Source organism: Diplotaxodon limnothrissa, linkage group LG11 (assembly GCF_057381915.1).
Source record: "Diplotaxodon limnothrissa isolate DT_005_m linkage group LG11, D_limnothrissa_male_GT1.1, whole genome shotgun sequence".
In the NCBI taxonomy this organism is placed as follows: Eukaryota; Metazoa; Chordata; class Actinopteri; order Cichliformes; family Cichlidae; genus Diplotaxodon; species Diplotaxodon limnothrissa.
The window spans coordinates 8323450-8839405 of record NC_140606.1 but is presented as its reverse complement, the minus strand read 5'-3'; the positions used below and the strand labels follow the sequence as shown (position 1 = coordinate 8839405).

Here is a 515956-nt window from a genome sequence, read left to right as displayed (position 1 = left end):
TGGTTATTATTTTTATTTCAATGTTAATCATTAAATCAAAAGAGTTCCTTTTGATCAAAGGACTTCTGATTTAAATGAGCTTCTTATAAAGTTAAATGAGCGTGCTCATTTGGTTCCTTTCACACGAGCTGTGAACAAAGACAAGAGAAGATGAGCATAAAAAAGGTTGTGGAAATCTGGGAAGAATATTATGCTTATTAATGCAGCGCCGACAGGGAATCAGAACTAAATGGTGTACGTGCTTCCCAGTGTGCATGTGCAAACGTACTGTACACAAACACACCACACAGCGAGTCTAATGGGGAACTTATCGAAGCTGGCAGCACGAGGCTCATCTCCAGGCTGCTCTGTATTGGTGAAATAAAACTCTGTTACTAAGCAGGCGTTCCGTGTTGTTGCACATTACCATCTGCTACTATCCGTTTGCTTTAAACAGTGTGGGAAGATTGGATCTTTTCTGCGTGCATGTTTCTTTCTCCCTCCATACTTCCCACCATGTGTGATCTGTGAACATCTCCAAAAATAATCTTTCATTACATGGATCGCAGCATAGCTAATTATCACATACAGATCTCATGATAACATCAAACCCAGGTAATGGTTAAGGATGGCTGATTGCTTTTTTTTTGGTTTGTTTTTTTAATGAAAGGATTAGAAATTGTAATCAAACTGATGTTTCGGGGTTGTGGGAAATAATAGGGAGATATTTTTCATGTTTGGACTCTGCATTATGAACTCTGCTGACATTTAATTTTGAGACTACATTTTAGTTTTAATCGTTTCCTTTTTGTCGAGTCCTAAAAAGCCACAAAAAATGCAATTGAAGAACAAAATTTGTAGACTTACTTCTAGAATTTAACTGGTAGTGAATTTATGGACTCTCTATGGACCAGCTACAATTTAAACCAAGTACCAACACAAATACACCAAGTTTACACCAAATTATCACAAATATGTTAAAGCTTAGATTTTTTGCAGTTTAAAAAACCTCCACTAAGGCAGCGCTACAGACGGCTGCCCCTCCCTGAGCCTGCTTCTGCTGGAGGCTTTTGCTGTTAAAACGGCGTTTTTCTTTCCCTCTGTCACCAAGTGCTTGCTCATAGAGGGTCCTCTGATAGTTGGGGTTTTCACTGTATTATTGTAGCGTCTTTACCTTACCTTACTAAGTGCATTGAACCGACTGTTGTCATCTTAATTCCTTTAAGCTTCCTTGTTGCTTTTTCCACATGGAGTAATTAACACACACAAAATATGTCAGTCAGATTATTTCAGTTTATTCTAGACTGTTGCAACCTTGGATTATATTCATTCTCCTGAAGCCTAAATGAACATTTCTGAAAAATATATAACATCATAACGATTTGTGACCTTACACAAAATGTTGTGCTACTATAACTGGTGCTGGTCCTCCACCGGAAAACTCTCAATCACTAAAATAACCACTTCTGAAAGACAACCCATCAATGTGTCTTCTTTTTAACAGAGTCTTCAGTCTGCTACTGTTAAGTGACTCATCCACAGAGACAGATGTTTCTGGATTTAAATCACAATGGTGTTCCCACTGAATTTTAATGAATAGCACAAAATGGGCCAATCGAACACCCGGGGAGTGTTACCTTTTACCAAAGACTGTTATGAAAATCAATTCCCACATTTTTATTGGAGCCTCATGTCTTGTCTTGTTTAAAGAGCTTGAAAGGACTGTAAATGCAGTTTTGTTCTCCGCAGCCAAGAAGGGTAATGGTGTACCTTGGCAGTTTTGCCAGGATGGCACAGAGGCAGCACTGAGAGGAAAACACTTTAATTATAACATGCTGTTTATTTCAGGACTTTTCAAGAGCAAATCTGACATTTGAGAGATTTCACAGAGCCAAACGGAAAAATATGGCTTCTAGCGGTGCTGTAGTTTTTGTTTATTATTATATCCATTCCTGGATATTTCCAGAAACTTTTCATTTATATGACCATCTGCGCACATCCCTACTTTTCCAGCCAGGCCATGGATTCTTCTACTAGAGCTACAGCACACTGAACATCATTTTTCATATGCTGCAGATTCCCTGGAAGGCAGCTCTGTGTAATTACCCCAAAGGCCTTTGAGAACCACAGTAATAGACTGCACACACCTATGATATCATGCATGAAATCATCCAGGTCTAAAAAGAGGTCTTGGAAAAACAGACACACATATATGCATGTACACACAGGCACACAGACAATGCCTTAATTTCTGTTGACTCATAATTCACACATGTCACTACACTTCTCTCTGCCTGTAGTGCGACACTGCATTTCAGTAGCAGTGTGGCTAAATCAGTGGCCCTGGTAGTGAGAAACCCAATAAAGCGATGGCTAACACAAAAAAGCTCAGCGTGAGATGGCATCTCTGTATGCAGGCACCGTCTCCCAATGGCTATTGATGAGGGAAGACAATGAATATTCTCATTAACACATAGAAACGGAAAGTCTCCTAACATGCAGAAATGCAAGAACATTAATGTCAATACACATACACAGCTCAAGGTAAATTAAACTACAGCTGTTCCTCAGGCACAGCAACTCCCGTAGGTGACAGAGTTAGATTGAACCCATTATTACAGCTGGATCTGGGAGACAAGGGGTCCAGTCAAAAAGACAGACTCAATCGGACTTTTTCAAAGTTCAAAGTCAGAGGAGATACATATAGATTACTTTTCTGTCTGTGTCTCTTTATGTGCTTGTGTGGCCACGTATTTTTTCAAGTATGTGCAGAGTTAGTGTGTGTTTGTGTGCGTGCATGCGTGTGCCACTTCTTCCTTCCATAATCAATTTCCTCAGGGACGTGCCAAGGACATGGGTGTAGACAGTTTGATTTGTAAAGCTTGAACAGGAGGGTGTCTGAGAGCCTGGGTGCCAGTCCACCTGAGCCCAACAGGATGACGTCAGTAACACCTTGAGAAAACCTTGACATCTCATGTGTGCACTTTTAGAAAAAACAAAAACAAAACAATTATGTGGAAAATGTTGCATCAATAAGATAGAAAATGTGAATGAATGTGCATGGCTACTGAGATTTCTTCAACCACAGGCTTTTGACAGCGTGGTGAAAACTATCTGTAAGATGCATAGAGGCACTAAAGCTATTCTTCACTTTAAATAAAGACAAAGAAATGGTGGAATGACTTACGTCAGTCAGGGCCACAGGCACAAGGAAATATGTGTTTTGACTCAACGAGAGGAGACGAAGAAAAAAAGACACGAATACAGATCACGGACAAAAAGAAAATTTCAGCTGTTGGTGGAATGTGTCATCAGAGCAGTTGTCAAGAGACAACACACACAACATGCGAGGAGTGCGACATGAAAACTGATTTCCTGAAAATAACAGGGGCCGTGATAGCATATTGTGAGACATGATGTGAATATAATAGCATAATGAGTCTATGTCATGGTCCTGGGTCATTTTGGCCCAGCGTTTTGTGTTTCCTTGAAGTTCATTTTTGTGCTTTGTGTTTATTCTGATTTTGTATTGGTTTAGGGTTGAACCTGTAGTTTGGTGTGTGTATTCAGCCCTACCTGTGTCTGTCCTTGGTGCTCTGTTCATGTCCCCGTGTTGTGTTGTAAATCAGTCTGTGTGTTCCTGCTTTACTTTGAAGGCTCATGTTCTGGATTTCCTATTCTATTTTGAAGGTCTGTGTCTGTTGTCATTGTGTTCAGCTTGTGTCCTCCGGCCCTCATGTGTATTAGGTTCAGCTGTTCTTCCCTCCTGTGTGTGATTACCTGATTACCTTGTGTGTGTATATTTAGTGGGTGTCGGTCTGTGTTCATTGTTGGCTCGTCTGCGTTCTATGGTGTTCCTGTCTCTGCGTCTCTCTGCCCCGCACCCCTTTTGTATGGTCTCAGGTTTGTCATTTAGTTCTCCCAGTTTAGGTTTCTTCAGTTGTTTTGTCATGCCTCACTGCCTGTTTCTGCCATTGTCACTTTGTAAATAAACATCACTCGTATCATCAGTCACTGCTGCATTTTGGGTCCTCCCTTTCCTCCACACCACACGGCTCATTCCGCCAGCCGTGACAGTCTATTTCTGTTCACAAGTATGGCAGCCCTTTTCTCTTTTTAAATCCGCTTTTGCTCCATCTATCTTACTGGATCATCAACTTGCTAAATACTAAGGGCTACATTCATCCCACCATCATGTTAGGGAATGGTGATAATTGCCAGATTTGTTATAAATGCAGTGATGTAACTTGTCTGGTGTGCTTAATTGCCTTTGAAATCCACCTGTGTTAGAATTATACTGTGCTGCAGCTGCTCTGTGGGGACCGCGCTGGCTAAATGAGACTGATTATAGAAACAAACTGAGCTTTGGCCTGCCTCTCTGCGTTTGGTGGAGTGGCTGTATACTTTTCATTTTAACTAATCTCAGGTTAGCTACTAGTGTAGGTGGTTTGTGTGCCAAGGTAAATGTAGAGGTGCCCTATGATTCTTTATGTCCAATAAATGTTAGTCACAGCTGGCAATTGTTGGTCAAAAGGTTTCTGTGTTGTTTATTTTTTTTAAAAGACAGCTTGTTGCCATTTTAAACCTTCATTTATCAAATAAACACTGTCCTCTTTATCCCAAGGCAATGAATGTGTTTAATTTAAGTTAATATGAACATTAGCGGATGCTAGCAGTTATTTGCTGTCCCAAAACTGAATGTCACTGACTTCAAATAGACAGCTGAAAAGTTATTTCCCAGTAAATTAGATGTAATGGAAAATGATAATATTGGAATGACAGTGATATATCTGGAAATTAGAGTGTAAGAGTGACTATACTTGCATATTACAAAGTTGTTATAATTTATTATTGCTGAATAATATAAATCATTTTCATAATTGGTGATTAAATTATTCTGCATATGGATTTAAATGATGTTTTTAGCTCTGAGGGGTAGTGCGACAAACATTTATATTGTAGATTACAACGGCAAATATGTCAACGTTTTTTTACACAACCATCTATCTATCTAGTGACAAGTGGAGGACATACAGACTCAACAAACAAGGGATATAATGAGTGTGAGAAGGTAAGCTGACACCAATTAAATTGAAAAACCATTCTTAACTCAAGTAATAGGACATTTGTTACAGTGGATGTGGGTGATTCAGCAACCTATGATGAAAGAGGGACCAGCTGGGAGATGCTGCTTCGTGTTCGTTGCAATCCCACTGGAGGCAACAGGGGTGTGAATATGAGAAAACAGCTGAAGAATACAGATGGATAGCTTCCCATTATGGATCATTATAGCGTCCTATGAGCCAAATACTGTAACTGCTAATGTGAGTGTGGAATAGTATATGCATATATATATATTTTATTGTGCTTTTAGAATTTTTTTTATGGAGGTTGTAACAGTATAAAAGTTGTTAAAGTGGTTTTACGAGCTGCTTCATAAACATTATCTTGACTTAAAATCAACATAAACCATATGCTACAAATCATAATGAACTGATGTGTCATAGAGAGTGTGCAGCCAAATAAAAGGGGCAAAAGTCCCTTTATTTAACTGCAAAATAATGTCCTTGGCACTGCAGACACAGTCACACAGTCAAGTTCAAAATCCAAACTTCCAAGCTCTGTCACATCAAATAGGCTCACTGGTGGGGAAGAAAAGGGAGCAATGGAGAGAAAGAGACAGAGATTTGCTCACCCAGGCCCTTCTAATCTATTAGTCTGGGCTGCATGTCAACTCCATTTGAGCAAACACACCTAAGTAAGCTCGATCCCACAGAGACCGCCGCTGTTCAGCTGGTGTGTCCACTGCAACATTTCTAAATATGCTGGTTCTGGTTCTGGATTAGCTTTCCTCCATAACACTGTTGTATTCTGTATTCCAGTCACATCTCTGTGTGCAGCGACGCACTGAGTACCCATAGCCCAGCCTGTGTCGAGGCTTAAGGAGAGTGCAGTGGAGTGAAGACACAACAACAGGACCTCTGCAGTCCTTTAAGCAACCCACCTTCTGGGAGACTGTCGTGATGCTCTCACCAGCGCTCTTGGGACCACAGGTGGGAGCAATGCTGTCTGTTTGAAACAGATGGTGGCGATTGCTTTCTGCTGAAATGTCACACCAATATTCCTTGCGTAAAAGATTGGATTACTCTGTATCTCAGAGCCACTGGGGACTGATGCATCATTTGGAGGAGCTCATTATTCTTTCATGGACACTTTTTAGTACTTAAAATGCACGCATGCACACACACACACACACACACGCACGCGCACACACACACACACACACACACACGCGCACACACGCACACACGCGCACACACACACACATACACCTTTTCCCAGTCAGACCCAGGAGAGGGCTCTCATGCATTCACTCATAAGGTCACCATTAATTTAGCTTCTCAGACTTGTGGAGATGGTGATGGATGGCTGATATTTCCTCAGAAAGCACACTTTGTTGTGGATGCCAGGAAAAGGCTTTACTCCATCAGTCAGCTAGGAATCAGATTTTCTTTTATCCAGGGGCATGAATCTATTTGCTTCTGTCTGGTGGTGCCACTGGGCTCAAAACACAACAAAGAGAATGACATCTGAGTGGGTGTGGAGTTAATGACATTCTGTCACGGCTGATATGGTGTAGACTCCGCTAAGGACTCATCCCCTCCTTCAGACGTGATGGGAGGAAGCAAAGACAGAAAGGATCTAAAGTATATTCCCCCATCACTGCAATTGTGCTTTCTTCTTTTCAAAAACGCTGTTCTCACTCATTGTCACACACTTAGCCATAAAATCACTTGTATTGCTCTTAATTCCTCTTCTTTTTCATATTTTTCAGAACGTTTTGTTATTTTCCTTCCCATTTCACTATTTTTTTTTAACACTTAAGTTATAGGTTTCAAATCTTTAGTAGGTGTGTACTCATTTCAGGAAACCTCAGCCAATGCTTTCAAAAACCTTTTAAAAAGAGAACACATCATCTTGAACAGCTGCATCTTGAACTGTAAAGGTTTCTAGACACACCCTCACCATGAACCTAATTACCCATCCATTCAGTCTAATGTCTTTTTTTTTCTGTCATCTTTTCCTTGTCGCACTGAAAAAGGAAAAACTTCAGGCAGGCAGGGAGTTCCTGTGGAGAAATATAGCAGTCTTTTCACAACAACTCACTATTTCTGCTGTAAGTCAAGTTGATGTGCGTCTTCTGATAAATGTAAGGTATGGCAGTTGGTAGTGGCAGGTTGTAACCACTATATGTGTGGATCGGGGGGTACAGACATAGAAGTAGAAGTACAAATAAGAGTGTTTAAAAATACTCCAGTAAACGCTGAAGTACTGATTCATGAAATGTACTCAAAGTAAGAAAGTAAAAAGTAGCTCTTCGGAGGACGTGCTTCTATTCAATTCAATTCATTTCAGTTCAATTACTTATATAGCACCAAATCACAACAACAGTTGTCTCAAGGTGCCAGCTATTTTTGTTATATTAATGTAATGATAAATAATATAATACATGGGAATACAAATTTTATTTTAGCCTAAATTTTAATTCTAAGTAGTGAAAAAAAAAATCTCTATTTTCTGTTTCCTGCATTGTCGCGGGTGACTTTGACTCTAAACAGGAAAATGAGTAGCCTAAAAAAATACCTCAAATCGGTTGAAATGGCTCATCGTGGAGAAAAGAATCACAACTCACAATAATTTTGATTGAGTGGTCCAACTGCAACTTATGGACACCTGCGGTTGTTGCGGTGTTGTGCCAAAAAAATAAATAAAACAAAATAAAAGCAGCCCACTATAACCCTTGACTATTGTACAAGGTTTTGCCTCTTTCATCTCTTTTTTTGTGACATCCTCTGGTGATTAATACACAAACAGGATTGCATTGCACGCGTTACTGCTAAGGTTCAAATCGGTTTGATGTTTGAAGGCTCGCAGTGGTGTGAAGTAATAACTCGCCTCAAATATGTCAAGCCAAAAGTAACTTGTTTTGAAAGTGTAACTCCAGGACAAACAATCTGGCCACCTTTCATCTGTGACGAGTGTAGGCTGTCAGTCAGCAGTTTACCTCAGCTATACATATATATCAGCAATACAGTATGTGACCATATTTTCAGCTGAAAGTATCGATACAAGGTGATTTAAGTCAGTGAAGGTCACTTCTGTTTGATGCCATCGATACGGAGACGGGTTGTTTAGGATGTCCTAAACGTCGATGTCAGTAAGCACTGCTGTTTTAGCCACTGTTAGCTACTGTTAGCCACTGTTAGCTACTGTTAGCCAACATTAATAAAACTTTGTTTGAACAAACAAACAAACTCTCATAGAATCACACTATTTATTAAAGGGAAAGTGTGATTTTTAGGAGACTTGAGCCTAACAAAGCTTATAATCAGATGGTATTTTTGTTTAGCTGACTCCAAGAAAGCTGGTTCTTTTCATCTGAACTTTGCATTTTCCAGCTGAAAATGGGATTTCTGGAATTTCCTTACCTGGAAGATTGAGACGGACATGGGAGTGTTGCATATCTAAGCTGCTGCCAATAAAAAATTGCGACAATATCGGGGTTAAAATAACTTATTTATGCTTTTATATTATATTTATTTATGTTTTTGTGTGCTACAAGCATACTACAAATTTTCAATATTTAGCCACATACATAAAACCCAATTAGGCAGAACAGTGCCGTCCATCTCACCCATTGTATTCAAGATAGCGTCGCAACAGTGTCTTCCACAAACCAGCGCCCTCATCTGTGTATTTTTAATGGATAAATTCTAAGTTCATGAGAATGCATCAATTTGTCTGAAGAAGTAATTACACTCTAATCAATGTTTATGAGTAAAAATAAATTTTTTTTTCAATTTATTAAACTTTTAACTAGGCCATAACACAGTATCATGCAAATTCTGTAATAACCAGATGAAAACATGAGTGAAGTTGCTAAAGTAAATAAATGCATATCCCATGCCATAATACTTGATACTTACATAAAACTAAAACAATGTAAAAGCAGACTAAAAGTATATAGCCGTTAAATGCTCAACAACAGGCCTTTGTTTTTATGTCATCTGACTTTCTTCACTCTTTTCTATTCATTTACAAGGCAATATTGTTACTACTTAATTTATCAAGTTTTTATTCCAAGACTTCCCTTTCATTTCTACTGTCCAATAACAATCCTAGTAATAATTAAAATGCTTATAAAATATGAAGTCTTTTACAGTGTAGTCCATTTTGCTTCAGAAAAGTGTTTTCGAGTATGCAGCTGCAACCAAGCTTTAAAATCTTTTGGAGCTGATAATATTGTCTTTGAATGACAAGTTTTTCACAACAATGAGCTCAACTAGCAAAGCTAATTTAGCTCAGTGTAATTAAAATGTAAGAGTTGCAATTAGTAACAACAAATATGTTCTCATAAATAGAGCCGCAATTAAGCTTTAGAAGTTCTGGATGTTGTGCACAGCATTCCCAAACACCGTCGTATCACTGTCAAATTAAATGTGACACCTTTGTAGAATAATTACACAAACCAATGAGAGGATGACACTCATGTCCGTGGTACTGCTTTCAGTGGCATTTGCAGAAGACGCTGCTTCAGGGTTTATAGCAGCATGCTCTGGAGATTATCCTGACAGCTTTTCTCTTCAGCCACTACCTAAGCTTGCATTTTAAATTTTTTACATGTAATTGTAGGGTTGAAGGCATACATTCGAAGGCACACAATTTTGAGCTATAAAAGCCGTTGAGGTCAATTCCTTGCTACTTTATAATACTGTGCTATTAGCTTAATGTTTCATTGCCTGATCACAATAACATGAGATGTTTTCTGCATATTTTGAAGATTTCTTAAGTAGAACACTGGGAAGAATTGACACAAAGTAGCATTGGCTTTATCAGTTCATAAGGGTTGCAGTGATTCTCATTGTGAGGTTGTTTGAATATAATCTGGAAGTGTGTGACTAATTTGTGATAACCAGACACAAAGCCAACCTTAATGGTCAAAGAGTTGCTTTTAGAAAAAATCAAACAGCGTTAGAAATATGCTCAGCTGTGGGGTTACCCACAAGGTGTAATTCAGGGCGCTGCTACAAAATAGCACTAGTCAACTCATTCTGGATGAATAAATAGATGAATACGGCACACAACCTGTACACTCTTCCAAGACAGTGCAGTCATTACGAGTTGAAGTTACTGTAGTCACAGTGTCAGTGCTAATTTTCAGCTCAAGGCTGCTGGGAATAATTAGAATCCTATCATGCAAGACAGACACAACATGCTATAATCAATACAGACAATTACAAACTACACTATTCACTTTGCATGGAGGAATGGAAAGAGTAAAGAACAGATCCAAGTCAACCGGGCAAAAAGGTCAGAGGATTAAAGCATGCGGTGCATCAGAGGGTAAAATTCTATAATGAGTTTTTAAAAAGTCAATGTCTTGAGTTGGTGAAAAGTCATACATTTACAAATTTGATCAGGGTCTCTGAGGGGTTGTAGGGGTCGTACACGTTGTACTGCAGAAGGTGAAGTCCACTGAATGGGGTCAACCATTCCATCACTTAATTCTTTGTGAATCATAAAATCCACATTTTATGATCAGTGACACACTTTTTGTAAGCGAATTGGTCTGGTGACTTTTTGAATTGCATGTCAAATCTAGAGTGTCAGATCATTTTTTTAATGTTACAGATAATTCACAGACAGTTATGCAGAGACAATTTGAGATGTTTGTTTTGGAAAACCTGGTTTAAAAGGAGAGACAGCCTGAATCCCACCTACGTGAGCTCTGACAACACGGAGGCAGACTTGCATTCTCTAAAGCTGCTTCCTTACACACTGTGTCTGCTCCCCATTCACCTAAGCTAGAGAGGTCATTCATATGAACATAATGAAAATGAATACCACTACTTAAAGTGAAGCTGTTAAATGGGACAATTAAATGAGAATAATTCATATTGGCTAACCTGTCAGTGTCGGTAAACTATTTAATGAAGAAATTGTAAATATACTGGGTGAACTTAAAGTGTTGCAGATCCTGACAGCATTTTATTACATAACAGTTAATGCCCACCTGAAAATGCACCAACCACATTTAAATTAATATTGGTATTAACTTTACAAAGGCCAATACAACGGAGGGCAGCTGTGTTGACTTAACTCCCACATAAGTTGATATTGTTTATTATGCTGCAGGCTAACTGCTGCCTCTCTGAAAAAGGTCATGATTCAGGGAGGCTCCTGTAGCTCTTTGCACCAATTCACAAAAAAAGTTTTCCATGAAAACAAAAGTCACTCAGAGCTTGTGACTTCCACCAAGTTCTGTACTAAGACCGGTGCTTTTTTAACCTTGTGCATGCTTCCATTACACAATACTTTTAAGAAGTATTGCAAATTTTAAATTATTATCAATACAGATAACTTTCTTAAACATAAAATGCACTGGACTATACTGTATAAAAATAAAGAAGATATACGGCTAGCACACTGAGCTCCTTGAACTTTTTTGCTCCACAACAAACTATGTAACATAGAATTTAGGCTTACAAGACAAATAATTAGACCGTGTGAAGAGTTATGATTATTTTATTTTCCAACACAGGTGGGACAGCCAGTCCACCTCTGCTCCCTCACCTTCCATAAACTCACTAAGCTAATACTCCCAGAATATCAAATAAACTGAGTAAAGAATCACCAAACAATAAATGTGTGTATACTTAGCTTCCAGTATCAGTCATTGATGAACTAGTAAAAATGTAGGTTAATGGAATCCCTATTCTCCATTACAAGCACTATTAGGCCATTAATGAAAGCAAACTGTAAACATGACTGAATATTAGTTAGTAATCTGTTTTCTGTTTTATGCCATATCCTGCTGATATGTTTTGAATCTCCAGTGAAAGGCCACATCAGGTGAACTCTGAACATTATGCTGCTGTAATAAACTCTGCTTCTTAGAAAGTTGTTGTGTTGTTTGAAGAACAGATTTCTGTGTACAAATGCTGCATGAATAAATATCAAGCGCTATATTAAAATGATCAAAGTGAATTCAAGGTTTACCATAATTTAGTATGTATTAGTTATTTCCCCAGTTTGAGCTTTGCTGTATTGCCAGCTTTTAGGATTATCACTGATTAATTTGACTTCAATCACAAATGTTAAAAGCCATAGTCTTACACCGGATCATCACTCCAGCTAGAAGAGAAAGTGTGAGGGGCTAATCTCAGTGTGACAAGGATTTAATTTAACCTTACAGGCTGTATATTACATTTTTATTTAACTTTAAGCCTAATGAAGTGGGTTTTTGCTTTCTTTTATGCTTTTATACGACCCGCATGGAACAACCCAATGCGAACACATGAGGTGAGGAAGCCTAAGATGCACTTTTTGTAGTCCATCTTCAAAAAATTGCATTGTTTCAATGCTGTAGAGTCATGTCATCAACAACATCAACTGATAAATTATTAAAGAGCCTATTGCAAGTGCAGTCTGATTTTCTGAGTACTACGTTTCTCTTTACTTGAGAACTCCTTCACATCTTTCCACATGATATTTTTGATTTAAGTCAAATCATTAGAAAAAGGTAATTTATTTTTATTTTGGTATTTAGAAACAACTTATGTGAACAGGAATTGATTAGAAGGGCTTTGAGCACCAATACAAGTCAGAATGCATATTACTAATATCACACACACACACACACACACACACACACACACACACACACACACACACACACACACAATGACTGACTGACTCATTAGAGGAGAAATGTGGAGCATTTTATCACAGGGAGTTCATGCAGATCTAGAGCATTATCGACCTAAAAATGGCACAGCCTGTCACTGCTTTGTCACAGCTATCGACATGCTGTCTAGAGCTGGACGGATCTCTGTTCCATGGCTTTAATTGGCTGCTCTGATATCCACAGAGATTGATCAGTTGTTTCACAGCTTACAGATGAACCACACAGGAATCCACAGGATCAGCCAATGGTTGTTCAACAACCTCTCCATAAACCTGGACAAGAATTTCACTCTTCTCAGAGAGCACCACTATTCCATCCATTCATTCTCCCCCGCTTATCCTTTTCAGGGTCGTGGGGGAGGCCTGGAGCCTATCCCAGCTGTCTTAGGGCGAGAGGCAGGGTACACCCTGGACAGGTCGCCCGTCTGTCGCAGGGCCAACACACAGACAACCATTCACACTCACATTCACACCTATGGGCAATTTAGTGTTATCAATTAACCTATCCCCACTAAATGCATGTCTTTGGACTCTGAGAGGAAGCCGGAGTACCCACAGAGAAGCCACACAAAAACGGGGAGAACATGCAAACTCCACACAGAAACACCTCAGCCAGCACCACTATTATTTTAACAAAAATCACTTATTATTCCTTAACCTCCTGAGACCCAAACTCTTCCACGGCATGCATTTTTTATTTCTCTTTGATATTGGGACCCGATGAATGTAAAAACAATGAATTACCAGATTTTTTTTACCTGATTTTTGTTTCTTTTTTTTCTTTTTTCTTTCTGCCTGTCCTGTTTGGATCTTTAGCCATCAGAATTGTTGCCTGAAGGGCAAGAAAGATGCCAAGCAGATTTACTTTACCAAGTGGATTATCATGGCCTTGCCATATTGATCCATTTGATTGACCTTTATTATAATTATGTATTTATTTGATTTGATTTTCTGTTGTTACAGACGGGACAGACATGACTGGGGGATAGGACAGGGAGAAAGAATGAAAGAAAGAGAGGGAGAGAAAGAAAAATAGAGATGGTGAGGAAGGGGGGAAGAAAAAAAGAAAAAAGAAAAACAAACAAAACACCTGGATCACCTGTATGGAGATAAGAAAAAACAGAAGAGAAAACAAACAAAAAAGAGCAACATAATAAATACAACACCATCTCAATAAACTAGCTAACAGTAGATAACAGTAGATACTAAATATTATATGTTATTGTGCAGTATGCAAGATCGACAGCGCACAAGGTGCTTTGAGGTAGCAGCCAAGAAAGGTGTAGTCCGCGTCTGTGAACACCCGTGTGCACACCTGTGTGCATCAGCACGCTTGTATTCAAAAGGTTTCTCCATGTAACGATCTGCTAGGGAGTGTGGGGAGCCATAGCCCCGTCCCCCAGGGCATGAAGCAGGTATGGAGGAGATTCAGGCCCCAGACATCCAGAGGCCCCAGAATACGAGGACCCAAGGAGGACCACCAGGGGGGCAATCGTGCCACCCTCCTGGGAAGAGCTGAGGAGAACCCCAAATGAGAGGTCACCCAGCAGCCACGGAGCAGAAGCCAGAGAGGGTTGCAGTGACGTGCAAGCGGGCTCTGCCGGCAGCCAGCTGTGCCAGAGAGGACCGGGCCCCAGGCCCAGAGGTCAGAGGCCTGAGGTCACCCTACCCCCCGGAAGGGGCCCAGCCGGGCCACAGGCGCCAGGCCCCACCAATCGGCCACCAGGAGTGAGTCGGTACATACATGAGCGCCCAGCCCCAGACACAAAGAACCATCAACACACCAACGTCTGAGGGCATCAGTTGGGGCTGGGGGGCTGGGAGGAGGTGCTGGCCGTCGGATTGGGGTCTGGGATGCGGGTCCTCCCTGCTACTGCAGATAAGGAGGTGGTCTACTTTCCTCCACCCCAGAGAGAAGGGTTACATCTCCTGGGTCCGAGTACAGTTTGCCGATCTGGGGGCAGGGGTACCCAGACCTGGGATATAGAGTATGTTTGGGGAGTGTGAATGTGTGCACAGTGTCTATTTGTGTCTGTCTCCGCGTCGAGTGAGTGCTGAGTATTTGTTTGTGTATATGGGGGTGGGAATGCACGTTTGTGTCTGCGTGCGCCTGTTCGTCTGTGTCTATGTCAGCTTGGGTCTTAGACTCCACCTCTCTGGGTACATCTCAGGCTCTCCGAGGTATGGAGGCCTATCTCCCCTCACCACACTCCCTGCCAGTGGCTGATTTTTGTTTCTAAGAAAAATGAGAGCCACATATGAGAATATTCGTTTAAATTTCGATAGAACAGTAGCAGTATAATGTCCTCGTAAGTGGATATCAGGCCCTTGTAGAGCAAAATTGAGTATTTTGGTCTAAATAACCCAAAATGTGATGTCCACATATGTGGACGCCAGGTCCTAGGAGGTGAACAGGTGAAACAAGCTTGAAAATGACTTGAATGGCAATATCAGCCACCACTTTGTGTAACACATACTTCATTTTTTAACAGAATACAATGATGAAACTGATACATTGTATGTTTAAATGTCTAATCTAACATGTGAGCCAAAAATGCTGAATTCACGGTTATATATTCATATAAAAGAAGGTGTAAAATGACTGATACAAACTAGTGAACTAAATTACTGAAGAAATTAAATACATCTACAGAAGTATTTAAATATTTGTTACTAGCTCTAACTGGCCTCTCCCTCAGAGATATGGTGAGAAGTTCAGCCATTCGGGAAGGGTTCAGAGTAAAGCTGCTGCTCCTCCACATCGAAAGGAGTCAGTTGAGGTGGTTCAGGCATCTGACAAGGATGTCTCCTGGGCGCCTCCGGGGTGAGGTTTTCCAGGCATGTCCCACAGGGAGGAGGCAGACACGGGACACACTGGAGAGATTATATCTCTCGGCTGGCCTGGGAACGCCTTGGTGTTCCTCTGGACAAGCTGGAGGAGGTGGCTGGGGAGAGGGAGGTCTGGGCTTCTCTGCTTGGGCTGCTGCCCCTGCGACCCGGCCCCAGATAAGCAGAAGAAAATGGATGGATGGATGAATATAATCATTTGTCATTGTGTTGCCATTAATATGTTGTATGGCATTGTTTAAATCTGCATGCAAGTATGAATGTCAGCAGAAGCATATGAGAAAGCAGGGTTGCCAAACTCATTTTAGTTTAATCTTAAGTGAGCCTGATCAGTCAAGCTCTGCTTTCTGTCAGTGAAAAGAAGTTTAGCTATACATTTAAATCTTAATAAGAGAAAGAGAAGTGCAACAGTCTGTCTCCGTTTTTCCTTATGATAATGAAATTCTGCTGTAGTACATGAAAGAAATCTTTCAGCATGACTCTTTGGGTTTAAACTGTAAGAAATAAATCTGTAAAATTACAGAAAAATAATCCTATATCATCAAGTTTTTGTTAATTTACAAGAAAGGTCCTTCTTTTTTGGACACATTATTAAAAGAACAACAACATGAATTTCTATAGTTTGCAGTGAAGAAAAGTGTTATTTAATTGTGTATCTGTTACTCAATTACTTTGGTGTAGAATGACTAGCCGTGGAGGTGGTCATAGAATCAAACCAGAAGAGCATAGGCCAGCAGGTCTAAATATATGCATATATAAAGTATGCAGTGTGCACTTCAAGAATGCAGCACATGCAATTCGTACGTGTGCTTGGCAGCAGTTAGGGCAGAAAGACAGTTAATCAGCCACCTCTCTTTTTTCATAGTTTTTCCAAAGGGACGTGCCAAGAAGGCAACCGCTGAGAGTGAAAGACAGTATCTTGATTACATTTTTCATCAAAACAATAGGCCCTCTCCAAGACTAGCAACCGGCAGCAGCCCAACCATATAATTGAGAAGATTTAATATTGCTAGGTAGGGAAGCCTCTTTCCCTGTGGGTTAGAGAAGCATGCAGATACCAGGAATGAGAGCATGAAAGGACATTTTTGGCACAAAGGACATGGGCCTATAATATTGACTTTTACAAAAAAAGAATTTGTGGTGACATAATACTACTTTTTTTTTTTTTAGCAAAAGGGCATTTGCAAGGAATCATAGCTGGATTGTTCGTGCCTGAGATACAGTTATTCTGATAAATATTGATCATGACAACATGAAATATGACATGCGGCTTGAGCTGTTAGCATGTTGTACAGTTTAACTAGACAGAGAACTGAAATGAATAGAAAATGATGATCAAGGATGAATTAAGGGGTGGTGGTTCTCTGCTCCCAGACAGAGAACGCTGTATGTTTTGATGAGTCACTTTCTGATCCCTCGTTTCCAAACAAATTAGGCAGAACACAAGCACCGGAGGAGAGCAGCTTGATGAGGTCTGCAAAATCAATATGCTATTAAAATCTATCTTTGCCCGCCTCTGCCCATCTGTGCCCTCTGGCTGGAATAACTTAGTGTGTCCTGACCAGTCCTGGCTGACTGAGGGGCTGGCAGAACCTGCTGTACTTGTACGGAGACACACGGATATTTTCTTCAGCTCTGTGATTAAACAGTCACAGTCAACTATTTCACAACATTGAAGACCATAAAGAACAATAACATTGGCTAAACACACTTCTTCAAAGGTGTATCCGAATCTGTAACCAGTACCAAAACCTGCAGGTGAGAGCAGAACGACGTACATCAGTTTTACCCAAGTAAGATTATCCTGAAACCAGCGCTAATTTGATTTCTTCCACCAAATTCTCATCCCACCATTTATACTGCACTCTTCTAAGATGCTAATCTAGCGGAAATGGAGGGACCACTAAACAGTTTTAAGCCAGTAAAAAGATACATTGCTATAGCCGGTGGCAATGCTAACTAGCAAACCATTTTTTCACTCACTGACGACATTTTTTGTGGTGCTATTTGGTGTTTATGCTGGTTAAATTGTTTCTTCATTGCAGTGAAGTCACTAATATGTGTCGTCAGAGGATCATTGTGTTGCATATAGAGATGGCACGATACCACTTTTTTATGTCCGGTACCGATATCATAAATTTGGATATCTGCAGATACCGATATGAATCCGATATAGTGTGTTTTTTAGTCAATAAAACTGTTTTTTTAATATCTTGCTGCATTTTGTATAAGTTCATACTCAAGTTTAAATAAACAACAACACTAAAGCTATTCTGTTATAACTGTCATGGTCCTGGGTCGGTGACCCAGCGCTTTTAGTTATCATTTTCTAGTTTATGATGATGATGATTATTATTGTTTGAGTTCTGTGTGTTATATTTGGTCTGCCTTTGAGTCTGTCTCTGTCTATGGTGTCACCCCATCTGTTTGTGAATCTGTCTGTTTAGTTCAATGTCTTGCCTGGTTCCATGTGTCTGAGTTTCCTGTTTTATTGTGAAGGTTTGTGTCATATGTGAGTGTGCTCAGTTACGTTTCCCCTGTCTCGTCAGCTGTGATTTCTCCCAGGTGTGTTCCCCTTCTGTCTCTCATCCCTTGATTACTGCCGTCTGTGTATTTAAGCCCTGTGTTTCTCTGTGTCAGTGTCGCGTCGTACCCTCAACTAGCTGTGTGTTCTGCTTCTATGTTCCTAGTGTTTGGTCTCCTGCTCCAGTTTAGTGTTTCTTTCCAGTGTTTCAGTCCTTGGTTCCGCTGTTCTGACTTTTGGTTTTCTTTTGGTGAGTTTAGTTGTACGAGGTTTTTCCCAGCAATAAAGCTGTGCCTTAAGTTTCACTTCCGTGTCTGAGTTCTGCATTTTGGGTCCACCACTCCTGCTTGCCTGCCACACAGCGATTCATGACAATACCTGTATGTAAAAAAAAAAAAAAAAAAAAAAAAAAAAAATACACTGCACCCAAAATATTTCATAGTTCAGCAATACTGATCAATCTAATAAACTTAAACCTACTCCATCCTTCCTATTCTGGTATTTTAAAGAGTACGCAACCTAACTAATAGGGTTGCAAACTCCCAGCAAAAAAAAAAATAGGGAACCACCCCCCACCCTCTGCCCCATGATGCTTAATCTACGTAATCAACTTTAATTTGATGCAGTGTGGAAAAAAATGCACAGAAATAAATTATTTTTCAAGAATAATTAAATAGATTCAACATCTTTCTTCAACAGAATTGCAGACTGCAAAGATGGTACCTTCCCAAAGGAAAAAGTACTATAGCTTACTAGGGTATATTAGACTTAACAGTTACTATATACAGTAATGGACTTCTATATATTTTACATCAGATTAAAACTTTGGGTGTAAGATTCAGATAATTATTTATTAAAAACTAGACATTTTAAATGAGAATAAGAAAGAAAAGTATGTCTTTGAGCCCCCTTTTCCCTGTTCATGCCCTATCGGCCCCCCTGGCTAAACTTTGCTAGATCCGCCCCTGCACATTTACCAGCCGTCAGCTACTAGAAAAAGATCCTGGTGTAGAAAGTAATATTAAATAAATTCTAACAACAGCTCATCAAGGTTAAACGTGCTGCTGTTGTTGAGCCGCTGGTTTCCTCGTTCTGGTGCAAAGTGGACCAAAAACAAACAAGAGAGATGGACTCGCGACAGAAAAGCCGATCAGCTGATCATTGATTGAAGTAGCAGCAGGAGAGGGAGGGAGACAGAGGCACTCGCTCCATATATCGGTTGTTAAGCTTAACGTGGGAATGCTTTACAAACATTCAGAGATAAACTTACACACTTGCTTTACTTCTCTCTGGGATCACTTCCTCGGAGATGAAATGCTGGTTTGGTAGCGAGGCTACAAATACACACAGCCGCTCTATCACGTGACAAGTACTGCTGCAACGTGCTACAGTTATGAGCCGAGTTACGCCCTGTCGCAAATTTTGTGAGGTGCTTTTTTTGATATTTAATGGATCGATTACATTTTTTTCTCTCTCTGATATCCGATCCAGTAATTTACGTCAGTATCAGACCGATACCGATACGTAATATCGGATCGGTCCATCTCTAGTTGCATATATTCCAAAAATGTGGTGGATAGCACGAATAGTAGCTTTCAAGCTTTGCAACAACATTTCTGGCAAGTTGAGGGCAACATTGCCCTGTCAAAAATATACTGCACACTTATGTGTACGTAGAGTTGTTCTTTGGGCTTTTGGGTCTTAGCCCCATCCTCCACTAACAACTACCCATCAGTAGATCTCCACAGGCATTCCAGTTCAGTGGTCATTCATTCATTTAAAAATAGGATGTCAGCACCTCTTTCAGTTCATGAGGCAGTCAGTTCATCACTGCAGCTGCATACATGATTCAACCATCCCACAATACACAGAAAGAAAAGTCTTGTAATCTGACGTGTTCCCTAGGAAACTGCTTCCCACTCCATCGCTAGCTGGAGTGACTTTTTTAAGCTCTTTGCTTGGATAAAACAAATATTGATCAGGTCTGTCATCACCTATTTCCTGTATATCTGATAACATAAAAACATGTCATATTACACTTAGCAGAGAACAGAAGAGAGCTGTGGAAAGACAAACAGACACTTGGAGTAAAAGATTCTCTTATGGTTCCTAAAGCACATAGATATTTCTCTTGAGTGTTCATCTCCAGTCTGTGACCTCTCGATTGGTTAACTTCCAATTTAGAATGATTCAGCACTCAAATGAAGTATAGAAAGCGTGGCTTTGGCTACACGCCACATGAAAGTAGACAGGTGGGACTGGATTCTGCACTGCATGCTCTGTTTAGCTCACTCTTTAGTTTTGTCTAGACTCACTGCTTACTATTTGTTGATCTTATCGTCTGGTTTGATTCTATAGCACCTAAGATGTTATGTGTGCCGAGCTCATCCAAATGGAATTGGGATTTTCTCTCAATAGCTATGAGACAGCGCATAAGACCTGATAAGGACTGGATACTTTTTTATTATGTCTTGATATGTGAAACTTTAAAACTGACAGAGGTATAATTTCTTTCTATCATGACTGTATAAATTTAAAATTAGAGTCAACATCAGTTTCTGTTTGTGTCATTCAGCATGAAATAACAAGGGAACAGGCGTCAGCTGCCCGTAAAACAGACTTACTATATATGTATAGTACTATACAGTGCTATATATGATTAAAAAAGTTAAAAGGTTAAACATCACACAAACTAATGAGAAAGCAACAATAACGTTACTAATGATTAGAAACATTATCTAAATTAAAAACTTTGCAGTTTTTATACATGGATTAATGGTGTTAATGGAAATGCACCTCGTAGCACTGATGTACTGATGATTAATGTGCACATGTTTTTCTGTTACTCAGCAGGATAAGGGGCCTAAAAAAGTATCTGAGCTCGGATGAAGTCTAAGATGACACGGTCAGCTGCTGTATTTCATATCTGCCAAAATCTTCACCGATATTTCATCACAGTTCCAGCTGACTAATGATCTGTGGCTATTATTCACTACAACTCACACAGGTCTTATTTTTGAACAATGAACAGTGAGCAGGATGTCCTCTATGTTATGAATCATACGGAGAATGCTGAGCATAGAAGCTTCAAATAGCCCCTGCAAATTCAGCAAACATTTGTGAGGGAAAAAAAAGCAGAGTATATATATATATATATGTATATATATATACATAGAGAGAGAGAGAGAGAGAGAGAGAGAGAGAGAATATATACAGATATATACAATATAAATATAAATATAATATAAAATATATACAGAAATAAACTCACTTTAGTTGTGAAGATTAGGGGAATTTGTTACATGATTAGAGTTTATATGATTCTCAGGCGGTCTGTGCTGAGGAGCTGACAGAGAAGGGTGTAATGAACAAAATGAACACTGATCACAGCTGTTGTGGAGGCAGCAACACCTTTTTGCTGTGACCTCTGAATCCTGACTCTAACTTGAACCGTTTGATACTGTACATATACAATGAAATATAATATTTCTATGTCACTCACCCAGTTCTCTATATAAAGTGACTGCAGAAAAGTGAAATACTGCATGTTATCTTTTAAAACTAATCCCCCCAGTTTTACGACATCATTGTTATCCATATCAAATGATGGCACTTTTGATGGGATCAATTTTCTTCCTTTTGTATTTGTTTTATTTTTTCACGGTGTTTATTTTCCTCTTTTGTACTGAGGAACTCTTGCAAATTGTGGATTTTAACTATCTGTATTGACAATAGGTATAAATACCTGGATACATTTTATAGTAGCGATCATGATGTTACAGTAGTTCCATCACACCCTACCAACACAAGACCAATCTTTATCATTTTCTTCCCACAGTCACAGATGTTACATGCAACATTCATGCTGGCTGTTCCAATTAGCACAACGAGCTTCAAAAGGAAGGACGAGGCAGAGAATAACGTGAAACTGAATTATTCCCAGATCTAGTTAATTATACACCTGCTGTATAATGAAGTGTCTCAAACCAACAATGCATCCATAATGGTTTCATATTTAAAGAAAATTCTGCAATTTCCTTGTGTTTCATCAGATATTGAAGTCTTTAAAAATGCAAAAACACAATTCATGTCCTTAGAAGAGAGTGCAGACCAACATTAAACTGTCCTGTCAACCAAAGCCCAGGACGCCTTGCACGCCTGAGCTTGAAAGAAGAGGATATCTCCAAGTAAAATCCCCACAATACCATAAGACCACTCTTTGATAGTGCTCATGCAGCCTGGCCTTGCCTACCCACCCACAGAACTGTTGTATAACGCCTGAGAGTGAACTCTGGGTCACCCACATCTCAGTCTCACACTTCTCTAAAACATTTGGGAGTAGTAGTAATGTGCTCTGTGTGTTCAACAGTTCAACAAAGAGTTAAGATGCTCTTAGGTGAGTGCAGAGCGTGGCTGTACACAGAGTGGATGCAGTTAAGGGTCCTATGTGGTTATATAGGCCTAATGCAACAAAACAACTGTTATTAGAGGGATCCATTTGTTACACCTACACTTTACATTCTGCATGAGATCTCAGTCTAGATTTAGGTGTGTGCACTTTATGACGTATTAGTAGTTTGATAAACTGGACCCCTACAACTAAGATTTGAAACATAAGATCTATAAGGAAGGGCAGCTCGGTGGCACAGTGGTTAGCACTATTGACTCACAGCAAGAAGGCTCTGGTTTTGAACCCACCATCTAGCCAGGGTCTACCCTGCCTCTCGCTTTAAAATAGCTGGGATAATCTCCATCCCCCTGCAACCCCGAATTGGATAAGGGGAAGAAGATGGATGGATGGAGATCTCTAACTTTGGATTGAGGTTAAATACTGTATAAGGACATGACTTGCTTTTATCCTGCTACACCTGCTCATCTATACTGATTCAGTTACAAAATCACTCCTCCGCTGCATGCATCACTTAATTCATTCACTTCTAACGTCACAGGCAATAAAGCAGATAATGTTTGTAAACTGTTTAGGCTCTTCCATTCATCTGTCTTCATTCAGGTGCTCACAAATGGAAGTCTGTACTTGTGTGCCCCTCTCAGCATCTGTAATTATAACGAATGACCCCCTCAACAGCCTCGCTGTAGGCTTTTAGCTGTGATGGCTGCTGGGAATCCTTGTCCACTGATTGCGAAAGAGAATTCACTGCTTTGGACTATTAGTCTGACATGAAAAGATGTAAAGTTTCAGAGTGAATTAAACGTATAAGTGTGTAGAGCTGCATGTCTCTGTAGTGTAAATCAAAGACGCGCAGTAAAGCTGCAGCATCTTTTAACACCCAAGCAGATAGGAAAGTGGGTGGCACAGCAAATAAATGACAGCATCGATTGTCAGCTGTCTCACGAACTGTCCTTTGTGGCTCTTTTCTTTTGCAGCTCTTTTCACAGAATTTCTCTAGTTTAATTACTGCGTGGTTGAGCCCATTCCTTGTTTTCGCTCGCTCATTTGCTTTTTGACCATGCTCTCACTTTATTCGTATCACGTGGGCCTGCTCACTTTGTTGCAGGTTCCAGTCCTCCTCTTTTTCTCATATGTTGCTATTTACCTCTTTCTTAAAGATAAAATGATAGTCCTGGTAATTGACCTGTAAGAGGTGTAAAAAGCTGTGTGGGCAGAGGGAATAAGAGAGTATACAACAGGGTAAAAATAATAAGAGAGGAGAGGATTAGAGACATTGTTTAAAAGGAAACTAATTACTTGGAAGTACTTTACCACAGTGTGATATGTCCCAGCACACACACTGTTCTTCTTTATTTGGCAAGTAATCTAACAGCTTTTAAAAGTCCTGTTTAGGTCATTTGTTCCATTTGCCGCTTGTGACTGTTCAATCCTGATTTTGTGTCATCTCAGCTACTATGAATGAAAAGCATGTTGAAAAAACTAAAACTGGAAAAAAAAAAAAAGGGGGTTGCCTTCTGGCTCATAGTCTGTTTTCAGTTTCCAGACCACAGTTACCACTTAGTACATGAATCTTCATAGAAGGTTATTGTTCAAAATGCTTTAAAAAATGTGATATAGTGAGTTTAATCTTATAGAAGATTACGGAAAATAGCACAAGTCATATTTTCTTGTTTATACTTAATAAATGATAAGTCACTTATAAAAAATGTTGCCAGTTAATTTTCTGCAAATCAGTGATCAGTTTATCTCTTCATGCACTAATTTCATTTGTAGAGTATCACAGTGCCAACAGTCGATAGTCACTGTGCGCTGCATGTGCACTTCTCCTGTGTATTCATCTCCATCGGTGCAGGACTGGCCCAAGTGTTGAAGATGGAAACATTACCTCATGGCTTTGATATTCAATTAGGTTCTCAATCAGTGTCCACAAACAATTAGATCACTCTAATAAATTATAGATGCAGTATAATTCATGAAACTCATTCATTTCTTTCCCCTATAGTTACCAGGGAAACTCCGAGTGCATCAAAGGATTCACGGTTTATGAGGTTGATCTCAAAGAATACTTTCAGTAGCATCAGGTGGGTGTTTAGTGACTCACTGCTGCAGATGATGTCTCCATTCTGCTTAATGAACATATACTGCAAAGCAGAGGAAATTGGCATCACCGCATTTCTTATCTCCAGTTAAGTAAATTTCACTGAATGAAAAGTCCATCGATTTGTTTCTCGTCCCACCCTTACACGCAGACATACTATGAGATGCAGATCAGGTAGGCGCCCGATCTGTTTTTTAATGTTTGCACATTCTTATCAGTTTACTTTAAACATCAGACACTGAGGCTGTGGCCCCAAAAACCACTGAAGCTCTTTCAACTATTCCAGACACTCCGTATAGCACATCCTACATACACATGCACATACACACAGCAGAATGAAGGGCTTAGCTGAAGGCTATCACGGCAGAGATGGACTTTTTTCTCAGCGGGAAGCAGAAATACAAAGGCTAACAGGCAACAGATTTAAACCATACACCCCCCACCCTCTCTCACACGCGCGCACGCACACACACACACACACACACACACACACACACACACACACACACACACACACACACACACACAGAGAGAGAGAGAGAGAGGAGGAGGCCACAGCAGTAAGAAGCTCCTCTAAAGGAACAAAAGCAACGAGGACCTCTAATGTTTCAAATTAGCAACAGTATCACTCCATGCACTGTAGCCTCCAAAGACTGATATCCGTCTTCACTCCGACTCCAGACTCCACTGCCTTCCTACAGAGCCCGGTCAGCAGTTTCCAGTCTTTGCCACATGCCACGTTCCATGCTGCACTGAATTCGCCTGAGAGGGCGTTATTATGAACAGATCATGATGAGAGGCAATCATGCTCAACACTAGCAGTGCTGAGGTTATTTTATTAAGCCTTCATTCTGCCTACATATACAGGAGCATTAGCAGAACTACTGCCCACCAAAACCCACACACATTTCCTGCTGCATACTGCCCACTCACTACAAAACAACAGGCTAGAGATGGTGAGTATTCAGGACACAAGAGCCAAAGACAAGAGAAATTCAGTATGGCATTTAAATATTAAATATTATTGTGCACAATGCCTTGGTAGTCCATGTAAAATATAATTTTTTTTATGTTTTGGAAACATGAAACTATCTGCATTTCACAGGACACTTTGTGAAAACACACTATTACGGGCACACTGTATGGACTGAACAACAGGCCTCCGAGTGTTCAGTCTAGTATTCTTATGCAGAGCAATCCACACAAGACTATTTTCTATGTTTTAATAATAATAATAATAATAATAATAATAATAATAATAATAATAATAATAATACATTTTATTTATGAGCGCCTTTCAAGTCACCCAAGGACACTTTACAATAGGATAAAACACTTAGTAAATCAATGGCAGAATAAGAACAATAAAATAAAAGCACAAGATAAAATTAACAAACAGTGGATTCACAGTGAATATGCAGATTTGAACAGATGAGTTTTGAGTTGGGATTTAAACTGTGGGAGAGAACCAGTGTTTCTTATTTCTGGGGGCAGAGAGTTCCACAGCCTGGGAGCAGAGCAGCTGAAAGCTCTGCTTCCCATGGTGGTGAGGCGGAAGGAAGGTACAGTAAGCTGGATAGAAGAAGAAGAACGAAGTGAACGGGCAGAACAGGTGGTGGTTAACAGGTCAGAAGACGTGAGAACACATTCAGCTGAAATAACAGAAGTTGCGGACAAGCGTTGCAAATCAATCCCTGGCAGAGATCGATCTGGTCCTGAGTGTGAATGTTCCTGTTCATTCAAATCTGAATCCAATTAATCCAATTAATCCAAATAAATCCAAATAATCGAAAAATGTACCGGTGAGTAGCGGCAGCCAGACGCACCAGCGTTCACTCAAGCCGGAAATCTTGATGAACAGCATGAGCAGTCCATCGTCTTATAACATGTTTTATCGTCTTTAATTAATGTAATGGGGAAATGTCATGGTACTGTGTCTTTGACCCTGTGTTTTGTGTTTGTGGGTTAATTTATATCCTTTGATTATTGTTATTCATGGTTTTGGTTCTCTTCATTGTTTTCTTTTTGTGTTTATTCTCAGTTCCTAGGATTTAGCTTTCTGTTACTTTGCCTTCCCCTGTTCCTTGTCTAGTCACTCTAGTTCTGTCTCCCCAGTCAGTCATGTCTCTATGTCTCAGTGTCAAGTCTGTGTCTTTGCGATTGCCTCCTGTTTCCTGTTTTACTTTGATAGTCCTTTTCTTCCCCTTGTCTCATAATGTCTGATTAGTCCCAGCTTTGTTTCCCTCCTGTTTCCCATTCCCTCGTCGTTCCCTTGTGTAAGCCCTGTATTTTCGGTTGCATTTTCTCATTTAATGGTAAAAAAAGCTTCCAGTCTTTTAAGCAAATCTAAACAACTCACCATGGGCACATATCACCCACCTGCCTCAATCATTTCAACGTGGGTATTTTTTTCTGAAAAGAGGTCTGACAGTGAAAACTAGCTTTACAAGCTAACAGCCTCACACTCTTGCTCTTTACTGTCAGTTATAATATTATCCTAATAAACTCATTTAAATGGGTAGAGAAATTATCTGTGGGTTACGTGGGCCTGCTGCAGAAGCATACATTGACAGGAAAAGATTACACTTTGAGGGCACATTTAATGTAAATATCTAGAAAAAGTGTAAATTAATAGAGTTTATAGTGCATACAGGCAAGTTTAAGAGATTCCGTTTTACTGTAACTCTTCAAGAGGAATACACTTTCGTGATAACTGATTACGTGTGTTTATCTCATCTGATTTTCAAGCACAACACAAAGGAAAACTGTGAGATAAACAAAAGCAGTGCAACAGAGGTCTATATGAGGTCAGGAGAAAATTTTGAAAACAAACAATCTTGCTATTACTCACAGGTGGGCATCAAATTATGCAAACAACAACTCCAAAACCAGAATTTATCAGGCCTTCACAGCATTGTCAGCAGGGAACAGCCGAGGATATGTGATCATAAAACATCAGTAATCTGTTTCGTGTGCCTTGTAGATCCTTGCCAAATAAAACCTTCTGTGTAAATATGATGCTAGAAGTAGTTCTTAAACAGAATTTCTTCCTCTGAGAAATTTGACATCGTGGATCGGTTGGTGTCAGTAAAATTATGCCTTCTTTCTCATGTCCAATTATAAAACGACTTCAAAGTGCCTCAGAGCACGCCTGGATAACATGCAAGCAGCAGGTTCAGATTTAGTCAAGGAAATAGAAAGTATGTAATGCAGTCTCCTACTCCACCTCCCACGTTATGCCTACTGTTTGACCCGATTTTGAAGTCTAGCTGTTTTTGTTATCATCCATCTTTGGTCTGCAGTGTGCTGGTTACTGTATATATGAGGCAGCTGTGTATTTTTTGCAACAGAGGAGGTTAGAAGAGGGATGTAATGACTCACCTGCTTCTACCTTAAACCCAGCACCACCCATGGCCTACTTTACGGTCTATTCTTCCCCACAAATGGCTCCTTTCAACATCTATTCTTCTACCACTCTCCCATGATCCCTCTCACTCATGTGCTCCCTCTGTTCTCATGTCTCCTCTCCCTATTTAAATCTCGCTTGCCCACCTACCTCCTCTCAGTCTCCACTACTCCCTCTTTATTTGACTTGATTTGTCTGGAGTCCCATTTCCTTCCAGTCAGAAACTTTTAGTCTCACTTGCCACAACACCTCCCAAAAGGCCTCAAGAAAAGAGAAACTGATGATTGAAGTGAAGAGTAAAGTCAGTGTTAATGTTTATGTATAAGGAAAAAATGAAATATGTCTTTTCTGCTCTGTCAGGTAAAAATTGTGTATCTCCTCTTCTTTGTTCTTGTATAGAAAATATAGAAAATGTTAAAACGCCCTGGGCCTGTGAACACCTTGCACACCTCATTATAGAAAGCTAGAAATGGATAGTTGTCAATATTAAAACAAAGAAACTTCTTTTCCTGGAAAAGTGACATTTAGGTAATACGTGCAGGATTTCCCCCCAGCTTCTCAGTGTGTCACAGAGTGAAAAATGGACTTGAATGTCACACTTTCTAAGACTCTTCCAGCACAGACGGAAACGTGACTCTGCAAAGGGCTAAGACCACAGCTATACCTGTAGATTCCCATCTGTGCCTATCTATATCGAGGTGAAACAAATTCGTTTCATCGAATTCAAATTCATCGGAAATCTCTGATGTCTTGATCTGAAGTTTTTCAGGCTCTAGGAACACATACTGATGGTTTTCAATGGAGCAGCTGGCAGGAATCGTGTGTCTAATCCTGTATCAGGGTGGTAAGAAGTCTATTTATTCATGCCCAGTTATTTGCAAATCAATGCATTACATAATGTTTGTGTAATCAAAGTAAACCTCCTTATCTGATTGCACTACAAACCTCTTAAAGTACATTTAAAAAGAAGAAGGAAAAGAAAATGACAATAGAAGAGTCAAAAAATACAATACTATTACTTCCAAAGTAAGGTTTGTGCTCTCTAAGTGCTTCTTTTTTTCATCAGTTACAGCAAGTCCTCCAGGTCCTAAACAAACAAAGCAGCCCCAGACCGTCATACTACCACCACCACGTTTGACTCTTGGTATTTTATGCCAAATGTAACAGGACACAAATCTTCCAAAAAGGCTAACATTTTTCACAAATATGGCACGAGCCTTTGTGTTCTTTCTGTTCAGCACTGATGCCATTTTTTTCCAGTCTCTGTCTTAGTGTTGAATCATGAACTCTAACCTTAACTGAGGCAATGAGGCCTGCAGTTCTTTACATGTTGTTCTGGGTTCTCTTATGACCTCTTGGATGTGTCGTCAATGCACTCTTGGAGTCATTTTGATAGGAAGGTTCACAGCTGTTCCAGGTTTTCTCCATTTGTGGATAATGGCATGGTTCACCTGAGTCCCAAAGCCTTAGTCTTCTTTGTATTCTTTTCCAGACTAATAGATGTCAATGACTTTGTTTCTCAGCTGGCATGATTTGTTGCTTTTTGAGCTCTTTTAGCCTACTCCACTTTGTCAGACATTTAAGTGATTCCTTTATTCGAGAAATCTGGTGTGGCAGTAATCGGGCCTGGCTGTGGATAGTGAAATTCAACCAATTATTGTAACAATAAAAATGGTTTTTAATCACAGTTAATTCATGATTTAATATATGATTTACGAATTCAGGAATGGGGCAAAAAAAATTTCATTGTACTTTAATTACACATAATGGAATAAGATTATGTGTAACATAATGGAATAAAATGTATTGGGGGTAATCGTGGCTCAAGAGTTGGGAGTTCGGAAGGTTGCCGGTTCGAGGCCCGGCTTGGACAGTCTCAGTCGTTGTGTTCTTGGGCAAGACACTTCACCTGTTGCCTACTGGTGGTGGTCAGAGGGCCCGGTGGCGCCAGTGTCCGGCAGCCTCGCTTCTGTCAGTGCCCCAGGGTGGCTGTGGCTATAATGTAGCTTGAATGGGTGGATGACAGGTTGTGTAAAGCGCTTTGGGGTCCTTAGGGACTAGAAAAGCGCTATACAAATACAGGCCATTTAGCTTTGAAGATAGGTTTGTAAAGCTAGACCTAAGTCCTCAAATAAATAACAATGAATAATAAATATTCTGTTTCTCTTTCTTGCCCAGCAGCTTTAAAGAACCATTCTTCATCCAGACTGCCCTTGACCTTGGCTTTTAAATCAGTGCTGGAGAGCAGCTCAAAAAGTGCTTTTCCTAAACCCATCTGGCACTTTTATTCAAATCATACACTTAGACAAGAGTTTGAAATGAATTCTTCCTTCTTTTTTTAACTTGTGACTTTGCGATAGCTTGGTTAAATCGTATAGACATACACACTCACTGGGCATTTTATTAGCTACACCTTGCTAGCACTGGGTTTCAGAGCCGTCTAAATTCTTCATGGAAAACATTCAACAAAGTGCTAGAAATGTTCCACAGAGTTTGGTCCATGTTGACATGATGCAGATTTGTCGGATGCACATCCATGATGCAAATCAATATATCTTTGCCCCGCTGGATTGAGATCTGGTGACTGTGGAGAAAATTTGAGTACAGGGAAATCTTTTTCATGTTCAAGAAACTAGTTTAATATGATATGAGCAGCCATCAGGTGATGGTTTCACTGAGGTGGTAAAGGGAAGGACAGCAAGAATACTCGGGTAGACTGTGCCATGTAAACAAATGTACACCAATTGTGCCAAGAAAATAGCCTAAAATTACACCATCTCCAGCAGTCTGAACTGTTGACACAAGGCAGCATGGATCCATGATTTCATGATGTTTAATCCAAATTCTGACACTGAATGTCACACCAGAAATCATCAGTCTTTCCTCCATCTCATACTGTACAATTTTGATGAAGCCATGTGAAATGTAGCCCCATTGTCCTTTTCTTATCTGACAGGACAGACACTCCGTGTGGTCCTTTTTTTTCTGCGGCCAATCTGCTTCAAGGTTTGAGCCTTATGCTTTAAAAGATGCTCTTCTGCATACCTTGGTTTTGACGAGTGGCTATTTGAGTTACTGTTGCCTTCTGATCAGCTTGAGCCAATGTTTCCTCTGACCTCTGCCATCAACAATGCATTTTTCACCCTGAGAACTGCCACTCACTGGATAATTTCTTTTTTTGCCCATCCTTCTTAAATTCTAGAGGTTGTTAAATTCTAAAGACTAAGAACAGCACCAACAACCAAATTTAAAGTCACCTAAACAACGTTTCTTCCAAATTCACACTCGAGCCTTGAAGTTGAGGTGGTTGTCATGATCACGTCTGCTTCCCTAAATGATTTAAGTTGCTAACATGTGTCTGGCTGGATAGTTGCATTAATGAGCAGTTGGACACATGTGCCTAATGAAGCAGCCAGTGACGGTATCATTAATGTGATAGAGGTAACACTGGTATGTGGTAAAATTCTGCTGATAGCTGGGAAATGGATTGGGGGTATGTGACGTAATCGGGGCTGGATCAACTCCACAGTGAAGGTGTTAGCTGGCCTGGGCACCAAATCTCTCTAGAGGGAACATCAACATTATTTCCACAGCCGTTTGGCATGAGCACCTCAAATGATGACTCAGACTCACAAGGGCAGAGGCTCCGCAAAGCTGATGATTCTTCAGCAAGAGCATAAATGAACACGCAGCTGTATTCACACACATAAAGCAAAGGAAAGAGAAACTGTGCACAACCACACTGACTTACACACACAGCGTGTGCATCCACAGATGCCATCTCATTCACACTAACGGATGCAGAATGAAAAACACTCTCACCAGCATCTCTCCAGGGAGTCTTGTAAATAAGATTTCAATAATCCAAAAAAAGGGAAAATTAAAAATGATCGTATGTATTTGCAGCACGGTCAGCAACACGAACACATTTCCACAGTAATTTTGCTCTCTCACTTGGGTACAGTCTAATTTTACCCTCAACACATAAACCTTCTCTTCCAGTAACTTGTAAACCGCACTCTCCAAATGCGCTTCACATTGCTGGAACATAAACAGCGATACTTGAAATAAAACAAAGGAATACAACACAAATTAAACAGCTCCACCATAACCCAAACTATCTGCCATAAAACTGGATCTTCTTTCTCTTCGCCATCTGTGTGTGAAAATCCCATAACCATAAACAGCCCAGCTGGTAATCCATTCAGGGGCCCCAGAGTTTTAGCATATGTCAGCGGAGCGCAGAGCTGAGTGGCTTTAACAGGTCCTAGGGCGATTATGAAGGTCTGAGATTCCCTCACCTGGATGTAATGGGCCCACAGTCCCAGAAACACCCTCCTCTCCCAAAGGATAGACTCAGAAAGGGGCTGGGCAGATACAGACTGACATGTGCTGGGCAGATGTACCTGACTAAAGGGACTGAGGATCACAGCAGGTACACTGGCCTAATGTGATGTTACTCATGAATGATTCATCCTCTTTCAAAGACTATTTTTACAAAAGTGATGATGAATTGCAGCTTTTTTTCTACCAATTGTGGTGTTTTCAGAGGGTGTGGGTCCAAGTCTATTGTTAAGTCTGCCAGTATAATCTATACTGAAATGTCTTAAAAATAATTAGATCAAATTGGATTACATGTCATGAAAACGTAGATAGAAAGAACAGATATGTCAATTTATGGATCTAGAAGATTCATCAGGATAACTTTGGTGATTCGCCTAATCCTTTCTCCAGTGAGTGAAATGTATGTCACTGAATTTGCTGTACTCTAATACGGCATCAAAGTTTCACTGAATTTGATGACTGCTGTCTGCAGCAGCTGCTGTCTCTGGTGCTTTTTGCTTAAACGATGAACAAGAATGGTGAACATGGTAAACACTTTATCTACTTGATGGCATGCTGCACATGGCTGTCCACTTATAAATTTGTTTTACTGCAATCAGTGGTTAAAGACACTTTTTTTTTGTTGCTGCAATCAAAATTACAGCATTTCACAAGCCAAAATAATCAGATAAGGGTAAGGCTGTGTGCACATTCCTCCGCATGATACATAGTCTGCATGAGGCATTTTCACAGGCTACCACTGAGCTCATCTTGCATGCCGCTACACAGTCTGGAAAATTATTTTCCCTGAAGCATAATTGCATGATTAATACTTGCATTAGGCTATCTCTACCAAGTAATCAGTCTCTCCGGACCTTGCCAAATCCAGGTGAATAGCTGTTGTCCAATTAATAAACACTGCCTGCACTTTTGGAATGCAGAAGAATGATCCTCCATCACATCGTCAACACTCCAGCAGTTTGTCAATGTCCATTTTTTCACAAACTGATAACGCTGCTGTCCAAGGGCCAGTTTCATATCAGGCAGGGTAGACTGACTGCTTGATGAATAAGTCATCCAGCTGTTTCTAACAACCTCAACACACCAAAATCTTTCAAATTCTTCTGTTCCTTGTCATGTTGTCTCTCATCATCTAGCATTAGTCCCCAATCAAACGGGACAATTAAGTCATTGTGTTGTGTGTGTTGCAAATCATACAGCTTCATTATGTGGGCTAGTAGAGTGGTTGTGGGTGGCATTTCTGAAACATGAGGTAACTTTTGTTTTCCTAAATGAGAGGTGGCGAGTGAAGTCGTGTTCTTGCAGCTATCCAATCCTTACGAGGATACACTGATTGCTTAAATGGGTCATTTACACCTGGCGCTAACAAACACGCTCTACTTCCTATTTAACATTTAATAGAGCCTCCTAACACATGTCAGGTCAGCACTGTCAGGAAACGCCTACAGCGCTAGCAGCTGTGGGCCAACAGACAAGAACAAAGGAAGAGTAACATGACGATGTGATGACAGATGAAATGTGTCCCAGCTTTGTTCTTACTCACTGTTTTCCTTCTTGTTCCATTTCCCTTATGATCCTCTACTAATTGTTATCCTCCTTCAATATAACCTTCATTTCTGTCTGTTTTCCTCCCTAAAATCCTCCTTACTCTGTTTTCCAGCTGTAAGGCTGCTTTAATCACAACACCCACAAACTGCTGTTTAACACTGATTCTGCATAACGTAGTCGGGAAGGGGCAATCACAGTCAAAATGTGAAACTCACTTCACCTCAAATTAGGCAGAAGAAACATTATTGGGTGGGGTGGGGGTAATAGAAACAGCTGGTGCAACACTTACATCTAGTGGCGTAAGGTGAAATTGCACCTGGATAATCCATGTATAGACCAACACCAGCTCCCATGCATATGCCGCTGAACCACGAGCAAGAAATGACTGAGCCTCCTAGTTTTCCATCCAGAATCTCAGCTGCTGTGAGCACCCATGTGTCCAGAACAAGATGATGACTTCAACAGGAATAAAGCAGCTATTTAGCATCACTTCATCATAAGCCCAATGGGCCGTGGAAAGGCAGCAGTGACTTTTCCATGACTCCTCATGTTAACTGTGCCTGCCTGTCCTGACTCCTGGCTCTCCTTTGGCAGGGTCTTCCAAAACAAGTTCATAACAAGGCTGTTTCCTTCATGTATCTATGCTGACTTGCAAAGTTCTTCAAGGTAAACTTTCCTTTAAGTCATCATCTTTAGCTGCTGTCACCAGACTCTGTCTCATCCAAGTAGCAACTGCTTGTCCACTCTGACTCAGTGCTGCTTCATCAACTTTTCCTCACTTGCTGGCTTTCTGGATTTGTTATCTTGCTATTACTATATGTGTTTTTGTGAGCTACAAATTCATATGGATGAGGATTTATTTCTCACATGACAAATGCAACAAGGAAGCATTGGTGACTTACAGGACTTTCCTTGCCTTTTCTATTCTCTCTGACAATTTAGTGCAACCAAGTCCATTCAGTCCATTCTGAATCAGTCATGCCACATGTCTTTTTCTTGTCCACTGCCTTGCTTTTCTCAACTTCCTTCCTATCAATCAAGCCCCAACCAAATCCCACACACACACATAAATACACACACAAATGTTTTGGCGATTTCAGCACAGATTTAAAGCCTGTCCTAATCCAGTAAACTGTGGTCAGACATGACCATCATTCTCTGTGCTTAGCAAAATTCACACTGGTCTTTGCTGTCTCCCGTATCTCATATGGCAGCCACAAGCCTCAATCACAATGTCCTCTCTGGATAGTAGGGGGATTTTTGCTCCCCTGACTAGATGCAACAACAAGGTTGTGCTGACAGCTGTTTGAAGTTGTTCTGAGGCGCGGACTACTGCTGCTGTGTTTAGGAAAAAAACATTTAAAGGACATTAGGCGGCTTGGATCCGACTTCAAATGGAAACTCAATCAGGGTGTGAAAACACTCTGACTGTGCAGCAGCTCGCACTATTCACTGAGTCTGTTGGAGAGTGACAGGCAGTAAAAGTAATTATAGATGTGAAGATCTGCCTTGTAAACATAATTTGTGGTTGAGGCAGGGATCAGGAGATAGTTTGCTGTTGGTTGAGTTTGTTTGTCCAAGATCAAGACGGTAAACCTGACCTGGAATTTGATATATGATCAGGATTTGAGGCTGAGCTTCATTTAAAAAAATGCACAAAGAAAGATCCTGGGTTAATGAGTTGGTATTTTTTTTGACTGGGTGACAGAGGTAAAGTGATTTTGTTTGTTTTGGGCTGAGAAGACTTTAGCTGAATAATCTGGCCAGAGCTGCGCTGAGTCGACAGAAAAGGTTCTAACTGTAAATGGCTGAGTCGAAATAAAGTGGTGCAGAGTGAGCTACAGCCTTTCAGGTTTGGGATGGACTGGGGTAACGCTAGCTAGGTTGCACGCAGCTGGGTTGATGTGATTCACAAAAGAAGTTCATTTCACCTCTTAAGGGATGACAGAACAGGCCTGATGATGTCATCGTCATAGAAACAGCAGTCACTGTTTGAGGCTACATATTTGAGCCTTGCACTGGTTACAGGAAGCTGCAGAAATCCGTCAAAACTCTAAATTCCTTATTATAATACCTTTGAGAATGATAAAAATCCTACACCTCCCATGCATTCACCCCCCCACCCACCCATTAAAACAGCTGTGGCTACTCCACGGGCCTCTGATGTGCCCATGTGTATGTACACACACAGGCTTGTGCTTCTGTTAGATCACACATGCATCAGTGTGCGTGTCATGACTGTGTGTGTAAGTGTAAGAGATCTGGAAGGGGGAGATTCGCCTCATTGCCTGCGCCACCAGCCGACTTCACCCGGTGCTGGGCTCAAAGCCGAGGAGCCGCTTTGGGCTCAGGGACCACAGCTCTGACTGGACGACGGTCTGAACAGATGCCTGCCACGTCGTTAGAATCAGGGACAGGATACGAAACCTCATTTCTCTTGCCACCTGAGTTTCCTCACATTCGCGCACACACACACACACACACACACACACACACACACACACACACACACACACATCTGTCTTAAAGCTCACACAAAGTTGTGCAAAGGCTGACATACTGAACAATTTGATATGTGCAAGGTGTGCAGACTGTTGAACCATGTATGTTCAACCGTGAACTATGAATGTTTTCAATAACGTGATTTTTCAGAAAAACTGACATTTTAAATATAAATATGCAACCCAATCCTGTATGCTTGCTGGTTTTCAGTTTTGGTTTTGCAGCATAAGAGATTTTTGGGTCTGTTATTACTATTATTATGATTATTATTATACATCTTATTCTCTTAAAAACAAGTTTGGTCCCAAATTCAATATTGCGCATTTTGACCACAACTTTATTTGGACGACAGGTATCTCTCTGTACTTCCTAAAGGGAAGAAGGAATGTTTTTGAAAAGAAACTTTGGAACTGAAATCACATCCGAGGAAGATCAGTGCAGCCTCAACTGAATGTGTGGTCACTAAAGATTTGTTCAGGCACACAACCCATTGCCAATGGCCAAGGGGGAGCAGTAATCAATTAGGCTCACATGGTATTGCAGTAATTATGTACTCCAATTTACTCCTGGAGGGGGGAGAGGGGGGAGTTGGGGCTGCAGAGAGAGAAAGAGAGGAAAGCAGAGAAGCCCGGGGAACCATTTCATGCTACTCCAAACCACTTCCATTCATGTATCTCTCAGATCGTATCACATTATAGCACCAGCACACCGATTCAAACTGGCACGGAGGAAACCAGGTCCATATTACTCCCTAATTGGTCATTTCCAGGGGAAGCCTTGGTTTGCAAAACCTCCTTCCAGGATGGGGCTTTCTTAAACAAGCAGGGGTTTAAGGCAGAGGCTACATCTGGGCGGCAGGCAAGCCAACAGGCAGGCATTGATTGGGTCCGTCCCAGTAGTAAGGGAGCTGATTGCAGAGTAGGCAACACGTTACATCAGCTTTTGGTTTCCTATTTACCTTATGTCAGAGGAGAAAGGTATATACTGTAGGAACTTCAAAGTAAGCGGGCAGGGAGACGGACTGAAAGCATTTCAATTACAGTGTCCTTGACTGTGAAACTACACACAGTCACTGATGCTACTGATTATAGTCCTTGGGCCCCTTAATGTAAAGTCTGGACGGAATAGCTCCTCTGTATTGGGTATTTTGTAATGGGGGAACTTTGTATAACCGCAGTTTACTTGTGTGTATAACTATCTGTTGATTGCAGGCATATACAACAGGTATACAGAATCTTACACACACAAATGAAGTGGGGGAACCTGGAAATACTTTACCCGCACATTCAGCACCTCATGAGTGTGGATGTTTAACCTTAAACTTGATTCATTTCTTTGTTTTGCACTCGTGGAGGGCTTGATTAAAAATGCAGCTTTCTCTTTCACATCTTTTGCTCAGTCTCTTGACATTTCGTGCACGAGACCTTAAAAGTTTTAATACTTATCACAGATACATCCACTGCAGAACATGTGCAAAAGTATACACCCATACACATCTCTGTTGGGCAGCTTGGGACCAGGCTGCTAAGTGCTGCCAGATTTCAATCAAATGACTGGCTATTGGATTTCTAGCTGCAGGTTACTGGTGATGAGCCGATTCATATCTAATGGATGCAAATGGATGCGGTAATCCTGGTGTGACTCCCAGTGTGCATGTGTGTGTCTCTTCTGTGTGTGCACACACACCGCCATGTGGACGTTTCTAACAAGCCTACAGGTTCACATTTCTGAGCATTCGTATTTAACCGTCTGTGTGTTTGTGTTTGCTTTAGTGTATTTGTGTGTGTGTTTGTGTGTGTGTGGGTGACTACAGCGAGATTTGGTGATGATTATAATTAAATCAGTGAACAGGAGGTGCCCATGGATCTCATTTTCTGTCATATTTTACTGGCACAGGGGCATGTTGAGCACTGGGGGGCAGTGTATTGTAGGGCTGAATCAACCCACAAGGCCCATCAAGCTCTACATGGGTGAGCGGGTCCAACAATAGACTGACTGTTACAGTGTAAGAGCCAGAGCTCTCCTCACCTCCACCAGCGGAAATCACCAACGGAATTTCTACAACTGGCAAAGTGTTGAGTGAGGCAGCCTCAGCACGCCTTTAAAATAAAATCCATCCACTTCACACAGCTACAGTGGTGCATGAAAAATTAAAAGGTTAACCAAACATATGTGAGCCCGGACTGTCTGTCACACTCCACACAGGCCTTAATGAATATCATAAAATGGCTCTGTAATTTAATTACAGCATGAAGACACAATAAGCCAAGATTGGGCATAGGTTTTGGTGATTTATTACAAACATGAAGACAAGCACATAAACAACTCTCCAAAGCAGCCAAGAGTGTGTGCATGCATGCGCGTGTGTGTGTGTGTGTGTGTGCATGCATGCACCCGCTTGTTCGCCTGGGTGCCTCTCTACTGTAATAACATCGGCAGGTGGCCCAACCAGCCCCATCCTCTCTGCCTTCCCCCACTGTTCCACCGCAATGGAAAGCAGGTGTCCGACCCTGGTCTGGGGACAGAATTGAATTAATGTGCAAAAACAAATGACTCCATCAGCAGTGTCTACAAGGGCCACGGTGACAGGCCTGCAGCCTTGTACAGCCCAATGCTGAGCCCGCTGTCACCCGACACTGGCCAGCCAGACTAATATCCATACCTATTACACGAGGATTCATGGAAAAACAGCCTGGGCTAAAGGTGAAGATGGGAAGAGAGGGAAATGAGAAGAATGGACGTTAGGCAGGACAAAGCTGTATTCCTGAAATCACCTAGAGATCTCATTTAGCTGGTTAAGGTCTGTTTGTCTGTATTGAACATCCAAAAAATGAAGCGTGTTAGTCCTCTCGATTTGCAAGGCTTTGAGGAAATGTTTTGTCTAATTGGAAGCGACGGTAGTCAATACACAGGCGGGATCCCGCCCTAGAATGACATGCCCAACTCTAATATTGTCTCCAATTTCAGGATTACCCTGATAATAACTGAGGCAGCCATTTCCAACATACACACATGCACATTCGACAGGCACACAATACACACAGGCAGGTCTGGCATTGACATTGTGTAGCAGGGCACACAGAGTAAATGTCTCAAATCATTAACTGCATTGCCTCCAATGAGGCTCTCTTGGCAGGGTGCTCATGAGAACCATCTAGAGGAGCTGTAAAAATGACAAAGTCAATATTGAAGATGACTGCAATTACAGGCTTTCAGGGGACCAAGGAGTCATTGGTCTTCCTGGGAAGTGTGGTCACATTTATGCCATGAACTCTTCTCTTTATTTTGAGTTATAGGGGCTTAACCAGTACTTTGTGCTTGCCTTAAAATTTATCTAAAGTATTTTAAATCACCCTAAATTACGTGCCTAGTGTCACCTTTGCAGTTCCTTATTGTCAACTGTCTTGTCATTCTACAGTCACACGGTTAAAGTTTGTGCTCCACACAGTGAATACCATTCACATAAATAGTCAGCTATCAGCGGTAAGATCTAGAATGCAGGATGGCTATATTTACATATGTTTCCCTTCTGTTTCCAGGCAACCAAGGGCTTTCCCCCATGACGAACGCAAGTTTCAAGTGCCCCAGCAGTCACCCATCCTTGCTCCTTTTCAGCCCCACCACTACCACAACTACCACTAACCCCTGGTAATCTTATCATGTCCCATCATTATACCCCTCTCCCCCGGAAAAAAGCAGCCAGCCAGGACTGACGTCCCTGAGACTGCCTTGCCCTTAACTCGCCCTCTCAAAACTCTTTTCAATCATTTGGTGATTTGTAACAACTCTACGAAGTCCCCGTACACCCACCCCTCACGGCTGCCGGAGTTTAGACTCAACTTTCTGTCACTTCATACCAGCCAGAGGGAGCAGATGGGTTTGGATGGAGGCCACGGAATCCGACAATGCCCGAGCCAACAGCCAGACTTTGATATTAGGGATTAAGCTCCCGTCGGGATGGCACAACATGGCGAGTCAAAGTGAGGCGAGGCGACCCCATAATTTCAGCCCCCTAATTTATGAAAAAATTTGTGGAATGACATCAGCAGCTATCAAAACAAGAGTGTGTGGGGGGTGGGGTGGGGTGGGGTGGGGTGGGGAGGGGGGGTGTATACTGGGGAATCTCGCTGGCTGATTGAGTTGGGGCGTGGTGGTGGTGAAGTGCTTTAATGTTGGGGTCTATCGATGCTGCAGTCTGGCCAGTGCAGACAGACATGGGAGCTAAAGGATAGATGGGGATCAAATGGGCTGGGGTGGGGTGGGGACACCTCTTTCTCCTTCACCCCAGTGAATACCAGTGGCCCACTACGTGGGGGATGCCAGAGTTTCAAAGTGAGGAGGGGCTCAGGGGCATTATCAGCTCTGATAACATTATCTGGGAGCAAAGAGGGAACACGCTGGGTTGTGATTTATAGAGGCTGGAAAGGGTGGATCGTGGTGTTGGCCACTGTGTTACGTACACAGACCCGTCTGCATTTCCAGACTCTCACACTGTCCAAATATATCAGCATTCTCAAATACACATCAGACAGGCAAATTGTTCATCATACACCCTCGGCCCAGTGAGTTCATCTGTTGAGTTCAGCCATAGATCCAGCGGGATCTGTTGACAGGACATCAGCAAGCCAGTTTTGAAGGTGCCATTTACTTTGGCTACGTTCACACTGCAGGTCTTAATGCTCAATTCCGATTTTTTGATCAAATCCGATTTTTTTTACTGCTCGTTCACACTACAAATAAAATGCGACAGCAAACGTGCTCTAGTGTGAACGCTCAAAGCGGCCCGCATGCGCAAAAGAAGATGTCACACACAACGCGCTCTGTTTAGACCCAGAGCAACAGTATTGTTTGACTGATGGCCCTTAATATAAAGACTTCGGACTTCACGTTTCCCAATTTTTGCTTTAAGTTGTTTTGTTATTTACATAATAATGTAAATTTACATAATACTTTACATAATATTTACATAATAATGTAAATAACCTAATAATGATCCTTATTGCTGTTTAAGAGAGGAGCGGTGCTTCAAAGGATAGCTGCAGATTTCTGTCAGAATCTGCAGATTAAACAGTACAAATAAAATGTTTACGTTGTCTTCCCAACAGTTTCACTGACATCTACGCTGGATGGCCAGCGTTCGCGATGTCGTATCGGGTGCTTCTCCGGCGCTGATAATTGGCTTCAGTCTTGTGTCGGTGACGTAAAAGACGGATTTAATGCAACTTGACCGTTCAAACAGCAGTCGCTTTCTAAAACATCGGATATGTATCGGATTCAGTACCACATACGAAAGTGACCCAGATCGGATTTGAAAATATCGGATTTGCGCCGTTCACACTGTCATAGCATGATCAGATATGGGTCGCATAGGGTCAAAAAAATCGGATTTGATGCGCTTTCGCCTGCAGTGTGAACGTAGCCTTTGAGCCACTAAGCAGTTAATCAGCACAAATTTTGTTAGCAGTAAAGTTTCATTTGTTTATAATAAAATATACTAATATATTGTAGTTTTTTGCAGTAAAATTTGAAGTTTTAATTATAAATATAAAACAGTTACAAGGGAAGAAATCCAATGTGGAAATTCTGAGCTTTTTCTTAAAATGAGTTTCTCACTGTGGAGTACTTTTAATAGTATTGGCAAAAAGAAATGTTTACAAAAGCGAGGGTTTGATGGATTACTGAGCTACCATGCTTTCATTTCTCTGAGTTACCCCTACTATCTCTCATCGCTAAATTTATGACCTCCCTAAGAGGTCGCACATTTGGCATTCCCAGCAATGAAGAAGTAGAAGGAATGAGAGACAGAGAGAAAAAAAGAGTGAATAGTAGGTAAGGGAGTGCGGAAGAATGAGGGAGAGGGAGAGATAACAAGTGGGGGAGAAGTGCTGATGGCTATAGGTCAAATGCCTGAAAGCAGCAGTCAATAAAATGATAAGAAATTGCCCTAAGTGTGCGCTATATATCACAGCACTAGTCCTTGTCTAAGTGCCATGTTTTGACCATTGATGGAGGTTGTCTACTTAGAGGGCAGGTGTTTTTCAGTGTGAGTGAATAAAGTTGCTTTCGTTCCACAAAATGCTGCGATTGTTCTGGTTCTGCTTTTCACCTAAACTAAGGATCTCATATCAATCTAACCAAAGAAGAATCAGCTCTGTCTGACTCACTTCTGCTGAAAGAGAAATGAGGGCTGCAGTGAAATCCAGTCGGAGTCTAATGTAAATAACAGAGCAATCTATTTAAAAAACAGAGAGATTTATTAGTGCATTTAAACTGCAGCGTAGAAAAAGAAAAAAAAAACCTGCCGGGAAATGCTCTTTCCCTAAACCCCAACATCCATACATACCTACAGAAGGAGCAGGGGCACAACTGTTTGGCTTTCATTTCAAAACACTCTCAAAGCCCTCAAAGCCTTCTAATCACTGACTTACATCAAACATTCATCAGTCTGGCTTAATTACCCCAAATCAACTGGGGCTAAACTACATTTCTGCGCTGTGCACGGTGGAATTCACTTTCCAGATTGGGGCAAAGTACTTTAAATATCAACAAAACACCACACAAACTGTCAGACCAAATTAGCTTCTTAGCTCACTCTTTGTTTGGGCTTGTTCCAATATTTAATGTTCATCAAAAACACCACAATTAATTTCTTCAGTCTAATCATCCTCATCAGCAAATACTCAGAGCTGTATTCTGTTGGTGAAACCATTCCCACAGCACAAACAAAGGCATTTCAGCAGGGGTGTTTTGAGAGGAGGACTACACTACGCTTATCGCTACCGTGACTTACACAAACCCCATGGTTGCTGCCTTAAGCACACCAGATCTACATGTGATTTCATTAAAAAGCTTTTTTTCAATGACACAATATGGTTATTTTAAGCTCCCAGCACTGGACGGGGTTAGCTGTGCTGTGTGTCGGCCCTCAACTTGAAACTGCACAGTAATTTTAGATAAAGAGAGAGAGAGAGAGAGCACCCTGAGGGGTAATGGATATCTCAATGTGGTATCAGTTGTTTTTATGTGGCCAACTACATCACAGTTTAACAGATGTTCACCTCTTAGTTAGTTGATGTTCTGTAGGATGTGTCCAGGCTACAAAGGAAGAACTGGGACTCTGAGGTATGTCAGCTGCACACATCATTAATAAACATGATTGATGATCCAGTCACTAGGTCCTAAAGTGAATTAATTTATTACTGTCATCTCGACCAACCACTCAACCCTCAGCTGAGCCACCCACACGTAGCCAGACCTCACTTGAGCATACACCTCCTCCCACACACACACACACACACACATACACACTTGAGTTTGCAAAAGCCGAGCATCAATTTATTTTTCACCAGGACCTTTCTTCAACAACTTTCCACCAAATTTGTCAGCCTGCAGCTCCAGCATCTTGAAGATCCACCAAGGGACTGTGAGAATCTTGAAGACGGGCAGCCAAAAAGAAAAATACAGATGACACTGGGGCTTGGGAGAAACACACACATGCCCTGCAAGAGACAAGGAGAAGACAGAAAAAAAGCACAGGAAAAATATGAACCCTTGGTGCCTGAGGTCCCAGGCAAATAAACACTTTCCAGTTCGATCCCTCTGCCTCCATCGTACTGTAAATCTGGTGAAGAAATTTAAAAGGGTGGGGTATGTGTGAGTTTGACGGTGTGTGTGTGTGTGTGTGTGTGCTTGTGTGTCTAATATTTCTACCGTGACTGAGATCCAGGAAACTGCTCCATCTGCTCCCAATGTAACCACTTCCATTAAATTTCCTCCCACAAAAGGGCATCACAGAGAGCCCATCACTTCTGAGTCTTTATCTTTGGCCTGCTTAAAGGTTCTCTGGAGGCGGGCCCCCACCTCCACCTAGCTGCACTCGCCAACATGTACCTCCATCAATCAGATAAAAACCTATTTATGCTGTGCACAAACACTAGGTTCAGCAGAGCACCATGTGTCAGGGAACACACTTGTGAGCAAGCACTCAACACACACACACACACACGCACACTGACTCAATGAACAAGAAAAACACTCCAGAGAGACCTGGGACATAGTAATAAGATAAGGTTCTCTGCTACTTGTAATGCTGAAAAATTAACCTCAGATTGCTACATACTGGATTCATCAATTTTAGGACTCTTGTCAGTGGATACTGGAAACCTTGAGGGTGCTAATACACATTGTACAAGGGCCAAAGAAGCATCTGTAGACCGCTACACCATTTTTAAAAACAGGGTCACAGCCTTGACTTCAGACCAAACCACCCTCACTGCAATTTTCTAATTTCAAAAAATAGATTTTCATCTTGAAGACCTGAGCTCTAATCCAAACCCACTTTGTTGCTGACACATCTGATTCTGCTGTGTTAAAGGGGAACACTGGGTGAGCGATGACAAATAAACACCACTCACGATCACAGACCCAGACTGAAGAGGCCATGACAGGCCCTCCTTCCTGCCCCTCTCAAATGTATTCGCCTCCCCATTGGAAAGAAAAACAGGCTGAGGGTGAGGTCCGGCTGGTGTCGGTGGCCTCGGGAGGTCTAGCTAGCGTTAGAGTTAGAAGGGAAAGTGAACTGGAAGGAAGTGGGAACACAATGTGAAACGGGAGAGAACAGACGAGATGAGATTTGATTAAGATCATATATTGAGGATTAATTTGTTAATGTAGAATAAATAGATACAATAAAACATAATAGCACAAACGGAACAAATAAACATTAGGCTTAAACTCCCTTTGGCCTTGTCATAGCCTCTGACTGTAGTGCAGACACCTCTGAAGAATGTCATCCATGTGCGAGGGTGGGTGAGTGAGGCAAGGCCAGGCCGGGATGGAGAGACGACTGAGCAGCGGAGACTGAAATAGAAGAGGCATTTAAACAAGTTAACTAATCAGCGCTCATTATAGATGATGTCTAGCCAGAACACAAACAGAGGCTCAACGAAGGCTCAGGGTGAACTGACTCCACGACAACTGAGCGACAGAGGTTGTTAGCTGAGCTGAGCTCAAGCTTCACCCTGTAAAAATGGTGAGGAAAAATGCTGTGTAATGCAGAATGATTTAAGTGCTTGCCCAATGCATGCAGGCCTCCTTAAAATATAATGGCAAAATAAAATATTTTTGTAAAATCCCATCTCAAAGGTCAAATATGCAGCAATTTTCTTTAAAAAAAATGCTAGCAGAAAAGAAAACCAATCTGCATCAATCATAAGATAAGATAAGATAAGATAACCTTTATTAGTCCCACACGTGGGAAATTTGTTTTGTCACAGCAGAAAGTGGACAGTGCAAAAGTTATGACGCAAAAATTAGAATACAATAAGAATAAATACAGTACACAACTGTACAGAATACAATAAAATAATATACTATATACAGTAGAATAAAATAGAATAAAAATATACAATAAGATACAAATAGAATACGAATGCTATATACAACTGAGTAAAAATACAACGATGCCAGAAAAGATTATTGCACTTAGTGTTATTGCACATGTGTGGATGTGTGTGTTTGTTCAGTTAAAGTCTTTGTTGTGGAGTCTGACAGCAGTGGGGAGGAAAGACCTGCGAAATCTCTCCGTCCCACACCGTGGGTGCCGCAGTCTCCCACTGAAGGAGCTGCTCAGTGCTGTCACAGTCTGCTGCATGGGGTGGGAGACGTTGTCCAACAGGGATGACAGCTTAGCCGCCGTTCTCCTGTCACTCACCACCTCCACTGGGTCCAGAGGGCATCCTAGAACAGAGCTGGCCCTTCGGATCACCCTGTTCAGTCTCTTCCTGTCCCCAGCAGAGATGCTGCCGCCCCAGCAGACCACACCATAAAAGATAGCAGAAGCCACCACAGAGTCATAGAAGGTCTTCAGGAGTGGGCCCTCCACCCCACACGACCTGAGTCTCCGCAGCAGGTACAGCCTGCTCTGCCCTTTCCTGTAGAGGGCGTCTGAGTTATGAGTCCAGTCCAGTCTGTTGTTCAGATGAACACCAAGGTACCTGTAGCTGTCCACAGCCTCAATGTCCATACCCTGGATGTTCAGTGGTTGCAGTGGAGAATGCTTGTGCCTGCGGAAGTCTACCACCAGCTCCTTGGTTTTACTGGCGTTGATCTGGAGGTAGAAGCCAGAAGCAGCGGTACATCTATCTTCAGAGGCCCCTGGGCTTCGGCACGTATTTTCATATTTTTCTTCTTATTTCGCTGTGTTCAGGATGTGGGCAGAGCTGTGGGCATGTTTCTGTTTTACAACACAACCGCTGCAAAACAATTCCAAAATAAATGAGAAATAAAAAAAGATTTTCTTTGTTCTTGCTAATATCCTTTCATGTCCTAATTCTATGCATAATTCACTCAAGCACCACTGCTGTTAATGAGCCAGAGACCAAGGTCCAAGTTTGAATTTTGTGTTGGTAAGCATTAATCAACAATTGCTGCATATTTTGCCTTCAACTCGCTGTTGTATTTCATGCTCTTGAACGAGTGATGTTTTAGTCTGCCCTTCAGTTATTGACTTAGGATCGGAGGATAGAGGTAGTTGGTAGTGCTTTGGTCATTTTTGAATTCATGATTTGCTTCTACTAGTACAATCAGGTTGACATTTTGATTTTTAGTTAAGAAATATCTATATATGTAGCACTTAAGATTCCTGTATGATCCAGAATAGATCCTAATGGTTAGTCATGCCCTGACTTTTATTCTTCCTCCCCTGTAAGAGGAGTAAAACATTTCTAGTTTCAAGTGAAATGAACCAATAACTAATCCATAGATGGTTGTCACATTTCATTTAAAATTGTTTATCATTTCTTCCCTACATTTTATTTTACTTTAGTTTGTGTGGCAAACTGCTGTATCTGTCCTATATCTAAATAAATAACATCGAACTAGTAAAAAGGAAATTCTTTATGTTTATTCTTTACAGGCACTGATGTTGTTAGCTAGTTAGAAATTGTCACCAATATGGTGAGAATGCTAATTATTATCCGCTAAACACACACATGTTAGTGCTTCCAGAAAAAAAACTAAGGTGCCTAAAGATGTTGTCTTAAAACTATCTGACTTATGTGTTCCACATTATATATTATTTCCTGTACAGGGTGGGCCATTTATATGGATACACCGTAATAACATGGGAATGGTTGGTGATATTAAAGTCCTGTTTGTGGCACATTAGTATATGTGAGGGGGCAAACTCCTCAAGATGGGTGGTGACCATGGTGGCCATTTAGAAGTCGGCCATCTTGGATACAACTTTTGTTTTTTCAAAAGGAAGAGGGTCATGTGACACATCAAATTGGTAATGTCACAAGAAAAACAATGGTGTGTGTACCCTGTATAACTTAAATTATTTTGCCAAGACTGTCTTAGGATCACAGAAAAAATGATCTCCTGATACAGTTAGCAAAACAGTGGGGATTGTTGCGAATAATAGTCAATGAGCTCTGCTGCTAATACCCTTTGACCCCCACAGTGCTTGCTTCCTTATCACCAAAGATAGTTACCGATTTCCTAACAGCATTGGTAGCCAGCTATCAGGACCCTCAGATAGATAAAAAAAAAATCACCAGTAATCCCTTCTTTTTTTCAACTTCCAGAAGATGGAGAATGGCACCAATAAACAGTTCACCTTTGTACTGTCAGTCAATGTGATGGTGGTGATGGCGCAGCAAAGATGAGAGAAGCAGAACATGCAACAAAGATCGATAAGGTGAACAGGGCAGAACTAGGCCCGTTCTAAAAGCGCATTTCTTTAAAGATTGATGGCGGAATAATAAATGAAAAATGGATGTGAAAGTCCACAGCAAAAAGGGAGAACGCCTTTGGTCATTGACTTACAAGGATTAGGGAGCGACTGTTTATTGACACAACAAGCCATCCTTATCATATCTCGATCGATATTATATCACTCCAGCTACATCTCAGAGTAGTTAAACAGGTGCACTTTACATTTTGAACCCTTTTGTGATCCGCTCGCACTTCCTGCAGGCCTCATTGCTCTAATGTACCTGTTAGATAATCCGTCATCAGCATCAGACCATCGGCCACTGAGAACACATAGTAGATGGTGACCGATACTCTGTCATCTATTATTGCTTTGGAGGCTGATGTGAAGGCCAGATAGCAGCCTTATCACTATCTTATCACAGGCATCTGCTGCACAGACGATCTGCTGCTCAGGGTTGCTGACAATCAGCTCATTTTTATGCTCCCAAAGCCTTTATGTTCTGAAAGGTTATGATGACCGCCATCATAACCAAGAGCTGAAGAGGTCATTGACCAATCATCTGAGAGAAAATGCACAAATCCATCTCTCTTGCAAACACAACAGCACGCATTTACCCATAAGCTCTACAAACGTGGCGCAGACGCTGGTACGTAAACTGCATTTCTCTTGCACATATGTCTCTCGTACGAGCGGAGAAGCACAAGAGGGGGTCAGACAGTCAAGGTAAATCGATGGCTCCAGTCTGGAACAGAAGCTGCTCGGATGTTATAAACTCCATCAACAGAAAAGTATACACGTAGAGCTGTTCTGTAGCAGGAAGTACACATACATTATGTTTTTAGTGACCCAGTAAAATAGCTGAAAGATGTGGAGAAGTACAAACATTTGTGGATTTGAACAAGACACTGAATAATCAAACTTTTTACAGAGACAGAAGGATGGATTTTTACAGAGTAAACACTATTTCATATACTTTATAGTCATGTATTTCCCTTTCACAATTAAATGCCTCAAAACAGTAAGAAAAAAAATTATACCATAACTAATTTAAATTTAAACATTGCTCTAAAGACCAAATTATTACCTATATGTAAGTCCTTAGATAGTGTTAAAATTGAACATTTCTTTATAATACTATCCAGTCAGGTTGGTAAATAATAAACTCCTGTTGAGCGCCAATGAACTGCTTTTTGTGTGTCCAGGAACCGTACGACTACTTTTCTTTTAGTGGCGCTAATCTTATGACACTTATAAAAGAAACAGGCTGCAGTGAAGCAGCCCTTATTTTGGAGATATGGATGGACTCAAAGCCCCCTAATCAGGAAGCCAGAGTGAAAAAGAGGTTCAAAGTCACTTCAAGAAATCAATGGACAGTAGCTCTGATAACACTTCACTACTTTGTGTTTATCTGGTTTGTGGCCTATCGACCATTAGATGGCACCACTGATGTTTTCCCCAATAAACCTTAAAGGCTGATATGCAGCAGAAAATGATAAAGACATGGGACAAAGTCTATCCAGTCCAACAACAAATGTTGTGTTGTTGGACAATAAAAAAAGCAATGTCTTTGTGTACATCCATGTGCCGTTTCACAAGGCAGTCAGCTGATAAGGCTGACAACACTGACACTCGTATATTGCCTAATATTGCTTCTGAACATGTAGATACATTGTTACTATCTACTTGAACTCTGCTTGAGGACAACGAGAGCAAGATGTTTGATAAAATGTGAGATATGATTAGTAACTACTATGCTGACGGTGCTGTATAGACTGAAAAGCATACAGGAATTTTTTTTTTTATTGCATCTGCTCACAGCTGTAACACGTCTTGATAAAATGCCACTATCGTTTTCTCCTCAGTGCATCCGCCACAGTCTGTGCTTCCAAACGGTTTGTGCAGCCACAGAACTTACAGGGTTGCTTGAGGTTAATAAAACTTTTTTTAGAAGACTTTTTCACATATTGGAACAATTTGGACTGCAAAGCCCAGATGGCGTTTAATTTTATTAAGCAAGATTAATTTTCCACTCACGAGCTGACTGGCTAGAAGGCCGTTCTTGGTCCAACTATGACAGGTTGCAGTGTGTTCAGCTGGATTAGCCCTGGCATTTCATGCCACTCGTCTGTGTCTTACATAAAGAGACACTGACACGGATTCGCTCTGACAAGTGCACATGTATAAAACAGAAATTTGTCTAAACCCATAAAAGATTTCCCTTTTTTGTGAATAGACAAGGACAAACGTAAGCTTAATTATTTATGTTTATTAATAGTAAAGAAAAAGAATTACTAGAGGTGAATTCCTTTGAAAGCCCTTTCTAATTTTCTGGAAGCAAAGATTAAAGTAAAATATGTTCAATATGTGTTTCCTTTTGCTATTAAAATTTTACTTATGTACTTACAGGACATTACAGGATACATTACTATCAGTCTGTGCTGAATGAAGTTTCTGACCACATCATAGGGATTATTCTTGACGATCAATAAATACTGTAAGCGTGCAGCTATCGTTTTTGCTGGGGGTTTTAAAAGTACGCAAAAACTGGTATATTCTATTATCCAAAAACGAATAAATCAAACTTTAGAACGAAAGGGGGAAAAATTCCAGCATTTTGAGATAAGAGTAGCTGATGATGTGCAGAGCCAAAGAAGTCATTGGTGTCTTGTTTTTCTGCACCTATAACTCGCCTATCATTAGAGGCCTCGGATGAGCTCCAAATAAAACAATCTTCCCACTGCCTGGAACGCATCTTAGGCTTTATTGTGAGCAAAGGTCTGCAGCAGCTGGCACTGAGAGGTCCAGTGCTGAAATAATCTTATCTGCCATCAGCTATAAATATTTGACAGAGAAGGGAGAGCGGGAGAGATGAGGACAGAGGAAAGGAGGAGGATGGCCGGGGGCGGTGAGGCGGCAGTGGGGTGTGAGAGGTGTCTGAAGGACCTTTAGCGAGTCTGGTGACAACTGTGCCTTGGAGATTTTTTTTTTAACAATTAATTAATTAAAGGCCGTTCTAAGCTGAGGATTTGCTGGTCTCTTTAAAGCAGAAACAGATTGAGATGCACTTTATGGGCATGTTTTTTGCTCTTGGCTGGCCATCTGAACTTGCACATGGCAGAGACCGTACTTCCTTTATACTATGTTCCTCATCACCATCACAGCCTCATTCTTCTTCTGTATGGAAACACAGGTGGTACCACAAATAAACACTATAAAACCGTCTGGACAGCTTTTATGTTTGTACAGCACTCCCATAACACTCCTAATCAAAGGAAACAAGCGCCAAAACACATTTCAGGTGGTCCAAGGGAATGTGTGTATGTGTATGTGTGAGCAGATTTTTGGTGGGGGTGGGGGTCATTCTATTCTTACATTCAACCACGTCAGATTTTTTTTAAAATTCATTCCATATTACCTACCGTCTTGCTCTGTTTCCCTCTCCAGCTCATGGTCCAAACCCTAACACAAAAGGAGAAGATTATAGGAAGAGTGGAAAAACAAAACTAATTACTTGAGGTATTTCAACCAGCCAATGCTGCTTAAAATGTAATTACATGGGTTTAGAGCTCTGGCTGTGGCTGGGGTGGCTGCAAATCTCACACTGGCAGACCTGTTGCCAGTGTAAAATCTGACTGGTGAGAGGAAGACCTTTGTGCACTCGGCGTCATCCACTTCAGAGACAGAGTCTGACATTCTGGCGGCGACTTGAGAAAATGGACCGCTCTGACCTGACCTAATAGATTTCAGAACATAACTCAAAGCCAGTTAGCAAATTTTAGTTAGATGATTTCTTTTAAAGTGAAAGTGCTTGCTTGGCCTCATTCAAAACTAATAAAATTCACTTATAAAACTGGCTAAACAACAGGAAATATCTAGTTTGTTTAATTACAGAAAAGCTAAAGTGTTAAAACAACACTTTACCATTTTACAGGACGTTCCATGGAGGACTGTTTTTAGGCTGAGACCTGTAACAACCTGGGGTCACCACATTAAAAAGAACTAAAAAGCCTCCTCAAAATGGAAGATGTTACACTTTTCCTTTTAATTAGCTGGTTTTAAAGGAGCTAGCAGGCTGATTATGTTACCACTGAGTTAGCTGTTTTCCCTGTTCCCACTCTCTGTGCTAAGCTAAGCTAACCATCAACTGACTGCTGCCTTTTAACAGACAGAAATAAAAGTGATACCAATTTAATAAAGTTAATTAGCTGATTTAAATAATTCTCAATTTCACTTTAGGTTTAAGTGCGTAATAATCTTGTGTTTACTGCTTTTTGAGGTCTAATATACTGTGACATCTGTTTTCATGCTTTTGTACAACTCCGTCATGCAGGTCTATAAAACCCTTAAAATAACCCAAAATTAGCTTGAAAAGCCAATGAAATTTTTCAAATCTTTAACAACCTTTTAAAAAATATATTTCTAAAATGTATAATGTAGATTTTTTTTTTTTTTAAAAAACACCACAACACAGGTAGCGACATTTTACAAGGAAATCTAGTCGTTTAATCACCAATTAACTACTGTAAACTGTTATCTTTGGGTGGATGCACCTTTGAACACTATTACAGGTGAAGAGACGCACACAAAGGGTGGTAAAGCCATAAAATTAGGGAAGCTATTTGAAAAAAGACAGATACCAGTGTGTATAAGGCAGAGGTGAAGGCCTTGCACAGAGGGAGCTGATAAGAGCAGCTCATCTTTCTTCAGATCACTGACAGTTGGAGGGGGCCTCTTTCTAGGTTGTTATCTGTGGCAGCTTTACTGTTTTTCAACCCTAATGATCAAAATGTAGCAAATAGATGCTGAAAATCATGACCTTAATTTGTGCGTGCAGTCATTTGTTTCTGACAACCATGAAACACATGAAACAAGAGAACAATTCTGGGAAGTGGACTGAACCAATCCTCGTTCTATTTAGTCACCCTTCCTCTGATGAAAATGAAAAATATGTGGAGGTAAAAAAAGCCAACGAGGGATCTTGGAGTGGACTAATCCTTGCTGATGAGTGCCTCCTGAGCACCTTTAACCTACATTTATTTAATTAATGTTTAGGAGTAAAAGATCCAGACATCCACCGCAGCCCAAGCATAACCTCTTTTCTAAAAAGAGGTTATGCTTTTGCAACATGCAAGTAAATCCACAACCATAAACTACTGTTTATGTCCAGGCTGTAAAAGAAAGGTGTGTTTCCTCTGCCAGGTTTACTGCGTGTCCTTTGCTTTGCTTCCATCATTTCACAGGCTTTTATAAGACTGTCCGTAAAACGAATCAAATGCAAATGTTTGGAAATAAACGCAAACATGAGCCACTGTTCTTTCCATGAATGCAAAGTTAATTATGCTCTTAACCCTCTCAGGCTCAAATTAAACGTTTTGTTGCTAATGCACAACCAAGTCCTGCAGTGGTACTTCTGAGTAAAAAAAACTCATAAAATATGTATGTGGAGTAATCAGGTTGTTAGTTTTTAACTGTTGCAAATCTGCAACGCCTGCCTCAAGAGGGTTAAACTGAGCATTTCATGCTAGAGACGTTATCGTATGTGACATGAATTTGCTCAAAACATGGGTTTCTTATGTGTGTCGGATCTGGATCAGTACTTGTTTTTAACTCTTAACACTCCCCAAATTCTACACTAGAATCATAAATGGAATATAGTGTCCACATTTACATAGAGTATCTTTCAGTAAATCATCTGCATCTCTTTTCTATCATTTTCTACTTGGCAACATGTGCGCAGGCTTAAATTAAACACGAGAAAAGAAAGAGGAAGTATGTTACCAGTTATTGGAAGTGACAAAGAAGCAAACCGCTCTTTTTCAGTCAGCTCCTGTCTCCACCGTAATGATGTATGCAGAGGGAAAATGCTCCAAAAGCAACAAAAATCAGTATTTAAAGTGTCACGGTTCTATTAGAATTGCATTAAAAACCTGTGTAAATATGCCAAGTCCCTCGACAGCCTCAGAAGTGCAGAACAGGACTTCCTCCTGGAGATTGTAGATGGAGTTTTGCAGGAGATGAAGCACACAGGCCGGGGGACTGGGAGGTGATTTAATACAGCTAGCATTTAGAACAACAAAGCACAGACAAAAGCAGACACTTGGACTGTGCTTCAAAGACTAGTGTGTTAAACACTTGCAGAAAGACATTCTTTGGACTCGTGATCATTCGAAATAGCGGGAAAAAAGAATTAGGGAGGAAGTTGAGTAGGAGTAAGGCAGAAAAGAAAAAGAAGAAGAAGAAGCCAAACACACAAAACTGTCAACCTGACGATTCCACAGCAACATGAAAGGGAGGGAGAATTTCATTGAGTTTGGCTTTAATCTGCAGAGGCCATCTTCTCATTCCATCGGCCCACAGATACACGCTCAACTGTTGCTTTTTGAATTAACGATAATTCAACGCAGGTCAGCTGGTGTCCTGTGGCTGCAAATGACCTGGTACGCAGAGATGATCCGCTGACTCAGCAGCAAGAAAGAGCCCATCTTTAGCCAGAACTCCATTCTGTCTCTCATCAGGTGGCTCAACTCAGTTCCTGTACCAGATCTAAAACTCTGGCAGCCCATTTATAGGCCTGCTGGATTGGGGCTACTGGCACCAAGATCTAAGAGCCTGTACACAATATAATGTGAAATAATAAACTTCCTCAAAGTATCAGTTCTGTAAGTCAGAGCCAGTTTTGCATGGGGTTTAAGGAGGCTTTTGTTTAAGAAATTAATGGCAGATTGTTGGGGACACGTCATTATTAAAAGCAGATCAAACATATCTGCAGTTCTGTGTGTTTGAACTGTACTCGATTACAGTCGTACCTTGGGCAACAGAGGGCACCAGCTGCATTCCTTCTGACTGTGTTACACAAAGATGGGGAAACACCAAAATGTGCTATACAAAGAAACAAATTAGTGGTTTGAAAAGGTTTTCCTCAGTAGGGAAAAAAGAAACATAGCAAATAAAAAGACAATGACATTTTTTTGTCTCCTACAACAAATGATGATGATTTCTTTTGAAAAAGAATGAAAGTTTGTAGACTGAGCTGCCCTACAGCTCTCTCTGTCCAGGAGCTACAGAGGTATTGTATTTCTTTTCACAAAAATGTGATTTATTTGAATACGGAGGAATAAAAGGCATCTTACACATCCTTCAGTAAATCAGCCTTGGTTCTAAATGCTACTGCAGCGAGCATGCTGTGTTTTTCCTTCTAATTATTTTACCAGTCCCACTTGCTTGCTTTCTGAGTGATTAATCAAAGTTACGAAAAGCCAACCATCAACTGGGGCATGTTTCGTATTTCCTCCTGCTCATGGAGGATCTGTCCAGGGCTGGGCTGCTTGGCCTTATTACAAGTTAATTGAAACCTTGTTTAGAAATACCAAGGTCAACATTTCCAGCCATGTTATCCCAATTAGTCTGCAATGAATCCTTTTAAACGAGGGGTATTGAGTGGCTGACCCGATGTGCTACTTGAATTCCCGATGGGACACCCACATTCAGAGCCTGGGAATGAGAGAGGGTGGCTGGAGGGAGTGACACCAGCGAGAGTGATTCAAGGCAAGGAGGGTGCTGGGTCCTGCTGCTGCCTTGCTTCTCTAGTTCCAGTATGACTTTACATGTGTTCCCTTTGAGTGTAATAGTTTTTGTAGCGCACATCTAGACAGATCTACACAGGTACTTTGATTGTACAACATTTTCTTACAAATTACAATCCACTATATGAAGGGATTTGGCTGCTGGGGGAACCCCAAGATCAAGAATAGCAGTGCAGCATAGGAAAAGGAATGATGGTATGTGAGCTATATGGCTGATTTCCTAAGACATTTATAAAGCTAGTATAAAAGTAGAATTGAGCAAGTGAATCGAATGTAATCAGTCCAACATAGTGCATCACTATAAACTTTATCAGACTGACCCATTTAGCCTGCCTTATACCACCTGGTATTTCCATGTAATCTATGAAAAACACAAAATTAGTATACTTCCATTTGTTTAATGAAACATTTCATGACAAACTGTACAGAAGCAGGTTGTGTGTTTGCTGATATTTGTTCAGTTGCTTGGAAAGTCAAATTTGATTTTCCAGGCACTTAAAAAAGTTACTTCCTTTATGCTCAATCCTTTTCTTTAGCTAGCTAGACCCAGAAGTACCACAACCTCAACTTTACATCTGCACCGTGAACGCATTACAGGGATGAGGGGAAAAAAGGGTTGTTGTGACTGCAAGTTATTGCTGTGTCTTTATTTATAGCTGCAATTAATGCCAGACTGCTGGACATGACAAATAAACTCATTCTGATTAACCTATCTATCAGATTTACAATACAATACAATACAACTTTATTTGTATAGCACGTTTAAAAGACCAGCGGTACACCAAAGTGCTTTACAATAAAATTCCAGATTATGCAGCGGACTCATACATGCAAGGACTGAGCTGACATGGGTATGATTTGTTCTCAGTGAGTGCCAGCCCCCCCCCCCCCCCCCCCCCCCCCTTATTGGGTAAGTGGAAGAGAATGGATTTAATCACTCATTACCTGAAGGTGCCATTCCAGATTGTTCAGGCCTACCTTAACCCCTGACTGTAGACGCTCCATCTACCCGTGCATCCTTCCATTCTCTTCCACTTACCCAATATTCCGGATCACAGTGGGATGGGTGGGGGGCTGGCACTCACTGAGATCAAATCATACCCATGTCAGCTCAGTCCTTGCATGTATGAGTCAGCTGCATAATCTGGAAAATCAATGTACAAAATAACCACTAAAATAACTGAAACAGTATTTGTTTACATGACAAAAGAGAACATAAGGCAATCATGTGCCATAAAGGTTTTCATGCGGAGTTTTCTTCCAAGCAAAGGCAATATCAGCTGATTTCACTGATTAGAGAAGAGGAAAGAAGACAAAGTAATCATTGAAATCATCTGTTCACAATGAAAAACAGCACCCTCGCAGGCTGCAGTGGCACATGATTGCACAACATTGTTACAGAGTGTGAAACAGGTTTCTGACATGTTAACCATATTCTTGTAACTAGAAACTTATCACATGAACTACAGGTCATGTCATACTGAATTTGTAGTGATTATGAGTTTATAATGCTATTTCCTTTACTCCTGAAAGCTCTGATTTCTCCCACTTGGGGCTTAAAAAATGGTAATGCCTGAAGAATTAAAAACGACAGATGCTTCACAACAGCTAACATCTACATATCAGTGTTATTAAAACAATACTTCATGGATATAGTGTTTTATAGTTGGCAAACTGTGATTTCTTTTATCAGAAACAACTTTGTGATAATGCAGCCATTAAAGTTAATGTTCAAAGTCAATATGAGAATCCTTCCCATTTCTGCTATCCATCCAATATGATGAAAAAAATCAATATTATTACAGTAAAACATGTGTAGATGTTTTTAAAAGCATCTTAAAAGCCGGGGGAAACGTAGAACGTAAATTTGATGCTGTCTGTGTCGTCTAATCAGTTCTGTGGATTCATCCTGTTAGGCAGATGACAGAAGAATGGCCAATCCACATGACTGTGGGCCCTTGAAGATCTTTTGTTTATGCTTGCTAGTTAACAGATGCACATACAAGGAAAATTTAAAAAAATGTCTGCAGTCATCAAAGCCATCCATCCAAGAAAATTTGTGAGATCTAATTTGGTTTTCTTTAGGGGTAAATTCAAACTGCAGCATGATAACATACACTTCATTTACATATTTACAAATTACGATCAAACACATAATGCAACTGAAGCTGATCTCAAGTGAATACGTGGTCAGAAACTATTATGCTGCCAGAGGAAAAATCATTAACCTTCATCCCCTTGACAACGAGTTCATGCCATAAAGGAAACTCGTCAGATGGTTTCCACTGCACCAGGCTGTCAAATGTAAATTTGCTGTTTGATCATTCAGCATTATTTCAATTCCTTTTATCCATCCAATGTTGATCCATATGAGGTTTGATGGGTAGGGGTTACCAGTTAACCTAACCCCACTAACTGAATGAGGGAGATTCCATGCAGACACAGGGAAGACATGCAAACTCCACGCAGAAAGGCTGGAGGGTGAACTGGAGGCCAAAGCCTTCTTCCTGTTAGGCACCAGTGTTAACCACTCATATAATAAGATATATATTCATATTATGCATTTAATCATTGAGAAAATCCATATATGAAAAGGCAACACGGGGCAGCTGGACATGGAATCATATTCAAATGCCATGATGACATTATTTGTATTTACAAGCCTGAAGTGTTGAAGTGAAAGCTGAAATGTGCATTTCTAAAAGCCCTGTGAACTCACATTCCATCATTGATGAACCCCACCAGAGTTTGCTTGCATGCTGCAAACACACAGAGCGCAAACACTCTGATGCCTGATTACATTTCTCAGAACAAGTTTTTGCATCTGGAAAGGAGGAACCCAGCCATTTCTTAAAAATATCAGCCAGATTCTGTTAGGCATTTTCATTTGATTGCACTCCAAGCAAGAGAAGCTGTTTGATATCATGAAGTACATTACTCAATGCTGCTAGAGTATCATGTAAGGGAGCAAAAGCGATTCTTACAACACAAACATGTGGCTGATTACCGCTTAAAATGTTCAGTAAATTCTGTGCATTTGGAAGGGCACAGAAGGCAGAACTTACCAGTGCTCATTTGTTTAACCGCAGTGATGTTTTGCAGGGATTACTCCCTCTGAATATAAAATCTAAGCAAAAAAAACAACATTTACCGCTTTTTAGGTATGACTTCATAGCTCATGTTTTAAAAATGAATTCTAAACAGGAAGGTGTCAAGAAAAATGAGGGTAAATGGGTACGAGCTCAATGAGCTATACCACTTCAGTGTTATTGATGTTAACTTCTTAAAGCAAAATATTTTTGCTGTAATTCTTCTTCAGTCGAGCGAAGCCAGAATCTTCCAACGCAGCCTAGATGCTACGGTGTGAGCAGAAACACCGCATGGAGGGCATTCCAGCAGCAATCAATATCTAAAAGACTCCTATGTGAGTAATAGTAAGGAGTTATAATTACGCAGTTATGGGGAGCTCCCTGCTGTGGTTTCACAGCTTCCAAAAACACAAGCAGGCAGTGTCATTACCTCTCCTTTAAGCCAGCTATGTCGAACACCCCTGTTTCGCCTTTCACTGCATTTCCACTCCAAATACACAGATCACTGCACAAGGTTAAGAAAGCAGGGCCTGTGTATTTTGGCAGGTGGAATATATTCTGAAAGAGCAACAAATCTGCTATATTTAGTTTTTGATGGCTGAGGGAGCGATAGGAGCCAAGACATGCGACGGTAAACGACAGGACCAAAGGAAGGGCAGTGCGGCATGACACAAGGGACACAAGAGATACACGCCACATTCTTGCAAAGCTTAAAGCTTCTCTGAAAATTGCCGATCTGTCATTTATGTTGCTATTGAAGGGCGTGCAGCACATCCTCGAGAGCTGCCAGGTAGTGACAAAATCAGGGTTGACACCTCTTTTTCCTGCACAAAGCTCCACATTGCACCGGCCCGCTACAGTCGAGTGTTGAAGCAGCAGCTGGCTGTCCTGCGCGAGAGGGAGGCTAATCTTGTTTACATTCAATCTGCTATTTCCTGCCCTCTGAAACCTTCAGAGAGCAAAGTCATGTAATACTTGTATTAAAAATAAGTGTAGCAGAAATGGGCCTACTGGCAGCATGCAGCAAGAGGCTTTTGTGGCCTGGCCAAGAGGGCTTGCGGCACAAAAAAAAGCAATCGATACACCCAATATTCCAGCACGTACTCTCAAGTAACAATAACCCACATTTAGACCTACACCACAAGTCCTCGATGTGCTCCAGAGAAAATAAGGAAGCCTACTTTCTGTGTCCATGTCAATTCGAGCAGGGCCGGTGAATATGATGAAATGTAACATTTGCTTGGATGTGTGTGTGTGTGTGTGTGTGTGTGTGTGTGTGTGTGTGTGTGTGTGTGTGCGTGTGTGTGTGTGTGTGTGTGTGTGTGTGTGTGTGTGTGTGTGTGTCTGTGAATGTCAGCGTGTGTATCCTAATGCCAGGTAGAGAAAATATAATAACATGATCGTTTCACATTGCACAGCACAAGCGTTACATTCAGCAGATCCATCACAATGCCTCAGAGTGACAACTTGTGATTTTTGTATTATGATGATTAGGAGCACTTGATGGTTATATTAAGAAAGACAGCAACGGTTAAACTCAGCTTGAATTAGACATAACAGGTTATGTTTTTTGTAAATCAGCGGGATACTGGGTTTAGTGTCATTACAACTTCCATGTTCTTTATAGTGCTCTTATATCAGAGTAGCTCTGCCTGGGGCCTTGTAAATGTAGTTTTCTTCTTCTTCTTTTTTTAAGCTAGATTTTTGTTTGGCTGACTGCTGCTTGTATCCCCCCTCCCTCCCCCTTTGCAACAGATGCAGGCTGTATTAGAGGAAAAAGCTCTGCCAGAAATTAAGGCCTTCAGGAAACCACCAGCCAAAACTGCAGCCATCAAGGCCCTCTGGTGTGTTCCAGGATGAAACAACTGAAAATTTCCTAAAAAGGTGAGAAACAGTTCAGTGCATAAGAGAAACTAACATCTCACCGTAGGACCAAGCAAGCGTGCGTGAAGTGCCCACAGCCCAGAGGACATGAAAGACGCAGAGAAAGAACAGCAGTGCTGCGGTGGTGTCAAACTCAGTTCCTCACCAGCTAGAGCTAACCATAAATGAAAACTATGGCTGGGAATACACCTCCCTCAGGTGCCATATGCCTTTGATTTTTCCAGAACTGCTTACTTTTGCCCAGAATCCCAAAGCTCTCCTCCCTCTATTCATGGAAGTTTGCTGGATTTATGGAAGGTCTGGTACCTTAGCAGCACTTTCCTAATGAAGGCCCAGACCCACACACACAGTACATGCACATGTGGACCGATGCACAAAAAAGTAGATGTCTGAAACCAGCTGCAGCCGCTACAGTTGCCATTCTTGCAACAACAAATAAAAAGGTAAGTTAAGGAAGAGTTCACAACATGTCAGTGATGATTTTGTATAAGTACCTTGAAAAAACCCCCACAAAACTGATAATGTAACCGTCAAAGGAAAGGAAATGGGGATGAAATAAGGCAAAAGCACAACGGAAAAGCGTGTTCTTTTTACGGAAACTAACTTTCAAACTGAAACCATGCAATCACCACATTAAAGGGCTCCCATTCTTTAGGCAACCACTGGTATGCAGTGTGGATGCCAGGGCAGTGTTTTCCATTAGATTTCTCTGTTTTTTCAGTTGATCTGGCAAATTAACTTACAACAGGCTGAACACAAGATGCAGCCTGGAAAGGAGCATAGCAGCAAATTGCATTTATCAAAACCACTCACTGGGACTGTTTACTTTATGTGATCTAATAAAAAAAATGCTCATGCTGAGAGTGTTTCAGTGATTGCACATGGATGTAAGAACAGTAAGTCCCAAGTACGCCCACCGAGACCACATGAAGAGGGGCTACATTTAAAGTTCATCACCTTCATTTATTTGCCACTTCGCTTATTCATGGTATCTCTGTGAGACATTTTTTCCCAGACTGGCTTGCCTGATGAGAATGCGATTGCTCAAGCTCATTGTTGCATTCTTTAAGGATAACGAGGCTTATAAAAGCCATATGTCATCTCCTCGCTGGTCATTAAACATTGCTAAATTTACACATACTATACCACTATTGATTCCACAAATTACATATTCTTTTGAAGGCTAACCACCAGTTTTATAGAGCCCTGTGAGTTCAGGAAGAGAAAAGACAACGTTTCAGGCAAGCATTCCCCGCCACCATTTAACCCTCCTTAAATGTCATCAGAACTGCTTTAGATTATTTTTTAAACTGGCTGCTTTAGCACAGTTTTCCTTCCAACAATGAAGATTTCTGTGTAAAAACAGAAAACACACCTACTTGAGATGTTAGGAATTCCTCAGTTTCTCTACGGCTGCCTCCAGAAACATATATGTACCACTGCTCGGGCTTTTGGATGCCATTTCTCTTAAGGAGCCAATATGACATCTTACAAAGAACAGCTCAGACGGATATTTTTTTCCCTTGTACTTCATAAGATGCTGTGTCTATTTTTCTGTATGAGAAAAAGGCCTCCAAATAGACCAGTGGAGCCTGGACAAGGACAACAATGACCCTGTAAAAGGCATCATCATTACACACTTATTATCCAGTCCTTCTGTCCTCCCTCACAGCCTTGACAGAGACGTGCATGATGAATTTTGCAGATTCGTTGCCTATAAGTGAAAAAAAAAATCTCCCAATGCACTTTTATTTTTAAATTATTTCTGTGTTGTATATGTTAAACCTGCGGTTTTAAATGGTTTATTGTACTTATATACATATATATATATATTCCAGCCATGCTAAATTGAAACCTGAACACCTTCCCTATAGCTATACTTTGTTCCCAGTGTCTTGGTCCAGCTCAGCTCTAGCCAGTACAGATTCTTAAGGGTCACAGTCCTGCAGTTTTTATGGATCTCTTTAAATCATCAAGTGCTTAGCAAAAATTGCTAAGTGTCCAAAAAGTAAAACAATGCAGCCAGGTAAGTAATGGGGCGCTTATGCTCTATAGACTAGAGACCACCCAGCAAGCGGCAGCCGACCCAGCCTATTTGCAGCTGTAGGTTTCTAAACCAGGGGAAGGATCCCCGAGCACTGGTCATCAGCTCTGGTTAGAAACATCCCCAGAGTCTTCAGAAGATGAACTGCCTTTAATTCAGCAAAAAGAAAGCTGATGAAGATTAAGTGAGTTGTGCTTTCTCTCTGTGTCATCTTCCTCTCCCATTATTTTTGCATCTAAAAATAATAATTTGACATTTTTACAGGTCCCTTAGGGGAAATTCCCTTATCTACTGGCCTTCTCCACAAGGAGGTCAAAGTTCAGGATCAGTCAGAGCAGCACTCCTGGAACTGGTAACGACTCCACATCTTGCTCAAGGACACTTCAGTAAGGTGGAAGCATGCCAGGGTGGAGCTTGAAGGATTCTGCTGCTGACTTCTCTGACCTCAGCAGTACTTGGACTATTTCAGTGCTTTGCTTTGTTTGGGCTTTTGTATCATTTGCATATTTTGCTCTCCTTTCTCATTAAAGTTGTTAAACCACAGTACTGTATATCTCCTGGCCACAGCAGCCACAATTCATCGTCCACAAAGAGTTCTCTACTAACCCCCCCACGGGGAGCTAAGAGTTGCTCTCTGACCCCCCTCAGAGGAACACTGGCCAATCGCTATGGAGAGACAAAAAGAAAAAGATGTGCATTGAAGATACGCCAGTGTGGGAAAAGGAAAATGTCCTCTGTAAGCAGCAAGCGCCCAAACCACAAACTTCTGTTGGAAACATGACGATGGCTCATAATGGGAATTAACTGCACAGCCTGAAGAGTCTAGCTTCTCGTCTTCTATCCTGAGCATAGTGTCCCTCTGGCAGCTCTACAGTGCTTTCTTAAGGTAAACCTAGATTCTGACAAGATTAAAGCTCATGAGGGGATGTAAAAGGTTTGTGAAAGCTGCATTCTTTGGATGTGAAATGTAAGCAAAAGCTGTGTGGAAATAAACACTTCCAAATTCTATTGCTCCCAGCTTTTTGTTTTCCATCAGAAAGGTTAATTCAATAGCAGTGAAACCACTGTGGACAGAAATTATTATCATATGCCATATTCTCCAAGGGAGACCTGATTTTATTATGTTGACTTTCAGAGAGTGGAAGGCCCAGTGGAATCAAAGCTCACCGTCAAATGTCCAGCCAGGCCAGGATCAGCCAGTTTCGCATGACCTTCCCTGTCACAGAGTATATTCCCAGCTTTCATCTCCCGGTGGATTTTCCTCATAAAATGCAGATAGCACAGGCCCTTTAAGGTTGATTTGAGGATGTAGACTATCTCATCCTCGCTGAGCTGTGCAACGAAAACACACAAGGATTATTTTTCCAGTGATTAGGAGGCTCCGAAATTTCAGATGGTGTGCGGCTCCTCCAGTTGGTGCAAATTAAGTTGCTTTGCAGTTACACGGCAACAGGTGCTGCTGCTGTTGCTCTGACGTCTGTCTTCATTTTAGACATTATAAAACATGTGGAAGGATGCAATCATGTTTGAAATCGTTCATCCAGCAGACTCTGATTTACTGTCACACTTCAAAGATTCACAAGAAATATACTCCTTAATGTGTACTGATGTTTAAGTGAACTGAAAATGCACCTTTGTTCTGGGGGGGTTTTTTTTCTTCTCACAGTCCACTCCTCAGTGTCACTCACTGTCACAGCCTCTAAACCTTTATCCCATTTTGAGCCACCCAGTCGTGCAATAAGTCAGCCCTTTAACAACTCAGGCAGCCAGTTGCACAGACAGTAAGCCAACCAGTCCAACAGTGGCAAACAAGTGTGAGAAGGTTTATGAATCAAACATCCCCTGGCCGCACAGGACATGAGTCACACACACCAGAGTGGCAGGGGCAGAAAGCGAGACAGGCAGAGATGCATGGAAGAAGGGGAAATTCCCATTAAGGGATAGCCAAGGAACCAGGCTCAGCCAGGCGCGCCGGCAGAATGTGCACTTCATTAGTGGGAAAGTGCCGGAGAGAACCAAGCTAGGCCAAGTTCTTTGAGGCTCGGGAAAAGCTAATAAAAGTCCAAGCCAAGGAACCATACAAGTACACTTGAACCCACAGATGGAGCAAGGCAGCAAAGGCTTCATCAGAAAATCAGTGGTCAGGTTTGTTGGTGTATGTGACATCATCCATGAGAGTCAACAGAAAGATGGGCCTTCAGGACTTCAGAGGAGCATATCACAAACAGCAGTCTTAAATTTGCTTGCTTTAGCAAAAAGAAAAAAAAAGAAAGAAAGAAAGAAAGGAATCACAGACTCCATGGAAAATTTTGGAGAAGCTGATGAGTCCCTTCATTCTCTACACTATCTAAAATCCAGCTTTTGCTTGCTTCCTATCTTTACAGCTGCACTGGAATCGCCTTGCTTGACTTACATCACTACAGTGCAGACCGGGACCCGTGAGCTATAGGCTAACACAGCCCCAGCAACCACCCAGCTGTCTGAACTGGGAGAGCTCACATAAAACACAAGCTGTTTCATTGCCTTTACGCATACGGCTACACTTACACCACACATTGGTGCTCTGACTTATGTTAAGAAACTTTCTGTTGCAATACCGCAAAGACCTGTAGCGAGAGTGAGAATCATAAAGAGGAAGAAAAGGGAGCAGGGATATGAGGTGGAAGTTGAATATTTATGGAATTCAAAAGGAGCTGGAATGAGAAAGGCTTTCAAAAGGTGATTTCCGAAGACAGATGCCGAATTTGAGCATGTGATTCACCGCATCTTCTATTTCAAGAAAGAAAGCACACGCTATGATTCACAGATTCATGCAGACACACACTGAAAGGCCCAGAGAGATCAATAACAGTTGATGTTTTTGTTGCTGTGTACAAGAAAAAGAGAGGATGGCTGAATATTTATAGGCAGGATCCCCCTGTCCACCAGCGAGGCCGGGCCCAGGCTTGCAGCACCTGGACAGTTACAGATCCCCACAGTCCACTTCAACTTCTTGGACGCACCTTACACCACGGGAGCCTGCGTTACCTCTTCTCTCCCGCCAGCAAGAGTCCTCTGCTTCCATCTCCCTGCATGCACTTATCTAGTGTTTATTCTCTCAAATAGTAACAAAAGGACGGGCCGCAGAGAACTGTATCTTTTTACAATGTGGTGACATCACTTGTAAAAGTAGTGGGGTAAACACACAGAGCTTGGGCTCCTGGTTTTCCAGGTTTACAGTTCCCCTCCTGTCCATCTAGCGGGGCCCAGTGTAACCCCTGGTGATCCCTGTACTGCTGTCTGACTCCTGATTGGGGTCAGGAACATTGCTCACATTGGTTTCACAGCCCAATTAAATCACTCTGGTGGACACTGTTGTACAGTGCTGTTGATTCAGTCAGTGAGGAGGAGCTGGGAAAAACTTTTCTTCATTTTGCACCATAACACAAAGCATATGAGCATATGAACCTTTAGCACTTACAGGGTGAGTGAAAAGATAATTGAGATAATGAAAAATAATATCATCCAATTTATCACAAAGAAAACAGGGACCAGCTGGAGTCATAAAGGGAAAGGAAACAAACAAAATCCTTATGAGGGCCACGGAGAATATATGAATGGATAGTATTTTATGTTATTACTGAATGTGCAATAAAAGCCTCAAAGCTCAAGCTATCCATTGAAATGTCAACTGTACCATCTAAGTCAATTGAGTGTAAGCCAGCAGTTAAGCTTGTCACTTCAATATGAGCTCAGACATCTGAGCGTAACACCGCTATAACAGCGAATTTCTGGTTACCCACACTTGGCCTGAAAATACCAATTATGCTGCTCATATGGTTGTGTTTAATCAAATCTGTTGATATTTTCCTCCATCGCCTTATGTTTTCTCAGATGAACAATGTGACTGGACAGTTTCCAGACAAGAATTCCACTGACAAGGAAATCCGCCCACCTCGGATGTGGTCTCTAACTCAGTGCACTGTAAGCAAAATCCAAAGCTGGAGTGTTGGTTGTTGGAATGGTTGGATCTGGGATGAAAGTGAATGACAGGATGGGATTAATTTAGGTGAGCTGCAGCTCAGTCACTACATCAGTAAGATTGAGTGCTGCGTTGTGCATTTTACATTTAAATTGAGCATCCCTGTTGTATTTGTACTGCAATGGCTGCCACAACGTATCCCTGTTTAGCTGGAGCGAAGAAAAAGAGAATGGGTCTTGACTTTAAGTAAAACCAGGGAGGATCAGCTGATCTTCAGCTGTACAGTCAGAGACATGGAGCTGGTTTCTGCTAGTTACTGGGCCACTGCGCTGCAGTCAGCGCTGTAATGAGGAGCATTTGTCTCTGCTTCCTTTGACAGCATCTGTTGACTGTTGCTGCGCCCCCCTTTTCCACCAACCCCAACCAAAAGTCCCAGATACACAACAGCTAAATAAAAACACACAAATTAGCCATGTGGACCATGGTAAACATTTCCAGTTTCACAGTCCAGACCAGCTGCAGCTCCACAATGTTACATGCGCTGCTATACAGCACAAAGCCTACCTCGCAAGCTCCTCCAAGGGAAGACCTTTAACCTGAGTAGCCTCCATAGATTACAGAAAAGAGTGGTACCATGCTTACCATACCATGTTTTTAACCAGCAATGGCTACATCCAGTAAAGCTCAACATCTGGATTTGGAGATTTGCCTCTAGGGACATGGGGGAGAGAAAGTCCAATATTAAGTCTTGTTTCGCTCTTTGGTTTTGTTCTTCTGTATAAGATTCAGAGAGCTTCTTTGTCTGCTGCAGTGTCTGTTGATAAGCAGGTAGTATACAGCAAAAAGAGGGAAAAAAGCTGCAGATGCCATAGACCCAAGGTGAACCGCACAGGTCAGTGCTATATACATAAAAATTGAATTGAACTTAAGGTGCAAATACATTATAAACTTGGACGGCTCAAAAGTGTTTTCATATCTCAGCTGCATGTATTGTTACAATAGAGTAAAATTTTGTGCAACCTCCCTTTCAGTTTGCTTCAAACTGACCTGCACAGGTTACCTTGTACTACCAAATCTACTGTGCCAAATTCTATAAAAAATCTGTTGCCTTTATGGAATAATTTAGAATTACCAAGTGCAATATTACCAGAGGGGCAGCAATCAATTCCCATGTTTAAACCAGTAATGCATCCACCATAAGCGTTAACAAAGATTTATAAATCTAAAAAGTCAGAGTAATTGTGGATATGGACCTTTTATGGTATTTTTAACAGCTCCCAGTGCTGTGGAACCAGGCTCTGGATCCCCTAGAGCCTCTAACAGCAAGCCCTCCGTGAACATCCCGGGGACTGCATTCCCTTTTCCTTTTTCTGCTGGTAGTGCTACACCACATGTGAAATCAATACCACATCATTTATAGCCATTTCTCACTTGTGCCATCAAATCTGAAACTTATTGCCAAAAGTATTACTATTTTTAATACTCTCTCTTCAAAGATAAAACTCACTTTATGAAAAGCAAGAGGGAAAAAAAGAAAAAGATAAGAAACCATAGCTCCAAGGAACAAAATGACAGAATATTTAAAGGGTGTCAAAGAGTGCACTTTCGAATGTATCAATGCCTATTAATGCCGTTCCTGTTTCATTCTTAGTAGTAAATGAATTCTTGAGAAGCGTTTCAATTTCATGCTTAAACGGCAAGGGCGTGTGATGAGAGCGTCCAGAGCGTTAAGCTGGATATTCAGGGTCCTCCACCAGCTCTAGGCCCTCTCGTAGGTGTTTAATAATAAAGCCTCGGTTCATCCAGCTGAGCAATTTGACTGAGATTATGTGCTTCACAGACCAACCCCAGGGCCCTTTAACTTTCATAAAACATAATCCTGGAACACACTTACACCATCCATCATACTGACACCCCGTGCGTATGCAAAGACACATTTTTTTGTTTTACAGTGACAGGTGAAATTCAAGGCTTTTAGCAAATATTAAATCTGTGAAAACATACAGACAGTTTTCTTCACCTGTCTCATTCAGGACGGTGCAGCAACAAGCATGGCACGGCTGAGCATTTGCTAAAGTCTGAATGCGAACCTCCACTTATGTGAGAAATCTGTGATTTTTGAGCAGTTTTAACGTGAGCTCACACCTCTCTCTGCAAGCCCCTCAACGTCCAATTACAACATTCAAACGCCGGCGACAAGAACCTGTTTCCATCCAAAAGAGTAAGAGGGGAATGTAGTTCTCTTTCCTCTGTGGTATTGGGAGTATTTTACCAGAACCTGGGCACCGCTCAAAAGTCTATGTAAGGACACAGTTGCTGGTTTTTCTGCGCATTTCCACTCCCATCAGACACAGCAGCACACAACACTCACTCGATCTTGCCACAGGAGGACTTTTTCCATCAACTTCAAACAAATACTCAAGTTGTGACTCGACTTCCCCCTGGTTTTACGACAAAGCACCAGTGTTGGTATAAAACAGGTCATTGGGACCTCCCCAGGACTAGTTTGGTGGAGTCGTGCAACCTGCCAATATCCACAGCCGCCCAGGAGCCCCCCTCCCAACCCCCCACACCCCCACCTGACCAATAACTCCACTCTCACCCATATGTCGTAAACAGCTTAAAACCCTATTAAAAGCACAAATACATTTCAGAAACTAAGTGGACATTTATAAAACAATATTTCCTGTCTGTGAGTTGACTGCATGACTGTGGTGACTGTGTGACTGTATGGATGCAGAAGCTTATAATGTATTCCTAGTGGTGGTCAAACTTTTCCCTGGCTACAAGTTGTGAACATGCATCCTATAAATGCATCAGTAAAAAACGGTGATTTACTGGGCTGGAAGGGAAGTGATTACGAGTGACTGATGAGAGAGCAAAAGCAACCTCCCTAAAGACTGCACCTGTGTATATTAACATTTACTTAGCGTGTGTGTACGTGTGCGAGTTCGTACGAGTGTGCGCCGACGTAATAATGCCTGAGAGCGTTTTTGTGTGCTTGTGCGTATGCGTGTGTGGGTCCTCACGCTAAATGCAACCATACAGGCATCCGAGCTATTAATGCAAACCACAGAGGAGCAGAAATCCATCAATAACACAAGAGTCCATTCAAAAAAAAAAAAAAGATGTTATTTTAGTTCAAAGAGTAGGCGGGAAATCACAGGGGGAGAAGCAACAAGGCTGGACTCCAGCCAGAAAGGATATTTTTAGTCAAAGAAAAACAATTCCCCTTTTCTATCTTTTATGATAGTAATGTCTTGGTGAGTCCCTGGCAGAAAAATGATAACACGCTGAAGAAATATTGCTCCTTGTGGGTACATTTAATTAGATAGTCTTATGCTCATATGAAAATCTGAGAGAAGTGCCTCTGTCCCAAAGGTACTTCACAGCCAAAGGTCCTTTTTGTAACAGTGTCAAGATCTGCTCTCATTCTTTTCTTTTTCTTTTTTTTTTTAAGTGGAAAGCCATTTCCTGACTCTCTTTGTAATGCACATAAGTCTGGCACATCACAAAGGGAGAGAAAGGCAAGGGAATAAAGAAATTATATGAAATCACACAGGATGAATGTTATTGTTGTTGCTGTTGATGTGGGAAAATGACTTGGTCTATTGCATTATTCATTCCTCTTCCAACAACTTCACAGAGATTTTTTCGAGGAGGCTTGATTTCACCAAAATCACGACTAGTAGTCTTGATCAACAGTTTTTTAAATCCATTCCTCCGTTTCTCCATTCCTCAGTTCGGCCCTTTTCACTGGCCCATTTCTCCATCTGCTTCTTCAAACATCTGCAGCCCCTTCCATTCTGCAATTCCTCCATTCCTTCATCTTCCTGTCCATCAAACCTCTCTTTTCTTTGTCCACCCAAGCTCTGTTAAATCTCCCCGTGCTTTAATCACTCAATCTTTGCTCCATTTCCATCTTTCCATCTCACCGCAGGTAAAGGACTGACTGAGCGGTCGCTGGGACCTTTTAAAAATGTCACTTCTGACAGACTGGATGAGACACTGCACCGCTGTGTTGATTTATCCTTCCAGCGTGCTGCAGTAACTTTGTTAACGTCTCTCATCAGCCTATTAACAACACTTGAGCACGGCCAGGAAACAGGTGCTGGGAGAGTTTTACTGTCCATCACCTCACCAGCAGGAGCTGATCAGCAGAAAAGGAGTGCAGGCATAGTTACATCAGAGGAGCCAGTGCTTTGAGCCCACAAAGACACAACTTCAATAAAAAGCAGTAGAATGTGCGTTGCTTGTTTTAGTGGAAATCAGCGTGTGAGAGAAACCGTGACAGAAAGGAGACTGAAAGCAAAGTTAGAAGTTGCATAAAGTTGTGTGAATGGCTGTGTTTGTGGGCTGTTTGCTGAGATTTTGCTCTTTTCAAAGAGAAGCGCACATTTCCTTTGTGTTTCATTAAGCTTTAACCGTCGTCGCCAATATGAACTTTTGTTCCATTAAATACATTTTTGATTTGTGGCAGATTTTGACCAAGAAAGGCCTGAAAGATGAGGTGCCAATCAGTCCCTGTTCAGTCAGAGAAGTGGTAAAGCAGCAATGATGCAATGGTTGAAGGGCAACAAGGCATAACAAGCTTTTCTTTTTTTCTTTTCTTTTAAAGCACCACAGCCCTTACACCAGCAGAGCAGCTGAATCCAGAAATCCCCACCCGGCAACAAAAAGGTCATGGCTTTCACAGCTCAGCCATGAAGAGCTTCAGAACGTTCTATGAGAAAATACCATTTTCATGACGAGAGTGTACAACAATGCAAAAATGCAGTGACCTTGCAGCGGGGAGAATATGCTCGAGACAGTTTGATATGACCCTCTCTGCCTATATTGTAGTGGTGGAGGAAGCAGAGCCCAGAGCCTGCAGGGTAATGTTCACCTAAACCAGTTCTCCTGCTGGCTTTTTACACACATATACCAACACAGCTGTGATGAGGTGGGGAGTGGTGTGGCTTGCACAAATCATCATTTTTGTCTTAGTTTCCTTAATTTCAGTCTCCAGTTTTTCCATGTTTCTGTGGAAATCTTTCCATTCCAGCATTTTGTAACACTCCTCCTGCCCTTCTATCATTTAATCCTTAGGCTGTCAGTTAGTGCTTCAATTTTTCTGCTTCTAGACAGGTACCAAAGAGATACAGGCATTATAATTTGCTCACAGTCAGTTAAAAGTCTCAGTTATGTGTTAAATGGACCTTTAATGAATACTGACAAATATAAAGACTGACATAGTGCTGTTTTTTAAGCTTCCGGGCTATCAGTCAAACCTGTTGAGTTGACAAAGATCAGATGATCTATCAGACATTTTTGAGGCACATTTATGATCATATACAGATCCCTCTCCTCCTCACTTCCCTGCTTGCCATCACAGCAGACAACAAATAACTGAAAATGTCATCTTCATGGCAGAGAGCTCCACAGAAGCACCCGGCCAAGCGGAGGAGCAGACAAGCCGAGGAAGCTATTTGCTGACAAATGGGATTTGGTGTTGGGCTTGAGCAGCTTTAACTGGTGGGTTTTATTGGTTGATGGAGCACAATATCATGGCGGTTTTCTTCTCTATGCCTCTCTGGTAGCGTGGATAACATTGCAGGGAGTAAAGGCATTTGGTCACGCAAAGGTGCTGTTAAACAGATGGCAGGAGACCAGTGAAGAGAGTGGCACTGGACAGCAGATGGAGAAAACATCACGCGGAGACCAGAAGAATGCAACACATATATATCTGAGACTCTGCCAGCATATGATCCTCCTCTAGTTTTTAACAAGTATAATGTTTTCAGTGAGGTTTCAGACTGTGCCCTAAATGAAAAAAAAGGAAAGAAAAAAAAATACTTAGATACTTAGATAATTATTTTTTCATGGCCAGTGGTGATTTCATAAATGACATTTAAGCCCCCAGTTCTAAAAGTGGCAGTCATGCACTCGTCACTGAATCATACGGCCTATGATGATAGATCATAAAATGTTTCAGTATTTTGAGGTTAATCCAACAGGGGGCAATCTTGTACAATAAAGCAGGAGCAAAAGCTTTCTGCTGTCACAGCTGCACTACAATATGCGTTGCAGTGTGCAGGATGTTTTTCTCCTCGGATTCTCCAACCAGTCTGGGACAGTATTTTCTTTTTTTTTTAGCTGCTACTTATTTTTTATTTTCATTTGATAAACATGGGTTTTTAATCACCATTCTCTGTATATCCTGTCAGATTTAAACTAACTTTCTGAACTTGGTCTCACATAATAGCTTCCAGTGATATTAGTTAACTGGAAACTTCAAAAGACAGTTAAAATTAGTATCTTGTGTCTAAAAAGTCACAATAGCTCAGATGGATAGCTTGTTCTAACAAGTCCACACTAACTGTATTTACCTTTGTTGAGTGGATAATTTTCTTAAATGTCATGAAAAAGACCTGTTTTAAATTTCAGAAATTCAGAAGAAGGTTTATAAAGCATGGCAGCCACTACAGAGGGAAGTGTTAAAACAAAAGAAAAGAAAGAGAAAAGGCCAAGCCCATGCTGTAAAAGACAACACCAAACACTAATAACAGCATACCAATGTTATTGTAAAACAGATATGTCTTTGTACCTATGAATTATATACTTAATAGTTTGTGTATCTTTTAGTTTTATTTCTAGAAGAAAATATATTTACAATACACTGTACCAACTTCATTACACGCTGACATAAAACAGAAAGTCTTAGTAAAATTCCATTTCGTTCTCAAATAACAACAATCAAGAACCCATGAGGTAAGAGAAGCATAACCCCCCGTTTTTCTAGAAATGTACAATTTCAGGTAAAAGGGTGTGATGTGGAGGAAAATGTGACTTTGGGGGGTCTTTGAATCAAAAACACCCCATACTCAGAGCTGCTGCTGGGACAGGATGAGTGCGAGTGTAGGTGGGGATGTGGGGGGTTTGAAACCACAGCAGGCAGGTAACAGTGACAGGTTTACCTCCCCCTGCTCTTATACTATGGACCTGACATCCTGTCTGCCAATATACACAGAGACACATCAACACGGAGAGACAAACAGGCCCAGTCAGCCTCCAGAACAGGCCAACAGCTCCACGTTTTCAGTCAAGGGCTCCACATGTGGGTACGGCAGAGGTAAGACGCAGCATGTGAATGTGAGGCGACGCTATTTGACAGGATATTAAAGGTCAAATACAGACATGTTGAAACTATTTTGTGTTATCTCAAGAGCTCGCTCACATCTCCAGAGCTGGGACAGTGAATCTCTAAAATAAGAGCTGTATGGCAGGAGTGGGCCATGACAGCATTTTAGTCACTCTGTTATAGAGGATAGGCATAAAAAGGTTTAACACCATTTCTATAAAATAAAGGGGAAAAAACTACATTTATCTTAAAAGTGATGTACATGACTGGCACGCCACAATTATTGTAAGCAAATAGTTTGGTTGGAAATATATTGCAAAACCCAAAAATGTCACACATGGCGTCAATAGCATTTGTATGTATTTATCTTCTACATTTCTAGATACATTCCTGTGCACACTTGTGTTTGACAAGTCCAAAACTCCTTTCTGTATCCAAACCTGTTCCTTTAAATTTGGGAGAGCTTCATGGTTCCTGTTAGTCCTCTCTGCTGTCACTCAGTGTTACTGGAAGAGGAGTGTCGGCCATTACAGGCTTGGCAGCTGCACTGAGCTGCAACACTGATACTCTGTGGGAGTCTATCACAGAGAATGATGGCGGCTGCAGGGGACTTAGGGCAGGGCCAAAGGGCAAGACACTAACTTTCTGGCTCTGACATTACCCGAACTATAAAGACTACAGTAATCCTATAGCATAGATTAGTGCAACTGTAAAATCCAAACTGTAAAATAGAGGCCAAAATGTCCTGTCATGCGAGATAAAATTCCGACGCAGTAAACTTAATATTTATACTTAGGACATATTAGTATAGCGGTGAAATCATAGGATAATCAAAAAGAATTGAAAACATTGAGCTACATTATGTTCACCTCCGGAACTGAATTAATATTCGTGTTAGTTTTGGATATTATTGATTTGAAGTAGTTATGTGTAGCATTTTTTTAATACCACAAAAAAACAAATCCGTCTCATACATGAAGCAGTAAATTTTGCCGATAATAAGACGACTGTCTCACTGAAGAGTTTAACTTTTAACCTCACAAAAAAACTCCCACAGGAAGTCGGTATTCTCCTAGCAGAATTTTTGTGTGTATATTTCACGAGATTTTAATGAATTCAGACTGTTTAAATTATACTGGCAAATTCCAATTTTATTAATAGTGAATGTATATCTCTTACACAAGCACAAGATATACTTGAAAAAAAAGTACTATTTATTTTAATCGGATTTTTTTTTTCAAGAACCAAAAAAAAAAGCATAATTTTCATTTTTCCAATTTTCCAGGGTGAACTGGATACGTTGAGAAAATGCCATTATTTGTAATGTTAAAATGCATGGTTCTGTGTGTATTCTATTCTGTCTGTAGCTGTTGGGGTTTTTGACAGTGAAGATAGGAGGCTGGGGTGATATGAAACCGAACGAAAAACCACAAGCATGTTGTGTGCAGACGATGTTCTGCAGCTCTAAGAAAACGAAAATTAGGCTACATGAGCTCGTGGATAGACTTAACGTCTTAGACAAGCACTTTACTTGTTATCTCTACTATAACAGAATAAAATCTCTCGTTCTGTTTTTCTGTCTTATGTGGTTATTAAAGGCGCACATTAATAGATCTAAAAGAATGCACTGCACAAATGAAATTATTTTCCCTCTTGTGGGTTTAAAGTCTGCCTTTCTTTTGATATAAACATATATATACAGAAAAAGAGAATTTATTCCGATCTGTGCACTTCAAGAATATCAGTTCGTTTTAAATTACGAGCTCATCCTGTGCACACCGGGTCCATTCACAGTGAAGCGCTTCTCTGCGATGTGAACAGAAAATGTAAAGTTGTTCTGTGAGACAGTGTTCTGTCAGAGCCGCGAATGCTTGAGAAAAGAGGGGAGTTTGCTGTTGTAGCTATGCTACAATAGGCGGCGCTGCAGACCTGCATTCTGCAAAGTGTCTACAGCAAAGGAGGACCGCAACCAACTCCAAACCTCTGTCAGTCCTGCTGCACACCAACACCTCATATGTATCAGGCATATAGGAGAAAAATAACACTTCGAGAGATCGCAGAAATATATGTATATATAGAGATAGATAGATTGAGTACCTTTGATGGATTTGGGCATCTCATTAGAAAAAAAAAGTATGTCAGGATGACTTTTTGATTTTATTTAAAAACAAACTCAATCACAGTTTTATTAAGACGCCTCTCGATTTAAAAAATAAATTTTAAACTTTTTTTATTTTATATATGAACTTCTTCAAGTACAATCTGCTCATGTGCCTGAAGTCACGTCTCTTTCTATGCAGCACAAAAGGCGTACACTCTTTAGCTTCTGGTTGAGGCTGTCAAAAAAAGTCTTCATTACTTTGCATCATAATCTGCGGCCAGAAACCAACCTCAATGTAATTAAAGGCCAGTGTGATTAATCTCATATAGTCTGTCACTGCACATAAATTCAATTTTTAAAAAAACCGTCTGAATAATAATAATGATGCAAGAATGAGACTAAATTAAAACAACCAGCTCTGCTTAATGCTTATCTGAACACACACATGCACAGTTTTCCCTTCATTTTATCGTATGCCATTTGTTAAGTATAGCTAGATGTTTATTTGTTGTGCTGGATGGGGGGACACCTGGGCTGATCAGCGTTGAAATGGGCATATAAAGGTTTTTAAAAAGGCAGGCAACAATTCCTGTGGTGTTTTTGCAACAGTGTAATAACCGTAATAAGCACCCTTGTACAGGTGTTTTAACGCAAGTTACCAAAAAATAAGAAAAACAAATCAGCTGTCTTGAGAATGCGAATTCTTTCTCTTTATTTTATCTCCTCTTTTTCTATCAAAAACCTTTCTCATTTTTTAACATTATTATTATTATTATTATTATTATTATTATTATTATTATTATTATTATTATTATTATTATTATTATTACCACAGTGAATTAAACCATTTAATGTTGTGGTTCTTGCATATGCCCTCCATTTCGCAAATGGGATCTATGGTTTCAAAAAGAAGGAGGAAAAAAAATCTTGTAAGCTCCTCAAGTATCCAAAAGCACGTTTTCAAAATCGTGGAACTGTGAGGTGGGGGGAAACGTTCAGGGTTTCCTCCCGTGCTTCCAAACATGCCTCCAAAAGAAGCTATCAGCCTTGGCTGGATGGTATATGAGAGGTGTCAGAGGAGGCAGGTCGAACTGAGCACGCTCCTCTACTATGGTCTGGAGCCTTAGTTGCTATCCAAACACAAATAAACAGAGGGGAACATTGGAGTTAATGATAGAGGAGGGGGGTGGAGGCGTGTCGGGGGGCGGGCTGAGCGCTCGAGTCCTGGAGCACTAAAAAGTGAAGAACCGCACACTTCCAGCCCCAGCTCCGGACGGGACTCACACGCTGCTGCTGTCTCTCCTCCAAACTTTGCCTCTTTCCACATTTTTTCACAACTTGTTACATCTCTGCAAAAGTCCGAGACATCAGACTTGGCTGCATGGCTACATGAAAGTTTCATGGACTTGGATCTTGGAAAACTTTTAGCGACGCTTTATTGGAGCTCGTCGCCTCTATAGTTACTGTGGATTACTGACATACCGCAGGACCTTTGGCAGCTATTTATTGGGGTAAGATTCTGTTTGGCAGGGTAGGATTTATGTCTGAGGAAGGAGAACCAAACCAACATATTAGAAGTTGTTATCTTAAAAAAAAGAAAAGAAAAAGTTTAGTGTCTAGGCTTTAAAGCAAAGACTCAAAGACTCTTAGAAAGTGATCAGCTTTTAATGACCAAACATTTCTTTTTTTTTTTAAAGTGTTCTAGAGAGGAGTGTTGTTTCGTCATATTACTAACTAACTTGAGGTCACAGTTCACTCACGCTTTGACATTGCTGGCCTCCGTCCACGGCGCGCAGCATTACTAAAACAAACAGTGATCTTCGCGTTTGTAAAGACTTGTCACGACTGATAGAAATGTAAAGCCTTCTGCCAAAAATAAACACATGAAAAGCTTTAAAAAATGAACCTTACAAGGACTCGAAGAACAAGATCGGACACTTGGCTGCTCCCGAAGTGTAAGCGCAGTCCAAAGGTGAGAACAAGAACAAGCTGAACGAACTCCCTGGGCAAAGAATAGCAAGTGCCTTCGCGGTGTTTCACGCTGCACCTGTGCGAAATTATATTTAACCCCTCACCATCGGTGAGAGGGAAAGCGAGGCAGAAAGAGCTGAAGGCAACGACCTGACCGAAACAAGCGACCGGTAGCTACCCTGACTACCGTGTGCGCAAGACTCACAGTCTGCAAGTGTGGATAATGGCTTAATCTCCGAGGCAGTTTCAGGACAGGCTGACTTCTGACATATTGTGTTAAAATATGATTTGGCTTGATCTGTCACAAAAGAAAAAGTGTAGATACCTAAATGATGTATTTTACTATCTAAACACAGCTCGCTTTTCTTCTTTTTCTTGATCATATCTAAAGGTCAGCACAACTGGCCTATTGCCAGTCCCGCGTTCACCATCTGGAGCCTTGAACTTCTACGGTGGATCTTCTTTTTTCTGTGTGGGAAAACATAACTTGTCATCCCCACAAACTCAGACACAAGCCAATTTTTATACTGTCAGCTCACCTCATTTGTCCTAAACAGCGGAGGGAGCTCGCTTCTGCTTTTGTTTAAGGGAAACATTATTCTTTTGAAATGTAGGTTAAATGCACAGGGGTCATTTGCTGCCATGTTGCCTTGCCCAGGGGAAGGGGGGGGGGGGGGGGGGGGGGGGGGAACTTCATATGGAAAAAATAAATAAATAGATAAATATTACATTAAAAACCTTAAAAGGAAAAGAGTGCCTATAAAATTAACTCTTCCAAAATAAAAATGAAAAGCACATGCATTTCCATCAGAGACAGACAGCGTGTATGTTTTGCTCCTTCAATTAATAGTATATTTCATCTCTTCTGTCTAAATTTCAGACTTGTACAAATCCGGGCTGCTTACGTTTGTTTTGTTTTGTTTTTTTATTGCGAAGTACTAACTGCAACTTTAAAACACACACCAAGCTGTGCTTTCTAATTACCTCGTGTGAGATTTAGTGCTTCATTCAGAGTGATCTGAAATTGCAATTTGCAGTGTTAATCGATGCCACATGAGTTGTTTTACACCCACTTGATTTAATTATACTTTCGGTGACTGATTTGTTTCCTAAATTTTGATTTGAAGCGCATCTCCGTGTCGGGTGGGGGAGGAGGGGGGGGGGGGGGGGGGGCGACTGTGTTTTTACATTTCCTCAGTGGTTTCGCTTATGCAAAACAGAGGTTTAGATATTATAAGCAGGCCGGGACAGGCTAATATAGGGCAATCCTTCTGCGCGTTAACCTGAGCGTTTTATTCATCAGCTTCCTCGCGTTGAACCAGGTGCAAAAAATAAACTAAGCTAATTCATTATATATATGCCTAAATTAGGTTTAAAGGGGAGAGGGGGTGGCTGGGTATATTCACCTTTGCGAAAAACATATTTATATCAGTTTAATACAATAATGAAAAGTTACAATTTCAAAAAATAAAATCTTTTTAAACAGGTGGATTTAAGTAGTCTACCATAACCGGTAACTGAGACGTCACATTTTCTCTGTTCTTCTTTCCACACAATAACCAGTTCTTGGGATTAACACACAACGCTTATTGTTCGGTGTGTTCTGCATTCTCAGGGTTATCACCGCGTCTTCTGCAGAGGTCTGAGCCGAGATGGGGAGCAAAGCCCTGCACGCTCCGATCCCCCTGCACCCAGCCCTGCAGCTCACAAACTACTCCTTCCTGCAGGCCGTCAACACTTTCCCCGCTGACCAGCTGCAGGGACTGTACGGCCTCAGCGCCGTGCAAACCATGCACATGAACCACTGGACTCTTGGCTACCCACACATGCAGGGACTGAGGTCGACGATCACGGCAGCCGCCCAGGGTCTGGTCGACCCACGGATTCCCTTCCCAGCTTTGCCCTTCACCGCCGCGGCGCAGTTATTCCATCCAAAGCAAGCCACCGTCGCGCACGGCATCCCCTCGCTGCAAAAGGACAGGCCGAGATTTGACTTCGCGAACCTGGCCCTCGCTGCCACGCAGGAGGACCCACCGAAAGCTGCGGACCTGGCAAAGCTGGCATCGGGACTAGGGGGAACCATCTCCGAGCTGAGCAAGCTGTCCCCGGACAGAAAACCCACCAGGGGCAGGCTACCATCCAAGACTAAAAAGGAATTTATTTGTAAGTTCTGCGGCAGGCATTTTACCAAGTCCTACAACCTCTTAATCCACGAGAGGACCCACACAGATGAGAGGCCCTATACTTGTGACATTTGCCACAAGGCTTTCAGAAGACAAGACCATCTCAGAGACCACAGGTAAGACGGATTTATGGGATATTATGCGCACTGGGTTAGGACGAGGGGGTCAGCAATTTCTAGCAGCAATGATGATTTGTGATTTTAAGTCTCAGATATCTCGATTTAAGTTAATAGCCTCTCCAGAACCGGCCATTAAAATTATATTCCTTAATTTGTGCTATAAAATGCAAGCAGGCCTGTTCCCTAAAACTTCTCCACGAGGGCGCTAAAGCACTTTTCAGCATTAAGTTGGACATTCATAACTTGCACAGTGGAGATTTTCGGCTCTGTGACTGTGGGCTCTGTAACATTTACAAGTAACTTCGTGCATGAGCGGACATTGATTAAGTGTCATTTCTGTTTTACAGATACATCCACTCCAAGGAAAAACCGTTCAAATGTCAAGAATGTGGGAAGGGATTCTGTCAGTCTCGAACTCTAGCCGTCCATAAAACCTTACACATGCAGGTAAGCTCAGAATCTTAACGCGACCTTTAACGTGTGATACTCTCTGATCATAATTCACCTGTCTACTGCATGCATGGGGGTGGAAAAAGAAAGCCTCACAAAACCTATCACTAAATTAAAAAAAAAATGTGAGTCAGAGATCCACAGAAAATAATACAATAAAAAAAAAAAATAATATGCAAACAAGTAAATTAGATCTGACACGACAGTGGATTTATCAGATTATTGAAAGATTGAACTGATAGACCTTCTATCCAATTAAAGGCAATAATCCTTTGCTTGCTTTAAATCTAAACAGGAATCTCCACACAAATGCCCCACATGCGGAAGAACCTTTAATCAAAGAAGTAACCTGAAAACTCACCTTCTCACCCATACAGACATCAAGCCCTACAGCTGTGGCCGCTGCGGAAAGGTGTTTCGGCGCAACTGTGACTTGCGACGGCACAGTTTGACGCACAGCCCACATCAGGACTACTAGCCTGGAGAAACAAAAATAACAATGGACAAAACGCAGAAAGACAAATCAGCGACATTTTTCTTTTGGATCAAGGACAATCTCCAAGTGAGGACATGTTTACTTCAGCACGTTTTAGAGTGGGATTTGGTTGCACCTCAAGCGGAACAACAGCGGAGCCAGTGCCATGTCCAACTTTCACACCACCTGTAAATATCAAATGTACATAATGTTGTTGCTCATGTTGTTGTTGTTGTGTTTTTAATGTTCTTTTTCTGACCTTGAAATGGTAAAGTTGTCAAAAAACAGTCATAAATTTAAAGTATGTTAAATTGTATTTTAGAAATAAATATTTCCATGATACATTTGGATTTCCCCCCGTTTTTATTTCTCATTTTCACTGCCACGAAACAGAGGACACAGTGTTACAGCCCAAAAAGCAATATTTAGGTGAAATCTTTTACCATGGTCATCAAGTTAATAGTCTGTATGTTTACAGCCGGCGGGCAGTGAGAGCTTATGTGGCGGACGTGTTGGGCTTTTTAGCAGGGAGTTAGCAGGAAACACCACATGACAGAAAGCCCCGAGGACGTCTTTAGCTCCTGGGAAAGAGCATAACTTCATAAGCACAATCCTGTGTGCCATCGCGGGTGATAATTGATCATAAAGTTTACAATGATTTTTCTTCGAATAAAAGTTACGACCATGTAACGGTCAGTCATTACGCACTGTCTGCCAACCACCTCTCAGTGTCTGTACGTCTCAGAATTATTAGCCTCTATTATTATCTTAGGCTACATGTCCTCTACAGAGGCTGATCAGTATTATATTAGCCGCATTAGCGGCCATATCACATGTCTTTATCTAGATCACCTCTGACATCATAAGTGACCTGCAAAACGGCAGAAGGAACCATCAGCGCTAAGAAGGCATTTTCACGCAGCCGTGTGTCTGCGTCTGTCCTCAGATGGTGGTTCAGAAATGTTTTTAAGAACCTGCTGTGTTACCGAGCCATATTCGAAATGTAAAACACCTGTACCACTCAGCTGCTGACGTCTAATGGGCCTGACGTGAGTCTCCTAGTTTAATTTTTGGACCTATATGCGCCATAGACTAATTTTATGAATTAAAAAATATATATACAAAGATTATTTCTCAGGTCCTTATGATTCAATTCAATTTTATTTATATAGCGCCAAATCACAACAAAAGTCGGCTCAAGGCGCTTCATAGATACAGAGGCAAATAGCCACAAATAGCCTCAAGCAAAAATGGAGAGCGTTTTGTAAGAACTCATTTACACTGTGGTTTAAATTTTGCGTAGATACACAGAAAAACCCACCAAGATCTGGATTTCATCCAACTAAACTTTGACCGACCACTGATTAACCACCAAGCCTGCTGCCTGTGACCGGACGAGCTCATCTATAATGTGTTGGGTGTTTTTTTTTTGTTTTTTTTTATCATTTGGTGAAGTCAAAGCGAGATTCTCTCCTCTGACTCTCTCCTCATCTCTGTGTCTCTCGGTGTTATCTGGCCTTCGGGCCCTTTGTGTCCCCGTTTCAAGAGCCAGCGGTGGCTACTGACTGCTCGCCTGAAACTTGATTTTCACCTTACGGTGCAATTAATTGCACGAAAAAGTAGCATTTATTTCTAATGGGCTCGAAAATAGGGTCTGGAACAAGTGGTTACAATAACATCAGGAGATTTAAAAGTGCGTTCATTGCTGCTGAAAGGCCATTAACTAAGGCCCGTTTTATTGCGCACTGCGGGCTAGGATTTTCCTAATTATTTTCTAAAAGGAAAGACAACAAAGTGCGACGTCTCCAGCGAGCTCATAAAAAAAATTAAAAAAGAAGGAGGAAAGTATTTGAGCTGTTTGACAATCACATAAAAACATAATTCATTAGTAAAACATAAAAAAATTCAATCTGAAAACTATATAATATGAAAAAAACACACACAAAAAGGTCATGTAATAATAATAATAATAATGTTTGATATATATATATATATATATATATATATATATATATATATATATATATATATATATATATATATATATATATATATATATATATATACACATATATATATGTTTAGAATATATTTGAACATAATTTGTTTGAATTTGTAATAAACGTTTATGAAACAAATTGTTATCCATTTTAATAAACAAGAAAAAAACAAATGAAAAAAGAAACATTTTGACGCCTCGACAACAGATGTAACATAATGCAGGAACCGACTAATAAGAATAAATGCAAAATATCTGTTACAATATGCAGTTTAATTTGAAAGTAAATTTCTGCCATTCTTGTCCTCCTCAGTGGAAATATACATTTTTATATGTGCTTGAACAAAGCCGTTTAGCCTTTCTAAAGAAGTATTTATTTAATACTGTTTAATTAATTGTTTAGTTAATCCATGTATTGCTGTAAGTATTTAGCAAAAAACCCTTTATTTTTAACCCGAAATAAATCTTTGATAGCCTCAACTGAAATGCTGTAGTGGAAAACCACTAATTTAGGCAGTTTACGTGGAACATATCATTCGTGGAGAATAACAACAGAAGATTCCTAATTTATCTCTGGCTTTAAAGACTTGGATTGTGGCACAGTACGCTGGTTTCCTTTGGATTCCAGATTCAACCTGCTGGTCTAAGAAGTGAGATAACTTGATATCAGATATTTTTCTGTATTAATTTAAAGCATCCTGGCCAGAAAGGACTTCAGAATAGTAACATTAACTGTGGGTGACCACTTGACTCTGACACACTTACGCATAGTTGGCAAAGCGTGGCCGGTCACAGGGCGATCGTCATCCTTGACCGACTTATGTGGACTGTATCCTCATGAAGCTTTACAGCAGACGAGAGCCGGTCCGGACTACAGGCCACTACAGGCCAGACCTCATATCTGCAGTGCTTCTGACCCTATGTGCGGCCTGCGGAAGACACTTTTTTAAAGGTTTCATCACGAAAAAAAAGACAGATGATGGTCTGATCTCAAAGATAGGTGATTAAATAAATAAATCAAACAAACAAACATGCAAACATGAAGACGTGAAACATACTGACGGCAGGGTGAAGTTGGATTTTTGTTGTTTATTAAGCTATAAAACTGCTATAATTTGCATTTTTTTCTTGTATGTTATGACTGCTGTTCACTTTAAATATGACAAGATTGCTTACTTAACCACTGGAGCAACATAACTCAACATTACGACTAAAAAAAATTATAAAAGAAATATTTTATCTGTCAACGAACTCCTTGGACGCACAAATTAGCAAGATCATTTCTCAGCAAAGGTGTTCAAGTGACAGTGCGATAAAGGTTGAGTCTAACCCGTTCTTTTATGCAATTCATACAGTTGTCCGTTGACATTATTACGTTTCATGTCTGAAAAATAACCAGTGACCCTAAAAAAAACCGAGATCCGTGAAAGACAGAAATGGTTTACATTTTAGAATATTTTCGTTGCCCTCAGTATATTCTTCTTCATTTTAAATTCCAGTATGTAAGATATTTATCATGTCACAGTGTGTCTGCGTTGGTAAATTTCACCTAACCTCCAGATATAGGCCTGTGTTACTCTGGCAGTTGAGATATATTTAGAGTTGAGATAAATGATGAGATGCTTAAAATCCGCACAGTTTCCCTGTGTGAAATGCAAACCTAATTTTCTTATCGTCTCCACTATTCACTTTCATTGACTTCTGCAATGACAGGTCCCAGAAGGTTGAAATTGAAACTCTTATGGACTAAGATGGTAAATAAGAACATTTTGTTACATTATAACAAAAAAATAAAAATAATAGAAAATTATAATCAAGAATACACATTCACTATGCTGAGCACTGTGAGGTTCACGCGATCGCTCTTTCGGCAAAGGTGAGCTTCCGCTGCCATAAAAAGGGTAGGGGCGTGCTTAAGCGATGACGATTATTATGCGAAGAGATCCCTTCCTGTACTTGTTAGAGAGTCCGGATTTGTAGACACTCGTTCGTTTTAATAGGAACAAAGGTATTTGTTATATCAAAACCTGACGGTATGGAAACATCCGGAGTTGCTGTAACCGAAGAAGATAATGCCTGTTAACTGATCAAATCACAAATGAAATTTCTCTTGAGTTACTTATGTTTATACGTTGTGTATGTAAATCTACCTTCGAAAGGCAAATTTCCCACTGAAAAACGCAACACCAAGCATACGGAAGCCGCGTTGGTGTTTACCGATGACGTTTCGACTCTTGCAGTTCGGCGTTATGGCTAACGTTAGATAACGGGATGAACATCTTTTATTAAACGTAGAATTAAACAAAAACCAACAGGATACAAGTGTGAGTCAGGTAAATAGAGTCTTTTCTCTATTTGACTTGTGGCTAGCCAGTTTAGCCAGCTGAAACGAAGTTATAGCGACTTCTTCTAATCACTTAGCCTAGCTTCTTTGCTTCGCTGCTGTTGTGTATCACTTAAATGACAGGAGGAAAGAGCTAGCCTCCCTGGCTAAGTGCTCCACAGTAAGTTAAATGTATTACTATAAGATACGACATAGCGTCGCTGTTGAAGTTATTTTTAGTTACATTGGAATTAATTTGCAAATGCAGTACATAATTGCTCCTGGGCTTCCCCGTTATGTGGAATGAAGGCACTTTAGCAAGGAAGCTAGACATTCCGGTGAATTTCATTTAAGGTTAAAATTTGCGTTGATGAGAAGTCAGCGTAATTAGAACTGTCTTTACATCTAATTAAGTTTATTAACCAAAACCTGTACAACCTTTCTATAAATTACGCACAGTTGGATTAGTTATTGGATGCCAATATGGTATTTATGCCATTAGGAGTGCCAGTTCATTCTGACATCAGTTTGTTGAACTGTAACAAAAAACAGCTTGAGGTTTGTGTGAAACGGCCAGTACTTCCACAGTTTGCAAGTTGGATAAGAGGTTATAATGTTGTGTTTGGACCTGTCATAAAAAGAAATGTTCAAGCATAGCCAATATCTTAAATTATGGCTTTATACATATAATAAATATGATATTATTATATATATTTTTATGACATATTCCACTTAGCTAACATGCACACTACTTCTGCTTTAGCAATGACAATTATTAATTAGAGCTGTGCTTTTAGGCTATGACATCAAAATAACACTCTTAAGAAATACATATTCTTTGTAATTAGTTTAGAACGAGCACCATTAGTTTAGTGACCGAGATATATAATGGCAATGTTAACACAGTCAAATGATATTACCATGTTTTTTTGTTTTGTTCATTGTGTACACAGAACAAGGACAAGATGTTGGAGTCTTATGTCACACCGCTCCTGATGAGCTATGTAAACAAGTACATCAAGAATCTGAAGCCATCTGACCTGCAGCTCTCTCTGTGGGGCGGTGATGTGGTGCTGAGCAAGCTGGACTTGAAGTTGGATGTACTGGAGCAGGTACTAAAAGTTAAATCTAGCTTTTGCTTTGAACCTTTCTTTATAAAACTGACGTGAGGTTAAAATGATGGGAATATTTAAAATATAAATGCCCACTTCCTACATATATATTCAGAATGTAGTTTTGTATTTTACTTACTATAAACAAATTGTAGAGTTTCGTTTATAAACCTTGGTTATGCAGGCACATACACCCTACAAAAAAGTTGCCATATTATGTCTGCAGCTATTCTCCATTGTATTGCCTTGACTAGAGTGAAAGAAAACGCTACAGTGCTGTTTAGTCAGGCACTAACAGCATCTTCTTGCTGTCATTTCAGAAGAATTTTACCAGATTTACTTTGATATTTTGCTCTGCAGTGTTATTTTGACAGTGTTCTCTTTTACTCATGTCATGTCTGGATTAGATCAATCTGCCACCAGTTAAAAGGATTTTCTTTTCTTTTGAGTGGGTTCTGACTGCTGCTGAAGAGCAGACCAAAACACTGCGTAACCCAAAGAGATTGTGATGAAAGTTCTTATTGGAAGCAGCTTCAAGCTATCCGACAGTGGGAATTGTGTTAGGATTGAGATTTGTCTGTAATGCTGTGTCAAAACTTTGGAAATTGTCCTACCTTTGCATTTATTTTATTCCATTTCATTTGGACAGTACCTCCTCTCAAATGTGCAATCTGAGATCATCTTAATATAATATTTGGTGAAACATTGTGGGGGTTATAAAGCAGACATACTGTAAATCCATGACAGCTTTTCCCTCAGAAAAATGTTTGGCTATTAATTTTTTGGCTCAGACTTGCACAGAAAGCATGTGAAGCCTGTGTGTAGGCAGTCTGGTTTCATGGGACTCATTCTCACACAGAGTAGTTCAAGATGCAGAACAGTGATTTGCCTGCCTCTGAAAATATCTGACTTATATTGTTAGAAGCGTGACCAGTATGTAATCTGTAGCTATTGTTTTTACTATCTACTCGTCTACAAATATTAGCTTCAAAGTGCTGTTTGAAAAATGGATGGATGAAGATTCAAAATGTTCTCGAAGCCTCTACCTCGTATTGGCACCTTTATCCATATTATTCTAGTGTTGTTTATTTCTAGCTGGCTGTTGTTTTTTTCCTTTCTTTCTTGTAACTCCTTTTATATCCACAGGAGTTGAAACTGCCTTTTACATTCATGAGTGGTCATATCCATGAGCTACGTATCCATGTACCTTGGACCAAGCTGGGCTCAGAGCCTGTAGTTATCACCATCAACACCATGGAGTGCATCCTGAAGCTAAGGGATGGTGCCCAGGTTAGTTTTTTTCTTTTCATTTTCTTTTTTTGGTATGAGAAAGATGTTATTCTTGATTCTATACACAGCCAAAACAGGGCTAGCCAGATCTTCCTGTTATTTATGTGAGAGTCCTCCTCATGCCAAAGTTAAGCTTTCCCATTCCCTTTCTCCATGTGTTTCCAAGAAATTTCGTAATGGCCTTTGTTTAAAAACATGCTGACATTTTTAGTGCAGCAGGCTTTACTCTGCTGTACAATTAAAGCCATCTTCTTTAATTCTGACTTTGTGTAAAATCGAATGTTAATTTGACACAGCTAAGCAGCAGTTGCGTTTTTCCTTTTCTTACTCATGTTTATTTACTCTAATGAAAAATGCATTGGAAAAAAAAAAGCAAACCAAGAAACCAGAAGCAAACAAACTGATGCCTCACTGACGCAAAATATGTTTGCTATTCAAAACAATGATGTAAAATGCTTTTGGGGAATAAATTGGCAACACTCTTTACTGTGTTGCCAGCTTGGGAGTGGTGCCATTGTGTGCCATTGCAATATAAACCAAGAAAATGATGAAATAATCCATGAATTTGGAGAAATAACCCATTGTTTGGTCGTGCTTGAGATTGTTAGGAAACAGCTTATTCATAGCAGGACAACTCAGCATATTCCTTTACTGAAAGTATGATAAGTATTACTAAAGATCCCAAAGCCCAGAGTGGGTCTCAAGCTCAATGTATGTGCAACCAGACTAAGCAGCCAGATCTTAATTTTGTTCACTGGTTAAATAAAGTAGAGGTGAGCTGGATTTCTGCTGGATTGTTAGCATCTTTGTGGAAACACATAAACATGTAACACAAAAGTGATTTAGTCATCGCTGTTTATATTGCTTCATAAAGTGAGTCAATAAGTAATGTAAGTTTTTTTTGTACGTCAATAAATTTTTATACATATATAAAACTTTTATTGGTTTTAGTTGAAACAACACACTTCACAATCTTGGGACTGCAGGTGTATTTTCATCCAAACTACCACAATTAGGGATGCACCGATGTGTGAGGCTTTGGGATAGTCGATGCCAGGAAAGCAAAGAAGTTATCGTTTTAAATAAGCGAATACATTTCTGCTGTTTATCACACTATTACACATTCAGTCATACAATTTAATAAAGTTTTGATGGGATACAACACATAGGAATCAGTAACTGCCATTGCTGAATATCAGCCTGTCTGCTGGTATTTCAATGGCAGTAAGCAAGGCAAATATTGGCCAGTACAGTCCAGATCAGTGCATCCCTAATTCCATCATAAAGTATCGACTAGTAATTGCTTCGAGGAATTTTGTTTCATGATTTTTCCCTGACACAAGCACAGCTATCTCACTCAGTATGATTTTTCTTAAAAAAGAGAGAGATGGTTCATTGACCACTGACCTGAAGAATTCAAGGAACTCAAAATTAAGAGGCAACTTTCTTTAACTTGACCAGTGCTATTTACTACTTGGCTGCCTCCATTTTTAGCATGTCCTGTTTTTGTTTTCAAACAATTTCTCGTGACACTTAGAAGACTTGGAATCACATTCAGAAAAAGCTGATAGTCTTTTGCATCTCTGTCAGATTGATTGCACAATAATAGCCTTTGTAACTGCTTGGTTTTGTCCTTGTAGTCAATATAATATAAAATCTGTAAGAAAGGAAGTGTGACTTGAAGCTCTGTCCTACATCATTGTGGATATAAATCTAAGGAGAATTATCTTAAGGGGAATATTTTTCTATTGCTTTGTTTGGTTTAGTTACAAATATTTAAATTTTTTAAAGAATGTTTTATGAGAGGTATTTTTGAAATTTATTTTTACAGCAAAGTCTGGCTCTAAATTTGCCACCCATGCAGCTTTAAAAATCGAAAGTGTAGCTCAGTGCGGCCCTTTATGGGAAGGTTGAAGTTTCAAGGCCAGATGTCCCAGAAGAAACACATTTCAAGGGAAGTCAATTACAGCTAATTATATAGACTGCGGCAAAAAGATTTGTAACACATGAGCTTGAGCTGCCTAGAACTAATGGTAAATATCATAGTATGCAGGTGGCTACTGCTCATGCGATCAGGTTTCTAGTTCAGTGGAAATTTAAACTTTGTCTTTATGCTTCGTACACAGCTTAAGGTCATGTACCAGTACCGGTACTGGTGTAATGCTTATGGTCTCAAAACAAGTATTTGTTACAGATGTTTTCTAAAAGCTTCCAGTGAAGAAAAGATTTTTGGGGAATTGCAAATGACATTTGGACAAATTATTCAGTGGTATGTACACCCAAGAGACATAATTTGGAGTAAAGCCAGACTTACAGCAGAAATCCTTCTAGTATGTGGAATTTAAATGAGCCACTGCAGTTTTCTCCTATACTGGCGGGAGGCAGGAGGCTGACTACTGTGTTCTTAAGCCAAGAAAATGAAGCCAGCTTCCTTTTCATGTTTTACATTTATATTGCTTAAAAATAATAATAGTAGTAGTAGTTGTTGTTGTTGTTGTTGTTATTATTGTACTTTCCTTTGTTTTATCTTTATTACAACTTAAACATCAGTAGACTGACAGCAACACTGGTCTCACAGAAATACGTGTTTAATCCTTTAGCAAATACTCTAGATCTCATGTTAATTCACATCTTAGACCTTGGCTAGGTTGTAGCAGGCTTGCAGGGACTTTGACATAGGCCATAACCATTCTCACTGAAACTCTTATGTAATTTGGGTGATGGTCCACAGGATTTTTGAAAAGAAATGAATAAAGTAGATCTGTGTATGGAAATTATAATATTTTAACTGTAGTCCAGTAGAGACAGAAACATTATGGTGGGCCTCATGCGGCCAAAGTGTGGAAATGATAAATGATATCATTAATATGGTTTGTTTTCATAATTACTGTTAAAGCCTGAGTCCCGGCCTGTAAAAACATCCGCACATCTTTTGAAGTTCATTAAGGCCGGTGTAATTTGACCGGAATTATTTGGACCTTTTTAATGTTCGTGTTTCCCCTTGAGAGGAACTGGGTAATATTAGGGATGTTCAGATTGCTCAATAGGACCCATCTGCAAAGCACTAAGAGCAGCTCACAATTATAGTTTCCAGCAAATGTGGAAATTTTGGCGTTTAGCAGCAGTTGGAGATTACAGCTCCTGCTGACAGTGTAATTGCTTAAAATAAGCTGTAATGAGGACTTGTAGAGCAGAAAGTATGGTAATAGAAAAAATGTTGTCAACTTGTTTTTGACATTCATTTTACAAACTAGAGGTCGTTTACAAACACAATGCATTTAGTTCTATATATAAATGTTATTGTTCACTGCAATCACATCTTGAAGTTTGCATAGAAATCCACTTCCTTTCTTTAGTACGTGTCTTTATTTTTAGATTATTACCATCTTTGTTTAGTTTACATTAATTTTAGCGAGTTCTACTTATCTCAGTTTTTTTTTTAAATTTCAGTTTAAGTGCAAAAGTTGAAATGGTTGTACTTGGTATGAGTTGAATTATTAGAGCGGACTTTTTCAAGTGAAATTACACTAAACCGTGGTTTATACCAAAAAGCTCAAAAGATGTGACAAGATATTGTTTTGGGTATAAAGGGGTATTTTTGAAAGTCAGTTTTACTTTCTTTGTCCTTGAACAAAGATCCACTTAGTGTGGCCTAATGAGTTAGTTTATATGAGTGAACTGATTGATGGTAGCCCATTCCAGATTAAAACTAATGTAAAAATGTCAAGAGGTGCAAAGTGGAATACAGTGATCATAGTATCTATCCCTCTATATACAGTGTGGATAGGGACAGATTAGTGTCTTATGTCATGTTTGTTTAAAAGAAATAGAGTGGAAGGAACTAATAGTGGATTACTGTTCCAGGGCATTTTCTCTGTGCTTGTCATTAGGTAGTGTTGTCAATCTAAGGACTTCAGCTCTTATATGGTGGATTGGAATGGGTTTTGTCTGATGGAGAGCATTTAGTTCATTTTACTTTTGATAAACCACAAGTTCAGTAGGAGGTATCATTTAATGTGCACTTTTTGTTTTTGTTTGTATATTTTTAAGTAATATTTTTAACATTGACTTAATGTTGGAAAATTATAAATAGAATTTTCTTCTTGACAATTTGGTAAACTGCTCCAGATGTTAAAGATGAGGTGTGATCAGCAAAGACAGAGAGGAACTGGCTGGACAGCAGTTACAGTGGATCATAATATTCTCAGACACTCTTTATTTTTTATGAGACAAAGATAAGGGCTTGGGTTTACTGAGGAGAGCCTTTCTGGTTTTGGCTGAGCTCACTGCTTGATCTGGGAGTTTTATGGCCGCTGAGTGCATTTGCCACTGATGTGGAGGTTCTGATTGATGCATTGCCTCAAGATGATTTGGGGAGGTGCCTCTGAGACTTGTTGGTTTGGCATACTAGGCCCTTTTTTCTGTTAAATTCCTTCCAAACTATTTTTAGGGTTTTCACAACCAAACCTCTTTTCTCCTAAATAATGGGTAATACATGTGAATAAGGAAACCCCTCTTTAAAGACTTCTTAAATCCCCAAGTTGGTATTTCATAATCTAAATCTGATATCTACTCAGCTAAGGCATGCTACTTTGAGTTTTGAATATTTAAGAGACAGGCATAGATGTGATACCTGATCTTTGAGTGTGAAAATATGTTTTAAAGTGGTGTGACCTGTAGAGGAGTTTTGCTTTCCGTGTGTGTGGTCTTGCCACCCAGGGGTTGAATGCAGAAAACTCTTAAGTAGAAAATTTGGGATGTATAGTCTACAAAACTTCTTTTTGTAGCCTTAATTCTGCTGTGGCACAGCCAGGACCAGCCCAATCCTGGGCTTCAGATCCATGGAGCATACTGAGTGCCAAACCATAGGCTCAGATGAGCTCCACTCCCTAGTGAATGGAGCCCTGGACCACGATTTGAAAGCAAACAAACTAAGAAGAAAATATCCTAATTCCATTCTACGGTCTCAGGACATCCAGCCAGCCAACAAATTTAGCATCTGATATGAACAGGACTTTCCTCTATTAAGGAGAAGCATCAAGTGGGGCGATCGTGGCTCAAGAGTTGGGAGTTCGCCTTGTAATCGGAAGGTTGCCGGTTCGAGCCCCGGCTTGGACAGTCTTGGTCGTTGTGTCCTTGGGCAAGACACTTCACCTATTGCCTACTGGTGGTGGTCTGAGGGCCTGGTGGCGCCAGTGTCCGGCAGCCTCGCCTCTGTCAGTGCGCCCCAGGGTGGCTGTGGCTACAATGTAGCTTGCCATCACCAGTGTGTGAATGGGTGGATGACTGGATATGTAAAGCGCTTTGGGGTCCTTAGAGACTAGTAAAGCGCTATATAAATACAGGCCATTTACCATTTATTTATTTTTAAGTCTCCATCAGAGAGCACTGGATCAGGTGCTTGAAGAAAACCTGCATCTTTATCTTGATTTGCCTTGGCTTCTCCACGGCTTCCAGCACCACCTTGCACTTCATCCACATCCATTGTTCCATGACATTGCAGCCAACCAGCAAGAAACATTTTAATTATGAAAATCATAAAGACAGAAAAATATAACTGTATCAAAGGAGCAAAACAATTAAATAGTTAGATGGTTAAATGGTTAGAGTAGAGTGAATACAATAGTGTCAATGAATCAACACCTTTAGGATTTTTATCTGATTTAATACTCAGTTCAGCATTAAAATAAATCTAATGGGTGATTTTAATATTCATCTGGATGTTGAAAATAACAGACCTTACACTGTATTTTATTTAATATTAGGCTAGGTAGCATTTATCAAAATGCAAATGGAGTATTTAATGAACTGTTTCCTTCTCGGTTTTCATGTAAATGCAAAGTACAAGTTTGTCATGGACAGTGTTGGGCAAGTTACTTTGAAAAAGTAATTAATTATAGTTACAGGTACTAATTCAAAAAGTAACTGAGTTAATAACTGAGTTACAATATTCTAAAAGTAATTAATTACTTGAAAAGTAACTATTGCGTTACTTTAAAAAAAAAAGTTTAACCCTCTGGGGTCCAGGGTATAATTGACCATTTTTAACTACTTTTGATTTTCCCTCCACATTTTACCTTTAAAAACTATTTACTTAACTAGATGGGTGGTGACCATGGTGGCCATTTAGAAGTCGGCCATCATGGATACATCTTTTGTTTTTTCAATAGGAAGAGGGCCATGTGACACATCAAACTTATTGGTAATTTCACAAGAAAAACAATGGTGTGCTTGGTTTCAACGTAACTTTATTCTTTCATGAGTTATTTACACGTTTCTGACCACTTATAAAATGTGTTCAATGTGCTGCCCATTGTGTTGGATTGTCAATGCAACCCTCTTCTCCCAAAAAAGTCTAAGGGGGTCAGATCGGGAGACCTTGGGGGCCATTCAACTGGCCCACGACGACCAATCCACTTTCCAGGAAACTGTTCATCTAGGAATGCTCGGACCTGGCACCCATAATGTGGTGGTGCACCATCTTGCTGGAAAAACTCAGGGAACATGCCAACTTCAGTGCATAAAGAGGGAAACACATCATCATGTAGCAATTTCAAATATCCAGTGGCATTGAGGTTTCCAACTATCGTTGTACCCCATATACCACACCAAACCATCACTTTTGTTGTTCCAACAGTCTTGGAGGGATCCATCCAATGTGGGTTAGTGTCAGACCAATAGCGGTGGTTTTGTTTGTTAACTTCACCATTCACATAAACATTTGCCTCATCACTGAACAAAATCTTCTGCGTGAACCGAGGATCCTGTTCCAGTTTTTGTTTTGTCCATTCTGCAAATTCTGTGCGCCAATCTGGGTTATCCTCGTTGAGATGCTGCAGTAGCTGGAGTTTGTAAGGGTGCCATTTGTGAGTAGCTAATATCCGCCCAAGGGATGTTTGACTAATGCCACTCTCCAGTGACATGCGGCGAGTGCTACGCTGTGGGCTCTTGCTGAATGAAGCTAGGACAGCCACTGATGTTTCTTCATTGGTGACAGTTTTCTTGCGTCCACATTTTGGCAAATCCAACACTGAACCAGTTTCACGAAACTTAGCAAGCAGTTTGCTAACTGTGGCATGGGAGATGGGTGGTCTCGTAGGGTGTCTTGCATTGAAATCTGCTGCAATGACCCGGTTACTGCGTTCACCAGATATCAACACAATTTCGATCCGCTCCTCACATGTTAACCTCTTCGACATGTCGATGGCTGTGAACAAAGAGAAACTTGTAAATAACTCATGAAAGAATAAAGTTACGTTGAAACCAAGCACACCATTGTTTTCCTTGTGAAATTACCAATACGTTTGATGTGTCACATGGCCCTCTTCCTATTGAAAAGACAAAAGTTGTATCCAAGATGGCCAACTTCTAAATGGCCACCATGGTCACCACCCATCTTGAGGAGTTTGCCCCCTCACATATACTAATGTGCCACAAACAGGACTTTAATATCGCCAACCATTCCCATTTTATTACGGTGTATCCATATAAATGGTCCACCCCGTACTTTACTTTTTGGGTGGATAGACTGTGAACTTCCTATAAAGTGATTAATAAAAACATTATGACCACTCACAGAAGAAGAAAATACTGCTATCTTGTAACAAGGTGTGATAATGGTTGGTTGATTAGTACAGAGGAGCTTTATGTAGCCATTGTGTACGGTGCTGGAGAAATGGGAAGGGGTAAAAACAGATAAAAAATAAAATAAAAATTGATCAACTTTGAGCACGACCAAACTTGTGACTGACTCAGTGATGACTGTGTCAGATCATATCTGAAATGACAAGGCTTGTGAATTGCTTGCCATCAGCTGTGAACAAAGAATTTCCAAACTGCAACCTACTGACAGGGAATTGGGGGATGTGCTGGATCAAGTTTGATCCATACCCCCTTCACATCACAACTTACACCACTTAAAGGATCTACTGATTATATTGAATTCATAAATAAAACTTAAAACATTTGATCCAATGTAGTTTTTCCTTAAGTGTACATACTGCATGGTCTCTGACAGAATGAAACCTAGTGAGTATGTGGTCATTGAACTTAAATTTCACAAGTCAGAAGATGCAAAGGAAAAGTTGAAAGAAGTAAAAGGAAACAGCTTGTGGAAGTTTGCAATCAGATAGCACAAACTGAGTAATCTCTGTTCCAATGCCATCCGGAAATCTTGCCTTTGATTCTCTGCTAGCAGGAGCAAATGGCTTTCAGAGATTGCACCGTAAATCCATCTGATCATCAGCTCAGTGGGGCCTTGTCTTCAGGACTGAGGAGACAGAGGACAAAAACACAGAGCTTTGGAGAATCTATTTTCCTTGAATCTAACCCCCTATAGCAGTAACAAAACCCATCCATGACTGTAAATAATAAAAAGATGGAGTAATGTTGGCACACTGTTGACTCCTTAGGCAGGTTGGAAGCTGCAGCATGCATTCTGATGAGAGAAAAGGAGAACTACTGAAGGACAGAAGAATAGCCAAGTGCATGTGCTTGGGATTAGTTAAAAAGAATCTCTGTTTGTTTTGTCATTCAAAATGACAGTATATATGACAGTACAGTAATGGCAATCAAGACAAATCGTTAGGCTGTTATGTGAGCTCTGCCTGAAAACTTACATACAATAAATCCGCTTTCTGCAAACTTGTGTTTATTGATTTTTCTCTTGTAGTTGAAGATAGATTTAACAATGAAGTATTGATGATTTGTACTAAAAAATTGAAATACTGCAGGAGACACTGGGTCTGTTGACAATAAGTAGAACTACTTGTTCAGAGTTGAGTGGTTTTTTTTTTTTGTATTCTGCGTGTTGGCAGGCCAACAGCTGGTGAACGGTTTGTTTCACGTGCAGCTTTAATGTTTACATATTAGGGCTGAACGATTATGGAAAATAATCTAATTGCGATTTTTTTGCCCCAATATTGCGATTGCGATGCGATATGCGATTATTTTTTAAGGTATTTGTCTTCTGTATTATTAAACAAAGACAAGCAATACATCATATAGTATGGCCAATACTATATTACATTAATTTTAAACTGTTCTTTCCTGGAAGACAGACCTCTGTTATGATGACATGAGGTGATGCATGAATTGATGATTGACATTTTTATTTAACTTCTTCAATCACAACAGTATATTTGAACATACACAATAGTTTATTTTTAGCTTACAAACATCTGAGCATAAAGTGCTGACAAGGAACCCTGGTGTAAACATTAAAATGAAAGTCAGTACAATGTGCAGATTGCAGAAATATACATAAAAAAAATCAGTGGCTTTACCACACTCAGTTTTTCGACATCTGTGAACTACTAGACAGTCATTCAATTAAAAAATAATATTAAATAAATAAAACTAATAAATAAAAAATACACACATCTTACTGATCTCTGCAGTCAGTAACATTACACATAAAGTGCAAACATAATAGCAATTGTATAAACACACACACAAACACGCCTTTAAAGTTTAAAGGCGTGAAATTGGACGGTCTAGCCTTCTGATTAGCTAATCAGAAGGCTAGTTCTGATTAGCGTCACCGCTGTCTCGGTGGAGTTTAATAAACTCGGCCGTCTGCTTCTTGCTATCTAAAATATAACCAGACACTGGTGTAAATTCTCGACTGTCTCATACTTCTGTTTAATAAGTTTTCTGTTTGACGTTTAGTCAGCTGTGTGAAAACCAAGGAGGAACCCACCCGGGGGATTAATAAAGTTTTATTTTATCTAATCTAATAACTTTAATCTCAGCCAAACCGATTTACTCACGAACAAACAAAACACTGAAAAAAGCCCAACAATAACATTTTTAGGTTGTCTAAGTGACTTATATATTACGTTTAACCCGAGCAGCGAAACTCCGCGGTGATCTGAAAATGATGTGCCGGGAGTTGTGCCGTTCTCGGCCGCATCAGTAACCCTCGAGCTCCCGGCTAGCTGTCGAGCTGGTGGGTAGCAGACGCCTCTGAAAACGTCGAAGCACTTTTGCAAATATGGGATATCTTGATAAACCGAGCAGATATTTGATGTTTACACAACTACTTTCTCGCCTGAAAATATGTTAAAAGTTTATTTTGTGACCCAGAAAGATTAGTATGAGTAATTTTAAAACTTAGTAGCGGCCGCCATTGCTGGAAACTGGAGTTTGGCTGGGCCGCGCTATGAATTCTGGGATATGGTAGTAATTTGGACAGCCTTCGGCGCGTCGCTGTGACGTAATCGGTCTACAAATGCGGCCTCAGGAGGATGCAGCCCATGAATTGTATAATATAATCGCAGTATAATCGCAGCCTTTGCGGTTAGAAAATTGCACTTGATCATGTCGCGATATTATCGCAAATGCGATATATCGTTCAGCCCTATTACATATGCTGAAATTTTGTTGTCAGTAGGTCTGTATTTAATGGTGAGCTAAATATGTGTTAGTAATCATACACTGTCTCACTACTAGTCTGTCCCCTTTCTCTAGTCTCTAATGGAGAGTGACCCATTGCACTGATCTCTGTTCAGCATTCCAAAGTGATTCAAAGCATCTGTAGATGGCAGTTCAGAAGTGTGTCATTCCAGAAAAAGAGACCTTACCCTCTGCCACCATTGCTTGTGAGTCAGCCAAAGCTGAATTACCCATAGCTTTGTCTTTGAGGTCTGTGTTCCTGGTGGGATGAGGTTACTTCTGCTCCACAGACAAACCTCAGACACAGGAAAGCAGTTGGGGGGAAACATTAAAGCCAGTGGCTTTGTGATTCCAGTGAATCAAGTGGTGATCAATACACACTGGCCAGGATGCTGCTACTCTACAGTTTAATCCCTGCTCTCAGGCCATCCGGGCTAGAGCAATCCCTCAATGCAGCTTGTTATTTGCTGCGTGCTCCCACTGATATTGTAGTTTGGGAAATGATTACCATGCAATTAAGACTAATGTTCACTCCATTAGTCCTGTCCTCTTAGAAAAACTCTAGGATGATATTGTATTGCACTTTGGAACGGTGTTTGCTTTATAAGCCTTAAAATGTAGAAAGGACTGTAAGACGTGATTGCAATTTAGAGAAGAAATGTACCCTTTCATTTAGATCTTTAGATCATTATTTTTTTGTTGTGTGTCTTTTTGTCTTTATGCAATCTACTAAGATGGGTATTTTTTCACTTTCAGGGAGAAAAAGTTACTAAAAGCAGTAACCCTCGTGTTTGTGTGTACTTCTATATTGCACAAACTGTGCTCTGTTTCAGGATGAGTGCATGCTCAGTTTAGTAGACCCTTACTCAATATTCAAATGATGATCCCATTAATGACATGGCATTTTAACCACTAAAATCACATATGCAACCTATTTAGTAGAAAACCTTTTCTAATCATGTGTTCAGTTTTTTACTAAGTGAATTCTTTCTGTATAGCTAGCCTCTACCTTGGCAAGTTCAGCCCCCTATCATGTGTGGGCAAGAGAAGAGAAATGCAGCATGAATAATGACCCAGCATTACACTTTCCATGGTGTATGTTGCAGATATAGATAAAACTGTGATACTTGGTTATAATTTCCTGACAAAACATATCTTGCACCAATATTGTGATGTGAGGTGGTTAACATGTAACCTTACAGAGACAGTACGCAGTATGAAGTAAAGTAGTTTAAAGTTTAAAGCAAGGTTTGAAAATAAAAATCTACAATAAATTGATGAGCTGTGATAGTTGCTTACTTTTTCTTAATGTACAGAGTGCTTTGAGGTTTCAGCTTTATTTAACCTAACCCTTACAGAAAATAAAACTCTTTCAGAACTGTACAGTTTAAAACCAATCTCAGAATAATCTATTAAAAATGTAGATCCTCTATTATTCTTATTATAGAATTTTTCAATTTAGCTTTTTTTTTAAAATATATCTCACAAAACAGGTGAACGTTTTTTGGCCAGGGCCAGGACCTGTACTTTACTTTGCTACGGAAAACAGTAGGAGACCTGAGATCTATGGATAAGGACTAGCTTAGGATTCCAACATGTTTCATTGATGCAATTGAAATGATTTGTTTTTTATGTAAGGCTGACAGTTTTCCATCTCTCAACCAATGTGATGAATGCTGACACCACCTCAGTTGCTTTTGGACCCCAGTGTATAAAAGCTATGCAAACATAATGCCGGCTGCATTCCGCTTGCGTGCCTAAACCTCCTGCAGTAAGGCTTTGGTATTTCTCAACATTGACGGAAAGTCCTCTCCCATTTTGCTCTGTTTGATTTATTCTATCTTTCTGGTTTCAGAACATTGATGCTCTCCAAGAACACTTAGGCCTCTATAGTTTGTGCCTTCCAGCTGCACCTCACATGTGCAATTAAGTTGTCAGAGTAGCCTGAGCCGCTGCTTGCGTTGTTCTTGGAGACTGGTGCTTACATTGTTTAAGGTGTGCTTATGTTTTGTATAATGAACTTTTATTTGTGTATGAAAAAATCGGAAGGCCCAGAGATTGCATGGTTATGATTTGACAGTTGGTGTTAAAATCAGGTCTTGACCACTAGTTAGCAGCAATTTTCCAAAATGCTGATATAAAGATAAATAAGATATATAAAGAAATGTATATCAGGATCTTATAGACTAATAATTGTGAAGTAAAAAAGATGTGATTGGCAGTAATTACATAATAAATAATTGGAAAATAACTGGGCACTGCTGATTATTCTGAGTTAGAGCTATTCCTGTGTTTGGGAATTCCCCGTGTGTGTCGTAATTGACTTGTCTAAGATGTGTTGGGGTTTTTTTTGTTTTTTTTGCACATGCCTGTGTGTGAGTGCGTATGTCAGGGATCTGTGTGGAGTGTTTTATTGTAGCTAACACATTGCAGTTATTAGCATTAGGGGGTAGCTGTGCCAGCGTAAGCAGAATGCCTCACATGCTCAGCCTGGGCTTGTGGTTAGCTGATGGAGACATCTGAAGGACCAGAGCCTCTCAGATCTAAATCAGGAACAATTTCTCCCTCTTTCCGATTCTCCCTCGATGTGTCTTTCTCTTTTGATATTCCTGCCTCCACTTTACTGTTGTCACAGTCCTGTTTTTCTTCTTTTTTTGACATGGCTTCTGGCTCTTTAATCTTTGATTCTCTCACTCTTTGCTTCGGTTGACTTTCTGTATTCTTCTATTTCCTTTCATGTTTTCTTCTTTTCCCTAACACTTGTTACTTGTGAACACTGAAGTTGAGGTCACTAGTAGGAGCATAAAGAATTTGAATGGGCTTCAATGGAAAGTGCAGTGGTTTGTTGTAATTATTTATCCAGGCTCCAAATTCCATCATGGCACCTATATTAGTTCAAGCCTGTTTGAATTCCTTGTTCCTGGATGTTAATCAAGTCTCAGAATTGGAGTTACTCAGACTCAGAGTCTTTTGTTTAAATAAAAAAATGTGCTAAACATTGTTTGTGAGGATAAAAGAGGACTGACCTCAGCACCCCTATTACTTTTGCAGACCTGCTTACTATTGTGGAGAAATGACTGCAAAAAGCGATTTTGTAACAAAGAATCCAGTTTTCTGCATGAATACACTGGGCTTTGAACTATTACCTGAAAGTGCAACAGAACAAGAGTAGAGCCAAAATCACCTAAATGTCAAATGTTTGAGGAGGGCACTTAACTTTTGGCCTTTGCCTTTTACATTTTAATTTTTACCATTTACACTTTAAGTTTATCTTGTTGTATGTTTACTGGAACTTGGTTAAAGAGCTATACTGAAACTGCAGCCAGAGGTGATCTGTCTGGTGAGAACAGCACAAGGACAATGCCTGAACAAATTAAATACTCAGAAGTCAAAAGACCTCTTGTAGCTCCCTATGGGTCTGCTCTGTAACTGGGATCCCCGTTTGTCTTTGTTATTGTAAGTATGTTGGAGGCAGATAATAAACATAGACAGTTTGACTTGGGTAGAGCAGAGGCACTCTTGGCAGAGACCTCCAACATGACATCACCGGTGTCGTTGTGATTCCTCCCCCTTCAGAGTCAAATTCTTTTGTAATTATGCATTCTTCTTTTGGCACATGCTTGGGAATCTTTTCTATGTCTTTGCTCCCCCTCCTTAATGAATACTTTATATTTTGGAGCTTCTGAAGGAAAGAAGGTGTTTGCTTTGTAGCAGTTTTGCTGGGATGGAATGTGCCTAGTAACACTTCAGGTATTACAGACCTATCACAGCTCCCCTCACACTTTAATAATCCAGAAATTCCCACGAGTATGTTTTTCTCTGTAGTGGTTATAGTAACAGCAAACTTGGTAAGTTGTGCATTTTCAGACTGCTGAAAAAGTTTAATTGTCAGATCTTATTCTGCCTTGTGCTTTATTGGTGCAGGAAATTTCATCTTATTGGCTACAGAACATTGTGTAGAGACTGTAATATTTAATTTGTGCAGTTAATCCACAGTAAATGGAGGTTTGTTTTTGTGCAGTGGATTCAGTTACTGAAACAGAGAGGAGGGGGATAGACCACATTTTTGTGATATGCTACTTTCATTGAGATAATTATTCAGAATGTCACACAATGTGATATTCATCTGGGTTACTTTCAGGCTCTAATCCCCCCAATCTTCTATGGATTCCAGCTGCATGGCTCTAGTCCTTAAGTATTGGTCTGTATAGTATTTTATATTGTGTGTGCGTGTACATTTGTGTTTTTTATGCACATATTTCTCTTTAAATATGCCTATGATGTCTGTGTATAAAATACGTAGCATAATTATAATATTAATACCCAACAGTTATTTGTGATGGAGACTGTGTGAAATTCTGTCCTCACTACTCCAGCTTCTGTAGTTCTCTTCTGTTTGAGGAGAAAATGAACCCTCTGTCTTTAATCATGGTAAAATAGCTTTCTTCATTTGTTACCGTTTCATTAAAAAGCCATTAGCAGCTAATTTTTAGCCGAGCTGATGGATGCGTTCGAAGCCAAGAGACGTTAAAGAAAAGGTAATCTGAGTCAACTGTGATGTTCTCTGTTCTTTTCAGCAAAAATTCCGGTGGGGTTGTCATCAATGGTTCAAACAGCTTAAGTGTAAAAGAAGTGGCTGCATACCATTTGACATTACTGGAACCATCCCAAACTGTGACATTATGTTTAAAACAGTGAGCCCCTTTTCATGTTTTTATTTCTCTCTGTGCCAGCTGGAAACCATTCTTATGAGAACCAGGGTCAACACTGTTAAAACAAGCTTCAGACTAGCTAATTATAGATGGGATGAGAAGCTCTAGAAGAAGTGGAAGGATGGAGACAATGTCAGATATAGGTAAAGAAGATGAAACATGAACAAAAGTGAAATGAATACTGTGATAGCAAAGAAGGCCTTTGATGAGGCAAGATGGTGAGAGAGGGGGGAGATGAGACCTAGGAGCACTAAAAAAACAGAAGCACATTTTTAGGACAAAAGAGTATGTGTATCTCTTTAGTAGTGTTTTTTTTTTCACTATTGTTCTGGAAAAACAGCCTGGAATGTCCCACATTCTCATTATATCCTTTGAGTATCATATGATTCACTGGTTACTTGGAGGTGTGAATGCTAGGCCTTAACATGTCGGGCAGAGGTTCTGTGTGTGTCTGTGTTTATATGAGTACGTGAGTGATTTACAGGAGAAGGGGTTCTGTGTGAGATAAGGAGCCTATTGGGTTTCCTTCATTTATTTTCTCACTCTGTAGGCGTTCGCCCTCCCCTGCCGTGCCTCCAGTATCCAGGCCTGCTGCTTTGATGTCAGCATGAGTTCACCAGCAACCTGCAGAGGAAAAACAACAAAAACAGAGTGTGTTTATCTAGCAATGGTCTGCATGCTCCCATTAATGTGCTGAAACTGTGTGAAATTGACCAGTTTTAAAAATGTTTTGGTTTCAAAGATCAGGCGGTTGCAGAGAAGCGAGGTAGTCGGCTGCTGGTCCTTGCCAATTTTTTTTTTTCCTTGTGTTAAACTGAAATTGGAAAATACTTAGCAATTTCTGAAAAGAAAAAATATAGTGCTTGTTTTTTTTGTCTAATATTTATTAAGAATGGGCAACAAAAACTCTGGTAATTTGCCTACTTTTCAGCCAGTCCAGGTCAGAGGAAGCCTCAAATCACAAGAAACTGTAGCAAGGGTGTTATTCTGCTCCCGCAAATACTTTATAAGTAGGTATTTGCGGGAGTATAATGAGTATTTTAAGACATATTTGTATTTTTTGAAGCTTTACTAGTTTACATATATGTCATTGTCACTAGCAGATATGATGTTACTGGTTTCTAGTGTCTGTGAGTTATAGCCAGATTATTTGTACAAGGAACTTGTGAGTTTCTTATCTACAGAGGTGCTGTTCCTAATAGCTGGAGGTGGTGGTGGTATTCAGCTAATGCGCTGAGCAGCTCATATGGGTTGACCCTCCAGACAGACTCAGCACACCGCCTCCTGCTCCCTGACTGAGTCAGACGATTACAGGAGGACAGGGGTCACGTCTGGCCTTCCTGTGCCCTAACCCTCTATGGGTGCCCACTTACCCTCTGAGTAGGGGGTCCCCCTCACCTGTCAGTCACACCACCAGCTTCATGTTTCTGTCCCTTTGTTCTGGTCTCATTATCATCAAGTCTCTTTCACTCTAGACGTCCCTCAGCTTTTCTTGGTTTTGCTGTCTCTCTTTTTTTTCCACTGTTTTTTCTCTCGCTTATCAATTGGTTTCATGTCTCTCTTTTCCTTTTTAACTACCATCATATTTGGTTAACAGCTGAGGTGACATGCCTGCAGGGGAAGCAGCCCTACTTTTTCCGGTCCTCGTGTCTGTCTTTCCTTCTCCTTTTCTCCATCCTTCTTAGGCTCCCTGCCTGTGCTGTGCCCTGCTGTGGAATTGGAGAGATCGATTTACTTGGCAGCAGCTGAGGGCAGGCTTCATTTGTCCCAGGGCTTCCTTCTGAAAAGGCATTTTTCACCTCTGGAGAATTGCTCACTGCCCATGGTGACATTGAGCGCTTAATTGCGCTACTTCCAAATTTGGCAGTCTTGTTCTTCATAGTGGCAGTTCAAATTGTTGAACTCGATGTACTCTTGGCTTGCTGGGCTATGCATTCCTTTAGGTATAGATATGAGACTAAAGGGGGAAGGAGACTGTTTCTTACTCTAATGTGCTCAAGCAGGGTATTGTGATGTAAACTAAGAATTGGAGTGTGTATCTTAAACCTTCTTAATCAAATAACAATCCCTTTTCTATTGTAGCATGTTTAAATATTATAGGTGCAACTTTTCAAAGTGATGACAAATCTACAAAAGAAATGAGTAATGACCAGCAAATTTACACCTTATTATTCACAGATCTTTATTCGTTGTAACCTTGATGAAGTATTTATTATTTCTCCCTCTCTGTTTACCAATTCCCACCACTCTCTGATGAGGAAAAAACTGATTGCACAGTGGAGCTCTATTGGATAGGGCCTTAGTGAAGTAACATGTAAATATTTCTACCAGAGCCTCTCTCATCTCTTTTGAGCATTGAGTGTTTACTGCACTGGGGGATACTTCTGTCAGTGTGTCAGGGGTGACTCCTGAGACGCTTTAATGCTAAACACATGTGATCTCCCTTTTCTTGTCCAAATTATCTGACTAACCTACCACCCAGGCTGATTGTGCAAAGGTTACAGTGCTGCAGTAACCTCTAATCAACGCCACACTGAGTTTTAACTCAGTAATCTCTCCACCTTTTCACTAACTTCTCAGTTTTGCCTCTAATATATTGTTTCTTTGACACTGTATCTAATTTTTTTTTCCCATTTCTTCATCCCATCCACTGCTGCAGGCTTATGTCTACCATGAGTTTGAATATGAGGTATTTGCTATTATACATAGTAGCTGTTAGGAGTTCAACATTAGCTGCTGTAGTCATAGCATTTTTGTGCTCTGATAAGTTTTTCCCCCCTATTCTCCAAATTGATCATTTATGGTTAAATTCGTCTTTACAACAGGGCTCGATATATTCCAAGATGCACACACGTTTATCATGTGGATACAGTGACAGATCTGACAGATTTCCACCCATAGAATCTTATTATTATTTCCAATCTTAAACTGTGACTTAGCAAATCCCTCAATCCCTTAAAAAGTCACATTTATTAAATTTACAAACTCAACCTTATTGTTGCCCCTTCAGTAGCTTTAATAAAATGTGCTGTTTTTAAGCAAAAAAAGAAATAAAAATAAGCCAAGCAATATTAGTATTGCTAGTGGTGCATTATTTATGCACCACTAGCAACTAGCTTGCTATGGACCAAAACAAATCCTGTTTTCCTTGCTTTTTGACTTTGCTGTTGGAACACAAACAACAGTGACGTCACTCCCAGCTCTGACATCTGACTTCTGAGGCAGATGGAATGCAGCATAAGTCCTTGGCTGTCAGTAGTCTAAAACCACTATTTCTGACCCCTCCACTGTTGGTCCTCATGTCTCTGCTGTTTTATTTGTACAGAACACCCACAAGCCCGAGGCTCTCTACGAGCTACAACAATAAATAAGCTCCTTAGCTTGAATCTTGGGTCATTCTGTTTATCACCAAGCTCATCTCTAAATGGGGGGGGTGATCATTTCATTTTCCTATATATACATTAATACATACATACACACATTTTGCACTTATGTTCCTGGGCTTGACAGGCCACCGGTGTCTCCAGTGTGGATGACATGTGCTGTCATGGACTAGAGACCTTCATCTTTCTCATTCAAGGACCAGAGTTTATTTGTAGAGGCCACAGGGATGGTTGTTAAATGGTGGGAGGAAGGTTATTCAGAAGGCTATTCAGAAGGTTTAGTGTAAGAAATAGTGGTGCATGGTAAACTTTCTTCTTATCACTGCCACCGCCAGTGATGCAGGAGAGCAGATTCTCAGTTTATATTCATTTCATTACTCTCAGTAACCAGATACACTGTAATATAAATTGTCCTTGGAAGTTAGCACAGTCAAAGGCCGCAAAGATCCTCTTTTCCACTGTCTGATAACAAAATTTATGTTGCTTGGACCTAAGTGGACCCTGGTGTAGTCGTGGACAAAGGCATTATAATTGTAACTTAAGCCATTATATATAAACAAATATATTCAATATTGTTACTCTAATTTCAATCTAAGAAACATGTTTTATGCATGAAAATTCACATATTCCATATCTAATTTAAACAAGAACTAGTTTGCACAATCTAGGATCACAACTACTATATGTTATATTATTACTTTACTTTAATGTGGTTATAACTGATAACTTATAACTACAGAGCTCTTGTAGAGGCCCTTTTGTCCAGCTTCTGTCATCACAGGCATTGTTGTTTGTTTTTGTTTTATCAGGATGACCACGAAAGTGGCTCTAGTTCTACCAGTCGCAGTGTCTCAGACAGCTCCAAGGCTGTGGCCAAGCCCCGTCGCCTACAGCAAGCTGCCCCGAGTGACCCAGACCTGCCTCCAGGTAAGTGATGTAAACTGGCTCAGTGAGGCTGTTCTGATTCCCTCACCTACCTACTTGACATCAACATGTTCCTTAAAAGTGGACTGTCTTAACTACATCAGTTCATATGATCTGATATGGGACTGTCAAAGTGACCACCTCTGGTTAGCTATGACTTCCCTGCTCAACATGCAAACAAACACACAACTTCAGTATACAAAGACCAGAACTCTGCATTGGTCCAATTTTGCAAACCTCCATTCAACTGCAGTTGCAGTTTCAGACTACCGGATTAACCTGTTACCTAAATAGGACCAACTACAAAGTGTGCTTAAAATAAATTTTTGGTGACACACTATGTATGTGCAATATTATAGTTATTATTGTTTTGGATTTGAGTTTTTATTTTTATTTCGTTTTTCGTTTTTGTTTTTGATTCTGTTTAGTTTCAGTTCATTTCCAGAGTGGGATTCTCCTGTGAGTTTATTATTATTATCATTATTATTATTATTTTCAGTCTTACATTTATTAATTATTATCTTAATAAATATTGTTATTGGAGGGCACATGCTGAGGCAAGAACTAGGAAAATTAATTCAGGTATTGCAATAAAAGCAGATAACTTTTTGAATGTGTTGTAGACTTCCAAAGCTTCAAAAACGTGTCCACTACTGCCCCATCAAGGAAGATGTTGTTGTTATTTTGTTGTTGTTTTTTACCAAAATAACCAACACTAAGACTGAGGATATATCTATATATTTAGTTGTTGTTTTTTTAATTAGTTTTTCAAGTTCACAAAATTGCTTCAGTTAGTTTTATTTTATCCAAGGACCAGAGGTTTTTTTTCAAAAGTAGTTAACTAATATTTTTTTCATATTTTATAACTTTACATACTTTAGTATGTATGTATGTATCATCTCCCGTTTACCATATAAGAGTTTTTATTTTGGGATGAGCCACGTAGCGCTGTTTTTCACAAGTGTAAATCACCCAGAGTGAGCACGGGGAATGTGCCTGTTATAAATCATACGGTGATGGCTCTTATCAACAAAGTTCCTTGACCACATGCCTCCCACAGGGCCACGGATTCCATGCCTACCTTACTGCAGCACTCTAGTGCACCTCACAAAGAGCGGTTTTGTTTGAGAGTGGCTGAATAATAGAATTTAAAAAAAAAATTTTATACAGACCTTTCACACCAGAACTTGTGAACACCAGGGCCCTAGTGTGACTGAATGCATTTTTTACCCTAATCTTTTATGTTGGCAGTTTTATTTTTAAAATGTATGGATGCAGTTATTTCAAATACCTCTGAACATATATACTTATGTAAGAAAATTTTCAAGTAGGTGTGCGACAACCTTTCAACCTTTAAGATCTATGAAAAATAATCTGTTTAGAGAGCACGAATGAAGGTAAAAACATAATCCAAGAGGCAGGGGTCATGAGCTGAGTTAGGTCAGCTTGAAAAAAAGCTTCACTTCCAAACCCTGGTGTGGTTGAATGTATGAACTTACACTCCTGGCTTGTTGTATCCTGGGAGGATCCATTTCCAGGCTTTACATTATGAGATAATATCTCTCCCCAGCTGTTAAAGCACGGTTCCTCACACCCAGGCATCTCCCTTTAGGGCTGCTTCCAACAGATCTCCCAGTAGAGTGTGTGTGTGTGTGTGTGCGCGCGCGCGCCATGATTTTAGTGTGTTCTTCTGTGTGCACACCCTTAACTTTTCTACTAGCGGACCTTATTTCAGCCCATTACAGACTGCAGAGACAACTTTGGGGTCAGAGGTTGCTGCACCTCGGTAATGGCAAGGAAGCAAATGAATGCCGTAATCCCAACCTACCTAATTAAAAGCTTGAGGTTAAAAGGTAGATGAGGTAAAACTAACCTGCTATGACTCAGACAGAGGATGTTTTCCCAAGAATAAGATACAAACCAAACCTGACAGGAGGCTTTAATGTAGTTGAAGTATGGTGTTTTTTTTTTTCAGAGATGGGATGCTTAACATTAGTGCCTCCACAATCTGTTAAAGTGCTGAAATGTCTTTCAGAAAAAGATCATGTCACTACTATATTACAGTTCCTTTGAGTTACAGAAATTCCTTCAAAAGCCATGGTATACATGTGCTTTTTTAATGTCATTTTATGTTTCTTTAAGTTATTGTAAGGGTAGTCGGCATTAATGATGCTAAAACATAGCTGGGAAGTGCAGCTTTGATGCAAAGACCATTCAGACTTTCAAATCTTGTGACAGAGATGACTCTGTCTCCATGTAAAAACCTAACATAAGTCATAAATAATACATTATCTTTGTAGAATGTGAACTGTTGTATGTACCGTATTGTAAGAAGATGTAATATATCAACAAGTAAAATGGATGCATAGTTGATACATCTCCATATGGATATGCTCTTCAGTGCTAGTACTGGCCAATATACTACCTCACGTGTCAAACTCAAGGCCCGTGGGCCAAATGTGGCCACATCATTTTATCTGTTTTTTGTTTTTTTTATATAACTACAAAACAAAAACATCCACAACAACAAAAAAAGGATAGCAGCTTTTTCTCTAACATGTAGAAAAACGGTTACATATGTAACTTCTTTACACTGACAGACAGGGGAGTTTCACTGGTCCAGCCCACTTAAGTGGGCTGTATGTGGCCCGCAATATAAAATTAGTTTGACAACTCTGTACTGCATTAGGGCTGTTTGAAAAGCTGCACTGTGCTTTCTTTCCACACAACAGTGCATCTTAATCTTGCATTTGATGGTCTTTTAGTGTAAATGCATAACATATGTAATGTAAATACATTCTGTTCAGAATTGTGCACCATTTTTCACTGCATTTTAATTTTCTGTTATTTTTTATTTTAATTACTCAATGTTTTTTTTTTTTTAAATTTGGATTTTGCAGCAATTTGTGACTATATGTCTGTGTAAAGCACTTTATAAATAAACTGTACTTACTTACCTTTACCTATTATGATACATTATTACATACTTTCAGTCGCCATCATGCCATAAGCCAGTTTACAGCTTCCACACTGATACTTGTATTCTAATCCTACTACAGCTATTATGTCATACATCACTATTTTTTAGAATTTTAAAAGACTGGTGATTAACATCCTTTTTGTACTTTCTTGCTAAATATTTTAAGCTATGTCCTTTGTCAGTGTAAAGTTGGTTGTGCAAATAATTTTGTGTCAGAGGCAGTGATAGACAGGTATAATTTTAAGTAAATGGACGATACAAAAATGTGGCAATGGTTGTGTACTTGTTAGCCTTAAGGAAGATCTGTGTTAGATTTGAGACCCTCACAGCGCAAAGACCTGTTTAGATCTTTGTCAGTATCTGCGTTTAAAAACCACTTTGTTGCGTCTTATCCCTTTAACTCCCATCTCCTTCAAAACAACCAAAACTAAACATGGTGATACCAAAAGGCAGGCCCTTCACAATTATCCAGTTATTTAGCTCTGAGCTCTCACATGCTGAATGGATTTATCGTCCTCGTTCACTCTGTGGTGGAAAATAGTGATGTTAATTCATATGCCATGGGATTGGTAGCCACACAAAGACCAAAGACCAAGTGCTTCCACCTTGGGCGATTCTGTGAGTGATTATGTTTACTGCTGCTTGTGGGGGGACGAGTGGCCACCGTTTGTGAGAACCACATTTGCCTGTTCCAGGAGATTCCTGCTTTGGTTCTATTCACGCCGTTGAAAATGTGGTTTGTTTTATATGACTTCAAAGCGATTTAATAGTGGCAGTTCTCCCTTTGAATCTGTGCTAGCCATACTGAAACCTATGAATTTGGTGTATCAGAAGCTGCCCTCCAAATTTTCTGTTTCAAAGCGTGTAGTCCGCTTATAAGTCACAGCATGTTTTTGTGAGTGCAGTAGGATCTTCAGGATTTGTTTTTTTTTTTTTTTTTTTTTTTTTACATTTTTTGATTGTGTGTCTAGTTGAAGGAAGCTAGTACACAACAAATATTCTTGACGTGCTTTCATGAGTACATAATTGAATTGTGTGCAGAGGGGATTATTGAGAATGAATAGTTATATCTATATATCTTCTGTTCCCTTAAGGAGAGGACCGAGGCTCAACACATAAGTATGGGAAATCACGCCCTCGCGTTTTTCTTTATTTTAATGACTATTTACATTGTAGATTTTTACTGAAGGAATCAAAACTATGAATGAACACATACAGAATTATGTGTAGTTATTGGTAGTATGTAGTTTCATGAGGTAGTCACCTGAAATGGTTTTCCAACAGTCTTGAAGGAGTTCCCAGAGATGCTGAGCACTTGTTGGCCCTTTTGCCTTCACTCTGCGGTCCAAGTCATCACAAACTATCTATTGATTATACTATTGATTGGGCTTAGGTCAGGTGGCTGTGGAGGCGCAGAACTCCATCACTCAATCACTGGAGAAGGTTTGGCAGCTTCGGCAAAGGTGTCTCTGATGCGCCTTTGCAAAGGCGCACCAGTGACAACCTGAACAGCAGCACCAGGTATTCGTAGACTATGCCCTCGAATGCATACCTGTGGTTCGGGTGTATAGCCACATGATTGTTGCAAACCAATCATCTGTATGCTCGAGTGGGATGGCCTTCGTTGTCCTCCAGGAGGTTTGATCACTGGTGCATCTTTATTTACAAGGCCCTGCTTGGACAAATGCCCACCTACATTTGCGATCTGCTCACACGGAGGAGTACTGTTTCTTATAGCCTGCGTTCAAGCGATCTTCTTCTGCTCAATGTTCCATTTGCCAGAACTGAACTGGGAAAGAGGGCTTTTACTTATGCTGCCCCTTTTACATGGAACATGATGCAAAAAGACTGGAAGATAGCAGATCTTATTTCATTAAATGCTTTTAAGTCCAAATTGAGAGAGCCAGAGAAAAATGTTTTTTAAAATGTAATTGTTACTTATAACATGTATGTAACTTTGTAATTTTAACATGTTGTCGCCTCTTGGCCAGGACTCCCTTGAAAAAGAGGTTTTTAATCTCAATGGGACTTTTCCTGGTAAAATAAAGGTTAATAATAATAAATAATCTGGGCCAGCTGCATTCAAAAGTTGTCTGAATGTTAGCGTCTTGAACTTGTTCATTCATAAATATTTGTTCATGACTCGGAGGTCAAGAATGGGATGAATAGTGTACTTATTTCCTCTCTGAGTATCACTGCTGGCTCCTTGCAAACAGTGGGTTTATAATTCTGAGGCGGTTGATCCGGAACTGCAACTGGTAACTGTGTGGTGAACAACCTGAAGTATGTGGAAGATGATATTGTGCTGTTAGTCAACATCACCTCAGTAGAGTGTACACCAGGGGTGGGCAATCTCAGTCCACGAGGGCCGGTATCCCTGCAGGTTTTAGATCTTTTAGATCTAGATCACCTTGGGTCAACACACCTGAATCACATGATTAGTTCGTTACCAGGCCTCTGGAGAACTTCAGGACATGTTGAGGAGCTAATTTAGCCATTTAAATCAGCTGTGTTGGTTCGAGGACACATCTAAAACCTGCAGGGACACCGGCCCACGTGGACTGAGATTGCCCACCTCTGGTGTACACAGTGGATGATAGCAACGGTTCGCACCACCCACGGATAGGGCGCTTAAGTGTGTCACTGAGGGAGGTGAGCAGCTTCCTGGGCATCGGGTCCTGCTGGGGGCCCAAAGGTGGACCTTTGCTCCAAGCCAACTGACTTAGAACTTGAACGGGAGGCTGCGCTCTCGCTGGAGGCTCACCCACCGCAACAGTGTGTTCTGCTTTCTTGTTGGTGCCTTGGCTTCCCAGGGTCCCACACACTGGGCTCTCCTGCTCATCCTCCAACAAACCATGAATGTCCAGGCCGATGTCCAGCACATCATTGTCTTCCTGCGGAGTGCTGGGCTGAAGCCGGTCAGTGCTCCTGCATAGTTCTGGCTTGTCTTCGGTTAACCCATCAATATATTCTATGGGGTCAGCCCAGATAATTGCGGGGACATCAACAGGATACTCCTCGTCTTTGCACTTGGAGAGGAGAGGGTCATGCCATGCGAGGACAGTTGTGAACAGAAGATTTCTGCTTTTCTTGTTTCAGTTTTGTGTCCGTTCCAAAATGCAAAGTAAAACACTACACAGGAAGACTCAAATTTAGCAGCGTGGGCAGTCTACACAACAACTGCATGGTGGAGGCTAACTCCAACAGGGGCAGTTAAGCTAACTTCAAGCTAGCAGACAATCGAGCTAACTAGCAGCAGCAAGTTAGTCCAGTTTAGCAAAGGTGTTCTTAGTTTTTATGCTCTTTACCTTTCTAAGGGATGACTGTGATAACAGGGGTAATGTGCGCAAGTAGGCCTGTGCATGTCATCACAGGTCATCCGCCTTAAAGGCTTGAATAGAGGTTTTAGCCAGGACACGTGGGGACGTGATATCCTGTACTTATGTGTTGTACCAAGTGAATTGACTGAAAGGAAACAATTTCTTCAGTTTTCACTGAGTGAAATTATATATCTAGCTGAATCACATTATATAGCGATCTTAGTGAGATCTTTTTTCATTTTCTTGTTGGAAACAACAATAAGAGACCTGATAAGAGTTTTCAGTCTACAGTTTTCAAACCAGTAAACAGCACTCATGTCATGAGCAAAACCAGAAGCAGAAAAAAAGGAAATGCACTAACTGTAGCTAAAAATAGCATTCTGTGATTTGATTTCATTAACAGTGATATAGAAACTAACCTGCATTTAATGCAAAGATTACAAATTGCAGCATCCTCTCATCATAAATATCAGCAAGAAAGAAAAAAAAATCCCATACTGGATTGCTGCGATACAGTTCACTAATTTACTAAGACCATCCCCTCACTCTTATTTTGAAAGTGTAGTTGCAGCTAACCAACTAGCCCAGCTGTCTCCACTGTCATTGACAGCAACTGGTGATAATAGTCCTTGTTCTGCTCCTGAGAGCCGCTGTGAGCTGGACAGCCAGTCTAACCAGAACCTGCAGTTTCAGACATAATTCATCTGACGTTCTATCTTGCACATCGAAGCAGCAACACAACAAGAACTAGCACTGCTAGCTGTTGAGAGTATTGGGACATTTACCCATAATGTAAATACAGAAGCTTTTGTAGTATTAGTGGAAACTGCTAACTAAGGAAACAAAATATCCCATACACACGAAGGCTGGTAATTTCTCCAGCTGAGCCGTTGTTCTGCGTTGGTGCCTTGCTGTACCATGCATGGTTGAGTTCCTTGAATCTCCCACTTTACTATAAGGGGCCCTAGAACTGAATAGTTAGCATAATTAGACGGCTTATATTGCTGCTTTAGTAAGAATCTAATCATATATTAATGTGTTTCCATAATACTGCTGGAAAGTTACCTCAGCGGAAGTGAGATCCTTTCACTGCTGTCTTTGCATTTTTTTACGTTACAAACTGAAAATCAATAGTGGCTTACTGTATTTTATTAAAGATGCTGCGTTCCACAACAGGAATTGTATTTATGCTTCTGGTTACATTGGCAATAGTGCTAATACCATTTTAAATAACACAGCAATACAACTTCACAGTATATTTAGTATCTTATGGACTTGTCTTTTTCTTTATGGCTAATAACTGTGGCAAAGCTGATAGTTGCTAATACTTTCCATATACAGGAAAATGGTGAGCATGTACAGTATAGTGTTTCTTTCCTGTATTGCACAGAAGAGACCACTTGGCCTGTTCTTAGATCACATAAAGGAGCTGGTTTTTCCAGCCATTTTATGGTTGAACAGTTTTAAGTGGGCTTCTTCCCTGTGGGCTGCAGCACAGGTGCTGCCTGTGTCAATTGTTTACAGAAGTTCAGAGCAGTGCAATGGCTCACAGGGAGATGGATTGGGGCCTTGGACTTGTTATAGGCAAGAAGAGGTATAACAAGTGTACAAGCATGCGAGAGAGAAAGAAAGGACACCCTGACATGTGTAAATTAGATCCAGAGAGGTAAATAGCAGGGGGTAAAGTGCTGGTTTTACTGCCCAGGCTGCAGGTGCAACATCGGCTTTCTGACTGACCCCAGAAACACACACACACACACACACACACACACACACACACAGAGCCACATTCATGCATGTAAGGAAGTTGCTAGGCACACACTCAGCTCCACTCAAGACAAGCACATGCATGCATGCAAGGCCACGCACAAGTGTCATGAACACACATTAAGTATGAGTTGAGTTCATATTATGTCATCCTCTCTTCCTGCTGCTGTGTTTGGTCAGGCAGCAAACTCATGAGAATTTTGTCAATTGGATTATGCTAATACATAGTCGGGCCTGTGCACAAGTGGCAGAACAGTTAACCAATTCATATAAATATTTTCATCAACAGCACCATTTTGTTCTACTTAATTATTGGTTCTGTTATGCCCTGGGCCAGGCATGTAGATACAGGAAGAAAAACATTTGGTTTGGAAAATAAGGGAAAAGCATTAAAGCTTTATATATTTTAACTTGTAGTGACTGTGTTTAACAGTACTTGGGAGGAATGAATAATGCCATTGGGCCTGTGGTTAGGAGGATTTATTGCTGTATATTTTCATATTTTATGGTCGAAACTCCCCTGTCTGTAATATTTTAAGTTATTTCTTACTTTGTTGAGTAATGACCTTACCATGTATGTTTTTCCTGCAAAGCTTCTGTTTCTGGGCGTTACTGTGGCCATTAGGAGGTACTGGTAACACTGCAGGATGGCTCCCTCAGCTCTGTTGAAACCCAATCTGTCATGCTGCTTTTTCTCTTGTGCTTGCTCTAGGCTACTACATCCACCCACTTCCTCAACAGAAGGACTGTCACCCTCACCTCCCTCAGCCTTTAAAAAAGTTGAATTCTGTAATTTCTAGTTTTATGTATAATTGAGAATCCTTTCTCTTCATATCCTCAAAATGTGAAAGTCACACTCTCAAATGTTTTAAATTAATTAATGCATTACATTTCTAAAAGTTATGACCCAAGTTTTTCCAGTGTAAATTCACAGTGTACTAAATAGTTATTATGCAGGTCGCTCATTGGTTCTTTTTTTTGCTCTTTTTATTACTGGCAGATTTTGTCATGAGACATATTAATAAATACACTGCAGCCCTGATCTTTTCTTGGTAATACCTACAGAGCCTTTTTTTTTTTTGAGAATTCTGCAAATGTCAGAATTAGTTGGACTGGACATTAAACAGTCATTATGCTACCAGCTCTCTGCTACAGAGTCTCTGTAATGTCTGATTGAACCCATGTGAGAAAACTGCAGGTAATTGTTTGGAGAATTCACATCAAGAAAGTGGGAATATGCAAGTCCTGCCCAGGTGCCACCCCTCACCAAGCAACCCATTTCCATTAGTGTCCTTTTACTTGTGAAAAGGGGAAAAGTTGGAAAAATGCCCAGCCCTGATTATCCTGACCTTTGAGGAGTTCATAAGTTCCTAAATAAATAGTTTTTTTCCCTTCATATTATGGGATTCCTATGACAGGGATTTATTGTGCTTTTAATTGCACTATTCTGTGTATGTACAAAGACCCATATTTTTATGTATGAGTGTGTGTGAGTACTTATTCAGTGAAAGTTGCTTGTGTTTAAGTGGACACAAAGGTGCCTCAGTAGTTTAATGAGCTTGGAAGGGATATAGTTATTGCAATATGTGCATAATTTGGAGTTAAACAGGATTTTACATCTGAGAGAAAGTAGAGCCCTTCTTAATACACTGCGATTTAAAGAGCTGCAAATTTTGTTGAGGTTGATTTTTTTCTTCTTCTTTCCTTTTTTGGATAGAAGAATAACATGCCAGAATGATCTCTTATTTACAAGTCCATAAATAAACAAATAAATAAATTTTTATTTATATAGCACCTTTCAAGACAGAATCACAAAGTGCTGCACATAAGATCACAAGTCATAAAAAGATTTAAAAAGAGAAAATAAAACAGGCATAAAATTAACCAAAAGCAGTTTTAAAAAGGTAAGTTTTGAGTTGTTTTTTAAAAACAGCTACTGAGTCCACAGTTCTTAATGCTTGGGGGAGAGAGTTCCACAGTCTAGGGGCCACAGTGGCAAAAGCTCTATCACCCTTAGTCCTCCTCTTAGTGTTTTTTATAGCAAGTAAGCCCTGATCAGATGACCTCAAAGACCTGCTAGGGACATAGGGCTGTAGCAGATCAAAGTTGTAGGCAGGTACCAGTCCGTGCACACCTCTGTAGGTCAAGACCAGGATCTTAAAATCAACTCTAAATTTAACAGGAAGCCAGTGTAACTGAGATAATAATGGTGTCACATGTGAGTACTTGGAGGATTTTGTCAAAAGCCTAGCTGCAGCGTTTTGCACAACCTGCAGATGATCCAGAGAACCTTTGCTTAGACACATAGACAGCGAATTACAATAATCCAAGCGTGACGAAATAAAAGCATGTATAGCAATCTCAAGTTCAGAGCGAGATAAAATCGGGCTTAGCTTAGCCACATTTCTTAAATGATAAAAACAAGACCGAACCAGAGATTTTACATGCCCGTCCAAGGATGGCAGGGGTCAGTGGTACTGAGTCTACACTACACACTATGGAATGTAGCTCTAGTTTTTACTCTTTATTGTGTCTCAACACAAATGTAATCTTTCATATATCTAATATGTCCTTGTCCATGCGTTTTTGGGTCCTGGTAATTAGGTTTATTGTCTTTGTGTCTTTGTGTCCATATTTTATGGGTTAATATGATTCTTATGTTTTAACCTGTGTGTTTGTAGGCTATGTCCAAAGTCTGATCAGACGTGTGGTGAACAACGTGAACATTGTGGTGAATAACCTGATCCTTAAGTATGTGGAAGATGATATTGTGCTGTCAGTCAACATCACCTCAGCAGAGTGCTACACAGTGGATGATTTATGGGAAAGAGCCTTCATGGACATTACTGGTGAGCAATAGCCTCTTAAATTCCTTGGTAATTAGATTAACTAGTAAACATACTGAGATAGTAGCCCCTATAGTAAACATTTTAATAATTAGTTTTAAAAAAGGACAAACAAATGTAAAGATGTCTCATTTTTAAAGCCAATACTTGAGAGAAGGATATAGTATGCAGATTGAGATATAGTATGCACATGTATGTACAATATATTTAAATGTAGCTTGTTTCCTTCAGGCCTTGTGCTCATATGCATTTACTCTATATGTTGTCTATTATATTATTATTATTATTGCAAATAGCACTGCCTTAAAAGACCGACAACAATGTTCAAATTTCTGGCACAGCAGCAGAGGGAGAGCTTTTCCCTTAAAGTACATCATTTGTTGTTTGGGTTTAGCACAGGTGATGTTAACAGGAATAAGCCCTATGTAAAGAGTGCTAGAATTGTGTCTAGAAAAATAATGGCTGCTAATGTGAATCGTCCAACATCAACTCAAGTGTCAATGAAGTTTCTGGAAGCTGCTGGGAAGAGGAAGAGGAAGTGTTCTTCACATACTTCTTGAAAGCAACTAGTGAGTACTGTAATGGTTACTGGCACTGTTTAGACAGTGAAATAATTCTGGGAATAGATCCTGTTATCATTCTGCCAAGGGTAAGTGAATCAGTGTCAAGTGAGAACCTGATGATGTGTGGCCAACCAAGACACACACACACAAACAAACTTTCTGAGCTAGCTCTCTATTTTAACTAAATCACTGATAATGAGAATTTGTTGTCAGGAGCTGCTCTCTGTTAGTGTGTGCATAATTTAACTTGTTTGTTTTTAATGATACCTAATTTTGTTTTAATCCTTTTTTCTTCTCTTGCTTTTTTCTTTGTGCAGCTCCAGAGTTGGTCCTAAGGAAACTGATCAACTTCGCTGACTGCACCGTGTGTTTGGACAAACGGAATGCTAGCGGCAAAATTGAGTTTTACCAGGACCCGCTCTTGTACAAATGCTCCTTCAGAACACGCCTCCATTTTACATATGACAACATCAACTCTAAGATCCCATCTGTCATAAAGGTGAGCCAGCCTGTGATTTTAGGAATAACTCTATAACTGCCATCATCTTAGCAAAGCTCAAGGAAATGTTAGGGGTTAATATAATTTCAATATGCTGTTGTCTGAAGATTCCATATGATGGAAAAACTTACATTTCTATTAACAGTTTACAGATATCAAAGATTAATGTGGCTGACTTTTGTTTGGGCAGCTGTTCTCACATCAATAGCAGGATAATGACTAATATCAGTGAATTGTTGTCAACCAGTGACTTTAAATATATGTGGAAGACAGCTGCTTGTTTTGGGAAGATTTTACTTCCTTCATGAAAATCTAAGGTACCACTAGAAATGATCTGAGACACGACTGAAGTAAAATCGGTGTTAGAATTTTAAGTCAAGTGCTGTTAGTACATACTTTTTGGGGGTACTAATCCATTTTGTATAACTGCGAACACTTAGTTGGACAAAAGCTCTTCTACACTAAGATTTGTTTAGAACAAATATTTTAAAAGTACTGGAATTCTAAGAGAAGATGATAGATGCGTTCTGTATTTTTCATATAAATCTGTGCATTAATTGGATCAAATATCAAAATCTAATTTATAGCTAACTATTTTTCAGATCCATACCATGGTGGAGAGCCTGAAGTTGTCCATTACCGATCAGCAGCTACCCATGTTTATACGAATCTTGGAGCTAATCATTGCTCTTTACTATGGGGAAATCGGAGGACACAAAGAGGATGAGGGTGAAGAAGGCACTGGGCATGCAAGGGATTCTGGAGCAAGTTCACCTGGTGAGTGAGATTTCTTATGGAAAGCAACAGTAATTCTCTAACACTTTGATTGGTTTGTTAATGTTTTATGTTTAAAACAAGTTTTAAGACAGTCCACAAAAGTCCACAAAAATTCAGTATCATAATAGTAATTAATTATAATTCCGTATCATAATTGAATTTCAATTTTAGACTTAATCACTAACAACAGCTAAAGCATACGTATGTTTTGCTCTATGAACATTTCAGTGGCTAAGTATGCTTCTTATCACCATAGCATGTTTGAATCAAGTGACATACAAAGCAAAATAAATCAAATTTTGCATGGTCTTACTTCATGGTCATCCCATGACTCTGCATGTTGCCTTATTCCGATCAGGGGCTCTGTCTTTTTTATATGTTGCTGTTATTCCTAAATGGGACATTTAACATCGCTTTGACCATGGTGTGCACTCCTCCTGCTTTTTCCACAAACAAAATCTGGAGCGTATAACTCGATACAGACCATTGTCATCAGGCCTGATCACCTCCATGTGGTTGGAAGCAGGAGAAAGCAGGATAAGGAGAAGAAACTAGGTTGAATCAAACACAGGTCCACCTCTATCTTTCTAATTGGAGCACATGGTAAATCACACTGCTTATGTCCAGCTGTGAAGCAAAACGCATAGGTGCAGTTGTTTAAAGGCAGACACTGAGTTGTACAAAATTGAACACTCACAAAACTGCACTCATTGACATATATTTATACAGTATACTTTGAATAACTGTGGTTATTTAAAAAAAAAAAAAAGACATCCCTTTTCCCCTGAACACCCATCTCTTAAAATGCTCATGTATGAAGTGTCATGTCCTTCTGGGCTAAATCAGCCTCTCTAGCACCAGGAGCAAATTATGGTGGAATAGAAGTAGTGGGCAAAGGGGAGCGTAGACAGCCCCACACACGGCCCTTTCCTCGCTCGCTCTAACTCCCTGCCTCTTGGCGTGGAACTTTCGTTGCCAGTTGGCGCAGCTTCCAGTTCAGTGTCCAATGCCAGATGTAAGAGTCGGTGTCATGCTACTGCTATGCGGAGCCTCTGAGAATGAATTAGTATCCCATCACAAAAATATACAAGAGGGGACCAGCTCTTGGAACCTGAGCACCCCCAGATCTTGTTATGCTGGAAGTAATCGTCAGAGTGAAGAAGCTGGAGGGGGCAGGGGGGCAATTGTGTGTATATGCACTGTAATAAGTAGGTGTGTGTGTTGAGAGGGCTCCAAACATATTCATAAACATGATTTTAAATGTGTGCATTTCAGATTTATGAAATAAAGCTGATTTTTTTCCCTCCTGGAAAAAAAATAAGAACAATAAAGCTAAAATGATTTATTCTTTTTAATGACAAAATATAATTTTCCAAACCAGGACAGACAGCCATACATTGAGTCGGAGCACTACACTTGTAGAGACTGAATTGGCTTTCATGCATATTTATTGTTCATGGGTTATAGTTTGTAGGAAACAGTCATTGTTACATGATTGCTGGAATATGATACCAACATTGTGCATAGTACTTCATAACATTCATTGATTTCCCATAGGCTACTTGAGTCTTGCTGCATATTCTGGTTCCACTGGCCTGTATGTGCGTTTCATTTATTTACTCTTGCTTTGAGTTGGCTTTTGTAACTGATACTGTTGCACTGATTGAATTTTCCTAGTGTTTCTTTGTTTGTTTGTTTTTTTTTATAAAATGAGGTTTATTTGTGTGAGGGTGTATATATGTGGTCAAAAGATTGAGTTGAGAGTAAGGAATAAATTCTGTATCTACTGTGTAATGTATTAATAAGTCATGACTTAAGTGGTCTGTTTTTAAAAAAAATTTCAAAGGGAATATTAATTTTTCCCACATGTGAAGGTGTTTTTCTTTTTGCCAATTATTGAAGTGGAAAAAGCCTTGTAATGTGTTTATGTGCCCATGATTCACTGTGGCCGCATGTTGTTTGTTTGAATCGTTTCCTTTTAGGTAAGAGCCAATGTCTCATTAATGAATAGGCTTGTTAGGTGAAGATTGTGCGATATTTGTGTGTCACTAACCAAAACAACCCTTCGGTTAGGATTACATGGCTAGTTTTCTTACTGTCTGAAATTCAGTGAAGTCTGAGAAAAACACTAAAGAATTAAGTGGTTGGAAACATAGATGACTAACATGCTTGGATGGACCAGCTGGTCACAGCAGTGAAAGTTGTATGGTTTCAAGAAGTATGTGAAGAATTATGAACTGAGGACAGTGGCTGCTGAAGTGTGGCAGGGTGTGTGCATCTCTGTGTAACATACATGAGCCCTTATACTTGTTACTTTTCTCCAATATCATATGTGAATGTGGATGGGACTTGGTGTTTAGTGTTTGCTTTGTAGGAGGGCTTAGCCTCCATGTCCCTTGAAGTGTGCTGAATGGAAAGGACCTTCACACAGGAATCAACCAGAAACCACAGGCTGTGTCAGTGTTACTAACCTCAAGTAGCTCCCTAGTGATAATACATTGGTATGACAGGACATTGTTTCTTTTTTTGTAGTGTTACTGTGAACATGGGATGACCATTGAATTGAGTGGTTTAGTGGTTTCTGCTATTAGAGTTAAAATTGCTTTTACGGTAGTATGATGTTAATGTCATGCTGGTAGCAAAAATGCTGTAAGTAAGTTCAGTCATGAAAAAAAAAATGTCGTTATGAATGCATTGCACTATGGTATGTGTTTTTTGCATCAGTGGTTATCTGTTAAGCTTAGATTGAGTCTTAACATGTATGCATGTCTACACAAACACCTGCACTATCAGTAGATAGGAGTAGCCTTCACTGAACGGTCAGGTAACAGTCCACCTCTCCCTCTATAAACATGGAGGGACATCTACTGGCCTGTGAGAGCACTGCCTCTTTTTACTACTTCCCACTCACTTTCTGTGTCACTGTCTCTTACACCGAATCCTTTCCTAGCTTAGGCCTACCCTGCTGCTTGAAGACTCTGGACTAAGAGAAACCATACATGACGCTGACTGTCATGCAGTTCTTCTGAGCTCTACTTAAGGATATATGGACAGATGTTCATAGAGTGCTGCAATACATACATTGTTAGTTGGCAGACACTGATTGTACTCCCAGAGCAGGGATACTTCACACCTGTGTGGTCATAGTGCTCAACGCCAAGGCAGCATACATTCTGGCCAGACTACATCATCGTTTGGGAATTTTTCACTCACTTCTAAGGCTTAATACTTCAAAGTGTCCTTAAGCTGCTCTGTTTTGATCACTTGATTGGTGATTGTGCTTTTATTTTGATTGCCTTGTAATTCAAATGTAGACTTCGTCAGGCTGTGATGTGAAGTGAAAGAGCATAACTTGTTAAACTGACACCTCAAAGGCTTCCTTGAGTAAAAACAAAAAAAAAAGGAATGAGCGATGGAATCAGACAGGGAGATTGGGATGGAAAGACAGATAAAAAAGCCATAACATGGGATTTCCAGCTGCCAATTCACAAAGTGAAAGATTTAATTAAAATATGTCATAATTTTCACCGCCTTACCCCCTGGGATTCCTAAGTTGTGACCTCACGGACAATATTGTTTTCTCGTAGAGGACGTGAGGCCACAAGGAATGGAATTACACATTCTTATGTATTGACATCAGCTTCCTCTATCCCAATGTGTATGGAAACATACATGATGGGACCAGTTCAGGGGTCAGGATCAGGAATGGATGGGTGCATGGTGGTTTTTTGACTGCTCAAATGGTAATTGGAGAAAAAGTGAAGACTTTTGGTTGTTTTTGTAAACCTACCCCGACAACTTGCCACTCTGTGGATTTTCTACAAAGTAGCCAGTGCTTTAGTCAGCTCCACCCCATCTTCCCAAACTTATAGTTAACACTATTGCTAAGTTTTACCTACGCTCCTAGCCAAGCAGTGTTTATGCTAGTGGCTCATAGTTACCTGGACTCCTGCATGGCCTCCATTTTAGTAGTTGGCTTCTTACCAAACATGTGATTTGACCACACGCATAACTGAAATTGGCCTGTGCTGTTGGGTCCAGCACAGACTGCCTTGACCACTGGGTCCAGTCAAAGCCCTCCTCTGTCAGGATGCTGGCTGACAGCCTTTGCCCTCTGGCCTCTGCTGGAATGAACTTCCTCTTGCTCTGTGGAATTCATGCAGCAATGAGTTCATGTAACCCACAAATACTTACACACCTGCCTGCTGGAGCATTGGCAGAAACTACTGTGAAACTTCCTTGTTCTCTGCTGTTTTTGTGTGTTCTGTTGACAGCTGAAACAACTTGCTAGAATTAAAATGCCCCGAAGGAAAGGGTAAATTAATTTAGTGTGCCGCCCTGCATACAGACACTTCCATTATCTGCAAGTTTCCCCTCTCTTTAACCAGGTTGTATTCAGAAACTGCCACTTTAAATGCATTTACCTGTTGGGGTAAAAGTGTGCTAGAAAGGAATTATGTCACTGTTTTGTTTTGTTTGTTTGTTTTTTGTGTGTGTGTGTGTGTAGGGGGGGGGGGGGGGGGGGGTTGCTGATATATAGATTTTTCTCTTTTACTGCAGCTAATTCAGCAGCAGTAAAATCCTAAGTTTATGTTTAAATGATATCTAATTAAGACTTTTATCTCCTTCAGGAATGGATGTAGATACGGAAAGGCGACCTAGCCAAGACCTCTACATACAGTCTGGTAATCCTGATGAAGCAAACCAAGGTTGGGTGTCCTGGGCTTGGTCCTTCGTTCCAGCCATTGTAAGCACAGAGGAAGAAGGAGAGGATGGTCTCTACCAGCAGCGAGAGACGGGAAGCATCCCCAACAGCTCCCAACTCCACACACCCAAAGACCCCATTGTTTCCATAGGCTTCTACTGCACCAAAGCTTCTGTTACCTTCAAGGTAAATAAGATGTTTGATAAAATAAAATAAAATAAACACATCACCATCTTAACTTAAATACAAAATTATGTTTCGATATAAAATAAATGTCCATTTCCACAGCAGTGGATTGAGCATTCATTGGACTTGTGTTAAGCCTGTGACGCTGCTGCTGTTTGTAATATAGCAAGAGTTCATTTATCATTTAGAACAAAGGATTTAACTAAATACTAGCAAATTCTGGAAGTAACCGTCAAGCTGAATGTTTTGGAATGGCCTTCAGTCCTCCCAACAAAATATCAATCAAAATAATACAGAACTGGAAGCATTTGAAACAAGAATAAGAGAAAATCCCATAAACAAGAAATGAAAGACTCCTCACAACTACAAAAAGTATTTACAAGCTAGGATATTTTCCTAGAGGAGGTTTTACTAAGTACTGACCATGAAGGGTCATGGACTATACGTAACCCATTGGCTTCTGTAGTCTCAATTTTAAAGCCTCAGTTTAAGCTGTTTTGGCTCTTTTGGAGCCAAAGTAACCATATTTCGATGTTGGATTCATAAATTGTATGGGTGCAATGCACAGACCCGGATACTGGCTAGTTAGCGCTGAGTACTCAACACCTCAAAGACTAAGGAACTGGTTGTGGACTTCGGGAGGTCCAGAGAAGGTCCACTGCCGGTTCAGATAGAGGGGGAGGAGGTGGAGGTGGTCAACAAGTACAAGTACCTCGGGCTGTGGGTGGACAATAAACTGGACTGGTCATGCAACACAGAGCACCTGTATAAAAAAGCCCAAAGCCGACTGTACTTCCTCAGGAGGCTGAGGTCTTTTAACATCTGCAGGAAGCTCCTGAGGATGTTTTACCAGTCGGTGGTTGCTGGAGTACTTTTCTATGCTGTGGTGTGCTGGGGGAGCAGCACAGCAAAGAGGGACTCATCCAGGCTGGAGAAACTGATCAGGAAGGCTAGCTCTGTGGTCGGCATGAAGCTGGACACTCTGGTGACAGTGGCAGAGAAAAGGACATTAAAGAAACTGATGGACATTATGAACAATGCTGGGCATCCTCTGCACACGGCCATAAACAATCAGAAGAGTCTGTTCAGTGACAGGTTGCTTCTCCCCAAGACAAGAACTAACAGACTTAAAAACTCCTTTGTCCCACACGCCATCAAACTGTTTAACTCCTCTCTGGAGGGGAGAGGGAGGGGAAACAGGAGGACAAAGGAGGGGGGAACAACTAAGCTGTAGTGCCTCTTCACCTCACTGTACAATACCTTGTGCAATACTTTTTGTAAATAGTCAACAGTGCAATAGACTCAATACTTGAAATGTGCAATTCACTTGTATTTTTATTTTTTATTCCTATTTATTCTATTTATCCCCTTTGTATATTTTATTTATATTTGTCTCTGTATTTATATGTGTGTGTGTGTGTGTGTGTGTGTGTGTGTATATATATATATATATATATATATATATATATATATATATATATATATATATATATATAACAATTCTGTAACTGTAACTTCGGTCGTTGCTGTGCTTTTTGGAAGTCGAATTTCCCAGAGGAACCCACCCGAGGGATTAATAAAGTTCTATCTTATCTTATCTTATCTTATCTTATCTTAGTATAGTCAAGTAAAATACTAGAATTTCACTTGGCAGAAATGAAACACAAACTCCTTTATGATCCGTGCCACACAGGAACCTATATATTTTTCCAGATAAATGCTCCAAACTGCACCAACATCGCGAGCAGGGTCGAGAGGTTTATTTTAGTCACTCGAAATATTGAAGGTGAGGCCTATCAGACAGCTGCCTGTGGCTACAGCTGCCTGTGGCACACCTGTCAATAAAGCAACCACAATCCTTACTTTCAGCCTTATCAGTATCTGCATCTCTGTTTTTTCCCCCCCTACATCACAGTTGTTACAAAGAGAGAAAATATGCACCGAGCTCAAAACCATACTCCTTACCCTTGAATAATCCTTTTACTTCTGTTAACTTATTTTAACATTGAAAGCTTTCACTGGGGGGGACTTGCTTTTCGTACATTTCGGATATGAGGTAATTTTTTTTTACCACTCTGCCAGTGTAAAAGAACCAATCTGTCAAGAATCTGTTATGATTTCTACATTTAGGATGCCTTTAAATTAGAATTTTTTTGTCTTCAGTGCATTATTGTCACTCTCACTGGCCACCACACAGTTGCATATTTTAATTTAATGGTCAGTTTCATCTCAAGTCTCAAAAACTGCTTGATCCTCAGGAAGCCCTAATCCTCTTTGTGTTTCTGTGTGCGGTATAGGGGAGGGCAGTATAACCGCTAACTAGCGTCTCGGGTCACATTAATGTTTTAAACATTATACATGGTATGATGACTATTCAGAAATGGACCCCAAGCTTTAATCCTGCCTGCTCACTCAGAATAGTTGGAATTCATCTGTGTTTCCTGTCAGATTCAGGCACTTTAGATCACATTACTGGTCTTGTGTGTGTGTGTGTGTGTGTGTGTGTGTGTGTGTGTGTGTGTGTGTGTGTGTGTGTGTGTGTGTGTGTGTGTATGTGCGCGTGCATGCGTTTGTGTGCGAGAGCGTATATTACTTGACGGTGTGTGATCAGTAAAGGGGAGGTTTGTCTCAGGCCAAACAGACTTTGGTGTTTTTCTAATAATGTTTAAATTGTTCCTGTATTGTTTGAGTTCTTTTAATCAATTAATTGCCTCTCGTCTGCAATAATTGCACACAGCTGAAAGGATGGTTTTTAAAGCGTTCTTGTCTCTTTCCTACAAGGAAGTATTTAGTATGAAGGAATTTTCATGTCTTTGAACAGCCACTGCTTCAACCTGAGTTTGACATGAATGTGAAATCAGAGAGGTATTTTTAGATTGCTGACGCATTACTCCTCAGATCTCTTTGATTAGAAACATTGGCAGTGTAATTTAATGACTTTTACTCACATAATGCATAGTTTAGCACTGACCATTTGTTCCCCTCTTTTACTTTTGCATACTTGCCAAACTCTCATTACATGCCAGACCTCGTGCCATTTTTCATTTGAAGAAACATTGTTTCTTTAGATTGTTTCTCTTAATTATAGAGCCAATAGTCGAATTCAGTTGCTTCCACAGTTGGTTTTAAAACCAAACCAGTGATCGATCCATGTTACAAGGACAGTGTTTACTGTTTTTACATTTTAAAGATACCTCATAGAGAATAATTTGATTGCATTCTACTCTAAATTATAATAAATGGGACTTTATAGGAAAGATATTGGCAGCCGCAGCTTTGTGTATTTGTGCTACTAACCCGTCTTCTGTCAGCTGTGTCATTTCAGACTTGGGTACAGTCAGAAATGCCCCAACAGACTAGATTGAGAACTTCTATATTCTTATTGGATGTACATTCATAAGGTTTGTCTGCTAATTTGCAGTGATTTACTGTCAGTGCCACTGTACGCTGATCTGGGCAGACAGATCTTGCCATTACTCACTGGGACTCTCAGGTTGGAGTCAGGTGGCCCCTGCACGTGATTAAACCATCAAAATTGAAAAAAGGGGAAGGGAATGAGGGCGAGAGAGTCTGCTCCATCAGTATGGATAATAGGGCACAGCTGCTTTTCCCTCTACACCTGCTTCCTGTTGAATGGGTTAGGGTCTGCACATTCTGCACTACACCCACTGTTTTGAAAGTAGCCAACCTCAGAAGCATTGCGTTGAACCCTTCTCACCCTGGCCGACTAGTCTTGACCAGGTGCTCTCTCTGTCTGCTGGCTGTCATGCAATTCTTCTCAGCTCTACTTAAAGATATATGGAGATATGTTCATGAGCTTGTGTGGTGCAATACATATATTCTTAGCTGGCAGACATTGATTGTATTCACAGAGCGGGGATATTTCACACCTGTGTGATCATAGTGCTCAACTCCAAAACAGCATACAGTGGGGCAAAAAAGTATTTAGTCAGCCACCGATTGTGCAAGTTCCCCCACTTAAAATGATGACAGAGGTCAGTAATTTGCACCAGAGGTACACTTCAACTGTGAGAGACAGAATGTGAAAAAAAGATCCATGAATCCACATGGTAGGATTTGTAAAGAATTTATTCGTAAATCAGGGTGGAAAATAAGTATTTGGTCAATAACAAAAATACAACTCAATACTTTGTAACATAACCTTTGTTGGCAATAACAGAGGTAAAATGTTTACTATCGGTCTTTACCAGGTTTGCACACACAGTAGCTGGTATTTTGGCCCATTCCTCCATGCAGATCTTCTCGAGAGCAGTGATGTTTTGGGGCTGTCGCCGAGCAACACGGACTTTCAACTCCCGCCACAGATTTTCTATGGGGTTGAGGTCTGGAGACTGGCTAGGCCACTCCAGGACTTTCAAATGCTTCATACGGAGCCACTCCTTTGTTGCCCGGGCGGTGTGTTTTGGATCATTGTCATGTTGGAAGACCCAGCCTCGTTTCATCTTCAAAGTTCTCACTGATGGAAGGAGGTTTTGGCTCAAAATCTCACGATACATGGCCCCATTCATTCTGTCCTTAACACGGATCAGTCGTCCTGTCCCCTTGGCAGAAAAACAGCCCCATAGCATGATGTTTCCACCCCCATGCTTCACAGTAGGTATGGTGTTCTTGGGATGCAACTCAGTATTCTTCTTCCTCCAAACACGACGAGTTGAGTTTATACCAAAAAGTTCTACTTTGGTTTCATCTGACCACATGACATTCTCCCAATCCTCTGCTGTATCATCCATGTGCTCTCTGGCAAACTTCAGACGGGCCTGGACATGCACTGGCTTCAGCAGCGGAACACGTCTGGCACTGCGGGATTTGATTCCCTGCCGTTGTAGTGTGTTACTGATGGTGACCTTTGTTACTTTGGTCCCAGCTCTCTGCAGGTCATTCACCAGGTCCCCCCGTGTGGTTCTGGGATCTTTGCTCACCGTTCTCATGATCATTTTGACCCCACGGGATGAGATCTTGCGTGGAGCCCCAGATCGAGGGAGATTATCAGTGGTCTTGTATGTCTTCCATTTTCTGATGATTGCTCCCACAGTTGATTTTTTCACACCAAGCTGCTTGCCTATTGTAGATTCACTCTTCCCAGTCTGGTGCAGGTCTACAATACTTTTCCTGGTGTCCTTCGAAAGCTCTTTGGTCTTGGCCATGGCGGAGTTTGGAGTCTGACTGTTTGAGGCTGTGGACAGGTGTCTTTTATACAGATGATGAGTTCAAACAGGTGCCATTCATACAGGTAACGAGTGGGGGACAGAAAAGCTTCTTACAGAAGACGTTACAGGTCTGTGAGAGCCAGAGATTTTCCTTGTTTGAGGTGACCAAATACTTATTTTCCACCCTAATTTACGAATAAATTCTTTACAAATCCTACCATGTGAATTCATGGATTTTTTTTTTCACATTCTGTCTCTCACAGTTGAAGTGTACCTCTGGTGCAAATTACTGACCTCTGTCATCATTTTAAGTGGGGGAACTTGCACAATCGGTGGCTGACTAAATACTTTTTTGCCCCACTGTACATACTGGCCAGGCTACATCACTGTTTGAATTATTAAGCCAAAGAAGTGAGTGAGAAATTCCCCAGTGGCCCTTAAGCCTGGTCTGTTTTGACCAGGTGCTCAGTTTCTCTCTTCCTCTCTACTTCCACTATTACTCAACAACCAAAATTAATATTCTGCTGAACCATTCCCCTTTTATAGTCAGTTTACAAATACAATAAATTGCACATTTCATTTTCCCCTTGGTATGTGAATCGCTTTAGTCATAGTTTTATAGTCATCCCACTAAGGCCAGAGTCTCCTCCAAAAGCAAGGAGGGGATGTTCTGTGGGTTGATGAATGTTCTTGGAATCCAAACAGTACTACAGCTAGCATCTAGTCTCTAATCTAAGAAAATCTTGTTTGGATGCCGTTGTTGGTGGTTTTAACCATTATTTTTCTCTAGTTCTTCACATCGGACACTTCCAAAACCTTTGCTTATTTTTCAAATCATGCATTTGTTTTAACTGTCGGTGAAACCGTTAATGTCCTCGGCTAACATTTTGAATAAACTGGCCTTTCTCTCATCTAATTTTATTATTTCAAGTTTATTGCTGCAGTTCTTTTTTGATCCTGCCAAATCACGGCAGGTGAACTATTTAAGACATCAGTATTCATCATCCAATACTTTCATTTTTTGGGGACACCAAGTATATTACTGTTTAATAAAAAAAAAAAAAAGAAGATGGAAAAAAATTAATTATTATTCTTTTCTTGTACTTTTCATGTTTATGTATAAATTATATTTAGTCTTTTTATTTTTATTTTTCTCTTAGTTGACAGAGACCCAGTCAGAGAGTAGCTACTATAGTCCTCAAAAGGTCAAATCCAAGGAAGTCCTGTGTCTAGAGCAAGAGGGAATCACGATTGAGGTAAGTTTATAGTTTCCCCTATCATTTGTGATGTAGTGCATTGTTGTGGGGCTGAACGGAGATAGATATGAATTTTACTATACTCAGTTACACTAAACTGTTACAATTTTTAGCTAATCAGTTATCTCCATATTGTAATTTTTAATTGATGTTGTCATTGTAGAAATGAGAGAAAAGAAAGTAAATGCTATGCATTTATTCTTAAGGAAAATGTGACGTTTTTATCCTGATGTAGATTTCAGCCCCCACCATGAATTGTTCCACAACAGTGGCATTTACTGTTATCCACTCTGAACTTTGTTATCTATCACGGCATGGGAAGATCAGTAAAGATACTATTTAGTTACTTACTCATTAGTCACAGTTTGGCTGAAGTTCCTGTTAAATCTCTCCATGAGTACATGAACGAAGCCTTGTCAACTCACTAATCTTTAGCTTCTTGTACACACACCGGAGTCTGAATCAAGCTCACATCTGATCATTTAAATATGAGTGTTGAAAGGAAAGGGGGCGTCTGGCAAAAAAGGGGAAACTAGGCCTTATAATAATTGTATGGGGAAACATAAAATGTTTTATTAGATTCTCTGTTTAGCTATCTGCTGGGTAAAGCAAAGACACAGAGAGAAAAGAGGGAAAACCACACCTTTGTGGTTGTAGTAGCTGCTGGACTGCTACTGCACTGAAATATGCATCACTCTCAGTCGAAAAGAGAAGCTGCCTTGCTTTTTTTTTTTTTTTTTTTTTTTTTTTTTTATAAATCATGACAAAATGAGCCCGCAACCTCAATATAACCACAAACCAGTATAGCATGACAAGTCTTGGTATCCACTATTTTGTCAACACTACATTATACATTTAAAATCTATAATAATTCAGTAGTTAAGTTGGTCAAAGAACATCTGTGAATTATTGAAGTCTTCTGTTGTTTATTCCCATTGGTGTCAGTGGATTGTTTTAAGGCCCATAGATGCCTGGTGTTCTCTTGGCAGAGACTTCTGCAGATTAACAAATAAATTCCCTCATCATTTAGTAAAGTTATTATTGTTGATTATAATCAATTATTCTATTAAAAGACAAAGACACACACACATACACACACACACACACACACACACACACACACACACACACACACAATATGCACACTGTGTCCACTGTGTTCTTGGTGTTAAATCTGAGCTGAGTCTTTCTTTGGGTTTTATTTCAGGTGCTCATGATGGGGGAGCCCTTCTTTGATTGCCAAATCGGTTTTGTGGGATGTCGGGCACTTTGCCTGAAAAGCATCATGGGTGTACGAGATTTTGAGGAAAACATGAACCGCCGTGAAGAGGTGAACAAAGTATTTGTAAAAGATCACATTAATATTAACTGAGAGTTAAAATTCTAGGAACTTTGAGAAATATTCAAAGAATTTAAAAAGCCCCAAACACTCAAGCAATGTCCCAGCAGCCTCCAGTGTCAGGAAGAGGTTAAAATCTTGTGATGAACTTTACTAAAAAACAAATTCAAGGTCCCCTTTAAAAAAAATATAGAACGGAATATAATATAATATGTTATAATATATATATTAACAAAATTAGCATTTTTGCTATATTAAATCAATAATGGGGTCAACTGAGCTTTTTCCCTTTTTTATGAATATGAAATAAATTATCAGATTTTGCTTTTTAGGTGTTTGATGAGTATATAAACATTTTATTTTAAAAGATCTTTCTGAATTTTGTTTGTTGTATGGATTGTATTGTTTCTTCAGCCTGAAACGTGTCCTCTTTGCTATTCACATTTGTCTTTGAATTTGTCATTTTGTGTACAGGATGCAGTGTTCTTCAGCTGTGGGGACAGTCTCAGTAGTAAAGGAATGACATATCTCACCAACTCTCTTTTTGACTATCGGAGCCCAGAGAACAATGGAGTCAGGGCTGAGTTTATCTTGGATGCTGCTAATCACAAGGTCACAATAACCAGAAGTCTGTGCTATTTTACCCAAAAATATTAGCCCCCCCCCCAACAGAAAAAAAACCAAAGTGGAAATTACTGCCTTTTTCTGGGATAGATGGACAAAATGCAGTAATTGATCTATTAAAAAATAGTAATACTAATTTAGTGTAGTAGAGGAATCTTTTGGTTGTCTAAGTAGTGCTGCTGAAGCCATCATTCTGATAGCTCTCAGCTCACTTCATCAGCCTTTGCAGCTCAAGTGTTGACTCTACTTTGAAATATTCATGACCCTCGATGATGCAATTGTTTGGAAATCCAGCCATCCATCTCTTCATGCATAAAGCCTACAACTCAGAGGTTTCAATGTTTATTCATTAGTGGTTTTGAAACCAGCATGGCTTTGATCCATAAGAATGCAAGAGCTATTAGGGACCTCCTAATAAATATTACTCATTAACCTGCCAGTCTGATAAGGCTAGTCTGAAATCTCTGTTTAGAGAAACTGTGGGCAAGTTTGGGGTGGGGTGTTAAATGTGTAAAGGGGGCCTGTGTAATTCTTTCTCTCAATTTCCTGCTTGCTCACTCATTCTGACTGTTTATCAGTGGTTTAGTGTGGTGTAGAAATATAAAAATACTGTGGAAGACAAGGTCAGTTGTTCTTGACCTGCAGACTAATGATGATGAGCCGTGACCGATACACTAACTCCCAGGTAGTTAAAATGAGATAAATTGGATGTTTTTATCCTATATCTCATTTTCATTTGTAAATAATGACCTAAAATAAATAGCATGGCTATGTAAGAATGCTTTAGTAGTTAGCTTTGTCACTCAGGTGATGCCTTGATGTGACCAGCTGGGATTTTTCTCAGTGGGGTGTATATGTCTTTATGTGTCCACTATGTTCTTCTTTGCATGGACTGTAGGCCCTGTGTGGTCAAAAAAACAAAACTGATGAGGTCTTCCTCTAATTTTTTTAATAGTTTTTTTTAAAACATTAAATCAATTGTTGTGTAACTTAGTTACAAACTCATTGTTATTATGAATAACTCATTATGTTCTGCAGACTTTTTGCTTACGGGTTCATTGTGTGCTATTAATAGCTTGTACAATAAATTATGAATAACATTTCACAATTTTCATAATGACCACATCAACCGTAATCACAGTCATACAGCTTTGATTTGTTAGGAAAAAGTCTTATCATCAAGTAGATAAGATATATATTTCCTTTGGCATATATCCAGCTGAATGAGGAAACTTTCAATTTCTTTTATCAGTAGCCTTTTACTCAATAAATAATAGACTTGGTATCTGGTCAATTCCTTATTTAAGCGTCGTTATTATGACTGAACGTACTGCTTTTTGCACGAAAAAATCAGTCAAAGAAACCAGACTAAGTTAGCACTTTTTAATACAGGTAATATTACGGACTTCCCTAAAACAAACAAATAAACAAAAGACCCTCTAAATATCCAGCTAAGTGGATCAGTGCTTAGTAACTCTTTATCTCTAATTTGACCCCCACCACCATATCTCCCTTGACCCCAGTCATTGCCACTCTTTAAGGCTATCTGCTTGTTTGCTCCCTTACTGCGATATTTACCCAGCTCTACTTTTGTTTGACAGGAGACCTATACAGAGATAGCGGGCATGCACCGTTTCGGTGCTTTCTACATGGATTATCTCTACACAATGGAGGACAGCAGTGGCAAAGGTATTGTTCTAGTTCATTCTCTCTTGCAGAGCTTGTTTGGTCACCTTGCCACCTCTTCTCTCTTTTTCTTTTTATCTGTCATGTTCCCATTTTCTCTGCCTGGTTCACCCTTTCTTTCTTTCGCTCTTTCGCTCTTTCCATCTCTTTTCGTCTCTTTTCGTCTCTCCTCCCTGTCAAACAAGCCCCATGGAGACTTGAAGAAAGAGCTTGTCTTGTTTCAGTCACAGCCACCTGGTCCTTGACCCTTTCTGTCCTCACTCTCACCCTAAACTTACCTGGAGGGCAACTGTCAGAAGTGTTTAGTCTGTGTTGACACATATTTGAGTTTCTCTCTCCCTGGTGCTTGTTGAAACACTGTTTTCCCTCTGTCTCTTTACCTGTAAGCTCTTGAGAAAGTGAATAGACCTCTCTTGCCTAATTAGATGTCACTCTTCCTGGCAGAAGCCTTAAGACAGACAGCGTTCCTCATTCTTTAGTTGCAACTTTAAGTGTTGTTTTTCCAAGTTAGGAATTTCTGACAATCACATTGAGAGATAAATAATGCTTCCTTCAGTCCAAAATGCTAACTTCTTAATTAAAATGTGAAAAAATATAATAGCTCAGTTTTATTGGCCGTGATTGATATGCAAATGCTATTAGGTTATCATGCTTTATAAAGTAGAAATGACTGGCTTTGGTTAAACAAACTCAATAACTCAAAAGGTATTTATTTATTCATATGGAGTATGTCACCTGTGTTGTTCTACGCACCTCCCTCTTTTTTGTGTTTCATTTTAGCTTTTCATGACTTGGCTATTGTTTCCTCAGCTGCTGTCATCTACAGATAATAATCTAAATTAAAAAAAACATTGATACTGTCATTCTGAGCTGTCAAAGTCATTTCTGACGGCAGGATAAGTGTCAGTCTCTTTGGGATGGCTGTGGTTACCCTTGCCAGTTGGAATGCTTCTTTTCTGTTAGTGTTTCTGTTCTTCACGGATACGGACCATATCCAGTGTCAACTAAACAAATTAGTCTGCATTGCCACAGGTCTAACATAAACTCTGAGTCAACTGAAATAGTAACCGACCCAGGTCACTCTTACCATTGACTTCACATTAGAGTCACGCTGCAGATTAAAAACATTTTTTTTATAATCTTTGGAAATTGAGACACTTTTAAATAGTCTAAATCCTCCTAATTTCAGCCTCCTTGTCATTCCAATGAGCGTTCTAACTGCAGCCATATGGTCGATATTAGGCTTAATCCATTGCAACCAAATCTCACAGAAGGGAAGGGGAAGTGGCATTGCCTGTTGCTCTTTTTAAATTTCCAAAATTTAGTGGAAGTTACACCCTCATTGCTTTGAAATAAAAAAAAAAAAAGAGTTACATTCGCATTGTTGACTCTGAGCTGTACTAATGTTCAGCACAGTGGTGGAATGTAAATGGAATAAAGCCAGTTGTGACCCTTTGTCCTTTTCCTCCCTCACTGCCATTCATCCACCCCCTTCCTTTATTTTTAATTTCTGCCTTTTTATTGCGAGAGAGTTGAGTCTTTTAAGTGGACCTCTGGAACAGGGGCCTGCGATGAATGAAGGGACAGCTGTTGGAGGGAAGTGGACATTTGGAATATTCATCATTTCTGTGGGTCACAGCTATGTGAGCTGCCTCCTGCTGCTGCATTACACTACATCTATCTTTTTTGGGTTTATGCCAGATGACAATAGTCTATATTTATACTTCATTAAGAAATGAGATATGGGAAAATGTTTCTGGCTAAATATTAATGTAAAACAAACAGACCTTATATGTATGAAAGCTGAAAATATGTTTTAATTTTGTTGACTGAGACAAGAGTCCTTAAGTTTATAAGTACATACATTATATATTTTAATCAGGTTATGTATATATGTGTATTTCCACTTGTAGGCTCTCAGGATTTCTCTGGGATGAGCATGGAAGAGATAGTGCCTGCAGTTCAAGAGACCTCCATCAAGAGGCTGGTGGTAGGACCTTTAGACATCAGGTTGCATAGCAGCGCCATCCATCGCATTCTCAAGATGGTCACCTGTGCCATGGACCACGAGTATGAACCCTACTGCAAAGCGCAGCGAGGTCAGAGATCAAAATTATACAAATATATAATTAAAAAATATACCTTCTCTGGTCTGGTATTTTACTCACATCTCTTGTCATACTTTTCAGTGACCAGAAACTGTAACAGTTTTCACTTTATAATATTCTCATCGCATTGTTATTTCCTTGCACAACCCATTCTTCAACACACAGCTGTACATGAAAGTAGTGACCTTTTGAACCACATAAGGGAGGTTAAGCCAAACACCTTTTGTTAGTGATCATCCCTGCACAGCTATTGATGAGCTCATCCCTGGGATGTTGTGAAAGAACATGGAATGTGTGTCTGTATGTAATATCTGTAGCAATAACTCTTTTGCAAAAGATTTTTGTGAAATGATAACATCCGTAGGTTTCGGTTGTTTCAGCATCTGTGATAGATAATAGACGATGGTGTAATTACTGTAGCAGTTTTTGTCTGAAGCGGAGTAGGTCAGCGTGTTCCTTCCTGTTTCTATAAGTGTTTGTACTCTCAAGGGTCAGTATAGTTGGAGCCTCGGGGGGGGGGTGCGGATTGAGAGTAGATAAGAGGAAGTCAAGGTTGCTATTACAGAAGGATTTATAGCAACCATTCATCATTTTGATACGATAAATTATAATTTAGCTATGCAGAACCTAACAGTTTAAACAGTTTGGTACCTTAAATAAAAGCTCTTTCTCTGTGTTTCTCTGTCAGAAACATTAGATCTAGTATGTATTATTGATTGGAGAAAGTTTGCATCTATAGCATCTTATCCTGTCCTTTTTCTCTGTTCTCCTTTTTATATTCATTGCCAAGAACTAAAAAAAAAAGCTTTCCTTCCCAAACTAGCTATGGATGCTGAATTGGCTTCATGTTGCCCTGTTGAGAAGATAAACTACATTTAGTTTGCTCATTTGGATAAAAGTTCTTTACATGGTCTAAAAACAATAAATGAACAATAAAAGTAACAGGACTTTGAGAACTAGAGCTAGAACAGGATATTTCTAAACAACAATATACTTATGTTATGTTATGTTTTCTTTTCCCATTATTTTTAGCATCCATAGTCATGTTTCTGTGTATCATGGGAGTTCCATCTGTGTTGTAAATTAAATTTTCACTGTGGGTATTGACTTGAGCCCTGGCATATGAATTGATTGGACATAGCAGTACTAGATCAAGCTGAATGTTGTAGCTTTAGGACAAAGATCAAAGCAGCTTTGAGATCAAATTCCGAGCCCACCTTGTAGTTGGAAATGTAGCCCAACAGAACCTCCACAGAGCTGACACTGACCCATACGTGGGACCAGACCCAAGGCCATAGGGTTCAGGTTTGGTCTGCCTTTGACCCTGGTGTAGTGGATCACTGTGCTGGTCAGTCCTTACTGTGAGTATGGATCTTAGTAGCCTCTGGTTCACGTTGACTTATTTCGCTTTTTTTCTTGGCTCTTTGGGTATTTCTTTGGTTATTGACAGAATGAGTGGTTTTATGAAATAGTTCAAAAAGAATGCTACTGGGAAACAGCCATTGTAATGAATAGCACATGTAGATGCCAGCACTTTTATAGTCCACGTCTCTCTTATTTAGTGTTTGAGTTGGTGGTTTTTGTTGGAAAAGACCTTTTCGTTGTTTTAATGCTATGAGAGGAGCACAGTGGCTGGAGAGGAACGGCACCCACTCAAAGAAATTGGTGTGCTTTACAGCTAACCCTTTCCACTGTAAAACGGTTTTGGTCTCGAATCCAAATATCTTTGGCTTATCCCACTCCCTTACTATTATTTCATGTAATGCACTACAGGTTGCATTCTTATGGTTAGAAAAACAGCTGTTTTAGTATTAATATTTAGAATGTTATCTCTACATTATATTAAGTTTTTTTTTTAAGCTAACATGTTTCTTGTTATTGTGGCATTATTTCTCCAGAAATGACTGAAGAGAACAGTGGTCCAGCTACTCCAGAAGAGATCTCACATTTGGAGGAATTCATCCCAACTCGACTCACTTGTCTCACTCTGTTCCAAGTCTCAGTCACTGTTTCAATGGCAGAGTTCAACCTCCTACATACACTAATGCCTGTCATCATGGGACACAAGGTAGTGCTAACAGTGAATTCAATTCACACCACACCAGATCAAGTCAGAAGACCTACGATGGCATATGCACAGCCCCACCTGATCATGTACAATCCTCACAGTCATTCCTTAGTTCGATAGCCCTCAGTTCACCTTGTCCAGCTGCATGACAGGGCAACCTGCTGTCATACCTCGTTCCTCTCCTTGAGAGAACAGAAGTTATAGACACAACACTTCCCTTTCAGTCAGTTCACTTGGTCGAACACATATAGTGTTGGACATAGATGCACACCCTGAAATGATGAAAAGGGCCAGTGATGTTGCCATTCCCCTGGTAGAATGTGCTTTCACACAGGGAAGCAAAGGGTATGGTGCTGTATACCAGGGAGATAGCTTCCATAAGATAATGTGAGAGCATCTGTTTAGCTCGATATCAAAAACCTGGTCACATAAATGCACATGCAGAATGTGGTAAATATAGGTACGTAGGATTGACTAACCTAGCCTGCTCAGCATACTATAGCTGGGTACAGAGCCATAAGTAGACATTGCTTTGATCATGGCATGGCTAGCTTGGGGACAAAATCTAAGAATAAGGGCAGGTGGCTTTTGACTGTCGTTTTCTCCAAACTAAGGAAAAGCTCTGTGAACTCTGATCGCTTCTGAGCTGGTAGAGGACTGGGCCAGTCCACCTGCAGCTGCACCACTTTAAGACAAAACACACAGGGACAGCCGCTGCATCATTCTAGGCTAATGACAAGTCTCCTTACTGAGAATCCAAGTTTGAAATTAAGAAAAGGTGGAAGGAGATGAACAGGAGTTGTTAAGTGTAAAGCTGATGTTACTGTTCTGAAAAGAAAACTGTAGTATTGAAATTAATGCAAAGTAGAAGTATTTTTGCTCGGGTGTTGGTGTTGTTTGGTTGGTTTTGACTTGGACAACAGTATGTTCAATATGTGTCATGTTTGTTGTCACTGACAATAATTGTTAAACCTTTCTATATTTTCAACTGTCCAGGTGGCACCATGTCTGGTCTCTGTGGCAGAATTTCAGCCAGTGCGCCCACTACCTTCAGTACAGTTCCAAGTGGAAAAGGTGAATTTTGAACACTCTGTGCCAATGTATGCCCCAGAGCTGGTAACCACTGTCAGCAGTCTCAGCCAGCCTTCTGACAACCTGCTACATCACTGCTATGCACACCTCTACCTCAAGGCAAGTATGAGAATATTCTGCACTCTATAGTATTCTTTCTCCTCACTCCCAAACCAGTAGTGGCACATGGGTGCCCCTCCCTGAGCCTGGTTCTGGAATTTTCTTCCTGTTAAAAGGGTGTTTTTCTTTCCTACTGTCACCAAGTGTTTCAACACAGGAGGTCATCTGATTGTTGTGATTTGGTGCTATATAAGGGAAATTGAATTTGATTCAGATTAAGATCATTCTTGTTGCCATTAAGGACACAGTTGATGCTAAGTTAAAGGCAATCAGGCTCATTAACAATATATGAAAACTAAGCAAATGTCAGTTGCTATCAAAACCCCCCCAAAAACTATAGTTGAATAAAACAGTTTTAAATTGCACACTTGTTCTCTTGTTTGTCTCATGATTTTAAATATGGAAACCAGTACTGTGCCAGGACTCATTTGGTTTGATTCTGTTGGTATTTTCATTTTATTTTATTATACATTTGTCTTTCTGTTTATTATGTTTCAGTTTGAACAAAACGATGCATCTACTATTTATTAGAGTATGATTTTTGTGCACAATAGCATGCTAATTGGTCAGTCACAGTTGTGATCTTATCTTCCCTTTGAAATGATCGGGCCAACCTCTTTAATGACCTTGATGACCCTTTTCACCTGGTCATAAAAATCTCAGCACTCAGTTTCCTGATGAGCACCAGTACATTTCTGGTCTGCTTCATCTGCCAACTAATAGGGTGCAAGAGACTTGTATTAAGCAGCTGTGACATTCCCCTGTTACTATAAAGGTTTTACAATTTTAGCTGCTAGTTTGAAGATGAAAATATAACATTCACTGTCACTGAAATTTAAAGTTGGTAGTACTATAATTTGAAGTTGGGACCAAAAGACAAAAGCTTCATTTTCTTAATCGTTTTAAACCACGGGACAAGATTATTTGTCAGCCAAGCTTTTATCATGTTGCCTAGCATCATAAGATGAGCAATAAACAACTGCATATAACATTCCAGAAAATAGTAGTTTTCTACCTAAGTGTGACGTATACTAGAGTTATCCATGTCCAGTAATCTATGGCTAAAGTAAAATAAATTTAAACACTTTGTTTTAGGTTTGTTTTCAGGTTGTAACCTCTGATTTTTAGTTTACCTGAAGTCCTTAGTCTGTCATTGAGTACACATTTCCAAAAGAAAATAAAGAAAGGATTTTGCTAAAGAATCCAATCAACTTTTTAGGGAGTTTGGATAATAGATTGGGTGTAATTTGTCATCTTTTCATTCTGGCCTGGTATTGCTTCAGTGTGTTTTTAAGGCAGGATGTTTACTGTACGTCATGCTGGTAGTCCTTATCACAGGGTCACTGCAGGGTTAACAGTCATCTGGTCAGTGGCCAAGGATCATTGTGGCCAAGGATCATTGTGACCAATCAGCCAATCGTTGTCTGTAACCATTAAGGTTCTCAGTCTCCATCTGGGTTTTTGCACTGGGATCATGACAGGGTGGAGGTCATTCTAGCTACAATTCACCCAATTCAGGAAGTGATTTGAAAAGGGTATAAACTAAGGCTTATCTAAATCTGTGTTTTATTGACGCTGGCTGTCAGAGCTTAGGTATCTGTGTTGAGGGTAGTGTTAGCCATTGTCCTACTTTTACATGATTGCAGGCAAAAGCTTTAAGTCAGTCTGGTTGCTTAACAAGAGACCACAGAAGTTAATGGTCATGTTAAAGTTTGGTTTATTTGAATCGGGACTGAAACTGCTGAATAGCGATCAGAAATCTAGTTTCCAATAGAAAGCTGAGTGTTTTGTGTGGGCAATTGAATTTAAATGTGACTTTTTTATGTCTACATCTTTATCTAGTAATTGATATATTAGAGCCATAGGCCATTTGTCCTATTATAAATAAATTATTGTTTTCCAGCATTTTGTCTGCTGGCTTGTTGATCTACACAGAAAAATGATCTAGTACACCATTACAGCAGCTGGATGCTGGACAGCTAGGCCCAGCCATCATCTCTTACCTCCAATATTAAACAGGACTTTACCACCATGTGCTATCAACAGTATGTAAACACTGGGCTGGGAGTATATTATATGTGGCTTCCAGGAGCTTAGATAATGAGAATGAGATTGTGAGACCCACGCCTGCTATGACAAACAGCAGAGTTAGACAGTGGTTTATTTTTCTAAGTACTGTTGCTGTCTTTATCATTTTTTATCTTTTTTATAAAACATTACTTTGTACATTCATATATTTGTTACTGTAGCCAGATAAAAAGTGATAAAGACTCATTATTAACCCTATCCCCATTAACTGTGACAGGTCAAGTACAGGCTAAAAAGTTAAATTGGGTTTAATGCAAATTCAAGAGAGTAAACCTTTTTATAATTTTTATTTTGTAAAACCAGCTGTTGTTGTGAGAGGAGTACTGTGGCTGGTATACAGTTCCATATGGACAGATTATGTTCAGCGGGATAGTGCTGCAATGTCCAAGATTGTCTCAAAATTGTGTAGTAAGGGTCAAAGGAAATGAAAGTTGGGGTGTTAAATATGCTAAATACTGTATATTAAATGTGTTCTCATTAAAGAGTGTCTGGATTGTATTGGGGGCCATAAGTCCACCAAACTGGACATTTAAAAAAAAGAAATTCCAGCCAAGATAGTATATCTGGTGCTGGTAAAACTGTCATAACCTCCTCCTAGAGACACCCTCTGCCACCTACTTTAGAAGTACTTTTTCCATAATTTAATAATTATGAAATCATGCAGCATCTTATTTAAATCTTATAATTAGGGGACAAAAGACAAACCAAAACTTTCTCCATGCTGGAAAAATGTGGGCTATTTGGCTGACTGAATATAGATTTAATCAGTGCAAATTTTGTGGAGAAGCCTACTGTAACAAGGACTACCACACATGTGCTTTTGAGTACCTTGACACATTTTTATAGGTCTGTCTATGGAGACTTGTCGATGAAATAATGTCACAAATATTTAAGGTCAAAATGAAGGCCAAGGTTGACTGTGGGTTTGGTCTGCATGTTATGGGTCTGGTGTGTGCTGGTGTGATCCTATCACATGATCATCTTCTTTTTTTCTCCCAATGTATTTGTGAATTCCTCAGTGTTTTTTCAGCGTGTTAGTTCCCCTCTGTCTTCTCCCTTCATTTCTTTGCCTTTATGTCTTTGCAGGTGTTTGGGTTCCAGGCGGGGTTGACATGCCAGGATAAAGGATCTTTTTTACCTCTCATCCCCATCATCCCTTCGTTTAGTACTGCACTCTATGGAAAACTGATTCAGTTGCCTGCATTGTGGTGAGTTTTTAGCAGTTATATAACTGATTAAGTCTGCAAATTGCTAAAAGCCCAGTGTACATGCAGGGCATATTTCAAGTTATGATGAAAATAGAAATGTTATTGTTTCACCGGCCAGTGCCTGTAACAATTGTGTGAGGCACAAAAAAATTAACATAATAATGATAGCATCATTTCTGTATTGTGTGATCATGGAGGCAAAATATATAGGAAATGTTTACACACACACACATATATGGCTATATATATAAAGATGTGCAATCTCTTGTGGGCTGTGGATATGAGGGTATTTAAAGTGATGGATGAGGCAGTTTTTCAGCAGTCATGTGGGAAAACAGAACGACCGTCAGTGTGGAATAACTGCAACAGTTTCCTTACTTTGAAACACAAGAAGAAGAAAGACAGTGTTGTCTAGGGACATGAAAAAGTTGCTCCCCTTTTTTTTCTTTTTCTTTTTTTTTGGTTGTTTACCAGACAGATGACTCATTGGAGATGTCTCTTAGCGGGAGGAAGAGACTTCAGAAGTTAAAGAAAAGGGATGAAGGAAAAGGAGACAATGTTTAGAGTTTGAGGATGGAACAGTTGGACACATTTGGATTTGAGCGGTGAGAGTAGTAAAGATGGAAAGGAAGAGGAACTGTTGGTACAGCATTAAACACTCTATTTGGAGACTGTAGACAGAATTGGGGGAATAATTTACAGTTCTTAGTTTTTCTGTGTTTAAGGTAAATAAACAGTTTTTTAACTACAACTCTATTAATGCTATTAGTCATGAGGTTCAGTCATAAAGCTCCTCAGCTCTGCTGATAAAAAACAAAATCATTGCCTTGTTTAAAGGTAGTTACTATCTCCTAAATGGCTGAAAGGTATCCTTATGCAGTAGTACTTGACCTGTAGCACTCCTGCTGATGTTAGATGACTTCCTGGAAGTCCTGCTACTTCCTCATACATATTTAATTTTCATGAAGTTCAAACTTGCAAAAAGGACAATTATCAACTTGTGTCAAACTAACCCAAGCTTCAAGTTGAGCTGATGAGAGTTGAATCTCTGGCTGTAATCCAGAAACCAAACAGATTTTTTTTTTCTGTACACTGAAAATTTACAATTGTATAGCTGAAATAAAGATGAAGATGAGCACCAGAACAGTAGGCTTTTCCAGGTCATAAATGCAGCCAGGAGCATCCCTGTCACTTTTTCATCAATCATGTTGGACACCGTGAATTGATCCCCCAGGATTACTAACAGTGTTCTGAGGGCAAACCTTTGGTGCAGTTGACCTGAACTGTGGTACATGTCATCATATATGCTGTGGCAGTGCATTAAAAATCAGGGTTTTTTTTGCCTCACACAATTGTCAGTCACTATAAATATTTCCCGGTTTGGGCTTCCAGTGACATCGTGAATTTGAAGATACATAGTGCTTTGTATTTCATTTCTAATTTTGTTGCATATTGGTCATGCGTTTCAGATTATCAAATTTTAATTCTAGATTAAGATAACTTTAGTAAATACAAAATGCAGTTTTTAACTGATGATTTTCTTAATTAAAATTAAGAGTCCTATCCAATATCACCTGGCCCTTTCCTTAGATATTAATAAAATATTCTGATTATGATTCAGTTTCACTTCCCACACTGAAGCCTAATTACTGCTAGATTCGATGAATCAAGGAATCACTTAAATAGAACCTGTCTGGCAAAGTGAAGCAGGCGAAAGGCAGTACATCATGCTATGATCTAAAGAAACAAAGTCATGACCTGATTCTAACCACAATTCTAAAACCAAGCCTTAACCCACACAAGCTCGCATGGGTTAGAGTAGAGTCAGGTTAAAGTCCCCACCAAGATATACTGTTCATGCAACACTTGTCTACGCAAATTAATTGTTTATAGTAGGAAATCTGTGCAAGAACACAAGCTTAGAAGCCGATTTACCCCAATTAGTTGAGATCTAAACCTGTCGGAGCTGCAGATGGTTTTGACTTTTACTAACCTCGTTTCCAGGCACTTCAGTATATCTGCTACCAAACAACTTTCACTTTTTTTTCCTTTTTTTTTTTAACAGTTGTCTATTTTACTGTCACTCACTGTATTTTAGATGGGCTGGATTTGCTGCTTAGTGTTGTTAGTTTTGTCATTTCAGAGGTAATGTGACTTCTATTTGACCCTGTTCGTCTAAGCAAGAGGCAAGAAAGCCTGCCTCTTGACCTGTGTATTGCAAGTCAGAAACTAATAAACACAATGTGATAGTTTGCTCCTAGAAGAATGATGAAGAACAGGTTTGACAGAGTGCAGACAGTAGTTAGAAGAGATATATGCGAGTGGTTGTTTAACTGCTCACAGTTGGAATGTTTGAATAGTCAAAAAATGAATTAATGTTTCCATTTCTTTCTTTTTTTTCTGTCGCTTTCATAATGTTAAATACTCGTTTATGGGTCAGAATGAAAAGATAGAAATGGTCACTGACTGAGAGTTGGTCTTAATTTCATTTGACCTCTGGCCTCAGAGTGTTTAAACTCTTGCCCCATCTCAAATTAAAACTCATACAACTTGTAACGGCAAAGTTGTGTTATAGATTGTATGCATTCATGGAAACCTGAAAAGCTTGAGGTTTCCCTTTACAACAGAAAAAGCTGAGCCCAAGAGTGATACACTGGGTCAGTATGGCACCCAGAAGATGCACTCCACCAGGTGGTAGTGTTTAAATTAACTTCGCTGGTATTTGTTTTGGGAGGGCTTGTCGTAGCTGATGCAACTTTAACAATATCCCTTTCCAAGATGTTCTCGTCTCTGACCAGACACTGAGCAGAGCTATACATGCTTCTGAAGTTTAAAATAACAGAAAGTGTGGAGCATTGTCTGTGAGTAGGAGACACACACACATACACACCCTCAGGTGCCAGTAGGCAGCCAGCTCTTGCTTAAGTATGTATGACTGCCAGGTAATCATGGGAGATTTGAGGGACACTGAGTGTCTATGAAGACCACGCACGTCTGCTGATGAGCTGGCCGATGAGTGCATAGCTCAGATTTCCTTCAGTCTCACCACAAAGGCTCCCACTTCTCACAGTTGGTAACAAGGGGCTTTTACTGGGGAAATTACACTGCCTTGACATGTTCTCCCCGTCTGCCTTGGATTTCGTTGGGCATGGGGTTATATGTATGCAAGACCTCTGGGACTTTGTCTCTGCAGTTTTTAAATACAATGAAATTTTAGGAAAGTATAATTGCTCTGCAGCAGACTCTGACCTTGTAGTTTTCCATGCTGAAATCACCTAACATGAAGGCAGCCAAATGTCTTCTTGTTTTGTTGGTTGAAACGTCCAAGAAGTATCCAGGTGGTTGGTACAACCTTTCTTGTCAGCATTACTTAGGATGGGCACTCACTTGTGTTGTTTTAGCCTTGTACACTTGGCTTAATGCTATGGAGGAATTTTTGTTGTGTTAGTGTAGAAATGTTGGATTGAACTGAATAGGTTGAAAACTGCACAAAAAAACTGGTCTGTTGGTTTTCCTAACATTGACAAAGTGTGTTTAGACACCATTAATGAGTAATATATAACTACTTGTGAATGCTGTCTTATTGGTAAACATTAAGCTTAGGTCTACTTGATCACTGTCACTTGATTTCAGGCTGAGGTGTAGAGCTAAATTCTTACAGTAGGTGCTGGCTGAAACACTGAGATAATGTCTTTAAAGATGGCACCACAAACTTTACCCACCTGAAGAGAATACAAATAGAAAGCTTTTGCATATATAGCATGTGTCACTCATTAAGGTTGATCTCCTACCATATACATTGGTCCACTTCATATGATTAAATCAGCTGTTTCTTCCGGTCCACTTTAAGAAATTAAAATCTCTGCTGCATCGTCATAGTTAATACTAATACTTTGTAATACTTTGCCCTTGACAAATAATTATAATTATAGACACTACAACTAATATCAATAAAAGGTAAACTAACTCAAAATTAAGAAATAAGAGCTAATTAGAAAATGCAAACTGTAATAAGGGTTAGGTGTTGTGTTTTCAGCACAGCTGAACATAGCTGAGAAGAAGAGCATCCAAAGGTCAAGTCACATTTGTTTTTTCTAAACTTTTTTGTTAAACTTTGCAATCTATCAAACTCATGCAAAGAACTGTGGAACACGTCTCTCTTCTTAATATGGTAAATGGTAAATAGACTGGTATATAGCGCTTTTCTACTCAATCTGAGCACTCAAAGTGCTTTACACAACTTGTACTTTCACTCAATCACACCCATTCGCACAAGCACTTTTTTCTACACTGTTTCTAAGTGCTTTCTATCTAAAGTTCATGCTCATGAATATACACTAGCATGAACTAATCAAATTAAAATCATTAGATTTCCAAAAGCCAAAAACCCTCTAAAATGCACTTTTAGTCCTGGTAAATTAAGGAGCAGCCGAGAGGCGTCGGGTTGTTCAGTGAAAGCCAATATATTGGCCCCCAACTTCACAAGGACTCTGCAGCATGTCTCAATTGGTTTGGCTGTTAAAGCTGTTATTCAAGATAGAAAAAGAGTGGGAGGAGGAAGGGAATGTTAGAAGTGCCACCTGCATCGATCTCTCCAAAACCTAACCTAACTCAGACACATGAGCACACATACACACACACACTTGAGCTCACACCATATAATATTGCTTATGCAGGGCCACCTGACTGCAGCAACATATGGAGACAGGCCAAGGCCGGGGCCCACCAACCAACCAAGCAACAAACCAGCAGCAGCTTAGTGTGGTTCGTCGCATTGCAGGCCATAATTCAAGCCCATGCCAGCTTTTATGTGGCATTTTTAGCAGCCCCTGTTACTCGTTCAGCTATTTCTTAGGGGATAATTTCCTAAAGTATGTGACATTACAGGTGCATGTTATATAGCCACAGAAAGCTGAGTTACTTTGCAAACGGTTCAGAATAGAAAAGAATGTTGGTTTTCCCTTGATATCTAATTATTGGTCCAAGTCTATTACACTGTCAATAGTTAGTTCAGCTTTTAACACTACCAGTAGGGTTTTTATGTGAAGTTGAGAAGTACATACTACTATGTCTGGACCAGTAGTCTAGACTCTAGATTAGCTCATGTTGTGATTTATGAAGGCTGCTTGAGGCATCTGAGGCATGAGGCTTCTGGTGTGATTGTAATGCCTCATTACTCCTGTTCATAGTTAGTCATAGCAAGCTGCTCCTGGTCTGTGTCTCCAAGCACAGCCAAGAACAGGAGGACAAATGCTTTCTGTGTCCTTGAGTAGAGATCCAACTCAAATTTAGCAAATATACATGAACAGCATTTACTGCTGAGAACATTGACTGTGGCTGTTATATTTGTCCAACAGCCATTTTGGCAGACAATATCATTAAGAAGTTGAACTGGTTAATCATTTTGGCTAAAGAAGACTGATTTGGGAGTTGCTGCTGGTTGGGGAAAAACACATTTGCGTGCTCTGAGTATACATTTTAATTACAAATTATAATGATTTTTGTATGATGTCATACATGCAGCTACTGCATCAACCATTGTGTTGTTCCACTAACCTTTGAGAAGCGTTGATTTCCTAATCAAGGAATCACTAAAAGGGCCTCAGTTAAGACCTTGCTCATCAAGGTTTTTGTGTGGGCAGGGTTAATGTTATAGTGAGCTGTCACTGTATGGTGTAGGATAATTGAATGACCTCAAATCAGCATGTGGTTCCTGTGGTCATGCTCAGCTTTGAGTTGTAGTTCGGAGGCCACGGGAGCAGTGGGGAATTCATTTGGCTCAACAAGGCAACACATGCTCCCTGTTCTTGCAGAAACATGGAAATGTTTTCCGAACATTTTCACATGTTGAAGTCGAATGGACGTGGGCATAAACTGCAACAAAGTAGTCTTTATGTATTAACAGGTGTGCATTAAAAGCCTGGAATGACATATGATGTAATATTGTTCCACTTTTAACTCTGAAGCATCTGACTGTAAAGGATTGTGAGCTGCAGGGTCAAACATCATATTTCTTGTGGCACAGTCTATAAACTTCTTTGGCCAACTTTGTGGTAAGGATTTTTTCTCCTCTGCATCTGCTTTCAGATGCTTTTATTTGGTTTTCTAGCTGACGGAGATCAGTGGATGTATTGAAGAACGTTGTATTAAGGGTATGGTATTGGCAAATGCAAGACTTGTGCTCGTAGTAATTGATATCCCTATTCTTATGGAGACTTCTGTGCCGGTCTTGACAGTCAAACTGGTCCGTCGTAGTATAATCATATTCACTATATACTTACCCCTGTGATTGCAAGTGTCATTTGGTGGCTTAAATCAACATGGGTTTAGAACCAGCGCTAAAGGACATGTTATGCTTTCAAGAAACAATAATTTGCAGTCCAAGAATGTCTGTTGAATTTAAACTTAACCACAAACTTTATTTGTATATATAGATGAGGTCTAAGATGGTGGATTCAGGAGCAGCTGTAGATGTTTTCAGTTGACTGAGAGATTCTATTAATTCCTGAATTAGTCATCTGAGGAACTGAAGCTTGAGGGAGGGAAAACAGTGGGAAATGGGGAAGGATACATGGATTATCAGCTCTGAGTGGATTATCATCTACTGTGGTGTGCATTCCACTGTCCTTTCCTCCTCACCAGCCCATAATACTGATCCACTGCTTCCTAGAAAGAAGCTCGTTCACTTTTTACTGCACGAGAAGAAAACTACAAGTAGTAATAAGGCTTGGAGTAATGAATGGTGTCGCCATAATAAAGTCTAAGCTTTATTTAGCTAAGAAGCGTGGAGTTAAAAAAAAAATGCATAATAAAAACTGGTATTCCTTCTTGTCATGCGCATGAAGGTCAAAGACAATGGAGGAGAGGAGGTGGTCCATTCACTTGGGTTACAAAAGGATTGTGAGAGGAAAAGCAGTGCTTTATTGACTGCTGCAGATGTTACAATAAAAGGACAGTCCAAAGCAGAATCTGTATAGCATAAATATGCTATTAGGTTTGCAGTCTGTAGGTTGAGATTCTCTTATCTCTATCTATCTGTGTCCTTGACAAAAACCGCATGTCTACCACAGCTGGACAGAGGCAGGAAGCTATACACACACACACACACACACACACACACACACACACACACACACACACACACACACACACACACACACACACACACACACACACACACACACACACACCCCATTATGCAAACACATACACAGGCCTCTTGATATGTTTTCCTTTAACGCCTGATGAACCACGTCATTGCCATTTTCTCGCCTTGCGGTCTGCAGCTGTCTGCACAACTTGATTAAAACATTTCTTTTAGTAATCCCTGTGTAATGAAGCCCTCCCCTGAGAATGGATCTCAGTGCATGTATTCATGTGTGTCCATGTGAGGTTGTGTGCATACGTGTGTGATTTGGGTCAGGGGTGCTCCAGATGGGAGGAACGGGAGGGCTGCGTCTGTGTCTATGTGTGAGAGACGAAAGAGAGTGTTGGGTTCTGTGAAGAGTTTCGACTGTTCAGGACCAGTGACTGAGAAATGCACACACTGAACACCTTTGACCCAAAGGAACTGCAAAACTTTGAGCCGTGGCTACACTTACAGTCCACGTCTACCGCTAACTCATTCGCTGACCCTCTGCATAGCTGTTAAAGACGCTGGCTATGTTACAGAATGCTGATTGTTACAAATCAACATAAGACAGACTTGAAAATACCTTGAATATGGTGCAAAGGAAGGTGAAGGCAATGCAACACCAGAACTTTAAAAGAAATTCCTCGTCACGCATAATGTGTAACCTCACTATATGATGGAGAGATTATTTAATTTAAAATATTTCCTTACACTAACTATATATCTGCACAACTGAGGAATCCAGAGCCCAGTTTAAATCAAAATTCAAGTCATAATCATACATAAATTTTAAGGGACATAAAATTTTTCAAATTATATCACCAAGTTGTAAGTTGGACCTCGTTTTGCTAAAAATATAATTTAGGTTTTCTTTCTACATGAGGCTTAGCTGCAGCTGCAGCTACATTTCTCATAAGAACAATGACATAGACCATGTACGGTCAATAAAATGAATTGCTGGAAAGAATTATGAGAGTTAACGGTACCTTTAAATGAGTTTCTTGTCTATCATTTTTCAAGAGGTTTATTTATTCACGTTTGACTGGATCACTTTTCTGTAGTAGTGTTTTTTCAGTCTCTTTAGATGCTAGCCATTTAACCCAATTGACCTCCGGGTGGCAAAATGATAAAAAGTTTCCCCCTCCTCCCCAGTTGGTCACTTAGGTGTTTTTGTTCAGTGTGAAGTGCTTACATGATTTATAATCTTCGTTTGGAGGCTTTGCAAGACACTGTAGTGTGTCTTTTGTAGTATGATAAAAGAGGGGACTTTAGAGCAGCCCATAAGTCACTCTGGTTATTTTCAAGAGGGGGTCAGTGACCTTGGCTCGGAGAGATTGGGAATTCTCCAGTACTTTAGATCACTCTGAAAAAAGGACAAAAGGTACAAGCTGTCAGTCTTCCCTTCCCTCCACCTGGAGTCTAAATCCCTCCATAGAAGCTCTGGAAATAGTAGTAGAGGATTTTGTCAACTAGTTGAGTTGGGAAATGTTTGTATTGGTTAATTAAGGTGAGGTGTGGCAGTGAATGATTTGAAGAAACTTTAGATAACTGGTCTCAGGACAGTGGCTATCTGTTGTATCTATCAGACAAATATGTCAGCCCGTAATGGATTGCATTGGTGTTACTGTGGACTTTGAAAATAGGTTCAGATAAGTTAAAGTCAAGAGAAAGTCTCACATTGTCAGCCTTGTGGAAAGTTAATTGATGGTCCTATTTGCATTTTTTTTAAACTGCCTTTAATTTAACATTCATCATGTTGCACTTTTAACAGCTTATATTGGTGAAGGTTTTTATGAGTAATTTCCCATTTAGCCCCCTTGGAGAAAAAAAAATGCCTTTGTGCCAGGGATGGGTCTCTGTGCGAGTGTGCCTTTTTCTTTTTCTGTGGTCTATGGAGAGACCAGACACCTTGCTCCACATTTACTGCTGATGTCCCAGAACCCACAGCTGTCTATGTTGTTGTGTTTTGGAAAGAGTGAGGCAACTGATTTTTGGTACTGTACAGGATATGAGTAATAAGAAAATGTAGGTTCTGGAAACTGTGCGCAGGTTCCAAGCTTGTATTTTGGGACACTATGTAAACCATTAGGACCAGCTGCACCTGGTAATAGTCCTTCAATCTCACAAGATGCTGATCTTTAAAAAATGAATTTTCTTGTAACATGAGGACTTGCTTTTTTGTATTTCTCACTTATTGTCTTTTTCGAAACATCTTCACCAATGCCAACATATCAGGATTGGAACCAATTACTGAACATTTATGCAACACAAACCAGCTTTCTTTAATTATGCTACCTTCATTTATTTCTGTAAAAGTACAAAGCAACAACATATCAGTTACATAATCTATTCCTGCTTGAGTTTGTACTGGAGCTTTTCCACATACTTCCTTTAATGAGACTCCCATTTAATGTATTATTTTACCTGGAGAATAACATAGACTTGCAAGTCTGTATTCTTATGCTACATATGCTTGTTGTTTTCCCCTTGTTCTTTTTTGTGTTCTCTGCATGGCTTAATCGTGTTTTTCTTGTTCTTTTTCTCTTTTCCCCTTGTTTCGCTCTGGTTGAAGAACATGCTTCCTTTCAGTATTATAGATGCTTAGCATAGTGCATCTTTTCAGCCTTAAGTGTTGGCACCTAATTTTATAACTGCTCCAGTTGCAGGTTGTTAGAGCAGCAGCCCTTGTCAGCTGTAGCCTCATTACTCCTGCTCATTATGCTCTGGCCCACTAACCTGCTCGTACTGGTTTATAGTGTTACAGAGCTTGTGTTTCACCATGTGTTTGCATGCAGATGTATGTGCACTTTTGCCAACATTATTTATTTGTGTCTGGACAGGTATATGCATTTTTGTGGTTATGTGTGGCCTAAAGCAGCAGTTAAAGCTCGATAGCTATAACCCCAGCTGTACTTGTCTAAATATAGCTGTGACCACAGTCATATTGAACCAGGATGCTGATTAGCACCATTAAGACCACTGGCCTAAATGAATGCCAACTATGATTATGTGAAATATTTATTGTGGGTTTCCAAAAAACCCCCAAAATAATTTAAGGATACTAACCAAAGTATTTGGTTATCATGTTATTTTCTTTCTAGCTTCTATGATGTTTCAATAATTCTTTTATTGGCTAAAATATACATTTTAATCTGTTCCTGCTTCGTGTCCAGATTTGGTCCTGTGCACAGAGGAAACAAGCTAGGCAAACAGTACCACAGCTGGTGTGGTACTTTTAGCTCTGACTCATGCTTCAGCCCAACTTCATGCCCTGTTTGCTTGATTTGGACTGAGACTCCAGCCAGTCAACTAGTTGTTCACCAGAAAGGTCAGGATGTGTTAGTCCTGGTCTAGTTCTGACTCCAACAGGGAACAGATGGGAAATATGGCCTAATGTTTCTCAAATACATTTGAGCTTTTTCTCTGAAATACATCAAAGGACAGCTGAAATTGAAATACCAAATTTTCTCCTTTTCCTGACTAATTTTAATTTTCTTTTAACACATTCCTGGTGGCCTCTGCATTTTAATGAAAAAGTTATTGACTTAAAGAACCACTGTGAGGTCAGAGACAGGCTATTCAATGAGGCACTGAAGTTAACGCCAAGAGCCTGAGTTAGGACCTAAAGTGGGTTGTGGGCACCCTTCTGGTAGGTCTCCACATTATAGTATAGATATTCTCTAATGAGTTTTGCTCCCCAAGCTACAGACTAATAGGCTTTCTGCACTATAACAGTAAAATACATGTTAGTTATTGTTAGTTCCATTGTGCATAGCTAATGTATGTTTCAAGGCAAATATTTTAATGTTGTTTGTTACTGCAGGTGATGCTGCAGGTGTTATTTTGAATCTTTTTGAGGTTTTTTTCCCACAAAGCTTGCGGCAACAGTGAAACACTGCCTGCCAGAAAGCTGTTTACCATGTTGCAGCAAGAAACACTGACCGTGCCAGCTACTTAATGAAATCCGATGAGTGCCTGGCTGTCTTCGCATACAGCATTCCCAAAACACCCTAATGAGAGTTTCTGTTTCTCATTTGAATCCAAGATCCAAGTTGCTGTTCGCAAAGAATTGGGCATAATATAATAAAAACAGGTGCATAATTAAAGTTTTAGGGGACCACATGCACATGACAGCTCCCCTTAAATGCTATAAACACTCAAATAAGGCAACAAACTTTCATCCCTTGCCAGTCCTCTCATTGAAGTGGCTTTGCAGGCACATTTGCTCTGCATGTGGGGACATTGTTGTTGCCGGCTTCCCTTCACTTTCTTTTGTTCAGCTGCAGTATCTTGCTATGTGCACACACAGTGTGCACATATTTGAACGCACAAAAGCACACGAGAAACTCTTTGATTGATGTCTTGTTGTATAGCATACAACAGTAGTGACTTTTACTAGCAGAAAAGCATGACATGGCATGGTTTCCTATGTTGCCAAATCCACCACATGTAGGCACAGAATTTTAAACATATATGTGTGCCGTCAAGGTAAACTCATTGACCCAATCAGGTTTGAATTTTCTTTCTTCCTTTCTTCCTGTGTTTTTCCTGTAGCCTCTTTATCAAACGCGCTCTCACTTTCTGTCTCGTAGAAGACACAGCAGATGCTTCAGAAATCTGGGTCTGCCTGTGTGCAGCTAACTGCTCATGTCACCCTGCCGAACCACCCAGGAGCAGAAGAAAGGGAAAGATAAAGAGACTTGAAGAAAGACAGGGAGGGAAGCAGAGAAGTTAAATGATTGCAGAGCTGCTGAGCGCAGAGAAAGGCCTTGTGACATGTCCCACACTCAGAACTGGGACCAGACCAAAATGGGTGCGTGATTAAATGAACTGTGATGCTCGCTCCTGACACGCTGCAGCCATCGTTTGAATTAGTCACAGTTCTATTTTCAATGAAACCTCCACTCGTAGGGCAGATTCTATTACAATAAGTACTCAAGTGAACACACATGCAATACATAGATGGGTATCTGTGCTGGGGGCACTGCCAGTCCTCAAAATCCTAGACCAAGAAACTTTAGTTCCACTCCTATTTTCCTGCCTTGAGAACATGAGAGGAAAACAGGAGTGGAACTAAAGAGACTTGTTTGACTGTGCTTAGTTCAGCCTGCCTAGCCTCAGGCTTTGCTATAAGTAGTAAAAAGAAAAGCACAACGACAACATTTCTGATGTTTCTGATATTAAAATAATTTCTAATAAGAAAAGTGCAAAACACCCGACAGAACATCACAACCAATTATTGCAAAGTTTAGGTTAGGCTGTGATTTGGTGTTTAACCCTTGTGTGGTGTTCGTATTTTTGTTACTCAGCCAGTGTTCATGGGTCTGGTGGACCCGCTAGAGTTTTGGCTTTCCAAATTAACACTATCAAACAATTTTATGTTAAATTACTCAACAGATGTTTACTTCATCCCAATTACAAGACATATGAACAGCAAACATGGTTAATTTTTTCCCTTTACCTTTGTTAGATCACATTTATGAATTAATGTGCTTCTCGTTTTTCTTTTATATAAAATGTTATAAATAAATCAGTTATAATCAAGTGGAGTGAGTGGAAAGACACAACACATTTACACGTGAAAAAATAATTAATTGTTTAATTTTTCTTTTGAAAAAAACTGAACACGGGTCTCACAGACCCGAACACCGTACAAGGGTTAAATAAAGCATCCCTAAAGGAATTTCCGATGTAAAGGTTTCTTCACCTTATCCAATGACATATTTATAAATGTAAAATCACAAATAATGAACATCTGTGCTACACGATATCATTAAAAGATTAAGATAATCTGGAAAAATGTCTGTACGCAAAGGACCAAGGCCGAACTCATTATTGAATGGCAATGATCTTTGATCAATGCAGACATTTTGTTCTGAGAAATTCATTGGCAATGGATTTCTAAGGGGTTAGACCAAATTTATTGCTTCATCTGCAAGTGGAAATTAAAGCTCTACCATGCAAAGAAAAAAAAAAAAAGTCAAAAGCCAGACCTAGAAACATCACCAACTACTTTGGGACACAGTTTGTTTGAGGTGGAGTGAAGCTGCTCTCTGATCTGTTTGGAAAGCATGGATGCTGTGGTTTTGGGGGGGGGGGGGGGGGGGGAGCTATCCAGCTTCTTATCAGCACAGAGTTTAAAGCCGGCAACTATAATGCTATAGTGGTAGATATGGCTATGGTTATCTTGCAATGGTTTTATTCATGCTGAAAGACACAAACAGAAACAACATACTTGCTGCCCCTGCTCATGATGTCAAAGGGTTGGCTTTAAGGTCCAAAGCAGCTGTTCTTAACTCCCTCACGCTTTTGTTAAACGAAGAGTTGATGCAACATCATTGTGACACATGCCTCTGTACCAAGTGCTTGCAACATAAAAAACCCCCACATTTCTCATTTAAATCATTGTTTTTCTTTTTAGTTCTGCTGCAAAAATAAACACTTGTAATTAACTCTGGATTAAAAACAAGTCATGAAACAAAATCTGTTTTGATTATTTTGTTTAGTTGGGTTTTTTTTTTTTTTTACATTTTACACAGCATGCTAACTTTTTTGAAGACTGGGTTGTAAATGAAAAAAAATGAAAAAAGCAAGTGTGTGTGTGTGTGTGTCAGATGAGAAATGAGAGCATGCTCCGCTGAATTTCTGATGGACAGAGGCCTGGAGAACTCCATCGGACTGTGGTGTTACCTCATCCCCCTGAACGCTCAACTCATCAGCTCGTCATACGCGCAGACTCACACAAACTCGCTCCCCCCACACTCTTGGAGACAGATGAAATATTAAAGGCGTAGAGATTCTTTTCAGGGTCGGGTTTCTGGGCTGTACATCTTTTCACATAAATCATCATCACAGTTTTGACGGAGGGGAGGGAAGGGTCGACAAACTAAACCTACCTGCCAAGTAACTAAGGAAAGCTTGGCTCACACTTGGTACTTCTTCAATTTACTATTGGAATGTAGTTCTACTTATTTGGCCCTTGGTGCTATCAATGAGCTGTTTTATATTGTGATGTGATATTGATGGATTTGTGGAAGCTGTGAACCATTTGTTTCCACCAGTGTCTGTTTCATTTAGAGCGTATTGGCATTTATGTGTATCTGACTCTGTCTTGTCCCTTTTCTTGCAGGAGCAAAAGGTCTTCAGTCCCCACCACAGAGTTTATTTTTGAACTTCCCCACTTCACTATACAGGCCACAAGGGCCCAGACACTTTTGCTCCAAACAATCTGTCAGAGCTGGACCCACAGCATGGTCAACGGAGCGCCAGTGACACTTAATGAAAGTCTGCTTACTGAAGTGTACAAGGCTCCAGGTGAGTAACACGAGACAATACAAAGCTTGCCTTGCCTTTGCTAATAGCAAAACCACTTAACACAGAAATCCAGATTCATTCTTTTCTTGCCCCTGACCAAGCTCATAAGAATAGTAGTCTTTTTCTACTGCTCTTTGATCTGCTTACACTGTAGTGATTGTAGGTTGAGGCCTGTCTACAGAGAGGAGACAGAGTAGGACACTGAAAATCACCTCTAGTTGGATTTTTGTGTGTGTGATGAATTTGCTTCTATTTCTTATTTGTGCATGTGTATCTTACACTGACACTAGTTGTACAGTGACTTCTTCTTTCTGTGAAGAGTTATCAGAGTGGAAAAGACATGTTTATAATTGCTCACCAGGGGAACACTCTGTTTTTTAGTTGTTATAATATGTTACTGTAAGGTAGCAATATTTCTGCAATGGCAGCTAAGTCGCTTGATTTATTATATCCTTTCAATGGCTCAGTAGTGATGGAACAAAGAACAAACATACTCATCTGGTCTCTTTTAGACCAGAGTATTAGATGTTAAGGCATTCATTGTTGTTCTTGATTTATTGATTTTTTGAGGATAACTCTCGTTTATCCTCGCAAACTTTATTTATCGTCCTTTGTTTACTTGTACCAGTAAATTGTCAGGAAAGATATATTGAACTGGCTAATATTAAAAGTGATTTGACTTTCTTATGAAAACCTTTCCAGTTATTTCTGGGGGCACAGTACATTTGTCAGACTGTCACTGATGGGAAAACAAGCCAACTCGATAGCATTGAACTCTGGGCAAATTGGCATGCACGTATCCAGAACTGAAGTTCTCCAAGTATACACGAGTTCACGCGAGACACTTGAAGATCAACTTGTCTTATTGTGGCCCAATGTGGGCTGCTGGACCTGCAGCTGAGACCAAATTAACTCTGAAATGCTTCATGTCACCTAGGGTGTCTTAATGGTCAAATAATAAATTTTGTCCCTTGTTAAAGAAAGGTAGGGGAGTCTGAATTCAATAAAACAGTAGCGTTTCTCATGACGGTAGCATCTGGACAGTCCTCTGGAGGGCCTGGGATTTTCCAACTCATTAGGATCATGTTGTTTGGTATGCCGTCAACATTCTCCCCCAGCCAAGCCAGCCAAGCTACCTTTTTCACCGTTGTGTAGCCGCCAAAATTTATGAAGCTGGTCTCCCGTGGAGTGAAGTCAAATATTCCTCTCCCCTCATTTTGCCTTTCTCTTGGAACGGGGCTTGAATAGCGACATGGAGAAACATTTGCACATCTGGTCCATGTGCTGGCAGGCTAGAAAAGGAGCAGTGGGGGCTTAGAAGAAAAGAAAGTTTGAGCTTAAAAGGCATGAGACTTGAGGAGAATAGGTGGTGTGCTGGGTAAGTATATGTAGGGAAAATACTCAGCAATAATTCCTATGATATAACCAAAAATGTCTAGTACTGTATCTGCTTTTGCAATTTCGGGAACACTCATACCTTAAGGGAGATGTGTGCTGTGCGGTTGGTAAGAAAATAAAGTTTGCCACGGCGACACCAGCCGCTATTTTTCCGTAAGTGTGACTTACTGGCTCACTGGCTGCAGATATTTGTGGTAAAGGTGGCAGATCTAATGCAACACAAGATTTGGGTTTAAACCATGAGATTGTTCTCGTGTCCCCAACTGCTGTAGCACTCATCAAGGTATTGCCAGCACACAACTGATACACGCTGAAGCTAAAAACTGAAGACGGCAAACAAACGCTGTTCACTTTGAACATATGCTTTTTCATTCTTTTAGGAATTTGTCCTCCCTTCTCTCTTTTGATGTTGCAAAGTTTTTCAATAGGGGAAGGTGTTTCATATTGAAGTCTAGCTGATAACACAGATGGTCAGTGTCCTTCGCGGGAGGGAAACGTTTAGGTATGAGAATTAATTCACTGTCCAAAAGAAATTCCACATTTCAGCATTTCACGGGCAAACTCAACAGCTTCAGTTTTAATTTCAAGGCACTGACAGACTGTAAAATATTCAAAAATATTAAGAGCAACATTCAGAGACTAAAATTCATTGCAGCTGACTGGAACACAGCCGCTAGGACTTGTAATACTTTGAGTTACTGTGGTGCTCAGTGGCAACTACAGGAATAACACAGCGCACAGCACATCCAGTGTAATCTGTGTTTCACAAGACCAGATATGAGTAAAATAAGAAAACATACCGTAAAATTATATTTTCCTTGTCACTCGATTGCATGTCTGCATGGTTTATCACACAGCTGTGTGGGACTGTTGATTCTCCTTTGCATTCCAGTGAAGTCCACACTAGTGTTGTATTTTATTGGTGAGCTATGCAGCAAACAGTATGTCATTATTGGTATCTCTAGCTGAAAATGGACAGGTGTGTGCCCATATGTGCTTGCGTCAGTGCATGCACGCTTGGACTATGTGCCTTTGTGCTCAGAAGGTTAGCATCAGCTGTGTTGGTTTGGCTCTACTTTACTTCACTCCTCATTCATAACTTATATTTTGTTTTAGAACATAGTATTTTTCCCTTTTAAGCTTCATCTCAGTTTATTTATGTCTTTTTCTTATGCTTTTAAGTCTTCTCTGTTGACAACTTTTATTTTGTTCCCAATTCTTTTTGGATTTGTTACTAGGTCCTCTTTTGTATTCTCCTCTTTTTTTGTAATTGTCAGAATTCCCGGTTCTATGTTATATGCGTGTTCTAATGTTTATACATCATGCATGTTATTGTGGTTTTTAGTAGCAGCAGCAGTAATAGTAGTAGCCAGTAATTCCTGTCTACCAATACTTTTACCCACTGCTAACCTCAGATTCGGCAACACACTGACCACAGTGACCTCCCACATCTTACTCAACTCTATGCAGTTCTGTGTGAGTGTAAAATACACCGTGCGTAAGAATTGTGTTTATGTGTCTAATTTTGGTAGTGAAAAAGTTTAATCCACCCAGATTCTTTTTGTCATTGCTAATTGCTGACCACATTAGGCTCTCACATGTATTTCTACTGACATCTCAAGGATATATTATTGAAAGCAGTCTCATTAAATGTCTGAATGAATAACCAGTTTACACTCAGCACTGGTACAAAGCCTGATTAGAAAAAGATGATAATTATGAATAAGCCTTGTGCCCTTTCCTGCTTTCATTCAAGTCTGTGTGTGTAGTTAAGTATTTCTGTCTTTGCCACATCTGTGACAGAGCAACAATTCCATATACCGCAAGTGCACACCCTTTGAGCAGCTCATTTACATTTTATACAATGGATGTTTTTCTTTTTTTTCTTTTTTGCCTGCACCTCTTTTAAACATGAGCGGTGTTTAAAACGCTCAAAAGTAATTTTTTTAACTTGTCTTATTTGAGTTATAAGTGAACGGTATAAACTTTCTACTGTCCAGACTTTTGCCCTTGACTGTAACTTTGGTTCTCCCTTCCTTATTTTACTCTACAAGGCTATATTTGAAAGATAAAAGATCAAAGCAATTTAAATTAGCATAAAATTGGCATTTCCACCATTGATGGATTGAACTTTAATGTAGCTACCACAGCTGGTTTTCCGGCCTTGGAGCTCTGTGGTGGTCTGGACTGCGACAAAAAGAGGGAGGTCTGGTAAAAGTTGGTTGGTGGTGGTCACCAGTCATGCTTTAGATGATTGCTGGGTGATATACGAGCTGTGACATAGCTTTAGCGTGACAGACATGAGGGGAAAAGAACAGAGGACGAGAGAGTGAATGATATAATGAGCAAGATGAAAAATGAAAGAAAAAGGAACATAAAGGTTGAAGGGAAAAGTGACAGAATGAAATAAAGAGGGTGAGAGTGTGGGGCCAACTGTGCCCAGAAATACAACTGGTCATTGGCTTGCTTTATTAATCCCAGGTCTGGCACCTAATTGCGTGTCAGTTTAGGCACACAGGCAGAGAATCGTGCATATTTGCAAATGCAATGTATTCCTATATATATATATATAGCTAGCTTCTGAACATATGATCCCATTTAAGGCAAATAATCAAGACTATGTTCTCACTGCATAGCAACTACAGGCATGTTGTTAATGTTAGTAAGGGACGTATGCTCTCACTCATTTAACCGTATCATTATTAAAACAAGCCCTTTGTTTTTAGTTCTCCCTACACTTACCATGGTGAGGTGAGGAGGGGGGGGTCAGGACAAAGCTGGGGAAACGATTGGGGGAAAAAAACCTGCCAAGTCCATTCAGGGTCACATTAGTGAGACTTACTTATGCTTTTCTTCACACTGATATCTCCCGTTGCTTGGAAACAAACATGATCTTTGAGACACATCAACAATAGTTTTACGCATTTTTGCACTGCATGAAAAAGGCTGCTCTTGTCATGGCCAGCAGTTTATATCCCTGTGATCTAACTGCCTGTGATGCTGTAGCACAATAAATATCGGTAATAGCTCATTGTTATAAGAGGGGGGAAAACTTTTCACATCGTCCTGTCACCTGTGTAATCTGATGCCTCGTATGTTTTAGATTTTATGTTTTCTGGTCCCAGAATTTGCCCATCTGTCTTTGCTACCTCCTCCTTCCTCTGTTTTTTTTCTCTTGTGCGCCACTAATAATGCAGCTGTTGGTAGCATGCTTCTGGCTATAAGACTGAACACAGGAGGTTGCACTCTCTCAGTTTTTCATTGTTTTCCTGTGTAGATTTTGGCTGACACAGGCTTATTACTCACAACCTTAATGTTTCTCATCTATTAATCAAGACAAGTCAGAGGAACATGCAGCTTTGCCCCGTCATCTAATGAGCCCATACACTTAGCTCATGGAGATTGTTTTGATAGTTCTTTTGATTGTTCTCCTGTGAAGAAAGGAAGGACAACAGCCCTTTTTATGGTCTGCGGTTGTCACAAATGTCAGTAAAGGGTTGAGAAGCTTAATGAAAACCCTGAGATGTCTGTTTCAGCGTGGCCTGGCCTCTCACTCAAGTATCCATATTTCTTTGAAGAGGTAACTTATTGGTTTGAGAGAAATTTCTGCCTGTCGACTTGTCTTCTTCACGGATTGACATCAGGACAGGAAGAAAGCAGGAGGAAAAGAAAGAAAGAAGGATTTTTTTCATCCGTACGCAACCTTACATAAAAAACACGTCGTGTCAGCATCAGAAAATTGATAAATAAATCTTGGCTGGAACTTGAGACGGTTCTTGTCAATGAAAACTTCAATGAGCTACAGACGGGCTCGCTCCACTCCTGGCAGATTGTGATGATGTTTTAAGTCAGTCCAGACTTCCCTGCTTTTCTTGTGTCTTCATGAAGAATTCTGCTCTTTCTCTGTTGTTCACTTTAGTCCTGAGCTAATCAGAGAGGCCAGCGGAGTCGATGCAAAGCAGAAGTTTGCTGTGTAGTCCCACAATTAAACATTGGATTACGCGAAAATTTATACGTTTAATGGGATGAGAGCGCCAGGAAGTGCCTGAGGTCTGGTTGCAATAACATATCAAGCGTAACTTTCACTAAACTGCTTTTCACATGTATGCACAGATGCAAAATATCTATACGCATACGCATTTCCACATCAAAGTTGGTTTGGTGAGCTTAAGCATTCATAGGGGGACATCATGCTTGTCTTTTCTCACCATGGTTGTCCATTTATCATGCCTCTTTTCCTCATACCGTCCACAGAAGTTAGCTGAAATTCCGCCAAGTAGTTTCTTCCCCTTGTTTGTTTGAATTGTAGCTCACTTTTTCTATCATGGGAAATGAGATGTGATTCCAGGCATGTTGAAGAACATGGACGGTCCCAGTGCAGAATGTGGAATTCTGAGTTTTGACTTATTTCTTCCTTCTCTGATATGAATGTTGGATGGTATAATTTACTTGAACACTAAATCCAACTGAGCATTGACACGCACTATAGTACTTGAATTAGTGCTTAATTTAAAGAACTACTACACTTTTTAGAAGCCTGATTACTGCCAAGCATGCCACACATGGGATAAGAACATTTTCTACAGATTTAAGCTTTTGCCCATTAGAGTTGGGATAATGAGCTCATCTCTCCCTGAAGTGTTAAACTGAAATATGATATGAAAATCCCACATAGACTCCCTTTTGGCCTTTAAAATATGTCACCTACAGATGATGTAATAAACAGAGCCCAAAGTGTGAACAGTTTTTTGAAAGTATAGATTATTTAAAGACTGTTGTGTTGTGTGTGTATAATAATATGGATACTGTACTGATTGTAAACATTAAAGCTATTAGAGCCTTTGATGAAGAATAAAAATCAAAAGAGAGACATTGCACATATTTCAGCATAATGTTTCGATAACAGAGATAGGTAATTCTTAATAAAAACTAAATACAAGCGCACACACTAAAGGGAAGAACATCTCTGAGACTTTAAATGAAACACACTAAAAGACTAATAGACTTTAAAGCTCTTGCAGCAGACTCTCTGAATGTTACCAATCAATGACAGCCTCAAATAAATCTGTTTGTATTTATGTCATCTGGTAGTGTCTGCAGAGCTGGCTCCCTGCTGTGAGCCAACCGCCCCATCTGAGGGTAGTGACTAGTGCCGACTGAGCACATAGCTCCACGTCACAGAGCCATAAATTTCCACTGTAACTCCCATTGAAGTGTCTCAGCAGCACCAAAACCCCAGTCACGTCTTGGCTACCACCACACACAGACACAGTCAGCCTCTGCAAAGCTCAGACATAAATATTGATCTCGTTGGATTATTGATAAACAAGAATGCTCTGCTCGTTTTCTCTTTAATTCTCCCCTCATAAGGGAAGTGGAGTGAGGAGGGAAAAGCTTGTGAAAGAGGACAAGAATAAGCTATAGAAATGCAGAGATCTAGAGAGTGTGAGAGAGAACGGATAGTAATCCAGAGTTGGATTTCAGCAATAGAGGGGACTGGTTTAGCGTCATTAGCTGTGGTCTGTAGTTTCGAGCATCTCTCATGGTGAAACCACACTGGTATTCCATCCTGGCATCTGCTTCAAAGCTAGAATGCCCCTGTTTCTTATGCTAACCAAATTTGTCAGAGCAGCATTAGGCTGGGGATATGGGAGATTGAGAGGCAGACCTTCTCAACCAGAACTGTGTTTTAATGACCTATCTTACCACCGACTAATTATTTCCTTACAAGTGGCAATGGGGGAATCCTCTATGTCACGGCACATGTTTGTCTATCACATTTAGCACATCTGTCGCCCCCTTTTCTCTCACACTCTCTCTCTTTCCCTCATCTTACTTCTTTTATAACTCTCCCTTCAGTTTTGCTCTTGATCCCCTTCCTCCCAACCCCCCCACCACCCCAACCCCATCCAACCACTGTCTTCCAAACCTCACTGCCTAGGCACATTAGTATTGGCCAAATTGCTTCCGCATGAAGACTCCTTAATTGTGGTAATTCAGTGGCAGAGAGAACCACAGTTTGAATGTGTGGAGAACATGTGTCACTGCTTCAGTGGGCCGACAGAAAAGCCAGCAGCACCTGGAGGGGATGGAAATCAAGAAAATTAGACCCCCAGCTTCTGCTACCACCGGCACTTATACCCCATCATTGTCTTTATACCATGACGGTTATAGGGAGCGAGTACCGCTTGCACACACCAGTACCGCTGTAACCTTCATTCAGTGAGGTAGGAGCAGCTTGACTGGGATTTTGTCATATGTGTAAGGAAACCCATTATTTTTGTTCACAGACACTTGCTGGATTGCTTTTCTGTTTTCTGTCTCACCACCCAACTTTAAAAAAAAACAAAACAAAAAGCAATTCTTCCTAATATGCAAAGCCCCCCTCAAAAAACAACCCAAACTCTGGCAGCAATTACTGGTTATATAAACTGCCCAGCTCCTTCATCTATCTACAAACAGCTGTTGTTGTTGTTTACATCTGTTTGAAATCAAACATGCATATTCTTCCTGTGTGCAGATATTCTTACAGCTTTAACCTGTGCTAAATAGTAGTTGTGATATTTTTTTTTCTAACTGCAATCCCTTCAAATATCAATTATGATTTAGCTCAGCTCAGTTTATTTTTATTTATGTTGTGTTAAATCACAACACGTGTCATATCAACGCAATTTCATAAGAAAGATTCTCTGATGGAACCATAATGAACTTTTAATGCATCCCCCAAAAGTACCTCAATGTCATTTTTACTATCATAAAAATCAGTTCTTGTTATCGTAGTAACTCGATGTTTTTCTAATGCAGACCTTTGTTTGAGTAACAAAGCTGCTCTCCTTTTAGTTTTAACTGCATAACAAACCACTACTGGTTCACCTTGTCTGTTTTCCTGTCCCACTCTCTCAGCATGTGTCTGCATTTTTGCTGTGTGTCAGTTCTGGGCAAGATGCCAGCAGACCTGCTCCTACTTACTGCTTCTACTGCTTCCCTCCTGACTTAGGAGAGACAGTTATTGTTTCTGCATCAGCACTTAATGGCTCAGCTGGCTGCTTTCAGGCTACCCAACTTGTCTATGTCTACCTCTTTTTCTGTCAGCCCCCTAGCTGCTGTGGGCCCGTTGCCAACCTTGGAGGTTTTAATACTTTAGGTTCTTTCCCCTTCTTTGTCTGTCTTTGTCTTTTCACCTGCCCTTTATGGTTTTGAGATAATTTACATCCTTTTTTTAACTTGTTTCCATCACACATAAAGCTGGTCATTAATGCATGGAGTATGTAGCTGCAAAGAGGGAGGGTAATCAAAACACAGCTTTTAATAGTTGTTCTAGCACAAGTCCTATAGCTTGGTTTTTACTGTATTTTGTATCGTTATCTCTTTTTTTGTCTGTCTTGGGATTTTTTTCAGACTTGTTATATGGTGTAGTATTTGAAGAACAGGAAAAATAAACCTTTTTTTATATAGCATCATAAATGAAAGTAAAACTATTTCTGGGTTTTGTGAATATAGACTAAAAGAAATGGTTCGCATCTTGAGGTAGAATATTGCCTGGTCCACCATTGTAGGCAGACAACTTTCCCATAGCCTTCCCCAAAGCTGTGAGAGCAGGACATGTTGGAATGTGTAAAGCATGGCTTTCAAGCCTGCAGATGTGCTGCACATATATACTGAACCATGGACACGCCAACTATTGAGGTATGCAGAAAGTAAAGAAAGTACCCTCCACCTCCCATACGGTGCATGTGTTAGTGTGTGCATTCTGCTTTTTTGCATCAGCTCTTTCTACCCCTCTTTATTGACTTTCAGGCCCCCTTCCCTTCATCTTCTCCGCACTTTCTCATTGGTGTTTTCTATGGCAAATCCAGCTGCCCACAGTTGCGCCCTTAGTGTTTGATGGAGTGCCATACTCTCTGGCCCCTAGCTGTGTGTTTATGTACTTCTTGCACCTGCCTTTGCTTGACGAGTAACAGTACCACACACATTCACTCACTCAGTCAGTCACACTGACACACTCTATACACACTCTAACCCAACATACACACATGAATCACACGGGATACTGCTGTTTAAGCCAACAAACTACCTACCCTTGTGTTTTTACTCTTTCTGTGTACCCCACATTTTATAGTCCTAACAGCTGGACAAAACATTGCTTAGAGCTCCCCCATGCAACAACCACCAACCCAGCAGGTGCACAGTGCCCTTAGGACATCTATGTGGGCAAGGGGATATGTTATAGTGATACCTCTAGTGCCATTTATCAAAGAGAACACAGAGTAGAAGAAAAGGCCCCTGTCATATTACAGATTGGCTTGCACTTTTAACATCTTCGTCTTGTCCAAGCTCTGGGGAACAGTCGGGGCAACTCATCATTGTTGATGTCATTTTTCTTTTAGTGCTGTGTTGAAAAAGGCCAAATGGTCACTGAGTCTGGTTATTCATTCTCCATGAATAGGCTACTCTTTCAGGGTAGATGGGTCATGTGTTTTTAGGTTTACTCAGATACACTCAGTGATAAAGCCAAATGTCTTGGGCAATGTTTTTATGACAAATACATATTATACTATACTATATTGTTTCTAGTGGGAGAAGTGAACCTAACTTTATGTAGTACATATATCACTTTTAGTCATTCCCTCTGGTCCTTGGCCACATGAACTAATCTAGAAATCAGTGTTTCATGTATATACACGCGTATCCATATGAACATAAATCTATGGGAATTTTCACATACATTCTTTGAAGACCAAAGTTGCTTCCCTGGTTTAAAAAAACATATAGAAAGATAGAAGATAAGATTACTGAAATTGTGTACTTGGGACACCCCCTTGGTTGTGTGGAGCACAGACTCACTGATTAGTGTTTGGTTGATAATTAAGGTGCCGACTCTGCAGCTCTGCTGATTCTTAGGTTAAAATTAGGAGTGGGAAAGAAACCGTATAAAGAGCAAAATCACGCTCATCATTTGGATGCCATTAGTTTGCAATAGAGCATGCTGAAGATTTTGAGAGTGGTGTTGTTTTATTTTACAAGGTTTACATTGGGCATTACCATCTACTTAAAAGAACTATATATATACGTTTGTCAAACTGTACTGCAGTGTAAATAGAAAGTGGCTCCAAGACAAAGATATATATTACTGGTTGCCAGTATTACAGCCTCAGCCTAAACAGAATAAGGCAGCTAAATGCACAGAGTGGTTGTACAGCACTGCTCTGTTTGACCTGCAGATATATTAAGTGGGAGACAGAGAGACAGAAGGAGGGTTATTAACATAACCATCTTCCATCTGGTCTCACGGAGGGCCTCTTAGACAGCAGGTGAAGAGGTTGATGGGCAATTTGTCTGAGAGAGAGAGAGGAGGGAAGTCAGTGGTTAGAGTTTTTTAGCAATTTTCAATAATTCCCCGGTTAAGTGTGCTATGTGTGTGACTACTCAAACATGCCCTACTTCACACTGCTGATTTACGGTGAAACTACATTTGAATTTTTAGTTGATCAGAAAAATACTGTGTGCTATGTTGGTGTAAAGCCCATCCAATTTAGCACTGGTTATACAGTGTTTAGATTTTTCAATCACCTGTGTAAGAAGGAAATTTGTTATATAATATCTGTGTGTATACAAAAGAGTTTGAGAGGATAAAACTAGTAGAGTAGCTCAGGAAGTAGAGCTCGTCCTACACTTATCTAAGGTTGTATTCATCCTGGGCTGAGTAAGTGACCAAATCTAGACATAAGTTTGCATATTTGCAAAGGGATGATTCAGTGGAGGCAAGTTACCAAACCTCGAGTTGCCCTTCAAGCATCCATTGGTGTGAGTGAACATTAAGTTAAAAGTGCTTTTGCATAGAATGAAGCACTTGTATGTACGTGTGTGTGTGTGTGTGTGTGTGAGATTTGCAGTAGAAAGTGTTTTGTATGCTAAACTTGAGTTTATTTATGTTGATATTGAACCTTTTTTGCCGTTTGCTCAGTGACTTTGCCGTCCCTTGGCCAACACACGACAGAAAAAGCCCCAGTAAGTTGTAAACTCGACTGAAAAAGTGCTGTGGACACTTGTAGGAAATAAAGCACAATCGCTGTATGAGAGGATTATTTGAGAAGGAAAGCCTTATTGGAACAGGTGATGCAAGAATTAAATGTGATTCCCTTGGACAGTTCCAGCTTACTGGAAGAATGTAGCATGTGATGAATGGATCCTCCTCTCCTCTCTCAACAGGCGGTTTGGCACATAACTTCCTTAACTCCACAGTATCTTTTAGTCATCCAGCTACGTCTCCCTGCTTCTCCTGTTATGTGTTTGAAATAGCCTCTCACCATAGAAATAACACTGACATATAATAGAGAATATGTAATTCCTTGTCACATTGCAAACAGTTTCATTTTGGAAAGATGGAAGACAGGAGGTTCTTCCACACTAGGCTGCCATTAAGAGAAGTAATCATAGAGTGAGGAACACTTGAGGCTCCTGTGATGTAATGCTGGTGTGAAGTGAGCTGTACTTGACACTAAGCTGAATACAAGCGTGACTACATGGAATATTGTTTTGGAAATAAACGATTACTCACAACAAGTTAATTAGATCTCTTTTTATCATGATTTTTAGGCGTAGCAGTGTGGGTGTGATTTCAGACTGTCTTGTATCCAAAATGATCTAAAAGTTTTCACAGGAAACAAAAATTGCAATAATAAACAAAGATAACCTCTATAAATTTTCAGACCCTGTCCGCTTGTACTCAGAAGAAGATATAACATTAAAGAAAATAATAACTTTAAGTATGGACTGGCGTAAACTTTAAAACTGAGAAGGTGCATCATGTATTTTAGAAAAATTGCCCAGTGTCGTTTGTCGTGGTTTATAGCTGACCTTAATATGCAAATGTATTTTAATTCAGATTATATGTCAAAGACATGCGCTATCAGTAATACTGTTGAAAACAGAGGACACCTTTTCTTGATTTCTTTGTTTAAGAGCAACTAGCTGGTCAAGAACAATTAAAGGCCAATCAGGTGTTTAACTAAGTCACAGAAGCGGTGCTTAAATCTGCCGGACTGCAGTTCATTTTCACTTTTTTTCACTTTTTTTATTAGGTGTGAAATATCCAGGCCCGTCACCGACTCTCGAAGGCTCGGTCCAAAACCTGGAGCTGAAGTTCTGCAGCCGTGCGACGGTGAAATGTGCCTCAGGAACCGTGGGAGCTGTAAAAGTGTGCGCCAGGACCCCAGGTGTGTGCAGCTGTGCCCTGTTAAAACTTTACTGCCTGTGTAGGAGGGAAAGAGTGAGACAGACTAGACTCTTCTTTTACTTTCTTTAACTTATGCTTTTACACACTCTACTCTGTCTTGCTCCCTCTCGTTTTCCTGCTCAGTCTTTATGTTGATTTCTATCCAGCTATGTGATTCAGTTGCTGTTTTCTCCTGGGGCGCTGTCATTGGGCTGTGGCCATGTCTTTGATGGCAAGGATGTTATTGGAGCTAGTGTCATAGCACAGAGTTCACAAGGTCAAGCTGCACATGATGTGGGTCAGATTAGTAGATCTATTGCAGCTGTCAATATAGAAATACAAGCAAACCATGTGCAGTTAATGCCCTTATTTTAAAATGACCATTTATTGTAGAGTCACAAAAATATGTGCACATAAGGAGTGAAAATGACGATGGAGGGCAAAGTTGTTCTTTTGGACTATGAGCTCTTCAACTAAAGTGAAAAATTAACAAAACATGGCTTTACTGGTGCATAGGAGTGGTCATAATAATAATAATTCATAATTCGTTATTAGGCCTTTTGCCTTCTGTATAGCAACCAAATAGTGCTGTTGCAGTTACTTCAAGGTGAATCACAAGGAAGTTCAAATAAAGGGCTGTTTTTAATACATGAAACATTTACAAATGTTTTATTTTATGTGTACATTTGGTCATTCCTATTTCAGAAATGCTTTCCAATTTATGGGAGTCATTATAGCTTGATTTGGAGAAGTGGAGAGTTTGTAAAATATTACAAACTATTACTCTTGTCTTTCAGGTTCAGGAGAGGGAGTGAAGGAGAAGCTGGTTCCTCTGATTCAGGGTCCATCTGACACTAAAGAACTACATATGAGCCGCTGGCTTAATGAGATTCGCAAGCCTGAATCTTTGCTGGCCCCTGACCTGCTGGCATTTTCTATTCAGGTCCCTCAGCAAGGAGATGATTGCAGGAACTCAGGTATAAGTGTTTTAAATGTATGGATTACCCTCTTTTCTCCTCTCCGCTCCTCTCCACCCCTCCCCACCCTTCATTTATAAATCAGGTTTTAGTTCATTTTCTGGTTGTGGTTTTGGTGTTTGGGTTTGTTACAGGCACTGATTATATCTGCACTATTGGTGATCTAATTCAGGAGTCTCCATTTGTTTAGGTTGTCATATTTTCCTTCCTCTCATAATGTCATGTAGTGCCCCCTTTCAGTTATTTGTTTTGTAAAGCCGATAAGTGTTTCCCACTCTGCTGTCCTTGAAGCAGGGTTGGCAGCCCTGCATCTCTTTTCAGGCAGTGTGATTTCTCTAAACAGCAGTTAGTCTCTGTCAGCACTGGGCTGAGCTGGCTAACAACAGCTAACCACTTGAGGATTGCTGTTGACGGCTGCTCTGATGTCAGGTTGCAGTTTTGATTGCATCCCTAGACCACAGATTATGTTTCCTGTGTCATTGTGAGGGTGTGTGGGTGCATGCATGTGCCTTTTGAGAGAGGGAGTGGGATTATTCAGTAGCCTTTCCAAAGAGCTAAAAATGCAAACCAATTCCAAAATTTAAAGTGCTGCAGTGCTTGATTTAGTAAGTAGGATATTAATCATCACATCTGTACATGTCGCCAAGGATGCCCTCATTTTTCTGTATGAGCTTCTAGAAATAGATATGACCACGGATATTAGTGTGTTATTAATATTCTTCATACCGTCAACTTAAAAAAAACGTTCTTCCCGAGAAAAACTGATACCTCTCGAAGTATGGGACAGTCTCTACTATGTCATGGCCTTTAGCCACTCCCAAGTTTCTAAAAGCCCACAGTAGGGGCCTTAAAGTACATTCTGGGCTGTTTTCCTGCAACCCTCTCCCAAGATCAGATCCCAAGATCAGATACAGGAGAAGCCTGGGGTGACAAGGTAAAACAATACAGCTCCATTTGTTTTCAGAGTTGTCTTCAGAGTCACAGTTGTACATTCCTTTTAATACCGGACTACAGAGATTCATTGTGTAGCCTTGATTTGTGCAAACCGCCAACTCCTGAATCATATCAGGGCTCAGGCCTTAAACATGTCAGCTCTGAGGTGTGTATAGAGCTCTCCTCAGGTAGTTTAAACTGTGAGAAGAAGATGCAGTTGTACCTAAGGGTGCAGGAAAGTAAGAAGAAAACTATTGTTTAGAGACAGTAGATTTTGGAGGTCATCCCTAACCAGGCACTGTATTGCTCTTTAAATTTCACTCTATCATTTACTGTCCCATTTCTAGTAAACCAAGTGCCAGGACACTGCTGTAAATTGCAAATAAAAGGCAGGCTGACATTTCTTAGAGAGGTAATGGTTTGATAAATGTGAGGACAGTCATTGAATACATTTCCTGAATGTTACAGTGACAGAAAGGCAGATTTTTAAAATCAGTGTTTCCGACGAGATGTTCTTCCATCGATTACGTACATGATCACTCAGACATGTAGTAGATAGATACTTTTAGGAGCTCTGGTAAACTCTGTTTAGTCCACGGCCTCAAACCATTACTGTGATTTAGAGACCATATTATTTCAGTAAAGCATGGCTCATAAAGGCAGTACATATTTTTGAATATTAAAACCTGATCTGAACACAAACCAGAAGACCAAAAGGAAGCAAAGAGAGTGGGAGAGCGAAAGGAGATGAAGGTAAAAGGAGGTGGGGGGGCTGACTCCCAGAAGAACTGAATATATCTCCAGCAGATGTGGAGCAGTGCAGGTCTGTGCTACTTCTCATCACTGCCTCTCTTCTTTTTCCCCCCCTGTCTTTTGAGTTCAGATCGCTCTTTTTTTTTTTTTCTCTCTCACTGTCTGAACGTCTCTATTGTCTCTTTTCGGACATACGATATTTAACAGTGTGGGATTCATCAGTCAGTTAACTGGCTGCCATTCAGACTTGGGGCATGTTTACCTTCATATTACTTATATAAATATGTGTCACTCACATGTGTCTAAATGACGGAGAAAAGCCACAAATCAGCTGTGATATGTGCCATATTTGCAAATAGCTTTCACCCCTTTGATAATGAGAATCACAAACATTGTGTGTGTGTGTGTGCTACCAAAGATAGAGCTGTATTTCGCCCCTTGTGCATTTCAGTCTCAGATCAATCACTTTTGTTTTTGGAATATTGAAACGATTAATGCCCTAGACATCTAATTGATCTAATAATCAAATGTGTAGTGAAAGCTGGGGGTCAGCAGCGTGTGACTGTAAGGTAACAACTTTACCACACGTGGAACGTTTTTCTCATTCTCTGTATTTTTCCTAACATGCTGCTGAGGATAACACTTGTGTGTGTACACAGGGTTTTGGGGTGTCTCTTAAAGCTCTGTGTTTTGTATGGTGGTCAGGCTTACATCAAAGCCTTTGGTTAGCCCACATGTCCCATGTCCCTGCTGTCATCCAGAGGGTGACTAGGAGCCTGTTATAGCAATGTTAATAGAATGATGGCTGCAACGCCTCATTCAGCAAGAGATGAAAGGTGGTGTGGCACTGCTCTAAATAGGCTGGACACTTTGCTCCCACAGGGCTAGCTCAGAGGTTCAACATTTTGTGATCATGACATTCCTCAGTTGTTGGAGCACTTGGTCTTGGCATCAAACACACTTTATTCTTCCCATGTGGTTCTGCTGAGTCCATTTACCAAATTCCTAAAGTGTGATCATTATACACTGAGTATACGACCGGGGTAGGGAGAAAAGCTGACTCCTGACAGTAGGATGCAGTGGAAAACACAGCAGAGTTATGAGCGATTTCTGCCCAGTTCTCAAAGCATAACGGGGGAGGGGGGGAATGGGGGTAATTGCCATTAAGCTACCAGTGTGTAGTCAGTGAAGTGTTTAAATATATATACATTCATATACCTTTATTTGATTGACTGCAGTTGATTATAAGTCAAGAGAAGTCTTGCTTTTTCGTATTTTGCCTCTGCCCCTTTATGTATGAGTGATCTCTGCATTGTCTCATTTCTTAGAGCTTTTGACAGGCTCTGAAAATCAACAGCACTTTCCTTATAGATCCTTTAATTCATCCCAGAAGCCATTTCCTCAATGCCATGCACCTTCTAATTTCTCAAGGCTCGGAAAGGCTCATATCTCCAGGGGGGATGTTGGGAAATGTTCATTTTCAGTGTTAAAGTAAAGATAAATTGGTTGTTTTGATATATTGTTTTATTTGAATTATTTGTAGTCCAGTATTTTAATGAAAGCTTTGACACGTTTAATTGTCTCATTCTTTCTCTCACTCCTTATAACTCTTTTATACAAAGTTAATCTAAGGAGATGAGTAGCTTTTAAATATGGCCAGTGACATCTGTTTTCTGTCTAATTGTTTACCAGTGAACTAAAACAAAATTCCAATTTACTTAGAAAATGAAGAGGGTGGGTTGGGTGGCTATGGTCGGCGGTTGGAGGGAGTCCCTGTACACTTGTAGAACTCCTGCAGATCGGGAATAATGTGTTTTTATTTAACAGAGCTGAGGTTGGAACATTCTAATAAATTAAACACAATTAAAGGCGTGGGTTTTTACGCAGAAGAACTAAGCAGCTCTGCTTTGAAGTGTCCTCTTTTATGGATCCAAAATGGTCGAGTAATTTTATTTCTCGCCATTAACCCTTTAGATTACAACATGACGGTCCCACAGGCTTTCTCCAAGTTGATTAGTCGACCCAGATAGCCACAATATCCTTTTCATGCTCTTTTCTTCTGAAATAACAAAACTTTAAAAGCATTATGAGACATGAATAATAAAATATATCAGCGCCACTTTTTAATTAAATAAATAAAAGATAAACTATTGTAATAAATCAACAATGGAAACATGCAAGTCTGCAGGGCAAGTCTGCAAGTGAGGTAGCTGCTTTTAAGTCACAGCAGACAGCAATCCAGGTTGGCGGACAGGATCAGAAGGGCATAGGTTTTTCTTCCACATGGGCCTAGTTGAGAGCCAGGGACATGTCATCATTCACCAGCATGCATTGGAATGGATGCCTCTGGTATTAGATCTATAAATTATTTTTGAATTTAATAAGAGTAGAGCAGTGCCTTTAGTGACTAGGACCAGAAATCCTTGGCCATGTCATTCACAGTGACCTCTAGTGCTACTTTGAGTGTAAATTATCACTGGTACTCAAGAGACAGTTTGATCATTTTGATCCCTGGACAGTGGCTGGCTGGCTGGCTGACTATGTGCTTTTGGCTCAGTCTTGGGTCTGTCATCACTGATGGATGGGAAGGACTAAGGGGCCTTGGATGGGGCTAGTGTGCAAGAGTAAAGGGCTAGAGGGCGTGTGAGGAGCTGGGGTTTATGCTCAACCGTGGGGCAAGCAGCAGCCTGCAGGTGTCCCCCACCCCAAACACACACTCACTTTACCATTGTGATTTCAGCAGAGGAGGGAGGGACCAATGGCTCGAGTGAGTTTTATGATTGTAGAAGAGAGAGGGAGAGTGTGAGTCTGTGAGGGATAGCATGTGTTTTCCCTAGGCACGGCAGCAGCTGCGAGACAATGATTTATGCTTTTCTCAGAACTCTGGGATCTCAAAATGTTACATTTAATCAAGCACACTGAGAGCAGAGCAAATGTTAAAGATGTTCCCTATAAAGCCCTTCAGTTTTGATCTCTTTACCATACCATGGGAGCAGGGAGAATAGAGGAACAAAGTGATCTTTAATCTCAATTTTAACATATTGAAGGGAATAATGAAAGCTACATGGAATTAATCCTGTGCAAATTCCCAAAGTGCTGTAATACTGAACACACTTAGTTCCCTAATAGTTATTAAAGCTGTTTTCTTCTCAATTACTGCTTTAAAATTAGACAAATGGGGGGAAGAAACTGCTTCAGAGTTTATTCTGAATTAAGTCTAAACATATTTATTATAGGAGAGCAGATACTACGTATATGTTGCATGCATTATAGTGACATTTCATGCAAACCTATATATAAGTGTTGGTGTGTATTTGTGCCCATTTATGTAAGTGTCCTGAGAGGCCTGTCCACAGCAGTCAGAAACAGGTGGGGTTCTACAGTACCTCGAGTCTGCAGACCCAAAGACTAATGAGAGCAGGTGGCACTGAAGCACCACCTGACTTTGATCTGACCGTTCGACTTGAGCACATGAATGCATTCCATTATACTCACTGGTCAGTGCATGCACGTGCAAATGCAGAGAAATTGCTACACATGCTATGTTTGCCTCTTTACTGAAATGATAGCCTTTGAATGGGTTGCACTGACACTGTAGATGGGGTGTGAACTGAAGTGGGATCTCCCTTGGTAGCCTCCTCCATTACAATCTTTCAAAGGACTGCCGTACTTTCATATGTCCATCTATCATGCTCTTTTCCCCTCCTTTGCATGTGTTCACTCACTCCATAGAGTGTTAAATCAACAGTCTGGCTTGGTTTCAGGCAGAAACTTGATGGCTTTAAGCTGCTGCCTGAACTTTTTCTGGCTGATAGATCTACAGTAGACAAAATGGTACTAAAAATACATTTATTGTACATGCTTGGGAGAAACCTCAGAAAGCAATTTACCAGGGAAATGTCATAAATGAAGTGACCAGCTCTTCAGCTGTTGGGACCTGATCAAAATTTCACAAGAGATGACTGTGAATAAATGAAGAGACAAGTAGCTACTTCAGATAATGTCTGGGAGTGTGCATTCATACAATTCTAAGGAGTATGAGAATTTAACAGGACTTACTCATTGGGCTTTGCCTCATGCAAATTAAAATGAGTCTTGCCATTCAATTTTAGAATCAAGGGCATGAAACTCGACCAAAACACGTTATCCCAAGTGTTTGTTTGTTTAAGCACCCAGTGACTTCCACAATAGTGTGCTTAATCACCAAGGCAGCTACTCTCATCATGTTTTGTGTATGTATGTAGCAAGGCAGGTAATCTGGAGATCAGACCCCAGAGAATCCTCTCAGAGATGGCTGTCGAGGTCAATCACAGCCCATTACTGGAGCTGTTCATCTGTGAAGTGTTCGGCTATTTAGGCCAGTCTCACAGTTCTTAAAGCCTGAGGCAGAGGGACGAACATACAGATTGGGCAAAAAGAGATGAGGGCTAAGGCTAGAGATGGGGTGGGGTTGGAGTGTGACTCAGGCTAAAGATAGTGATGCTAGTCCTCACTCTAATGATATCACAGCTCCAATGCGAGTATTTTATATCTTCCCTTCAGGATTCAATATGAACAGAAGATGGGATTGTGTTTACACCACGTAGTAAATGAGTGCAAATGACACACTCAGGAAACTTCTGTTATAATAACAGTGAAGTAACAGAATTGAAATAAAAGATTATAGAATAAAAGGAGAAATATAACATTTTGGAAAGATGAGATGTAGCACTGCTACCGTTACACAAATAACATTAATCAGTCATAATAATGGTTAGTTATTCTCTGCCTAGTTAAGGGGTTGAAGCTGTAGAAGATTTAGTCTCTAAGTGTGAAAAGAGGTCATTGTGGGTCACTGCTATTTTACCTCTGAAGGTTGTTGTCTAGGTAAGGTAGAGTCAAAGGGAAGGAGATAAGCAATTAGCCTTTCTCACCATGTGAAAGTGGAGAGAATATTACCTAATCAGTCTCATTAGCGTGATCTCTGGAAAGGCGTAATGACTGCTTGTAATGGCTGTGAAAGGATCTCGTATCACATTAGTGTGAATGTCACTTCCAGATGAAAAGTCTATAGCACTTAGAAATAACATGGGCACAAGGCAGAAGTCTAAAGTGTAGTAATGTTTCTGTACTAGTTTGAACTCAACTTTATGTTTGGTGTGTTTCCTTGTGACTACCTGTGTGTTTGGGGCTACATAATAAATGTGGATCCTCCTTGAAGTCACAAATCTTAAATGTCTAAAGGTTTTACAATATAGATGTGAGCGTTTTACGTTTTGTATGTCTTCATTCAGATTGTTAGGTGAACTTTGGCGATCCACACTGAAATAGCAAAAAAAAAGGAAGTAAATCTCCTCTGTAAAGCACATGAACAGCATTCCAGTGACACTGCATGGATTTTGATAATGCCTACTTTTAGAAGCATTTAGTGCTGAGCTTTATGTTCTATTAAGTTAAGTCAGTACATGAAGAAATTAAATTTCCCACATTTTTCTGATGATGCTTTCTGCTCCACAGCTGCAACATGGTGATTTAGCTTGTCAGCTACTGGGTGTAATGTAATTCCCGGGGCTCCCTGACTCATTTTACCACTAAGGTACATTTATTTTTAAGGTCTGTCAGTGACACACGCTTTCTTATTATTGAGTTATTACAACAAGTAATTCCAAGTTAAGCTCCTTAGAGGCAGATAGGGAGAGACTCTCCAGTGATCACTGCAGGAAAGGCGAAGGAGTTTTGTTTTGCTGTTTATAAAGGCAGAACAACACTACAACGCGTTAACAGGGCACACTCACTGTAAACTCTGGTTCATTGTGTTGCATACAAGCTGTTTACACTTTATCCAGCTCTGGATTGAGTAGCTGGGATGGAGGAGGTCAATTTACTTAACCTTATCTAATTGAATGTTGTCACTGGATCAAAGGTCGCCACATTCCACACAGTCAGATCAAACATCACACAGTACAGTCACAACAATTGGCTACCCTGGATCACTTAATCAGGGGCTTAAAGTTTTATTCTCACAAATTAGAGGGGATAATGTCCAGACGGACTGTGGAGGGCCTGAACACTGTCTTCAGTTATGCACATTTGGATTAGTTAGCTTTAATCATACTGGTACTAAGAGGGTTTCCTCAACTTTCAAGCAATTTACAATTTACTTTATACATTTCTGTGCATAAAATTTGTTGCATAATCCTTGCCAAAGCTGCCAAAGATATCTTTTAATTTATGTTAAAGCTTAAACCTTGTGATGCTTCATGATAAAATATACACATGTGCTGATGTGAGAGGCTGTAGTTTAGTAGATGCCCCATAATGGAGAATTTCTTTCTCTTTGCTGACAGAGACAAACATCAATTTGCGGTGGCTCCCTGTTCATCACGCCACTCAGTTTATCAGTGTCACTGTCTGTCTGTGAGCCATACTTCTGTCTTTCATCTCTCATTATTGCTGTTCCAGCAAGTGAGATCAACCACTACCTCCTCACATTATTAGAGGCTGGTTACTGATTCATACTCTGCCAGTCCTAAAGTCATATACAGGCTAACCAGAGTTCAGACAGATGCTGAATAGGCAGAGCAGAGCAGTACTGAAGCGAGCTGGCTGGAGTTCTGTGTCAGTAGCCAAACCAATATGTGTCTCGCCGCTTGAGTGCCCATCAGAAAACATGTGGTGGTCGTGGGAAGGGGATGAGAGCCCATTAGCTTCTACACAGCTGAGCTGCCGCGGCGCGTCTCCTCCCTCGTACCAAGCCCTCTCCTCACCTCTTCTCTCATTCCCCCAACACGGCACTCCTCCGCCTCCACTCCCCTATTTTATGTGCTCCGCACAAACTTTCCCAGGCTATGCTGTTGCCCAAATGAGTCTGTGTGCGCACATTGCGCAAAGCTTAACCACACAGAACCACAGCAGTATCAGCTCTTCCAAAGAATACAAGGGAAATTAAAAATTAGTGCAGAAGGTACATTCTCACATCAGGCAGCAGTGATGATAAAAAAGGAGTTGAAAGGAAAGTGGTGTATAGGGTTAAGAAGGGGTAGGAGCTGATGTTCTTTGAAATCTCTTTGATGCTGATGTGGACATTATTACTGGAGAAGTACGTTAGATGTAAGTAATTAAGCTAATAGTTGTTGTAGGGTTCTGGGTGGGACAGCGGTGGCGGTGAGAGGCATTTCTCACAGCTCTCTCAGAATAAAAAAGGCAAAGTAATTAACAGAATCAGTCGGTAGGAACCAGACCAGGGGGGGTGGGTTGAGTGAGGCTCAGTCAGGAATGGAATGTGACACACACCAGCTTCACTAATGTTGAATTCTCCCATACAACTGGCTTATGCTTACACACACACACACACACACACACACTCACACTTATTCACACAAACAGAACACTCTCAATAGTACCAATTACAAGGATGGGTTTTTTTAGGCTGGCTTTTGTTCATAAATGCTCCTGGCAAAGAGCACTTTTCAGCATCATCTGTTAGAGAGCAATAGAAGGAAGTTGAAAATTGGACTCTGCAAGGTTTTGTTTGCCACATATCCTGGTCTTCTGTTGTTCAAAGCATATTTCTTTCTGTCACTGAAAACCATTGTGATTTGTTCCAGTGACAGACAGACTGAAAAATGGATTCTCAGAGTCTTTATTGTATCGTCACGTATTTATCTCCTAAGAGTTCTGTAATTCTTCTTGTTTTGTATGTAGAGCTCTCATTTGTCTTCAAAGTCCCCCCACAGACCACACAGGAACATCACTGGCGTCATTTCCCATAAAAGAACCAACAGTCATGCTGCGATGACTAAGTATATGCAGGTTTGACCAGCAGAATGATTGGCAGCTGAAATTATTTAAAGATTTAAAGCTGCAGTCGGTAATGTTCTGCACCTTTCAACTGCATAAAAGATGACAAGAGCATGTTTTAGTGTTTGTACTAGTGATCCTCCACTGACCAGCTGTCTGTGGGTGTGTGTGTCACCAGAGTTTTCTTTGCCAGTAGCTTTTCCTAGAGACTAGTGGTGATTTTTAATACACCTCACTGGGCAGAACTAGTGTAGAGGCCATCAGTAAGTAACAAAAACAGAGTTTCTTTTTTTTTTTTTTTATGGGGCATCTGTGCCAAAAGGTTCTTTGCTTTTTTTTTAAACCGAGGCAGGTGTACATTTTTAGTCCTTTTTGTAATGCAAGTGTCACATTTTTACAAGAAAGAAATGCCAGCAGCATTAAGAGATGCTGAGCAGCCTGCTGTGCACTGATGCTTTCTTTTTTTTCTTCTTGTCACTATTACATTTATTTAGCCAGCTGGAGAAAGGGTAGGATATACACTACACCAGCCACATCCTAACATTAATGGATAGTTTAGTTTATCAAGTTCCCTGTTAGCTGCAGGAATGCAGCAGCTATTCTTGCTGCAGCAGAAGTTAATGCCTCAGCTCTGTGAGTATTTATAAGTGTGTCAAACTAGCACAATATTGATATGAAACTAATACTTGGAGGAACATTTTGCTCGCTGTGGGTCCACTAGTTAAGCAGAAGTAAGTTAGACTCTTGTACATCCAGCACATCTCTTTTGTGTATATTTTGTGTCATAGCAACCACAGTGTCATAATAAATAGCTAATAAAAACCACTGCACTCCCAAAGAGTTCTCAAATGTTCTCAGGTGGCTCTTTTGAAGGGTGTCTGGTTTTTTCAGCTGGCAAAACATGATTTAATGCACACGCCCCTTTAATGATGGGCAAACGCCTTGTAACTGTTTCACAGTACACTATGCTATAATGGCTAGAGGCAGCATGCACAAAGTATGGTTTATATCAACTTGACCCATGCTGTCTACCTCTGACCTGGGACGGGAGGGTCAGCCACTGATTGATCTGTGCCTTTTCTTTTCTCATTTTTGTGCAGGTTTCTTCTATTTCATTTCATATTTCACTTATACATACAAGACATATGACCTTAAATGCTTAGGCCAATTCCCTGGAAACTGTTGTGAGAATGTATGCTTTAGGTTTGAACTCTTTTCAGTTGCTTTTATTCATTTGTTCATGAATGTCAGTCTGGAAAAAACAGTTTTAACTTTTATTTCCATGGTTAATCAACACCATATCAGAATCAGAATCAGAAAGGGTTTTATTGCCAAATGTTGAGCGGGTTTACAACATTAGGAAATTGCTGCGGTGCTTCAGTGCAAACATACATATCTTCCCTGCACTTTATGTTGTTAAGTTTAACACTTCAACTTTGAGTGTGGCTTTTGGGATCAGGTATAAACATTTCGAAATTGGTTGAACGGCATTATGTAGAAACTAGTTCTGACAGAGCCTAAATAAGCACCTATTCAGAACTTTACACACAAATACAAAGCAGTTCCAGATCCCTTCCCTGTTGTAGTTTTTTTTTTCCACTCTGTACCCTCCCCGTCTCCGTCACTATCTCTGATCTTTACCCTCCCTCACTTTGTGGCTTTTTCCTCTTTTTCTGTCCTGCACCCATGTGCTCTTCTGTTCCTGGTCCCAGAGTTTACCACCACCCCCAAAGTCTATGCTCTGCTCTGTCCCACTTACCCTTTGTTCAATTGCCTGCCAGGCTGGGCAGGAATGTTAATGGAAGCTGTCAGTGGGACCTGATTTAAAAGGTTACTGGGAGCTCCAACCAGAGCAGCATCCAGTGACAGAGGCTCTGGCCCAGTGAGAGTTATGGTGTTGTGGGTGAAGAGAGCATCCTCCTCCCTTTGCCCCTCAGCCTCTCCTGGTAACTTGAGCCTTATTGTTTCTGAAGGCCAGGCAAGGCCTTGTGACTGGTCAACTCCAGCTCAACTAAACTTTTATTGCCAGTTGTCATTTTGACTCTGAGCACCTATTAATTTTATCTTCTGTGCCCGTTTTTACCATTGTTATTACATAATATAGTTTAGAGACAGGCCCAAACATGTCCAGTCACGACCTTAATTTAGTCACTTGTATGCTGATGACAGCTGATTTTTTTTTTTTCCATGAAATGGCTCTCCATTTTGTAGCCTCTTAACTATATTTCAAACACATGTGTCAGTCTTTGTCATTCATTCTCACCATCAGCATTTTTAATGGCCATTACAGCTCTCTTATTTCAGGGTGAAATAATAAAGGCTTAATTAGAGCCACCTAAAATCAAATGGTTATCATTTATTATGACCCATCGACACTGTTTTGCTTTCTAGACCTATGTGAGAGGAAAAATAAGAGTGAGAGACAGAGAGAAATGCAGACATACCATCCTGGTAACAGACTCTTTACCAAAATTAATAATGAAAACTATTTACCATGAAATATGATGCCGTGTTTTGAAAGCTGTGACTAATGTGAGTCTGTACCCACAGTGTGTAGTATCAGCATAAACTGTGTGGGCTGAGATTGAGGCCTGACACCCAACCTACAGGCTACATCTTTGCTTCTGTGTGGCTGAACTATACAGCCAAGGTGGAGACTTTGCTCCAGGGCTTTAGGCCTCTGTCAGTTCCATGGTTGACAGCACTATTAAGCCCTTACTTCTCTGGTATTTCTGGGGGAAAACAGACCAGACCTTTGACACTGGCGTCATACAATCTGAGTGTGAAACTGGTTTCATGTATATATGTATATGTTCACCTAAATATAAGCATGTCAGTGTCCTGTGTATTAGCTGTGTAACTTCCCAGTTACTAAAGGGCAGCAAATTTATCTAACTGGGGACATTTTGAATGCAGTGAGTTATATATAACTCACTCCTGTGGTCTGTTTTTGCCTGTGTATGCATGTAGTGTATAGATGTTTGTAAGTTTACTGGGTCTCCCTCATTATAGGTGTAGGCTTATTACCACGTGATATTTTTACATGATATTTTCTGCTTTGCTGTAGAGTTTTTCATGAAATTTAAGATATTTTTTAAGATAAACATACGTGTTGTCTGAGATTTTGAAGCTGATGGAAAATCTCATCTCATGAATCCACAGCCTCCTGAAATGTTGACACAACGCTAGTGATATCAAAACAGTAGAGAGAGCTAGAATGATAACGGATGAGTGTATTTAAGCAGAGAAGGGGGAGAGGGGGTTGTGACAGATAACATGAGCAGAGGAAGTGAAGACTGCTGATTGACTGCTGAATGAGTCTGCTCTGTTTTAAAGTGTCACTGCGAGGCCTGGATTTTGGACAAGCAGAAGATCCCTGTCCAGGTGCAGACACTAAATTCAGCCGGCTTCTCCACACACGGAGAGATGGATGACTTGGCTGCATGTGTGGTGCGCTGCATGCAGTAGGCCGGAATTCATGGAGGCCTGTTACCTCGTACTGAAAATTGGATATGACTGTGTGCTTATTAAAGACAGGAAATAAAAGCAGGTGTTTTTTTCAGTAAGTAATATCTAAGAGATATCTTGGAAACTGTAAATCATTATTTCTGATAAACAAATCATTGGTTTGTTGAAAGTAATAGAATCTCTGCAAGCTTGCCGTTGTTCACACTGTATCGCATCGACTTTTAAGATAAGATAAGATAAGATAACCTTTATTAGTCCCACACGTGGGAAATTTGTTTTGTCACAGCAGGAAGTGGACAGTGCAAAAGTTATGAGGCAAAAATTAGAATACAATAAGAATAAATACAGTACACAACTGTACAGAATAGAATAAAATACTATATACAGTAGAATAAAATAAAATAAATATACAATAAGATAAAAATAGAATACAAATACAAATACTATATACAACTGAGTAAAAATACAACGATGACAGAAAGGATTATTGCACTTAGTATTATTGCATATGTATGGATGTGTGTGCTTGATCAGTTAAAGTCTTTATTATGGAGTCTGACAGCAGTGGGGAGGAAAGACCTGCGAAATCTCTCCGTCCCACACCGTGGGTGCCGCAGTCTCCCACTGAAGGAGCTGCTCAGTGCTGTCACAGTCTGCTGCATGGGGTGGGAGATGTTGTCCATCAGGGATGACAGCTTAGCCGCCGTTCTCCTGTCACTCACCACCTCCACTGGGTCCAGAGGGCATCCTAGAACAGAGCTGGCCCTTCGGATCACCCTGTTCAGTCTCTTCCTGTCCCCAGCAGAGATGCTGCCGCCCCAGCAGACCACGCCATAAAAGATAGCAGAAGCCACAACAGAGTCATAGAATTTCTTCAGGAGTGGGCCCTCCACTCCAAACGACCTGAGTCTCCGCAGCAGGTACAGCCTGCTCTGCCCTTTCCTGTAGAGGGCGTCTGAGTTATGAGTCCAGTCCAGTCTATTGTTCAGATGAACACCAAGGTACCTGTAGCTGTCCACAGCCTTAATGTCCATACCTTGGATGTTCAGTGGTTGCAGTGGAGAATGCTTGTGCCTGCGGAAGTCTACCACCAGTTCCTTGGTTTTACTGGCATTGATCTGGAGGTAGTTCAGCTGGCACCAGTCCACAAAGTCTTGGGTCAGACCTCTGTACTCCTTGTCGTCCCCATCAGTGATGAGGCCGACTATTGCAGAGTCATCAGAGAACTTCTGCAGGAAGCACTGGGTGGAATTGTGGGAGAAGTCTGCAGTGTAGATGGTGAAGAGGAACGGAGCCAGAACCGTTCCCTGTGGGGCCCCCGTACTGCAGACGACCCTGTCCGACACACAGCCCTGAGCCCTCACATACTGTGGTCGGTCGGTGAGGTAGTCCAGGATCCAGGTAGTGAGGTGATGGTCCACTCCAGAGTTCACCAGCTTGTCCTTTAGAACCGAGGGAAGAATAGTGTTGAAGGCACTGGAGAAATCAAAGAACATGATTCTCACAGTGCTTCCAGCGGTCTCCAGGTGAGCGAGGGAACGATGTAGGAGGTGAATGACGGCATCATCCGCTCCAATGCCAGGCTGGTAGGCAAACTGAAGTGGGTCCAGTGATGAGCTTATTAGGCGCCGAAGCTGAGCCAGGACCAACCGCTCCAGGGTCTTCATCAGGTGGGATGTCAGAGCCACCGGCCTGTAGCTGTTGAGGTCCTTGGGGCGTGAAGTCTTTGGCACTGGTACAACACAGGAGGTTTTCCAGAGCTGTGGGACTCTTCCCAACCTCAGGCTCAGGTTGAAGAGGTGCTCCATCACCCCACACAGTTGGTCCGCGCAGGACCTGACGACCCTCGAGCTGATGCCATCTGGACCCGCTGCCTTCTTGCCATTAATCCTCCTCAGTTCCCTCCTAACCTGGGTGGTTGAGAGAGACAGGCTGGAGCCTTGTGTTGAGTGTGTATTGGATGCTGTTGTTGGGGGTGGGGGGGAGTGAGCAGGGTGAATAGAGGAGGTGTGAAGTGTCTGAGGTGGAACAGCAGCAGTGGGGGTGGGTGAGTCTGCAGCCGATGTTGCAGACTGCCTCATGGCTGAGTCAAATCTGTTGAAGAAATGATTCAGTTCATTTGCCCATCTCACATCCCTCCCAGGCAGAGAGTTCTGCTGTTTGTGGCCCGAGATGGTTCTGAGGCCTCTCCAGACTTCACCAACGTTGTTTTGTTGAAGCTGGTTCTCCATCTTCTGCCTGTAGCTCTCCTTCCCATTCCTTATCAGTCCCCTCAGCTCTCTCTGCACCCTTTTCAACTCCTCTTTGTCTCTGGATTTGAAGGCCCTCCTCTTCTGCTTGAGGACGGTTTTAATTTCTGGGGTAATCCAAGGTTTGTTGTTGGAGAAACACCGTACAGTCCTGGTGTAGGTACAGTGTTATCCACACAGAAGTTTATATAGTCAGTAATGCATGTAGTAAGGCTGTCGATGTCCTCACCGTGGTCATCACAAATCACCTCCCACACAGTCGACTCAAAACAATCCTTAAGAGCCTCCTCGCTCTCCTCTGACCATCTCTGTACTGTGCGGGTGGCTGGTGGCTCCCTGCGCACTAAGGGCTCATACACAGGGACAAGGTGCACCAGGTTGTGATCAGATCTGCCCAGGGGAGGGAGAGGTGATGAACTGTATGCCTCTTCTGCATTGGCATACAGTAAGTCCAGTGTTTTATTGACTCTGGTTGGGCAGGTCACATACTGGGTGAAGGTGGGCAGTGTGGAGTCCAGTGAGGCATGATTGAAGTCCCCTGATATTATGAGAAGGGCTCTCGGTGATTTATACAGTTTCAAGTTCTGGGCATTTCTTCAAATAGAGATTGGGTGACCTCCTCCTTTATGCAAAGCAGGCTTTTATAAGAGGAGAGCCTTTATTTCAAATGTTGCTTGATAAATAAACTAGTTCCTGAGCACGATCTCTCGACAGAGACCAGCTAGATTGTTTGAATCTGTGTTAGCTGGTCTTTGTTTTAAGGGGGGAGAGCACCATTATAAATGCATCTATACATACTAACAGAGGGTCTGTGATCAGCGGAGCATTAATGTTGTCACAGCTTGTAATGTGGAGGTAAAAAACACATATTTAGCAACTGACTGTACATGACATAAAAACAACTCATAACATGCATTTCATTTTAGCTAATATTTTTAAGATTTGTTACTTCAAAGCCGAACCCTAACACACTACAGTACAAATTCAACACTTCATCCAGCAATTTGAAATCAAAAGCCCTCAAAGAAACAATGTATTTGTGAGGATGGCATTGTTTTATAGCAGAGATTTGACACAAAAGGTGGATGGGGGTGTTTTTTCCCTGGCCTGTATCTGGGGACAAAACTTATTTGCTATTTTTATTTTCAGAAAAGCAGCACCGTTTCAAGATTTTAAGAGAAAGGTAACTTCTTGTGGATTTGTTGTAAATCCCTTAGGTGGCCTAACCGTTAGTTGACCCGAGGCTTGGTCACTATTACGCTCTAACATGAATCAGAAATATTACCCTCTTTCAGAATAAGTTATAGACTTTTTCTCCTTTATTCTAGCTATATCAACACATTGATCTAATTCTCATTTTCCCTCTGATTAATTGCCATGCTTTGTGACTGCACCATTGTCCTCCTGGTGCACTTTGCATATTTTTCACATGCTGTCACTTTACCGCTTGTTACAAATCATTAAAATTCAAAAGGAAAAGTCTTTTATCTGCGTGGACATGTGCAAATACTGAGCGCTGTGGTGAAAATCTGCACAAAACCATTGTGCTTTGGTGAGTGTGTCTCTGTGTTTTTTCTTACGCAAGTGGGTGTACAGATTTGTGATGTTTTTTGTTATAGAGCTTTGGCGGCTTTGTTACGTTCTCCAACATTACAGGATCATTAAATCACTCTCACCCTTTCTCCTCCATCTGCGTCTGACTGACAGAGACCCTGCCTTTATTAGACAGGGCCTAAACGGACAAGGCAGGAAAGTGACGTGTGACAAACCTTAAAGGGTGGAAGATCCTTATAGTGAACTAATAAACCAGGCTAATCTGTAAACCCTGTAATGGCCAACACTCTCCCACCACCTCTGCAATCTCCAAAGTGTTGGCAATGATCTTTCAGAGCCGCTGCTTCTGGATCCCACTTAGCCTCTAAGCCAGCCAGCCAGTCGCCCTGTCAGTCCAATCTGTGCAGTGCGTCAGTTTTGTTTAAGAGTCTCTTTAATGCCCGTTGATTAAAGTGTCAGAGGTCATACCAGTCCACATTTTGTCTGTGTGTGTGCATGTGCGTGTGTCTGTGTGTGTGTGTGTTTGGGGGGGGGGGGGGGGCAGTGTGATAAGTAGCAGATGGGGGAGGTTCAGCAAAGGGACCTTATCAAGTCACATGGTGGATTTTTGATTAAGTAGAATTGCATGAAGTGTTGCATCAGGCCCTAGACATGTTTTTCGATCGTAGTCTTTTAGTACTTTAGTGAATGTACTACACCTATCCCAGCCATAAAAAAGCTCTATCTAGTTATAAAACTGTATACCAAGTGTGCTGTTTGTGATTGGTGGATGTGCTTTTGTTGAATAATAAACTCCTTCATTCTATATTCAGTATATCCAGCTGTGACTGGCAACTTTATATGTGTAGAAATCATTGATGTGGGCTACCGTATTGTCTTTAAGTATGCTAATTTTTGCAATGCTCTTTTCGTAACAGTAACAGTTGATCCACTGCACATGCAATTCAGCTCATTTCTGGCACGGCACAGTTCTGTTATGTCCACTTCTCTTGTCTTGTAACCCTCTAACCTCTGACGGTCAATCATTCCAACCCCCTGCGATGGCTTGCTTACACTGCTGTTCACACCTCTCTTATCAGCCACCAGTGCTTTTCTGCTATCACAAACCTTCACTGGAGCTTCCTCTGCAGCCAAAGGGAAACCAAAACAGCCAGAAAGACTAAGCCAGTGTTCAAGAAAGACACTATTTCAAAATGAGATTCATATTTGGTCTCCGTACATTACATGGTGCCCATTAGTTCTTAGGTGGTCTCTCATTTCAGAATTTTAAGGCTTCCATAATCTGTCTTCTTACCTAAATCCAGTGTAATTTAATGTAATCTAATGTAATCTAGGGATTTGGGGTGAAATGACCTTGTTAAAAAGAAGATGCCTTATCCTGACAATCAACAGATCCACTGAGCTGGTGCCTTCACAATAGGTGGTAGGATGAACCTGTGGACACAAAGTAGTCTGACAGAGAGCTACTGGGGTGTCAGAGATGTAGAGGGGCATTTCAGAGGCATGGATGAGTCCCCCTGCACTTATCTTGGTGTGAACACGGGGTCATCCTTGCCAGGGGAGGGAAGGAGCAGTGGGGTGCTGGAGACGGTTGTCGGACAGACAGTGGTTAGATAGTCTCGCTCCATTACCACTGCTTCATTGCATACTACATATTTAAACCTTCTTCTAGGCTCATCTGTAGCAGGTCCATCTGTGTCAAAAGTCCAGCAGTGAGTTTCAGATTTACTTGGTGAATATGGACCAAATACCGTAACTGATCCTGAATCCTTTAAATAGATCCAGAGTGAATTATGACAAACCTGTTGTGTGATTTATTATGAATCATGCTAAACGTTACTCTGAGCTCTGTATACAAATGATAAACAGAGATCACAGAAAGATGACTAATGTGAAACCACTGCAGCAGACCGTCACAGAGTTAAAATTCTACACTTTATGGACAGTGAACATTTGGTCCTGAAACATCAGCTTAATAAACACCACTTGGAACTTGAAAACAGCGCAGCATCACGGCCGTTTGTGGTCTCCAGTTTAATCCATGTGAGTAATTACTAGCAGCTTTTGAGGTGAACACACAAAAATGTCACAGAAAAACCAATTACTGTGTGAGGGTATAGACAAGCTCTAACGCGCTTTTTTTTTTGTCCAAAGATTTTTACACTTTTGTGTGTTTGCGTGACTGTACTATACTGAACTGTTTATTGGCCATGCTTTGTCAGAATGACACAGCACTGGGTGGGGTGAGTGTGAGTTTAGTTCAAATTGGCTGCATTTTGGTTGCGAGTTCTTCAGAAATACTAGACTTTCATGTTTGTGTGTGTTTTTGCATTGCCACATGTGTTACATTGGTCATCAGGCTCTTCATCCTTGTGACTTGCCCTCTGCAAGCTCCCATAGCCAGTATGAGTATGAGGCAGAGACTGTGGAGTTCAGTATGGGCAGACAGGCGGGCCAGCGTGTGTACATATGTGCTGGAAGATTATTGTACACACATAAAATGGGAATATGATCCAAAATGTGTGATGTAAAAGTAAATGATATTGTTACTATGAAATGTGTAATTAGATTTCATGTGTCCTGTTAGCAAAGTATATGCTCTGACTCAGTCTTGTTATTTGTTGTCTTTTTATGTACAGTGGTAAATGAAGTGCTAAGGGGGCAACTAACCAAACAAATCTACACAACTGTGAGTTAACCACAGACGAAATGTTGTCGTCGGCAGGTCAAACCAACGATTGTGTGGAAAGCAATAGCCCAGAAGTCTTGTTCTGCAGTGATTTCCTGACAAATATCTTCTTTAGTAAAAATATCTCCAAGTAAGTTTAAAGAATGGGTCACTTAAAAGATACCGGAGCGCCTCCCTCTGGGATCTGTGGTTTTAGTGGGGCAGCTCTCTGGGAGGCCAATAGTTCTCATTTGAGTGTGTTTCACATCTGTGTTTATCTGCATCACTATTCAAAGAGTGGTGGCAGACAGATATATTTAGTAAACTGTCCAGATAAAGGTTTTTTTTTTTCTAGTTTAGTTTCCTGAACTGAAGTGTTTGTTAAAAAGTGGAAAAGTCATGTGTGTAGTATTTAAACGAGTGTGTAAATGAATCCCAAGCATTTTTAGCTTACGTGTGATTGATATCAGGGACGTCTTTGACCGTTTTTCTCTTTTTTGAGCAGCTTGCTTTTGTTTGTCACTCCGTGGCCTTAATCTTATGTGTTATTTCCTCCTGTCTTAATATTTGTATATATGCCATAGAGGTCCTTTGTACTTTGTCCATTCTTCATATTTTTTTCTCCTTCATCTTTCTTTTCTTTCTTTTTTTCTTATTTGATAACTTGACTTCGCTCTTGCCGTTTCTTTTTTCCCTCATTCATCTCTCCGACCCAAACTTTATTCCTTTCCCTTCAGTTATCACCCCCCGTGTTCCCTGTTCTGCTCTCCCTGCTCTCACTGTTGTTCATGAGAAACTCTTTCTGACCTTTTCCACGTCCTTGTTACATCACTGCCCCCTTGTGGTGTTTTGTCTCGCTTGAGAGCTCCCCACTGTCAGTTTGATGGTACGCTACAGTCAGCGAGTTGAATGTCTTGAGGCCGACTGTTCAGCCTGATTAAAATAAAGCTGAAGTGGTATTTAATGGGGCCAAGTGTGGATAACATAGGCAAGTCTGTGAAGCGTTAAGGGGTTTAATAAAGACTTACTTATGGGTAATTAAATAATTTCTTTAAAACCCGTAAAATTATTTTAAGGGTAATCAAATAGTCATTGCAATGAAATGTTTTTGATATAAAGAGAAAATGCTGACAAATAAGTAGGCAAGAAGACCAAATTACTGGTAATGTCAAAAAAAAAAAAATTGATAATAATTTACATACAAAAAGCTGTGTTATTCAGGCATAACATGAAAATCACTGATGCATTAAGTGCACAAAACCAATCTCATCTCATTCCAATCCAGTGCAAGCTAGCAAACCTTTGGTCCTCATATTATTGTGGATATTACTTTGGCTCACACCTCTAACTTTGCAGTAGTTTAAACAAGAGGTAGTAGACACAATCATGCAGATAACCTTTGCATGATTATGTCTGACATTATGTGTGACTTTCACTGAAACCATACGGCACCTTATAAACGTGCTACGTGGAAACGCACTCAAACATATCTTGTGTTTGCTGTGTATATTTGTGTGTGTGTGGCTGGCTGCATGCTCATGCAAAAATGTGTAAATGCACAAAGCAGAAGGAATGTAGCCATTCAGAATTCTTCTCCTCTACAAATAAATATTTGGTGATGACAATATTGGAGATTTGTTAAACACGAGTAGGGTAATTTTCTAGTCAAATAAACCTCAGCAGTAGTGGTGGTGGAGATGTGGGGTTGGGAGGGGGGGAGACCAGATGTCTGATGGCAAAAAAACAGTTTTTGTTTCTTGTCAACTGAGGCGTTTGTACAACTTTTATTTCATAAAATTATTTTTGCTGTAAGGTTACTTGTTCACTTGTTCTTTCACAATAAATTTTGAAACAGTGTCCACATTAAGTTAATTTAATAGCTTCGAGCATCTCTTTCATAAGTTTGGTCTTGTTTTATTTACAAAGCCATGTTTTTTTTTTAATAATCATAAATATTCCTCAGTGAAATTATCACTACTTGAGATCACTGGCTAGAGTTCAAAGTGATATTACTGTAGTATTTTATGAAATCTGAACCAGACATGACTTGAAAGTCTGGTACAGAAATTGAACTTTTTGAACTCCAAACTGCTTCTCAGGCGAAACGTCATTTAAATGTTAGTTAACTTTTTAATGTAAATTTAAAAAAAAACAACTTTCTTTTTTGCCCAACTGTAATTTATATTAGTCTTTTATATCATTAGAAACAAGATGTTAAATTCAGCTTTTGTCCTAAGGTTTTTGATTGAACTGAGTAAATGGACTTTTTTCTTAAGGAGTCCTCGCACTCATTGTCACATAATATTTTCAATATGTTGTTGTAGCAAGAAACGTGCAGCACAGCTTAGGAGTTTTCTTGTATAATGACATCCAAGTTCAAAAGTTATTGAGTGTATGAACTGTATAAATTCACTGAATCATAGAGCAAGTTTGAGTTTTTATCAGGCTCTTGCAATTAACCTGCTTCATTCACGTTGTTCAACTCGTTGTAGGTGAGCAATATAACTTTGCTTAAAATTGTCATATGTTTCTATGTCTCTATGAATCTTTTTAAAGCTTTGGAGTTTCTCTAAAATCTCACTAAAGGTTTTTAAGTTCTCTTTTTGCTTTAGACTTTGTGGTTTCCTTTGTGGCTTCCCTGTACGATATGCTAAACCAAGTGGCGACTGGGCCGCACACTGCACCCGGTGTGAAAGCAGTTTTACCCCAACACTTCCCAAAGAATCCTCAAGACTTGAAGGTTAGGCAAGACAAGAAATGAATCTAGAATGACTGAGACTGCCCTATTGGTGTCCAGGCTACATCATCTGGTTCAGCTCAGCACAAAGGTGTGGTGGCTGTAAGTGCAAGTTCTCAGTGGACTTTGTATTTTGTGGTGTAGAGGAGGAGAGCCACCCAGCAGAGAAGTGTTGTTTACTTTGCTTGTCTTTTGAATGAATGGCATGAAGTAAAGGTTGACTGGCAATTTGAGAATTGTTTGTTGTTCGGTACCCTTTTACCACAGTTGCACATTACCTTGCAAGATACATAATGTGTTATGTGCGTGCCCCTGTCACAGCTCCTTTGTGGTTGACAGCAATAGATGTAATCAGATGAACTAAAGTATTTGAAGCAGGTCATATTGGGGTGAGCCAGCAGTTTCACAGATTATGTCCACACTCCCTAACTTTATGATGGGTTGGAATGAGAAGAAACCTAAGAGGGCTGGACAGAGGTGAGGGCAGGCTTTGCATCTGAAAACCCTAAACATGAAAAGTTTATCTGGAGATGTGATCAAAGTTAGCTGTGTGTGTGATCTTTTCACATTTAAAAATGTACATCTGTACCAGCATTTATCTTTATTTATCAGCATTTATATAAGCTTTTGCGTTTTAATCTGTGGGCATCCATGGAACTTTAAGGCATACACAGTATATAAGTCTGTCTACCAAGAACACGCCATTGCCAGACCTCACATTATAACTGGGTGTATGCAGCTGTGTAATATAATGTAATGAAGCATTTTTGAAAATGTTTAGCTCATTATACCCAAAGGCACATAAGTAATCAGTTCTGTAATGCCGACTCTTAGCCTCATAATGCCCGTTGGTTATGACTCAGCAGCGAATGAGTAAACATTTAAATGTGTTTAAGAAAAGGTTTTTTATTCACAGTGAATGAGCACCACTCGTGCCCTGTCCAGATGTTCTGTACCCCAGCAGAAGACCAACAATGCGCTGGCCCTCACATACACTGGTATGGTCCGTAGTGTGAGGCAGAGAGATCTGTCACATGGCACGATAGCCTGCGTGCCTGAGGAGATGCCAGGGTTTATTTAAATAGCAATTCTAGTTAACGTTTTTGAAAGTGAGAGTAGCGATTTATTGTTTAGCTGTGAGTCTGTCAGTGAGATTCTTATTTCATGACTTGTCTGATAAGTCCAAGAAAAATAAACCTGCACCTGAGCTGGGTTTATAGGGCTGCCTGACGTCAGGTCCATTATCCACAGCATTGACTGCATATTTTTTATTCCACTACATTCTGGAGTGTGCGTGTCCATGTGTGGTGATACCTAATGTCTGGTGTAGTGTAAGTGATATTTTACCCCTCCAACAAGATACATAAAGTAGATGTGTTCAGTAACTGCCAAGCATGTTCCTGATAAAGGATACAGCATTTAAAACTACATGTAATACTACTGACTACATGTAGTTACTCGAGTAATCTGGAATGATATTTCGAAAAATGAGTTTAAAGCTGAGAAAGAAGCTCCACAAAATGAAACCATAAATCAAATCCACTATTTTAGGACGTACTAGGTAAATATGGCTTTTATATTAACTCTAAAGCCCTGTCTGAAAAAAATGTTATGCATTTTGCAATGCTTGTGTAAATTATGATTATAGTTTGTGTTCCTCATTGTTCCTGACTCGGAGCTTGAGCCAGGTATGTGACATCATGAGGGTAAGGTTCATGTCTCGCATGCTTTGCTTCAGCAAAGCTCCTATTTTGCAACAGTATCTTCTGTTTGATCTAACATTGTTTCAGCGTCCTGACCTCACAGCAACCAAAACACAAGTTGAACAGAATCTTTTAAAGTTAGGTAATGCACTGAGGACCCTTGTTGACCATCCCTTGGGCTTTGAAAGAGAGATCAGTTCATTTGAGCCTGTTGTCTGGTCTTTATTACTCCGCTCCTCTGGAGCTCAAAGAGTTGACTAGCTGCACCCAGCTCAGGGGTGGGATTCCCAAAAGCACATCATCACCAGATTCATATTAGCCCGTCTTCTTACAGTGAAAGTAAGACAGTCTTAACACTCAGATAATGTTTCCCCTCGCTTCTGGGGAGGGTTAGGTAGATAAGTTGCCAGCGAATGAGAACAGGATTGCAAAGACTGTTTAATGTAACATAATGCTCTTAATTTATAACACAGTTACTTGTTTTAAAGAAAACAAAATGAATCAAAGTCATTCCAAAATGACATACTGCAAAAAAAAGAAAGAAAGAAAAGTTATTCTGGCATTGAGACCACCTGCAAATACATGAAGTGGAAAGAGGGTTAGAGTACTTCCTGGAAATCAGCATGGTCTTTCATAATTATTATTTCACAATAACTCCTAAGCTACCTGAGGTTATAGAGCCTGCCTGCAGGTGAATGTATGATTACTGGCAGTCAAACATCACTGCAATTATTTTTTTCTGCTTTATATCACAATTAGCAAAAGTGAAGGCTGCATTTGGCATTGTTTTAGCACTATTGCAATATAAGCAAATTTTTGTGTTATTATATGTTCTTTACCTTACAATCTAAAGCACCTTGACTTGATTGTTGTTGTAATTTGGCACTATATAATTGAAGGTGAATCTAATTTAATTTAATTGAAAAGTAGCTGACCTGTGTCAGTTTTTTGAACCATCTCTTCTCTTGTGTGACATCAGCATCCACAACATTTCCATGATGCTGACGAGTAAAATCCTAGTACCCTCTTTCACACATTTTCCATACTAAAGTCTTTATGCAGCAAAAAACAAAAAGAAGCAAAGAAGTGGAAACATGAAACTAATGACTTGCTCCCACTGCTAGACCCTTTTAAAACTTTAGGTACTACACCCACAGATTATATTGTAATAGTAAATCTGACATTTATCTCAGAGTCATCATCATATTCATCAATTCATCTGCATCTTGACTTGTTTTTGGAAGAATTTTCTTTACACCAAAAACTGAATTTGAATCATTTGCAACCTAAGCTGATTTTAATTTTATCAAAATATGAAATCTCGAAATTGACATTAACTGCTGACTTCTCTCAGCGGTCAGCTGGAAACTCAATGTATGTTGTGTATTCCCCATGGCAAAAAGATTGGATGCTGTAATTTGTCTGTGGCCGTTGTACATCATCTAAGCCTCACCAAAACAATACTTCAAGTCATTAAAAGTATAGCATGAACTTGCCATTAATGCATAGATAGTATAAATAGGATGAGATTGTTGTGAGGCTCCTGCTATCTGTCTGTGTTTTCCTGTTTATAGTAAAAGTCTTTAAAGAAGTGCAGAACAAAGAGAAGTAGTCAGAAGAGTAAAGGAAGACATGAGTAATATCAGTTTGTGGTCAGCTTGTATTTAGCAAATCTCCCCTCACTTCCCATCCTATGTGAGTGATGCTTGGAGTTGAGGGAGGACTTGTAGACTCAGGGGATAACGGTTGATAATCATGTTCAACCAGTGGAACTCCTTTGATGTGGATTGTGTTTTTATCCTCTGAGGCTCTCTGCCTGGACTCATCCCCTCCAGCAGCTGTGCACTGGGCAGCCAGCTGTCCAGGGTGAGACAAAAAGGGCGAGTGAGTGAGTGTCCTAAGGTGCACACACACTCTGCTGGCCGTGTGTGTGTGTAAACAATACTTGCTTATGACAATAAATGAATATGAATGAATGTTACATACTGTTGAGATACCAAAAATGTACACTTGCATGCCCACCATCCAACACTAATGTCCTATTTCACGTTCACATACAGAGTATGCACACAGACAAGGTTTAGCAGTACAAGGTGCAGGTGCCTTCTAGCACCATCGACCACTGTTATTGTAATGGGCAGCTCCCCACACAGCTTAGATAGAATGTGTAGACATAACAGTAAAGATGAAAGCAGGATGAAAGAGAGATGGTATGACCTTGCACAGCATGACAGTAGATTAAAAGGAAGGTATGCCGTTGCCAAACTTTATGGTTCGCCTTTTAGCCATACAATTCGTTAACCTCGACAGGTAACGGCACCCTGGACAGAGTACAGTCTGGGATGGATGGTCCTGTATCACAATACCAGGTCGATCATTTACAATTTATTGTTCTACAAGATGTTTTTGACCCTTTCTCTTTGTGAAATGAGAGCAAATTTAAACTTCTTCTTTAGCGTACTCTCAATCTTTTTTTTTTCTCGTAAACCTTCTTTTTTTCTCTCTCACTGCCCCCTCTCATTTCGTTCTACTGCCTCAGGCAGTTGTGTTCATTAACCTTGGATGTAATTATTTTTGTTTTAGTCTCATATTGCTGACATTTCAACTCAGGGGCTCCTCAATCAGGATTAACCCAAACCGCAAGAAATCACACTTCACAGCCTTTTCTTACAGCAGTGCTTGTTGCCTCCAATTTCAGTCAAATTAAAGGTTTATTTTATCTAGCCGTTTTTTTGTAATTTTTTTTCCACTCAGCCCCTGTACCGTGAGAAAACAAACCAGACTGCTTGCCTTTGATTTGCTGGTTGCTAGCGACTTTCTAACTATCCCCAACTCTCTTTTTCCCTTTGTAAGGACAAAGCAGTCCTCTGTACAAGTGCCGGTACTAAAGATTGAGATCACGCAGGTGGCAGTAGTATAACAAGCTGCTATGGAAGAAACTTCCCTCATATATTTACTTACAGTGCAGCGTTAAACTTGTAGTCTGATGCTGGTGATTAAGGTTACTGCTTTCTGAATTTTACACAGTAAACACATTATTTTTTCCCCTGTGTGTTTGAATTTGTGGTTTTCATATGATTAAATAATGCATCTGGTCCTGCACAGCTGGTATGTGAATATGCGCTGTAAGTTATGCATGTGTTTCAGTGCACTATAATGTGTGTGTGATATAAAGCAAAAATATTGTATACATACTTGGCCCCCTCAGAGCAGTGCTTTCCTCACTTTGCCTTGGGGGCCTTTAGGTCCACAGGAACCCTCAACTCATCTTCCTGCCCCTGGGGCTCTTAGTCTCAACACAGTAGTAATAAACTATCATCACTCTGAGTCAAGTGTGCGTGTGTCAGCCAGACTGTTACTACAAATGTGTGTGTGCAGCAGTAGTCATAGACCAAGCAGTAGTTGTATAATCTCATCACTTTGAGTGGTCCTCTGGGGGTCCCAGGCTCCTCTCGCTGTGTGTGGTTTGACCTCTCATGGCCTTCCAGCCCCCCACATGCCCATTAGATAAACAGGCAGTAAACACAGCCAGCCCCGGCACTGCTCTCTTCCCTTCACAGCATATACAAGACCTGCAGATGAAAGGACTCGTTCCCGACACTAATAGCCACTAGACATTAGCTCCCATCAACCTCCTCTGGCTCATAATCAAAAGTTGAGCCACCATATTCATAGGGTTTCTAATAATAGTAGACATCTTGAACTCTGAACTTGAAATGTAAAATTGTTACTCCCTCAGGTATGACCCCCTCCCCCTGGATGTCTACTAAACTAACAGCACAGAAGTTTAAAAAAAGCTAAGTGAGTCCTGGTCAGTTTGCATAAATTATACAAGTGAAGGCTGTGTGAATAGGAACAATTTATATATAAATGATACGTTTTATTATAAATGCAGGCCCTGGGTACACTGGCATGTTGAAGTTGGGGGTAAAGTTGTTTTCGTTAGCTTATCAGGCTTGCAACTGTATCTGGAAAAGAGCAGGTTGATGTAAGGCCACAAGATTTATGAAGGTGTGAATTGCGCAATAACATGGTATCACAAGAAAATATATCACAACCTATTTTCTTGGCAATCTTGGTGTGAGCAGTAAATTTGTGGTGTGGATTCTATCCAAATAATCCAAATCTTGGTCTATATTAAGTTTGCTTTAGCTAATGCTATCATAGCATGTAATACTGAACAGCTATGGCTTAGAGGTAGTTTTCTTGTTGTATTATCACAGTTATTTTAACATTAATGTTATAATAAATGATCTGAGTATTTCAGAAACGTCTGAAACTGGAATTTTCTCATGCAGTTGTCTCTAGGGAGGGGTCTAAAAAAGAGAAACTATGCAGTGAACATCAGTTCTTTGGATGAAAATGGTTTGTGCTGATAAAAACTGAAATGGCCTTATGTTCTACTGCATGAGGTATGCAGAAGAGCATCGCTGAATGCACAACATATCAAACCTAGAGCAGCAGAAGATAACATTATAAACTATATTTTCCACATGCTCAACAAATTGAAAAATTTGAAGATTTGATAAAACAATATTGCCTGTATGAGGAGTCTGGATTTCTCCTGCAACATCCAGATGGTAGGATCAGAGTTTGGCATAACCAGCGTGAAAGCATGGAGTCATCCTGCCTTTTATCAACAGTTCAGGCTGCTGCTGCTGCTGGTGTGATGGGTTGAGGGATATTTTCTTTGGACACTTTGGGCCCTTTATTAGTACCAAGTGAGCATTGTTTAAGCGCCCCATTCCCACCTGAGTACTCTTGCTCACCATGTCCGTGCCTTCCTGACCACAGTGTCCTCATCTTTTCATGGTTGCTTCCTGCAAGATAACAAATCATTTCACAATACTTAAATGATCCAAAAATCATCAGGTCGCAAGCCAGCACAGAATCTTTGGGTAGAACGGGGCGATTTGAATCACGGATGTGCAGGTGCCAAATCTGCAGCAACTGTGTGACGCTATCATATTAATATGGACCAAAATCTCTGAGGAATATTTCCAGCACCTTGTTGAATCTATGCACACAGTGAAATAAGACAAAAGGAGGATAACTCATGGCCAGAGAGAGTATTTTATCCCTTCTGTTTTTATCAGCTGAAAAACAAATAGAACAAGGGAAATGAGTTGTCACCATAGCATGGTTATGTGTTCATAGACATAAACCAGGATCTTAGTCAAATTGAGTATGTGTCCTTTCAACTCAGAAGGTGTCTGTGTCCTTTGCAGCTTTGAGGCTGAAGGATAAAAGCAGCCTATTTTGCAATTGCTGCTGCTACTTTTTTACCTTTAAAGACTTGTCTCAGTTATCTCATCTGAGTTCCCTCCCTTTGTCATTTCACTCCCACCATCTCCTTTCTTTGTCCCCTTTTCTCACCCTCATCTTCTTCATTGCTACCCCCCCCCCCCCCCCCCCCCCCGCCTAATCTTTCTGCCCTCCCTATTTTCCCACTGGTCTGCAAGAAGCTGATTCATCGCTGCTTTTGTGCCATGGTTTGTTAATGTAGGGCAGCTGATTGTAGTTTGGAAGTCCTGTGTCGCAGGTGGCTTAAGCATCCTTTATTTATCCATGTGTGCAAAAGTACATGCCTGTCTGCATGTGTGATGTCTGACTGTATTTAATAGGGCTCTGGTGGGTATAAACACTTCTTCTTTTTCATCAGTGTGTGTGTGTGCAGACAGGAGTGACATCCTCCAACAACAAAACACACACTTGGCCTTTACTTTCCTGTTGGTGCTGAGTGTTCAAATCATGGCTTCATTCAGCAGTGGCTAATAACAGGCCAAAGGTGATTTCTCTGATGCTCCAGGAAACACGCACTCAAAACTACATGTCTTTACTGTCATCTAGATGTCTTTTCATGCAAGGGTGAAGGTTTGGGGTTTACCTTATATGCCAGTGAGAGAATATTAGTCAGTATGTCTGTCATAATCAACCAAAAAGATTCCCAGTATACCACATTAGCCACAAGCTTACTGTTCGAAAACATCATCATGTGTCTAAAACAGCCGTATAGAATTTTTCTTCACTTTAATGTCGTGTCTTGGAATATTTTTCAACATCTGCTCGCTTCTAATTGTTCAGTTGCAATCATCGTATCTCTGCTTGAGCTCATCCCTCATAGCGTTGACACTGCAGTGACCCCCTCCTGGATAAGGAAATGCAGCCAATCAGAACTAGCATTTCAATATACTGTACACCCATTCATCCCCCTATCCATTCAACCCTGCATAGCGGCAAAAATAGCTCATCCTGAAACCATTAGACCAAATTGCTAAATGGTTCAAATGTGCAACCACTTAAGACTATGTCTTTAAGAGTAGTAATCTTCAATCTACTGTGGCAAGCAAGAAGAGGATGGGGTGGATAGTCAGATGGGGAACTAAGAGGAGCAGAAGATGAAACTAATGAAAGAGAGTGAAGAAGGGGTTAAGAGATATTAACTGTTCTGTATAAACAACTCTCCAATCCCCGTGTTTCTCTTTATATTCCTCTATCCAGCTTTTGTATTCATCATTCAGCTGTAGGTGTGGAGTGAAAGTATAAGATTGGACTAATGGGAAGCACTGGGGTTAAGAACAGAGCAAAACACACTTGAGTATACATCTTTTATGTCACTGATTCCAAGTAGATAAAAGTGAATGATGATAAGTTAAAAGCACATATTTTCATATAAAGACTGTATTCAGAATAAGTGATAAATTATCAATTTCATAATTTTAACACAAAGTGTTACACTGATTGCTTGGCAGCTGTGAAGAAGAACTGAGACTAACTTTAACTGCTTGTTGTAAAGCCCCGATCCACTGGCAAACATGCTGATTTGTTCTCTGTAAAAACACATGTTTAGTAAATTAATAGTCATATAATTGACTTGAGTGAACTTATTTGTCTCCACTAAAGAAAATCCCAGTTTTCTCTCTGTGTGCTAAAGGATTTTACGTTGTATTTTGTACAATTTACCAGGAAGAAATCCTCCAACCCCCCAACAATTTCTGGCAGCAGCTGTACAGATTTCTTTGGAATACAGTAGCAACATGAGCAGTAACCAACTGAGCATCCATGGAAAACACTTTTTAATGCTTGCTGCGTTCTCTTATTATTCTCTAAGGAGTGTAATGTAAAAATGTCTCATCAGTGACTCTTATCACCTCAAGTGCTGCCAAAATGAAAGAGTATTTCAAAGGCACTAAATTTCATTCATGGAGTAAATAGACAAATTGCTTGACAGAAATATTCAGACTAGCTGAGTGGATGACAGCCATACCAACATACAGAAGATCGTCTACATATTACTGTGCTAATCTCAGTTTCTGAAAAGCAGCATTCCCAGCTTCCCAAGCGACGCAGATCTTAGTCTACTGAACTGACAAGAGGCCAAGCTGAGAGACTGGGGGAAACTAAGCTGCAGAGAGTTGGAAAGGCTTGAAAGTAGTAAAGGCAACATTTTGTCCCTTATTTTCATGCTCTTAAGAAGGCTGAGAGCTGTGAAGTGAGCTGAAGGGGAATAACTGGAGAAGATGGGGCTGAGTGTTTGTCATCTGGATGTTTGTTCCAAATCCAAAACATAGTTGGATTATAAAGCGGGTCAGTTTCTGTACAGAGAGACAAAAAGGCCATCCCACTGCCAGATAACTGATACACGCACACACCCACACCCATAGGATAGATGGTGGACTGAAGGTGACCTGCACATTCCTTGGGAAATGACTTTCTTGTTGTTGCTGTTTGTTGTACATATACAAGCTATTTAGTTCTTCTGCTCTGTGTTACATATTGCTTTCAGCTTCACGCTTACTTTGATTTGTGAGCATCATTAGGAGTTGCTGTGTTTTTGACATGGAGGCTGTTTCCAATTTTTTTCCCCCCGGGTTGTTACTATTTGTATGAAGACTGGCCTACATCATTACTTGGCAATATGCTTCCTTTTTATGGACATTATTAGCCTCGAGAGTATAACATAATTGCAATTTCACGTAAACTTAACATTTTGCCATTTGCAAATAGCCTTTTCAATTTGTTAGTGTAATTCATATAAAATAGTTGGAAGCAACCCCACCTAATGGCAGACATTAACATGCTTTACTCCCCCATTCCTCATGACAAACTGAAAGAACTCGGCTTGAACTGCAGAGAAAGCCCATGAGCCAACTAAATGATAGCAGTGATAAGGACTTTTCAAGGTAAGTATGCAAAACTCAGGCTTTCTGTGGGAAAGCAGCAGCAGAAGCAGAAGTCTGTTTATTTTAATGAGCTCAGAAGTGTCTCTCCTGTTCCCCTTACATTATACTGGGGCTCATTTAGAGTTCACACAGTGCACTGTATGTCCATGATGGATATGGTAATGATACATTAATGCAATCAGGACCAAGTCTGTTTTGTCTCTCATTAAGAAAGCTAGCTATCTTGCTGACAAGGGCCAGGTCACATTTGGTCGTGACTATAAGTATTTTCTATTGGTGAGAGAGACCAGGAAAAGAGACAACAGCTGGAATACTCCAAATCAGGGCTGGTTAGGTTTCACTAGTGATATAGGCACCAATTGTGCTGTGTCTGGTTGTCTTTTCAACACATTGAAGTGGATTTATGAAGGCTAGGAGTCGAGTAGAAGTGGGAAATGTATGACTATAGAGCTTCTTATCAACATCTGGAGCTTTACAGAGCTGCTGTTTTTCTCTTGCTTCAACCCCCTCATCTGACCTCTACACCATATCATGCTGATCTACAACATGCCCTATAGATGTGCAAATGTCAGCTGTTTACTGTGTGGTCTGTTTTATATTTAAGGCACCCAACAGAAGATCTTTCTAAATTGTAGATAAAAAAACGAGTGGTGGCCTTGATCACAGTTTACATGCACTTGCGTTCACTTGTTGAAATGCACCTTTATTTGCTTCAGATCCTCCTGACTCTGAAGAACAATTAGAAATTACTCTTTTGTGTCTAGATGCAAATAAAATGTATGCATGTTAACACTGAAGCATACACATGCATGCACAGGGACAGTGTGCTACTGTTGACTGAGGCACCACCCAGAAGTGTCCTGACAACAGAGCTACAGCATGCTCCGTTTTCTGGAACAAACCAGCTGGCCTGAGAAATGTTGGGTTTATAACTAAAAACAATGACTCACCAAAACACAGTGGATGGGATAGAAGGAGCCTCTGGTGGGAACGGGGATTGACCTCTCTCTCTGAATGAGCCCTGTACTCACTACATGACTGCATGATTATTCACGTACTTGTTGAGAGACACAGTGTCCTAATGTAGAGACACACATATGCATTTTATAAATGTCTGCATATTAGAGTTTTCAATTCTATAGCGAATCAGTAGTTTTGTACATAAACTTTTTACTTCTTATCCTGACTTATATGTATATCTTACATCCAGTTTACAGAACTTTGCTTGTATGGAGACGCACTTCAGTGATTCCATAAATCATACTGAATAACGAGTAGGCACACTGACCGACTCTCACTGAGACACTCACTTATCATAAAGATTAGGAAACTAGCTTCTTTACATTTTACTCTTTTATCACCTACACGTTTTCATTATTCTGCTGATGTTCTGCATCTCAGTATCTATTCAGTCTCCCTTTTTCTGTCTTTTGATTCCTTTGAATGTGCGTCTTTCTTTTAGTTCATTTTTAAGACTTATTTCTGCCTCTGTTCACCTTTTTCTTTCTGACTTCTCCTGATTTTCTTGCTGGCTTAGTCACTTTACAAGTTTCTTCCTCCCTATTACCGTTACTGTACCCACAGCTATAGTCAACCTTTACGAGGTGGGTCTAGCCTGTCAGCTACAAGCTACTGCAATTGGGCCACTTAGGGTTGTAGCCTTATATATTCTATTAAAAGCACGCACGCACACGCACATACTGTATATACCACCTTCCAGTCCCGGGCTGAATTGGCGCAGAGTGAGAGCAGGCTTTCCGTAGAGCAGGGTCTGTTTCCAGTCAAACTTGCCTGTGTCCTTCCTGAGCCCCTGGGCTCCTGTGGCGGCATTGCCCTGGGCTGCTGGGTCGGAGCTCAGCAGGGGAACTGCAGAAAAGTCCGTGTGTGTGAGAGAGCTAAATAGTGTGTGGTTACAGGGGATGTTCACTGTTGGACAGCTCGTTTGAAATGGATCCAAACAGAAACACTTGTGTTCATAAGGAGGCACACACAATCACATGTTGCAAACAGTGTTCCTTGCACCCACCCACACACAGCTGAGTCCCTTTTCATTGGTGTCAGCAGCTCCAACTCTCTTTTTCTCTCTCTCTGACACACACACCAGTAGAACACCTGTCGGACTGCACGGCTCACTCCAGGACACCTTCGAGTCATGAGCTCATCGGAAAAGCAATTAAAGGCAGTGTAGGCCCCGCACGCTGGCGTAATGTTTTGTTTTGCTACTTGGCTTCGAAATTAACCAAACCTGTCAGAAGTCATCTGGCTGATGCGGGCTGGGCTATATTTATTTATTTTCTGTTGGAGAAGCTGGACGCAGGGTCCCTGCACTGCCTCCCGTCCAACAATGAAGTGATTCTGAGGGGGCGATTAGCTGGCTGAGACATGAATCCTCCCCCCACTGTCTACCTGGGGGGGTGATTGGAGAGCACCTCCCACCTTGCCTGTCTGTTACTCTGATGTTGGGGGTCATTGCCCTGTAGTTGAGAGGCTGTGCCCTCTGCAACCCCCAATCAGGGCTTTGGTCTCCATTGTGGGACTTGGTTTTGAACTTGCACTGACCTAACCACTCCCTGTTGATTACATTTCATGGTTGCAGTGACTGAACAAAAGCAGATTTTATATTCAGAGAAGTCAATGTATAAACTATGTGGACTGATTAAAAAAAAAAAACTATGAAGATGTAAAAATGCGTGGCTGAAGGTTTAGTGGGATTTTAGATCCATAAATACAGACTGACAAGAACATAGATGGGGCTTAAACATTAAAGGCCTTCTCTCAGTCAGGGCTACTTAAATGTAGCTTCAGGCTGTGTGAGGCCTGATGCTAGGCAGCAGTAAGACAACACCAACAACCTTATGCTGACTTTTAACTCAACTGGTCTTAAGCCACTGAAGAAAAAAAACACTTTTGACATTAATAGGCCCACTGTGGTTTAGTCAAGGTAAGTGTGTCTTCACAGACGTCTGCGTGTACATTTTGCGGTTGTATGTATTTTCAGAATCTAGGCCACTGAGGAGTTTTGAGGTGTTTTCTTGAAGATTCATTTGGGAAGTAAGAAAAACACCTTTGTAATCATTGTCATCACTTTTTGTAATTACCCTTATGCCACCCTGTTAGAGTGGAGAAAAACAACAGTTAGCCTGCTGCCGAGGTCACCCTCTAAGCACCCCGGGCCGTTTCATGGTCCTGCATGCTTCAAAGAAGGTGCCACTCTCTGGTAGTTATGTCAACACAATGATGAAACAAGAACACCGTGTGTATTGTAAAGCCTTGGTCTTCAAAGCCTCAGCAGCAAGGTCAACACATATTTTACTTCTGTGTCACCATCAAACTGGCAGGTGGGGGGGAAGTATTGTTTGCTCTGTTAGTCTTAAAAAGAGAGGTTTTTGAGTGGTGCTGTGATGTATGGACATGGTCATGGCTGTCCTGAACAGATGCCAAGCAGACATCACGCACAGCCACAGTAAGATTACAGCTGCTGACGTAACACTGAAAACGCTGTGGAATTCACAGCAGGTATTTAAGCAGCCAAACTGGAAAACTGGAGCTGACAACTGAGTTCATCTGATAAGTAATGAAAACTTATTTGTGTTTATTTCTGCTTTTTCTACTGAATCTGGCATTGGGTGAAATCCTGGTTCCTCTGGCTCACAGGCATTTTTATGAAAATTCAGTTGTGTCAAGTGATCGCTTTAAAATGAATCTATGGGTGCAGTCTTTTTTTAAATTTATCCTTTTAATGTTACAAACATAATTAATTTGCTGTGTTAGATGACGTATGCAGTCATGAATGATTTCAGCTAAATGTGCTAGTCCATCTTATAGACCATGATTTAGGGCCTTAAGTACATCTTCACTATTCATCTCGCTCCCAGCCTTCTGGGTCCTATACAGCTCATGCTGTTCTGAGCTGCAGCAAAACCACTTGAAGTTGGGCCCCAGAACTACAGCCACAGCCAGAGCCTATTAAGAAGCCACAGTGTGGTATAGAAGTTCAAGCCACAGGACTGAGGTTATGATTCCTCATCAGGAGGGGGAGAGAGGTGGGTGAGGAAACAGTGAAAACACTGGGATGGAGTTGATGGAAGATGGATGCATAGATGAAGCAATAGAGGAAGAACTCTGAGTCAGTTTGACTTTATCCAAGGAGAATGTTTCCCCTTTGCCCAGAAAGGATTGTATACTAGTAATAAATCATGGTTGAGGAATAAAATTGCACCCAGTGAATAATAATTATACGCACAAAGCCTAGTATTGACTTGTGCATACACTATAAAATACTATATTGTGGATGTACGTTTTAAAGCTTTCACACCTTGCATACACACACGGCCACATATTTGACAGTATGAACACAAAGACATTTCACATTGCTCTCATGCACTTTTACTTTGCACTGCAAACACACGCACACATACACAAGTTCACAGGCTATAAATCACTAAATGTTGTAAAAGTGCAGCAAATTAGAACAGTTTTATTTGTATTGTTCACAGGAATAATGGAAGAGGGAGTTGTTTCTGCCAAGCTGCAAAGTTAGTGTAACAAAAATGTGTCCGTGTGTGTGTGTGTGTGTGTGTGTGTGTGTGTGCACACAAATGCTGGGGAATGGGTGGTTCTAATTCAGCTTTGTTCATGCTTTGGAGACACTAAAATGTTAGGCAAAGCAGCAGGTAATCAAGCTTTGTTGGAGGTGAAATATAAACATACACACACACACACACACTCACAAACACGCAACCTTGCCTCAGGGCCTGAAACAGAAGACTCGGGTCTTGTCCAAAGCTCTCTTAAACTGCTGAAAGTCCTTCTAGAGCTGAAACATCCTCCCATCGTCATGCTGGGACGTTTCACAGGATTAGCATAAGGTCTCTGGCGTGCCGCCAGAGACCTTATGCTAATCCTGCCGGCATGGGAATCATTATTGATAGGATCCTAATGCATTACCTCAGGGTCCGCTTATTGTTGGTAAAGATTATTATTTAAGAGTAAACCAAAACCCAGAGAAAGTCTTGAGTTTCATAGAAATTTATCAAAAGAAAATGTTATTCTTGGCTTAGCTTGATACCACTTTGAACAGCGCAATTGAAACAAACTGTCCTCCTCGCTGCACTCCAGCAAGCGGGCTCGATACCCACCAGCAGTTCATTTGGACTGTATTATGTACATCAGTGGAGGAACCTGACACTCAATGTGAGAAGATTCACTTCAAGCCACTTTAACTTGCTGATTATATTTTCTTACACTGATTGCACATCAGTATTCCTTTTACTTTGCAGAAGTTTGCAGTATCAGAACTTTGTCCATGTTCGCATAGTCTCCACATTAGTCTGGATTCTGTTGACTAGGTCATATTGATTGCTGAAGTTAAACATCTTCAAAAAATGGCTTGAGTGCTGTCAAACAACTGGTCTCCAGCAGATTTCATTTTGTAAAAGCAAACAGATGTAGACGATATACTTTGCTGTCATTTATTTATTTTTTTTTGGAACATAGCAATTTATCATTGGTTTGATTTTCTTTGTCTTCTGTGTTATATTACTAAAACTCTGATTCTGTATGTGTTTTTTCCAGGTGCAGTCCTGCTGGTCAGTGTCCAGGGAATAGCTATCAATGTGGACCCAATCTTCTGCACATGGCTTTTGTATCAACCTCACAGAGCGAGCAGCAGACAACAGCAACAGGTACTTGATCTCTTCTCAGACAGGCTGTCAGTTTCTCTTCCAGGCCTAATGTCAGTTTAGCCATCTATTTTCTGCTGCTTATCTGAAGTCACAACAAGATCACAGCCTAGTAATGCTGGGAAACACAGGTCTCTGTTGTAAATGAGACATTGAATCTTAATTGGACTACCTGTATAAATAAAATTTAAGTAAGATATAATAAAATAATTAGAGCAGCAATGTTTTGGAACTCCTTGAGTTGGATCCCGAGGTATTCTTGGGCAGGAGAGGATATAGAATCTGTCTGCCATAATCTGAGCATTATTGGGGTTGTTACTCAAAAATGTGAACAGCTACAAACACCACTTGTAGCTCTACTTTATCTTGAAATGTTATTTCTATGTCCATTTGGTGGACAAATACATAGTTGGTGCCATTGTAATCTGAGTTCTGCACAGATTACAGTCACTGTAACCAAAGTAAGTAAGTAAACTACCATCCTCATAAGGAGCTCCACCTTTATACAGGCATTTGTAATGTGCATTTGTAAACTGCTGGCACTCACACACTTAGTTTAGTTAATCGACTGAAGTGAACTGAAGTCTGTAGTTCTTCCTCCTTCAGACTTGCCTTCTCTTTCCCAGCTACCTTTTTCCATGTGGTCTGCTCCCTGTCTTCCATCCAGTCTCTCTCTGTTTATTTGACAGGGGTCGTAGTGATGGTTATGGACATTGAATGTTCTGTGCACACATTTCATGCACACTTATAGACATTCTTGGTGTGATTGCCTGGGATATAGCACAGCTTCACCCCATAAAGCCACATAAATATATATTGTCAATGAATATATTATGCTATTTTTCCCCCCATTGAGTTGCTCTGTTTTATGCCCCTTGCAGTTTTTGAAAGATGTATGTCTGTATTCAACAAAGAGCAGGAGTTAACTGCACCGGCTCCCTGTGCTAGAGGTTGTTACTGTAAGGGGATAAACACATGTTATGAGTTGAACTACAGCCAATGTGAAGGATACACAACATGGGCTGGTGTGTGTCTATGTAGACATGCTGCAGCCAGTGTGTGTGTGTTTCTGTGAATGTCTACCTCAGCTGCCTGTCAGGGCCACTTCTCAAGGCCTTGCTGGATTAGACAAGGCCTGTATCTGAAGGCCAGTCAACAGCATGTGAAGGGCAGTGGAAAGGACACTGACTGGTTTGGGTCGAGATGACAGGAAATGCTGGAAAATAAGGAAATCAGGACTAGCAGGGGGGCATTTTGAGTTATGGACAAAGAGAGAAGGAAGTTCATTTTGTGTGACAGGTGTGCGAGTAGAACTTTTGACTTCATAGAGAAAGCCAAAGTGGAAGTAAGGCTGATGAGAGGACAAATGAGAGTATTGAAGAAATGATTAGCATTAACAGTGGAGGAGGCGCATGGGGGGTGTCTTTGAGACACAGTGAAGAGATATGGAATGAAAAGCAGCTCTGTGTGTGTGTGCGTGCGTGCGTGCGTGCGTGCGTGCGTGCGTGCGTGCGTGCGTGCGTGCGTGCGTGCGTGCGTGTTTACACAGGCTGCAGTACGTGTTTGGCCTGAGGCCTTGTGCAGCTGCATCATAGCCGACTGGTATTGCTGGCCGATGCTAATGGGGTTTCCTTATTTCAGAACAACCTTCCACTCCTCTGTCTTTCAGTCATCTCACTGACAGCAGTGTGTGAGCGTGTGTGTTTGGCCTGCATGGGAGACTGCTTAAAAAAAGCAGGGAGCTGTCACTAGTCCTTGTTGGTCTTGGAGTCCGGTTTTGTGTTCCACTGCATTTTTCTTTTTCTCTCTCTGCCTGTATCTCTGTCTTTAGTTGCATTATTTATTGTTTCTCCTGATTAACAGAGATCTTGAGATCTGACTAAATCTCAGTCTCAATTGTTCCCTTCAAGAAGTGAATAACTTTGTACTTTACATTCGCAGCATTTTCCTGTCCATGGCCATATAGGTGCTCATGCTTTGATGTCCTTGCAGAATCCTGGTGCAGTTCCTTTGGCCAAGAGGAGAGAGGACGAGGTGTCAGTAGGGAGCACACCACTGGTCAAACAATCTTCCAATCAGGCCTCAGACTATGCCAGCAGCCCAGTCAAAACTAAGACTGTGACAGGTAGGTTTACCAATTCTAGTATGTGCTTTTTTATATAATGAATGATTGCACTGGCAAATGCATATCATACATGATTTTAAGTCATGCACGTAACGGAAACAGGCTATGCCACATGTCACTAAATTCAGTGTTTTAATTTAGCTGTTTCTCATTGGTATATTAATAGTAGTAATGTTGTTTGTATGTACTGAATTTAAGCTGCGATGTTGTTACATAACATGCTACAATGTGCTGACACCTGAGTGAACCCGTTTCTCAGGACACCACATCTCCAGACATGTCATCCTCTGTTTTTCTCTTCTGGTAGTACTACTGTGGCTCTTCATGCCCAGAAGAGATGAGTGGCTTGGCTATGTGTAGCCTCCCTCTATGCCAGTTTTCCACTTTCCAGGACCCCCTTTTCAGAAAAAAACATATTTGCTGCACATACATAAGTCTGCAGAGTACATGGATTTGTCAGTACACACAAATGAATGCCTTAAGTCTACACACACACACACACACACACACACACACACACACACACACACACACACACACACAAGGAGTGAGTGTGTGTGTGTGTGCATGATTCTTCCATTATCCATAAAGCTGTTGTCCTAAGCAGGTACCTCTGAAACTTTTGGTAAAAGATGCATAGATGGGACAGACAGAAAGGAATATGAATCTTTTCTTGAAAATGCCTACTGGGTTTATTATAGAACAAGTGGTGTTTTTATCATTTTTTAAATAATTTTATATTAACATGAGCACAAGACAGAGGAAGACACCCTACAATGAGTTGAAACATGAACTAAACATATTATTATTGATTTTAATATTTTATTTGGTTTTCATATGTACCTATTTTCAGTAATATCAACCTTAATAGCAGGAAATTAACTAGGGATATAATAATTTTCTTTTTCTTTTTTGTCATTTTTCAAGTAACACATATTTAACAACAGCATAATAAAACTGGAAATTCTGTTTTTAGTGTGCCACCCCAGTAACTATCTAACTATCTAACTATCTAACTATCTATCTATCTATCTATCTATCTATCTGGGGTGCAACGATACACAAAATTCACGGTTCGGTTCGATACTTTGGTGTCACGGTTCGATATTTTTTTCGATACAAAAAAATGTTCAGGCTTTTTTAATTCGTCATTTATTAAAATTCTAAATATATTTTTTAACTCAAAAGAACAGTTTTTAAATTTAATGTTGCTGAAACAACAAAATAATAAAAAATAAATAAATCTGATCGAGAAATCCCTCATCTTTGGAAAAGAGAGTTTATTACAGAGAAATGTCTCTTTCCAAAATAAAAGCTATACTATACGCTTCTTCTGGGCTATATTCTCAGCAGCATATTAAACATATCAGGTCCCCATAAGGAGAATCATGTGCTAATGACTCGGGTAAAGTTTGTAGCATGCGTGCTTGTTGTTTTTGTCTGCTTCCACTTGTCTTTGCACTAGGATGATGTCGGCGTAAATGTGCAGTCATATTCATTGTGTTCCCACTAGTGCTGTCAGCGTTAATCTGAAATGACGTTAACGCCATAACGCGGCAAAGTTACCGCGGATTGCCCCGTGCGTGGTGCTGGACGGCGTCAACACGTTAACGAGCTAACTGCGCTAATGCAGTAGTTCCCACCAATTGAGCTTTGCGTGGCACATCCGACATACTGTTTTACTTTTGTCCATGACGCGCTTACCATCAGGGTCATACTTCACATGAAAACCAAGACAGTTCCAAAGACCAGATCTGAATGAGGGTGGGGGAGGTTCAATTTCGGGTAGCGTTGAGGCAGTTGCCATGTTGCAACGAGCTTAGCTTCTGTCTTGCTAGCTTGCGCTGCGTTCAGTGGATCTGCACTCGACAGTGCAGCCTAGGCGGATCAGTCGAACGCAGATCCACTGATCGCTCAACACAGACAGCATCGTCAGAAGAAAAGTTGATAAAAGAAATAAAAAAATTTGTATTGTTCGATACATATGCATACCGAACCGAAAGCACTGTATCGAACGGTTCAATATCAATATGAGTATTGTTGCACCCCTAATATCTATCTGTCCGTCCGTCCGTCCTAATTAATATGAAAAACTCTTTATAGTCTGTACTTTGTTGACTCTCACTGTGTTTAGGCTCCTTTAAACACTGTAAGATTTTCTACTAAAGCATCACAGTGATGAGTCAGGGGAAATAAGCAGGTCGTTCAACGTTTTTCTTTCTTTCTTTCTTTCTTTTTTTAAGTCCCTGGGAAACGTTTTCCCAGCAGGAGTGATAAGTCTCTGTTTTGGGTGAAGTCATCTCTGTAGCTGCAAAAAGCTTTGGATGTGTATAACTTTCTCCCATGTCAAGTGTTTAGATAGAAAAAAATGCTCCTTTGACATTTCAGAGTTTAAACAAAGGCCATGAGGTTTGTCTCCTAGCTTGTTTAAAGAGCTCACAGCTGAAAGGTCATGCCGCCGTTTCCTCCTGATTTCCCCTCTGGTCCATGTTTTTTGCAAACTAGACTAATGGCTTTTCCATAAAGAAGCATCTTTGCTTACTCACATTCCAAAAGTATATTGTCTCATTAGAGGATTGTCAGTAAATAATCAGCTTGGCTCCAACACTCCATACTAAGTAACATCAGACTGTAGTTTGTCAGCAACACTCGCTGACTGGAGTAAACTGTCCGTCAGTGTGTTTTCTGTCTCTTTGACTGGTCCTCTCTCTTTCTATCTAAGTTTTTGTTTTTCTGTCTGTGAAGTTATTTTTCACCGGGTGACTTTATTTCTGTTTTTTTCTCTTTTTTGTAATTGTTTTTCCTTTGTTCATCTTTTCTGTCTTGTTTTTGACATCCCGTCCACCATCAGGTTTTTGAAAATAGTCGATAAAAGACCAGATTTTAGAACTGACAACACTCAAACGCTGATGCTTTAACACGTAGTATTTTGGTTGTTATGAAATGTTAAGTGGATTGGAAATCTGGCCACAAATTCTGCATGTGGGTGTGTTTACTGTTAGACACACAACATTTGTATATGGCATCTAATTGTTGGGCTCCATTAGTTATTCAAACATATACTTTTTAGACTCATGCTCTTTCCTATCCAAATATTTCTCTTGTGAAGTGAAAACAAGACATTAGTAACCAGGTGCTCATACTGCATTTTATTAAAATGTACCCCTCGGTGCCCCCGCTCCAGTTCTCCACGCTGGAGTGGAGCTTGTAAGCAAATGAATAGCATCTTTTCTGGAAATTGCTGTGGTGTTACAGGAGAAGATGTAATGAAAAGTTACAAATTGTTTCCGCAACCAATCAGAAGAAGAAAATGGCCGAGTCATTTCGCCCTTGTGGTTTCAATCATGGTGAATTAATACGCTTCCCTACGGTTATAAGATCTTGATAGACCACAGCTCAGCACTGGAGACTTACAGCACAGCAGGTACTCTGCTGATTTCATCCCACGACTCCAGTTCCACTTGTACCTAGTTACACAATAATGCCTTCTTTCCACATTTTACAGTTTTGTTTCTGTGTATGTAGGAAAAAAATGACTGGACGCCATGGCCGCGTAAAGACAGATGTGAACTCCTGACATCCTGTTGGATTGTGGTGAAACTTGATGCACATAGGTTCATAAACTAAGACTGTGTTCTGCCTCGTTTCTCTTGATTAGTTGTTCCTGGGATTCATTTGGGGGCTGATAAATGAGATGTTAATTTCTAATATTCCTTGGCTGATGATCATGGGGTAAATACCTGCTGCAGATACCTGATCTGTAAACAGATCTGCACTGATATTTAGTCCTGCTTAGACTAATGTTTTTTTAATGCTGAAATCTTGTGGAAAGTCCTGTTTGTTGGGACATTAGTTAAAATCCACCCCAAAATAGATCTGACGTGCGTTAACCCTGTAACTGTACACAGCTGAACTAAATGAACCGTAGTTTGTATTTTTCTGCGTAAAGCTTTCTTACCAGGGCTTCTTCCCCATCAGAGCTGTCGACATCTAGCATGTTGTGGTTGGAATTTGGTTCTCTAAAGATGATTTATGAATTGTTTTACCATGCATGGAGAGCACTAAGAAGGACCGGGATATTTAAGCAGCTCCCTCTGGTCTAGCTCTCACATTTGTTTGTTTTTTAGGCAAAGAAACAAACAAACAATCACTGTTCATGGTTAGTCCTTCAGTCCTATTAGTTTAGCATGTTTGCGTGCGGTGTTTATACCAAGTTGACTTTAAGCTGGACATAAAACTGTCTTCTTTTCCGTGTCAGCATGATGCATTTCATGTCTAAAGCCATTCAGCCTTATTGAATGTTGCGATGCATTTTTTTTTTCTTTCAGAATGTATTTGTAATTGCTGCGTGTTTACCCCACGACATCCAGTCCAGCTGTTTAGCTTGGATTGACTCAATAAGCCATAATGATTTGCTGAAGGATAGAGCTGATTCGAATATAGTTGTAGAGAAATGACTGTTGTTGATTGATATTGATTGAACTTAATTTCATCAGTTACGACAGAGCAAGGATTTCAGGCAAATTAATAAATGTGCTGAGAAATAGCGTTTAGAAGAAATGAATTGAAATGGTCCAAGTTATCCCCCCGCCCTTTTTTTTATTTTATTTTTTAAACAACAGACAGACATTTAATTCCATCTTTTTACTAAATTATCATTTGCCATTTTACTTGATTGTTCAAATGTCCTTGTTTCAACCTGATTCCAAGTAAATGTCTGACTATGTGACAAGGTCCAATTTAGTTGCTGGCATATATTTTCTCAGGGGACTCAGGGTCATTTGTTTAGGTAAACAGAGGAAAGATGGGTGAGGTTTTTTTCCGAGTGGGAGTGTTTGAATCTTATGTGTACTGCTAAATCCTGGGTACTTCTTTCAGGTTTCCCTCGAGTCTTGAGCTCCAGGTTCCTCGACGCTGCTGTTTTACACCTTATTGAAACACAGTGGGAAAAACAAGATGATTCGTTTCCAGAAAGCATCTGTAGAAGCTGCAAATGTAATGCAAAGAAGATTTTCTGTGAAATTGTGCTTCCCGACCCCTGCTGGGCTGCCTCTCTGAGACCTTAGAAAGCCCACGGTGTGTGTGCTAACCTTGCGTTCAAGTGGTCATTTTGAACATATAAGCTAATAGCTTGCATGTCAAAAGTGTGCTAGATTGAAATATTATCACAGGATTAAATGACCCAGAGTGCTGGATATATGGAATACTGAGATGGAGCCTTGTTTTGTTCCGCCTGATCATAAATTGGCAAGTGGAGTCTATGTCTGTGCCTATTGATTATCATAGTTTTCCACTGGAGCTATTGATTTTCCCACAAAATCACCTTAGGGAATTAAAAAGAATAAATCATAATCCACTAAAAGAAAATCATTTTTAGAGCTTTTAGCAGTTCAAAGCCTCCTCAGAACAATTGTACTAGCTAGATGTCCCTGCTTCCAATTGGTTATTTGAATGCATGCCTGGCACTTTTATGATTTAAAGAGAGTGTTATGTTGTTTTGTTACCACACTGAGCCTAGCTACAGTTTCATAGTAATCAAGGGGGACTTTCCTGCCGGCTTTTGGAAGGTGCCTGTTAATGTGTAGGCAAATGTACAGAGACACACAGAACCAGTTCTCTGCAGATCATTTCCCCCGAAGCACTGAGGGCAAGGTGATATCATACTGGGACCGGGGCTGCCCGGCTTGAAACTCATAACCCATAGGCACTCAGCTCTATCTGGCAACACAATATTTCAACCGTTCTCTCTTCCTCTCTGGTTTTGGTCATTACACATGTTAAATATACAGGGCACGTGTTATAAGACACCGCTGACTTTCACAACCAGTTCAGGCTCAGTTGGACTGAAGCCACTTTCTGGTGGATGACAGAGACTTGGATTTAAAGCCTGTGTCTCGGTGAAAGAAAATCACATCGTCTCAAAATCTCTTTATACGATGAAACTTTAAACTAGTTTAACTTTATGAATGGCTGTTTTTTTGTTGTTGTTGTTTTGTTTTTTACAGTTATATGGTTGGCTTTTCTGTCAGTCAGCACGTTTTTTGTTTTTTTGTTTCATTTTGTTACTGGTTACATTATATGGCCCAACAAAATATTCTGGTCAATTCACATCACAGGTTTGTTTGAATGTTGCTTAGTAACATCATCACAGAAGTGTTAACAGTTGTTTTTGTGCGATTAGCCGACAAGAAAGGCCGTGGAAAGACGATTTTGAAAACAAGTCATTTCTCCACAGTTTGAGGTCGATTTCTGTCTGCCCGCACAATTACACCACAAATTGGTTCACATAAAACTAGCCTCTAAGTATTTTCTTTATTTGTCCCTAATGAATGTTCTTGTTGGCAGCAGCACCGTGTTTCTGATCATGAGCCTCCCAAGTCCCGAGCTTCTTATTGTTCTCTAACATCTACCAGAGTAATGATCTCACCGGCTTTTTTTTTTTTTTTTTTTTTTTTTGCTTCAATCCTAAAATTAGCTGTTGGCACTCTGAGAACATACTTCATTTGCTGAGAAACCTTTCCTATCTGGCTGTGCTTCCTAAAGGTTGGAATGAGAACTGTTGTCTTTGTTCCTGTCTGCTTGTGGTCTGCATGATGGGATTAAATGTAATTTTCTTGTTTACTGGAAGGACAAAAAAAGAGACAAAATGGAAACATTTGCACTTGCTGTTAATCTGCAAGGTAGGACAAATATCAGGTTATGGTCAGGGTTGTGCTGCTCACAAAAACATTCTAGCACTGATGGCTTTTCTGTGATCTCAACCGTAGAGCATCGACAAAAAGGGAGGTTTGGACAAATGGCTTAGAAATATATATTATGGAAAGACGTATATGAATATATTTTAGAGAGAAACTAATATACACATGCATACACAAATCTATAAGAGCTAGAGGAAACTGATGCGAAGACTTCAGGCAGAACTACGCAGTCATACATTACTATAATCCAAGCCCAAGTAGCCTGATGGAAGTCAGGCGGGTTTTTATTGGCTGCTGTTTGCTTTTCAGAAGGGGATAATATTTTCATTGTGGAGTTATTTATATAGTTTAATTTTTCTCGTAAAGTCAATAATTTATCAAGGTAATGATGGTTGGAGTGGGGAAAGAAAACAAGGAGGAGGAGGAATAATGAGATAGAAACCCCCACCTCTCTTAGAAGAATGGTCGAAGTCTTGAGGGGACTCTGGAACGTCTTTTGCCTCCACACACTGATGAGCCCATACAAGCCTCTCCCCAGCTTCCATGACAGACAGAATGGTCTGTGGGGAATATATGTGTCCTTATGTATCCCTTTGCTGCTTTCATGAATGATAAGGGTATTATGCACTGTGGATGTTGGCCGTGGGACCTGAGGTTGAAGTGAGAGGAGCGAAGAGGGAAGTTGGGGTTGAGCTGTGTTTCATCAGATGTAGTGTGGATTAGTTGAGGGGCTAGAGGGGGTTTAGTGACAGAGGATGAGAGAGGAATGGGAGGAGGTTGGGCACTGAGCTGAGATGGGTTGTTTTGCTTTTTACATGAGATGTTTCAAGGGTTCCTGATGTCACCGAGAGAACATGTGCTGTTGCAATTCTTTATGTGCTTTTATCATGGTCGGTCTGGCACAAGTCTTCAGCTCTTTTTACCGAATAAAGTGAAAATTGGTTTGCATTACTGTGTCATTATCACTTATGTAGCGAAATTTGTTATTCTCTTCTTGCTTTACATGTTGCCAGAGGCATCAGAGTCTGACTGAGCTTTCCTCCTGTTAGAGGTCTTCTTAAAGCACATCTGGAAGAAAGCGCAACCATGCAGTTTGTAGCGTTAGAGGAGTATGTGTAGAAATAAAAGGGTGATTTTTTTGTGTCTTCTTGCCACCACTTACACATTCCTTACCCCTTCAAGTGAGCCTGGCCACAGCAGCGCTTTTTCAATAATGCTGTAACAAATGGAGTCACGTAAATATTTAAATAAACACTGACTTGCATCCAAAACAAATAGGCGGGCAGGTTTATTAAAGAGCCCTATTGCTGCCTCTGCACGCAGCTGTAGCAGAATATACAACACTTCAACTCACTGTAAACCATTTGTAATAGGGAACATACCAGAAAGATAGCAGGCGGCATGAGGAAATGCCGGGATCCCGCAATGAGGCTGTTTTTATGGTTGAGTTACTCAACCACCCGGGAAAGATATGGATGCTTTGCGCCTTTGTTGTTGTGAAGTCTGTTAAATGTGTAGTGGAAAGTTCACTGGCACTGATATGATGTTAGTGTTTCTGTGTGACTGTGGGTGTGCCAGTGCCTTTGTGTGCATTTAAACACGCGTTCAGTTGCGACTGCGAATCGCACGTTTGAATGATGTGCGATTTACACTCACCACACCACACACCCTCACACATTTTACAGCTACGTTACTGTGCCGTGGCAGTGTTGCGACCTGCATCGTGATGTGAGGCAACGCTGATTTGTTTCTCGCCCTGAAGTCAAAGTACTGTAACGGGGTTCTGGTCTTTTCTTTTTTTCTCCGAGCATTTGACACTGCAGCCGTGGGCTGCAAAGACAGTCGCCTTCCATTTGCTGTGAGATTTAACGGAGCTGTTAAAGAGGATGAATAACCACCATCAGAACACTAGAATGTTTATAAGGGACTGGACTGGCAGCTCCACAAACCAGTTGAGAGAGAGAGACAAGAGGGAGTGGTTGGAGAGAGAATGAAACAAAGGAGAGAAGGTAAGAGAGAGGGTGTATGGCCAGAGTATGGCCAATAACATATTAGCCTAATGGCCTAAGAGAGGGTGAAAATGAGGACATGGCTGAGATGGCACGAGGCAGGGGGAATAACCCCACTTTAAAGGGACTCCTAGGACTTGTTAGGCCTGGGCAGGTTTAAGAGGTTTGGGCTCTCCTGTCATGTTTCTCCTTCATTTGAATTTAGGCTTGCCGCTCTCTCTCTCTCTCTCTTTCTCTCGCTCCCTCTCAATCCCCTCCCTGCAGGAATGGCAGGCGCCAAGTCACTATAACAAGATATGGCAGTTTCATTCCAAATAATGACCCTAGGATTAACAAACAGAGACCTGGAATGGTATTTAAAACCAAGCACAAGGCTTCATCCATTGTTACTGCCTATGCTGCACTTCAGCACACTTTCTGATTGGGCTAACAGACTCACTCTGGGGAAGAACATTCACTGTCTGGCCTACCCCCAAAGTAAAAACGACAAAAAAAAAAGGCTTTCAAAAATAGATGATCAGAAATCCACTCATTCATCGGGCTTTCTCACGGCAAAATTAGCAAGGATTAGGACAGTCTCTTTGCCAAAAAAGGAATAATTTTAAGAAATGATGGGCTCGTTGAGACCAATGACTCAGAATAATATTTTTGAGTATTATCGATTTAGGTCAGAAGAGTCCAGATGATGCTCATGGCTGCCTTTATTCACAGATTTTTGGAATCTGTAGTGACATACAGTGTGTGTGTGTGTGTGTGCGTGTGTGTGTGCGTGCGTGTGCGTGCGTGCGTGCGTGCGTGCATTATGGAATTAATTATGCAGGTTTATCTTGCATGCTGTGTTTCATTGTCTCATAAGCTCCTCTGCAGACATGCTTACAGTTAGCTAGTCCTCAGTTTCTTGTCATTAGGGCTGCCACGATTTGTCGACTAGTCACGATTACGTCGACTATCAAAATCGTCGACGACTGATTTAATAGTCGACGCGTCGTTTGAAACTTTGTACGATCACAAAAGACGCAGGAATAAGTGGCAGGATTTAAGAGTGTAATAACGGACTGAAACAGAAGATGGCAGCATTGCATGTACAAGGATATCAGCTACCGTTAAACCCCGAAGAAGAAGAAGAAGAAGCAGCTGTGTCCCAGAATTCATAGCGCGGCCCAGCGCAGTTTCCAACAATGGCGGCAGCTAGTTAGTTTTAATGTTACTCTTATTATTCTTTCTGGGTCACAAAATAAACGTTTAACATATTTTCAGGCGAGAATGTAGCTGTGTAAACTTCAAATATCTGCTCAGTTTATCAGGACACCACATATTTTCAAAAGCGCTCCGACGTTTTCGGAGACGTCTGTTACCCGCTAGCTCGTTAGCGAGCCGGGGGCTAGGCTCACTAGCGCTGTGAGAACACCGGACTCCCCGCAAATCGTTTTCAAACCCACCGCTGTCTTTCGCTACTCAGGTTAAATATATATGAGTCACTTAGATAACTTAAAATGTTATTGTTTGGCTTTTTTTTTTTTTTTTGTATTTTATTTGTTCCTGAGTAAATCAGTTTGTCTGAGATTAAAGTTATAGTTTTTACACAGCTGAATAAACGTCAAGCAGACAGCTGATTATCAGAAGTGTGAGATGCTCCAGAATATACTCCAGTGTCCTGTTATATTCTAGATAGCAAGGAGTTTATTAAACTTCACCGAAACAATCTGCAAATTTCATTAAAATTTAATAAACTATCATCTTGTCTTTATTTTTAGTTAGCACAGACCTTAAACACTTAAAGCTGTAAGCTAATGATAGTTATATAAGAGCAGATGCTGCTGGTGCAATAAGCTGTAGTTTTACGTCTAATGGATGATGATCTGATTAGTCGACTAATCGCAAAAATAATCGGTGACTAGTCGACTATCAAAATAATCGTTTGTGGCAGCCCTACTTGTCATGCAAAGTCCGCTCCACCCTCAAGTAACTTTCTCTTATTTTTGTAAATTGGAAGGAGATGGTACAACTGTGTATGAGTTTCTGTTTTTGGAGCTCAGAAGGGTGGCCTGTATTTACTTTAACATTTCATGAGTGATGATTCGTGAGGGTGTGAGCTCTTTATGGGTTCTATTTCAGTGTACGGTTTTTATGTTTGTCAAGATTGTGTGTGTTTATATGTGCTTGTGTTTGTGGTATATGCTTTTATTGTATTTTCTAATGTGGTAAAATGTTGTTTAGATAGTATAGGATGTATACCGTGAGATAACCAGGGCACTAACCAAAATTGGAAGAAACTTGCACACATACATGTACATAGACAGGGAAAGCCCAGTTCTTAGGGTAATGTCTCCTTAGTCTAGACAGCTGCATGACTTACAGTGGTAGCTACACACCCCTGTCTTGTCTACATCGATCCCCTGCAAAGTATGAGATACTTTTCTAATGCCATGTAACAGGAAAACTCCAACGTATGCACAGCCCTTCACAATAAAACTCTATTGACAACTCAATGATATCACAGCAGTTTATGCAGCACTCTATTCATATTACTCAATGAAAAGTCAGCCCATGAAACACAATCTGACCTGTCAAAGTCAATTTTTGCCATCTTTCACTTTGTGGGCATCTAGTAGGACAACACTGGAAGCATTACAAGGATAGAAAAAAAACTGACGAATAAGAGTGAGGAAGGTAGACTGGAAATTGCCAAATGTAAAAATAATGTCAAGTGCAACACTGACTGGGGACCATTTCATAGTCCCCAAGTGCCAGAGGCAGCCTGAGTGTGAGAAAATACTGTTCAAGAGTCCAGACCCATTATCAGTTTTGTTCTCTTCCACTTGTGCACATGTGCTCGAGCACACACACACACACACACACTCACACACACACACACACACACACACACACACACACACACACACACAGCTCAGCATCCATATACCTGTGGCCCAAGTCTCCCAGTGATATGCACACATACCTTGACCAACAAAAGTGGATCAAGGTATGTGGGTCAATGGTTAGTTAACCACCTTTTTTGTCATTTTCCCCACCAACATGCTGTTATTGCCATGCCAACGCATTTGGAGATATCTGGGAACATGATGTCTGAGGGCACACTGTACAGCTGTGACATCACTGCTGTTTCTTGAAAACTGTGGGATAGGGCTGCTGAGCAAGGCAGACCTTTAAATCATGGAATATGTCTTAATGTGTCTTTAGAGAGACCCCCCACCCCCCCTTCCCTAACCTCTGACGCCCTGATGGCTTTAACATCCACAGACCTCGGGTTAACCTGCTAGAATGCCCTTGTGCCTTTGTCTCGTTCACCGTATCTATGTATATTTCTCACACTCTGTCTCAAGCTTTCTGTCGTCTTCTTATCGATAACTGGTTCTCTTCCAGTGAAGGTGTGCTTTAGTTCATATAGTTAGTAGAATGGATAATTGAATATGCTTATTACTGTGTGATTTTTGTGCTTGACTGTTGCCATGAGTGTCAGCACAGACAATCAGCCCTCGTCTGGACCACAGCAGGCACACCAGAACATGTCATGTCTAGAAGTTTGTGTGCGTGTGTTCTCGTGTGTGTGTGGGTGTGTGTGTGTCCCCGTGTGTGTGTGTGTGCGTGCGTGCGTATTCTCTCGGTTTCATAGTTCCCTCTCCTGCTGTAGGAGACAAGAAACCTGAGTGCCAACATTACATCATCTCAATGAAGTGTCAGTTAAACATCATATAACATGATACTTTACAGTAAATGAAAATAACAGTGAATTATGAAGAGAGTGAAATAAAGGATAAATGCAGGGCAAAATTTTCTCATGTTAATAAATAAAACCCAGTTTTTATTTAAGACTTTACAAGGTGCCGCTTCACTTCTGTGGTAGCGGTTCCTTCAGGAGTCAGCTAAATGTTTCAGCAAGTCTATCAGCAGTACAAGTACACACTATGAGAAATGATGGCGCTGATTGTTTAAAAGCTTCATTACAATGTCATGCCTATCACTTTTTTCTTTCCCAGAATCACGTCCACTGTCCATCCCAATGAGGGTGATGCCTGACACCACAGCTGCGGAGTCATGGACGACCTCAGAGGAACAAATGAAGGAGCTCATCGCCCACGCCTGGGATGCTGTTAAACGGCTCACTCTGCAGGTACCAAACTGTCTTTATGTACTGGAACAGGTATATAAGACATTTCTACTACTCCACTGAGCTTGGATGAAAGTTCATTGATCTTGTCCATTAAGATTATTTACAGTTTTTTAGTCACTCAGTGTTACGTTTGGTCTTCACATTCCAAAGGATCAAGCGTACGAACGCATACCCGGATAAAAGTTTGTACGCCTTCTGGGACCAGCAATGCTTTTCCCTGACCACCTATTTCTCTCCTATTTCTATGGTATAATATATTAAAATTTAGCTCATCCCAGCCCAGCTTTGTGCTCTCTGTTGTGAAGCCATATGGCATCCAGGGACTTCTGTTAGTTGTTAACTGATTACCCTCTTTTACATACAGATGCATATACAGTGTCTCATGTCCCATTGTGGCAAGCCGAGTTTCCGTTTGGCCTGCTGGCTGTCTTGGATGTTCCTGTCTGTCTAAGTGTCTAACTGGGAAGTTAAATGCTCTCATCGATTGTCTGTTCGCTGCATCTTGACTGGACTAGTTAGTAGAGACCACATCACAACCAACCCCATCTGAAGCACATCAGGAAGTGCTGACAACTCTCTAGCAGGCCTCCTCTTGATGCAAGAGCTGGACATCATGGTGTGTGCACATATGGGCTTCCCTGCGCATAGTAATCATGCGGGGTACATTACTGCATGGTACATATGGATATCTTTCAGTTCAGTAATGTGTTAGGCTCAGTTTTGGCAGATTAACTACAGTGTGCGAGTATTACTCCGAAAATGCTGGCCACAGGTGTCCAAAGTTTTAATCTTGTGTTTTCTTTTTGTTTGTTCATCAATTATTAGGGTATTAAGCCAACCACAGAAAACAACAATAACTAATTTCAAGTATTGCAGCTACAGTGGGGCAAAAAAGTATTTAGTCAGCCACCGATTGTGCAAGTTCCCCCACCTAAAATGATGACAGAGGTCAGTAATTTGCACCAGAGGTACACTTCAACTGTGAGAGACAGAATGTGAAAAAAAAATCCATGAATCCACATGGTAGGATTTGTAAAGAATTTATTCGTAAATCAGGGTGGAAAATAAGTATTTGGTCAATAACAAAAATACAACTCAATACTTTGTAACATAACCTTTGTTGGCAATAACAGAGGTCAAACGTTTACTATAGGTCTTTACCAGGTTTGCACACACAGTAGCTGGTATTTTGGCCCATTCCTCCATGCAGATCTTCTCGAGAGCAGTGATGTTTTGGGGCTGTCGCCGAGCAACACGGACTTTCAACTCCCGCCACAGATTTTCTATGGGGTTGAGGTCTGGAGACTGGCTAGGCCACTCCAGGACTTTCAAATGCTTCTTACGGAGCCACTCCTTTGTTGCCCGGGCGGTGTGTTTTGGATCATTGTCATGTTGGAAGACCCAGCCTCGTTTCATCTTCAAAGTTCTCACTGATGGAAGGAGGTTTTGGCTCAAAATCTCACGATACATGGCCCCATTCATTCTGTCCTTAACACGGATCAGTCGTCCTGTCCCCTTGGCAGAAAAACAGCCCCATAGCATGATGTTTCCACCCCCATGCTTCACAGTAGGTATGGTGTTCTTGGGATGCAACTCAGTATTCTTCTTCCTCCAAACACGACGAGTTGAGTTTATACCAAAAAGTTCTACTTTGGTTTCATCTGACCACATGACATTCTCCCAATCCTCTGCTGTATCATCCATGTGCTCTCTGGCAAACTTCAGACGGGCCTGGACATGCACTGGCTTCAGCAGCGGAACACGTCTGGCACCGCGGGATTTGATTCCCTGCCGTTGTAGTGTGTTACTGATGGTGACCTTTGTTACTTTGGTCCCAGCTCTCTGCAGGTCATTCACCAGGTCCCCCCGTGTGGTTCTGGGATCTTTGCTCACCGTTCTCATGATCATTTTGACCCCACGGGATGAGATCTTGCGTGGAGCCCCAGATCGAGGGAGATTATCATTGGTCTTGTATGTCTTCCATTTTCTGATGATTGCTCCCACAGTTGATTTTTTCACACCAAGCTGCTTGCCTATTGTAGATTCACTCTTCCCAGTCTGGTGCAGGTCTACAATACTTTTCCTGGTGTCCTTCGAAAGCTCTTTGGTCTTGGCCATGGCGGAGTTTGGAGTCTGACTGTTTGAGGCTGTGGACAGGTGTCTTTTATACAGATGATGAGTTCAAACAGGTGCCATTCATACAGGTAACGAGTGGGGGACAGAAAAGCTTCTTACAGAAGACGTTACAGGTCTGTGAGAGCCAGAGATTTTCCTTGTTTGAGGTGACCAAATACTTATTTTCCACCCTAATTTACGAATAAATTCTTTACAAATCCTACCATGTGGATTCATGGATTTTTTTTTCACATTCTGTCTCTCACAGTTGAAGTGTACCTCTGGTGCAAATTACTGACCTCTGTCATCATTTTAGGTGGGGGAACTTGCACAATCGGTGGCTGACTAAATACTTTTTTGCCCCACTGTACATTACTGTTAAAAGATTAGTGTTTCCTCTTACTAGCTCTCAAAGTTATGGTTACATTTAACTGTCAGCAAGCATATGTCACAACGGGCATCATAAATGAACAAGATTCAATTTTTGCATGTAGTAATAGTTATACTGTTGTGAGTGCATGTAAGTCATCACAGGTGCAGCAGGGTTTTCTGTCAGTGGGCTTATTCATTGTGGGCAATGTGGCTATTTAGTTTCAGGGTTTAGTCACAGCTGAATCATTCCTTAAATTGAGTAGGGCTTTAAGGTGAGTTTCTATGAGCATGTAAACAATAACTATTGAGGCATAAATGAAACAACCCTTCTCAAATTATTTTAATTCCTATTGCTTGGACCACACAATCTGATGTCATTCAGACAGAAAGAGAGCATGTGAATTGAAATAATTCTCCAGAACCGGCGTCCCATGTCAGTACATTGAGCTGTTTACAGTACTTTCACAAGAGTTAACTCAACCCACTAATAGTTTGCTGAGCCCGTCATTGCCTCCACTTTCCTCTGTCCCCTTCGGCTGTGTGACTGGGACCACACCACATACTGCAGCAGTAATTAGGAAACACTCTGTCCTGTTGACATGGGAGTGGAAGCGAACCAAACCGAAAACCCCAACAGCTGGTACCCCAGGTCTTGGATATCCCCAAACTTGAACCACTCCATTTATTTTAGTGTGGTGTAAACAGAATACCTAATGGCTCACACTTCTGCTGCACATGTGCCCAATTTAACATGCAGGGCTTTCTTTCTGACTTTTACAGAAGAGAGAGGAGCAGGAAGGACAGAAAAAAGGTTGGGTTAATGAGACTGGGGGATACAAAGTTACCAAAGTATTTATTATTCCTTAGCTTCTGAGACCACTTAAGACTGTTTAAACAGAACATAAAGATGTGATAGCTAGTGATAGTGTAAACCACTCTTTTTTTTTTTATCCATAGCACTTGTCTGAAATGTGGTGATGATGCTTTGTTGCTGTGGCATTATTTTTCATCTTACAAATGCACAGCGACTGACTGGAAGTGTTTTCATTTTAATAGGAATGAGATTCAAAAATATTGATGCATAAAGTGAAAATGTCTGGAGATGCCATCAGTACAGTAATTAATCATTATTAATCAATCATTATGCTCTAAAGTCACTCTTTTCACCATATTTGCCTTTTTTAATAGGACCAACAAACTATGTTAACATACATTCCTAAACACAGCTTATCTGAATCCGAGCCCTCATATTGCCACACTCTAACCTGTGATATCTCTTCGATTTAAATTATGTGCAGTCCTAGCTATCTCAGTTTGTAAGAGTCTTACCTGTTTAGGAATAATAGATGACACATACAATGAAAATATCCAAGTCATTATTCATAAATAATTAAAGCACCATCAAAAAAGTAAAGAGACTGTCCGTGACAAAGTCAGGCAGCTGATATTGAAAACAGAAAAGCTTGCTGGCTCGTAGACAAATGGAGTTTACACATTACCTATGCTAATTACCTCTTGGATGAACAGAGGTCTCAGTCTTTCACTCGCTTAGAGCAACAGAGCCAGTGTCCACTGCAACATGCATGATGGACTCAGAGTGTTCTGTCCAGCGCACATCATCCTAATTGTGCATGCTTTGTTTTTTGGTAATGTAATATGTTTTTCTATTATTTTTTTAAATAGTCATTTGACATTGGGCGCTGTTGTAAATGTTACGTAGGCTGGAGCAATGTGAAATGTCTACGAGTGGCTCCTGCACTCATCCTTGGAGCTTTCACCCACAGCTTTTCTTTCTTCTTGTGCTTCTGGTCATTGCTATTTACCACATCTCCCGAGCTCTGTTTACTCTCCCTCTTGTTTTCTACTCTTCTCCCCCACTGCTCAGCCGTAGCACTTTTCATCCAGCCATCTCCCCTTCTCCACCCTATTCTCCTGAGGACACCCATGTTCTTTTTTGGCTCTGATAATAATTGCAAGTGATCAGGATGGTGATTCTATTTCAGGAATTTTAAAATGATTCCTTCTATTTAACACATGAATGTGTTCAGCACTGGCAACAGAGCACGTTGTTACCAAAACTGAAATGGGATCTGCTGAAACAGAGAGACCGTTGCCATGGAAAAATGAAGTAACACTGCTCCCTGCAGCTGCCATGCATTAATGAGTAGGATACTTTTTGAGAAAGAAAAAGAGGGAAAAAAGCAGTGGGGTAAAAAAGGTAAAGCGGTGGAAAGGAGAGGGAGGTGTAGGAAGCTGGGAAGAATACTGGATAAAAATGGGAAGAAGCTGAGGTTGAAGGCAGGAGGAAAGTGAGAGATATACAGAAAGGAGAATCATGTGCACTGGATTTGGTGTGGCTCAGATTAAGCTGGCCAGATGGTTTCCATGAACAGGATCTGACCCCCGGATTGAGTGCTTTGTGCAGGCACATTACTTCATCCTCTGCCCCCTCCCTTCATCCTATCATCCTTCCATTCAACACCTCATCCTCCCTGTCTGTCAGAACCCACAATTTCCAAGTGATTTGTAATTACAGCTTTAATTTTGGGCCACTTTAAACACCATGTTTCTTTCAGTATTGGGGAGATAAATTGTTAGCTTTTAAACTTGACAGTCATCTTACAAATCCTGAGAGATGCTGGCTCATCTTAATCATAAGCAATTTGGTAGATATGGCATACTAAAAAATAATTCAGGCTTCTATTATACAGTAAGTCTAAATCCATATACTAACATTTAGCATGATAAATCTGAGTGCAAAAAATAAATGTTATAGTTTTGCAATGAGATTGTTTAAAACGGATGTGCTTAAAAAAACAAAGCAAAAAAGAAACAATTTAACTAACCTGTTATCACCTCACACACGAAACCTACCCACACACTCCTTAGAGTATTTGGTGTCAAACAATATGATAATATGTCAAATAATATATTTCACATTTATTAGCATTTAAATAATACGTGCACACATTATGAATGAGGTACACATATTTTACATATGAGAGTCCGCGATGTAATAGAAAATGAATTGGTGTGTTTCAGCATATGAACAGCATATGAAAATGAATAGCCTGCTATAATTGCTTGCAGTTCCTGATTGTTTAAGTGCTGATTGGCTGAGTGCAAACAGAGAGGGAGGTTAATGCTAAGGACAGAAGGGGTCTCTTCTAACATTAAGTCTCCGCAAGACTGTTCAGCGATTTGAGGATGACAGCAAAAGAATAAAGAACGAGAGAAGGACGGAAAGCGGCACAGGGTGAGGTAGTTAGTGAATATGTAAGAAATACAAAAAGAAAGTATCGCCTGATCTAAATCAAGAGCCCACAATGCAAAAGTAGATGTCATTGGCTGTTTACCCAGTGAGAACACTGTGCGTGGGTGTATGTATGCACACGTTCACATCTTGATGAGTGTGTGTTAATGTGCATGTGTGGCCAGAATCCCATTCCATCATCTGCCGCTGTGTCAATACACTAATGACCTCAGAGCCATTATAGACGCACTCACATATTTGACCCTCTCACCGGACTGTACTGGAAAAGCGCTTACTGAGATTCTCCTGTGTTTTTAGCCTCTTGAATCTCAGCAGTTTAGAGACTTGGAACTGATTTTGATTGAAAAAACCCTCCTGATACACTACAGCGAGTACAGATTTGCCACAGGAGCTGCAATTGCTGACAGAATTGGGATGTTTTAAAATTGTCATAGAAAAATGATGTGCAGTTTATGCCCTGATCTTCTGAATGTGTCTTGGAAAGCTAGTTCGGACGGGAATCGCGTTAAATTGATGGAGCACACATCCACCCTTTGTCTTGGGACAATGAAGGAAGCCGTGCCAAACACAGGTCGAATCAGATCAGTTGGGGTTTAGAACAGCCCGGTTTGGCCTGCTTCACTGGGTCACACTGTATAAATCAGTAGTGGTGAAAATCTGCCAGAGTTAGCCCTTGAATCCTCTTTTCATCTGCAGTCCATCACCATTTGATCCAACTTGGCCTGTATTACATACTGCATAACATTATCACAGCCACCTTGACTCTCTTCAGTTAGCCAAAGGCAAAATTGTCTGGCCACACCATCACCACTATAGATAAACCAAGCCAAGCTTGCTTTTGGCCAAACTTTAGTCAACCCGTGTTTATATCTGAGGACTTTGCTCTAAGCTGTCAGTTATTCCATGATTCTTGCATCACTTATACTCTAACCTTTAGGCAGTCTCTCTCACCTAGAACAATCTAGCCCATCCTTGGTGCTCAGCCAAACATCAGCGATGTATTCAGACTTAATTTGACAGGGTCCCACTTGTGCTTTTTTGGAGGTGCCACAGTTGTCCTTTTGTGTCGGTATTTCACTGCAGAAAATGGTTTTTAACCTACTGGGTCCATGCAGTACATGCGGGCCGGTTCTACCACATACTTTGGACACTGCCTCCATCTGGCAACAGATGCTTTCTGCAGGTAGATGGACTGTTTGTAGCTCCATGCAAACTGCTAGCATTCTGCCAATGGAGAACCATGTTCAGCCCCATCTGTACTGGCTCACCATGCTGAGGTGGTGGAGGGGTGATTGTTTGAGATTATGGGTGGGAGTAGGTGAGGCGAGCCAGGCCAGCCGCGCTCCTAAGGCCACTGTTGGATCAATAAACGCAGCGATCAAAGTCGCAATTAACCCACCGCGCTAACACAAACAGCTGAGCTAGCAGAAACAAACAAAGCCTTCATGTCACCTAAAGCGTTTATTTTTGCAGATTTCCACCTCGGCCAGGGAGACCTCCAGAGCTTGTCAGCTTCTGTAAGCAGTGTTGGAAGAGAGGAATGCAGGGCCACATAGATGGCTGGCTGCCTAGCCCGTTGTGCGGTGCCAGCCCACGATCTTATTGCTTGTGGTGGCATGTGGGTGAGACACAGCCTATCTGGTGTCAAAAGGAATCATGCTTAAATGTTTTTCTCAAGAAGATCAGGAAATAAATCTGCTCTCTGAGGTTTCCAACCAAAACTTCTATCTCTATCCATGTACCGCAAGATACATCTGCGTAGTGGAATCTTCAGGTACACACATTAATCATGTTAAAATGTTAACGATACAGTTTGTATTATAACACCCACTTTTTGACTATTGTTTTGGGGTTTTGATTTGTTTGTTTGTTTTGGTTTATAGCAAACAGAAAATGCAGGAAGATGTGAAGAAGGAAGGGGAGCAGAAGGTTAAGAGTGGGTGGGTGGGGTAGTGGGCTCTGTGCTCTGAGGACCTTCTGTTCATCTGACCGGCCACTTAGGAAACACAGTGTCCCGTCTGGTGCAGGCACAGGAAGATTACATTTGGAGAGGTATCAGGTTTTTAAAACAAAGGGATGTGTTTTCCGTTTGCTGCCGATCCTTCCACTGAGATTTTTCTGCTCCAGAGTTGCAAATGTTTTCATTGGGGATGCTGAGAGGGTGTTTCTAATTTCCTCTCCTCTATCTCTGGGTGATTTCCTGTGTGTCGTGGCTTTATTATTGTGTGTAGAAAAATAGAGGGAAAAATCTGTCGGTACGTACGTGTTTAAATGTGCAAGTGTGTGCGCGTGCGGCCTTCACATGTTGTGGGTCTCTCTACAGAGGGGTGATCTTGACCTCCAAAGTCTGTGCTCTGCTAAGGTCTGTACAGAGTTAGGGCATCCAAGTTTCTCTTCCCTACAGTGATATGAAAACAATAAGCCTAAGAGCGGATTTGTACAGCGCCGCAGGACTGATATCACACGTATTTCATTGCCTGGGTCGAGTTAGGTGAGGGTGACAGTAATTGCTTGTAGTTCTTGCAAGTATTCTGTTGCATGACTGCTGTGCTGCATATGTGTAAAGATTCAGATTCAGATGTGATTCAGACAGCTAACCCATTCATACAATGGAGCAGTTCAGTTTTCTAACATCTTATCTCCATTTTTAAATACTGAGGGTAAACAGTAGCAATGTATTTTTGCTTTGTTTTGTCATGAGTGCTAAAATTTTGAATCCCTCTTTTGGACAAGGCCGATCTCTCGTTCCTATAATCTGTCAGTTCATGATTGAAACATAAAGCTGTGTCTATGAATGATTATTGGTGAGTAATATACTGCCTGCTGCACTTCTAAGTTGGTCTTAAGAGTAGACGGGCTGTCCTCAATCTAACTCACTGTTCTGTCATTTACTGGCGAGGCCCGGCAGATCCTAAGAGCCTCCTGTGGTTATATAGGCCATTTCCACATGGCTTCAGCCTTTTAAAGCTTGAGTGTGTTTGGCCCTCAGCTTCCTCTCTATTAGAACCTGCTCTGCTGGAACCAGATAAACCATCCTCACAAAGACTCAAGGGAGAAGTACGACACAAGACAGATCATGCACTCCCACTGCTGCTCAGAAGAGCATGAAGTCAGGGATGCTTTTCAGGGGTATTAAGACCCAAAGATTTGAAACAGGGTCGGCACATGTGGCTGTATTCTGAACCCTATCTGATGGTGCGGAGAAGTGATCGGGAATAAAACTGAGCAGAGCTTGACACACACAAACACACAACCCACGAAGAAGACCCCATTTTTAGAACTCTGTGATCTGGTGCCAGAGAAAAGAAACAAAGGGAAAAATGTATTTGGGCATCTTAAAATTTAATCAAAGTAACCTCAAAATGGATATACTTCCCCTTTTTTAATGTTTTTAGCTTTTTGTCTTTTTTCTAGTAGTATTTACTCTTGACTGCATGTGGCCTCCCAGCCCAGAACCTACATTTAATTATGGTTGTGTATTGTAGATCAAAGTGTAAGCAGATCCTTGCTCATTTAGAGGGCTGAGAGGAAGGGCTCAGTACCTAAATCTATGGATAAGCGCTGGTCACCTAATAAATAACCAGGCTGTCACTCAAAGATTCAAACTCTCTGGGGCTTTTTTACTGAATCTTGTTTGTTGGCATCCATACTGAGACTTGAACAACCTTTAACTGCTAGTTTCATGAAGATCATTCAAGATGACACGTCCCCACATTATTTTCAGCTAGCTTTGTTCCCTGTCAACCCACTCAGTCTCATTACTGAATGGCAGAGAGCGAATTTTGTTGCATATCAGAGATGTGCTGAGACATGAGACAAATTCATCTGTGTGAGCACAAGTAACAAATGCAGTCTTTTTCTCTGTGTCAGATTCACAAAGCAGTGTCTGCGCTGGTGTACGTATGTAAAAAGAGGCAATCTTATGCACTATTTTTTGTGGAGAATTTACCATCAGGGCAAGCTTGCAAGGAGCAGCAGCCATTCTGGTGAACTGAACAGAAATATCATCTTTTCATTGGCTCCCTATTGAGACCAGAGCTCAACTGATGACCGGGTCCATCCTGACAACTTCAGAGTATAATCTTATCCCAGTAGAGCACTTCCCTCTCATAAGCAGGCTTGCTTGGAGATTCCAGAAGTAGAATGGGAGGCATTCGCTGTAGCTAACAGGGCCCTCTCCTCTCGAACCAGCTCCCAGTTTGGGTCATGTCCTGTTTGTGGTCTCTCTATGCTCTCATTTTCTCTATTATTTTCCTGCTTGTGCCAGCAGTCTTTTCGTGTTCATTGCACCCCACCAAGTTTTTCCTTGTAGGTTTGATTGTTGGGGGTTTCACTTTAATATTGCAAGGTCTGAACCTTACAAAAATCAAACACCTTGAGCTGACTGCTGTTGTGAATTATTTTTTATTTTTGGCATTTTTTTTCTCTTAAACCGCTTTTCATTATGAATCTTTTCTTTAAGTAACTGCTGTCTGCAGCTAGCAGGGGGGATGTGATCTATGATTGTGTACGTGTTCAGTTTTGCAAGAGAACATGCAAGCACACAGTGTATGCTTCTGCAAATGTTTAAGTGTGTCATTTGAGCATGTTTTCACAGTAAAATCCCTGCACGTGCAGCCTCATAAGGAGTTGATTGGCTTCAGTCTCGTTTCTTGTTTAACTGAGATTTCCTGGTCGAAATTGAAAAGTGTTTTTTTCACATTAATAAAAAAAAGTTTATGAATGTGTTGCAAGTGATCCACGTGATCCGTGGCCCCTGAACACGCACACACAGATACTCAAATTGTCCGTCAGTGTTATTCTCCTGACTGAATCTGTTATTGGAGGCAGTAGGTAACTAAAGTATGGTCCCAGGTTCCTGAGCGTTAACTCCATTTGTTATGTTGAAAGATTTTGTTTCACTTTGACAGGACATGATGTCATTGGACAAAAGGAACGGATAATTATGCATCTTTGATTTCGCTTTTCCCCACTGAATCTTCTGTAATAATACAGATATTGTATGAAACCATCTGCCATTCTGAACTTTGGCCCAACTTGAATATGAATATGAATTTTAATCCCTTTCAAACACTGTCAGCCCTATTTATCCATGTAATAATGAGAAATAAATGTATAAACTACATGGCTGTTGAAGCATAGGTCATACACTTTATTATTTGTTGTGCCCGAGTCATTTCCAGGGGCTATCTGTCTTGTTTTTGCTGCAGTTTTATTCCACATTACCCTTAAACCCAGTAGGGTAAAGTTGTGTAACAGATATTCCACACTGCAATTATGCCTCTGGCTTTCACATATTATTTGTGCCCATTTCTATTTTTAAATTCATTTCAGAATTTTCCTTTAGCTGCATTTGGAAACACCGCCTTTCCACGGGTCTACACTAACAGAAAATAAATTTCCACTATCCTATTTAGGATAAAAATATAATTTAGTTTGCCGAGCCTTGTGACTGGCTGGTGAGTAGTGAAAATGTGGCCCGCTGCCACCCAAGCATGTGACGGAACATAATGAGTTTTAGGTCAGCCTGGTATTCCTGTCAGTTTCCTCCTGTCACAGGACATTGTGCAAGTCTCTCTCTCACACACACAAACATACATGAACTTGGCCTGGCCCTCAGCTCGTGGGAGGGGGACATTGTCGCACACACTAACTGCTTCCAGTGCTGTGTTTATTGGCCTGTTACAGAGCTGTTAAACACAATTGTGTGGAATACCAAACACGACCCTGCACAACCTCAACTGCACTTTTACACCTGAGGTTGAGACATAAAACACATACATGCTCTCACTTTCCACTTTGACCTGTGATTACGGGCAACATTTTTTGTGTGTCTGTTGCCATGTCAACCATAACCATGAACACCACGATTCTCCTCTCACATCTCAACGCAGATTTTCCACCTTGAATCAATGCATGCTCAGCAGTGAGAGGGACAAAAGGACAGAGGCATGGGAGGTTGGGGTGATGGAGGGATAGAGGGCTGTAGAGTTGGTCAGAGGGAAGAGATGCTGTCAGTGGTTTTGGCAGTCATAAAAGCAATGATGCATATGGGACATTCTGACCTCAGACTATTTCTCTCTTGGATCTGTCAGCACTGCTCAGCAGTTCCAGTGCTCCCTTTTCTTGCCCTTTGTTGCCCCTGTCGTCTTTGTTTGGATACTGTATGTCTGTCTCCCTGTGTGTGTGTGTGTGTGTGTGTGTGTGTGTGTGTGTGTGTGTGTGTGTGTGTGTGTATGAGTCACAGCTCAAGCATTAGACCACAGATGGGGGGCTTTGGAAAGGTCTGCGAGGTGACCAGGGTGACCTGCTATTAACAGTAGCACAGAGAACTGGGTGGAGGATTGCCGTTCAGTTCTGAGTTCACGTTCCTAATAACGTGACACTGTCGTAACAGGATGGTGACAAGGACGGGCATTTACGATTCTTTTCCAATATGTTCGCTGACATTTTAAGGCCATTTCAGCAAAAATTGTTTGGCATCAAAGTTTGATATGCTAAAACAGTACCAAGTATTTTATATTATTAAAAAGAACAGATTTAGAGCAGCTTTAGCAGTTCTTGTTATATTTTGATCTTACTGGAGATGTTTGCCCAATTTGTCTTGGATGCAGATTGAACACCTGACAGCGCTGTGACCCAGAATAAGTGTGGATTATTAAAAGATTGTACTTGAACTCACAAGACATCTACCAACCAGTACAACTGTTTTCTTTTGGCATAGTAATATTTGCTCTTTTGTGCTGTCATCCACTTTCGGGCAACTGGGATTCCTCAACAAGTCCTCACTGGTCACCAGAGCATCAAATGCTCTTTAGATCCAAACCTCCTCCACTCATGAAAAAAAGCTATTTTGCTTTAATCACTGTCCCCCTATGGACTTGTACTGTTGTGTACTGTTGCCATTGGTAAATACAACATGTTTGTTTCTCTGTGTTTGTGGCTTTTAATAACTGTCATCAAAAGGGAATGAAAGGAGAAAAGAGCCAACCAAAGATTCGTTTTGTATCGCCCAGATTTAGGATTGTTGTGCCATTTTCTTTTCCATTACATACTCTGCTCCTTGAAACATTGTGTGCCTTTATGTATAAACATCTAGAAAGTCAATTGTCTGACTGCCCTCTGTCGTCATCTGTGAGATATTATCTGTTTATTGTTAGTATATTTCTGTGTAATGTGGCAAGACTATGACTGTCGTACACCTGACATCATCGTTGTGTTCCATCATAAGCACTTTAAAATCATGAGCAAACACCATTATAAGGTGCTGTGTTATTTGTTCACATTCACTGTAACAGATAGGTGCCTGTGTTTTCTACCCTGTAATAGTCACAACTACCCTTTTTAAATGAACAAAAATCACCTGCTTAATCATTTTTATTACATAAAATTCCCACAATTCTATACTAAAGAGGTTGATACAGATGTTTCCTCTCAAAAACACAAACAGATTTCCATTGGTTTTTAATTTCACTGAACCTATAATGATTTATGTTCATAATATTTTTCTCTGATTATGTGTAAAACTTTAATTCCTAGAAGGTGATATATGGTGACAGATTCGGTCACTCATCAGGCACAGCGTGGTTCTGTAATAGTTATTTACAGTCTGTGTCTAGATGGCAGTTTTAAAAAAGTAAATAATAAGTAAAATGTTTATATCGATAATTACTATGATATTGTACTATTGTGTACTTACTCAGAAATATGATATACAAAATCCCTTTGAATTATAATTGAGCTTCGTTTTACATTAAATTAGCCCTGAGATCATCCAGGTGCTTAATCAAACTGTCACATGATGTGAACTCAGTGATTTCATTTTTTCTATCACACGGTGATTAAAACAAACTCATTCTCTGGATTCTAGTTATTATAATAAACTTTGCTGTAATGCTTTTTTGTTTACATTACAGTATAGGTAACTGAAGCCATTGCTCTTATTTTTTCTGTTTCCTCGTGTTCCTTATACCAACACACCCATCAGCCAGTACCGTTGTTCTGACGATATTTGATGGTTGAGGACTTTGGCACATATCTGTTTATATATATATATATATATATATATATATATATATATATATATATATATATATATATATATATTCAAGATGTCCAGCAGGATAGCATTAGCCTCAGGCACCGTCGTCAAAGTGCAGGCCCGAGTCATGGTATTAAAGCCGGCACTTTCCGTATGTCAGCCTGCTTTACAGCTTAACCCTGCTTAGATCTGCAACAGCCCAGGCAGTGTCGGTGATTTTTTTTTTCTCTGCGTGTCAGCTCTTAAAAAGGCCAAAGCTTATGTGTCACTGTGCAAAAGCGTTCCCATTTCAAACCACCCTTTAAAGAATAATCAAAAGAGGAAGCAGAGTATGATGAAAGTGTAACCATATCTGTACTTCTCTCTCTTTCTCAGTGTCTCACTCTCCTCCTCTTGATCCTGCTTTCAAAGTCTTTTTCTCTGTCTCGCCTTCTCTTTCACTTCCCATGAAAACTTGGAGATGGTTTCCAGGCCCGTGTAGTTATAGCCAAAGATCATACAAGTGCATATGCAAATTTTGATGGTGTGTGTCTTAATGTGTGCGTAACGTGTTAAGATATGCCAAACATATCTTACAGTATAACTTGCTCATGAAACCAGAGGGCTCATAGAGTATCCACCTCTCTAATAAGTGAGACTAAAAATAAGTAGAAGTAGTCTCTCTGACAGAAGTGAGCACACATCCACACACAAGTATCTGGCAACACCTGCTGTCTGCCCCCTGGACCCTGCACCCCTTTGCTTTTCATTAACTAGGCTAGTAAATGGAAAAACACAAAGCAATATTGTTGCTCAAAGTTGTTGCTTGCACTCTTGCCGGCTACTGCTTACTCATCTAAAGGCTTTTGATTTTTATTTGATTTGTTTATTTATTTATTTATGTATTATTTGGGACATTGTACAGCTGGGACTGATCTCCAGTGCTTTTTAAAAAGACTTTAGTATTTAACTGACGAAACCTCAAAGTTTTTTGTTTTTCTGTTTCAGAAAATCACAGTGGTTTTAAATGGATGCTCAGAAATATGTAATGTAATGTATGTAATGTGCATTTTGTAAGACGGTTTAGTGTGTGTGACCAAATGTAGGGTTTTTTTCTTTTTTAAACCAAGGAAAGTATTGTTCACCATGTTCAGGCTTTTCCAGCAACACCCGGAATGTTGCACAATTTTTTTTTCTTCTATTCTTTCCATCACAGTCCAAGTTCTGTAATACTGGCAAAAAAACTGAACTTTTGTGCACTTGGATGGCATAAGACAGGTGCTTGTTTACTGATGGGTGAGGCTGAATTGGCTAACATGATTAATGTTCCCCTCTTTTTTCTGCCTTTTTTCAAGTTGGAGCTGCAGCCCTGCTGTGTATTCCTCCCCAATGACAGCCTCCCTTCTCCGAGCACTATCATCTGTGGCGACATTCCCGGCACTGTGCGTAGCTGGTACCACAACCAGACCAACATGCCTGGGACTCTGGTAGTTTGCCTGCCTCAGATTAGTATCCTCAGTGCTGGGCATAAGTACATGGAACCACTACAGGAGCTCCCCTTTGTGGTCTCAAAGCCCATCTTGGAAGAAGGTAGGTTTTCATACCACATCTAATGAAATCTAAACTTTCATTAGAATTATTGAAATACTCTGGGACATACACCCAGATACACAGTGATGTCAAAAAGAGTGATTTCAAAGCTGAAATTAGAAACACTGGTGGTGATAGATGCATAAGCTAAAATTGGAAATCTTGGGAATTTAATCCCACTTAGTGAGAAAGAAAATATGACTTAATAACTCATTTAATTTTTATTAATAATTAAAATGTATGATTTCACAATAGTAATAGCATATATAATGTCAATTCATCATCATTAGAGTCTTTTCAACACTGAGCAAACCTTTGACCCACTGCTACTCATTTACCATGACAAAAGACAAACAAACTTAAGTAGCGCGACTTTGAGAGATAGATCGTGCACATGTGGTGTGCACACCTGGTGGAGTTGACACAAGCAACACTTAGATGGTTGAGCAATGTTTTCTCTTCAGGAGGAGAAAAAAGGGGGGCACACTTCTTTTCTCCAAACTTTTTAATGACATCAGCATTGGGCATGCAGTTGTAAAAAAACAGAGGAGAAAGAAAAACGACAGCAAAAACAGTGACATCAGCTGCCTTGTCAATGTTGCAGTGAAAATTAACAACCCATGCTTTTAGTAATTCATTCCTACTCTTTGAAATGGTCTTCATCCCTCATATTCAATGCTCGGGATCAAAGCAGCCTGCCAAGGGCGTATTGGTAAAAGTGCTCTTTGTGGCCCTGTGATAATGAACCTGTTCCTCATCCCTGTAAGATGGTACTTCCAGGGTCAGCAAGTTCATTGGTTCAAGCACTCCCAGTGCTGCATGCTGTTTCAGACTCACAGATTTAATATTAGGCCTCAATTTACGCTGTGTTTGTGTATCTGGTTAATGGATGTGGCGTAATCAATTATAGATGAAATAACTATTCAGTATTCCTTTTCTCAGGTTTTCCATTTCACAATAGTAAAAGGTTATGTAATGTCCAAGTTTTTTTTCATGTGCTGGAAAAATGTTTTTACTCAAGCCACACCACTGTCTATTTTGTGGATCCCATATATGGTGGACAATTTAAATAATTGGGTTCCTAAAGGTATCTTAGAATCAGACTCTGTCAAGATCTGGCAAAGCTGCCCTCGCTGGATTTTAACAAAAAGGAAGAAAAATGAGAAGAAGGCCCCCACGTTCCAGGTACTTCAGAACTTGGGAATGACATCACTCCTGAGTAAGCTTGTTCCAAGAAAAGCGAGGAAAAACAGGATTTGTTTTGGTTCTTTGCAAGGTAGAGCGATTCATACATCACTAGCTATACAATATAATACTCGATTATGGGTCCTTAAAAACAGTGCTGCATTCAAAGATAAAGCCCGGTCAGTGCTCTGCTTATTTAGTTGAGTCACAAATACAGTTTACAGTTTTACCTCTTTTTACTTTTACTGCCACCATCTTGGATTGTTAACTCGGGATGGGTGTGGGTGCTCCGACTTTCTGAGTGTGAAATCCAAGTTTAGGGGTTCTGGATTCAAATTCTGACTGAGAATTTGGAAACATCATTCGTTATACCGTGGCGTAAACTGCAAATAATAAAATAATACAAGCTTCTCATTTTTGTTATATATATTTATGCTGTTACCAATCCACAGCATTCCACATGCAAAGTTTAAGTGGCACGATATACCAGGTGATGACCTCGTGGTGAAGTGGTTTACACATTTATTTGGCAAAGTTGCTGGTTCAATTCCAGCTGGAGCCATAAATCATTTTTAGGGTTGTGTCAGGAAGAGCGTACAGCAAAAAATCACTCTGCCAAATGAAACGTACGGAGCTACCCGCTGTGGTGAGCCCTCGTGACCAGGGAACAGCAAAAAGTAGCTGCTTCTTCCTGTAAGAAGTCCAAGCTAGACCTTAGCTCATAGCTTATGATTCATACTAGTTTTAAACTATACAAATATTGAAAATAGACGTGGTTAGACTGAAGAAACATTAGCAAATTTATATTCAGCGAATAAATCTAAGTGACAGATTCTCTCAAAAAGGGAACACAGCACAATCCTTCTTACCTCTAGAGACCAAAATATGCCGAATTCTGTGCTATGGTGTGACACGTGTATATTGGATAAAACTGTTGCCTTTCATATGGCATAAACAATATGGCAGATTTGTAGAAAGATGGTCTATTCGTGTCTTATGGAGAACAATATGTACAAATCAGAAACACCTAGGTTAAATGGGATAACACAGAATCACATATTTTTCCTGAGACCATAGTGAGTGTTTATCTCTTTGCCCTCACGTCACATAATGTCTGTCATCCTTGCATCTCTTTGCCATTTGCAATATACGTACTTGTTTTCATATATCGTTTGCTTTTTCTTTATGTCTAACTCCAGGTGATGCCTTCCCATGGACGATCAGCCTGAGTCAGTTCAGCATATACACATTGTTGGGGCAGCAGCAAAGCCTGAGCCTGTTGGAGCCGATGGGCTGCACTTCCACACTAGCTGTCACATCCCATAAGCTGCAGAGCTCTGCTGAAGCAAGGCACTCCTTTGTAGTGTGCCTCCATGTTGATCTACAGCCCGTCCACGTCAAGTGCTCCAACCCTCAGGTCAGTCAGACAGTCTTTGCAGTCACAAAGTAGTCATTAGAATTACATGTATATTTATACAAATCATCCCCTTGTAAACTTTCCTGAAATATGAACGCACGAACCCTGGCAAGAAGATCCTGCCTCCGCATGATTTTCTGATATAGATTGAGTCCAGTAAACAAACTGCCTCATCTTCTGAACTCGTATAATTTTCATGAAAATGGAAGTGTAAACATGAGAGTGTTGCCTTGTTTGTTTTGGTAAAACATTTTGAGGTCTCAGTCAAGAAGAGTAAGGGATTGCAGTACTCACCATCATTGTTTTACAGCATGTTATTATGTTTTAGTGAGACTGTGATGAATACGGACGTACTGCAAACGGAACATGTTTGTCTCCCAGTTAGGTCCCTGTGTTGTTTTTCATTTCTCTCGTAGAATCACATCTACATGTACCATTACACATGTTTTGTTTTTTCACAATTGAATTAGCTGTATTGAATTAAGTTCCTCTGTAAACACTTAATTGGGTCAACCTTTAGAGCGGTCACACTGTTAAATGTCTTCGACCACAGTGATGAGCCATGGTGATATTGAGGGGAATTGGTACCAGAAACGAATTAAAGGCCTTAATCTGCTTGCGGTGAAAAGTTTCCCAGAGATGAGAAGAACTTTACTGAGGGAAAGTTTCTTTTCTTGCTTCTCTGGTCTCCCCGTCAAGTATGCTGCTGGTGTCTGGCAAAGCCGGGGAGGCTTATTGTGATTATATGATGAGTCATTATTAGTTTTTGGATACCATTATAATAAAAAAAAAATCGTAATTCCTTTGCTCTGTTGTCCCATCTGCTCACCTCCCTCTTCTGTGCAAAATTTCTGACTTGAGGGGGGTAATAAGCTAATGCAGTTTCAAGTCTCACTGTAGCTTTTTAAGAACTGCTGCCAGAGCAACCCCACCCTCGCTAGAACAAAAGAGACCTCACACTACTTGATCGTCTTTCTAATTAGCGTTGCCATCTGGGGGAATATATATGGAGTTGTCAGAATGCTGCACAGTTACTGTACAATAAGTACAATGATTGTTGGATTTTGGGGGTAAAATTACATCTGCCGTTTCAAAACAAATAAATTATCACAGCGCTGATTTTGAGATATTAATACATTTAAAGTAAACAAATAGAAGCAACAAATTTGGCCCCTTAAATTTCCCCACGGCTACTCGGCTGCATGTTTGTCACATTAAGTCAGATTTTCCATTTCCATTACATGATGGATTACTTCATAGCACTAACAAAAGTATTTTTAGACAGTGTGGTGAAACAGTCGAGCCTTCAAGCAAACACCGTGGTGCGTTTTCACAGGTAGCAACTAGTATCGTAGTCGTATTTTGTATTTTTATCTGTGACTGTGACAGTACACGTGAAGATGCAAATTTCCTAATGAATTTTGGATTGTGCAGGTATATAGATTCAACCACGTCCGCAAAAGTGTGAGCAATGAGAAACCAATGCAGTCCATATGACACTTGTATGCCTTTTAGTCTGGACAGGAGGAGTTAAACGTCTCCATATTACTTCAACAAACTGACTGACTGGCTGTCTGAAAGTTGGGGTTACTAGTTGTGCTTTAACATTATCAGGACCACCTTGGAACGAGCGTACACACAGCAACTGTTTGTTTTAACCTTTGGCACATAACTGTACAGCATTTCAATGAACAGATATGCACACATACACACACCTGTTCCCGTGTACACAAGAGTTACCACACATACTCAACAATATGTCATTTTTGTGAAGTTTCTCTATAAACTGCTCCTAGATAAAAGGATACAAACACTCGCCATCTGCACGCTGTCCTGTCCCTCTCCATCTGTGTGTTTTTATGAATGACTGTTGGAAGCCTCTGTTCAGTCTCCAGTTTGTAGTACTGCACCCTAACAGGCCTCCTGATCTGCAGATGACAGGCCTTTGGAGAATCCAGGCCTCCAAATGTTCCCCAACTCATGAAATGTTGCATCTGTATTATAAGCTCATGTAAGCGTGTGTGTGTGTGCATGTTTTTCATGGCCCAACCTACCCTAATAGCAGTAGCTGAGCTAAACTGTCTAACCCTGCTAAGCAGAAGTATCAGCAGCAGCAAATTGACATAGGACAGGGTAAATAACAGAGGGAAGGTAGGAGATGAAGAATGAAGATCAATGATGAAAGGGTGGATGGAAAGGAGTTCAAGCTCTGCTTAGGTTTCATCGTAAAATTAAGGACAAGTCTTTATCCCAGATGCTAATACAGAGGTCACGTAACAACCCTGTCATTCATTTTCGTGTTGATCTCACTGTGCACACATTTTCCCTTTTTTTTCCCCCTTTGCTCAGCAGTCTTCAGTCTTTTCTTCCACATCTGCTACTGAGTGCAGTAGGCCTTGTTGTGCTTGATTGGAGTTCCAGGCCCCAACTCTCAGAGAAGGGAGCACGGTGCCGTACCTCCCCTGCCGGCAGTGCAGTTTGGTTGGGTATGGCAAACAGCTGTTGGCCCTGTCCCTGGACAGCGGCTGAATCGGCGTAGCAGCTCTTCCTGGACATGTTTGAAATGGTGCAGCTGTAATGTATTGTGGTGCTTCTAATTTGATTTATGATTATTTGTGGAAGACCTCCCTGCAATGTGTGCGCTAACAGGAGAGCATGTGTGCGAGCGAGACTCTGAGAGTAAAAATGTGCTCAGAGTCTATTTCGTATGTGTGCTCATGTGCCTGTGCACCTTTAAGTTTAAGGGACCCTCAGTGGTGGGGGCTGCGGGCTTAGCTGGCTGCAGAAGCGAAGCATTTGAAATCCAGAAATTAGCTCACTGTGAAAGCGTGTTGCTTTTCTCCCTTCTTTCCTCCTAAAAAGCACCAAGTGAATGCATGAATAACCGAAAGCATCACATCACATTCCCCTGCTTTCGTCTCATGTTTTCCACTCTTTTTTTTTTTTTTTGGCTTTGTTGTTGTTTAAAGCTAAGGCTCTTTTCAATGCGAACACATGATAAATAGCTGAGAACACTTGACGCAGAGCCTTCAGTTTTTCCTAATCGTGGTGAGTTTTTAGCAGGAAATTGATGACAGAATTTAACTTTCCTCTGAGGGTGTTTCTTTGGAAGTTTTGTTGTTATGGATAACAAATTGCACAGTGAAGCACGTGTGTAAGCATGCTGCGCCTCGCAAAGTGTGACCCATCGAACAGAAACACCAACGCATAGGTTTTACATCATTTTTGAGAAACGAGGCCTCTCTGAGTGACAAGTACAGAAGTATGTTAAGTCAGAGAGTGAAAGAATGAGAATGATAGAAGTCCATTTCTGGCTAATATTTCCTCTTTCTCCCTTTCCTTCTCTCTCAGCTTTTACTAGGTTTAGTGTCACATAACAACAAAGCTGCCAAGCCAAATCATGGTAATGGCCTCAGAAGTCAGAACTACATGAGAACTCCCCAGTGCAGCTGTTTGAGTCAGACCTTGGCAAAAAAAAATATACATTTGAATTTGGTTTTGACTACTTGTGGTGTGTTAGGGTTATCTTTTGAGGCACTCAGTTGGCACAGAATACTTTTCAGAGTATAGAAGCTAATTGGGAAAACTGAATGATACGTGTTTAATATGTTCTCAGTTTCCAAACAAGTGCTGTTAAACAAGCGGATGATGCAACATAGTGATAAACAGTCCTCACTTCCCATTCAAAATGAGTGTTTTTTCCCCCCAAACAGAGAAACCAAAAATTGTTTCGCTGGTAGACTGTCTTTATAATTGTTTTCAACCATAATTACAAAATACAAAACTAACGTTCTCTGTTTATCTCTGCTTGGTTCACCCTCCAGGTTCAGTTGTTGTATGAGCTCTTCCTCAGCTGGAGCTCAACGTGGGCTCGTCTCCAGAGGCATGGCATTTTGCGTCAGACGTCCAACATCCCAGATCCGCCTGCCGGTGCCGCTCCATCCTCCCCTGTACGCAGCAGCGCTGGCACCGCCCTGCCTGACACCAGCACCTGCAGTCCTTCTGCAGACTTTGGCTCCCCCACTGAGGTTGGAGTTTCTCACAGTTACACTTTTTATTATGTCAATTCAGAGTTTATATGAGTTATGGGAATCATCTGCTCATCTACACTGTTTTTGGTTTTTTTTTCATCCAGACAAACCTCTTTTCATAATCGGGGGGAAAAAACACATGAAATGGTCCATTATTTCATTCACTCATTCATTCAGTTGAATGTCTGTCCATACATAGCACTGGCTTAGTCACTTATGAACTTTGCCTTTGTCAGAATCAGTGTTCCAGCTTTAATGTTGTGTTACTTTTTTAATATGCGACCTAATGACAGCCTGCCAGCACCCATCTTTTCTCAGCTAGCTGCTGTGAGTCATGCAGTAACAAATGCCATTTAAGCCATTGTTGTATACATAATTCTGGTGCTGATTTACAATAAGTGCAAATATTGTTATTTTATTGTTATGAGTAGCTGAGTCAGTCTTAACACACGTGACAAAAAATGTTTTGTTTCTGGAAAAATTTTAGAGGTGGAAAAGTATAAATCACTGCTTGTGTTTCTTACATGATTTTTTCTTACTCAGTGAGGTTTTATACTCCAGGCTAGGCAGAGAGTGCTGTTTGATTCGTTTAAGCTCAGCCTTGATTGAGGATAAACTTGCCTCTTAACTGGGGGAAAATAGTTACCTGTTGTTACATTTTTTTACTCAGATTAAAAATCAAACCCAGACATAAGTTTGAAATGTAGCAGTGCATATGCATGTGCAATAACGAAGGCTATTAAAGTCATATTTTCTTAGGGAGTAGCCTCAAATATAATTTTTTTCCCTTTTGTCTCTAGATGGTTGTGGCAGTTATCCCAGCTTTAGTTAATGTGGCAGGAGTTTTTCCTGCTGTGTAATACTCTTGCAGCAGCAATCAGTGCTGGGGATCCATGGCCTTGGGGCCACCAGGACACTGGATAATATGTCTATGTGTGTTTTTGTGAAGCATAAATATAGCATTTATAAAAATGATAGTGAGTGCGGGTCAGTGTTGGCATAGTGGAAACTAGTCTAGGCTATAATAGTGTTCGACCAGCAGCTGCCTGTCACCACTGTGGGGCCCCAGGGATCGCAATACAACCACCATACTGGCCTAAGAGGCAATAGCGTGTACATGCTTATGAAAAAAAGTGTTTCATATGTCAGTGTGCATCTGTGCCTACATGTGGGTGTTCTTGCGTCATTTGTGGAACTTGGAGAAGTGGCAGCAGTTCAGTAGAACTGGGAAGAACCTGGTATAGTGCCTCTATAGCAAGGCCACGGTGGCCCCTGACAGCCCACTTGTCACTGTTTACCTAAGTACAAACACTGGTAGAAGTGTTTAGTCCTCTGGGAGGCCGAGTGATTGAGCAAGAATGTAGGAGCTGTTTTGATAAGTCTCAGCAGTAGTGGCGGCAGTCTCCCCCCAACACCCCACCCTTTCTTTCTCTAGCTACATTCACATTACACCCACAAAAACCTCTGCCCTACTGTCCTCCCAGATATTTTCTTCCCCATTTGTGTAAAAATATAAAGCAATCTACTCATACTTCTGTATTTTGTAAACAAGTGTTCTACTAGTATTTATTAATTTACACAGCATAGTATTTAATAAACAGACATTCCCCTTTCAGCCATTTTATTGTTTCGCCACACTTTTCTGTTCATCGTACCTTTTAGCTCTCTTTCCTCTGATGGTGATTTTAATCTGTTGAGATTTTTTTTACAACTTTTGTCGCCAACTTGTGTGGCTCGCCTGACCACCAGTAGTTTACCTGCACTATTAGGAGCGATGATTCTCTAATAATGACTCACTGCATTAAAGCAACAGTGTTAAATTTTCCAAGGGGGTAACTTCTGCTAAGTTTTGCTGGAGTTGTTTGTTAGAAAGTAAATAGTTCCTGCATGAAACTGGTCACAACGAGGTTTAAAAGTTTAACCAATTAATGATTTCTGGAAACACTGCCACTGTGTTTTAAGCATTATTCGAGCACCACGAGGCAAAGAGAAAGCAGACATGTCTACCATTAGCAGTCAACGATCCAGATTCTCTTCTTTTGCTTTCTCCATGTCTGTAATTACTTGTCACCCTATTCTGTCTTTCCTCCATGTACCCCCAAGCATTCTGCTCTCCCTCTTCTTATTCTTCACTGCTTCTCTATCTAAAGTGGTATCAAGCAGCACTCTTATTTCTTTCTGTGCTATTTTCAGTCTGAAAGTTTCCTTTTCCTCTCCTTCAAATTATCCTTCCACCTGTGCCTGAGCCATTCTCTTTTTAATTCTTTTTTTTTTTTCAAAATCATCCTTTTCCTTCTTCCTTTGACACTTCCCAGCCTGCTGTTGTCTTCCAATGTTTGGGTCTCTCTGATGAGCAAAGACAAACTCTGCAGAGAAAATAAACCCGGATCCTCAGCCCGTTTATAGCACAGAGGCCCAGGAATTAAACTGTATACTTTACAACTTGGCTTGCGGAGGTGTGGGAAAATACTTCTAGAAAGTGTGTGATTGTTTGGGGCCCTGATCTGGCAGTTCAGGGACGTAGCAGAGCCCACCTTCACCAAAACCACACCAAGACCTCACTTTGATAAGACACTAAAAATAACTTTTACCCTGGCTTTTTTTGTTTGTCAGTTTAAAAAAAAAAAAGATATATCATTATTATTTTTGAATTCCCCTTTTTCACCCTTAAAAATAAAGATGTTTTTAATATGTGTTGTATAGTTAAAGTCTAACTTATTTCCCCCTTGTTTAAAAATGACAGTACATGTACTAAATGTTTTATAATATATAGACAGTACTTTTTTCATGGAATTTGACATGGCAGAAAAGAATGACATTAAAATGCTCATAATTACTTGTTACTTGTGACTGTTGTGGTTTACACGAGGAGAAGCTTTCTAAAGATGACAGCAGTAGTTCTGGCCTGGAAGCTTTAAGCAGTCGAGTGTCCAATGCTCGCACACAACCACGCTGCAGTACATGGTGGTTGGTTCCCACAGCGCCAGCAACTGGCTCCTGTTTCCACACATGATGTTACAGAGACTAATCCTACCAAATGGTTAGAACTGTAAACTAAACAATCCCAACCACACACACACACACACACAGAGCCATATTTTGACTTCATCTCAACAATAATTAGTCCCCAAATGGCAGTTGACACCAGAATATCTCTCATTGAGACTGACTGAACACCATTACTGCTAGTCTCATATTACTCACTGCCAATCAGCGATATTACACACTCAGAAAGACGGACACACATTCACATATGTGCTTGACAGATTAGTTTGATGAAGACACTTAATGATACTTTTAGAGTCATTATTTAAGTAAATTAAACACAAAGAGATTTAGTGTAGTTAGCACTGTGGCATTTATGCAATAATAATGGTATTTAAGTTCCCGATTTTCAGTGGGTTTGATTGTTTTTTTTTTAGTTACATAAGTGTATGTATAGCTATTTTATCAAAGGTAGGAATTAAATCCTCATCTTCTTAGATTAGTTCACGCCTGTGTTTTGTTGCTTTCCTTTTCTTACAGTGTGAACTAGTGTGTGAAGCACATGCTTCTCATCAGTTCCTAGTGGTCCCCATACACTGTGACGTTGCATCTATTTTTGAATCGACATAATCCTTAATTTATTTATATTATTGTCATCCGTTCTTATCATGCTCTGCTGTCAACCAGCCTTAACTGTGTGATTAAATTAAATTTGCAAATTAGTTTCGCGCCCTCATCCCTCCCCCCAGCTGTGGAAAGAGGACATAGTTTCCTCATCTGGATCCTCTTTACAACACTGTAATCAGCATAGCAGCTGTGGGGTTTCTAATTGAGATGGTTGATAACCTCCTCACCAAACAGAGCCACGGTTGATAACCATGACACAATCTGTCATTACCACACTGCGATGGGAGAAGCTGCGGAAAAAATGAAACTCCTAATTGCAATATTGTTTGTTTGTAGGCTTTTCACTTTCCAAGCGAGCCGCACAGATACTGTACACGTTTGGAAAACATATTTACCAGGAAGAGACTGAGAAATAAAAATGTCCCCAGTGCTGTCATCTTCGTTGAATTGCCAAATCCCCAGTAAGGAGTTGAGAGCTCACAGAAGGCATCCTGCTCCACCGCATCCTGCTTGCTTTTCAGCTTCACTCCCCCCCCCCCCCCCCCCCCACCATTCCCGCCCCCACCTCCGGTCTTCACTTCCCATTCTCTCCCAGGCTGCAAGACGTGTGTGTCCTGGCGCACTTGAGTGAAAGGAGGCCATGTGGGTGCTGGTGGCTTACTTTGGGGTTAACACCGGTGACAGCTTTGCACAATGCACCCCCCCACCCACCTCCCGACATACACACGTTTCTCTGTTCTGCGTGGGGTTCTGCTCACCAGACACTGATGTCATCTATGCACTAAAAGGCTCAATATTTGGTGGTTGCTTTGTTATGGCTACATGCACAGCGACAACACTTTCAAACATACACATTCACCAAACACATGGACAAACACATGCACTCAAGCAGACAGTCCTCGATGATGATGGGAAACAAACAGGAATTTTAAGTCAAATGCTCTTTGAGTTTTTTCTTCTTCTTATTTGGTTGTGTTTAGTTGTTATATCTTTTAGCAAATTATGTAGTATATTGGCTGAAATGTGCTTTGTAATTGGCTAATTGACATTTTAAGTGACAGGAATTTCTCTCCTTATCTGTACTAGATTTATTGGACAAACATCAGAATTCAATATTGTGTGAATTACATTATGGTCCTCAAGCTTGCTGGCTGGTTACCATTTTATTCTGTCCAACAAAACAGTTCTGCTTTGGCTCTCTAGGGCGACTCGGTGACTGCAGGAGATGACGGTCCGTTTGCAGACACGGTGACACTGGAGCAGAAAACTAGCAGCATTGGTGGAACCAGTGGGAAGGTCAGCCTTTGGATGCAGTGGATGTTGCCCAAGGTCACAGTTAAACTGTTTGCTCCTGATCCCACTGCCAAAAAGACAGGTAACTGACCTTAACATCAATTCTCTGCTGAATGTTGCAAACTTTAGGTGTTAAGTTAATGACTTTCTGCTCTAAACACATGATATGTGTTAGATGTCTGTCTGTGTGTGTTAAATAGCTGAAAAAGAAGCAGGGGAGCATTAGCATTAACAGCACCACATCCGACTACACAAAAACATGTTTAGTAACTGTTATTAAAAATGTCTGTGAAGGTTCTCAATCATCCAGCTCATCGTAGTCTAAGGAGCTTTGAAAGAAGAAAGAAAAGCGTCTTGACTTCTTTAATTTTCTTGAAGACGTTTCACCTCTCAGCCGAGAAGCTTCTTCAGTTCATCCCAAATACCAAATTAACAACGTAGTGTATGCTGTACAGTGTAGCGAGGAATGCTCAGACCTCTACACTGGAGAGATCAAACAGCCATTTCATAAACGCACAACAGATGACTCACCTCGACAAGACTCGGCTGTTCATCTACATCTAAAGGACAAAGGACATCCTCTTTTGAGGATGCCAATGTTCACATTTTGGACAGATGGTTTGAAAGGGGAGTGAAAGAAGCCATCTATGTCCACTGTAGACGACCATCTTTGAACAGAGGCGGTGGTTTACAACACCAACTGTCTGCCATCTATAATCCAGTTTTGCGATCCCTTTTCAGATGCCTTAATGCCCACTCACATCGTGGGCCATTTGACCTCAGAAAGTCACATGATAGGGTGGGGCTAGGTCACCCGAAACCTTGGCTGATTGTGACCCACACCCGTTTTTACACCTTGGCTTGTGTGATTAGGCAGGGTGATTAAGCATCTGGACTACCCTGAGTCCAGATGCTTTTCTTTCCAAGCTCCTTAAAATGTTATCGAAATTATACAATAAAACAAGTGTAAAAGAGGGGGAAGGTTTTTCATGAAAATGCTTCAGTTTGATGGCAAAAGAACCAAACAGGACAGGCGAAAAGAAAAATAAAAGTTTCATTTTGCTGTGTATGAGAGCAAAACAGTATTCAAAGGTTTTATATATTAACACTTAAAAGGATCGGTGCCCGCCTGCTTTCTCAGTCATATGTTAAGCTCTAAGAAGGGAAAGGCAGCTGGAGAGGAGGGGGGTGGAGGGGAAAGATAAATAAATAAATGGGTGATGAATCCCAAGCGAACTGCCTCTTTGTCCCTTTAAATTTACTGGGGCGATGAAAGGCTAGATTCACCTTTAATTGGTGGCTGTAATATTTAGCATCTGCCAACCAGATCACCCAGCTTAAGGTCTTTAATAGTGGAAATGGAATGTTTTTGAGGACCTCACAGAGATGGTTTGATTTAAAGACATCCTAAATAGGCATTACTTTGGATTTTGGCTTAATATGTGCCATCTGAGTTGCAAAATGATCTTACCCGTGGATTTTCTGTGTGCAGCACATTAAGTATTTAATTGAAAGCAACAATTGTGCACATGCAGTTTTTTTTTTTTTTTAGACGCTTGTTATCACAAATGCATTCTTGGAGATAAACCACATATAAGACTGCGAAAAACTGTTATGATGTAATGTTTTTCAGCTGCAAAGGAAATCACATTCTTGTCTTTCCAGAGAAATGGAAAAATAGCCGTTCCAGACGTATTGGTTTTCCGGTATAATGTTATGCTTTTATGTGCTGGAAGTTTAGAGGTAGAAATTGAAGCGTGAGTGTTTAGAGGCTTTTGCTGAAGGCACAAATCAGTGGTACACTTTCTGCCTTTCAAGATGAGCCATTCTAAGATGAAGGGACTAAGGGTTTCCAGTACTCTCACAGGGTGGGTTTAGAAAACTCATATATCAATATCAGCACTGTGTTGGAGACTATGACTTTTTGAGTATCAAACAACTTGGGAGAGGCTTTTTTTCCACGCGGTATCCACAATAAAGCTGACAAGCCTTGTGTTTCAATATTAATAAGCTATTAGGAACATCTACATTTCTCAGAATTACCACAAGGCAACAGTACAACAGCAACCATAGTTTCAGATGTACAATGTCCAATTTCCCAAGCTAGTCTGTGATTGTGGGACTTTCTCAGTGGAAACAATGAGAGCGACTCAACAGTTAAGCTCACAAGCTCGGTTCAGTACAAAGTTAATCAGTCCTTCTATGAACCTTACTCACTTTGCCTGCAGTGGGTGAATTTTGTTTGCACACAAGGTGCTCAGAGGTACACACATGCAACCTTAGGAATACACACAGAAGAGTCCACAGGCTTTTCAATATTGTGTAAATACACATTCACCCTCTCTTTCCTCATTAAGACAGATTGAGGGTTCTGGGGCCAGTTGGATATCGTGTTAAACTGAGAAGATGCTTTGCCTTCTGAAATACAAACAGAGCACTGAAACACAGCCAGGCATACCAATACAAATGCTGCATGCGTTTGCACATTTTTCTGGGTGTGTGTGTGTGTGTGTGTGTGTATATCTGTGTGGCTTCAGTCTTGATCAGCAACACTGGTCTAGCTTCAAAAACACACTGAGCATCCACTGTGCAGGAACTGACCACAGCAGGATTATGGCCAAAGGCAAGACCTGGATAGGCTAATGAAATTCACTCGCACAGATTAAACTTCCTCTCATGCAGTCCAAGTTCAGCTGTAATGCCTGTTTGTGAAGTGCTAGGCTGGCCACAGAATATTGCAAACTAAGAGTTGATACAAATTTGAGCTTCTTGGTAAATGTATGTCTTTATTATTATATTATATTCTCTTTTGTTTTTGTCTTTCTGCCAGAGATCTGCGTCATCAGTGAACTAGAAGACCTGAGTGCCTCTGTGGATGTCCAAGATGTCTATACAAAGATCAAATGTAAAGTTGGCAGCTTCAACATCGACCACTACATATGCAGGTACGAAGGGATCTACTGCATGTAAAGAGACAGAGCAAATTAAAGGAAAAGCCTGAACCCCCGGCACCTTACAGCAAGGATATCTGATGTTCTGTTCTGTTGTTGTCATCTTACTAAGGAGCTTTGTTGATTTTTCCCTGGATAGGTCTGTATAGGTTTTTCCCCCCCACAAATTTTTAGCCTGCAAGCTTTTGTAGTAAATGTTGTAAGTAATTTATGTAGACTCAACTGCAGTAAAACCTGGGATCCCACATTTATCCACCAGGACACCATGCAGCCCCCTTACGCTTGTGCTTTTGCAATCCCACACACACTTTTACCACCAGTACTGCCACTTTGGTCTGTTCCCACTTCTGCTCATATAATTTTCTGGATTATCGCCTCAACGTCCTTGTCTTTCCAGACAGCTGTTGTGGTGTTGACCACAGACTAACAGACAGATGGACCGACTGACTAGATAGACGCGCGGAATGGATTCTGGGCCGGCCCAACTCACAGAGCGGTAGTTCAGTCAGTCCGTCAGTCATTTTCTTTCTGTCTGCGGTGTCTGAATTGATTCACAGAAACATTAACACGTTGTTAGGGGAGGAAAACCACTGGGCGACATTCCACTGCATCTTTATGGTAATATCTCCCCATGTCAAGTTACAGTCACAATGGGCTAATTTAGCTCTGGGTTCTGAAATGATGAAAGAAAATACTGTAGCATAGAGCAGCTTGAAATGAAAGTACAGATTTTTTCCCATGCCCCACATACATGTGTCTCCCATTAATTGAAGAGGGACGTTATTTTCAGTGTCTAAATCCTTAGTTTTCTCTCTCCGTGCTACGATCTCATACCTCGGCGATAAACTCAGCAGTTCCAAAGGCATGTTTTGTACGTGCCTGAAGTCTTGTTCTGTTGGGAAGAGACCGCTTAGCAGGAGGCAATTCCCCCCGTCTCTGTCTGAGGAGATAATGAAACAGCGATCTGCTGCATGTTGCATCCAGCGGGCAGACTATTTTTGTGTGTATTTTGCAGTGTGTGTTCATAAGTGTCGGTGTAGATACACCCCTGTAAGTGTCTTATGCTCTGATCGAGCCAGACAGCAAAAGAGAGATTGATCTTCATGGGCCCTGAGCCTGTACTGGACCCCATCATTAGCAATCAACGGTCTCACCATCGATATGATAATAGCTATCGATGCTGATTTGCCAGATTTTAAAATCATCTTATCTGGATCTTGGGCATGTCACTACAGGTCAAAGAGGGACTGAGTTGATTGCCTTGGCTGTGAACCTGACTGTCTAACAGGCGTCTCACAGACCTCCCTGTTTTGCTGTAGCTGGTTAATTTATATTCCGTCAGGCCACATGTGTTCTGTACAGTATTGAGTAACAGTTTAAGCCAGGACCAAGTCAGTGGTTAGACATTTTTAGAGAGTGAAGATGCTTTGGGTCATTATATCGTGCGGTTCTGCTCTCCACAGGTGTGTGTCTAATTGCTTCTGAGGCAGCGCCAAGCCTAATCTTTTTACTAGACCTCTATGCCTTCCTAAGTAGATAATAAGTCAATTTTCTCATTTCTAGGTTATTTCAGTTTAATGTGAATTAAACAACATGGTCCCAACACACTTTCACTGAACAATGTTCTGGCAGGCAGAAGCACTTCATTATCCAAGCCAGGTTACAGTCATGGCTGTTTAGGACACAGTGGAGGACCTCTGGGCTGCGGGCCCAATCTAATCCCTGTCATCCACAAATACAAGAGAGCCCACATCCAGTGGAGTCCATATTAATCATTCTGAACAGATAATTGTTTGGTATTTCATCACCCAACCCAGGTTATTTGTGTGCAGTGGGTTAGATTAGATCCAGCTTGACAGAGAAAATGCCTCATCTGGCCTTAGCTATCTCACTGCTGGAAAATGAATGGAAAGTTAGATAGGGCAAGTAAATATGGGAGGTAAATATATAACTGAATTCGTGATTGTATCAAAATTGGAGTTAGACAGAAAAAGTGAGCAGGAGGGAAAGAAAATGACAGAAGTAGTCTGTAGGGAGGACAAATTAGGTGGGTGTTGCACCTCATCGGTACTGGGCTCACTTATTATAAAGCTGAGGAGGGAAACTGAAGTGAGATGAAGGCAAAAAGGCGGCAGAGTGGTAGACTCTGTAAGACTATTTGCCATGTTGTCGGAAAGACGTACATTTAACTGTTGCACAGAGATGCTCCCGAGATACAGTGCACCCTTATTCACTCTGTTGAGCATCTCACGCAAATTGGAGCTGATGTCTTCCAGCTGTTCTACAAATAGGAGGCAGCGAAGGATGACTGGATGGAAGCTTAGAGGGAGAAAAGAGAGACGAGGAGCTGTGGGGGGTCCGTGTGTCGATTAGTTACTCTCACAAGTGAGAGAGCAGATTACAAAGATATATTCGCACAAGTGTGCAAAGAAAGAACATGCACACTATGTAACAATGCAGGGAACACACAGAAACACACTCACCGCTGGGACCATTCCTCTCTCGCTGAACTCTCAGTATACTAATGGGGTGTAATGAAGTGAGAGGTGGGCAAGGTGAGTGAGAGGGTTACTAAAAGGAAAGATGCTGATGGTATTGAACCATTTCCACTGTGCGAAGCATTTTGCCATAATGTATTGTGCACCATTTGATACTGTTTGTGTGTGTTTCACATTCTCCAGATTTGGGGTAGTTTTTTATGTTTTTTTTTTTTTTTTGTGGTACTGCAAATTGAGAATGGTAATTGTTGTGTTGTTATGTCTGCGTTCATGTTATTTGTGGTTTCTGCTTCTTATGTATGGCTATAGTAATAAATGAAAAGATCAAATATTCTTAGTATATAAAATTTATAGGGGTGTGTAACTCTAGTATCTCAAAGGTTGATAAAAATGTTAGCATCGGCCTGTGGTTCACTTTTGTATTTTGCCATTGATGAGACATTTTCAGGCCCTGGCACAGCAACACGAGTAATCGCAGGTACTGTTTTAAGATGGGCCTTGTGTCTCTCTCCAGGCCAGGGCAGGTCTGGCACTGTGGCACCTATGAAGGACTCATTCTGCAGTGCAAGGAGACATCTGTGGTGAGGCCTCTGCCTATCTCAGAACAGCTATGGCAGCCTTAGGTCTCTTTATACTGCGCCTCGCCATCTTATTGCTCCTAATCAAGGTCACTTATCTCTTCTCGTGCTGGAGAGACAGGAAACTAAAGGAAGATAAATGACAAAATATTGTGTTTGGCTATGATGAACACATTAATAACATCAAAACAGGTGGAAATATAATCACAGAATTAAATTTTGCTCATGGTGTAACACTCACCTGTCGCTCCAGTGATTCTGACTAGCTGAATAATCAAACCAATGAAAAATATTGAGAGCCTTTCTTCTCTGTGTCTGCTGGAGGAGACTAAAACATGGGCATTCCCTTTTCTTGTTGACAAATTTCATTCTGGTGATGGTCTTATACTGGCAAGCAAATGAAAATGTGTCAGTTAGCACAGATTTGACCATAATTATGCAGTTTAGTCAGATGATAATGAATAGAAACTGAAATTATTAAACATTAAAGCAAAGAAAACTTTTGAATCTTCGTTTTTTTAAAGTGCTTTGGGTACCTTGTGTACTTTTCATTCAAAACACAACTTAAACAGTTGCTTCAACATCTTTATTGCTGGATAGTATAAGACCATGACAATGTAATACTTCAGTTGATTCAAGCTGGAGCAGCTTCCTGTGGGTTTAATCAGTTTATTCTATATTTAATTATCTTCTTCTAGTTATAGCTTTTTTTCCTCATCTTTTCTGCCCTCTCTGTGTGACGACTTCTCCTCTGTTCTTTTCTGCATCTCCTTTCTCTCCTTCCCTCCAGTATGGAGGAGGGTGTTCGGAGCTCGGGCGGCTGTGGAGGAGTGGTCCTTTCTTGCACTGACAAGCTGAACAGACGCACTGTGTTGGTTCGACCCGTCAGCAAGCAAGAGTCTTTCAGCCACTTCTCTGGCTTTTTCTCTCCTGTAAGAATCCCGCTCTTCTTTTTTTTCCTCCATCAACAGTGGCTTAATAGAGTTCTGTATGTTCCTCAGAGGTGTTTCAGAATCGAAGGCTTCTGATGTAAATCAATTTTAAATATGCTTTTAAACCAGCACAGTACAAAACTGACGTTCTATGAACAACAACAGATAAAAAAACAGTTTAAGTAATTAAAATAACTACAAAAAGTCACATACAGCACTTTGTCTCTGAGGAATAGATCAGGTAGATAGTCTGAACATCACTATTTGGGTCTCTTTGTATTTATTTAGGTTTAATAGGAAGTCTCCTAAAAGGGTGTAGAACTTAGAAAATGATCAGTTAATGAATCCTTTTGTCAGCAGCTATTTAATCCACTGTTACTGGATGTTGTAGCACTTTACCTTGATGCCTATAATCAATCAGCTTGTCTTTTAATCATTAAACATTTAGAATGAAACTTCTTTTTTCAGAGGTACTCTGTATTTAATTGTTTTCACCCCATAATTGTTTTTCAAATAAGTAATAAAATGGAAGCTTTGCATGCTTTTTGAGCTATATCTGAAAAAGTGATGTCAGGTTTTTCAGAAATTGAAAGGGAAAGTGTAAATCTAATCCTCTAAACTAAATAGATCATTGATTCCAACGTGATTCTCTTGAATTTTTTTGGTAAAAAATATTTCAAATTAAAATGCGATCTGAGAAAAATAGCTCAAGAAGTTATTCATTTATTTTTATTCTGGTTTAACCTTTACCTACAAAATTAGTCAAAACAATAAACAATGAATTTTATTTGCGTGTGACTCCTGTGTGATATCGCTCATGTGTGATTTGTCCTGTCTTACCGCTGGCCAGACGGCAGCTAAAGTCCTGGAGGGCTCTCACCAGCAGCACGGCTTTCTGTCAATCACCTACACGCAAGCTATCACCAAAAATGTCCGTCATAAACTCACCACTCGGCCTGAGCGGCCAGCCCGCAGCAGTGCTACCATTGCCAATCAGCAGGTGACCACTGATCCTCTGGCAGACAGCTCGCCGCTGTACCTGAGAGAAATCCTGCTGACAGCCCAGCCGTTTGATGTGGTTCTGTCCTGTCCCTTACTGGCCACTGTAGCAGGAGTGTTCCAGGTAGCAAAAAATGTCTGTCAGTTCTAATAACTGTGAAGTTTGTTAACGCTGGGCCCATATGGGAAATAAACAGCATAACAAATGTCTTTTCATTTAAGTAGCCTTTTGTAATATAGTTATAAAAAGTATTGGGCACAGGAATTGAAATCCTGATGATTTTTAATCAGTTTTAACATTAATAGATGAAATATATTGGAAAAAAATAAGCCAATTCAAATAATTTGATGCAGTTTAAGAGGCCAGCTAACCTTGATCTTCTGAATACATCACCTGTACTTTTGGCTTCATAAATTTTCAGGCGAAGGTACCAAGACGCTACAGAGAGCGTGGGAAATCAGCAGGTCAGCCAATGAGAAGCCACACGTTGACCTCTCGATGTCTTCCTCTCATCTACATCAACACAAGTGTGATCAGGGTCTTCTGCCCTGGGACACAAGACAAACAGCTTGGGTCAGGTTAGAGAATTACTTTGTTTAAAGACATTATAGAGCCTCCACAACGGAATGCAAAGATACATGAGACAGAATAGTACAGTATATATAATGAGGTCTGATTAAAACCTTTATTACTGTAAAAATAATAACACTAATGAATTCTGCCAGTATCAATTATCATATGCTTTGACTTCATTTGTTTTTATAAATCAGCAATATATATTTTTCTGCATCAAACCATTTCTTCTCCTTTGTAAGTGGTTAATTTTGTGTTCTGTGTATTTGTATGTGTCCTGGTAGATTCCCACATGAAGAAGGAAGACACCTTGGTGTTGAAGCTAGGCTCCCTCAGTATGGCTCCTCAGGCTGATAACCCGCTGACCCGCACTGTGCTGCGAAAAGACATCTACCAGTAAGCCAATCTCTTGCCACCAAGTCTCCTTTATAATTTATGATCCATTTATCTTTTTTGAAATATTTATTTATTTCATTTTTTATTATTTTGTTAGTTAAGTGCTACACAATCACTCTAAAACAGCAGCTATGAGGATGTTTGTATCTGATTCTCCTTCTTTTTATAATTCAGTCAGTTTCTTGTCACTTGAATTTCTTCTCCCCTTCTTTTATTAGGCAAATATTTCCCACTTCCTTCCTGTCATTAAATTTAATAATTTAGATTACATTAACATGTAATACTTTTAAAGCACACATACGACTTCAGCATTAAACCTCCTGGAACTACATGCTTGGTAGCCATGTACATATATATGGGTGCTCACCTGTCTCTCAGGATGCTGGCTACCTTGGAGGGGGGGAGGGAGGGGGGGGGGATTGAGGATGTGGTGGGTAACAGCACCTCTAAGTGGTAAAGCTGTCCCTGAAATTAATTCAATGACATCTTGGCGGTCTGCCGTGCCTCCAGCTGAAACACAAGACTGTTGACACAAGCCCCTCGTGCCATGTGGATCAAAGCTGCAACGCAGGGAAAATCTGGACTTGGTAGGGAAAGAGCTCCGCACAAAGCACATTTCCCTGCTATAGGCAGCTAAAAGAATCTGGATTGTGTCATAGCTGCCTGAAAACCACAGCCCTGCAGCACGTATGTGTGTGAAAGAGAGAGGGAGAGCAGTTGTGCGAATGGGCAGATATGGAGCTGGCAAACACATGTAATGAGGGAGATAAAAGTGGTGCCTAATGCTTTGTGCAGCTGCGAGTGCGATGTGAGTTGATTTGAAATGAGGAAAAAGTTAGGCGGTTAAAAAAAGGAGAAGAGAGGCCATTTTAGGCTTCATTGCCACTTTCGCTTGGAGTACGTGTCACAAGTAGGTTGACTGCAAAAAGCATAGAGTCTCAGAGGGCCTAGCCCTAAAGATACCCAAAGCACAAATGTACAAAATCCTGCACTCTGTCCTACACTGTGCACATTTCACCCAAAGTTTCCAAACTGTCTCCCTCACAGTCTCACTTTTGTATTTGAGCTAATGGAGCAAGAACGATATCGATCACCAGCATAATGAGATTCACACAGTGTGCAGTGCTGAAATGTTTGCTGTTTGTTTTGGTACAAGTTAGTACAGCTAATGGGATGTATCTGCTCAGTTTCCGTGGCAACTTTGCATAGATTTATTTTGTTGACATGTTGGCTATGTTGTTATCTTGTCAGATGATAAATGATGTCTTTGTGGGCATGGAAAATAATCTGGAGTTTTTCTCTGTTTTTCACCCGAAAAACCATTTAGACCAGCCATGCAATTTCAGCCCATACTGGCCAGTAATGTTTTACCTCTAGTAGTTAGAGGACTGGTGGCTCTGTGGCTGCAGTGCCCACATTTGCTCACAGACACCAGATTCCATCGCACGATGCTCCACCCTAACCCAGGCAGACATGGACACACACACACAGACGTGGACATACTGCATGCTGTCAAAGGGGGGGCACATACAGTCACAGAGGCGATCACCTTCTGCATGACTTCCCACCCAGATGTGCAGGGTACACAAATATATAGGCATACTATGTGACAAACACTAGCAGCAGGCATGGTATGTTTGTATGCTGCAAACACACCCACATCCAGTTGTCTTCTAACTTCTGCAGACAGAAGCCAAGAGCCACCACTTCCCTCTCTTCAGCAAAACCCAGGAATTACATTGAGCCACTCTCTGTTTTCATTCTTCCATTCCTAACCAGGCATTATCTTCACCACCTTCACTGTTCACATCTGCCCTCCAATTTAGAATGATCACACTTATGAGTCACATGATTGATAACCCTGAGATCAAAGACTTGTTGACATAATATTGCGATTTATCTGTGCCGAATCCTACTGCGTGTGCTCCCCCAGGTTGCATAGAGAAAGTCATAGGGAGAGTCTATAATCATGCAAACCAAAGTGTGTTTACAATCTCTAACAAACTGTGGCTATAGGAAGAAATATGTCTGTGAGTCCCAGTAGCCATTTGCTGCAATTCTGTTTAAAGTCTACCACTAATCACATCTGTTGTCACAATTGAATGACTGATCTAAGTAGCTATGCTGTTATTGTCTACTGTACTTGAAATGATTGCCTCACAATGTCTAAAACCAAGATTTACTGTAATGCCACCCTAGGAGACGAGACGTGAGAAGAGAGAAGAGTGCGAGCTAAAATAGTGAAACTGTGTAAACATCTTGATGGAGCTTATCTTGATGTTTTACTTAAGCTCCAACACACTTCAGTGCCTTTCAGCTTCTCCGCGTTCACAGCACGGTGTGCATTTACGCAGAGATGGAAAAACAAACGCGTTTGACTGGAATGCTGTTAAGCTAAGTTGATAGCCACCACCAGGCTGATTTGGCAGCAATTAACACCATTTAATTTGATCGTGTGATGTTTTTCTTCCCCCCCCCCCCCCCGAAGGAGTCGACCCCCAGCAGTTTGTAGACCAAGCTGGAGTTATGACGGGGCTGCAGGCTTCCCGTCTTTCGCCCTCTTCATCTTCAGCTACAAGGCCGCTGTCAATTTACACAGCTGTAATCATTTTCCTGTCTTGAAAAGGCCGTCTTTTTCCAAGTACGAGCACCAGCCCGGGGAATGTCCAGCACACTTTCAACCCTCACTTTGTTGTGGTTTGTGTCTCTGTAAAATTTCATATCTTTCACTCCCTGCTCCCATTTTTCTCTCTTTCTATCTTTCACTCCCCTTTTTCCACTGAGATGTTTTTTAGAACTCAGGGAACATAGTATTGAAAGGTTCTTCTATGCTGGGGAACAGCTTTGAAATACCAAGATAATTTGTCTTTTAACATAATATTAAATTAAAAAACAAATGAAGTATATTCATATTTTAAATTACAAAACATACATGATTGTCAGATTATTTGGCAAATCTGAAAGGGCAACCAGACATCCCTGACTGAAAGAGGGCTAATCTTTAAAGTCTCACTATGGCTACACATGGCTTTCATTTGTGTTTTTATGACTCATTTTTTACTTTGAGAATATAGAAAGAGACAAAGAAGCTCTCCTCATTTATCAGTGACAGGAAAACGCTTAATATTTGCTCCTTGTTGTTGTTAAATGAAACTTTTAAAATTTTGCACCGAAGCAATTTAAATATTATTTGCCTTCTCCATTTGTGTGTCTGCACATCTCATGTGTTTGAGACTTAAAATATCCTGCGTATTTCCCACCACCCCCACATCTCGAGGACACAGCTCTAGATTCCATCACATATTCATTTACCTCATGCTCTTTCCAAAGGAGAGTTATGAAGCATCCAGCTGCCACATTTTTTTTTGTTTGTTTGTTTTGATCTGTGCAGACGCTCGTGTTTCTACAGTAACGGCAGGGAAAGCTGTGCGTGAGCGGTGATACAGAATCTAGTTAGCATGATGTGGCTGTATCAATGGACATGATGTACTCCTGTCTCTTTTTCTTCCACACGGAGTTTCCAGAACATGACATTTCTTCATGCTACCGTCTTCTGCTGAATGTCTCTCTTTTCCCTTGTGTTTCTATGTGTATTTGTTATTTCCTTCCTGTCTTCCGTTTTCTCTCGGTTGCTTCGGTGTTGGTTAAAATAGACCCACTCCCAGTCACTTGTGGTCAGTAACCCAGCTCCTTATTGCTGTTGAATGGCTGCCTGGTTAAAGCCACATATATGTCCTAATAAGTGGTTGTGATGGGGATCTCCCCTCCACAGATAAACTCAGCCCAGTGAAGCCAGGATGTTGCCTGTTACTAATAAAATTCCCTGGCAGAACATTATATGCACCCATCTCCCACAGTAGCATCCTTTCCATGGATGGGAGTGTGTGAATAAAGTGATAAAGGAATACAAGTTGCCAAAGAGGGGAAAAAAAAGTTTTACAATTCCAAGATATTTTGTGTATGTCCTATAATAAAGAGCGATTTCACTCACTGCTCTGGATATTTGTTCACTCAGTTGTAGAAGCAGAAGTAGCGATTCTGTTTCTCCTTGGAGGTGTAAAAATGTAGCGTATGAGTATATGACCGCTTATAGGCCTTCAGTACAACAGCTCTGTTCAAAGGTGCAAACCTGTCACAGCGTCAGCAGCCACCTCAGTAAATTCAGCGAGGTTCATATGCTGCTGGTGCTGCGCTAGCAGAAGGATTATTTTTATGTATTCTAATCTCGTCCTCACGTTGGGTTAAAACATTGACCGATCTTCTCAGGTGTCTCCATGACAGCTGCAGCTCACCAACTTTCTTTTCTTTTCATAAAAAAGTAATTCTTTTTCGATGCTCTCAGCTGGTCTCCTTCTTTCTTGTCTTCCTCCTCATCTGTCTTTTGCTCATAAAACCCAACATTCCCAGTAAATGATTCATTAGATGCTTCAGCGCACACTTGCCTCATCACTCACTTTAGTCGGCTGCCAAGTGCCCCATTTCCCCGTTTGTTTACACCAGCGAAAAGTGCTCCAGCTTTGCTTCGCTGCCGCAGCGGAGAGGAGCTTCTCAGGCCACACACAGTGACACCCAGGACCTACTCTTATATACACTAAGTTCATTTAAAAACTCCCTGGCTGCTGCGGAGGTTTAATGATGAACTCGGTTCAGAAGCTACGATGGCAGTAATCGTAATATCTCGCCAGAATAAGAGGACTCTTTATCATGATTCTTTTAGACACCTCCATTGACCTACCTAAACAATCAGGTGCTTTCATAAGAGGCGACCTTTTATGCACCTAAATTCTGTTGCTGTTTAAGGAAGCTTAGGTATAATTAGTCCCTGCTGTTAAAGTTTATCTCTACACAGAGCACGATTTTAGAATGTAAAAACGGTGTCTGGGGATTGCCCAGCCAGACGTGACCATGTGAATCAAAGTTCTCTTTGATCTATTTTCATCTTTAGTTTTAGGATTTAAAAATATACTGGATCATCTTTTCCTAGTATACACTCTTCACTCCTATTTTTTTTTTTGAAAAATTTCAGTATGTTATTAACACTGAACTGTGGGCAAAAGCCAAACCAACTCACTAAATCTCTTTAATTGCACTGGTCTTTTTTTTGGGCTAAGTAGCTGTTTTGATGTTTTAGTTAGTTCATGTGTGTATATTGATGTCATTGCTGCTTCTTTTATGACTGGTTTAAATACATGTTTTTATACCAATTCCTTTTGATACTCCGTGATTATCTGCATTCTGTTATAATGCATTAAATGCGGACGATCAATCATTATGGTGTACTTCAGTAATCAATAGTGGTCAGTCTAGGCTGTTATCGACGTAAAAGGGAAATGCCACTGATCCGTGTGAGCATGCTGAACTGCAGCCAACCAACAGAAGATTCTTACAGCAGATCCACCCTGCAGGCAAACGTATGTGAAGTGGCTGATGGTGTGAAACAACAGCACTGGTGTTCTGTTTGGGCCTTAAAGGCAGAGGAATGAGACAGTGTAATTGAAATTGTTAGACATGAAACTTTCTTGGTTAACGCTAAATCATGTAGCTCCATTTTGTTCTTTGATCTCTTTTCTGCACTCTTACTTCAGATATACATCTATTCGCTCTCTTTCTCTCTTCTCAAGAAAAAAAAAAGATAAAATAAGCGGGGATTGGAGGGTCAGCCAGAATAAACATTTTTTTTGTCATTCCGGCAAATGAAACACCTGGTGCTGGTAAATGCAGAGGACATATTTCACATTGCCTTGACGTTTAGAATTAATGCAGCATCAAATTGTTTTAAAAATGGGGACAGACACTACCTAGAGTAAATCATACGCCCCCTTTTATTAAAGTTCGCCTCAGAATTTATGCTTTGAATCTGACAGGATAGCCTGCATAGAGTCGACAAATGAGACTTGGGAGTAGGATGAGGGTCTCACGCCGAAACAGTTCTCAGACAACATGTTGTAATGTGAACAGGAAGTTTAGATTCAGCCACTGAAGCTGCAGCTTTTTCTCGATTATTTCCCCCCATTTTCTTTTTTGCTTTTAGATAATTATTTCTCAGTATTTGCTGTTGCAACTGGGGTCATGGAAGAATTTCTCTAACTCTCAGACGCTATCACAAACACATCAGATACACATAGTTGATATGATGAAAAGGAAGAAAATTCTGTTTGCCTGTAAAACTGTAAATGAGATGGGAAGATTTGCTTTGTGTTTGCAGAGCTGATGTTTTGAACGTAGAGCAGAGGACACTAGATTTGACGCACTGGGTTTGATTCTTGATCTGTGATTCAGAGTAGCTGATCACTGTGTTCAAGCATCAAACTATGATGGTGATCGTTGACTTAAGGGTTTACTCCACAGTGTCACAGCTGACGACCAGAAATCCTTTTTCTGTCCAACAATAGGCGATTGAACAGATTATTGCAAAGAAAAGTAATGTAAATGCTTATTAAAGTACAGGATTTTTAACCTATATACCTCTTTCTGTCCCCGCAGATCTATTGACTATGTCATTGATAAGCTTTTGACGACAGCATTGCACTTTGTTTAGCTGGCAGCGTCTTGCCTATGAGCAGGGAGCTGTATACAGCATCTTGTGTGCTGTGTTGTGGTGTCTGCTGACTTCTGTGTACAGCCTGTGGTTCATTCCATAAATATCTGTGGCCTCTGTGATGTTATTCTCAGGCCCTCCACTCTGTGAGAAGATTGTACCACAACACTTGTATTCGTCGGCCTGCAGTTAGAGGTTTAGGGAGATTAGGAGGGAGAAAACCCCAGCCTGGGCCCAGCTATACATTTTTTATGGCCATTTATGCATATGACTCCAATGTAGTGTGCAAAAAAGGGGAGAAGATAGAGAGAAGGGAGTATTAGGACTCACCACAAGGGAATCAAACAAGTAAACCACAACTTATTTTCCTCCTCTTTTTTGGCACAGTGAGATAGTGATGCTGGCCCGTTTGCCTTAGGAACAAACGGGCCAACACTTTGGTCTTAATAAAGTTTGAACAGCTATCCAGTCAATTTGTTGTAGAATTGTTCCAATGGGATACATTGTTATTATTTTGGGTAAAGTTGCCAAAACTGTCCCTTTAGTCTATAATCCATGTATTTGTTTCCTGAACTGCTTATGCATCTTATTCAGATTAAGCTAATTTTAAACATGTTACTTTTTAAATCAAAGGGTTCAGCATTTACCAGAAACAAAATCTCAACTCTGGGAACAAGATATCTGAGGATAAGTAAGATGTGTTTCTGCAGGGTTTGAATTAAACAAAAAGAATATAATATAAACTCCTTAGAAAGAGTAAATGCTAAAAGTGTGCAGTGTATGTCACTGTACTTCCCCAAACACCCAAAATGAGCTCATTAAACCCTTCCATTTTATTTTTCATTTTAAAGCTGAAATAGCCATACAGATACAGCGCGGATCATTTTTTCCTCTCATCTGTCTGCATCTTTGTGTTGGAAGCAACATGGATTTCTGCATGCTTTGTTCAGTGGCACTGAAGGTGACAGACCTTAATGCAGAGCTTCCCGGAAACTGTTCATGTGTTTTGGCATATTGCTGTCAGTCAGCTCGGGATGCATGCTGACAGAGGCAAGAGGGATCATGCCTCAGCTGTCCTTCACTCATAAAGGGCCTGATCCAGGGGTTGACCGCATGACCACAGGGATCCAACCTCAGTGATTGTGTGTGTGTGTGTGCGAATGGCTCATCCTGAAGCAGGATATTAGGGTTCTAAGAATACACCCTGCCTCGGAAGCTCTGTGCTCAACTGCAGCGTGCGATATACACATTCTAGCTCTGGTGTGTGTGTGTGTGCCTGAAAATGTGCATTTGCAGTCAAACCCCAGCCTTGTGCATAATTGTGTTTTAGTTCCTTTTCTGCCTGCTCATGACATGTTGATGTTCTAGCATCCTGCGTGGTTGGTTTGAAGCTGTCATTTTAATGACAATGAGACTCAGACTGGCCAGTCACACAGCAGTAGCAGGGGCCAGGTGGACTATCAGGGGAATAGAAATACAGTATTGACAGTCAGTGTGTCTCTACTTTGTCTAGTTTCTTTTTCCTCCATAAAATTAACACAGAAATAGCTGAACTTGAGCCATGTGTCGAGATACACAAAGAGGTTTCACAAAGTGCATTTGGAGGACGAGTTATAGCCCCTTTTTTCTTATAGCAGTGAAGCTACATGTAGCTGTAGTGTTGTTACAATTATCAGTAGTTTACTTCCATAATAGAATAGTTTCTGAAATCCACTTTTATAATTGTGGTGCTCATTAGGTTTACAACATAATGTGGCCACCAGATTGTAAACATTTACACACATTTGCTTTTTTCTAATGATTCACCCATGTATATCTGCACACGTGTATGTGTGTGGTCAGTAGTCTCCCGCCAAAGTTATCAATGGGCTACATAGTCGAACATCACACCAGAGCAGAACTAACTGAAGTACAACAGAGGGGAAAAAAAGAAGTCGACCTCGAGAAGGAAGGAATGTGCAGATGCTTTCAAATGTCCATGTGTGAAGCCACAAGCTCTGCTGCGGCTCTGGGAAGCCAGTAAGAAACCAGTGGCATAATTGCCTAATGCTTGTGTAACAAGAGGCACATTACAACCCCAGGAGGCCCAGCTAGACTTGAAAGAACAAGAAGCTGGCACTAAAGTGGGCTTAGATTTGTCTTCCTCCTCCCAGTCTTTACCAGTTTTTAAAGTCCTTACTGCTTGGAATAGTTTATTTTAATGTATATAATGTAAACTAATGTGTTTAATTACTCCCCCTACAACTCTATTTTCACTTTGATTTTAGAAGGAGAACATTTCTTTTTAAATAAACAAATTCAGTGTTTTATGTGGTCCTGAGTTATGTTCATGTGTGCATGTGTGTATATATCTATATCTCTCTCTATATATAGATATAGATATATTCCCAGCATATGAACACAGGTCTTTAGCTTAACGATCTGTTTCACTTAGAGAGGCCATTGAGTTATTATGAATGTTTACATACATCAGTTGTGTTCTGCATGAATCAGATATCAGACACAGTAGATTAGATTCCCGAGGCTGTCGTGGACACTTTGCTGTGCGTATTTGGTTGAACTCGCCCCAGAATTTGTTCATGGGATCAAAATGGGCCAGTTTTACAGCTAGTTGCGTTGTGTGTGAGAACGTCAGTCATGTTACTTTAGCTGCAGGTTTGAAGGAAATGTGAAGCCACATTATAGACAACTTTGGTGTGTGGTCCCCTGTCTTCCCTCTATAACTTACCACACACCCGTGTACACACACACACATGCACAACAGCCCTCCAATCAGCACCCCACCCATGTCAATTTATCATCGCACTGCTCTTGTTACGCACATGTTACCGGGGCAAAAATTATTAACTGAAGCAAATATGCTTTGCTCCATATTTTTATGCTGAAATGAAATGTCCAACTGTTGGCAAAGCCTCCCTTTCATTCCTCTGTAATGAAGATGAGCCAGTGTTTAAAGCAATCTTGTCCTCCCTTGATTTGTATTCCATCTCCTCTTCTTAAATCTAAGCAGGGATTTTAAGAGTGGTTTTTTTTTGTTTTTTTTGTTTTTTCTTCAGGTCTCGCATTATCTGCAGTCAGTAATGGGCTGGTATTGTTAGTTTTTAAAAGCTGCAAAATAGTTTTTAAGCAGAAGAAGGTTTTTTTTGAAGGATGATATCAGCTGGAGATATTCAGCTATACATATGTATCTGTATCTACACAGACACACACATATTTGAAACACAAAAACATCCAATACACAAATTTGCCAAGTCATCTCAAATAGCATTTATTGAAGCTTTTCCTTCTTCTCCTTAGTCTCTCCTTTTCCTCTGCACTGTTCTTGCTGCAGCATTCCATATATCCTCCCCCTTCCCCATTATTTCTTCCCATGTGCTTCTCTCTCCTCTAATCTCCCACTTCTCTGCAGGATGTTGTTGAACATTTTCTACATTTGCCCTCGTCTGTTCCTCACTTTCCACTTTACTTCTTGTTGCGCCCTCTCGTCTGTCTCTTTCTGGTCAGCTCACAGGATGCTTTAGAGCATTTCCTGCCACCAGGGCGACAGGAAAGAGGCACAGTGAACCTCTGTTTGATGTGCCATCTCCTTTAATTCTTTACACCTGGACTTCTTTTCTGCACAGATTTTCTGCTCAACAGAAGCACTACTTGTTCCACTCCTTCCTTCCTTCCTTCCTAAACCATCTCTCACTCCATTTTTTCATTCTCTCCCCGCAGCCTCTGACTGCACAGCATGCTATTTGTCCAATATGTTTTTCAGATATCCATGGAGTCACAGGGGGCTGTTGTGTTAGCATCAGATCTTTTTCATCTCTCAATTCCCCGTTTTTTTGTTGTTGTTTTTTAAAAAAAAAGCAGCCCTGTCCAGTTACTAGCTTGACTCAGACACTGCTTAAGATCTACTTTGCATGTTTTTGATTGTAATCTCCCCCTCTCTGCTACTTTTTTTATTATTACTATGTGTTTCTTTTCCCGTTGTTTTTTTTCCCCCCTATTCAACGTTCTCTGTGCCTGCAGCTGTTTAGGATGTCGGCATGGCGGTCAGAAGCTTTGGCATTGTGTTGTTTGAATGCCATATTTTCACAGCACTGCCTGTTTAGAGTTGTGGTTTGTCAGGAGCCTGGCCTGCAGGGGCCACTTCCTTCTCACTGTTCTGGAGTCACTGTACCAAAACACTGACTGGCAAGAGAGGAGAGGGGAGAGTGAAGGAGGCTATTAAAAGACAAAAAAGTGACTTTGTTGGGAACTGTGTAAAGAAAACATGTGAAACATGTTTTCAAACAAGAAGAACTGAAAGACTGAACAGAGATGAGATGTTGCAGGTTTTTCTATTCATTCTGTGCTTGTATGAGTTAAATATTTCTACTCAGTCTGTGTATCACACAACAGTTTGATCTTTTTTTCCCATCCTTTTGGGTTTTTTTCCCCCATTTTGTGTTTCTCACGTCGTGCGTGTTCTTCGTCCTGGAACAAGGTCTTTGCCACCAAACAGACAGAAACGACTCATCTCGTGCTGATTCTTAGAGAACACTGTCACTGCACATGTACAGTATGGTGGGTCCAGATGCGAATGATTGAACACAGCCTTTATTATAGTTCTGTGGAACGCTATTTCAGCACTCTGTTAGTTGATACAGGGGATCCCAGCAATACTTAACCTAGTAACACCTTGACTTTCCCTACACTGACAACTCAAAATGACTCAAAAAGTCCAGGAGTACTCTCCCCTTGTGTGATTCCCTCAGTTAGCGAGGGAAAAGGGGAAATCTCCCATATAGAAATGTCACTTTGTGTAAATACTCTTGGAGGTCTGGATGAATTTGAGATCCGCTTCAGAATTATAAACATTGGCTCCACAGTCATTCGCAGAGGAGGAAGAATTAGCTGATGTAGGAAGCATGTGTGCCCCAGATTATTGTAATTATTTTATGCTGTTTTTCCTTGCTGACATAAAAGTATTTGGATACTATCTCACGAGAAAGCAGTTGCAGTGTTGCAGTCCTGGGCAGCACCAGAGGCTTTTAAGCTGCTCTCGTATTCTCAAAGTCCGAGCCGTCTCTCCTTTAAGCTTGCGATTTAGACATACGTTTTTAATTCCTTTATGTGTGGCGCTTCCAGCAGCAAGTTGTTCTATTTTGTTTCATTCTGTCTTTTGTTTGCTGGAAAGAAATTTGAATTAGAACAAAATGTTGTTTAAGGTCGAGGCAAACGTCAGTGAGAAGGACCTACTGTTTTAGTTATCCAATTACATGTTTGTTCAGCCTGTCTGCTTAACCTGTAGCATACGTTAACCTAATCAAATATGGCCATCATTTCCCTGACTTTGTTTAGGAAAGTTTTTGCTCTTTGTCTGAAGAAGGATAGGGCCTTGATATGTAATCTGGCTGCTTTAAACATTTGTCAGAATTCAATAATTGCTGTAAACACAGTGTAATCAACTTCAAAGGCTCTGCCAGAGAGACTCGTTTTCACAGATAAAAATGAGCATCTTCAAAAATACACACAACACAACTGTTTCTGTACTAATGTGAACCAGCTTGGCAATACTGAACCACTTAATCAATATCAAGTGGAAAAAAACAGTAGTGGTTCATGCAGTTGGATCCATAAAATGAGCTTAATTTTACAGCTCCATAAAACACTCTTTTTGCCGGAGCACGACTTCTTTATGTGCAGGAGTAAACTTCGATTTTGGATGCTTATCATGTGCCTATGTGTCTGAGCGCTGTGCTGTGTAACATTCGTACAGTTTTGTGAGAGACTCCTTGGTTTTCTGTTTCTTGTCTGTGTTGATGGTGTGTGCAGTGGCTGTATGCATACTGAGTATTTCTACTAAGTATGCATCACTGCTTCACCTATTTTACTTACAACTGCACTGGCTTGGGTCCCGAGTCATTCTAAATCCTTTATATATCAAAGGGGTTTCAGACACTTCAGGCTTTGTCAGTCAGACCTACTGAACACACAGGGGTTGCCAGAGACCTGTAGCAAGCTTTGGATCAGGAATCTTCCTCCTTCCGAGTTTTCCAATAATTGGTGTAAAAGTAACACCGAGGTGTGGGCCTGTTTTTCTTTAACTTGATGAAGATGATTGCACGTAAGGGTAAGCCAGATTCTTAACCACCCCTGCCATGTTCTCTGCTGCATCCAGTTATGAATAATCTATTCCGTGCATGTGTTTAGCGATTAATTAGAGATAAGGCCTCTCAAATTAAAATGGTGGTGGGATTACGTCACTTTGAAAATTGCTTGGTGGGGACACAAATCTGGTTTCAATCTGAGTTCTGAGGAAGTAAGCATTCCCTTCACACCTCGGCACCAGGGACCCACTGCTGAAACTCAGCCTGACATGTTTTATAAAAGCAGTATTATGTCCATTTTCAGAGCAGAGAGGAAGCATATCAAATCTGTTACTGCTAAGAGAGGAAGTGATTTCACAAGCACTGGCCCATTCAGATTTGTGGGAGAAATCGTAGGGTTGTCCCTTTGTGACACGTAGACTCTCAAACACACACAAATGCAATTATTACCAGCGTCAGCTTCGAGCGTGTATTGCTGGAAAGGATCTGAGATGGACTAATATGCACACAGGTCTGCAGGTTCAGTTGTTGAGGATCCAAGGACCCTTTTCAACTAGATCCTTTGCAGATGTACCTGCTGTAGGATGCAATCCAATAAGAAGTCATTGCCCTTAAAAAGTCACTGAATTACTGTCCCTGTTACCCAGGAATGCTCCGTGCTTGGAGCTAGCAGCAGAAGCGACAGAGGAGCAGAGTTAAAGCTAAACAGACCAGGCTAGCTATGTGTCTGTTTGCGTGTGTGCATGTGTGCATGCGTCCATGCATGCGTGCGTGCAGCCATAACTAAGGCGAAGCAGAACAGGAGCAGTGGGGTTGAGGACGACATCTGTGCATTTCAATAAATGGCCCTTGCAGTGCTATTAGCCAGGACAAACTGCAGAGTACTTTAGACTGAAAGTTTGGAGGTGCATCAAAGTTCTGACTGATGTGTAGCCAAGGATATGCAATAAGTAAGTCTTTAAAAAGACTTTTGATATAATGTGTTAATAAATGAGTCAGTATCCACCATGTGACTGTAGAAAACGTATTGAGCTGTATAGTAAATCTTAGAATATAACAAAAGATTAGCAGTTTCATTTGTGCAGTCAGTGAATGTGTGTGTGAATTCCATGAAATGCACATCTGCTGAAGCCAAAAGAAATATCTGTTCAGTCTTAAGGCATGGCTTGTTTTTTGTTTTGTTTTTTCTGCAACATGGAGATCTGATGCAAGAATCCGATTATGAATTACGAGCGTGATGAGCCTATAAATTACACCGTCAAGACTGTCATGTTTAACATGCCATCGTGGAGAGCACATGTTATCCAGTGACTTTTACGCCTAACGCAGACTGTTTATAACATTATAACTTCTCTGACATGTAAACTGCATGGGAGATAAATGACTTCTGTAATTATGATATGTTGAAATCAAAGTGCAAACACTGACTTTTAGTATACACCATGTCATTGTAAACAGAGGCCCGTCTTCAGTAGTGCTTTCTCTTAACGTCTTACCATCGCGTACCGCTGTCATGAGGGTGGTTTGAGCTCGAACTAAGCCCAGCTTGTATTGTATATAGAAGTAATAGTTTCCTCCTAAGATCTTGTGTAAATATGATATAATTGGTCGAGTATGAGTGTCTTTAAAGTGCAATCAACGTAATGAATAACATGCTTCTGTTGGGAGTAGCAGGGGAGATGAGTAATGCTGCTGGGCTAAAATAAAAAAGAATAGATTGAGTTTTTGTCATGGAAGTTTGTCAGTACATCAAAGCCAATACACAATTCAGGAAAGCAGCAATTTCTGTTTATTGTGTACTGTGCCAGTGAGAAAAAAAATCAATCAACTAAAGATTGGATTTGTTGTACTTGGCTAAAAAGTAAGTATTTTGTTATTGCCAACTGTGACAAATTAGGTGCATTGTTTTGGTTTTGTTGTCTTGGATATTTTGTTTCTCGCGACTGTGTTCGACTCCTTTTGAAAAAGCTCCAGTCATCAAAAATCATTTTAGTAGCAGTGTCATTAAAGTCCTTCGGTGACTGCGTCTTAGATTCTGCTGACTTGCTTTATTCCACAACATCATTTTCCCCTCGTGCTCTGAGAGCTACTCGGCATTCTTGTTCGGAGCCTTAATTACTATAATTGGTAGATGCAAATTAAGAGCAATTGGACTTGACTGGGGTCATAAATCCACACCTCAGAAGTTGCCGAATTTCTGGCAATTCAGAGCAGACCACCGTAGGCAGGGGTGCTTAACTTACTAAGTAATTGCTGGTTTCATGAATCATAATGCTTATGAATTCCCCCTCGGCACACACACAAGCCCAGTGGGACTCCGCTTAAAGCCGATGGGAGTCGTGGCAAGCTGATTGTGGAGCTCGGCAGCTCTCCACGACAGAAATACCACGGAGGAGCTGCTGGGTGCTAATGGTGTTTGACCGATAACATTTGGAGGCAGGGAGAGAGATGATCAAAACCTCAACTGAACACTTGCCTTTTTTTTAATAATTCATGGATGAGTGATAGTATTCGTGCTGGTGTCAGAAAAACAGTTTGCCTCTTGGATGTTACTTTAGCGTTTGGAAGAGTGGTTAAGCCCAAGTGAAAAAACACACCGAAGCATGCAGTGTTTCTATTTCATGTGTAGCATGTGTTCCTTCACTTTAAATATACTGCTCAAAACCTAGTACTTGGAAAACTTGTGAACATCTGTTTACAAGCCTAATTTAGCTTGACTTTGCCGAATTAAGCTTGAGATCTCAATGAAATTTCTACTCAGTATGTATGTTTTATCAGGAGAGCAGAAGCAGGGCCCCATCTCTCTCAGCACACACACACCCATATTCCTATTTACATATAAACCTGCCTCTGTTGAGCATGGAAGTAGACATGTATTGCATGTGATTGTTGGGGAAATGGAGTGAAACACAGGTCTGGGGTTGAGGGTTCAGATTGCGGGTTTCAGAGTGACGAGATCCAGAAGCCAGTGACGCTTGGTATTACCCCGGTGCTTCCTGGCCCTCTGGCCCTGGGCCAGGGATGGGAATTGGGAATCTGTAGCTAGGGGTTGAGAGAGGAAGGTGAGAGACCGTTCAAAGCCATGGGCCACGATGCACCCTGCCCCAAAGGATCCTGGGCAAGCGGCTTCAGCGCAGCCCACAGCTCCCAAATTCCTAGCATTGGGCCATGAGCCTGAACCAGATCCCACTGTGGTTTGTTTTACAACCTTGAACCACAGCTGGCCTTCAAGCCCTCACTATGGTAATTCTACTTTTGCTCTTTTTCAGCAATCTTTTTACTTATTCACCCCTTTGCTTAACGATTCTTCATCCCTATAGCACTATATGTATGTATTTTACTTTTTTTCTTACAACCCACTTTCTCGTCTCGTGCAAGCTTACATCAAAGTCATCAAAGTTTATCAGTATATACGTTACATAACGTGCATAATAACCGTTTTTATATAGTTGCCGGTAAAATTATTTCATGAATCCCATTGCCAAATCTGCTTCACGTTAAGCACTCTGTCCTCCCACACGTCCACTTAACACAAATCATGACCGATGTTCCGCCCAGCACATGCATAGACCCAAAGAATGCTAAACAGAGGAACAGAAAATGCACTTAATCGCCCATTTTTATTAATTTATCCGAGTATCTCCTGTAAAAAGCATTTGGAACATCGTTTTCTTCTTCTTCTCAGTGATGAAGTATCAGTGAACATCTTATTCCAAGTCCTGCATTTTGGATACTAAACACTGCCATGGCTTTGCTATTTTGTCTGCTGTTTCCCACTGAAGGGCTTGCATTGGGTGGAGGGTTTGATTTTGGGCCATAATAAAGTTGGACCGGGGCCTTCATATTTCAGCTCTGATGCAAAATCGGCCCAGTGGCTTTTTGGACTCAAATTGGGTTTAAATAGTGTCAGAAGAGGGAGAGATGTTTTTTAAAATAATAGCCATGAGCGCTGTGAAACAGAACATGCTTATTGCAGAGCTTTTGATCCATTTTTATAAATAGCAGAATTTTGTCGTAAAAAATAATGTTTCTGTGGTCTTTTCCTGCAATTAAAATAAGGTTGGCCGAGGAACAAGGGCAAAACTAAGTACTTGTGCTTGAGAAAAATGCCCCTCCCCTCCATGCCTTCCTCCCTCTCTCTTCCCTGCCCTCCTCATCTGTGAAAGCATGTCATTTATGACTTGTTATTTTCATTTTCCTCTAGATTTTCTGTGTGGTAGTGGCAAGCAGATGTCTGATAATGGGATGTGAGACAGAGCAGAAGGGTGTGTTCCACCTGCCTCTCTCTGCACGCTTTCAGTCGGTCCGTTATACTGTGGGCAGAGTGAATGTCATGCTTTCCCAAAGCATTCCCCGACTCCTCTTGGCCAAGCAGTGTGGTCTTCACATTACCAATCAAATATGTCAAACCACCAGTGTTTTCCCCCCACATGTACAACAAGAAAATCTGGCTTCAATTATTATTGCACCCCAAGGGGAACTTCCAAAATTCCTCCCCTCCTCATTTGTCAGAAATGAAGCTCTCTCGTTTCCTGCGATTTGCTGAAATATGTCTTTTGATATTAAATCACACCGGTTTCCACTGGCTGCATGACCAAGACAAATGTTTATCATATTTATTTATGTCACTGAAGATGACCCTGCAGCTCGGCGATGTAGAGGCTTGGCTGCAGACGCTCATGTTATGTTGATTATGAGTAAGAGTCTCCTAAATAAGCTAACGTTAGGAGATAATTTGGAAAGCATATGAGGTAACTGTGGTTTTCTTTAATGTGAAAAATACCGTTTAGGCATGGGGAGGGTGATGGAGGTACTGTTACAAAAACCCTAATGAATCTAGACTGACACATCCCACCCAAATGTTACAGAGCCCTTGGTTTGATTTATATTATACTTTGTTGATAAATGTGGTTCCAAATGTTGATTAAGGATCTGTTTCACTTGTTTGTATGTCAACAAATCCAAGTAAATCCAGTTATACACCTCTGATCTCCCATTGCCATTGTTTTTGTACTTGGTGCTTATTGTCATAACATCACGCTCTGGTAGAGACCTTTCCAGAGCCGCTAAGCAGGGGAAACGCTATATGAAAATTGCCATTGACGTTGCCGAAACAAATAAAACTACTCATGCTGCTGCTACATCTGTAGCCATTTTAAGCTCTTATTTATACCATTTAAGCTCTCATTTGAATTCACCAGCACAAATAAACATATCATAATGAACCAAAAGCCCTGATGTCATATACAGATGTTGAATTTTGATTATTCCTTTTGCCTCATGAATTCGTCAGGATCTTGTCTCTCAAAGGCAAAATAGATGACATCACTTTTTCTTGGCGCTGACGGGACAGTCTTTGCTCACTTGACTGTAGCAGTTTGACTACAAACACAGCGCTGCCCACTCCTGACATATCTCTACATCTCCTCTACCACATTACAGTTGGTGTACACTGTACAAGCCTGTGTTTCTGGAGACGGAAACAGCAGGCCAAAGGCAGTAAGAGCCACTCTCCAGACTACCGTGCTGTCCAGCCAGGGTTTAAACAATGTTTACTGCCAGCGATAAGCTGGCATAAATCAAAACTTTATAAAAGGCAAGTGATTTCACCTGAGGCCTGCAGAGGTTTTTTTTTATCTGAGGTCTGGCTGCACAATTCCTTGGTCTTACATTTAGTCATAAATCATCCCGTAAGAAAAATGTGCTACTAAACCACTGAAAAAGCAGAAAGAAGCAGTCAGTAGTGGTTAGGGCCTAGAGCCAGAACATCTTTACTGGTTCACTACAACAGACTACCTGGTGTACCCCTAGGCTCACGTACTTTATCATAACCAAGCATATAAAGTACAGCCTGACACAACCGAACCTCTATAATAATAACTAAAGTCATATTTTTTGCATTTAGTCTATTTGGCATCGGCACCTCCTTGTTGAATCTAATGCAAAGTATATTGCACAAGTGAAATTAAACTTAATTGCATTTAATGTGTCTTACTCTTTCCTTCTTACATGATGACTTACTGAACATCCAAACCTCAAAGTAGCCCTAATATGAATACTGACTCAAACTTTTTTTTCATTCAGTCGTGCATTGAACCTTGGCATCCTTCGTGACCCGGGCTCAGAGGTGGAGGATCGTCAATACCAGATCGATCTTCAGTCTATCAACATTGGGACTGCTCAGTGGGAACAGCTTAAACCAGAAAAGGAGGGAATCAAAGGAACTACATCAGCAGAGAGTGAGAGGAGCTCCCAGAACCCTGCGCTGGAGTGGAACATGGCTAGCAGGTCAGGAGCCACTTGGATGTTTCATGAGTTGCTGTGGCGAATTTAATTCTGTCTTGTATGTGTATCACAGGTAGATGTCTCTGTACCAATTACTTTTTTTAATTGACTGATCACACTTCTCACATTTTTGATCCAGAGGTGATCACTCCTATATCCCTTTGTAATCCCACTAGGAGGAAATTAATCTATGTTTTATTGATAGTATAAATAAGTAGTAACCCATCAAGGGCTTGACCTCTACTGCATGAACAACCATGATGACAAAATTATAGATGGTTGGTAAACATGGGAAGAATATATATGCATAGGTCAAGTCTGATGAAGTTGCCTACAAATGTGTGGCTTTTAAAAAAAAAATGTTTTACTAGTGTTTCTGATCTTTGTTTTTTTTACTATTTTCATTTCTGGTTTGAATCTTACTGGTTTTAAATTTCATATTTCCACCCCAGTCAGGTAGGTGCATGTGTGGGTGTATGTGCTTAATCTGCTAAGAAAGTCTTGTAATTTATATCATTCGTCTTGATGTCACTGCACCGTGTAGTTATTGAGTTAGCTCCCTATCATGCAGCCTCTCCATGCACGCTCATAATTACAAGTCCTGTCACTTTTTTCTTAGACTCGGGAGCTAAAACAAGCATGAGTCTAACAGCCTGTTTGGCCCCACATCCTTTTTTCTGCTCATGTTTTGAGAGGGAACAGGACCAAAAATCACAAAATCATAGGCAAAGGTTCCAGATTTGTTCCCTGTCAACTAAAAATAAGCCTCATGGAAGAATGCAGTGCAAAATCAACACGGGCCTGATTGAGACCGAGTAGTCTCAGGTCATTGGGACTTGCTGGCTGAGATACTCACACCTTTCACACATAGATGGGCACACTTTCCAATGCAGACACAAGCAAACAGTCATACATACTCATTAGGAATATTTTTTTTTCTTTATTGTATTTCTTACACACAGAGACAGTATGATTGTCTTGGAAGAAGACTTTTCCAAGACAATCATACTGTCTTGGAAAACATGATAGTGATGCTCAGCCCTCAGCTCTCAGACCTCCAATAAGACCTTTTTATTGTGACAGCCAGACTTATTTCATGGGAGCTCTGTTCTTTCAGTTTCTTCCTGAAAGGCATCTTGCTGCACTTTCTCATAAAAGCAAGCACTGCTTGATTTTATGTGCTTCCTTTGTAGGGCTGTTCGATATAACGATATATATCGGATGACGATATAAAAACGTCTATCGTTTCATTTTACGCTATCGTTTGTTTCGTGGTGTCGCAAAATAAACTGTTTACGGCAATATTTTTTCATCGTCACTGTAGTGGCTATATTAATTTCTTAAAGTTCTCTATTTCTCATATATTTAATATAACCACACTACAGACGGACAAGCAACTGTTTTTATGCGTTGTGGTTAGCAACAACAGCATCGCGTGTTCGCTTGTTTATGTTCCACATAAACCTTTCACAATAATTCAAAATAAACTGAATCACGTGAAAGATGCAGATTATTTACGGATGAGAAGTAAAAAAGAGCCGCCAGGTGCTAAAAAATAAACCTTAGACTCAAACGTTAGAACAGTCTTTTCTCCGCAGCACGCCGTGTAATAAATACTCACAAAGAAAACTGCGGCCGTTACAACTTATGTCTAGAAATGTATAGTTTCATGCATCTGTTAAAACACTCAATTCCAGCTACATGACGCGCAGCTGGAAACACTTCCCGCAGGTCGAGCTGCCCGAGATTCACAGAATTTACAGAAAATGTTACATTTTTGTGATTTATGTCGTTATTCGGACGATAGAATTCTTATATCGGGATATGAGATTTTGGTCATATCGCAAAGCCCTGTTCCTTTGGTTTGTGCTTTTCAGTATATTATTACTACTTCTACACCCCCATGCTACAGTGTTGTTTGGCCTGTTTGTGCTGTTGGTAAACAGATATACTAAATCACAATGGCAAAGTAAAAATAATGGGGTAAATGTTGTTTATATCTTAAAAATGGGTCATTTTAGCCTTTTGCTGGGTGACAACTAAGTAATGTGATTTATCATAATATATTATGCATTATTTAACTTTGGTGGATATAAGTGAAATGTTAATGTGAAATTAAAGCAATGGATTATAAGGTATTATAGCAGTATAAATAGTCGGTCAATATGTGGTTGCTAGATAACATGTCATATAATCTGATATACATAAAAACCATCAAGTACCTAAGATATATCTGTGTATCTGTTTGGTGGCTCAACTCTATAAAGAGATCATGGACACAGAAACAAACACACAGAGATTCTTTGTATTATAGTAAGAACTTCCTCTGTTTCTTGTTGGATTGTGAAAAGATAAAAATTCTTAAACCGTTGTGTTCCCTTTCCAAGAAGACAATGGAGTTTAATATGCATGGGACGTTATCTCTAAACTCTACCTTGATGTTTTTCTGTTGTCTGTGCACCAGTTTTTATTCGCTTGTCTCTAATCCTCCAATCCTGGCCAGGTCAGCTGTAAAATAGCTCTTTTAGGTAGTGGACTTGGGCCTATATTTGTCTTACATTCTTACTACTGTGTCAGAGACGCTCACAAGAGCAAGGGGCTTCTGATCTTTAATCCAGTCACATTCTTTCTTTCTTTCACTCAATATGTTTCTCTGCAATGGGCCTAGTGCCAAGTCCACATTGTCTGAAAGGGCAATGAGGTGACATTCTGGGCTCTCACTTTGGGCTCCAGAAGATGCTAAAAATCTTTAGCATAGATTTAGCTGTCGTAAGACATACTAGAGTGGGTCTGGATTTCTGTTTCAAACTTGATGATTGTATGACCTAATATGTAACAGTTCTTTTTGCACTCAAGAGGATTGACACCCACTTTTATGGAGTAAAGGTCACTAAAGTTTGACTCCTGTTTATAATCAGAAGCTCCTAGCTCTTTATCACTGGATTGTCATTCTTCTTTAGCGTATATTTCTTTTCTGATGTTTCCTCTTTTTCCATTTAACTCCGTAAGATATCGTTTACACAATTAAGGTATACATTTATAGGCAGGCGTGTCTCTATGGTCATACTGATAAGGTCAAAGCCAGTAGTGGTGTTGGGGTCTCGTCCCAGCTCTTCCATTTAACCTTAAAGCAATGCGACTCCCCTCGCTGTAGCAGAAACAGCACTAGAAGCTCGGCAGGGCTTTGGTGCACTGCAGTGTGCTGCGCCTCAGCTACCAACACTACCAAGTCATAGCTGAATGTGTGAGAAAATTCCAGGACACTGAGGAGAGGGGAGCCAAGTTCACAGCTTTACTTGTCTGCTGCAATCATTAACAGAAATACACCACCTTGGTTGCAACAAGTTTTGACACACACCACTTCTAAAGTTCACACCTTTTCCTTTTTCTTTACATTGATACCCTCTCTCTCCCCCCAGCCTTAGACTCACGGTATGTTGATTCTGCTGCTTTTTGGATTTAATTCCAGTAGCGGCTGATCTGCAGTGGCCTCAGTTTGCTTCCTGAGGTTTTGTGAGGAAATTCCAGCACTGTGGATCCACTGACAGGATCTGTCCTCATCACAGTTTGTAGTTGCTGGCTAGGAAAGACCTTGTGTCACAGAGCTGCGAACTCTTCCCATCGCCCCTCCTATCAGTCGCCCAGTGCAGGCTTCCCTTTTGTTCATGCCACTGATATTCCAATTTACTGATTATTCTGCGTCCCACTGAATGAAACAAAAGTCAATCTTTCCATATTTTGTTTTTGTAATGACCCCATTGAAAGGCACGCGCACATACACAGAACCACAGGATTCTCCAGCCCACTCAGAGACTTCCATAATACTGGTAAACTGAGCTTCGGGGCTCCTAGCCTTGCTGGTGAATGATAGCACCTGTCCCCTGCAACGAGACACTCATTGTTTCAATCCCCGTCTGAAGGGAGATTAGCCAACACCAATTGGCCTCACAGATCATTTCACCTCTGAATTAGTCCTCCCTCGAACTCCCCACTCAAAGAAATGTGTCAGAAAATAATCCCTTAAGGGCACTGGTAATGCACATTTGTGTAGCAGAAGTGAATATGATATTGTTTCTGGTTAAGAACTGTACTCAAGGCCACCTAGAAACTGGGCCTTTTATAATCCCAGCCAACTATAAATATTGGAAGCTGTACTGCTTGATTGTTTTAATAGCAGCAGATGTGGCAATTAACACCACCTTATAAAGCCCACTTGTATATTTGTTTTACTGCTAACAAATGTTCCCACAAATATGACTTGATTGTGGGAATGAACATTAGTGAAATGGAGAGTTGATATGAGAAGGTTTCAGCTCGTTCGTGTGTATACAATTAAGAGCTGTTCCCAAATGAGACTTGTCTCACTCAGTCTCTGTTCAAGCTTGCAACTAAAATGCGTAAAAGAAGAAATGTAAAAAATCTCAGTGATGGCAAAAACCTTACAGATCGTTTATACGAGGGGAAGATCAATTTTGAAGTCTCTGTTGTCAAGTTTAGCTTTTCCTCTAATGCTTTGAATCTTAAAACCTAGAACAGCCTTGAAATGCATGTTTGCCTGTCAGCATGACAATAAAACTCTGTTGTGAAGACTTTTTGTGGTTTCAACTGTGTGGTGTTGACGTGCCATCCCCAGGCAGATGGGACGGTCTCACAAAGATTTTTTAAGTACTAACCATGAAAAGATATTAGTAAACAAAAGGAGGGGAGTTTTAGTGAAGATAAAAAGTCCTTTAGGTTTCTATAAGGTATACAAAAGCTTGAATACATTTTTCATGGTTGAGAACAACAGTAGCAAAATAGTAGTTGATGAGGTGTCTGATCTCTGTACAGCATCCGGAGACACCAGGAGCGCCGGGCCATCCTCACGCCGATCCTGACTGACTTCTCTGTCCGGGTCACTGCTGCTCCAGCTATCATCTTCAGCAAGAACCTGTCCCCTGACAGTGGACAGACAGAGGTGAGCATCCACTCAGCGCTACATGAAATACTGCGCATGAATTATTTCTGTAGAGAGTATTCAGATTTTCTGAATGAAAATGTCTCTGCACTGTAGAAAAGTTAAAATCCCCCGGAACTAGGGAAAATTATATCGAAACGTCAAAGTTTAAGTCTGAGAATAGACAAAGATTCTTCTTGTGCCCTTTGACCGCGACCTGTTACAACTACGACTGCAGCCATTACTCTCACAATCCGTTGCTCATATGAAAATAGACATTGATTATGTGAGATGTCAAAAGTATTTACATTTTCCTCCTAACGTACAGTAACTTACTCATTAGGAATCGGCCGTCCACCATGTAATGGGAGGTTTTTGACCCCGAGAGTTCAAACCTTTCTGCTTATACAGCTGATGTTTTCTGGCACCGCTCTCTGAGACTTCCTGCCTCTTTGATGCCTCATCCGACCACGCTAACGTGCCCCTTGACAATGCATAACAGCTAATCCATAGTTTGTGCTTAGACACACACACACACACACACACACACACACACACACACACACACACTCTCTCTCTCTCTCTCAATGTGATTTGTGTAACTCCCTCAGATATGGAAACTCAGAGCCAGGAACAACAAAACACAACTTTGAACTAAGTCGTGTAGAACAATTTCTATAATAAAAATCATATTCATTTTGTCTAACCGCTAACTACTGTTAGCAGATTTATGCATGGTTCCCACACAAATGTAAAAGCTATTGCTAATGAATCATTAATGTATTGAATGTATTATAGCAGTATGTGGTTCCTCGCCAGGCTATTCTGTAACTGTTATTGTAACCTTAACATGTTCGACCAGTCACTTTGACCGCTAACAGAACTACTAATATTTATAATGTTAATGCACTTCTTATGTTACTATAAATCTAAATGAGAAAAAAGACAGTAGTGACTTTAATTTAAAGCTCAGAATTGACAAAATAAAATTTAAAAACAGTGGCAATACCCTTTGTGGGTTATTGCGCTAGGTCTGCCATGTGTGCGTGTGTGTGGTTCAGTCCACAGTGTTGGTGAGTAATATCCTTTTAGATGTAACCTCCAGCCTGAGTTTTGAACTGCTGGCTGTGGGTGGGACCCCAGAGAGCACAGAGGGAAGAGCGGAAGAAGAGACAGACTTAAGTAAAGATACAAAGATAGTGAGGAGATGGAAAGTAAATAGAAGCGTATACAAGTTACAAAAGATGTTTTCAATGCATTTCCTGTTCTCTCCTCCTACTTCTTCTGTTCATTTTGTCCCCCCCCCTTTTTTTTAACTCCCTTTTTTCTCTAGGAGGTGGTGGTGTGTGGCCACTCTCTGGAGGTTAATGTGACTAGCAGTCTGGATTTCTACCTCAGTATTGCTCAGGTCCACCTCCTTCATCAGCTTCTCAGAGACAACATGGTGGGGATGGACACTCCAGAGAAAGGCTTTGAGGTACATTATAGTGACGTTCCAGCACTACATACAAAATCAAAACCACCCCCTGTTTAAACTTAAAGATGTTTAAACAGTCAGCCTGTGCAGCAATACACAGTTCTCAGTGCTTCTGTCTACCTGAAAGTCCTGTGTCTGTAAGCATAATCTCACACTGCTTGCAATTCTGGATCTCCTCCATTTTGGTTTCAATTTAACTTAGAGGAGTCAAATCTAGTGAGTGGCTTCAGGTGGTTTGCACTGAATCCTCTCCCCGAGATGTCTGAGGACAGCACATGTCAGCACTGGAGGACAGATTTGCAGTCATCCCTCATACCCATGAATATTAAAGAATGAGCATGCACTTGGTTGGGCTCCTGATCCTGGCCTGGCTCCTTTGGTCCTGTAGACTGTGGGTGAAATCACACCAACTAGTGCTCACATAAACATATGCAACACAGGTCACAGTGACATCAGGTGGAATTTTGACTCACACATTCATGCACAACACAAACGTCTTGGTCCATATGGGCACTTACATACTGACAAACAAAGCTACATACATACATAGTATGGACATTTTAGCTGGAGTAAGGTTATTTGAGTAGTTTAACTATGGTTTCTGTAATACTAAAGCTTTGTTTCTTCGGTGTAACAAACCTGAAGTCATGTGTGACTAACAACTCTTTTTATTTCAGGAACTTTTCCTGTAGATATGTGCTGTGCTGACATTAGCTGGATACTGTACATCTGCCAAAAGATCACTTTGTTGATACAATTATGGCTTATTAATTTTTACCCACTAGTCTGCCACAAGTTCACATGAAGCCAATTACTAATCATTGAGCAGCGCAATGCTTGTTTGCTCAAAAATCTATCATTATTATTTCCCAATACTGTGCTCTTAACTATTAGCCGTGACTATTTTGGGTGAATCCAACACATTTAAATATTTACTCACTCAGAGCAAGGCTGTTCTCTAATGTGGGCTTAGTTTACTGCGCTCTGCTCAGCTGCAGCTTTCAGGGCCCTTCCTATTGTTTACAGGACAGGGAGCTCCCAGGCGCCATTTGCCCCGTCTGACCGCTTAATGAAGCTTTCTAATGGAACACAATATAAAAATATTTACCAGCTGTGGTGAGGATGGGAGTTGTAGATGAGGGAAGGGGACAGGGGAAAGAAGAACGGGGGTAATGGGATGAAGTGAAGTGAGTTGATAGTGATTTTACTGTTATCTCCTCTTAACATTCTTTATGGGACGATGTGTGCTTAAGTGCAATGACTGCGTCAGATGACGCAGATAAAGGCCTCTGTAACCTGAAGTAGGCTTTCTCAGGCAAAGTAACAAGTTAAACTTTGTACAGTGATTACATGATTACAATCTAAAATGGATTAGGACAACTTGGACTAATACAACCGTGTAGAAATGGATAAGAGAAAGGCGCAGTGTGAAATTTCCTTATTTCTTTTTTGTTCTTCATTTGTTACTTGCACGGTAAGACCATGGGAGGTGCCTGCTGTGCATCTGGTCTTGATTTGGGTGATCTCTGAGCCCTCACCCTTGACTTGTAATGATTCATGGCTTGATTCTGTTGAGGGGCAGCTAACGGCTACAGAGGGTTCATCCAGGTTCAAGGCAGGATGAGAAATTTAAGCAGCTATTCTGGGAGGACTATTGGCAACTGTTTGAAAACTGCAATATGTTATCCACCCCCCCAAAAAAAAAAAAATTGTTAGGGTTCACCCTTCAAGAAGGGTGATTTAAATTGGATTGATCACGGTTTATTTTTTCCATTAATCTCTAAAAGCAATGAAATGTAATGCAACGTAATGTATGATGTAGCATCAGTTTTGCTCAGCTTTGCAACACCTTGGCTCACAGTGCAGTCCTGACATGCACCCGAAACATTCCTCTGTGAATTTGGTTTTCTTGTTGAGCTTCTCCAGCTGGAGGAGATGAGATTCCAAATAATGTTAAGGACACTGTGACAGTAGCCGCTGTGTTTATGTTTTTACCCCCAGGCTTTTTCCTAGTTTATACAAGTTTAGGAGCTGTCAATTTTTTGTGCAAAAATATGCATCCGACTGTTTTTATTACTTCTCTTTTTTCATCTGGATTAGGTGAAGTAGAAATTACCCACAAGGTCCAGAATGATGTAATATCAATCACTGCTTTTTGAGAAGTTAGATGTATTTGTGATGGTTCAGCTTTCATGTTTTTTTCATGTATTTCCACACATGCATTTTTAAATTCTTTTGGTCACAGTTATTAACAAGGGGAGGCTATTATGACTTTTCTGCTTTTACCTTATTTATGTCATATGCATGATACAGTGTGCCTTACTGTTTTATAGCAGTGACATTACACAGCATAACAGTATCATTAACAGTGAGCTCAGTCAGTGTGTCTTCACCTCTGTGCAGCTGCAGAGCTCGGAGGTTATACTGAATAAATGTGGTCTGGCTTTGACTTTTTTGGACATTCTGTAAAACTATTTGTACCTCCATCTATCTCAGTGTCGTAAGTCTTTTGGCAGCTGAGTCTGTCCGGCTGCTTGGCCCTTCAACAGGGAGGTTAGTATGACTTAGACATGATCAGGTCTGGTGTGTACGGATCTACAAAAACCCATTTCACAAGCTGCAGAGCCCTCTAGTGGTGTTTTGAACTAAGGCATTTAGGCCCCACCCCCTGCTAACACATTTCACCCACTGTCATCATAGAATATCAGAAGTACATACCCTGACAGTGTTCAGAGTGTGGGTTAAGAACAGGTAGAGTCAACAATCTTCAGGTTTCATGTAATAAAGTTCAGATGTCTTTCCATTTGTAATTTCCACAGTATTAGAAACTGGATTTGGAATGTCTTTTTTTAATTCAATCCCAGCTTCAGTAATGATATTTATAGAATTTGGCATTTTTTGTTTGTTCTTATTTTATACAACCTGTTCAAAAGATTAAATTAAAACCAGGTCCCAGAACTCAAGCATCTGGTACAGGGGAGTTGTTTTTGTTGTGCTCCAACAAACCATCTCCGTTCTCACAGTCAGCACTGTCCCCAGCTAGAGTTTAAATTAAACACTGCTCTTTACTCACTCTCTCTTATTTCCAAATCCTTTCCTCTGATTTTTTTTTCTTTTTTCTTAGCATGCTGTTTGTCTTGAACAGATTCTCCACAATCCCAGGCACTCATTTCAAACGGTTCCATTGCCCCTCACAGCTGTGTTTTATTGTCTTGGTTAATGAATTTGTTTTGTAGGGGCTTTTGGGTTCCCTGGCAGTGGTGAGGCAAGACACTCGTTCAGGCAGCGCGTTCAAGTGTTGTGTGTGATTTCAGTCATTTCTAGACACTGTGCTGTGTTCAAAGGAGTCTGTCCACACATACACATTGTAATGGCCTTTCCATGCATACATACAGATGTTAGATTTTTATTTTCTCATAATCTCTTTCATACCCTCTTATTGTGCTTTATCGACAGTTACCAGTTTCCACTTAAAATGATTGAGATGCAAAACATGTGCTTCTTTATGACCGAACAGCTGATTTCTAAGCACTAGATAAGCAGATGTGTTGCTCCTTGAATCACTTCATCGTAGGGATGTTTATTGCAGCATTATGATCCATCATTTTTTGTGCTCGATGTTAATGATGATAAAGTGAGGCTGAGTTCAGTTTAGGCAGCAGGAGGACCCTCAGCCAGGGAGCTATGAATAGATGATGGAGCAGTTTGTGGTACTTATCTCACTGCTATGTCATCAGCTGTGTCACCAAGCAACACAGAAATGCAGACCCATACCACGCACGCACGCACACACACACACACACACACACACACACACACTCTGTCATACACATTGTTTCCACATTCTCAACATGGTAACTGTATTCTGCTTTTATTTGGGAGCCAGGACTCTTAATGGTTCTTTATGACTGAACAGCTGACCCGTGTGTGTGTGTGTGTGTGTGTGTGTGTGTGTGTGTGTGTGTGTGTGTGTGTGTGTGTCAGCTCTGCTATGACGTTATTTGTTCTCTAGAAGACAGAGTAAAAGATTTAGATGACAGTGTGTGAAAGTGTGCAAGTTTGTTCCTGACAGTCTTTCAGTTATTCTGTATCATTTTCTGATTTTACTGTGTGCCTTTTATACGCTTGCTACAGTAATAAGCAAACATATTATTTTAGCAGTGATAATAATACTTTTTTATTTTTATCACTCTCTTTCACACACACACAGACACACATAGTAAAAAAAGCACATACAGAGGCAGCCATGTGCTCGTACCACAGTGTTAGAGGAAAATACCCTCTGGTGCAGGGGAAGTCCCGGTCGGCTTCATCTTCCACCTCATCCTGGGATGATTACACGCATGGGAAACGGGGATTTAGACTTCCTCCAACACTCATGTACACACACACACACACACACACACACAAACAAACACACATATATCCCCACTGATGCCAGTGCACACACAAACATGTAAAGGGTTGTATACAGGTTTACAAGATGTTATCAGGTTGGACTGTCTGAAGTATAAATCCTAGAAAATACATCAAGTTCCCAGTCACCCATTATTGCCTTCTCTCTGTTTACCTTGTCCAACTTTCTTTCCCACACTGTCTATCCCATTCAATCTTTTCTCCATCGTGGAACTGGCACGTCTGCTTGCTGGAAGAGTGTTGGCTCTTCCATAGCTAGCTAGTTACTGGACTAAATGGCTGCTATTGGGCAGGGTTCCTCCTCTGGAGACAATAATACTGTGCTGTTACATCTGTTTAGTCTTAAATGTCTACCCTTAAGGAGGCATAGTGGCTTTTTTTTCCTGAAATAATTGTCCACACAGCCACACTCAACTACACTTACTAGATTTAAAAACTGTCCCTTATAAAAAAAAACGAGTTTAGTGTGTTTTATGGTTTAAAATAAAATGTCATAGTGTCATGTATACTGATGTGCCATACTGTTTCGTGATGGGGCCTCCTCAGAGCTCCCATTAGTCTGGGATTACATGAGCAAACAGAATACAGTTCTGTGACAGGTCATCCTTTCAAATATCTTGAGAATTTTGCATAATGTTAAGTATAATAACCAAATAAAAGTAACTCACTCTTACCAAATACTGCTAAATGTTACTGTGGGAGCGTGGAAGCTTGATGGCCTGTATATAGCTCTCTTTCACGTAGGAGTGTTAGCTGGATGTCAAAAGCACGTAGGACAGCTTATCTTAGCCACGGTGCTGTTGACAAGCTTGGCTCAGCGAGCGACCTGCGGCCGAATCCTCGTCTGTATATGTTTAAAGTAAACCGTTTCCCAAGCCACTCCTCTTTGTGATGAGTGTTTCATATTGTCTTGTAGCTGTTGAGCTTTGAGAACTCGAGTATCTTTCTTGACCTCTGATCTTTCCAGGACAGTAAGGTGTCAGAGGATCTTTTCAGTGCTCTGCTGGCCAACAGAAATAAGGAGACATGAAATGAGGGTAAAAATCTAAAGCATGGAAAAGTAACAGAGCAGACAGTGGAGACAGCTTGAGAGAGGTTTGCCAAATGAGAGAAGAAGGAAGAGAGTAAGGAAGAAATGTTCAAAGATGAGTACAGCGTCTGAATGTGGTGTTTGCTTTGATTCCTGTCTCCGTCCAAAGAATTTGTCTGTAAAGCTGGGAGCTGATGTTCCTGAGAGGTCAGCTCTTAACCAGTCAACCTGGCTATTAACCCTCTCTGAGGGCCAGATTCCTTTCACCCTGACCTTTTCCCATCCTGCTTAGCACTATTTTCATTCGCCCGGTTGCTGCTGAGAGGAATAATAAATAAAGCTCCTTGTGCAGCTGTCTCCTTTTCCATTTTGGCTGCCTTAGATCTGTAAAGTAAGTGTCGTCTCAGCTTATCTTAAACATACATATTTTCATAGCCAATGTTCATCTTGCTGCCCTTCTTTTGTTATGAAACCATATCTTTTTCTTTTTTTCCCTGTGTCTAACTGACCCTTCTGTGTGAATCAACTGCTAATTGACAGCCAGTCATAACAGCTCACCTTCCCTGTTCAGCCTCTGCACTCCAACCAACCTTCTTCTCAGAGCATAACCGTGGCACATTCTTAAATTGGCCCCTTGGAAACTCAATCTATTTGAGATCAGTAGCAGCTGAATTTGCTCTCTCCTCAATCGGTTTTGGCAAAATTGGCGTGAAAACTCCAGATAAAATCACAAAGCTCGGAATTCTGTTAGAGCAGGGAAACAAATGGTGCCTTTGAGGAAAGGCAGGAGGCCCCCGCCGTGAACCCAGAGATCGAGTGACAACTCAGGTGAGCAGGAGTGCCCTCTCTCTCTGCCTGCAAGGGAAACAGGGTCATAAACCCAGGGGACTAGTAAAAGCAATGTGCAGGCCAGCTAGCAGACACTATGGTAGATTTTGTTCAGTGTAAAAACACAGAATTTTTGTCCAGTGAAGTGAAAAGAGGAAATAGTTGTGGGGGTATTTTTTCTTCCATCCACCTGTAAAAGCAAGATTCCACCTAGAAAAACAGGTGATGGGGAAGATTAAGTAACTCGAACATTGCAATAAAAGTGTGAGTGTGTAGTGTCTTTGTTATTCTCCTTTTTCTTTCTTGTCTTTTTGCGTTATGGTCTGCAGAAGCATTGAGTTCTGCTAAAACAAAATGCGACATCCTTAATTCGGTTAATTGAAAGATTCACAAGAGGTCATTCAGCGACGAGAGTAGTTGTAATGTGTACTGCATTATGGCGTGAGTTATTGTGCCACATGTGTTCTTAATGTTAGTGATGGAGGAACCGAGCATTATTCCATGTATACAAGAACTGTTATCTATCAGTACATTTGTGAACTGAATATGTTTAAGTTTGCGACTGGAACTGAAACCTGATAGCAGCGTGTAAAACCCACATGAAGTCAAGGTAATGACAGATATGCACGGGTAAGTTCCATGTAGTCACCGGAGACACAACTGAAAAACGTAGCTCAGATGGTTTAAATAATCAGGACGTGGGCTTGATTTTGTACTTCACCTGCTTCAGTTTGTCTTCTTGGATGAGCTCCAGTGTACATGTCAAAAATGAATCACCAGATGCCCCCTCACACAGGTGTTTCCTTCCATGTAAGCTGCTTCTGAATCCCCCCAGCCATCCATGCAGTCAGTTTATCATTACTTTGAACATGTGAAATTGTTTGTTCTCCTAAAATGAGCCTTTGAGCTACGTTCATGTTCATTTTTCTGTCTGCAGATCATTTTTTTTGTTAGTTTAGCCTTGTCCTCTACAGTATGTTTCCATTATCAGGGTCCTTCTTGGTCAGCCAAGTCAGGGGATAGGGGGTCTTACATAATTCTCCTTTGAGAGCCTAACATGCAGAACCCGAGAGCTTTTGTCTCACTCGACCCTCGTAGCTAATCCAGGCACAAATTACAGGAAGATTACTTCAATCCTCCTGCTGTAAATAGACAGAGAGCCAGGATTGTTTTTGTCTTCATGCCACTTTTGAGTTTTCAGTGCAGTCTTAAGTGCATATTTGTGTGTGTCTCCTCACTTATGAAGCGGTGCGCTCTTACTGTGTCTCTTTTCGAAATTGTGAGCGTGTATGTGCGGGCTTCCTGGAGCGTGAGCTGATCACAGCAGCATCGCTCCCAATCTTGTATAAGACCACCTGGTGAGCATCTGCCTCCTACACCTCCCACCCTGTCCTGCTCCAAACAGCCTCACATCACCTCAGGACTCTGTTTTCCCCTGCTGTTACTCTCTGCTCACAAACTTGTAACTAAAGCAGAGAATACAGAGATGGCTGGCAGGCAGCACAAGTTTCAGAAGAACACTCCACGACTTAATGAAAGGCATTTCTGCAGCTTTTTGAAATCTCTTAGACATTTGCTTTCTTGAACCGCCAAGGTCATGCTGAAGACAATGCAGTTTGAGGTTTCTTTTGTTGTTTGTTTGTTGAAAACATAGCGCCAAAGCTAATGATGTATGGCCAAAACCTCGGATGAGAAATCTTAAGGTACTTTGCTGCTTTATTCTTTATTGTGAGACCATGAGCGACGGTGCGTGTCACACTTTGCTTTGCCAGTGAAAATGTAACGAGCGATGAGATGTGTCAAGAACGCAAAATCGCTGCCAGTGTCTTCACAGAGACACCACTGGTCTAACATCTAAAGTCAAGCTCCGAGATGTCTCACAGTAGCTCAGCGAAAGGAACTTTTATGCCCACTTTCAGAAACAACTTTGACCACCGTTAATCTCACCTCACTCAGGGACTTTTGGTATATACTGGAGCCTGTATTTTAGATTAGAAAATTGCTCCCACACAGATCTCAAAAATAAACAGGGATGGTGAGGGCTAACGAGAGCCAGTTGTGCTCTGCTCCATCCCTGTGGAAAAACAGAAGAAAAGTACGTCTGATGAATATTCTTCTGCTGTGGGGGCTAGGATCATAGCGGCTCAGAGAAAAGACAGACCCCAGGGTGCTTCTGTCTCACTGTGACTTCTCATCATGGTTTTTTCCCCCTCATCTGGCCTTCAAGTTATTGTAAACAGGTACCCTGTAAAATGTTACGAGCCTGGGTGCAGTTGTTTAGGTATATCGGACGGGAGTCGGTATGTTTTCATATTAAGTGCATAAAGGCCATCAGGCGACATTTATCAGCGGTGTTCGAGCTGCCAAGTCCTCCATTTAGCTTTAAAATTTCACTTTTGTAACTCTGCTTATTTAGTTTATCTTGTATCATGTTCATTATTAATGATGGAAGCATTTGGTGATAAAGTCTGTTCAGCAGTGTCTGATTGCAGCCAAGAGATTATGTCGGATGAGCAGAGAGAGTCTGTGTATCATTTCTGAATACTTGCATCATGACGGTCGGGCCGCTTTCCCTCCTTTGTTTGTTTTCACTAACACACTTGTGGTGTTAATCTAGAAATTGTCTTGTGCCGTCTTTTGAACGCTTCCTTTGGCGAGTTAGGCAACTGCATTGCATCCTGATTATATAAAGAGCTTGTGCTATTGTTGCGATATGGGGTAATTCCTGCACGTCCTCACAGTCACCCCTAACCTAAGCAGTAGATTTGATTGGTGCGACATAATTGTGAGGATTTGGGTTTAGATGGTGGATCTGACGGGGGTGACTGAAGCAATACATCTCCTGTTGAGCTTTAAGGGTGGTGTCTGTCAAACTTTTTAAGTCATTCTTGATTGCCAGAGATTTGGAGCGGGGCACGGTGGGTTTGGCAAGCTTCTCCAAGGGCCTGGAGTCACACTGGGAAGGCCTCGGGCTTAAACTCAACGTGTTGAGCACACTACTGTAGCCTGCGTAATGTCAGCGCTCTGGATGCTGCTCTGATGTACTAAGCAATGGCAATCTGCATTCTATTTGTAGCAAAATATTTGTAAGCAAGCTAATGTCGTGAGCAGGCATGAGAGAAAAACGTTTTTGAAGTTCAATTATAAAACAGAGGCTTTGGTCGCCACATCTTCCAGAGCCAGGTCTTTGTTGAGAAGCAAACTGTAGTTCCCCAGATGGACTACATTAACTCGCTCTCTTTACAGTTGTTCTTTCCATTCTCCCGCCTTTATCATTTCGCATCTTTGTTTCTGGGCCAGAGCTTTTCCAAACTATAGGGCAGCTGGAAACCAAAGAACATCATCTCTGTATTCATGTTCTTGTCGGTTCATCTTTCCTTTGTTTTTTCAGTTAGGTGTTTCACAAGCCCCTCTCTCATGCTCCTCTGTTTAGACCAGCCATCTCCTCGCTTCTGCCCCAGTCGGTCTTTCCGGATGAAAAGTGTTCCAACTGACCCAGTGCTTTAGGAATGTCAACATGCATAAATTATTACTGTCACCGCAGTGTTTGCTTTCCCCCTGTGAGTCACGTGGCATCAAAGGAGCGAGAGATTCTCTGACATGGTAAGCAAAATATTCCCACATTGTTATTCCTTTGGTCCACACCAATAGATGGAGAAATGGAGTAAGGAGAGATATCTGGGGACCTGGAGCGTGGAAGGAAAAAACAAAATGGTTCGGATATTGTCTCTCGTGTTCCTTTGAGAAACATGTTGCTAAACCCTGGCGGAGTAAACCCACCCACCAGCATTACTGGGTGGAGGGAGCTTGTTAAAATGGCCCCACTTGGCGCCCTGAGCTTTGGAGTACACTGTTTAAAGTACAGTCGACAGTCACGCCGAAGCACTCGGCATCCATTTGCGAGCTCTGGGGTCACGACCTTCCTTTACCTCTTTGTTGTGGTTCAGTTAAAGTGCATAGCAGGTTGCCTTTGTTATTGAAACAAAGTTTAGTGTGCTAAATGACTGCCTTTGATGCCCTTTCTTGTTCTGCATTATGGCGTACAAAGCAGTGACTTCATATTATAAATGTCTTCCCTCCTCTGTTTTCCTCAAGAAAATAAGCAAGTGAGTTGTGGTTTCTAATGGCATGTGGTAAAGTATTATTGTTATTTTGATTAAGATGAGGTATTGCTGCATTGAAGTTTTCCTTCATTGGCACAATAACACAGAGGCCTGCTATCAGCTTTATGCTTCTGGTAAACAAAAGTGGGTAGCACAGCAGGGGCTTAACATATAAACTTTGATGTAGTCAAGATACAGAAGTTAATTTCAATGTAGGCATTTTGCAAGCAAGTAGCTGAACTGAATAGTGCTGTCAGAAAGATTTAGTAATGACTTCCCGTGTTTTTCAATGGGAATTCTACTGGAGTTACAAGAGAACATGGGAAAAATGTGATAAACCATTTTTCTGCTAAAAATGCATGAAAAGTGGCTCAGTTCCCTAAGCTGACCTCACCTGGCTGCTATGGCTACTGCAACAGCCTGTCATTCACTGGAGGAATTCAAGCTGAAGCATTTCACTAATAAATCAAGAAATCTCTGTATGCCTCTCTGTGTGCTCTACACATATCTCATCAACCATTCATCCAGTCTGCTTCAAACGTGGCCAGTGTATTGCTTGGGGATAAAGGAATTTTAGTCTCATTTAGTGCTATTTTTGTGGGTTTTTATCCTGTTGCACCATTTCAGTCTGGGAACTTTTGGGAATCCTTGTATTATAAGAACCTGAATGTAGTCGGACTACAGTTTGGATATGTGGCTATTAAATGGGCCGTCTTGAAAGGAATAATAGTCACCTTTGTTACTTGGATCGTATTTATTTTATTCTTTCCTGTCGACTACCATGGACTTCCCTACCATCTTAAAAATCCAGATTTTCATGTTCTCTGATCCCTGATCCCGAATGGCAACTTTCTTTTCATTCATCTGGAAAGCATCAACTGCATATGTGATATTCAAATGTAAAAAGTATGCTGTCATATTTGACTAGCCAGCCAGCACTGTGAACGGGTGGCATTTGGATGATGTGACACTTGCTTCCGAGTCTTAGCCTTTCTTTAGCAAGCTGTTCTGAGTTACACTGATAGAAATGGGGTCAGGAGTCACACAGATGCACTGTGATATGATTGGCACTCAGGAGACTCATGGTTTCACACTTTGGGGATTATCCTTCATTTTCCAGAATGCTCTGCCTGGAGACTCTGATGGGATGACCTCACGATTGGCTGGTGGGGGTTCGGGTGTGGAGGGATGTGTATGTGTGCGTAGTTGCACGTTCATGATCACGATCACCTAAGTCCAGAGGAAGATTGCATTGGGATCTGGAAAGAGCGTTTCCAGTGAAGCCATTATATAATATAATAGAAAGTAATAGCTGGAAAAGGGGATTCCAGCTGGGACTGGTCCTGTAGTTACAGTCAATGTTTGTATTTTAAATTTATTGCCCTCAATAATTGAATAAATTGGTATAAAGTTAATGCATATAGAGGTATATGTTTTCTTTGTATACATGCTGTTTTTTTCCAGTTAGTAGGTACAATAGGGATCTAACTAAGCTGCAAGAAGAAGAAGCAGCAAGTTAAAGTGATTGAATAGCCACTGACTTCATGTGTGTTTATGCGTACATGTTTGTGAATACACTGATTGAATGCACGAACTTATGAACACTGTGCATTTGGCACGTTTTTTCATTGTCTCTCTTCCTGCGTGGCTCTGATTGTGTTCCCCATCATCCCTTATTCCACTTGTAAGCACATCTAAATATAGACCAAAAATTTGCTTAGGGGGCACTCTGCTAGTAGTGGTGGTTAAAGAGAAGATGGGGTATTTGCTGTAATTGTAAATGCATGTGTACAGCCTACGTTTGGGAAGGGAGAAAAGCATAAAGAGCGTCTGGCAGGTTCTGCTGGCTCGCTCTTTCCCAGCTGCTATGCAGCTTATTTGTCCCTTCCAATGTCGGGTGCTCCTCGGAGGGGATGTTTTGCCTTTGCTGAATACCTTTTCAAATACCTCCTTACCTCAATGCAAGTTTCACTCGCTTAACTTAACACACATGGAGACAAGTCCAGGCCCTTTCTGCCTTCTCTCTCCTCCTCATTGCTTGGAAAGTCTGACATTTCTACAGAAAAGAAATGCACACATCCTGTCCTCATTATGGCAGAGAAAGGAAGGGGATCTGGCTAGGCCAATCCTATGGAAGCCCCACACATGAGCCCAGTTGAACAGAACAGGCAGGCAGGCATGCTGCTGCGTTTTATATGGCTCTTGTTCTTAGCCTTTGATGACACTGTTTAGAATAGGAAATATCTAATAAGTCAAGTATTCTGTCTAATGTGCTGCCAGTGGGTTTAGTGTTTGCCTGGAGGTCTTGAAACACTATCTCCGCCACAGCAATAATATACATTTAAAATTCTCATTGGAGTGTGTGGAAGGGAGTGATGCAGAGAAAGAGAGGGGGCAGCTGAGAGTACATGCTGTAATAGCAACCATGTGCAGACTGGAGCAGATGAGGGTGGGAGAGAATGGGACACACCTTGGGTCTGTCTCCTGTGTTTTACAATTCATCATGTTTCAAAAGACAGCAGTAGCTAATCGAAACTGACGTTGTTCCTGTTTACATGGATGGGAAACACTGGGGATAGGCCTCAGTCATGGTGTAACTGTGGTGTTGGAACTGGTGAGTAACTGACTACTCATGCTGCGTCTAACAAACCTGTAGAGTATAAGAGGAGGGATTTTTTTGATGTGAAGTAGTGGTCAAACACACCAGACCCACCTTATATGCTTACATGAGACCTGTTTGCATTCTTTCATTTTTTCCTTTTTTCTTACGTCAGCCTCTGCTCCACTTTAACAAAGTGCTTCTGTGTGTTGTGATCCAAACAGTTTTTCTTAGCATCTAGAAATGTTTCCACACATTTGGGAATTTTTTCAAAAAGTCAAATCATTTGGATATTCCAGCTATATATGTCAGTTCTGGAAACATGTCCAGCAAGTGATTTGGTAGGTAGCATTTAGTTTTAGTTATTTGTCTCATATCTATCCCATGGGAGCTAATGGCAGCTTCTTTGTAGCCTTGGAAGATGGCATTCTTTGGTAGCAGAATAAAGATGCCTGTTTTCATTGTCACTTGAAATCCAGCAACAGTGCTCGCGTTGATTTATATCATCTGTCACTGCAAGCTTTTTATTGCCACAACGGCTGGAACCCTCCCGACATCCGTTAGCTGGAGCCAAGCATAAAATCTCAGCTGCTTCATACACAATACCACAGTAACTACACAAAACATTTTGATTTTCTGGGGTGAGGCTCTTTTTTTGTAGACATTTCCAATATTGTAAGAAGTGCAAAATGATTTTTAGACCACAGTAAAAAGTCCCAGAGCATGCCTTTAATGTCTCTGTGGCTGTACGATGCTTCCCTTCTTTGGTCAATTTGTCCATGGATTCAATCAAATGAGTTATTTGATTTGTGTTCTCTCATAAAGCCAGGACCAACACAAGAAACTGATTTATAGATTAAAAAAAACAAAACAGCAAATGTTCTCCAGTTTCATTTGCTTCCCTTATCTCCATGGTGATGCTAACACACCAGCTTGCTTTGGTTTGAGATAAGGTCATGTCTTTTATTGCAAACAGACTTCTCTTTTTTAAACCATAATTTTTTATCATAAAGTGGTAATTATTATTGTGTATTTACACTCTTTACCTTATAATTTCATGGCTTGCACAGGTTAGTAGCCATACTGCTTACGTTAGCTGCTGGTAGCTGTTATCAATTTACAAAAAGCAAACATGATAAAGCTAAGATACATTACCTAGACTTTTATGGTTTTCTTTCTTTGCATGTCAGTGAACAACAGGTCCGCCCTTACAAGGGTGGGGGTACTAGTACATCCATTAATCCATCCATCCTCCTCTGCTTATCCAGTTCAGTTGGTTTGCATTCATTCTAGTGATGGATTTTACACTTTTGAAAAATAGCATTTTGGTCTTTTTCAACAGTTTTTTAGGAAGTGCATCAGTGATGGTGCACTGCTGTTTTACTAATCTTTTAATCGCCTTAATTTTCTGCAAACCTTGTTGTGCTCTGGTCAGAAACACAAAACACAAAAGCTTTTTTTCCTTTCTTTTTCCCTCCTATTCTCGTCCTGCTAATGCTAATAACCTTTGCACTTTTTTTTTTTGCCAAGAACATATGCATCTGTGTCAACATGGCTTTCCCTTCAATGTTTTTATATACAGCTGCGTCGGCATGAGCAGACGCGAGGTGGTCGAGACCCCGTAGCGGGCGCTGACTCTTCATCGCGGCACAGTGGGACTGGACAGGACAGCGGCTTCGGCAGCGACAGCGCTCGCATCCGTATTGTGCAAATAGAGCAACAAAGCGGGGCCAGTCACCACTGCATTGCCAGACCCTCCCACAAGTCCACCATTACCAAGAACCTAAGCTTTATCCCCTTTGACATCTTTCTCACCGCTAGTAGGCTGTCTGTGATGACCTATGCTTGCTCCAGCCCTCCAAAGGCAATTCCCTCTCTGTCGGATACTCCTGGCACACCGGAAAAGATGCAGCCTGCGGATAAGGTAAATAATAAAAGCTTGTCACATGGAAGCTCTTGCACGCATCAGTTTCTGGATCTCTTTGTTATCCACGTGTCTAGAATTATAATAGAAAACATGTACAATAGCATGCAGTATTATTATGTTATTATAAGAGTTATCATGTTTGAGTTTTACAGCAGGTTGATTTTGTACAGTTGTCTAATTGAAAATAGAATTTGTAATTATTTTGTGTGTCTGATAAAAGTAGTTTCATACAGTCTAAATGATAACAATTCAATTTCATATACTCAATTTAATATAGTGCAACATGGACCATCAGTGCTCATCTATCCACATAATAACATTAATATACTGTGTGTATATTTATGCTGATAAATCATTCCCACAGTCTAAGCAGATGTGGAACTCAAAGACATCTGGGCACCAGTTCAACATAAGCCCACTCGAGATAGAAAAGCAAACAAATAACCGTGTTGTGCATTTGGAGCTGATAAATTAAACTTGCTCACATCTACACAAAGTGCACATTATGTTTTTTGGTTCAAGTTTTTATAAGCAGCACCAAACAGCCCAATTTGATATGTATAAGGTCAACAGACCCAAAGTAAGATCCTCAAATTCCAGTGATTTCATAGAGATAGATAGATTCCTTTTTATCTGATTCAGGTTGGAAAGAGTGCCCTCAACCAGCCTGAGACCAGCCTCCAGTCTGAGTCACATTCAGCCTCGGCATCCCCAACTCCAGATCTGCCTCCAGCTACCCAGAGTTCACTTGCTGGCTTGACTGCTGAGGACATCCTCAACAGCAACACCTCCCAGCCGGCCTCTCCACTGCTGAGAGGCAGCCTGCTCTCCCTGGATGGCCTGCCTACTCCGACACGCTCCTCAGCCCGTCAAGCACTTGGTGTAACCATAGTTAGGCAGCCTGGGAGAAGAGGGGCTGGTGACCAGGTGTTGGAACCCCTCTTGTACCTACAGGTGATGCAACCTTCTGCCCTTCTCAGCTGTCACCACCGCAAACAGAGGATGGAGCTGTCTGTGTTTGATGTGTCCTTAAGAGGAGTAGCTGCTGACTACAAGTGTCTAGGTGAGAGAGATAAATATGTTCCTGGGGATGGCTGGGGATACTTTTAAAGGGTAAATGGATTTGAATTTTGTTATTAAACTGTAGATCCTGGACAAATTGACTTCCATCTCCTCCCATGAGTCATATTCACTCAAACTAATAAATGTGAAACTTCCTGATGTTGACATGTATGACCTTTTATTTTTCTATTCAAGTTTTTATATGCCTCGTTTTGTTCAGACCCGGGAAAGACTCTACCAGAATCTCTGGACTACAATGTGTTTTGGCTGCAGACAGTAGCAGGAGAGGTGGACAGTAAAACGGGGATTCCTCCCCCTCTGCTCTGCCTCCAGATTAAAGATTTCTTAAATGGACCAGGTGGGAATCGTGCACACACGCACACACTTTTGTATACTCATGCAAAAAAGGCGGGTGGGATTTAACAAAAGGGGGCAGTTTTTGGGGGGGTTTTTTACACTGGTCCCGGTAGGTTTGGATGGCTTCTTTCCCTCAATATATGCAATCATCATTCTGTATTTACTTGGATTTAAATTTGTTTGATGATTCCAAACATTTAAGTGGGACAAATATACAAAAATCAGGGGCTAAATACTTTGTCACAGCGCTGTATTTTAGTTAAAACAACAACATGCTTCATTTTTAGCACTGACTTGCACAACATCCTCTGGTGTATAATACCATCCAAAAATCCAGTTTCAGCTCTGGGTTCATTTTAGTCACTTTACCTTTATCCATAAGTTCTTGTTTTTCTTTCTGTGTTTAGTCTTATAACAGCAGTTCAAACAGCAATTTCACAGCCAGTTTTCTATATACTGCACACGAGTAAACACACATGTGAGCACATGATGAGAAAATTATAAGTAACCTTATGGATGTTTGCTTCAGAAAGCCACTGATATCGCAGGTGTCCGTTTCTTTGAACAGTACAATACAATCCCCTGTGGGTTTAAGCGTGTAGTCTCATGCTTCTTTGAATTTGCCTGTCACTGTGTTTGGTTCTCTATTTTTAGGTTGATATGATATCCATATGAGTAGCTTTAAGCTAAGGTTTTTGACCTAAGGGTGTGGTTGACATTCTACACAAATACAAGAGCAATAAATAAAAGTGTGAGTGGGCCTTTGAGTCTCAGTGTGCACAACCTTTTTATCCCTGTGAGCGTGTGTAGGCGCAGAACATCATCCAGAGTTCAGCTCCCTGAACCCAGGCCAGATGTTGCAGATGCATACTCACTGACACCGTCTTTCTTCCACATGCATACAATCATGAACATATACTGTGTGTGTATACAGGGAGCACAGGATGGACTGGAGGTGTTATTGATAATAGTTTAGCCAAGCATATCACTCCCTTGCTCCCACACACTTTACTTCCTGCTGTCAGCTGAAAGCCCTTAGCTGCTCTGTCCACCTGGAGGCCCACAACACAATACAATGCAGCTCTATGTACACCCCAACAATCACACAGTACAAGCAAACACAACCAGATCCATCAGTGACACCACTAACCAATGAGTGAGACCTTTGCACGAGTCCAGATTGCATAACTGTTTTAACAGATTTTAAGGTATATGGTAATAAATGATACTTCACAGTATGTACATTAAGGAGTGGAAAGAGAGTGTCCTACAACATTGGTATGCTTTAATCTGCCTGTGGAAAAGGGTAAGGAAGAGGAGCAGTTATCGCTCAGGTGCATGGTGGATTAAATAGATTCAGTTTATTTGTTTATTAGGTTATTAAAAAGTGTATATGGCTCAGTGTTGATTTATTTATAGAAGCCCTGTCCTTTTCACTGAACAGAGTTATATCTCTAATGATAATTATACTGTAGTTATATCTGATGCCTGAGTGCAGCTGAAGTGGAGATGCCAATAATGTGAAATTACAGTCAGGTGTTTCCCTTGAACTAATAAAGAGATGAGCTATCTCTCTCTCTCAGTAGGATTAGCTGCATCACAATCACTCACATTCATTCTCTTTACACACACACACACACACACACACACACACACACACACACACACACACACACACACACACACACACACAAAACCATACCACATGACTCAGACAGGATCCAGGCTCAGTGTGAGGTTGCTCCGGGTCAGGCTCTGCTGGAAATTTCGAGAATTGACCACACATGCTACTGGTTCTTCCTCACCCCTTCAACCACATAGTCACACACTCCGACACATGCATCCATACACACACTTTCAGCTTTGTGTTGTTTAGTTGGATAACTCTCTGGGGAAGATAATTATCGTCTTCAAGGTCGGGGGAGAAAAGGAAGAAGTTACACAGAGCAGAAGAATCCCAATACCGGAGGTTGTTTTTCTAGAAGACCCTTATTCACAAAATATTTGGACGGGACGCTGACAAATTATTTTCTAATTCATAAATGAATCACTAAGTAGTTCAAGAAATGCCTTGACTAGGATTGACTAGCTGAAAACGGGATTATGAAGAACAAATGCATTTAGCATTTTATTCATTTGTCCTTCTGTTGTTTTTACACGTGATTTATTTGTGTGTAAGTCTCTGTAACTATGTGGGTGCTGCTATGTGTATCATGTTTGGCGGCCCCTACTTTAATTTGACAGTTCTTCACATTTAATTTATCTCAGCCCAGCACAGACGGAGAGAAGACAGCCGTGAGGCCACATCTTGCTGTGTGTTTACAGCAATATGCTCGCAATTTCAGCAGCATTTATTCAGCAAGACCAATCAAAGCGGCCCTCCCAAGGATGCTGAGTGGGAAACACCTGTAACATGTGTACTGTAAACTGGATGGTGTTTCAGCATTGACCCCCACTCAGCAGCTGCTCATCAAATACATGCGCGCGCTCACATAAACATAACTAATGCCGATGCTTACAGAACGTCAGCCTTTTCAGAACTACTTGAGTTCAAGGCTTGACCAGCGGAGACATAGACGATAAAGTCCTGAGTGGATCGGGGGGTTTTTTTCCAACACGAGCAGCAACCAGTGAGCACACAAATACGCATACTTTCCCTCCCTGCTCATTTTTTGTTAGTCATGTCCAGAATCGTAACTGCTACCACTCGAAGTCGAGATCCGCCTTTCCTCTGTAAAGAAGGAGCAGGTGATAGATTAGCTTGAACAAATTGGAAACACTGCTCTCTGTCCCTGGTTTCTGTCAAACCAGAGTTCGTAGAAATGTTGTCATTTACTGTATACAAGGGTGTGCCCCTCCGAACCATCCAGAACCCTCTCTGATTCAAGTCATCTGAGTGACTTTTTTGTAATGTTGGGAAGCAACAGGTACCCCCCAAAATATTGTTTGCACTTTCGAACCCAGAAAGAAACACATGCCCTTCACATACAGGTCCCGCGTAATTTGACACATTGCCACCTGTGTCGGACACAGGCTTTCCACTGTCAAGTGTCAAGCATGAAAGTCAGCTAGAGAATTCAGAGGGGAGGGGGTGGGAATGAAAACAATGTTTCTGGTAGTTACGCATAATCACATATACCAACGCCAGGTTCAAAGTGGGGACAGCATCACACGTGACCTCGCCAAAAAGCCACAGTAACCTGGGTAGTAAAACGTATTTGATCTCCCACACTACTTTGCAGAGGGGTGTGTGTGTTTGTGCCTGTGTGTATACCTCTGTTAGACCTTGATCTTCCACTTTCTCCAGTGCTAATAGAGGCTGACACCTGAGAAGGGCCAGTCTGTGAGTCCCTGCAGCCTGTTCACATTAAGGCCTGTTATTTAAAAGTATGCGAGCACCACCTTTCAGCCTTCAGGCTGGACGTTTGCTCTTTGCACAAGCCTTCTACTGACAGTCGCCAGTTTAAAATATTTGTTACATTCAGGGCAAACATCAGTGTTTTCAGCTAAATCATTCGTATATGTGAATCTCATTGCTGTTAATGTACTTTTTTTCACCACATTTCTTTCAATATTTATATTTCTTGCCTTAAAAAAAAAATCCCAGTCACCCATGGCCCCTGCTGGCACGCTGCTGGCAGTTTAAAATAAGAGTGACATTTATGTTTTTCCTTCACTTTACAGTATATATGGTTGAGGGAAGGCTTTATCGGATGTCACATCTTAATCCATAAATACAGAATTTACACTTCAGTCTGTAAAACCTAAAAGCCTTTCTTTCCCTCTTGAGGTTAAAGTTTCCTCTTTTTATGTCATCTTTGCCTAGTGAAATCACATGTTCCTACATCTGTCTCTGTTTCTCACAGATGATCAGCTCTAGAAAAGAAAAAAAAACACGTTTTGTTCGATATGTGGAAATTTGATAAACTTCTGCAAAAAAACACTGGAGGCTGTACAGATGCTGTGGCTGTCTCTTCACAGTACTAAACCCCGATAGATAGCAGTGGCCTGTAATCATTTCACACTATAAAAAGGAGGAAACTTACTCTTTTTCCCACTATTCCTTAAGGAATACTTAAATATAGAAATGGACATTTAATATTTAACAATAAATATTCATACATTATGACATCCTGGTTACGAGCAGGAGGGAATTTATTCACTCTTCTTTAAAATCTAACTTTTCTTTAAAAGTATATACAGTTAATGCACAGTTTAGTGGAATATTTTATTCATCATCGTTATTTAAAAGGTTAGTACCTTATTTCAGACATGGGCCTTACATGCAAGAGGATAACTATAACCATGAGTTCCAGTCTAAAAAGTCTGGGTTATAGTTAGCCGTATCGACTTGCACTACTCAGTTTGATTTGGTGAGTTTCAGATTAGTGAAAAAAATAGAAATACCTTGCCATCACTTCAGATCTGCCGTTGGTGGGGGGATAGGACCGGTAGGGTGTAGAAAGGAACTTTGGAGTGAGTACAATGATAATGAGTACCAGGTCTCCATGTGCCGGGAGCCAGGCCATGGCACTAGCTCTGGCTGGTTGATCAGGGACATCTTTACTTGATTACAGGGATGGGTTGATTAGGTTATGGGTGGAGGAAGAGTAAAAGATAGAAATGACTGAGCAAGAGAGAAGAAGCAGAAAGATGGCTTACATGAAACAGACGGGGAGAAAATGGATTGGTGAAGTAACATGGGAAGGGGAACAGAGGAACCTGGATGAACAGCTGCATACAGCTATTTATTTCACCACTGTAAAGTTTCCTGGTGATAAGTCAAGTGGAAATGATAAGCTACATTGCACAGCAAATTCCACCTATCCTTCCTCCAGCTCGTCTCTGCAGTTATCCTTCCATTTGACCATGTGCTTTACTTCCGCTGAATTAAAAGAGAAAGTATCCCGAAGGCAGATTCAGTCTGTGTGTGTGTGTTTTGGCCTTTCACTCTTGGCAGTGTTCCCGCTCATGTCATTTAGTGCTCTTACCTGGAGAGGAGGTAGACAGGGGGCCTAAAACCCTTAAGAGGCTGTAAACACTGGGCTCTTGATGAGACCATGAAAAACAGCTGCACTAGTTTTGGTTTGGGGTTTTTTTTTTGTGGGGGGGGGGGTTGCTTCCCTCTCCCATCATCATGAGCAAGTGGAAAAATGGGATAATGGAAGTGGTGTAAAACGGCATTGAGTTAATTCATGTGTCTCTGTATATTCCAGTCAAGTGTTTGAAGGCTGCAGAGCACCAGAGAGTGAGAGAGAGATTGAACAGGAGAGAGTGGTCTCAGATTTACGCGGCTGGCACGGAGAAAACATTCTCTTCTGCTATTCCGCAGTGTCACATTAGGATGTTACAACGAGACAATCAGGAATTTGTGCGTGCATATGTGTCCATCTAAGACGAGGAGAAGAAAGAGATTGAGACTGGACCCAGCTGTCCTTTTAACGGTTTGCATGCAAAGTTGAGTGATTAGAAGAAGAGAGAAGTTTGATTTATGAGACACAGCACCATTTAGTATCCCATGGGTCGGTCAGATAGCTGAAAATCTGCTCAGTGGGACATTGATGAAGCCTGCCTTGTCTTAAAGCCCCCAAATGGATTTTATCCCATTTATGTTTTTCCAAATTTCAACAGCAGGTTTTAAAGACCAAAGACCACAGCCAACAGTGAATTTATTCAATTTTAGTTCCCATTTTGACATAGTTTAAGAGGCCCTGCTCTACAATTGGATAATTCTAAATTGTTACTATATTATAAATATATATATATATATATATATATATATATATATATATATATATAAAAACACATATACATATATATGTGTGTGTGTGTGTGTGTGTGTGTGTGTGTCTATATGCAAACAAAACAGATTCCCATAGAGATCTAGTTAGTCTGTTTCCATCAGGATGTATTTTTGTTTTTTCTGACTAATAAGTTGTGTTTTTATTACCTGCTCAAACACTTTGCTCTCTCTGCTTCCAGCCCAGTTTTCTGTATCACTCAGCACTTCATAAATATAAGTCAGGATGTGCACAAGCACATGTCCACAGAGGGCGTTGTTGTTTGTAAAGTTTGCTAACAGCACAGATTGACTAACACTCTTTAATTTTGTTTTGTTTTTTTTGCTTTGTTGTCTGTCATCTGCTTTTTTTTCTCTCCACAGCTGAACTGAACATGGAGCTATCACGTCCCTTGAAAATCAGTCCCACTTTGGCAAAGCTGGAGCAGGCCAAAGCTTACCAGAATAAAATCCTACCAAACTATACATGGGACAGCTCAAGTAAACCACCGTCTGCTTCCTCCACCCCTCATTCTTCCCCTGCAAAGACACTTCACAGGGCCTTTCCTCCTCGTGCAGACAAACAGCATCAGGCCTCAGCCCTGGGTAAAGCCAGCAGTGTTGGGGCGCTGGCACTCACCTTTCACAAGGTTTCTCTTCGGACTGCCCAGATTTTAGTGGTTATGGAGACTGACACTCATCCAATGAGGCCCAGCATGACAGTATCAGTGTCTGCCATGGCAGGAAGTCTGAACATGAAGCCAGGGTCTAGGATAGAAGGTGAGTAAACCTGTTTTATTGGGGGGGGATTATTACAGGTCAACTTAACAGGGACCAGCAGTGAATGTACATGTAATGTTTTCTCTAATATCCAAGCAAGGTATCTTATGATGGGAAGCGCATTTCAACATGACCATGAAAGCTTCACTAAGTTGTCTAAGGCGGACTAATGACTTCTAGGATTTTGAAAAATCTTTCAAAGTGATTTTTTGTTTTGAACCACACACCTCTCTCTCTGAACTGATCCCACAAACTGTTGAAGGGAGGTGAATAAACAGGAAACAATGAGGGAACTTGTGCTGTTCCTTGAATATGAATGGGGAATACATTGTTAGCTGTTACACAGCTCAGACTAGAACGAAGCATCTTCCTCACGCTGCTTCTTTGGGGGAGGAAGGAACAATAAACAATCCATCGAGTGCTCAGGGCACGGATCTCCATGAGTGCTGCCTGCTGTGCTTCTGGCAGCAACCACAGTTCATATATTGTGTGTCATTTGTTTCCCTCCAGAGGAAGGGATGATGGCTTGATGCAGCAGCAGGGGTGGTGACAATGCCAGTGAAAGATGTTTAACTGTAATACTCTTGTGTCTGTGGCCAGTAGGACACTTGCTCCTCAGGGGACTGGACACTACTTTCCAGCCCCCTGAAGCCTACATTGTTGAAATCTACATTGCACTCTGTCGTTGTGAAGACCAGGAAGGCCGGCAGTGGTTCTTACAGTGGGACTTTGTGGGGAAGGCAAAGGTCAAAAGCATCACCGTGCTTCTTCCTCAAGTCACTACCCTGCACAGTGGTTACTGCCTCTCCTAAACTACTCCTTAGCACGTGAAAGCTCATATGGGGAATCCATATTGACTTGCTTGTCAAGCAGGCTGGAGAGATTGAACTACAGTGATTTCTCTCCTACTATGGCCAGGCCTATGATACAGCCATAGTCCTACATTGAAACCCAGAAACCTAGAGAATAAGCTCAATAACAACACATATCTTCTCCCAAGTTGTAGTCATCCAGTGGGAGGCTTATGTCCTGAAACAATTCAACCTAATAAGCTGGGATCAGGGTGACCATATTAGTACATGGAGGCTTTCAAACATGCCATTTTACTTGGGAAGGATGGCTCCTTGATGTGAATGTGAATTGATGGTTTAAGTGGTGATGATGTTAAGGTGATAGATCACTGGGCAGAGGGAGAATAGAATCCTCCTCATCCTCGTCGCTATTGTCTCTGAGGGGATCAATCAACAAGCTCAACTTCTTCTCTGCGTTCCTCTCTGGAGTCGAGGAGCTGTTTGGAAAGACAAAGAAATTTGGCCTCTGCGTCTTCGAACATGTCCACCCAGCTAGTGTCAGCTGAGTTTGGTTTGTCACTGGGCTTTGCCACAGTACTGGAAAAGCAGCAATTTGCTTTTGAGGCTACCGACACTTGCAAACAGCGCTACAGGGTTCTTCCTATCATTACATGGTAATGCTCACAAGAGATGGAATCTGTTAGCGATGGTGCATATTTGACACCCATACAGGCGATGTAGAGGTGACGGGAACTTTTCCCTAAGATGGTCAACCCGCGTGAAGTCCCTAACCTTAGTGAGAGTGGCTTTTCCCTGAGAGGATCTACCAGTAGTCAGAAGCACTACTGCTCAACTTTGACAGCTAGCGAAACAGCTACACAAACATAAGCTCACCGGATGTACTACCTGCAACAATTCAAGAAGCAAATTTATTTTTGTAAGGAAAATATAATTACAGCATAAAAAAAACAAATCCTGAAGCCAAAAAACCCACAATTAGGGACTAGATTGACAGTAGCGCCTGTGAACAGTTAAATTAATAATCCTTGTCCAAGACTGCTGAGGAGCTCTAGTGATCTTACAGGAAGAAAACAAGAATGTCTGGTTTGGGGCCAGAGGCTATTAGAAAGGGAGTTGGCGAATCCTGTGTCCTTGAAGTGATTGGTCTGTTTCAGACAGACTTGATGGTAATGGAGCTTCTGTGATTGATGACACTATAAGGTGCTTCTCTTAGTGGGATAGCGATTGATGTTTGAAGGAAAGCTAATGGATAACAGTTTAATGGTATTGCCTAAGAACAGTTTACATTGTGAACATGGAAGTTAAGTAGGAAAACAGAACCGTGAGTCATTATTTTGCAGATTGCTAAAAATGGGCTTGGACCTTAAATGACTCATTGTTACATGTTCTTTTTGTGAAAACTGAAAAACATCAAACTCGTGATGTGATCCATTTCATTCTGCTATATTTCAAGATATGGCTACTTGCTTCAAGGAAATTCTTGAAACAGGTGGAGCTATGTTGGAAACATCTGTCATGACTTCACCCTGTTTGGCAGAAGTAACCAAAATTTAAGACTCTGTAATACTCTGTACTAAATGTACATGCTTTTCTGTGGCGTGTCATTTGTCTAGTACCCGAACTCAGCATTTGGGCCAAGAGAGCAATGAATCCAGGCACCTTGAAAATACAGTACTGTTGCAAAGTGCTCCAGATATCCTATACAAAATGTAGTATAGAACAGATTGTTCATTCATGTGCTCACCTCGATTACATTTTTTTATTCCTTCAAATTAAAAAATATGCCTGAAATGCAATATGTTTACTCTGCAATATGTTTAATTCAACAGCAAAAGCCTAAACCATTGTTTTGGTGAGTGTGTGCCTCTTTATGAGTTGTAGCTTCTGTATATCTATTGATCACTATGTCACTGCATACCAATAGTGAAAGTATTTTCTTTCCATGCTTGTTGTATGATGTCTTTGCCTGTTTGGAAGGTTTTACATTCAGTCATTTACTCCCAGTGATGAACACTGGGAATCAGATCGCACTGTTGCTTCTATTATTATTTGGAATATTGTTGTTTTTTACATGTGCTAGCAAAGTCCTCATCTGCTAACAACAGGGTTTGACAGTAAACTGTGAAGTGAGATGTTTGTGTTAGTCTTGGGTCTAAAGTTGTAGGACTGGGTGTATTTGATTACGTGGGTATGTGTGCATTTGGACATGAGAGAGACAGTTTTTTTCACGCAGTTATGTATGAATGTGTTTGAGGGCAAGATGTTTGTTTTTGTGCTAGAACCAAACCCTGCCTTCATCAACACTGACTATTATCCAGGAGGCTTCACAGTGTTTCCATTATGACAATCAGAACCGCTAATGCTAATGTAAATTAAAGAGCTTCCAATTTCTTTGTGCAGCTGGGTGTGAGCCGGCGCACTATAACAGATGATGAGGGATTTTTAGTTTGTTTTTCACTTTTGCTGTTTCTTGGCACGTCTTCTAAATTGGACAGTAGATGGAAACAGAAGGATAAAATAGGTGGTGGTGGGGAGGGATTAGGGGGGAGGAGATGGCATGCGACGTGCTGGAGATGAGGAGGAAGACTTTCTCATTATCATTCAGGTAGATGTTTTTTTACCTCTGTGCCCTGAGCGGCACGTCCTCTGTTTACTGGGGCTGCAGAAGAACGAGGACAAGCTGAAACAAGGCTCCCTAAGTGCCTGCATCTGTTTTACAGATGTTGTTATATAGGGTTACTTCAGATAAAATGATTGTCAAAAATGTTAATTAAAACCTCAAACAATTTGCACTTTGTTTACTCGAATCTGCATAACTGCACGGTGACACAATACTCAGCAGTGCTGCCCTGAACTGATTTTCACCAGCTTTCAGCTTTCATCCATCTTTGATGTGTTGACTTTGATAAACACAGTTGAAACTGTGTGTGCAAGGCAGTGGGAAAAAAAGCAGTTTAGAGACAATAGCGCTAGTATGAAAGCTAATCCCGTCCCACTCACTGTGCTTTTGAATGACTCTACTATTTATAGTTATTACTCTTTCTTTTGCACTCAGTAATACGTTTCAAGAGATCCGTTCATAATAGTTCTTTGATTTGTTTACTGTAAACACAGGAAGTACAGATTGATTTGCCGTGAACTGACTTTTCATGGGTATTGTTTTCTCCACAATTACCAGCACACTGAAAGCAAGCCATTAGAGCCTGACTTGATGCAAATAAAAAATATGGGTTATTCATCCTCAGTTTGGCTCTAAACGTCTTGAAATACTGGTTGTTGTTACGCCTCGAAAAACATAACCTCATGCGCGTCTGTTCCGAACAAGACATTATAACAACTGCCATAAAACTAATGCTGTCATCATGTATGGCAGACGTTTTACTCACCTCCTCTTACATCATATCTGAGTGCTTTGTGAAATACCTGAGACATCTTAGATCCTCTGTACAGATCTCATTAAAGACTGATATTTCATTTCAGCGCCTTTTCTCAGAGCACATGCTGAGCCATGATTTGAGTAAGACTTGGGAAGTTTACGTGGCACTAAATGCTTGTAAAGAGCCTCTTGTTTATATGGGGTAAGACATTAAAGCAAACTGAATAACATGTTTATCTCACCCCGTTGCATGCGGATTTTTCTTTTTGTTTATTTGACAACTTAAGCACACTTATAGATCACAACACACACGGCTTTTTTCCCCATGGGTTTCTTCACATAGCGTTTCCAGATTTGTTGCCACTGAAAGGAGACAAACTGTCTCCAATTACACAGACTGATCACTAGTGACATTAGATGTATCTGCTGACTTTTAGCCTTAGCTGCACTGCCTCCATCACTCACCACTCTGGCCTACTCTGTGCCTTGGAAAGCGAATACCTTGGAATTTTCCAAAGATAAAGGTTGGGATTCCCATTCTGTAAGGTTGAGCCTTTGAGCTGCCACAATAAGTCAGCAGGAATGACCCCCCTGGGAGTAGCTGAACATGAGAGATGTAAGACAGGAGAATGTAGTGCGACTGCTTCTACAGTATGTATTACTACTGTTGCTGCTGTTGTTGCTGTGCTGGTCCTCAGTGGCAGGCTAAGACTGATGGAGCAAATCCTGAGCAGACCTCACGTTGAGGCCTGTGTGTGTAAGGAGAAACGGGAGAGGGAGGAAGTGGGAGGGAGAAGTTGCGAAAGAAGAGAAGCAAGGGGTGTGGAGGATAAAGTAATAGAGGGAGAATAAAGTTAAAGCAGATTAATTAAATCAGGAACAAGGGAGTTGAGAAAAGAGCTTGTTGGAAATGGATTGTGACTGGGAAAAGGAGAAATACTCACTGAGAAGATAGGTGGCACATAAGGCCATAAGAGAGAGGCATAAGGCACATGTAGACATATATAAGAGAGGACAGGGAGGCCACACTGTGTCCAGTGCAAGATCTCCCCAATATTTGTCATTGCGCTCACCTTATCCTACCCTGTCTTCATCATCCATGCAACATCTGGGGCTCTGTACCTGGTCTTGGCAACCCCCTCTCTGCCAGGGGACAAGATGGAGAGAGAGGGGATTAGGTTGACAGTGAGGTGTGTTACCAGATCCTGTGTTAATGAAAAGCAAGTGGAAGCCCCGCATTCCTCCCTCCATCCACGAATCACCACTCCCCAAGGTAGGGGGGCATTTGTAGTTCAATGAAAGAAAGAAAGGAGGTGTGCAAAAGAGAGAGAACAGATGTCTTGGGGTCCATGAAACAAGACCCTCCCTAATCTCTCAGCTCTCTGACTGCTCATAGAGTGCCCCTGATTTCCTAAGAATGCACACACCCACACGTCCATAGACCCTGTTCCTATAGCGTGCTTTATTTTTGCGCATACAGGCTAAGTTTTGCTCTCAATCCCTTTCTTGTGTGGACCTCCAGCTTCTTCTTCCCTGTGTTTTACTCCAGCGCACTTGCAAATGAAAAATTCTTATTGTGAAACAAAGCGAAAGCTACCCTTTGTTTTTTTTATGTCCTGTCTTTATCTTTCAGTTCAAGTTTTATTTTGTTTCTTTGGCCAATCTTTGAATTATGATCATGTCAGTTTGTTTACTCTGCTGAAAGAAAGCCACTCTCTTCCATCTATCACATTATTTCTGCTTCAGTGGTCAGGAAAGAGCAGCTGAGTTAAGCCAAGCCAAGAAAAGATTTATATTTATCTGCTGTGATTTGGCACGCTCGCTATACTAATAAATTATTTTCAGCACATTAATAACAGCACATTAATAACAGAAATACTATGTCACAGAGAAGACGTGAGGAAGAGGTATTTACCTCACATTTCTGCCTGATGCTGATCTTACATTGTTATTGACATTAAATGTAAAAGGTCGATATTTAGGTGATATGAGTTTAATAAGACTCAGTCATCATTAAAACCATGATTTCTGAGTCCACCGGCTTATCATCTAATGTGCCTGCTTTTGTACACACTTGTTGATACTTGCACTTTTCTACAGGTAAAAGTATTTTACAACCATCAAAACTTTGAAATCTTCCAACAGGGACTGTACAAAATGTTTGGTTCAAAACAAGCTCCTCTAGCTTTCTAGAGAGAAAAAGTACTTTCCTAATAAATCCTAGTAAGAAAGTACCGTTACTCTCTTAAAAAGCTCTTTTGTAGTACTTTCTAGGAGTGGTTTTTTTTTATGTATACTCTGTCAAAACAGTGCCCAGCTGTTAGTACATTTTACATTTTTCGATTATAGAGAAAGATAGACTAAGTGACTGTAAGAGAAAGCAAGTGCACATCTTCATGAATAAGGTAAATTACTATTCATACAGTTGTTGCTTTATATCTTTTATTACTCGCCATTAGTTTGCCACACAACTCTTCTTTTTTTTTAATTGTTCTACTTTTGTTCATATCCAACCAACACACACACACACACACACACATGGATACATACCATTGGAGTAGCCAAAGAAAAAGAGGCATTTCTTATTGAGTTACATTTGAAAGCATCCATACGGAGCCCGAAGCTGTTTGAAAAAGATTTCTCAAAGTCAGCTTAAAACCTGATAATTTGTCAGAACCCAGCCTTAGGCTGGCTAAAAGAATATCATGTAATAAAAATTCCACTTTTAGGGGAAAAAAACATTCTGTGTAGCACATAGACTTAGCTTCATATGTAGCGTTCATATGAGAAATTACATTTAGTGTTGGAATAAATGCATATCTTGCATACACGATCTGCTTACGCCTTGCAGCTCTCATTGAACCCATATTTACTCTATTTGTAATGGCTTGGCTGACGTGCAGCTTTTTTGCACTGAGCTATTTTGGCCGATAGCGTCCCCTGCTACAAAACCAGTTTCCTCTAGTGTCCTATAGTGGTCTTGTGGTGAGTGAGTAGTGTATTTCTGTGGTGAGTGACAGTATATTACTCCTATTACTCTTACCATCCCAGAAGGTCTTCAGGGGCCTCTCCTGGTTATGTAATGACTCCTTTAGGTTTCTTCTAATTGATACCAGCACGTCGCTGAGTATAAATCAGCCAGGCAGTGGTCAGATAACGGCTGCCAGGGAGAAACCAACATGGTAAATCAGTCTCCGATCCTATCTAATCTATCTAATGTTTGCCAGAGATGTATTTCACTTCAGGAAGATTTCTACCCAACCTTTTCCCCACCACCCACTTGGTTCCTCAAGTGTCAGAGGTTGTGCATTTGCCTGCAGTAGATATGTGTGTGTGTGTGTGTGTGTGTGTGTGTGTGTGTGTGTGTGTGTGTGTGTGTGTGTGTGGTACAGAAATCCAAATTAATTCTCAATGGGCTTTGTTTATTATCTTGACTCCATTCTAATAATTTAACACAATTACACAGTTATTCATGCACATGCATCCATGGACTATAGCTGTGTATTTGTTCCTCACTTGTTACAGCTGTTTTACAGCTCTGGTGTTTCTAGCAGTCACCTAAGGGGATATATAAAAACCAGTGCTATGTGTATAGTTAATTAGGGCTCAATGGTTTATTTATTCAAAATTAATAAATAACCAGATGGCATATTATTTTAGATGTGAAGGAAAAAAGTATTACTCAACTTCTTAATTTGTTTTCCCCTATTTGTAACCACGATGTACTGTATGTGTACATCGGGCAGAGGTGATTCACTGACATCTGTCCACTGGCCTTATTGATCACCTCTCTTACCAGCCCTGTCTTAGATCAAGACAGTCCAAACAGCTGCCTGTGCACCTATATTTACTTCCTTATTAATCAAGTTCTTACTTCTCTCTTCTCCTCTTGGTCTTTTTCTTTGCCCAATGTGTCACTGTTTGGTTTTGTCTGTGTTTGATACTCATCATTTATAAATATATTGCATATATGCTATACAAAGCCCATATTTCAAATCATCTCACCAGTATTGAAAGATGTTACCTCCGTCTTATGGCAGAATTTCACAGTCCGGCTGCGTAATGTCTTTGGGCTGTCTGCTGTCTCTGGAGACAAACCTACATAGTGGTAATATGGTCATAAAGAGCAAAGGCAAGGATGGGAACAGGCTGAAGAAATGTGCTTCTGACTATTATTCAGCATGAAAGCAAGAACAGAGTTAGCGATGGAGAAAGAAAGGGATTCCCCCTCATTAAAACCACTCCCAATTAGGCTGATTATTGAAAGTGTTGGCTGCTGCTGCTGCTGGCTTTAACATCAGGATGCTGCGGTCAACTGGGCTGTAAATGACGCATGGTGAGACGGGAGGAAATGCTTTGCTACACACTCTGTGCGTGCGACTATGTGCATGTGTGTGTATTTATTTCCACTTGTTCACCTGGCTGTGCATGGTAAACGTCTGGATTTACATCTGTATGGATGTAGGCATTCGGCTCTACTTTGCTAAATGTGCCTATGTGTGACTGCACTTAACCTAAATGTGCTTTTATACATAAGTGTTCATGAAAGATTTTCATCTTAACAACCCAGTTTGGGAGTTCCCTTGAACTGTGTAATAAATCGTAGCCATGAAAATAAACCCATTGTCCACAGTTGAGTAAGTAATAGCCAAGCTCTGTCTGTGCTACGGCACCAGGAGATATTACCAGGTAAGCTGCCAACTTGTATCAACAATGTCTTTCCTGAAAGAAATGAGTCATCCCAGTTTAACTTGTTGTGTTATTGCACTTTAATGTTGAATAAGATGTTCCTTAGTCAGTTGACCAAGCCTGGAAAGATTTGAGTATCCTTGTGTGTCATATCTTCATCACATCATAGCTCACTTTCTCTCTCATATCCTCTGTTCTCGTCTCCACACTCTTTCCCACCATCCGTGTCTATATCTATTCATCTCCTCATTTGTCACCTCCTTCCCCAGTCCCCCAATTCATATGCCTTTCCATCTCTCCTTCAACCCCCATTTATTTTTTGCTTTACCCCAAGTGAACCGCAAGCTCCAAGTAGGCTGTCTTTACCTAAAGCTTTCAAATATAAGGAATAAAAAGTTTTATTTTTGGTGTGATTTTTATGGAAAAGTATCGATAGTGTAGCCTGCCAATCCAAACACTGTGTAATTTGCCATCTGCTCCATACACATCATGTCATGCACAGTGCGTTTTTTTTCTACATACTTATGCTGATGTTATTTCTGGGTGCTAATTCTGAGTTAACAAAGGGTTTACCATGTTTTAAACAGCTTGTATTATCAAAGAGGTAAATCCTGAATGTTTGACCATACATTGCCTCTGTTATGCTGTTGGCAGCTTTTTGCTACATGTCTACTTGTTTCCTTAAAAAGAGGTATCACTGCAGTTCAATGCACAGTTGTTCTGACTGCCTTTATCTTATGTTGAGACTTAATGGGATTGCTGTCTTCCATGATAACGGTGTCCCTGTTCACGGGACCTCAGGGCTCACTGAACTGTTTGAGTGTGAAAATTATATGAATCATATTTCTTTCACTGTTCCCAGATCTTATCCTACATTGGCACCTATGGCCAGTTTTGAACCACTGAGTTCTGGGTTGAATTCCTTATTGCTGAAATGTAAAATATCTTGAAGCATGAAGACTTGCTTTCAATTTCTTTCATAACTGCAGCTAAACCTTTCTCCCGATCAGTCCTGAACACCGCTTTGAGCAACATTAGCCACATCTAATGTGCAAAACATCATTGTTTTTTTTCTCCCATGAACTGTTGGATTAAGGTCAGGACTTTGACTTTGCTTTTCCAAGGCATCATTTTCATCTTTTTTAACTATTTTGTTGCTAAGCATCACATCGCTGCATGACCCACTTTCTTCTGAGAAATAATTGCTCCATCAATGATGGTGAGCCATCCTGGCCCAGATCCAGTAAACAGGCCCAAATCAAACCCCATCCCTCTTTGTTTCACAGATAGAATAAGGTTGTTGTGCTGCAGTGCGGTGTTTCCTTTTTACCAAACCTGAGGCTTCTCATTTAAACCAAAAATGCTATCTTTTATACAGGACAGCCTTCTGGGGTGTCTTAATTATCATTAGTGAATTGCAAGTAGGGAGCAGTGTTGTGTTTGGAGAGCTTTGGTTTCCTCATTGGTTTGTCTTCCTCATTGATGCTGCATTGATGACCTCTTGCAAGAGAGACTTTTAGCAACTTAGAAGCCACCAGGGATTTCTGTATGATCTCCCACATCACTCTTGGCATGGTTGATCATGCCTGTGAAGGGTAACGATGCCCTGGAATTCCCTTCATTTGTACACATGTTGTCTGACTGCCGATCAGTGGATTCCACACTCTTCAGAGAACGTTGTGTAACCTTTTCCAGCCTGGCGAACCATTGACAATTTTTTTTTTCCTGAAGTCCTTAGCGATCTCCTGTGTTTGTGCTATGATTCAACTTCCTCAAAGCCCAGTTCATTCACCATAGCGCCCACTCCCACCTGACTGTTCTCCCACCAATTAAAAATTCCCATCTACCGTAAAATTGAATGCTAAAACTAGAGTTTCTTATACTTTTCCACAGAGATGTGTAATACTGGGTCATTTTCCTTAACAGATAAATGACTGAGTAATATTTTTATGTCATTTCATTAATTGTATTCCTTCTTTCTTTGGCTTTTAGGTGTTGTGTGAAAAAACGATGATGTTTTCGGTCACATTTATGAAGAAATATAAAACGGTCTGACAAAGTTCAAAAACTGTTTTGCCTGCTAGACGCAGAAACAGGTGTTGCTTTCTTTGACTTTCCCAGACTAACAGCCAAGTCAGCTGGAGTGAGAATGTCTCGAGTTAAAAGACATGTTTGAAGAACCACTTCTCAGGGCATTATTAGTCATCCAGTGTTGAGGTTTCCAAATGGGCTGCCACCGCTGTAGCTATAACTGACCTGATCAGCCCTCCCACATCAACAGCTTGTTGTCATGTATAGTGAGTTATGGCAGCAAAACTACAAGTTCAGGAGAGCTTGTGACCACAATGATGCGTCTCAGTTTTAATGGAAAGGACAGATGATGTTTCAAGCTTTCCTTATTAAGCTGGGGCTTTTGCTACCTTTGGGGCTTACAGGGTGAGTGGGTGTTTGGCTTTTCTCTCATTGTAACGTGCCTGCTAAACCTTTTACTTTAGCAATTTACAATATAAAGACAAAGATATGCAGTTTCAGATTAGTTTGACTGTTTCAAATACCCCAGTGTGCCTCTGTCCATGAAATGAACTCATGGAGCCCCATTATATTAACTAATGTTTCTGTATTGTAAATTTTACACCCAGATGTTGTCTAATCCCAGTGTTTCTGGTGGCTTAACACTGAATATAGTTTAGCTAGTTATCTGCACACAGAACACGAGGTCCAAGGCATTTACATATGCCTGTTCCGAGCGAAGAGTAATGTTGTTTCCGTCCCCAGAGAGCCAAGTATTTATGCCATTAACATCAGGCGAGCACAATATCCAGGAGGATGTGGTTGGTGTAACTGCACTGTATGTTTTGCTGCTCTGTTATCACAGTGCCAGACTGTTGTAATTGACCAGTGCAAAAACATAGAGGCAAGCATTTGTGCAGCTGATATTTGAGGTTCGGTTGTTTGTGTCTTTTAATTTCGTCTGGCCCAGTTGCAAATGAACAGTGTTAGTTTTTATACATCGTTAGAGGTATCGATATTTCACTTTGAAACCAGGATTGATTTTTGACTTTTCCCCATTTGTCTGAACCTTTGTCCTTTTTTCCATTGTAGAATTACTGAGCGCCTGCTTCTACTTTACCCACAAACCATTTATCCTTTACCTTCTGTTTTCTCTCTTTAGTTCTGCCCTGTGCTGTGCATGACATTTATTGCTACTTCTTTTGTGTTCCAAGATGCCATTCAGGCCGCCTCTGTGCTGCTCGAGGTAAAAGATGTGTTGGTGAGAACTGGACTAAAGGATCGGAGCCGTGTACTGTTGGGACCATTTTCCTGCAGCAGTTCCTTAGAGGCTCGTTGGTGTCGCCACAGTGGCAGCCCTGGACCCGAGCCCGGCCCCCCCAAACTGCTACTAGACCTGAAGGGAGGCCTCCTGCAGGTTTGTATAGGTTTAATTATCAGGCACAGCGATAGTTGATGGAAATGAGTCTCTCTGAAGAATGCTTTGTAAATGTTTTAATGAGCTTCTTCCTGCTCAACACCAGTCTTAATCTCAAGGTAGACCTACCACCCACTAAAACATCCGCTTAACTGTCATTGGTTTCCAAATTAAACCATACAGCATTTATATGCTGACACCCACTCACATCATAGCTTCTCACAATCTGAACACTCCTCTTGAATCTGATATTCCTTTTTAATTCACCATGGCTTCTGTCCTCTTTGGAGTGAAGCGATGACAGTAGAAATTACATGCTGTAATTTCACTGTACATTTGAGTCATATCTACTGGTTAAGTGGTGGAATATTAAAAAGCTATTAATAGAGGCTGGGAAGTGGGGGAGAATATGTGTGGCTTTTTTCCTGTCACAAGTTACATAATGCCCACACTGAAAAGTCCCTCTTCAATGTGACTGACTGAGCACATTATTACAAGTGTATTATTCCACATTACTCGCTCAGGGGGAACCCCCTGACCCCTTTTATTCAATGATTCTCTAATGCTCTTATTGCGTGCCCACAAACAGAAACATCACTCGCAACTCAACACTTAATACGTAATCATACATTTCCCTCTGCAAATATTGGCATTTGTGGTGTTTTAATCAAGTGCTGTACGAAAACCACCGGAATTCCCTCAGATTCCTTCTTTTCGTGCCCTCTTTCCGAAAACTTTTGGGGGAAAAAAAATCCCCAAATTTTCCTGTTTTTAAGAGTTTAGTCATAACCCACCCTTGCAAAGCTAGTGAGCGGCGGCCGAGCAGTCGGGCAGCTCCATGTGTGCAGAGTTTTTGACTCAGAGATTCCTGGTCCTTGGTCCAAACCCCAGGCAGACTTGCTTTGATGGAACAGGGGAAGGGGAATGCCGCGGATAAGTGGGGAAGACGTAAGGTTGTGTTGGGTAATGTTGGTAAGGTTGTGAATGGGTTATGATGAGGGTAATCCTGACTCCTTCTCTTCCTGTTTTGGAAAAGAAAGTGTTGATGCAGCTTTTCAAGGAAGAGCCAGAAGTCTGTAACATGTAGCCTTATCCTCATGCCCATCTGTTATTTAACTTCTTTCGACTTTTCCCTATTTGGAGCTCCTTATACTCCCCTTTTACTCTTTTAATCCTTTCTCCCAGTCATCTCACCTTTTTTGTTCTGTCCCAACAACAGATCTTTTGGGGCCAGGAACACCTGAACTGCCTGAAGCTGATAGAGGAGCACCTCCGTGCCTACTTCCACCTGCAGAAAGGGGATTCAGCTGAAAGCTGTGCTAAAGGCAAGGCCTGCCACACCCAGCCACCTCCGTCTCCAGGCTCTCCCTCTCCTCGGACAGAGCACAGCTCAGATGACTTACGCACAGGACGTTTCCAGTATATCCAGGACTCAGGTGAATGTCAATGTGCTGTATGTTGATCTGATGTAGAGATGATGTGCGGCTCATAGAACAGAGATTGAAATGTAATAATAATAGTAGTAATTGTTTCTTGATAACTTTCGGTCCATAGGATAAACAGTAACAATGGCTGTTTATTCATATATTCGTGTAAGTGAGTTGGACAAACTAAAAAAAAGAGCTTTTGTGACAAAGTGAGATGTCACTTAAGATACACATCGACTTAAATCAAAGTCAGATCAAAGCCCTGTGTGAAAAGAAGTTTCATCAGACATGTCTGCCTGTTTCCATTCTGAGTAACATGGTGTTTATTCCCTCTCTTTGTGCTTTGTGTGCGCTGTCCTTTAGACACACACAGCAACATTATACACAGAGGATCAAACTTCTCTCTGGCTGTAGACCAACCGTCCACTCTGTCAGCTGTGGTTGAGTCTTTGTTTGTTGCACTGTTCAACTGGTCTTTGATGCATTTAATATTCTGGCTGAAGCAGAAAAAAAAAGTACAGTAGTGAACTAGAACCAAGAGGACAATCTGTCTGCAACATGTTGTCCAACTGGGCCCCAGAGCAAAGAGACCAGGAAGTGCCGCTCCCCAGGTCTGACAGGGATAGATGGGGTAGATGGACAGGAAGAGTAAATGAAAGCTTGGTGGAAACGAGGGCAGAATGAGTCTCTAACCCACTTTCTCTCAGTTGAAAGCAAAACCTCATGAATGTATCTGCCTGTTCTTTCATCTGCCCTTTTTGTTGGAGAACAATATGCTGTCCACCTCTAAGAGAGCACAGACAAGAAATGGTTTTATACAAAACCAAAAGTTTCAACTTGTGAAGCCCTGGAACCAAACAAAGCAGAAATTCTCTGCTTGACTGTTTTTTTTTAAATAAACATTTTTCCAAAGGACTTGAATCCCAAGCAGCAGCCACAAAGTGAGTCAAAACACCACTCAGAGGTTTAGATCCAGCGTTCTCCAGCTTTTGCAGGTGCTTGGCGTGGTTCAATCAATGGCCGTTTACTCAATAGCAAAAATGTTTACTTAGCCACTATGTTTATGAAGGGCTCCTTATGCATATAAACACTCAGAAAGCATGGAAACATCCACAGCAATTTCTGAGGCAAAATTGTTTTGGTAGTTTCAGATACCATAGTACAAATAACCATGCAAACATTGCTACACAAAACATGGATGCAAGTTAAATATAGTCCCTTTGAACCAAAAGGAGAAAAAGTGCAAAGAATGCTTTTTTTAACCTATATCTCAGGGGGGAAAGAGGCCACTCTTATAATTAAACCGGATTTCTGTTCAGTTCAGTGTATCAGCGGGTTTTTGCCCCAGAATCAATTTCTGCCCTTTGTTTACTTTTTGCTGTTTTAGTTCTGCCACTTTTTTTCTGTTACTCGTCATGTGTTTTCTCTTTTTAGTCTGTAAGTCTTGCTCTGAAGTATAACCACAACAGAAAATCACTGACAAATTAAATAAAATCCTGTTTTGTTTTGTTTTGTTTTGTTTTCTTTCCTCGCAGCTTCACAGAGACTGCCAGGTCCACATGAGGTGGTGTTTTACAGCGAGACAGACGATACCCCAGGGGTGATGTTGTGGAGATACCCAGAACCTCGTGTCCTTACCTTTGTCAGGATAACACCTGTTCCCTTCAACACCACAGAAGACCCTGAGATCAGCACTGCAGACCTGGGAGATGTCTTGCAGGTAGAAAATGACGTCCGGGGTCTGAAAACAGATCTGACGAGTAACGTTCTCAATCAAAAAGATAGCCTTTTGCGTAATACTTAGAATAACCAAAGTTTTCAAAATAGGCATCCAATGAGCCCACAAACCCACCAGGAAAGGTTTTTCACAGAGGTCGGTGCAAGTGACATTTTCCTAGAGACTTCTACAGGACCAGAAATATTTTTTCAACTACAGGCTTTACCCCCTGGTGGCCATTAGAGAGAATGCGGGTATAAGGCACTTAGTATTTGCATTCTCTTTTCATAGCCGTTCATCTTATGTTATGTTATATTATGTCCCTTCCATAGTATATAGAGAGTATATGTCTTATATGTCTGCCTTTACTCCAAAACTCCAAAAAAGCAAAGAACAGTAATGCATTAACCAATCCATGGTCCAGCTCATTGTGCAGATGCTATAGTCACATACAAAGATGCAAGATTAGGAGAGAATCCACACACCTCTGCCAGTAGTCTTTGCTTAACATCACCTGCACTAAAAGGGAAATAAAGCGTCGTAGAGCTGGACCGGGGGGGGGCGTTGTAATTCCCTTGACATGAGTCATGAGAACTCCTATACACTGCATGTTATTGAATGACAGAGACCCCTGCTGTCTTTCCAAACATGTAATACATGGTCAGACAGCTGTGGAAGTCATCGTGCATGCTCTGGTGTGAATAGCCAGGTGTCTCAAAGCACAGATGAGGTTATATTTTGGCAGGGTGCAGTAGCTACCGAGCCATCGGGGCCTCAGTGGGGGACAGAACATCCCACTTTTCCTCCTATCACTCATTTCCCCATCCTCTCTTTCCCCATCCTCTCTTTCCAACTTTTCATTCTTAAAGAAAAGATTCATCCCAAATTGTGGTCTTTTGCATCCTCCTCCATATTCTCTTTTTTTTTCTTGAAACAGAAATATGACATTTGTTAGTGCCTGATAGTGTCATTGCAACAGTCGGTTGGATTTATATTTTTGACCATTCCTTTAGGAATAGAATTTGTGGGAACAGAACATGCAAAACATGTTTTGTCACCCTCTCTTCTTAGCCCAGTCAAAGCCATCTGTGTTTGGTCTGATTTTATTTGAATGGCCTTGTTATTGTGGTTTTAAATTCAATTGTGTGACTGAGAAGCAGCTGTATAGCGACTGATAAATGATCTACCACTAGATTCTCAAAATATGATGCAAGGATGGGTCAAGTACATAAATACAGACAGCCGATCAAAGATTACATTATTGTAACAACAGTTTAGCATTAGTTCTTGATGGCTATAACATTGTAAGTGTACAAAGTTTTACTATGACAAAATAATTCCCAACTGGCTTTTAGCTTTTTTATTCAGTTTGAAGCTTTGGGCTTGGATGCCCTCGTCTTTTCCTTCTCCTATTTTTCTCCGGCTGCAGCATAGGTTTCTCATCTCCCCATCTCCTCTCTTTATCTTTCACATTCTTTCCTGAACTCCCATAGCCATTTCACCTACAGTACCGATTCTGTCTGTTTATGTGTGCTGGCCCAGGAGAGGAAAGATTTTGGAAGGTGCTGCAGATGTCAGACTTTCAGCGAGGCCCCACAGCTGTAAAGTCTGTAATGAGCAAAACTCCTGAGCAAACCCTCGAGCTGATTGGCCACATATTGAGTTACAGTAGAGAATTAGAGGGAGCTGATGTGTGTAGAGGAGAGAGAGTTGGAGGAAGATGTGATGATAGAGTTGGGATTGGGGGGAGGGGTTATTGTGGGTGGAGGAATAGGAAATAATATTGAGTGAAAGGGGGTTAAAGAAATATATATATATATGACCATAGAGGGGGTGGTGTCTTCTGCAGTTCTGATAATGCCTACAGAAGCCTCAGTGTGAGAGGATCTGTGTGACAATGCTACACTTTCTCTACTCCAAGGAAGAGGATGTTGATTATTTAGCAGCTGCTGGAAATGACAGGCAGGCAAAAATGAACTGTACGTCCTTCCTGATGTATACTCTGCAATATAATGCGTGTTACTATTACACATATGTGTCCTGTGCACAGAAAATGCATGATGTCAATAAGAAGCATGCATTTACGTCTGCATTACTACATATGCCTGTGCCAGTACGTAAAAGATAATGCCTGTGACTACAGACATGTGTATTAGAGTTGTGTGTATTACACAGCAGGAGTTATGGAACCAGTGGTTGATGAACATATGGTTTCCACATCTTCCACTCTGCTCCTCTTCCCCTGTCATGTGGCATGGTCCTATCTCTTCTGACAAGTCTGTTAAAAGGAATCAGGTGTTGAGGCTACTGCAGGGATAGTGGTGAAAAGAGGAGGCCCCAAGCACACAACTGTTGTTAAAACTCCTTCATGTGGGGATTTGATGCAGCATCTGCAGAGAAAAGCAATGGAAGCCATTGCATTTGACAAGTTAGAGAAATCTATAAAGCACATTGTGCAACATTAGTTGTCTTCTATTAGAAAGGACTAGAACTTGTAAAACTGCTGAGCCAGCTGTAAAGGATCAAAAAGCAAGCAATGAGTCTCTCTGCTGTTTTTGTGTCATCCATGTAAACTATGCTGCAGCATGTTCATAGAGCAATGGGTCTGGCTGCTGGTAGTAGTACAAATGTAGGACATAACACACAATGTGTTTGTTTGTTTGTTTAAACTGATTTAAATTCGGTGTTAAACGCTATTCCTGTACGTTTTTGAACACTGCTAAATATGTTGTTGCTAAACTAGACGTGAAAGTAATTCTAAGATATTGGATATCTGTTTACAGATAAATTACATTTACGGTTATTATTTTAACTGAAGTTCTTGGTCATCAGCCAAAGTTATTGCAGTCCCAGGTTTGATTGATTATAGCCCCAGTGACATAATGGTAACGCGTTGCCTTTTAGGAAACATCAGCAGTCTCGTTTAATTCGCTTTTTTAATTCCTCCCAGGACCAGAAAGAAAGTCCAGCTGAGGGGAACGGAAATGCAGCCATAAAACTCCAAAACACAGTAATGGCTTAGTTTGTATTCCAAAGGAATTTCATTTACTTTACATCAAGACTGAGGAGAGAGAAAGAGAGAGGGAGACGGCAGTCATAATTTCTCAGGCCTCTAAAATTACCATGTGGCTATGCAGAGATGGAGGCTGATAGATTTTGAGAAATGGAAAGTGAGAGGCATAGGGAAAGAAAAGAAATAAGTAGTTAAGGGCGAGTGATAGTCAGCATTAAGCTGTGTTCATTCCTCTCTGTCATTTATGAAGTAATTCTTTTTTTTAAACATAGCAGGTGGACAGAGGACTGCATGTAAACAAAATAAAAATAGGTTTTCCGATCGGTTTTTCTCACTACCCCCACCCCCCACTTTTGTCACACTCCCCCCTTGCTCCTTTCCTTTAGTCCTTCCCCACTTTCCCCTGCTCTTCAGAATAAATGAAGGGTTGTACTGGCGGGGGGGGCTCCTGCTCTGAGCCTTGCTGCTCGCTTGTCCCCAGAGCAGATCATATTAACATTTTATAAAATCAAGATTTCCTGCATTTAAATAGTTGTGGTTTCCCAACTGGTTCCAGTATCTCAGAGGGGGAATTCAAACCTCCTTCCATTACTCAAAGTCAAATTGCTGCCTGAGCTGTTTTTATGTACGGTTGAAGGGGAGCAATGTCAGAATTTGGTGGTTGGTTGGGGGGGGACTCTTGCCGCTGAAAAGCATCTGATCCCTAATGGAGCATCCACAGGTTCCCACCTGTAGAGTGCCGAAGCAATGAACCGATGATAAGAGAGAAAGGTGACTCATTGTCACCTTCTTGTTACATGCAGTCAGTTCTCTGAATCATAAGCAGGTGTTCGTCTTGCTCTCTTTTCTGTCCATCCTGTTCGTGTTCCCCTCCTCCTGCTTCTGTGGGGCCTGGGAACCATGGAGCAAACACAGGAGCTATGATTCAGCTTGACCCCAGCTCAGGGGAGCTGGAGGAGATGGAGCGTGTTAAAGCAGAGAATAAAAGTTCGAGTTCAGACACAGCATCCAGTAAAGTAAATGTAACAGAGTCTTGTCTCATTCAATTGCCTTTTGTCCATGCCGACTTTTCACAATATGCAATTGTGTTACTGTGATCATCCACTCTCTGTTGAAGGAAGTTGCCCAAATTACTCTGACTTTATTAAAAAAATCACACCATCTGCTCCCCTGCTGTTTGCGTGCATGGCGTTGTGGGGATAGCCTTTCATGTCCCAGCAGGCCTCCGTTATGCCATCGTGGCCCCTCTGGCCTGCGAGCGGTATCATAAAAACACTGCAGCCTGAGTTGAGCCACCAACCAACAGGTCCACCATCAGCTTCACATCTGTGACACGCCCTTTCCGCCGATGCACTCGTTCTCTCCGATGAATAGAAATGTTGGAAGGTAAACCAGGGTACTCAACTGGGTATTTTACTTCAGAGCGACACATTTACCCAGAAATAGCGAGGTGGAATTTTAGCCAAGATAACTATTATTGTAGCAGGACAGTGCTCAAGCGGACCTGCATTAGTCACAGCTAATGCACTATAAAAATAAAAGACTGTCCATGTGGTTAATTTGATCTGGAGTTTTTGCACCTCATCCACTAAAATCTCCAGTCCCCCTATAAGAGTTTGGCAGAATAGAGTAAAAACACAAAAAAAGAGTGAGCATGAAGATCTCTGCATGGGCTTATTCCTGATTTTCCACACTGATTAATGTTAACATATATCAGCCCACCTGAGACAGCATAGCAGGAGTCATTTTCATTACAATTTTTATTACATCTCTTGAATAAACATTTGTTCAAGCTGATGTCAATTCAATTTGTCTGCTGGCTGATAAGAGGTAGCAAGCAGTGGAATTTTTAGACATATAGGCATCAGTGAAATAACAGAAGACCTAATAGCTCTGTTGATATTGTTAATAAAAGTAATGGCAGACATGGCTGTGGATGTCAGCAGCCACGGCCCCAGAGCGAGCTGAGGGAGTCTTCAGTTGCACAGACATACTTGAGAATTTGTAGCAATCAAACCTGGGTTGGTGATGGAAATTGACTTAATTTCTGTATGTTGTGTATTTGCTTTAGTTTGGCTGCCTTTAGTTAACCTTTAGAGAAATTGTGGTTGTGCAGTCAGACTGAGAGAAGTACAATCATGTGGAGAACAGTCCTGAGTTCTCAGAAACAAAGGTGAATTATATGAATGGAAATATCATCCATACATGCACAATGCTGCCAGCACTTCTGAATATAACATTTGTAAATAGTTTTTAAAAAGTGCTTAACATGTAGTGTTGTGCAAAAGTCTTGAGTCACGTTTCTTTCTTTTTAGCCAAGAAAATCTGAAATGGTTGCAGTGACTTATTGAAACATCTGCAGACATACATGGAAATACAGCACTTTTTTGTATAAGGCAAAAGCAGAGTTTATACAGGTCTAACAAGCTTGAAAGTCAATATTTGGTATGAGCATGTTTATTGTTTCACACAGTCTGAACTCTCTGAGGCAGTTTTCTTGTCATTTCTTTAAACAGTCTTCAGGAATAGTTCTCCAGGCTTCACAAAGGATATTTAGAGGTCTTCTTTGGATGTTGGCGGCCTTTTGTTCCATTCTCTATCAACATGATCCCACACTGCTTCAATAATATTGGGCTCCAGGCTCTAGGGAGGCCAGCCCATGACTAATAGGGTTTCACTGTGTGTTGTTCTGTCCAGGTATGCTTTTACTCCATTGGCAGTGTGAAACCGATGCCAATCAGAGTACGTTCCAGTAACATCAAAATCAGATGATACTTTTCCATTAATTTTAACACAACCTTCAACATCCCCCACCTGTGTTTTACAGATGGCTGTAGACACTCACAGTTGTACCTCTCGCCTGACCACCTCCTTACATACTGACAATGATTTGACTCAGAAATTTCAAATTTGGATTCATCACTCCATCAGACCTGTTGCCACTGATTTTCAGTGCAGTTCTCTTGTGTATTGTGGCATACCTTAGCATTTTCTCACTGGATTTGCACCCTTCCACTGAGACCATTACTGATGAGATTTTGGCAAACAGTCGATGGATCAACTGAAAATCCAGACGCATCTCTCAGGTCCTGTTTCAGATCTTTGCTAGATTTTTTTCCCTATTTCTTAACAAGAAAATGTTTAGATACAGTTCATCTGCTGTAGATAGTGTCTTAGGCCTGGCTCTTCTTTTTTTCTTATCCTCTATTTCTTCAGTTTCCTCAGATGTTTTAAGGACATACTGCACACCATGTGCCATGAATATGTACCAAGTTTCCAGCTACCAACACTCATCTTATTGGTGGTATTATTTTATTTCTGTCAAACTTTGTTATCTTTAGAATATTTCATAGATTGAACTAAAGAAATGCAAACAAATTATGTGTTTTTGCAATAAAAAAAACCAAGTGCCTAAATAGAATTTAAAATGGTCTTGTTAAGTTTTCTGTTACTGATTCATCATTTGAGTCAGTTGCCTTTTTCTTTTAATAATTAGGTGATTCATGGGTCAATCTTAAATGTCTCAACCCAAAATAAAAGGTCAGGTACTGCATAAGGACTGGACTAAAAATGATTTAAAAAGCAGAAAATGGACAAACTTTGCAGGTCTCTCAGAAAGACTAGAGAACCATTTCTCAAGATCATCTTAAATAACTACAAGAAAGTGCGGTTTCTAGGAAGCAAAATATAAAGAAATGAGGGGTGACTCAAGACTTTTGCACAGTACCGTAGCTTCTCACGGATTTAAAGCAAACCCAAAATGGAACATTAAGTTGGAATTTAGGATAGCAGATCGTTTTTTGGCGTATGTTTTGCCCGCGGTCGTGGTGCCAGGCCTACTCTGTCGAGTTCTTGTGGAAAACACAATCTCGACTCATGCAGCCAAGGGAATGTCAGCTATTCAGGGTTACATGTTGTTTATCAGATAAGATACACACACAATCAGGCAGCGGAAACTGACACTGCCCAGACTGTATGATACGCTCACATACATACGCACACCTGTGTATACACATACGTATACATGCATATTCTCTTTCATATGTACAATTATACATCGTTTTCTTCTTGAACACATATACACAATCCACTTGAATTATACATAGGTGCCTTCTCCTCCTGAAAGCAAGTGCCAGATGTTCAACTTACACATTAAGAAAACTCCTTTTTTCCTCTTTCCGTCATTCTGACATTTTTGGATTTGGTTATCGATTTCATCTCGACGTTCCTCCAAAGTTGCACCACAAGTGAAGGGGAACATGACGTACATTCAACCATTCAAATGTATTCTACTGTACCATATATATACACCTCATATATCCCTTTCTGCATGCCGTCATGTGTATAAAATATCACAGGTGAAAAAAAAGCACGCCTGGTGTTTTAGCAATGCATTTCAGGGAATTCTCAGTGGAGATTCAGCGAGTTTCCGCTCCAGTGGCTCAGCGTTGGGGGTTGCGGGTGCACAACTCTGTCAGGTGCAATTATGAGAAGTTGATTCCAGGAAAACCTGTGTGACATTGATTATATGATGTAAGCTACAGTTACCTCATCCATTCCTCTGTAACAGTACAGCCCTGCACATGAATATATGGATGCATGCACACATTTTGTGAGCACAAGGTTTCTGACACACACAAACTTGCTGACAGTTCCAGGAGTTTGGTAATTGTCTCAGGAGTTTCATGCCTCCGGTAAACAAGTGGACTGTCTTATGTGACATATGCACACCGACAGTACTAATGCACCCAAAGCATACACACGCATTCCTCAGTTGTGTTCACGTTCAGTGCGCTGCCACTACTGATCCATCAGTAGCCAATATCTGCAGGTGCTTGGTTTCGCTGAGGGTACCAGACACCTTTATGTTAATTTTGGTACAGTGTGAGAGGAATGAATGGAGCCCTACCAGTCATCACATCAATGATACTCAATGTGAAAACACTCAAAAACTGATTGTTATTCAGTGTGAGAAACGGCTCCAGGACTTCAATGCTAATGGCCGTCTTGCAGCATGCTGTTGCTGGGTGTTTAGTTATGCTGTGGTCATGAAATGTTGTTATGGAGATGAGTTGTCAGCTTGCTGTGTTGGTGGTCTGTGGTCAAAGCGCTGTCATTTTTTCCAACTAGACGAGAGATTAAAGATCGGTTGTGTCTGAAGTGAGTAAAATTCAAGGTTGAAATGCACATGCCATAAAAAAAAATCACTTGCTCATTTGTTCTCTGAGATGGGGATTCCCCATGTCTTTTAAGGGTCAGTAAAGAATCAATGGTTAATGATTAGCAGACTACCGTAGCTTAATGCGCAGCTAGGGGATCCACAGAACAGAAATGTTACCTGTTATCTCACAGCAAATGATTAATTAGTTTAAGTCTGGGCGTGGCTGTATCTATTGGGACCGCTTAACCCAGCAATGTACATTTCATTCACCTATAGTTCATTCCATACTCTATTATAGTACATAACTAAATCAAGGATGTTTTATCCTAAATTCCAACTGTTCTGTTCCATAATAGCAGACTAAACTTTCCCAAAAGTATGAAAAACAGCTTGTGTGTGTAGGGATTTAGGAGCCAACTGTGTAATGCTTAACAAATACCAAGAGATTAAACTGTTAACCCTCAGTCATAATCTCTGGGTCTCGTCCACAGCATGTCTTTTGTCCCGTCTTCCTTCTCTCACCCCAACTGGTCCTGGCAGATGGCCCCGCCCCTCCCTGAGCCTGGTTCTGCCAGAAGTTTCTTCCTGTTGAAAGGGAGTTTTTCCCTTCCCACTGTCACCAAAGTGCTTGCTCATAGGGGGTCATATGACTGTTTTTTTCTGTATGTATTATTGAAGGGTCTACCTTACAATATAAAGCACCTTGAGGCGACTGTTATTGTGATCTGGCACTGTATAAATAAACACCCATTCATCTGCAATGGAAAAAAGTATATATAACAAGGTCTCACTTGATTGTGTGCCCAAATTCAATAGCCACAATAAGAAATTAAGTTAGTATTTTTAACAGAAAATTGCTTAGTATAACTGTAATGCTATAAGGAAACCCAGAGGGTTTCGAAAAAGCCTTGTTGGTTATATAGGTCCTCATGATGTCATTGTGAAATGTGTTTCCTCACAGTTTTGTCAAAGCTCTGAACTACCTGCGATAGTTTTAATTTGTGAGTAGTACATGCAGGCTGGCTGTATGGGGGCAACAGGAAGCAAAGAATGATTAAAGAGTCCAGAAAGTTCCAGAAATCTCAATTTCTACAAGCGCTACGATACACACACACACACACACACACACACACACACACACACATATATATATATATAATTACATATATTTACTATATTTTTTACTTACTTTGCTTTCAGGTACCATGCAGTCTAGAGTACTGGGATGAGCTCCAGCAAACCTTTGTTCCATATCGGGAGTTCAGCCTATCAGAGAGCTGTGCCTGCCAGCTGCAGTTGCCCAGCCTCAGCCTCACCAACCAGCAGAAGGAGCTGGTGGCCTCAGACCTGTGGAGGATAGTACTCAATCATAATGGAGATGGAGATGAACAGAGGTGAGGAAATTTTGCTTTAACTGTCCATATGAGAGCGTGTTTATGTCTACACACTGGTATGTGTGTGAACCTACAGACCGTGTGCCGTCCTGTTTGAGAAAAAACAGAAGGAGAGTGCACCCAGGCTGCTGAGCACAAAGAAGTAGAATGTATCCCTCGCCCCACATCTGGTGTGCAGGAGCAGGGAGCGGGCTTGGAAGGCGTTCAGATCGGCCTAATGAGATTTCCCAGCACACCAAGTGCCTGTCAGGGCCCATCCGGATTCCTTCCTGCTTACCTTGAGTGTATCTAATCGAGGGGAAGCTCACGGGAAGCGAGAGTAGTCAGGCCCCCTTTGGCTCATAAGTTCTTAGGCCTGGCCTGGCCTGGGCTGGGCAGGGTTGAGCTAGGATGGGATGAGTTGGACGAGGCTTGCAAGATACTATAGCACCCCAAAGAGCGTGCTTTTACTCCCTGCCACTGCTTCCTCTTTTCATTACTGTTACATCTTCCGACCTTCATCGATTTTTCTTTTTGTTCTTTTTTCTTTCCTTCCTTCTTTTAATCTTTTTTTCTTTTTCTCTCCCCTTATTTACTTCCATCTGGGATTTAGGGAACTTTTAGCGGAAGAGCGTTGCCGAGCCCACATTCTGTGTGGCTTAGAGAGCTCGAGCAAAACAGAGAGCAAGGAATAAGAAAACATGTAAGAAAAGCAACAGAAAAAATCTTCAGGACCAGATACTGTGTAAAGCAAAATATACATCTGTATTTCATTACAATCATATTCCGAACACTACATTTCCTTTATGTTTAAATTATTTGTCTTTTTTGATCAAAATTGATCCCCCTTTCCTTACTCCCTCGTTTCATCTGCCTTACTTTAGTTTCCACCAGAAAAATAACTTGGCTGCCCTGCCAACTGGAAGTAATGAAAATTGTCAACATATGATGCTTATCTTTTTAAGGAGTGCTCTGCTTGCACCAGCATTTTTCAGGTCTTGAGCGTTTCCTGCTGGAGTTTTTATGGTGGATCATGGTAGCAGCAAATTACAGAGCAAATGGTCATTCACTTCAATTACCTTCCATTCAACATCATCAACCATGACATGCAATTAATGTCCACGGAGGGCTTCTCCTGGAAACTGCATGTGTAATAATGTTCCTAACAGCGAGGAAGATCTTTCACATTTCACCTTATTTCATTTCTTTTTTTTGAATTCTCAGTAACTGTATGGCTGGTCTCAGTGTGCTTCCTGAGATGGATGTCACACAATTTGTACACAAACACAAAAGCATTCCACTCTTAATAAGAATCAGATTATTTTAATAAGTCCATTGATTTTCCTTTTTTTTTCTTTTTTTTTTGTGACCATTATTTCACAGCTGGGCCATTGCTTTTGTTATTTAAAAAAACAAAGTTTGATAGAAAATCATTTACTGTTTTCTTTAAAACTGTCAAGTACTGAATCCCAGTCATATATTAGGATATTTTTCTCGATATTATTTCCGTATGGAATCATTTTATATTCACAGGGCGCTGTCAGTTTAAAATTTTCCTCATTTATTGCAGTCTCTTTAATGATCGTTTGTAAATATTGTCGGCTTTCTCTATCAACATTTCCCTTCCAGTTCGGATAGTGAGTGTGGGTCCCAGTTACCCTGCGATCAGCTGGTCTCTCCGATTGCACTGGCAGCCTGTACCCGAGTGGACTCGTGTTTTGCACCCTGGTTCGTCCCGTCCCTGGGTGTGTGCCTGCAACTAGCACACCTGGAAGTTCACCTCTGTCATCACCTAGAACAGCTGGGTACAGGTAAGATTTGTAATATATCAAAACAAAATCTCTTCCAAGTCTGAAGTATATTGGGTTTAGTAAGAGGGATTACCTAGGTGTTCGAGAAGTTGACTTCCAAAAAACTCTACCTTTTCTTGTTCTGTGTTTGATCTCTCATGGTAGCAGTAAAGTACACTCAGATATCATCTGTTAGCAGCCCTCTGTTTGATTGACAGCTTAAGTGTCCTTTTGCTTAATGGAATTAATTGACCTCTTGTTTAAAACTCACATCTGTTCACATGTGGATTTGATTTACATTAATCCATTTTATGTTTAATCTTTGTTACTTGTTTCAGTATATTAAGTAAAAAAAATTATGTTTCTCATTCCTCCAGCTCCATCTCGACAGCTTCATCCCTTCCTGCCAGACCGGAAGTTACCTCAAGAGCAAGAGTTCATGGGGATAGGTGCTCGGCAGCCACGAGTCTTCTTGCGACAGTGGAGCTACGGACCACGTCATTGTCAGGAGTTCAGTTTTTCCTCTCAGCTAGATTGCAAGCTGTTGGAGTACCGAAACTTAACACACCTTCAGCTTCTACAGCCGTGTCTATTACAGGTTGAGCTCAGCTTTTTACATAGTTCTTCCGTCTTTACAAAAGTTTTTTTTTCCCCAAACGTTGATATTCATTTGTATTTCAGGCCCAGGCTACAGCAACCTGTTGCCCCCAAAACACCTCTTTTGATGTGAATGTGTTTGTGGATCCAGTGGCACTTAATGTCAGCCAGTATGCCATCCACACTGTAGACACTGCCCTGCAAAGCTGGCAACAGGTAACTGCAACACTCCTCATATACTACACCAGATATTTCAGCTGCATAACAGACATATTCCAAAGAATAAAATAAGAATCAATTAAAAAGTCAGCTAAATTGTCGATTATAGATTATTGATATTGCTTTTGGTGATTAAAAATATTGTGTAATTCTGAGGGTTCTTAAAGCAGAAGTTATCATTCAGTGTCTCGTCTAATGTACTTAAAGCTAATGTTGAAAGCAAAAGAGGTTACATTTTCTTTTTATAGCCAAAATTTCACCACTGCAAGAGGAAGTGGCTGCGACCAAAGGATTAGTGTTACGTCCCCACTTAAAAGTCTAGGCGATGAGGGTGGGGGACAGTAACAGTTAGATCCAGGTGGAATGAAAAGAACGCCAGGCAGAGGTATTTAACATAAAATAGATCTTTATTGTAGGCAAACACCTCAATAATCATACAAATGGCAAGAACAAAAGGAGACAGCACCGCTGCTTTAATGAGAAATCAGGGAGGTCAACCCAAAGTGGTAATGACCACTTCAACAAAGAAAGCAACAATAAGGCTTCAACAGAAAGAGACAGCAACGCTGCTAGCAAACAATATCCAGGCAGGCCACACAAACTAATGAAGGCCGCCGTCACTCATGGGCAATCACTGCTCAGTTAAACACTACTCACAAAGAGCCACACACCAGACGGCTGGCCACACGCAGCAGGCTGTCCCACACCTAAGCCAGTAGCACACTCTGACCAGCACAGAGGAAATCCACCAGAAACCTCTCCCTTCTCCTCCACACTGCTCTTCTCCAGCTTATATCACCCCTGAGGGTAATTGGTTGTAACGAGAGCAGATGAGCAGCAGGTGTGACCTAAAGGAGAAGGCAGGGGCAGAGGGAGGGGCCAGAACGAAGGAGGAGGAGAGGGAGAAGACAACACCACGCCCACACACTCCCACAGCCTACCAGGATGTAACATTTAGTGATACGATGGCTTTGGTTAGAACATGTTGGAGGATGATTTTTTCACTTGTGTATTTAAGCAGTTTGGTGCATTCAGACATTTACATTAACAAGGGATTTCCCCTGATGTTTGATTCTAACATTAGCCTAGGGTTATTTGATTTAGAGCCAGGGACTAGTCAGTCTGTAGAGGAAATTCTAGAAAATGCATGTACATTTAGAAACTATGCCTTTGTCCCAGATGGAGTATCAGCTAAACAAACTAATAACGAAGTAGATTTCATGAGAATGGTTTTGGTTGGATGCCAGTGGTAATAAAATTTGCAGGATGGAACTGCCTTTCTGTTTGCTGTAAACTCTGACTAAGTGTGTCTGTTCTTGGGCTTCTAGTGCTTCTATGGTCCTCGTCATCTCTCAGTTCCCAGCTCTCAGCACTGCCTCTGGTAGCCAGGATATTTGTGTGTGAAGTGATGCCCATTAAAACATGGTAAAACTTGAGTGGTGACACCTGCCAAGACTTCATCTGGCCCTAGTCCTCCACCCACTTGTCTATTCCACACGCACACAAACCCACACACACACATGCTGGTTTCCCTGGCTTTGTATGTTCTATCATTGCTCTGCTCAGCTTCGCTGTGCTGACTCATATACTGGTCTCTGGAGACATGAGGCACTCTCATAGTTTTACATGCATGCAAAAACTCACTGCCAGGTGAAAGAAATAATAGTTCTTGTTTTCCTAGGAACAGCTGTGTTTTTTTTTACCTGCATAAAATAAAATTAGGCATGCTATATAGGAAACATAATATTAAATGATTGTTCTGTGTAGCAGCTTTAATACCTTTGTTTTCACTCAGGGGCATCACTGACTCATCGAAAGCGCTTAACCGACTGTGTTAGGTTATTGGTCATATTTGACCCATGGCTTCATGATCGCATCATTTAACACAAGCTAGTTAATGTTCCCTATTTCTGCTGAGTATTTTAGTCATAAATAAGACTTGAGAGCATTAGTCTTATTAGAATGAAAGGTCATATTGCAGCTTCACTGGAGTGTTACAGACATGTTGGTATCCGTGCTGGGCTTTACCCAACATGCCAAGCGTGATTACTTGGGTTATTAGTTGGTCTTATGATCTCAGGCGCACCTCATTTGATACTGACTGTGTGAATGCTATCTTGGCTCAGCGACTTAAACCCCCAAACCGAGCTTTACAATGCATACTCACATAAATGTTGGCTTTAAAGATTGACTTTGTCAAATACAAATACTGAACTCTGCATCTACACGTTCATTCTTAAATGATTAAGTTTGCTGTGCTGTCTTTATTGGTCTACACAGCAGCAGCCTTGTAACTTCTACAGAACCTTTTAACTACCTCTAGCCTTCACCACTTTGCTGAACACAAGGGAAAAACACTGTAACTATAAGGCAAATGTGCTGCATGTGGCTACAGTAGTTCTGGAGTAAGGGGGGTAAACAGAGGTCAAGTTTGAAAGGCAGATTCTTGAAAAAAAAAAAAGTTCTTGTCCACTTCAGTAGATTTGAAAACTTCCTTGATAATGGAGCATTGTTTCCATTTTTGGGGTTTCCAGTGAAAGAAAGTCTTGTATTTGATGACAGAACCACTTATGGGTGCAATTAACCCTCTGACTGGTGAAATCCTGCACTGTAGGGAAAGATTCTTTAAGATAACATAAGATTTGATTTGATAGAAATTCTCTTTGCCCATATTGTCCATGTATGGAAAAACGTGAGCCAAGCTAAAGTGTAATCAGGAAGAGTCAGAAATATTAAGAGTGTCTGACCTTCTACAGCAGAAGGAGGTATCCTAATGTGTGTAATTGTTTCAGTGATTTTCATGTTTCCTTGTGTCAAGGCTGGCAGGCAGGCCTGTTGTGATGTGGCCTGCAGGGTTAGCATCGAAACATAGAGAAGATTCTTCAGCTACAATTGAAACCTCATAACCCAGACGTGGTCATAGGAGACCACCGCAACCAGAACAGCTGGAGTACTTCCAGATGCATAGCACTCGAGTGTAGTATATGTTTGTGATTTTCACTCATTTAGCAATAGTCGGTAATAATACACAGTTGTAGTCATGGTAAATGAAGTGCTCTTGTTTCCATAATAACATCACAAAGGATTTCTGGCAATCGCAAGTCCACAGGCCAAATAGCGTCTCATTAATATCAACATGAATGTATGTTATGGCTGTTGCAAAATACTGCATGTCCCCAAGTAAGCAGGCTTACTTTCGCCCCCCACCCCCAACCGAGCTGCTGTTGGCTCTAACATCCGTTGAGCCTTCACTGAGTTTTGTCTTAATATAAAAGAGATAAGAGACTGAGGTGTACTGGAGTCTTTTGGTTGCTTGGAACCAAAGATGAGGAAAACATGATTTTTTTTATTATCTTTCTTCATATTTCTGCCTCTTGTCTTTGCACTCAGTAGTCCCATGTGCCCCAAACCTCAGCACCCCACCACTCTAACCTCAGGCCCCATGGCCCTCTATTTTCAATTCTCAGCCCCCAGCTCCACCATGAGACTTTGCTCTGCCCTAACCCTCAGACCCTAACCCCAGGGAAGTGGCTTTGGTGGAAAGCCACACAAAAGCCCAGTAGTATTTACACACTCTGCTTTCTCACAGAACATTCACAGACTGTTACATGTGGAATTGAGACAACAACAGGAATTTTCCCCCTGTTCATTTTTTGGGGGGGGGGTTCTTCCCATATTTGAACGATTCTCTTCTTGTCTTTGTAGCCGGAAAGAAAACGATTCAGAGATCATGTTACTGGTTCTTAGGCTCTGGTCATGTGTACAGAAATATATTGGTGATTTTAGAACTGATAAGTGTTTCATTATGTTCATTTTACAGGTTTCATTATCACCTCAAAGGTGTCTTGTTTCATGAGTGTTTCTTTTAAATGGGTGTCGTTATTTACAATCTGTTTTCCAGACATTTTATTGTTACCTTGTTATTTATATGTAAGCCATTGTGCAGTGCAGATCCGGGTTAGGCTCTGCGAAAGCTAGGTCATTGTATCTGGGTGGATTATGGAAACTGGATCCTTTGATACTGTCGACGATGTTTGAAAAAGCTGTCATCTTGTGCTTTTTAACAAGATATACGTGTTGACTGTTTAAATATCTTTGTCTTTATATTTGTCCGTTTAACTCGGAGACAGTCAGCGAGTGAATATGATTACCGGAGGAAGCTTTTCTGATGTCTGTATCGCGTTGCCTTGTGAATCAGAGGAGAAAGACGATACCTTCAAAGAGCGGGCTTAGCAATGGCATCTTAAGATGGCAGCAGGAAGTTTGTAAATCGCAGTGTCACATTGGAAAGGGAGCACAGATAGTGTTCCACTATAAAACTGGAAATGGATTTAAAGCCACTGCTGCAGCTGTCCCATCTATATTTTGCTCTCTCTACCTCTCTCACACACACATCTATCATCAAGTGTTCTTTTAATGGTGTAAACTTTCCCATCCGTTTTCAATAGCATCAACAACCCCAGGACCCTGAACGTGCTTGGCAGTGAAACTCTGAGATTTTACTGCCAGCCTCTTTTAACCATCAACCATCACTCTCCCCCCCACCCACCCCCAAGCCATTTAAAAGTATACAGCAGGCTGAGGTCCCTCTTTGTTGGGGTACTTGAGGAGTTATTGAGAAGTTGTCTGAACTACATTCATGTGCGTCAAGAATCAAGGAGGAGTGTGGAGAAGAGATCCCATCAGAGCCCTAAGAGCCTTTGGAAAGAACTCAAGTAAAGCTTACCCTTGCACCCAAGCGTTCCCTATCCAGCTCAGAGCCATAGTTTGTGCTGTTTTGAATGTGCTTGAATTCCTGAATGCAGGAGAAACACCCCACTCTCTCTCTCTCTCTTGGTTAAACCATTGTTTTCAATAGCAGACAGTGAGCTCTCCCTTCTTGCATGCAAGGTGACGTATGAGTGGACAGCATCCCTGTATGACTCGCAAGAATTTCTGTGTGGTTCAGTGTTGTAGGTGGGCCAGACTCCATCATATTGTTTCCTCCAACACACACACAGTATAGGGATGATACTTACTAACAGGAATGCCTACACAGCAGCCCACTTAGTTTCCAGGAGGTGCAAACTGGCAGCATTTAGCTGTTCAAAAAAAGGATTTTTAAAAATTTAAGGGATTGATAAAGTGACGGGCCTCCTGGAGAGGTCAGAGGTCAGATTGGTCCAGCTGGAATACCTGTCAGGCTATGATGAACCACTCCCCATTTAAAATGTTGTTGTCTCCTCTGATAATATCACTAATTTCCTTCTTCATTGTTAAGTCTATAAATGCATGCATTGTTGACACATGTATATGTGTTTTGACACCCACAACAAATGCAAACTTCCAAAATAAATGCATTTTTTTAAATGTCCTTCCTCTTCCTTCTCCTTTCTTCTTTGTCTTCCCACCTCATCCGCTCATCTCTCTCTTTTTTTCTGCCAGAATGGAAACGCAGAGGCTGAGGAGCTGCTCTACAGCCACTATGTTATTTGTAATGATACGCATGAGACACTGCGCTTTGGTCAGGTGGACACTGATGAGAACGTGCTCCTGGCCAGCCTCCATAGCCACCAGTACAGCTGGAGATCCCACAAATCCCCTCAGGTAACATGCGCACACGCACACCCGAGCAAGCATACATAGCCCATACTTAATGAAATGTCTGATGACCGACAGACTTGTTTTGGTTGATTTTGAATAGAGCCATGCACACATGCATGCTCCTGCACACAAATCTTTTGGACATCAGCGGTCGTCATAAAAGACAGGAACACATGATTAAGATATTTACTTTGGAACGCAGAGCGTTAACATTGTGCAGAATTATGGAAACAGTGAGCACACACACTCTGAACCTTATATAAATGGACACCTGAATACACACATACTGCATACATACGTACAGTACATATGTGTAAAAAGAATGGCTCACACACAATTTCTGTGCAAAAGTTGTAAGAGGTGTGTATACACACACACCAGACACATCATTGTGCAGCGGGTATCTGTGTGTTTCTGTCAGTGTTCTCAGACAGTGCCCTGACAGCATTGTTAAAGAAGATTGATTATATTTAACCCTTTGTGGTTTTGAGGTTGAGTGGAGGGTGGGCTGGCGATCTGTGGCATATGTGTGTGTTTGGTGCACACATGTTTCAGGACCCCCATGCGTTCCACAGCGAGTGTGAGAAAGTCAAGCTTGAGAAAAGACATGGCCATAATTGCTCGCAGTAAGTCAGTAAGTCAAGTTGTATTAATCATCGACCATGGTTAATCTGTGCTCTTACCTCACTCTTGCTTACAGACGCACGCACACACACGCAGTGCGTGAGTGGCAATCTGGCATATCAGCACAGTAAACACCACATTTAATTCCTGCAGTGAGTCAAAATGACCTCGGTATTTTCAAGGATATTTTGGATGAAAAATTGTCCGAATGGGCCAAATGTCATCATAGATGAAGAATGCGATTCCAAGATAGTTCTGTCATGTGTTATTCCATCATGTGTTTGTGGTATATGAAATATGTGTTCTCAAGATGAACATGATTTGTGAAACTAGATAAATAAGAAATAGTGCAGCTTTGCCAAAAACACTCAGCTAACTTTGAGCTTGACGATTAAAAGCTTGCCAATGTGTCCGCCTCAGCAAATTGTAGCAAACACTCCTAATTACATTTTGGGGTTATAATAATAGTGACACTGATAAGGAAAAGGGTTGTATTTCTTTAATGGTTACTTGGAAGTGGGTTTTATTTCACTATTACAAATCAGTTTCCAGGCTGAGATGTAAGTGGTTTTGCTGTTTTGCTTAAGTCCCACGATGCCGTGGAGCATCTAAAACGACTCTGACCATCACAAACCATCATCTTCTAGTTTTCCTCTATCTGTCAGTCTGCTCGTGACTTCAACTCAAGATCTTCTGTCCTCTTGTCTGCGTATCCCATTTAACTGTGTCCAGTTTTACTGTTATAGGGTTAGTATACATATACAATGTGGAAATTGTTTAGCTATAACATCCTACCACCAAATCCTCTCTCATTCATCCCCTAACCCTCCCCCACGCTGACAAATACTCTAACCCTGCTCAGCATTGAGGCACGGCGTATCACTTTGATTTAACTTTAAATAACCACGCTATACATCAGTTCCACTCCACTTTTTCATGCGCTGTCATCACCATGTTCTGTTGCTGTAACTTTTCAAATTATATCCATTAGCACTTTGCAGCTTGGGAGCCACGGTACAATTACCTCACTCATACTGGTTATACTTTAATGCTATGCATAGTTCTGTGTCTCTTCTTTCCATGCTCTGGAAGGACCCACCAAACACAACCCAAAATCCATTCCAGGCCTCACACCCTGAGCCATAGGTTAGCAATCATTCCCTTGTTGCTGGCTCAGTCCTGGTCTCTCTTTATTCCTATATGAGATCAGTATACCTGCACAGTCTCTGGCTCCTACACTGTTTGTAGGTCTCACTTAGACATTGTGCCGTTCTCATCCCAAATGCACAACTAGTACTTGTCCCTTTCCTTTTCTCCTGAAGTTAGTCATCTGTTCTGATGTTCACATCCATACTGGCTAAGCTCGTTGGTCCTGGTGCTGACTCCCTGTCTGTCCTGTGTCTGGCTAGAAGGCAACTTTGTCCTTTTAGTTTCCATCTCATCCCAGTAGGTGTTGTCGATATGGTTGATTCTGGAAGGGAACTACTCATGAAGGCTTGGCACTTTTCAGTTTTGTGGCTGTTCCACTTCCTTTCTATTTGGTCCATACAGTTGCTTTTGTGTTCCACTCAGTTTGCTGACATTATCCATGGTCACATCTTTCTGTCTAATTTGACTCTGTCCAGTCTCCTAACAATATCATTGCGCCCTTACTTAGTTTTACAATCCAGTGTATCAACCCTCAAACTACTATCCCAGTTTTTATGTATCTGTACATGCAGTATTGTCTTTCCTGGGAGGCCAGGGGAATGTCGGTGAGCAAGGCCATTGACCTGTCCTCATGGTTTTGGTATGATGTGTGTGTCCCAGTTGAATTGTCCCCCAGGCAGTCACACACTCATAAGCCACAGCTTCTAATATGCTTTTGTAAAGTAATCTATGCCTGTTCCTCTCTCGAGCTCCCCTGAGAACACACGAGACATGACGTCTTCTTGAATAGAGGAGAATGGGTAGAGAAAAAGATTGTGGAAGTGATCACCTGGGAAATATGAAAAATTCAAAAAGAGAGTAGCACAGAGTTGTCAGAGGGGATATTGCACAGCACTACTTGAGAAAAACAAGAGGACATGGAAAAATGGAAGCAGGGGCAAAAGATGAGCCATGCTCTCAACACTCCTCTACAATGGCAGCACCGCCAGAAACATGTCTGCTCACTATCTGTTCTGTTCCTCCCACCTTTCCCATTTCTCTTTCGCTTTTCTGTCTGTTGATGATGCACAAGCAACCCTATTTATCATGAGTGCATTGCTGCACCTGAAGTCTTCCCTTCCTGTCTCCAGTTCATACACATAGAAAGAGTCAGAGATGGAATAAGGCCATTTATATGATTAGACAGGCTGTTGTTTCAGCTTGAACTCAGACAGCGAGGCATATTTAAAGTGCCGCAATCTCCTTTATATTGTTCCTGTACGAACGAGAGGTGTTTAATGTGTGTAATCTTGAGCCATCTAACCAATGTACACTTCATACGGTGTTGTCATACCTTCGAGTATCTCGCTTTTCTCCGAAGAACACTAAAGTAGTGTGTTTTCGTAGTGAAACATGAACCTAAGCTCAGGTCAGACTCCCTCTCACTGCTCCTCTGTTTCTCTCCCTTCCACTTTCTCTACCACCCCATCTCTCCTGTCATTCATAACCATGAGACTTATTAAAAGGGTCGATTGAGGCAGTCACGTCCTTAGAGCCCGCTCTCGCCAAACACTTGAGCAAATTCATACCCATGTGTGGACACTCAGACTCACACATACATACACACTGTAATAAAATGTTTCCTAAGGCCTGGAGTCTGTCAGGCTTCTCAGTATAGTCTCTCCCTTTCAAGCTTAGCATGCCTTCACACCCCAGCATTTCCCGGCCAATGCGAAAATGTTTATAAACACATAATTTCCCTAATTTTTATATGCAGTGTACCATTATGTTCTGCGTGTCATGTAATAGAGAGAGAAACGGATAAAGGAACACATACGGTTAAATTAATACATCTGTTAAAAACCTTCAGGATGGTCATGCATACAACTACACGATCTTTCTCTAATTACGTACAGTTTATATTTCGCACAAACACACTCACCATCCCCACCCTGCTGTTTTTCAAGGCTCTGGCGTGTGGTGTGGATGGTTGAAATATCTGGCTGCTCGTTACAGGATACAGCCTGGCTGATGGAAATCCCTGTGGTTAGTGTGGTTAGCAGGGAGAGGGGCGTAAAAAGCCCCCTGGATTTGAGAAGGACTTTTTAAGTGCCTACAAGGAATACTCCCTATTTGAATAAATTGTGATTTACTCCATGAGCAGGCTTCTACAGTAGAGTGTCTCTGAGTGCATGTCTTTGCGTGTTAGTGTGTCTGTGTATGTCTGTGATGTATGGTGTTGCTCCATGTGTTAGTGTTTGTGTGGAAGTGTCAGTGTTGTGTTGGCCGTGCGTGCGTGCGGTTCCCAGGGGTAATGTGCGGAAGATAGCAGCCCAGGACTATTAGTTTGCGGCGAGATTGGCCGTGTTTTTGGAAGCAGGCATGACAGGGTGGTATTTTGGGTGAGAGTGTGTGTGAAAGAGAGGCAGAGGAGATTGAGAGAGCAGTGTTACATCAGTGGAAGCTGTGTGTGAACATGTATATATGAATAGTTGTCTGTGTGTGAACCCTGTTGCTCATGTGTCGCAGTTTTGTACAAGTGTTTTAAGTTTTCAGAAGGGTTCATTGTTTGCTGCTCGTCATTCAAAAGAAACAAATCTCGTCCTTAAAATGTGTCTGGTGTTTTGCTGGAATCTATCAAGACTCAATGATTAAGAAACACTGCCCTCAAGTGAAGTGGTTTAGTCATGCTGTTCATCCAACATTGCCACTTTAACTGCAGTTGACCCTGAGGGGTTATCTCAGCTCCGCTCAGGTTCACCCACTTGCAGACTGAGCGTGAGGAAGCTAAAAGAAAAGGGAGTGCTCTCCGTCTTAATCCCTGAAGACAACCCTGACTCTTTGTCTATCCTTAGATCTGTGTTTGGTAATCTTTTCACACTGACTTTTGCTTGTAGCCATTACCTTAAAATATAAATAGGAGAAGAAAATAAAAAGTTGGAGATGAACACTGAATTATGAGAAAAGGTTTATCCATTTAGTAACACTGAGTTACACAAGAAGAGATGTTGCAGCACATTGCTAAACATTCCTCTGTCTAAAACAATAATACTTTTTTAGTCCACCTTTATTTGTGATGGTAGATTTGAAATTCCTCCCCAGGGTGCTTTAAACATTTGTGTGTTTGAAACCAGTGTCATGCTGTAACATTTCTTCTTCAGGCTGGAAGTTATCCTTTTAACTTGTATGCTTGGATATACAGATACTGTTTCTTACATGTATTCATGTGCGTCCATGTCAGCTCACTAACACTATCAGGTTTCATGATGATCAGCTTGTGCATACTCTGTGGTAGTCCTGGCCAGGTCCACACTGAACATGACACTATGCGAGCCAAACTCACGCACTTTCCCAGTTTGTATGTTTATTTATTGCAAGGGTTTTTTTGTCTCGCTATTGCTGTAACGTCTTGTAATTTCTCTGTATGGATGGCATCCATACTCGTGAATATAATGATGCATATATACACTTTGCTCATTTCATCAGCAATTCACTGTTGCGTCCTTTAAGGCAGCTTAACACAGTTCTTTGGGGATTTACTTGTATCTAGATGCCACAAGGAATTACATCTACACTAATCACTACACCTAAAGGTCAAAGGTGATTAGTAATCTCATGTTCCCTGAATGGTTAAAAAATTTCCTTCCAGACCACAAATCTTACACTTTACCTCCAAGTTTCCTTTGCCTTTTCATCCCACCAGCAGTTTCTTCTACAGTTGGACCTCCAGTGTACAAGTCTAATAATTCTCAAAGGTATATCAGTTTACTGTGCGTATTAGTGCTCTATGCCTCAGCATCCAGTAGGCCCATATACATATCTCCTCTAACCCATTTCCCTTCTTGCTCCTTTTTAAACTCTCAGGCAGGACAAGAAGCCTTTTTTATGTTGAGAAAGTTTTGCTTTTGTTAGTGTTTGTTTTAAGGAAATGTCACTGGAGGGATGAAACATTTATCCCCAGCACTGTTTGTTGGGAGCACACTTGATTAGTGATTAAAGTGGTATGTCTCAAGAAGTTGAACCTCAACCTCAGCCCCTGTTACATTGCACAGACAAAGAAAAATGTTTCTGCAATCAGTGGTTGCCAGTAATTTTTTGAAATCACTTACTTTGAATATATTCTGGGGAATCATTATCAGCTTTCTGCAACCCACCTTTTGGTCTCCGTTCAACTTGAAAAAAAGTACTACATTCATCAGCTCTACACCACGGCTGCCAAAGTCAAGATTTTCATGAGAAATACATTGAAGACGGACTTCTCCTTCACCACATGTTTTCTTTTTGTCTTTGTATATGTCATTCCTGTTCTTCCTTCCAAATTCAAGCAAGGATTTAGGGGAGTCTGTTTTTGCATTCTTACTGACACTCTTGGAGTTTTTTATTATGATTCCACTCATGTAGACTAATGTCTCTCATGACACTCTTTGTGTATAGACTGTATATTTGTATAATTCTACTGCCTGTGTAGTCTGTCCCAAAGGAAGCTTTTCCTCTGATATTAAGACATTAATTTAATTACCATGTTGATGAGCACTGTGCTGCTGGAATCTCTGTTGTAAATCTTTTTTAACATTCCAATGTGTTAGCAGTTTACAAATTATATCAATTATATCATCCTCTACATCAAATCCTGGGCCTTGAAATGACAACAAAGGCTCTTAAGCAATGGCGTGCAACCCTTTTCTGTGCAGCAGAACCGTTACTGACTGATCATCACATGAAAAACGCGTTGGTATGTTTCGATTACCTTGGGCCACATGTTGATGACAGAGTTTTTTCACTTGGGATCCCAGTTTTAACAAATATACCAGCCGCCATTGTGCTGTGATTTCAGGTACAGAATAGGGTTCCTCACCACAGCTGATGTTTTTATAAGGTGTGGAAAGGATACAAGACAGTGGAGTTAAACACTGATAAAGAATATAAACCATTAAAAATGTTGACAGTGTATCAAAAGCCTTTTGATCTTTGATCTACACTAAAATGCTGTTTAAAGCATTACAGAAGCGTTAAATCCTTCTCTTAAACAAAAAGGTAATTAGTATTACACTCAAAACACCAAATGAAACCTCCTCACTCAAGTCCCAGTTCGTTTTTCTTTTTCACTAGAGAAATGGAACATTTTGGATGCAGTAATTGTGCAAAATGGCACTAAAACTAAGTTTTGTTATTTTGATCAGCTCCTTGGTTGAATGCACTTGTACGACTAACAGTATTGGTTTTATGTGGCCTCTATGGTAGGACGTCATCCAATTAATATGCTCTTCAATCCTGAGGACATCACTCCAGACAGGTTAGCTGTCCTAAAAGAGTTGACCTCAGTTAGCCCCTCTTTCTGTGCTTAATGCTCCTGAACCAGCCTTCTTCTTGATTCTCTACTAAAGCAGACCATAGGGGAGGTGCAGGTGAAGACTGTGATTATTAAGGTCCCTCTGGTGCTGCTCTGGGTTCAGCACCATGGACAGCACCTGGTGCTTTATGGCTAGTCCCACAGGAGCACCACTGGGTTGCGTGGCTGTTTTATCCAAGTGGCCTCACACACATCACTCAAGACCCTGAGACTCGGAAAGGCCTCTTTTCACCCAGAGAACCGTCGCTCACTGGATGTTTTCTCTTTTTGGATCCTTCTCTGTAAACCCAAGAATTGGTTGTGTGGGAAAATCGCAGTAGACCAGCAGGTTGGCCTCACCATGTTTACATGACTAAATGCTTTGAGTTGCTGTCACATGATTGGCTGATAAGATGTTTATCATAATGGGCAGTTTTAAGTAATAAGGTGGCCAGTGAGTGTATATAGACACTGAGGTTTATGTCCTGCTTAAGGGTTTTTAAACGTTGACTTACATATCCCAGTGCTGTGCGGTTTTTATCCTCCTCTCAGACAGAGCTCCTTTTGTCAGTTCTCTTCATTTGGTTCAAGCACTTGCCGTGTCTGCATCTCCTGGAGACTTGAGGCCCTGCATGTCTAAGATGCCTTAGTAAAAAACCAAGGGAAAACTATTGAAGTATGTTAGTCAAGCATAAATCTCTTAATGTCCCTTCTGTCAACCACGGACCCACACAGTGTCTTTTCTCTGAAGCTTCTTCGAGCTCTCAAACCGCTTCTTAGACTTGCAAATCTGAGCTTTGATGTTGTGCTGCTTTGCTTCTTTTGTCAGAAAGAGGGAGCCAAGGAGGAGAGAAGCATTACAGACAGCTGTGTAGCCACCATAATTCCCTCATGTTACATGGGTTAGCCCTCACTGCCCTGGCATGGATGCTGTTGTGTCTTTCGCTGTGGTAATTCTCTTTTAATACATATTCTTTTTTTATAAAGGGCAAAGTAATACGTATTCTTTTGTTTTGTTGTCTGGATAGAAACCTGTTTCTCATTTGTTAGGTGGCCAGCTAGCTCCCTGGTCCCAAAGTAATTTCCCCAGACAAGATGGGCCTCTGTTCCACATCCCTCTTTTTTCATCTCTGTCTGTATTATATTAAATAAGATAGGCACTACAGAGACTTGTCAAGCTATTTTTAAACTTTTGTCACATGACATTGAATTCACATGATTTTAATCAGCCATCTAAGACATGCCGCAGCTTCCTCAGGCCTTTTATAGAACCTTGTGTGCAAAGCTACTGGTGTTGATACCTCTGCTCCACATGTCTCAAATCTCCTATTATAGTCTGAGAGAGATGAAATAAAGGAATGGCATTAATGGGGAGACAACCATTGACCACTGCAGCTTTGTCAGCATGTCTGTGTAGCATCGAAGAATGCCAATTGCATCTCCGCTGCAGACATAGACTTAATTTGTATTGTGTGCACCCAAGCACATTCCTGTTGAGGACAATAGACAGATAGGGGTTATAGTGGCAAGAGTGAGTCATTCTGTCTAGAGTAGCGCATGGGTCATAGGGTATATGGTGTTTTTGTGTGCACATTCATGTGAATGTCTCTCTAAAAATCTCTCTCAGAGAGAGTGATTTTATGTATGTTTTACCGTTTGTGTTTGCCATTGATTCCTATGTTGGTCCTGACACCCACATTATCAAAGCAGACACTTGAGTGTTTGCCATATGAAGTACGCAATGAGTCTGTGTTTACCAGGGAGTTAACAGTCAGTCCTTTGGCTGTGACTGACAGATCTGTTACTGTCTTTTACAGGAAAGTTTGTTGGTAATGATTTTCTCCTGGGAAAAGATTAAGCGATGAACTGGGCAGTAGACATGACATCGTTCCCATTAGGGAGGCTGATGGTTTGATTGACTCATTGAGTATAATTTACAGTTTAGCAAGTTGGGGGTGGTAATTCTCAGAAGTTAACACCACTAAATGTGTTGGTCATATGTTTGGCTTCTGCATCTAGTTTCCATGGTAATCTAAAATGTGGATGATGTGATTTCAAAATGTTTACATGGTGTTGATCTTGTATTAAGACCATACTTGGTCTCAGTGATATTATGTGTGGTTTTTAATTTCATCCTTCTGTCCACTCTCTCTGTTACTTGCAGATTAGTCATAATTTCACCAAACTCTTTGTTTTGAAAACATATGTCAAAGCACCGTTATTAAGTTTAGTGGGTGCACAGTGCCTGTGAAGACCTGTTGTTTTAAAGTTTTTGAAGCCTTTTTTATGCAGGCCATCTGTGGCATTAAAACAGAAAAGGAACTTGCACTGACTTAGCATTAGGGAATTTACTTCAACGCAAGATATTTGCTAATGTTACCATACTCATCTGGTTCACTATAAAACCAAATTCAGCTTGAATTCATTCATTAATTCAAATGTCTAAAAAATTTACTGATATTTTACATATCATCCCCCAGTAAATGAATAGAACAGATGAACTGAGGTCATTTTAAAAATAAGGATTGGATTTAATACTGTGGTTTGTGACTGCCTGAAGTCTGTCAACCATGGATATGGTGGGATGTTTCCACCCTTGAGATGCTTGGATAGGCCTTCAGTTAGGCAGCCTTCAGTTCCTGCCTGTTTGTTGGTCTCTTTGTCTTTAGCTCTTCAGTACGTAAAATCTTGCTCTACTGGACTGAGATTGAGTGACTGACTTGGCCATTGAAAAATACTCAATTTCCCTGCCTTTAGAAACTTTTGAGTCTTTTTTGCAGTTTTGGGTCATTATCCATTTGCACTGTGAAGAGCTGTCTGATCAGTTTTGCAGCATTTGGATGAATCTGAGCACAGAATATGGCCCTGTACACTTAACAGTTGATCCTGACACTTTTATCAGACGTCTAGTAGCGTTATACCTCTGGAAGTCATACAAGCCCATATCAGTCTCTGTGTCTCCAGGTGTCTCTAGATTGTAGACTTTGACAATGACGGTGATTTTAAATGTTTTTAAATTTCAACGGACAAGCACTCCTGCCTTGCTTGCCCTGGTAGAACATCACTGGACCTCACTGTATATTTACTTTGGTTGAATCCTGTGTAGATTTAACCCGAAAGTCCGGTTCAGTGTAGAGGCACTGGCACTTCTCATTGTGGATTTTTTGGATGGAATGTATTGCTTTATCTTCGTTTTTGTTTTGTTTTGTTTTCTTGAATGTGGTAAAGTAAGTAAACAGTGGTGAGGTGATCATTTATAAACCATATAAAACTTCAGCTTTAATATATGGGGAAACAGTGACATCCCACACAGCAAGTAGCCAGTCTGTCACTGAAGTTTCCAAAAAAGGCAGAAAAGAAAACACCGAACAGAAGATGGTCAGATTGTCATGTCCCAAAAATGCTTCACCAAGCCTGACCGTTTCAGTCTTCCCAAAAATCGTAAGACATCACCAAATAGTGTGGTCATTTTGGAAAAATCCAAAACACCCATATTTGACCAGTACAACTCAGTTACAAAAACATTTAAGCGGCATGATCAAAGATGTCAGAGTAAAAAACAGAGTTAATGTAGTTCAAGCAAGAGTGACTGAACCTATTTTAATATCTGTCAGATGAGTCATCACCATGGAGCCGAGCTGAATAATCGGTTGCTAAGTTATATTAGCATATTTGGACAAACATGTCACTCATCATTTTGATATAACTGGGATGTACTGTCAGACCTAAAGACACATGACTAACTTACAGTAATTTCCAAACAGTCAACACAGGTAATTGTTTGATTATTTTAATGACTAGAAAATATGTTTACTTAAAGTGTTTTATTTATCTATCAGGTCAAATAAAATTTGAGGAATTTGGATAATTGCTTGTATTTTGATTATGTTGTGACTTGAAGCCAGAGTTATTATTGGAAACTAAAAAAAAAAACAAGACATTACCTTGGTTAAAATCTACACACCATAAGTGACACATGGCAGAATATTTAGAGTACATCAAAGTGCTGTCAGAAAATAGCAATAGTTTGTTAACATCCACAAACTTTCAATTATTCCCATGAAGATCACTCTTTTAGCATAGTTGGAGCCTTCCAATGTGCTGGAGTGAAGCAGTGTCCATCATCAGCCATAATCACACTCTCCCCCTGAGGATTAAAGGGAAATGAAGTGAGGGTGAGATTTCAATTTCACATTTCTTTCACACTCAATACCCATCTTGGGGAATTATCACAATATAATAAATGGGTCTTCAGTTGTTTTTGGACAAAAAAAAATATCTTCTGCTTCGGGCCAGCTGCTGAAAGTGAGTGTTGGAGTTTCTTGTTAAAATATTTATTTCTAGATGAGATTCATATTTAACTGCAGGCTACAGCACAACCTCTGGTTTTTGTGTGATATTTTGTAGAGTTGACATAGATATAAGAGACAGTTACATGTCGGGGGGGGGATTAACAATGACCCTTTAACTTTTACTCAGTTGTCAGTTTATTTCACCTTGGCATACCGGCCTTGTCTTGTCAGTTTGCATCACTGGGCTTTTCTCTCATTTCGAGCCCTGGGGTGTATGTCATCATTTTGTTTCGTGAGGTCAGAGATCTTCAAAGTATAAAGCAGTTGTTATGGTTTGTCAACATGCCTAGGGTTGCCACAACTCATATGAAAAAAAAGTATAAAAGATGAGCTCTTTCTCTATTTAGGGTCATCTCCACGTGTTACAGTCGTCTTTTGCTTTTATTTTGCACCTTGCTCCCTACAGTATGTGTACCAATAAAATTCTATATAAAACGATACATAAAGTCAATCAAATTATTAAGCTAAGTTGACTAATTAAAGAACAGTGTGATTAATAAAAAAAATTTTTTGCCTTAAATAAAATCTTTTTTTCCCCATAAATGCTGAGTCTCTATTCAGTTGAACACTGTTGGTGTAAGGCGAGGCTTAATCCGTGTGTATAAATCGGTCACATGTGGCTGGCTGGGTTTTCTGTGTCACAACAGTTGAATACGTCACAGAGAGGCAAAACAACTTCTTATTTTTCATTCTTGTTGTCCTTACACATCCAGTTCATATGTGTCACTGCTGTTTTTTTTTTCTTCTACTGCTTGAGTCAGAGACATGATGAATTAAAACAAAAGCAGCAGTAACTGTTTGAAGTCTGAGGAGAAATGTTATTATGACTTCTTCTTTAAAGGTCAAGTTGAGCCACAGGCATGATAGAGTGCACAGAGACCGGGGGAGGAAGGGACAGAGAAGGTAAAGCAGAGAGAAGTGTTGAAATTGCAAATCCATCCTCACACATGGTGCTGACGCACGGCAGAGGTCTCCAGTGGCTTCACCATCACAAGATTTGCAAGGTTTGGGCCGTTATTGTCACCAGTCTACTCTAATGAAAGTATTATAATATAAATACTGAGTTCTAATCTGTAGGACCTGAGGTGAGCTTTGAAGTGAAAAGGTATCAGTATTAAGTCATGGGAGTAGAATGCCAAACACATTACAGTTCATTTCTCAATTTTCCTCTGATCACAATATTCTTAGCTGGGCTTGATTATGAAATTGTGTGTAATGTAGTAAAGGCTTGGTTCGGTAATATAGTTCTCCACCTTAAGGCTTAAACTTAACCTCTGCCACCTGGCTGTTAAGACCCCTCTGAGTACGTGCACCAAGTAGGAGATCTCAGAAATGTAACTCATTTCCACGCAGCTGACAGCGAGGATGACAGATCTTGTAGAGAGTGAATTCAGGGTTTGATTAAGAATGTTATTGTAAAGAAATCTGTCTTCAAACACTAAGAAAAGACTGCAGTGCTGAGAAGCACATAAGGTCTTGACCAAGGTCCCCCCGTGCCCTTTGACCTCAGGAGTAATTTGTTTTTCTTTAAACACATTGAGTAAATGTTCAGCATGTTGAAGCAACTACCCAAAGTGTAAATGTTCGAATTTTCAGTGTTTCAGTCTGGTCGCTACTCCTCTGGGGGATCACTGACCCCGAATCTCACTCTGCTGCTTGCCCCCGCCCCATCTGTCTTGATAGTCCCATGACATGCTTTGTCTTTCTCATGTTTTCTCCCCTTCCTTTTCAACTGTTGCTAGTTTGATGTTGTGCTGGCAGCAGGGTTGACACAGAGTTTCGGTGCTGTAGAAAGTCAGCCCCCTTGCCTCGGGAAGGGGAGAAGGCTTTAGATCTCCTTCTGTATTTATGATTCTGCTCCTGTATTATGACCAAAATCTCATGAGAAGAATCATACTGTTTGACAAAGGAGTTTCCTTATCATGCAGCTTTGAGCAACATCAGATAAGAAGTGGACAGATGGTCTGTGAATAACCTCACTGCAGCACAGGTGTGATGGGCATTTGGCCAGACCACTTGGTTTTTGTACTGAATGTTTGTGGATTTAGGTGGAGGCAGCACCCAGTAAATGCTGCATCACTGCATCATGCATTAATTAAAACCCAGTCAGCTAATTGCAGTGTGTATTTTGTGTATCGGTGAAAGCAAAACAGCACTGTTCGGGCTGCCTCTTTACATATTTTTAGCCCTGCTACCATGTCGAGGCGCACAGTTTAAGGAATTATGGGGAAAATGGTTGGGGGGAAATTGTCACCACTCTAAAGTTGTTTGACTGTCAAAAGAAAGGAAAGCGTCTGTTTATTACTGTTATCCTGAGCCTGTGTGTTTATACCAACCACACACATGGATGTGCTCCACACTGAAGTGATGGATATGCAGCTCAAATGGTTGGGGGCCAAAATATGTGCCTCTTATTTAGATGTGTGGAGAAAAGAGTCTTCCACATTCAACCGCACAAGTACACACGCACAAACAATCTGGTCACTACACACACTGCTGTAATAATCTTCCACATCAGCTGTTTTCCACCAGCCAGTTTATTGTGTGCGACCTTCCATTTGTGCTTCCAGCAGCAGCAGGCCTGTTCGGCAACAGTAAACAGGAACTTTGTTGTTCTTTTCCCCCCCTACCAGAATTTCCCAAACAGAGTCCTGTTGTTTACTTGCCTTTTGATCGGGGTAAATAAAGGGCAAGAAGGCTAACCTCTGATGTCTGCTAACTTCTGTCTCTGTTTTTGTGTGTATGTTCTGCTCTGTGCTGTCCTCCAGCTGCTGCACATCTGCATCGAAGGATGGGGGAACTGGCGCTGGTCAGAGGCCTTCAGCGTGGACAACGTAGGGACTCTGCTTAGGACCATTCAGTACAAAGGACGCACCGCCTCTCTCATCATCAAGGTCATACAGCTCAATGGTGTCCAGAAACAGGTACTGTCACTTTTTAGTAATTACTCCTTTACTGACTTCTTTGTTTGTAAAGATTGAAATAAAAGAAATATTACTCATTGGCCATGTAGTTGTTATGGCGGGTATTTTCCGATGAAGGTCAAAGGCTTCCAGAAAGTTAAACATCTTACTTTTCTTGTCGTTGGATCAGAGTTAATGTGAATAGATTTTAGCAGATCTTTATAATTAACTGCAGCGATAAAAGGAAAGATGGTGAACAGCATTACCAACCCCCAGATTTAATTTGTAGAAGATTCCAGACGCAAGACTCTTTATAATTGACAAGCAATGATTTATGGCCCAGATACACCGCAGTAACAAAACAGGACCAGAGTTCTCAACATAATCAAGAATATAGGGATCCTGCAGATTATCTTACTGCTAACCTGTTAAACATTTATACTGAAAGCAGGAACATGTTTGCTGCATTACGCCTGTTGATTTCTTCTATGTGACACAAAAGCCTGGCTTTTTTCCCAGCACTCATTTCAGGATGAGTGCTTTTTAATCTCCTTTTTTTCCCCTGCTTTTGTATGTTATGATTTAGTAGTTGCTTAGCTAACAACAGACTGTCTTTGTCAGTTTTTGTAATCTGTTTTAGAGCAATAAAACAAAAGCTTATGAACTTTAGGCCATCCAAAAACACAATGTGTCCCATCAATCCACAGAGAAGATCACAGCAAATCATAAACCAGCATAAACCAAATACATACACCAACTGTCTTTTTTTTTTTTTTCGCTCTAAGAAAAGGAATGAATCATGCTGGAATTTTTCCACAAATAAAAAGCAGAGTCTTCATATTCCTGAAAATGCAGAGATGCCATCAGATTGTAGCTGTGACACTTTGTTATGTAAACAGTGTCAAGTGTCACACACATCTCCCACTCATCCTCCAGACAAAACAGACTCGGCTTCTCACATTCCTTCTACCATCTGTCCCAAACTTTGATTACATCTTGTTTCCATTGGATGCAGTGATAGAGTATGAACATTGGTCATATCCAATTCACAACAAAACCCCCAGAACGGGACGGCAGCTGCCACTACAGAGAAACGCATGAGTATACCTCAGTCTGGGTTTTCTTTTGGGAGGGTGGGGTTCGTCCTCAGCGCCACACCATGTCCTCTCTGTTACCCTCTTTCTTGCTTCTCTATGGTCTTTCATTGTCACCTTTTTAGTGTTCATATTGGCACCTATTGTTAAAAAAGTTTATAAAGTGCAGTTTATATTAATCTCCCTCATACAAGCCCATCCGCACATGCGTCTGGACATGGATGCGTGAGTGGGAGAACACTTGTAAAAGCACGTGCATTAGGCCTGCTAGTGAAAATTACTGTCAGGATCACTTAAGCCATTGATTATTTTTTGATCAGTGGTTCATCTTTAACATGGAAACAGTGAGTAAAGCTTCATGTTGTTTCCATTGCAGTGTGTTCAAAAAGAGAGGTGAAACAAAAAATTTTTTCTATGAAACCAGCTTTCTCTCATTTTTGGTATGTGCTGATATGATAGTCTGTAGTTAAATGGAAAAGAGAGTTTTTCGCAGGACTTACGAGCCATGTGCTGTTAATTAAATGGTCTTGTTTAACTGATCATTGGCAGCTCCGAAGCATTCATTGCCGCAATCCTCCCAGAAGCAGACATCCCAGCAAATTCACCGAGTGCAGTGGTTGAAGAACTACAAAAAACCTTCAAAATCTGTATCTCAAACTCTACGGACATCAATTAGCATGTTAAAGGTTAAAGTTCGTGACAGCACAATTAGAAAAATACTGAACACGTATGGTTTGTTTGTTAGGGTTGCTTGGAGAAAGCCTCTTCTTTTCTGCTCTTCTCTCTGAAAAAGAACATGGTAGCAAAGTTACTATGTTTCAATTGCATTTGAACACACTGCAGTACTTCTGGAGTCGTGTCCTTTAGACGGAGAAGACCAATGTTGAGATGTCTGGTCCCAATGCCCAGGATGACACATTTGGTTGTGTTTGGTTTACCATCTGTCAAGCACAGTGGTGGAGGGGTGATGATTTGGGCTTATTTTGTGGACACAGGACCTGGGCACCTTACAGTCAGTGAGCTGTGAGGTCATCTGTCCAACAGCTAAAGCTTGGCCCAAATTGGGTCATGAAACAGGTCAATCTACAGACGGAGTGAAACAGAACAGAATCGCTGGTCCAGTCAGAACTCAACCGGATTGAGGGTTTTTTTTAAACTCACTGATTTTTATTTTTTTTAATTGGGAGTCCAGATTTTCCATGCACATGCATATACTACAAGTTTTTTTAAAAAAGCACAATAAGATGTTCCACACTCAGAGTACAGTGTGTGTGTGTGTGTGTGTGTGTGTGTGTGCGCGCGTGCACATATGTGTTTACATTGATTCACACATAAGTCATTTCCGTTCCGTTCAGTAGAGATTGTCTGATGTAAGGGTGTGTGTCTGTGTGTCACCTTTGAGATGTGGAATAAAATGCAAATTAAGATGTGAATGCAATGGTTTACACATCATTTAAAGTAAAAATACTGCAAGAAAGAGAAAGTTTTTTAACACACCTCTTAACTTCTCTGTTTTGACGTTATCATTACATTCTTTTTTTATTCCTGTTTAGTACAACATCCAAAAACTTGTAAAAATGGGGGATGTATATGAATTGTTAGTGATCTTAAACTGTAAGGCAATGAGGAAAGTTACCCTTTATAAAACAGCTGGAAATCGGAAATTATTCAGGTAGAAGTCAAAGCTGATCTTAGTTGGAAGGCGTCTTTTTGAAAACCGTGACTTTCCTACATTCCCAGTGACATGTTGTAAAACTTATCTCATAATTATAGAAGTTAATTATAAGGCACTAAACATCTTTATTTCTAATTTGGACAATTCTGTCATACAACCCTCTCCCCAGGTAATAATCTGTGGGCGGCAGGTCATGTGCAGCTACCTGACTCAAGACATTGAGCTGCGAGTGGTGCAGCACTACGTGGGGCCCGATAGCCAGACGGTAGTCAGGGAATACTGCGACTGCCTGGAAGCAGGAGCCAAGCTGCCATCCTATGTGCTGGAGGATGCAGAGATGACAGAGCTGTGTGTAAGGGCTCGAGGAGACGATGAGTGGTCACAGGATGTTCAGCTGGAACGGAGGGATAAGAGCAGCAGCAGCTTTGTTGTACAGGTAACACAAGTAGAACTTTAAGTAAGCCTTCCACATGTCCAGTAAAGCTTCCCACTTAGTTTCCCAGAGTCTTGTCTGTACATGTCTTTACGATCAGAAGCTACATCAGTTACAATTTGTTGCGTGTGCATACTAGCAGATTAAAATGCACACGCGTGCTCCACTGTGCCTGGAGCACGCGTGTGTGTCCAAATGCAAGCTGTTGAATGTGCTAGCCATGCACACAAAGTTTCTCTCACACATTGCTCACACCACTACTTCTGACTGGCTCTCCATCCACACAACATGTTTGGAGCCAGTGACTGGACCACCAACTGTGACCGGATCCTCTTCTCCTGGGTGGCCACAGTGGCAGCGCTTCCATGCTGCTACTCACTGTTAGAGAACAGATTGAGATCTTCCCCTCAGATAGGCTTACAAAGACCCTGCAACCCATAACCCAGCCATGTTGAGAGGTAGAAAATACTGTTTATGCTCTCTCATAACAACGTTAACCATAGACAGGAAACACTAGCTGATATGTGGGCACAGGGAAAGGCTTTGAAGGCACTTTCACACCACTGGATAAGCGCCAGCTCCATCCCTGCTGTTCTTGCGCTTGCTCTTTATTTTTCTTGTGCTTTTTTCCCTGCTGTTCTTGTATTTGCTCTTTATTTTTGTTGAACTGTCTTTCTTTGTCTGCCTCTCTCTTTTTTATTTATAAGCCTCACGCTGTTAACAGCTAGCCATCTACCACTCCAGCTCCTGTGTATGTGTGTGTGTTTTGGAAAAGGGGGTCTGAACATCTCTGACTGCACTCCAGCATGCACTGTTATCTTTTTTCGTAGGATCAGCGATTCATTGCACATCTGGATGGCTGGCTCCAAATGAGAGAGCTGCCTGAACTAGTAGCTGGGTTCTTAGATCTCTCTATCTGTGCCTGTCTCCTGCTATTTCACTCGCATGTTTCCTCCCTGCCTTTTACCCTCTCGCCCACACACTGGCTCACTCATCTATCTTCTAGTTAACTCCTTTCTTTACTTCATCGTCTGGCATCAAGCCTGTCCACCTGTCCTGCATCCCTCCATTTTCAGTGTTTGTCTTCTTTTTTTTTTTTTTTTTTATCTGCCTGATGATTCCCTGTATCAGTAATCCATCTGAGGTATCTCCTTTTTCATATCTCATCTTCCTTATCCTTAAATCTTATTTTCAACGTTTTTTAAACGTGAGCTTTAGAGAAAGCACAGAAGGTCATCGCGACTTTATCCCAGTGGTGAGCATTTTTTACTTGATCACTGTAGAGCATCTGTTTGCCAAAGTTTTACTCCCTCATCCAAATAAGTCTATTTTGCAAGGGTCTGTATATTAAAACTGAATGTTCACCCTGTCTCTTTGCTCTGCTCTGCTGACCCTACCAGTAAATGAAGTCCCCAGGCTGTCATAAACTAAACCGCTTGTAATGTGACTTGGCATCCCAAGACTTTAATGAGGAGTGAAGAGTAAATGGGACAAACACCAGTGACACATTAAGAGTGCTTAGTGTTTGGTGGGCACATTCTCAGCCTTTAAATCTTGCAAAGATTTAACTGACTGTAATGGGCCACTATCTGGCACTAACAGTTGTCAGTCCTCACAGCCATAGTATTGTGTTGCAGGGCTTTAGGGAGACTTAACATTTAACTGCTGAAAGAAGCCAAGAAACAAAGATTTTTAGGACAAAACATCATTGATGGAGGCAGTAAATATCATGCCAGGGGGTAAAAAGGAGCAAAAGCATTAAAGTTTATCCAGTTTATTCATATTTTACATCTTAACCACCCGTGTAAATTTTAAATACAAGCATGTGCCATTATTAGAAAAAAGATTATTATTAAAAAAGTATTAAAATAAAGGTCATTTTGAATTTGATGGCTGCAACAGGTTTCAAAAATGTTGGACTAGGGTAGCTTCTCCTTTTCCTTTAACAACAGTCTGTAAAGGTCTGGGAACTGAATAGATCAGTTGCTGGACTTCTGGGTCGTATTTTTCATTTCGTGGTGCGTCAAATGTTGTCAACTGGAGAAAGATCTGGAGCACCGGCAGGCAGCCGGACTTTTTTACTGTGAAAGCATGCTGTTGTAATAGATGCATATGCAGTTTAGCATTGTCTTGCTGAAATACACAAGGCCTTCCCTGAAATAGAGGTTATATGGATGGAAGCATAAGTTACTCTAAAACCTTCTAGCATTCATGTTGCCCTTCCAGATGTGCAAGGTACCAATTCTATAGGTAATAATGCACCCACATACCATCAGATTCATCCGACCACAGAGCAGTTTTGCCTCAGTCCATTTTAAATGAGCTTTGGCCCAAAGAAGACACTGGCATTACTGGCTCATGTTCACATATGGCTTCTTCTGTGCGTGATAGAGTTTTAACCTGTGTTTGTGGATGGCACGATAAACTGTGTTCACAGAAAATGAATCTGGAAGTGTTCCTGAGCTCCTGCAGTGATTTCCATGACAGAATCACTCCTTTTTTTACTCCTGAGGGCCTAACCAACACAGGCATCTATTATTGATTTTCAACCTTTTGCCTTGCTCCCTGAGATTTCTCACGATTCTCTAATTCTTTTGATGATACTGCATGAAATATTCATAATCTTCATAATTTTACATTGAGCAACATTATTCTGAAATTGTTACACAATTTATCGATGCATTTTTTTGCAGATTGCATAACGAAGCCCATCTTTTCTTCTGAGAAATCCTGCATTTTTGTATCCACTCACATTACGGCCCTGTTGCCAGTTAACCTAATTAGTGCAAAATGTTCCTGCAGCTGTTTCTTTTTAGTACCAATTAGTTTTCCGGTCTTTTGTTGCCCTCTCCTAACTTTTTTGGGACATGTTGTAGCCATTAAATTCCAAAAGAGCCAATATTTTTCTTAAAATGGTGCATTTTCTCAGTTTAAGCATTTAATGTTTTCAGTGTTCTGTTGTGAATAAAATATGAGATTATGAGATTTCTTAATTATTGCTTTGTATTTCATTTGCATTTTACACAGCGTTGCAACTTCCCATCAGTCATAAAAGGCTCAGGGGGTAGTGTCATCATCCCACTGGGTGGCATGAACACCCAACACATAGATCAAGAATGAGGCGACATAGAATTTTCAAATTCATATCATAGGAAATGCTCAATCTAGTTCAAATATGACCAAATATCAAAGTCAAGGTCAGAGGTCAAGTTTGTTGAAAATCCTTCAGGCTTCTTTGGTATTGATATCTTCTAACAGCTAGTTTGTTTCCTTTCAGGTGCCTTGTTCTAATGGCTCATTGCTTTATGTTCTGTGCACGCTCATCACAATCGAACCCAACTCTCATATGCAGCAAAGAGTGGTGAGCATCTGTTACAATATTTACCGTTACAGAATATTTTAAACCTTTTTGTTTTGATCTCTGGGAACTAAGTAATTATCCAACACTTAAGATTAAGAACTTTACATTTTTGGTGTAATCATTATTTTTCCTGATTTAGTTTTCCTCTCATCAGTTTGTCTTTTCATTGATTGTTCTGTATGAAAACCATGTTCCAGGTGGTTTTCAGTCCACTGTTTGTCATGAGGAGCCACCTGCCGGACTCTCTAATCGTGCATATAGAGAAGAGGAGCCTCGGACTGCGAGAAAGCCAGCTAATACGTGGACAGGGTCACCAGGAGCCCCTGCTAAACACGGAAGCTGACCTCACCCACCATCTAACTTTCCAAGCCAGGTAAAAAAAAAAAAAATGCATTGGTCCAAAAAAGGACATAGTAGTTCAAGTAATGTCTAATACCTTTTCATGCTTAAGATCTATGAAACACTATATAACACACCTCAGCTTCACAAACATGTTACATGTTACAATTTCTGCACATCTGACATCACTCCTAATGATGGTGGTAGGCTCTTGCTACGATGCAGTTTAACCTCATATTCTTGTCATTTGGTCTTAACCAAAACTATTCTCTTCCAGCAGACATTTTCAGTGGCCAATTTAGTTGTTGTAGTCCTTTTGCACTGCCTTTATTGTGCACTGCCTAGACAAAAAAAACCTCACCACATGGCAAATAGGTGAGCACCTTCCAGTGGTTTTTAGGTGTAGGTTTAGCAACTTTATGTGCCTAAAAATACTGAATGACAGGATTTTTCAGTGTATTTTTCTTTCTCATGACAGTTTGTCAAGCTCAAATTGTGAAAGAGTGGTTCAGGGAGCATGACATATAATTTTCACACATAGCCTGGGAACGCACACAGAACCAACACACAGAGGAAGCCACCTTGGCTGACACATAGCTTCAATTCTGACATTTTAGGCGGGGCCATCATTACACCTCATTTAGATAAAGCCCCAGCAAAGCAGGTTTTTTTTCCAGTAGTTTGTTTGTGTAGAAATAATACTTTTTTATGTCTATGTTTGCATGAGGTAAAAAAATGTATGCGCACTAGCCCGGTGTCTGTGTGTGGTCCGTGCCTGTCATTGTCTTGGTTAGAAATGTGCCAGTGTAAGTGTGACAGATGCCACTTCATCATGGGCAGAGGCTGTCACATACATCATTGCTACGCCTATTACTTGCCCCAGTTTGTCCTTATGTGTTTGCACATATTTCCCATAGCCTCTGTGTAAGAAACCAATAACTGTACAATTTATCATTGTAGCCAAGTCCATCAAAGAAATGCTAAGAAATTCATTTGTATTTTATCTGTTTTATCTAGCATCACCACTACACCTCATTTCATGTCATATATATATGTACATGGCATGTGTTTTGGCGCATGGTGTCGTTCAGTAACAGAAGTGTTTATGCTTCAGTGTGTGTGGCCCCAAGGGAAATGGCTACCACATGCACATATTGTTTTGTTGTTGCTTCTACTATATTTGTTATCTTTCCAAATGTAATTTAAGTTGTTTTATGCAAATACATAAGGGGGGGTGCTGGGTGGGGGTGGGGGGGGTCAACCTTTTGGTAGCAAGTGGTGGTGATCTGAATAAACAGAGTAAACGTTGAGTGTAATTGACTCTCCCTGAGAGATTTTTTTTTTTTTTTTGCTGTAACTGTTGTGTTTAGATATCTGGTCACAAAGTTTGTTTTGATTTCAGCTGCCATAAAGGAACCGCAGTGGCTGTACAGTGACTGGGAATGTATTTGGCCCCTGCTGTTGAAGATAAATCCTTTTCAGTTGTACAAAAAGCAAGCTCAGAAAGAACTAAGTGTCTTGTCTTTCTAGATTGCAACCACAATGCTCCTCGTGTTTACGATCCGTCCGCTGCCTAAACCGTTTCAAACCGCACAAACTTGCATACTCTCCTCTCCTGTCCCCCGCAGCTCAATCCATCCCTCATCCCTCTCCATTCTCATAAGCACACACTACAAGCCACAATTGTAAACATACACACATTTCGTACAGATGCACACAAGGCCCCCCTTCCCCCCGACCCCAAACCCCAAACCCCTAGGACAGATCCAGTCTGTTCGCTGGTCAACAGCTCATCTTTCCTTCCTGTAATTACGCATAGTTGTGGGCTTTAATGGACGAGGTAGAGAACAGAGCTGTGGTCTCCGCACAAGAGACACAGACAAGTCTTAACCAGAACTCTTATGTCCTGCTCTCCTTGTTCTGGCCACCACATTAGAAGATCAAGAGCTACAATCAGAAGCCTCTTCCAGTTTTCCCCCTCAGGAACTGCTCTGGATGAGAAGCTTCCCGTCAACACCTTGTCCCTCTCGTCTGTCTTGCCCCAGATCCATAAGCAATAGCCCCTGTGTTCCCTTTATAGCACAATGGGCTCTATTAATAAACTACTGCTCTGGGGTAAGGGGCTGCTTTGCTTTGGCCAAGTGGAACTGGATGCCCAGATAAAGAGAAGAGGTTATTAAACTGTTGGATTTTTTTTCTCTTGTTGTTGCAAAGCCATAATTGACCAGTGTCTGGGACCTAGGTATTCAGTGGGGTTATTTACTGCCATTTAGCTTTTTTTCTCTGATCCTTATGAGTTAGTGTTTGTAAGACAAGACTGCGTGTCATGAAGAGGAGTCCATAACAAAAGGCAGATTGAACCCGCTTCAAGGTTTCAGGGCAAAAGTGGAGTGTAGCTAGGGGTCACTTTAATTGCATCGAAAAGAACAATGGGAATAGTCAGATGTTGTCAAAGGATGTCTTGTTTTATAGTGAAATAAAGTATATTTGAATTGTTTCTGGTGTAAAATAACATACTGCCAAGCCAGATTTGCTGGTAAAAAATGATTTTGTGTCACAGGCAGTGCCTTTATTTGTTTACTTTTATCACACTTTCACTGAACTTGATATCTCCTAATCTTTGAGTTAAATCAGCTGTCTCTTGTGTCTTATCAAATCTAGGGTGTCTACTTTCTCCATGAACACACGTCACAGTCACACGCTGTTTGAGGAAATTGCAATGATTTTATGTTTGTGCTTTCTCTCTTTAGGGAAGATGAAGATGCTTCGCACTGCGCTGTGCCCATCTCCACCAGCCTAATCAAGCAGATACTGAATAAGACTGGACACGAGGACAATCCAGAAAACATCTTGGCTGATTTCTACGGTCCAAAGAGAAGCAATGAGCCTCCATGGCCGTATGTCATCAAAGACGCTGGCAGGTACTCTTTGCATTGCACTGGCTGGTAGATTTGATGTGGGATATATGTTTGCAAGGGTACAAAGTGCTGTGAATATTTCTTTACTGGCAGATGTTTGTTTTTTTTCCATTCTTTACTTAAAAACAGTTTTCTTTCTGTTCATTAAGACACCTCGTGATCTTTTTAATAAGTAGCATCAATAACTCTTTTTCATCCCTGTCATGGCTCTTTTGTGGCTAGCATTAAATTTAAAGTTTCATAATACGCAGCCCACCAGTGTGTTATTTTTCTAATGCTTAGCTTCTTACAGCATTCCTCCTCAAAGCAGATAGTTGTGCAAGCGAGCCTTTTTATTGCTCACTCTTTGTTCTCATAATAAAACGGTTAACTGCAAAGACAATGCAGAGCCATGCATCAGACATTAGCAGCAATACCACTGCTGTCCCCACAGACCGGAGATTAAGGCTGTCATCCTGTCACAGTCCCACTTTCTCACACAAGTGAGAGGGTCTTGCATTTGGTTATGGCTTGGCCCATCTCTGCAGAGCATGCATCGTATATACACTTGTATGTGTATGCCTGCACTTGTGTAAATGTGGCCCGTGGATGAGTTTACGTATAGTGTCAGGCAGAACACACATGGGAATCTGTCTACAAATGTCATTCTGGGAATCATCTTGATAGCAGCAGTAGGAGACGCAGCCACATGCTCTCCCACAGGCTCCAAGTTACAAAGAGTCCCAGCGGATCTGCTGGACATGTGGGCCATATGTCTGCTTGTGGTTGCCTTGGTTTCCCTACACTTGATACATATGCAAACACACACACACACACACAGATTGTTGCTATGCACATGTGTGTATACACACTTATACCATTGTGTTGCACTTACACCACCGTACACATCGCTCACCTTTAAATGTCACACACTGCGTCTGTGTGGAGGGCTGGTATCGGGTGTTAGGTTTCTCTTTGAATCGGGCCTCTCTATTTTTCCTGAGAGACAAAGTCCAAGGCCAAAGCTCACTTCCCATCATAGAAAGCGGCAGTTTGTCTAATCTGTGAAGTTGCTGCTCCGAAGGAGCATCGGGAAAAATGTTGAGGGAAAAGGGGGATGTCATTAGGATTAATAGCTCTGATTGCTGTCTTTAAACACACTCAAAACTTGGACAGAAAGCTAAAGCCACAGTTTAATTTGTATATTATTCTTTAATGCTGATAATAGTGATAGAGTTTGCTGTTTGGAAATAGTACTCTGTCTTCCTGGCACAGTCAAGAAACCAGACCAACACCAAGCAAGCTCCTTGGCAGGCAGTGTGTAAATATTGTGCCTTAAAAGGGCAAAGGAAGTTTGAAGTGGTAAATGGGTTTTTTTATTCTCTTTGTTGGGTTTTTAAAGGCAGTGGGGCACCTCCATAATCATTTAAAAAAAACACCTTCTTTTTGTGGTGCACTCGAGCTGCTATGTGTACGGGTTTTGAGAGCAGCAGCCTCTCAAAATTCACACTTTTAAAACCCTAATCTCCAGAATCACTGGGGTTAGACTAAAGCTGCTGAGCACATTATTTTCCATTACAGTTTTGTGATCTCTCCAGTATGATTTATGAGCCCTGCACTTTTTTGTCTCCATCCGCAAGGTCAGTGGTGCATTTAACCACACACACACTACCATAAACACCAGTAAATGGTAAAGAAAAGCTGTTCCCAGTGTTTTTGGTCCCATTTCACTGCAGTCAGTCTTTGGGTTTGTGACAAGTTTGAGCTGACAGGTTGGTAGGTTGAGCAGAGTCCAGGCGGCCTTGTGGGAGAGAGAAGACTGGTTTGCCTTTGATGGCTTTGAACTTCAGAGTAAGTCTGAGTTTGTTTGGTTCTCTTCTGGCACTCAGCACTGTTTAGGGCTCACAAGATGATGATTACCATGAAATGAGTGCCGTGTCAGTGAATTAGTGGAAAAATTAGTCTGTCTGTCTGCCTGTTTGTCTGTGTCTCAACATGCCCATGTGTGATCCCAAATGTCTTGTCAACTGTTCTCTGGATCTGTTTGTATTGCATAACTTGTTTGCAGACCACTTCTGTCTGTGTATTTGTTTAGCTTGTGTGACTGCTGTCAGTACATTATTGGTCAGCACGAGGTGTGATCAAAAAGTTCTGAGAACAAGAACAAAAAAAATCAAAAGCCTTTCAAGATTTCAATTTGGCGTATCTCACGTTCGAGGTCAGTGACTCATTACACCACTGGACTGTTTTCAGCAAAGCTGCTATTTTTAGATCTCTCAGTGGAACTGAGAGGAATGTCTCTCAGCACTTGAGCAGCTGCAGTGGGTGCTGGTACTCCTTCCATGTCTCAAAATGGCGATCCTGCAGCTTAACGTTCATCTGAGCTGCCACTCCGAGTCCAGATCATTTTCTCTGAACGTTCTTCCTCAGACACTTCAGTGCGCTACAGCTCTGCATCGATAGTCTCAGCCAGGGGTCGAATTCATAATACACAACCCGATCAACGCTGGGTAAAAATGACGAGCTTGCTCTCTGTATCGCTCCTCACCTCACACCTTAACCCTTCACACAAATGTTGGACCTGTTTGTTTGTTCTCTGCTCAAATTTGAGATCTATGGTGACATCACAGTCAGTGCACACAATCACTGATTATAAGCACAGTTGAAGTGGTTAGAATGAGACAACCAAGAAACTGTCTAAAAATATCAGGAGCCTTGGAAGCTGCCCAATCTGATATGTCAGATTTGCCAAATTTAAACCATGTAAGGTTTCCATTTTTATGGAGTGTTTTGATAAAGTTGATCATTAAGACTGAAAGGGTGAGACATTTAGTTCTTATACGGTGCAGCAGTGCTTAAAATACTTTAGTGTAAAATGATGCAAACCTTCGACTCAAGTGACCATTTTCCTCAAATCAACTTCTCCATACTGGGATTCTGCTGGAGTGATTTATCCAAGAAGTGTTCTCTTCCAACAGGTCAGTGCTCGAGCCTCTTGCACAATGGGACAGTCCTATGCAGGTGAAGCTCTCCTGCTGGAAACCTGGTCTAAACACACTCCTGGTGGAGCTGCTCCCCTGGGCCTTACTGGCCAATGATTCCCAATGGGATCTCTGGCTTTTTGAGGGAGAGACCATCGTACTGCAGATACCAGCCGGCAAGGTCATTGTACCGCCCAACTTCAAGGTAGAGTGCGACAAGATCTTTGTATGCATATGGGAGTATGTAAATGTATATGGGAGTTGTTTAAACACTCAAAGCTACAAAAGATAAAAATGGCCCAAGTCCCTAAAATCTCCTTATATTCCACAGATTCTGTATCATAGCCTTAAAGATCAGTAAGAGTCCAAAATAAAGTGTCAAACTTTCATTTATTACTTATTTTTCTTCAGCAGAAGTACATTTCCAGTAAAACTCATTCTTATTTTGAAAGACATTAATAGACTGTATTGTACTTGCCAACGTCTTTGTGACATCATGACAATAGTCGTAATAATTCAGCAAATATATATTTTGACATCAGGACATGGATGTCTTTTTGTGGCATTAAAGCCATTATTATGGAACCAGCTCTTTTCTCACTTCAGTCTCGACTAATAAGCACAAAACCTGAGATCATTCACCAGAGCTGCATTACAACAATATTCCCTGCCTAAGTCTTTAACTGCGGCCAAGCTCTGTCACCGTATACTGCAGGCATGCATTCTCACTGGCTTCTGAGATCAGAAAGAACAGCCTGCAGATGGTTTTCCCCCTTTGGAACGTAACACACACACACACATACGCACATTTCTCTGTCAGAAACCCAGCGCTAGGCGGGAAGGCAGTGTATCAAAGAACAAGACCTAATATGGTTCAGCACGAGGAAACAAAATAAAAAGTTGTAAATGTGTAATAGCCTGTGAAATAGAAACAAATACATCGTTGTTTCCATAGCAACCTCCTATTTATCATGGAGCGACACGTCGAGAGAAGACAGTTGCAGCTGCAACTCTCACACCGGATTGGTTTAATAGGAGAAGGCTGGTGTTTTGATCATCAGTATGCTCCAGAGCCAGATGAACAATCAGTGTGGAGCACTGAGGTTACTAGTAATGAATTCATACAGTACTTTGCGAGGACTGTATGAATTGATATACAGGAGCACTTAGTTGAGCTTTTTGGAGAGAAGTCACAGCTTCAAATTTGATAGTAAATTTTTTGATGCTTCCTTCATTCTCTGTCTCTTGTTGTCATTCTCTAACCTGAACTCCTGTTCATTGCAATCCAGGAAGCATTCCAGATTGGTATCTACTGGGCCCAAACTAACACTGTCCACAAGTCTACAGCCCTGAAACTAGTTCATGACCTAACTTCTCCTCGGTGGAAGGAGGGATCAAGCTCAGAGGTGGTCACTCTGGATGAGGAGGGATATGTTGAAGCTGACATCACACTGGGAGCCTTCCCTGGTAAACAGAAGGTGAAGGAAACTTCAAAGCTTTTTTTAATATACAGTCGCTCACTGGGAAAGTGAAATAGTTTGTTAAAACTGAAGTGAAGTTTAGGCATATTTGTCAAGAAATGTTTTTAATTTGGGGGTTTTGTCCATATATCTTAGGTTTATTTATTTTCTGCCAGTTATTGAATTACATTGTGGTTTTTCTTTCTTTTTTCTTTTCTTTCTTTCTTTTTTTACAAAGCCATAATGTGGTTTGAATCAAAAAGTTCTGATGAATTATTAGGGAGGCAAGTGGAAAAGAATACATAATTCTTGAAGAAATAATTGTAATATATTTCCCAAATCAACAGAGCTCCTACCAGCATGAGAACTCACCGGCTAATTTGATAGATACACATGTTTAAATGCTTTTTGAAACAAATGTCTAATCAGCCAATCACATAGCAGAAATTCACTGTGCTCAGGCATGTAGACACGGTCAAGTGGATCTGCTGAAGTTGAAACCAAGCATCAGAGTCTAGAAGACAGGTCATTTAAGTGACTTAGAATTGATGCCAAGTGAACTGGTTTTTCAGAAACTGCTGATGCACTTGGATTTCCTCAAACAGCCACCAGTGGGTTTACAGAGAATTATGTGAAAAAGAAAAAGCAGCCAGTGTTTAGCAATATCCTGGGAAAAAATAACAAAGTTGGAGGCAATGGTGAAATTAGAAAGGCAAAAAACATGTGCATCTCTGAACACACCTCCTTGACATTGGAAGCAGGTACCACACGCAGTGCCGCTCCATCCTGAGAACTGTAAAATAAGGCTACGTTTAAACACGTTTCCCTGTCTGATGAGTCTCAATCTCTGCATAGGGACAGAATATGGAGCGTTGACAGCATGGATCCATCCTGCCATCTATTCACCATTTGTCGTCCTCGTGACCACATGATGACTTACAGATCTCACAAGAAGCAACGTTGTTACTTTCTTTAATCATTTATCGCTGACAGCTTATTGCCTGTTCTTTCCTCCGTAGCTGTGTCAGTTCTGTGTGTCATCTGTGGTGAGACATGGCATCCAGATCTTGCAGATAGAGGACAGGACAATTCTTGTCAACAACACTCCTTACACTATACACTACAGGCCCCTGCTGAGTGACCACGCACTGGCAGCTGATGACCAGGTAATTTGAATGCATGCTTTTTCCTGTCATAGGGAGGGAATGAAGGTTTCTCTGAATTCGGTTTATCATCTTTGACTTAATGAGCTGAGAATTTTGGCAAATGTTAAAATGTGAAACACAGCAATGCAGGTTCAGTATATTTTTAGTATGTTTCAGACTAGACAAGGACAATTCATCATACATCACAACACCTGACCACATCCTCAACTGTTAGCTCTTACTCTAAAACGGTGTAAATGTTTGGCCCAGAGTTTCATTTCACAATGCTACTTTCTATCCTTGTGGCATTTGTGTGTGCTTATGGTCCTGCGTCATGTCTCTCCTGTCTGCCTGCTCAAGTTCCTGAAGCTTCAAACATACATTTTATTCCCCATGCACATTGCAAACGCAGTGTGTCTACCCCAGCACACATACCCTGGGATGTTGCAAGCCGTTTTCCATCAGATCATGTCCCAAACCTTCCCCCAGCCCCCTCTCTCCCTCTGCCGTTCTCACCATGTGGCAATGGCACTTCATAGGGACATTAGACAAACACCCAGAATTGGATGCAGGTTTCCTTCCTGCTTTCATCTGCTGCTTGTCCCTAAAGAGGGCAACAATGTTGTGATGTCATTTAACAAGCTTTCAGATCCCCTTATGGAAGGATGGCAAAGCTTGCCAGTTGCCACTAATTGACTGAAAAACCTTTTTAAAAAAAGAGCTTAAGAAACTAAAGAGCGGGCGATGGGCTTAACAATAACACAGACCGCAAACAAGGCTAGGAATGCCTTTCTAGTTTGTCTATTCATCATGCTTAGAGCCTAATCCCTGTAGTCCTATACTACACACTGCTCACTGGCTGTTAAGCCAGCACAGCAGGGCTTCTCTGCTACCAATTTAGCTCTAAGCTCAGTGGGAGAAAGAATAGAGTAGAATAACAATGTGGTTTTACCATGTATCTTTTGTTGTAATCACTTGCATCTTCTTTGCTCTCTGGCTTTCTTTTCTTCTTGGCCTTCGTGTCCCATCTTATATCCTGTTTTCTGATCAGATGTTTGACCATTTCTCCTCTTTATTCTCATTTGCTCATGTCACCTTGCCCTCTTCTTTTTGTCTCTTTCGTTTTCTATTTTTTTCCCCCTTCATCTGTCATTTATTTATATTCTTACCATGATTTATTTTCCTTTTTCTCTCCTCTCAACTGCCTTTTTATAATATTTATATTATGTACTCTTCCCAGATCTGTGAGATACCAGAGACGGCCACGTTCACACTCCTTCCCCCTGAGAATTCATCCCAAGCCAAACCGTGCTCAGTGCCATGCTGGGACCTCCTCCAAACCAGCATCCAGGGAATGGTGGAGTTCCCTTTGCCACTCAGACACATGCTCTTCAGCTTGTGTCCAAGGCCTGACGCCGGTGTTGGATCTGCAGCATGGAGCCTTCCCGCTCCCATCCGGCAAGACTTCCCCAGGCAGAGTTTATCTGTTCCCAGGGAACCAGACTCAGGGGGTGGCCTGAGCAGCAGGTGGGTGAAGCAGAACATTTGCGGTTTGCTGGCCGTGACAGTCCATTTAGAGCTGGGCACCGAACCCCAGCTGGCACTAGACATAAAGAGAGGAGACACTGTAGCTAGTCACACTTTGTTACACACTGATGATGAAGCAGGAGGAGAAATCCCCTCAACATTTCCACTGTCAGTTTATCAGCTGCTCTTGTGCAATTCATCCATCTGAATTTCGTGTTGTTTTTCTCTTCTTTTAATCTAGTGTAGCCCATTTAGATAGCTGGTTGGATGGCTTTCAGGGACTGAACACACAGTGATATATACACTTGGTGATAAATAGCTCATAAATGGACAATTTCGTTTTTTACGGATACACCCGTATGATATGGTGATAAAACTGGCCAGCTTTAGTTCATTTTCTTCATTTGTGCATAATTGTATGTGTAGTCAGACACACAGATATAAACACAAATACAAACATGGACACACACACACACACACACAGTGATGATGCATTGCCTGGGTTCAGTTAGGGCTCTGCCCCTAGATGCATTTAGAGATTTGCAAATGGACATTGCAATAATGTGACGTTTGACGTGTTGACGGGTGTGTGACTGCTTATCTGTGTGTGGTTAGAAAGGGCTGGGATGTGAGCTGTCTGCAGACAGTTTATTTATGGGTTTATTGCCCTGTTATGGCCAGAGCTGAGGTGGAGGTACATCATAGATGTGATTTGTCGGTCTGTCCATTTGTCTGTCAGCAAGATTTCCCAGAAAAGGATGACTTCATGAAACTTGTATTCAGTTTTGGGCCGATCCAAACAATTTCTTCAAATTGCCCTTTTACCTTATTCATGTTATTTTTTCATGCAGAGCAATAGTCCTGACCTATCAGGAGCACCTTGGAGTGACATACATCACCCTTAATGAAGACCCTTGTCCCCGCATGCTAATCCACAACAAGTGTCCTATCCCACTGCTTTTAAAGGAAAATGTCAAAGGTAAGCAGGGCACCTTCTGGCTACACTGGAAACCTCTACTCTGTGTTTTAATAAGCCTTGTGGTTAAACTCAAAATTTTTCTCTTGCACGTTTTTTTTTCCTCTCTTTTGTTTCACAGAAACTCCAAGGACTGAGGTGTACTGTCGTGCTCTGCCTGCTAACTGTTCCCTGCACCATGAACTCTATTACCACTTTTCCAGTTTCCCAGAGTGCAAGCAGAAAGAGATGCTGCCCACATTGTTGCTGAAAAACACCTCGGACCACAGCACCACCGACTGGACAGACCCCATAGATATCAACTGCCCTGGCACTCAGGTAAAAGAGTAGTAATTGAAGAAATGTACCACTTAAGTCATTCCTCCTCCTAGTGATAGACCAATCTGAACTTTTGACCTAAACACACAGAAACACCTTTCCTAACACCACAGATGTCAGTGATAACAAAACCTCAGGAGCAGCTAGATGGAGCCAGAGTTCATTATGTTTTGCTGGTAATGAAGATTAGCCCCGTCACAGTCTTGTGACTGATGATGATGATAAAATACAAGCACCCAGGTTTTCACTTATTTTTCTTTTAAATTAGCTTCGCATTAGGAAAACAAGTTAACAATTAAGCTTGGTTTGTGTGGCTGATCCATTACAAATGAAAATCAGGTTTTAGAGGTATGTCGGAACCTTCTTCACGCAACATTAGTTTTTCGTTTTGTGCGTGTTCTGGGGTTAAATGGTGATCCGGGGTAAGAATGTTCGGTCTGGTCTGGGGTAGTAATGTAGGGTTAGCAAAATGTTAAGGAGCAGTATGTGTAATGTTTACTGTTGTGTCTAGGCAGCTGTGGGTTGGCGGGGGTGGGGTGGTTGAGGCTCTGTATCTCTGGTTACCGTGAAGTCTGAATTTGACCTGTGTGGTAGGGGTGAGAAGTCAAAGGCTAGACTTGTTATGACTGCTTAGCCAAGAGTTCAGCAGTGATCTACTTCCTTTCTTCACATGACTGTGTGATGACTCTGAACCTAGAGTGGCATAGGTTAAAGTCAGACACGTGTAACTTCTGAAACACACACATACACACACTGACCTGAGCTAGAACTGTGTAAAAGTTCTTCTTCAAAGTATCATGTGACAAATAATGTCTAGTCATTAGTTTTCTGCTGCTGTTCAGGTGGTGTTCCTGCCAGGCTTTGGCTGTCTCTACATAGACGTGGCCTATGAGAAAGGCACCCTGGTTCTGTCTCTGGCACCAGAGGGCAGCGTGGACACTGTAATCAACCAACACAGCAGGTATGCGTGCACAGGCAGTGGTTTTATTGTTGTCGATTTATGTTCCCCACATAATTGAGCCACGAGAAATCAAGCATGCATGTTGTTGTTCCTAACCTCAAGCTATCTACCCCTGTGCCTATTACTGTGTTCACTTCCATTTGCTTTATGATTACTGTTAACAGCTATGTTTTCATGCAGTACTCAAAACATGAAGAAACAGGCATCATTTTCACCACAGGAGGGCAATAAAACCTTCTAGTGTTGTCATGAGCGTGGTTAGTTGTACAGTAGAACATAGTATTACAGCTTTATTCCATTACATCAACACATGCAAGCTGCTTTGTCATTTTGGCAAAACAGGATATTAATATAATCACATGTTAGGTAAATGTAAACAAATTACCTCAGACAATGATCTTTGTTAAAGTGCTCTGGTAGATGGTCCCTTATTATCCTTTACAAATAATCAGAGCCTGGAAAGGTTTCCTGACTGTACCCAAAAAATGACAAATAATTTTATGGCTACTTTAACTGTTGCTATATTTTCATTTGTAAATACCATTTATTTTTAATCGTTTCTGTTCTTCCCACTGTAGATCTTTTTGGTTAATATTTCTGTTTTGTTTTCAGGTCTTCCACACTGTCTGTTTGCATCCTCCTGAGTGAGGCCAGCATGGTGCTAAGTGATGATATCACCAGTCCCACCAGTTCGGTGGAGCTCCTGAGACTCACATTAACCAAGCTACTCCTAAGCCTGGCTCCCACGCCTATCTCCCTGCCCCCGGAGCTAGCCGTTGACCCCTCTGTGGGTACAGCAGCCATCCCAGCTCTGCTGTGTGACTCATCTCTCATCGAGGTGTGGTGCTCCAGTCTGCAATTGGACAACCAGTTGTATAACCGGGCAAGTTTCCACTTCCCTGTGCTGCTGTGCCAAGATCAGAGAGGGGGAGTTGAACCTGGGAGTCTGTGGAGCTGTGATGCCAACCCCACTGAGTCCCCTGAAGCAATGAATGAGTTCAAACGCTCCTGTTTTCTGCAGATGAGGCTGACGCTGGCTGGGGACAGATGCACGGTGGAGGAGGTTCGATTAGTTCCCATCTCTTGATGTGCATTTTTGTTTGCTAACCGCACTCTCCCTTCCAACACATTGTCATAACTTACCTGACGTATGATTTCATTTTTACTGGAGGCAAAACAAAATCACGCTTAAAAGCATTTCAGCAGCTGTCACAGCTTGTAAGAGATCAGCATAATCTCTGTCCAAATGACTTTACTTTCTCTCAAACAATTGTGAAGAAGCAATTCTCAGAATAGGTTCTTTTTCTTCAGCTCTCCTTCCAGCTCCAGCCTGCCAGAGTCTACCTCGAAGACACTTTTGTTTACTACATCAAGACTTTGTTCCACACCTACATCCCCACCCATGCTTTTGCCTCTGCAGAGACCCGGTGCAGCAAAGAACTTGGAGCAACCTCCACCCTCCCTGAGCAGGTGCGATATTCATGACACGATCGTTTTATTTCTGCTTTTAGTTGCTACATTCTGACAATCTTTATAACTACAATGGAACCTTATGTTACTGACAGGAAGCAGCATCCAACCTCATAATGATATGTGGAATATGTCTGAGAATTATTTCTTTTGATAACTGTGATGTGTGATCTAGGTTCTCCAGTCAGCGCAGGCATTGGTCCACCCCGTGCAGCTGCAGAAGCTGACCATCCAACCTGTCAACCTGCTAGTTAGTATCCATGCCTCTCTGAAGCTGTACATTGCTTCAGACCACACTCCTCTGTCCTTCTCCCTCTTTGAGAGAGGGCCATTCTGCACTACAGCCAGACAGCTCGTCCATGCTCTGGCCATGCACTATGCTGCGGGAGCCCTCTTCCGAGCAGGTAGGTAGCAGACAGGACTTATAAAGCTTCTCTTACCCTCAAACACCTGTATTCGCACTAGATGATGCACTTTTTTCCTACATTCTCTTTATGATGGGCTTGGTGTCACAATTTGTGGTGTCGGTTGCCAAATGAAATGTGAATTCAGCATGAAGTAAGAAAATTCTGCCATTTCTTCTCAGCACAGCTACAGTTGATCTTTCAAATGATACACCCCGGGGCTGCTGGAAAACTGTTGAGCTCCAGGAAGCAAAACCTGAATCACCAGTGGCCTGAGAACGACTTATGTTCTGTCATTGTCATTATTCAGTGGTGTATCATAAGTTTTGACCAATAACTCACGGTTCACACCCAGTTTGTTGGCAGTATGTTTTGGTTAATCCTTTAGCGGTCACCGTGTCTAAGTCTGACTTATCAGGCCCTGTAAGAGCTCCATACCGCTCTCCTGTGCTGTCCTCCTGTCTAGTCAAAGCCTCCACACATGGTCTGATTTAAGCCAGTCATTTCCACATCAGAAATCACCATTCTGGCCAGACGCTTCCTTCCCGCTGTCTCTCGTTAGAACCTTCATTTCTGCTCGTATTTCAACACGTCACCCTACCGCCTTCTCCTCTTCCTGAGTCATCATAAAGACCCGGGCTCCAGGAAACATTGCATTCTGGGACTGATTAACATGAGGATGTGCAGCGCTATGATCAGACATGCGCCCACATGTGTAAATCCGTGCACATACAAAGCCTTATGGACAATAGACACACTATCTTTGCATACACTCTAGCACGTGTGTGTGTTTAAAGGCATGACTCAGGCCTGTAAACATCAGCTCCTGTCAGGACTTTATGCTTTACCAAAACCACAACTGGGAAACCATATAAAGCCGAATCAACCACGAGGCCCCACTAGAGTAGGTTTCCTACCATTAGAGTCCATCATTCAAGTGCAAATTGACAGAGAATAAGAGCCGAGCGGGGCCCGGCGTCCTGAGAAATGACTATTTGATTTTTGTGATGGAGTTGTCACTGCATAAATATCAATGAGCCGTGCCATCTGAAGGGGACTCTATGGTTTAATGAGAGAGGTGAGATAGTAGGAGGCTGTAAATCCTGTGCTGTGTCACACGTGTGATTTCATGCAAGACTTTGCGTGCATGCGTGTGTGTCTCTGTGTGTGTATTACTGAGATAAGAACTCTTAAAAATCTAATCATGATGTGAAATACTTTGTAAGTTACTCCGTGACTTGTTGTGATTGAGAGAGCCTCCCACTCTAAATTGCTTTTGGCAAACACAGGACACTTTATCCACAGCGCACGTGTGAAGAATGTTCCTCCTAAGAGCGAGTGTCTAAAATGTTTTTAATATCTGTTGAATACAAAACTTCTTTTAATTGTATCGTGCATGAAAATATAAAATATGTTCATTCTGAGTAATGAGACTCACTCCAGAAATAACACAGTTAAAGTTTAGTTTATTTAAGCGTTTGCTTTCAGTCCAGGCTTTTCTGGATGAAGGTGGTTTGTGACTGTTTGCTAAAATGTTTCATAGCCTTGAGGAAGTGGAGTTTTTGTGACTTCTCAGAATGCAGTGCAAAGAGTACGACCCATGAGAATATGGATAAATATCCTGTTTTAGTTCAGATCGTCACAGTGCAGTACTGTAGTGTTGCTCTACACAAATGTAACCATGCAGCACACTGTGTCTGTCTCAGGCTGGGTTGTGGGGTCTCTGGAGATCCTGGGCAGTCCTGCCAGCTTGGTGCGGAGCATCGGTAACGGCGTATCCGACTTTTTCCGCCTCCCATATGAGGGTTTGACACGTGGGCCTGGAGCCTTTGTCAGTGGAGTGTCCAGAGGGACCACCTCCTTCGTCAAACATATTTCGAAAGGTAACATAAATGCTCAGTCTTTGTTCTATGTCTTTATTTTATTTGTGGACTCAAAGATGGAAGAGTTTCCATGTGAGTCTCACACAAGACTTACAACACAACAAATATAGACTATAGAGCATCAGATTAAGTTATCTCATGGAGTTATGGCATTTCTCCCGTGTGATAAATGAAATGACTCAAATAACATTTACAAACACAAGTTACACAAAATGATGTGTTTCACTTTTGTTTTGTGGCAGACATGGTTAAAAGCACAAGTCAACATTTAGTGTCCACCTCAACATTAAGCTGGGCATACACTGCGATTTTTTTCAGTCACGTTATTCAGCTCCCGCTCAAACTGCACGATTGACTCGCAGGGGTTAGAAGTTCGTCGCTCACGATCAGGGTCTCACACTATACGGCCCGATGCTCTGATGCAAGTGCTCACACTGTGCGTCCATAAAATGAAGGTTATAACGGAAATTCTGTCGCTCGCTCTCCCTCTTTGTCTTTCACTCACACAGACACGCACGCCACCACCATCAACTTTGCTAAATTGCTAATGAAAAACATTGATCAGTCAGCTGTGATTGAGCAGCAGTGTAGATCCAACTATTTTCACGGTTGTTGTGGTCGTGATAATTTTGTGAGGCCACATCGAAAAGGTTTGGATGAGCTTTCCAAAGTTCTACAAGTGCCTCCATCGCTTGTGTTCAGCTCATACGCTGCACTGCCGTGCTACTCCGTCTTTTTCACCGACGTTTATGTGTTTGCGCGTGCGCAGTGTGAGCAGCTGCGGTGACACCCTCACGACAGTCGTGAGGGTTTGAAATCCTCACGACCAATCGATTGATGATCGGGAGCTGGTCGTGAGGTGTTAATCGCTTCTCGTTTTCCCACGTCTACTACACGATCCACGACGCACGATAAAGGCCAAAATCGGGCCGAGACGACTCAAAAATCGTCTCAAAATGGGCCAAAAATCGCACAGTGTAAGCCCAGCTTTAGTCAGTCTTCTCAGCAGATCAGTGTGAAGGGCACTTTTGGAAATCATGTTCTCATTTGAAGTTTTTAAATCTGTGATTTAATTCATAAAAGTACTTCTACCTTGCCACTAGAGACACTGAGAAAACATAAGAATTTCTCATTTCTGTTTAGGCACCCTAACCTCCATCACCAACTTAGCCACAAGCCTGGCAAGGAACATGGACCGTCTGTCTCTGGATGAGGAGCACTACACCAGGCAGGAGGAGTGGAGACGGCAGCTGCCAGAGAGCCTCGGGGACGGACTGAGACAGGGACTGTCACGACTCGGCATTAGCTTGTTAGGTATATGAGAAGGAGCACCAAACTTCAAACAAGTCAGTTAGCTGTCTTATTAAGTAATAAATGAACCCCCAAAATATAGTTATGTTTGAAATGAGCAATATATGTGTGTGTACAATCCATTCTCTTCCGCTTATCCTTGTCAGGTTGGGGTGGTCTATCCCAGCTGTCTTAGGGCGAGAGGCAGGGAACACCCTGGACAGGTTGTCAGTCTGTTGCAGGGTTTATTTGGCAAACATAACCCGAATAAATACAAAATTTAGTTTTTAAATGATGATTTCATTTATTAGGTGAAAAGGCCTCTGAGCCTACCCAGAACAACATCTAAAGAACTGCAGGCCTCACTTGCCTCAGTTAAGGTCAGAGTTCATTATTAAACGATAAGAAATAGACTGGACAAAAACGGCATCTGTGGGAGATGCACACATTGCATCTCAGACACCAACAGTCAAGCATGGTAGCGTAGAGTAATGGTCTGGGGCTGCTTTGCTGCTTCAGGACCTGGAGTGTCCTAGTCGAAGTGTGGACTGTTAATGCTCAGAAACCCTCCAATGTGTCTGAATTAAAAATTTTCAAAGAAGTGTGAACCAGATTACAGCAATATGAAAGACTCATTGCCAGTTATCACAAATGCTCGATTGCGGTTCTTGCTGCTACAACCACGTATTGGATTTAGGAAGCAATTAGTTTTTCACATGAGGTCAGGTAGGTTTGGATTGCTTCTTTCTCCTTAATATTTACTCTGGTTGTCTTTGTCAAACATTTGTTTGATCTGAAACATTTTAGTGTGACAAAAAGATTTCATGGGAAAAAAGAAATCAAGAAGGGGGCCAAATACTTTCTTCTCACCACTGTTCATATGCATAACACATTCTGCCTACGCACATTTCATCTGCTGCACACTGGCACATTCTCAAAGAGGTGCTCACACTGTGGTGAGAGCTGTGACACAGAGTGGTGGAGACAGCACAGTAGGGACACAATAAACACTCAGAGGGCAATAAAACTCAAGTCTGTCTCAAATCAGACTCCTATATGTATTATATACTGACTGGAACCAAACAGCTGCCCACATGTCTGCATCACAGTGGATGCACTGTAAATCTATCACAGTGGATGGTCTATAGGTTAAAAGCATGTCTGAATACCTGTGTCATTTATATTTACTGGTTTAATACCAATTTATCAATAATCTAGAGAGGTGTTTTGAACTCACTGAGCGTTTTGTATTTTGTTAAAGTTTTCTTTTGGTGAGTTTAAGAAAGAGACTTTTTCCTTTTCTCTGTCAGGAGCAATAGCCGGCATCGTGGACCAGCCCATGCAGAACTTCCAAAGGAACTGGGAGATGCAGAGCTCAGCTGGTAGCAAAGCCAAAGGGGTGATTTCTGGAGTGGGGAAAGGCATAGTGGGGGTTTTTACCAAGCCCATTGGAGGAGCAGCAGAACTGGTTTCCCAGACTGGATACGGTAACTTCAGCACGGTCAAAGATGACAGCATTCGTAATAAATTCATGAATGTTTCCTTATTTTGTTTCTGAAGACCAGCCAATGATTTAAGAACTTTTTGGACAGAAAAAAGTTGATAGCTTTATTTACAAATGGATTTGTCAGCCCATCATGTCCTGCAGTGAGCTCTTTGATCTATTGAGATATAACTAGCACAGACTGTGTGTTAAGTCTTTATTCCAAGGAGCTCTCAGCAACAATGAACACATGTGTGGATTAGAGTTAGTTTGTCAGAGCATGGGCGATCTCGCGCCTCTCAGCTTCAGGCAGGAGCTAAGGGTTAATAAGCCAGGAACCAGAAGAGAGCAGCTGAAACACACACAGTGCAGGCCTGCCTACATATGCTACTACTTCTACATACAGCCAGTTTAATCCTGTGGAGTTAATGTTTGTTTGTTTTTTATATTGGAGATAGAAGATTGAGGTGCGTGCTGGCAGTTTTTGGCTACAGCACATAAACTGCCAATAAGATGAGGAGCTCCATAAAAGAGCGCTACCTCCCCAGGGCCTGGCTCTGATCTACCTGAAACCTCTGAGCTCCGCAGACACACAAACTTAATCATCAGCAGAAAGACACACACACACACTAACATACCCACTGGCAATCGCTCCGACAATATATTCAGTAAAAAAAAATCCAATCATCTGGTTACACATGCAGATCAAGTTCACTGATTTGTGCTCTGTTATGAATCACATGGATCCACAAACACCCACTCAGAGCTGCGCAGCATTGCCGAGTACCACTGCAGTGACATCATTAATAATGGAGCTCATTGGATTCTTTATTGCTTTGTTTTAACTACTTGATGACTTCACTGGCTCGCTGCTGCCATCGCTCTGCTGACAGCTAGAGAGGGTTGAAAGAAAACTGACCACACGCACTGGGGTTATGAACTCACAATGGCATAAATACGCGCACGCAAAATCATCCTAATCAGTGTTTGTTTTTACCAGTATATGAAACACAGACGCAGAGCATGTGTATAATCCACAGTTTTGTCAAAACTCAGCTGTCAACTGTCCTGATTTCTGCAGGGATCCTTCATGGAGCAGGACTGTGGCAGCTTCCCAAACAGCTCTACCTGCCTACAGAAGAAAAGTCTGCTCTAGCCCCAAACAGCCATCTTAAATATGTCTGGTATGACCTGCAGCCGCTCTTTATTCCCGCCAACTCCTCCTTTACCTTTGCCCAGCTCTTCTTCAAAAGTGGGACATGTGTTCTCGCCTCTGCTTCTTTGCTTTTGTTGGATTCTCACCAGGATCTGCTGTTCTTTTCCTCCCCATTACCTCTCATCATTTTGCTGTTTTGTTTAAAAAAAGAAAGAAAAAAAAAAACCTTGGAGAGTTCATTACCTACCCCCCCACCTACCCCCTCCAAACAAGCCTGCAAAGATGTTTGACCTTGATCCCACACATGGTAGCCAGCTTGCCCTCCCTTGTTCTCATCGAGCCATGTTAAAAGGTTTTTATAAGCACTCTGCCAAAGCCGCCAGCTAGAAATTGTTCTTGTTGTTTAACTCTGAGTCTATCCAGAAATGTTTCCCAGTACCTTCACATGGAGGGGGAACACCTTTCTTTGCATGCCTGAGTAGTTTGGAGAGACTCGGTTTACAAAGGTTGCATGTGCTTGCCAAGCAGGTTACCTTTGGCTCCGAGGAGCTGTATATACAGCGTCAGATCTCAGTGTTTCAAAGATTCCAGTATGTTCTCACTGGAACTCTTAATGTAATCATAAAGATTTATGAGAGGCCTCTGTATCCAGGAGGTTATCGGGAGCTGCAGAAAAAGCATTTATGGCATTTTCTGAAGAATTATTCTCATTTAGTTTGGTTTCCATAGCTATCAAACATTTGCTTGTAATAGCAGTCAGTGTCGACTGTCATCTGCCTTCAGGAAGAATTCCAAATTTGACATTCCACTTGAGTTTTCATCACTCAAGGGCCTTTTTTTCTGCTAATGTTAGAGGAAGATTAAATAAATCTATATCCTGATATAAAATACACAAATGTTGAGATAATGCTCCCCTGTGTTGCAGAGAAGTCAAACTGGTTTCCATCAGGCGTCCATCAATTATTTTTACTACAACAGGTAGCCCAGACACTTGAGGGGTCAGCCTGTTTGAGCAAAGTAACACTGAGCAGACCCAAACTGTCCCTACTGTGTTTGCCTCAACATCTGCTCCGCAATCCGAACACCTGCCTTCCAAAGTAAACACACTGTCAGAGAAACATGACTGAACACTTCAGTTCCTGCTCACATATTTCCCCGTTGAGTATGTGTGTAATAGGAACCACACTGAGAACAAGCAGAAATGTAAATTACAGGATGTACGCAGACACATTTGGTCTCGTGTTTATAGACAAAGTGTATATCTGATGTTAGCAGGCTGAATGGAGGCTTTCATTGTGCGTGTGTACATGTACACAAATGTCATGCAGGAGGAGTTGTGTCTATAGTTCTAAATTATAGGGTAATATAAAGATTCCAGCTGGTTTCATAGCGTCTACTCGTCCCTGCTTTCTCTGACTGCAGGAAAATGCTGCAGTCTCTGGGGCGTCCAGAGCTCCACATGTCCCTGGATGTGACCATCGTAAGCGGGTCAGGTCAGGAGCACGCCGGCTGTCTGCTGCTCACGTCTGAGGTGCTCTTTGTCGTCAGCCTCAGCGAGGACACCCAGCAGCAGGCCTTTCCCATCACAGAGGTAACTCACAGACACAAAGAATTAAAGAGTCTGATGACATTTCTCAGAGAACAACTCGTGGGCCTTTTATAGATAATGACGTGAATGTTAAACCACTTGCCGCCTCCAGGTGGAGTGTCAGCAGGAACCAGGACAGCAGGGCGAGCTCACACTCACGTTACAGCAGCAGACAGTTACTAGTGATGCTGAGGTGAGGCTGTAAAAGTAATGAAGCTGTGCAGCGATCACACAGTCGGAGTCTCTAACTCCTGCACTGATGTTAATGGCATCACGTGCCGCAGTTAATTAAGACCAGACTAATTTCTTCCAGCAGTGTGCACAAGCATTCCTAAACCTTGATGTATGATTTAGTTAGCTCTGCTGCAGCTGGCAGGTGCAGCAGCAGTGTAACCGTGTGTGTGTGTTCTCTCTCTCAGGGCGACGGTGTTCGTGAGCGTCTGTCCGAGCAGCAGTATCGGAGGCTGGTGGATTACGTGATGCGTGCCTCTCAGTTTCTTTCCCCCTCTGCAGCTTCCCTCCAGCTGCAGCCCCCAGTGACGCTCACAGAGCCCCCGCCCTCGGTCACCAAGTGTTATCGCTACCTGGTGGACCCCGCTTTTGCAAAAGTGTTTGTCAGCAAGTTCACCATGGTGAAGAACAAAGCCTTACGCATTGGATTCCACTGATTCGTGAAAACTCACGTGTGGCTTTCAGCTTCAGAAACAATTTTTTCAATTTAATGTAAAATGTGAAAAAAACAAGTATCTTGTACTTTGACTCTTCTCATTTATGCAAAACATACATTTTGGTGTAAAAACGAGGGGGTTTTATATCTAAATGTGTTCACCTGGTCAACCATGCCTTAGACGTGTCTAGAATTCCTAGAAATTGCCTTTGAAAGATATTTTCTGATAAAGAAAAGTCACCACATAGTCACAAAGAACATTAGTGGGATCAGTTTTAATTGTGGAAAAACAAAAACAGTGGACACTAAATCCAATCAGAGCTCTGTCGCCGTTACAGATACAAATGTGCAGGCCACAGCAGTCGGAGCCTTTCCTAACTAACCCATCTGGAAGAGTTCACTCTGCACGAGCAGCTCTGTGTGTTTACATTCTGCTTATGAGTCGGTGTCTCATGCCAATGTGAAGTGCAATATTATATGCTAAACCAAAATGTTTTTTAAAGATGATAATGTAACACTTGTTTGACAGTAACACTGTTTTCTTTGTCGATGCCAATCCCTCACGATGCAAACATGTTAATGTTCCCTTTTGTATTGTTTCACCACTGAGCTCTACGGAAGATTTAAATCTATAATATATTAATGGAGAAACTTTTTATTAAACAAATGAAATTATCTCAAGTGTCAGAGATTTGCGTTTCACAGCGTGGTGTTTGTCACACACTCTGACATCAGTAGCCTCGGAGCTCTCGGTTTTCAGTGCTGGCGCTCCGATGACGGCGTCGGTCACCTTCCCCTGTTAAAGTCACGCTGCATGGAGTCACTCCTCACACTCTGGTTTCACTTCAGGCTCTAACACCTCCTGCAGTTTAAAAAATAATAATAAAGCCCAGCCTGTCCTGTCTAAGACAAAACGGCTGCTGAGAGAGTGTTTCTACAATATGTCCACTCACGGTTGTATCTGTTACACTGTTTGCTGTTTGTTCTGGAGGAGCGCTGTGAGGGCTGCCGGTAGCTCTGCTCGCTGCTCGCTGACTTAATGCTACAGTTAGAAGAGGACTCTGGCAGGGGGAGGAAGACGCGGTAAAAACAGCAGTCATTAAGAATAAGAAGGGCTATTTATCTGTTAAAGACATTATGTTTAGCACTCGTGTGGACTCTGTCACACGTGTAGCTGCCGCAGACATCAGTGATGATCTCCATCTGTGATCCTAACAGCATCGCTCCTCTATACCATCCCATTAAAACACCATTTGCACTATGCTTCATTTCCATGTATCCTCATTCATTATGGCCTGGAACTGACTCGTTCACAGAACATTGATAATTAATGGATGGGCTGAAGTGGCTGTTTTGGCTGAACTTTTGCCCAATGAGACAGTTCAGACATGTGGAGCAGGTCAGTTTGACAGTACTTTGGCTTCAACTGCCGCGTAATATCAAAGCCTTGGAAAATGTAGCCTGGATTTTACTGTGGGAAAAAGGCAAAATGTCATTTCATTGTTATGGTTTCCTGCATTTAATCTGAATAGTAGCAGTCAAAAACCGTGGATATGGGAGCCTAGCTGAGCTCAGAGAAAAAAGCGGTGTGTGCGCGCGCGCAAGTACCTGAGGCCGTGGAGAAGGTGGTTTCCAGCTGACTCCGTCTCCTCAGCAGCACCTCCTCTCTTTTCAGACCTGCCATATACTTGGAGTAGGACCACGACAGCTGAAGACAAATGCCCAGAAATCAAGTTGCATCAAACATGATTAGAAAAACGGTTCAATTAGAGCATCGAGTTTCTCCGTTATGGTCTGTGGTCGAGACTGACGAGGCCTTGTTTGGACTTTGTGTTGTCAGGGGGTTTTATTTTAGCATCTTGTGCTCCCACAGAAGGATATCGTTGATTTTGGTTTAAATTCATTTTTTTGAAACACATTTTCAGCTTTACCCGCACGACAAACACATGGCAGCTCCTCACCGTCTGTGTGGGTGTGAACAACACTCTGCTCCGTGTGCTCGACTGCTTTTTCTCACTTCTTTCTTCTGGTTCATTTGCTTCATCTCGATCATCATCATCCCCCTCCTCCTCATCATCTTCGTCATCCTCATCCTCTTCTGTAACACTGGTCTCTTGACTCTCCATGTCTTCCTGAACAAAGAGTTAGATTTTTGATTAAGTTTTTTTTTCCCCTCACAGATTTTTATGTTGTGTCGCTGTCATTTCCTCACCTGGGCTCTCCTCCTTCCTTTGTTTTTCTCTTCCTCCTCCTCTTCCTCCCTCCTTCTCTGTCTCCTTACTCTGGCTCTGTGCTTGACTCGTTTCTCCTGCAGCAGAGGAATAAGTTGCTCCTCTTGGATGCTGCTGATAAGCTCCTGAAACTCGGGCCAAAACTTCAGTAATTCATCAAACACTGACATCTACGGGCAGAGAAGAATAGCTTGAAGCACACATACAAGAGAAAAAAGTCTGTAAATGTTCGACCCGCACATGCGACGCGAGTACCTGAGCCTCTCGAAAGATGTAAGGGCCCAGCTCGTGGCGTTTCTCCAGAATGTGCTGAGCCTGCTGGGGAGGAATGTCTATCTGCAGGGCCGGGGGCATGGAAGAGTTGATGAAACAGCTGATGATTGTGGAGACTTTTTGCTGGATGGTGGCATCATCACTGTGGGAATGACAGAGGTCCTGCATTCAAAAGCAAAGAGGGAAAAGGAGGAATGAAAAGTAACATGGGAACAATTCTGTGTTCCCACTGTTCCACAAATGTTTGCAATCATTGAGGAATTTTTGTACCGAGATAGGAAAACTAGGGCTAGCTTCTTTTTTTGTTCCATATTCAAACTGCACATCAAGCATTTCTTACATTATTTTTGACTTGCTTTTAGAGTTGGACTCACAAATCATAGATATTGGCTCAGATGTACAGTAACACAGTAGGTTTGGCTAATAAAGACTTCTAAGCAGAGAGGGCAAAGTGTTCATTTAGAAACAGCAGTCAAATTTTAACAGACATTTCAAAGATCCACCGGTGCCTGGTTCTGGTTTACAGCTGAGGGAGACGAGAAAAGACTGAGAAAGCATTTGTTCTTATAGATATTACAAGATATTTTACCTTGTACCTCTGCACCTCTAACCAAAAGAGCACATCATTCTCCAGGAAGCCTCCCTTCGAGTAGACGAAGTCCTGGAACTGCTGGCAGGTGACAGGGTTGAGCAGGGTTTGTCGGAACAGCAGGATCTCTTTGGTGGAACTCATCCACAAGCCCTCGGCCTGCAGGGACACATGACGCAGGATTCCTTGGGTTATCTGTGACACGCCGTCCGCCATCACCTACCCCGATACAGTACAGGGTTCTCCTGTACAGCGGCTGACCTCTGAGTTCCACTCTTAGCTCACAGATACTGAGATAATGATACTCGTTATTTGCCAGTGATGACATCATGATCATAAACGTGATGGTCACAATCATGTATGAAAACGTCTTCCTGTAATCATCCTGCTCCTAATGTGAAATGTACATGTTTTATATCTGTGTCCTGCGATGAGAGGACGGGAACAGAGCTGTGTGGAAATCACTCCAAAAACTATTAAAGGAAGGTTAGTAATGATGCTTTAATCTTATTTATTCTGGATCCAATTTGAGAAAACTAACCCCAAGGCCAAAATGGTGTCTGACAAAGCCAGTGCATAAAGCCAAGTCATGAACTAAATCGCACATGCTTTCAGGCCAGGAAATGCCTTATTTTTATCCATTTAAAAAATATCCAGCTTCCCCTGGAGGATTTCTCCTTACCTTCCAGGCTTCTTTTCTTGCTCTGCGTTGACGGTGGACGTGCTGTGAGAGCCTGCCCGCCACCTCTTGTGGCTGCCACACACACACAAACACAAGCAAACAGGTCCAACGTCAGAAAGGGAGTATAACTAGGAACACTTCTCAGACCTCTCTACTGCTCCCTGTTGCTGGCTGTAACCAAAGCTCTGCCTGCACTTCTTTTTTTTCTTTTTTTTTAGACCTTTAACCTGCCCCACGTCTGCATTTCCTTCTATCTCCTCCTAGCGAGCTCTTTAGTTCCCTGATGTCATCCGTCTCAGACGACCTCGCCGTCTTCCTCGTCACCTCTTAACCAGCTTTTCCACCTTCCGCTCGTCTCCTCCTGCACGGTGTAATGCTAAACTGTGTCTGCCTCTCATTACCTAATGAGAGGATCAGTGTGACTAAACTTGATAACATAATGAAGCAGAATCCCAGGTTTATGGGTTTCCACCTGATGAGGCAACCTGAGAGAGTGACTGCAGGGTAATTGCGCATAATGGTTGCTCACGTAACATTAATGTGCGCCTGACTTCCTATATCAGTTTGCTCTCAGCACCATTACACTCCAGGAATCAAACACGTGCACGTGGTACAGCTGAAGCAGAAGATCAAAGGGGGTCAAAATCACTTCTACTCTTTTTAATCATTCAGTGTCTTAAATCTCCTGACCTTTGTTAAAGAGGCTTCTCTGCAGCATCGTTAATCTCAGTGTGCTCTGCTGACTTCGGTGACATCATGAAAGCGTATTAGAAGGCTGGATGTGTGCAAATAAACACAAGACAACTAGGAAATGTTGTAAGCTTTGCAATAAGTGATATTACAACAAATATTCAGCAAAACGGAAGAACAGTTCTCACTCAAGTGTAGGCTTCAGGAGAACAGTTTGCATTTACTTTACGACAGATATTATATATCATGACGGAGTTTATGTACAACTAAACTCTCATTAGGCCAGAGGTCTCTTTAAGAGAATTTTCCAGGTGTTTTACTCGAAACTGCAAATATCAACATGCTGAGGTCGCTGAAGTCCAAAGGATACTTCCCTATGGAATGTCTTTACAGCCGATCCAGTATTCAAACTTTGTCCTGCTGTTCAGGGAATCACCAAAATCTGTATACTTCACTCTGGAGATTATTTTGTATTAAAGGCACTTAAAGTTTAAAACCTTTTTAAAGTTAACTAAAGCTATCAGCAGCATGTGCACAAACTGCCATGACTGTGCAGTTTGCTGAATAGATGCCAGGTGAAGCTGAGCGACAAACGGGCCATGCTTTTGTAAAATACCTATTTTTACTACAACACGTACCAGGAATGAATGTAACCTTTAACTACATCATTAAGAACATGTTCTGTTACAACAGCGGCCTGTGAAAGGCAAAAAGGAAAAGAAATGGGGCTAAAAATATCTTTCAAATGCCTTCAGAGGTCACAGCAGCCAACCTGAGAAATTCCAGTTAGAATAGAAAAATATGTCCTTAGCTTATGATTGATGTAATCACAGTACTTAACTTTCGCCCTTGCACTCACAGTGTGTATAAATTCCACTGTTACTAACCATTGTTTTTCTCAAGTAATGGACCTTCAGTATAACCTGCATGAGTCAAATAGCTGATGATTCACTGGCGTCTTTTGTAAAGGAAAGTGTGAGAGTATGTCCACCTCTGGTCTGCGTTTCTGCCGTTCGATGAACTCTGTTGTGGACAGAAACAGAGGCAGCCATGTTTTCTCGATGTGATTCCTCACGACGTCCTGGATCTCCACGACGACTGGGTTTGAGAGGCACTCCAACTTCAGACGCTCAATTCCACCTGCCAAATGCAAAATCTGCACACAGACACACAGGAAAGAACACGGGGGAGTGCCGGCTCATGGCTGCACGTGTTTGAAGCAGACTGAACGGACACGTCTATAGATTTCTATACGAGGAACACATGACGGTCGAGGTGGACGGGAGAAAGAAAAACTGCCCACAGTGGGGAAACCCCACTGACAGCTCCTCTCCTTTGTGCTTCCTGCTGTGCTCTTCTTCATTCCCACAAACCCACTGCTCTCTTCATCTCCCCTCTTTCTGCTTTCTGTCTTCATGCATCGATTTGGCCGTGTCTCTCTTTTTATATCTCCTTTATAGTTTCTCTCATCTCATTCTGCACGCACACAGGCACGCGTGCACGCATACACTCGCTTCAGAAATGAGAACCAGTCATGGCACCGCGGTGGGAGTGAGCAGATGAAAGGGGGCCAATCTGTGACTGGATGACTGAGTGACTGAAGAATGAAGGGCCAAAGCAGTAAAGCTGTCAGTCTCTCTACATTGCTCACGCAGACAAGAACCAACACTGAGATGCAAGAACGGCAGCCAGGCCCGATCCTTCCACTGGAATTGGCTTTCTAATTCAAATCCTCAGTTCAAATATTTATTCTGATGGTATTTATGAGATGAGGATGACAAGTGACTAAAGAAAAAAAAATCAGACAAAAGATTCATGCCAACAAGTGCGCTGCATGCCTATCTGAACCCAAGAACAACATCAGACTATTGTTTAACTGCAACCGCTGTATGTATGCAGCAACCCAGGGATGAGACAAATGAATAGAAAAAAGATAAAATAGTGGCAAAAATATCTAACATCAACCTTTTTGCGTGGCAGTTGTACAAATTTCACTAATAGATTCTCTCATTACAGCTAAAAAAATCACATCAGAACCAGCGTCCTGTGACACGTAAGAAAAACAAACATCTCTGTGGGCCCAAAGAGAAAACCACGCCAACCGCTGCATGTCCCATCTACTCATCCTGACTACGCACCACACCCTCGTGGAGTAATCTTAGAACCCAGAAACCTCATCTCCCACTATAAACGTCAGGACAGATTTCATCCTACTGTCCTCGTTGCTGGAGCTGATCATCTCTGTCTTCTTGGATCTAAACATTCTCCTCTTCTTCTCCTTTTAATTCCAACCATGTTCTCTCATCTCCCGCTCGCTGCCAACACCCCGCTGTCAGAGCTGTCAGCGTCAAGTCTGCAGGAGTCCCGAGGAGGGAGATGGGGGAATTGTGTGAGAGCTGCAGCAGCCTCTGCTTATCAAATCTGGATGCTGATCCTCAGCTGGAGCTCAAATCCCATCTTGGAATAGTCATGTAACGGGCGGCCTGTTCCTACTTCCTCTGTCTCTGTGAGGCTTTCCCAGGAAGTTGACAATAACTCATATTCTTTGGAGTTGCTACTGAGCCAACATGAGTACGTTTAACATGGTTTTAAAATATTTAGATGGGCTGACTTACATCATTCTGTTGTTCTGTCATGGCAGGGCTGTCAGGGCCAAAGAAGTACTTCCTGTTGAGGTATCTGGCAGCAATCCATGCTGATCTCTCCTGCCTGATAGCCTTGTGCTGCCGAGGAGTCCTCCTATACTGCTCCAGATCCAGCCAGCACATCAGATGGATACTAAACAAAAGCAAATCCATTGGATGGTGTTTCCATATATATTTCATATTATAACTGTTTATGAATATTACAGGTAAAGTCTAAAATCTGCAGTTCACCTGGCGTTCTGATTTTGTAGGAAAGACATGAAGTGCCCGATCTCATGGCGGTGACGAAGTAAGGAGCCTAAACGGTAACCACGGTAATTTGGAGACACTCTGGACCAAGAGTCAGAAGTGTGTGTAGGTGTAATAGATGAAGCAGATAGCATGGAGCTGCACTGCTCCCCCTGCAGGACAGATGCAGCGAGAGGAGAGGAAGATGGAAACAGTGGGACGGATAGTGTCGAATCTAACTGACCACTTAAAGCACTTTAGACAACCAGACATTTTCACCCATTCACACAAAGATTCATCCAGCACTTCATCACTGAAGGTCCAGTTTTAAAATGCAAGCTGAGGACAAATCCTCAGTAAAATAAAGTTTTAAAGCTAAATGATGTTTCTCCTGCAAACCATGCTACATCCTGCCTCCTAGATGTTCGAAAGTCACCCTAAAGACCATTTGTTTTTGTTTTTTTTACCAGCGGTATGACATCATTGCAAATAATGCATCTGTGCCAAGTAAAGCAGTCTCATAGCAGTAGATAATCAACATTGTTACTAGGCAATACATTTTCACATTTATGTTTACACAGCCGTTTCACGCTCGCAGGTGTGTTTACTGCCTAATAACTCTCAGTGCGAGCATTTTATAGATCTTATTACTGCTGGATGCTGATCTGACCTGCTCCAGTCGCAGCTGTGATTCCTCGTACAGGCTGCACAGTTCTCTGTACTCCCAGCTGTCAATGGAGCGCACCTCCTCCTGCACAGCTACCTGCACACACACACACACACAAAAACTAAGCATTAAATATTTTCACGACTGATTTATCATTTAAATCATTTTTACAGTCAGAAACATCTGAGTGTCCATATTTCAAGGTTCTGAAATGTGAGAATTCGCTGCATTTCTTCGTCTTTTATGCTTTTAAATTAAAGTGAGTTGCAACTATCTAAATCCAATCCGCAAGGCTCTTTAGGAAACCTTACCCTCAAACTAACAAGCCTGATCGGTTTGATCTTTCTGGATTTCTAAACACAGCAACATAAACACTAGCACACACATGGGAAAGTCACTTTCTTGCTTGTCAAAAACCAGATGCTTATCCATGTTTAAAGCAATCTCTCCTTTAATTAGGCCTCAGTGTAATCAAACCTTCAGAAATACTCAAGGAAGTCTAGTTTCTCCACATAAACTGAAGTTTATGAAGCAGCGTGTGCTAATGCAGCGCTGCGGTTACCTGCTGGAAAGACTCTGTGTCCCTGTTGACCATCGTGGTCCACGCCTCCACCAGGATGTTCAGTGCGTGTTCCTCGACCCTATCAAATAGCTCCTCAAACGGGGGCATCAGTCTGTCATACACCTCCCTTCTCAACTTCTCATCAACACCAAAGCGCCTCCTGGCAGAGCTGAAAAGATATGTGGAGTAAAGGAACTGAGGAGAAGAGAGGAGACAAGAGGCGAGGAAAGAAGGAGTCATAAAACTGTATTAAGGTCAGAAACGTTTCTCTTCACCACCGCTGCGCTCTCTCGCACACAGTCTTCACTATCGCTCATCACTGCTGCCCTCACACCACATAAATGTCAGTCAGTTACCCCGCTTGGCCTCAGAATTATGGAAAGATCATCTAAATGTCACTGCTCTGGTGAACTAAAGGTTAACTGAAGGAAAATAGGTTTCACTGTGAGGTATTCTGGACCAGAACTGCCTGCTTTCCTCCCTGGGCCAGCTGCAGTCAGGCTGGGTGGTTCTGGGTGACTGGACTGGCGCAAAGCTGGGGGGGTCTGACTCACTTGTTTTTATGGGAGTTTAAATCTCTCCGCTTAGTGTGAGGGGGTGAAGAGGGCTGAAAGAGAAGCAGAGAGGAGAATGGGAGTGGCAAGCTAACAGATCACGTACACAAGGGCAGGTGAGTGTGTGTGTGAGTGTGTGTGTGTGCGTGCGTGCGTGCGTGCGTGCGTGCGTATGCGTAAAAGGGAGAATAATAGAAAATCTAATACACAACCTCTGTTTTATTGCCTTTTAACTACTGGCTGCTTATTTAAGACATCTGATCTCCTCAGCTTTACCTTATTATAACTGGTGATTTTTTCCTGGCATCCTCTCTAATTGAGCTCTCTTTATCTCTCTCAATATTTTATTATTCTTTTATTAGAGGCATATAACCAAATACACCTAAATATACAGACCCAAGATTTCATATTTCATGCAAAAACACTGCATGTGCTTCTTGTTTCCTGCAGTAACTGTACTAAAAAGCCAACATTAGCATCAAACTGAATGAATTAGTGTCATATCTTTGTGTGGTGCATACACACTGACAGTGATAACAGCTTGTGTGTTTGCGTGTGCTGACCTGTGCCTCTCTCTGCACTCTGTAAGGGTCCAGACCATCCTGGTAGAAGAGCTCACGGTAATACTGCAGGTCAGTCCAGAAGTAAAGGGCATTCACCCACAGCTGGGACAGGAAAACAGTGTTGAACATGTCAAAAACCCTGTCAGCTGACTTATATTTACATGTACTTCAATCCATTAATGTGAATTTATAACGGTTAGAGCACAAGTTAGTGGTTGGGTCAAGCTTTAAAAAGAAACAGTTTCCATACATGAGCCCAGATTCTTAATCTATGTGGCACAGGGTAAAACATAAGCTACACATAATTGTATGAAGGAGAATGACAGCAATGCATTTCACAAACAAATAGCACAAAGCAACCTGCCATCATCTACAGCAGCACAGCACTGTGGAGAACTGCAAACAATAGTCTTAGCTGCTCAGCTGAAGAAACTCTTTGGCACCACTTTTAAATTACCTCGAGCTTCTTTTTTTCTGCCTCATGTTCTCTAAAACAGTTCGTTAACATCTGCAGCTGTTTGTACCTGGTTTCCAGATTGTTCGCAGAAGTGTGTGAAGTATGAGCCAGCACGAGACTCAGCACAAAGAGCCTGCAGCATCTTTTCCATCATTGTGGTGCACTGTAGTTGACTTCTGCTGGACATCACCTGATGAAATACAATACAAAAACTTTAAATGCAATATAGCGTTTATATAAAATAACTAGGTAAAGCTGGAGTGAAAACTAGTTGATTTTCATTTGTTTTGGCTTTAAAATTATTTTCCCACAGTACATTGTTTAGTCACTACAAAAATCTATCAAAACAGGTGAATCCTTAGCGTGCAAAGACACAGCTTGAATAGTTTTCCCGTTTGTCTCTGTTTTGTATGTTTTTAGACTGCAAAAGATGTTTGATAAATCACTTCCTGCAGTGGTTCACAAATCAGGAGATGGCAGTGGGAGAGGACCCCAGCAGGGTGTAGAGTGCATGCAGGAGGAGCATGGATGACTAGAGGGAGAAACTACCAAGTTGAACAATTTATACAAGTATAAACAAGATGTGGCCATCGGCACAGAACGCTCGTAAAGACCGTGTTTTGTGGTTTACCGACACTATTTTATCCCTGTATGCACTTTCTCAACCTGCACTGATATGAGTTAAAGATGTGAACACTCTGCAGATGCTCATCAAAGGTCTCAGTATGTTTCAAATGAATCACGCATATGAGGCAGCACGGTGGCACGGTGGTTGGCACGGTGGTTAGCACTGTTGCCGCACAGCAAGAAGGTCCTGAGTTCAATTCCACCATCAGGCCGGGGTCTTTCTGTGTGGAGTTTGCATGTTCTCCCCGTGTTTGCGTGGGTTCTCTCCGGGTACTCCGGCTTCCTCCCACCGTCCAAAGACATGCAACTTGTGGGGATAGGTTAATTGGATAATCCAAATTGCCACTAGGTGTGAATGTGCGAGTGAATGTGAGTGTGAATGGTTGTCTGTCCCTGTGTGTTGGCCCTGCGACAGACTGGCGACCTGTCCAGGGTGTACCCTGCCTCTCGCCCTATGACTGCTGGGATAGGCTCCAGCGCCCCCCGCGACCCTGAAAAGGATAAGCGGAAGCGAATGGATGGATGGATAAAATCTATCTTTTAATCCTTTTTTACTGCTGACTGATAAAAACTCTGGGTTGTTTATTCATGATGCTTTTGTGGGCTTGATTTCCTGCCATAAAGCTTATAAGCACATAGTAACATATATCTCAATACACCTACCTGTGTACGGACAGTATGGGAAGACTGGGGCGAGCTGCTGTCAGTTCGTAAGAACGTTGAGCAACAGCGAGGCTGTGAGCCCAAAGAAGAGCTGTAACACCACCCTGTCCTCAGCTCCACATCAGAGGAGTTACTATGGTCTTCCTGATGGCACAGAGATGTCCAGAACCGAGGAACCCTGCAGAAAAGAGAGGGGGCATAATTTCATTAGAAGATTTAGACACATGCAAAATTATAACATATGAAAACCCAGTTTATACAGAACACAATCAACAATTATACAAGACAACAAAATAATAAATGTAATACAGGAGTAAATGTAAAGGTCATTTTTATGGATGCATTCTAGACACAGTCACTGACATTTAGAAGATAAACACTGCAAATCTCACCAGTAGTGGAGCAGAGGCTCAGTGAGGCAGGTCTGAACTGAGCGCAGTTTGTCCTCTGTCCAGCAGGGGGAGGTAGTCAGTCCCAGTCTGGAGAGCAGCTCCGCATTCAGACTGAACTGACTGCTGCTCAGCAGGTAGCAGCTTCTCATGAGAACCAAATACCTGAAACAATACCACATTGAAAATTTATTTCACTTAACAAAAGACAAATTCTGCTTGAATATTTAGAACTTTTCGAGCTGCAGAATAAGACAGGTGTGTTTACCTGTGCTTCCGCTCTTTGTCCCGTGCAGCCTTCAGTCTCTCTATATCCATCCAGAGATTAAGGAGCTTCTCTCCTGACGTTCCTTGTAAAAACTCCCTAAACTTATCCAAGCTTCCATAGAAACCTGTATCATTGCAACAAGTATAAGGGACATCTTCCTGGTTTGTGGCTCTGCTCCCCTCTTCCTGATCCTTCTTATCCCATCCACACCCCCTCTTGCCACGTTGACTTCTCTCTTTCTCCCCCTCCAGTCTTCCTCTGTTGAGATGTCGGTTAAGGTCACATTTACAGGATCTGTCTGTGCTGCTACAGTTTGCCTGATCTCCTGACTTGCTGAAGCACTCCCAAGTGTCTGCCTGGTTCGGACCATCCGTTACATTCATTGTGTCTTTAAGCACCTGTTCAGTCACTTGGACAGCCAGGTACTCCAAGTGTTGTTCGGGAGAATGAGATGCCAGGCTACTGATCTCTTTTAGGTGTTTCTCTTTACTAACAGATGATAGCCCAGAGCAGACACCCAGCTCTGTTTGTGAGCTCTTAAGTTCCTGAGGTTTCCCACTTTGAAGGTGAGCAGAGGAGAAACCTGATGAGGACAAAGGGGGAAAGGAACACAGGCTTTCTGGCTCAGACCAGCTGGAGTAACATCTGGTTGAGTCACTGCTTTTTGGAATAAGTTGTTCCTTTTGCAGAGATGTTAGACATGTAAGATTGCGTGTGCTCATAAACCCTGAGATGTGAGGAAATAAAAACATGGGACACACATAGTTCTTATTTTTATACTCACAGGATACAAACACATTTTGTTTTGCTGCACTGCGGGACAAGACATTTACTACATTAGTATTACCCGTGTTTAATTTTAAGGAACGCAGTTGAGGGGCTGACAGGGTGGTCCGAACTGAACTGCTTTTCCTTCTGTGAATACACAAGTTTGGGTCCCACTGAAGCAGAAGCTTGGCTAGTCTGGGGAAAATCACAGAGAGAGGAGGCACTGCCAGTTGGAAAATACACAAGCAAGATTTCTTAAAAACATTCTTTTTTTAAATTCAGTTGAATTCAGTTTTATTTAAATACAATATCAGTTGTCTCAAGGCCCTTTTTATTGTAAGAAAAAGACCCTACAATAATACAGAGAAAACCCCACAATCAGATGAGAAAGTGCTTGGCAGCAGTAGAAAGGAAAAACTCCCTTATAACAGGTAGAAACCTCTCAGGTAGGCACAGCCATGTGCCACAGCTGGTGAGGCAGAGAGACGAGACAAAAGATTCAAAAGAATGGCCTGTAAATGGCTGCTGTTGTATTGCTTCTTCTATGTGCAGCCTATAAGTTAGCATGGCTCTCTCTGCAGAGATTCTTGAAGCCTTTAGGCTTCTTAAAAGACGGAGAAGAGATTAGTCTCAGATCTGAAAGTAGCAATCTTAAATCGATACTTCTTTTAGAAGTTAAAACACTTGCAAACTAAACTAAAAAGAGACCCAGACTTTACTTGTTCATCATAAAATAAGGAGACAGCAAAGTCAGCATCAAGGCATCTTAGCACACTGTCTGGATACTGCAAAGAAATCACATTTCATAGGTAAAGAGAAAATGTAGGTAAAAATGAGATGAAACTTGCCTGCAAAACAAATGCATTAAAACATTTGTTTCAACAGGATTTAACACTTTACCTGTATTCATGATAACAATCACTTTGAAGGAAAAAGGGGAATCTTTCCTTTTTGATCCACTGCATTCCTCGCTCTCTGTCCAGGCACTGTGAATGTCAGGGACAAGTTCTTCAATCCAGTATAGAGATTTCTACCCCTCCATACAAACACACACAAACATTTTGCTAGCAGCTACTTACACAGACAGCGTAATGATTGTCTATTGGGGGCATTTTGGTGAGCAGTGACGGGTCAACAGCAAGAAGCTGTGATTTTCTGTTGTAAAGGGCTGATCGGATTCTTGTGGAGACAAACTCTGCCGCTCTACTCGCCATCTCAAACAGCCCCGTCTCCCGGTTGTACCGCAAAGCCTCTGGGAAAGACTGGCAAAAACATGCGAAGGTAAGAAAACTGCTTTGAGCCATGTCAAAGTTCTGCATATCTATGTCAGGCCTACATTACCGGCGCACTTAGGAAATCATTGAAGAAGTGAGCCAGTACAGCATCAGAGGCCAGAGAGCTCTCCTGTGTGAAGATCAACATTAAAACGCTTAAAAAACAAACATTCTGTCCGAGCTGTAACAGACTGGGGAAAATATGAGGAATCTAAACTTTTACTCACAAAACTGTCCACAGTAAGGCGGAGAAACTCTTGCAAAGAGAAAGAAAAACTCAAATTTCCAACACGCTAGTTGTAAAAACATGAGTAAACTGAGATGTGTTTAAAGTGCTGCTCTTACCTGTTGAAATGAATCCACACATGCCTTTCCTTAAAAATAAAAATGGCAGACAGTACTTTCAGACGGGCTTACTCAGAAAGTCAAACTCAATCACTGTGAGTCCAGGTTGCTATGGAAGTGGACGCATTTTCAAAACACGGGGGGGCAGTAAAAGTTTAACCAGACAGGACCAGAGAAATTAATGCAATTTAGAGTTTCTTCTTTAATACCCCAGGATCGATTTATTCGAGATAATTCAGAGATTACTTTAAAGTTCTAAGTATCTAAGGTGTGTATATATATATATATTTTTTTTTTTTTGGGGGGGGGGGGGGGGGGTTAAAATAAAACTCCTTTCGCAGTGAAAGTGTCAAACCACTAGGTGGCACCAAAGACTGATTTGTACATGTTACAGCGACATACACAATCCTCACAAATGTGACGCAGCACACGGGTAGGGGAAGAAAAGAAGAAAAAAAAAAAGGTTTTACTATATATCAAGTTTATTTTAAAACCGATCTAGAAAACATGTTTGTAAAAGCTGAAAATCTCAATAGCTCCAAAACAAAAAACCCAACATGCTGTACAGTCAGTGCATAGAAAAATACAACAGTAAAATGAAATCCTTTTATCTGCTGGTAAAACCTCCTTCAGTGCATAATTTAAAAAAAATATACAAGTAAGAACTATATCAAAAAAGGAAAGGGGTAGGATGGGATAAGTAAAGAAATACAAACAAACATTGAAGAGTACAGACACCGCACGTACTACACATCTGTTTCCTCGCTGCTTATTGCCATCTATAAACTTGCAAAAAATAGATATTATTAAAGTGACTTCATGAAGCAGGAATAATTTGTTCATAGTCTTTTAACATTGCGCTTGCTTTGAGCGCTTCCGGGAAGTATGTCCTTTCTGCGACGGCCTGCAGAGTGACTACCGCACTCTCTAGAGCCGTGAGAAGTACACAAGCATGACATGCAAAACTGGAATCCACAGTCAGCTCTGCTGCACACTCCCTCTCTTTTGCCTGAATGGCATCTTGCGGGATGCTGACATCTCGGACAAGGCTTGAGGCACTCATCATTGAAGAGGGTTTTAGCAACCTGAGAGGAAAAAGAAGTTATTAAAATAACTTTGATAAATGTTTGATGAGAAATGCCTCAAAGCATGACTGTACCATGTTCAAGAAAATGCAGTTTAATGGATTTGTAACTTACCTCCAGAAATTTATCCCGTTTGCTGCTGCTGTCTGAATGCAAGGCGCTGAGCTGCAGTGGCGTTAAAGCCCTGCTTCCTGACTGTGGAGTGCAGTAGCTGGAGGTCCTAGACTGGGCCTGAACTGTCTTCAGAGCTGATCGCTTAAGCAACATGGCTCTGGTCTCTGCATCAGCGACATGGACAGCAGCACCAAGCTATAAGACGACAACAAATAAGTTCAGAGTCATTTCAGTGACAGTGATGGAGATTGTGATAACGCCGACTCATTTTGATGTACGTATGCACTGATGACCACAGAGCAAAGACTGCGATAACAGAGATGTTGTGTTTAACTGAAAACACAGAAAGCTAAATGCTACAGAGCTGAACAAACACTCTTATAAGCAGGGGTGCACATAAGTGGTCCGCAGGTGCGCATTCGCTGTCAAAATAGGAAGCGAATAAGATAAGAGGCTGAAATGGGCGTTTGCATACATATAAAAAGGCACAGTTTTTGTCCGCTAGAGTGGGATTTTCACGGCATATTCTGCACCACATCTCTGTGCGTTCATCATTTGTTTGAAGCCAGCTCACCTCCTGCAACCACTTTTCCGAGAATACGCGCTTCTTTTGCTGTTCGGACTCCTGACATTTCTTTGGAGGTGGAGGAACACCAAAGCAATTTCTTAAAGGAGTTTGCTTCTTCAACATTTTTAAGAGTTCTAAACAAATGTGTGTCCTCCTCCAGAAAATCTTATGTACGCAAACGCGCGTTGCAACTTCTTATCTGGTGCACGTCTTTTATTTTGACAGCAAATGCACACCTGCGGACCACTTATGTGCAGCCCTGCTTATAAGACCTTTAGCCATAGCCTGGCTCTTACCTCAAGAGCAGCCTCCACTTGACTCAGGTGGCTTCTTCTCATTGTGCTAGCTAGCTTGTCTTGCTGGAGAATTTGATTCCAGCTTTTGCAAACACAGCTGCACCTGTGAAAAACAACAAAGTATGAGAGAAATATTTTCAGCTCACTAAACTTTTTAGACAACACAAGTTTGTAATGCAAGCTAAACTCCACTGATTTTACTAATAATTGCATCGTTTATACAACATAAACACTGTTATAACAACATGTATGTTTCAGCTCAGCGTCAATCACCTTGCGATCATTCTACAGGACTCTGAATTATTCTTTACTCCATTAAAAATGTAGTCATGATTTTATTAATCAGTGACCAAATGGGAAAGGAGCTGCAACCTGTGGCAAGTAAGCATGGATGATATGCGCTGTAAAACATTGTGTGAATAAAAATGTATATTTGGAAACATCACCTATAGACACTCTCAGAGTCCATCTGGCAGAGTATAACAGCCAGGATGTGCCTGAGGTTCCTCTTCATCAGCTCTGTGAGTATGTCCACCTTCTCCAGGCCCATCTTCCTGCCAATCAGCCCTGCCAATGGCATAGTGGTCCGAAGAGTGCTTGGGGTCTTGGTCAGTGCTGCTGCAGACTTCAGCTGCTCTTTCAGGCTTGGACTTTGACCAGCCAACATCTGGGCATGGTGCTGACACATAGCTTGAACCAGCTGCAGCGCTGGAGTCAGAGAGAGGTTAACTGGAGTCATCCTGAGTGGTGTGATATCTGGATTGCCAAAATCTGTAGAACAAGGGGTCATGTCTTGTGCCTTGGTTTTAGTCACTCTTTGTGGGGTGGTATAATCTTTTTTTGCTGAGCCCAAGCGATCAGAGCTCACGGCATTACCACATTTAACAGAGAGGACACTGCGAGGGGTGATATCCCCAGCAAAAACCTCATCCTCTTTAGAATGGCTGTAACATTGATAAGGATGTTGATGCTTTCTGTCCGTTGGGTCTTCCTCAGACTGAGAGCCACCTTCTTTAAGCGTAGAGAGCCTGTGCTGACGCTGCAAACGGGAGCGGCGCCTTCCCTCTGTTGGATTTGGAGTTTCAGAGTTTCCTTTGGAGGCAGACAGCAGCAGCTCCTGGAACGAGCCATCATGGTCCACTGTGGAGTCTTGCGATTTATCAAGAGTCACTGAGCTGAAACCGCTGTCCTCACTCAACGACCTGTTTAAAAGTCAGAAAGGAGTTAATCCGTGTTTAAATATTTTAAAGTTTTATTTTCTTCGTCAATAAAACACATACCTGATATAGCTGGGTGTATGTGCAGATGATGGTGTGCACAAGACACTTGAGCCATTATATAGATTATCTGTCATGCTGCCCAGTGGTGACTGAGAGTTTTCTTTAGAGATGGGCAGGAATTCGTTGAAGCCTGGAGTCTTGACATTACATTGACCAGATGCAAAAATGTGTTCACTCATGTCTAGATCTGTGAGTGAGGCTTCTTTCTCAAAACTGGGAAGGTGACAACAGTTGTGCTTGCCATCTTCAAGAGTTGAGGTCCTCACCTGTGTGAACAGAACACGGCGCTTCCTGCCTGATAGTGGCAGGTCCTGGTCCACTTTTAAAGTGCTTGATGCCCCCATCTCAGTGTCTACAGAGTCAAATGATGTATTCAAATAGGGTTCAGACCCACTGACAGGGGATTCAATCCCTCTGGTGCACGGTGATCTTGTGTTGTCATTTTTGACATCTACAGTGGGTTTACACAGTAGAAGTCTCTGTCGCAGCGAGGTATTCCTTTTGCATATTTTAGGAGTTTCACACCAGCTTACAGCTGAAACCTTCCTGGAGTCTCTGCCCAAAAATCTGACTTGTTCTCGGATCTTCTTTGGCGTGACAGAAACCCGGAGGTTCTCTTTGGGCGTTTCATCCAGTTCCACCGGAGACAAAGACCTACATGAATCAGCTCCACTGGTGCTGTGTGGGCTCTGGAAAAAACCTGAGTATCCACTGTCAGAGCAGTCATCGTAGCAGTGCTGCCCTTTAGAGCCATCAAGATAAAGACTAGATTCAGGAGTGCACTGCATCTTCCTCCTGAGTGCGCCAACAAACCTTAGCCTGGCCTCCAGGGGATTACAAGTCACCTGGAGTGAAACAGAATATAATAAACAGAACTACTTCAGCACAGCAAATATGAACTTAAAGAGACCGTAAACACATACAACGCTAGCTTAAATACTTTTAAAAACTATATTTTTAAAAGGCGTCTCATGCTGGACTGACTTACAGTAAAATAAAAGTTATCTCCCGAATCTTACGGTGGTTTTCAGTGTATAAAAGTAGCAGTTTGTATATCAGAAAGCAACAGACAGCTGATTTATCTCTGATCCTTCTCAGCTGTTTCATCCGCGTTGCTATGAGAGCGCGTGCTGCTGCCGATTTAAATCCCCCCGTCTCGTGCCCTCTCTGATGCCGCTTTAAAGAGCTCCATAACCGCCAAAAGACACCGACAGAGCCCGACTGACAGTATACACCACCTTTAACATCATTTTACTCCTCGTTATTTTCACACTTAATTCCGTCTGAAGAAATATGACAAGGCAAAATTATTTGGTAAACACACGCAAAACTGATATTAGTAAAATTCATCCAAAAGCAAAACAAAACAAAAACCCGACGACGTTTCGTGCGTGCGCATTTTACAGTGTAATTTCACCCTCTATGCTAGTTCAGAGGGTCAGAGCAGCCATTTTAACAAGACATGACAGGATAAAAACCGGTTCCAGAATTAAAAGCAGTGATGCTCCGTCAAAGCTGAAATAGCCTCCTGTTAATGTGACTGAAGGGGACCCGGAATGGCACAGTGAATGACTAATCAGTTACACCTGTGTTAAGCCTGAAATGCCATGCAAAAATGATTGCCATTAAAAAACAAACAAACAAACAAAAAAAAAAAAAACAAAAAAAAAAAACTGTGGGCCTCGTAAAACACCTGTCAAACACCGAGTTATAATTAAAGAAAAAAAATGTGGCTGACATTTTTGTCTGCCATCCACGTTTACTAACATAACGTTGTTAGCCTCCTGAAACTAGAACCAGTACGAGGTAATGTCGGTGAATTCCACGCACCTGTACCTTAAGCTCGACAAAATAATCTTCTTCGGGAATAAACGCGCTTAATATTTAACAAATACCTACCTGAAGTTAAAACGGGGCTATTCCAAAAAGCCGTGGCCTCTGTAGGCGATGTTGTTTCCTCAGGCTTTGTTCCAGGCCTCAGCTGTCCCCCCCCGCTGTTGTTCCTGTTTTCTCATGTTCACCAGCCACGTTTTCAAATTTGGAGCCCTCTGTTGGCTGTGTCACGTGCTTCCTCTCGGCGCTACCGGCCTTCCGTCCGTGTGTGGTTACCATAGCAATACACACCACATTGTCGATGAGCGTTCAGCCAAACGGGAGCAGGTAAACTAGTTTTGCTTAACATTATTAACATTAATGTGATCTTGCATTAATTACTCAAGAGACACTTAAGAGATAAGTCTGCCTTTCCCGAATGTTACATCCCTAATTATAGAACCTAGCTGTTTCTGACGAACTATTAAAATAACCAGTAAAGTTAAGGTAGCTAGCTAAAAAGCTGGTAAGTTATACAAATATAATGCAGAACTGCCATGTCTCCCTTTTATGGAACACTTTTTGACACATTGACTGTGTAAATTCTTTCCAGAAATGAGTGAAGACGCAGTTTTATCCCTTCAGAGTCACTCCACCACTGTGGACTACAGGGGCAAGGTTCCTGTGGAGCACCTGGACTACGATTACATTGAAAAATGTAAAGATGTGAGATACCTCGAGAAGATCCTGAGAACACTGAGGTAACTGTCTGTTGAGCGATATAGTGTTGTTGGAGGAAACTCACTGTCCCTTTTCTTCCTTTACCTGTGTTCAATGGACTTTTGCTGCTTTTTTTAATCGTATTTATATTTACATGCTCAAAATAAAGCAATCAGTCAGTCCAGTCCCTTTATAGTGTTGGTGAGGTTTTTCTTTATGAAGGTTATAAACTCATCATCATGTCAAGTTTCACTCACTCTCCACTGAGATGGTAAGATGTATGTGCTATATTGCAAATAGATTACGTAACACTTGTCATCAGTTGCAGAGGGATAATAGTGCATGTCATAACAAAATACAGGCTGGCAAATGTGAATGAAAAATATTGCAAAAAAAGCTATTCCTTATTTTTCTTTTTTGTTTGGTTAAAGGTCTGGCGAAGAGGGCATTTATCCTCACCTGATCAAGTTCTGTGAGAGTCACCTGGAGAAACTGGACCCTAAGAGCCGAGCTCTTAGGAAGGAAATGCCTGTAGCCACAGCAGCCAGCCTCTCTAAAGATGAGTGGAACCAAATTGAGGATGAATTGAAAGTATGGTACACATTTTTTTCTTTCTTTTAAAAAAATAAATAAATCCTGTTTACTTTGTTCTCACATGGCTGTTTCTCTAAATACTTTGCTCAGAGATGGCAAGAAGAAACCAAAAAGACTGAAACAACCCTGAAACACCAGTCAGTATTTGATGATCTAGTGAAAGAAAATATGCCACCTGTAAGAGGTTTCAATTGCTTCGTTCCTCTGAGCCAGGTAAAAAAAATCAAGGCATATACAGTACATAACCAGTTACATATATGTATAGAAGACAAATATTCAAACAGAGTTTTTTCTCATGATAGAAAACAGTTCCACAAGAAAGAAAGAAACCCTCAAAATGCGCCCTACCACGTGATTACCGAGAATGGGACAAGTGAGTCATGCTGTCTCCACATTTGTCTATTATATTCAGAAGAAAGACCCCACTGTTGCAGCAGCTGAATTCTCTGTGCATAAAAGCTTCCCAAGTCTTTTTACTTTGTAAAAGGGCTTTAAAGCTAAACTGCTTCCATTACAGTGATCCACAGTTTAAAAACTTGACCTTTAAGTGTATATTTTACACCTTCTTTCCAGGTTCGATGTGGAAAAAGAATGTGAGAAAATAGAGGAGGATGTGGACAAAACTGATCCACCTGCAATTATAAACTCAGGACATCCTAAAATCAAGACTCAAGTGGACACTTCATGTAATCTATTGTGGATAGAAAGTGTTCTTTTGCAGTAATTATTAAGCATACAACGTACATCAGGTGTGTTGGCATTTTTGTGTAACATGTAAGGTTTCCCCTGTGATCCATCCAGTGCTGTCACAACAGGAGAAGCTCTTCCTGGCAAATCGTGAAAAGGACAAAGGCAATGAAGCTTTTAGAGCAAAGGATTATGAGGAGGCGGTCACATACTATTCCAGGTCAGGTTCTTTAAACAACTCATTCATTGCAGAAAGCACTTAGCACCTCTTAAAGGGCTTTTTATCATTTTGCTTGGTATATATTGTAAGTAGTAGACTGTCATCTTTCATTGTAGCTGTAAGTGTTTGTGCAATAATCTCACTGTAAATAGAGGTTTGCTTTATTGTTTATTCCATTACAGGAGCCTTTCCATTATAACAACTGTGGCTGCATACAACAACAGAGCCCAGGCAGAGATCAAGCTCGAGCACTGGCACAATGCCCTGAAAGACTGCCTGAGTGTGCTCGAGCTAGAACCGGGCAATCTGAAAGGTGTGTTAATGTTATTTCTATAATTTCTAACACAATAATGCTTCCAGAATAAATACACCTGCACTTTTAGATGTATTTATATGATGTGGTATACTTTAGCTACAGCAGCATTAGTGTATGTGCTACATATTGTAATGCACTTCTTTCCGTTAGCCCTGCTTCGTCGTGCTGTTGTTTATAATCATATGGGCAACTTCCACATGGCCACTGAAGACCTGAGGACGGTGCTCAGGGAAGAGCCACAGAACACCCCTGCAACTGTAGGTGATGGTACTGAGGCATGTTCATCATGCGCCAGTCTACCTTTCATCCACTAGGTGTCACTGTATTTGTGAAAGTTGAGTGATTTAGTGAGTCTATCACTGGAAGTCTTTCATGTATTTATGTCATTACCATAAATAGAAGATGATGTGGCTTTTTTAACAGATCTGTATCAGTGGAACAGCTCAGGATGTGCTGTGTTTACCCGTCCCCTTTAATTGCATTGTTTAACTTCTGTTTCTATTTATTTGAGTATAATTTAGGTGTAAATGGGAAGAAAATGTTCCTTTTTGTAGTTATACATACACCAGTCACTACAACTAAGTAATCTAGCATAGATTGTGATATGAATAGTTGTGACAAACAAAACATGAGATGTTCTAATGGATGAATTGTTTGTGTTTTAGCAACTTTTGTCTCAAATTGAGAAGAAGATGGAGGAATGCCAACAAGAGAAGCAACGCAAGGGCAAAAAAATCCTCATCCAAGAGATAGAAGAGGCGGATAACCAGACTGACAGTGACAACAAAGCTCATAAAACTGGTGATTGTTTGAACTACTAAAAACAATCAATATCCTTAAACACAGACATAGAGACTATAACGGCGCTAATGGCCATTTATGATAACCCATTTGCATCCAAAAATCAATCAAACCGCAACTGATTTAAATGTTGCTTACTCTCTATTTAACATGCAGTGAAATCGTTTTTCAGTTATAGTCAAGCTTAGGTAAGTTATGAGTTCAGAGGAAACTTAGATTTTTGTTAAAAGTGTGCATTGATCCTTTATTTGACATGTTTTTATTTCACTGTTGATTTCATATTAGCTAGCAAGACTAGCAGGAAGTGAATGAGGTAAACCAGTAGACTGTGGTACACATTTCCCAGATGAGATTTTTCCCTTACTGGAGATATATTTTTATCTATATTCTCATTTAATGAAAAGTAACAAGTTAAGTCATTCCACTGACTTAACTGGACTCAAATCTATTGCTACTCTAATTTATGTAACTTGAATGAGGTGTTAAATTTTAACTTTATAGCAGAAAGTTTTTTGTGTCTTTATAGCTGTGCTGGATTTAGAAGTTGAAGGATTTGCCCTCTAATACAGTCACGATTTATACAGAGCATGTTAGGAAGCTCCAACATTGCCGGTAATAGTAGTGCTTTAGTCACATCCCCTTCTGTCTGCTGTCCTATAGAGAGAGGAAATTCCCCTCTTGTCTCTCTGGGTGAAGGAACAGTGCATGCATGTGTTTTCTGCCCTACCCCCACACAGCCCTTTCATAAGTCACTGTTTGGTATCTCTACTTCCTGGAACTCCCTGTTTGAAGTGGCTCCGTGTCATGTGCTCCTCTCCTCCCACACTATGATGTAACTGCTGACTCTTTCCTGTGGGTGTGACTTCCCCTTCTCTGTCTCTCTCCCTCTGCTTCTCCCCTCCCTCCCTCTCCCTTCCAGCTTGTCTGGTTCAACCTAGCCAGCCCGTGGGAGGGGAGGAGAGATCAGCTACTCCTGTCGAAAGGGGAGACATGGGAAACGCTCATAAAAAGCCCCACGGCAGAGGGGACGGGGGTCCATACGCCGAGTCCAACAGCTCCCACCATGAACACAGGAGGAACAGAGGCAGCTCAGACAAGTACAAAGTCCCGCAGGAAAAGATAGCCAATGGATCAAGCAAGAGAGGCTCGACAGCTTCGGTTCAGGGTGATCAGAGCGGCAGCGGTAAGGCAACTCCAGTTGGAGGAAATGCTGGAGAAACTGTCAACCTTGATGCCCCATGTGGGGCCCTGCCCCCACCCCTGGCCCGGCTAAAGAACGAAGGAAACCTGCTGTTTAAAAATGGACAGTTTGCCGATGCACTGGAGAAATACTCACAAGCCATTCAGGGCTATACAGATTCAGGTAAGCCTCAGGGGCACTCACTGTTGATTGTGTTTGTAATATTTTAGAATATTAAGAAAAAACTATTTAATTAGTTTTATACAGTGAGGTTGCTGGTTAGAAGTTACCTGTGTGCCACCGTGTCACTAATCATAACATTTTTACTCATATCAGTGTGTTATGAGCTGACAAATGAATCAGAACTGATCGACTGTTTTCTCAGCTGTTTATTCATCATCATATTTTAATAACAGCTTTCTATGGTGTCATACTTTAATTTAACTTTAAATCAAAGGTCATAGGGTCGTAGCTATAATGTCAGTGCTTGTCTTTATTTTTGTCACTTTAACACACTGCAGAGACTTACACATGAAAACAGGATAGCAATACAAATCATTTTCCCTATGGAAATAATTCCTCATAAACAATTTCAAATTCTCAGTCTCAGACTTCACATTTTTGTGTGAACAGTTTATTTGCAGTATTCAAAATTTTAGTAAGATCCATTACGATGTTAATATTTAGTGACTTATCCCTGGGATGATGGACTGTGGCTGTACGCAGACAGTGTTGCTGTTTTAGTCTGGTGCTAAGCCTCTCAGCTCAGGTCTGTCCAAGTCACATGACCTCTAACCACTCACTGTGAAATTGAATTTGTAGGACTGCAGCAATAATTCTCACAGAGAGTGAGACGACGAGCAGTTGATGGAGGAAGAGAAACCTCTGCTCACTCTCCGTTAAATATATGGCCTTGTGTCTCTTTCTGTGGACAGCCATAATATACTCAGTTAAGACTGTGAAAGTCGCTGGGCATCATCTATCTGGATTACTGTGGGAAGCACTCCCACAGTAATCCAGATAGATGATGCCCAGCGGAAAAAATTCTGCATGTGTAGATTAGGTCACATCTGTTGTGCTAACAGATGTGACCTAATCTACACATGCAGAATTTTTTCCAATCTGTGAAAAAGGCTCTTTTCAGTAGAAATGAAACTGAACGAGACATTCAAGATACTTTGACAGGCCTCGTAGTTGTGGTATGCACACAGTTGCTGTAGTTTATATGATCTACTGTCACAATAACCTCGCTAAGTGCTCTCAGTTGCTAAGACATCATCATCACTGCCACGCTGTGTCATCATCCATAATCTGTTTTCATCTGATGAGGCAGCACACTGACATGAATGTGTTTAGTGTAGCAGGATAATGTTGCTGTGTTTGAAACATGCACCGTAGACCTGTGTGATTTGCTTAACTCTGTGATAGTGAAGAAAACACTGTTAAGTTAAGGCAGGTGGAGAGAAACAGCGTGCGGACTTTGCACGAGTCAGTTGTCAAAATCTCAAAGGGAAATATATATATATATATATATATATATATATATATACACACACACACACACCCAGCACGCCCCTGCGGGCGGTTTATCCTTCAAGCTCGGGTCCTGGGAGCTTGAGGGTCCTGCGCAGTATCTTAGCTGTTCCCAGGACTGCGCTCTTCTGGACAGAGATCTCCGATGTTATTCCCGGGATCTGCTGGAGCCACTCGCCTAGCTTGGGAGTCACCGCACCTAGTGCTCCGATTACCACGGGGACCACCATTACCTTCACCCTCCACATCCTCTCGAGCTCTTCTCTGAGCCCTTGGTATTTCTCCAGCTTCTCGTGTTCCTTCTTCCTGATATTGCTGTCATTCGGAACCGCTACATCGATCACTACGGCCGTCTTCTTCTGTTTGTCTACCACCACTATGTCCGGTTGGTTAGCCACCACCATTTTGTCCGTCTGTATCTGGAAGTCCCACAGGATCTTAGCTCGGTCATTCTCCACCACCCTTGGGGGCATCTCCCATTTTGACCCATATATATATATATATATATATATATATATATATATATATATATTTATATTACACATATACTAGCTTTTAACCTGCAGATAAAAGCTAGTAAAACATTTAACATGTGTGTGTATGCGTGTCTGTCACTTTGTATTCATAAATCTGAAAGAAAAGAAATGATAGCTCAGTATCTTCCAATAACTGAAGTTTCTTTATTTCATCATGACAGGAGCTCTGTACGTTCTACAGCGCTTCTATAGCTGCTCAGAGAGCACATTAAACAGTCTGTTTTAGACAATAAGTACACGATTCAAACTTTGAGTTCATGATGTCTTTGCAGATATTCTGTATTCCACCCCCAAGATAACTGCAGAACTATGCGTGCTGTTTCCAAGCTGTGTATTACATTTCTGATATTGGTCTCTATTTTCTATGCAGGGATTGATAGTCCAGAAGATCTCTGTATTCTATATTCCAACAGAGCAGCTTGCTACCTGAAAGATGGCAACAGTCAAGACTGCATACAAGATTGCACAAGGTGAGAGAACTGATAAAACTCTACCAGTGTTCAGCAAGATATGTGAAAAGCTGTGGAAGGCAAATGTACGCTTGTCCTTGTGCTTCATCTTAAAGATCAAACTGCTACAAATTTCTGCAGACAGCGTCATCATATACCAGTCTCAGCAGAGGATCTCAGATCATTTATGAGTGGGAGGGGATTTGCACTTGGGTGTGTCGTAAGGGATTGTAATTAATCTCTTTAGAAGTGGTTTATAAGCAGCAGACTGGGCTAACTTAAGGGAGCCTCCCATATGAAAGCCTTTAAATATACTTGATGTGTTTGCAGAAAGATGGGGTTATAGAAAACTTGAATCACACCTTTAGACTTGTTCACTACCTCAGAAACAACATGTACAGACACATCCTTTGCCCTAGCATCGACAGCAGGGGCACCAGACTCGATCCTTTGCTCTTGTCTCATTGCATCTATTTATTCCAATCAGAGCCCTGGAGCTGCAACCATTCTCCCTCAAGCCCCTCCTCCGCCGTGCCATGGCTTATGAGTCCCTGGAGCATTACCGAAAGGCCTACGTGGATTACAAAACTGTGCTGCAGATAGACGTGAGCGTGCAGGCAGCTCACGACAGTGTCAACAGGTATAATGTCCACCTCTCACCTCAGCTAACAGACTCATTAACATTTGGCATCTCAAAAGCAAGTATTGAATTTTACAGCACCCATGTCTATGGCAGTGCATTTCTCATCTATTTTAAACAAGGTGGACACAGACTATCTTTAGCTGTTACAGCAAAGGAAATAAAAAGACAGATGAGACATGGAGATTTTCTTACTCTATCTACCTGCTGTATTTTCCAAATTTGAAAATGTTCTATAATTGAAATCCAGAAATGGAATTATAGCATATTTAGAAGACTAAATCAAAACAAATCATGGTAACCATTACACACAGGCTTATTAGAGACTAACAGATTTAGCTGGTCAAAAGTAGCTCCGGCTAGAGGCTAATCATGTCTCTCAGACTGTGTGTCCCTTCTCTGTTACGCAATACTCACCTGGCTGGTTTGTGTTCAGGAGTACCAGAGGGTCAAAGATATCATTCATCCCCACATTTATCTACAAAGTTACACAATAAGACATAAACTCCCTAAACTGTGGAACAGGGTGGATTAGATGCATCTTTAACACGCTATGTAAGCCTTATCAATGTCTCTCATCTGTGTGCTGTAACAATGACTGAATCACGTCCTCCTCTAGGATCACCCGGCTGCTCATCGAGCAAGACGGGCCAGAGTGGAGAGAGAAACTTCCCGAGATCCCTCTGGTGCCTCTGTCGGCTCAGCAGCACCGCAGAGAGGAGCCACCCAGCGCTGAGGTCCTCCAAGCTCGAGCAGAGAAGGCTGCTAGGGATGCAGGTCTGTTGTTTTTAGAGTCATGATGCTTAATTAATGTTTGTCCCCAGAAACACAGAGTTAGTCAGGGTCAGAAGTGTTGATCGCTGAGCTGGGACAATGAGGAGAGTAGCTGGGACATTTATACATACAGCGGTTATGATGACTGAATAAAATCTAATGTTGACTACATCCAGCATTAACAAACATTTTCTCGAGCAGCTCTTTCTTCTGACATTATAGCTACCTTTGTTCGGTTTTTGAACCATTCTTCTGCTTGATACAGCGATGGAGGAACAAAAGTCTTCCTGTTGTGACTGGAGGAAAATTTGAAAGGCCTATTTTTTATATAAGTGGACGTGTCACCTCTGACCATGCAGTTTCTCTGCTCCCAGGGCTTTTCTACCTATGCTATTTTTAGACTCTAATGAAAGAATAGCACTGCTGGCATAATTTTACCTCCCTGAAGACGCTCTGCAGACACTGCAGCAGATTGATTAGCCCTCGGTCTACACCGGGACTGATTGCTTACTTAACTCTCGTGGCTCATGTCCAGCTAGCACAGCATTAATTTCAAGTGCTTAAACCCTCCAGCTGTGTAGCACAGGCTTATAAAAGCGAGGTCAGTTAAAATGTATTGCAAGTGTCAGTGTGGATATATGAAGTCAAAATGGAGGAGAATGGACCTCGTGTCTGTGTGAGTAAGCGATGTTTAGCAATCACCACTTTGTTTTGTTTTCTAGAAAGGAAAGCCGAAGTCCGTTTTTCAGCTTTGAAACAAGAAGGGAACGATTTTGTGAAGAAGAGCCAATACCAGGATGCTCTGGGAAAGTACACAGAATGCCTTAAGCTAAAGTCAGAGGAATGCACTATCTACACCAACAGGTTAGTCATTTAATTCTCACCTTAATATGAACAGACATGTTCCTGCGGTCTCGTTTCCCCTCTGTTCATCACATCTTCTGCCACTGGTTCACTTTGATGTGGGAAAACAGCCTGAAAATCCCCAAAATTTGTTCAACTGAATTTAAAAAAGGCCGATTAACGACGGCCAGCTGTCATTTGTCAGCCGTGCTTTCAGCTCTGTTTTTAATCCTATCCAGTCGTGCCACCTGTCACTGCTGCCAAATTAGTGTGTATTGGTGGTAAATTGGTGCACAACACAATAGTACATAGATGGTGTTGATCAGGTCACAGAAGAAACTGATGACGTGAATGTTTTCCTATTGTGTGTTGGTGTTTGCATGTGCATGTGGAGCCCTGCTGTGAGAACAGATTGTATGTACAGCCACACCAGAGCAAACATCCATACGCCATTGGTGCACAGCTGCTGAGAGCCATTTGAAAAAATTAAAAACATGAAGATTCATTTAGAAAAGGGGCTCCAGAAGCACATCTCTGAGGTGTAAATCGTAAATCTCATCATCATAGGAAAATGTTCTGTTCTGTTAATGCTGATGGCATGGCTTCAGCTGTTATTATAAAACCTGATTTGCAGTGAGTCACAAATTCATGATACTTCTGAGTCACGTGTCAAATGTGATTAGGTGCCAGTGACAAAAATAAAAATCACAATTGACGTGTGTGTGTGTTTATAGAGCTCTGTGCTACTTGAAGCTGGAGAGGTTCGCTGAGGCCAAGCAGGACTGTGATGCAGCACTGAAACTGGAGCCAACCAATAAGAAGGCCTTCTACAGACGAGCCATGGCTAATAAAGGTCTCAAGGTGAATAGAGCTGGACTTTAATGGCTAATGCCATAAGGGAGTGATTTCTTTTTATTGGGTGGCTAAGGAGTAAAATATCCCTTTCACATATTTCATACATAAAGCTCTCTTTGTATGTTTTCGGTGTCTCCCTCCATCAGGACTACCTGGCTTGCAGCTCGGACCTGCAGGAAGTGCTGCAGCAAGATCCCAACGTGCAGGAGGCTGAGAAGGAGCTGGAGGAGGTCACCAAGCTGCTCAGACAGAGTCTGGCCAGCACTTCACCAAACAAACCCAGGAAGACAGTCCCCATCACAGAGGTGAGTACAGTTTATTCACTTTCATTGAAAATAAATATTTTCCCCTTATTGCATCCAACAGACATATCCACTTTTGACTTTAGAGAGTCTACACGTGTGGTTAGGAAGAAGAGGCATTATAATGATGGGGACTGAAGAATCATGACTTATGGTCAACAAGTGTCCTTTGAATAGTTGTGTGTTTTTAGCTGATTACTCCTGACACCTGCTGGGATACCGTGTGAAATCTGATCAGCTCTGGTTTTATTCTAGCCTAGCACAGATCATAAAGTGCAGCGCTCCCAGCTGTTGTGTACCGTTCGTCTTTGTGCTCCATCCTCATTTACTATTAATGATCTAATGAAGAATAAAAGCACCAAATTAAAGCTTGAGTGGGGCTAGATGTACCATTTTCAGTTTATTGTTAAAAGACAAAAGAGAACACGGAGAAAGCTAAAGTGTAAAATTGTATCCATGCATCTTATGCTGCTTATCTGGGTCTCAAAACTCAGTCTCAGTTTCAGGGGAACACCAGAGTGAAAAGTGGCTGTGCTCCAAGTTTAAAAGGCTACAGATTGTTATGAAGCTCTTGTTTTCCTTTTCTTCAGGTTCAGCACACCAGTAGGTAAAGATGGAAGCTTATAGATCCAATCACTGCATCCCAGACAAATTATTCCTAATTAAGGCAATAGGTGGTGCAGATTTCCCAGATTGTGACTCACTGACAGAGACCGGCTTTCCATTTTTGTCTTTCCTGTTTAAATGTTTCACCCATGTCCGTCTCCCTCCTCAGGTTGAGGATGACGAGAATGTGACCGCTGTCCCTAACTCCAAAAACAGCTGCAAAGGAGAAGACATCAGCATCAACCTCCAGCCAGCCAGCGCCTATGAATTTGGCCAATCCCTGAATGCGGCTCGTAGCTCTGGAAACACAGTGGCCTGCGCGGAACTACTGGCCTCCACGGCCCCAGAGATGCTTCCCCAGTTCCTGAGCACCCAGCTTGATGGACACACCATCAGCTTCATCATGCAGGCCCTGCACTCACACCTACTGGAGAAAGACCCTTATCTGGTCTACCAACACCTCAACCATCTGCACACTGCTGACAGGTTCTCGGTAAGATTAGCATGCAAATATGGTCTGAAAAGCTAAAGTTTGTTTGTAAGATTTTGCAATCAAGCGGTCTGTGTGGTGATAAACGCTGACGCACTGTTTGCAGGTTGTACTAATGCTGCTGGAGAAGGAAGAGCGTCACCACATGACTCAGCTGTTTGAGGATCTCTCAGCCGTGCAGAGCACACAGTTCACTAAGAACGATGTTCAGAACCTGGCCAACAAATATATCTGACCCTCCCCTCTCTGCATGAGCTGCTCCACCACTGCTCTTGGATCTATGCAAAACACTGCACAAGAACTGAGTACACAAAGGCAGGAAGCTGCAGAATGAGCAATACAATGGAACCGAGTTGATTCACTCTACTGGTCTGTAATGTCTGTGACGATATAAAAAAAAAAAATCTATTTTTCTCTCCAGAACATTTTGCTATGCAGTTTTACTTTTGTACACACCATGCACCATTTGCATTGTACAACAGTGGGACTCAGTGGACCTTTCACCGTAGTGTATTAATAAACAAGGTCCAATGTGCTGTTGTGTAACACAGCAGGCAGGTGTTTCCTCACTCCAGGCAGTAGCTTTTGCTTAGGACAGGCTTCATCGAGCTGATCTGCTCTTTGAGCCCAGTCGCTTTCTGAAATCATTTTATAAAAGACCAGCTGTCACATACCAAAAACTATTCAGTGCATGTTAAATATAAACAAACAAAAAGCTAATTTCCTTCCAAGTTTAAAAGTGCGTCTTTGCTGCATCTTAAGTAACTATTTTAATATGACCACATGTATGGTGTTATCTTAATGGGTGAAAGAGACCTGCATGTCTCACTGCTGTTCATGTGAGTGTAACAGAACTTACAATGTTGTAGCAAAAAAAAATTCTTGCTCTCCTTTAAGTCATCTATGCAAATTTGTAGCTCTGTGTTCCTGTATTGATTCCATTCATAAAGGCAAGTCTCTGTCTTCACCATGTGAAATGACATTGTGCCGTTGAGCCTGTTTACCTGCACCATCAGCTTCACAGCAGATGGCAGCACACTGGAGAGAAGCAGCATCTTTATAAGATGTGTGCCTTGGATTTCAGTCTAGGGGTCGACTTAGTGTGGTGAGCATATCGGTACTCGTAAAGAAAAAGTCTATTTATATCATTCTGTAGCTTTAATAAATTTCTTTAATGACTTGGATTTATCACACACATATATTCACTTGGCTCCAAACTCAGAACTGTTTTAAATGTGTAATTTATTTGCTATTTAAAGTCATTCTGTCCATGTTATAAGTAATAAATATCAATCTTTCTGTATTGTGAATCTAAAGACTGCCTGAATCCAAACTTTTTGTTTTCTCATGTTTCATTAAATCTACATGAATGTAAAATTTAGCATAAGGATGTAAATTTGGGGGAAGGAGGGAATAATTCTGCATTTTCCACAGCTTCTCTTAACAGTGGCTTTTAACATTGTGTCAGTAGATTTGTAAAAATTGTGTATTCTATTCACAGAGGGCTATTCAATAAACTGGGAAACATGGTTTTTTTCCTTCTTTAGCTCATAACAAGTAACGGAAAGTTTCAGAAGAGACACTAAAGATGGAGTGACATGATGTTTTTGTGTCTTACATACGTTGTAATAATGGTGTTTGCCATAGCAAGGCCCAATATAACAGCTAAGGATTATTGGGTGGCTGTGGCTACAATGTAGCTTGCCATTGCCAGTGTGTGAATGTGTGTGTGAATGGGTGGATGACTGGTTGTGTAAAGCGCTTTGGGGTCCTTAGGGACTAGTAAAGCGCTATACAAATACAGGCCATTTATTCATTTTGAACAGTGAATAATGCAAAACTTCTCTTAACAGAGTCTAATAGTAAAAATATGAAGTTTTAAATGATCATAATAGGTCCACTTTGTGTATTTAAAGTACTTTTGTTAACTTAAAAATTTGGAAACCGTAAACATTTCATATATAGTTGTTTTTATTTTTTTGATATGCATTTACACGCATATAGTAAAGCAAATTACCAAACAAATATACAAATACCTTATGCAATTCTGCACAAATTACAAATTATATCTGGCACTAGTGTTCAATTTAGGATTGAGAAACTGGAATTTGGGTGAAGAATGAGAAACCGAACTAAGGGGGAAGAACAAAACTGCTTTTCTGTAATGCAGGGAAGGAGTGCAGCAGAAGCCGAATCCACCGAACCAAAGAGTTCATTCTGTAACAGACCTGGGTCAGGATACCACTCAATGGTTGAGGTTCACCTGAGCTGACTCGGTGGCCCCCAGTAAAGCAGACCACGGAGCGGTAAACACAGGCTTAAGCAAACACTCTGAAATAAAGAAGAACTTAACTTCAAGTCTGCTCAGCAGCACCGATTGGCAACACAAACAGGAACTCACAGGACAAATCAATAAGGAAGGTAACCATTAACCAACCTCTGCATCCCCATTAACCTTTGTGCATTGCAAAACATCAATGTCATAGGAAATACAGGTAACAGTGCAGGTGCCTCGGGCCGTTGTACAGCCCTGGTTATTTGCGTAGCATTTGTGAAGCATGTACAAAAACAGCAGTCTGTGTGTCTGTATAATTTCGGATCATATCATTCATCCCTGTGGTTTCAAAAGGATGCACAATACTGCATCTACAGCTGACAAGTCAAAGGTTTAAGATTTAACAAGAGCCTGAGTGCTGTCTTTGGTAGGCAATTGAAAAGTCTTCATTTACCAGATCTATCATAGGAGCATCCCTCCTACACAGTCAGACATTCTGCAATGAGTTGTTGTGGTTGTTGATTGGAATCTAGAAGACACGGTGGAGATAAACGGAACACAAACAGCTTCTTGAAGGCACCATGAGTTAACAAAGAAAGATATCAAAGCTCTCTCTTACTCAGTGAGGCGAAACCATCAGCCTGAATAAATCACCTTTCAACAGGACAAAAAGTTTCTTTGTACAATTTCACAGAATTGACCAACCCATTGGTTAATGTTATTATAATGACTTTAAGCATTATCTCAACATCTACGGCCTTCCAGAGACCTTTTGTCAAATCAAGAAATAGCCCCCACCCACACCCTCAACATATATCATTACAAACTTTCCACAGAGCAAGATGAGGCCCAGGCTTCCTGAGTCACCTTAGTGCTAGAACATGCACTGAATTAGGCTACAGGTCTCAAATCGTTTCTTAGCGAGCTGCTAAAAAAAACAAAGCACCATCGCCCACAATGGGACAATAGCTGTGTGTGCATCCATTTAAAAACAATCTCAGTTGTTTTTAAGTCAGCTTTAGAGCTAAAATGATTCAGGACATTGAGCCCAGGCCTTGGTCTTCTACAATTTAATTTCAAACACAGATCCATGACAAAAAACAACCAGTCTAATAATAAATACAGATGAGAACTCCCAGGTTCCCTCTGTTAACTAATACGTGTTGGGGAAAATAAAAATAAGTTGTATTGCCTTGTCCCTGCTTGGTTAACTTCTCTTATTGTGTTGCATCCAGACAGTACGGCCAAAATCAAATACTAGCAAAACTGGCACAGTGGTTTTACTTTAGTCTACACAGATAAATCTGACACACCCGAGTCAGTGGGTTGCCTTCTGTTACAGGTGGCCAGCGAGTGACAAAAATGTGTCAGCACAGGGAGAAACATCAGCATTCATAACCTTAAAATTTCTCACGCGGCTGCACTGCAGAAGCCTTTTTTAATACTTCACTCAGTGGCTGCTTTTCAACAGAGGATGTCCAATCCAAAAGTAACATGTCCCCTTTACAAGGGAATAACAGAAAATGCAGGTTAAACTTTAAGCTAGGATTGTTATGTTAGTGGAGGAAAAGGATGTTGAAACAATGTGTGTGCAGCACTTATGGTATTGAGATTTTAAATATCAGTCTGTATACAGGAGTTCTTGGGCTGATGCTGCGTCTGGGCTGGCTGTTGTGGTTGATGATGCTGGGTGTTGTTGTTGTTGGTTTCCTTCAACATCTCTCCGGTGTTGCTGTGAGAGTCCGGCTCAGTGGGGCACACCAGGTTGACATTCTCCTCTGCTATGAAGCAGAGAGGGGGGAGCTCTGTGCTGTGACCCAGGGAGGACGTGGTGGAGGTGGGGGAGTTGGGGGTGGCCACAGCACTCTGTCCCTGGGAGGAGGATGAAGAAGTGGGGCAGGTCTCCAGGCGGTCGTTCTCCACTTCAGGCAGGGGGCTGACTGTGGCAAAGCGCGTGTGGTAGTCGCCACCGCTGGAGCCGTGGCTACACGAGGTCTTCATGCTCTCCAGGTCGGAGCAGCTGAACTCAGAGAAGTGGCTGGAGTGGGAGTCGGCCACTGATGGCAGGCTGCCGCTCAGCGAAGGAGAGTCGAACTCTGAGGAGTTGGTGCTGCGCTGCTCCAGCAGCTGAGCATCCATGTCCTCCCGTGTCTCATTGATCTTTGTGCCTCCTCCCCCTTTCTTCCGCAGCTTGCCTTTGCTCTTCTTGCCCCCTGAGCTGGAGGAGGAGGAGCAGGAGGCCTCTTTGGCCCACTTAGTGGAGGTTCCTTTGCCCTCTGCAGAGGTGCAGCCATTAGAGGGACAGGTCCAGCCGCAGCGACCAACGTGGCTGCCGTCATCAATGCTGCTGCTGCCGCTGTGATGCCGTAGTTTGCCAGGTTTGGATTCAATGTCAACCTGCACCTCCATACTGTTCCCATCTCTGGAAGAAGAGAGGACACAGGAAACATGAGTTGCATGTAGTTTGTGTTCAGCACAATTAAGCATCCAGAGGGCTGTTATTCATAACATATAGTGACTATAGACTCTAGATGACCATTTTATCTTTGAATAGCACTAGCCTAATTTGTTACCAACTAGTACAATAGGTTAGAAATTAGGCTAGGTTCAAAACATGATGATATAAACAATAATACTTTGTGTTCAGTTGACGTGAGCACAGGTTTACAATAATACAGGTATTATTCACTAATCCGCTGCATCTGTTTCACACTATGAAGCTACAAAGAACTGGACTAAACATGCTAATGAACAGAAGATCATGCTTTCTCGACTTATCCAAACCTATGATGCTCACCTGTCAAGAGGCATGTAGGCATTAAGAATGGATCCAGCCATTGCTTTGGTGCTAGCATTGTCGCTGACTGTTCCCAGGCTCACTGTGCCGGACTCGCCACTAAGACTGCAGCGCTCCTTCTGCACATCAGCCTGCACCTCCAGCCTGACAACAGAGAGAGAGAGAAAATAAGACAATGCAGGAGAGCACACTGAAGTCACAACCACATTTAAATATTGCAGCACACATTTACCTGTTCAGATAATTGACCATGGCGCTGCCAGACAGGCTGCCGGTGATGCTGGCTCCAGCCAGGGCCATGGTGGAGGCCGTCTCACTCAGGTTGTCCCTAATGGCCCCCAGACGGTCCATGTGGCTGCCGCTTGCACTCAGGCTGCCTGTCAACCCACCGACACTGCCTTCACCTATACTGGGGTTGTTCCTGGCGTCTGCGACTGATGTAGTATCTACACAGAACATGAAACAAAACAAAATATATCAGCGTGGAATTTAAAAAAACAAACAAAAAAATTCAATTCAATTCAATTCAATTCAATTTTATTTATATAGCGCCAAATCACAACAAAAGTCGCCTCAAGGCGCTTCATAGATACAGAGAAAAACCCAACAATCATATGACCCCCTATGAGCAAGCACTTTGGCGACAGTGGGAAGGAAAAACTCCCTTTTAACAGGAAGAAACCTCCGGCAGAACCAGGCTCAGGGAGGGGCGGCCATCTGCTGCGACCGGTTGGGGTGAGAGAAGGAAGACAGGATAAAGACATGCTGTGGAAGAGAGACAGAGGTTAATAACAGATATGATTCAATGCAGAGAGGTCTATTAATACATAGTGAGTGAGAAAGGTGACTGGAAAGGAAAAACTCAATGCATCATGGGAATCCCCCGGCAGCCTACATCTATTGCAGCATAACAAAGGGAGGATTCAGGGTCACCTGGTCCAGCCCTAACTATATGCTTTAGAAAAAAGGAAAGTTTTAAGCCTAATCTTAAAAGTAGAGATAGTGTCTGTCTCCCGAATCCAAACTGGAAGCTGGTTCCACAGAAGAGGGGCCTGAAAACTGAAGGCTCTCCCTCCCATTCTACTTTTAAATACTCTAGGAACAACAAGTAGGCCTGCAGAGCGAGAGCGGAGCGCTCTAATAGGGTGATATGGTACTACAAGGTCATTAAGATAAGATGGGGCCTGATTATTTAAGACCTTGTATGTGAGGAGCAGGATTTTGAATTCAATTCTGGATTTAACAGGAAGCCAATGAAGGGAAGCCAAAACAGGAGAAATATGCTCTCTCTTTCTAGTCCCTGTCAGGACTCTTGCTGCAGCATTTTGGATTAGCTGAAGGCTTTTCAGTGAGTTTTTTGGACATCCTGATAATAATGAATTACAGTAGTCCAGCCTGGAAGTAATAAATGCATGAACTAGTTTTTCAGCGTCACTCTGAGACAGGATATTTCTAATTTTAGAGATGTTGCGCAAATGGAAGAAAGCAGTCTTACATATTTGTTTAATATGTGCGTTGAAGGACATGTCCTGGTCAAAAATGACTCCAAGGTTCCTCACCGCGTTACTGGAGGCCAAGGTAATGCCATCCAGAGTAAGAATCTGATTAGATACCATATTTCTAAGATTTTCAGGGCCGAGTACAATAACCTCAGTTTTATCTGAATTAAGAAGCAGAAAGTTAGCGGCCATCCAGGTCTTTATGTCTTTAAGACATTCCTGCAGTTTAACTAATTGGTGTGTGTTATCTGGCTTCATGGACAGATAGAGCTGGGTGTCATCTGCATAGCAGTGAAAATGTATGCTATGTCTTCTAATGATACTGCCTAAGGGAAGCATGTATAATGTAAACAGAATTGGTCCTAGCACTGAACCCTGTGGAACTCCATAATTAACCTCAGTGTGTGAAGAGGACTCTCCATTTACATGCACGAATTGGAGTCTATTAGATAGATATGATACAAACCACTGGAGCGCAGTACTTGTAATACCTACAGCATGTTCTAATCGCTCTAATAGGATATTATGATCAACAGTATCGAACGCTGCACTGAGGTCTAGCAGGACAAGCACAGAGATGAGTCCACTGTCAGAGGCCATAAGAAGATCATTTGTAACCTTCACTAAAGCTGTTTCTGTGCTGTGCTGAGCTCTGAAACCTGACTGAAACTCTTCAAATAAACCATTCCTCTGCAGATGATCTGTTAGCTGTTTGACAACTACTCTTTCAAGGATTTTTGATATGAAAGGAAGGTTGGAGATTGGCCTATAATTAGCTAAGACTGCTGGGTCTAGAGATGGCTTTTTGAGTAAAGGTTTAACTACAGCCAGCTTGAAGGCCTGTGGTACATAGCCGATTATTAGGGATAGGTTGATCATATTTAAGATCGAAGAATTAATTAATGGCAGGACTTCTTTGAGCAGTTTTGTAGGAATGGGGTCTAAAAGACACGTTGATGGTTTGGAGGAAGTAATTATTGAAGTTAACTCAGAAAGATCAATTGGAGAAAAAGAGTCTAACTTAATATCAATGGTACTAAGAGTAGCTGTAGATAATATTACATCTGTGGGATGATTATTGGTAATTTTTTCTCTAATGATAAAAATTTTATTTGTGAAGAAGTTCATGAAGTCATTACTAGTTAACGTTAAAGGGATGGTTGGCTCAAAAGAGCTCTGACTTTTTGTCAGCCTGGCTACAGTGCTGAAGAGAAACCTAGGGTTGTTCTTATTTTCTTCAATCAGTGATGAATAGTAAGATGTTCTGGCTTTGCGGAGGGCTTTCTTATAAAGCAGCAAACTATTTCTCCAGGCTAAATGATGATCCTCTAGATTTGTGACACGCCATTTCCTCTCCAGATTACGAGTCATCTGCTTTAGGGTACGTGTTTCAGAATTATACCACGGAGTCAGGTACTTCTGATTTGAGGCCTTAGTTTTCACAGGAGCTACAGTATCCAGAGTCGTACGTAGTGAGGAGGTGAAATTATTAACAAGATAATCGACCTCTGTTGGGGTAGCGTTCAGATAGCTGCTTTGCTCTGTGTTGGTACAGGGCATTGGAGATGATAACAGTGGGTGGATTATATTCTTAAACTTAGTTACAGTGCTTTCAGAAAGACATCTACTTTGATAAAGTCTACTCTTCACCGCTGTGTAATCAATTATTGTAAAAGTAAATGTTATCAGGAAATGATCAGACAGGAGAGGGTTTTCAGGAGACACTGTTAAATGTTCAGGTTCGATGCCATATGTTAAAACAAGATCTAGAGTGTGATTAAAGTGGTGGGTGGGTTCTTTTACATTTTGAGAGAAACCAATTGAGTCTAATAACAGATTAAATGCCATGTTGAGGCTGTCATTTTTAGCATCTACATGGATGTTAAAATCACCCACAATAATTATTTTATCTGAGCTCAGAACTAAATTAGATATAAAGTCTGAGAAATCAGACAGAAACTCTGTGTAAGGCCCAGGTGGACGATAGATGATAACAAGTAAGACTGGTTTCTGAGTTTCACAGCTGGGGTGGACAATGTTAAGCATCAGGCTTTCAAATGAATTAAAAGTCTGTCTTGGTCTTTCATTAATTAATAGGCTGGTGTGAAAAATTGCTGCCACACCGCCCCCTCGGCCTGTGCTTCGAGATTTCTGGTAGTTAGAATGGCTCGGGGGTGTTGATTCATTTAAACTAACATAATCATCCTGCTGCAACCAGGTTTCTGTAAGGCAGAGTAAATCAATTTGTTGATCAATTATTAAGTCATGTACTAACAGAGACTTGGAGGAGAGAGACCTAATATTTAATAATCCACATTTCACTGTTTTACTCTTTGGTTCAGATGTGGATACTGTATTGTTCTTTCTTTGTGATTGTTTATGTTTAAGTTGTTTGTTGCTGGTTTTTAGTTTGTTTTTTGTCTTTTTGGAAGCTGACACAGTCTCTATGGAGATGGGTTTTTGGGGGGGTAGCAGGAGGAGAGAAGCTGCAGAGAAGCGTGTAAGACTGCAACTCTGCTTCCTGGTCCCAACTCTGGATAGTCATATTTTGGGGGGTTTAATAAATTTGTCCATATTTCTAGAAATGAGAGCTGCTCCATCCAAAGTGGGATGGATGCCGTCTCTCCTAACAAGACCAGGTTTCCTCCAGAAGGTTTGCCAATTATCTATGAAGCCCACATCGTTTCTGGGACACCACTCAGACAGCCAGCAATTTAAGGAGAACATGCGGCTAAACATGTCACTCCTGGTCTGATTGGGGAGGGGACCAGAGAAAACTACAGAGTCCGACATTGTTTTGGCAAAGTTGCACACCGATTCAATATTGATTTTAGTGACCTCCGATTGGCGTAACCGGGTGTCATTACTGCCGACGTGAATTATGATTTTACTGAATTTACGTTTACCCTTAGCCAGCAGTTTTAAATTTCCTTCAATGTCGCCTGCTCTGGCCCCTGGAAGACAATTGACTATGGTTGCCGGTGTCTCTAGCTTCACATGTCTGAGAACAGAATCGCCAATTACCAGAGTTTGACCCCCGGCGGGTGTGTCGCCGAGTGGGGAAAAACGGTTAGACACATGAACGGGTTGGTGGTGTACCTGGGGCTTCTGTTTAGGACTATGCTTCCTCCTCACCGTGACCCAGCCGCCCTGATTCCCCAGCTGCTTGGGACCTGCCGGGGAACAGCTAGCGGGGCCTACGCTATTTTCGGCTGCACCAGCTACAGGGGCCTGGCTAGCTGCGGGTGAATGAAGGGTGCGAAGCCGAGTCTCCAATTCAGTAATCCTGGCCTCCAGAGCTGCAAATATGCTACATTTGTTACAGATATCATTACTGCTAAAGGAGGCCGAGGAGTAACTAAACATCTGACACAATGAGCAAGAAAGTGCAGGAGGGACAGGTGAAGTAGCCATGGTGCTAATGAGTCGGCTACGAGCTAAGCTAGGCTAGCGAGACAGTACAGAGACAGTGAGTGAATACTTTGGCTATAAATTAGGTAGTGAGTACACAGAAAGTGTGCTTCGGAGGAAGCACGTGAAGATTATACTATGAAAGAAGAATGTATTTAAAAAACATATCAGTTTGTTCATCCGTCTGTTCTTTGCTTATCTTGACAGGTTTTCACTGAAGATTCTCTTCAGTCTTAGTTTGTGTATTATAAGTGCAGTGCCAAGTATGAGGATGTGGCTCTGTATGTGGGTGAAGGGGCAGTCAGGCACATTTGTATGGCTCTCTTTAACTTAACTCTTTAACTTAAACCATCACAAGTTACTGTCTAACCCTAACCCTTACCTAAAACTAGCATTTTAATCCTCAAACACACCTTTGAAGTGTGAAAAGAGGAAAAATGTAAAATAAAAGTATACTGCCAAGTACACTTTTCAAAGCAACTGTAGGCCTGGAAAAGTGAAGAGGCAGAGGAAGTACAGTTTACTGTGGAAGGAAAGAGTACTTGCCATGAGTGAAGCAAGCAAAAGATCTTATTTACAAATAATGTCGATTGGCATAACACGCCCTCTTGGTTTTGGGTGGTGGGCTAGTTCAGATCGGGACTGGAAATCGAACCTTACCAGCGGCAGCTGCCCCGCTCCCAACGTTCATGTCATTTTCATCATCAAACTCGATGCGAACTCCCTTCCCGTTCCCAGCGGAGACACCACACCCACCACTACGGCACAGAGAGATGGGTACCACGCCGTAGACATATGCAAGCATGATAGGAACTCCAATGCCTAAGAGGTGAAAGAGTCGAGAGACATAGACACACCAGGGTCAAATAAGGTCAGAGCACTAAAAAAATAAAAATAAAAAACATAACAGACCATCCCTCTTTGATTTTTCCCATGTTTACAAAATAGCTAATGAGAAATGATGAGTGAAAATAAACTTTTGTATAATCTGAACTTGAACATTAAACATAAGAAATTCCTGATTCCAACAAAGTCAAACACAGGCACAGCATGTCATTAAAGATCTCCAGTGAGAAGAGAACTAGAGAGTTGGGAGGGTGCAGGTTAGAGCACAGACTGACCGACAGTGACTGCAGCCACTACTGGAGACACGATGACAGACAGAGTCACCCCACCAGCGATCACCAGGTTCCTCTTGTGGTTGGAAATATCTTTGCCTTCGTAGCGGTTATGGATCTGACAGAGAAAAGTGGCACAAATGTGAGAGACACATTTAGAGGAGAGTGAACTTGCACTTAACGTATGAGCTGAGTCCTCAAAGACACCACTGAAAAAGTATGATTAACAGTGTTGTTGTGGAGCAGATTTCTACAATAAAAATAAAAATGCTTATTGTTTACCTTTTACCTGCTCCTCAGAAATTATTTTAGAGGCACTGGCAATACTATGACAACTTTACTGAGCTACTGTTGCAGGAGACAGAACTCTTGTCTGCCTCTCTGTCTTTTGGTGTAAATTTTTACTACCATCAACTTCCTCTTTAAGAAACCACAAATGAGACAACTCTTTGATGAATGCTGTTTCTTTAGGTTGGCTGACATTTTCTTTGTTGCATTCTGTTCTTTTGCACTGCCCGCATTTCATTGCAGAAACAATACAAATGTGGTAGTGCTAGTGGCAAAAAGCCCCTATAAAACACCTGGGACAATGGTTCAAAGATAACTATATTGACTTTGGTGCTTGTGGAGTGTAAGTGATTCATGTTCAGATGTTTCATGTATGTTGTGATCACTTCTGAATGTGCGCTGGACGTTTGCAGAGAAGAAAAGTCAGTTGGCTCAAGATTCTTGCTGGCAGCCTTTCGTGGGGAATTTTGGAGACCAACTGGTTTCATTTTATTGTAATGTGAAGTTCTTATTCTAAACAGATCCCGACTTGTGAGTAACACAAAACAAGTGCACATATACACAGACACACAGGTTAGTAACACATGACTGTTGCTGGCTCGGATCAACTCCAGAGTTTGGGAAAATGAGATGACTGAGGGTACATTGGCCGCTCAGTAGAACTAGCTGGTTACTGATTGTTGCAGTGATTGTTTCTGGCTATTCGCCATGTTTACTTTGATTGCTGACAGCAGTGACATGAATAAAGTTATGCAACAAGCATGTGGACATTCTGAAAGGATTAAAGGGTACATGCAACACTAAGAATGAATTATGACTTTATAATACTATAAATCTACATAGAGACACATCCCAATAATAAACAAAATCCGTGTAGTAAAAACTATGAGCAGGAAAACTGAAATATATCCCAATCTACTGTGTAGGTATGTGTGCGCAAGGCCTTACCTTCCTTCCCACATATACAGGAATACCAATAATCATGGCAGGGATAGCTATGCCTGCAATGAGTGCAATGCCAACAGGGGCACCCACGAGTGTTCCCAGTTGCCAAAGAATCTTCTTCTTTCTGCTCCACGGCTTCTTTCCCCAGAAAGTACAGCCTGATGGACTGAGAGAGGTAAAGACGAGCAGAAACAGTGAGAAATGTTCACAGGAAGAGCAAGCGCTGGATAGCCTTCTAATCTCAGGTACCAATCTGGAAACAAAAGTTAACCAGCAAATAAACGGTGGAACAACTACTAGCTATGTGCTGTAGTTACAGGGTGTCACATGACCAACAGGTTTTCATCACAGCAGGATCTTTTTTTTTTTTTTTTTTTTAAATTGCTAAATTCTTAAAATACTTGTAGTGAAACCGTTGGTCCAACAGCATGTACTTTATGTCTATTAGTATATACTGTATATGTATGTGTTAAGATGCTTACCTCAGGTAGTGCAAGTCTGAGATCTCTTTCATGCAGAGCCAACAGAACTCGCAGCCACAGACAGCGCACGTCATGTGGTTACAGCTGCCATCATTCATCTTGATGATGTAAGCAGCACAGCGTGGACACGGCTTGATGTCATCAGCTAGAAGTAACAACAGAGTATGATTTACAACAGTGAAATATGGGTTAGGGATTGCTCATTGAGGACTGATGATCAGCGTTGTCTTCTTTTGTTTTTTTTCCCTTCTCCTAATAAGCGTGTTGTGTAAAATCGTTAAGTCAGCCCACCTGCAGCTCCACTCTCTTGACTGTAGTTGAGGGAGGATGAGCGCACCGTTCTGAGGCGGAGGCTCTGGGCTCTTTGCTGGCGCGCTGCGTCACAGGTCTGGTTGGGATGCCACAGCTGCTTACAGTGGTAACAGAACTCTGTGCCGCAGCCCTCCCTCCCACAGGTGAGCTTCGGACAGCTGGCACACCCGAAGGCAATAACTGCATACCTGCCAGGGGACGCACAAAAAAAGTCATAAGGCAAAACACTACACCATGGTGCCCGCAAAGAATCTGAATTTAAGTCACATGAAAAGTCGATACATGCCAAATGTTGAGGCTTCTGGTTCTAGAAGGATTTTACTATGAAGGAAAACAACTGCATCATGCAGAAGCAGCAAAATGTTTCTAACCAGAATTTTAGACAAAAATTAAAGTGATGAAAATGAAGATGCTGAAAATTAAGCTGACATTTGAGAAAAGGTCAAGAGAAATGGTGTTCATTTTTTTTTTTTTTTTTTTTTTTTTTTTTTTTACTCGAACTCTGCAGCAGGAAGTCCTATGATGGCTTAAAAAAAGTACTGTACTGCCTCTGCTATGGTTGGGCAGTCAGCTAAACTCCTTCCCCACATCAAGACTCTGACGACACGATTCCCGGTTCACAGGTTTATTGACACAGGGAAAGGTGAAACTGTAACAAACAGTACAAGGCATAATCACTGTACTTATTCACCATGTACATATATAACGATGAAAATATATTAACCCAGTTTTTTAATATGTCAACATGCAATGTTCATATGAATTACTTCCCTTTTTAAGTCAAATACAAACATCAAATTATGATTTTAACAGATCAACGCCAGTAAAACCAAGGAACTGGTGGTAGACTTCCGCAGGCACAAGCATTCTCCACTGCAACCACTGAACATCTAAGGTATGGACATTGAGGCTGTGGACAGCTACAGGTACCTTGGTGTTCATCTGAACAATAGACTGGACTGGACTCATAACTCAGACGCCCTCTACAGGAAAGGGCAGAGCAGGCTGTACCTGCTGCGGAGACTCAGGTCGTTTGGAATGGAGGGCCCACTCCTGAAGAAATTCTATGACTCTGTTGTGGCTTCTGCTATCTTTTATGGCGTGGTCTGCTGGGGCGGCAGCATCTCTGCTGGGGACAGGAAGAGACTGAACAGGGTGATCCGAAGGGCCGGCTCTGTTCTAGGATGCCCTCTGGACCCAGTGGAGGTGGTGAGTGACAGGAGAACGGCGGCTAAGCTGTCATCCCTGATGGACAACATCTCCCACCCCATGCAGCAGACTGTGACAGCACTGAGCAGCTCCTTCAGTGGGAGACTGCGGCACCCACGGTGTGGGACGGAGAGATTTCGCAGGTCTTTCCTCCCCACTGCTGTCAGACTCCATAATAAAGACTTTAACTGATCAAGCACACACATCCATACATATGCAATAATACTAAGTGCAATAATCCTTTCTGTCATCGTTGTATTTTTACTCAGTTGTATATAGTATTTGTATTTGTATTCTATTTTTATCTTATTGTATATTTATTTTATTTTATTCTACTGTATATAGTATTTTATTTTATTCTATTCTGTACAGTTGTGTACTGTATTTATTCTTATTGTATTCTAATTTTTGCCTCATAACTTTTGCACTGTCCACTTCCTGCTGTGACAAAACAAATTTCCCACGTGTGGGACTAATAAAGGTTATCTTATCTTATCTTATAATGAATGCCTCCAATTCGTTTGTCATTCCCCTTTAACTAGCTCCATAAGCGATTGCTAGCTTAAACTGCACAAGATAGGTTTTATCATTAAACTTACAGAAAAATGAACTTACTTGAAAGAAAGTGGTCTATACATGCACATAAAATATAAAACAAGTCTATACATACCCACAATGCTACCAAAGGCATAGGATGTATGTGGATGCCACTGGATTTATCTGGCTAAGGCCACCATGCTGCACATGCCTTCTCCTTAATTCACAGACTTACTTCCTGTTTACCGACGACATCATGTCCTATTACAGACTACAGGTTTTAAGGTGGCACCAGAGAGTTACAATTGCATATTTAAACATTTACCAAATCCAAGAAAACAGTCTACCTTAAAAACTTTTGATATCAGAACACTCCCCGCCTGGCGTGATTAACGCCACCACACTTTGTCAATGACAGTTCAACACCTAGACATCTGAAGCCAGAAGAAGTACTATTTCTGTAATGGGTCTCACAAACAATGTTTCTCCTCCTGGCTTGATGACCTTGACCTCGACCTGGCGAACTTTACCATCTTTGCTTTGGAAGGTCTGTGTTACCAGACCAAGTGGCCACTTATTTCTTTGTACTTGACTGTCCTTGAGGAGAACAACATCCCCTGGCTTAATGTTTGGGTTAGATGACTGCTATATTGACTTCCTACGTGATTGCAATGTTGGAAGGAACTGCTTGCGCCACCTGTCCCAGAAGGTGTTGGACAGGTGCTGGACTTGTCTCCACTGATGCTTGTAGAGGTCAGCGGCTCCAAACTCTCCTGGAGGAGCAGGAACACAGTTTACCTTCTGTGTTAGAAGTGCAGCTGGCGTAAGAATGAATGAGTTGTCGGGGTCAGTTGTTACAGGAACAAGAGGCCGGGCATTAATGATGCCTGCTACTTCTGCCATGAAAGTTATCAACACTTCATGGGTCAGCTTCCCCTTGAGCTGGAGGAACATGGAGTCAAGAATCCTTCTAGCCAGACCAATCATCCTTTCCCACGTTCCACCAAAGTGGGAGGCATGTGGAGGGTTGAATGTCCAAGAGCATCCTTGGGCTGACAGATAAGACTTGACACCACTGTGGTCGATGTTAGAAGGTATCTTCAAGGACTGACAAGCACCCACAAAGTTAGTGCCTCTGTCTGATCGAATACTTTTGACCGGCCCTCTAACTGCTAGAAACCGCCTTAATGCGTTGATAAAGCTGGATGTGTCGAGGGATTCTATGACTTCAATATGTACGGCTCTTACGCTCATACATGTAAAAATCACGGCCCACCTTTTGCTGTGTGAGAGGCCTCCTCTAGTCCGGCGTGCAGAAACACTCCAAGGACCAAACACATCAAGGCCAACATTTGTGAAGGGAGGGTCTGTTGAGAGACGATCTGCCGGAAGGCTGGCCATTTTTTGGCAGCTTACTGGAGCTCTAAGTCTTCTGCATGTCACACATCGGTAGATGATGCTGCTCACTTTTCTCTTTCCACCAACTATCCAAAATCCAGCTGCACGGACGGCCCCTTCCGTAAAGAGACGCCCTTGATGGTGAACTTGTTCGTGGTACTGTCTAATGAGCAGGGTTGCAATATGATGATTCCCTGGAATAATCACAGGAGTCTTCTCACTCTGAGCAAGACTCGAATAGTGAAGACGACCTCCGACTCTTAGTAGGCCATGTGCATCAATAAAGGGATCGAGACTTTTCAGAGGACTACTTCTGGGAACCTCTTTGTGTATTATGATACATTTGATCTCCTCGCCATAAACCTCTTCTTGGACTGTTCGAATGATGATGTCTGAGGCTTGGGTGGATTCCTCAACACTAAATCCTGTCTTACAAAGATGCCAGCCCTTACAAGGTTTGTTTGTTGTGATCATGTTGTAACAACTGGCAATATGTTTCAGATGGGCGATTGCACGAGTCAGTGACTGCCACGAAGAAAACTTGGTGAATCGTTGGGACCCAAGTTGCTTGGATGCTGTGGCAGTGCTTAATGTGGACACAAGCGGTCGGATGTCTGGATCTGAACCTGGGTCCACAAGATCAAAGGTGATGTCAGGGACGTCTTGCTCTGGTTTGGACAGAAACCTGGGTCCACTAAGCCAATTGGTGTCTTTTAAAGTGCCTGCAGCAACCGAACGTGTTGCATGGTCTGCAGGGTTCTGGTTTGTGGCCACGTAGCGCCACTGGCGTGGACTGGAGGATCTTCGAATGCGCAGGACCCGATTACTTACGTACACATAAAAACACCTGGTCTCATTACAAATGTAGCCCAGAACCACCTTACTATCTGTGTAATAAGTCACAGCATTAAGCTGAAGATCAAGTTCTGCTGAGATCAGGTCTGACAACTCAACAGCCAGTACTGCTGCACAGAGCTCTAATCTCGGGATTGTGTGCTCTGGACGAGGAGCCAGCTTGGCCTTTCCCATGACAAACCCCACATGCTGGTTTCCAGCAGTGTCTGTGACTCTAAGATATGCTACTGCAGCAATAGCTTTTGTTGAAGCGTCAGAGAAAACACACAATTCTCTGTTGACAGCTGTCGATGGTGAAGTTTCAGTGTAGGGTCTGGGTATCGTCAGACTTGACAACTCTGTCAGTGAAGCTCTCCACGAGGCCCAAGCTTCCTCCTTGTCTCGAGGTAATGGCGCATCCCAGTCACCATTCTCAGCAGTGAGCTCTCGCAGAATGGCCTTGCCTTGTATGACAACTGGTGCTACAAACCCAAGAGGGTCGTAGAGACTGTTAATGATAGATAAGACTCCCCGGCGAGTATAAGGTTTTGTCTCCTGGGAGACACTGAAGACAAAGCAATCTGTTTGAAGGTTCCAGTTGAGCCCGAGACTGCGCTGCATCGGTACTGTGTCTGCATCAAGGTCAAGATCTTTAAGGTCACTTGCATAGTCTCTTGAAGGAAAGGCTCTCATGACCTCCTTCTTGTTTGCTGCGATCTTATGCAGCCTCAGGTTAGACCTGGAGAGGACATCCTGTGTCTTCTTTAACAAGTTGATAGCTGCTTCGACTGTAGGCAGAGACTTCAGTCCATCATCCACATAAAAGTCTCGCATCACAAAATGCTTTACATCAGGGTCAGCATGGAACTCACTGACTTGAACGGATTGATGCAGGCCGTAAATAGCCACTGCAGGCGAGGGGCTATTCCCGAACACGTGGACTGTCATGCGGTAGTCCACGATATCTTTGGAGAGGTCATTATCACGGAACCATAGAAACCTCAAGAAGTTTCTGTCCTCTTCTCTGACCAAGAAAGAGTAGAACATTTGTTCTATGTCTGCTGAGAATGCAACAGCTTCCTTTCTAAAGCGAATCAATACACCCAGCAGTGTGTTGTTCAGATCAGGCCCCGTCAACAGCACATCGTTGAGTGACACACCATTGAATCGAGCACTGGAGTCAAAAACTATTCTGATCTTCTTTGGTTTCTTGGGATGGTACACACCGAATGTTGGTAAATACCATCGCTCTTCCTCCTCACCCAACGGAGGAGCCAACTCTGCATGACCATTTTTGAACATCTGTTCCATGAAGCTAAGGAAGTGTTCCCTCATTTCAGGCTTCCTCTCAAAGTTGTGAATGAGAGACTTGAGACGCTTCAGTGCCTGAGGCCTGTTGTTAGGAAGCTGCTGACGTGGACTCTTGAAGGGTAAAGGGGCTACCCAGCTGTTATTTGTGTCTTTCTGTAGTCCAGCCTTCATTATTTTCATGAATGAAGCGTCCTGAATTGAAGGAGCAACTTGGTTATCCTCTTTGGTCCTCTTGAACACATTGCATCCAAGATGGTCAACATCGCAGATGGACTCTTGTTCAGGACATGTTGGAAGATGGTCTGCAACCTGGATGGCGCTGTACCTTTCTTTAACACAAAACACATTAGGGCATGGGTTAAAGATAGATGGCCTTCGCAGCTCTGTGGTATTTGTATAGAAGGAGCTGATTGCTGATGGCCTATGGACACTGCCGAGACACACGTTGCCCACAACAACCCACCCCAGATCTAACTTCTGAGCATAGGGCTGGTTGTGTGAACCATTCACTTGTTTGCGGACTTTATGTACTCTGATAACGTCCCGCCCTAGGAGAAGCATGATCTGGGCATTTGGGTCCAGATCTGGGATGAGGTGTGCCAGTGACTTTAAATGTGCATGATGAATAGCGACATCAGGGGTTGGAATCTCATCCCTGTTATTGGGAATTTCATTGCATTCTGTGAGACTGGGTAATGGAATGCGGACAGTCCCATCAAGAGATTCCACCTCATAGCCACTTGCCCTCCTACCTGCTGATTCTTTTACTCCTGCACATGTTCTCAGTATGTATGGCGCACATGGGCTTTTGTCACCAAACACTTCAAAAAACTGTGAGCGAACTAACGACCTGTTGCTTTGCTCATCCAAAATTGCATACAGCTTCACTGCTTTTTCTCTGTTCCCAGCTGGATATACCTTCACGAGGCATATTTTGGAACAGGATCGGTCCATCAGATCTCCCCCACAAACCTTTGTGCATTTGGCTGTGATGTCCGATTGAGGCAAAGTTTCAACTTCCTCCCCGCCATGGTCTGGAGCAGGGTCCTTCACTTCTATCCAAGGTGCAGGCCCTGGATGTAGAGCTGTGTTGTGCCTTTCACTTTTGCACTCAGAACACTGCACTTTGACCTTGCAATCCCTAGCAAGGTGCGATGATGCTGAACAGCATTTGAAACACAAATTGTGCTCCTTCAAGAACATCTTGCGCTCATCAATCGGTTTTTCTCTGAATGCACGACATTTGCGTAATGGGTGTGGTTTCCCATGAATGGGGCATACTTTATCACAATCATCAAGCTTTGATGAGAACTTACTAGAATCAGAACTAGCTCTGGAGGATACGTCCGTTTTACAGACTGAGATTCCTCTATGCTTGTTTGGCTGCCACGCTAACTTTTCAGTCCTGGGGCTGATGTCTGTCTGAGTGATGAAGTTGAAGCTTGGATCGTTGGCAATGCTAGCCTCCTGGCTAACAAACTCTACAAAAAAGGTAAAGGGCGGATACGGCGCATGCTCTCGCCGCTTGTACGATGCGCCAGCTGAAGCCCACTTTTCTTGCAGACGAAAGGGGAGCTTCTGCACGATTGGGTTGACACCTCTTGCTGTGTCGAGGAATGAAAGTCCAGGTAGGTCTCCTTCATCCTTAGCCGAAAGAAGTTCCATCAGAAGATCACTCAACTTTGTTAACTTAGCATAGTCTCGATTTCCTACCTTTGGAAATGTGTCAATGCGCTTGAAGAGAGAATCCTCTATTGCCTCTGTTGAGCCGTAGGTTCTATCAAGTCTTTCCCATATCATATCCAGCCCAGCTCCTGGATGATTAACATGAATTGCTCTGATCTGCTCTGCGTGTTCTTTTGACTCCTTGCCAAGCCACTTTAAAAGAAGATCCATCTCTTCACTCGCAGTCAAATCTAAGCCACTGGTTGCAGATAGAAATGAGCGTTTCCAGGCTCTGTAGTTCTGTGGCTTGTCATTAAATTGAAGTAAGCCTGTAGACACAAGTTCACGGCGTGCAAGATATCTCACAAAATCATTTGGGTTGGGGCTGCCATAGTTGGCGTTAGGAGATATGGGATAGGCTGAGGGAAATGCACCACTATAGTCATTTTGAGATCTGAGATTCTGGGTTGGAGTAGCAGAACTGTGTTCAAATCTTACTTGTCGTGGCTCGTGAACATCTTCTTCCTTACAGATCTGAACTCCATGTGAGCTGGGGAACGGCTGTGATTTTGTTGGCGTAACACTTTCATGCCGCTGATGCTCTGTCTCTGATACTTTGCCTTGGTCCGCAACATACTGTTGTGTTCGTTGAATAGTTTCTAGAGGGTCAGAATCTAGTACAAGGTCACAACTACGTCTTTCACTATTGATATCAGCTGCAGCTTCTAGCACTTCTGCCTCCGCAATGGCTGCAGCAGTTTCTTTCTTATATTCTAGCATTTGCATTGAGGCTTCCAATTTAGCCTTTTCTAGTTTTAGGTTTATTTCCTCCTCAGCATAAGAAAGACGAGCCTTTGCTGCTTCTGCACGTGCTCGTGCCTTGGCTGCAGCAGACCCAGTTGATGATGCATAGGAGTGCACAGAAGGAGCGTGCGAATGCGTTTTTGACATGGTTGTTTCTTCTGACTTGGACTGAACAATTTCTCAGCGAATCTCTGCTTAGATGTGCTAATTGTCCATTAGTTGATTGTGATGATGGTCTCCCTACCATCTGTCGGCGTTTCCACGTTATCTTGCCCGCTAGGAAGTGTGGTTTCACTGTACTGCCTCTGCTATGGTTGGGCAGTCAGCTAAACTCCTTCCCCACATCAAGACTCTGACGACACGATTCCCGGTTCACAGGTTTATTGACACAGGGAAAGGTGAAACTGTAACAAACAGTACAAGGCATAATCACTGTACTTATTCACCATGTACATATATAACGATGAAAATATATTAACCCAGTTTTTTAATATGTCAACATGCAATGTTCATATGAATTACTTCCCTTTTTAAGTCAAATACAAACATCAAATTATGATTTTAACAAGTCTTACTATAATGAATGCCTCCAATTCGTTTGTCATTCCCCTTTAACTAGCTCCATAAGCGATTGCTAGCTTAAACTGCACAAGATAGGTTTTATCATTAAACTTACAGAAAAATGAACTTACTTGAAAGAAAGTGGTCTATACATGCACATAAAATATAAAACAAGTCTATACATACCCACAATGCTACCAAAGGCATAGGATGTATGTGGATGCCACTGGATTTATCTGGCTAAGGCCACCATGCTGCACATGCCTTCTCCTTAATTCACAGACTTACTTCCTGTTTACCGACGACATCATGTCCTATTACAGACTACAGGTTTTAAGGTGGCACCAGAGAGTTACAATTGCATATTTAAACATTTACCAAATCCAAGAAAACAGTCTACCTTAAAAACTTTTGATATCAGAACAAGTACATTTTTCTGAGAGGAATTATGCTTTAGCCATCTTCAATAACTCTCTTGAATATCTGTGACTGTTTGGTTTCCTTACAACAGTTTTTGCCACTCCCAAGGAAAGCCACTAAGATTGGTTAAAATATTTTTATTACAATTTTCTTAAATTGATGTTTCATTTACTCATAGAGTTTTAAACAGCCAGATATAAAACAGAAAAACACTTCTATTGACTAACTGATGTAGTTACCTCCAGGGCTAAAAAAAAAAGAAACTAGGTGCCAAAAACTGCAGTTTATCTAATAAAAACTTAAGTCTAGGTCAAAAAGTGAATCAACGACTATAACTTGAACTGACAGATGTCCCACTACAGGCAGCTGGATACGATGTCTCACCTTTATAGCTGTTGTCTGCCTTATCTGGTTTCTTTACTAACCTTTTCTCCAACAATGCATGTCAGACACAGTAACAGCAGAAGTGAAATTAGGGCTGCTCGATTATGGCAAAAATGATAATCACGATTATTTTCACTGAAATTGAGATCACGATTATTTGACGATATTTATTTAACCCTTTAAGACCTACTATAGAACCAAGTCCACCAGAGCTTATATTATTTTTTTACATGCTGTAGTGCCATTTGTGGGAGCATTTCAAGTTGCTATACATCAATACAACTGTTATAGCCCATATTTTAATAATATGTATGCATTAAGTCCATAGTAATTACATAAATTGCAAAAAAGTGCAATAAACTACAAAAAAAATTGAAAATCGCTTTTGTTTTGTTTACATATATTTCTACTTGGAGAAATTTAAGAGGTTTATCCCTCAAAACTTTAAATACAATAAAGTTGCAAAAAATAGTTTCCCACCACAGGAAATTTATTTTGAGTGTCTTCATAGTTTTATTTTGGAGATACAGCAATTTTTATATACTGCAGGAAAAACAAAAAACAATCCTATGATGCAAATTTGCAAAGAAAACAGCATGTGCATCATTTCACTGTGGGAAGTGTTACGAACAGCTGATAGGAACGGCAAAGCGCGTTTCTGGAATATTATGTTTTTGTTCCTGCAAGCGCTTTTTATGCAATTTTTGCAAAGCTATATGTGGAACGAAGCCGTGACCGAGGACAAGCTGATGGCATAAGATGTAAGTACAACTCCTCCGGTTTCATATGCAAAACAAATTATTGCGCTAGCTTACACGGTTCAGGTTCTACAGGGATTTAACAATAGTTACGCAAAACGGAGCATGCAGCTCTGACCGGCTTTAAAGGGTTAACAATGACTTTAAAAAAATAATATAAAATAGTGTGCAACACCACTGAAGTTTTTTTTTTTTTAAACTCTCTTTTCAACCAACGGCAGTCACTCTCCAAATAACTTCTGCTTAGCTTTCCGAGCTTCCCTCGGGTCCTCTTAATCAGCGGTCTCCAACCTTTTTTGCGCCACGGACCGGTTTATGCCCGACAATATTTTCACGGACCGGCCTTTAAGGTGTCGCGGATAAATGAGGTACGGGCTAATAATCGGCTCAGTCATTTTTAATGATCGTTGAAAGCCCAGATCGTAATCGTGATTAAAATTCGATTAATTGAGCAGCCCTAAGTGAAATAATGCATGTTTTAACACAACAGTCTTGAGCCCTTGCAAAGAGACGACGGTAAAAACTAAGAAAGTAAAAAGCTTAAAGATGACAGCTGCAAAATACCAGCTAGCCAATTTCTTGGGGAAACCCAAGAGTGTGACATGGTTATATCCGAGCGTAGCAGAAGTCTCCCAGACCCTCTGGGACTGACCCAAGGATCAAGTTTCAATCACAGAGAGCCTGGGAGACTTCCTCTACTGGGGATCGGTGTACTCTGTTGAGAACTGTGTTTACAATGCAGACAGAATCACAGCGACATGCATGTCTCATTTAAAATGATATGCACTTAGCACTATTCAGCCTAAGTACTGTAGAGATAGCACAGCAAATGGCCTCAAACTCCCTGTCATGCAACTAATCTCACCATTGTTGAGACTGCTAAATCAGCCACAGGAACAACATGAAAAGTTGCATTCACTTAAACATTATCAAAATCAATGGATCTGTTAAGCGTCTACATGTCCACTTCTTCTGAAAATGCAGAAGCAGTGTCCATAACCTCTAACCTGCAGGAGGGGAAAGGGCCAGAGCATAGAAAAGCAGCAGGAAAAGGGGAACATAAAAATAGATGGAAAGTGGAGATTCCTCTGAACCAAAATGAGGGGGAAAATATCCAAGCCCCATAAATATCTAAGCCTACAAGAATGAAACATTTCTTTTCTACAAACATGGAAAAAAAATGAATAAGTGGCTAACGACAATAAAACACCTTTAGTGATCACACACTACACTACAGAATTAATAGCAAGGCAACCAGATGGCCACTATAAGCTGTAAAGTAATCTGCATAAAGGTTGCAGCTCCTGATAAATGTCATTCTGATTTGATTTATAATTTCCTGCCCATTGGTCTTCTGTTCTGAAAGGAAAAGAAAGAATAAACTTTGTTCTAATGACTGACGAAAAAAGAGACATTAGCTGAAGACACAGCTGATGACAGTAAAACACCAGCAATAGCAAATAAATCACACACTAATGTAAAAGGGATATCTATATGGCAAAAGCTATACGGTATCACATGTCCAGCTGCACATATTTCTAAGCAGGAAAATTACTCCAAGATTAAAGTCTACTTGCATCTTGTGCTACCTTAGCTGAGGTGAATGGAAAAAACAATAAAAAAAAAAAAAAGAACAAAACAAAAACAAACACGTCATGCCACCTTTAACTCCTACATTGAAACTGGTATTATGGCCAAGTTTACAAAACAGGACATCCAAGGGAAGAAAACACACATACCAAGCTTTGAAGGTTACTAGGGATTCAGAACAAAGTACAAACAGTACTTTAAGAAAGTCTGAAGGGATGAATTCTTTTTTTTTTTTTTCCAGACCGCAAACAATTCCTGGAAGAAAAGGAAATGGCTGAGAGAGAGCAAGAGTCTTTCACCATGACAGAGAGAAACCTGCTTATGGAAAATGATTTTCCTAAATAGGTGAGTAGTTAAAACAACTTCTGTTGCGTTGCTTCTTAATATACAAAAAAGGGAAAAAATGAACTGTATTTCAAAATTCCACGTCACATATTTGGCGTTGCGAGGAAATTAACATTTCAGCCATTTTTCCATAAATGTCAAATATGGATTTCTGAACTGTCTGCAGTTAAGAAATTGTAGATAGATGTCCACTCAGAACCATATTAATGAGCTGTTGATTTGATATGTCAGTGAGTGAGAGTCACTGACCCTGCAGGGCCTCTACAAAGTGACAACGCAGTGACAGTTGGAGGGGGGGGGGGGGGGGAGGGGGCTGGGTGGAAGCAGGCCAATGAGCAGTCACTCAGGAAGAGAGGATTAAACAGGAAAAACAGTCCAGCACCACTGGATTACTGGAGAAGGGACAAGGAGCGAGTCACAGAGATAGAGCTGAAGTAAATACGTTCAGACAGAAAGACTAATAACTTAATAATGACTGACCATAGCAAATCAAAATGAATGGAGTATTAAATACAAAATGAGTCAAGTCAATGATCAGTTTCCACCATGACCTCTTAATGAACAGAATATCCTCTTGATGAAAATGATTTCCTGCCAGAGAGGACCACAGTATTATTATTACAGTTTTATTAAAATCTCTCCATTTATGCAACAATACTTATTTCCTCGAAGTTAATTTTATTTAATTCTTTCATTGCTAGATATATGTATTTGAACAATCAAAAACTTCAATGCTTCTGTACACTTGAAAAGGATCGATTAAGATTAAGCTGACACAATAATATACAAAATCGGACTTAGCTTTTTTGGCCCAATTTTTCAATTTTCTTGGACACCTTTCATTTAAGTGTTTTTTTTATATTAATCTAGAGTTACCCGATCAGTCTTCACCTGCTGTAAAGCCAGTCCTAAAAGTAAACATGAAACATGTATTAATTCTAATTCTAAAAGTCTAATTTATACTCAGAAACTGCCACAGATTTACCCCTGTCTGTGAAGCTGGATTTATAACATGAAAACAAATCCTGCTATGTTACACTCTCCTTCACCTACATTTTCCTCACTTCTGGTAGTAGTAGCAATCCACTCTGTGAGATAATATGAGATAAGAATTTCTAAACAAGAAAATTAGGGCTCCAAAAAGTATAGCATCTCTTCCTCCGAGGCCCAAGTGTTTTATTTTAATTTTTTAATCTATTCCCATATGAATATACTGATGGAGGTCAGGATTCCCGATTGTGCTTCAGTAAGAAAGCTTTGTTATGTTTGTGGTGTGATGCACATGTAATAGTTATGTTGCAAACTGTTTGAATGTGCTTGGAAAAACAAAGACTAATTTAATGCACTGACATCTTGCTTTGCCAGATAACTGCAGTGCTCAATGCTGGTCTGGTCAACCACTGGTGTACTTGACTCTAACAGGCTTTCCTCAATACTGACCTCTACAAACCCTAGCATTAGAGCTAATAGGTGGATTTTTCCGTTTCTCTTCAGCTAGCCGAATAACGATTAACTACTTACTGCTTAAGCAACACAGCATGAACTTGTTTTTTAACACGACAAAAGTGATCCCCTTGTACTGCTTTTTAGTTTTAGCTTCCTTGTTTTCAACCGAGTTACCAGTTCTGTACTGAGAAAATGGCGCTAGACGTGGTCTAAAAACTTTAAATGCTTTTCTTCATAAATCCAGCTTCACAGACAGTGTTAAATCTATGACAGTGTAAATTACCCTTAGTATGATTTGATTGATTGATTTGATTTGATTTATTAGCATTCAAATATCTCAATGAATACAGAACAAAGATCTACCACAAAGCAAGAAAGCATGAGACAAGTCTAATTAAAAGGTATTGGCTGAAGCATTTGCTTATTACGCCAACCCTTTTAACAAAACATCTTTTTGCATGCAGCTCCTGTACACAGGGCTCGAAGCAAAGAATAAAACAAAGCAAAAACAGACAAACTTCAATTCAATTTTATTTATATAGCGCCAAATCACAACAAAAGTCACCTCAAACAATCAAACAAAAAAAAAAAAAAAAAAAAAAAAAAAAAAAAAAAAACTTTCCACCTTAGATAAGTAACTACATCAAAGCAAAACAATCAAGAGTTTCAGTATTATTATTTTTGCTCTTTTCGTTCTTGATTTATATATTTTTCTAATACTCTATTTTTAAACATGTTTTTAAACAAGGAAAATGAACCACACCTTTTTAAATCACTGTCATAACTATTCCACAGGTTAACTCCTCTAACAGAAACACATCTCTGCTTTATATTTGTCCTTATCTTGTTTTGTTTTTTTAAAGAAATCTGTTCCCCTTAAGTCATATTGACTCTCTCTGACTTTGAACAGCTTCTGAGTACTGCGGCAAAGCAAGTTATTTTGTGCTTTATACATTAGCTGTGCCATTTTATATTCAACTAAATCATAAAATTTCAGGGTATTCAGATTAATAAACAAAATGTTAGTTGGTTCTATATAGTTTGATTGGTTTATAATTCTTATAGCTCTTTTTTGTAATTTGAAAATAGGAAGAGTATTTGTTTTATATGCATTACCCCATATCTCCAGACAATAAGTCATATATGGAAGCAACAGAGTACAATAAAGTGTGTTTAATGATTTTTTTGTTCAGGACATGCTTTGTTTTATAGAGAATAGCAATGGTTTTTGACATTTTTGTTTTCACGTGGTTTATATGAGACTTCCAACTCAGCTTATCATCAATCATCACTCCAAGAAATTTATTTTCGTACACTCTTTCAATTTCAATTCCATTAACCCTGATTTTAGATACATTTTTCATTTGTCTAGTGCCAAAAATAATCAATTTTGTTTTCTTTATATTTAACGATAACTTATTTACATCAAACCAGTTTTTTAATATATTTAACTCCTTTTCCGCTGTAGTCATAAGCTGTTCTAGGTTTTTACCTGAGCAATACAGAGTGGTATCATCAGCAAACAATACACATTTTAACAGTTTGGAAACATTACATATGTCATTTATATATAATATGAATAATTTAGGGCCCAGCACAGAGCCCTGAGGAACACCACAAGTTACCTTCAACTGCTTAGATTTCACATTATTGATTTCGACATATTGATATCTGTCATCCAGGTAACTTTTCATCCACTTGTATGCTATCCCTCTTATGCCATATCTCTCTAGTTTATTCATTAATATAGAATGATCAATTGTATCAAACGCCTTTTTTAAGTCTATAAATACACCCACAGTATATTCCTTATTATCTATATCATTAGATATCCCTTCTACAAGTTCCATCACTGCCATCGAAGTGGACCTTTTCACTCTAAAGCCATATTGGTTATCGCTTAGGAGATTATGCTTCTCAATATATTTATCAAGTCTATTAACAAAAAACTTTTCTAAAATTTTTGAGAACTGTGGGAGTAGTGATATTGGCCTGTAATTGGTAAACTGACATCTCTCTCCGTTTTTATGGATTGGAATAACTTTTGCTATTTTCATTTGTGAGGGAAACACACCAGTTCGAAAGGACAGATTACAAATGTATGCGAAAGTTTGCAGTATATATTCTATAATACTTTTAACTAATATCATGTCAATACCAAAACAGTCAGTGGACTTTTTATTTTTAAATGCCTTCACAATGTTAATTATTTCTCTATGAGTTACAGCACCAATAAACATGGAGGACACATTCTGAGTAATATGTTTATTTAAGTCATTATTATTTCTTGACTCTGGAATTTCTTTTGCTAAATTAAAGCCAACATTTACAAAGAAATCATTAAATTCATTTGCAATGTCTTTCGTTTTATCAAGCACAATATCTTTATCTTTTTTGAAATAGTCTGGATAATTCTTATTTTTTGAGCCCTTTTTGATTATACTATTTAATATCTTCCATGTTTCTTGTGTGTTACTTCTACTTTGCTCCAATAATTTGTGGTAATATTCTTTCTTACTTGTTCTTATAATATTTACTAATCTATTTTTATATAACTTGTACTTTATTTCAGCATCTTTTGTCCTCGGTTTTATGACTCTCTTATATAGATTATTTTTCTTTTTACATGCATCTTCTATCCCCTTTGTGATCCATGGCTTATTTGATCTGTGATGCTTTCTAGTGATTTTCATTAAAGGACAATGTTTTTCATATAGTGAAATTACAGTTGATAGGGATGCATCATATGCACTATTTGAATCTTCATTTGCAAAAACCTCATTCCTATTGTGTTCCTTTAAGTCCACCTGGAGGGCAGTAATGGCTCTCGTTGTTCTATGTCGTATCATATCAAATGTTTGATTCTTTTGTTTAGTTTTAATCCCAAAATAATTTTAGAAAATTGCAAAAACAGGAAGATGATCGCTTATATCAGTTATAAGAAGTCCACCTACTATTTCATGGTCAATTTTATTTGTGAATATATAATCTATCAATGTAGCTGTATCAATTGTTATTCTACTTGGTTTTATAATTACAGGGAAAAGGGAGTTACTATACATTGTATTGATGAAATCTGTTGTTTTCTGATGTCCATTTGGGTTTAGCAAATCTATATTAAAATCACCACAAATTATTTGCACTTTTTTATCATTTAGGTTGCTAAACATAGCAAGTTTTTCATTGAATGTCTCAATGATCCTGGTGTCCTATAGATGCAACTTATAATTATATTACTAGCTTTTTCAACATGGATTTCAATAGTAACACATTCCAATACGTTATCTATGGTGCTTGACATACATTCAATCAGACTACATTTCAAAACTTTATCTACATATAAAGCAACACCACCTCCTTTTTTATTCACCCTGTTCATTGTAAATAATTCGTATCCTTCCAGTCCCATTTCACTAACTTTCTCATTATTGAGCCATGTTTCTGATATTGCAATTATATTAAACTTTTTTTAACTTACTTAAACATTCTGTAATTTTAGAAATATTTTATACAGGCTTCTACTATTGAAATGTATGACCGACAATGCATTTGCCATTTTAATATTCATATTGAATTGGTCATCTGTATAGTACTCACAAGTACTATTGTTGTTATTGTAGAAGTGGTTATCTGGGTCAATGTTACTTTCAGGGTCATGCATGTTGTGTTCAGCATAATTAAACGTTTTGAAGTTCGATTTCTCAGTGTGTGTGGCAAAATAACCACCTTGACAGTCCTTTTCATAATCAAATTCTTCCTCTTCAATATCTCTGAATGGAAACCTATAATCTGTGTCCAAACTTGTCATTTATGTGTTTTTTGTTTTTGTTGTTGTTTTTTCCATTGTTTTTTGAGCCATAAGGCCAGAAACACTTTCCATACCCATTGTTCATTATCCAATCGTCACTTTTCCAATAGTTTCCATAGCAGATTCCTGATTATTTATATTGCTCTAAGTCTTTGAGTTCTCTTATCATCACAACTTTCGCTTCTTCGGGATTGCCATTTAGTCTTATCATTACTTTGCTGTTCCTCGTCCATGTTGCTTGTATCTTATTTTGTTTTGTCAGGCTGCGTGCCTATCTTGCAATTTCAGCAGTCTTTTTCGTTAAATGTTCATTTAAATATACACCGGTCCGTTTTAGCTTCTTACCCTGTTTCAGTAACTCAATCTTTGTTTTGCGACTCACAAGCCGAAGAATAATTGCTGCCTTTGTTTTACTGTCTTTACTGGGGAGTGTGTGGCATGCTACAATATGATGGCTCTGAATACTTACATTCTTCGTTTGAAGGAATTTTTATCACTTGCTGTTCAAGCGTTTGCAGCTCCTCTACCGGAGCATCTTCACCGTCTTTACCTCCGCCAGCTGTTACTCTGGCGTAGGTTCGGTGTTGCGTCTCCAGTCCACTTATGACTAAATCATCCATTCTTGTGTATTGTTCAAGGTCCTCGATTTGCCGTTCCAAGTCGTCTATTTTCTTGTCCTTGTCCTTTATGAGGTTTTTTAGTTGTTTTATTTCATCCATTAGGTCATGTAGCATACCTTGTTGTTTAGCCACTTTACTCAGTTCATCAGACATGAAATTAAGCGATTTCCTAATCTCTTCCAACTCCTCTTCAACTCCTGGGTTTGGTTTTTTAGGCGGCATTTTGAAAATGATGAGATTGGTATTACCTTGTGATGGCCCGTTGAAGTCTGTCGATTTACTTGTTGGTGCCTTGCTAGAGGAGCCTGGGCACAGTGGCTGCTGGAGGATCCTGGGCCTGTGTGATTGTTTTTGTCCTCCACGAAGATGTCAGGTTGAGAAATTCATCATTCCCGTCAGTTGACAGTGAGACAGAAACACCATAGCTTAATGCGCCGTACCACTTGATATGAGTTCATTCTTACAACAGCCGAGGTCAAACGCGCTGTGTCGCTTTTCTTTCACTCACTTCCACCGCTCGAGGTTTTGGAGTTGTGTCTCTCCGCCGTGTCAGTCAGTATATGTGGTGTTTCACATGTACTTCAAGCAGTATCCACACAGGAAGTGACTTGATGACCAGAGACCACAGAAAGTGAACGACATTCTGTGACTTCAAGCAACTATGCTTAAGGCGGGACCCAAGATAAGCTTTCTCAATCTCAAGGTGAGCAATTTGAGACACTATGAAAAGAAGTTAATATTCCAACTATTCCAATATTTATTTATTTGATCATTATTAAGTTCTCAATTTTTGGATTTGGATAACTTTTTTATTTTTTAAAAAGTAGAACTATTTACCATTTAGGTACCCCCATGAGCAAGCAGCGAACTGAGACTCAGCTGAAACTGCACAACTAGCTTGTTGATAAATTTAAGTAATTTCCAATTAGAAACAAGTCTCACACTCAGCAGCCGACTTGGGAACACACGAACACACACACACACACACACACTGGACATTTGTTTGCCTTCATTGAGGGTGGTAACAAACTTTAAATTTCCATGGTCCACTAAATCCCAAGTATTTTAATTAACTACTTACCCACAGTCTGGTGCAGGACACCAGCGGCAGTCTGGATCAGCTACCAGCCACCTCCTCAGCATGAATTCCTCATATTTCTCCATCAGTGCGTGGTCTCCCAGGATCATACGGATGTCGTGTGGGTTGAAGCGCTCTGAACACTCAGGGCAGCTAATGTTGACACGGGACTCTGAGATTTCAATGCGTAGGTACTGGCGCAGGCAATCAATGCAGGAGCGGTGGTGACAGGTCATGATGTCAGGGAAGCTCTCCCTGGAGTGACGCAAAAGGCACAGCGGGCACTCCAGTAGCTCTGCCCCAACCCCACCCCCTACCTTGGAGGATGAGGAGGTAGAGGAACAAGGCCCCGAGGCAGATGAGGTGGAGGCAGCAGCAGCAGACGAGGCAGCTCCGGTCCCAGCCACAGCAAAGAAGGCAGAGTTCTTATCATTACACATCTCAGAGTGGATACTCTCAATACTGGCGATGCCATCCACCCCTCCTAGCCCTCCGGGTCCAGAGTGCTGCAGGTCTCGGGACCTTTGGCGGCCTGATTTAGACTCTCGTCCTCGTCGCCTAAAAAGCGAGGCTAGGGAGAGACGCCTCTTTTTGGGGGCCTTCTTCACAGAGGGCAGAGAGATGGAGGAAGCAGTGGACTGCAGGTCCCGATCAGAACCCATTACCCCACCACTTCCTCGCCCCAGCTGCTGGTGCTTTTGCAAGCTCATCTCTCCGGTGGGAGGGGAGGGATGCGCCAGTGGGGAGCCAGGGTTGGGTAGCCTGTCTCTCACATGGGCAGAAAGGTCTGGGATTTGGATGGGGCTTGGAGAGGGGGTAAGGTGGTGCACGAGGGAGGGAGAGGGGGAGGGGGATGGCGGGCCATGGTGGGGCGATAGGGCTCCAGAGGGCCCTTCTGTGTTTAAGACATGATGGCTTCTCCTGATCAACCTCGTGGTCACATCTAATAGCCGGATTTTGGCGGAGGGGTGGGGGCCAACTGGTGTGAAACCGATGCAACAGAACCTAGAGAAAGCAAAAACAACACAGTATACTACAGTTTAGAAAAGATAAAGAGTCAAAGGATAAACAGTCTTGCTGGATGTAAGTTCAAATTCTAAGAATTGAAAATATTTTTAATATCATTTAACTTCCTCTAAAATCTGCTCTTTTGAGCTGTAGTATTCCTGTCCAGCTGCTACCTGTTGACATTTTGCTTATTCAGTATAACAGCTGCTAAAGTGTTTTTCATAGCATAGTCTAAGCAATATGTTACTCTCATAATTGTTGAAATACAAAGGGTCACCTTAGCCAACACAAAGATGGTTCTCTCATTATAAAAAGTAATGACTCATGTGACCTCTGAGTGCGTTTATGCTTTTAGTCATTTAGATGGCTTCTGACCTAATCTAATAGATGTTTTGTCGACTTAAAGGACCCATTATGGTCACTACAGTAGTCATGTCACTCACAGTGACAACAGTGATCACCATAACCCATAACCATTTATACAAGGGCATGGGTATCTGAAAGCAGTATTATCCAAAACAGTGGGTGTTACCACTCAGACAAAACCTCCACATCAGGAATAAAAGCAGCACAGACATCTCAAGTATTTTTCAGTTTTCTTCAGAAAGTCCACTTATTTAAAACTTTGTATCTAGGAATCATTGAATTTTTCCAGTGATGTAGCATTAAAATGGGGGGGAAAAACTGACACAATCACAAGTCATGTTTCCAAATTAGCTGCAGCAACCAGAGTGTGGCTTGGCCAGTGGCTGTGACATCACTTTTGGCACATAGTGCAGTTTACGAGGGCGAGAATGGCAAGTATAATAGGCCTTAAGAATTTGGCATGTTTAGAAGGTGTGAGTGAAACACAGCCAAAAGAGAGGGTGACTGAGAGACATTATGTAAAGAGATGCTAAGGCAAAAGAAGCTGCAACCAAAATGAGCTTTTTGGGAGTTGGGTTTTGATACAACGTGCACTTGCTTGACGTTGCCTCGATAAATGTACTAAAGAATAAATTTTTTTTAAAAAGAAGCAGTATGGTTTCTAGTTGTTGAATAACAGATGTAAGTGAAAGCATGTTTCCTCATTTGTAATGCTACACACAGCTGTAATCAACTGTAATTATGCAAGCACTTTCCTTTTTCAATAGCTAACAATATAAGCCCTCTGTTCAACTGTTCAAAAGAGGCTCTCCATTAAACTGTGCATTCGTACAGCTTGTGGAGAAATAAATGTCCTGATTTATAATTAACATCTTAAATTGCTAGGAAAAAAAGTGTCTATTTTGAGAGATTTATCCAGGGAGAAGCTGGAAAAATGTTCAAGGAGAGAAAATGCATGTCATATGTTTTGAGTAGTAGGGCCAAACGTCATCAAAACTGTAAGACAAGCAAGAAAAGGGCAACCATTATAAATTGCATAGGTGCAATTTTTTACCCGATAGTTTTGTATCGCAGTTCAAAACAGCAGAACACCAGTTATCCATACTGATTCTGCGTGTGTTATGCCATGTGTTTCTGGGAGTGTTGATGACAAAGATAGATAAAGGATGTCTGTTATTTTCAGAGAGTGTTGCTACGGAGCTACAATTTGCTTGCTGTGTGTCGATCCCTGAATGTGTATTTGTTTATCTGTGTCTTTGGTTACACCTTGGCGATGAACTATGCAGAGGAATGGAAACACATGCAGAGTATTGCCAGGGGATATACACATACCCCTAAAACTACCCCCACACAGTAGTTGTGTAGTAAGAATTTAAACAGTAAAGAGGGCTGCTAAGTATGTTTTCTCACCCACTGTATCCATGTGCATACTTCATAAGAGCTGAAACTATAGTACACAAATCTCTACCACCATCACTACACCCCAACATCAAAAGCAGCACTCAGTACTATGCACAACAGCTGCACAGCTGCAACCAAACCACTGGCACTACCAGCACCAACATCTTGCTGCTCTCAAACATAAGCAGTTCATTCTCTCCACAATTTCATCCTTTTTATCTTCTCCCTGTTCCTCAAGTCTGACTCCTCTAGCTGTGAGTTGGGACAGAAAACAGGAAATCTTGATGTGGCAGGCAGAACTGGCTGTGTTTTTTTTTTTTTTTTTTTTTTTAAGAGGAAGTCTAGGGCTGCAGTGACACATCAGTTAGAAAGAAATGGGACTGGATGAAGATTTGTTTTATTTCTCTCAACTTGGTATGACAAACATATATGTTATGCTAAGTATATTGCTTTGCTTCATGCTGGAGATTAAGTAAAACTTCCCGGTGTTTCAACTAATGTATAAAAAGCCCAGTAGCCAATGAGGTAAAAGACGACCTCCCACCAGAATTTATTTAAAGACAAAAGGGATAACTGTAAATTAGCCTACTGTTCCTTTTACACCTGAAAGAGCATGAAAATCTTAAAGAGTTTAGAAAGTTATTACAGAACCAGACAAATGTTAGGAATTATAACCATTTTACCTCCTTAGCCAATATTCAAACATTTCTGTCTATTAATAAAAGGTAGGCTAAACCATTCAGTGCTTTTAAATATGGTTTCGATTTATTTACAAAGTTAAATCATATTTGCTGTCACATATGTGCACATAACATTCTTTTCACACTCAGGCACAGATCGACTTCACCACGTCTCCTACCTGCACAGAATATCAAGATTTGCTATTCTGTCACACACATGGAATTAGCATTATAGCAACACAGTTCTACTGTAGCAGCTTAAACATCAGCTGGCTGCAACCCTGCTTTCTACCATTGTAAGACCAATGAAAGACTGTTAAAACAGTTACATATGCTGTGACTCTAAAATATGTTGCAAACAACAAACTCCCATACTACTACTGCTACATGTAGGTGCACTGTATTGTGAGCAGAAATGAAAGCAGAAAGAAATGAGGGTACAGTGTGAAGTGCACTGGATGACAAAGGCTAATAACTTTCATTCACCCATGAAAAGGAAAATGTACGGCAGGTGCTTTATCCTGACCTTGGTGTCTGTCACAAAGCTACCACCGCATCTAAATTAGCCAAGGAGTGAATGACTGGGCTTATCGCTGCTGAGCAGATAGCTGTGTGTGCATGTGTGTGATGAGAGGACTGATGATGTAGCTAGACTTGCCCAGCAGTCTCATCTCAAGACCCTGGGTAAGACACTCACAAAATCAAACACCTATGTCGGCTTCTTGGCCCCAAACTGTGGTCAGCAGTTAAAGCGTTTCTCTGTGTGTCAGTTTACTGTATTTTCCGCACTATAACGCGCACTGGATTATAAGGCGCACTGTTGAAGACTGGGTCTGTTTTCATACATACAGTTGTGCACCATACAACTGTATGTGCACCATATTATAAGGTGCATTAAGACAAACAAAACAGTCAGATAACTCGACCTTTATTAAGCTCATTCACAGTAACTCTTTCCAGTACATTCAACTTCCACAATTCCATCAAATTCTTCACGGTTACGGTAAACAGCTGCGCAATTTCGGCATCAAGCATGCCCGGATCCTTCTCACGCTGGATTAAAAGGCGTTTAAAATGCATTCAGCAAAATAAAACAATCAGATGAGTTAAACTTTAAACAACTCATTCACAGTAACTATTAACATTGTTAAGCTGTAAAAAATCAAATATTGAACAATACACTTACGTTTTCAGTTCATTCAACTTCCACAAATCCATCAACCTCTTCACCTTCAGTGTCTGAGTTAAACAGCTGGGCAATTTCAGCATCAAGCATGCCCAGATCCCTCTCATCATTATCTGAATCAGTCTTGTTGCTGTTACTTAGCTGTTCAGTGATTATTCCAGCCTTCATGAAAGCTCGGACGACACTTGAGACTAGGGATGGGTACCGGTGTCCGGTGCCATAAACGGTAGTAACCAGACCGAAAAGCAGCGCACATTTCGGTGCTTTATTTCGGTGCTTTTTTTTCCTGAGCTGTGATACACTTTAGATTCTAGCCAATCATTTTACGTTTCCGAGGATAGTAGGCGGGGCCAGGTACGTACGTTCTGTTAGAGCAGAGCTACAGATTAAAAATGTCCAAGGCGAAGCGGTCAAAAGTCTGGCTGTACTTCACAGCAAAAGATGCAAACTCAGCAGCCTGCAACAAGTGCTTTAAGCTGATATTGTGATACTGTCAAAGGAGGTAACACCTCAAATCCGATGAAACACCTGGCGACGCATAGCGGGTTTTTTTTTAAAAGCCCAGAAATGCGCCGTATTTGATAGCTTGCTGCGAGACCTCACACCGAGCACCTCTACTGCGGGTGGGTTGCCTGTTATGCAACATCCCCCAAAAACACGAAGAGGAGAGTCCTGGCCCCTAGCCCTGCCAGTGTAGCAGAAATGATGACGGATGATGGTGGCAGCAGCCGTTCTTCTCTGCGTGAGTAGCTAATTTACGTTGAGTAGGCTAACCACGTTATTACATTAATGCAGGTAAGGTGAACTAGCAAACATCATCATAGCTACATGCGGCTGTCCTCTTGTTTGATGGCAGATACTCCCTTCACCCTGGCTAAAAAGGCTAAAATGACCAAAGAAAAAGTGGAAAACAGTTAAACATGAGAGGTTTAGGACAAAGTTTGTGTTTTTTCCATTGTTTAAGCACTGCTTCCAGCCAAGAGTGATACCATATATGCCCCATAGCTGCAGAAAAGGCTAACATTGTTATCTTTTTACAAAAAACAGCTGAACATGAGAGGTTTTTGGACCAATTTTGTGTTCTCCATTCTTTAAGCACCGGTTTGAGCACCGGCACCGTTTCAAAAGTACCGATTTGGCACCAGTATCGGATAAAACCTAAACGATATCCATCCCTACTTGAGACTGATACCTTAGCCCAAGCATCCACGATCCATTGGCAGATAGTGGCGTAACTCGCTCAGCGTTGCCTCCCTGTCTTGGTGAATGTGTGTTCACCTTCTGTCATTCAATGCTCCCACGCAGCTCGTAATTTAACTTTGAACGACCTGTTGACACCAATAGTTCTTTGGTTAATCCACCTGGAATGACGGCAAGCTCCGAATTAGTATGCTTTACTTGGGTTTTGACAGCCTTGATTGGCGCGCATGGAGTCGTAGATCAAAAGAGACGGAGATTTGTGGAAAAAGCCATCCGGTCTCTTGACATAAACTTCCCTCAGCCACTCGCTCATCTTCTCCTTGTCCATCCAGCCCTTTGAGTTAGCCTTGACGATGACGCCGGCTGGAAACTTTTCTTTTGGCAAAGTCTTCCTCTTGAAAATGACCATGGGTGTTTCTGGCCATTAGCTTAGCAGCCCAGAACTACAGTGAAGGATGACTTCTTGTTCCCTGTGGTGCATATAGATACCATACTGGTAGCGGTTTTCTCGACAGTACGGTTCAATGGCCAACTTTTCTTTGTAATCGTTTGGCAGTTGCTGTGAGACAGTAGTTCTTGTGCGGATTGAGAGATTATGCCTTTTCATAAAACTGAAACACCAAAAAGGTCCCCCTCAAAGTCGTTAATCTGCATGTCACGTGCTACCACTGTTGCCTTGAGTCGAATAGAGACAGTAGAGACACTTCTACCTGCTGTTCTCTGTTCAATAACCCACTGTTCAATTTTGTCCTTGTTCCCTCGGAAACTCCTTTTGGTCTTCTTTACTTGTTTTAGGTCATCTTCTTGCTTCCTCCACTTGCGCACCATGGACTCATTAATGCCAAATTGTCTCGCAGCTGCTCCATTTCCATTTTCTACTGCACAACTGATTGCTCGGAGTTTAAAATCCGCTTTGTAAGAGTGTCTCTTCGCAGGCGCCATTTTGAAGTCGTTATACACACACACACACACACACACACACACACACACACACACACACAACACGGTAATATTGTGTTGAAGCACAGTACGTATTACTCCGTGAGGCTCCTTGCAACAGTAACTGTAATGCTCCGAAAAGTGGCACAAAAAAAATTTTGACAGATTTTTGAGCATCGTGTACCACATAAAATTGGTTTGCGGTAAGCACAAACCAAAATTCATACATAAGGCTAACTAGATTATAAGGCGCACTGTCGATTTTTGTGAAGATTTAAGGATTTTATGTGCGCCTTATCGTGCGGTAAATACATTAACACAGTCCAAACTACCAATGAATCTCATCACCTAAAAAGAGAGCCGTTTTGTTTTTTAATTTATGTGCAAACTAAATTTATATGCACTTTCATTTCAGCGTATTTTTAGTCTGAGGGTTTGTTTTTTGTTTTTTTTATTTATTAACAAGCTGGCTTCTCTCCACCCCAGAGAAACAAAAAGTAAAAATAAAGCAAAAGCCTATTTAAGATAATTTCATCCATGAATTTCAGATAATATCAGAAAAAATAAGATTATTTTCCACCATTTCCTTTCTCACATGGTCCGTCTCGAAAATATTTGCAATACTGAAAAAACTCTGTGGTTTAGGTGAGGGAGTTGCCTGACAGGGCATGGAGGACGAAGCACATATGACACCCACTCACCAGCAGTGAACACACAGAATACTGGCTGTGCTGTTCACACATCAGTGGAATTCAGCATCACACCGACTTTGCAGCGAGCTGGCTCAGTAATGACTTGGACCATTTGCATTCTCATAGGCTCAGAACAGACATTATTCTCTATCAGTTCAAGCTCACCAACTTCTCAATTTGCTGTTATCTGTCCTCTGTTCTCAGATTGTTGTTGATGTGTGTTTGGTTGTTGGTCTTTAATCTCTATTTTATGTTTCATTACTTTCTGTGTGTGTGTGTGTGTGAGAGTGTGTATTCCATCCATACAATGAAACACACCCGTGTGTGGGATGTTTTTCTGCGAAATCCAGGAGAGATAGGGGAAAGAACTGACGCAGAAAAAATATGGAGTAATTCTTAGTCCAGGCCTTTTTTGTTATAGATAGGTATGGGAATCAAGAACTTGTAGAGAACCGGTTCCCAGTAGTTCAGTTCCTTGGAATTGTTAGTCTGCTTGCCAATCCGCTTATCGATTTCACTTGCACTACAATCACCTGATTTCAGTTTGTGTGCTGGAGGAAAATAGTGGTGCAGTCTACAGTGTGGACTTGGACAATAATTTTATCTATATTAAGGATGGGATGGTTGAGATATGTGCAATGGTAAAGTGCAAAATGCATCCAGGACAGAAACAACTGCATTATGCTGCTAACAGAACTTGAGCTCTTTGCAAGGCTCTACACAGACAACATGCTAACACTAAGCTAGTCAAAAACCCAGAGTGATTTTTAAACATAAGTGTATGCTGAACTCAGCCATGCAGCCAGACCATGAACACAAAAAACAAAAAGCCGGGAGCCTCCAACCTTGTTTGTTGACAGCAGTTCAAATTGGAAAAATCTAACCTTGCTACACAAGGAGATTACTTCTTATTGGATCACTGCCTCCCATTTCACTACACAACTTAATTCTGATTGGATCTAGTCATCTTGTTTTCACAGGTAATTGATGAAAACTAATAGGCAAAAAAGTTAAAACTGATTCTTACATCTTCACAAGCTCATTTCATTTTCCACACAGGTTCTGCAGCCTTGATCCTTTCTCAGACTTAAGAAAAACGGATTTGTAAAATATATTTAAACACATTTGGAATAAAGGTTATTCACACCCCATGAAATGCAGAAAAAAAAAAAGGTATGGAGAGAATCTAGTCTCAAGCTCATCACAGATGCATTTTATGTGATGTATAAATAAAAACCTAACTTGCAAACAAATATATCTTCCACAAACAAATGCTAAACAAAGTGGACACCTGAGCCTTTACATGTTGGGTGTCCTGAATCTGGACGTGGCCAACAAGAGAAGCTCTGACTGTAAAACCAAGACATTGCATATTTGCATTTATGTGTTGTGCTCACAAGATAAGCACATATGTGCAGCTTTAGCCTCCTTTATGACTCCTATCAGGACCAAAATCTACAAAACTATTATTAAGATTATTAAAACTAGAAGCTCATCAAGAAAGTGTTGAAGTTAAAGCGCAAAGGGCCATTTTCACCATAGACCTTTGTTTTTTTCAGCAACAACAAGAGTTGCCTCCTGTTCGTACTTCTGCACTGGTTCCACTTTAAAGACTCAGAAGCATTCAGACAACATTCACAAAGACAAATTATCTTGTTTACACTCCCATAGTGAACGAACAGTTGCATAAACCGAGCTGGTTTCTGCTTATAACATTAGTTGCTACAATCATTATCATTTAGTTTGTTAAAATTTAACTTTACAGGGAGTGCAGAATTATTAGGCAAATGAGTATTTTGTCCACATCATCCTCTTCATGCATGTTGTCTTACTCCAAGCTGTATAGGCTCAAAAGCCTACTACCAATTAAGCATATTAGGTGATGTGCATCTCTGTAATGAGAAGGGGTGTGGTCTAATGACATCAACACCCTATATCAGGTGTGCATAATTATTAGGCAACGTCCTTTCCTTTGGCAAAATGGGTCAAAAGAAGGACTTGACAGGCTCAGAAAAGTCAAAAATAGTGAGATATCTTGCAGAGGGATGCAGCAGTCTCAAAATTGCAAAGCTTCTGAAGCGTGATCATCGAACAATCAAGCGTTTCATTCAAAATAGTCAACAGGGTCGCAAGAACCGCAGCAATTTCCTAATGTTGTAAACCTGCTCAACATTTGGCAATAAACCCCTTTCTGATTCTGATTCTGAAGAAGCGTGTGGAAAAACCAAGGCGCAAAATAACTGCCCATGAACTGAGAAAAGTCAAGCGTGCAGCTGCCAAGATGCCACTTGCCACCAGTTTGGCCATATTTCAGAGCTGCAACATCACTGGAGTGCCCAAAAGCACAAGGTGTGCAATACTCAGAGACATGGCCAAGGTAAGAAAGGCTGAAAGACGACCACCACTGAACAAGACACACAAGCTGAAACGTCAAGACTGGGCCAAGAAATATCTCAAGACTGGTTTTTCTAAGGTTTTATGGACTGATGAAATGAGAGTGAGTCTTGATGGGCCAGATGGATGGGCCCGTGGCTGGATTGGTAAAGGGCAGAGAGCTCCAGTCCGACTCAGACGCCAGCAAGGTGGAGGTGGAGTACTGGTTTGGGCTGGTATCATCAAAGATGAGCTTGTGGGGCCTTCTCGGGTTGAGGATGGAGTAAAGCTCAACTCCCAGTCCTACTGCCAGTTTCTGGAAGACACCTTCTTCAAGCAGTGGTACAGGAAGAAGTCTGCATCCTTCAAGAAAAACATGAGGCTACCCCTCTGTCCCCTTCTGGCTGCCTCTGCCTCAATTTTATCCCACAACTTAGACATTCACATTACTCACACTCTCATTACACATACATATAGGATCTTGGGGGTGGGCACGATACACGGAACCCAAAGTACCATCAGGGTGTACACCCCACCCCTGGCGTCGTTGCCCACCTCTCAATTTTAAATACACGTAGACATTGAGGGCTAGCAGGAGGGACCATGCGCTTACCTGCTGCTCTCTGGCAGGTAGCTCCATGCCCTCCTGGGTTTTAAATGCACCTTAGAACACACATGCATCAACACTACAATGAGCGGGTGGAGGGAGGTTTGGAGTCTTCTCTCACCCCCATTCTCTGCGACCTGCTGGAGCGGGGGGGCTAGGAGGAGGAGTTGGCCGTCCGACTGCGGTCTGGAGTGTGGGGCCTTCCTGCTGCTGCGGAGTCGGGGCGGTCTGCCTCCCCCCACCGCAGGGAAAAGGGTAACACCACCTGGGTCTGGGTGCAGTTCCCCCCTCCAGGGGCAAGGGTACCTAGACCCGGTTTGTAGAGTACGCTTGGGGAGTGTGATCGTGTGTACAGCGTCTCTTCATGTCTGTCTCCACGTTGGTTGAGTGTGGAGTAAGTGCATATGAGAGCATGAGGGTGGGAATGGATGTTTGTATCTGTGTGTGCCTGTATGTCTGTGTCTATATGTCAGGTTGGGTGTCAGGCGCCACCTCTCTGGGGACATCTTAGGCCCTCCAAGGTTTGGAGGCCTATCTCCCCCTACCACCACTTCCCCTGCCAGTGGCGGACTCCCTCAGACATTGGTGCGTTGGTGGTTCTTTGTGTCCGGGGATGGGCGTCCAGGTACACACCGGCTCACTCCTTGGCGGCCGCTTATCGGGGCCTGGAGCCTGGGGCTTGCTCGGGCCACTTCGGAGGTGGGGTGCCCCCGGCCTCTCGGCCTGGGGCTCGGTCACTCAGGCGCGGCTGGCTGCTGGCGGAGCTCACGGGCGCGTCACTGCAACTCCCCCTGGCTTCTGCTCCGCGGCTGCTGAGTGAGCCCTCATCTGGGACTCTCCTCAGCTCTTTCTGGGACAGTGGCGCGGCTGCCCCTCTGTTGGTCTTCCTTGGTCTCTTGTGTTCTGGGGGCCTCTGGATGTCTGGAGTTTTGATCTCCTCCATACCTGCTTCATGCCCTGGAGGACGGGGCTGTGGCCCCCCCACACCCTCTAGCAGATTATTACATGAAGGAACCTTTTAAAAAACAAAAAACAAGCGCGTCCATGCTCACAGGTGTACACACGGGTGATCACACCCACAAACTACACCCTTTTTGGCTCCTACCTCAAAGCACACTGTGTTCTGTTGATCTTATGTGCTGCACAATAATGTTTAATATTTACTGTCATATTCCCATATATCATTGTGATGTTGTTTATTCTATTACTCTTGTTCTCTTCTGCTTGTTTTCTTTTTTCTTTCTCAGCAGGTGACCCAGGTGATTGATATATGCATTTTTTTTTCTCTGCCCGTTCTGTTGGTTTTTGTCTTTTGCCCTTCTCCCCCGTCCCTCTTCTCAGCTGTTTCTCTTTCCCTCTTTCTTTCTCCCCTTCTTTCCCCCAGTCAAGTCTGTCCCGTATTCAGTAAGTGAAAATAAAATAAACAATAAAAGGTGAATCAAATGGACCATTACGGCAAGGCTGGGATGGTCAGTTTGGTAAAGTAAATCCGTTGGGCATCTTTCTTTGCCTTTAGACAACAATTCTGATGGCAAAAGAGCCAAACGGGACAGGCAAAAAAAAAAAAAAAGAAAAAAAGAAAAAAGAAAAACATGATTTTCATGCAGGACAATGCTCCATCACACGCGTCCAAGTACTCCACAGCGTGGCTGGCAAGAAAGGGTATAAAAGAAGAAAAACTAATGACATGGCCACCTTGTTCACCTGATCTGAACCCCATTGAGAACCTGTGGTCCATCATCAAATGTGAGATTTACAAGGAGGGAAAACAGTACACCTCTCTGAACAGTGTCTGGGAGGCTGTGGTTGCTGCTGCACGCAATGTTGATGGTGAACAGATCAAAACACTGACAGAATCCATGGATGGCAGGCTTTTGAGTGTCCTTGCAAAGAAAGGTGGCTATATTGGTCGCTGATTTGTTTTTGTTTTGTTTTTGAATGTCAGAAATGTATATTTGTGAATGTGGAGATGTTATATTGGTTTCACTGGTAAAAATAAATAATTGAAATGGGTATATATTTGTTTTTTGTTAAGTTGCCTAATAATTATGCACAGTAATAGTCACCTGCACACACAGATATCCCCCTAAAATAGCTAAAACTAAAAACAAACTAAAAACTACTTCCAAAAACATTCAGCTTTGATATTAATGAGTTTTTTGGGTTCATTGAGAACATGGTTGTTGTTCAATAATAAAATTATTCCTCAAAAATACAACTTGCCTAATAATTCTGCACTCCCTGTATTGTTACACCTGTTAGCAACAAAACACAGTAAGAGGCAATGCAAGTTAACTAGAAAAATCTTTTAGTTAATGTAATGTCGACATCCCTGATTAAGTACAAAAAAAAAAAAAAAAAGTGACAGCACAGAAAGATGAGGGATAGTGGATGTACCACAGATTTCTCTGGTGACTGAGTTTATTTGGCATTCCAGAGAGAGAGAGAGAGAGAGAGAGACACACACACAGACACACACACAAAAAGAGAGAGAGAGAGAGACCAGATCCAGTACTGACCTCAACTGACCTGTTGCAGCCTGGGAGAGTACGCCTCACACTAAATACATGCTGAGAACCATGGGTACAATAAACTCAACAACAGCACAGATTTCCTGTGGCAGTGATTCATGTTTTCCCATATACTTAAAATCTCTTACATGTATGTGCAAAAATATCCCGATACAGTCACCCAAAAGGCATTAACAAGAATCTATTACATATCTAGGCATTGTTTAATGTACCTAAAAAGTTCACTAAAAACTGTGTTAAAGTTCCTTTCATGCTTGAGAGATTTAACCATCTCCAGACATATGACTTTGATGACAGTTCCATGTAATCATCATCATTATTTCACAGACATACCGTCTCATTGTGTACCATATGATTTAAGAATTTCCAAATTGTTTGCACATACTTCAATGACTAAACTCCACATATTTAAGATTTATAAGACGGGTGCGGCATTTGCTTATATTTGTAACCTCTAACCTATGCCATAAAAGAATGACATTGAATTCTTGATATGAAAAGCACAAGCATCACAAGATACATACACAACTAAACAATGACAAAATATTTGAAAGGTCCCAATGTGTTTTTTTTTTTCCTCCTCCGATGTTGACATTCTGGTTAAACATAAGCTCAGTCAGAATGAGTGAAAGGAAAATTATGAAGGGGAAACCTCTTCATGTTCAAGCATTGAGGCCATGGAGGTTAAAGCACCTTCTTTTGATGCAACAGAAAGGACAGGACAACCCTGTGTGCACCGCAGAAGAATGCTAATCTTTCCACATCTGGAATTCTCTACCAAGTAAAAAACTTTACCCGTTGAAGTTAACTAGTGAGATGGTTTTGTTTTGTTTTTTAATAACTGACAAGCAGGGTATGAAGGACTAATATGAAAGGGCAAGGAAAACCACACACAAAAAGTATGTGGACTCACGGATTGGCACACGGTATACTGAGAATTGTAGATAAACAAAGAGACAGAAATATACAACAGACAAGTGAAGACAGAAGATTTAAAGACGAATGGATGAAAAGGTATATTGAGATATAGCTATGTCAACTAGCAGTGATGACAGGAAAGAAACTGACATCACACAGCTGAGCCAGTGTAGTCAGTCAGTCTCACTGCAGCTGCATTCCTGGCCTGCCGGTCTCATGTGTAATGTTGCCTCTATGCACATTCCTGGGCTTCTATGGGCTTGGGGACAGTCAATGCAGAACTAAGAGTTCCACTGCATCATGAACAGACACCGAGCAACATCCTGGCAGACAAGCTGAACCACTACTGAGTGATGTGGGATGAAAGTCAAACAGAGTTCCACCCTTTACGCCACAGTGTGGAGCAAGCTGAAGTCTGGAGGTGTGTGTATTGAGCTGGTAGATTTAACTGTACTAATTTGAACAGAGAAGACATTTAAAACATGCCAGCATGATTATTTGACTATCTTCCTATGTAGCAGAAAATGATATGCAAGATTGTATGTAATATACGCCACCTAAAAAGACGAAGGAAAAATAAGACTTATGAGGTGTACAACATCAAAAACTCAATGGATTGTGTTCAGATTGTGACTAAGCAATACAAAGAATTTAAAAAAAGTGCAAAGAACAATCACAACAGCAGTGTGAACAGGAAAGGCATTGTTTAATGTACAAAGAGAGGCTAGCAGGCAGACAGGGAGAAGAAAGGGAAAAGTTTCCAACCCCAACAAAGCCAGTACAGTCTCCAGCTGCCTGCCTATTACCCCCACCCCCACCCCCCAAACCTCTCAGACTTCCCTCAAAAGGAGGGGAGCAGGATGAGGTAAGCATCCTGGCATTTCTGCTCAGCTGACAGAGCTAACAGCTCAGGAAGAGGGTGGGAAATGGAGAGAAATTAATGAGTAAATTGCAAGTATGCAACACAAAAGAATCCAAAATTATAGTGGAAGTAGGGAAATAGTTCTATTATACTGTGCAGGGTGAAAATAATAATTTAAAATCCATGCCAGAGAGGTGCAAGAAAAACCTCTGATATCAGCGACTCTTCTAAAACGATGTAAATCTGTCTTTCACAGCAGTCCAAGAGTTGGCCTACATGTTAATTGTGACTGCACTGCATACATGTTTAGATCAAAAAGCAATATGTAGAGCATCCAAATACGAGTCCGACTTCAATAACCTCCTTCACTACATTTTCATTTATCATGAATAGCAATCAGCCACTCATAGCTAGCAAACACAAATGTCTACAGCAGGCCTGCTGAGTAATAGATTACTCAATATGTTAAAGTAATGTGCTGGAGGAACGAGTAGCAGCACTACTCAAAATATAGATATTGCAGTATTTACTGTCTCCCAAAATTTTCCGTTTCTGTAGCTTTGCCATAACAAAGGATTATGCGTATGTAACCATTGCACTGATGCTTACATACACTCCAAAACATTGACGGGTCGCTGCCTGATAGCAACAATGCTAGGTGTAGGCAGAAAGCTAATTGTCTGAACAGGAAAGAGAAAGAAAATGGAGTTCATTACAAAGAGAAGGAAGGTGAAAAAAAAAGTTTTTTTAAAATTAAAAATCAAAGAGGCAAAAAAGATTAGTCCACAACATAGCATGTTTCACTTTTCTTTTTTTGACGCTGCCATATGGTGACAGAAAAGTGCAACTACAAGAGGATAGTGGTTTGCAAGTGTTGTGAAGAATCGACCAAACCATGCAGGGCACTTTAAGAAGATGGTCTAGTAGAGAATCCCTGCATTTTGTGCGTGATGAGGTGTAGCATGCGACCGGACAGTATTTTATGGGATTAACAAGAACCGATTATGACTGCAATGTTCACCAAGTGCTTACCAGTCTTTCATGTTATTATTGCAGTTAATGTCCATCTATAAGGCCTGTTATTGGAAAGTGAAATACATTTTAAAATACCGGCTGTTATGGATGAATGTGCTGCTGGTTGTTCAAGTATTAATGTTAGCAAAAACAGCAAGAAAGCAAGGTTATATTTATGTCCTAAACAGTCCTGTAATACGGAGCGAAGCAATGTTCCAAAAACAAATGTTATTCTCAACCATATGGTGCCCAAAATTGCACTGATATACTCCTTCAAATTGACCATTCAATGCTTTTTTTTCTACTTTGAATACAAAAAAATCTGAATAATTTGAAGTGTTTTGTTTTAACCATTTTCTAACCATTGCACACAGAGGTTTTTCACAAATGACTATGTCGCAGTCTGTCTCTTGAATTCTTACATCAAGCAAGAATTCATGACACAAAATAAAACAATTTAAATTAAAAAGTTGCTCTTTTGTACTTATATTAAAAAAAATGTAGCAATGACTATAAAAATGACTCACCAAGAACAGTCACAGGTATCACAACAGGTTTATTTAACCTTATTTTCTTTGGTGTGTGGGGAGACGTTGACATGCGGAGTTTAAAACAGTCTTCATTTTGCAGAGTATGACTTTTCAGCTGGTGGAATAAATTCTTAGCAATAGTTTTATGCCATGTTTTGCAAATTACCGCATTTTATTCGACACCCTCCTTGTGAAATCCAAATGACAGCAAGTCTCGTTTCCTTGCTCGTCTGGAACTCCGACTGTCGCCATTTCCCCCCCCCCCCCCCCCCCCTATCTGGTAGTATATAAACATGCATGCTCAATGCATTGGGCCAGGTAGAAAATTTTCCGGTTGGGAGGGGGAAATTAATGACACATCGCGGCGTGTGGGAGGAAACAAAACTCACAGTAAATTAAATGCATTCGGCTTAATATTTCCATGGCAATTTATTCTTGATGATCACGATAAAGACATTTTAACCATCGCAAATGGAAAAACTCCAGATACATCGAGTATATTCAATATATCGCCCAAGACTACTTCAAAGCATTAAAAAAAAAAAAAAAAAATGTATGCAGGATCAGATCAGTTGCATAGATATAGGTCGTAATAGAAGCCCTCTAATGCACTGACCAGACCAGAACATCACCTAACCTTGCAGCTGTGTTTACCATTGAGTGGTGGTGGTGGTGGTGGTGGGGGGGGGGGGGGGGGGGGGGGGGAGATTGTGGGGGTCATGGGGTCCTGACATATACACACAGAAAATAAAGGTCCAGATCATCATGGTGGGCTAATGACCTTTCTTTGGAAGAACACACAGGTCTAGGCAACATGCTGCCAAGTTCATAGTGGCCTCTCACACCCAAACACTGATGACTCCAGAGAGCAGACTCTAGTGCTTATTAAGCACAATAAAAGTATTAACCTCAAAATGATCTCATCTGGAGGACTTTCCAGTAGAAAGCTTTCCCATTGAGCGACAAAGCAAAGACAATTTTCTATGTATATTATGAAATTATATTAAATTTTCATTTAACTATAGAAGTAATTTGTGATTCTCTAAATGCACCACTCAAATGTCTGATTAAAAATTAATGTAACAAAACCAGAAAAGATAGAAGAGGCAGAAATATAAATATATATTTATATTTCTTTATATATGAAATATAACATAAAATGATGTAACCAAAGGAGTAAACAAGCATAAATCAATGATGAAAAACAAGATGCTTGATCTCTGCAAATTATATCAAAGAAGCATCCCAGATAAGATGGATAATGCAAAACGTGTGCTAAATGATTAACACAACACACACAAACCAGAACCACAAGGGCATCCAATTTAAAGGACCTAGTTCTTGATACAAGCTCTACTTTTCACAGTTTGATTATCTTTGGAGTCATTTATCTGGCAGGTATGCCAACAATATGATACCAACAGTAGGCGACAGTGGGCAGTGAAGCCGTCATAAAACAAAAATGATTCACTTCTCAACAGAGCAACTTCCACTATCAATAATGTGATCAGAGCTATCCTAGATCAAGAAGTACTAATGAAATTTGAAGATGTACTTTTTTTGGAACACTTTGAAACATCTGTTACAACTTTTTTTTTTTTTGTTTTAATTTAGAGATATTATCCAACTCTCAAGGTGTACATGTTCAACTTTATCTCTAATTCTTCTGATTTGACTACTGTTTTTCCCCCATAGTTTGTTTACTTTGTGGCGACAGCTGTAATGCTATGAGTGGGTGAGCTCCTAGCATCTGAACAACTGTCATCAACTTCAAGTTGCAGATTTTTCAGTTTGACTTCGAGAATTCTTGGTTTAACATCTTTCCATCTTCAAGTTTAGACAGTTTAGCCAATTGGCAGAAAGATTTTATTACACTTAAATTTACACAGTAACACGTTTTGCAATTATCACTGTTTGTTTTTTCCCCTCAAACACAGAGCCGAACTGATGAAACGGGGAACAGAAGAAGAATGACCTTTTCTTTCATTTTGTACTAAATCAATGAAGCTGTTCCAAACATGAATATATTTCAAAGCACACATAGGTGTCATAAAACATAACAAAATCGTGCTGTGGAGTGAAATAAGTTTTGGATGGCTCCTAGGTGTTTCTCTCAATAATCCCTCATACTTTTTGTATAGTGTCACCAGTCCAAATCAGCAGTGACTGAGCAAGTGCAATGCATTAAGCAAATCATGTTATGTTAACTATCAAAACGGATAACAGTTGGGGGAAGTGGGACATTAAATTTTTTGTACATACAATGAATACATTTACTACAACATCATAGCTCACGGTGGCATATTAAATAAATTGGAATAGCAAATTAAGAAATGCTAAGGACTAGGAAAAGTAAATGAGCCAAAAATGTTTTTATTTTACTTGTATATGTGAGAGCCCAACATACCAACTTATAAGATTTAGTTTGATGCTACCAAGGTTTACCTAACGACAGTTATTTTCTCTTTCTGCTACTACTACTGAAAAGTGCTTTAATCGCTTACTAATTCACAGCCTCCGTAAAGTAGTATGTTTAGCTGTCAGTGCCTAAGAGCTGAAATTTATCTCTGACACAGATCTGTGGTTTACATTTTAGTAAACTCTCTCTGTGACGGACAAAACCTTAGAAAATTCTGAAACCACGATTTTTATCTTCGTACTTGACGTCGATTAAAGGAAGTCCAACGCCTTTAATGGGCTAAACAGAAAGTATTGCAATCGTATAGTTCTTGGTAGCTATTTTGAGTAAACAAAAAAACAAAAACGCAGTGATAATACCACGAGTCGGTGTAACGTACTAAACTTCTCAATGACATCAGATTCACAGCTCGGTTAGCTGCATTGTGCACTGTGTTTAAGGACAGTTTACGTTATTCTTACAATTATCACCATATCTTACACGTGTCCAAACGTAAAGCAGGGCACGTGATGTTAACAAAACAAAGCTAAGAGCCACAAGAAATTTTCTATAGCTTGTCTAGCTGACGGTTACCAGAAAGCAAGTCAGCTAACTAAGTACAAAACACAGCGAGCGGTAGCAATTGGCTACCAGTTAGCCAGGTTAGCTAGAAACGATGAGAACGTACCGTCTGTTGCTAGTGACACTTGTTCCGGAGACAGCAGGAAAGAAGAAACGCTCTCTTTTTCAGAAAACGTTTCAGTTCTTTAATCCCTGGTCTCACTGCAGTGCCGTCAGTTACTTGCCAACTTATTTTTCCTCTGTCTTCGGTCCCACCTATCCTTTCCGTTTCGAACGACAACAGCTCCTACAGAGCTCGCTCTGTTGTTCACAGTTCTCGTTCTGGCTCGGAAATTCAAATCATATCGCGAGATTTAGAGGAAAGCGGGTCCACAGGACCAGAAAATCTTGTATACAGTTGTTGGACAACTGAACTTGACTGCATAGGACTAATTGGTTTCTATTACCATGGCTTACTTACTCATTGTTTAACATGGAAATTGGCCACTACTACTCTTAAATTATTATTATTATTATTATTATTATTATTATTATTATTATTATTATTATTATACCAGAACAGGTTTCTTACAGCACATGAAAGATCTTGCAGACAGGTCAGCTGTAAACATACAAACCTAATCCATGCAAGAGAGGATTACACTGTACATCATAGGTGCACACACAAGACGAAGTGACAAGTGAGTGGATAACAATTTTACACTTCTGATTATTAAATTAACTTTCACCCTCAACGCCATATTAAAACAAACCAAAAAGGAAAAAAATGTCTATATTTGAAGCTAGGATTCCTTATAGACAATTATAGATAATTAATAGGACAGTTTGCCAAAAAGTCTGAATAAGACTGAAAATCATGTGGCAGCTGGAATCTAGGGTAAGCTGGAGGCTTTTAAATCAATAGATGCAGGTCAGTGTAAGCACAAAGTCCCTGTTTATGCTGTACATTGTATAGCTGCCTACACAGGACTAATCAGGCTACACAAGAACTTCATCCTTATACCCCAAAAGAAAACCACAACCATAGTTAACACAAAGATCCCTCTGAGAACTGAAGGCACATATAGCACCAATGGTGATTTACATGTATCTCTCAGTGAGGATGAAATGTATTTAATGAAAATCCTTCCTCTGTGAACCATAAACTGATATGAACACACACCATAAGCAGCAAAGCTGGATAATCCTATGAAATCCCAGTGGAACATTGTTTTGGGTCACCCATGTACTGGATTGGGTTTTGAAATATGTCCCACAGCTTAAAGCAAGGACTAAATCAGGCAAGTGTGAGGGGAGATGCAGAAAGAACCTAGAGCATCTATAAAGCCAGAAGCTGGGGTTATGTATAAAAGATATTTTAGTCCACTAGAGCAATCAGGCAGTAATCACCATGGTCCTGATAAAAACACAGATTCTAGGTAAAAAGGAATGTGTGAGGAGGTGAGATTAAAGCACTGTTCCAAAATTTTAGGAAAAATAAGCATTTGACTCACAACTACATCCAAAAGTGCACAAAAATGGAACATTGGATTGATAAAATGTTTTGTAGACATTCGAAGAAACAGGAACTCTTTTCTTACTGCTGCCTCATCTTCGTATATACGAAATCATACAAAAACCCTCTGCTGTGGTTGGAAAGTGTCAATGAGTAAGACAGAAGATGGGAAGATGGGATACTACTATTAATAATTTTAACAGTTCACTAATTTGTAGTGTAGGAACATGAACACAGATTGTGAGGTAAGAAGAACTGTAGAAACTTCAAGACAGGATACAATAAACAGATGACAGCACACATACCCACTCAGGGGTTCAGCACTCATCAGAATACCTATGGTGTCCCTGAAAGGTCAAATGCACTGCATTTAAAGGAAACACCACCAAATAGAAAAAACAAAAGTGACAAGCCAAAAGTGAACGGCTAATAGCAAACATGTACTAGAGTATAATATAAATCATGCGATTACAGCACACATTGCTGTGCACTTTTTCCTCTTTCACAAGTGTTCTCCGCTTCAGTGCAATGCTTCCCGTTTTGGTTCAGTCACATTGACGTCCCCCCAAACACACTTCTGTTTTGTGTTTTTACAGCGTTTTTCCATTTGCTGATGCTTCATTAAGCTGACCTTTCAAGGGCAACAAAATACACAGCAATTGGCTTCCACACATTACAAAACAAATAAGAGTACAACTGTTTGCTTTAAACTCTTATCCAACTCAATTGTTAAGAGCTGATGAGACACTTCCTCAAGCCTGCCCCACTATCAACCTTCAATGTTAAGTTCATATTTTTTTTTTTTAAATCAGTATTATCAGAATCTTAAAAGTGAAACATTTTTTTATTCCAGGAAAAAGTTTCTATGGAACAAAACAGGATCCAATCAGTCTGGATACTAATCAATTCAACACAGTTTGTCCTTTTATTTAATAGTCAATTTTTCTGCATGTAGTCCAGCAGGCCCTTTTTTTTAGCGAAACAAGCATGAGATCAAATGTATGATGACATAGTTCACAGAAAAGTGTGTAATCTGGAAACTGCTGCCTGAGAGCGACACCTGGTGGAGGAAAGCTGGCTGTGCTTTAAAATAGAACCAATACATTAAATCAACTCTTGACAGCAAATAATTATGTATGACCTGTAGCTGTTGACAACTGCAGTAATTTACTAAACAGAGAGCCCAAATTATTTATTGAGTTTATTACAGCCAGTAGTTTACGATACAAATCACCTTTCAAGATGCCCAGCTGCCACCTTCCTAAAGTGGGTGGATATTCTGAGCACTGACACAGTAAAATGACATAAAACAGAGGAATGCATTCAAATTTAATTATCTCAATTTTCTCTATTTTGCTATTTTTTTTTCAACAAATTTTTGTTTATGATCAAGGTCTAGTCAAACCATCCCTAGACCTGGCAGAGTCAATCGTTTTCTTTTTTTTTTTTTTTTAAGAAATAATTTATCATTTTGCGATGTTTTCAGAGTTTTAGGTTTTTCAATGTTTAAGTTTTTTTTTCTTTTTCCATCGGTGAAGCAGGTTTCAAAATGCTCGATCTGCAAGAGAGAAAAACACAGGGCTCAAATACACATTTGCTTCTTCTCTTTAATATGATTTGCACACCAACAATTTATGAATGAACCTAAAATGTCTCTCCTGAGAACACACCTTAGACGCTGGGAACACCAGCAGGGGTGGAGGACTTCTGAGCAGCCTCCTTGGCCTGGTGGGCCTGGAGCACAGCAACAGCCTCATCCACCTGCAAAAGCATTACATTTATGAAACCAATTTATATGTTGCACTTCCCATTAAACATCAGTTATGAGGTGCATAGGCCATCTGTAGCAATTTAATCCTTTACGAAATACCACATTTATTAGAAATTACTTGTTTCACTAACCTTTGAGCGCAACGACTCAGGTGACTCAAGCATGTGAAGCAGCTCTGAGTTGTCAATCTCCAGCAGCATACCAGTGATCTTGCCAGCCAGGCTGGGGTGCATGTTCTGGATCAGAGGGAACAGACGCTCACCTAAAGGGGAGGACGAAGTCAACAATTAAATACCGAGTATAACGTGCCATGAGCATTTACACTTATTTCCTTATAATCTGAACTAATTATTTACCCAGCATCTGCTTCTGTTCCTGAGGTGGGGCTGCAGCCAGCATGGAGGCAGTTAGAGGCTCCTGTCCTTGGACATGGACTGCCGGCTGAAGGAGGAAGGGGGGGGGGGGTTAATGACTACACAACCACACTTTTACCACTTGAAGCAGACCGTGAATTACAATGACCCATATTAGTCATGAATACTTGTATTACTTTTTGCTTATTAAGCAGCACATAACTGTGCCAGGTTCTAAAGTCTGAACCCCACTTGGGGAGAGGGGAAATAAAATTAATAATTATAAAAAAATTAATCAGTACAACTGCATTTAATGTTGAATATCCTGAAGGTGTACATTTAGAAAATTTGCAGCAATTATATTTATGAATTACATCCACTGATATCTTACCTGCTGCATGGTGACCTGTGGCTGGGAGGCCATGTGCTGCTGAGGGTTGCGCACACCAGCAGCATATTTGTACTGGGGCATGGCACGCACTGGGGCTGCGGCGGCTGAAGCATTGGCAGGGCGCTGGTTGAGCGCCTGTGTGGCTGCAATGACAACAGCAAGAGGAGCCTGATCAAAACTGCATCAACTCATCATCGGCTCGTGAGGAGACTAAATGCATCTGATTCCTGTCAAGTCAAAGATAAAATACTTACGCATACGCTGAGAAGCCATCATGCGTGGGACCTGGGTGTTGGTGGTGGCGGTTGCACGGATGGTGTTTAAGGCCTGAGGCCTGGGTGCTGTTGGGCGCATAGCATTGGGCATGTTCTGGAAGTCTAAAAGAAGGAAAGGGGGGATGGGGGGGAAGCAAACAGTCATTAGACTTTAGCTCTTTTTAAGTAAAGGCTGCATACGTATAATCTACATGTAATCACTTACGCTGAGGACGCACTCCTTGAGTAGCCCAACGGGGGCTGGGGCGCAGCTGGGCCAGCTGGTTGGCAGAGTAGTATGCAGCACGGTTCTGAGCCTGAGAAGAATCAAGCCATGTCATTAGTTACTGCTACTCCAAAAAACACAGCACACTGGTACAGTTGACCAAAACAGAGTTTTATGTCATGGAAAAGTACTAAATAGGGTGTTGTTGACTCACCTGAGGGATAGCCGCCATGAAATATCCTGAAGGTGGAGCAGGCTGGTATGGGTTAAGGACAGGGTTGGGCACAGCTCGAACAGTGGCCATCCTTTGCATGTACTGGTTGGTTAGATGAGCCTGACGCTCCTCTTTCCGCTGGGCAAGGGCCACATACAGTGGCTTTGTAGCCACAATACGCCCATTCATCTCTGTTACAGCTTTAGTGGCCTCTTCTGGAGAAGAGAAGCACACAAAGCCAAAGCCTTTGCTCCGTCCACCCTCCATCATCACCTAGGGAAACAAAAAAATAGGTTAGCATTTTGTCTAATTATTGCCTTGTTAATTTCACGATCACAAATAAACCCCTCAAAGCTTTTACCTTAGCACTTGTTATGGTGCCAAATGGGGAGAATTCTTTGCGCAGACGCTCGTCATCAAGGCCATCATCCAGGTTCTTCACATACAGATTGACACCCTGGTACATGGAAAATCACAATGAAACTGTTGGACGGTAGTTCAGCATTCCTGCTACTGTCCTTCAGGTTATGCTCCAACATCACAGCAATGAAATTAAATATTGCACCAATCAGACGCAAGATAGCTTTCCTTAAATTGTTCTTGTGACACAATGTGGTGCATGAAAGTGCTCTAACCAAGAAATGGGCCAACAAACCTGATATCTGGTCATGCGATCCTGTTTCATCTGCTCAAATTTGCGTTTGAGCTCATTCTGCCGCTCCCCTTTCTTCTGTGCACGGCCCACATAGACTTGCCTGCCATTCAGTTCTTTACCGTTCATTTCATCTACAGCCTACAACAAAACAAAAGTCATGATTAGGTGTGGATTCAAAGAATAAACTACAGCAAGTGCCTTTTTCAAAGCCTCTGGAGATACCAAAAGTCCCCCGCCGCCCAAGAAAGAACAAAGCTGTTAACCTTCTGGGCATCTTCATGCCTCTCGAAGCTGACAAAGCCAAATCCCTTGGATTTGCCACTTTCATCAGTCATAACCCGGATGCTGAGGGCAGGCCCTACAAAACACAAGAGCTAATCAACACATAACACAGCAAATCATACCAACAGCATTTGTGATTATTAAAAGTGTGTCTCTGAAATCTTGCCATCTTACCATATTTGCTAAACAACTCCTTCAGCTTCTCATCATCCATGTCCTCGCCAAAGTTCTTGATATAAACGTTAGTGAACTCTCTGGCTCGTGCTCCAAGCTCAGCTTCCCTCTCTTTACGCGATTTGAATCGTCCAACAAATCTGTTAATAACATGACATACAAAATTTATTTTCTAACTTCATCAAAATATATTCTGATAAAGTTTAAATCAAATACAATGGGGTGAAAGTCCTCCTGTGTTGGTAAAATGAGCGTCAGACATTGAAGAGAGCATTTTGGGAAAACAACATACAGCTTATGTAATAAGGAGTGATAACTCTAGAGCTACTGCGATATGTGAACTTCACTGCTTCAAACCAAAATGTAATAAATCCTATCAGCTCAGTTCCCTCACGATTTAAAACTAAGCTCTATAACAACAAAGTACATTAGGCAAAACAGGAGAACAAGATGCAGTCACACACAAACTTTGATCACACTCCTTCAAACACAGACTTGTACAACAGTAGGCACACTTACACTTTTCTGTCATTGAGCAACATGCCGTTCATTTTCTCAATGGCCCGTTCAGCAGCTTCATGGGTCTCAAAGTGCACAAAGCCGTAACCCTTTGAGCCATTTTCATCACAAACCACCTTGGAGAAGGAAGATTTTAGGAGGTCAAAACCATTCACAAACAACATGCATTCCACACAATTGAAACTCTACAGGCTTTAAACGGTCCAATCATTAGTCATGCTAATTAGTTGATTTCATATACAAAACACAGCCAGAAGAAATGGCACCACAGGATGATACCTTGCAGGACAGGATGTTTCCAAATGCAGAGAATGTATCATACAAGGCCTTGTTATCGATGGATTTGTCCAGATTCTTGATGAAGATGTTTCCCACCCCACTCTTCCTCAGTGAGGGGTCACGCTGAGACCACATGATACGGAGAGGCCTGCCTTTTATTACATCAAAGTTCATGGTGTCCAAAGCTCTTTCGGCTAAAACAAATAAACAAATATGTTGCACTTACTTCCATTTTCTTCGTGATTTAATTATTCTAGTAGTATGGCATGTTGATAATTTAATAAAGCACATGTTTAAAATTAAAGATAAAACGAGGTAGCACGGTACATGTTCAAAATGGAGTCTGTCAGTACCACATTTCCTTACATGCTCTACATAGATCGCGGTAAACTTACCGTCAGCTGGCTGTTGGAAGTTCACATAGGCATAGCCTAGGGAGCGACGGGTGATCATGTCTCTGCATACTCTAATGGAGAGGATGGGTCCAGCCGGGCTGAATTTCTCGTATAGCATGGCTTCGGTAACGTCTGGGTGCAGGTCTCCCACATACAGGGAGGCCATCGGGTAGCTAGGCGCGCTGGGATTCATGGCTGGCGAAGCGTGTTCTCAGGCTACGTCTCAACTGCAAGTTCGATATTTTGAGGACAATCGTCAACCAAAATTAGCCTTTTAAGATTTGAGAGATTATTTATATCCGTCTCTACACCAATGCAGGCAGTTATCGCTTAACCGTTAACAACGTGGGCTAGTTAGCGTGATTAGCAAAATGTCGGAGCGTGGCCTAACCGATGTGACTGGCCCAAATTGAAATTTCAATTTTCGCAATCACTTACAGCACTCAAATTTCGGTAGCTTGCAAAACAAATGTTATAATTAACACGTATGCCTGAAAGGACAACTGACTTCAACGTAAAAAACAAGTAGTTAACAATATACCTGGCTAAAGTTAATCGCCCACGCTTTCAACAATGAGGCTAACAGCTTAGCTTGCTAACGTTCTTCTCGTTCCGTCTTTCTTTCTTATCCGTTGGCAGCGTCTTCTTCGCGTTGCTTGAGTTGGCAAATCAAATCCTGCTTCACCGATTTTTGTTTTTCTTATAAAAATATGTCTGCGTGTGCTCTCTAGCTTTTGGTTTGTTTCATAATAAAATGTGTGCCGAGACTAGCCCCAGAGCACACCCTACGCAGACGGATTACAGGATTGAAAGAAAGGTCGGCGGAGGTTGTTTCCCTGTTCCACTCGAAACCACGGCGCGTTTGCTACCAATGCTTGACGTCACACATCTCGCGATATTTGAACTCTATATTTAATTTACAATTAAAAATCTGACGCATAATCTGTCTCATAAACGTTTAAGATTTACTGTTTTCTACACCTTACGAGGCTTATATGTTCAGTTATGTCTTCAACATTGTATTCTAATTGGCGTGTATTCACGAATTTCTTGTGATTATTCGCCTATAAAAGCGAGGGGAAAAGGAACAACAAGGGCATACTTGTGGTGGCAAAGCACAGACCACGGACGCTTGGGGCAGAGACTACCTGGTGTCCTAAACAACGCTACTTCCATCACGTTTCGGTCAGCCATTGCCTTTTCTGATTACTGGGACGAAGTCCTGGAAAACTAAAGACATTATCTAAAATATAAAGCGTTATCCTTCACATGCAGTGAACATGTAACCTTTGTCACACTACAAGGAAGATAAGCTGAGGGAAACGTCTGCAGGAACACTCCCGTGTCATTTATTGCACTCGTGTTCACTGGAGGGTTGGTTCTGAAAGATGCGGCAGCAACTCAGCATTTCTCTGACATGGCTGTGCTCTGGGCGCTCACAGCTAAGGTAGTGAAGCAGCAGACACACCCAAGGAGCCGAGCAGCACAAATTTTTCGTTTTTCCTTTTTCTAGATTTTCAAGTATTTTCAGCTAAACAACACGTGTACTTCTAAATCCCATCAAATAGCTTTCAGATGTGTATAAGGCGTTTTAGTGTTTGAATTTCTCCATCTCCAATTTCCAGATGTGGTCTGTGTTGTAGAGTAGTTATTTACCGGTATTTGTAACTAATCCATTATATTAGATTCTGCATGTCGTTTATATTGCTGCGTGGAAAAAAAGGTGGGTATAGTGGTAACTTGTAACACAAATCCCACCAATGTAGCAATGAAATGGACACATTAAACTTAATTATTTTTTTTATTCCACTTACATGAAATTACACATTTCCCCCAAAAATTACAGTTATGCTTGGGTGTCCTGTAAGAAAATTCCAAAGACAGACAAAGCTAACCAGCCCAACAACAACCTTCTTTACTCCTCCAAAAACTACTTCTTACCACCATGCAGTTCAGGCAAGTACTGAGAAAAAGGAAAAAACAAAACAAAATGTCTTAATTTGAAAAAGCATTAATTAGATACGCAGATGGATCTTTTTCTTTTTTTTTCTTTTTTTTTTTTAAACTGCCGTGCCAATACAAAACAAAAACAATACAAGCTTGTGTGCTCGTGCTCTTTTGTTCTTCAAAGTTTTCTATACCTCATAACTGATGCATAAAAATACAAGAGCAGTCTACTAAAAACAAACAAAAAAGATAGTAAGAGTAGAAAGTTGAGCAACAGTATGTAGAATGTAACCTTGTCTTCCAACTAAATCTTGGCTTCCTTCTCCCAATCACATCTTCACTGTCTTTACCTCTGCTGTTATTCCCCTTGCCATGTACAAACTCAGTTGTTGTCACCTCAAATATAAGGAGGCAGCTCCTGTTTTTGTCAAGCACAAATGTGTCATCAAAGGATGGTCAAAAACAGCACCGTTAATGAGTAGTACAGCACATACAGCTTAAATATTTTCTTACTTCTACAAACTTGACCTGCTGCATGTTTCATGAGTTTAAGAAACTGCCCTTTCACCCAGCACCTTAATAATGCAACACCCAAAAACATCTAAACCCAAACACTTTTACCCTCCCACCACACCACTTGAATTCCCCTCCCCTTTCCCCACAGTTACTACAAAAAGAAGGAATAGTAAACCGATGGGAATGAGATGAGTACTGAGAGACCTTAGATAGAAAAAAAGATGGAAAGAGTTGGATGACAATGATCAAAATGAGGTGGTCTCAGTGTTGATGATCATGATGAAGATGAGCCAGGACAATGGCAGGACAACAGGGATGACCACGGGGGTCTGGCTCAATCTCTTGGCTCTGAATCCTCGCCTTCAACCTGGTTGTCCGAGGTCCACAGCTGTGGAAAGAGAAGGAGCAGTAAGTGGGAAGAAAGGAATTAATGACCCGGCAGAGGAGAGGCAAACATGCAAGGACAGCAAAAATCATTAACATCTAATCTTAAAGGAATGTTAAAATACAGACCTATGTTAAATAACTTATTTGGGACTACCAGAGCTGACCACAAAGTTTTAGTCTGAGTCAGGTAAATCATTTTGTGAAGAAAAATGTCATTTCAGTAGTAAGATTTAAGAAATGTAACTTACCGTCAAGTTATCTCTCAATAGCTGCATGATTAGTGTGCTGTCTTTGTATGAGTCTTCACTCAGGGTGTCAAGCTCTGCAATGGCGTCGTCAAAGGCCTACAGGGTTCAAAAACACAGTTCGGTGAGATTTCGATAGCCTAAAACAAGCTGTTGTGTTTGTGTACACAGGTTTTAGCTGTCATTTGTATTTAACAGCAAATTTACACTTGAGTCCTCAAAGATTGATAGCAGAGAAATAACATTACAGTTAGCACTTTAAAATCTTCAGAAATGTAAACAGAAGCTATGTGGAGTAATGAGTTTACCTGCTTGGCGAGCTTGCAGGCTTCTTCAGGTATGTTGAGGATCTCATAGTAGAAAACGGAGAAGTTAAGGGCAAGACCAAGACGGATTGGGTGTGTGGGCTGCATTTCACTTTTGCTGATATCAAAGGCGGCTTGGTAGGCTTCCTGTGAATTTGAAATGATGCCTGAAAGAGAAAGGAAAGGGCAGTGGAGCTGCGTTTTCAAACTATTTACCACAGATGTCCTGTCCTGTTCACACACACATCTGACTGGTCTAACCCATGGGGACCTGCACAGACTTCCATTATGCATTTTAAAAAGAACAGAACTTAATATAAAACTAGACTGTATAAAAGTATAAAATACAATTTTCAGCCATGTTCCCAGTATTAGTAGAGTTTAGTAACTTTAAAGAGACCATCAAAGAGGGAATGCATCGGTCTCATTTGTAGACACTGGCATGCTTTCTTTCCCCCCAACCATCTGGGTCAAAAAAAAAAAAAAAAAAGTAGGAAATCCCTGAAAGGACCATAATGATTTGATCCCAAGAAAAATATTCAAGTAATCCAAGCTGGTCACTGTAGACCAAATAAAAGGTATCGTATGTAAAAAAAAAATAAAAATAAAAGAACCTATGCTTCAATGTAATCTTTTTCAAAGTTTTCTAAAAACTGACAGCAACTACCAAAGATCTTTTAGCCCTTAGTACATTCATCCTACCTCTTACTCAAGGAGGACATTTTGACACTTCAGAATTAGAATCTCTATTGTCATTGTAACAAGTCAACAAAAGAAAGTGCAGTCCCTGTGGTGTTAAGAGAAAAAGGTTTAAATATAATTACAAAAGAATAGTATAAAGAAAAGAGCACAGTCATTCAGTACACTCCGATACTTTCACAAGTTAACTGATATCTTATCTAATATGTATATTTCAGTTTATCTCAGTCAGCCAAAGATCTAAACCATCACCATACTGAAATGGAGCTTACCTTTCTTGGTGTCTCCTGTAGCCACCTCCGCTAGGTAGCGATAGTAATCGCCTTTCATTTTCAAGTAAAAGACTTTACTCTCTGCTGCTGTAGCGTTTGGAATAAGATACTTGTCCAAGAGACCCTGTTTGAAAACAAAAACAGATAGCAAAGTTTTAGAAAACAATGGACTAAGATATTTAATATAATAGGCAAGGCAAGTTTATTTATATAGCACAATTCAACAACAAGGTGATTCAAAGTGCATATAAAACATGTTCTCTAATATATGTAAGTAGGGCTGTTCGATATAACGATATATATCGGACGACGATATAAAACGTCTATTGTTTCATTTTCCGCTATCGTTTGTTTCGTGGTGTCGCAAAATAATCTGTTTACGGCAATATTTTTTCATCGTTTTGATGGTCACTGTAGTGGCTATATTAATTTCTTAAAGTTCTCTCTTTCTCTTATGTTTAATATAACCACAATACGGACGGACAAGCAACTGTTTTTATGCGTTGTCGTTAGCAACAACGACGGTAAAACCATCACGTGGCGCCGCCGTCCGCTTGTTTATTTTCCACAAACCTTTCACAATAAAGCTCAAGATCCTGTTGAGACTTTTCAAAATAAATTGAATCACGTGAAACAGTATGCAGTGTTTACAGATGAGAAGCAAAGAAAGAGCCATCAGGTGCCAAAAAATAAACCTTAGACTCAAATGTTAGAACAGGCTTTTCCCCGCAGCACGCCGTGTAATAAATACACAAAGAAAATTGCGGCCATTACAACTTATGTCTAAAAATGTATAGTTTCACGCATCGGTTGAAACACTCGACTCCAGGTACACAACGCCCAGCTGAAAACACTTCACGCAAGTCGAGCTGCCCGAGATTCACAGAATTTACAGAAAATGTTACATTTTTGTCATTTATATCGTTGTCAGGACGATAGACATCTTATACCGGGATATGACATTTTGGTCATATTGCACAGCCCTATATGCAAGCACGTTTTACAACATTGAAGCCAAAACGGCAGCAGTCATCTGTGACCTTTATTGTAAATGTATGCATAATGCATTGACAAAAAACGGTATTCTTACATCACGTGCTGTTAATATTCAATTTCTACTCATCACTTGTTTCCTGAGCCTACAGGAGAAGCTAAAGGTATTTCTGCCTAGTCCAATTAAAAACAAAAACGTGGACAGGCTGAATGGACAAGTGTGGAGTAAAGATGGTTGAGATGGGAAATTTGTGGCAGAGGAAAAAAGAGGGCGTGGATGAAAAGCAACAGGGGTGAAGGAAGAGGAGAAAGCCAGGCTGCTGAACTCCTGATGAGCTTTTGCTTAGAAGTAGGTCACTCAGAACCCAGCTCGGCTCTTCACCACACAAGGATGCACCACTTGGTACCCTAGTTCTGAGGGTAACATGAATACTAGCAGGCAGGGAACAGAATACCTTTCTTTAGTGGGAGTGTGCCTTGGTAATGTGCTATATTAAAGAGCAATGAAACGATATCAAACATTAACGGTAAATGGACTGATTCTTATATAGCACTTTTCTACTCTCCCGGAGTACTCAAAGCGCCTGTATACAACGATGAATGAATACTTTAATTTTAATGTAGTTTCCATCTGGCCATTTGCACTTCTCACAAGAGCTGTGCAATAAAGAGATTACAGATGGCAAAGCAGAATTGTTCCTTGTAGCATTGGTGACCAAATGTTAAACCTCCATTAAAATAACATCTTGATTTGTATGTTTTCACAGGTCTTAAATATGACCTCCAAAAACATGATGAGCTGAGTTTTGTTCCTTAGGAAAAATAAATGTTGCAAGATGGAAATACATTACAAAAATGGTCTAAAAGCATTTTGTGAGTGCTGTTACACTGATGTGACTGAACAGAGAAGCCCTCTGGGATGTCAATGTAGGTCTGGGCCACTGGCAAGGCTAAAATCAAAACTACAACCATGGCATGATGGGGAGTAAATAAAACAAACAAACAAACCCAATAACAACGTAGCAGCAACTCTGCTTTCATTACATTTTTATCTTAAGTTCTATCCCCAAGTTAAAAACAGAGAGTTATTACTAAAATATGGAATAACTTAATATTTCTAAACATGACAGTAATGCACAAACTATGTCTGCATGGAGATTCCTTCCAGTTAACACGTGGTTCCTCATCTTATTCATGCCAGTGAGAGTGAGCATCAGGGTGTGTGCACACGTGTTTGTGCAGGCACCATGAGGCAGGAGCACTCACTGCTACAATTATATTATGTAACAAGTACTAACATCACATTGCTTAAAACCAACCTTAAAAGAAGAAATTAAGTGAAATATTTTGCATCCTCAGTAATGTTTGCACTGTCTGTGACAACAGCTTTTTTTGTCCTGCTACTAAGAACAGGAATAAACATGTCTTTAGACTGGGCCAGATGAAAGCTCACACAAACTAGTCCACTTAAAGTACGCACTGCTGGTGCACTTGTCCCACACCCCTTATGTGCCCATTTGGCTCTCTCTTTCAGTCCCCATAAGGCTTTTTGGCGGAAGTGGAGAGCAGTGAGCCAGAACATTTGTAGCTCAGCCTCTGTCATTATAGGATTAGGGCTCAATGAGTCACCGGGCAGATAATGCGCAGGGAAAGGGATGAACAGAAGCAGAGCTCCGACAGATGGATAGAGTACTTAATAGGTTTGCAAAAATTATAAAAATAGTTAACACAAAAACAAGTGGCTAAGATCAGTAGAAAAAGTAAACTATTAGTGGAGTTAACAAATGCATCTTTTTCAAAAATACAAATACTTCATCTGGTAACAGAATGTAGATGCAGCAAGCTGATCAAGCCAAAAGAAAGATGAGGGCTTTGTAACCCTCCAAACAGATAACCATGTGTGCATTTATATTCCCAGTAGGGACATGCACAATTAGTCAACTAATCATTAGCGTTTTTCAAGCATTCATGCTACTGTGAATGCATTCACAGTATTGTTCTTCTAATCTTTATTATTATTTTAAAATTTTATTATCTATTCCGTATGTTTTTTAGACTCCTGGTAGAGTGGGAGGAGGGGGGAAATTTATCTTAAAATCTTTTCTTAAAACTGCTGCTGTGTCCACAGCGTTTGCTCTACAGATATGATTTTACACTCAAAACGTAGCCATCGCTGCCCTCTTTCATCCAATGTGTTTATTATTGTAATAGGTGTTATGGTTCTTTCATAAATGTCACCAATGCACAGCCTCTTCCCTCCAACTCTTTCAGGGTCAGAATTTTGTCAATACGACTTGTACTTTTCATTTGGGAAGGATTTGTTTCGGGCTGACTTTTCTGTTTATTTTAAGCAGCAGAAGTGAGGCGCATGTCTGTGTGCGTGTGTATGGAGCCATTGGGTGCAGTCACTATAGCAACCAGGCTCACACCTGCCTGCTTAACTAGCTCTGTCTCTCACTCTGCCAAGATTCATCTTAAACACTTCTCTTTCAACTGCTGCTGTGTCCACAGTGTTTGCTCTACAGCCATCATTTTACCCTCAAAATGTAGCCATTGTTGTTCTCTTTCCAACAGCGTGTCTTTCAAAGCTCAGAGTTGTAAACTTTTTAAACTGTGTGGAGCCAAGTGGAGGGATCACATTTTAGTCATTCAGTGATTCAAAGAATATGAACTTTTAATATTCATTCAGATGTTTTCGGACTCTAAATTTTATTTTGTTATTACTCATCTTTTTCTAATTTAAATTTTAAACATGTTCAGCTATTTTCCAACTTCTTCTGTCTGAACATCAGCTTTCGAAAGTTTTGCACTTTTGTTTTCAGGTTAAAAATTCTGTATTTTCCAGCTCATTCAACATTTTTAACTTAACATTCAGCAATTAATTCATTTCAGTGGATACATTCAGATTTCAGCATTCACACTGCAGTTTCTTCAGAAAATGCACTTTCTAGTTACTATTGTCACTAGCTGGTACCAGATGTAATAGTTGTTTAATCTAATTGTCTTACATTTTACTTTCTAACCACTGCCGGTGAATAGCGTGTCCTAATGTTATGCAAACATCTGTCACCAGATCAAGCGTAGTTGGTAAGAAACGCCAAAAAAACATTTATCTTGGCCTGATTTTTTTGTTAACACCATTACTGTTAGTTCTTTTAAAGACAAAAAAAAAAAAAAAAAAGATCAGAGAGACAAGCAGCATAACTGAGCGTTATTTGAGAGGTGGATGTGCTTTCCCTTCTTTATAGGATGAGGAGTTCAGTCACTCGGGAGGGGCTCAGAAGAGAGCCATTCCTCCTCCACATCGAAAGGAGCTAGCTGAGGTGGACAGGTGCTGTCCTACCCAAAGGAGCCCCCAGGGTACATGAGTGCATGATTGCAAGGTGCCTCACAGTTGGGCAGCATGACTCATTACTGAAGAATGTGACTAACGTTTTAAAAAAGCCTTTGCTTGGAGTTTTTTTTGTAGTTGAACGGTTCTTAAATTTAACCTGAAATCTGAGTGTTTTTGTTTTTAAATAGCCAGTTACTTGATTTTTTTTTTTGCCTCATTTAGTTGACAAAGAAATTAGTCGCCAGGAACATCCCTAATTCCCAGCATGCTAAACTTGGAATCTCGAGTTTACTTCAACTGGACAGTCCAAAGTAGAGACTCAAGTTGTCCCTGGTAACTAAAGATAAAGGGCCTTTCTCAATATGCGTACTTGCCTTCTCGTGTACTTGTGATACGTCATCAGTCGGAGACCAAGTACTGTTCCAATTCGAAGTACGCATCAAGCCGAGAACGCGAAAAAGTCCCGGATGTGTTCTCGCTCCGCCCGTTTTATCGAGCATGCATCGGTGGTGACTTGTGTGGACTTGGTACAGCTAAATATCCCAGAATGCATTTCGTCCAAAACTCAAACGCGGCAATGGCGGACAAGCGGGGCTAAAAACTTTTAAATATTACTCTTTCTGGGTCACAAAATAAACTATTAAGTTCTTTTCAAGCGAGAATGTAGCTGTGTAAACTTCAAATATATGCTCGATTTATCAAGATATCATATATTTCCAAACGCGCTCCGACGTTTTCGGAGACGTCTGTGACCCGCCAGCTCCATAGCAGACAGCGAGGTCGAGGATTATTACAGCCGGCAAGAACAGCGGACTCCCGGCACATCGTTTTCAACCCCCTCGCGGTCTTTTCGCTACTCAGGTTTAACAAACCCCAAGTAGCTGTCTATTGTATTGAGTGTCCACTAAAATAAAAATAAAAGCGTTCTAACATCTCACCTGCTTGTTTTTATTAAGGTATGTACACGTATGTACATGTACACTATTTTTATTAAGATGTGGCTGTGGCTCAGGAGGTAGAGTGGGTCTTCCACCAATTGAAATGATCAGTGGCTTGATCACTGGCTCCTCTGTTCTGCATATCAAAGTATCCTTGGGTAAGACCCTGAACCCCAAGTTTTCCCTTATGCATCCATTGGAGTGTTAATGCTAGAAGGCGCTTTAGTGTATAAAAATGTACTTGTATGTGTGTAAATGTGTAAGTGATTTGGTGAAGTTTGTAATAGAAAGTGCTTTCATTAATCAATTAAAAAAATGGAGAGAAGTGTGCTGTATAAGTACTAGTCTTAAAGATATGCGCTCTTTCCATTACAATCTTTGTAATATTTACAGAATACTTCTGTAATCATATTTTTGGGCATCAAGATAAACACCCTTTCCACAATGGTACAAAAGTAAAAATACAGCAAAGCTGACTTTGCCAAGAGGACAAGTAAAGTATGTTAGGATATTCAAATGAGAAGATGCTGATAGACTCATTACATACATCAGTAAGGTCAAATGCAAACCACTATTGCCGAGATGATCTTTAACAATAACTCAATTATGTTCTAGCATTGAGGTCACAGCAAGGATGGTGTACTGTTAGACTGAATTATTTCTATTACACCCCCCCCCAACCTGGGGAACACAGTTCATGCTAATCTTTAAGCAAATTCCCATTATTTTTCCTGTGCCTTTGGTGGAATATTTCTGTGGAAAATCACCACAGCCTCAACAACTTTAAAGATTTCAGCAACATATTAAAAGTATATGTGTAACAAATTTTCATGACTTTGAGTTTATCATTTCAAAGGTTCTCTTGACCCTCTGCATCTCCTCCATCCATTAGTCTGTTGTGAGGCCTTTCTGCTCATCACTACTAGCTTCAGCTTCAATAGCCCATTTCCTAGTACCACACCATCCACCATCCCTCCACTGCAAATGTCCAAACAATCTCAGCCATGTCTCTTAACCCCCCCAATCTAAAAGAAAAAATAATGAATTAATAATAAATGAATCTCACCAGGACATCATGGCAGATTTCTTTCAGCTCAGTCTCAATCTTCTCCCGGTAGTCCTTGGCTAAGGCTACCTTCTTTTCAGAGCCCTCGGTCTTCTGCTCAATGCTGGAGACCACGCGCCACGAGGACCGACGGGCACCCACCACATTCTTGTATGCCACTGACAACAGGTTGCGCTCCTCGTTTGACAGCTCCAGGCCTTCCTCTGTCACAGACTTCATCAGAGCAGCCATGTCATCATAACGCTCAGCCTGCTCGGCCAGCTTGGCCTTTTGCACCAGTTCCTTCTGAGGTGCCTCAGACATGACTGTTCACTGGAGAATGGGGAACATAGAAAAGGTTGAAATCAGTTAAGTTAAAAAGTAGTATGACAACTCTTCTGTTCCACCAGCAGATACAATTTTTCATTTCAGGGTCATTTAATGCGTCAAAGTGGAAATACAATAATGAATGTGGGTCCTAAAAAAAACAAACAAACAAAAAAAAAAAAACTGCACACATCACCTAACACGTTTAATTGAGTTTCCCCCCCGTCTTTCAGTACCTTTACAAGGAACAACAATGATGCATACCGTGGAAGTTTTTCCTGTCATTTGAAGGATTTATTTATAGTCATAAAGAAAGACTGTGACCGACTGAAAAAAACTGAGATATTTCTGTTTAAGGGATATCTGTGCTTAAATAAGACCAGTAAACAAAGCTGTAGATCTATTTAATTAATATGCCAACAAAGCCTGCACAGCAACACTACAAGTAGCCACCTAAGCATCTTGTACAGTATTAGCCCTGCAAGTTACAGGGCAATGTGAGATCCTGTAGACTTGTAACAGAAGAACTGTGGAATACCAGCTAGAGTTTACAGCCTAAAGCACTATGTAGACTATGCACACATCAACACATAGGAATTGTCATTACTATGTCAATAGCTTACATCCGATTGACCTATCAAAAACAGCCAGTGGGTTTACACAAAAATCAATCCCTTTTTTCCATTCCAGTACATGTAGTGTAGTGTGTTGTGTTCAGATCCATCCTAACATACAGAAAATAATGCATTTCTTTTTTCAGTTCCAATCTTTGGCCAAATAAGCTAGGAAATTTTAAAAGTTATTGTAACCGTCATGTTATCCGTAAGTAAACAACTTCTTATAACCGTAAGAGCACAAGTGTGTGAACAAGGAAGTCGATCTTTGCCCGTCAGTGTACCCCTCGCCTAGGAGCAGAATGCACCATGTTAATATGCATCGACTTTAATCAGCAAATAGATGTGCAGAAGGGATGATAAGAATAATATAATGCCAAGAGAATTTAGTGGACACCGTACGGACAAAAATAAGAACTCAATCCTGTATTGCTGGCTCGCCTCTGATGCGCCTCCCTGTTCCTCCGGTACACACACCACACCCTTCCCTGTACCTGTGGCTTGCCCAAAAAGCGGAAGCTAAAGTGCGCAAAGTAAAGCGTGCTTGGACACATTATACTGGCATTAAAGTCACTATTGTAGTCGATACTGACCCAAAAGCGCTTCTCGCAAACTCAAACACACAATCTCACCGTAGAAACGCAATTCAGTGAATGAAAAAAACAACCGCTACATTCAGGCCCGCGTGACTCGTTTCAAGTATGGCCCCGTCTATTTCCTGAAAGAGTAACGCCAAGCAAAAGTCTTGCATAAACGTGACTACTTCATAGGTAGCCCGTCATGCTCACAATTTCAAATAAAATATCTACACACAATGTTAACTACAAGAATACAAGGAAAAACAGGAGACAGCTGAGTAGGCGCGACGCCTTTAAAAAGGTGTGTATCGCAGTTGAACTAAGCTAGCTGCTCGCCTGGTGGCACACAAGAAAATACATTTCAATTAACCTCGTTTTTCCTTTCAACACTAGGCACCTAATTGTAAAAACTTTCAATTTAAGATGACAAGCATCATACCGCTTAATTAATAAATCGCTAAATACCCTCGTTTTAAACAAAATGTGCCGTTTGTATGAGTGCCAAAATTTCAGAGCTTCAATTATTCGACAGACACGCCTTCTCCGTCTGCCATTTCCTTTTGAAACCAGACATTAGCCATATCCCACAATGTAACGTTAGCTAAGCTAGCCATGCCATTGTTCTTTAGATTGATGAGCGTCGCCGGAAGACGCAACCCTGCTACCAACTGGAGACAATGAATCTCTATAGCTAGTCTGATTAATGAAAAGTCAGAAGACCTTAAGATGATACATACGAGTTTCAAAATGCACTTTAAAAAGCTGCAAGTCATTTCATACCTGAGTATTGGCAGATGTCAGTGTTACCAAGCCACAGCTGATTCTCTCAGCCGCCCGACTGAATGCAGTCCACGGGGTTTCCTTCCAATCACATCAGTCCAAGGCACTGCCGGAGAAAAGGAGGGCTGACGTCAAACGTTACCATGACAACCAAAGCAAAGTAACATGGAAGTTGTAGTTCACCATTACTTCTCCAGTCTTTGTGAGGCAAATGAGTGCATATAATGTAGTCGACAAAAGCACCCTTTGAAGATTTTGCAGTTCATTATTTTACCGCTATGATACAGGCACTTGTGATTAAGCTTATTTTACTGCCTCCAGCAAGCGGAGAATTCCTCTTAATAAGACAGTTAACATCAGTGATATATCCAACATACAGATCTTTGTCTTACTGTATATCATCATTTTGTATAAGAGTAGAGACTGCAGACACCAAACACTAAGAGGAAATGTCAGTCACTGAATGACACTCAAGTAGCTATATATATATATATATATATATATATATATATATATATGTACAGATCAATTTTTATTAGAAGAACCATGTCCCTCACTCAAATGCCTCTGTGATATTTCCACAAAATAAAATATTTTCAATAAGATTATTTGCTAAGGATGCTGAGGGCATCACAAACTAGAACACAGGACACGGTTACAGTATATCTTGCTTAACAGAAACTACTATTTCTGCATTCTGGTTGGTTTCCAAGGGGAGAGAGTAAAGCTATTTTTGCCCTGTCACATGTTTTCCCCTTGGGCCAAGATTTCAAGCTTGTAACCTATTTAAGAGCAGAGCACATAGTACTGGGTGTAGAAAATCATAGGCATAAATGCAAAGAAGAAAAAAGATCTTCACACTTGTCAGTTTGTGGTCCAGGAAGGGCGTAGCACCAAACCAGAGTCATTTCGCAGAAAGGGAAAAAAAATAAGATTAAGCTGAGTGATTGCTTACATGTAACCGGTTGGGTGAGTTCTCATTCAGTCCATCAACCTTATCCACAGAACTTGAATGCACATGCACACACATGCACAAGATGAATGGGTACACTGCAAAAAGTCAGTTGTCACAGGGTCACTCAGCTTATGTAACATCTCTGATTGAAACCTTAAAGTGCTACAATAGAGTCTGATTGGTGTAATTAAGCAATAAAAACAGAACTAAACTAGACAATTAATAAAGGGATTAAAAAAAAAAAAACAACTAAATTTTGATCTTGGATCTACATGTCTTATTAAAGGTAGGTACTCCTAAAAATCCTGCAGGGTATTTAGATTTCACAATGCTGACGTGGTCCTTGGTGAGTGATGTATCAAGAGTTTGTTATTTGCAGGATAATTTATCAATGAATAAATTATAAATAATGGCAAAAAAACTCAAATGATCATTAAAGACAAATTAAATGAAAATAATCCGTTTAAAGTGAAAAATACAGACTAACATTTAAGTATGTAGATTGGACAATGTGTAATATAAATCTGGAGGTGTAGTCACATACATGATACCTGTAGTAGAGTACAGTTTCACGTGGAGTTTTATACGCCTGTAACTTTGAAATTATATTTAACAAACTCTAACTTATATCACTTTAATGGCATTTCTACACATGTAGGAATGGCTATATTTTCTTCAATCAAAATGTGCTAACCTATGCATGAGCAATTGTGATATCATTGTGTAAAAAATTTATATCATACTATGAAATAACCCCAACATAAAATCAAGTCTTTTGCAGTCTCACATCTTGTATATGGTCTTTCGTGGTTGTAGTCAGGGAAGAGACAATGAGAAAAGCTGTTTTAAGGCCTTCTTCACAAAACCTGTTGGTCCAGCAGAACACCACTCTGACCCCACTATTTACTGTGCACCAGTCACAAGATAAGCTCCAGGCTTCCTCATCGGTGTATACAGAGCCAGAGGTTGCCTGAAACAATTCACTCTGTAGATGTTACACTACAGTAAATCAATAAATAACCACTCTTAGAGGAAGCAAAGAGTGTGAACTATAATAGCCTTTTCAATTTTATAGCTCTAATATTCTGCTGACATTTTCCACCCTAATTACCAACAGGATGTGTGCATTAACAAGGAAGTATGAATACAAAAAAAACAAACAAACAAAAAAGTCCACCTGTGTACCAATTTATGTAACATTCCCATTAAGCAAGGAACTCATTATGCTTGTGCTACATTTCTGGTTCATAAATATAGAGATTTTACCATCAACAGTGCAGCTGAGCAGAAGATCTTTGACTCATAATGGGGTATGAGCCGAGAAGCTAATGAAACCAATTGCGCAGATTAAATTTGTTGGTGTTACCTGAAACAGATGGAAGAGCGGAGGCAGACGAAGAAATATACCAAAGAAATATATCAAACACACCAAATAGTCGGCAGGATTAAAATTGTAGAAACTGTCCAATCATGTTGATTGCCCATAATAACGAGGAAGGAATAACAGCTAAGAAAAGGATGAAGAGTGAAAAGGCAGCTGATCCAGATGACACACCTGTGGAGGGTTGGAGATGTCTAGAAGAAAGATCATTGGACTTTTTAACCAGATTGTTTACTACAGACGATGCCTGAAAAATGGGGAAGAAACGTGCTGGCAAAGTATGTAAGGGGTGGTGCAGGACAGGTATGAGGGCAGTGAGATAGTGGTGAGCTCATTCTTGTTTGCAAGGTCAGATTGGAGTCTCTGTGGACTATGACGTTTACACATGACTTTGTGATCTGTAGCGAGCATAGAGAGCAGGTGGACAAGCTGTTTTCTTCCACCTACTCGGCGGAGCATTCTTCTAGAGCGAATACGAGGGATACAGACAGAAAAGTGAAGTTCCAAGGAGTAGAGGTACTGACGATGGGTAAATATAAATACATGAGATGAACATTTTGAAGCAAAAGCAACACAAAAGAGATGAAGAAGAGAGTGTAGGGAGGGTGGGGTGAGTGTCAGAGGTGAAATGTTAAAGGGAATGTTTACAAGATGATAGGGAGACCTGCTATGATGTATGATTTTGAGACAGTGGCACTTACAGAAAGGCAGGAGGCCAAGTGATTGACCAGATTGGAAAAAATATGAAGGACATCTCAAGGTCAGATGGCTTGGACATGTACAGAAGACAGACGGTGGAGATACCGGACAAACAATACTGAATTTGGAGCTGTCGGTTAAGAGGAAGCCCACAGTAGGTCATGCAGATGGTTGGAGTAACAGAAAATGATGGAAGGAACAAGATGAGATGGAGCAGATGCTGTGGTGACCCCTAAGAGGAGCGGCAGAAAAAAAGAAGCTGAGCTTCCATTAAGTTTCCACCTACTGTAGGGGAACCTAAGGCAGAATTTAGCAACTTTCAAAGTTAAAAACACAACTTGGTAATATTAATATAAAATAACTTTATTCAAAGGCTATACATTACATTTTGTGGACAAAGATATGATTATTACAAAAAGTAAAAACATGGCTGGTTGTCAGTCCAGACTTTAGCAGTGTTACAATGTCAGTGGTTAATGACCAACAGGTCCAAATGTATTGAAAATAGTTCCTTCCAATGAATTAAAACTGTCTTTGCCTGCTATGATCAACTTATATAAAATAAGGTAAAGTAAGATGATGTACGGTGTAATTTAGTTTAGACTTTGCAGGTTCAGAGCTGAAACAAACCAAAGAGCACGAGACTGCACTTGGGATTGTTTTCACATACACCATAGAGATGACAGTGAGACAAGTTACACTGCAGAATACATACAATAGCTGTGCACAATTATGTCACATGTATTACTACAATGACCAACTCTGGGGACAGGAGTTCATTAGTGTTGTCATTTACAACACCCAGTGCAAACCTATTTTCAGTCGACATACCTCTTATAATAGGATCAAAGGTAAATATCCAGATGTTTACTGCAGCAGCAGAGTAGGAACATGGAAAGCTTTGCAGTGATCAGACGTGTAGTGCCCTGTCTGCAGAGCTTTTACAAATTTTGCACATGACAAAAACTTATTTGACACAAACAAAATTTGTTTCATGATAATCTGAGGGGTAAATGCAATGCACAATTTCAGCAACTGTGCAGGACAGTACATTTGACACATTTTTCACTTCAACAACAATAGACTCATTAAAAAATAATGGTACCAAGCCAAAAAATATATGTGTTTATAGATATATATATAGATATATATAATCAGTGCAGATTAGAAGTAAATCTGAATCTAATAGAAAGAACACAGCATTAGTGGTTATGAATGTGACTTTGCAAGGACATTAATGAACTCTAGTCACATTCTGGATAACTATTATTTTGACATCAACCCTTCTGCATCACAAATCCATCTCAGTCAAAACCCATAATGGATTTCACATTACACTGGATTTGGCAGATAACTTCCAATTATCATCATCATCTTTGTTCATTTGAGCCAGTGCCAATTCATCTTGTATTCAAAGCTTGCTGTGAAACAGTGGGAGACCTGAGATGGTGGTGGAGCCCATGGACAAGCTAGTCTTGTGAGCATAACATTTTGAAATGATCAGATTTTGCAAATATTGCATACAATCAAAAGTGGAACACATACATTTATGCCAAGAGAGGGTAGCTGTCTTCAGTCCAATTGATTGTGTAAAATCCCTACATAAGCACACCCATACATCAGTTAATCATCATGAGCAATAACTGAAGCTGTACTGAAGATTATCTGAAACACCTCAAAATGTAGAAGCCTGTCCTGAGTTGGTTCCAACTGCCTTACAGAAAGAGGTTAATCCATTACGCCTCCACACCAACCAACTCTGGGGGCATTGGAGACTTTGGATGTTTGCTTTCAAAGTGCTGCTTAAAGGTCTTCGGGTCGGGCATTTGTGTCTGGTAAAGGAAAAAAAAAAAAAAAAAGACGACATCAATGAGAATGACATCAGTTTACTCAGATATATCAGCAAAACCATAATATGAGACAAAAGGTGTTTCACAATATGATCTCGACTGGTTGGATATTAGATTACATTACAAACACCAGCTTGTTTAGTCATTGTTAAGGCTTTGAGCTGCTGCCGCTCTGTAATCGCTTGGATAAGTGATAAATGGCTAGAGGAAACACAGAAACTTATTTACAGGTAATACAGAAAGTCACGTTGCCTGGTGAGTTTTCCAGTTAAAACATGTAAACAGGATGTAGCATGACAGCTCATGTTTGACTTCAACCTGGTCAGTCAATCCAGGAGCAAACACAGACTGGTGAAGAGGAAAATCGCCTGGAGTTCTGACAAATTTCAAAAGCAGTCCGATTCTGGACAAGCACTGAAGAGAACATGACTGTGAAATGGTCTCAGAGACAGAAAATCTGTTTGTCCCACTGAATGCAGGTAAAATCAAAAACAAATTGCCTGCATTTGTCGCTTCATTCTTCCAGGAAGAGCAGAAGCTGATGTCATTTATGCTAAACATTGGGCAGTGCTGTGCCAACCGAGCAGCATTGCATGCCACCACCTGTGTGTCAGATGACGGCAGTGACAAGAAAAGCTGACCGTCCTTGGCACAGGTGTGAAAAGAGAAGCAAAAGGTGTATGAGGGTATTAGAAAGGGATTTTAACCACTTTCCATCACACCTTTCTAACAATCGTAGAGATGTAGTTGAAACTTGAAGGGGGGTGGGGGGGCTGTAAGATTACTATGACCTGTTAGCTTGGCATACTTTATCAATAAGCTGTCAATTATAAACCTGCACAAATCCATGCTGTCCAGGTAAAACAGCACTGGGATGAATCCAATCTCGGTTGTGATCTGCTTTCAGCTTGTGACTCACTTCTGTTCTACTCTTAATGTTTTATATTTGATTGTTTACAAAATATAAGAAATGCCAAGCAATTCTAACTCAGTCTAGGAAAGCTTACTGACCTAGACTTTACTGAAATGAGATCATACCTAGTAATCACATAACATGGTGAAGTTATTTAAGGTAGCTGGCTGGGAGGTATAACTTCCAACTTCAGTGTTACAGTGAAGTGTGAAATGAGATATGGTATAGGTATTGACTTAATCACATTGCAAACAATATGATCAAATCCACTGCAGTGATTTGCCAGCCTCCTGTGTAGTGAGTTCCATCCTAACTACATGGTTAAATGTTAGCTAATGCTGCTAATGTCAGCTTTAGCCCATACCCGACACACGGTGCATGTGTATACTAAAGCAGCCTTAGCTGCAGCCTTCTGGTCATGGCCTTTACTCTTCTTGATCTCTGCCTGCTTTTTGGCGTTTTTCTGCTGGGACTGGAACTTTTGGTGCCCACGGGCCATTTCTGATGTTCCACCTGCCAAAAATATACAACAATTTAATCAACACAGCACTAGCAAGAAGATGACAAGCCTCTAATACAATGACTTTAGGGAAGGTGAAGGGAAATGCAAGGCACCAAGGGAATAAAAGCCACACCATCCTGAAATGCAGAGAAGTGACAGCAGCTGAGGGTTTGGCTTAAGCACTATTAATTATTTACAGCTGAAGCATACCTGTCTCCTAACTTAACTAGACTTCAAAACGTGCAAGGCAGCAGCGGCTGTGAAACGCCGTTTGGAACTAGGCTAACTGTTGCTTTTTGGGTCACATGCATCAGGCAATTATCTCGGAAATTTCCCCAAAGAAAATCTAAATGCTCATTTTCAAAGTTATTATAGACAGACTATAAGATTTAGGTCAGTATTGTAGGGACTGTATGAACTCTGTTTCTGAGCGACATTTTTAAAGCCGAACTCGTTTACTATCATCAAACCAGAATCAGTCAGCTATTCGAATAATAAGCACGTCACAAAATAAGTGTTGATGTCTCTTTTCAGTTGCCACATTGCATTACCTTAATCAGCAAATATTTAAGTTAAAATATCGTCCACCACTGACCACCGTGGGTGATGTAAGGACAGTCCTCGCCATGCAGTGCCCATTCAAGGCTAACGTTATTTGAAAATGCTGCTTTAGTCTTAACAACTTCAACTACCGTTTTTCTCACTTCGGAGACATCTTGATAACACTAAAATAACTTTTTTTTTTTTTTTAGAAAAAAAATGTAACCATACATTTCTTTTCGTACTAATTCAGAGACACTAGCATTCAGTTAGCCGGTTGCTATCCGGTAGCTTGGATAATACATTGACACATACAATGAACACGACTTTAAGTAGACACTGAGCACTAAAACGTACTACTAGGCGTTTTGTAAATACCTTACCAGTTAAAAAAAGTACTTGTATCAGTGAAGACAATCACTAAACTGAAGCAGCACTACGCTGAGTCCTCTGGAACTCTCGCCTATCCCTGCCGTTTGGCGTCACCGCACTAGTGCGCATGCTCAAACCATGAACTATGATGCATTCAAAGATTTCCAGTAAACCCCAAATCATGACAGTTCTACACGAATCAAGTTGGGGGCTTTACTGACAGCACATGAAGGCTCCATCTTTCTTTACAGGAGGAACATTTCCCAGGAAGAAAAATTGGCGTAATAAAACGTAAAGTAGTTATTTAACCACAAAAATACATTTCCGAACGAAACAACAAGAATAGCAAAACACCTTTGAACTCAGCAAATGTATAACAGTTTTCCCTTCAAGGTGCAAGACAAATGCATGCCACAAGGTGTCGCGATACAACACGAAGGAACAGCCACCATAGTTTTCTCTTACGCCAATTAACAATTAAGATGATATTCATAAGCTTTCGTAAAATACATTTTATGACACCGTTAATATCACCAATATAGCCAATTAAAATATCAAATTGAGTTGGAAGAGCGTGTGTTTTCGTTTTTTTCTGTTTTGCTGCTCACGGGCTTGTTTTTAAACACACACAGAACCCCACCAAAAAACAACACGTACATACAACAACGTACATTATATATAATTTAACGTTGGGCAGTCCACCTTTTACCTATTTTTCAAGACACGCCTTTCTGCTTTCCATTCACCAATGGGGAGCAGTCCTGTACTACGACGCTTAGAAGTATATCACCAATCACAGGGATAGCTTTCGTTTCCTCGTTTATCCTGCCTTAGGTGCTGTACTACCTCGGTCTTAATTGATCACCTTTTCCAAACAGAATACACCCCTGTCTCCATTTATACGGATTATTATCGATTTGTTTTGTTTTTGTTTGTTTGTTTGTTTTTAATATGGACATTTTCTTCTTACACTATGGGCATCGGGAAATGTGTTCGCGAGGATCCAGAGGATTTCATTGGCGGTTTTTAGTGAGACCTTAAATAGAGCCAGCCTTTCCCGGGCTCATTTTTGCAGTTTCCCACACAAACTTACCTGCACTAACTTGAAAGTCCAGTTTCTCTAGCAATCCTAGAAAACAGCAGGGACTTGAAGCAACATGGACCTGGACAGGTAAGAGAAAGTTTTAGCATCACTGATAATAACTTCTGTCAGTTTTAGTCCAGTTCCTTTTAGATATATTTTTTGTCTTCTTGCTATCAGTAGATGTGCACTGGAGCCTATGCTATATAAACACCCCCAGGGACACAAATTACTAAACTAAACTAATATAATTTATTTTAGAATGAGTTAATTACCGTTCACGTACCTGCACATAAACGTTACTGGTTTCGTTTATGCTTTCATTATTATGAAAGATTTCACAAAAATTTGAAAATTAAGAACTACCACGATGTCAGACGAAATTTATCTTCATGCCAATATCTCTGAATGACTTCATTTCCACTGGTTCATTTTTAAAGATATACCAGCAAAAGTGGACTTAAATAAACATGCTCCACATGGAGCAGGCAATTTGAGTGAAGTCTGGTGAGAAACAGCCTGGGGCATTTTTAGTGGCTTGGCACTGGCTTCTGTTAATGAAAGAATGACTTTGTAGTAATAACATGCCTCTCTGTCTTTTCCCATCGGTCGTTCCCAGCAAAAGGCTGGTGGTGGTGGTACCAAACGAAGTGTCGGTGGCCCATCGCAAACCGCTCGGCAGTGAGGATGAGGCATGGAAAACCTTCCTGGAGAACCCACTGACAGAAGCCTCAAAGGCCATGATGAACATCAATGGAGATGAGGACAGTCCAGCAGCTCTAGGGGTGCTGTATGACTACTATAAGGTATGAAACAAAGAAGAATAAAGGATATTGCCACTTATAATTATCTGATTTATTTTAGGCATGGAAAATCTTCCTGGAGAACCCACTGACAGCTGCCTCAAAGGCCATGATGAACATCAATGGAGATGAGAACAGTCCAGCAGCTCTAGGGGTGCTGTATGACTACTATAAGGTATGAAACAAAGAATAATAAAGGACATTGCCAGATACAATGATCTGATTTATTTTAGGTCTGAATTGCTTCTGGACTTGTCATAATCCTTTCAGGTTCCCAGAGAGAAGAGGTATACACCCAGTGCCATTAAGCCCACAGAGCCTTCTGCTCATGGGCACAGCAACTGCGGAAAGTTGGACATGGTGGGTCACCAGCTTCAAGCTATGGTGTCACTGCCTGTTAACCTCTCTTTAAACAACAGCACAACCACTGAGCACCAGCAGGGCTACAAATATGGAGCTGAAAGCCACGCAGGAGATTCTAGAGAAGGAGATGGTAAAGGTGGAGAGAATGGACCTCTTGCTCTGGTCAAGACAGAAAGCCAGGCCCCCATGCCACTTTCATTTTCTGGTGGCACCTGCCAAAAAGAGCCTAGAGACCAAATAAGGAGGCTGTATGAGCAAAGCTGTTATGATATGTCCCTCACTGGCTATTTGAAAGACGAACAGAGGAGCAGTCTGGACAGCACGTATGAGGAGCCAGTGGAAAAAGAGGTCAGACCTAATCTGAATAGAATTGTTGGTTGTTGCTATAGAAGTTTTGTTGATACTGATAAGATTTTTTTTTTTATTTGATACAAACTCCTTTTTCATTATTATTTCTTTTTACATGAATAGTTTGCTCATTAGTATCTTCTTTTACAGATGTACCATAAAAATTCTTCCTCGGGAGTCGATGAATTTCACCACAGTCTACCAGCGTAAGTTTAAAAACATGGCGATACTACAAAAAATTAGAATAACATTTATGTGCACACATCTTATCCTGAGAAAAGAATGACTATGAATTTTAGGTGCTTTTTAAAAAAAAAATTGCCAACAAATCTCATGTGGGGAAAAAACATAAACACCGTTTAAGTTTCCCCATTTACTGTGATTGTTCTGTGAAGCTGCAACCACATTCATTGCATCACGAAGGGCATCCTGCGTAAAGCTATCAAATCAAAACATGCAAAACATTATAAACAAAATAAAACCTGTAAAGTCAGTCACAGTTTCCTTAACATGACACTGCAGGCGGAACTTATGGAACTATTTTCAGCATTGGATTAACCCTCATTCAGTGCTTTGGAAGAATGGTGTATGTGGGGGTTTAAGTCTAAAGAAACTGCAATGTGTGTTTTTTAAGGTTAACCAGGGTTTCGGTGTGTTTCAATGAATCTATGCGGCCCAGACACACACTCACTGGCCACGCTGTTTGGTACAAAATGCAATGCAATGTTCAATTGCTTGTTAACACAATATGATCTGATCAGCCAATCACTTGGCAGCAACTGGATGCATTCAGACAAGCAGACATGGTCAAGATGAATTGCTGAAGTTCAAGTTAAGCATCAGAATGAAGAAGAAAGGTGATTTAAGTGACAGAGGTTGGAGGAGAATGGCTAGACTGCCTTGAAATGATAGGAAGGCAGCAGTAACTCAAATAACCACTTGTTCCAAAAAAGAAGAGCATCTCTGAACACACAACACACTGAACTGTGGTTCAGTGTGCTGTGGCTACAGCTGCTCTGCCCGCTAAGAAGAAGACAGTAGGAATCAAAATTGGACAATAGAGGATTGGAAAAAACATTGCGTGGTTGGATGATTTTGATGATTTTGGCTCCAATAGGTGGATGGTTAAGACCTAATTTAAACAACATGAAAGCATGGATCCATCCTGCACTGAATCAACGGTTCAGGCTGGTGGTGGTGTGACGGCGTGGGAGATATTTTCTTTGCACTGCAGATGCCTTAGTGCCAACAGTGTCGCTTACACTCCACAGCACTACCTGAGTGTTGTTGCTGTCTACCTCCATCCCTTTGACCACAGTGTACCATCTTCTCATGGCTGCTTCCTGCAGGATAATGATGTCAAAAAACTCAAAGCATCTCAAAGCGGCTTCTTGAACATGGCAATGAGTTCACTGTACTCGTGTCCGCAATTATCAGATCTCAATCCAGTGGAGCAACTTTGGGTAGAACTGGAGATGTTCATCGTGGATGTGCAGCCCCGGAAATCACGGCATGTCATGGCAATGTGGAAAAAAAAAGTCTCTGAGGAAATTTTCCAGCACTTTGTTTAATCTACACTATGAAGAATTAACACAGTTCTGAAAGCAAAAGGGACACTAGTAATAAAGTTTTTGTTGAGTGTATGTTGGGCTCAAGTTTGTTTAGAGTCATAAGTGTCTTTAAAGAGTTCCTCGCAATCTTCTTATCTGCTCATTTCACCCCCCCCCCCCCCCCCCCACGATTAAAATGTTGATTTAAGTATTTACCTCTGGACAGTAATGTGTTTAGTATGTCAAAGGTGATGCTGACTATCTGCTGTTGCTTGACCTCTTTTACTGAGTCACATACACCAGCATTAATCTGCTCTCCTAGAGTAAAAGTTTTAAAGTTTTAACAAGTTCCTCCATTTGGCTGTGATTGCTTTAATTTGATAATATGACAGGAATAGAGTTTTTCTAGTGCACAAGCATCAACTTAAAGAGTTTTTCTAAAATGAAAGAAGCTGGTATATAATTTGATTTTTAGATTAGGATGTCCTTCATTTTAAAAGATTGTCTTAAGTCATTAATTTTTATCAAATATTAATATTGTCAAGGATTGCAAGAGTTCAATGACTGTAGTCCAGTTTCCTTATTGGCACACACAGGATTTAGACTTCAAAGCCTAAACTATATATTATGAAGAGTGTATAAGGCTATATTTAATAACATTCAGTTTTATATTTTACTTTCACCTGTCATTGTTTTAGTAGTCATCTTACCAATGGCAGTTATGGAGCCCATTATGTCCTTACAGTGACAGCTTCCGGTACAACCTGGAGGCCACGTTATCTCTCCGGCCACGCCAAGGAGAAGGACCCATGGCCTACTTGAACCGCGGCCAGTTCTACCCTTTGACGCTCTCTGCGGCCGGCTTCAGATCATCCCTGCATCAGCCCAGAGGGAAAGTCGGAGTGACTGGAGTGACATCATCCCATGGAGCTGATAGGAGTCTATCCAGGAGTGATCAGTGCACCGTGGGAGGCTCTGAGCTGCCACAGAACAGTATTGTACAGGTGAGTGAGGGAAGATGGAGGAGGCTGAGGACTTGATCACTCAGTAGTGTGAAATATTTGACCTTATTCTACTTCATATTTTCCTGTAGAGTGTTATCATGGTTGTCTTTGGGGACGACAAGGGCAGAGATGAGCAGCTGAAGAATTGGAAATACTGGCACTCAAGGCAGCACACTGCCAAGCAGAGAGTGCTGGACATCGGTAAGACGTTCTGTCCTCACTACCTGTACAATAATGGTGTAGATGGGGACTACTAGATATTTTCACCTAAACCTCACAAAACCATTTAAGGAGAGACTAAGTAGGTGGCAGTCTTACAGGAGGCTCCAGGAGAATCCTGTCACATATCCAGAGCTGAAACCTGATATAATTTGAATAACAGTCAAGCCTGAATTCCCACAGGAGTGCTGTGGAAAGACGCTTATGGGTCTATGTTTGCATAGACGTTAACAGGAGAAATAGGTGGGGGCTTGGATTGTAGCCATATCATGTGCGTTCAGCAAAAGACGTGCCCCAGCCTGTGGCTTAAAACCGAAAGGAATGAACCAGGTGTCATAAACTCTGGTGAATTTTCATGGCAAGTATTGGCATGAACTTGCCACAGACAAGGTGGGAGAGTGAAAATTAAGGCAGTGTATTTGGAGTTAATGGTGGAGTGTTGTGAACTGTTGAAAATATGAGATAATGAAATAGACATGCTGCCTGTAATGGGATTTAAAGACAAAATGCTACTGTAGGAGAGAAACGGTGGAATGTTAACTGTTATTGTTGTTCTGACTCAGAGGGAGCAGTTTCCTAGTTTGGGAAATGATCACTGCCTCAACCACTTACTAAATAAGTATACTGTATGTCTTTATGAGTTCTTGGATCAGTATGAACAATCAAAAATTTAGTTGACACTCAGTCAGGGAACAAATTATTTGAACCTCTACTGATTTTGTAGCTTTGCCCACTAACAAAGAAAAGATAAGTCTATAGTTTCAGCGGTAGGTTTATTTGAACAGTGAGAGACAGAACAATAATAAAAAAGAAATATTCAAATGTTCATGAATGAAATAAGTATTTGCTCACCATCAATCAGCAAGATTTCTGGCTCCCAGGTATATTTTATCCAGGTAACGAGCTGACATTGGGAGCCTTCTTAATTTGTTACCTGTATAAAAGATAACTGTCCATAGAAGCAATCAATCCATCCAGATTCCAAACTCTGCACCATAGCCAGGACCAAAGAGCTTTCTGAGGATGTCAGGAACGAGACTGTGGAGCTACACAAGGCTGGAATGGGCTACAAGACCATCGCCAAGCAGCTGGGGGAGAAGGTGACGACCGTTGGTGCGATTATTCGCAGATGGAAGAACCATAAAATAACTGCCAATCTCCCTCGGTCCGGAGCTCCACGCAAGAGCTCACCTCATCGAGTTTCAGTGATAATGAGAACACTGTGGAACCAACCCAGAACTACTCGGGAGGAACTTGTCAATGATCTCAAGGCAGCTGGAAACCCAGTCACCAAGAAAACAGTTGGAAAGAACATGTACAGACCACTGAACATCTCAATGATTCAGAGGAGGACTGGGTAAAGTGTTGTGGTCAGATGAGACCTATTTGGCATCAACTTAACTCGCCATGTTTTAGGAGAAAGAATGTGGCTTACGACTCCAAGAACACCGTCCCCGCCATCAAACATGGAGGTGGAAACATTATGCTTTGGGGGTGTTTTTTCTGCCAAAGAGACTGGATCAAAGGAGGAGAGATGGGGACACGTACTGTCTTGGGTGAGAACCTCCTTCCCTCAGCCAGGACATTGAAAATGGGGTGGGTGGGTATTCCAGCATGACAATGATCCAAAACACGAAAGGCAACAAAGGATTGGCTCAAGAAGAGGCATGTTAAGGTCTTGGAGTGGTCGAGTCAGTGTCCAGACCTTAATCCTATAGAAAATCTGTGGAGGTAGCTGAAGGTTCCAGTTGCCAAACATGAGGCATGAAACATTAATGACTTGGAGAGGATCTGCGAAGAGGAGGGTCTCTCTCTCTCTATTATATAGAGATATATAGCAAGATACAAAGATAAATGTATAGTTGTTTTTGTTATGCAACTATGTTTTGAAAAATTCATACACAAAAAAGAAAATGTGCCTCCAGACAGGCAAAATGTTAACAGATCTGACGCCAAACTTCTCCTGTTTCCTCCGTTTGCCTTCAGCTGACTACAAGGAGAGCTTCAACATCGGGAACGTGGAGGAAATTGCCTACAATGCTGTGTCTTTCACATGGGATGTCAGTGAAGAAGCCAAGGTGAGGGGGGGGGCTGTATGTGTCACACCATGGAAGCTGAACAGGTCAGACGACGTAAACTCTTAGCCCTGTGTGGGGAGGATTGCTTAATAAAAGCGCAAGTTTTTGTCTTTAGGACTCCTGGTCTGTGCTGAACCGCGTCAGTGGACTGTTTATACCTCATACTCTCACTCTAGTTGAGGGATCGTATGACTGGCCCCGATGACGGGAGGCGTGTCTCCTGCTTTGTGTCAGGTTATTTGGGGCTGCAGAGACGCCGGGTACAGGGCAACAAACCCTTGAAAACAACCCTGCTCAGGTTTCTACGCAGTGACGTCGGTTAGTTGGATGAAGACAAATTGCACACAGCGTGTAAACACACCCACAAACACACTAAAGAATGAGTCCACCCTAAGGTGTTTTGAGCCCTGGGGCTCCCATTCAGCTCCAGTTTTAACGGGAACTTCTCAAACTGCCTCGCTGACAGACGGGTAATTGCCGTTTTGCTGGTTTGTGGATAAATATTTACTGTGTGGCGCACACGCTTTTCACAAACCGTAATTGCTTTAAATGTGTGTTCAGGCGGTACTGTGACGGTACTGCATCGAGCGGTGTGTGTGTGATTGTACACCTGACCACAATCGTGTACCACTGTGTACCATTAGTCTTACAGAAAGGGAAGTGACTGTCTCGGATGGCACCTTTTATTATTAGTAGTTAAATCACTTTTATGTCAGGCTACATACTACAGGTGCAAAATTAGAGGAATCTTAGTCCTTTTAATGTGAGTGAAACTCAAGGAAGTCCCTGTGAGGTTGAACTTTTCTCTCAAGCTCTGGCCAAAATTCCATGGTAGCACCTTCATGCATGTTAAACAAATAAATAATGTAACCAGCATGTTTGGATTTTTGCCAGTATGTATATTCAAAGCATGGATGATCCTGTAGTCTGGCCTCTTGTTTAGAGGTGGTAGGTATTTTGAAAGTGAGAGCACTGAGGATTTAGCTTTTAACTGTGACGATATCCTCCCTTCGTCATCATTCACAGTTTGTAATAATCCCTTCTTCTGGGTTTTGCATATGATCTGCTTTGTCTAATGAATACAATTTGTCCTACTAAATATCAATTAGGTCATTAGAAGCACTGATTACACTGTGTGGCTGTGCTGTAAGATGTGAGCCAAGTGGTTCTCACCCTTTCTGCTGCACTCTGACTCACAAGCCTCCAGTATGAGGCCAGACCCCACCCCCCAGGGGAAATGAGGTGGAAAAGGTTGAGGACAAAACAATAGGGTTACTGTGAGGAAATGTGAAGCCTCGTGTCACTCCTATAATCTTTTTTTTTCTTTTTAGAAATGTAGCTCTCCACTGCTAATTTGACACCAGTTTAGATGAAATAAATATATCTATACTTTTTTTATTTGGTGGACACGTTATGTTTTGTTTCTGCATGCTTTGGCTGTTGCCAGGTAACAGTTGGCAACCTCCTTGTAACAGAGTGTGAAATGTGTTGGTTTGGGCGGGAGATGAGTGGCTTCCTGCTGCACACAACTCTTGTTTTCGTGTTTGTTTGTGCTGGTTGAGCGGATGGCACTAAACAGCCACTCTGCAGTGCCCTTGTGAACTTTGTTTCCACCCCCCCCCCCCCTTTTTTTAGGAAGGTACGCTTACACATGCGGATCGCGCAAACACAACAAGCCTCCCACGCACACATACACACGCTGCTAGCAGCAATGCGTCCAGCGCTTGTGGAGAAAATTGAAATGGCTTGGGTCTGTGGAGGTGTGGATTTGTGGAGGTGTGTAGGAGGCTCATTTGTGCTCCAGGCTTTTCCAGCAATCAGCCCTCACCTCTGCAGGTTCAGACACGATGCTGTTGATGCTGCGTAGTGGGAAAATTGGTGTTTAGCCGCAGTTATGAATCCACTGTGATCAGTCTCTGCCGACCTGTTGCTGAAGCTGCCCGTCCTGTTTAGCTGGGAGATTCATGTGGAAATTCTGTCCGTTTGGATGATTTGGCACCAATCATGAGAATCTGTTCCATTGTGCAATTAAATGTGTTAAGATAATGACATGTATTATTGCTTAAAGAGCACACTAAATGATTAAAATAGTGGTAGGATGGTGCTGTTACTTGGGTGACATTTTGTGAATTCTTTTCACAAGCTTTTAATAACCTGCAGATCTGCAGCTATGCCCAATTACTTTAGCTCTGGGAAAGAGGAATGGGTGGAGAAGAGCCATATATTTCTGAAATCTGGGACACTCGCGGTTCTGAAACAATATTAAACAGTTGATTTCTTTATATAAAATCCCACATTCTTGTACCTCTGTGTCTTTGAAGTGTTTTTACTTGACACATGCGAATTTGAAGGAGGCTTATGAGTTGTTGTGGCCTGTGAACTGCTGCTGTTGTGATTCATGGATCCTCTAAACTTTCTATCATTACCACACAGTTTGTGAGTCAGATACAGCTTCATTAGAAAACATATTGACTAATAACGGGCTCTTATGGTTAAACTAATGCAGGAATACCTTTTAGTTAATAGCAAGTTGCTGTTTATTGCTTTACAGGTGTTTACAAAAGTGAAATGGAATTCTGTAACAAAGATTTTCTTATTTGAAATGCACCATTTTTATGCCTGCCTCTTTAGGGACCCCTCCCTAAGATCCCACATTGTTCTGATTGGCCAGTTTCTGGAAACTTTGGTGCAGCAGCTAGTGCCCATAAGCTGTGCGGCATGTACTTTATGCTCTGCTTGTAGAAGTTGATTATATTGAAATTTGTATTCAACCTGACATCAACTCAGGACTATAATAGAAAGAATATGTTCTAAATAGAATACCCATGCTGGTATGAGGCCTGACTTGCTGGCCATTTTATTATTATTAGCATATCTCTTTCATTGCTATACAGATAATACCCAGTTATATCTATCTATGACAACAGCCAGATGACAAAAATCAATTGATGAAAGTACAGGCTGGCTTGTCTAAAAGACATAAAGACCCATATGTCCTGTAATTTTTTTCTCTCAATTTCAGACAAAACTGAGGTTGTTATATTTGGCCCTAAAAATTGTGCCTAATTGGTAGGGGTGCAACGATACTCGTATCGATATTGAACCGTTCGATACAGTGCTTTCGGTTCAGTATGCATATGTATCAAACAATACAAAAAATAAATTTTTAATTTATTTTATCAACTTTCCTTCTGACGATGCTGTCTGTGTTGAGCGCTCAGTGGATCTGCGCTCGACAGTGCAGCTTAGGCGGAGTAGTCGAACGCAGATTCACTGAGACAGAAGTTAAGCTCTCCTTGCAACATGGCAAATTGAACCTCCCCCACCCTCATTCAGATCTGGCGTTTGGAACTATTTTGGGTTTCATGTGACGTATGACCCTGAAGGTAAGCGCCATGGACTAAAGTAAAACAGTATATTGGATGTGCCACGCAATGCTCAATTACATGGGTGGGAGCTAGTGTGTTAGCGCAGTTAGCTCGTTAACGTGTTGGCCGTCCAGCCCCGGGCCACCCGCAGTAGCTCGTTAACAGAGATTAATGCTGACAGCACTAGTGGGAACACAACAAATATGACAGCACATTTACACCGACATCACCCTAGTGCAAAGACAAGTGGAAGCAGACAAAAACGACAAGCACGCATGCTACAAACTTTACCCTTTACCCGAGTCATTTAGACAGCGGTTAGCACATGATTCTTCTTATGGGGACCTGATATGTTTAATATGCTGCTGAGAATATAGCCCAGAAGAAGCGTATAGTATAGCTTTTATTTTGGAAAGAGACATTTCTCTGTAATAAAGTCTGTTTTCCAAAGATGAGCGATTCCTCAATCAGATACAGGGCTCGCAAAATCGCCTGCCCGGGCTAGCGATTTTTCCAGTCGGGCTACCAAAATCTATCTCTGCCCTGCCCGTCTGCCTATCATAGGAAGGAAAAATATATGTCAATGCTTTTGCATTCTTTCGGAAATGTAGCTGGGTAATTATGTCATTGGCATCGGTGAGCCACTGTCAATATGTGACATATTGAAATCCCGTTTGAATTTGCGCTTGTTTTTTGCTTTCACTTTGCAATCGCACGAACTGTGTATAGAGAGCGACAGCACTGATTGGTGAATGATGATAATTTGTGCACCAATTCCTCTGACATCGTCTTATCAATCGTTAGCTTACTATGCAAACATGACAAGTGAAATCTCCCGCAGCAAGCTTAAACATGTGAGAGGTTGATTGCGCAGAGAATCGCTGAGCTTATGTGAGTGCGTGTGTAAAAGCAGCAGGATATATATTGTAGCGGGTCAGGGCTGTTCGGGGTTCTGTTTGTACAGTTATGTTTTGTTTATGTTGCCGTAGTGACGGTTGACGCCCTCTCGCTGCGACGGTGTGTCCTTCCGGGGTCAGAGGGCGCCCTGTGTGGTGGTGGTGTTGTTGTTGTTGCTGCTGTGCTGTTGCCGCTGAGCAGTTAGCTAGCGGCAGTGTTCTTCTGCAGATGTCAATAAACGGCTGTGCTCCCTGGCTAGCTCACGGGAAGCAAGACAAACGATACCTCCGTCTCCTCCTTGTCTGAGCTCGCCACATTGGTGTCAGAAGTGGGATGATGGTGGCACCCCATGTTCTGACCCGAGTGACTTCCCCCCCCCCCCCCCGCCGGTCGTGACCGGCCGGTGCGCCAAAAGAAGGCACCTGGACATTTGCAGGACTTTGTGTGGGGTAATGAGGTCGTCGGGGACGACTGACCCCTTAGGTGGGGGCTATGTAGAGGGTCAGGGCTGTTCAGGGTTCTGTTTGTACAGTTATGTTTTGTTTATGTTGCCGTAGTGACGGTTGACGCCCTCTCGCTGCGACGGTGTGTCCTTCCGGGGTCAGAGGGCGCCCTGTGTGGTGGTGGTGTTGTTGTTGTTGCTGCTGTGCTGTTTCCGCTGAGCAGTTAGCTAGCGGCAGTGTTCTTCTGCAGATGTCAATAAACGGCTGTGCTCCCTGGCTAGCTCACGGGAAGCAAGACCAAACGATACCTCCGTCTCCTCCTTGTCTGAGCTCGCCACATTGGTGTCAGAAGTGGGATGATGGTGGCACCCCATGTTCTGACCCGAGTGACTTTTCCCCCGCCGGTTGTGACCGGCCGGTGCGCCAAAAGAAGGCACCTGGACATTTGCAGGACTTTGTGTGGGGTAATGGGGTCGTCGGGGACGACTGACCCCTTAGTTGGGGGCTATGTAGCGGGTCAGGGCTGTTCGGGGTTCTGTTTGTACAGTTATGTTTTGTTTATGTTGCCATAGTGACGGGTGACGCCCTCTCACTGCGACGGTGTGTCCTTCCGGGGTCAGAGGGCGCCCTGTGTGGTGGTGGTGTTGTTGTTGTTGTTGCTGTGCTGTTGCCGCGCTGAGCAGTTAGCTAGCGGCAGTGTTCTTCTGCAGATGTCAATAAACGGCTGTGCTCCCTGGCTAGCTCACGGGAAGCAAGACCAAACGATACCTCCGTCTCCTCCTTGTCTGAGCTCGCCACAATATTTTAGTTCTGCTGAGCCAAATAAGACAGGTCAGGGTGAAGAAGTGACAGCCAAAGAAAAGCTTACCACAAAACGGAAAAGTTATGACAAATCAGACTATAAGGCAAAAAGAAAGTGCAGCTTTATGGTTTCATGGACAAAAGAATTTCTGTGTCTGCAATATGACGAGCTAAATAACCAGGGCTGCACATAAGTGGTCCGCAGGTGCGCATTCGCTGTCAAAATAAAAAACGGGCACAAGATATGAAGTTGCAACGCGTGTTTGCATACATCAGCATAGAAGTGCTGTATCATCAGCACTTCTATGCTGATGATACAGTTATTTACAGCTGTGGTTCAACTCTTGTCCAAGCCATCGACTCCTTGCAGAAAGCCTTTTCTGCTGTCCAGCACTCATTACATCAGCTTAAACTTGTTCTCAACGCAGACAAAACAAAGCTCATGTTGTTTTCTAAATCAAGGAGACGAGCCCAAACAATCCCATCAGTAACCACTCTTGAAGGTAATAAAATAGAGTTGGTTCACACCTATAAATATCTGGGAATCTTAATTGATGACTCGCTTACCTTCAAACCACATGTAGAGAATCTTGTGAAAAACCTGAAGTTAAAACTGAGATTTTATTTTCAAAATAAGTTGTGTTTCTCTTTTAATACAAAGAAGCGGCTTGTTGCTGCAACATTCTTGCCTGTGCTGGATTATGGTGATATTCTATATATGAATGCTTCTGCTCAATGTCTTCGAATGGTTGATTCTGTGTATCATGCTTCTCTGAGGTTCATCACTAACTGTAAATTTCAGACTCACCACTGTGAGTTATACTCTCAGGTAGGATGGCCTGCTTTGGTAAGTCGGAGGAACTCTCATTTATACAGTTTTATATATAAGGCGATACTTGGGTTGCTGCCTTCTTATATATGTTCCCTGCTTGTAATGAAACATGCTGGTCGGTATTCTCTTCGTCCGCATGGTTACTTGTTGCTTTCTGTTCCATTTGCCCGAACTGAACTTGGTAAAAGAGCTTTTGTCCATTTAGCACCCTCGGCCTGGAACAAACTGCAGAAGGAATGGAAAATGACTGAATTCATTTCATTAAGTGATTTTAAATCTAAACTACGAATCCTTGAGGCCAAGTCCATAACATGCAACTGTTTCAATTAGATTGATTGTCATTTTAACTGACTTTTTATTTTATTTGAATTTTATTGAATTTTATTTTTATTTTATTTGTATTCTTTCACTTATTGTTGCATGTGTGTTGTTGCTGCCTGTGTTTGAGTAATTTCTGTAACTGTGAGACATCTGCTGCTGCCTATCTTGGCCAGGTCTCCCTTGAAAAAGAGGTTTTTAATCTCAATGGGATCTTCCTGGTTAAATAAAGGTTAATAAATAAATAAATAAGATTTTCAGGAGGAGGACAGACATTTGTTTAGAACTCTTAAAGATGTCGAAGAAGCAAGCTCCTTTAAGCAATTACTGTGATGTTCCTCCACCTCCAAAGAAATGTCAGAAGGAGTCCGAACCACAAAAGAAGCATGTATTCTCGGAAAAGTAGTTGCAGGAGGTGAGCTGGCTTCAAACAAATGATGAACGCACAGAGATGTGGTGCGGAATGTGCCGTGAAAATTTAATAAATGACAAATTAAAAAGGCATGAACATTTTTTTTGTATCGAAAAAATATCGAACCGTGACACCAAAGTATCGAACCGAACCGTGAATTTTGTGTATTGTTGCACCCCTACTAATTGGATACTTTCTCTGCCAGAAAAGTGAGGAGTGTCCTCTTTGGGTCAGGGATGAGTTTTTGCCCCAAGTGGAGGAGTTTAAGTAACTTGGGGTCTTGTTCACGAGGGAGGGGACAAGGGAGTGGGAGACAGACAGACAGATTGGGGCAGCGGCTGCAGTGTTGCAGATATTGCCTTGTCCCGTTGTGTTAAAGACAGAGCGAAACGTCAGAGCGAAGCTGTCAGTCTACGTTACTGTCCTCACCTATGATAATGAGTTCTGTGTAGTGACCAAAAAAATTAGGTCGCGGATACAAGCAGTGGAAATGAGATTTCTCTGAAGGGTGGCTGGCCTCTCCCTTTGAGATAGGGTGAAGAGTGTAGTCATTTGAGAGGTGCTCAGAGTAGAGCTGCTCCTCTGCATCAAAAAGAGCAAATCAAGGTGATTGGGCATCTGACAAGGATGCCTTTTGTGTGAGTTGTTTTGGGCATGTCTCACTAGACAAAGGCCTCCTGGGCAGACTCATGACACCCTGAAGAGATTGCATCTCTCAGCTGGCCTGGGAACATGTTTTCCCAGATGAGCTGGAGAAGGTGGGGAGAGGGAGGTCTGGGTGTTCTTGCTTCTTGTTCCTGCCCTGCATGGCATGGATTTAGCAATGTTATATGATCATCATCTCTGCTTCAGTTTAAGTCACAAAATTAAAAAAACTGAATGTTTTGTTTTTATTTCTTTTTTTGTTGCTTCCTAGGTCTTTATCTCTGTGAACTGTCTGAGCACAGACTTCTCCTCTCAGAAGGGTGTGAAGGGGATGCCTATGATTATTCAGATCGACACGTACAGCTACAACAACGGCTGTGGCAGCAGGCCAATCCACAGAGCCTATACTCAGATTAAGGTCTTCTGTGACAAGGTAAAGAAGCCTGCTAGCACATGTGCTCAACGGTGAGCTAATAACATGGAATTGGATAAACCTTTTTAACCTGTTTTTAACATATTCTGACATTTTTTTCTGTTTGCAGGGTGCTGAGAGGAAGCTTCGCGACGAGGAAAAAAAGCAGCTCAGGAAGAGTATGAAAGGTGAAACCTTTTTTTGGTTTTGTTTGTTGCTAAGACGTGATTACAATTTATTTACAGAAATAAAATTGTTCATATTGTTTTAAAATCCACTGAAACAAGGTTACAAATCCTTGACCTTAGGACACTGAGACTTAAAAAGGTTTGCAAATGTAATCAATTCTGTACTTGAAGTTGTCGCTTGGCAACAGATGTTAAGTTCACACTGCCTCTGGATTAGGGAAAAATGGCAGCTCGGGGTTGACCACGATAAAGAGGGCTGAAAGTGCACTGTTCAAAAGCATTGGAGACCTGGACTCCCAGCCCGTTCTCTTCATTCCAGACGTCCACTTTGGAAACCTGCAGAGAGCGGGGCAGGTGAGGGACCACGCTCTTTCCAATACACACACACACACACACACACACACACACACACACACACACACACACACATTCGTTTTGACATTTTAGTGAAGACAGAATTGACATAATGGTTTTTTTTTTATTTTTTTATTTTATTTTGTTTGCAGGTGTTTGCTTTCAACACTGAAGAAGTTGATCGAAATGGGTGAGTCCCACAGTGGCTTTGTGTTAGTGCACACTGCTCCACACGCTTAGACCTTGAGTTTATTGTTGAGGGTCTCTCCATGGTGAGAAGATTACAGAAGGTTGGACAAAGGCTAATTTTGTTTTTATCCTTGTTTCTACCTTAGAAGAAACAAACTGTTACATGTCAGGGAACCAAGAGCATTCCCATAAAATGACACGTGTTTCTGCATGTGTGTTCATCAGAGGTGTTTTAATGAAGAGGGTTTCATGTGTTGGCCAGGAAGACCTCTGTCCACCTGCACTAAAGAAGTCCAGAGTGGAACCAGAAAGAAAAGGTAACTTATTTCTCATTAAGAGTTCTTGTCCTTGTTGGTGTCGTGGTTTGACCTAATATTGTCTTCCTATACCTTGACTTTTCCAGTTCTACTATATGTGAGGAAGGAGTGTGATGAAGTGTTTGATGCTCTGATGCTGCGCAGCCCAACCCTCAAAGCTCTGATGGAGGCTGTGAGTACTGAGAATACATTGCTTACAAAACAGAAGTCATTACTTCTACAAACCAATAGTTCACTGCCAAACGGTTTGTAGATGGGTCAAAGCTAATGTGACCTGTTGGTTTGCAAAGCCCTGTTTTTGAAGCATCATCTGGAGCATCTTGGTTGTTACCTTGTTAGCTTCTTCAAACCAGACGTCACAAAATGAGCAGTGGATCCAACAGTCGCAAGATAGACCTGTGCTTTATCCTCCTTTTGGCTAGTAATGTTCTTCGCTTTAAGATGTGAAACTAGGGATTGAGACCATAAACTCATCAGGAAAGTGTTTTCTGAGACTGAAGATGTGAGAAGTAGTTATTTCTGATCCTTCTTACATCTTACACTTTTCTGAAACCGGAATAGTCGCAAGAATTGAATTCATGCATGTATAAATGGGGAGAGAGAGAGAGATTCAGTTTTGTTAACATCTACTTTGTCTTCACAGATCTCTGAGAAATATGCAGTGCCTGTTGAAAAGATAGCCAAGGTTTACCAAAAAAGCAAAAAAGGGTGAGTCCAACTCAATAAAAACAGTTTCTTCTGCTTTTCACTTGCTTCCATGTCTGTTTGCTTGTTGGCTTAAGGTAGCTTTACATGCCAACCAGTGTCAGTAACCCTTGCTAACGAGGAGAAGAAGAGATGAATAAATATGCCCGTCTTACATTTAGAAGGCATATTTTAGCATAAACCAAACTTCAGGACAAAACTTTGAAATTAAATGAAGTTGTAGGGAAGCCGTGTGAAGAACAGCCGAGGGATCATGTATGTAGAAATCAATTTGCAATAGAGACATGAGCTGACCAGATCAGTTATTACCGTTAAATGTGTTTACTGTCTTTCCCAGGCTCCTGGTGAACATGGATGACAACATCATCCAGCAATACTCCAATGAGGACACCTTCATCCTGGCTATCGAGAGCTCAGCAGACTCCTGGCGTGTGACTCTGTCGGAGATCTGATGGCTACTAACCCCTGCACTGTCATACTCATTATGCTCCAGACGGAGGTTGATCAGTGCTTGGTGACTCTTTATCCATTTCATGTGCACAGACTCATGAACGCTGTTATCAGTGTTGTATGCTGGAGCCAAACTGTTCTTTGAAATCACACGGGAGTCTCTGCAGGCTTTCCTGTCCTGCATGGATCATTTTGAACATTGGCCCTTGGCTCTGGGGACACAGGCTCAGCAAACGTTGAAAACTTGTGGATTTGTTTTTAGGTTAGGAAAAATCTTTTGATCTTTCCTAGCAACCTTACCAGCTGGCAGGAATGCAGTTGTGAACCCTTTTTGCCCAGCTGTCACTAAAAACAGGATTCATCCCGGTCCGCACAAAGACAGCAGCAGCTCTCTGTGGTGTCAGGAAGAAGACGTCATAACAGATTAACAGCACAGAGCACTGCTCCGGGCTTCTCCTGCACCTTCTGTTATCCTCCCTGTACTTCCTCCTGTGATCGAAACTTTGAAATGACGTGACGGGCATTTGAAAAGCCTTTGCAACACCTTTGAGTCGCGTGGCACTGCTCTTTGCTTGCTACCTTCCTAATCAATTTTAGACATGTCTCGACTTTAATCTGAAGTGATGGTACTTTAACTCTTATTAGCATCCATTATGTTATTATTTTTTGATTGGTTATATTTTTACTGCATGCTAAATGTTTCCTGTTGGTGCCAGTGAAAAAATAACAGTTATTTATCCCAGATTGTAACTACATGCCACTGTCCTGGGATCTATAATTAGATTGAGGCACCGTTATAGAACAGGACTTCTGGTCTAAATTGCTCTTGTTAAATTGTTCTGCTTCCTCTGTGTGTGTGTGTGTGTGTGTGTGTGTGTGTGTGTGTGTGTGTGTGTTAATTGCTTTTCCTCTCACTAAAGAGACTGCAGTCATTAGTATTTATGACATTCGTTAGGGACTCGCAGGGCCCAGCCGCTCTATCCGTTTACTCCTTTGAGGCTGCAGCAGCCGATCAGAGCACAGCAGCGGAGCGATCCTGTTCCAGCTCGGTGCGTCTGCCTGTATCCTTCATATACTTCACATGCAGTGAAGTACAATTTTTACGATGTGCAAATAAAAAAATAGTTTTCTATAAAGTCACTTCTTTCTGCTTCTGCCAAAATCTACAGCGTGCGTTTTTACAGCTCAACAGTGGCTACAACTGTCACCTGAAGTGTGATGTTTTCAGGTTTCCCCGTCTCATTTATGTAAATATAACATTTAGGAACTCCACCGATAAAATAGACATCCGAGATATGTTAAAAACTGTTACCAAATCAGTTTTACACCCATCCCAAGTGTCACAATATGAAGGCAAAATCACACATGCTATGAGCAGCCCTCTGATTGGCTACATCATAGTTCGGATGGCAAAACTGCATGAATTTAGTATCTTAACAGAAATGAGCACTGGTGTTCTGCATTTTGAATCAGTTTTCTGATAATTCTCTGGGGAAAACTTTAAGAAGGCCATTGAGTAAACATTCGTAAGCGAACTTCTCACGTGGGATAGGTCAGAGCAAGTTGTACCGGTGTCCTTTAAACTGCGTTTTAATACCAGACTCATCTTCTAGCTGTTATTCATTTTATGTCAAAACAGCTTTCTAATAGGCATATTTTAACACTCTCACATGGCGCTGTGAAATGGAGAAATGACGCCTCTATGTAATGTTCTGTATTACAGTTTGGACAGATCGCACTGATGGATCAACTTTAGGTCCTGAACATGGTTTTCAAAGTCTTTGGAATTTGAACATGTAGAAGGGCCTGATCACAATTGATGTTGTTGCTCCGTTGCCTGTTCACACTGTAATGAAGATGACGTGTCCAATAGAGGTGAATTATCTCACCTTTATCTTATCTGCTTACCATCATGGTAATTTAAGGGTTTGTAATTTGTGAAATTTTCATAGGAAATCACTTCAGACAGTTGACTTCCATCCACGGCTTAGCCTTGAGATAAACACTCCCAAATTAGAAACTGAGGGGAAATGGAATAACTTAAGATGTTAATTGATTTAAATATTTGTAATTACAGGAGTGGAAATGTAAGTCAGTATCTAATATGTACACCTGTGTAGCCAATTTATTACAACACTGGTTTACCATAATCAATAGCGTTCACACTGCACTGCTTAAAAGCCTTTTGGAAAAAGAATTGGAAAACACCATACATATTCATACACATCCTATTCATGTCTTTTTCATTCAAACGCATATACTGGTTACCAGTGCACATCTACAGTACGTGTATTAATGTTACTGTACCATTAAAACAAACTAACAAAAACAAACCCCAAACGGATCCTGAGGCAGTCAGGTAGGATGGAGTCATTGATTCATTTATTTTTTTAATTGAATGATCTTTGTTGTGATCACTGTAACCTAACACAACACATTTTGGTCATTTCAAATTAACATACTTAATTATGCACAAAGGTCACATTGATTTTTACAGGTTAATTATACTTTTGTTTGGTAATAGTGCAATTATATGGTAAAAATTGGTGTCTGTATAAAAAAGGCTGAGCATGACCTTAAAATGAATGTAAGCAGTCACATTCTTTAACTTCCTAAGTCTAAGGTTTTTAAAATGTAGCACAAAAAAAAATATTGTTAATGAGTTACACAAAAGTCGTACATTTCTATTGTCAAAATGTACACAGTGGTTTCAAACAGTGTACTTGGAAACTAACTGATCCAGGGATGTGTCTATATGTAAGGTTTCCTTTCACATGTTAAGGATTTGAAACTGCAGCTATTACGACGTGTCACTTACAGGCTAAAAGGAGCTCACTGGGCTGATTTAGAGTATGCACTTGTAACTTTGCAAAAGTCTTTTCTGTGTTTGTTAACATACAAACCTAAGCCATATTTCAGAGTTTATTAACCCTCCTTAAAGAAACTCTGTAAAGTAGTACCTGCCTTGAGGAGACCTCAGGTCAGCTGGAAGCAACATTATACAACAGGATCAACGAGCTTCTGCCAGTGTGACAGGTTAACTGTGACAGGAAGCTGAACGGAGTAGTTTTCAGTGGATGCTGGAAATGGTACAGACAGTCCTAGAAAGAGCAGTTTGGGTCAAAAATTGTATGTAATTGTAGTCATGCTAGTGATGTGACTGTGTATCAGAATATTGATGATCTCTCACTTCAGTTCAGACTGAAATCTTTAATCGGTGACTCCATTGGCATTTTTAGTCATATCATAAAATACTGGCTACAGGTGTACACCTCAGTGGTTTCTGAGGTTTTTGACTATGCTAGCATGATTAACAGTTGCCTAGTGGTCTTTGCATCACATTGCACAGCAATATTAGCACTTTAGGAATATAACCAGAATTCAACCAGCTAGCAGCCAGTTGAATTGAGTCCCCTCAAGTTGTGCTCATTGACTGATGGCAACATGTTTATGAATTAGACAGTAATTTTTTCCAAACCTCCAACAATGTCTCTGAGAGTGTTTGCAATCAGCCCAAGTCAGGCTTTGCAGAAAGATTGCATCTGGTGATGCCTTGCAATGAAAGGTAGTTGTGAATGTGCAACAATCTCGAGCTCTGAGGTGTAAAGATATCCCAAACATTTTGCTAT

General features: G+C 41.1%; 10 protein-coding genes across 12 annotated transcripts; 4 read left to right on the top strand and 6 right to left on the bottom strand.

Moving 5' to 3' along the window:
* The first annotated feature begins 77194 nt into the window (after positions 1-77194).
* On the top strand, positions 77195-81370 carry osr2 (odd-skipped related transciption factor 2). Its single transcript, XM_085366138.1, has 4 exons — positions 77195-77418; positions 79494-80177; positions 80528-80627; positions 80926-81370. The coding sequence occupies exons 2-4, from the start codon at positions 79531-79533 to the stop codon at positions 81106-81108; spliced, it is 930 nt and encodes a 309-aa protein (XP_085222264.1). The 5' UTR covers positions 77195-77418; positions 79494-79530; the 3' UTR covers positions 81109-81370.
* Positions 81371-85327: 3957 nt separating this feature from the next.
* vps13b (vacuolar protein sorting 13 homolog B) lies at positions 85328-385017 on the top strand. Its single transcript, XM_085366137.1, has 68 exons — positions 85328-85437; positions 86381-86539; positions 87686-87829; positions 107129-107246; positions 117992-118159; positions 119037-119218; positions 119821-119995; positions 124627-124886; positions 131215-131310; positions 132518-132640; positions 133124-133261; positions 134875-134962; positions 136873-137058; positions 138966-139135; positions 140132-140326; positions 143501-143622; positions 157884-158068; positions 170548-170682; positions 171479-171658; positions 209260-209369; positions 211359-211491; positions 224197-224330; positions 239467-239701; positions 242086-242303; positions 246128-246331; positions 251150-251321; positions 254070-254184; positions 258057-258198; positions 259049-259321; positions 259620-259776; positions 260056-260167; positions 278870-279073; positions 283901-284027; positions 285340-285483; positions 300042-300383; positions 301029-301449; positions 301669-301806; positions 307969-308364; positions 320466-320668; positions 321888-322104; positions 323631-323815; positions 333187-333380; positions 334989-335170; positions 335527-335747; positions 335831-335962; positions 341390-341551; positions 355750-355905; positions 358823-359089; positions 362364-362447; positions 362645-362820; positions 365537-365707; positions 368662-368869; positions 369954-370142; positions 371144-371290; positions 372510-372796; positions 373648-373775; positions 373894-374090; positions 374933-375051; positions 375664-376114; positions 376363-376521; positions 376697-376925; positions 378632-378808; positions 379952-380122; positions 381409-381585; positions 382663-382765; positions 384160-384328; positions 384438-384518; positions 384745-385017. Exons 2-68 carry the CDS (start codon positions 86393-86395, stop codon positions 384991-384993), a joined length of 12180 nt encoding a protein of 4059 aa, XP_085222263.1. The 5' UTR covers positions 85328-85437; positions 86381-86392; the 3' UTR covers positions 384994-385017.
* A 706-nt stretch (positions 385018-385723) lies between these two features.
* On the bottom strand, positions 385724-399489 carry rgs22 (regulator of G protein signaling 22). The gene is made up of 25 exons (XM_085366793.1): positions 399468-399489; positions 399350-399378; positions 399190-399252; positions 398928-399110; positions 398749-398834; positions 397928-398043; positions 397081-397807; positions 396816-396977; positions 396424-396601; positions 395201-395323; positions 394677-394778; positions 394114-394166; positions 393560-393728; positions 393001-393093; positions 392334-392503; positions 392073-392235; positions 390449-390613; positions 388768-388839; positions 388086-388244; positions 387479-387658; positions 387205-387393; positions 386954-387124; positions 386601-386700; positions 385946-386053; positions 385724-385788 (listed from the first exon to the last, which is right to left on the bottom strand). Exons 1-25 carry the CDS (start codon positions 399487-399489, stop codon positions 385724-385726), a joined length of 3648 nt encoding a protein of 1215 aa, XP_085222919.1.
* An 817-nt stretch (positions 399490-400306) lies between these two features.
* On the bottom strand, positions 400307-403598 carry fbxo43 (F-box protein 43). Its single transcript, XM_085365018.1, has 5 exons — positions 402811-403598; positions 401977-402732; positions 401531-401633; positions 400667-400861; positions 400307-400552 (listed from the first exon to the last, which is right to left on the bottom strand). Exons 1-5 carry the CDS (start codon positions 403596-403598, stop codon positions 400307-400309), a joined length of 2088 nt encoding a protein of 695 aa, XP_085221144.1.
* A 1225-nt stretch (positions 403599-404823) lies between these two features.
* On the top strand, positions 404824-417684 carry spag1b (sperm associated antigen 1b). The gene is made up of 19 exons (XM_085366133.1): positions 404824-404970; positions 405268-405383; positions 405774-405933; positions 406027-406149; positions 406239-406309; positions 406510-406622; positions 406738-406843; positions 407026-407156; positions 407310-407416; positions 407825-407960; positions 408880-409323; positions 411580-411679; positions 412146-412298; positions 412918-413075; positions 413795-413936; positions 414650-414776; positions 414917-415075; positions 415848-416171; positions 416275-417684. Exons 1-19 carry the CDS (start codon positions 404824-404826, stop codon positions 416401-416403), a joined length of 2946 nt encoding a protein of 981 aa, XP_085222259.1. The 3' UTR covers positions 416404-417684.
* Positions 417685-418143: 459 nt separating this feature from the next.
* LOC146622272 (E3 ubiquitin-protein ligase RNF19A-like) lies at positions 418144-467513 on the bottom strand. 2 transcript variants are annotated; one of them, XM_085366135.1, is made up of 10 exons: positions 467457-467513; positions 448067-449068; positions 429275-429483; positions 428984-429128; positions 428505-428754; positions 427272-427386; positions 426811-426972; positions 421473-421686; positions 421241-421384; positions 418144-420865 (listed from the first exon to the last, which is right to left on the bottom strand). In XM_085366135.1, the coding sequence occupies exons 2-10, from the start codon at positions 448771-448773 to the stop codon at positions 420058-420060; spliced, it is 2754 nt and encodes a 917-aa protein (XP_085222261.1). In that variant the 5' UTR covers positions 448774-449068; positions 467457-467513; the 3' UTR covers positions 418144-420057. The 2 variants fall into 2 exon arrangements, with proteins under 2 accessions (XP_085222261.1, XP_085222262.1); XM_085366136.1 differs by having other exon boundaries at positions 418145-420865; positions 428505-428667.
* Positions 467514-470277: 2764 nt separating this feature from the next.
* Positions 470278-475185, bottom strand: LOC146622271 (polyadenylate-binding protein 1A). Its single transcript, XM_085366130.1, has 16 exons — positions 474900-475185; positions 474359-474585; positions 473964-474157; positions 473685-473800; positions 473166-473305; positions 472973-473067; positions 472710-472847; positions 472416-472511; positions 472055-472327; positions 471841-471931; positions 471615-471737; positions 471361-471503; positions 470973-471057; positions 470748-470878; positions 470516-470606; positions 470278-470403 (listed from the first exon to the last, which is right to left on the bottom strand). Exons 2-15 carry the CDS (start codon positions 474549-474551, stop codon positions 470517-470519), a joined length of 1908 nt encoding a protein of 635 aa, XP_085222256.1. The 5' UTR covers positions 474552-474585; positions 474900-475185; the 3' UTR covers positions 470278-470403; position 470516.
* A 986-nt stretch (positions 475186-476171) lies between these two features.
* Positions 476172-487437, bottom strand: LOC146622270 (14-3-3 protein zeta/delta-like). The gene is made up of 6 exons (XM_085366131.1): positions 487339-487437; positions 485061-485372; positions 478730-478853; positions 477762-477925; positions 477457-477552; positions 476172-477209 (listed from the first exon to the last, which is right to left on the bottom strand). Exons 2-6 carry the CDS (start codon positions 485361-485363, stop codon positions 477156-477158), a joined length of 741 nt encoding a protein of 246 aa, XP_085222257.1. The 5' UTR covers positions 485364-485372; positions 487339-487437; the 3' UTR covers positions 476172-477155.
* Positions 487438-491575: 4138 nt separating this feature from the next.
* Positions 491576-494641, bottom strand: LOC146622269 (transcriptional regulator ZNF706-like). The gene is made up of 3 exons (XM_085366132.1): positions 494562-494641; positions 493501-493649; positions 491576-492205 (listed from the first exon to the last, which is right to left on the bottom strand). Exons 2-3 carry the CDS (start codon positions 493633-493635, stop codon positions 492110-492112), a joined length of 231 nt encoding a protein of 76 aa, XP_085222258.1. The 5' UTR covers positions 493636-493649; positions 494562-494641; the 3' UTR covers positions 491576-492109.
* A 1066-nt stretch (positions 494642-495707) lies between these two features.
* Positions 495708-512329, top strand: LOC146622268 (grainyhead-like protein 2 homolog). 2 transcript variants are annotated; one of them, XM_085365016.1, is made up of 16 exons: positions 495708-495721; positions 496251-496416; positions 496496-496609; positions 496705-497145; positions 497296-497351; positions 499441-499699; positions 499789-499900; positions 501905-501996; positions 509984-510145; positions 510255-510312; positions 510530-510666; positions 510819-510856; positions 511081-511172; positions 511259-511344; positions 511816-511880; positions 512215-512329. In XM_085365016.1, exons 1-16 carry the CDS (start codon positions 495708-495710, stop codon positions 512327-512329), a joined length of 2007 nt encoding a protein of 668 aa, XP_085221142.1. The 2 variants fall into 2 exon arrangements, with proteins under 2 accessions (XP_085221142.1, XP_085221143.1); XM_085365017.1 differs by lacking the exon at positions 496496-496609 and having other exon boundaries at positions 496251-496437.
* Positions 512330-515956: the final 3627 nt, after the last annotated feature.

Excerpts from the sequence above, each read along its gene's own strand:
- LOC146622268 (XM_085365016.1), top strand. Across the intron at positions 510,313-510,529 it reads GCTCAGGAAGAGTATGAAAG|GGAAAAATGGCAGCTCGGGG; the intron begins GTGAAACCTTTT and ends CCTCTGGATTAG. Across the intron at positions 510,667-510,818 it reads ACCTGCAGAGAGCGGGGCAG|GTGTTTGCTTTCAACACTGA; the intron begins GTGAGGGACCAC and ends TTTTGTTTGCAG.
- LOC146622272 (XM_085366135.1), bottom strand. The coding sequence starts at position 448,773 with ATGAGCTTGCAAAAGCACCAGCAGCTGGGGCGAGGAAGTGGTGGGGTA. Across the intron at positions 426,973-427,271 it reads AGTGGCTGCAGTCACTGTCG|GCATTGGAGTTCCTATCATG; the intron begins GTCAGTCTGTGC and ends TTCACCTCTTAG. Across the intron at positions 421,385-421,472 it reads ATGGTCAATTATCTGAACAG|GCTGGAGGTGCAGGCTGATG; the intron begins GTAAATGTGTGC and ends CTCTGTTGTCAG.
- LOC146622270 (XM_085366131.1), bottom strand. The coding sequence starts at position 485,363 with ATGTCTGAGGCACCTCAGAAGGAACTGGTGCAAAAGGCCAAGCTGGCC. Across the intron at positions 477,553-477,761 it reads CCTGCAAGCTCGCCAAGCAG|GCCTTTGACGACGCCATTGC; the intron begins GTAAACTCATTA and ends TGAACCCTGTAG. Across the intron at positions 477,210-477,456 it reads TATTGAGAGATAACTTGACG|CTGTGGACCTCGGACAACCA; the intron begins GTAAGTTACATT and ends CTCTTTCCACAG.
- fbxo43 (XM_085365018.1), bottom strand. The coding sequence starts at position 403,598 with ATGCAGTGCACTCCTGAATCTAGTCTTTATCTTGATGGCTCTAAAGGG. Across the intron at positions 402,733-402,810 it reads CATACACCCAGCTATATCAG|GTCGTTGAGTGAGGACAGCG; the intron begins GTATGTGTTTTA and ends ACTTTTAAACAG. Across the intron at positions 401,634-401,976 it reads GACTCTGAGAGTGTCTATAG|GTGCAGCTGTGTTTGCAAAA; the intron begins GTGATGTTTCCA and ends TGTTTTTCACAG.
- LOC146622269 (XM_085366132.1), bottom strand. The coding sequence starts at position 493,635 with ATGGCCCGTGGGCACCAAAAGTTCCAGTCCCAGCAGAAAAACGCCAAA. Across the intron at positions 492,206-493,500 it reads ACACATGCACCGTGTGTCGG|ACACAAATGCCCGACCCGAA; the intron begins GTATGGGCTAAA and ends TTCCTTTACCAG.
- LOC146622271 (XM_085366130.1), bottom strand. The coding sequence starts at position 474,551 with ATGAATCCCAGCGCGCCTAGCTACCCGATGGCCTCCCTGTATGTGGGA. Across the intron at positions 473,801-473,963 it reads GAAACATCCTGTCCTGCAAG|GTGGTTTGTGATGAAAATGG; the intron begins GTATCATCCTGT and ends TCCTTCTCCAAG. Across the intron at positions 471,932-472,054 it reads TCATGGCGGCTATCCCTCAG|GCTCAGAACCGTGCTGCATA; the intron begins GTGAGTCAACAA and ends GATTCTTCTCAG.
- osr2 (XM_085366138.1), top strand. The coding sequence starts at position 79,531 with ATGGGGAGCAAAGCCCTGCACGCTCCGATCCCCCTGCACCCAGCCCTG. Across the intron at positions 80,178-80,527 it reads GACCATCTCAGAGACCACAG|ATACATCCACTCCAAGGAAA; the intron begins GTAAGACGGATT and ends TCTGTTTTACAG. Across the intron at positions 80,628-80,925 it reads ATAAAACCTTACACATGCAG|GAATCTCCACACAAATGCCC; the intron begins GTAAGCTCAGAA and ends AAATCTAAACAG.
- rgs22 (XM_085366793.1), bottom strand. The coding sequence starts at position 399,489 with ATGTGTGGATTCATTTCAACAG. Across the intron at positions 398,835-398,927 it reads ACAATCATTACGCTGTCTGT|TGCCTGGACAGAGAGCGAGG; the intron begins GTAAGTAGCTGC and ends TGACATTCACAG. Across the intron at positions 388,245-388,767 it reads CAAGAAAAGAAGCCTGGAAG|GCCGAGGGCTTGTGGATGAG; the intron begins GTAAGGAGAAAT and ends GTGTCCCTGCAG.
- vps13b (XM_085366137.1), top strand. The coding sequence starts at position 86,393 with ATGTTGGAGTCTTATGTCACACCGCTCCTGATGAGCTATGTAAACAAG. Across the intron at positions 308,365-320,465 it reads GCCAGGGTCTAGGATAGAAG|ATGCCATTCAGGCCGCCTCT; the intron begins GTGAGTAAACCT and ends TTGTGTTCCAAG. Across the intron at positions 323,816-333,186 it reads ACCTGGGAGATGTCTTGCAG|GTACCATGCAGTCTAGAGTA; the intron begins GTAGAAAATGAC and ends CTTTGCTTTCAG.
- spag1b (XM_085366133.1), top strand. The coding sequence starts at position 404,824 with ATGTTCACCAGCCACGTTTTCAAATTTGGAGCCCTCTGTTGGCTGTGT. Across the intron at positions 407,417-407,824 it reads CACAGAACACCCCTGCAACT|CAACTTTTGTCTCAAATTGA; the intron begins GTAGGTGATGGT and ends TTTGTGTTTTAG. Across the intron at positions 413,076-413,794 it reads GAAGGCTGCTAGGGATGCAG|AAAGGAAAGCCGAAGTCCGT; the intron begins GTCTGTTGTTTT and ends TTTGTTTTCTAG.